This window comes from Mustela erminea, chromosome 6 (assembly GCF_009829155.1).
Source record: "Mustela erminea isolate mMusErm1 chromosome 6, mMusErm1.Pri, whole genome shotgun sequence".
Lineage (NCBI taxonomy): Eukaryota > Metazoa > Chordata > Mammalia > Carnivora > Mustelidae > Mustela > Mustela erminea.
The window spans coordinates 144,457,318-145,025,573 of NC_045619.1; the positions used below are offsets into that span (position 1 = coordinate 144,457,318).

At 53.7% G+C, this 568,256-nt stretch overlaps 3 protein-coding genes, 2 long non-coding RNA genes and 1 pseudogene across 16 annotated transcripts; 4 read left to right on the forward strand and 2 right to left on the reverse strand.

The window, feature by feature from the left end:
* Positions 1–18,985: 18,985 nt before the first annotated feature.
* DIP2C (disco interacting protein 2 homolog C) lies at positions 18,986–367,918 on the forward strand. Of its 6 annotated transcripts, none has more exons than XM_032349895.1 (38): positions 18,986–19,238; positions 183,149–183,220; positions 184,728–184,892; positions 193,152–193,262; positions 222,707–222,832; positions 232,038–232,247; positions 240,557–240,691; positions 242,224–242,343; positions 243,297–243,494; positions 244,216–244,307; positions 249,904–250,014; positions 260,214–260,337; positions 260,596–260,705; positions 260,805–260,907; positions 262,615–262,679; positions 263,971–264,064; positions 264,147–264,266; positions 265,378–265,492; positions 286,855–286,994; positions 287,910–288,046; positions 289,139–289,347; positions 290,445–290,559; positions 291,010–291,211; positions 295,629–295,738; positions 296,899–296,979; positions 302,226–302,349; positions 302,782–302,903; positions 303,243–303,354; positions 303,442–303,551; positions 314,228–314,358; positions 322,844–323,012; positions 324,830–325,000; positions 344,191–344,252; positions 358,008–358,065; positions 359,662–359,736; positions 361,256–361,430; positions 362,816–362,939; positions 365,617–365,869. In XM_032349895.1, the coding sequence occupies exons 1-38, from the start codon at positions 19,154–19,156 to the stop codon at positions 365,867–365,869; spliced, it is 4,836 nt and encodes a 1,611-aa protein (XP_032205786.1). In that variant the 5' UTR covers positions 18,986–19,153. The 6 variants fall into 6 exon arrangements, with proteins under 6 accessions (XP_032205786.1, XP_032205789.1, XP_032205785.1 ...); XM_032349894.1 differs by having other exon boundaries at positions 19,154–19,238; positions 184,725–184,892; positions 365,617–367,918; XM_032349897.1 differs by lacking the exon at positions 18,986–19,238 and adding an exon at positions 21,163–23,117 and having other exon boundaries at positions 184,725–184,892.
* On the forward strand, positions 28,613–45,721 carry LOC116594470. Its single transcript, XR_004287238.1, has 3 exons — positions 28,613–31,701; positions 42,533–42,538; positions 45,709–45,721. It is a non-coding gene; the product is annotated as an uncharacterized LOC116594470 (long non-coding RNA).
* Positions 162,996–165,365, forward strand: LOC116594469. Its single transcript, XM_032349900.1, has 2 exons — positions 162,996–164,961; positions 165,355–165,365. The coding sequence occupies exon 1, from the start codon at positions 163,260–163,262 to the stop codon at positions 164,220–164,222; it is 963 nt and encodes a 320-aa protein (XP_032205791.1). The 5' UTR covers positions 162,996–163,259; the 3' UTR covers positions 164,223–164,961; positions 165,355–165,365.
* Positions 367,919–408,536: 40,618 nt separating the features above from the next.
* Positions 408,537–526,978, reverse strand: ZMYND11 (zinc finger MYND-type containing 11). Of its 7 annotated transcripts, none has more exons than XM_032349904.1 (15): positions 526,886–526,978; positions 475,997–476,131; positions 451,352–451,511; positions 441,745–441,906; positions 429,764–429,841; positions 427,122–427,214; positions 424,959–425,046; positions 424,388–424,443; positions 420,175–420,252; positions 419,226–419,344; positions 414,757–414,964; positions 414,342–414,410; positions 413,501–413,773; positions 413,116–413,301; positions 408,537–410,715 (listed from the first exon to the last, which is right to left on the reverse strand). In XM_032349904.1, the coding sequence occupies exons 2-15, from the start codon at positions 476,110–476,112 to the stop codon at positions 410,593–410,595; spliced, it is 1,809 nt and encodes a 602-aa protein (XP_032205795.1). In that variant the 5' UTR covers positions 476,113–476,131; positions 526,886–526,978; the 3' UTR covers positions 408,537–410,592. The 7 variants fall into 7 exon arrangements, with proteins under 7 accessions (XP_032205795.1, XP_032205796.1, XP_032205794.1 ...); XM_032349905.1 differs by lacking the exon at positions 526,886–526,978 and adding an exon at positions 526,781–526,864; XM_032349903.1 differs by lacking the exon at positions 526,886–526,978 and adding an exon at positions 526,481–526,584.
* Positions 526,979–545,698: 18,720 nt separating this feature from the next.
* On the reverse strand, positions 545,699–555,299 carry LOC116594472 (annotated as a pseudogene).
* On the forward strand, positions 548,131–551,074 carry LOC116594474. The gene is made up of 3 exons (XR_004287239.1): positions 548,131–548,149; positions 549,156–549,500; positions 549,607–551,074. It is a non-coding gene; the product is annotated as an uncharacterized LOC116594474 (long non-coding RNA).
* Positions 555,300–568,256: the final 12,957 nt, after the last annotated feature.

Genomic DNA, 568,256 nt, shown 5'->3' on the forward strand with positions numbered 1-568,256 from the left:
TACATTTATAAGTTATGTAAATAAATACACAAATCCTGTGTCTCCCACTGCCACCCAGGCAGAACGAGCAGCAAATAACCCCCCCCCGGGCGGCCGGCATGAGCTCCCGCTCAGCGCGAGGCAGGGTCCTGAGGGGACAATAGTCTTCAAGAAGTTTTCATGATGAAATTCTTCCTTAAACTTTATTTTGGAAAAGACAAGGTAGCAATCAGAAGTAGGAACTATTGTTTTTGTGTATTTCATTGATTATGTATTTGAGCATTTAATGATAGTTAACGGAAGTCATGCCCCCTTAGAACAGATTCAGCAGAAATGTTCAGCACTTTATTTTTTAAATTTTTCATTTATTTTTAAAAGATTTTATTTATTTATTTGACAGGATCACAAGTAGGCAGAGAGAGAGGAGGAGGCAGGCTCCCCGCTGAGCAGAGAGCCCGATGCGGGACTCGATCCCAGGACCCTGAGATCATGACCTGAGCCAAAGGCAGAGGCTTAACCCACTGAGCCACCCAAGCGCCCCTGGAACGCACAGGAGTCTGGAGGCAAGCTGGGGGTCACACTCAGCTGGGTTTGCTCTCTCTTGGGGATGTGTTCTGTTTTCTTGGTTCCTCGGGTGTTGGGTGGTTTTGGACTGAATCTGCGTCGTTGTGAAAACTGAGCCGGGACGTTCAGGACACTGGTCCTTCTGCCGTCACCGCTGCTTCCTTCCTCCGTGGGTCGTCCTCCGGCTGCCCTGCAGCAGCCACCGCTTCCAGGCCGCATCTGCACGTGTCCGGGTGTTCTGTCTCTGGTGGGGACATCGCGTCTGCTGCACGCGTGGCTTGGGCTTAGCAGCCCTTCGGGGAGCGGGGTGTGGCGACCCCGTCCTGCTCCTTTACGGCGTTCCTCCAGGCTCCTCGGCGTTCATGCTCTAATCCTGCCTGCACGCTTCTGGCTCCCCATGCCAAAACGACTGCTTGCTGTGTAGACCACACTCAGTCCCACACTGAGAGACCTGGAAACAGGGACTAAAGAGTTCCCCGTCCCCGTCCCCGTCCTCCAAGGAGCAGGAACCACCCCCGGCCGGTGTGGGGTGGTTCCTCCCATCAGTGCACCCTCTGGTTCCCTGAGGTGGGCGCTTCTAGCTTTTGGAATGTGTCCGGCTTTGAACATTGATTTCTCCCGGGCGAGGAGACCAGCCAGTGGGTCTTCGTCCGTGATTACCAGAAGTGGGAAACATGAAGACCAAACGGGGACATAAAAGCTTCTAGAAGGGGCTGCTGGAGAGTATCTCCAAGACTTTAGCGTGGGGAAGGATTTAGGGTCAGGTAGCTGTAGGAAGCCCAGATCACGAAAAGATAAGATTACTATATGTAACACGTCACAGTTGAGAACTCTATTCACCAAAGCAGGCCATGAAAATCACAGGAAGATGAGCCAGCCTGTGGGCAACGGTATCTGACAAAGGACCAGTATCTAGAATATGTACAGGACTTCTGCGGGTCAGCAAGAGAAGCCAAAATTACCAATAGGAACATGAACAAAAAGCTCCCGTGACCACATCACAGAATAAACAGGTGACAGTGTCCTCGGTCTCAACAGCCATCAGGGAAATAAAGAATAAAACCTCAGCGACAACAGAGAGACGCCACTCTTTGCTCTCACACCGTATCATTAACAGCTGGGCACCATTAAACGTCGGCGAGGACGGGACTCGTCGGTGTGTGCTCCAGGCCCGGGGCAGGCTGGGCAGCTGTAAACACTTGCAGGCACTTAGCGTCCGGTCGGGCTGAAGGTAGCTACACCCGCTTCCAGGACACGCCGCGCCTCCGAGACGCCTCCGGGACACGGGCGTATAGATACATGGGCAAGCGTGTCCCAAGCACGTGGCTCAGACCAGCCCTCCGTGGGAGGGACCCGCGACCCAGCACCCGCAGTTGCGCGCACAGGTCGAAGATTTCTTATCCGGCAGGATCCTCCCTCGCAGTGAAATTGGACCCAAGCAGCCGAGGCAGACGACAGGACGGACGGTACGGACAGAGCACGGAGCGGAGGCGGGTCCCCAAGGAACGCGCACAGCGTGACTCCATTTACCCGACAGCAGACGAGACTGGACTGCGCACCCTGCGGAGGCGCGTGTGCCACTGTCCGGGGAGGCAGGCAGCGATCGCTGAATGTGCCGGCGGCGCTCGGTCCGGCGCGGGGGGAGGCTGAGCGGCGCGTGTGAGGCTCTGGATGGCGGCCAGCGAGGCGTCAGATTCGCACACAGTCTTCTGTCCGTGTGGGAGTGTCAGCAGGAGAATAGTCGCAGAGAAACACAATCATGTCCTAGCGTTAAAATCAACAGGAGACAAAGGCCTCAGCCAGTCAGGAAATGGTAACAAGAAGGCGTCTTCAGAGCCTCTCCAGCCTCCCCGCTCTGGAGGCCGGGGGCGCTGCGAGCGACCGTGTGACACGGCCTGGCCGGAGGCTGCCCAAGTCCCGGCTGAGGAAAGGACGCGTTGGTCTCACAGGAAGGCGTGTCTTTTCCTTCTCACGCTTCCGTCCACCCTGTCCCCTTTCTGCAGCCATAAGTACAAGTGTGAAGGAGCGCTGAGCCACCAGGGCCGTCCGGGGACGGCGAGCCGAGAGGGCGCGGGGTGGGGGGTGGGCCGGAGGGTCGCGCCGGTCCCTGACGGCGTCGTGGGCACCGCTCCGTCCCGTGCGCTCGCCGCGGCGTCTCATGGGGTCGGGCGGGAAGCAGTGTCGTCCGCTGCTGAGGGGCCTCGGGAAACCGTGGAGTTTTCTGATTGGGGTAGCGCGAGCGGGCGAGGCCTGGGCATGGAGGACAGATGCCCTTTGAGTCTGTACCTCTCAGCTCTGCAGATTCGGTGCCGGCAGGTCCCCTAGCCTTGCTAGCGCTCGGTTCTTTCTCAAAAACCAGTGACTGGGAGGCTCCGAGTGACGTCTAAGGGCGCTCGCAGCCGACGTCGCCGTTCACCTCACCCGGTCCGCTGTGAAGAGTGCGGCCGGCAGCGTCCGCCTTGTGCGACTCGGGGAACCGCCGTCCCCTCTGCTGCCGCCCTGGTTCCACGGACCACTGACGCAGAGCAACGCAATGGCCACGGTCGGGCCAGGGTCTCAATACTTTGAAACAAATCTTTGCACTTTTCTAACAGCCTCTGTTCACAGACTGTATTTTAAAGCTCCCCCGATAACAACAGACATTTCAGAAACGGTGTCGCCTGCTCCGCCCATCACCAGAGCGAGCCCCGCGGCGGCCAGACCCCCGCGCTGCTGGCCGGTGGCTCTCACTCGGCCTCCCCCGGCCGCCGGGTGTGCGACGTCTCCAGGTTCCTTCTGGCTCCTCCGTCTGATGCACGTGACCCAGCAGGGGTCCCCGAGGCCTTGGGGACCGCGTGTGCACTAACGACTCTTAGACTTTTCCTCTTAGTCTAAGCATCCGTCTGAGCCGCACTTACAGATCAACCAGCCCCGGAAACCTGCAGTTTCCAAGTTCGCCCACGTCCTTCTCCCACGAGCTGATCTTCTCCTCGCTCAGATCCTGGTGACGCCCGCGGTCCCAGGAGAGCCCATAGGGATGCAGATCGGTTGGCACCAGGGCTGAAAGCCAGCCGAGGGGTCAGGACCACAGAGTCAGAGGGTGAGCGAAATGGCGCCGAGAGCTGTCGGGGCTCAGGAAGACAAGTCCCTCTGATTCGGACGAGCGGCTGCAGGGCGGGCGTGGGGGGCGGAGTCCCATCAAGGGAGTGAGCAGACAGTGACCAAGACGACACCAGGCCAGAGGCCGTCCAGGCCCACGCGCCCGCAGTTGGTCCACGAGCTCGGGGCTGCAGGGGCAGCCACACCGCGTCCCTCCCTGACGGGGCCCTGCCCTCGGACCTCTTCCTTTCGTGTTCGCCGCTGACTCTTCTGGATGTGCCCACATTTCTGTCTTTGTCTGGGCTTTTGTTCTCCGAGCTGAGGACTCCGCCGAAATGCCTGCCCCGTGAAAGCTTGCCTCCGCTCTGGACGGTCTCCTCTACCGCACGTCGGTCTGTACCGGCTCCTTCTCTGCCGTCTTCATGTCTATTACGTGTCTTTTCCTTTAGTTTTATTGTAGTAAAAGAAACATATAAAAACACTTGGAAGTTAAATAGTGGCTTCTGGTTTCCAGAAACCGCAGCCTGGATTAGTCAAATTAACTCTCCAGCGGAAAACAATGGAAAACATTCTCTAGCGCAGTGTTACGTATTTCTCAACAATTACTTCAAATGTACCAGGAATCTGAAGACAGCAGGAACCGACTGCTTTATGAGAGTCCGTGCGGCGCGCTATCAGCACGTGTACACACTGTGTGTACATCACAGCCCTTACGCTCATCAGAGGGGCTCAAGCCCCAAGAGCGTTTGCTGCACCTCCCTCTCACCCCCATGAGTGTGGGTTTTGTTCATTCAAGACAAGATGAACAGAAGTCAAACCAAAAATCTACGGCCTTACAGGGAGACATCCTGTCTATAAGCTGGGACCCCCACAAGGGGAATCACACTTGGAGTGAGCGTGAACCATACCTAACCGCACTCTCTGCCCCAGCCGCAGGGGCTTTTAAGGAAACTGCCTTAGAAGGAAACAGAGAAGGAGAAGGAAAAGGAAGAAAAAATCGGGGGGAATTTGCAGCCACAGATCAACTCTTTGCACGTGGGTGCCTGCGGTCTGGAGTACAGAGACCACGAAAAACGGGCCCGTGGAATTGGTCTGAGCTGGTTGCAACCATTAGTGTCCCCGGCATCCTTAGACAGGAGCATAAATGCGCTGTGTGGGAGGCACATCCGTCCCAGAGCTTGGGTGACCAATAATCCAAAGTGCTGTTCAAGGACAGTGACCAACAGGACGTCAGAGATAACGACACCAGAGGGTTCTTGAGTCATTCTCGCTAGACTCTCCCCCCAAACTGTCCACTTCGTCTCTGCCTCCCTTTTTTGGGGTACGCTTGCATTTGTGAAGGAAGAATGAAGTAGATCATGAAGAGGAGTAATTAAGTAAAATAAAACCAGACCTCAAGTAGCTAAAAGCTCGTTCTTCAGTAACACTGATAAAATTGACAAAACCACTTGTGAAACTGATGAGACACAGAAGTCGGGAAAAACCGATACTGAAAACTGTAAAACAGCGACGAGAGAAACCCAGGACAGCACAAACCAGTGGGGAGACGTCCCCCGCCCACGGCCGGAAGCACACTCTACAGGTTCACTGCCGGCCCCATCAAAACACCAAGAGCGTTTTCTCACAGAAATGGATCAAATAATGCTAAAATTGGTGTCGAACCACAAAAGACCCCAACTAGGGACCCCTGGGTGGCTCAGTGGGTTAAGCACCTGCCTTCAGCTCCGGTGGCCATCCCGGGGTCCTGGGCTCGACCCCCACGTCAGGCTCCCTGCTCAGCAGAGAGTCGGCTTCTGCCTCCCCACCCCAGATTGTGCTCTCAGTCTCTCTCTCTCTCTCTCAGATAGATAAATGAAATCTTTAAAAGGAAAGGATTAAGTCAGCACTAAGTGTTCCCTTAGAAGGAAGCCCCAGGTCAGCTGGTTTCCCTGGTGGTTATCGATACCTTCCCAGGAGAAGCCGTTGCATCCTTACCCACAGTCCTCTCCACAGCAGAAGAAATGTGCTTTGCAACTTGTCTAATTGACCTGTAAAATTTGATCCCAGGGATAAATGCATAAGGAATCTTTCCACACTAATTCTTCTCAAGGACACAGATGTAAGATTTTTCAAAATAGGGTAGAGCGCAGCGTCCTATGATAGTGAGACCCAGGAAATCCTCTGTACGGATGCACACCGGGCTGCCGCGAGGCTCTCGCGTGGGCACGTCAGTTTGCACAGCTCAGTGGCTTGTGCTTCCGGGGCAGAGCCGGGGTTGCAAACGTGCCTCAGCCCCTGGGGTTATTTATGTGTACTCTATTGTTTTAGAAACCTTTCTGTTTGTCTTTTCTTCCCCATGCCCTTTTCCTTTCTGTTTTGGTTTGTCACTTTTTGGCTTAATGTTATGGGGAAGATTCTGACTGCTCTGGTGCCCGGACTTTCAGAGGGACCCACAGGTTAGGCTGGGACAAGGCTGGGGACTAAGGGACCTGTCCTCTACTTTCCCACGTCTTAGGAATTAACTGAGTCCCTGCGGCTACCCTAGCCCCCGCCAACCCCCAAAGGAGTGAAGAACTTTAACGAGCCTGGTTTGAGAAAGGAGAGGAAGCAATGGCCGGTGCATTTCAGGTTTTTTTGGGAGAAGTTATTGATGAGTTTTACGGTAATAGTACACAAATTCAGCAATATGTTAAAAGGATAATAGATTTTGACTAAGGGGCACCCGGGTGGCTCAGTCATTAAAACGTCTGCCTTCGGCTCGGGTCGGGATCTCAGGGTCGTGGGGTCGAGCCCAGTGTCAGGCTCCTTGCTTGGTGGGGGCCTGCTTCTCCCGCTCCCACTCCTCCTGCTTGTGTTCCCTCTCTCGCTGTGTCTCTGTCAAATAAGTAAATAAATAAAGTCTTTAAAAAAAATAGATTTTGACTAAGTCATATTTATCCAAAGAATACAAGGTTGGCTTAACATTTAAAACAGTCAGTTCATTATTTTCCATATTAGCAGGATACTAATATCAGGATACAGGAAAGTCACACAATCATCCCAGTAATGCAAGAGAAGCGCTTGGCCAGTTTCAGCATCAGCCTAAAGAGTGAGGAGACTAGAGCTTTCTTAGTCAGATGAAGAGAAGCTACAAAAATCCACAGTCAACACTGCATTTAACAAATGTTTGAGAACATTCCCTTTTCAATGGTGGACAAGAAAAGGATGCTCTCTGTCACGGCAATGACCGCTGAAGCGCGGAACGGAGTGTCCTGGCGAGTACAGTAAGAAAAGGGAAAAAAGGGTCAGGACTATTAAATTTGTAACGGAAGACAGCAAATTGTCATTGTTTTCAGAAGAAACAATTGTATAGGTATTAAATAAAAATATGTAATTAAAATATTATAATTGATAATAATTTCATAAAATATTTATATTTCATAAAAATAGTATCAGATATAATTGAATATTGAATTATATGAATAAGTATAACTATGAAATGAAATCAATATTGATTATTTAATAAGCATTAAACAACACATTTATTAAAATATAAATAAATATAAGTATTAAATAAATATTAATTATCACAAGGCTTATTACAGTGTTATATTTTCCTCATCATAGCCCAAATTCAGAAGCGGCCCAAGTGTCCATCGACAGTGGAAGAGAGATTGGGTGGATGAACTCGGACGCTTTCGTTCAAAGAGTTTCCTCGCTCGGGAAAAGAAAATGTTGCTACAAGCAACCATATGGATAAATCTATAAATCTTAGATTGAATGAATAAAAAACAAAACACACAAGTTATACCTAAGTAATTCTATTATATAAAGATTAAAAAGAAGTAAAATTAAACTGTATGTTGTAGGGATTCATGCAGGCCTGGCTAAGAAAACCGAAGACGCCATCCAGATGAGGGGAGTGGTCTGTGGGTGCAGGTAGGCGGGGCCTCTGGGAAGTGAATCAGGTTCCGTTCTTGGGTTGGTTCACGGTTACTTGGCTTTGTAACGACTAGAATGTTCACAAAAACACTCACGCACCTTACTGTATGTTATACGTTGCAACAGGAATGTTTAAAAAATGGTATAATTGGCCTTCCAATGAAAACTAATTTTCTGACATGGTTGAGAGTCCATGGGCTTTCTGTTTCTTTAAGCGCCACCACATTTATCCCCATTTCTGCGTGTGTTGACTTCTGTGGTAGAAGTACGCATTCCTACGATCAGATTCTGTAAGACCCGTGGCCCCGAGCTATCCGAGCTTACTTCCTAGAGGCAGGCACAGTCACATTGATGGCGTTTCCCTCGGTAGTTCTGAAGAAGCAGCGTGTAGTGCTGTCTTCACTTTTCTCTTTCAGATGCTACCACGGACTGTCTCCGTCCGCAAGATGAGGCCAGAGCTTTCTTATCTACCCCCGTCTCTTGAAGCTTACACACATTCTTTTTATTCTCTCCCTCCCAAACTATATTGTTATTTATGTTAATTTTCAGAATTTCCATTATTATGGAACTATGTAAGTCAAAATAAATCATCAGCATGGATCAGTCTCAAACTCCTATCAACGTCTCATTCTACTGCTCTCCCCGGCCGGACACATCCCTCTAGAACTCTCCCCGGCCGGACACATCCCTCTAGAACTCTCTCCCAGCCGGACACATCCCTCTAGAACTCTCCCTGGCCAGACACATCCCTCTAGAACCCGTCCTGCTCTTTCTCCAGCTTGTGCTGGCATTTATGTGATGACGTTTATGAAGTATTTTTCAGAGACATCTCCTACAAGCCATAACACAGATTTTCTCTCCACTGAAACCAACCACGAAATATAGCCTACAATTTTTTCCAGGCATTTAAAAATGAGCATCACAGGAGAAGAGAAACTTAGGACGAGAGCCGGGCGCCGCCTGTGATTATTCTGGTTTCAGCCTGGAGGTGGTCTCTCCGAGTGGAGGAGAGGCTGGAGTTCGGGTCTTTGAAGTGGCTGGAACTACTTTGGCGGGGTTTCCGAGAAGAGTGCTGTGCAGAGAGAGGTCCAGGCATGGGGTTCCGTGTGATGCTTGCACGGGGGATGCCTTGGGGGGATGCCTCGGCAAAGGGAGAAACTCCAGGAGGCTTCCTCAGAGCCCCTGCCGCAGCCCGAGAGCCAAACGCTGGCAGTGGAAGCCGCGTGGCTCCGGGTGACGGCGGAGTCCTGGCCTCGGCCCTGGAGAGACCTCAGTGAAGATTCTGGGAGGGACTTAAAGTTTCAGAAAGGCTAAACCTTAAGAGTAAAGTCCACCGTCGATAGTAGGAGACATGTCCCAAACACACGGTGTAAACCGAAACCGTCCCTTTACCTGCGAGGAAGGGTAAAACCAAGGCTCACAAAACCAAAAATAAGAACCACTAATCTCACGGTTTGCCTGAACAGTGTGAACATCTGTGTGGGATTTCCCCGCACGGTGTCCAGCATGCAGGACAAAATTACTAGATACGCGAAGAAATGGAATAAGGTGAGTCAGAGTCAAGAGAAAATGCAGTTTTTGGAAACTCAACCCCGGTGGCCCAGATGTCGGGATCAGCAGGCGAGGCAGGGCTGCAGGGAACGGTTACACGTGTATGTTGTCTACGACAGCCATTCGAGTGGCCGGCACAAACCAAGGGACGGCTGGAGGAGTATTAACACAGAAATGTAAATTATAAAAACAAAGCAAAGGGAGAAAGAAAATGGGAAAGTGCCGTATGCAAAATGAAAAGTTAATAGGACGAGCTTAGGCGTGGATTCCGGGTGTTAGAGGGAAGGGTCCAATGAACCATTTTATCCGAAAAATAGAAATAATATTGGAAAGTAAGACACAGAAGAGACACCTTGTCCCGTAGGACCGCATCAACCAGCCACACACGTGCAGGAGGAATCCCAAAGGAGACAAGAGCAAAAATGAGCAGAAAAAAAAGTACTGGGACAACAGCTGAAAATTACCTGAATTTTGTGAAAAGCAAATCTTCCATATTAAAAAAGCGCCACAGACTTTAAGCAGGATAAATACAAAGAAAGCAGCACCACATTCGGGCACATCAAACTGTTGCATCCAAGGACAGAATATCTGAAGGAGCCGGAGAAAAACCTGCAAGTTCCTGCGGGTGGGCGAGGACGGGAGTGACGCTGGTGTCTCGTCAGACGCGTCCAGAAGACGAGACGGGGACACAGTTATTCCGGGAGAAGAAGGCTGTCACCCCGGACTTCTGACCCGCGGTGTTTCTAGAATTCAAACTAGAAGATGCTGTAAAGAGGCTTCGTTGCTGGCAAAACGGTGATAGCGGATCGAGGGAGATTTTTTTCATGACCCCGGACGGAAATCCAGACCCACAAAATGAATAAAGAAAACACAAAAAGGCAGTATGCCTTTTTGTAAAGAGAAAGGCTGTAGGCCTCAAAGTTTCTTCTCCTGATTTCTGCAAGACGGATGAGTGGGAAGGCAAGTGTCACCTCCCCGGTGTGTGGTGTAGATCATGCCGGGGTGTGTGTGTGTGTGTATAGGACAGTGATGCACACCCCAGGGCAGAGCCGGGCGGGAAGTGCCAGCCCAGGGTTAGAAGAACGGCTCAATTCCGAAGAACTTAGGAAAGGAGGATCAGAGGAACCAAACCAGAAAACCGATAACAAAACGATAGACCTAAATCCAACCATATCAACATCACATTCATCACAAGGAAATTTATTCACAATTTAACAGAATTTATAATACACCGATTATAGCTCTTTTGTTTTTGTTTTCCTAAAAGCAACTGCCTTATTTTTTCTACTACGTTCATGTTTTTGCTCGTCGTTCGTAATTTTCCCCATATCTGACAATAATCTTCACTAAAGTTTTATGGAAGGTCAACCACATTAACTAATCTGTTGATGACATTTTCTATTTTTCAGACGTTATTGTGGGGAGGTATCTCTGCATTCCTCGTGTCCTTCTCCATGTGGAGGAAAGCCTGTGACCGTCTTGTTTCTAGCCTTTCTGTGTTTACGCCGCGCACACACACACACACACACTCAGACTCTCTGCCCCGGGAAGAGTGAGCTCTCTCATGGGACCGGTGAGTGTGTGCAAGGGACAGCCCGGATGCTGAGGCTTTTCTTCCTCTTGGGAGTGAACCGTGTGCAGAGAAACACACGCACACTGTCCACCAAACGTGGACCCTGCTTGCAGGGGGAGGGCTGCCTCCCAGCGCGGCCCAGAAGCCCACTTGTCTGCTGACAGATGACATATTCGCCCGTAACAGTGTTATTGTAATAAAAGTAAACATTTTGTTCTCCCCAGAAATTGCAGAACCAGAGGCCCTATTCCAGCAGGCGTCCATCGACTAATGTGACCTAAGGCATGGTGACATTGCAGGGAAGCTGTCTTAGGTGACAGAGAGCAGTAGCTCATCCGTTTGTCAGCTGACGATAATCACCGCGCACCCTGCATTGGTCACGGGCGACAAATAAAACTGTGGGGCACCTGGGGGGCTCCGTCGGCGAAGCGTCTGCCTTCGGCTCGCGTCATGATCCCGGGGCCTGAGATCAAACCCTCTGCTCAGTGGGGAACCTGCTTCTCTCCCTCTGCTCTGCCGGCTTGTGCTCTCTCCCCCAATCTCTCTCATAAATAAATAAAAATCTTTAAAAAAAAAAAAAAAGGAAATAAAACTACAGATCTCCCTCGACTTACAGTGGGGGTGCGTCCTGATAAACCTATTGTAAGCTGAAGACGTTAAATCAAAAATGCATTTAACGTACCTAACATCAAACACCGCGGCCTCGACTGGCCCACGTCTGTGCGCTCGGAGCACCTCCGTCAGCCCACGCTGGGCAGCACGGCCCCGCGCAAAGCCGCTGGCACACCGAGGGGCCGCACAGCTCCTGCGATCACCGATCCCGCACCGACCGTGACCGGACGGCCGTCTGGGTGCGGGATGGCTCTCCATGGACCAGCCGTTACCCCCTGACCGCGCGCGCCCCGAGGGGAGCCGCTGACCCGCGTCGTCCCGCATGCCTGTCACCCGGGACAAGATCCACATTTTGAAATTCGAGGTGTGTCTTTCCATCGAAAGCGTCTTGTTCTTGTGCCACCGTAAAGCATAGAAATTGAAAAATCGTACGTGGAGCCACTGTCCGTGGGGGCTGTCCGTGGCCTCGTTCACGTTTGACTTTGGCTGCGTCTGCTGCAGCTGGTCGTTGTTTGCTCTTCGAACATGAAGTTGTGTATAATATGTCCCGGAAAATTTCTCCTGCTGCTTCAGGCCCCCACTTCTGGCTGCTTGGTTTTGTGATTTGCTCCTAAAAGCTAGCCTCTTGTCATTTCGTGGGGTTTGGGATGTAAGGATTTTCATCTGGATTTGTTTTTTCCCACATTAACATCTGTTAGGGTTGGATTGTGTGACCCGAAAGATCTCTTGAAGCCCAAACCCTCAGGACCTCAGACTGTGACTTTATTTGGAAATAGTCTTTGCGGCATCGACCAAGTTCAGAGGAGTTCACTAGGGTGAGCTCTAACCCAAGAGGACTGGTCTCCCGGCGAAGAGGGGCCTCTTGGAGCCGGACGCAGACGCAGGGACGCCAGTGTGACGCGGCGGAGAAGCAGGGACTGCCCAGAGCCACCAGGAGCTGGGGGTGGGGGGAGGGGCAGTCTCCCCAGCGGCCCCGAGGGAGCCCAGCCCTCCCCGACACCTGGGTTCTGGACTCCGGGCCTTGTGAGTGTCTCTTGCTTTAAACCAGCCCGCGTGTGCCCCGTCGTTGCGCGGCGCTCACAACCTAACAACGCAACACGGGAGCCAATTTCCACAGCAGCATTTCAAAACAGCATTGTGCTTGCCTGTTTTTAAAATTCTTGTGGGACTCGCCACGTCTTCAGTATGACTGGTTCGGAGCTCCGTGTGCCTTTCTGTCGCCTTCTCTCGGTCGGCGGTTCTGTTCCGGACAACCCGGCTTCCCTGCGGCGCGGGCCTCTCCTGGACTTCTCTGCTGCCGCCGTGGTTTCTTTCTCTCATCCTTCCTCTGCCCGTTACTTTCTCCTGCCACATTTCCACCTTTCTTGTGCATAAGCGTACGGTTGACCCTTGAGCGATGTGGGGTTAGGGATGCTGACCCCTGCCCCGCTGGAAATCCAGATGTAACTCTGACTCCCAGAGAATTTAACCACTAACAGCCCGCCGCGGAGCGGGAGCCTCACCGGTCACACACACAGTGGGTTAGCTCATACTCTGTGTGTCACGTGTGCTGCGTACTGTCTTCTTAAAGTAAGCTACAGAAAAGAAAACGCTGTTAAGGCACCTGGGTGCCTCAGTGGCTTAAAGCCTCTGCCTTCAGCTCAGGTCATGATCTCGGGGTCCTGGGATCGAGCCGCGCATCGGGCTCTCTGCTCAGCAGGGAGCCTGCTTCCTCCTCTCTCTCTGCCTGCCTCTGTGCCGACTTGTGATCTCCCTCTCTCTGTCAAATAAATCTTAAAAAAAAAAATGCTGCTAAGAAGATCTAAGGAAGAGAAGATGCATTTACTGTCCCCCAAATAATCCAGTCTAAGCAGACCCATACAGCTCATGCGCACAGCCCACTGGTCCACCGTCTGCAGACTGGGCCGCTGTGGTCTGCCCTTTCCCTTCTGCCCCGATGTGTTCACTCCCTACAGGTTCTTGTAGAAACATCCCTTCCATCCAGCAAGAGCCTCTGAACCCTTGCCTCAGGCTCTGCTTCTTGGGAGCCTGCCAGACCTCACCCCAGTCCATCTATGTGACTGGGAGCACGGCAGGAAGATAAAGATACAACTCCCACCGTAACTGGGATTTGGCTTTGCCTGCACTGCCCATCCCTCCTGCCCCCACCCAGACCCAGTCTCAAAGGACCAACTTTATCTTCTCATTCACGATGGGGTGATGGTGAGGAAGGCGAGACCCCAGAGTCCTGGGGACTCTCTCCACCGTGTACAGTCTGCCGTGGACCGGACAGCACCATGGTCTTTGTTTTTTGGTTTTTTTTTTGAAAGATTTTACTTATTTATTTATTAGAAAGAGAAAGAGCACACGAGAGCACACAAGCCGGGGGAGGGACAGGGGCAAGCGGACGGTGTTGAGCTTGAGCCTGGCGCGGGGCTCGGTCCCATGACCCTGAGACCATGAGCTGAGCCGAGATCAGGAGTGGGACAGTCAACCGACTGCGCCCCCGGGGCACTCCAAGCGTCGTGTTCTTGGTGTTTATTTGTTCTCTTTGAGTGTATGTGGGAGCTGGTACGGACTCCCTGAAAGCGCTGCTTGTAATTGTCGTCATGATAACAGGATTCTGCCTTTGACGCAACTAAATTGTGTAGACGGCAGCACAGACGTGGCGGTGGAGCGTTACCTGGCGTGGTCGAGGCCGGTCGGGATGGCACTGCACGTGCTGCACGGAGGTAGTTTCCACTTTGAAGGGATGAGTCAATTTTGTATTTTTCTTTTATGATGCTGTGGGTTTTGGATGGCAAGATTTGAGTCTTCAACTACCCTCCTCTCTTCGACTTCAAAAGCTTATGTTCTAAGCTCTCAAAAAGCCTTGTATCTGAGAACACTTTACAAAATCTTGAATAAAAAAGTCTGCGTGTGTCTTGTCTCAGTGACTAAGTGACATGAGTTCTGGGAATGACAGTCTTGACATTAGCTTAATTAAGCCAGATATCAGTCAATTTTGATTTGATTAAGCCAGATATCAGCCAATCATGATTGGCAAAGGAAATACTCCATAAAACATGATGCCGTCTGAGACCAAATGGGACTCATAATTTGTGTTTTGTGCTACCACAGAACCGTTAGTACAAGTGATTAACAAGTCACTAAAATGATCAGAAATACTTACCTTATTGATAATTGCATATTGATTTGTAATAATGGGTGCAAGGAAACACTTGGGCTATTTTTCTGAGATAAATTTCACACACTTGTTTTTCCATCAAGACGTCTGACTCACAGTTCAATCCTTAGCGCTTCCAGCAACGGCGTGGAAAACCCAGTTAATTGTGGGATTCTTTGGATTACTTCTTGCTTCTTCTCTTTTGCCTCGATTCCCGTTCCTTGTAGGCAAACAGGCGGGATAGTTCGCGTCCTGAGGAAGACGGCAGAGACGAAACGCACACATCCGTACGGCTCGCCAGACTCAGTCACATGCATATTATTTAGTTAATTCTCTAATGATGTAAAAAAAGTCGCAAAAACGCTAATGATTTCTTGCGCGCGTAGAGTAGTCTCACTCAGGCGTTCGCGCTGCTTTCTAAGTACTGATTAAACCCAAACTTCCTGCGTCAGATCCGTCGCTTTTCTTCCCTTCTTTCAACCCAGCTCACGCCACCCAAGCTGCATTGTTGATAACAGAGTGAGACCGGCGGAAGGTGACCCCCATACAACCGCCGGCCACAGTCCATAGGTAAATTTCAGCCCAGGAAAACGGGGTCATCACCGGTAGATGATCAAGTGCTTATGGAGAAACTGCCATGGTATCTTACCAGCAGCTCTTCCTAATGACTTTGGAAAAGGTAAAAAAACACCACGAGGTTGGCATCCCCGGGAGAAAGCACAGCGTGAACAAATCCACATGATTCTGATAAGGAGGGAGATAACCAACTCTTACCAGCAGCCAGGCTTCGGAAGTAAAGGTCCGACTCTGAGACCCGCTTCTGAAGGGAAGCCATCCCTCCGCGCCCTCGCGTCCCGCAGGCGGCGGCCTCCTTGGTAAGGAAGCCCTCTCCGGCCCACGGATGCTGGGTCAGTACATTCCTTTCCTGCTCTCGTCCGTCCCAACCACACCGTCCAAAATCTGGAGCCCAGCCCACGTGAGTGTTTAAGGTCTCTCTGCAAACTGGCTGGGGGTTTTCTGAATTCACAGGTGGGCAAAGAGTGGCGACAAAGGACCCAAAACAGGAAAGCAAGGTTTAGAGAGAGGCACCCAAATCCTTGCTGGCATGATCCATCACTTAACTGGCTTTATATCGCTGCCCCTCCATGGAACTCAAAACACTGTCTCTAGGACCTGCCCGGCCGGGACGGCACAGGACCCGCGTGAGCTTCCCATGCCGTGTTTCCGCATTTCTCCAGTGGGCCAGCCTCTGGCAGGGTGCTCGGGGCCCGCCAGGACCACCTCTCCTCCTCACACCTCAATGTTTTGTGCTGTGTCTCACCCTCTGGGCTTTGTTGCATAAAGGCTGGCTTATCTGATAAATTAAACCATGCCGGCGTGCTAATAGATGCCTTAATGTCTTACCACTCTCAGGGAGCCGTCTTGAGATTTTTCAGTGGCTTTCTGAAAAGAACTCCAATGGCAGAATTTTCAGGACTTTGGGCAGACCTTGGAAGCCAACAGCCCTCAGCATTTATTCAACTCGTTCCAATAGACCTCTACTGGGTATCGATAGGTCTACCTTCACACTCATTCGAACCAGGTTTTTAGATGCAGACACACACACACACACACGTCACAGGATTCCCACAAGCTCCCCATGGCTTGAGGCTGGCCGGGGCTGGAGCAGAACGGGGTGGGGGAGAGGGTCCCTCCCTCGCTGCAGAGCCAGACCGCGCCCTGAGAAATAGCACATTGTTTCTGTGTCATTCGACACAGCGGGGAAGTTACAGATAAACTAGCTGCCGGATGCGACACACACGTGGACGACACATCCCAGATAGAACAGGCTGAAAAAGAGGGGGTGGCGAGAACCTTCCCAACAAGGAGGGCAGGAAAGAGGCTTCTTAGTGGCATTTGAGGTGGGCATGCGTGGGTGCGATGTGCCCTACGGCCGAGACACGGGGGGGAGGGGAGAAGGGGACGACAGGAGGAGGGAAGGGGGGGCACTCTGCAGGGGGCACAGCCTGATGGGGGGCCGGGGAGCAGAAGGGAGCGACGGAAACTATGCCAGGCCCGGGAAGCTTCAGGGTCCCATCACGAGTCCTTTGCTCTGTAGGCAGAGAATCTGTGTCCGTTGTAGAGCAAGGGCACTGTGACCTGTTCAAGGTGTCGCTTGGGAAGAGCAACCTGGCAGCCATGGCAGGAAAGATTGGAAGGAGAAGACAGGCCGGGTGGGGGTGCTCTGCAGGACTGGGTGAGGCCGGGCCGAGAGCAGAGGGGAGGGCAGGTGTGTGAGACCAGCAACAGCACGGGTCATCATGAGGGGGGCGAGGCCACGATCAGAGATGAGCAGAGAGCCGGGGCTGGCAGTTGGACGGGTTTGATTTGGCACATACCGTGTTTGAGGACATGGCGGGATTTTCAGGTGAGAGTGTCTGTCAGGCTGTTGGAAATGCCACGTGCCCATCGCCTCCTGGCTTGTGTGTAGTGACACCTGCGGCAGTGACGACGGTCGGCTCCCAGCGGACATCTGTCCGTGAGCTTCACGCAAAACCATAGTCTGCTTTGGAACCAAACTGAGTTGCGGATCATATGTAAGTGACCCAGGCCCAGCCCTGCGCTAAAGAGGGACATCACCCTGCCCGAGCAGGACTGGCACGTGTCCTTGCTGGGAATGTGCAGGCTGCCCGCCTGCCTCGCTGCAGGGACTGGGCCCAGCGTCCTGTGCTGCCGCCGGGGATTTCCCTCAATCCTCCACCTGCAGCACCGCGGGGCTGGACGCCAGGGCTCCCTAGGACATGGTGGCCTGTGTATCATGAAGAGGGGACAGCGGCGGGCATACAGCTTGGCTCCCAGGGTGCGCTGGACTCGCACCCACAGAACATGAGGCAGAGGAGCTCCGGGTTCATGCCCTGCGGCTCATCCTGAACGTTCCCACCGCGGGCCTCTCCGTTGCCGTGGGAAGACAGATGTGCGTGAGAGACGCCAGCGCCTCTCAGCTGTCACTAGGTCACATCCGGGGAACTGGGGAGATGAGCAAGGCTGGGTCTTGAGGAGCCTGCGCTTGAGGAAGATCAACAACAGGTCAACGCCTAAGGCTGGCAAGTAGCGGACGCTCCCCGTCGGAGATGAGCCGCGTTAGAGACGCATGTGGGAGTGTGTGGGCGGGCAGGGCCCCCCACGATGAAGGCACAGCGCGGAGGAAGGCCGCCACGAGAGCGAGAGTGCTGGCGAGGGGACCGGCAGGCCTGGAGGAGCCGGCGCTCGTGGGAAGGGCCGCAGGGTCTGCCGGCCACGGTCGGCGGGTGGAGGGTCTTGACCCCCGCCCAGCGCTGGTGTTCAGGAGGCGGTGCGGGCAGCGCGGTGGCCTGCGTCTGGGCTGGGCGTGGACGCCTCTGCTGGGAGCCCCCTGCAGCCCGGGCGGTGCGGGGCTGTGGAGAGCCGAGCGGGACGCTCCCGGAGCGTGGGAGGGGTCCGGGAGGGACCACGGGTCACAGGATCCAGTCGTCCTCCAGAGCCTTGAGAGGACGGAGAGGCAGAGGTATGTGAAGGCAGGAGGAGGGGGTCTGCAGGACGCCATCGGCCTGAGAACTCCGGAGACGGTGGAGGTCGTTGGAAGTCGGAAACCGGCGGCTTTGAGCGTGTGGCCTTCGGGGTGCGGGGGCATCCCGGCGAGGCTAGTCAGTCGGACAGTGGGTGTGAGGCCGCCTCTCCGAACAGAGGACAGAGACCGGGCTGTGGTGGTCGGCGCGCAGAGGTGACCCCGACGCGCTGGGAGCCGACCCTCACGGGGAGGGCGTACAGGCCGTGGAAGGGAAGAGGGCCCAGGGCCATCGCGGCCGCGCGTGAGCAAGCGGGGAGCCCCGGCCCGAGGGCGTCTGGGTCCCCGTGACCGTGGGCGCGCGGGCCACAGCCTGGTAGGGCTGCTGCGGGACGTGGGGCTCGGGGGATTGCATCGCGTCCTTCCTCAGGCGGGGAAACGAGCCTCGTCCGGAGCACGGATTCGCACGCGGGCACAGGCCGGCCGCTCTGGATCCAGAATCAGGAACTTCCCCTCCAGTGCCCCGTGTCCACGGCCCCACTGCGTTCCACAGCCTCGGCCCCAAGTGTGCATAAACGCGTTCAGCCCTCAAGGACCCCGAGCACTTCAGTTCCAACCCGCACGTTAGGCCGGGGCTGCAGCAGGTATTTTCGCCTTAAGCCTGGAGGAGGCGGAGGCTGGGCTGGGCCCGTGCGCGCGCCCCGCGCCCCCGAGCGCGCCCCGGGAGCGCGCGCTGCGCCGGCCCGCCCGTCCCGACCCCACCTCCCGCGCGCGTCCTCGCGCTCATCCCCGCGCCCCCGCCTCACCCCCGGTGCGCGCTCCCGGCCGAGCGCCGCGCCAACGCGTCCCCATCCCCCGCGCGCGCCCTCGTCCGCAGTCCCCCGCTTCCCGGCCCCACCCCCCGCCCCGGCCCCGAGCGCGTCCCCGTCTCCCGGGCGCCCCTGTCCTCCCCCCGGGCCCCATCCCCACCCCCGCGCGCGCCCCCGCCGTCAGCGCGCACCGGCGGAGCGGCGGGCCGGCGGCCGGGCCGGGGGCGCGCTCGGGGGCCCGGGCGGGGGCGCGGGCGCGAGGCCGCGTGGCGGGGCCGCGCTGAGGAGGCGCCGGGGGAGGAGCGCTCGCTGCGCCGCGCCCGGCCTGCCGCGCTCGGTGCGGGTCCGCTGGGCGCGAGGAGCGGCCAGACCGCGGCCTGCGAACAAAGGGAGGCGGCTGGGGCGGGGGCGCCGCGAGCATGGCGGACCGCGGCCTGGAGGGCATGGCTCTGCCGCTGGAGGTGCGGGCCCGGCTGGCCGAGCTGGAGCTGGAGCTGTCGGAAGGTAACAGGCCCCGCGCCCGGCCGGGCCGCGCTGGCGCGGGGAGGGCCGGGGCCGGGGCCGGGGCCGGGCGGGGGTCCCGGGCGGGCGTCCCGGGCGGAGGAGCGGGGCGGCGTGTGTGTGTGTGTTGGGGGGGGGTCCAGGGCGGGGGTGCGCGCAGCCCTGTTTCCGCCCCGGCTGCCGCGGGCTCGGCCCGGGCCCCCCGCGCTGCGGGCTTGCCGGCGGGTCTCCGCGCTGCGGCGGGGCCTGGGGCGGGGACGGGCGCCTGGGCCGGGGGCTGCCTGGGCCGGGGGCTGCCTGGGCCGCGCTGCGCCGGCCTGGCGGGGAGCCGTGTCCTTGGTGCGCGTCCGTGCGCTCGCCCCGCGGCCGGCGCTGGGGACACGTCCGCGTCGCACGGCCTGAGGTGCCGGCTGGCCTTATTCTAATGCGAAACTTGGCGTTGCACTTGGGGCTGGAGCCCGGCGGTCCGGGCGTCCTGGCCTCGGCGCAGGCTGCCCTCCGGGGGAGGATCGCGCTACTATTGTTCTGTGCGTTGTGCCGGGAAGGGTGGGTGACACGGCGGAGCCTCCCCCTCCGGCCAGGTCCGGCGTCTCGCTCTCGACTCTCGGATTGGGGATTTGTGACAGATTTGCTACAGGGATTTCAGGGAGTGTTGTATGCGGTTTCCTATTTGCTCCTAATGGTGGGGTCATGTGCTCAACTGTCATAAGTTTTCCATCGGGTTTTGCTGTCTTAGAAAGGGAGGCACCGAAGTTCCCAAATGGGAGATGTGTAATGTGCATCTGGTGTCCACCCAGCTCACCCTGCAAAGGCCACCACCACCCCGTGCGGCAGGGACAGGCTGGCTGGTTTTGAATTTACATTTGGAGCAGTTCAGCCTGGTGAACTTTTGTGTGTGTGTGTGTGTGTGTGTGTGCGCGTGTGTAACGGTTTTGTGAGGGCGGGGAGCCAGAAAGTACATTCATTCGTGCCAATTTTCATCAGCAGGGAGGAGCTGATGTTGACTTTATGTTTTCCTTTTTAACACATTCAGGGCAAGGGAGGGATAAACGTGTGGGCCGTGGCGTGGTGTTAACTGCCTTCTCAGCTTGACCGAGACTGGGCATTTTTCTGTTTCAAATTTGGGGTTCTGCAGGGTATTGTAATGTGCTCCGATGTGAAGCAGCCCCGTGGAGGAGGCTGTGTCCTGGACTCTGTGTGCTCAGCAGACACTATTCCGGCTGGGGGAGGGCAGTGAAGCTTTCTGGCACCTCGGAGGACCCGGAGGCAGGGATACGGTGTGCTAGGCAGCTGGGGACGATGTTTAGATTTAAACTGCTGGATAGAGTGTGCGCTGTGGGCAGATGGCTGGAAAGGATGGACTGGCCGTTGGAAAATATTTGCCCAAGTTCTGTGATTTTTGTCAGTGTTCAGATGGGGTTCCTCCTCCCTCTGCGGCCGTTGTGGCCCTTGCTGCGCGCTGCATTCTGGTATTCCTGATGGCACCCCGACATCATGCCGTACCCCCACACGCGTTTGCTGTGTCTGTGGGACTCGGACAGTACGTGTCCATACCCCATCTGTGTTAGCAAAGTGGGATGCCATCTGAACTCGACAGGACCGCAGCCCCGTCCCCTGTCGGTCTGGACAACAGCTCCTGATGCTCCTCGAGGCTGGGACAGGGCTGAGGATGGGTGTCCTGGCGCCGTGCTATATGGGGAGTGGTTGCTTACAAGTGTGAACCTGGGGCACGCGTACCTGTTCGATGACACCAGCCTGTCACCAGTCGTTTCTCTTGGAGGGTAAGGACCGTATCCGACTGCCCAGAGTGTGGCAGTAGACCACGGTGTGCTCCGTCCAGTTCTCCATGAACACCTTCCTTCTGCATAGATTTTTAAAAAGGGCTTAATGAGTTTCTTACTGAGTGTCTGGGCAGAGAAAGGGGTATGTGTTTGCATGTGGGAGGTACATTATTGTTTTTCTGTCTGTGCAAACCTTGCTAGACCTGGGCTGAACGCTGAAGAGTGAAACCGTCGGAGCGTGGGTGCGTTGGCCTGCCCCCCCACCCCCTTGCCCCGCTGCCCCCGCACATCAGCTGTGTCCTCTTTGACTGGCTTTGTCCGTGCTGAGCTGACGGAGCGTTCTTCCGGGTCACTTGGAATTTCGGGTCTCGTAACCACATGGAGCAGTTCCTCCGGCTTAAATTAGACGAACCGCCTTGTTTTCAGCGTCGCTTCGGAGAAGCCCAAGATGGGAAGGGTCAGAGATGTGTCTCTTACATCGAGGAACTTAAAAATCCCCCAGCCTATCCACTCGCAAGGTGAAAAGTTAAAACAGCTTTTATTACATTTTATCCTCAGTCATGATTCATGCGGAGTGAATTCTTTAAATTAGCCTTCATCGTTTTATGGCAATATCAGAAACTATTGTGGAAACACGTGGAATTTCCAGGGCTTCGTTCCTGCAGGGGAGAATGGGAAACAGTTGCATCTGAGGCACATAATGAAGGTTGGAAAATCAGGTAGACTCTTGTCTCGGAGTTCCTGCCCCGCCTCCCCGTCGTCGGCGGTGTTGTCTGTGGGGCTGGGCTCCCCCACGGGGGCAGTTCGGGTCTGTCCTTTCTGTTGTTACCCACCCCGGTGTTGTATCATGTTAGCGGGGCACGGTGTGGTCAAGGGCCGCAGGTTGACGTCTTGGCTGCAGAGCTCTGATCTTGACTTCCTGCCCTGCTGGTTGCCTCTTTTCTTTCCCCGTCTGTGACTTCCCTGTGCTTCTCTCACTGCAGAACAGCCGTGTCAGCAAAGTGTGGGGGCTGTCTGCCGGGACATGTGGCCGGCAGCCCCTCCACGGGCGCTGACAGCCGCCAGTCCACGTGTCTAGCTCTAGTCGGTGGTGTGGGGCCGGGGTTGTGGGTCCGGGGCTCAGGGCCTTGGGGCTGGCTGCCGGGGCCGGTGGAGTGGCCGTGGCTCCTTTCCCATGCCCTTTCTCCTGAAGCATTTCTTCTCCCCTCCCAGACATGACTGCCTTTTGGAAACATGCATTTTCCTTTTTGGCTTTAGGAAGATCCCCAAATAATTTCATTAATGGGTAAATAAACATTTTTCGACTCAAGGAAAGGCTTTAAATAGAAACATCAAGCCGAGTAGAGAAGAAACAGAAAACTTAATTTCAGTTGTTGGCTGAGGTTTAGCAGTGAGTTTCTGGGTTAGGTGGCGGGTAGCTTTGTGGGCTGTGCGTGCACAGAGCCCCCTCTTATCCAGGGGTGGCTGAAGTCTTCTTTGGGTAGAACTTAGGGAAATTGCCTAGGGATACTACAGCCTGTGAAAACCATTAGGTGTTTGTACAGGGCACTGTTTTTACAAAATAGATGCCATATTTTACTTTTTGCATGTCTGCTCGCTTCCTATCTTTTGCTTGTGGGGGTTATTCAGTTCATGCTCTGCTTTGCTGGTTAATATACCAAATTACTTCAAGTCGTGTTTCGATCCGTTGCGGAGTCTGGCGGAACACTGTCTCGGTGAGTGAGCGGCTGCTAACCTGACGGACAAGGGGCCATGCACACCAGCAGTTCACAGGCACATTCCTGACACCGAAGAGTGACATTGGAAGGAGAGGGCCAGTTGGAATGTTGGTAGATTTTCAGGGCTGTTGGGCACGAGATAACAGATGCACGTGACTCTGGAACTCGACTCCCGTCCCTGTGTTTGCAGAGGGCGGAGGGCCCGGTTGCTGCAGACCTCGGGGGTCTGCCCAAGCTGACACCTTAGGACCACTTCCAAGGTCAGGAAGACCCAGCCATGTCTCACGCAGCCTAACCCTGTGGATGTCATCCTTACTGAAAGGACACAGCTGACTCTGGAAAACAGATGTGTGAAGAAAGTGTTTTCTTGCAGATGCTCCTTGGTAATTTATCGTAATTGGAGAGGAGGAGGGGGCGGGGTCAGCAGGCTCAGGGAGAGAGCTGGGGGCCGCTGGGACGCCCTCCGCCTGCTGTCAGACCTCAGGATCGGGGACAGGATTTACTTGGTACGTCCGTCCCAGAGTTGCCCAATAGCAAGAAGTACTGTGAGTGAGATGGGATTCTTGGCACGGTGGACCTAAAATATTGCTTGTTACCTGCGTTTTTAACAAATATTTATAAAATGGCAGCATCGATATGTGTGGGATTTGAAATGTGTGGATGTGGATTACAAGAGTTCTTCCGAGTTAGGAAAATAGTTAAATTTGAATGTTCTTTTCTCGATGAATAAATACAGGCGTCAAATGATGCTGGGAAGCTGGGCGCCAGGCGAGTCAACAGGCTCGTTAAAGGCACAGATCTGTAAAATTGTAAGATATTTGCAACATGGTAACTATGCTTAGATCTGAGCCTGAGGGGGTCAGAGTGGTAACAATGACTCTATTTTGTGTTTTACTGGGCGGCTGGCTTTATACCCTTGTTAGGGTTTGGACGAGAAGCTGTTGGATGCTATGAGTCACTTTCTGCCTTCCTCATCCCAGCCTTTTTCAAACGGGTCGTCTCTTTTTTTAGAGCTGGTTTATTTATTTATTTATTTTCAAAGCAGTGATTTATGGGATGAGTCGGAGCATTCTTCTGACTTGTAAAGAAACTGTATTGGATAATCAGCCTTTTGAATCAGTGTATATACGGATTCACCAGATCAAACCCTCCTCGTATTAGGAACGACCCTGCCCAGTTCCTGCTACAATGGCTCAGGTTCCGGCTGTAGTTGCTTGACTTCGTTCTGTGTGTCGCTGCTCATTGTGGGACGAGGGGGCATTTTATTGGTGGTACTGGGCAAGGCCCCTGCCCGATGGTATGGGTTTCTGGCACACTGCATCAGGGCGGCACCGTTCTCGCATTCCGGCCTCCCCGTCTCCACACCTGTGTTCTCAAGGTTGCCCACTCTAGCTCTCTCTCTGGTGACCTGTGTGTGTGTGTGTGTGCGCGCGCACGTGTGCCATTCAGGGGTGACCTATTGTTACCGGTGCTCTGTTCTTTTCTGTTAAGAGGAACAAAAACTTGTCACGTCTCAGAAGAAGTAATTGCATCCATTTGTTGGTGATCGTAATAAATAGTGTTCTCACAGAGGAGACGCTAACTGGGAACCCCAGCTGGTGTGGGGTAAGACTGTCGGAGTCAACATGCGGAAGGAAGCAGTGTTCGCCCTCCGCAACCATGCCTGTCCTCTGCTGCTTTCTTGGGGACCCAGTTGGAGTTATTAATTTTATAAGCCTTTGAGACAAATAAAGTGGGAAAATGCTAAGATACTGAGTTGTAAAAATTAAAATTATAGCAAGCAGTTCCTTCCGGGGCAGGAGGGTTTTGCTGTGGAGTTTTGCTCCTGGTGAGTGTCTTGGGTAGTAAAACGGGCTGTCTGTGCTGGGTACTTTACAGACGCCGACAGCTCCTTTCTGAAGGGCTTTGTACAGCGGGCGTTACAAATCAGGGGAAAAAAAGACTGAACTATTCAAGATACCGAGACCTGAAGGGATCCTGGGTCATACTGGGTTAGGAATGTATCTTTTTCTTCCTGGCTGCTGGTTTTACATCATGTGTTTGCTGTTTGGGTTGGAAATCTGTGTCCTAATGAGAAGACTGAAGCCTGTGGGCCAGATCCGAACTATTCAGAGAGAGGATTCATTACGTTTTTATTCACAACTACAAACAACTGATTTTTTCTTTATTGAATTATCTGGTTCGTCAGGTCATTTGATAGTTTAATAATAGTGAATAATAATTTAAACATTATGTAAAACTCATGTGACGCACATCAGCTCTTCGTCTGGGCTGCTTCGGATACACCTGGCTCCGGGCCGAGCCTCTGGCTGGGGAGGAAGGCGCTCACCGGTCAGCCTTCTCTCCCGGCCGCTGGTCCTGTGCAGAGAGAAACTTGATTCCCGAATCACGGAATGGTTCCGCTCGCGTGCTGACCGAGCGGCTTCCAGATGCAGCTTGCCCTCTGTGAGGAGTTCGTAAAGCAAAGAAAACCTGGGGGAGGGGAGAGGCCCACACGCCCCGGAGTCTCCTTAGCGAGCACCCGCCTGTCGCCGTGTTTTGACACAGAGTCACGCTCCTTGACATCATCCCTCAGGAAAAACACGAGCGTCTCTTTGGAATCCTTGCGTTACTGTCTGTTCCCCTTTCTTGCCAAGCTGAAATTCCCTTCCCCGAGGGTCGCACTGCAGTTCCCCGGTGGACGTCGCTCACAGACCCTCAGGGAAGGTGTCGGGCACATTTAAGGGCAGTTGCAAAGTCTGCTATTGTCGGAGGGAAGGAAGACGTGGAATATTTTCGTTGGCCATATGCTTTAGAAAGGACAGGGTACTCAGCAGCCGTCAGTTTGAGGGAACAGGATTTTAGCACGGTGGGAACTTAAAGCTCCAAGTTCTCTTTATCCCTTGTGGACGACCTTCTTCTGTGCTTCCTGGATCTCTTCGGATGTTTTCCTAAATCCTGTTTGTGGGGATCTGTGGGAGGATCTCGAGGTTTCTCTGGACTGGACACAGAAGTCTGTCCATCGAGGTGACCACTTCCTGAGCTCCGTGCGTCCGGAGCGTTTGCGGGTCCTGCTGGCTCCCCCGCTCACAGCTCGGTTGTAGGTGGGCGAGCGAGTCTCCCAGCCTCCGTTCCCTGAGCGGTCCGGGGGGGCCTCCAACCCTCCCTGCAGGGTGGTGCTGAGGGTCAGCGACGCCCGCTCGTGGATCCCCCGCTCTCTCTTCGTTCCGCGTGTGTCCCCAGAGGGGGCTCCTGTGCTAGTGACCCGGCCCTCCCCGCCGCGGTGTCGCTCAGTCGAGAAGCTGGCCCACGTGGGCTCGGGCGCAGGTGCACCTGCGAAGTGCATCGTGTGGGCTGTCGTCCTGCCGCGTCCGGGACCGGGTGGGACTCTGGCCGGGGTTATTCCCAGAGCTTCCCGTGGAGCTGCGGGACCTGCCCCCCGAGGCTCCGAATCCCACCGGCTGGGACTCGGGGGCATTTGTGTTCCTCAGTGTCTGTGGATGGGGCCACGGGGCCGCACACAGCTGCCTTCAGCCCGTGCCGGAGACGCGTGGCACGGGGGCTGACCGGGTGGGCTCCTGGGAGCCGGGGCGCGACAGAGAGGGCAGGCCGCAGTCAGCGTACCGAGCCTGCCTTGCTGTGGCGAGGCCCTGTGCCCTGCCGGCCGAGCACCCCAGGCCGTAGCTCTCCGAGGACATCGGGGCGCCATGAGCTCCATCCAGCCTGCACAGCGGCCAGTCACGCGGGAGAGCGCCACTTCACTTGGTGATCGTGAGTGGGACCTTTTACTCCCTGACTTCCGTAGCTTCTTTTGCTTTTTATTTTCATTATTTTATTATTTTTAAAGATTTATTTATCTTCAAGAGGGAGCGAGGGAGCGCACCTGAGCAGGGGCGGGAGGGGCAGAGGGAGAGAAGCCCAGCGGACCCCGTGCCGAGTGCAGGCCCATGGGGGCCCGGAGAGTGAGACCCCAGCCAAGACTGAGAATCGGGGGCTGAGCCGTCTGGACCAGCGGGCGCCCCATGTACGCTTCTGATAAAACGAAAACTAGCGGTAGGGCGTCAAAGCCCTCCTGCCCCCTCAAACCCGTGCCCTGTGGACTTCATGGTTTTGCAGAAGTTATGTACCCTACCTGTTTGAAGGTCACATGCGGCAGGAAGCTGGAGCAGGATGTCATGCTAGATTCTTAAGTGGCACTAACGGGCTCTTTTGTTCTTACTGGTTTTGGCAAATATAATGGATGCTTAAAAGCTATTGAGATTTAGGGATATAAAAACGTCTTTAAGGAGCCATTTAGGCAAGGGCATGATTGGATTAAATCTGTCATTAAAACATACACAGTCAAGCCCCGGAAGATGGTGCATCCACTTTCCAGGACTGAGCCTTTGCCACTCGTGCATGTTGTCCTGTCCCTGCATGGCCACAGCCACTGTCCTCGGGCTGTCTCACGTCAGAATCTCTGTGAAAATCCGACTTGCTGTGTGGGTGGGTTGGTGTTTCATTTTGCTTTCAGCACAAGTGAGTCGAGGCTTGCTACGATGGCGACCGTCCCCGTGGACCCCAGCAGGACTCGGGCCGCCGGAGGACTAGCGATCGGGGTCCTCGTGCTGTTGATAGCGGCAGCCAGACCTTGAGATACTTCTCAGTTAGCCGGACAGAAATTAATAGGATAAGGAAGTCGAGTTTGCCCTTCTTTCTTCCCCTGTAGATGGGATGAATTATTATTTTGATGCCGTACTACTAACGGATGTATAATGACTCTTGGTAATGTAGAATTTTTTTTCCCTTTTATTAGGAAGATCTGGCCCTGGACACAGGCAGGAAGTCGCTTTAATTTCGTTTCCTTGATGACTTGTTTAGTGCTTGGCACACGTACGATTCTGGATGGAATCTGCCCTTGAGGAAAGTGTGTAAGACAGAGGGGCCTCCGGAAGCGTCGGAGTCCATTCTATCTCCTGTGAAGGGCGGAGGGCAAGGCACTGGGGAGTGGCTCTGCACGGAGAGCGGCCCGGGTGGGTGTCTTCCTTGGCTGGTACGCAGGGGACCGGCCTCCTCGAGGGGAATGTGCACCAGAGCCGGGAAGCTCACAAGGCTGGCGGCCTCGGTGGGGTCGGTTTTGGTGACCGTGCTGGGTTCTTGAAGGGCAGTGTGGGGCGGGGAGCAGCGTTTGCGACGCAGCATTCCTGGACACTAAGATACAGAGTAAACCTCGTAATTGCTCCCTTGTTGTTTTCACGTTGATCTTTTTAAATCTTTTTAAAATACTTTCTCAGGAAACGCCATCTTCTTTGAATAGATGAGAGACTGGGTTTCATATGGCTGGAAATTCCGTACCGTCGCGAGAACCTCGGTTTCCTGACCGTGTTCGACACCCGAGGCTGGGCGGCTGGCTTTCTGTGAACCACGCCCAGGGATCCAGCCTCTCATCCCGGCTCCTTCTGAGACCAGGACTGGGAGCTTGGTGGTGGCCGGGGGTGCTCTTGGGGGTGGGGGTGGGGGCGGAAGCGAGTCCCAGGAAGACGCTCCCATGCCCTTGGACTCTGTTGTAATGGTGCTGAGGTTCTCTGAGCCGCTGCCTCGGAAACCACATTGCCAGTGGGATTTGTGATCTGGGGACGGAGGCGCGGCGTCCACTACACAACCCTTCCCATTTTCTGTGTGTTTGAAACTCATTTCTCAAGGAAGATAAATGGAAAATGGGGCCCCTTTGGGCTAACTTTTCAGTATAGCACCCTTTAGAATCAGGAAGCTGGGTCATATGGTTTTATCAGAAATCTTTATCATTTTGGTCAAGAGACAATGCTGTTAATTCTTGTGTTTCTGGGAAGAATATTCTAAATGAGTTTCCAGGAATAGCTTCTTCAGCATGTCTACAAGGGAAGAGTGACCTCTCAGAGCGAGGGTGGTTGTGTTTAGCCGTCAGCCGTCACTTAGGAGACAATCAATTTTGAGTTTCACGCAGAGTGCTTTTACTCCAAGCGAAGTGCCCGTTCCGATCTCCAGTCCTTGCAGCGACGAGCCCGGCTTCTCTCTGTCCTAGGGAGCTGGAGTCTTGTCAGTAGGAATGGACAGTGCAGAATGTGGACTTTTAAATCAGATGTTGCAAATCGACCCCTTTTTTTGTTTATGCGACCGTCTTTCCCTCCGTGACAGAGACCTCCTCTCCACCCGTCTCCCGAAGTGGGGGGCACGTCTGTAGTGTTTTAGCCGCCGCTCCCCGCCTGCCCAGTGTGTGCAAGTGCTGCGTCTGTGCCTCCTGTGTATTACTTCTCCGGGACTGGCAGCCCAAGTGAAGGGACCTGTCTCCTGAGAAGGGAACCCCGCCCCGAGAGCTTGGCCAGGGCTCTGTGCCTGTGCGCGAGGTCCGTGTAGCCGGCTTCGTCCCAGGAGCCCTTGCGGACGGCGCCCTGACTCCTGCTTCTCTCTTTGCTGCTTCCCACCTCGAGGCCTGCCCTCACCCCGTGCATCCGTCCAATGCAAAGTAGGAAGGAGAAGTTGTACAAAGATGCCAGGTTTCATGGTGAATGTGATTTTTTTAAAAAAACCTATTTACTGGCATACACCCTAAATGTTTTTTCCAGCTAATGTAATGATGATGACCTCAGAGTTCAGTTCAGAGTTCTGCGAAGGGTATTTTAGGAATCTAGTCCCCACCATCCTTTATTTTCATAACTAGAATCTGCTTAGTAAAGTCGTCAGGAGGTGGCTTTCTTTTGTTATCCTATTTTTAGTTTCAGACCCTCGAGAGGAAGCTATTTAGTGGTTACTCATCATTGTGAAGAGGGTCTAGCGATTGCAGGAACTTGTCAGGGCAGATCGTTTTTTGTAGTTGGAGTGTGGTTAACATGCAGTGTTTCAGGTGTCCAGCGCAGGTTGGGTACATGGCGTACATCATGAAATGCTCCCCGCGATCCGTGCAGCCCCCACCTGTCGTCCTGCTTCGGTCACCAGGGTTATCCCAGTGTCACTGACGATGCTGCCTGCGGCTCGTCTCCTCCCGCGGACTTGTTTTCTGACCACGAGTGTGTGCCTGTGAGCCCTTCGCCGGTGTGGCCTCCCCACGTGTCCCTCCCCTCTGACAACAACCGGTTTGTTCTCGGTTTCTGTTTTGTTCGTCTGTGTTTGTAGCTCCCACACACACGTCTTCCAGCTTCCTTCGCGGCTTGTGAAGTCCCGATCCAGGTAGATGCGGGCAGGAGTAGCTGTTTAAAACAGGGACTTCGCGAGACACTCGGCCCTCCTGGGATACTGTCTCGTCGCGTAGCCCCTCCGCCTGCGCTTTCCCCTCTTCCCCGGCTAGGCTGTTCGCCGTGGAATTGTGGATCCGCGCATCCAGGATGGCCCTGGGCCGTGCGCGCGCCGGCGGGTCGGCCTTGCCCTAGAGCGCTGTTTGCGGACGGGTCGCCCCCACGTCCTCAGTTAGAAAGCGTGTAGCCCTCCGTTAATGAAGAGACATTTGCCAGTATCAGGGAACCTCCGAAGACTTTGTTTGTTGAGTAAACCCCAGAGCAAAGATGGTTTTACGGGTTTACTGTGGACTTGTCTGGGGAGTCCCGGGACCAGCTGAAGCGGAGAACAAGGAGGGTGCGCTCTGCCTTCGGCTCTGTGCCAGTTTATGATCGCTTCCGTTCCGCAGGCGGCGAGAGCCGCTCCGTGTTGCGAGGGCCGTGGCCGTCGGAATTAAGGGAAACGACCGTTTTCCAGTGTGCGTTTCTCGAATCTGAAGCTGCCCCTGCCCCGTAGAGCAGCCCCGTTTGAAGAACAGTAGGAGCTGACTCTGCGTGGATTATAGTAATTTGGTGATTCCGGCTGAGTCATTATACTGCATGGCAAATTGATTTTTCTCTTTCCATTTATCTTCGTGGTGGAGCGCCTCCAGGAGCTCACCTGCAGGCGCGGACGGACGTGCGGTGCTGTTCCGCGGAACTTGGACTAACCGGGTCTCTGCGAGATGGCCAGAGGCCTGTATGTCATTTCCGCGTACGACTTCGTTCTCAATCCTAAACTCTCCGGATGCGCCCTCTTCCTCCCGTGCTCATGCCTTCCTCTTCCTCCTGTCTCTGTCTTCTCTTTGCGACCCGTGGCCCTTAGATGCGGGGCGTGTGTTGGGTGGGGGCGGGGTCCTGACGCCCGATCGCAAAGCGCTTCTTTGGAGCAAGACGCCCGTGAACAGGCTTCCCAGGGCTTTAGGGACCACTGGTGGTGTTGGTAGTCTGGAAAATTGTAACCCTTTTTCCTTGGGCTTTTTCGGCTGATGTCTCTCTGCCGCATCAGTGACTCCCCACGCCAGCCACGTGTCCTTTGGCTCTGGGGGTCTGTTACAGCACGGGCTGTGAGCAGAACCATCAACTCTTTCTACAAAGAAGAACTCCCCGATACTGTCGCCGGGCCAGGGGGCGGGTACCTGTCTCCAGGGATCCCAGGATCGGCCTCTCGCTGCCTGCAAAATCTGAAGGCAGACAGAGGAGTGGTGGTGAAATGAGAAACGAATGTGTTTCCTTAAGGCCACTACTGAGAAGACGTCCACGTGCACATAAGGAAACGTGGAGCAGAGGCGGCTGAGTACGTGCAGGTGGGCATGAAGCGTGAACAGGTCACGGTCTGGGGTCTGTCGCGGGTGGGGGCTTGCTGGCCCCTGACAGTCCTTACTTCTGGGGGTGTGGTCTGGGTTTCCATCGGGGTTCCCGGCAGAACCCAGCTGGCAAGTCTGAGGTCGGACAGAGGCAGCTCCTTGCCCCATCCGTACGCTTCCCCGGCACCGGGGCCGGCTGTCGTCTGTTCCCAGGAGTGACCCTGAGGGTCCGGGCCTTTGTCGGGAGCGGCTCGGGCTGAAGCGCGTCAGAGATATGAAACTGGTCACCGCGGCTCACGGGGTGGAGGCTGGACGTGCTTTGATCTCATGTTGGCCGGGATGTCGGAGGACCTTTTTGAGACAAGCCGCAGGCTTTCGTCAGGCCTCGTAGAATGTCTGTCGTTCCTGCGGGAGGTGTTGTCAGGGGGCAAATACGTTCATGACGGAAGTGCTTTCTGAAGAAGATAGGGGTTTGCCAGGGGGAGGCTTCTCGGAGGCTGAGCAACCTGCCCTGTGCCGGTGGGAAGCGGGGCCCCGTCCTACTGGATTCCAGAGTTCGGTAGGGGCGGGGCTGCTTCTGCCCTCTGAGTGCTTGTCAACGGTCCTCGGGCTCCTTTTCTCCGTGGGGGAGGGTGACAGCCGTTCCAGTGACGCAGGAGATGGAAGTAAGCCTCTCGTCAGAGCGGACGGTGCAGTGGGGGCCGCCAGGGCAGGATTACCGGACCGGAGCTCAGAGGCGGGAGGGTCTGGGCCACGGGGCTGGTGTCCTGGGTGTGGCCCCTGCCCCGGGCTGCCAGCCGAGTGCCCCGGGGACTCGTGTGTCCTGCTCCAGTGGCCTCCTCCTGCTCCCCTGCCCCTCAGGCCGAGGCACTGGGCTTCTCGGGCTGGGGGTCCTGGGCCCTGAGCGTGATGAGATGGTCAGTTGTGGGCCTTCCCGTCATCGGGGCCAAGTGAGGGACTGGGAGCACTGCTCTGCCCTGCTCTCTGCGCAGGTCTAGCGGGTGGACGGACGGACGGACGGCTGCGCGTGTGCTCTTCAACACTGACCCCTGAGCAGAGACTCACGCCTGCAAAGGCTGTCCCCAGAGACGACCTTGGCTCACCCTCCTACTGTCTGCGCAGGTGTCCGAAGCGGAGGCGCAGGCACTGGGGATGGGGCTCCTTCCAGTCCACTCCCCGGCTGCTCCCCTCCGAGGGCTGGGCTCGGCGGGGGGAGCCACGAGCAGCAGAGCTGCCAGGGCCTGTGGTTTCCAGCCGGGTCCTGCGTGGATTGTGTGTGTGCTGAGTTGTGTGTGCGGGGGGCCGTCTGTGGGGCCATCCCCCACCCGCTGCCATGGTTCCTGCCCGCGCTGGGGTCTCCCCACTGGGGGCCCATGGGGTTGGGGCGATACAGGCACCGGGAGACTCCCACGACCTCGCTGCCCCTGCCGGGAGCTCGGGCCTGCAGCTGTCCCCATGCGTGCTGTTGTACCCCGGGGGTGGGGGCCAGGTGTCCCTGCGGCCTCTCTCCCCGCCCTCCTGCACCAGCATCCCAGGTGATCCCTGGTAAGCAAAAGCTGCCAAGCCGGTTCAGTGCAGGGAGGTGGTGTGTCTGACCTCAGGGGCTGTCCGTGTGGCCGGACTGTCCCCTCCCACCTGCTTTCTCACTGTGGCCCGGAGCACAGCAGGGGCTCTGAGACTGCAGAAGCCGGGTCTGGGCTGTGAACGAGAGCCTTCCTGCCTTCTGTGATCAGAGGCGGTCTCTGGCTCGTCTCCCGGTAGGACGTGCGTGCGTACGCGGTCGGTGTCACTCTTTCTCTGTCAGGAGGGGAGTCCCCCGGGCGTTGCTGCTGGCGTCTGGCATGGAGAGTCCGCAGGCTTCTCGCAGCTCCCAGCGCTGTGTCGGGGGCCGTGGCTGCAGGGTCCCCTGTGCGTGCTGGTTTGTAGGGTCCGTGCTGGCCCCGGCGGGTGAGGCGTTGCACTGAGTAACATCTGACGCGGATATATTACTCAGAATTCTGCGGAACGGAAAAGGGCAGTAAGTGGCATCCACCTCTCATTTCGGGGTCTGCGAGGATGGTTAAGGCCTCTCTTCAGCCCCGACCCGCCCTCCCATTCCGCCACCCCAACCCGCCATCCGTCCCGCCCGGGCTCTCCAAGGCTCCCTTGGCCCCTCTACCTAGAGGGCTGTGGTCTGCGTCTGTGTCTGTGACCGTCCAGCTCGCCTGCTGGAGGCCTTTGCTGGCCCTGCTGGGCTCTCTGTCTGTCTAAACGCCGGTGTATTTATTGGCTGAGACTAGTACACATGGGACGTGTGGGTCCCAGTGCAAACACCAGTTACCTGCTTCCCAGCCCCACAGCTGGAACTCTGGTAATCAGACACCATTCCCGGTGAGGAGTTTCCCAACTGCACGACACTATGTGTGTGATAATCCCAGCTTTGTAAACCACCTGTAAGCTGTTCCTGGTGGTCCTGGGGGAGAGGAGTGTGAGGGCATTTTCCCTGTCCTCTTGGCACACGTCCTTATGTACTTTTAGCGAGAGTACTTCTGTATTCCAGTAGAATGAAAATGACGATTTATGGCATCAAATCCTTTGAAGCCGCCCTGAAAGTGCTGGTGGTATGAAGCGCAGCAGTACGTAGTCCTTACAAACCAATTAGAACTTTTATTCACATGGAAAACGACTTCCTGGTAGCCCTCCCGTCCTGGGGGAGGGGGCGGCCGCCTGGGCCAGTGCGCACGGCTGGGGGGTCTCTGCTCTCGTTACTGGCCCCTGGAAGCGAGGTGGCTCTGACCCTGGGCCTCGACAGAGCGTGCTCACCTGGCCCCGAGCACCGTCCAGGCCAGGCCACTGGTCCGGGGGACGCTCCTGCAGCCGGAGACAGCTCCGGTCCTTGACCCTGAAACCGAGCACGGCCGGGGGCCCGCACCTGGGCCACCGCTCGCCCCCCAAGCTCTGCTTTCCCACCTGTGCGCTCCCGTCTGCCGTGCAGGAGCCTGGCCGCGTGGGGCAGCACCCAGGAAACTCATTCTCCGTCATTCAGCCTGGCCTTCGGAGCCCCAAGGCAAGGCTGGGGTTGGGGTGTGGGTGCCCAGAGGACCCAGGGCCGCCGGCCAGCCTTTGGGAGCCGGTGGCTTTGCTCCTCAGTGGAGCGTCGTCATCTGAGTCTGCAGGGAAGTGTTTCCATGCAGAGAAGTGGGAGGTGGGCGACCAGCTTCGTCCCGTCAGCCCTGTGGGCTTGGGCGCCCCCCCCCCGCCCCGGGGAAGGTCACGGTGTCCTCGACCGTCTTTGCAGTTTTCCCAGTAGCTCTAAGGGGAAGACTGTTGGTAGAAGCTGGTTTGAAGAAAATGGAAATTCAGACTTCCGAGAGGTGAAATTCTCTTATTGTGAATAAGCACCCGCCCACCCCCGGCGGAGGAGAAAAGGCCACGGGCGCCGCTCGGGGCTGTCCCAGCCGCTTGTTGTGCGCTCAGTGGGGCCGCCCTCGCCGGGCTCCCCGTGGGCCTCCGTCACGGACCGTGGTCGCGCCCTGGGGCAGCGCTAGCGGGAAGACGTGGGTCCCCTGCGGAGCGTCTGTGGGGGCTTCCCGGGGACCGTTTCCCTGGCAGGTTCTCCTCGGGGCGAGGTGGGGGGTGTCCTGCCTTAGACGCCACACCGGGTTTTCGTCTCCGTCTCCACGCTTCAGCCTGTTCCTGTCATTGATTGTGATTGTGGGGAGCCGTGGGAGCCCCTTGCGTGGGGACGGGGTCCTCGCTGGAAGAACCCAGCCCTGTGGCTCCCACGAGGCCATGTTCCCCGTGAGCTGGTGGGCAGGAGCCAGGCCCAGTCAACCTCTGCCTCGTCCCCGGTGCTTCCATGTGTGGATCGCGCAAGGGTTTTGTTAGAGAAAACCCCGGATCGACTCCCAAGCTCTGTGTGTCCTTGTTTGCAGGAGCCGACTTAGACCCTACTTATGCAGTTTATTTAGTGTTTGAGTGGATGCTTCACATTTCCCCAACTACATGATATCAGTCCCGGACCTGTCTGATGAAAACCCCTTTAAGTTGGGTATTATTTATCCCTTTCTTCTTTTGGTGAAAAAGGTAACCTTTAGCTGTGGAATGGGTCAATGAATTGTCACAAGTGTATAACCTGAAAACACCGTAGAAATACATTCGTATACTTTTTCATGCAGAGAACAAAGGAATAATAAAGACCAAGAGGACCCGCTGGTACAAAGTATTAGGTTTCCTCAATTCTAGAAGATTTCGTTTTGAAGGTCTGTTTCCAACAAGGTCCATCTTCTCCAGCCCAGGGTGGGGAGAAGGTGCTGGACTGATGGTCTGGGGACTTGCCAGTCCTAACTCAACAGACAGTTTCTGTTTATTCATTCATTCATTCATTCGACATAGAGAGAGATCACACGTCGGCACAGAGGCAGGCAGAGGCAGAGGGAGAAGCAGACTCCCCGCCGAGCAGAGAGCCCGATGTGGGACTCGATCCCCAGACCCCGGGCCAGGATCATGACCTGAGCCGAAGGCAAATGCTTCATGTATGGGGCCACCCAGGTGCCCCTATTTGGTGTAGTTTAAAATGCTTAATACATTAAAATTGTAAAATCCCACAAATATTTTAGAATGTCAATATTTAATTTTAAAAGTAATCTGAAGAATGAGATATAGATTAATAACTCATTTGTAATCTTAAAATTCTAACCTTTTATTTTATTTTATTTTTTATAATTTTTTATTTTTTTATTAACATATAACGTATTATTAGCCCCAGGGGTACAGGTCTGTGAATCGCCAGGTTTACACACGTAACCTTTTATTTTAAAATAGATTTTATTTCTTCCTGGTGTTTTAAAGTGGATTAATCCAAAGGCACCACAGTGGTAAAACAATGTTCATACTGACTAGTTGGTAGCATAGTTTCGAGTGTATCATTTTATTGGATGATCCATTAACCACAGGAAAACAGTAGGGTTAGAAATTAAAAACAAACAAAAAAAACAGGGCTCAAGGTTAAATGTCCTGTGCAGGTCTCGTGGGTGTAAACGTAGCACAGGACCCGCCTCTAGGGGCAGGCTGGGTAATCGTGGGCAGGAACTCAAAGAATTTTGTTGAATCTCCCCAAACCATTCTCTTCTCCCAGCTGGGGAGAAAAATAAAATCGCTGGGTCATTATATTCTGTCTCATAAAGGCTTGTCTGCAAGGCATCATACTTTGCAAAAAAGACAGAAGTTTACATATTAGGATCGACTGATCAACTATGTTGAAAACACAAAAACTGGATCCTTTCTGTTTGGATAGAAATCCGTATCCGGTCTAAGGGCTGAAGTACTTTCTCCTGCTCTGTAGCTTGCCTTTTCCGTCCGTGATGGTTTCCTTTGCTGTGCAGAAGCTCTTTATTTGACCGAGTACCAGTTGTTTAGTTTCGCTTTTGTCGCCTTTGGTATCAGTGTCTGATCCAAGAAACCACTGCCAGAGCCAATGTCAAGCATCCTTTCCCTGGTTTCGCCCATACAGCAAAAAGCATGTAAGCCAATTAAAAACTGGGCAAAGGACCCAAACAGACATTTTTTCAGAGAAGACCCACAAGAGGCCAATGGGTACGTTGGAAAGATGCCGCACGTCCGCCGTCATCAGGGAAATGCAGGTCAGCACCGCGGCGTGCTCGGCTCAGACCCGTTGGAACTGCTCTTCTCCACAAGGGCTGGCAAGGCTGTGGAGGGAAAGGAGCCTCGTGCACGGCTGGGGGCGATGTGAAGTGGTTTGGTACCCCACACGGGGAGGGGAGCCAGGCGTCCTGTCCGCGTACAGCTCTCCCTCTCTCCGGACCTGTGACTGTGCCCGGGTTTGTCCCGCAGACCCGACGGCCCTTCTGACGCCTGGGGTCCCAAGGGGCGGGTGGCCCTGCCAGCCTCCCTGGCTGACTGCCACTCTGTCTGCGGGCCGGCGGGCACGCTGACCTTCTGCGGCCCCGGATCCGGGGCTCTGGGGGTTTCTGCTATGTTCCCTGGAGAAAATTCAAGGGAGGGGAATTCTGCGATCCTTTTACACACTGTCCTACCGACCCCAAACACTTTGTACTCCGGGGCTGCTTTCCTCTTCGTTTGGAGTGGAGTGTGAATGACCTCGACGCTGTGCCCCCTGGTCTTTGTGCTTCTAAACCCCTTCTAGTCTGTTGAGCCTCCCTCCCAGGCCGCCCTGTCGGTCATGGTTCAGTGCCTGTCCTGGACCACCTGCAGACACACCCCGCTTCACGGAAGCAGGATGTGGAGTTACCGCAGAGACTCCGCCCCTGCTTCGTGCAGGGGAAGGCTGCCCCAGACCCCGTGCGTCTTGGGGAGGGCCACTCGTTTCATGTCTGCCCTCGTGGGGCCAGGATCCTGTGAAGGCTTTCCTGCACGGTGGGAGCCAGCCTGACGTTCGGTTAACGGGAGGGCTGACCTAGGAATCGTGCAGATGGTTCGTAGAAGCCCTACCACGAAGCAGGGGCACAGCTTCCTCGCCGTACACCATGCCTGTAGCCAGGACCGGCCATCTCGCGGACAGTTTAGAGCCTCGGGTTTAGATAATCTGTCCTCACGTTTGCTGTGTTTTTCCCTTACCTGATTTGAAGGCACATTTTTTAAAAATTAAAAACATAAAAAATTTGCCGATATCTGGTCTTTGCCAGGTGTTCTGCTTTCCTGTGGGATCAGTTTCTCTTTACAAGTTGTGTTGTATTGGTTGCACTTGTGTAACCGGTACGTAGTTGTACAGACAAACCCGCTCCTCCGTCAGGGTGCAGCTCCGCTGGGGAGCCCAGGGCGTGGGAGGTGAGCCTGCTGCGGGGAGGGGTGGCACCTGACTCCCCGGGGGCTGCCCGGTGGGGCTCTTGGTGCCCATGGTCCTGGGTTCTTGGTCCGCAGCCGCTCCCCGTTTGTGGCAAGGTCAGAAGTTATCTGGACAGTCTTCTGCTTTTTTAAGAATGCACATTCACCGACGTTTAAAGGTATGACGCTTTCCACAGGGTCCTTGTAGGAGGAATGGGGGTCCCTCTCTCCCCAGTCACGCGGACCCTGTCACATGCTGCTTATCAGCCCTGTGCAGTGATAAACCGTGTAGTAACATAACTGACGTCAGAACACAGGCGTCCTCGACTCTCGAAGGGCTTGGAGGTGTTCCAGAGCTGACCCAGGCTGTGCTTCGGGGGGCCGGGGAGAAGCTCAGGGCTCCCCGCGCAGCGTCCGCAGGGGTGCTGATGAAGGCCGGGGCCGGCCGGGGATGCGAACGAGCGGAGGAGCCTTCACGACGGATCGGGGGAGGGGAGGATGGAGGCGGAGCCGTGCTGGTTATGAAGACGTTGCTGGTGTTTGTGGGGGAGAGTGAGTCGGGGAGACAGAGGATGAGGTCATTTTGGACATGACCTTGAGATGCTTCTGGGCGCCACGTGAGCGGAGAGTTTGAAAACCGGACCGGTGCTTGGAGAACCCGCAGGGATGGTGTGGGCTTGGGGGCCGCCTGCGCAGCTGGCGGTTGAGCTCCGGAGCGCAGGAGGGCCGAGGTGGAGGCTCCGGGCCGGAACGGGCTGTCTCAAGGCCCCGGGTTTGCAGTCCTTCTAAGCCCAGAGGAGAGAGGTTTTCTAGAAGAGAATTCGAAATGTGTCCTGAGAACCAGGAGGGCAAGCACTTGGCGTCTGGGAGCCGGTCCTGTCTGACCCCAGTGGTTGGGGTCAGGCCGGGGGAGACCACCCTTCCAGGACTGGCAGGTCCCTTGGGAAGGCCCGTGGGGGACGACGCTGTAGGGGGCGGGGCCGAGCAGGTGAGCCAGGAGAGGGGACGCCCACGTGTGCCGGAGGGGAACCATGGACTTGGGGCCACTGACAGTTGTGGTCTGTCCCTGGCTGCTCTTCTGGGTTCACGGTGCCAGCCTTGCCAGGGGAAGGGCGTGCGGGAGCGGCCCCAAGCCGGGCTGTGCCGCGCGCTCTGACGGTGGCTATGGGGGCCGCTCCCGGGGAGCAGGTCTCTGCGGGGGTTGCGGGGCAGCCTCTGCCGTCCTGACCCCTGCCGCGTCAGTCAGGTCGCGTGTAGCCGGCGGGTCCCTGCCTTCCATGTGGAGGGGCTCCAGCGGCTGAGAACCGTGGTCTGAGTTTGGAACGGGTCCTTCCTGCACCTCAGTCCCGCTTCTCCCACGCGTGAATGGGTGGGGCGTCACCCGTGAGGCCGAGCCCGCGGCGTCCGGCGGGAACCGAGTGGCCCTCGACCTCGCCCGTCTTCATCCTGGCGTTTGTTGGCGCCTCTCCCGAACCAGCAAGCCCGAGGGAGCGGCCGGGGTGACCGCGTCCACCTCTGCCACGCGCTCCGTGCTCCGAATGGAGAGTGGGAGGCGGGAGACGGGGCGGTGGACACGGGAACCCTTGGAGGACGAGGGCAGCCCTGGGCCGGGATGGCTGGGGAAGGGGAGAATTTTCTCGGTGCAGACGGGAGGGCCTCGTGGAGAAGAGAGTCTTGGAATTTTTGCCAAATTATTACCAAATTATTTCATTATAGTGACTGTGATCATCACTGTTATATGGGGTGAGTGTAGTTGAAGAAAAAAAGGTTTTGAAGAGCTTCAGGATAGAACTGTGTTCTAATTCCGGGGTTTTGCCTGAAATGCCACTTTTATTTTTGGTTAGATTTTGTGTGTGTGTTTGCGCTTATGCTACAGTGTTCCAAATGCTGTATTTTTGGGATATGTTAGCTGTGGAGAGGTTTAAAATTAGATTCCTAGAAATCAGGTTATGGGAGCTCTTGGCCACGCGGCGCAGGTCGCATTCGGAGCACCTGGACGAGGTCTGGCGGCGGCTGGCGTCGAGGGCGCGGGAGGAGGGCGGCGGGCCGCGCTCGTGGGCTCCCGGGAGGCTCCTGGAGCAGCAGGGGCGCGCTCAGAGCTCCGGGCCCTGCCGCCAGGTGCGTTTCTTCCCGCTCTCCGCGGGCTCTGACAGCGCCGCCCTCTGTGCGTTCCACGCGGAGCGCCCAGGCCCTCGGAGCCCCTCTGCGGGCGGGAGAAGGAGCGGGGTGCCCGCCGCCCTGCCGCAGGCCTCCCCACGAGGACATTCCCTGGCGGGGCTCCCCGGGCAGCGCGCTCCTGTCCTCTGTGGCCGGGTCTGCTTTCCCGCGGGGCGACGGCTGGGCGCCCGGTGTGCGGGGATGAGCGGGGGGCAGGCTGCAGGGAGCCGTCGGGGCAGGCCGCAGGGAGCCGTCGGGGCAGGCCGCAGGGAGCCGTCGGGGCAGGCTGCAGGGAGCCGGTGGACGGAAGAGGCGAGGGAGCGGGTCCCAGCGGGCAGCGCACTGAGTAAGTGGCCGGCGCAGCCCGCGCAGCCCGCACAGCCCGCACCGCCCGCACCGCTGTCGTGGCCGCGGTGACGGGGACAGGAGCCCGTCAGTCCCGTCCGAACTCCGAACTCCGGCTCGGCGGGCGCGTCTTGCTCCCCGGGGCTGCTCGGCCGCGGCTGGACGCCGGTTCGCGGCCCGACGGCAGGTGTCGGCAGCCTCGCTCCCCGGGCGCGGGCTGCGCGGACGCGGCGCCGCGTTTCCAGAAGGTACGTTGAGGGGAGCGCGGCGCTCGCTGCGGAGTCCGACCCCGGAGCCCCGAGCGCGTGTGGCTGAGCGCGTCGCGGGTGCCTGTGTCCGCTGCGCTGCGATCGCGGGCGGCTGTGCGGGTCTCTCGGCCGTGCGGGGACTTCCCCGGATCCCGCACTTCTGATTCCCGGCGCCCACCTGCCCGCCGCCCACCCGCCTCCCCTCAGGCAAGCACCCGTTTGAGTTTTGTAGGAACTTGGTTTTGTGTTTAAGATCACGGACACGAGTGAAATACTGCGGTGTTTGCGGTTCTCCGACCTGACTCAGCGGGTGCCCCAGGTCCGTCCGCGGCCGCACGGACGGCGGGAGCGGGTTCGGGGCTGCGCAGTGCTCCACGGTGCGCTCCCCGTGCCTTCCCCGACCGTCCGTCCGCGCCCCCGGGCTGTCCGGCCGCCGCCTGTCGTGGACGCCGTGGCTGGAACCAGCGGGGGCCTATGTTCTCAATTAGCGTTTTCCTTCTCATTGTGTTGACCGGAGCATAGGTTACCTCTTTTTTAGCTTGGCGAGGACCCTCCGCGCTGTCCTGCAGAGCGGCCGCACCGGCCCGCACTCCCCCCGCGGTGCACAGCCTCCCCGCCTCGGCGCACCTGCTGTTTCTCGTGTTGCTTTTCCCGTTCTGACACTTTAGTCATTCTGAGGTCATATCTCATTGGCCTTTAATTTGCATTTCCAGGGCGCCTGGGTGGCTCAGTGGGTGAAGCCTCTGCCTTCGGCTCAGGTCATGATCCCAGGGTCCTGGGATCCAGCCCCGCATCGGGCTCTCTGCTCAGCGGGGAGTCTGCTTCCTCCTCTCCCACTCCTCTAGCTTGTGCTCTCTCTCTGTTAAATAAATAAGTAAAATCTTAAAAAGAAATGGCCTTTCCATGACGGTGAGTGATGTGGAGCATCTTTTCATGGGTCTGTTGTCCATCTGGATGTTGTCTTTGGAAAAATACCTATTCAGCTCCTTCACCCATTTTCTTTTTTTTAATATAGCTTTAACCACTTTTTTAAAAAAGATTTTATTATTTATTTGACAGTGATCACAAGCAGGCAGAGAGAGAGAGGAGAAAGCAGGCTTTCTGAGGAGCAGAGAGCCGGATGAGGGGCTCGATCCCAGACCCTGGGATCATGACCTGAGCGGAAGGCAGAAGCTTTAACCACTGAGCCACCCAGGCGCCCCCTTCACCCATCTTTTAATCAGACTGGTTTTTGTGTGTGTTGATTCATAGGGGTTGTTCAGCCCTTATCAGATACGTCATTTGCAAATATCTTCTCCCATTCCCTAGGTTGCCTTGTTGTTTTGTTGGTTGTTTCCTTGGCTGTGCAAAGCTTTTTATTCTGATGTATTCCCAGGAGTTTATTTTTGTTTTTGTTTCTCTTCTCTGAGAAAACCTGTCCAGAAAAACGTTGCAAAGGCCAGTGTCCGAGAGATTGTGGCTTATGTTTTCTTTCTGCAGTTTTAGGCTTTCGAGTCTCACATGTAGGTCTTTAACCCATTTTGAGTTTATTTTTGTTACTGGTATAATAAAGTGGTCCAGCTTCATTCGTTGGCACGTGACTGTCCGGTTTCCAGCACTTCTAGAAGAGGCTCTCTTTTCCCTTGTGCACATTCTTGTCTCCGTTGTCACAGATCAATCGCCCGTAGACGCCTGGGTCTGTTTCTGGGCTCTCTGTGCTGTTGCGCTGATCGAGGTGTCCGTTTCTGTGCCAGGACCATGCTGTTCTCATGACTCTAGCTTTGTGGCATAGCTGGAAGTCCGATGGCGGTGCTCCAGCGTCCAGTGATTCCGTCTAAACTCTAGCTCTGTGGAGGACGCTGCTGGGAGCCTGATGGGGATGGGTTCAGTGTGGAGGGCTTCGGATGGTACGGACATTTCCGCACTGTTTGTTCTTCTGACCCGTGAGCGTGGAACGTCCTTCCGCTGTGCTGTCTTCCCCTCCTCCCCTCAGTGCTGGGTGGTTTTCAGAGTACAGGTCTCGCCTCTTTGATTTGATTCATTTCGAGGTGTCTTCCTGTTTTCGGTGCAGCAGTTTCTCTTCCTTTATTTTTTGTGTCTAGAAATGAATCCGACTTCGGTATGTTACGTTTGTTATCCTGCAACTTTACCAAATTTGTTTATCGGTTCTGGTAGTTTTTTGGTGGGGTTTATAGTTTTCTACATACAGTATCGTGTCATCTGCCGGTAGTGGAAGTTTGACGTCTCTGCGGATCTGGGTGCCTGTTACTTCTTCTGTGTGAGCGACACGGCCGGCGCCTCTGGCCCAGGCCGGGTGGCGGTGCTGAGAGTGGACGTCCCTGCCTTGCTCCTGACCGCGGGGGTGAAGCTCTGTTTTCCCCACTGAGTGATGCTGACTCTGGGTTCTTCATGTCTGTGTTTTACGTTGAGGTCCGTTTCCTCTGTCCCTACTTCGTGGAGAGTTTTCCAGTGAATGGATGTTGTACTTTGTTGAACGCCTCCTCTGCATCCACCGCGATGATCATGTGGCTTTCATCTTCGTTAACGTGGTGTAACGCGTGGACGATGTGTGTTGAATTCGCCTTTGCCTCCCTGGGTTAAGCCCTGCTTGATCATGGAGAGTGATTTTTTTAATGTATTGTTGAATTTAGTCTGCTAGTGTTTTGTTGAGGATTTTTGCATTTGTGTTCAACAAGGATATTGGCCGATATTTCTCTTTTGTGTGTGCATTTATTTGGTTTCAGTATTAGGATAATGTTGGCCTCATACAATAAATTTGAAAGTTTTCCTTTCTATTTTTTGGACTAGCTTGTGCAGAGTCGTTGTTAACTCTTACTGCATTGTTTGGTAGACATCTGTGAAGCCATCTGGTTCTGGACTTTTGTTTGTTGGGAGTTTTTGATTATTGATTCAATTTCTGTGCCAATAATCTGTCTGTTCCAATGTTTTATTCCTTCTGATTCTTTTTTGGAAGATGATGTTTCTAGGAATTTATCCGTGTCTTGTAGGTTGTCTGCTTGTTGGCTTTACCTTCTCATAATTCTCTCTTATAACCCTTTTGTTTCTGTGGGGTCCATTGTTCCTCCTCCTTCATTTGTTTTATTTTTTATTCTTTTTAGAGAAAAAGTGGGGAGGGGCAGAGGGCGAGGGAGAATTGGAAGCAGGCTCCGTGCTCTGTGCTTAAAACGGCTTTTGCTGTGTCCCAAAGGTTTAAGACCATTGTTTTGACTTTCGTTTTTCTCCATGTGTTCTTCAATCTCTTCTTTGAATTCTTGAGGGACTCATTCATCGTTCAGTGGCGTGCGGTTGGGCCTCCACGCGTTTGTTCTTTCCAGATTTCTTCCTTATAAATGACTTTTAATTTCATACTCTTTTGGTCAGAAACAGAAACAGCTTGACATGATTTCCGTCTTCCTGACTTCATTGAAACTTGTTTTGTGGCCGAACATGGGATCTGTCTTGGGAAGTGTTCCATTTGAACTCGAAAAGACTGTGTGTTCTGCTCTGGTTTATTATTTTAGAGAGAGGGCGAGAGTGCGAGTGGAGGGAGGGGTGGGCGGAGGGAGCAAGAGTCCCCAGCAGACTCTGTGCTGAGTGCAGATCCCAGCGCAGGGCTTGATCCCACAACCCTCAGGTCACAACCTGAGCTGAGATCAAGAATCGGACACTTAACCCACTGAGCCACCCCGTGCTCCTGTACTCTGTTTTTGGATGGAGTGTTCTGTATGTTTCTGTTAGGTCATCTGGTCTAGCTTGTCATTCAAAGCCCCTCTTTCTTCATTGGTTTTCTGTCTGGAGGAGCTGTCCATTGATGTACGCGGGGTTGTAAAGCCCCCAAGTATTATTGTATTACTGTCGATTTCTCCATTATGTCTGTCATACTTGCTCTATTCTTTAGGTGCCCCGTGTTGGGTGCCCAGATAGTCACATGGTTATAGCCTCTTTTTGGATTGACCCCCTTATCAGTATGTAATGTCTTTCGTCTCTTGTTATAGCATTTATTTATTTTTTATTTTTTAAAGATTTTATTTATTTATTTGACAGACAGAGATCACAAGTAGGCAGAGAGGCAGAGAGAGAGAGGAGGAAGCAGGCTCCCTGCTGAGCAGAGAGCGCGATGCGGGACTCGATCCCAGGACCCTGAGATCATGACCTGAGCCGAAGGCAGAGGCTTCACCCACTGAGCCCCCCAGGCGCCCCTGTTACAGCATTTATTTTAACCTCTATTTTGTCTGATTTAGGTCGTGATATCATGTCCCCCCCTTCATTTTCAGTCTGTGCACGTCCCAGGTGAGGGTCTGCAGCTGGCACCAGGGTCTTTCTTTTGTATCCATCCAGTCCCGCTGTTCCTTTCAATTGGAGCATTTAGTCCATTTACACTTGAAGTGATTACTCAGAGGCTTGTAAATGCCTCTAGCTGCCTTTTGTTACTTATTTTCCAGTTGTTCTTGTAGTTCTTGGCGCATTTCCTCTCCCTGTGGGAAGCCTCTCTGGCAGGGGCAGGTCAGTGGGACGTCCTCGAGCTCTGGCTCTCCGCTCAGGGCCGGCTGACCCCTTCGACACCTTGGAACAGCCTGGCCACTGACACCGGGCAGAGGCCCCCGAAGGTACCTGACATCTGTCTTGACGTGGGCGGGGAGAGCTGACGCTTGAACGGTGCCCGCACCGCTAACATCCGTGCCTTCCCAGGAGACTGCGTGCGAATTCCTGGCCCAGACGAGAACGCGCCGCACCGAGTCCGGGTGGGTTAGTAGTGGTCTTTGCTGGTGGGGGGATGGGTTAGTGTAATATTAGTGTTCTTGGTGACAAACCTGCTGTGTGCATCTCCAGCGCTCAAGGGTGCCCAGCACTACAGCAGGGTTTCTGTCTCTCCCTCCTCTTCCTCCCGTGGGCTGAGGCGGGGCCGGACAGCTGTTGTCAGAGGCCCTTCACCTTCTGTGTAAACTCAAGGTGCTGGTGTCACATTCCTTGACGGTGGAGTTGTTGGCAGCACCGGTGCTGCCTTCTCGGCCTCCTCGGCAGCTGCGACTCGAAGCAGAGCTCCGCACTGAAGACGGAGTTTTGATCAACGCCTGCCGTGCCAGAGCCCTGGGCCCCACCTGCGCCCTGCTGTTCTGGAGTCTCCCTGGTGCCACATGGCCCTTGTCCCTTGACCTCCCAACATCGGGCCACGTGGGGCCTTGTAGCACCGCGCTGCCTGCTGTACCCCGCTTCAGCAGGAAACCGGGACTGGAGCAGCATCGGGGGCACGAGGCACGTGGGTGGTGGTCCCGGCCCGTGCAAGGTGCCCCGTCGCGGGGCTCTGGAGCCTCACTGCTCAGATGGGAGCGTGTGGGGTCTCCTGCACGTGGAACGTCGGCAGGTCCCCTCTGAGGCGGCCCTGCTTTCGTCCTTTCTGGTCTCTGATGGGCGTCGGCCTGTGAAGGGTCGTCTCGTGCCCATCTCGGTGGGGGACTTCCTCTTATCCAAAGATGTACCTTCTGTCAACCTTTGAGGCGGAAGTCCTTGTGCTCGCGCTGGGACTTGAGTTTGTGGCGAGTGGCTGCTCCGGCCAGCGCACGGTCGGAGCGGCTGCGGTGATAGCAGGGTGTCCTGTCAGCGGCTGCAAAGGCCCAGTGGCCGACATACCTGCCCGAAGCCCCACCTGTTGCCGGAGGTTTTTGTGGAGCTTCTCGTGTCCTGGCGCGGTTGGCACCTGCATGCCTGAGGGCACGGGGCCTGGGTGGGGGGCTGAGCTGCGGCGGGACTTCTCCCAGGCCTGTGGCTCTGGGGACGTGTCCTAAACGGAGCCCACGTCCAGGAAAATGGTTGTTGATGTGGTGTTCTTCCTGTCTCTGACCCGACGGCACGGGCACATCTTACAGGTTGTCTTGCTTTTCTGCTGGCCTGGGTCTGTTGAAGAGTGAGCAGGGAGCTTCTTGGGTCGCGCTAGAGATGCTCTGATAATGCGTCTCCCAAAGCCCGTTCGTTCTTCAAAAACTGTCTGTGGCCCAAACTGTCCATTTAGAAAAGCACGCGATCCCGTGCTGTGGAAACAGGCCTTTGTGCAGAGGGCAGCACGGGCCGGGAGGGCGCGGGTGTTGGGGCCCTGGGTTGACTGATGAGCTCCGTGAAGCTCTGTGAGCTGTTACTGGTGTGAGATGAGGGCGTTCCGTCCTTGTGCGTACGCATGGCTGACGGCGGGCGTCCTGTCCCGTGGCCTGGCCCTGCTGCGGCCCTCTGCAGACCCCAAGCTTTCCCGCATCTCCGTCCTCTCCAGCACCCTCCCTCGGAGTCCCCTGCCAGGACTCCTGTTCTGTTCCTGCGAGGGAGCTGCCCCCTGTGCCAGTGGCTGCCCCATGTGGCTGGAGGGTGTCCGGCCGGTCCACGTCTGCGGGGAGGGTCTCCTGGTGGGTCGTGGGAGCGGGTCCCAGGCAGGGGCCGTTGCCTCTTCCTCCTTTAGCCGAGGCCAGAAGGCCTGCGGGGCTGGGTCTCAGCCCGGGACGCCCCTCCCCACGGGCGCACCCCACCCTGCAGGTGTCCTGCCTGGGGAACACGAGTGGTGTTCCTGCCGCTTTAAGAAGTGACCAGGGCCGCTCGCGGGAGCCCAAAATGCGGGCATTTCACATCCTGACAGCATTTTCTCGGAAAACCGTGGTCTCCAGACAACCAGACGTTGTCTTCTAACCAGAGCTAGGTGGCTTCGGGCAGGAGGGAACAGGACGGGTGGTTCTTGGTGACGCAACCGAGGCCTCGCCCCGAATCTGGAAGTACTTGTTTTCACTGGAGATGCCAAACCGCGTCCCCAGCCTGCCCCTAGGGGCCGGCCGTTCCGGGGAAGTGAGGTTTGGTGCCGGAGTGTTGGGGCGTCCAGCTCCCAGCCTGAGCGGGAGGGTGGGACTTGCTGGTGGTAGAAGACGACTCACCGGGGTCGCAGCCGGGAGGGCCGGGGGCGAGCACGGCCGAAGGATCCCCCAGCCCTCGAGCCAGGCTTCAGTCAGTGTGGCCGTCCGATGCGCGGGAAGGGGCGCCACGGCTGGTGTGGCAGAGACGCTGGCTTGCCCCTTGGAGTCCATGCTGGGCACAAGACCCCGGTGAGGCCGCACCTTTGTGAGCCCGGGGTCGGGGCGGCTCTGCGGGAGGACAGCCCGTGCGGCCTGTCCAGCTCCGTCCAGGCCACTGCTGGTCTCCTAAGGCGCCGGGCTGGCTTGCAGTACCCAGGGGCTCTGCATGGACAGACAGATGCTTGATGTGTGAGCAGAGGTGGCCGATGGCCAACCAAGGACCTTCTGATGTCCTGGAACTTTTGATGAAAGTTTGTGAAAATAGGATCAAATCTCTGGGCTTTCTCTTCTTCTTAAGGAAACAGCAGTGAGCGCCCAGCACCGCTGCGCACGGTTTCTGTGGTGCGGGACGTGGCGCGTGTTGGGGCTGCGGGTCTGGCTGAGAGTTGGGGCAGTGCAGCTGCCACAAGGGGCGTCCCGGGGATCCCCACGGATGCTCCCAGCGCCCTCGCTTCCGCGGCACCCGGAGGCCAAGGCTAGAAGTTGTATCGCAGCCCCTCACAGAGCTGGAGCTGGAGAGACAGAGCCAACGGTGTCTATATCTCCTGACTTGGGACTGCGCAGGGACAGCAGGGACCTCGCCGTGATCCCACTTCTGCGTTGGGGGAAGGCGACCCCGTGTGGTTCTGTGCTGGTCCATGGAGACGGCAGCAGAATGACTGTGTGACACCTGGATTCCTGGGGAGTAGCCCGAGACTTCATGTCTCCTGGCAGAAGGGGTGTCTGGTGTCGGCTCGGCCTGGCTGTACCAACCACTAGAGCAGACACGGGTTTGAGGGTCCACAGCTGCCTCTGGGATCACCAGACAAAAGGGGGGTCCCCGTTTCGGGCTGGGGTGTCGAGGCTGCTGTGTCCGTGTCCTGCACGGCCCGGGTGGTAGCTGGTCTGTTATGCCATGACTTCAGGGTCCGCCACTGCCCGGGGCTCCGTCCTGCCCCAGGGGCCGGGCACTGAGGTCAGGGGCAGAGAAGACCCTGGGTTTCGTCTGCAGCCGGCGGCCGTCTTCACGGTGGTGCGCGAGGCACGATTCTTCCTGACATACAGCCTGTTCCGGCTTCTGAATCTCGTTCTTTTATTTACTACGTCAGCGCGTCGATGAGGGACCCCCAGGTGGCGTACTGTTCGCAGCGCATGTCGGTGGCATCAGTAGCCTGTCCCCCCGCTGTGCTGGCGCCCCATGGACTTCACACCCCGGGTTCCGCGCTTCACGCACTGCTCACCGCTACCGCTCACGCTCTCCTGTCACCGCGGTGACGAGTCACCTGGGGTGGGGGGCGCTGCCTCCCTCATCTGGCAGCTCCTTGCCTAGTGCTGCTTTCCACGGAGAGACATTTTTTGTGCCAAAGACGGTATTTGCGGAGATTGAGGATGCGAATTTACTTAAATGTTCCGAGCTGCTATCAGAGGCTCGTGTTCTTACGTTACAAAAGCTTTACATCCTGGGGAAATACTTTTTAAAAAATGTATTATTGGGAAGGCCTTGAAACAAGTTAAAGAGAAATTCTAGTGTTTTGCACAATCCCTTCTGCTGTGCTTAGTGTGTGACCGTTTCGCGTGCTGTCTTTTATCTCGTGCTGATGCGTTCTGTTGTCCCCTCGTGCATTCTGCCCTGCTCTGCGGTGCGTTCTCCCAGGCGGAGGGTGGACGTGGGGGCCGACGTGGGGGCCGACGTGGCTGCAGCTCTGGCGGTGGGGGCTCGGGGATCTGGTGCAGGTGCTGGGGCGCTGGCGGTCGTGGGAGGCAGCACTGGGTGCAGAGGCGAAGGCCTGGGCTCCGGTGAGCGCAGGGGTGGGAGACGGAGCTGGAGGGGCAGCAGGACAAGGGGTGCTGACCCGGGCGTGGGGCGTGCGTACCGGCCCGAGGTGAGGCGGAGAGAGCAGCAGAGCACAGGCTGCTGTCCGCCCCGTGTAGATGGACGTGCAAACTCCGGGATTTCAGGGCTGGTCCGAGCGCACCTGCAACGTGGCCCAGAAGTGCGGGGGCGGGGGCGGCGCACATTGTCTTTCGTGAGCCCGTGGGAGGGCAGGTAGAAAGTCCTGCCTGCAGGCCAGCGGCTCCGCTCACTTACCCAGACAGCAGGAGTGAGCCAGGGGGTGAGGGAGGCAGCCGGAGGCCCTGCGTGGGGGCCCGTTTTGGTGGGGGGTGGGAGCCGCCTGACCCTTCCCTGTTCACCTGAAGAGCCCACAAGCTGGGGGTCTGAGCTGCTGTTTCCAGGGAAGCCCATGGGTCAGGGTCCCGCCCCAGACAGGGCTGCAGGTACCTGCTCTGCCCACTGGGTGCAAACCTTGAAAATCCTGCCTTCTCTGTGGACCATGGCCCTGACCCTGGGGTTTCTCATGTCCCCGGGGGACTGAGGTTCTGTCCACCGCCTGGAAGTGGGGTGCCTCCTGCCTGGGGTTCTGATCACTCTCTGCAGGCAGACCCAGGGCCCCACCAGAGCGTCTCTGGGAGGAGCCTGGAGGTGGGGGGCTCCTCTCTCTCCCTTGGCTTGCCTCCTTCCCAGCGCAGAGTGAAATGCTCTTCCCAATAAGGAAATCGTGCACCTTGCAGACAGCTTGAGTTGACGTGAACTTTGGACAGCGGATGTGGTCTACGGTTTCTCTCCAGTTTCGAGGTGCTGGTGTGTCAAAGCACGGAACACTCGGATGTTGGTGACAGAGGGTCACCTAAACCACGAGTGTGTTTGTTAGAAGAGCGGCATCGCTTCTCTTAAATCAGATACGGAGTTTGATTTTCTGCCAGAAGGAACCTATACTTTCTTTAAAGTATCATTTGGCAAGTGACTTGAGATTATGCTTTAAACTAGAAATTAATTTCATCTTCGAGCACTCAGCGTATTTGAGTTAGTTATTAAGAGTTCAGAGAACGCTTACGTGCTGAGTTCTGACTCCTGGTTCTCCTCTAACTCACGGCATTTGCTAGAACATGACAAAACCCCAAATCTGAAAATGGGTGGGTGACGTGAGCAAAGGGAAGTTGGTTCTGGGGTTTTGCTTTAAGGGAGAGAGTTATAGTGTTTTGTGCTTCCTTAGTTTTCTTCTTTTCCAATAGGAAAAATCATTTCCTTGTGGTCAGGTGTGAACTTGACTCGATTACTAAAAGTAGCGCACTCTGAGTGCACAGAATCACCATACATGACATATGTTACTTTTAACTAAAAAGCATCCAGTTGCCACAGAGCATGTGGCTGTGCTTTGTCCTCCCCTCCCCCACCAGTTTGCCTCCCCTCCCCCCTCCCCCACCAGCGTGCACTGTGTTCAGATACGCTTGTGGAAAGCGCGTGTTCTCATTCATACGGTTAACATGGTGGTTTCCGACCCCAGGACTGGGAGACAGTTCCAGCAGTGCAGATTCTCAGCTGAGTGGGTCTGTGGGAAGTTTGGAAGAAAGGACAGTTTAAACTCCGTGTGCCGCATCTCGAGGATGAGATCTAATTCGCTTAATGTCCAATTTAGCGTAATTTGGCAGTCTGAAAACTGTATTTCTATAAAATTCGGCCTGTGCTCTATATTTTTCATTGCTTGGCTTAATACAATAAATGCAAAAGGAATTGTTTTAGTAACTGCTGTAAGAATAACGTGTGCTGTGGCCCAGTGTCAGGAAGTCAGCAAATACGGATGAAGCTGTACTTGCCGTTCCCAGGACGAGGGCCACGTTTCCTCGCGTCAGTGCATACACCGCAGGCCCAGCCCCTTCTGTCCGTGGGCGGCGCCGTGTTCTCTGGGTCGCGGTGGAGTTGCGGGGTCCGCGGTATGCGCTCGGGCGCCGAGGGAGGAGTGGGTGGACACTGGACAGGTCACAGTATCCCCGTTCCCGTGTGCCTGATTCAGTAGCGCTGTTGATTTACTTCAGTCTAGAAAATGGCTCTACTGTGTGCGGTTTTCAAGGGGAAAAACCCCACTTGATTTAAAAACCAAAATCAGGATGACGCAGAAAACCACATTGTGAGAGCTTATGGGCTCCTGACTGACAGGGTTTCCTCAACTGTGGACTTTGTTTTCCTTTTGCATTTGAAAAGGACCGATTGTAAACATCTGAACGGAGGGGAAGATCCACAGAGAAAGAAGCAGGACTGGTCTGGGGAAGCAAACCGTCCTGTGATCCGGCGGCAGATAAGCGGCGATTTCCAAGGCACATTCACGGTTTCCATCGTGGAACACTGAGGCGTGTGTGGAAATTACTCATGCCCGCCCCTCCCCAACCCTGGTCAGGTCGTTAAGGTTTTCTAGGGTTTCCTGGTCTCTTCATACACTCTCCCTGTAGCGGTGAGAATAGCATAGTTTCTGGTTCTGGGAGTGAAGCTCCTGGGGCCGCGTCCGGGTGATGCCTGAGCGCAGGGTCCACACGGGGCCCGCGGAGACGCTCCGCGACCCTGTTCGAGCCTCCCACACGTGGTTCTGGGCTCTGGTTTCCACGCTGAGGGGAGTCCGTGCTTGGGCCAACGTTGCCGGGAGGGACCACACACGGTGCTGCTCGGAGCCCCGCGCCCGTGTCCTTCTGCTGCCTTCGGTCCACGGGGGCCGCGCCACGAGCCACGGATGCCCAGCATTTCTCAAACACCCGTGCGCGCTGCTCCACTGTCTTTTGGAATTCCGTTTGTGCAGCAGAAATCCGAGGGCATCCGAGACTTTTGTTTCAGGTGATGGAACTCGTACTTTCCTTCTGAGCGTTTCTGGGCTTTTCTCCGCTTCATCGTCATAGTGAAATGGATGTTCAGCTTCATCTTGACGCAGTCTTTGACGTTTTGTCTGAAAGGTTCCGTCCCATCGCAGGGGGCCTGCTGGGGTCCTGAGCCCGTGTGTGCCCTTGCTTTCCTCCTGAATCTCTGTTTCAATTTTTGTTCCCAGTTTTGAAGCTGACCTTCCCGTAGGCGTTCTGGTTCTCATTCCGTCGCGGCTGTGGCTGGGACGTGGCTGCAGGCTCCTCGCTGCCGTGGCCTGGCTGGGTCCGTGGCTTGAGCGCCTGTCCAAGTTTCTCGCGGCAGTGCCTTCCTCCCCGTGTCCGCAGGATGACTGGGAGGTGGGAGGTTGCCCCAGCAGCGAGTGCTGCTCTCCTGCCCCTGCCCGGGCTCTCTGGAGGGAGGGCCGGCGTGTGCGGCCCCCAAGGCAGGTTGTGCCGTGGGTTGAAGGAAGGACTGGTCCCATCCTGCGCAGGAGGCACCGCACAGTGTGTGGCAGGTGTGGGCTTGTCGTGGTTGTGAAGGGCTCTCCACGTATCTAGAATACATCTGAACACCACCCGGAGGGTTTTTAGGGTTTCACCAGCAAGCGTCTCCGGCTGTGGAGGCCGTGGTTTGATCAGCTGATTTCAGTGAACAGCGGTGCCGCATGTCGGGGAGGAGCCGGCGGGCTGACCCCCTTGGGGGCCTCCTTCAGCCGTGCCCGCACTGGGCCCCTGGCCCGCACGGCTGCTCTCGTCCCAGCAGAGCATGTGCCGTGCTCCCCTGAGGTGCGCGAGGCCTTCTCAAGGCCTTTTCTCTTTTTAAGCAAGGGGTGAGCTTGGGGAATCCAGTCTTTACAGCATCTCGTCTTCTGAGACCCCACTCCCCGCGGCGTCTGGAGCCTATATGCTGTGAGCCTTACCCTTTCTGCTGTGAGAGCAGGTGCGTCTGAGCTTCGGGTGCCGGTGAAGGGAGAGGCAGGGCTACTCGCCCCTTCTCCCCTCGTCACGCCGCACCTGTGCCCTCCCCCCTGCTTCCCGGTTCTGCAGCCTCGTGTCTGCACACATGCAACATTCCACTACTAATTCCCCCTAATTTAACAGTATGCGGTAAGATTTAATAAAGCAAGAAGGCATCAGATGAGAGCTCTTTTGAAGACTGGGGAAAACCCAGCAATATGGATATGCGTAACCTTACAAGCCAGCCAGAATTCAATAAGAATATTTTCTTCGATGTTCTGTGTGGCGGGCCCCGGACAGCTGCGGGAATAGATTCCCGTGTGTCATCAGAGCCTAATGCACGTTTATCGAATGAAACAGGCTACGCGGAAGCACAGGGACGGAGACCAAGCCCCTGCCCGTCCTGATGTCCTACGATGTGAGTAAGGAGGTCGTTTCGGTCAGCCAGGTTAAAGATTCTTCTCAGCACTTCGCTGTGTGACATCCCAAATGTGGGACTGAAATGGCCCGTTCCGTGCTCCCCTTCACGGGATTGTCGGGTCTTTCCGCCCCTGGAGAGCCCGGCAGTGGGAGCCCAGAAGTGGGCCTCACGTGGTCAGGCATGACATTCCTTTCTTAAATTAGCCTCGGGCACCAGCTGCCGTTGACAGAAGAGTAGAGGCCAAAGGGCTTGTCCCGTCCCGCTGTGGGGACATGGAAGGTCCTCTGCAAGTCGGGTATAGACGTCCGAGCCTCACGGTGTGGGGTGTGTGCGGCCCACCGGGGGCCTTGGACCTTGGCACTCTGAGCCGTTCTTCTGAATGAAGTCAGGCGGGGCGGAGGTCTAGAGTCAGAAAGCCGGTCGATGCCTGCAGTGGCCCACGTGCCCTCAGGGACGTAAATCCAGACAACAGAACCGGCACCATGTTTGTGTTTCAGGGGGAACTGGTGGTGCTGGTGCCTGGTGTCTGCCCCGGAGATGGCCCTGCCCGGTACAGCCAGGAATGTCCCAGTCCACCCGGAGTGCACACGCTCCAGCCCGACCAGCAGAAGCAGACGTGCTAGGGCGGGCGTGCCCTGCGGGCATTTCTAGTGAGGGTTCAGAACCTCTGCTTTGCTGGCTTCCGGTGAACCATGCTTTTGCTGAATTTCCAGCATAAAAAGGCCGGGTTCTGAACCAGCTGGTTATAGCATCGGGTGTCTGTCTCTTCTGCCCAGACACAGAAGCGTGTTCTTAAAAGAGGCATGGTCAGAGAATGATGTCCATCCCACTGAGCAAAGATTTCAAAGTAGTGGGCACGGTTTCTTGCCTTTGCTTCTTGGGGCAGGGATAGGAAACCTTTCAGTCTAATCCAGTTAAACGCACGTTGGCCTTTTTCCTTCTGGAATCGAACAGGATCGTACACCAGGGATGTCGGCTGCGAGAGCTGTGATCCAGCAGTAGATCAGGTTAGACCGGGGTCTGTTTCATCCCGAGCGTTGGCCAGCCGGGGTGCTCTCCGGGGCTCAGAGGCAAGAGAGAGGGACTTGCTTGGATTTTCTTCCCCGTGTGAGCCAGTGGGGGGGGGGTTCCATCCCTGAGGCACCCGGGATCGAAATTACGAACTGAAGCCCCAAGACGTGATTCTGATGAGCAAGAACAGATCTGGTCGGTCTTCGCGGCTGGAGGATGTCCTGCGTCTTCTCGCAGGCTTTGCCACGTGGCCGCCCTGCCGCTGGGTCTGAGGGCAGGAGCATCCAGGGCACAGCGGCCCTGTTAGAACCTGCAGCCCACGCCAACCTTAGAAGTGAGTGACCAGAGTGTGTCACTGGTGACCCGAAAGGCTGAGGTGGTCCTGGAGCCTCTCCGGGATTCGGGTGGATCACGGCAGCGATCTTGGACCTGTTTCCCCGTCTTGTGATAGGGCATTCTCACGCCATCTCTCTCTCTCTCTCTCTCTCTCTTTTGAAGATCTATTTATTTATTTATTTATTTGACAGGGAGAGATCACAAGTAGGCAGAGAGGCAGGCAGAGAGAGAGAGAGGAGGAAGCCGACTCCCCGCTGAGCAGAGAGCCCGATGCGGGGCTCGATCCCAGGACCCTGGGATCATGACCTGAGCCGAAGGCAGAGGCTTAACCCACTGAGCCTCCCAGGTGCCCCACGCCATCTCTTTCTTTAGGAAGTCCCAGGATGCCAGCAGGTGCTGTGAAGTCACAGACGAGACGCACGGTTGCATGATCACGTATGTTGTGTGTGTGTTGGACCTTTCCCACACACGCAGCTCTGTGGCATGAAGTCAGGTGCTTGGAGTCCGTGTGACATCTGCTGCCTTGATGCGAAGCCACGAGGGTCTGAGAGCCGTCTGAGTGGCCTGTGGGGCCACCGTGTCACAGGCCTTTTGGGATGCCCCTGCACTCGGGAGCCTTTCCCCATGGCCCAGTCACCCTGGAGTGTGTTGGGCGCTGGGCTCAGTGCCACGTGGAGAGCTTGTCCTGACCTGTCTGCGGGGGTGAGAGCGTGAGCAACCTCATACTTGCACATGTCCTTTTTCTGCTGGGAGGGACCCCTGCGTGGGGAGTGCTGTCCCCGGCGAGTCCAGAGTTCTGGGCTGGGAGGACATCTGTCCTGCGGCGAGGGCAGGCCTGGTCGGACACTGCTTTCGGACGGGGCCAGCTCCCAGCCCATCCAGGGCCCGCGGCACGGGGTGGCAGCCTCTCCTGCGGCATGTCCACCTGGACACGTGTCGCCCGTCTCCAGGGCAGTCAGGGAGAGGCTGGCCTGCAGGGCTGGTGAGTGACCCTCTGGCCGGGTGGTCTGCTGGTTTGCGGGGCAACAGGACCCCTCACCTGGGAAGGGTTTTGTGTGCAGGTTGGGAAGTCAGCCTGGGAGAGCTTCCCCCAAAGTCCAAGATTTCTTGCCGTACTGCTCTTGTGCGACCTTGGGCAGGGGTCTGGATTTGCTGGGCCCGCCTGGTCTGCCAGCAGGCACAGCTGTGAGAGCGGCCCGCAGCCACCGGCTTCCCGAGCGTGAGGTGCGGGCTTCCGAGCCGTCTCCGCGGTGCGAGGTGGTGGCGAGCAGGGTGGCGTTGCTCTGAGCACCAGTGCCGGCATGTCCGCTCTGTCTGGGGAACCGCGGACTTCACAGAATGGTTCCTGCTTGGGAAAATGGTGAGCTCGGGCTGGGCGTCCGTGTTTTGCTGGGAAGCACAGCATGGGGAGCCAGAGCCTCGCCGCGGCCCGGCTGCTGGGCGCTGTCTCTGCGGAAGGGTCCCCAGCGCTGGGCCAGCAGACTCAGCCGGGGGGACAGGGCGCTTTTGGAGCAGCACGTGAAAACCATGTGGACCCCCTTGTGACTTGGGCGGCGGGAGAAGTGTTGTTTGCAAAACTGCGATGGACGACTGTGTCTTCCAGTCTACTTGGGGGGACTGGGCCTCCCACTGAGGCTTGGCGGCACGTGACCCGGAGCTCGGGAGAGCGCGGAGGATGGCGTGTGGGCTTTGCAGTTTGTTTCCTGGAGATGTTCCGAGAGGAGCGCTTCAGTGGTTCCCTCCGGGGCCGTGGGTCTGTGCGGACACAGCTCGCAGCTGACCGAGGCGGGATCGGACTCTGCACCGCGGAGCAGGAGGCCCGGCCGGCTGCCCTTCGCCCAGCGAGGGCCCGAGTGACCCTGAGCCACCTGCCCCGGTGCCTGCGGCCTTCTGCGTCCCGGGCGAGCCCTGCCGGGACGTCCGCAGCCGGACCCCGGAACCCCCGACTCCGCGCCGGCCCCTTACCAGACGGGCCGCGAGGGACGGGGGGACGCGCCTTCTCCACCCGCCTGGCCTTCCTGCTGGCCCCCGACCGGCCCCGTCACTTCTGGGGGAGGCCGGCTGGTCTTGTGTTGCCGAGTGTGACAGTCTGTGTTACAGTCTTGCTGTGTGCGAGCAGTGCTCCGGCGACTTAAGTCCTGGGGCCCGGTCGTCACGCGAGATCAGACAGGCGCCGTTTGCTCCTTGTCACGCCTCGGGTTTGCCCCGGAGCGACTTAGGTTCTCCCGAGTTAGCGGGTCCAGAATGTGCTCGTGGGAAGAAGTGGCCTCGCAGGCAGGAGGTCGCCTCCGACTGCGTTTCCGAAACCGGGCCCGGTCTCCCGAGGAGCGTTTAGAATTCAGCGTTCCCGAAGCACGGGTCCCTGCTTGGTCCTGGTCCCCAGTCGTGCTGCTGTTTCCGAAGGTCCCTTCTCTCTGGCTCGGAAACAAGGTCTTGCCGTGAGCTGGGCTGGAGTGAGGGACGGGGGGCTCCCCTGCCGTAAGCTCTTGGCTTTATGAAAGCTGCTGAGTCGGGGTGCACGGGGGTGCGGCCCCTCCTGCTGCCGTGTCCCCTAGTGCCCGGCGCTGGGCTGTGGCTCCTCCTCTGGGGGAAGGAAGGGAGGGTCCGTAGATGCCCGGGCCCTTCGTGTGGCCACAGGGGGACTCGCCCTTGGCCGGCGGGTCTGCGTGTTTCCTCCCGCGGGTCACCGAGTGCAGTCTCTGTGCTGAACCTCGGGAAGGAGCGTGAACGGGAGCAGTGCGTCCGGCCTTCTGAGTGGTGACTGCAGGGACCTGGGGTTCACATCAGCTGAGTGACCACGGAGCCCTCCACAGGTCTGGGTGCAAGTGGCGGGTGCGGATCGCTTGTCTTCCTGGGAAGACGGCCCAGTTTACTGCCCGGAGGCTCACGGGCCGTAATCCCGAGACGGCGCCTGTCTGCGGTGACACGGTGGCCTCTCCCGTCAGGGACCATCGGTTCCCCCAGGGTGGGGGCTCCTTCCAGAGTCCAGTGCTGTGGTGTGGCCGACCTGGTTCTTGCCCTTTGAAAGGCAGCTCCTTACTGGGCGAGCGTCGGGTGACCTGTCCCAGAGCAAAGTCAAGGTGGATGTGTATCAGGTGCGGCGGTGTAGACGGTCCGGGGGAGCGGCGCGTGGCTGGAGGCTGGCGGCGGTGTAGACGGCCCGTGGGGAAGGAGACCGCGCAGATGTGTGTGGAGAACAAAGGCCTGTTTCTGTCTCAACATTGTTGGGGCCGTCGTGGTCCCTGGATGTGGCGGGACGTGACCTCGGCACGTGGGTCTCTCCAGGCCGGTTCCGTGGGAGAAGGAACGTTCCCCGAACCCTCCGATGCTGAGCTCCGGAAGAAGACAGCCCCTGTCCTGGAGAAATGCGGATGAGGACGGTGTCAACCCTGCCGTGGTCGAGGGAAATCCTGGCAAGGCTCGCTCTTCGCCGCCGTGCTGTGTAGGGTCTTCATGGCCGCGTTGACACAGGAGCAGAAGCGAACGCCAAATTCCGTGTCAAAACAGTGATTATCCACCACATCACACCAAAAAAATAAAAGCCAAAATAATTTAAAAACAACGGGAGGAGCTGGTGTGGGAGGCGGAGGGGAAGGAGACGGCTCCGGGGGGAGCCCCGCAGGCCGGTCTGGGCTCGGAGGGTCTCCCCTGGACACCAGGATGCCGGGGGCCGCGGGCAAGCAGGGCCTCGCTGAGAAGGGACGGCATTTGTGTCCGCGGGCGGGTTGCTGACCTCCGCGTGGACTGCGGACAGCAGCGGCTGGCTCTGGACTCGAGGTGCACCTGCCCCACTCAGACGTCCCCGCCCCCGTGTCCCGGAGATCCGTTCCCGTTCGTGAGCCCGCACGACGAGCAACGTGCACAGCCTCCACCAGCAAGGTCACTGAGCGGCTTTCTGGCTGTACGGGGTTTGGGATCGGGCAGCGTGTGGACCTTCCCCCCCACGGGAAGTGGGGTGCGTCGAGGAGCAACGTGCGACACCCGAGGAAACACCTAGAGCAGGACACGTTCCACGGGAGGGAAGACCACGAGAAATGAGTGGGGTGGGCGGAGGGGAGGGGCCGTCACAGACCAAAGCAAAGGGGGCGTCCCCAGAGGCAGGCGTGATCCTGGCTGGACTGGTTTGGTGGAAGGAAAAAGGCCATCAGAGACGCTTTGGGGAACATTTGAACGTCAGCCGGACGGAGGTAATACGGGATCAGTGATTGTGTGTGGCGACGGGTCGCGGTCGGAGGCTCCCACTCCTGGAGCGTGCCGGCCGAGGAACTCGGGGTGACGGTCCCAAGTGAGGAGAGGTGCTGGCCGCGGGCGGAGCCGTGAGTGCGCTCTGTCTGCTGCGGCGGGTCCTCGCGGAGGACGTGGGTGTTTCCATGCTGTCCGCCTGGAAGCCCGGGCCGAAGTGTGCTTCTCTGGGGTCAGACGTGCAGAACTTCCGCGCTCATGATGTTCTGACCGTGTAGGCTTTCGTCCCTGGGTTCGTCACCTGGTTGGTTGGTTTTTGTTTTTGTTTTGGGTGAGAAATTCGGTATCGCTGGAAGGAAGGGAGGGGAAGCATTTCCAACTCAAACCTTCTCACCCCACAGTGTCCCATTGGACACTCATGAGCTGATGTCCCCGTGAGGGGGGCGGCCTGACCCCGTCGTTGAGAGCAGCTGCTCGACGCTGGCAGGTTAAAAATAACACGACCAGTGAAGTGCCAGGAGAGGCTCGGAGAGGCGTCTCCCCTGACTCGCTCTTCCTGGGAAGTCTGACCATCCCAAGGACCGCGTTTCTGCAGATGCTGTATTGTATTGGCATCGCTCTGGTGAAGTGTGCCCGGCTGTGGCTGGGAACCAGGGTGCCCGACCGGCAGGCTTTGTCGTCGTCCTGACTCCGGGGGTTTGCCAAATGTAGGGGCCACGAGCAGCAGGACGCTGGCCGGGCTACCCGAGGGAGTGTGCAAAGGTGCAGACGGTTTGGGGCGGCTTCTGAAGGGGACGCTGCCTGCGGGGGCCGGAGGTCGTCCTCTCCAGGGGCAAAGTCAGGAGTGCGCCTAGAAGCAAGGTTCCAGGGAAACAGGGTCTGCCTCTGTCTGGGAGCCGAGGGCCTTTCCCCACATTGGTGCAGAGCTGTCCTCGGCCGCGTGCCGTGTGCCGGCCGCCCTGCTGCGGGCTCAGCCGCCGGTGGTCGCTGTGGAATCACTCTCCTGCGGTGTCACCGACATGTGCTCTGTATTTGGTTCTTCGGCGGCTTTTTCTTGATGGTGCTTTTGGTTCTGCTTTCCTAATCCATCCTGGGACCATTGTAAGTCCCAGAGTTCAGGATTTTATATATTTTTTACTTTTGGGAGCAAGAGCGCGTGGAGGGAGGGCAGGAGAGAGCATCTGCAGCGGACGTCCCTGGAGCTGGGGCCCGACGCTTCGTCACTCTCCCCACCTGAGAGCCGATCAGCATCCGACGCGGACCTGGCTGAGCCCCCCGGGCGCCCCACCAAAGTTCAGGAGCTTTTGAACACGTCTCTGTGTCTTGGGAGGAGCGCGGTCCACAGGCGGGGGAGCCCGCTCTGCAGGTGCGCTGAGAACGCCGGGCATCTAGGCCCTGGTGGCTGCATGGCGGCTGCGAGTGCCTGGCCTAAGGCTCTGCGGTCGGAGCAGACGGGAGCAGCCTGTGCCCTGACCTCATCCTCCGCCAGGCCCACGAACGCCCAGCGTTCGTTATGGGAAGACGGGCAGGCAGCATCTGGGCCTGCATTGTGCTGGTTTCACGGAGGAGAGGCTGGTTTGGATGGTGGGTTTGCGGTGCTGTCTCAAGCACTAGGCAGGCCTTGGGGCTGCCGTCTGTCAGTCCTCGTGGGAAGGCCAGTGTGGATGGACGGGGAAGGTGTGTTCGCACCGTGGCCGGGTGGAAAGCTGCACACGGCGTGGCCGCAGGAGCCTCCACCCCCGCTGCACATTGGAGCCACCCCAGGGTCTGGGGGTCCCTTCTGGAGCCGGGCCCTGATGGGTGCGTGCGAGAGCTCAGGACGGGCACTGTGCGCGGTGAGCGTCCCGAAGTGTTCCGCAGGCCGGATTTCAGTGAGGGTTGGAAGTGCTGCCGCCCCCGTCACGTCCAGTCCTGGCTCCCAGACTGGCTGGTGTGCCCCAGTGCTGACCCTTGGGCGCTTTGGGAGTCATGGGGTTGGGGACTGGGCACGGCTGGGGGGTGGTGGCCGTGTGATGGGACAGAATAGCCCCTCGGCGGGCTGCTGTGCTCAGAGCTCTCCGCCGGATCCTCGAATCCGTGTCCACCTGCTTCCTGGGTCAGAGAGCTGCCTCCAGCCCTGGGCGCGCCGTCGGGGAGGGTGGGGAAGCACGTCCGGAGCGGCTGCGGGTCGGGCGGTGACGCCTCTGCCGGCAGATTCTCGGGCCAGAGGTGTGCTTCACGCCCTGCCGTGTCCCAGAAGAGACTCCTCGTGGGTGACGAGCAGGTGCGTCCCTGGGAGCCAGAGGGGATGCAGGACGTGAGCGGTCGTGGTCTTGCGGGTTTGCGGTGGGCACAGCTCGGGTGAGAACTTTCTCTAACGCCCACCCAGAGCCCCGGGCTTCCAGAGGTCTGTGCTCCGTGAGTACACCCCGGAGGACGTAGGGACCGCGTCTCACTCGAACAGGGGAGTAATCCGTGTCCTGAGCCCTGAAGCCGTACGGGGAAATACAGAGGCTGCTGAGATCCGAGACATTTTAGGAGAAAGGATTAAGTGTCCGAAATACAAAGTCACTGGTAACCCAGATGTCGCTTGAGAGAGCGTGGCTGTGTGCTTGTGCCCTCGAAGGTGCCTGCAGACACGGGTGTGCCCAGATCCCAGGCGTGGCATGCGTGGCTCCCGGCGAAGCTGCGACCGAGCCCGGTGCGTGTGCCTGCCGACGGGAACTCCGGTCCCTGCCGCACCTGGCGCAGTCGTCAGTCCCTCCCGGAGAGGAGTCCAGCCGTCGGGGGTTCTGCCTGAGCACAGCACATCTTCAGACCTGCCGGAGGAGGAAACCGGCTTTGCCTTCTGGACGACTGTTCAGGCGGTTTTGTAGAACGACACGGTCTCCTCTGTTCATCCTATTCTCTAATTAAATCAAGGGCTTTTATGTGCTTCACTCTGTCCTGTTCCCTGGAGCAGGTGTGCCCCACTGTCAGATGACTCTGAAATCATACTTAGATACTTAGTCTTTCTGAAGGTTCAAAAGTCCACCGGATGCTGGCATCGAACATTGGTGGTTCGCGTCCTGGAAGCTTCCATCTTCGAGTCGAGAGTGGGAGTGAGGTTTGTGTCCTCTCGGGGAGCCTCTGTGTTCAGATCGGAAAGCCTTCGCTGCACTTCTGCGGACAGAAGCCCCAGCCCCGGGTGTAGACGCCCCCGGACACATCTGCGATTCGTTCTGAAGTTCCAGCAATCCCGGGAGGGCTCCGAGAAGGCGGGGTCGTCAGTGTTGAGTGAACATTGGATAAAGACGTGTCCGAATGTAAAATTAGTTAAAAAAATCGTAGCGTTCCCTCTAAAGGTCCGGTTGTGAAAGAGCCTTCTTGTAAAAACCTCCGAGAGCACCGACCCCTCCAGGCGCCGAGTACTGAGTGTCCGCCTGTCGTCGTTACCGACTCTACGTGGCCCCCGTCGGCCGTGTTGATGGTGACGGCTCACCACGGATCCGACGTGATCACGAGGTGCCTCTTCTTGAAGCAAAATCAGGTCCCTGCCGATGACCTAGTCTTACGCAGATTTAATTAAAACGCAGATGGCTGCAGAACTCCAAGCCCCGAGGGACAGGTACAAGCCTGCGGGCAGAAGAGTCCAGAGTCCTCCCTCTGCTTTCCCTAAAACAAGGGAAATAGAGTAAAGGCGAGGCACCAAGGCAACTGGGGCTTTCAGAACAGTTATTTTACTGCATTAATTAAAGGAAATCGGAGGATTTCTTGGCATTCGCTTCAGTGATCTTTGGTCCGTAAATGAGATGATCTCAGTGGTTTGAATCATTCCACACAACTTTAGTTGTTTTAACCAAACAGTAGAGCAGATGACTTTGTTGGTTGGAATTTGGGGTGCTTGGCCTCTGGGAGACTTGGTGCCCTTTGAGGGCATGCGCCCCGCCTGCCGGTGTTCCCGTGTTCCCCGCGGTGCCCGGCTCTAAAGTTGTCACGGGACGAGCGGCCCCACGATGCTGTCCCACGGAATGGAAACCGAGTCCCGGGGAGTTTTGTCACCGACACGTTGTCTGTGTTCTGTACACGAGGTGATAGGAGCCACATTGGTTGTGTCTCTGAGTCAGAAACTCATCGAAAAAGCTCACGCTGTTTACGAACTCCTGCTTCTGGTACCTGATATCCGATTTATCCCCTAGGATTATCCCGGGGCCGAAGAACGGAGCCTGCCAGCTCGGCGTCCCTGGGCTCAACCAGATCAGAGAGGCCTTATTAATTATTCATTATGACATTTTATACGTTATTTTACTTTTCATAATTAGCAGAGTCTGTATAATTAACCTCTCATTTCGTTGAAGTGCTTAACATTAAGTGGGGTTATAATTACCACTATTAAAACAACGTATGTGGAAGAATTTAAAAATCTTTAATTAGAAAGAAAACTGTTTTTTTTGTTGTTGTTCTGTTTCATCATGCGTTTTGTCCTTGTCGGCAAGTGTCTCTCCTCATTTAAACAAAGTGAAAGACCAGTGGGCAGTGTCCTGGCCGCCGGTAGGGGCTGAGTAGGTTTGCCGGCGCCCTCACCGCGTGTCCGGGAGGGAGGTGCGTTGGTCGCGCTGTGAGCTCCTGTCCTCCTGGCCCTGCCGTCTTCCGGGGCAGTTATGGGTCCGGCCCCCGTTGCCGTTTCCTGGGGCAGCGCGCTCTCAGCAGACGGGCTCCGCACAGCCCGGCGGGGGCCCCTCCGCACAGCCCGGCGGGGGCCCCGGGGTGGTGTGCCGAGCGTCCGTCAGGTGGGGGTTCAGCCGGCAGGACCCCAGGGCGGCGCCTCTCTGCCCAGAGCTCTCTGTTCGGTACCGCCAGCCAGGAAGAGTTTAGTCCCAGTCTGGTTAAAAGGCCCCTGACAGAACCAGGACGAACTGGCGGCCGGCGGGGAGGGTGCCAGAAAGCACCGCTGTGTCTCAGCTCTCCATGTGAAGTCTGTTGCCCCTCCTTGCCCCTGCCTGGAACTCTGGCCGTGGAGGCCGACGCTGTGACCTTCACGCTGGATGCAGTAATGAGATTGAGGCTGAAGGTCTGCGTGAGCCTGGCTGATTTCACGGCAATGGCACAGCCGTTTCCCGTGCCGTCGGGCTTGAGCACGGTTTCCGTCTGTCATGTGTCTGATTCTGGAGGTCTCTGTGGAGCGCAGACCCCTTGAGCTGACATTTGGGGCACGGAGGGGGGTCTGGGCTCCACCCTCGTTCCCGGGGCCCCGTTCGGGCCTGCGCCCAGGGTGGCCCTGACCCCCCAAGGGGGGGCCGCATCTTGTGCTCCTGAGGAACTGGGTCACTCCTCCGTCAGGACAGGAGCCGTCGCAGCCGCCCGTCCTGGTGACCGCAGGTTGTACGCGAGCAAGCAGACGGCTGCTGGACGCCCCTGCGGCGCCCGACCTGGTGGCGCCCGACCCGGTGTCGCGCTGCCTCCCGCGGCCCACCTCTCATCTCGTGGTGTTTTCTGTGGAGCCAGGCGGTGAGAATTCAGGTTTCCCTCTGGCCGCTCCCTGACGTCCTACGCACGCTCCCAAAGAGAGTCCTGGTCCTGCCATTCCGGGGTGGACACCCGAGGGGGAAATCAGGCTTCTTGGCGAGCCGGCCAGAGCCCTCCCGCCTGCGTCCCCCAGATCTGCCTCCTCCAGCGGCCGGGCTTCATGGGACCCGGCTGAGCGCTCTGGAACCCGGGCCGGGGCAGGGCGGTGCTGATGTCTGGAGACGGCTGTGGTCATCGGGACTGGGGTTGCGGTGGCACAGCCGTCCCTGGGGAGAGGGGTGCTGCTGCATACACTGCAGAGGACAGCCCCATGCCAGCAGCTCAGAACCCCTGTGGTTTGGGGGACGACCGTGGTGGTGGTTCTCCTGTCCGCCCGGCCCCGGCCTCCTCCTCTGACACAGGCCCCTGCTTCTCTCCTCTTGCCACTTACCAGCTTGCCTGTCCCACAGTGCTCCTGCAGGGTGGCCGTGCCCGGGTCTGGGTCTGACCCTCCGTGAGGACCTGACTGGCCTGCACGGAGTCCGCTGCCCGACAGCGCGTGCCGCAGCCCTGGCAGAGCCGCAGGCTCTCGGTGCCGCCAGTGAGCTCGTTCACGCTGTGTAAAAACTCGGGTGAGTGGGGGCCCCTGGCAGCTCAGTGGTGGGGCATCCGGCTCTCGATTTCGGCTCGGGTCACCACCCTGGGGTTGTGAGACCGACCCTGCGTTGGGCTTCTTGGTCAGCGGGGAGGCTGCTTCTCTCTCTCCCGTGCTCAATCTTTCTCTAAAATAAATAAAATCTTAACAAAAATTCTTGGATATGTAGAAATTTGAGTCTGGTGCTGGCAGGCTTTTGAGCAAACTGGTCTCGGGAGGCAACAACCCCACTCTCCGGGGCCATACCCGGCGTCCACCTTCGGTGCGTGTGGCGACGTTTTCCCTTGTGAACACGCGTGTTCTTTCAGCCTCAAGAGAGGTCGGTGCGAGCTTGGCCTCCTCATCTTGACCCCACTCGGCTGCTTGATGTCCTGCCGCCACTAAAGCTTCTGGCTCTCGTCACCGATGACGCAGGAATAATGATGCGACCGCCTTGGGGGAGCTGTGGGTCTCAGGCCGTGTCTGCGGGCTGCCGGGCGGCGACGTCCCAGCGGCTCAGGTTTCCGGTTCTGCAGGTCAGGTCAACCCCAGGTCAGGAATGGGAACTAGCCACGTATGCCACGAACCAATCCGGGCGGACGGCGACGCTCCCGACGTGCGCATCAGGCAGGGTCCAGCTGGCGCTTGGCCTTCCATGGTGGCTGCGCTGGGCCACGCAGGCCATACTCTTGAGTCTGCCGGGCCTGCCGGTCGCCTCAGGACTCCCTCCGCCCCGTCGAAGCCCCGTCCGCTTGGCAAACCCTCTGCTTCCCAGGGCTTCCCAGGGCGTGGCAGCCAAGCTCTCCGACGTCCTTCCTAAGAGAGCTGCGGCTTTGGGGAAGCTGTGGCCCCAGCCGAAACTCCCGCCTGCGGCTCGGCGTGGCTGGGCGACCTCCAGAGAACGGGGTGTTGGTCAGAACTCCTTTGGGCGGGGCGTGTCCCTTTCTGGATTAAAACAGCAGCATACAGCCACTGTTGTCTGTCCTTGCCTGGGCTGTGGTGGTGACGCCTGGTGATGAAGCAGCCTCTTGGCGCAAGGAGGGAGCCGTCGGGAAGGTGGAGGGCGGCAGCAGCCGGTCCTGGAGGGACGACCGGAAGGACCTTCTGGACCTTCCTTGTCCCTTAGGCAGACGGACCGTTGCTCACCTCAGCCGCTCAGCGTCTCTCACGGCCGGGGGGTTCCTGGCACAGCGGAAGATGTCGTTGGGTCTAGTTTTACCGCTGGGGGATGGAGCCCGAAGGAAGGGGCGGTTTTTCTGGAGCGGAAGGTCGCCGACCCCGTTCCTTGGGAGTGATTCATAGGAGGGTGGTGGCTGTGGCCAGACCGTCAATACGAACGGTTATTGGGGTCAAATCTACTCATTGGCTTCCAGTGAAGGGCAGAAACGGGGGCCTAGCCCTGACGCCCTGTCCGGGGAGCTCAGGTGGTTCTGTCCACGTCTCCCCAGGTGGGGCTCTCCTGGATGGCCTCCACCCTCGTTCTGCTCTGGCGCTTTCCCAGCTCTGGGTTCCTGACCTGTGGAGGCCAGAGTGTCTTTGGGGGCCGTGTGGACCCTCTCCAAACCAGTGGGGCCATCTGATGGGCGGGGGAAGGCGGAGCTGTAAGCGGAGCGGAGAGCGGGAAGGGGACGGTGCGATAACCCTTCCCAGGTGCTGCTGGGGGTGGCTGCCCTCTCCTGCCCCACGCCCCTGCAGTGCATGGTCGCTGACGGCTGGTGCACCAGCGGCTCCCGGCAGGAGGGGCAGCTTGAGTGGTGCTGGGCCCGGGAGCCGCTGGCCCAGCGGGAGGTGAGACCTTGGCAGGTGTGCCTTGACCGGTCTTTGCCTCGGTTGAGTCGTCTGAGAAACGGTGATGGTAACTGTATCTCGGTCACGAGGTGCTTACAAAGACCGGTGTTGCACACGTCCGATCCTATCTGGTAACAGCTCGGTGGTGTGACCCGAGGGGTTGGTGGAGCTGAGCTCCGGAAGGACTGTCCCGGGGAAACAATGGCTCCTTATTTGCTTTCGTCTGTGCAGAGCTCATCCGCTGGCTTTTCTTGCTGGACATGATTTTTAAGTAGTTCCTCATTTTGGAATGAATGAAGTAAGTTTTCACGTGTTTCATCTAGAAGCAGTCATTCTAGAGTTCCAGGTTTTGAAAATGTCTTTTGACGCGTCATTTAAGAACATCTCGATTGGCTCCTTTTCAGGGAAATTCAGTGGTGACCTTTGTTCTTTCATTGCATTACCAGCTAATGCGATGTCCTCCAGTATTTAATTACCTTGAATTGATGGGTTTTCATTTAAAAACAAATTTTATTTTATGTAATCCTATGTTAATTTTCTTTCTTCTTTTTTTTTTTTCTTTTCTTTCATTTCTTCTTTTTTTTTTTTTTTTGGTATTTTAGTTGGTGTAATCAGAGTAATCAGAGATTCAATGCAATTTTAGGAGGTAATGTTTGCATTTATTTGGATAAAGTAGGAGCTGCTAAGTGCCATCACCCCCAGGAAACACAGCAGGCATACAGGTGTGTGAGGCCTGCACGGCTTAGGCTGTTTTGCAAATTTAGGGTTTTTTTCCCCTTTCTGTTCCTCCCAAATGTTGTCATCCTGCCAGGCCGTCCTCTGGCCTCTCCTGGCTTTCCCGGGCTATGGCTGGGGTGTCGACTGGTGCGCACGGTGGAGGCCTCAGGCCTGGGCAGAGCCGCGTCCTGACGGCCGTCCCCACAGAGCAGAGAGCGCGAGCCTGTGGGCAGAGCCACGCGGGCGCAGGAGGAGGGTCCGGGCCCCGCGCGGCCGGGAATGGGCTCTCAGCCGCTGCCCACTCTGAGGATGTCTTCTGGTTCGTACGCACTCCCCCCGGCCGTGCTCATCGTCATGGGACTCACGTCAGTGCCACGGCAGCTGGCAGGTGTGGGCACGTCGCCCGCGACTCGCCAGCCAGTGCCCGCAGGTGGGCCGGCCGCCGTCACGGAGGGTCTGTGCAGCGTGGGCCTGCTGGCTCTGTTGTCCTCGTACGCCGGCAGCGTGCCCGCCGAAGCCTGGCTGTGACGCGGGCCGGCAGAGTTTGGTGTCCTAGTGGACCCGGGGCCCGGATGGAAGTGTTGGGGGCTGGCCGGCCCATCTTCCTGCTGTGGGGGGTGCGCGGAGGTGGGGGCTGCGGCTCGGGGGAGGGGTGCGAGCTGGAGGCCAGTAGGCTTTTGTCTGCTACTTGGGATGCAGCCCTCCTTCTGTGCCTGGCCGGTGCTGCCCCCTCCATGTTGCCGTGGCAATGTGCATGTGCATGTGTCCCCCGCCCCCCAGCTCGGGGAGCTCCGCGGGCTTCTTGCTGGCAGCTCCTTGCTGGCGGCTCCTTGCTGGCAGCTCGGGTTTGCCTCTTTGTCCACTCTCTGCCGCCGTGCCGTCCGCGGCTCCGCACACCCTCGCGGAATGAGGGAAACGGCTGGGCTGTGTCTCGTGTGTTGAAAGGTGTGCGCGCGGACTTTCCCGGGGCTGTGTGCCAGCTTGAGCCTGTTCTGGAACGTGCTAGTGCTCGGGGCAGGTGTGGCACACCTGCTGCGTCGGTGGGGACTCGGGCTCGCTTGAGAGCCCGCTCCGTTGGCACCAGGACCCCACAAACACGCAGTTGTACCTGAATCTAATACAGCGGTTCTTCGTGCCTTTGGAATGTGGTGCCACTAAGTGGGGAAGAAACCAGGTTTCCAGGTGGAGCCGAGTGACCACATCAGCCTCCGTGTTCAGTGCTGTGGGCGCTCTGGAGCTCCGGGGAGCAAGTGCGCGTGCACAGCCCTGTGCTCCTGGGGCCGTCGGGGGATGGGACGCGGGCTGCAGCCTCTCATCTCGGCCGTGCCGGCTCCTTGCTCACTCGGGCTCCGGGGTGGACGGCCGTGAACATGACCAGCAGTCAGGGTCATGGAAAAGCTTTGTGAGAGCGGACGCCTCTGAAATCACCTCCAAAGAAGTGAGAAGCGATTACCCGGTAGTGTTCATTCAACATTATTTGGCTGAATCCGCAGAGATCCCGCCGCCAGAAGTAGCCTCTGTTAGGGCTACCCTCACGTTCGTGCTGGGTGTTCAAGGACCCGTCCGCTCGCTCCGTGCCCCCGTCGGCCGGAAGCCAGTGCGTCTGTTCTGACGTGCAGCCTCGTCCGTCGCTTATCAGCCTCGTCAGCTGCGTTTCCCGGCCGGTAAGAGATCACGTGAACTTTCTGTGCTGGTAGGTGGGGTTATGAGAGGTTGTTTTTATTTATTTATTTCTTATTTTTGGTGCAAAGTGGTGGTTTTATTAAAGTACAGGGACGGGACCCATCGGCAGAAAGAACCGTTTCCAAGGTCATTTTATTTTTAAATTTAATTTCTTAAGCAAGCTCCACACCCAGCATGGGGCTTCAACTCACAACGGAGATCAGGACCTGAGCGGAGTTCAACAGTTGGGCCCTTAACCGACTGAACCCCCCAGGTCCCCTGGCAGTTTTTTTTTTTTTTTTAATTTTAATTTTTCAAAGATTTTATTTATTTGAGAGAGAGAGCAGGAGAGAGCAGGAACACAAGCAGGGGGAGTGGGAGAGGGAGAAGCGGACTCCCCGCTGAGCAGGGAGCCCGACATGGGGCTCGATCCCAGGACCCTGACACCACGACCTGGGCAGAAGGCAGACGTGTAACTATAGAGCCCCAGGCGCCCTGGGAGGTCGTTTCTCGTGGCGCTCTGTGGCCCTTCCCAGTCGGCTGTGCCGGTTGGGAAAGCAGGTGGGCTACTGTTGCTGGGAATTGGGGTGGGGGGGCGTTATCACAGCTGCTGCAAGCTGTGCCGAGCTAGAGCGTGGGGACATGTAGGGATGAGCTGGTGGGGACCTCGGTCTCCCTTCCTTGCGCGTGGGCGGCGGATGTCGGAGCATCCCCTCAGCCGGGAGCTTGTGAGAGGCACCGAGGCTCAGCCCCAGCACAGCCCTGCTGGAGGAAAGTGAGAGGGAAGCCTAGTGGTCGTCCGGGCTTCTCTGGGCTTCTGAGGTGCTTCAGGTCTGGGGACTGCCGCTCTGCATTGGGACCAGCCAGGTTCCCATCTCCCAGAACGGGCCTGGCTCTCCACCTGTATGGCATGGCTTCCGGTGCTCTGTGTGCACACAGTGGCCCTGACCGGGTCTGAGAGCACGGGAGGCACAGCCCCAGGCAGGTGCAGACCCCTGCGTGGCCGGATGTGCAGGAGGAGGGCTTCATATCCGTCTGGCTGAGTGCACAGGACTTAAACACTGCCTGCTGGGCAGTGGTTATTGTGCTCAAGGTTGAAACTCAAATAATTGAACGGATTTAAGGGTTTAATAGTTAAAGAAGAATGTGCGAGTTTTGAGCCGTTTCCTTGTCTGGAGGTACCTCACCAACCGTCTGGGGTAAATACCATGATGTCAGCAAGTAACGGCCGAGACTGGCCCTCTATGGAGTGGCGGCATCCTTGTGCTTGCCATGGGCTCCAAATAGCCCAGCTTCAGACTCGGAGCCAGTCCTGGCTTTCAGTTGATCAGCAAAGGATTGAAAAACTTTTGAATATATAAGGAACTCCTACAACTAATTGCAAAAAAGCCAAACAATCCAGTCAAATGTGGGCAGGAGTCCTGATAAAACGTTTCTTTTTTTTTTTTTTTTTTTATTTATCAGAGAGAGAGAGAGAGAGCACAGGCAGACAGAGTGGCAGGCAGAGGGAGAGGGAGAAGCAGGCTCCCTGTCGAGCAAGGAGCCCGATGAGGGACTCGATCCCAGGACACTGGGATCATGACCTGAGCCGAAGGCAGCTGCTTAACCAACTGAGCCACCCAGGCGTCCCTGATAAGATGTTTCTGCAAAGACAGCCAACAGATGGCCAGCAAGCTCACGAAGAAGGACTCAGCACCCCTAAGTAGGAAATACAAGTCACAACAAGGTTGGCTCCTCTTCACCTGTGGGAATGGCTGTTACCGAAAAGACCAGACTTGACAGGTGCTGGCGAGGCTGTGGAGAAAGGGGCCCCTCGGGCACTGTTGGTGGGAACGCAAGTGGGGCAGCCGCTCTGGAGAACAGTGAGGAGGGTCCTTGAAACATTAAAAGTAGAGCTGCCCTGTGACCTCAGAATCCTCTTTATAAGCATATGTTCAGAGGACGTCAGCGTCTTGAAGAGAGGGCTGCCCTGCTGCGTGCACTGTAGCCGCTGCAGTTGCCAGACATAAACAGGAGTGTCCCTCGGTGCATGAATGGAGAGAGATGTTACACACGCAGGTGCACACACACACATACACAGTGCATGCACATGCGCACACGTGTACGAAGACACGTGCACGCTCACACGTAGCACGTGCACACACACGCACACACACCCGTGACACAGGCACACGGTGCATGGCACGCACACACACAATACACACAATGCCCACGCACACGCACACACAGTGCACACTCACATGCACGCGCACACGCACACGCTGCACACACACAACACATGGTGCAGACGCACACACGTGCTCACATGCACACATACAACACATGGCGCAGATGCACACACGTGCTCACACGCACACACAGGCACACGCGGGAATGTCACCCAGCCACAAGAAGGAGGAAATCCTGCTGTTTGTAGCAACACAGGTGGCCCCGAAGGACACTGCTGAGTGGAATCAGTCAGAGGGACACATCCGTGTGGCCCACATGCGTATGGACGGTACAGCTGACCTCCAAGATACAGACTACAGCGGCGGTTGCCTGGGTCTGGGGGAAATAGGGAGATGCTGGTCAAGGGTCTGCCCGTCCGGTGTGAGTTCTGGTGTGAGGAGCGCGTGCTGGGATCCAGTGGCCCACACGGTGGCTTAATCAGTCACGCTGCATTCCTTCCTGGGGAGTTGCCGAGGGGGTAGCCACGTGCACCCCAGGCCGCTGCGTCCGGTCCTGCGGGCGTCTCGGGTCCGCCCAGGTGCGCTCCGCTCCGTCTGCGCTCGTCTAGTCATCACGTGGTCCCGCCTCCACGTCCACCGTCCTCCGTCAGCCGGACTCAGACCTGCCCGGGGCCCTTCTGATCCGTGCGTCCTCGGCAGGGCAGCCACATTCCGTGGCCCTTATCCACCTGCTGCCTCCCGAGGGTCTTGGAGTCTGACCTGTTGGTTTAAACCATTTGGCAGCGGTTCCCGAGGCCGAGTTCCGTGCAGGCGGCCGAGATGGTCCAGGAGGAGGCAGGCTTTTTCCTGTCTTTGGTCTAAACATTGTATTTTACAGCATTTCCTTTGTGATTTGGAGACAGGTGTGACATGAAAGGCTCAGATGTGCATGTCTGAGGCCTTCTTCAATCTTCAGATTCACAACACCACAAATATCTCCACCGGTTTGCTGACCCAATGGGTGACGTGTGCCCGGGCTCCCTTTTGTCCACTCCTGGGACGAGCGGCAGCAGCCTCACCTGGGGGCTGGATAGAGGTGTGTGTGCTGGTGAGCTCGAGACGTGGCCGGAGGGCGGGTGAGTGGCCATCCTCATGCTGCAGGAGCTGGAGCCCTGGTTCACGGGAGCTGCGGTTCCAGGAGCTGGGGAGGGCCCTGAGCACCCACACTTGGCTTGGTCTTCCGGATTTCTTTCTTGGAACGTTGAGTGCAATGAAAACTCAGGAAGTATTTTAGAGCTGATACAGCCTATTAAAGTACATGTGCCACGCAACCGAAGTCTGGGGGCCCTGCTCTCACCTGTGCCTCCTTCCTCTTGGAGCGGACTTTGGTGGTGTGGAGGGGCTTGTGACTAGGGGCCCTTGTGGTCCTGGTGTCCTGGTTCTGTGGACTGTGTGGCCCGTGTCTCCTCTCTCTGGCTTCAGCCTAACTGCCCCTCAGCCTCCCAGCCAGCTGAAGCCACAGCAGCCCCCTCCTCCAAGCCAACGGCATCTGATGTCTACACAGCACCCCTTCCTCCAAGCTGACCATATCCAAGGTCTACACAGCACCCCCTCCTCCAAGCTGTTGGCATCTGATGTCTCCACAATGCCCCCTCCTCCAAGCTGGTAGCATCTGGTGTCTACACAACATCCCTTCCTCCAAGCCAACCACATCTGATGTCTCCACACGCTTGGTCTCTTGACGTCTAATGTTGCTTCTCTTGCATTGCTTTGGCTCTTCACAAACTTGGGCTCTGTCTGTTCGGATGCTCTGAGGGCCCCTTGGGTAGTCCTAGGCCCCCTTCTTGCTGAAACCCTTTCTCTGAGTCTGCTCGATGTTCTGAATGGAGAATTACTTGGTGAACGTCGATGCTTTGCAATTTAGAATGAGAACGCAGAATCTCAATGGTGCGGTCCTTGGGTTGATGTTGGGTAATGATCTTAAGCACTTTTAGAAAATTTTCAGTCTGGAATTTAAGTTGAGAACATTTAAGCTGCTTGAGGTCTAACTCACTGTCTTTGTGTCTTGCATCAAATACAGCTCCTGCTCTAGCAGTTTCTCAATAAATGCTTGAGTAATTGAACTGGGCTTGCTTTACCCACCCTGAGTTAGAAGGTCCGTTGCTGAGCAGTGAGAATGTGCGTTTTATCCTAATATAGTAAGAGTTATTCCAAGCATCGTAATCCAAGTCCGTGTTGGGTGTTTAATCAAATGACCTCGCCTGGAGAGCTTTGTTGGACCAGGGACTGCAACCTTGTGTGCTTTGGCTGGTGGAGAGGAGCCTCTTTTTCTTCTTCGTGTTTCTGGTGGGGAGCGTGGGGCAGAGGCACTGCCAGAATCTGTGTGCGCGGTCTGGGCCGATCCCCAGGGCCAGAAGAGGCAGCTGCTTCTCCAGTCCCTGGCAGGTGCTCAGGAAGGCATTAGTAATAGAAATCCTAAAATAACGTCTCAAGTGCAGTGAAGCAGGTTGTAGGACATGAGGAACTGAAAATGGTGTTCTTTGGTTTTGTGGATTTATTGGACTTTTTTTGATCAAAAGAAAAAATACGTACTAAACTACTATGCTGAAGAAGGTAGATCTTTGAAAAACAACCCTGAATAGGGTATTTAAAAAACACTTTTTCTGGAGCACCTGGGTGGCAGTTGGGTTAAGTGATTGCCTTCAGCTCAGGTCATGATCCCGGAGACCTGGGATCGAGTCCCGCATCAGACTTCCCCAGCTTTGCGGGGAGCCTGCCTTTCCCTCTCCCTGTGCCTCTCCCCCTGCTTGTGTGCTCTCCCTGTCAAATAAATAAAATGTTTAAAAAACACTTTTTCTTTGTTCTCAGGCGTGGACTTTCTGAGCAGAATCTTAAGCTGTAGGTTTTGCTTCGTAAACGTGGTTTTCTTTCTGGGAGCTCCATCTGCTCCTGGTTCCGCACCAACAGAGAACGTCCACGGGCGGTCTGCTCCACACGGGCCCCGACTCCCACGTGCGAGCTCATTTGTGCCTCCTGACGACGCTGTGAAGCAGGTTCCATCGGGAGCCCCGTGTTCCCGCATGGGAGCGGCCGAGGGAGGTCGGTTACTCCCTCCGGGCCTAGGGCTCACTTCAGCACCGCCACGGGAACCTCTCGTGGCAGCTGTTACAGGGGCGGCATGCAGCCTCAGGGGCCTGGACAGCTGGGGGGTGCCCCAGTGACCCGGCAAGGGCTCACAGCAGGCGTGTGTGGAATACCAACGCGTCGCCACATCCCGGGGCGCTCACCAAGGAGCCCCTCTCACCTCTGAGAGTCGCATGCAGGACAACTCCAGTCTCTTCCGGCCAGAAAACCCGGGACGGGGCCGAGAGACTGTCCAAGGGGTCACGAACTCGACCCATTACGGGGGTTTCAGTAAGGACGACGCAGTGCGGGTGCCTGAAGAGACAGTGAGGGGTCCCAGGCAGCCTGCGGCCCTGGACCCCAAAGTTAACCCACGCTGCCGGACAACACCCCAACCCATCCCCAGGAGACAGGAGCCTGTTTCCCAGCTTCACCCAGCCCAGGAACCAGGAGCTACTCCGGGACGTTGAGGGACAGCGAGAGCAGACATCACGCCTAACAGGACGCCTGCGACGGGCCCGTCCGCACCCCTGCTCCCAGACCCGGCCTGGCAGCTGGTCAGCAGGCTCCGGTGGACAGCAGGCTCACCGCAGCCTGGGCCCTGCTGCCGTGGAGGACACGGGGCCAGAAACCGTAGTGCCGTCACTCGCAGAGGGACTCGCTGCGTTTCCAACAGGCCGGTGCATGAGGGATCCACGACCACGACTGAAAATAACACCAAGCCCTTGGGCGGGCGCTGCGGCCCTGGGACCCCTGGGCCGCTGGGCGGGAGTCGTCTGCCCCGCGTCCCACTGCACTGGCCCGACCTGGACGCGGCTCCACGGGACACGTGTCCGGTCAGAACGTCGCACCTGCACCCTCTGCTCCCGGGCCGGGCGGCAAGGACACGCTCACAGGAGGGCCCTGCGGCCCGTGTGCAGGACACGACGGCCTCCCGCCGTGTACGACACCGAACGTTTTCTTTGTTTCCCTCCCACCCGCTTCTTGGGCCTATCGTTCCCAGCCGCCGTGCCCTGCCGCTGCGCCCCGCCGGCCGTGTGCGTGGGGCCCCGCTGCTCTGTACCCCACACGTCTGCGGCCAGTGGCACTGGTGGCCCCCTGTCCCTGCCACTGCCCGCCCCTCCCCAGGTCCAGAGCCACCGGAATGCCCAGCACCGCAAGGCAAGGACTGTTTCCAAACCCCCGTGTAGGGCTCCTTGTGGGCAGGCCGCACGCCTGAAGGAGAGGCCGTTCCAGGAGACTGGGGCTCCGGACTGAGGAACCAGCGCGTGCGTGCAAACGCCCCACACTCCCCAAAGCCAGACTAAACCCCTTGGGTCACCCTGGGTTTGTGAAAGGGAGGAGGCCAGCAGGAAAGCGGAAAGCGGCCCCCACGGAGGGTGGACGGCCTGTTCCGCCGCTCTGGTCAGAACCGTCCGAGCGAGCAAAAGGGCTGCGCTCAGTTTTGTCACAGAGACCGTCCTCACCAGGAGAGGAAAGTGCTTCTGGGCAGTGGTGTGGCCGGCACTCTGCGGTGCGCTCGCCTGGAGACTCTGTGTCCGGCAGAGCCCTCCGGGGTGTTTGTCCTGAGGGCACGGAGGTCGCGTTGTTTCGTAGCTGGAAACGGCGGGGGATGTACTCAGTGCTGGTCAGTTTCCAGAGTGCCTCGGTTCCCCAAATCACGATTCACCCCGGGTTTTGGAGTTGATAGCAGAGAACGGTCTTTTAACGTAGTTGCAGAAAAGCAAGCAGGACCTGTGATGATTTAAAAGTGACTCTTCAGGAGTCGTGGCTGCAAATACACGTAGCGTGTGGGTGCGGCTCTCGGGGAGCCTTGGTGTCTGGACCCACGTGACCCGTGGGCAGAGCGCTCGCTGGCCGGGGTCTGTTTGCCGCAGGAGCGGCCGCGGCCTGCGGAGCATCTGAGCAACACGGGCGGCCGGTGCACCCAGCTGGGGCCGGGCGTGCTGGGTGAGGGCCCGGGGCGAGTGCCGGCAGAGGAGACCCGTCTTCGTCCCAGCAGACGTCCCATCGGCTCTGACGAGCCCACCAGGGCGCAGCTCAAGGCTTTCCCCTCCTTACCTCCTGCCAGAAACCTTACTTCTCAAAGGGGCACTTGTAGTTCTGTAAGTGGAGCACTCCCTACCCAGAATACGCATAAGAAAATGTTACCGATTTGAAAAAATGCAAAAAATCTTACCGTTAGGCAAATTTTTAGCTTCGTCACTATTACTGTTGCATCAGCAGTTGAAGTATTGGTTTTATTTCTCTGTTTTTAGCATTTATGTACAGAGTACGTTTCGGCAGCACCTTAAAGTACTGAGGGTTTAAAACAACTCGGGCTCTTGGGCGAGACCTGGCTCTGGGTCGGAGGCCACGCCGGAGCCCTGTGCGCTGTGTCCGAGCCGGCCAGCCGCGACGCTGTCTCGTTTGTATTCAGTGCTGTGCTCGAAAGCGGAGTGAGTTTCCGCGCAAGAGGGAGCCATGCCGGTGCGCGCCGTCGCCATGGCCGGAGTCCGGGACGGACATCAGCAGATGCTGGGGGGGACGTGGAGAGACGGGAGCCCTCGTGGCTGCGGACGGCAGAGCGGAGCGGCCCCTGGCAGACCGTCTGGCTGACGCTGAGCCCGCTGAGCCCGCTGAGCCCGCGCAGCACCCGGTCCGGCACTCATCGTCCTCGGCGTTCGCACAGAAGCGCTGAAGACTCACATCCACACAGAGACCTGCAGGCGGCCGTTCCTGGAAGCTTTTTGAAAATCTTTTTTTTTTTTTTTTTTTTTTTAAGATTTTGTTTATTTATTTGAGAGAGCGCGCAAGTAGACGGAGCGGCAGGCCGAGGGGAGGAGAAGCAGACCCCCGCAGAGCAGGGAGCCCGACACGGGGCTCGAGACTCCAACCCTGGGATCATGACCTGAGCGGAGACTGAGACGCAGATGCTTAAGGGACTGCGTCCCGCAGGCACCCCTGTTTCTTGCAGCTTCCGTCATAATTGCCCAAACTTGGAAGCAACCAAGACGTCCCCCTGCAGGTGGTGGGTGAGTAAACTGTGACGCGCAGACAGGGGACGTGAATCCCTGAGCGTGCGTCAGTCGCGGGGAGACCCCGGGGGCTGTACTGCCTGTTCCCAAGTGGAGGACGGCACTCGGAAGGCTGCACGCGGGCGTCCAGCTGGGCGATGTTCTTGCTGAGGTGAGCTGAGGAGGCAGATCAGGGTTGTCAGAGGCTGCGGGGGGGCGGGGCGCAAGCGGGTGGAGCACGGGGGATTCTTAGGGCAGTGAGACCACCGTGGACACTGAGGACACAGACGCGTGTGTCCAGACCCCGGGATGCGCAGCAGCGAGAGGGGCCCTCGTGTCCACGGCGGAGTCAGGGTGACGGTGACGTGTGGGTGTGGCAGCAGGCGCACCATCGGGCGGGTGTTCACAGTGGGGGGTTGTGAGTGTGGCAGGGTGTGTGGGAAACCTCTGTCCCTTCCCCTCAGTTGGGCTGAGAACCTGAAACGGCTCTAAAAGACTCTTTAAGGCGGGGAGAAGGTGCAGGATGAACGCGGGAATGGAGGGTCTCCTGGGAATGGTGTTCTGGCAGAGGCAGGGGCTGCTTGAGGCGCCAGAGTGTGGGGAGGAGGCAGGTGCATGGGAGCCGCGTCCGCCTCGCTCCGTGGAAGGGGCGGTCGGCGAGAGCGTGGGGCTTCAGGGGAGGGATCGGGGAGAGCTGAGCTGTGCGGGGCTTGCGCCGGTGGCGGGGGGTCCCAGCGAGCGCTGCCCCACCTGCCCGGCAGTTCACTTTGTATTTTGATGGTGGGGATCCTCCATGATCGCCGCCAGAGACGTGGGAGATTTGCACGTCACTTGTCACGTGTGTGAGGGCTGCGGTGACCTCATCTGGCCTTGACAGTGCTCTCCGCGGTTGGCTCGTCTGTTGCCCGTTTGTACATTTGAGAAGCCCTGAGGGTCTAACGTGTGTCCTTACGGTCGCACGATGGGTTCGTGACGCGGCCAGTATCCGGGTCGGTCCTGACTCCAGACCCGAGCCCCAGCCTCGTGCTGGTCACCTCAGCCTGGGGGTGGGGAGGACTGCCAGGGAGGGGCGCACGGGCCAGGAGCGGGGAGGGTCCTTACGCACTTGAGGTGAGCGTTGAGGAGCTCGCGGTGTGAGGAGGGATAGAGAGAACGCTCACGGGGTGTCAGGAAGGCCCCACACTTGCCGGCTGTGCGGAGTGAGGGGTGAGGAGGACCGCGACTCCAGGATGAATCACAGATTTTCGGTGTGGACCTGAAGAAGAAGAGTGGGGTGACATCTGTGGTTGTCTCTGGGCACAATGAGCTTGGGGAGCAAGGGCTACCTCAGCAAGGGCTCCCTGGTGGTCAGCATGCCGTAGGAGGTTCCCTCAGGCAGGGAACGTGTCAGGGGACACGTTCGCAGGGCACCTGCGTCCCCAGCTGACATCCTGAGGATATGTGAGCACAGGAGACCAGAGCTCAGGTGAACCCCACGGGTTGCCACCAAAGGAGATGAACAGCCGCCGGTGAGAGGGATGGGAGACGGTCGAGGCGGGGCGTGTGCACGGATTCCACCGCTGAGGTGGCACTGGTGTCCTCCATGAGGCATGTGGGTTACGGTGTTTGTTCCGGGGTGAATGCATCTGGTTACCAGGGGTCGGGCGGGTCTCCTGAAATCTGGGAAGCTCTTTAGCCAGCGCTGAAGGTGATTACAGTGATGGTTTCTCAGGTGTGATGGCCGAACTGAACCCCTGCACTTGTGAGCTGGAATTATATTTGTTGTCTTTGGTTGGCTTTGTGGAAGTGAGACTCTTAAAACCAGACGTTTGCACAGATAACTAATTTTTAAAATTTATTATTTATAGGAAGAAACTGTCATCTCAGATTTTAAAGAACTGCTCATTGGAAGGTCCTGGTAGATGGAGGCACTAAATATGTCTCCACTGAAGTTATTTGCTTCTGCTGGTACTGAGCTACACATACCCATTTTTCCTTCAACGGTTGCTTTAAAATGCTTGGATTTGATTGGATCAAAATAAGTGCTTTTAAACCCGTTTTCCCTGATCCGACATATCGGAAGGACACAGATTTGCGAAGGCAGGGATGTTCCTGCAGAGGGTGTTTCGGGTGTGTATGGCTGGACAGAGCCCCCCGGGTCGTCCCGGCGTGTTTCCCTGGAGGGGACTCTCTCACCGTGGAGAATCACCACACGATAACGTGCAGGGTTTTCCAGCTCGAGATTCTCGGGGCTTCTGCCATCTGCGGATTTATGTCTTTCATTAAGTTTGGCGATCCCCGGTGGTTGTCTCTTTAGCTATTTCTTTTCTCCTCTTTCCGCTGTTCTATGAGACCCTCCCAGCCGTGGGTGCTGTGTTCGGATGCTTTCTTTTCTCTTTGTGCTTCCGTTTCGGTGATTCTCCATCTGTGTTCGGGTCTTCCTTCCCCAGCGTGGGTTGGCTCTACTGACGAGTGTGTTGAAGGCATTCTCCTTTGTTACCATGTTTTTCTTTTGTTTCCTTTTCATTTAAAAAAAAAGATTGTTATTTATTTATTTGACAGGCAGAGATCACAAGTAGGCAGAGAGGCAGGCAGAGAGAGAGGGAGAAGCAGACTCCCCGCTGAGCAAAGAGCCTGATGTGAGGCTCAATCCCAGGACCCTGAGATCATGACCTGAGCCGAAGGCAGCGGCTTCACCCACTGAGCCACCCAGGCACCCCATCCTTTTCATTTTTTACCTTAGAGTTTCCTCCTCTTTGAAGTCCCTCATCTCTCCATGTGTGTTGAGCACACTTTCCATTAGAACCTTTCACACATTAATCATCATTTTGAAAACTTCCCATTCTGTTTGTTGTTACTTCTAGGTCCTATCTGTGTCTGGTTCTGTGGGTGGCTTTGCCTGTAGGTTCTGGGTTTATTTTTAAATTTTTTATTGCTTTTGTCATGTGTCTTCATTTTTTAAAAAGTTTTTAAACTCCAGTACAGTTAACATAATTTGTGTGTGTGTGTGTGTGTGTTTTTAAAGATTTTATTTATTTATTTGACAGAGATCACAAGTAGGCAGAGAGGCAGGCAGAGAGGCAGGGGGAAGCAGGCTCCCCACTGAGCAGAGAGGCTGATGTGGGGCTCGATCCCAGGACCCTGAGATCATGACCTGAGCCGAAGGCAGAGGCTTTAACTACTGAGCCACCCAGGCGCCCCAATTTGTGTGTTTTTGATGGAACACCTGACCCCAGCATAGGAGGGCAGAGACTAAAGGGAAGAGTGTTCATGCTGGAAATGGTCCCGCTCTCTTGCAGCATCACTGGTGTGGGGTGGGGTTTAGGATTTGTTGTTGTGACCCCTTCTCAATCCTGGGTCTGGCGTCTACAGGTTTTCTCGGGACTCCTGACCCACCCTCGGGTCAGAAGTTGGGGTGTCTCTGTGCCCTCATGCCCCGTAGGCTGCCACTGCCACTGGGCATGGGGGAGAGGGCGCCCCACATGGCTCATCTACAGCCCCTGATCTGGGGACCATGGGGCTTTTTGGGTGACGTTAGCTCTCTTTCTCATGGCGGCCAGCCTCCTCCTCTTACCATTGGCCGTAGACGCTTCTGCCCCTTCCCCAGGAATGAAGCTCTTTTCCTGCTCCTTCCTCTTGGCACTCGGCCTTGCCCTGTGCCTTGGGGGTCCAGGGGCAGCAGCTCTCCCGCCTGCGGCTGAAGGTGTGTTGCTCTGCAGGGGGAGGGTCCTGCCTCCTCTCTTCCTGCCCAGGGAGGCGCCTGGGCTGTGTGTGGGCTGTGGCTTCGCAGTTCGTTACTAAATTAAGTGAGATCTCCCTCCCTGGGGGGCACGGCCACCTTGCCCCACGGGCCCTGCCTCACCTTGGGGCCTCAGTGATCGCCCTGTCTCCCTGTCCTTCTGCCTCCCAGCCCTGCCTGTCTGGACTCCAACAGGCAAATCCCGGTCCCTTTCGGCGGTGAAGATGATTGAGCCCAGCGTGGCCGGAAGGAGGTCATGGCTGCCTTTGATCAGCCACAGGGCGCTCCAGCCCTGTCGCCAGAAGACCTAGTTGAGTGCAGATGGCTAGGCAGCCCCGTACCCTCTCTGTGACTGCCCCTGAGTATTCCGAGGGGGCCAGGGACCGGGTTCTGACCTTGCAGGGGACCGCGGCCTCATGGGAGGGAATGCTGTCAGCCCGATATTCACTCTGTGGCAGACACGGTGCTGGACTCGTGTGGATCCGGCAGTGACCCTAAGAGACTCTGCCTGGGGGAGACTCAGGGCGGCGTGATTTCTTCGCCATCCGTTCCAGTCAGGCCAGCCCGGCTGCTTTGTTCTTGCCGACGGGACCCAGAGGAGGGGTTCCCTGTGCTCCCATCGGAGGAGGTGGACACAGGCCTACTCAGGAGAAACGTAAATTTATGAGAATTTCCTTAGCACTTTGTAGATTTAAAAATTCATCCTGAAAAAAACAAAAACAAAAACCAACACTTACAAAGGAAGCAAATTAATTTGCATTTGACTGAAGACGCTCTCACTGCTTCGCTGGTTGGTTGGTTTAGGAAACTGGTCCTGCGCCGTGTCTGCCGACGGTTAGCCGTGGCTTTCCTTGGGATCGCCCGTCGTGCCGTGGGAGCTCTTACTGCGGCTCTTACTCGCGAGGTCTGCACCAGGTCGTCCAGGTTAAGTCTGGGGCTTGGAAATCAAGTTGAGGACACTGTTAGAAATTCCGTGCTTGTTTTGGAGCCCAAAGTAAGAAGAATAGGATGTTTTTCCCCCAACAAGCCCTACAGGTCGGGGTTAGCCTGGGCGGTGCGCAGACGGGAGCCTGAGCTTCCGTGCGAGGCTGCAGCCCAGCCCGGTGTGTCTCCGCTGTCTCCAGGGGCACCGGGACAAAGGGAGCTGGAGGTCCATATGGCACCGGAGGCTTCTTTCCCTAAGCCCCGAGCCTCTCGCACGTCCTGAAACTGGGAATCAGCGCAGCTGTCCTGCAGACCCAGGAACTGGTTGGGACACGAAGTAGCGAGGGGCGCCTGGTCTCTGGGTAGCGTTTCGTGGCAGGAGCCCCGTGGATGATGGGAGGGGAGTGCGGTCCCCGTCGCCTTGAGCGCGAGTGTAATCTGGCGCAGAGGTGCGGGTTTTCAGTGTCAACCAAGCGTCAGTGACAGTACGGAAAGGGGTTTTCCACAGAAAGCCCAGCACCGTTCCCAGTGGCCGCGTGCTGGGCGTGGGTGTCTCCTCCATGGGTGAAATCCGTTGGTGACGTCGTTTCAGACGCATCCAAAGTTCCACTGGGGGACACGGTGTGGAGACCGTGCTCTGGGCTGTGTCCCTCTGTGTGCCAAGTACACCAGCACTGTCTGTCGAGGGGCCCTTGGCGATGCCGTCCCTGCGCCGGAGGACAGTGCCCGTAAACAGCCAAGGGGGTGCACATGAAGCTTGGGTCTGTTGAACGTGTCCGAGGAGGCAACCTCAGCAGCGACCTGTGTCTCCACAGTTACACCTGCCCCCAGGAGCGTCTGCACGTTCCCAGGCCACGGACGCAGCCGTGGTCATGCCTGTTGATGGGCTGAAGGCAGGAGCCATGTGCTCGCTTCTCGTCAACAGCTGTGCCGATGATTCCTTCCGAAAGGAGAAAGCACACGAGGTTTCTATTTCTGTCGCCTGCATTTTGGCAGGCGCACGGAGGAGCCCCCAGGGGCTGCTTGGGTCCTATACCACGTCCCAGTGAAGCGTCCACGTGGGTTCGTCGAGGAGCACTGGGCTGTGTGGTGGCAGCGCTCTTCCCTGCCTGCCTTGGGGGAGTGCCTGGGACAGGAGCTGCCCGTGTGGCAGAGGGTGACCGCTGGTAGTGTGGGTGGGCAGGCTGTCATCCCTGTGCGCACCTGCCCAGGTAGCTGGGTCACCACTCCCGCAGGGGACGCAGAGACAAGGTCACGCACGTGGTAGGGCCAGGGCTCAAAGGCAGGCTGACGCCAGGGCTGGGTTCTTCCCGCCACACCTGTGTCTCCTTTTACCCGGTGACTTGCTTTGTCCTCATGCCTTGAAATGCTTAGGACAAGGGGAAGAGCCTCAGGGCACGTACAGACCCCCTCGAGCTGTGCTGTCCACGGTGCTGGCCATCACCACCCGCTTTTGTGAGTTTAACTACAGGAAGTAAATGCATTTGCGGAAGCAGTTTATAAACGGAAAGTTCGGTCCCTGAGTCACACGAGCTCATGTTCAGGTGCTTGGCATCCCCATGTGACTGTTGGCTTCTGTTTGGACAGAGCACAGGTGGGTCGTCTCCATCTTCTGGGGCCGTCCCAGAGGAAGGGCACCTCACAGGAGGGCTGTGGGCGCCCTTCAGTCTTCGTTGCTGGGATGTGGGCGGACTCTGTGGCCTGTGTGCGTCCGGATGGCCTCCTGTCTCTGCTGAGCCACTCTTAGCCTTTTGGTTTGTTGGTCTCAGAAGCGGGCTGGGGGCAAACAGGGGATGCGGGCGCTCCTTGCCTCCCTGGGCAGGCCCCATCCCCGGGAGTCTGTGGTAGTGTTTTGGCCAGGAGACCCTCGCTCCCACTGTCTGCACCGTATGCGTTGACCTCGCGTTGTGAGCACAGGTGGAACTCTGCTTTGATTCCTGGCCAAGTGCAGACTCTGAAGAGTTGTCCGTATTTCGTGTATGGAAAGAAGGAAGTTGTGTGCCCGCTCGTTTGAGTGAGGAGTATTGGCACTTTGAAAGGAGAGATGCTGGCAACCGTCGCTGAGCTGCGTCTCCTGGTCCCCGGTGCTGTGGGCTCGGGGGCCGGGAGTGCATTCCCCGCTGTGAGGGGACCCCGGCCTCTGGCAGGCTGCGCAGGAGAGAGAGTCCCTGGGTCAAGTCGGAGGCAGGGCAGCAGCCCGGGGGTGACCTGTTTGGGCCGATGCATGTGCGTCGCAGAGCCGCCCTCTGGGGCCTGTCTGCCCGGGAAGCCATGCGCCCGTGGAGTGGCTACCTTGGCTGCATTTCCGGGCAGGAGGGAGCAGCATGGTGGAGCCTGTTCCTGGGCAGCAGCTCCTGCTCTGATGTCCACTTGAGATTCAGGCTCAGAGTGTGCCCTTGCTCGATGACCCCCTGGGGCGACCCCATGGCATCGATCACGAGGGAGAAACGTGGTCATTATTAAGAGGTTAGGTGTCCACACCGTCCACGCTGTCAGGGTGGAAAGTGGGGCGGTGTGTGCCCGCCCCAGCCTTGCCAGGAATGTGAGCCAGTGCCGCCAGTGCTCGCTGCCTTGACTGGCCTCCCAGTCGGATTCCTGACTGGCTGGTTCCCTCCCAGCTGGCTGCCCCTCCCGGCGCTGGCAGGCGCATTCCAGGCAGCCGCTCTCTGCTCCGATGCCAGGACAAGCTGCTTATTTAGAGAGGCGGGTTTCCTCACTGAACCTGTCGCACCCAGTCCTGGATGTGTGAGCATGGAGGCTGAGGGTTACCGTGCTGTCCCGGCCTCCAGGACGCCCTGGCTGGCCTGGGCCCTTGCCAGGAGCAGCGGTGAGCGCCCCTCCCTCTGAGGGGTATGCTTCTGACGTCGCTTCTTTAACTCGTGGCGGAATGTGCTGGCGTCGGCCCCAAGTGTGGGGCCGCCTGGGGCCCACTTGTCTGTGACTCATTGTCAAACTTGACTTGTTAGGTGAGCTAAGGCTTCACGCTGGGTTTCTGGCAGGTCTCGTGCGGAGATGCGCAGTGTTCGGGGATAGGGTGTTCTGCGGTCGAATGCTCCTTCCCCGCTCGGCTTAAGCAGACCTGTGACATGAAGGGTTGAAAGGTCGGGTCTCTCTTCATCAGCTTCTGGGAACCCACAGAGCCTGGTGCTTGTCCTTCAGCACCTGTGAGCTGGAGAAGCCCCGCGGGCCCATACCCGGAGGTTCAGAGTCCCTGGTTTGGGAGGGGCGCGGAGCGTGTGCTCATCCTACAGGCTCCAGAGACGCGGAGGCCGTGCCCGTCCAGACTGTGCTCTCGATGGCTTGCAGGGAGCAGATGCCCTTAGATTTCGGCACAGCTGTTCTTTAAAGTTCTTGTGGAATGGAATTAGAAATCTTAAAATCCACTTATAAATGCACAGTCCTTTCCCATATAAAGCAAAGGTTCTTCTGTAGGTGAGACCGTCACCCACGACTCTGCTGTTGACCTAAAGCAGACGCGTCCGTCCCGTACAGCCAGCTTCACAGGCGCGGAAGGTCGCACCATGAGCAAGGGCAGGGAAGCGTGCGGCCGGAACACGCCCCGGTGCGCAGCCAGTTCCCAGTGTACTGTGAGAATGGTCTGCGGAGAATGGTCAGTAGTCGTTTATTTTTAAGGTCCTATTTATTTTTTTAGAGGAAGAGCATGCAGGGGGCGGGGCAGAGGGGGAAGCCGACTCCCCACTGAGCACAGAGCCCAACGCAGGGCTCCATCCCAGGACCCTGAGATCCCGACCTGAGCCAAAGTCAGGAGTCAGGCCTTAACCGGCTGAGCCACCCAGGAGCCCCGATCATTAGTCCTTGAAAATACTAAATTTATTTAGGGGTGACACCAGCAAGGAAGCGAGCGCTGTCAATCACAAACCAGCGTGTTTCATGTGAGCTCTACCTTTTCTGGCCTCGAAGAAAGGTCACACTTAGCTCTGCGGGACTTTACTGTTCCTTTCTCAACGATCTGCCTCCGTTCAAAGCAGTGAGCAACTCCGTGTGGATCTGATCCTGTCCTTGGAGCACGTGTGGACATCACGCAGCTGCATCGCCGGCATGGGCAGATGGGCCCTGGTGTGAGCCGACCCATTGTGTTCCCGCGAGCGGTCCTTTCCGGGGGCTGGCGAGTGCAGGGTACAGAATACGTTTTAGACGCCTCTGTTCTTTCAAAATCAGACTTCAAGGAAACCGTCTTTCCTTCTCAGTCCCGCCCCGCATGTGCCTTCCTCCTGGGGGCGTCGGCTCTGCAGTAGCCCAGACGGGTCCTGGGGCGCTTCTTCCCAGCACCGCATCCTCATGTCAAGATGGAGCCCAGCTCAAGGTGCTGGGTTGAAGGATACGTTAGATACCTGATGTTTTATTTGTGAAAATAAGAGATTCCTTAAACAAAACAAAATAATGACAAACGCAGCTGTGTCTGCAAACCCTGAAATTAGAAGGCCCGTCTGGACAGGGTTCGGACACGAGTTGTGAGTGGCCCCAGGCCACACGCGTGCGTGGATCCGAGGGTCTGAAACCGCAGGGATGGTTTTCAACCTCTAGACAAAATACTGATGTTAATTCTGCTAATAAGTGCTGTGCTCTGGGCCCTTAGGGAGACAGGCGACAGTCCCTGCCCTCGCTGGGCTGCCTTTCCTCTTTTTCCTTTTTATCCTTTTAGTTCCATAGAAGGCATCCAGTGGTTCATGGCCCAGAGTAAGTGAATGGAAAGGAAGTGTTAGGACTTTTGATCACTAAATCCAGAAAAGCTCCATGAGGGGAAGTTTCAGGACGTGTTGGTGAGTGGGCTCTCGCATTTCAGGTGCGCACTGCTGCTTTGAGAAAGGCTGTGTGGGACCAAGAAGGCAGCTGGTTTGCCTGGGTTGGGGAGAGCAGGACGCTTGGAAGAGCCTGAGGAACTCTGGCAAGGGCTTCCGGAAACGGGTGAGACCGAGGGACTTGATGCTTGTTGCAGAGAAGAAAAAAAGTGACCGTCTTAGGGTCTTTTGTTCCAGATATATGCCTGTCAATATAACTAAAAATATTCTTCTTTTATCAGTTTTTGTTTGTTGGTTTGTTTGTTTTGTTTGTTTTTGTCCTTGGTTCTGTATTTGGGAAATGTTAGCCGCTCTAATGTTATCTCAAACTAAGTGCCCACAGATTAACACCAAGAAAAAAAAGTCTGATTAAAAATGTCCAGAAGACCTGAACAGACATTTCTCCAAAGAAGACGTACAGATGCTCATCACCACTCGCTATCAGGGAGCTGCAAATCCAGACCACAATGAGATCCCACCTCATGCCCGTCAGGATGGCTAAAATCAACAACACAAGAAACAACAGGTGTTGGCGACGATGCAGAGAAAAAGTGACCTTACACTGTTGGTGGGAAAGCGAGCGGGTGCAGCCGCTCTGGGAAACAGCACGGAGGGTCCTCCGTAAGTTGAAGAGCTGCCCTGGGACCCAGCAGCCTCACTACTGGGTATTTACCCAAAGGGCGCGAAAGTACTAAATGGCCAGGTCTGCGCGGCCTGTGTTTATAGCCGCGTTACCGACAGCAGCCAAGATGCAGAAGCAGCCGCAGCGTTGACCTACTGACTGACCCATCGAGAAGAAGATGTGCTGTGGGCGTGCACAGTGGAACAGGGGCCTTAAAACGAGCGAGATCTTGTCATTTGCAACACGAGTGGATCTAGGGAATATACGCTGCTGAAGTCCGAGAAAGGCACCGTATGGTTTCACGCGTGTGGAGTGTAAGAAACAAAACGGCGACAAACCAAGAAGCAGACTCATCGCTCTAGGGAAGGCAGTGCTGGCCCGCAGGGGGGAGGTGGCGGGTGGGGGAGCGGGTGACGGGGGCGAAGGAGCGCAGGTGTCCTGATCAGCACAGGGCGTGGAAGGAAGTGTCGGATTGCTACATTGTACACGGGAACTGACACTGTATCTTTACTGCGATTAGGAAAACCAAGGAAGGGCGCCTGGGTGGGTGAAGCCTGTGTCTTCAGCTAAGGTCCCTGGGGTCCTGGGGTCGAGTCCGCATCAGGCTCCCCGCTCAGCTCAGTGGGGGTCTGCTGCTCCCTCTGCTCCTCCCCATCTCAGGCTCTCTCTCATTCTCTCGCTCTCAAGTAAATTAACAAAATCTTACAAAAAAAAAAAAAGCCAAGAAACATGAGACTATCCGTTAAATAGTCTCAGCATTAGATTAAGCTAAACCATTTGAAAGAAGGGGAAACTATTTTGGGGGAAAAATAACCCTCTTTTTTCAAACATAAAGGATGACTTGTTGTTTTCTGAGTTAATTATTAGATCGTATGAACTGGTTTTGAAAAGACGCCATGGGAGCGGTTGTTAATTCAGGAAATTACTCTTGTTCTTAAAATACCGGCTTTGCTGCAAGAGGCTGCCAAGACCTCCAGCCGGCTTTCGCGTTGCTTCCTGGACTGGGGGTGAGCAGGGGGCAGCCGCTCCTTCCCCCTCTGATACTTTGCGAGACCACAGTCCCTGACAGCTGAGGGAGCGACCTTCTGCCACTTTCCTCTGGATTCCAGAACCAGGAGAAGTTGTCATCTTGTTAATTCTAGTGTTTACTTCTGGAAAGTTTGTATGATGAGGGAGAAGGTCACAGTGCTTAACAGGGACTTGAATTTAGGGGGAGACAGTTAAATATATTCTAATCGTATTTGTATCTTAATATTTTTAGCAATTTTACATTGAATTTAGCACAATGAGTCATAGCAGATAACTGTGTTCCTACCTTTTCTTTTTCTGGCGCAAACGTATTTCTGTTTCTCTGACGACCGTGACAGGAGCCGTGAGGATTATGCGTGCGATTCAGTGGTTTTCTGCTCTGAACGCGCTCAGAATTGCAGGGGAACAAATTAGTCATAGTTTTAGCAAACACTGTGCTGGGCACTGGGCACTGGGGTGAGTGGTGCGCTGGCTGTGTCACGGGACTGATAATCCCTTGGAACGCTCCTATTTTTATACAAGATGCTCTGTAGTGAACCCCCCGTGTTGTGGGCAACATGCAGCAGGTCCGGGGTGGGTTACCCCCAGGAAGTCTGTTCCGAATGCAAGTGCTGGTGTGTTTTGGAGGTGATCTTTGTGTGTGGTGACGGGAGGGTTGGGGACGTCCCATCAGACTTCCCGATGAGCCCTGTGTGTGTTTGGGGGAGAACGGGTGGCAGTGACCGCCCTCAGGGAGCCTGCGTCCCCGTCTGGGGCGCTCACCCAGCGGGATCATGTAGGTCAGTGACACGGCGCAGCTGGCTTTGGAAACCCATCTGGCTTTGTCTGAACGGGTAAAATGCTACAATCTCATTGTAGATTCCCCTCCTGTCCACCCCGAGGATGATAAGTCGTGGTTCCACGAGTCCCTGTCGATGAGGGCGGCGCTGTGATTTATTCGTGGAAGTGGACACGTCCCGCGTGGACTCATGGACGTATATGGCTGTGAGGGGTCCTCTCCGAGTCTGCCTGAAAACCTGGAAGCAGGGGATGGGTCAGCTCCTTTCAAGGCACGAGGATTCCGACGTGTCCTTGCGTCATCCCGGCTGTGTTTTGGTTGTAGCTCAGTGGGTGGTTACGTGCTTTCTAAGGGCACGAGATCCCAGAGGTCCACGGTGCTGGCCTCTCGGGTCTCAGGGTCTCGTCCACGCTCGAACTGCCCTCTCTGTCGAGGTCACGTCTGTGTCTTCAAGGCCTCCTGAAGAGAAGAGGAGGGGGAAAGGCGTGCTGCAGCCTCGGAGGCCTTAAGAGCAAACCGAGCACCCCTCCCTGGTGCTGAAGGACCCCGTTAGAGTAAATAGGATGTTGGGGGGTCTGCTCTGTGCTCGGCCCCATTCAGGGCACCATGAGGTCCGTCTTGGAGGGTTCCCTCCAAAACACACCAGCACTTACATTCGGAACAGGCTTCCTGGGGGTAACCCTCCCCCGGACCTGCTGCATGTTGCCCACAACACGGGGGGTTCACTACAGAGCGTCTTGTATAAAATAGGAGCGTTCCAAGGGATTATCAGTCCCGTGACACAGCCAGCGCACCACTCACCCCAGTGCCCAGTGCCCAGTGCCTCAGTACGGAGCCCAGGCACGTGTGTGCGCGCTGCGGGAGATCTGGCGCGTCCTGAATACAGGCATGTGTGGTTTTGGTTTTTGGGGGTATATTCTGGCTTCTTGTGAAGTACTTGCTAGGAAGCCCTCTTTGGGCTCTAGTCAGGTTTGCTGCGGTCTAGCTCTGCCACGCCACGATGGAGGCCGGGCACGGCGGCCGGACGGGGCTGGTGAGTCAGCCGCCCGCTCACGTTCGCAAAGCAGAATGAAGAGAACGGATTCGCTGTCCACGTGTCATCTCACTTACAGAAGCTTCCCGGCGGCAGACCTTGTGCCAGGCTCTGGGGACCCATTCAGGAAGACGACGGCGTCCAGGGGTTCTGTGGCATGGTGTGGGGTATGACCCTGGCCACGGCAGGGCCCGGGGTGGAGAGACTGAGTTTTCATCTTGGGAGGGGCGGTGCTTCACACGCGGGGACTGCGGACGTGGGCCCAGAGGTGGCGTGTTCGCAGGGGGCTGTCGGAGCCTGGGCTCGAGACCTGAGGGCTGGTGTGCCCTGGCCGGCCTGGGAGAGTGGTCTTGTTCTGGGTGACGGGGATTCCTTCTGTGCTGGACGCGGGAGCATTCACACTTCCATGTTTACCTTTACAGGTGTGAGAGAAATTTCCAGGAAGGCGGTTTTATGGCATGATCATTACGTGGTCCTTGTGGCTAGACAAACAACCCGAGGTCTGGGTGGGCCGTGGGCTGTAGTTCGAGGAGGAGCGGTACCGCAGATGGGCTGAAGGTTCAATCACGTCACCCTTGAGAAATGACTCCTGTGTCAGAGACCGTTTGGCAGCACCCAAAACGGGGATGATGAAATGTCATGGTTTCTGGTTTCCACTGAGAATGTGCCTCAAGACCTGTCTTCTACGAATAACTGTTTATATATTTAGACCAGGGCTAAGGGCAGGGCAACCATCCGTCTGGAGATTTGTGGTGATGTGACGTTTTTGGTCAGAGACTTAGATGTCCCTAGATTTGGCGAGACAGTCCTGACTGGCAAACAGAAAAAAACATTTCAGGAAACTCTGGGATCTGGTGTGAAGCTAATAGATTTGGATTCTCATGATGTCTCAAGACCCCCGAATGCTAGTAGTTGAGATGGTGGTAGGCGTCCACATGTGCTGCCCCGATTTCCCATTTTAGGAAGAAAACCTCACTGAGATCTGAAATGTTGTGTGTTTGAGTCCTGGCGCCCAACTATCTCCGAGCCCCCAACGCCCTGGTGCTGAAGGGGGGGTGGGGTTCTCAGGTCGCATGCGGGGAGCAGAGGACTGACCCTCCCCACCCCACACGCACACCGGGCGGTGCGTGCTTGCCTTCTCTCTGAGCCTCGGCAAGCAGCCGGTAGTGTCCTGTGTCGTCATAAGTACCGCAGTGTCCGTGGGTCTTGACTGGCCTGCACTTGGGAGCTCAGACGGCAGTGCCCGTTCAGTATCCTTGAACTACGGCTTCTGTGACCGGCTGGTTCTGAGAATGTGTGGGAAAAGCAGCAACCTGTGATCGGACAGAGCCTATCGGGGTGTGTGGCCTGCGCCCAAGTGAGCACTTGTGTCCCCCGTCCCCCATGGTGCTCCGGCTCCCTAACTGGCCGTTTCTCTCGCCGCAGCCCCCGCTGGGGCTGGAAGGTAACGGGAGCGGCTGAGACGGTTTCGAAGCTTGTCCGGGAGATCATCTTGATTTCTGCTCTGATGAAAGTGTCTGGGAAGGGGGCAGGGCCGGAAGAGGTCTGTGCTCCGTGGAGGCCTTGGGTGGAGGGGCCGTGGCCAGCAGGCAGGGTGGGGTCGCGGGGTCGCGTGTCCCAGCTCGGGGCCACGGTAAGCAAGTACCCCGACCAGGGCTGTGCCCATCTGCACTGGTGGCCCACAGCTCCGGAGGCTGCGGGTCCATGCGCGGTCGGTTCTGGCGAGGGCCGTCCTCCTCTTGGTTCTTACCGTGGCCTCCCACGGCAGGGCGGACTAAGGGAGCCTGAGGGTGGCCTGCGGCAGCCAGGGTCTTGCAAAGGCACGAATCCCATCGTGGGGCCCTGTTGCGACAGCCTCACCTCCCAGAGGCCTCTCCTGCTGGCGTCAGGCTGGGGGCTGGGCCTGAGCACCTGACTTGCGGGGGGGCGGATGCGGCGGGCAGAGCCCGGGGGGCGCTGCGGGCCCTGTTCCCTCTGGCTGCTAATGTGACCCGGAGGCAAGGTAGATGTTCCTGAGACCCGGAGCTGCAGAGGAACCGAATCCCAGCCTCGCCCCTGGTGGCGCACAGGTACCCCGTGACACTCCGGGGCGGCCAGATGAGAACCGCGGCCTCCCACCTCTGGCCCGGGTTCGTGTGTGTTGGGGTGGCTGTGGGGTGTCCACGAGGTGCTCTGGCAGCTGTGCCCTGGCACACCTCCTGACGCTCTGCGAGCTACCGCGTCCCCCCATCGCTTCCTAGAACCTGGGTCGGCCTCCATGGCTGCCTTGACCGAGCCCACGCATCCCGAGAGGTGGGCTAGGTGCTGTCTCCGCGTCACCGCACTGGATATGACACCCGGCAGAAATGACAGGCCTGAAAAGCCACTTCCTCAGGCAATCTCCACCTGAAATTCCCACACTGGTTATCAGTCTGGGGGTCCCGGCTGTGATCGTCAGGTGTGCGCCCGAGCCCCCCTGAGAGGGCCGGTCCCTGTGAGCGGAGGGTGTGGCAGTGTGTGTGTCTGCGGGTACCCACGTGCCTCTGCTCAGCCTCTGCGTTCCACGACAGTTAGTGGAAGACTTGGAGAAGTTCTATGGATGTGTCGCTTAAAGAACATTCTGGAAAAGCTCAGGGTACACGTAGTAAAAGGAGTTAATTTGTTCGAGTCCCACATTTGGATTCTGAAGATACACAAACAATTTATAAGCTCTCCAGCCTAATTTCAGTGGCATTAGAGCTACATACATTTAGATAATCTTGCAGATTTGTTGGGCGTTGATGACGAGAGGGAGATGGTTAGAAATAATGACGGGTTTGAGCAATGCTTTTCCTCGTCTTGGGGGGAACACGGGGCATTTACTTGGCTTTTCTTCCCCTCCGGGTGAAAGCAGAGAGAATATTTAGGTGACTGGCGCGATGGTGTTTTACCCTTGGCTTTGAAAACGTGCTCTGTGGGTTCTGAGAGCTCAGCCTGAGCGTTTTTTGACATTCCGTGTCTGTCCACATAAATGCTCTTGAACAAAAACGGTCCCGCAGATGCTCGGAGCTGAATAGGCCTTTCATTCGGAAGCACGGAGACGAGTAGGAATGCAGGGTTTTGTTGCAGGGACTTTCAAATGGCTTTAGCCTTCTCCAGGAGATGAAATAACTAATTACTCGTCGGATTGTTCATATGTTAAGAGGGAGGCCGTACCCTGACGTGACACTGGACATGGCCGAGACTGACCTCTTCTCGCGCCCTTCGGGAAGGTTGGTGTGAGTTTGGGGATCCGGTGAACCACATTCAGGGGAGTTGGCAAAGCTTCCTGGCCCCAAACTCCTTTCAGCCCGTGCTTCATGCTCGCGTCCAAAGGTGTGGTTTTGAAACTCAGAATCTTTGTGTTTCTGTATTATTCCTAACCACCGTGAGCTGCGAAGACCGCGGGGAGCTGGGAGGTGCGCTGTCAGGGCAGTGGCTGTCCCTTTGCTTCCCCGAAGGGCGGGCGCCCGACCTCCCACGAGGTGGCTGGGTTCGGTGGCCTGGGGCGCTCCTTCCCGCACAGGTTCCCGCCCTGACCTCCCACAGGGCTGGCGGGCTCTGGGCACCACGTGTGTTCCTTGGTATCTTTCTGGCAGCAGGAGGAGGAGCCCTTGCAGGGACTCGTGTTTCTGTGAATCCTCGTATCGTCTGTTTTCGTGGGGGTTGCGTCCCGGTGGGTCCTGACCCGCGCTGCGCACCGTCGACTCGTTCCCCCGTTCCTGGCACAGGGTGGCTTCCCTTGGCATCCGTCTCCCCACAGCCAGGGGAAATGCCCTTTCCTCTGTCCTTCCGGGGCGAGGCATCAGGGACCCTGGCTCTGAGCTGGGTTCACGACCGGGTTGGCTGTGGTATGTTGGCTGACTTGTTCCTTCTCATTTCTGGGGTGCCGGTTCCCTCCATGTTTGCAGCAGGGGTGAGGGCTAGGTGTGTCCCCAGCACAGACATCTCTGGGAGTGAGGTTGTACCCACAAGGCTGACCTCTTTGGGCTTCGTGGCTTCAGACACTTGGCCTCGTGAGCTGTCGTGTTGATGCAGCAGAGGAGGACTCCTTTATTCTCGTGCTGACAGACGTGAACATATAAGCCAGGTGTGGTGTGGGTTTTCTTTTGAAGGTCTTCTTGGCTTTGGATTTGGGGAATGTGTGTGTCCACTGAGATGTGCAGCCACAGAGACCCCGGGGGTCTCCAGGACACCGCGGAGGTTGGCGGGGGATGGGGGGAAGAGGGCGTCCCTGTGGGTCTGGGTGGGATTTCCGTGGTCTCTTTCCCCAGCTGATGCGTGCTGTAGTTGTGTGTATGTTTGGGGGTGGGTGTTTGGATTTAGAGAGAACATCCCTATTGAGCTTCTTCATTGATTTAAAGGTGTGAACTCCAGAGGGTTTGGGCTGAGTTTCGGCATCTCTTGGGAAGGCGGGAAGGCGCTCCCCTCAGTGGCCGCGGGGGGCGGGGAAGGGAGGACAGCCCTCGTGTGCACCTGCTAAGCCATGCTGTCCTGATGAAGCCTCACATTTGTTCCTTTCTCACGTGTCAGCTACTCTCTCCTAAGCTGATGCATGGCGGCACCTTTGGCTCCTTGTCTAGAAGGACATAGGGTCTCCCCACGGATGAGTGGTTATCACTTCAGGTCCTTCAGCCTTGACCTGTCCGTGGGCTGCACGGAGGAGGGTGCCCACCGCGGTCCCGACTGGGGATACAGGCCGCCTGCACCTTGACTTGGCGAGCTCCCTGGAGCCGGAGGCGGGGCAGAGGGAGAGCATCCCGGCTGCAGGGCTGTCCGCGGCACCGTGGCGAGCTCCCCGGGAAGCCGGGAGTCAGGGGCAGGCCTCTGCTCCGTCCTCAGTCCTGGATTCTTGGTGTTTGCGTGTGTGGGAAGGAGAGGAATTGGGGTCAGCCCGTCCCTTATGGGGGCAAGTTCTGCCCTCATGTCATCTCCGCTGCAATCAGTGGCATTATTTGTGCTTTTCTAACCTTAGGCTTATTTTATATAAAATAGGAGGGGACAGAAACAGTTCAAGGGCAATTAAAGATTTACATAACAAGCCTGGTTTTGTTAGAGCAAGTCCATGAGACAAACTCATTTAAATAGTTAAAAGTATCTTCACTGTTTCCATTTTTGTGGCGAGCATGGGTTATTGGTGGATACTTAGTAAAATGTTTGTTGTCTTTGTAACGAATGCTGTCGGGCGTCCTGTGTCCTGTTCGCTACTGGAAGTGTGTGCGTGGCCTGGGCAGGGTTGGGTGCTGGGTGCCAGGGCGAGGAGCAGACCTCAGGTTGCCTCTGGGCAGCCTTCCTTCAGGGGAGGGGTCTGGGGTACATAGCGGGGTGGACTTCAAGTGTGGTTTGTGTGCGCTGGCCATGGAGCGCCAGACTCCGGCTCTGGGCAGTGGCTGCACAGCTGGAGGGGGAGGGGACGAGGTGGGGGGGAGGCAGGAAGGAGTTGAGATGGGGTCTCTGGACGCCACTCTGCCCTCCAGCCGGGTCCCTCCTGCGGCTCAGACCTTTCAGGGGAAACGGTCCTGTCCTAGCTCCTAAAGTATGGTCTTCTCGAGAGTTGAGTAAAGATCGTAGAATAAACAGGTAGATGAATATGTCTCACAAAGAGGAAAATTAGAAACCAAGTATTACGTGATGAGAGTGGACTTAGTGTTTGTATTTGTATATAATGAATTTGATTTAAAACAAGGATTTTTTTGTTTATAGGCTCCTTCCCACAGCACCTTTTGCTTACATCTTACCGTGCTCTTTGACAGCTCGGGAAGGTATAACCGCCCTTTTTCACAGATGGGGAATCTGAGGACGGACGTGTGCACGTCCAAATATCAGCTACTCAGAGGCCAGGCCGGGCCTGGGATCCCAGGGTCTTGGAATTCCTGTTTGTGCACTTGTCAGATGCTGGGTCCCTTTATTCCAATGTCAACGTAACGAAAGCTTGCCCTCTTACAGTCAGTGTACAGTATACTCAGTTGATTTGTTTAAAATGTCAAAATTATTGCTTTTTTTTTTACTTGGGAATTTATTATTTTTATTTATTATTTTTTATTATGTTAGTCACCATACAGTATGTCATTAGTTTTTGTTGTCGTGTTCCACGATTCATTGTTTATATGTAACACCCAGGGGTCCATGCCATCCGTGCCCTCCTTAATACCCACCGCCAGGCTCACCCAACCCCTCCAGACCCTCAGTTTGTTTCTCAGAGGCCACAGTCTCTCACGGTTAATCTCCCCCTCTGATTCCCCCAATTCGGTTTTCCCTTCCTTCTCCTAATGTCCTCCATGTTATTCCTTATGCTCCACAAGTAAGTGAAACCGTATGATAACTGACTCTCTCTGCTTGACTTATTTCACTCAGCAGAATCTCCTCCAGTCCCGTCCATGTTGATACAAAAGTTGGGTATTCGTCCTTTCTGATGGCTGAGTAATATTCCCTTGTATATACGGACAACATCTTTTAAAAAAAATTATTATTATTAACATACAATGTATTATTAGCCCCGGGGGTACAGGTCTGTGAATCGCCAGGTTTACACACTTCCCAGCACTCACCACAGCACATACCCTCCCCAGTGTCCATCACCCTCTCCCTCCCCCCGCCCCCCCACTGCCCAGCAACGCTCAGTTTGTTTTGTGACGTTAAGGGTCTCTTACGGTTTCTTTCCCTCCTTGGTCCCATCTTGTTTCATTTTTTTCCTTCCCTGTGCTCCACCCCCCCCCCTCTCAAATTCCTCATATCAGGGAGATCATATGATCATTGTCTTTCTCTGATTGACTTATCTCACTCAGCATAACACCATCTAGTTCCACCCACATCATCGCAAATGGCAAGATTTCATTTCTTTTGATGGCTGCATAGTATTCCATTGTGTATATATACCACATCTTCTTTATCCATTCATCTGTTGATGCACATCTAGGTTCTTTCCACAGTTTGGCTATCGTGGACATTGCTGCTGTAAACATCCAGGTGCACGTGCCCCTTTGGATCACTACGTTTGTATCTTTAGGGTAAATACCCAGTAGGGCGATTGCTGGGTCATAGGGTAACTCTATTTTCACTTTTTGAGGAACCTCCATGCTGTTTTCCAGAGTGGCTGCACCAGCTTGCATTCCCACCAACAGTGTAGGAGGTTCCCCTTTCTCCGCATCCTCGCCAGCATCTGTCATTTCCTGACTTGTTGATTTTAGCCATTCTGACTGGTGTGAGGTGATATCTCATTGTGGTTTTGATCTGTATTTCCCTGATGCCGAGTGATATGGAGCACTTTTTCATGTCTGTTGGCCATCTGGATGTCTTCTTTGCAGAAATGTCTGTTCGTGTCCTCTGCCCATTTCTTGATTGGATTATTTGTTCTTTGGGTGTTGAGTTTGCTAAGTTCTTTATAGATTCTGGACACTAGCCCTTTATCTGGTATGTCATTTTTGAATATCTTCTCCCATTCTGTCAGTTGTCTTTTGGTTTTGTTGACTATTTCCTTTGCTGTGCAAAAGCTTTTTGATCTTGAGGAAGTCCCAGTAGTACATTTTTGCCCTTGCTTCCCTTGCCTTTGGTGATGTGTCTAGGAAGAAGTTGCTGCAGCTGAGGTCGAAGAGGTTGCTGCCTGTGTTCTCCTCAAGGATTTTGGATTCCTGTCTCACATTGAGGTCTTTCAGCCATTTGGAGTCTATTTTCATGTGTGGTCTAAGGAAATGGCCCAGTTTCATTCTTCTGCCTGTGGCTGTCCAATTTTCCCAACACCATTTGTTGAAGAGACTGTCTTTTGTTCCATTGGACATTCTTTCCTGCTTTGTTGAAGATTAGTTGACCATAGAGTTGAGGGTGAATTTCTGGGCTCTTTATTCTTTATTCTTTTTTTTTTTTTTTAAGATTTTATTTATATATTTGACAGAGAGAGAGATCACAAGTAGGCAGAGAGGCAGGTAGAGAGAGAGAGGAGGAAGCAGGCTCCCTGGAGAGCAGAGAGCCCGATGTGGGACTCGATCCCAGGACCCTGGGACCATGTTCTGAGCTGAAGGCAAAGGCTTTAAACCACTGAGCCACCCAGGTGCCCCTGGGCTCCATCAATCTGTGTGTTTTCATGCCAGTACCATATTGTCTTGATAATGACAACTTTGTAATAGAGCTTGAAGTCTGGAATTGTGATACTACCAACTTTCTCAACATCCCTCTGGCTATTTGGGGTCTCTTCTGGTTCCATATGAATTTTAGGATTATTTGTTCCATTTATTTAAAAAAATGATGATATTTTGATAGGGATTGCATCAAATGTGTAGATTGCTTTAGGCAGCATAGACATATTCACAATATTTGTTCTTCCAATCCATGAGCATGGAACGTTTTTCCATTTCTTTGTGTCTGCCTCAATTTCTTTCATGAGTACTTTATAGTTTTCTGAGTACAGATTCTTTGCCTTTTTGGTTAGATTTATTCCTAGGTATCTTATGATTTTGGGTGCAGTTGTAAATGGGATTGACTCCTTAATTTCTCTTTCTTCTGTCTTGTTGTTGGTGTAGAGAAATGCAGCTGATTTCTGTGCATTGATTTTATAACCTGACACTTTACTGAATTCCTGTATAAGTTCTAGCAGATTTGGAGTGGAGTCTTTTGGGTTTTCTACATAAAGTATCATATCATCTGCAAAGAGTGAGAGTTTGACTGCTTCTTTGCCAATTCAGATGCCTTTTATTTCTTTTTGTTATCTGATTGCCTAGGCTAGGACTTTTATTTTTTATTTTTTTTAAAGATTTTATTTATTTATTTGACAGAGAGAGATCACAAGTAGGCAGAGAGGCAGGCAGAGAGAGAGAGAGAGGAGGAAGCAGGCTCCCTGCTGAGCAGAGAGCCCGATGCGGGACTTGATCCCAGGACCCTGAGATCATGACCTGAGCCGAAGGCAGCGGCTTAACCCACTGAGCCACCCAGGCGCCCTAGGCTAGGACTTTTAGTACTATGTTGAACAGTGGTCTGAGCTGGTGGTGATAGTGGACAACCTGCTGTGTTCCTGACCTTAGGGGAAAAGGTCTCAGTTTTTCTCCATTGAGAATGATATTTGCGGTGGGTTTTTCATAGATGGCTTTGATGATATTGAGGTATGTGCCCTCTATCCCTACACTTTGAAGAGTTTTGATCAAGAAAGGATGCTGTACTTTGTCAGATGCTTTTTCTGCATGTATTGAGAGAATCATATGGTTCTTGTTCTTTCTTTTATTAATGTATTGTATCACACTGATTGATTTGTGGATGTTGAACCAACCTTGGGGCCCAGGAATAAATCCCATGTGGTCGTGGTGAATAATCCTTATAATGTACTGTTGGATGCTATTGGCTAGTATTTTGGTCAGAATTTTTGCATCTGTGTTCATCAAGGATATTGGTCCGTTATTCTCCTTTTTGATGGGTCTTTGTCTGGTTTTGGGATCAAGGTAATGCTGGCCTCATAAAATGAGTTTGGAAGTTTCCTTCCCTTTCTGTTTTTTGGAACAGTTTCAGGAGAACAGGTATTAATTCTTCTTTAAATGTTTAGTAGAATTCCACTGGGAAGCCGTCGGGCCCTGTGCTCTTGGTTGTTTGGATATTTTTGATGACTGCTTCAATCTCCTTACTGGTTATGGGTCTGTTCAGGTTTTCTATTTCTTCCTAGTTCAGTTGTGGTAGTTTATACGTCTTTAGGAATGCATCCATTTCCTCTAGATTGTCAAATTTGCTGGCGTGGAGTTGCTCATAATATGTTCTTATAATTGTTTGTATTTCTTTGGTGTTGGTTGTGATCTCTCCTCTTTCATTTATGATTTTATTAATTTGGGCCCTTTCTCTTTTCTTTTTGATAAGTCTGGCCAGGAGTTTATCAATCTTATTCTTTCAAAAAACCAGCTCCTAGTTTCATTGATCTGTTCTACTGTTCTTTTGGTTTCTATTTCATTGATTTCTGCTCTAAGCTTTATTATTTCTCTTCTCTGCTTCTGTGCTTCTCTGCTGTGTTTAGGCTTTCTTTGCTGTTCTTTCTCCAGCTCCTTTAGGTATAGGGTTAGGCTGTGTTCTTTTTTGTTTCTTGAGAAAGTCTTGTATGGCTATATATTTTCCTTTCAGGACTGCCTTTGTTGTGTCCCAAAGATTTTGAACAATTGTGTTTTCATTTTCCTTTGTTACCATGAGTTTTTTCAATTCTTCTTTAATGAAGAATTTAATGAATTTGACTCATTCATTCTTTAGTAGGATGTTCTTTAGCCTCCATGTATGTGGGTTCTTTCCAACTTTCTTCTTGTGATTGAGTTCTCGCTTCAGAGCACTGTGGTCTGAAAATATGTAGGGGATGATCCCAATCAGTTGGTACCAATTGAGACCTGACTTGTGACCCACAATGTGATCCGTTCTGGAGAATGTTCCATGTGCACTAGAGAAGAATGTGTATTCTGTTGCTTTGGGATGGAATGTTCTGAATAGATCTGTGATGTCCATCTGGTCCAATGTGTCATTTAAGGCCTTTATTTCCTTGTTGATCTTTTGCTTGGATGATCTGTCCATTTCAATGAGGGGGCTATTAAAGTCCCCTACTATTATTGTATTCTTGTCGATGTGTTTCTTTGATTTTGTTATTAATATGTTTATAAAATTGGCTGCTCCCTATGTTAGGGGCATAAATACTTAAAATTGTTAGATCTTGTTGGACAGACCCTTAGAGTATGAAACAGTGTCCTTCCTCATCTCTTATGATAGTCTTTGGCTTAAAATCTAATTGATTCGATATGAGGATTGCCACCCCAGCGTTCTTTTGATGTCCATTAGTGTGTTAAATTGTTTTCCACCCCCTCACTTTAAATCTGGAGGTGTCTTTCAGTCGAAACTGTGTTTCTTGTAGACAGCATATTGATGGGTTTTGGTTTTTTATCCATTCTGCTACCCTGTGTCTTTTAATTGGGGCATTTAGCCCATTTATGTTCAGGGTAACTGTTGACAGACATGAATTTAGTGTTGCCTGTAAGGTGACTGTTACTGTACATTATCTCTGTTCCTTTCTGGTCTATTACTTTTAGGCTCTCTCTTTGCTTAGAGGACCCCTTTCAGTACTTCCTGTAGGGCTGGTTTCGTGTTTACAAATTCTTTTAGATTTTTTTTGTCCTGGAAGCTTTTTATCTCTCCTTCTATTTTTAATGATAGCCTAGCTGAGTATATTATTCTTGGCTGCATATTTTTCTCGTTTAGTCCTCTGAATATATCATGCCAGTCCTTTCTGGCCTGCCAGGTCTCTGTGGAAAAGTCTGCTGCCAATCTAATATTTCTACCATTGTATGTTACAGACTTCTTGTCCCGAGCTGCTTCCAGGATATTCTCTTTGTCACTAAGACTTGTAAGTTTTACTATTAGATGGTGGGCTGTGGACCTATTTTTATTCATTTTGAGGGTGGTTCTCTGTGCCTCCTGGATTTTGATGCCTTTTTCCTGCCCCCAGTTAGGGAACTTCTCCACTATAACTTGCTCCAATATACTTCTGTCCCCTCTCTCTTCTTCTTCTGGGATCCCAATTATTCTAATATTGTTTCGTCTTATGGTATCACTTCTCTCTCAAATTCTCCCCTCGTGGTCCAGGAGTTGTTTGTCTCTCTTTTGTTCAGCTTCTTTATTCTCCATCATTTGGTCTTCTATATCACTAATTCTCTCTTCTGCCTCATTTATCCTAGCAGTAAGAGCCTCCATTTTTGAGTGCACCTCATTAGTAGCTTTTTTTATTTCAACTTGTTTAGATTTTAGTTATTTTTTTCTCCAGAAAGGGATTTTATTTCTCCAGAAAGGGCTTCTCTAATATCTTCCATGCCTTTTTTGAGCCCGGCTAGCACTTTGAGAATCATCATTCTGAAGTCTAGATCTGACATATTACCGATGTCCATGTTGATTAGGTCCCTAGCTGTTGGTATTGCCTCCTGGTTTTTTTTTTTTTTTTTGTGGTGAGTTTTTCCGTCTTGTCATTTTATCCAGATAAGAATATATGAACAAGAGAATAAAATGCTAAAAGGGTGGCAAAGGCCCCAGAAAAATATACACTTAGCAAATCAGAAGAGACCTGAAACTGGGGGGAGAAGAATGAGGGAAATATATATGTATATATATATATATATGACTCGCAAATAGAGCAGAGCCACACACTTGATTTTGAGTATATTCTGGTCTCTTAGAAGAAACTACCTCCCACAATTTTAAAGAAAGAAAAATATATATATAGAAAAATAATGGTCAACACGATGAAGGCATAGAATATGGCTGTAAATCTGAACATTAAAGAAAGATTCTAAAAAAGGAATTGATATGGTAAGTTGGTTAGAAAAAGAAAAAATAAAAAAGAATAGAGAATGTGATCAGGCTGGAGACTAGAACAAAGCCATGTGCTAGATTTAGAGTGTATTTTGATCTGTTAGAAGAAATTGTATCCCAAATGTTTAAATTGAAACAAACAAACAAACCCAAAACCTATATGTATCCAAAAAGTAAGATTAAATACAATGAAGAGATAAAATATAACAATGAAAATTTAAAAAGTATTTTTTTAAAAAAAGGTATTGTTAAGATAAAATAGTTAAAAAACTTTAAAAGAGAAAAGAGGAAAAGTTTAAAAGAAATAGAATATGAATAAAAATTTTAAAAAATTAACTTTGCAAGACTAAAGGATCACGGGGGAAAAGCCCTGATTCTGTGTGGCTTATTTCGGAAACCCTGAGGTTTTGCTGTTCTCAGTGATGGTGAACTCGGACGCGGCCGGATGTTCTTGCTGACCTGGGGCCTGCTGCGGTGACTCCAGGGGCTCTTGTCGGCGTCAGGACCGCCCCTCGGTGCCCGGCCGGCGGGTTCGCGCTCGGAGCTTTTGTTCCGCGGGCGCTTTCCGTAGAGCGGAGGCGGGCGGGAAGATGGCGGCCGCCAGTCCGCGGCCGGGGGAGCCAGAGCGTGGCCGCCGTCCGGGGCGCCGCGAGGAGACGCCGTCCGTCCCGCCGGGCTCCCTGGTCTCCGCCGCGCTCCGGCTCCGCGGCCCGTGACCCGGCGTCTCCGTCTCCGTCTCCGTCTCCGTCTCGGGCGCCCCGAGGAGCCTCCGGACCCCGCGGATCCCCGCCGCGCGGCTCCTCCCAGGGCGGGAAGGCGAGTGACCGGGGCCGCCGCGACCGTGCCGGACCCGGGGTGAGGAGCCCCGAGCGGAGCGCCCCGTCGCCCGCCCCGCCGGCCTGAGACCCGCGTCCTGAGCCCACGGCGTCCCCGAGGCTGCGGTGCGAGGTGCGGTGTCCTCGGGGCTCGACCCGAGTGTCCCTGGCGACGAGTGCCCGCGAGCGTCCCCGTGGGAGGGGCAGGGCCTGTGTTCACTCCGCGCCCCGCCGGCCGCGCCCCGCCGTCCGCCCGCCGCCGTCCGCCTGTCTGGGACACGGTCTGGCCTGAGCTGTAAGGCCGACGAGGGGGACGCGGACACACTGGCCTCTGAGGCCCAGTCTGGCCTCTGGCCGTCGCTAGAAGACGTTGCAGCCCGTGCTTCGGGGTGCGGGGCTCCGGCCGGTCAGAGCGGCCTCGCTGCTGGGCAGCATTCTGGGTCCCCCCCCCAGGCCAGCCCTGCAGACAGGACTTCACCCCGATGACACAGAGCTCCCCAGTGCTGTGGCCCCAGCTTTCTCTCCCTGCTTCCTAGGATGACGTGGACACGGCCCTTCCGCGGGGACGTTCCCAGAGCCACCCCAGGCCCCTGCGCGACATGTGGACGTGGCTCTTCCACGGGAATGGCCTGAGAGGTGTTCCCTGGCAGATCCCGGGTTCTCTGCCCCGGAGGGGCCCACATGACTCCGGCACAGGGTGCTCCTTGGGGGCTTCTCCAGGCCGACAGTGTCCTGGGCTCGGGGTGAGCTGCCCTGCTTGGGTGGTTTCCAGAGCGTGTGTGTGTGAGTGCGCACACACCCGAGACGTGCCCTGTGCATATCCGCAGCGGTGTGCGGGGTGACCAGAAGAGGGCACATCCGCAGATAACCACAGAGAAGGGCACGCGAGGGGTCGGTAGGGGAGGGCCCCTTCTCGGGGAAAGCAGGGGCTGTGAAGACGTGCAGTGGACAGCCCGTGTCCCTGTGGCCTAGCGTGAGCTCACCTCCTGCATGTTGCCCCTGGGATTGCTGCCCCGGTCCCTTTCTGGGCCCCTCAGGGCTGGGCAAGGGCTGCGCCCATGTGGCCTCCAATGCCGCGTGTTTGGCAGCCAGAATCGAGTTTGGGTGAGTCCATCCCACTGTGCGTTCTGGGTGACTGTACCTTGTCCAGACCAAGTTAGAGCAGCTTCCAGTTTGCTCCGTGAGGACAGACCCCTGCGTGGTCTCCACCCCGTGTCCTCAGCCAGGAAGGAAGGGGGGCTGCCTGCGTGGCCTCATCCACGCACGGGCTGACGGGGAGGCTGCCAGCCCGCCTTCCCTGCCGGTGCCTGACACTGATCCTGGTTGCTCCTACCCTGAATCCAGGGCTGCTGACGCGTGAGCATGGCATCGTCTCCGTGCCGGTCGCTCTGGTCGCTGTTTTGTCGGACGACGTCTCCGTGCCGGTCGCTCTGGTCGCTGTTTTGTCGGACGACGTCTCCGTGCCGGTCGCTCTGGTCGCTGTTTTGTCGGACGACGTCTCCGTGCCGGTCGCTCTGGTCGCTGTTTTGTCGGACGACGTCTCCGTGCCGGTTGCTCTGGTCGCTGTTCGTCGGACGACGTCTCCGTGCCGGTCGCTCTGGTCGCTGTTTCGTCGGATGCTTTGCAGACCACTGTGGCCGATTCCGTGTTTCTGGTTGCTTCTCTGTATTCAGGATGCACCCAGTTTTTTCACTCCTCAGGGGGAAGCGAGTTTTAGGGCATGTTTCCAGTGTCCTGGGGACGGATGTCAGGTCTGCGCCGGGGTGGACCAGGCCTGGCTCACGAGCAGCCCTCAGCCTCTCCTGCTGCACCACAGGGTGGGCTGGTGCCGTCCTGCTGACACGGGTATGTTCTCCAGTTGCTCCAGTGGACAGGAAGGCCTGGGGTCAGGCCGGGTCCTGAAATGCAGCAGCCTGGACATGCTGCCCTGTGTTCCCACCCAGGGTCTCCGGGCCAGACTCTGTGTGTGGTCACAGGACACTGTAGGGTCTGGGAGAGGAGGGAACATGCTGGCGGGGGTGTGGGCAGCACCCCGCCGCGTGCCTGCCCTGGCTGAACAGAGGGGCTGCCCCGTGTCCTGGTTGCTCGAGCCCATGGGCAGAGCAGTGGACAGAGTGCCCCTGGTTTGGGGGGGCCCCGTGGGCCCTGGGTCTGGGTGTGACAGACACCTTCCGTGGTCGTGGTGAAGTCAGTTCTGGAAAGCGGAGCCAGTTAATGCTGTCGCAGAAACAAACGCGTATAAGAGATAGCACGGAGAAATACGGAGAATCGTCCGTCGCTGTTCCGTGACCTGGAGCCGTCCAGCTCTGTGTGGTAACCACGCTTGAACTGGAAAACAAGTCCGCTGTTCAGACCTTTAGCTCACGTTATTTTCTTTTGGAAAGGTGCCTGTAAGTTTGCTCTGTGCGCTCAAGCACCTTAAGTGAAAATGATCTTAATAAAGATGCACGTTTGTGACAACAAAGCCAAGAAAGTGCTTGTCTGCATGCGTGCCGTGCTGCCCGCTTGTCATCCTGGACAGCCCACTTGGGCGTAAGCGTCCTCGGGGACGTGAGGACACGCTTGCGGACTCAGCGGTGCGGCTCTGTCCTGGCAGCGGCAGACCTCCCCGTGCTGCAGGGCAGTGTCTCCCCGGCTGGCCGCATGGACACGGGCCTGGGCAGGTGCTCCCTCTGCAGTGGAGGGGGCCTGCTGGCTGTGGTTCCGGCAGGCCCAGAATGGTTCTGTTCTAGAACTAGCACCGTGGGACGCGTCCTCGGCCGGCGGGTCGTGGGGTCAGGCCAGTGTCCATGGAATGCCCTCAGTGGCTCTGCATGGGTCTCATCCCCTCCGTGGATGTGGGGCCAGTGACCGCTCTGCCGGCAGCACTGTCCTGTCCCCACCGACAGCCCGAGGGCTGCTCCGGAAGGAGGTGAGCTCTGTCTCCCTTTCACCGTAGGACAGGTGTGTGGAATTGTGTCCCTGTTCACTGTCAGCTTACAGAGTGGCTCTGTGTCCCTGAGAGTCCCAGACGCTGGCTGGGAACTCCCCGGCGGCAGGTGTCTAAATGGGCGGATGGGTCTGGGTCTTCAGCTGGCTTCCCCACGGCTCCTCATTAACAGCCCCCTCACCCCCCGCGCCGTGGAGGACGCCTTCTGGCCTCATGCTGCCGGCCAGTCGGTTACACCTGCTCTCAGAGGCCCACAGAGCTTCGGCCTCCAGCCAGGGTGGGGAACGACCCTGTGGGCTCCTTTCCCGGAAGGTCCTGCACGGGGCTGGGGGCTGGGGGCCTGTGAGTGGCCCCAGTCCCCTTCATGAAGAAGGCTCCCCGCACGGGTCTTGGGCACCGCTCCATGGCAGCCCCTAAGGAGCTGATTTTGGGGCAGGACAGTGTGAGGTTTAGGATAGCTGGGCATCCCGTGGGCCACCAGTACTGAAGCCCGATGACCCGGATGGACGTCGGTCACAGCGTAAATACAGCTCGAGCCCACAGCGCTTGGGTTCAGGGCCCGCTGGGCGCTCAGTCGTGGTGCGATGCTGACAGAATACCCGATCTGTTCGCACGCGCTTTCTTCCGTCCCCGCCGGTCCTCGCCCGCGGCGGGGTGTCCAGTAGGAAGCCCTGCCAGTCTCCTCTCGTGCCGTCGCGTGTCACACGAGAGCTGTGAGGGCGGCGTGGGGGCTGAAGGGGGCGGTCTCAGGTCTGGTTCCGTGACACCTGTGAGGGGCTCTTTGTCCCGTACACGCGGGGGCTTTGGGAACTTGTGCGGTTAAGAGGGTGTCCGATCCAAAAAGAACAGCTGTCGCGTCGGACGTCAAGGCGTTTCCCCTTGCATTTTCTTCTGGGAGTTGCATAGCTTCAGGTCTCACAGTGCGTCTGTGGCCGTTTGGGTCCGCTGTTAGAGTTGTGGGGCAGGGACGCAGCTTCCGTCCGCTCCCGCGGGGCCCTGTCCTCCCAGCGCTCTTTGTCGGGGAGACCGTCCGTCCCCCGGATCCGTGTTCTTGGTGCCGTGTCGGGGGTTGACCGCACGTGTGTGGGTTTATTTCTGGGTCTCGGTCACACCGCGTTGTTCTGTGTGTCTGTTTTTGGGACCGAACCATAGTGCCCCGACTACTGGAGCTTCGTCACGTCAGCTTCAGATCGAGAAGGGGGTGCATCTAGCTTCATTTCTCTTTCTCCGTGTCCTGTTGGCTACTTGAAGTCTCTCGTGGTTCCACACACACGTGAGGGTTATTTTTTCCACGTGAGAGATGCTTCGGAATTCTGGTATCGTTGCGTCGTGTGAGCGTCCGGACAACGTTCCTTCTTCCGACCCATGAACACAGGTAGCTTGTTTGTTTCCACAAACCCCCCGGGGACGGCTTCCCCGGCCACCTGGGTCAGCGGGCCCTTGTTGGCCCGTGTCCACGGCCTCTGTGGTCATGGTCTTCCGCGGGAGTAGCCACGTCTGGGCGTGTCCTCCCCCCCCTCCCCGGGTCCACCGCAGCCCATGCCACACGGCCTGCCGTCCGGGTGAGGAGCCTGTGCACACGCGGGGGTCGGCCAGATCCCACGGTCTCTCTCCACAGAGACGCTGTGCCCTCGCGGGGTCAGAGCCGTGACCTGCCTGCAGGGACCACAGCTGTGGGCCTCCATGTGTGGCCTGCCACCCCTCCCAGCCGAGCGGCAGGGCTCAGAGGTTTGGAAACATGACCTGACACCTCTCCGATGGCGAGAGGATTGTTACATTTTACCGTTTGAATTGGGGCTGTATTTTATGGCCTTTATTTGACTTCTCTCTCAGTTGAGTTTTCCTTCTCCGTAAGAGAGGAGGCGTCCCCAGGGCGAGAGCTCGATGCGGCCCCATTCTGAGGTCTGAAGTGGGTTCTGCGGGCTCGCCTTAGATGCAGGAACTGGGAACTGCTGCCATGCCATGGGGCGTGCGACCTGAGCAGGGGACCCTGGCCCTGTGGGGCGTGGAGGCCCCAGGGCCGTTCCAGCCCCTCTTCCCGGATGAGCCAGACGGTGGCCGGGCTGGCCTCACTGACCTTGGGGTGCGGCGTGCGTCCTGCTGCACCTTCCAAACCGGGGTATGTCGTGCACAACTCTGGTGAAAGTAAACCAGGGCGTGGTTCTTGTTGGCCCCCGGAGCCCCTGGAGATGTGGCCTGAGCCCGAGACCCCGAGAGACCCCACTTTCACTGCCCAGGCTCCCCACAGAATTGGAGGCTACGGGGTGGAGGCAGGTTCTGCTGGAGGCTCCTGGGCCTGAGCCTGGTGGGCCGGGCTTGAGCAGAGGGCGCACTGAAGTCCCTCCGTGAGGACTCGAAGGGCCTGACCCTACAACAGGCGGTGGCCCCGGCGGACGGGGGCTGCTGCCCTCATGTCTCTCCTCTGCCTCCTCGTGGGCCAGCCCTGAGCCTTGAGGCCTCAAACAGCCCTTTTCCGCTCGTAGATTCTGCACATCCAGAACTCATACGGGGCAGGCGGAGGCTGTGTTGCTGCCCATGATGCCTGGCGCTGCGGCCGTCTGGGGCTGAGCTCCGGGTCCTGGAACAATCCGGAAGCCTCCTCCGTCACCGCTAGCAGCTGGGCTGGGCTGGGCCACGCCTGCCGCCAGGAGTCCCTCACGCCGTGTCCCTGGACGCTCCAGCTTCCCGGTGGGTTTATGCTGGGGCACTCCCCGTGCGCCGTCCCAGCGCTCCCAGGCCCAGTGTCCAGGCTGGCAAGGCCCTCGTGGTCCAGCCACGGGGGGCGCGTCGGGTCGCGTCTGCCGTTCACAAGCGCAGCATGAATCACGGGGTCGCAAACGCACCATCCGAGCATTTGCGGCCGAGTTGGAACAGTCCTGTTTGGCCTCTTTTATTTATTTCAAAAAAGCCTATTTTTCTCAGTTGGGAATTCAACCCGAGGCAGCCCCAGGCAGGCGTGGCTCGTGCAGGGACCATGTGGAGCCCAGAGCGCCGAGGGCCGGCAGAGACGTGGGGCTTCACGACCCGAGGCGCGCGCTGCCGGGCTCCGTTGGAGTCACGTTGACTCGGGGCAAGAGGGGCGTTTCTGGGCAGTTCCAAGCTGCCGCGCTGTCCCGTCTGGCGGTGGCGCCCCTGGTTTCGCTGTGACGCGCCTCTTTGCTGTGTCGGCTCACGCGCGGCGGCCACCGTCGTCCCAAACGCCCGTAAGTAATTCCTCACGCGGTCTTCGGGCCGATTTCGCCACCGGCCGGCTCCTCGTGGATGCCTGAACACGTCTTGGAGGGCGATCATCCTCATTTTTTGGTGGGAATTCTCAGCTTTTTGAGAGCTCTTTGAGGCATAGCACGCTGGCACATCCGGAGAGCAGCTTTCCCGTCCGCGCTCCTCTTGGATCAGGCCCTGCGCCTGCGGCCGTTCCGTGGGTCTGGGGGAACGTTCTAGCCCCTGGCGATCCCGGAGTTCATGGGCGAGCGTCTCCTCCCACGTCTGTGTTTGGAGATGTTTAGGAGGAGCTGCTTCTCCCTCATTCTGTGGCCCCGGGGTTCCCGGCCCCGTTAGTGGGTTGAACCGTGCGGTTCCGGGGGAGCGGCTGCGCGCCGGGAGCCACCGCAGGGCGCCGTGGGGACGCGCTGGGAATCTGGCGTGACAGACGGAGCTTTAGAAGCCGCAGAGTTCCCTCAGAGCAGACCTTAGCGTGGAGGACACGGTGCGGTGTGGGGCGCTGCTCTGGAGAAGCCGCGCGCCCGGTGAGAGGATGCGGCCCTGAGAAACCGCCTTTTCCCGTTTCGTGCCGAGTCGCCGCGTGCTGCCGCTGCTGAAAGCGGTCACGGGCTGGGACGAGCGGTGACGCTTGTGAGGCACAGTCGAGGTGCCGAGGAGACCAGAGCAGCGGGACGTCCGCCGCGAGCGCCTGGTGGGGCTGTGCCGGCCTTGGCGGAATCGCACCCGGAGCCGCAGGCAGGAAGGGCCAGCGGCGCCCGCCGGGTGGGGGCGTGGGACGCCGCGGATGGGGTGGGGGAGGCCGTCGGTGGGGGGCCGCTGCACCCTGAGGGGAGCCGCGTCCGCACATGCTGTCCCCGTGGGCACCGGCGCGGCCGGCCCTGCAGGAGAGAAGCTGTGTTGTCTGGGGGAGCCCTGGTCTGCACACGCAGTGCACGGACACGTGCTTGCACGTGTGCACACACACGCACAATTACATGTGTGTACACGTACACGCGTGTGTGCTGAGTGGGACGTGGGGAACAGTACCCAGCACAGGAGCGCCAGGAGGTGAAGCTTCGTCCTTACTGTGTGGGGAGAGTTGATGTTCCCTGTGATCATCTCGGGCGTCCGCTCTCCCTGCTCTGCTGGGTGTGGGGTCTTGCCGGAGGAGGAGAGGGTTTGTGCAGACCCCAGACCCCCCCCCCCCCCGCAGCATTCTGGGCTTGTCTGCTGCCTGGACATGGACACGGGAGGCATCGCCCCGTGTGGTGGGAGCCGGGCAGCCGCCTGCTTCTCAGATGCTCACGGTTCGTTCCAGAACGTGCCCTTTGGTTCAGAATCGCACCGTCTCCAGGACCCACATGGCACCGGCGGATGGGGTTCGTGCAGGTAAGCGCCAGCAGGGCAGGTCCTGCGATTGGAGGCCCAGAGCCCCGGCTCCCCTTGCCTTTGCTCTCGGACTCGTGGTAACTAAGCCGTCGTGGAGTGGGCGGCACCGGGAAGACTCCCAGTCCGAGACCTTCCCTTCACAGCCCTTCAGAGTCAGGACCAGGCTCGCCCTGTTGGGGACTTGTTAGGCTCTCGTAGAAAATGGAGAAAACTGTGTGACCTGCCCCATGTGAGCTGGGCCGGGACGGAGCCCGTACCTGATGATTTCTTTGTTTTTTAACGTTGTAATAAAGCAGGAAAGGCAGAGCAGAGTATCCTCTCGGGCCGAAGATCCGTTGTTCACAGTTCCTGGGGATGAAGCAGGAAAACAGGGTCCAGGGACCCGTTCTGCCCCCGACGTGCAGGGAGCCCCACCGAGGGCGTTTTTCCGAGCCTCCGTGTCCTCCTCGGGGGTGGGGCGAGGCGGCTGCTTCTGTCTGTTGCGGGGCTGCCTGGGACCTGCCCTTGCGGCGTGTAGCCCGGGATGGTCGGACGGTGAGAACCGGCACTTCAGGCCCAGGACCCGGTCCCCCTGGCAGACGCAGGACTAGAAAACGTTCTGCTCCCACCGCAAACACGCTTACGGGCCCCCGTGTGCACCTCTGTGGAAAACAAACACAAATCACCTTTTTCTGCATTCTTATAAACTCTGCTATTCAAAGTAGCTCTTACACGTATGAATTTCCAGAAGGACGGGGGGAAGGTTGCAAGCCTCCTTTATCTCTGTTTGTGTGTGGGCTTGAGCCCGAGATGCTCCCTGGCTCTCCCTCGTCAGAAGTAAGTGAGCGCCGAGCGCGGCAGCTGCTGCTACCAACGGGGAAGGACAAATACCCTGAAACGTGATGTCGTTTTCCTTACGTGGTTTGTGTGTTGTTTTCAGCCCCAAATGTGACTCACTGGAAGAGCCAGGTTTCAGAGAAAAGGCTTTATTGTTTAAATCCCGGGTGAAAACTTGTAGTTTAAGCTTGGCCCGGTCCGTGCTGGCCCGTGGAGCCGCCGTGTCTGCAGCTGGGCTGCCGTGCGGCGGGCTCCCTCCTGAGTGCCGGCTCTCGGAGGCCTGCGTGTCTCCCCTGGAAGAAGGGTCTGGGCAGCTTCTCCTGCATTTCGCCGGTGTGGGCTGCAGCGTCGTCTCCTGATGCGGCCCCGGGCACTTAACAACACAGAGCCCAGGGACGCGTGTCCCGGCGGCTCCCATGCCCTGCAGAGCCCCCGGGTGTCCCTTGTGAGTTTGGGAGGGTTTCCTGCTCAGTCATCGCGCTGGGCATCCTTGCTGGGCTGGTGGCCCGCCCGGTGGTGGGACATCGCGGTCCCAGGGCCCCGGGACGCACCTGAGTCTCCTGGCGGCATTCCGTCCAGCTTTGCGTGTGCGCCTTTCCCGCGAGTGTCTTCTCGTGGAAGACGAGGATGGTTCTCTGTGGGGACGGAAACCTCTGTCTTGAAACTCCTCATTACCCAGTGAGAAGCAGACTCGGGGGAGAATTTCTTCCTGAACACCCTCCGTGCCCAGGGCCCTGCCCTCCCCGGGTCATCGCCGTGTGTGGGTCGTCGCGCCCATGGAACTGCTGACCGTGCAGCGTGACTGCTCCTGGCGACCACGCTCATGCGCACGAGGGACCTTTCGCTGGGGAGCACTGGGTGAAACCCCGTTTGAGCCAGATCAGCCCCTTCTCACACTGGGGTAATAACTGTTCAAAGTGGTATCAGGCTAACGGCACAAAAATTTTCAAACTTGAATTCCTAGGAAATTTACAAACTGCCTAAGGCTAATTATCTCATTGTTTCCGCACCAACGTGCTGCCTCATGTGCGGATTCTTGCAGATTCTGCTTCCTGCTCTTCCGAGCCCTGGTGTCGTTAGAGACTCGGAAGGAGAAGCCCCTCCCTCCCTTCTCAGCGGTCCCCGCATGGAAGGGCGCGTCCCAGGAAGGGAGAAGGGGCACGTGTTGGGTGATTGTTTCTGCAGCGTCTTCCCTGCCGACGTGCCAGGGCGCTGAGCGTCCTCAGCGCAAAGCAGTGCGAGCCTGGACGCAGGAGGGTGGCGGTTTCTGCGCGTGGGTCCCAGAGAACACGCCCAGGAGCTTCTGGCTTCCGCCGTGCCTTGCTCAAGTCCCAGTCCTGCCGACGGTCTCGGAGGTGCATTTCTTTCTCCTTCTCCTGCGGACCTCTCCCGTCAGGCCGTCGGGCCGAGACGCACGCTCCGCTCGTGGTCGTAGCTGCGTACGGGCTTCACCTTCACCATGTGCCCTGCAGGACGCGGGGCCCGTCACCTGGGGTGGTGGCCGTGCTGGCTGACAGCCTGGGGAGGATGTTAACTTTCCGCCCTCCTCACGTCCAAGCTCTGCGATAAACAGGCATTTTGCGGTGCACTTCAGAGCGAACCTGACTCGATCTTGTAGTTCAGATTTCATTAAGCCTTTCGTAACTGAATACAGAATTAATTCTGAAAGCAGAATTGGCACAGTCTTTCTGATAATATTTTTGTTATTTCGCATGCCTGGTGCAGCGTCCACGGGAGCAGTCCGTTTCCGAGAGGACCAGTGCCGTGGGCCGTGCTCTGACGCCAGGGGCGGCAGCAAGACCGTGTGGTGTGTTCCCTGAACGGCTCTGTGCGGGGGTGCAGCGGGAGTGCCGATGGTGACCCGGGCAGGCCTGCGGCGTCCACGCTCTAGGACGTAGCCAGCCGCGTCCACACGTCCCGCTCTCTACTAGCGTCTGCACTGTTGGGTGCATTGTTGATTCTGAAAAGAGCCCGGCTCAGGGCTCCACAGCAGTGACCACGGACATGCAGACCCAGGGCTGGTCTCGTCTGTGGTCTGTGGAGAGACGGCAAAGGGCCAGGGCTGTGGGGGGCGGCAGGTGTCAGGCCGGCAGGCCGTGGTGCTGGCTGCCCCCAGGATGACCACGGGCGTGGGTTCTTCGGGTGACCTTCACTGCCTGCCACAGTGCATGTCCAGTGGCCCAGCCAGCGCACGCTGAGCCCCTGTGGGTGATCTGCTCTCCTGGGCAGTTTTCTGCCCCCCTCCCCTTGTTTGGGACGCCTGTGAAAGCAGAGCCTGGGACAAGGCCGTCCCCAGCTTCCTCCCGGCTCCAGATCAGGTGCCAGGATGGGGTGGCTGAGCCCAGCTCTCGTCCACAGCTCTGAAGGGCAGGGGGTCTGGCCAGCCCGGCGGGTGCTGGGACGTGGTGGTCTTGGGAAGCACCAGAGTCTGAACCAGGCACGGAACGGTTCCTCCCCAGACCTGCCGTTTTCCGGGAAGTACTAGTGTGGCCAGAAGCTGAGTTTCTCTTTAGGGAAACATCTTTGTGCAATTTGTTGGCCATCTGAGTATCGTCCAGACGTGCCTGACGCCAGACCTGGGGTCTTGGAGGCATGACCTTTGTCCGGAAGGAGTTTGAAGAGGGTCAGGGGCATCTGTGAGCTTCCGTGCTCAGCTGGCTGCCTGCACCGCTCGCAGGAGGGATAATCACGTACAAACAGCAGCGTTCGTGTGACAGGGTCCGTGGGAGACTTTAAAAACGCGAATGTAGGGGCCCCTGGGGGCATAGTCAATTAAGCCTCTGACTCTTGATTTCAGAGCCAGTTGTGATCTCGGGGTCGTGGGATCGAGCCCTGTGTCGGGCTCCGTGCTCAGCGGGCGTCTGCTGGCGACTCGCTTGCCCTCTGCCCCTCCCCGGCTGTGTGCTCCTTCTCTGCCTCTATCTTTTTTTTTAAAGCTGCCCTTTTAAAAAACAACCAGAACATGAGCTCAGTTATTCTTGGAGCACGGGAGGGTCACATTTTTTGTATTGTGGAGAGGGAAACCCTCACTTGTCCTCAGCCCTGAATGGAATCCGGGGTTTTCCACCGACAAAAGGTGATCTGTGTGTGCGAGGGTCAGCGTGCAGGCTCTGACATCACGGGACCCATCAACTGATTTCCTCAAAACACATGCTTAGTGAGGATGTTACCGATTAGCTACAGCGTTTCAAAAGCACAGGTTAAGCGTTTGTTGCTGTTTTAATAATTGTCGTAACTTTCCTGTTGCTTTAGGAGCGAAGTGCCCTTGAACAGGGCGGGGCTCGTGCCTGTTCCCCGTTTCCTATCTGAATACTTGACTTTGTGTTGTTGATAGTTAGTGGCTGTGCAGCTGAGAGGATTTAAGCCCGGGATCTGGTCCCGGCGGAATCGGGGTACTCTGTCGGAAGCAGAGTCGGTGCTGGGGACGGAGGGCCGTCTGCGTGGCCCGCTAGTCAGGTTGGACATGAAGGCCAAGGTCAGCAGTTTCGCAGAAGGTCACGGACAAAGGTGGTGGCAAGGCCAGGCCCAGGCCCAGGGTCCTGGTGTTCACCCACAGCTGGCGTCCGTGCTGTTTCAGAAAATCCTCCGGCTGTGGTGGTTGCTGGGGGCCCTCTGGATTTTCCGTGTTTGGGTTCACAACAAGTTTTTCAGTGAGTCTTTCATTTGGGTGACGAATAAGGTAGAATTTGACTCTTGTAACTTCGGTTGTGCATTTAGTGTTTGTTTCTGCGCCGGATGCTTTTCTCTTCCGGAGGATCTTAATGACGTCAAGCGGTCACAGAGGTGACTTGGATTGAGAGCTTAACATGACCTCAGCATGTGCACATTTAAACTCAATCTTGGGAGAAACGGTGAGTTAGGCAGTGTCCTCTTTGTCTTTCTTACGTGGCAAAGGAGACCTAGAGAGACGTAAATGTGTCCAAGACCGTGTGGCCAGCAGCGGGGCTGGTTTCCAGCCCATGTCTTTTCTCCGAGCAGGGGCCCTACCTCCCGGCCGCTTTCCTTCTGGAGTTCTTACGATGCTGTGTTTACAGATTTTCCTCAACTTCCTGGGGGGTTATGCCCCCCCCAAACCCTTCTTAAGTTGAAAATATTGTAAGTGGTGCACTTAATCCCCCAACCTTGACCGTCCTAGCATAGCCTCGCCACTTCAGACAGTGTCACTGTGCATCTCTGTGTGTGTTACATTTTGTGGGGATGAAAGTGGTCCCTCACACAATTTTGAAGATCTGTAAGAGTTTAGAGACCTATAAGATGCCCAAATATCTATGAAAATATTAGTGACTCACGAAATATCGTAAATGCCTTCTATTAAATGTGCCGAATGGTTTACTTTTCTGTTTTTTTTTAAATACATTTTTTAAAGATTTATTTATTTATTTGACAGAGAGAGATCACAAGCAGGCAGAGAGGCAGGCAGAGAGAGAGAGGGAGAAGCAGCCTCCCTTTTGAGCAGGAAGTCCGATGCGGGGCTCAATCCCAGGACCCTGAGATCATGACCTGAGCTGAAGGCAGAGGCTCAACCCACTGAGCCACCCAGGCACCTCGTGCCGAATGGTTTTAATGGACATTTTGTTTACAAAGAAAAGTCATACTTCCCCTCAAAGATACGACAGTTGTCGTGTAGGTGAGTCTTCTAACCTGAGAGTAGACTCGCCATGTCACTTTGCAACTAAATCATAGAAGCATTCACGCCCTCGTCTCTCCTGGATCCGCATTCGGAGAGCCCGGGAGAGTCCAGTCCTAGCTGGTGTCGGGGCCACGCACGGCCCCATTTTATCAAGAGCAGGAACAGGTAGAAACATACGGCCTCGTCGTCCGTGGTCCCTAAGGCCACGACAGCATCTCATGGCCCGGCTCTGTGCATACTCAGCTTGGAAACCTGTTGTTCTGGATTATCTCCTTAGGTTTCCTTAGGTTTTTGTGGTGAACGGACTGTGGGTTTTTCAAAGGAGAGTTTTCTGTATCGACTTGAGTTGGATCAGGTCCAAAGAGCGTTCCCGGACGGGGAGCTCTGCCCCGGTTCCCCTCCGACCGGCGAGGGTAGCAGGAACGGTCTCGTGTGGGTCCTGCTGTGTAAAGTGGGCAGCGTCTGTCTCGTCAGAGTCAGGTCCGGACTCTCCCCGAGGGTCTCAAGGAGCGTGGACCCTCTCACAAGGGGACGAGCCCCCAGATGTTGGATGCTGGCGCTCGGGCTGCCCTTGGAGAAGCTAAATCGTACGGTCAGGACCTCGGGAGATTGACGGCGTCTGCACACGGTTCTTCTCTCTCGGCGGCGTGGCAGCGCCTGCGAGAACTCACCCAGGCTGCGGGGACACGGGTCCCACTGCCGGCTCACTGCTCTTAGTGCTGACCCTGCAGACACGACATTCCTGTGCGCGCTCTCGCGCCCTCGTGGTGCTTCATCCTCCTCGCGGCCTATACGTGAGGCCACAGTTTCGGTTGTCTCAGAGACTGTGAGGACCGTCTGGAGGAATCTCCCGGATACTGGCTCATTTCTAATTTCCCCTCTAGGTGTCGAAGTCCTGCAATTAAAAATCTTTCAAAAAATCTCTAGGTGCACATTTGATGAGCAGTTTTGATCAGTAATTTGATGGACAGTTTTCCTCGGGTCAATCTCTTCAGTGTTTGTGTTCCCAGGCACGTGTGTATGTTCGGAAGAGACCCTGTGCTCTTGATTGTTCTCGGGGTCACGTCCGTAGTGAGCACCGATGGTACCCCATGGACAGACACCGCCTCTCAGTCTCTCACGTAGGAAGTTTTTGTCTTAAAAATATGAACGCATGGGCTTTGCTCTTCTTCTAGCTTAATCCAGGAGACAAGGACTTGTGGAAAGAGTAACACACCCAGGTCAGAAATGTGACAGGTGCCGAGTGGCTGGCGCATGCGCCGCTGCGGGCAGAGACCCTCCTGGCTCCGGGCTGCGGGCCATCAGCTCCGGGTGCCACGGGTGCCTTGTGCGGGGACAGCGGTCCGTGTCCAGAATCGAAGCGGCAGCTGGAGAAGCAGAGTCGGAGCTCTGTCAGGGCAGAGATTCGTCTCAAAGGCCAAAACGTGAGACAACATTTCCTTGCTGATTTCATAGAAAACTTACGGGGCAGCTGTCCGGCCTGACGTGTTGGCTGCGTCAGGAAACAGCGGAACGTTGTCGGTGAGCCAGACCTCAAGGGACGCGGCTTTACACTTTTCACGGTGTTTGTCGCTAGTTGTAGTCTTTGAAGTTATTTTTGAAAACAGAGTTCTGGTTTTACAATAATCATCTCTGTAGAACTGGCAGCACTTGCATGCGGTGTTAAAGGGTCGGTCGGCAAGGGCCTTCCAGGGCTTTGTGTGTCTGCTGTACGTGAGCACGTGTGTGCACGGGTGCCGCATGTATGCGATGCCTGTCCATCCACCGTCCACACGTGTGCGTTGTGTTCGCATGCATGGTGTGTGTGTACTGTGTGCCGTGTGCACACGTTACACATTTACATGGATACTGCATGCATGTGTACTGCATGGGTGTACCTGTGTGTGTGCACTTGCCCTCTGTCTGCGTAAGCACTGCACCCGGACTGTGCGCACTGTGGGTACACTGCAGGTGCACGTGCGCACACTGTGTCTGCGCGCAGTGCACCGTGCGTATACGTTCTTACTGCTTCTGTCGATGCTGTGTGTTACCTGCGCACGCACTCCGCACACAGTATGCCGCGCACGGGTGTAGTAAGCGTGCACTGTGCAGACAGGTGGACGTACGGTGTGTGTGTTTGTATGGACACTGTACGCAAGTTGTCACACCTGGATGGGTGATGTGTGTCCTCTGGATGTGCACAGGGCGCACACGGTGTGTATATTCTACATGCAGTGTGTCGATGGTGCGTGGATATTGTGTGCGGTGCTCTCACATGCCCTGTATGTGCGCACGCCTTGTGCATGTGCGTGCACCATGTCCCACCGCGTGTGTGTGTATTGTGGATGCTGTGTGCACTGGCCGCGGCCCTGTGTCGTGCGTGCGCAGGGTCTGTGGGATGTAGTCCTGCGTCGTGTACGGGTCCCATGTCACGTGCGTGCCCACGGTCTGCAGTCCTGCGTCTCAAATCCTACATTATTTGACTGTAGTTTTGGATTTTTATTTATTTAATTAATTAATTTTTTTTAAAAAAGATTTTATTTATTTATTTGACAGAGAGAAGTCACAAGTAGGCAGAGAGGCAGGCAGAGAGAGAGAGAGGAGGAAGCAGGCTCCCTGCTGAGCAGAGAGCCCGATGCGGGACTCGATCCCAGGACCCTGAGATCATGACCTGAGCCGAAGGCAGCGGCTTAACCCACTGAGCCACCCGGGCGTCCCAGTTTTGGATTTTTAAAGAAGTTTCTTCAGTTTGCCGTTTTCTGGTGGATTTTACTTTTGATAGACTGTTGCTAGGACGGTCTGCTTTCTCAGAACAAAAGACCAGGCTACCTCAAAGGTGAACTTCAGATTCCCCTTTGGGAGAAAATGTTGCAGCTTTTTAAAAGATCTCAGTTCTTCTCTGCAGTGGTTAAAAAATAATATTTAGTCACAGCCAAGGTCACCTTGCTGAGTTGCTACAGGTTTCTCAGATGTGTTCTCGGCCTCTTTATTTTGTCATTCATAAGTTAATTTAATGTTTCCAGAAAGAAAATCTTACACGGATTAAATTTAAGTGCCTTCGAGGCAGGAGTTTCGTAAGCCACAGGGTTGCTGATGGCGTGGCAAACCCTTTGTCTGGCCTTTTGTTCTTTGATGAACCTTACGAGCTCCTCCTTTGTGCCGTGTGTGGTGCTAGCCGCCGGGGCGCAGTGATGAGCCCGGGTTCCGCCCGTGGAGGCTCTGCTCCCAGGCCAGCACTCAGCGGCTGGTGTGACGACGTCTGAGGATCCAGTACGCAGACACTGTGGACACACTGAACGTCGCGTTGGCCCGGATGTGACCGATTTTTCAGGTTTACCTTTTGCCTTTCTTAATTCCTACTGATAATCCTGATGGTTTTCTTTTTCTACCTTTAAAAACTAATCATTGCTAATCACGACAAATTGGTGATAACGTGTATTTGTGTGTTCTGTGTCTAGTGATTTATTCACTTATCGGAGGCTACTGTCCTTGGCGGGTACCAGTGTTAGGTCGAAAAGTGGTTCAGCTTTGCACTGCCGAAGGATCATTAAAGACTGCGGGGTGCATCCCTACTGCAATTTGCTCCTTTATTAAATGTAATCATTTTAGCTTTTGCAGATGGGCACATCGGAGATGTGAGAGTGATTGGTTCAAAGTTAGACATTTTGACTCATGTCAGAAGCCAGCACGGAATCACAGCGAATGAAAATATTTAAGACCAAGTCCTTGTTGAGGAATTTGAGTAAAGAGCGCGTGGGCATTCGCTGGGGGTCCGTCTCTACCTGTGACATTCTGTTGTAGCATTCTTCATTGTTTAGCCTCAGTGAGAATTTCTGGGGACGGAGGTAAACTGAGATGGGCCCTTACCCAGCTGCTCACCACAGCTAGGTGCCGTGTGACCGACAGACTCGTGCCTCCCCTGCGTCCCGGCAGACTACTGGGCGGGTTAGTTCTGGAGAAACTTCAGGTAAGAATGAAGAGGCCTCGGGGGAGGCTCGTGGGCTGTCCCGGCGCTGCTCCGGCTCCTGTCGGCACACAGGGCAGACGGCTGTCCGAAGTCCGCTGAAACGCAGTGAAACCCCAGTGTGACGTCACGGGCCTGCGCTGGCCCAGCTGTCCCAGCTCTAGGTCAGGCCTGAACGGAAGCTGCTCCCCCTGGGTAGCGGATGGGAGTTTCACAGACAGCTGCGGGTTAGCACGTGGGGGGCTTGGCTCTGGGTTCGCATATTTGGAGCGGAACACGGCCGTTAGAGTGCCAGCTGACAGATGCGTCCGGCAAGTTGAACGCTCCACTCCCTTTGCATTAGATGTGAATTCTCGCCTCCCCGCTGACGGCTGTGCCCATCCTGCTTCTGGAAATGGCCTCTTGGTGGGGAGGGCAGTGCTCCCTAGGATGAGATTCACAGTCACTAAAGGTCTCATGTGTGGCTGGTGGAAATGCTGATCGGGTCTTACCGCAGTAGGGGGGCAGGTGGGTACAACATTGGCCCTCGCTGTTGTGTAGTTCTGGAAGTGGGGTGTCGGGCCGGGGACTGCGTTCTCCCGCAGGGTGCCGCGCTCGGCGAGTCGTCTGGCGGGTGAAATGTGCCGGCCGGGCCTCCGTCCCCTGCACCGGAGAGGGGTTGCCTCCCTGTGGCAGTGCCGGCGTGCCCTTTCCTCTGTGCCAAGACGGTGCCTTTGCTCGCCCACCCTGTGCAGCGTCGTCCCCGTGTCATTTCCTCCGGGACGGTTAGCTGTGCAAGCGCACACCCTCCTCCCCTCTCGGATGCCAGGTGTGTATGGAGACGGTGGTGCAGAGCCACCTTGTCACGAGGGAGAGAGCATGGAGCTGTAGAATCTGGATCTCTCACAGGGAGGGCTCTCTGCTGAAGTTTCCAGTCCATGACCCCCCGGGACCCATGAGAGTGACCTGGAATCTCAGAGGAGCCCGGAGACGGTCCGCTGCTGGCTCCTGCCCCCCCCCACGCCCCCCCATCCCCCCATATCCCTCCACATGCCCCTACGTTCCCCAGTCTCCCCCCGACGTCCCCTGCCATGTGCCCCCTCCCCCACGTCCCCCTTCAGTTTTTAAACAAGGCTGCCTTGAGCAGCCGAAAGAAGTTTGTGCGGTTGGGGTGAGAGCTCACGATCACTGGTCTTTGAAAGCTCGACCCTCAAATGAGAACTTGTGTTCACAAAAGCAACCTCAAAAGATCGTACTCCTTGATTTATGTACAGTGAGTTGTACTCACCGTAAACTGGGTCATCTGAGCATTCCTGAGTTTCAGATCTGTGTCCGCAGTGTCGTGCTCTAGGGTTTTCTACAACACAGACTTGGAAGCAGGCCGTGTTCGGTGGAGTGGGTCCCTCTCGTTCCCCCGCCGTGTGCCTGTAAGCGGAGCCTGCGTGCTCACGGGTCCCACGGAGTCTGAGCATCACACTAGCCCCGGACCCCTGCCGTGCTCGGTGCGTGCAAGCCTTTCCCGCTGTGATGGGGAGAACCAGGATTGGCACGTCTCTTCTCTGGCAAATGGAATCCTATTAAACCAAATACATCTTAACAGCAGACTTTCTGCACATAGAGCACTAAATGCCAGACGGGCCGCCGAGCTGTGAGGCTCCTTTCTGCGGCCAGCTCAGAACCCTCGGAATCACACAGCAACTTCACCGTGTCTGGCTCTGAGCGTTCGAGCGAGTGGTCTACATGCCACACTCCGATTCTCGAGAGCCTGCGCCGAAACCTCTGCGGTCCTGCCATGTTCTGTGTTTGTTGGTGTTTGTACTGGGACGGACTTTTTTTTTTTAATCATTATCTCTTAAGAAGAATGTGTTGCTTTTCCCATGAGAAGATGAGACGAATGTCCGCCGCCCTTCCCTGGGCTTCAGCCCCCCACGGTCACCCCCTGGGACTGACGCTTCCCTCTCTGTCGCCCAGGTGCCAGGCTTGCGTTGGGACGGGGTCCTTGGCCTTGTCCCGTGCCACGTGAGGCCTCTCCTGAGGAGTTCTCTCCTATTTCACTGTTCCCATGATTGGAAATGCTTTTCCTGAACCACAGTCTACTGAGTTTTCTCATGTGAATTTATATGAACAGAATAGTTGGCTTTAGTAAAGAATGTGCAGTTCCCTCATCTTAATTATTTAGTTGTGGAAAACCAGTCATGGAGTTTTTCTTGCTCTAACCTGTGCTAGGAATTGTGCAAAATCTTTATGGAAAAGGATTAGTCGGTTAGGTTATAGGGATTTATGTTTAAAAAAAGGAAGTTTTATTGCTAAAAGGAATGATTATTGATGTGGGTTAAGGTTTAAACTTAACTATTGACCATCTTGTCAGTGAGAGATGTTATAATGTGACTTTAATGTAAGAAAAGCATCGGTTTTTAGAAGTTACCTGTGACGTTTTTTAGGCTCTTCTGCAAAATAAGCGGAGTCAAATGAACAGAATAAAATGTCACCAGGAGGGCCATTCAGTGAGTTCAAACATTCAGAGCGTGAACTAGTTTTCTGGAAATGGAGTTTGTAGTCGGTACTGGTAGGGTCCACGGTGTGACTTGTAGGAACCTCAGAAAGCTGCTTCCGTGAATAGAATACGGGATGTTTTTCCTCGCATTTCAGTTGTGAGTTTTGAGATGTGTGAAAGCTGCTAACAGTTTCTTTCTCTTCGAGAATTACTTTGCTTCGTTTGGAAAAAGTATGTGAATGCCAGCCATCATGGAAGCAGTTAGTCATGAAAACTAAAACCCCCTTCAGGTGTGAGGGAGCTGCCCGCCTTCTCTGTGTCTCCTTCTAGCGTCGCGTAAACACGGTCTGGGTCTTTCATGTGGGGATTTTCCTCCTGATGCCGGTGTTTGCCGAGTATTGTTGCTTATGGTCTGGAGCCCTTGGACCTCCTGAGCCGGGTTCTCTGATTGCTGACCGCTGGGACAGGTTTCCATTTCCTTGGACGTGAGTGCTCTGACTTTGGCTTTTGAAACGATAATACCGTATTTGATAACAGAAGCCGTAAAACCGAAGGCGTTCACATCCATTAAAAGTGTCTCCCTCCTCCAATGAAAATAGTCCTCATGGTTGATTGTATTGTTTTCTGCCAAGATCTTTATCTTCCCTCCTTACTCATTCTTTGGGCAAAATGCCCTGTTGTTTGTAGAAAGTCCACAGTTTGGACACCTGGGTTCAAGTACTTTTCTGCTCTGAGAGACCCCAGTCTCTGGGCTACTCAGTCTGACGTGACTGGCTGCTACTGAGTTGGACTCTGGGCAACGTGTCCCTGAGCACGCTCGTCTCAGGGCGGTGGCTCTCCGGCTGTTCACCTGTGGGGCCTCCGTGAGCCGTTTCTCACCTGGGCTCACACAGGTAAAACCCGCAGGCTGGTCTCGCGGCTTTGCGGACGGAAACAGACATCTGTGCCTCCTGGATCTGTACATGTCCTGCCGCGAGAGTGCTCATTGATTATGTGGTCTTGGGGGTTACGGGGAAGTTTTATCCGTGGCAGTCTTCAGTCCGTCCCCTGGAGGGTGATCTGCTGAGTGTTCACGGGTTCGAGCCTGGGCCCCACACCTCGGGGATGCCCGGGCTCATCGCAGACCACTCAGTGAGGCAGCGTGCGGGTCCAGTAGCAAAACTCCATAGTCGGTGAGACCAGCCAATGTCCATCCAGGGACGTTTCGCAGAAACAGCCTCTTGCCTGTCAAGCACGGTGGGTCCGTCCGGTTTGTCACCGCCTGCTGTAGCAGCGGAGGGGGAGCGCGGGCACCTGTGCCTGTGTGACGTGGAAACCCTAGGGCCGAAGTCGCTTGCCAGGCAGCCGTCCGGGCAGGCAGAGAGCATATATCCTTGGGTTAACGGCAAGAATAACCATTGCGATAGAGACACAGAATGAAAAGGACTTCCCGGTGAACCTCGTGGCTCCTGCCAGTAAGTTGGCTCATGTGGACCGAGACCAGTGCAAACAGAACGGGGAGAATGGAGAGGGACAAGGGGACTGAAGGAGACAGGCAGTGAACGTCCTTCTCCGGGGACGTGGCCCGCATGGTCTGAGCATCGCGCCCGGTGGCGGCAGCAGGGCTGGAGGCCGCCCTTCAGCAGAGCCCGCTGGAGGAGTCAGGCTTCCGGGGGGCGCGCGGGAGGATGACGGCTTCTCCTGCATCAGTGGGCGACCGTGTCTTGATCAACGTTTTCTACTGGAAAAAAAAAATAGTGTCTTATCAAATAAAGCTCAATAAGGAGCAGTGGGTTTTCCCTACAGCGCAGTAACCCTAGTTGTCAGCGACTCTGCTGGAGTTTCCTGTTGTCACCGAAGTCCCCTCTGATCTTCCGTTCTTTGAAAGCCAGTATTTTGCTGACGTTGATTCAAGAACTCGTTGGGGTGGGACAGGAGTTTGCAGAGGCTCTAACCGGTCAGACGGTCTGCACAGGAGGGTGAGGCCACCTAACCGTGACCCTGTGCTGCCTGGTGAGGGGGAGCAGCCACACTTTGGGGTCTACATGGCCTCCTGCTTGGGGCCGTGCAGGGTCTGCGTGGAAAGGTGGCGAGGGGTGGGCTTGCGTGTGTGAACCCGCGCGAGAGGGAGTGGGAGCCGCAGGTGGGGTTTTGGGAACGGCTGGCGCCAGGCTGGCTGGGGGGTGGGGTCATGTGACGGCAGTGGATGTGGGGGCTGGGGGGCTCGGGTAGAGGTCCCCCTCCCAGCCCCGGACTCAGGAGGACCAGTGCTGGGCTCATTCGTGCGTCCTCCTGGACCCTGTGCTCAGGTGGTCACCTCAGGGGAATTTCCTTCTCTCCAGAGCGGATGTAGAATGCACGGTGAGGGGGCAGGGGTGCTGGTGACGTTCTCTCTCGGACACACGCCCGCTTGCCCGTGGAGCAGGCGGAGGAGCGTGGACTTGGGACTGCAGAGCTGGGTCTTTTCTCGTGGGAGGGACAGCCCCAGAGTGGCACTGAGTTCACTCTGGCCTGCACACGGAATGGCCAGTGCACGGTGCCCAGTGGCGGAGACCGTGCAGGGCTGAGCTGCTCACGGCCATAATGCCGGTCCAGGTGGAGGAAACACGGCCAAGTTTTGCAGCTGGAGAGAGCAGGGCTTGTGACCGCCAGGACTTGCCGCCTTCCCGGGCTGGCGCGTGCAGGAGTTGCAAACTTGGCACAGGCGCCTGGGAGGGCGGAGACCCGCACAGCCCAGGTGCAGGTTCACACTGCAGGGCTCTTTGCCCGTTTCACAGTGACCCCGAGTCTGCTGGAGCAGGAACTGGGAAGTGTTCACACTCGTGTACACCATCTAGCTTCTTGGTGTGGCCCAGCCGAGCGTCGGGTTGTGCAGTCCTTGACTTTGGGCTGGATCGTCTGCACAGAGAAGCACCTGTTGGCCCTTCTGCCAGCACCCGTCATTCTGTATCTCAAATTCTACTGCTTCTTAGCTGAATCACCTTCCTTCTGGAGGCGCTGACAAAGTCCATGTTAAGGACAGGACCTTACACCTCCACTTAGTGTGCTCAGAAACGTCTGGCACAGCCCTGAACGCCCTTGCACGTTGGTTTCAGAGTGGAGCACTGTTTGTTTTTGGAATGCTTTTTAATAGAAAAGAAGAAAGACAAGTGTAGTAGTAAAGCGTCCGGTCGTGTTTCCTGCTGGCTAATGTTTGTGTTGTGTGAACAGAGAAATAATAGTGCAGTCTTCAGTCTTCGAAAGAGAAGCAAACATTTGCACTACAAGTAAATTGAAGGAAAAAGCATAGTTGTAGGATTCCTTTTTATTTATCTGTAAAGATTTATCTGAGACCGAGAGAGAGTGTGTGCGTGTCGGGGAGGGGCAAAGGGAGAGAATCTCCAGCAAAGTCCCCACTGAGCATGGAGCCTGACTCCGGGCTTGATCCCATGACCCTGAGACCATGACCTGAGCCAAAATCAAGGGTCGGACGCTTAACTCACTGAGTAACCCGGGCGCCTCTGCAGGATTCCTTTTTTAAAAGCCCATTAAATGTGGGCTTTTAATAAATGGTAGTCATGACTTAGTTTTAAATGGGCAAAAATACACGAAAGCTCTTTAGAGAAGTAGAAATGTAAGCGCCTGTAGTTTTTAGACTGAGGATTTTAATATAAAATGCTCTGAAAGAAGCTTTTATTTATTTATTTATTTATTTATTTATTTATTTTTAAAAAAACACATTTTTTTAAAAGATTTTATTTATTTATTTGACAGAGAGAGAGATCACAAGTAGGCAGAGAGGCAGGCAGAGAGAGAGGAGGAAGCAGGCTCCTGCTGAGCAGAGAGCCCGATGTGGGGCTCGATCCCAGGACCCTGAGACCATGACCTGAGCCGAAGGCAGCGACTTAACCCACTGAGCCACCCAGGCACCCCGAAGCATTGATTTAAAAATTTTTTATATATCTTTTTAAAAACACTTCTTATCCCTTAAAACATGTTCAAATTTTGAGTAGATCTTTTTTTTTCCTGACATGGTTTAGAAATCTTTTTTTCTACCATAAAGTGGCAAAGGCACCAGGACGCAGGTTCAGGTGCGGCCGTGAGAGGCCGTTGGCAGAGGGTGCAGACGGCAATGCCTGGATGCAGATTGCGTCGGTCGCGCCAGCAGCACGGACGCGGCTCTTGTTCCGAGAGTCCGTTTTCCTGGATATCGGCTGAGCACTAACCTTTGGTGCTTTTGTTTACTCAGATTCAACAGTGTCTCTGCCGCGTCCTTGAGCTCCAGCACTGCGTTGCAGGGCCCGCGCTGCGCTGTGTGTAAGTCGAGCGTTTCTCTTAGCCCTTGCCCATTTACCTGGTGTGCTTCTCCTGTAGGTTCTGAAGGCCTCCGTGAGTCTGAAAGTTGAGTGCGTTTGGCGATAGCGTGTTAGAAGCTAAACGTGATGCAGCCAGTGGAAAAGGCGTCGTTTTGTATCTCACTCCCTGAATGCACGTGATTCTAGGAGCAACTGGCACGGGAGGCTGTGGAAAATGCCTTCTTCTAAAATTGGAAAAACCGATTACTCCCCGTGTATATTGTTTAAGCAGCAGAGGGAAAATGGAAAAGAAAGTGTCTGCCCTGATTCTGGCTGAAGACTTGCGCTCGTGCGGAGTGAGGAGCTTTCAGAGTGTGAGTGCTGGTTTCGCACTCGCCTGCGTGCGCCCTTGTCTGTGTCTGTTACACTCTTTTGGGACTCGGGTACCGCTTTGTATTTTTAGGGGTGACCCACTTCCTTAAGGGACTTAAACATTTTGGAGGATGATACTTGTTTTATACTTCACGACGTGCCTACGCTCTCGTGTGATCGCCCGTGACCATCTGCCTTGGTGTGTGGATGGAGGGAGGTGCCCCTCGCGACCTGCCGGCAGCCGGGGCTGTGATGCTGACCTGGGCAGCCCACGGAGCGGGTGTCCTCCCGGCTCCCCACTGTGGCTCCCCTGGGCCGTGGCGGTCAGGCCTAGCCCTGGCACTCGGCTGCTCACTGCTTTTCTCCTGCAACAGACGTAGGGACCTGTGTGGCTGATAAGGGGACTCAGAAGTTTTTTTCCTCTTCTGTGCATCTTTGAGAGGGCTTTGTGCGGCCATGCCAGGTTTTGTGGTAGAAAACTGAACTTGCCCAGTTGTAATGCAGTTTTGTTTGAATATGATAAAAGGAGGTTAAAAAAAAAAAAAGGAGACTGACTTTGTGAAATATCAAAAGTAAATGTGTGTGTGTAGCCCAAGTGGCCCAGATAGTAGCTATTTTTTGTGTGATACCTGCTTTCTCTGAGGCACTGCCGGGAGTGCTCTGGGCATCCCTGATTCATCCGGTCCTTCGAAGAACACTCGTATGTGCGTGTGTGTGTTCCAGGTGTGAGTGGGGTGGTCAGCTGCCTTCTCTTCAACCTGGAGCTCCCCGTACAGGGAGAGACCCTGATGTTAAAAGGATACACGCCTGCTCTGGAGATACCGTGGCCTGGGTTCCAGACCCTGCAACAAAGCAAATGTTCTAGTAAGTTGAATATTGCAACAAAGTGAGGCAGATGAATTTTTGTTTCCAGCGGCTGCAAGAATAACATTTACACTGTATCATAGGCAAGCGGCACGCGGTCGGCACGCGGTCGTAGCATTACACCTACAAAAATGTAAATACCTAAGTTAAAAATACTTGATTGCTAAAAACTTCTGACCATCGTTGGAGCTTTCAGAGAATCATCTTCACCGATCACAGATCACCATAATAAATAAATACAGTAATAATGAAGTTTGACATACTATGAGAATTACCAAGACAGAACGCAGAGACACGAAGTGAGCAAATGCTGTTGGAAAAATCGTGCCTATAGCCTTGCTGTACACAGGGCAGCCACTAACTTTCAGTTTTTGTAAAAAAAGGAAGGAAACGTCTGTGGAGAACAATGAAATGAGGCATGCGGGTTCTCGCAAAGGCCGACGAGCCGAGTGACAGCTCAGAAGGTAGCCCAGGTAGATACCGGCTTCTGGGCTGGTGCCCATGGCCACCAGGCGGGGCTCCCACGGACTGAGCTGGCTTGGACCAGAGCTTCTCTCCAAGATGCAGGGACACCCAGCAGAGGCCACCTGGCGCCTCAGACAAAGCACTGGGCAAAGTACGTGGACAGTCGGCTTCCCAAGGACTGGGACTGGACAGACAGGAAGCGAGGGCTGAGCCCTGTGGGCACTTCTGACGGCCTCGAGGTGGTCTCTGGGCCGCGGTGCCAGGAGGGGGCCCAGCAGAGCCCCGCAGAACTTCAGGGACCAAGACTGAGCCGTCTGCGGACGAAGGACCCGGGGTGGGCCCAGTCTGTGAGGGCCGGTGAGGTTCCTGGGAACCCCCATCCGTGAAACAGGAGGGTGACGTTGTCCCGCACCGAACACCTGCTAGTGAGCCGTCTGGTGAGCACATGCCCTCGGGCCCGCTATACCCCGCAGGCCCCCGAGATCTGTGTGCGTTCCCCCCAGATCGGTCCCGGCACATCTCAGCGGGTTCCACTTCAGTTTGTACCGAATTCCTGTTTTCCAGCTTTGAAAGCAGTGTCCTCCATGGCTGGTGCCTCCAGGGTCTTCTGGGGGGCGAGTTCCTGGCTCCCGCAGACCCGGCCTGGACCTCGAGGGGCGGCGCCGGAGCTCGGGCCTCTCGGGAGCCAAGGACAGCGCAAAGCCATGTCCCTTCGTTGTTAGCAGTTGAGGCTGCTCGGTTCTCGGGCGCTGAGTTGCCGCCCTGCCGGAGGCTGCTCCTCCTCGGAAGTCTCCCCGGGACACACCGAGTTCTGGGGTCGCTGCCGTGGGACGCGGTTGGACAACCTCACCCTCTCGCTCAGCCCTGCCCTGCTTGGTAGCCACAGCCTCAGAGATGGCCTGTGGGTGTAATTGTGTGTGTGCGTGTGTGTGAGTGTGAGTGCACGTGTGCGTGCGTGTGTGCATGCATGTGTGTGTCTTGTCAAGTTCTGCCGTGCTGTAGTGTTAGATTATAAGGTTCCTAATTTTTCGGCCTTTCCTGTGCGCTGGAAGGCCCCGAGGAGGGCTGGCTTTGGTTATGTCGGCCTCTGCGGCTCGCTGTGTGGCCTGGCTGTGCGGGCGCTGAGAGCACCGGGCCTTGCCCTTTGTTTCCGAAGCTGAGGACGTCACACTCTCCTGTGCGTGACGGGGAGCATTCAAAATCCACTCCAACCTCTGTGTCGCTTTCACGGGCTAGCGTCCGGCGGTGCGCCTGGGGGCTTACCTGGTGCTCAGGACACCCCTGAGAGCCCGAGAGAGCCTGCGTGGCTCCCAGGGGGCCAGCATCCCGGGCGGCGAGGAGCCCCCGGCCCCGCAGAGACACATGTGGTTCCGGGCCAGACACAGGCAGTGAGGCTGCGTGCCCGTGAACCTGCACTTACGGACACTTGGATTTGAATTTTGTAAAATTTTGACATATTGCCAAATATTATTCTTGTGCTTTTCTGCACTTAAAGTGTAGACATTGCAGTTGGGTCATGAGCTGTGGGAAAGCAAGTGTGGACTGGAGTGGGCGGGCCTCTGGCTGTGGTTTGCTGACCCCCTGGCTTCCGTTGGTTTGGAGAAAGTCAGTTTTGACCTGCTTGTAGCCTCCCTTTCTCCTGAAGATATATCTGACCCAGTTTGGTAAATTCTGTGACTCATTTTGTTTTTCGGTGGGGGGTTGTCATAAAATACAGCTGCTATCACTAGGAGAGGTTTTAGGGTGAAGGGTGTTTGAGAACTTTGTATTGTGCTCTTTAAGGAACTTGTGTAGAAACAGGAACAGCTTTCAGGTTTCATGAACACTTACGTGTCCACCGTGATGGCCAGGGGAGGGGCGCCCAGATCAGACCTTCCGGCTGTGCGTGAGCAAGCCGGCCCGCAGGGTGCTCCCGGGAGGGCAGTGTGGGCGGTTGCTGGCCACGAGCCTCACGTGACGGGCCCACCGTTAGAGGAGGGCATCCGGCCCAGACCCCAGCGCGGTGCGGGACACTCACACGGGACGGCCTCCGGAGGCAGGTGTGGTGGGCGCAGAGGCCGGGGTACTTGTTATTGCGGGGGGTAGGGGGGCCCATGCGGGTGAGCGCCCTCTCGGGCCTGCGGGTTGGCGGGGGCCCTGCGGGGAGGGAGCCTTCTCCAGGGTCGTGGGCAGGTCATCTTCCTGCATGAATCCCAACCCGTGTGTGTGTGCGTGTGCGTGTGTGTGTGTGTGTGTGTGCGCGCACGCCCCTCATCAAAGCGTGCCAGGTTTGCTTTTCATTTTGCTAAATGGTGTCATCTTTCTGCGCCTCTGCCATTTCTGCCCTTTGCTGGAGTGCTTCCGGCCTGTCATGATTATCTTCACTCCTCAAAATCCTTCCAGTTTCTAGAATGTTCCACAGTGGACTGTGTCTGATGAAAACACAAAAAGCTGGTTGCAGCAAGAGAACATGGTTTGGGATACAAACCGTGTTACAAGTGTTTCATCACGGGACCCCGAGCACTCAGGGGTAGAATGAAGACACGTGAGTGCAGACATCCTCTGGGAAGGTCAGCTTACAATTTTGGCGGTAAGTGTGTGTGTGTTTGCTCCTACTGACCACACTCACCGTGTGCACTCCCGGAATGAGAAGACAGGCGTGCTGCTCTGTGCTAGGATGAGGACCTCTGTCCAGTCTGTAGAAATCTGATTTATCAGGACTGTCTTCATGCGTCGGATTCCTGAAGCTGAAGTTCTCACGACTTCCTTCCTTGACCACAGAGTGATTTCTTTTCTTTAAATCATGAGCCCTGGTTCTTCTTAGAATAATGGTTCATTTACGAAAACTTCTGTCTGCAGCTTCATCAAGACCGAATTTGTTAATTTTCGTTCCGGAGTGAGCTCGATCCTGTATGGTGCTGCTGAAAGAGAGAATTCTTTAATTTGGACTCCTGTTCATCTGGTTTTAAATGTGAGACGGTAGCCTGCTGACCCTCCTCTTGCATTCAGGGACCTTAATAGTTAGGGTTATTTTGGAGAACCTGGACGAAGCCAGCAGTCGATCGAATAAGCAGGTTTCATACCTTGATTGCCTGGCTTCTCTGCCTGCGGTCCATTAAAAGCAGGAGCTAGAGAAGGCACACGGCCGAGCGGATGAGCAGACAGCAGCCAGAAGCACCCGCTGGGCCAAAGGGGCAAGGAGTCCACGAGGAGACCCTTCCGTGAGCGTGCAAGGTCGTGGCGGCTGCCGGGCCCATGGCGTGGACTCCGTGTTGGTGAAGTTGAGCTGGTGGTCTCCATTGCTGCCGGATAAGGACGGATTAGGTGGTCTGTCGGGAGGGAGAGTATTGGTGAAGTTCAGGAGGATCTTTTCCAGTGGTTAAAACCCTGCTTTTCTGGGAGCCTCTCCTGGCGTCTGGGACACCAGACACCGTGACAGGGTGTCCACGGGACCCAAAGGGAGGGTCTGCGGTCACTTGGCAAGAGTTTCCCTGGCTGGGAAGGGCAGGTGAGCACACGGACGCTGTCGGGAACCAAGGCCTCGTTTCCGGGAACGAGAGCCAGCGAGACCTAACGCAGGGGCTGACCACCATGCGGTTGTCGAGGGGTGAGCTCCCTTGCAAGCAGAAGAAGAAATGCAGAATAGTACTCGACAAGTAGTCCGTGATGCGGTCAAGTTTGGGAGCTTCAGTGCTGAGTTTTCAACCTGGGAAGCCGTAGCAGGAGCCAACGGGCTGGGCAGCACTGAGTGTGTGTGTGTGTGTCCGCGTGTGTGTCCACGTGTGTAAGATCCCCGCTGCGGGCTGTCCGGAGCCCCTCGCTCATCATCAGTCTTGTTGGGTGAGGCTTTCGTCCGTCAGGCTGACGGCTGCCTTCTCTCCGTTGTGAGCTTCCTGGCCTCCCGGAAACGAACGCACGCATATGAGAAGGCCCCAGACGGCCGGTCCTTGTTGAGGACACCACGTGGTCACGGACACTATCTGAAATCAGCTGGTCATTTTGGCCGTCAGCGGGCTGTCAAGCATGTCACTTACTGAGTTACAGCGAAGGGAAAAGCTCACTCTGAATCCAGTCTGGGAGCCAGCGGCGTATCAAGGGATACGGTGTCGCCTCTTCCCTGAGAGCGGGCCAAGGGCTGACTGCCGGCGAGCAGGACACCGGAGAAGGCTGCAGGCCGATAGTCGGTGGGGCGAGACCTGAAATCCTGACCGACCTTAGTTAACAGCTGGTGTCCTTTACAGACGAGCGCAAAGGACGCCCGTGTCACTGGGTTTCCTCTCCCTTTGTTCCTCGTGCCAGGCACTGCATGCAGCTTGGCCCTGTCCTCTGGCCTGTCCATCTGCCCCGGGTTCCTGTGCCATCGCGCGGCCTTCCTGCCAAGGCCTGCCTGCCTTCACGCGCGCGTCTTTCTCCCCACGGGTTTTTGTCTCAAAGCCAGTGTCTGTGCCACATGCACGGTAGATGCTCGAGATGCAGTCGTGTGCTAGGCCTCCTGCGGGGGAGCTGCTGGTTTCCACACCGAACTGTCTCGGCTTCCCAGCGGCGCCCTCCCTCAGGCCTTGGTCGGGCTGGGCTGCAGACGGGGTGCCCATGGCGGGGTGCTGGGACCGAGCTGGAGAGTGGGACCGGGATCTGGTCAAGCGCAGAAGTCAGTCTTGAGTTTCCTGTGTCTCGGGTCACAGACTGACCGGAGCTGAGCTGGAGCAGCTTTCTCCTGATGCGACCCCGACCCCCTGTGAGTTGGGCGGGAAGCCTACAGGTGTGCACCGAGCTCAGGTCCCGGGCAGGGGCAGGGAGGCCGGCAGGCATCCCCACAGGTGGGGTGAGCAGCTCCTCGTGGCGGGCTCTCCCCGGACTACAGAAGGACGTGGGATCTTGGCTTTCACCGGGGGCAGGGAGACCGCAGCGGCTATGAGCAGGGGGTGTTGCTGGTGTGAGGGCCGCCGCCGCAGCCACCTGCCGGGTCAGAGCAGGCTGTGACCGTGTGGGGCCCCGCAGCAGGAGCAGTTGCTTTGGGCTGATGGGGTCCTTCTTGAATAGAAAACAAAATCCTGTGCCTGACGCTCTTGGGGAGGAAAAGCGATTTCCCTTCCACCCTTTTGAGTTCTTAGCTGAGAGCAGCACAGTAAAACAGATCAACGAGAGAAGTTTAGCGTGTGTCATCTCACGGACGCCCGGGAGATGTCCGGGGAGAGGGGTCCCTCCCCGAGGAGGCTCAGGCTCAGGCTCCTGCGTCCTCGTAGGGGAGGAGGGGGTGGAGGCCTCTCGGAGGCGAGCGGAAGGTTTAGGGAGCGGGACTGGGTCTCTCAGCGCAGGCGGGAATGTGACTGTGGCCGTCCATCCGGGTGCGGCTGACCTCTCATCTCTCCTGGGACGAGAGTCCGTCTTCCTGGCTGGGGAATCATCCGGGACCGGGACTCAGGACACTGAGGTCCTCTTGGAGGGTCTGTGTTGACGCGGACATGTGGAGGTGAGGCAGGTGAGGAGAGTTCGGAGAAAGCGTCTCCCTGCACCTGCTGTCTCTCTGGTGCTTCCATCCATCCACATCACCCGTGTGCCACGGCCGTCCGGGACACTGTTCTACTGTGGGGTGATGGGCCCCGAGCTCCTGCGGCCCTACTTTGGGGTGCTGTGTGCTGCCCTCCTGATTCTTTGCTCCGAGACTCCCCCACAAAGACCAGACATCCAGGTCTGGCTATTTGCCTAATTACTGACCATCTGTAGGGTCTCATGGTCCATGCGCCCATGTACTTTCCGTATTATTAAAATTAATTCATGTCAGACTCCTAACTGCCTTCTGAGCTCCCAGCCACCACGTTCTAGAGCTAGTGCTCCCACAACGAGTTGATTACGACTCTAAGAAATGGAGAAGGGTCACTTTGTATGAGCTTGTGTGATCTCGTAGATGCAAATGGACAATTCCCATCAATGTTTAAACTTTTGACAGTCTCCTTCAGACTCCTGGTGGCAGTCACTGGTCTGGGCCGCCACCCCCTCTCCCACTGAGGAGGAGCTGCAGAAAGAGTCAGAGATGTCCTCGGGGTCTCAGCGAGGGCTTCTGGGGTTCTGTCTCCTCCCCTGGGTTCTTCCCGTTACACCCTTCGTGGGACCCCCGCGGGGGAGTGGTTACACGGCCTGAGCTACTGGCTGGCTAAGCAGGTTAGCTGACATTTTTCATTATATTTTTCCAGCGTTGCTTGAACTAACTTAGACAAATATGTACCAGAAACAAACGTGTCTGCATTCCAGCGGGACTCTCTGTTCTGAAGGCTTTCTGTGGCGAGCACCCTTTGTTTGTAGGGAAACATCAGAGTCTCAGAGCTGGAAAAGCCTGAACAGGCAGGTGTCTGACTTCTGGCACGTGCGTCACGTGCTGTCCGGAGCGAGCTGACCGTCAGCAGGGGCGGAGGCGCCCACGGCGGTCCTTCCCCAGGTGGCGGCCCGGTGCCCTGGTGCGCCTGCCCCGGCCTCGCACCTCCCCCTGCCTCCGAGTCTGGAGGCGCCTGTCTCCACGTTCGGACAGCCCCGGCCTCCCTTGGCCGCTTACTGGACGGGAGTTCCTCCCCGTTCCCGGCCGTCGCCACTACCCATCTCTCACCGTTGGCTTCCGGTGTTCTGGAAGCCTCGCTCCTTCCCCAGGATGGCTCCCGAGAGCCGAGCAGACACTGGCGGATTCGTGGTGCGTGTCTGGTACATTTTCACAGATGAGTTAACGACCAGCGTGGGTGAAGAGAGAGCTGTGTCGCTCCTCCAGAACGCTGTGAGCTCCTAGAGGGTTTGTGTGAAAGCCGCCCTGTTTCTGCCGGCTTGGGGTCCTCAAATTAGGCATCGATGGTTTTTAGATGTGTGTGTGCCTGTATGTGAGAGGGACCGTCATTTCTGGACCAGTGTGGTTCACGGGAAGCTGGGAAACGACCGTGTTTCATAGGGAAAACAAATGGCCACGTGAACTCTGTGCAGAGGGCTCGAGAGGAGGCCCTCAGCGCCGGTGTCCCTGTAGAACCCAGTGCGAACACGGACTATGTGTGGGAGTTAGTGTCAGTGCAAAGCAGCACCAGGAGTCTTCGTTTAAGGGTCGTCGCACAAAACATTAACGGCTTACCCCACTTTGCTAAATGGTGGAGAGTAAGACTCCCTTGACAACCACACTGGACGGTGACATCGCATGAGGCTGGCTGTGGCTGCTTCCCGTTCTCCTCCAGCCAGCGGTGACAAAGGCTGATTTTCCACGTCAACTTGATTTTTCCAGGCCTTGCTTTGGGTTGGTTAGAATACGCCAAGAGACCCCGACTTTCAGACCGGTCCAGGTCACGACTTCGTGTTTGACTAGCGGCATCTCTGTGGTTCGGGTGGAAATGCGCTCATTGATCAGGCCCCAGGGAGTGGATGCAGATGGGTGTCCTGCTGTCCGTTGGCTCCGTGGACCCCTTTCATGGCCCAGCTTCCCGCCCTGCTCCACAGCCCGCCGTTGGCAGGGTGCTTTGGAGAGGGGCTGAAGTGTCTTTGGACAAAGTTTGAACTTTCTACTGCAGTTCTTTGAAATTAAGAATCATCATGAATAAGGCAAACTCGCGCGAACCGGTGCTGTGTCCAGTTTGGCAGTCCTGGTCCTGTGCTCCTGTCTTCGTGCGCTGTTGAGTGATGAGAGGGTTTTAGGTCGGGAGTTGAGTGCCCGAGTCCTGAGAAGGTTCACTCTGTGGACGGCATGGGGCTTCTTGCGAGGCAGGTTCAGGGAAGGATCCGGCTTTCTCAGTCGGCTGTTGTGATGCTGGAACTTCCTTTCTTGGGACCCGTTTCTTTACGGAGAGACAAGGGCAGGTAATTCCTGCCTCGAGGGCTGTGGGGAGAGCCCTGTGCCAGTGCCAGCCGCAGGTCTGGCCCCAAGCCTCCAGCGTGACCTCGTTCGTACTATGTGCGTGTCTGGCGACAAAATGCATTATCTGTACAATTTGTAGAAAATTACATAAGGGAAGAAGGAAGCCAGGGCACTAACCTAAAGCGTGCTAAGCCCTTCGGCCTCGTCCTTGAAGGGCTTTTAGTCCCTCAGCTCTGGCGGTGGTGCCCGGAGTCCGTCATCTGGGAGCCGGGACCCCCGCGTCCCCAGGGGGCTCCCCATTCCCCGCACCCCACCGTCCTGCCCGTGCCTGTGGGTCTCCCTCACACTCTGGCGGGGCCCAGACTTCGCTGCTCTCTCCAGCTGGCCCTTCTTAGCAGTTGGCTCGGAGACCAGAGGGGAGGGGCCAGTTACTACAGAAGCACAGGGAATCGAAGTAGAATGTGAGCTACGTCTGCGTCTTGTTGCTTTATTTTAATCTAAGCACAAAAGACAAGTGTCAAAACACAATCACTGTTAATTACGCCACACAGACTCCAAGTTTGGGGTCTGCTGTCAGAGCTCCAGCAGTTTTGAAGATCTTGGCCTGAGCTCATGGGTATTTTTGGCGACTCTGCTACCAAACGTTTGGAAGTACTATAGGAAGAGTAAAGGAAACGTCTAATTACGAGCGCTCGATAAAAATTCCAAAATCATGTTTCATAATAATTTTTCAGATTTATCTGTAGACAGGCCTTGGTTTAACAAATACGGATTGCCTGTCTGCTGGGAGCTGGGAACGTGACGGGGAGGCAGAGGGGCTGGCCTGGGCGGTGGTGTGTGTGGTGCAGAGGGCGTCCGGCCTGCTCTGGGGGATCAGGCGCCCACACAAAACTGTTCCCATGTTGATGCGTTCATTCATCGACCTGTTCCGGGGCAGACTGCTCACGGAAGATCATATTTTTTCACATAACAGTATCTTGTGAATATTTTCTCACGTCTTAAATATTCTGTGAAAAATGGGGCAATCTTTGAGCCCCTGAGAGAAACGCAGAGTTCCTGGGGATTCGAGCCTCAGGCGTGAGTCCGGCTGAGAGCAGGGGAGGTCGAGGCAGGTAGTGGCCTGGGTGTGTTACTAAAGTTTTCGTTAACCCGTCCCCCCAGCGTGGAGGCCTGAAACAGGGAACATCCTTACTGTACAGTTTCGGGGGTCCTGGGTCCATGGGGAGATTTGCTGGGCCGTTCCGGCTTGAGACGCCTGCCAGGCCTGCGTGCCCCCCACGCCCCCCGTGACTCGGTGGGGCTGGAGGTGCTTCTGAGGGGGCGTGCTCACCACCCAGGCCTCTCCACGGAGATGGAGATGGGAGGCTGAGCTCCTCTTGACCCCCCAAGCCCTGTGTCACGTTCTACCCACCACCCCCCCCAGCCCTGACACTGGCGCGGGGACCACAGGACGTGGGGCCACCGGGGCTGTCTGGATCTGGCTCCTAGGCCGCGGGGGATTTTGAGATTGTCGTAAAGCTAAGCCCAGAGGGGTTTTAACGGGGGTTTGGTAGAATCCGGCTGGAACATGGGGACTGAGCGGAGGCCACGGCGGGCGTGTGCGGGGTCAGCCGTAAACCTCGGGACCCTGCCAGGCGTGTGCGGAGTCGGCCGTAAACCTCGGGACCCTGCCGGGGGCACGTGGACAGCTTCGTGGCTTGATGTGCAGTGCTTGGAAGGGTGTGCCCTCTGAAGTCACCATCAAGGCATACCTTCGTTTGGGGTTGGGGACTGTGTTTAGGTCTTGTTACAGTCGAAGGTCGTCTGAAGGGGAGAGGCCTGGAGGGTGGGGGTCGTTCCGGTGATGGGAGCCGGCAGTGTCCCAAGGGGGGGTCGTGGCTTGCAGGGGTGGGAGGTACAGATCCGAGATTGCCGAGGACGGGGTGGGGCGGGCGCGCAGGGAGCCGCAGGGGCTCTAGGCTTCCTTTGTGCTCCCGCGGACCGTGGTGTTGCTTCCCGCGGTGGTTTTGTGGAGGATGCCTGTGAGGCTGGCCTGACAGCCTGAGTTCGCTGAGATCACTTAGGAGTTTCCGGCCGGAGCGCTCTGGTGGCTGGTGGGCTGTAGGGACCCTCTTCTCAGGAAAGGACTGGACATGAGGACACCCGTGGGGGCTCAGCATGGTGGGGGGAGGGCCCCCATGGAGCCCGAGCCCTGATTCACCTCGGACTCAGCCGTTGTCCCCGATGCTCCGTGTCGTGAGTGTCCTGGGGCCGCGTGGCCTGAGAATCTCTGGGAGCAGGTGGGCAGGGCTCCGGCGCATTTGCGTGGCCCCACCGTGTGATGCCGGCGCTCTCCCTTTGTGTGTGTCCTCGTCTTGCACATCAGATAAAAATGGTTAAGGCTTGAAGATGCGTGTACCGGCAAGCGCCAGACAGGGAAAGAGCGCGGAGCCGGGCTTCCGGGCGGGAGTTTGGGTGCCCGCGGCTGTGTTCAGGGCCCTGCGAGTGGGGGGTCTCCGGGTCGTGTGTTCAGGGCCCCTGGGGGTGGCGGGGTCTCCGGGTCGTGTGTTCAGGGCCCCTGGGGTTGGTGGGGTCTCCGGGTCGTGTGTTCAGACCCCAGGTGCCCGCCAGCCGCGGGTAGGGACGGGCCTGCGTCCACCCGCTCCTGTGGATGCTGATTTCCAGGACAGGCTCAGAGGGTGGCCAGATTCCCTTTCCGTCTGCGGGGCCTGCACACGCCTGGGGTCTCTGGCGGCCGCTCCCCGTGCTCAAGACCCTGTACCTTGTTCCCCTCGAGGCCTGTTCAGGGATGGTCAGTGGTGGGCAGCTGCCTAATCGTGATTTTTAGGTACAAAACATTCCAGAATCTTAGTAAAAGCCTCATGAGGACAGTAGGTATGCGTGTGACGGCGAATGGGAAAGGGTTTATGAGGAGCTCTGTGGGGAAGGGAAGCAGCGGGTTCGGCAGGACGTGGCGGGAATGTCCGGAGGAACCGTTCTCGAGTCCAACTGTGCGGTCAGTCTGAGGACCTGGGACAAAGGCCTTCGAGATGGGGGACGGTGGAGCAGCCGCCCAGGCACTCCCCTCCCCGACGCCTGTCTGTGCGGCTGCTGGTATGTTCCATGAGGCAGTGCTGTGGCCTTGGGTGCAGACGGCTGTGCAGGTGGCCGTGCAGGTGACTGTCTGGCCTGGCCTAGCCCCCGCAGGCTGCCCCAGTGGCTCGGGGTGCTGGTCCTGGAGCGTGTGCCCAGGAATATGGGGGTGATGGCCCTGACCAGCCCCGGTATCCTCCCGCTCGGGCGGTGAGCTGTGCCCACTGCAGAGCCTCCCAGGTCTGGGTTTGCTTGGGTCCAAAATGAAGGTTTAGACTCCGACAGCAACTGAGCACCATGACCTGGTCCATTCAGGGACCTTGTGCTGGGTCAGCAGTGACAGAAACATGCCACATCCTTCCTTCTGGATGCTGACTGGGACCTGTATTTGTGTCCGCTGCTGTGCTCGATCCTGGGTTTCCCAGGACTAGGAGGTGGGGCTCGGCCGGCACGTTGGAGAAGTCGGCCGGGGAGGGAAGCGGGGCTGCTCTCCACGAAGCCAGGAAGCTCCATGTTGGGGGCCGCAGCGCCGGGGGCCGTGGGGGCAGGGGCATGGCTGGGCTATGGGGAGGAGGCTGGCCGAGCCCCTCACCCTCTTTTCACACCGGGCGTCCTGCGGACAGAGAACACCCCCTTCTCCTACAGAATGTTCTGGGGGTCTCCAGGAAAGGGAGCAAGACGGTTGGTGGCAGAGCTGGGGGCAGCCGGCGAGAGACTATGCTGGGAGCCGCCGTGGGGGACGCGGCTCGGAGACCAGGGTGTTTGGTACTGGAGCCACACACCAGTGTCCTGTACACCGAGCAGAGGCTCGAGAAAGAGGGGAGTCTGTTGTGACATGCCAGAGCGGTGGCGATGGTGGATGTCCAGCGCTGCAGATGTCCCCGTGGGCTGACAAGGTGGGGACCCCCACAGGCCCTCCCAGACCTTGGCAGAGCCTGCCCCGCCCCCCTCCCTTGGCCTCGACCAGCCTTAACTTCAGTTCTTTGTCGGGGGGTGGGAATTGACACCCGCCTTGAGGTGAATTACTTGATGTGAGGAAACATGCACCTCTGTTCTGAGGAGGGAAGCAATGGTGCCGGTCCCCGGGCTCAGCCTGTCCTGGTCCTGGCTGGCTCTGTGAGATGGCGCGTCCCTGCTGGGCGAGGGACCAAGGCTCTGTAGTCCAGTCCCTGGCTGCATCTACCTGTGCCCAAGTCCACTCTTTGGCTGGGGTCCCTTGCAGGGTTTCGTGGCCACGTAAGGAACACAGAGGGACAAGGATTTAAACCCCAAGTTGTGCAAATTGCTTTAAAGACGTCGATTCTGACTCGGTCTGGGCTGGGCCTGGCCACCCATGTTCTCGAGCGCTCCCCAGAGACCCCTGAGTGCCTCTCTCTGCGCCAAACCTCTGGCCGGGGTGTGGGGGGCGGAGGGCGGGCGGGAAGACGCTCTGCAGGGCGGTGGGGAGCAAACGGTGCAGGCTCGCCGCCCGGCTCGCAGGTCCGTGGACGGAGCACAGACAGGCCTGTCCCACGAGCTGGTTCAAGCATGCAGGGTCCTCGTGTGGACGCGGTGCTGTGGGCGCCTGCCTTCGTGGCCAGCACGGTTCGCGGACGGGTCTTCCCCGTTTCCGGGGCTCAGAGAGCGGCTGCGGGATCGGCTTCGAGCTCCGAGGGGCTGTGCGGGACGTCACTGCCTTCCGTTCCGCGTTCACTCTCCTTCCTCCTCACCCCGCCCCGCTCGGTGGTGCCTGAGCCCTCACCTGGGCAGCGCACCTGCAAGTCTCTTCTCTCACTCTGGCCCCTGGCGGCTAGCTGCGGCCCGGCCGCTGTCGCCTGAGTGTCCCCTTGTCAGCTGGCAATTTCCAGCGGCTGCGCGGGGCCCGGGAGGGGCGGGGCCGTTGTGCTCGCTCGCCCACATGTGGCCTCCGGGACCCCGGAACGCGCGATTCCACCGTGGGGCCGCTGCCAGCAGGGTCCAGGGTCCCTCCCTCAGAGCCCTGCAAGGCTGCCGGGTGAACACGCGCAGTGGACGCCTTCTCACGGTCAGCGGACTTCCGAAGCCGTAGGCGTCCGCGGTGGCTCCCTCTCCCTGTGGGCGTGGACGGGGGGGGGTGGTCCCTGGGGCGGGCTTGAAGCTGGGCCGCGGGCTGGAGAGCGTCCTGGGCGGGGCGTGATGAGTTCCCTGGGGCCCCGGGGCCTTGCCCGCCACCTCGCAGCCCCTGGGCGCTACCAGTGCTCCGCTCCCCTGGGAGCTCGAGGAGCAGCGCACGCTGGAGCTGACGAGGGCCCTCCGTCCCGGAGCTGGGCAGGGCCGAGCGAGCCTCCCGGGCGCCCTGGCCTCCTGTAGCTCTGGCATTCCCAGCACGCTCTGCCGCACGCACCGTCTCAGACCGGGTCCCTGGACGTCGCTGCTTCACCTCCGGAAACAGCTCGCGGCGGGTCTGCGTGCTTCCGACGGCCCCGCGGCTCTGGGACAGCGGCCGTGGCTCTGCCGGCCTCCGTGTTCCCGCCGTGGACCACGCGGCGCTGTGCTCTGTGCTGTCTCGGGCCTTCTTCAGGCAGACGTCCTGTACAGCACGTTCACCAGAAACTAGCCTGTAAGGCACCTCCTGTTCCAAATCCAGCTTCTTTCTTGTTCGAAGGCCGTTGAGTCGCGCTGAGGAGAGCGCATGGACCTTCGGGACCAGCTGCCTGAGTGGACCTCGGCTCCGAGCCCGCCGACACTGTCCTCCCGGGCCCCGGGACCTGCATGGCGGCTCGCTGGCGGCTCTTGCCTCATGGGGTTGGGTGAGGATGGAACCGCCAGCGAGGCCGGGCGTCCCTGGGACTCAGCGGCAGCTCACCGACCGGTGAACACACAGGTGTCCCGGGAGAGCTCAGGATTAGCCTGAGGGGAGGTCGCGTCTGAGCAGACAGATGGAGAAGACTGAGGGTTCCAGGGGAACGGAACAGGCTGACGACAGCGGCAGCGCGTGGCCGGAGCCCGTGTGGGCCCACGTCGGGACGGCCGGGGCGTTCTTGGGAGCCTGTCCTCCAGCAGCGGGGTGCGGACTCGCTGGGGACGCTGTGTTCACAGCCACATGTGTTTGTGAACACATCCGCACAGCAGATGGGTCTTTTGAACTTGGAGTCTGAAGCCCTTACCCTGGGAGCTTGCACAGGCCCCGTGGGCGGAGCAGGTCTGGGACGGGTCTGAGGGGCTGGCGTCCTTGCACGGTGCCTGCCTGCAGGTGGCTGTCCCCAGACCGCCTGCGCGCACTGGAGCGTTCCGCATCTCCCAGATACGAGTCCTCCATGTCCTTTTCCGGTTTTTGTCTCTGCCTGTGATGGAGTCCGTGCGTCAGCCCACGCTTCCCTTGGCCATGGGAGTGCGGAGCTGACAGCTGGTCATCCTCCCTGCTCAGCACCCGGTGGCCGAGGGCGTCTCTGTCCCGAGGAGCCGAAGTTTCCTTATGCACCTCACTCGCGACAGCCTTGGGCTACTTGAGTTTTTGATGCACAGCAGTGTCCTAACTTCATAGTGGCTGGTGGGGGAACCCTAAGCCAGTGGGGGACCTCGTGCTCCTGTGAGCGCCTGCAGGTGGTCAGGCCACAGGTCCCCGAGAAGAGAGGTGGACGCCTTGTGGGTCGGAGAGTAGGAGCAGCCAGGGTGTGGACGGCGGAGGCAGCGCGCGTAGCAGTGACGTGTGCACAGAAGCAAGCCGGGTCCTGGGCCACGGATGAAGAGGTGCGTCGTTTGGGCCTGAAGGTGTTCACGCACAGTCCCCTGGCAGTGTTTTTCCATCGCGAGGTGCTCAGTCTGCTGGGGCGGTTGGGGGGGGGTCTGCCCAGGGTGGGGGGATCCCCAGAGCTCCATAGTGAGGGGATCCGCGGGGGGGGTGCAGAAGGTGAGGCCACAGCCTGCCCCTGCCTCCCACTGTGCCTGGAGGAGTGTCTTCCTCCCGAGACTGACACAGTGGGTGCTGCCGCCCGCTGAGGAAGGGCTGAGGGAGGAGGCCGCTGTCCACGCTGGGAGCCCTCCTGTCCCCTGTGCTCCTGCCTCTGTTGTCATGTGCTGTTCTGGGCTCCAGGAATCGCGAGCTCAGGCTGCTTCTTGGCTCCCGCTCTGCCCCGCCTCCCAGAGGCCTCCCAGAGGCACAGGCCGCTCAGTGCGAGGCGGTGAGGGTTCCTCCCCCAGAGGCTATTGCCTTTATGACAGATCAGAAGGTGTCTGGTGTGGGCGCGGGGACCCTGGTTCTAGCATGATTCCTGCCCTGCACACGGGAAGCCCTGCTTCCTAGACCACTCCTACCCCAAGCCTCCCGTGGACTGACTGTGGACCTACCGGGGACCAACCGTGGACCGACCATGGATCAACTGTGGACTGACCATGAACTGACTGTGGACCGACTGTGAACCGACCGTGGACCAACCGTGGGCTGACCATGGATTGACCGTGGATGGACTATGGGACTGACCACAGACTATGGACTGATCGTGGATGGACCGTGGACTGACCATGGATTGACCATAGACTGACCATGGACGGACTGTAGACTGACCACAGACTATGGACTGACGGTGGACGGACCGTGGACTGACCATGTGCTGACTGTGGGTCTAGCTGCTTGGCTTCTGCAAGGAATCAGGAGCAGGACAGGAGGCAGAGACACTATTTGCAGATTATGGCTCCTGGAGCTCCGTGTCTCAGAGCGGCCCTGATGTGGGCATCGCTGTGGAGGGAGACCAAGGCTCAAGGGGTTGGGGCCAAGGGGAAGGTGGGGGAGAGGGCTTCTGGCAACCCCAAGCCTCTGCTGGAACACTGGTCCAAGCTCCACATTGGGATGTCCTCCGAAAATGACAGGTGGGCGGGGAATGTGGGCTTCTTCCGTGCTGGCGTGCTTGTGGTGGCTCAGCCGTGCGTCCAGGGGACAAAGGGCGGAGCTGTGAGGCTTCATCTGTGACCCTTCCCAAGACCTCGGTCAGCTTTCTGCAGGCCCGCTGCTTTCAGACCGGCTGGTCCAGGATGCTCTGTCCCCTTTCAAGTTGCACCAAAGGAATGAAGTGAACCAAATACGATAATTTATTTTGAATATTTAATGCATTTAGTGTATCAGAATGCTTAAATACTTAATATATGAGAATACTAAGCAAGGACTTTCCCCTCCATTTCCAAAGCAAAGGAATAAACAACCTTTTAGTTGGCAGGGACCTTACTATGTTTCTAAAAAGACAGTGAGCGCTGTTCTAAAATAGTACCATCTGTTCCTTCGCACAGATCCTAGTAAAGTCCCAGCTATATTTCTACTATCTCCATGTGACAGATTGCAGAGACATTTTTTCCTACTAGAACTTCATGATGCTTTCCTTCTAAGTGGTGAACAGAAGTACGGGGGGTAAATCTCAGAAACGAGCGGTAATTCCCGTCTCCCGAGAGCTGCGGTTGTCAGCCTTCCCCAGCCGGCGGTGTGCGTCACCACGGCAACAGGCCGCTGCGTGCACAGCGGTGCGGGGGTCGCCAGGGCGACGTGCAGCCTTCTCCCGGGGAGCGCGATGGTCTTCCTCCAGTTCCCGGCTGCGGCTTCTCTTGTGGGAGCCGCTGCGGCAGCCCCGGCGGGGCAGCCAGAGGGACGCCCTTCCCGGGGCACCTGCGGGGGCTGCTCCGGGAAGCCGTGGTTGCCCGCCGGGGAGGGCGCAGCGGTTTGGGAGGCCTGGAAGGCGCCAGCCAGCACCTCGGTCACATGCTCTGTTGGGAACATCCCACACCCGTGCCTGAGGAGACCAGAGCCGACCTGCCGTGACCTCTAAGCCATTTTTGGGCTTAATTCCGCTCCTGCTTATTGAAACTGTGTTTGTCCGTCTGTGGGACAGAGGGAGGAGCGCTGTCCGGATGGCTGCGGCGCCTTGAACCTGTCTTACTCGTTGCTGAGTCCGGTGCTGATGATAACTACGGGCTAACTTTTCTCTGTGCTCCACGGAACGTGGGCAGGTCTCAGTTTTCCCAGAAGACGGTCCCGGTCATTGAGACCGACTCCAGTCAGTTAGCGCTCGGAATGTTCTAGAGGAGTTCAAAAGTCATGCGCTGAGCTCTGTGTGGGGTCTGGTTCTCTTTACTGTGTGATCCGGGCTCCACACGTGCTGGGGGTGTTGGGGGAGATCTTGCCCTGCGCGTCCCTGTTGGTCCCATGAGTTTTCTCTTTGGAAGGCAGTGGGGTCTCCTTAAAGGGACTGTGCATGTGTGCTGGACCCAACCAAACCCAGCAGGAGGCGGGAGCTCTAGGCATGGGTCCGAAACCAAGACCTTCTCCCCTTTAAGAAGTCCACGAAGGGGTGCCTGGGTGGCTCAGTGGGTTAAGCCTCTGCCTTCGGCTCAGGTCATGATCTCAGGGTCCTGGGATCGAGCCCTGCATCGGGCTCTCTGCTCATCAAGGAGTCTGCTTACCCCTCTCTCTGCCTGCCTCTCTGCCTACTTGTAATCTCTGTCTGTCAAATAAATAAATAAAATCTTAAAAAAAAAAAAAAAAGAAAAGAAATCCACGAAGAAACTTGGGATCCTGCCGGAGCACCAAGTGTGCTCGAGAACGGAGGCCAGGACAGCTGAGTGTCGGCGTGGCGGCCGGACCCCTGGCCGCCATTCTGTCTGTGCAGGACAGTGTGACCGTGGGGTGTGTCGGTCTGCCCCGCGTCTGTGTCGGGGGCACCTGGTGTGCGCTGGGCTCTATGGGCAGGACGGGCAGCAGGCCGCGCGATGGGGCCGCTCAGCATCGAGGACAGGCAGGGAAGCTCTATGCGCAGGAGGACGGACCGTGCCCACACCTGCGCCGTCCCGTCGCCCCATCACCACGGGGCTGGGGGTCATCCTGAATATTACGGGGATTTAAAAAAATTGTGGGGGAGGAGGCTGGGAATTTTATTTTCTTTCTGTTTTTCTGCGACTTCAGTTTCCGTACCCCTTTTCCTGGGTGTGGAACAGGTGATGCGCGGGTGTGTGTGATGCGGAACCAGGAAAGACTTTGGAGAGGCCGAGTCCGTACAGGACCCGTTTGTCGTAAGAGCTCGGATCCCCTTAAACGGGGAGAATGCTGGTGCCGCAGCAAACAGGCACCGGTGGCTCCGACATCTGCACCTTGAGAGGGCCCCGAACGGTACCATCCCCTGGGATGTTCCACGGCCATGGAAACGGGGCCCTGGGCTCCAGATCACTGCAGGTCCCAGACCGTCTTGGTTCACTGAAGCCTCATGTCACTCGTGGTTGCTGCTGGGACGATCTGGTCTGGAAGATGGCTTTGCGGAGGTCACGGCGTTACATGTGGACACGAGGCCTCCTCTGTAAGCAGCGGGTGCCCGTGGTGGTGGGGCCGCAGCCCGTGTAGCAGGTGTTTGGGGTGGATTCCCCCAGAGGCTCGGCTCCGTGGGGAAAACCTGTGCTTGCCGTGAGCTTCGGGGCGAGACCCGGGGCTGAGTGAGGGGTCCCCCAGCGGCTTCCTGGGGGGAAGGGGCCCTGGCGTCCGAGTTTGGGCTGCGTGAACTGCCTCCTCCTGGCTGCTGTCCGGTGTCGGGTAAGCGTGGGAGCCTCGCTTGCCTGTGCGTGTGCCTCCTGGCTCCGAGAGTCCGTACACGCGTGTGTGTGACATGCAGTCTCCACGGGTGTTTGTCCTTCGGGAGGTCTGACCAGTGGCTTAACAGGGGCTGTGTCCCCCACAGGCCTCCTGGAGGCAGGGGCGTTGGGAAAACATGTCTGAGAAGGCTGGTGAGGGGTGCAGACGCGTGTCCGTGACGACCTTGTTCCGCAGAGATGGAGACTTTTCGTCTGGGGACAGCTGCAGGCACGGCCTGTGTTCCTGGTCTTCCATCGAGCAGAACGCACAAGTGAGCGGTCACACCTGCGTCGTCTGGGTGAGGTGGGGACCGAGCAGCCACGAGCCTCTCCCTCCCGGTTCCGGGGTCAGTCGAGCTCTCCGCATCTGTCCTGCCAGCCTCCTGTCTTTGGTCTCAGAAGTGTGTCCTGTTTGTACCTGTTTTAAATGTGCACAGTGGCCCGAGCTGCTCTGTTCCCTTAGAGTTAGACGACGTCACCCGCGTCTGGGCGGCAGCATTTCCGGCGTCCCGGGGTCTCAGGGGCAGCTGCTGCCTCCCTCCGCCCTGTCACCGCCCACTTCTAGAAGCTCACGTGTCCCCGGCCCCGGGCAGCTTCCCACTTGCACGGGGAGGCCCTGCCTGTCAGGGCGGATTGGAAGTGGCCTCCAGTCACCCTGAGGCCCGGGGGTGTGGCCGGGGAGGAGGGGCCGCTCGCCATGGTTGGTCATGAGCAGGTGTCCAGGGCGTGGACAGAGCGTCCACACACCGGCCACTCCGTCCATGTTCAGAGCGGGCAACGGGCTTCACGCGGGCCTGGCTTTGGAGCTCCGTCGAGCAGGAGAGCACACAGCAAACGAGAGGACGAAGGTCCCAGGCCCGCGGGGGGCGGGGGGTGGGGGGAGGAGGCGGCAGGGTGCCGCGGCCCTGCTGAGGAGGGGCCCGTGTCCACCCGGTCCCGTGGACGGGGCAGAGCTCCACACGCGTCTTCCTCTCAGGGTTTCCAGGAGCCCGTCGGCAGAGCACGGTCTCTTCTGTCTGGATCTCCGGCTCCATGTTTATAACACAGAGGAAATCACGAGGTTTCTGTTCACCCCCGAGGTGGTGTGTGCAGAGTGCCTGGTCACTGCTCATGGCCGTGTGGCTTCAGCTCGTGGGCCGAGAGACGTTGCCTCCCGTACCCCTCCCCTCGTTCACGAGACCCCGAGGTCGGTCGCGCATCTGCCACAGCCACCAGAGTGGGGATTGCTTCCTGCTGTGGCCGCGGGATGGGCGGTAGGATGGGGCTAAGGAGGAAATGTTTGCCGGCTCTGGGAGGCTTTTGAGGTGTGGACACCTGTTTCCCCTGGTGGCCGGAGGCGAGTAGCCACCACGGCCTGGAAGATTAGGGGACACGCCTGGGGCTCTGGGCCGGGGGGAGCCCCCCAGTTGTGTCTGTATGAGCAAGAACATACCTGAGTGGGGTTGAAGCCCCTGGAACTTCAGGATTTCTGTTGTGACCCGTTGAACCCAGTCCTAATGGATCCGGGTCCCATGACCCAGTAGAATGAATCTGGTTTCATGAGAGCGCCTTTGTTCAGTGGAGCACAGTCTGGAGACTGGAACTCGAGTCGAGCCAGCGCCTGGCGGCAGCGGAGTCTTCGGGCCGCCCCCGTCAGGACACAGTTCATCACCGCTTCAGTGCGCGAGATCGGCAGAGGCTACAGAGATCTACGCCGGCCACTGTCTTCCTCGTGGCACGGACCTTCCGGCGGGGCCGACTGCTGAGCCGGTGGTGCCGACCGGAGTTGGCTGACGGCGTTGTCCCCACACACACTCTCAGGAAGGAAGAACCAGAAAGGCCCGTTTCACCTGGGAAGACAGTTGAGAAATGGTGGACGCTGAACACCCGTGTCTCCTATTCCGCGCAGTAAGTCGGGCCGTTGTGTGAGCTGCGTCGGCCACATCCGAGGGCAAGGACTTGGACAAGCTGAACCGGCCACTGTCCGCGGAGCCGCCTTTCTCTGCGTGAGAGGCTGACTCCCTCTACTTACACTGGGGTGCTTGCAGGTGTTTTCTCAATAAGTGAGTAGATTGACTCTTTGGTTCAAGGAAGAAGACCTATCGTTTGTCCCCAGCGGTAAAACTTGACCTTTCAAGTGGATATGAAAATTTTGGAGAGGTGATTTTTTTATGTGTGGGTTTTTTTTTTTTTTTTTGACATTATGTGAACAGTATCAACATTTGGGAACTGTGCTTAATTTAGTGAATTCGGGTTTTCTGAATGACCGGTGTGTGGTTACAAAATCATGTTGATGCAAGGTGGGCAATGAGTTTGAAAGAAACTGAAGATTCCTGGTAAGACTTCGTACCGCGTGTTCCAAACAGCCTTTCAGGGAAGTGTCCGTTACTCAATTTGATGTCGTGTCACAGGTGATACCAAAAATTGTCTGGGAAAAAGGAGGTGTCTCTGCCTCTTCCGACTCTAATCTACCCTGAGGCCCGATTTTCTTCATAAACTCCCAATCGACCTCCTACAACCAGCACAGACCAGAGATGACGGTCCTGGTGTCCCGTGTCAGGTCAGTCGTTAGAAACCTGCAGCCAAGTAGCCCGTTGCCTCTTAACCCCTAACCTTGCTCATTTTGGACATTTTGTATTCTCTGAGGGTGCTTGTTAACATGGAATGTTTTTTAAAAACGCGTTCACATAGACGTGAAGTTTTCCTGTTATATCTCATCTGGGGGCGATCCGTGGGTGCGCTCACGTGACGGCGCTTCCTGACCTTCAGTGACTTTGAGGTGCAGTTCGAAAACCACTGGCCTTGACTGGCAGCACGTTGAAGGGTTGGTTCTTTCCGTGACGCAGGATGTTTCCTGTTCTGGGCGCTCGCCGTGTACAGGCCCGTCGTGGGAGTCTACTTTCTGCAGACGCTGTTGGGAAGACACCAGGTGACGCCGAACCGTTGGAAGGTGCGCGTTTGCGGAGAGGACATCGTACAGCAAGGCTCCCCGACAGCCTCGGGTCCCGCCAGAACGGGGCTTCACATGGTGAAGAAGAGAACCTTGGAGTAAAAGTGGATCCGTGCCCGGAGGTCTTTGTTTGTTTTTAAATTTGAGCCAGCCAGGGCTCCCTAGGACCACCGTCAGGTTCCACGGTTTGCGAGGACCCAGAGGACTGTTCAGGTCGACGGCGGGTCCTGGTCAAAGGAAGGACACAGGGTAGAATCATCACCTGGAAGTGCACAGGGAGCAGGCTGGGGGCGGTCCGGGCGTGGGGCCTCCAGCCCGCTTCCACCCCTGCCTGCGGAGCCTGAAGCAGCCGGGACCTCTTCTGACGACATGCGTGAGAGCGGTCAGCGGGAGCTCACCCGGCCTCGTTCCCAGCGTGCTTATAGGTGCCGCAGACCGCCCACGTGCCTGACGTCTGCCTCCAGCCCTTCCCGGGGTCAAGACTAGCCAAGGCCCTGTGGTAACCCATGCCGTTGGCGTTGACAGCTGGCACAGCCCAAGCCTGTTGGCCCACCGGGACCCTGGATCAGGTAGGACATCCGCAGGGCCTCGCAGTTCGCTTCCAGGAGCCCGGGACAACGGCCCAGACTTTCACTGTGCGAGGTCAGCCCTTCCTGCGGTCTTTCCGATTCCCTGAAGGTGAGAAATGAAGTAAAAAGCCCACACAGTCTCAGTCTTGACAGAGAATAAAATTGGAAGACCAGCACTTGGCAATTTTAAAACTCACTACAAAACCCCAGTCCTGCCAAGGCCAGGCCGGCGGACGGAGTGGTCGTCTCATAGCTGGTTCTGGTGCGTCCGATGCCCGCACGCAGAGGGAGCTAGATCCCAGCTCACCGTACGCTAGCTGGTGCCCGGGGGCTCCATCGGTGAAACGTCTGCCTTCGGCTCAAGCCATGGCCTGGGGTTCTGGGATTGAGTCCCCGTCAGGCTCCCTGCTCGACGGACAGCCTGCGTCTTCCCCTCCCCCTCCCCCTGCTTGTGCTTGGTCTCTTGCTCTCTCAAATAAATAAAATCCATAAAAATTACTCAAAAATGGATCAAATGTAAGAGGAAAAACTTAAAAAAAAAAAAACATTTGAATTGGTTTACTAGGGCTGCTGTCACCGAGTACCCCAGACTCGGGCTGAAACAACAGATGTTTACTGTCCCGCATTCTGGGGTCCAGGTGTGGGCAGGGCCGGTGACTCCCGAGGCCTCTCTCCTGGGCGTGCGGATGCCGTCCCTCGCCGTGTCCTCATGCGGTCGTTCCTCTGTGTGTGTGTCTGTCCTGCCCTCTCACGAGGACCCCACTCAGATGGGCCTAGGGCCCCCCTAGTGACCTCAGTTGACCTTCCTTTCTTTTTTATGGACTCACTCTCTCTCCTGTTAGTCTCATAACTAGGTCCTCGGCATCTACAACTTCCATATATGCGTTTTAGGGGACACATTTCAGCCCAGAACACCTTTACAAGGGGACATAGGTGAAAATTGCTGTGACCATGGTTCCCCAGGAGTATGACCACTAAAGCTTAAGAAACCAAAGGAAAGAAGTAAACTGGTCTTTATAAAAATGAAAACTGTGTTTCAGATGATCTCAGGAAAGAATAGACAACCTACAGAATGGGAAGATCATTTGCAAATGAAATTTAGTGAGAGTCTAATGTCCAGAACGCATGAAGTCTTTCCACTTAACGGTAAGAAGAAAACGAACCCAATTTAAAAATAGGCAAAGGTTTTGAATAGACATTCTCCCAAGATAGACAGGGACTTAAAAAGCACAAGAAAAGATGCGCAACATAATTTGTCTTTGTAGAAATGCAAATCAGAACCACGATGAGCTAATACTTCACTCCCACCAGGATACCTGTAAGCCACGTTCGGGACCGTGATGGGGCTGGGCAGGACGTGGAGGGGCCAGAGCCCTTGTGCGGGGCTGGGGGAGGGTCCACGGTGTGGCTGCTTCACAAAGTTCTGCATTTCCTCAGTGTGTCAGCAAATTATGTGTGACCCAGAAATTCATTCCTGGGCATTTGCCCAAGAAACATGAAAACGTATGTCCACACACCCAACTTACACAAAAATGCGCGTGGCACCATTATTCACAACAGCCCACGAGTAGGAGCAACCCAGACCTCCTCCAGCGGCCGAATGAGCGAGCAAGAGGGGTCCGTGCGGACCGTGAGTCGCGCCCACACTGTGGAGGACCTCGCGAGCTCCCGAGCGGCAGGAGCCTGGCGGACGCGGTCGCGCGTCGTGTGACCCCGTTTACAGGAAGTGTTGAGAGCAGGCACTCCCCGGAGACAAGGCAGCGAGTGGCGGCCAGGCCTGGGAGTGGAGGTGGGCTTTCTTCTGGGGGCGGCGAGAAGATTCTGGAGTTCATGGGGCTGGTTGCGTGACCTTGAGGAGGTCCTAAAAGTCCTTGAATCGCATGCTTTTAAAGACGGGGTTTTGTGGTTTTGCCGTGGTATTTCAGTTAAAGAAATTCAGTCCTTCCTTGCTGGTGTGGATATTTTAGAACGTGAAAGGCACTGCACGTAGTCCTTGTTACCATGGAAACCCTGTCCTAAAAATCACCCAACGTGCGCCGTCTTCACGGGGTTTTAAACTGCGCGTTTGGCATCATGGGTGCAGCGAGCCGTGCTAAGCTATTTCTATCTGACATGAAAACTCCGAGCTGCTCTCCGTGCGGAGGGGGACGGCCCGTGAACGCAAGCTGCATTCCGCGCGGAAGGAAATTTCTCTTGCAGTGGCCGTCCAGATGCGGCACGTCGCCCAGTCGCCGTGTTCGTTTTATCTCCATGGCAACGAGAGTTGCCCAAGTAATCACGACGTCTTTCCCGCAAGGTTCGGACGGGGCTGCCCAGCTCGTGTGCTGCGCGTGTCCCCTCGTGCTGAAGTAGGCCACGGGACTGTGCAGGGACCGCAGATGGGGGCCGCAGAGCTGGCAGGACGGCTCGTGGGGAGCTTGACCGAGGGAGGCTTCAAGGTGGGGTGACACAGGCCCCGGGCTGCTTGAGCCCCGGTCACAGTGCGGCCACGACAGGCCCTGGTCACAGTGCGGCCACGACAGGCATGTGGCCGTGGTGGGCTCCATGGAGAGCAGCCCGGTTGCTGGCCTGAGCCTGACGAGCGTGGAGGCCACCATCGGGGCTCTGGGGTGAGGACGGTGCCTTCCTGCTGGGACCTTGCTGCTCTGATCTTTGTTGCTGGGGACTGAGTGGCTCCCGCATGTGTCCTGAGGGCCCCAGTGCCCGGCAGCTCCCGGGGAGACACCGGCCGAACCATCCCCTGGCGCCCCCACCGCTGGCCGCTGCCGCTAGCCACGCTCCGAGGAGGGCAGCTGGGGGCGTCACGGGGCCGATGCTCCCTGCTGCGGGTCGTGCCACATCCGGCCATGATCAGAGCCACGTGGGGGCATCTGTGGACGTCGTCTTCACGGCCTGAGCATGTAGGGAAGCCTATGCCCGGAGGGACGTGTGTGCGGGGTTGCGTGGGGTCCTGCTGTGGCCCGTGGAGGCCGGGCAGCTGACGGGCCGACTGCGCCAGCCCCGGTCGCAGGGGCCGACGACTGGCCGAAGAGAACGGCGTCTGGTTTCCTCCCCCGGGCGGCTCGCCCCTTCTGCCGGTGGGGAGCCTTCCCGCGCTGGCCGGCGCGTCCTCCCCAGGGCTCCTCCTCCTCCTCCTCGTCCTCACTTGCCGCCTTCAGGCCCGTCCCAGGCGGCGCGTCCCGTTCGGCCGTCCGGGCGCTGTCATCCGCACGTTCCTGGTGGGGCTCTGCTTCGACAGCAGCCTCGTCCCTGGAACCGTTCGACCGTCAGCCGGGGTTGCTGTGGGGGGCCTTGTGCGACTGAGAGAAACTGGTTTCTCTTTCGGGAGCAGAGACGCGTCCCAGCGACTGTAATCTGTGTAGCCGGGGGACTCGCAGTGGCTTCTAAATGGGGCGCGGAAAAGCGCGAAGGGAAGAAGCAGGTGTTTGATTCCCTGAGCTACCGGTAGGGTCAGCACTGGGGCTCCCGCTCCCGGGTGCGTCGTTTCCAGGGGCGACTCATTCGGCTCCGGAGGGTTTTTGACTGAAATGCTACAGCTCGCGTTTCCTGGGCTCGGCGGTCGGCGCGGGCGTCTGGGAACCACAGCTGTGCGGTCCCCGATGTCGACTCTGTGAGGAGCCGCTGCCTGGTGACGGCGTTGGCGTTGGCGTCCGTGTGTGCATCTGTGTGCGCGTGTGCGTCCGCGTGTGCGTGTGCGTCCGCGTGTGCGTGTGCTTCCCGGCGTGAGAGCGGGGAGCGCGGGAGCCTGAGCTGCTGCCCACCTGCGCAGCTGGGGACGCGCCGAGGGTATGTCCCTTGAGGAAGGCGACGTTCTCCGCGCTGGGCAGCACGATCCTGCGTACGTGCCCCGTTCCGCCCCGGTCGCGGGAGGGGAGGACGCCGCCCGCTGTCCCGGGGTGAGAGTCGCAGAGTGCGATTTGAATCCCGTGGGCAGTTGGGACTGTAGCTTGGAGGCAAGGCCTTTGGGGGCTGAGCCCTTGGCGACGGCGTGGGCAGGGGCGGTGGGGGCCTCAGCCGAGCTTGGACATGCTTCTGTGAAGCTGCCCGTGTCCGAGACCCTCCCACGGGGACACGTGCGCGAGGTTCATGATCAACTTGTCGCCTTGAAAGTGACACGAGTCTGAGTGCCCGTCTGTCGGTGTGAAAACCCACACGTGATTTCAGCGACCCCCACCTGTCTGCTTAGTGTGAAGCGTGCGGTGTGCTCCCCCGTTTGCCCCTGTTGTGCTCCGTGTCGCGGCGCTGACCTTGGCCGCACAGGTGTTCCCGAAATCCCGAGAACGCAGAGGAAGCAAGCGTGGGCTGGGCTCTTCCGAACCTCCGGCTTCTTCTCCAGGACCTGCTGGGCTGCCGGGCGTTTGGAGTGCGTGGTTTTGCGCTGGGCTCCACGCTCTGCTGAGCCTTAAAATCCCATCTCCCTGCACCTCGCAGTCTGCTTCATCCCCTCGACCTGTAACGTTGCTGGTGCTCGAAACTCTCGGTTGTTTTTTAAACACCAAACTGCTCTCTCGTAGTGCACGTGTGATTTCTCTAAGAGTTGTTTTAAAAATGGAGCTGTAAACGTACGGTGATGATTAGTTCAGGGATGGGACAACAGTACACTCTTCGGTTTATCTTTTGCGGCAGAGTGAACACGGAACACATATGGGAAAGGTCAGCACGGTCCAGTCTCCGGACCAGGACAGACTTCCGGATGAGCAGATAGAAAGTAGCGTGTCAGGAAGAGATTCGTGAGATTTTGGGGTGCCTGGGTGACTCCGTCGTTAAGCGTCTGCCTTCGGACAGATCACAGTCTTGGGGTCCTGGAATTGAGTCCCGTGTCCGGCTCTCTGCTCGGCGGGGAGCCTGCTTCTCCCTCTCCTTCTGCCGCTCCCCTGCGTGTGCTCTCTCTCTCTGACAAATAAATAACATCTTTAAAAAAAATTACTGAGATTTGTGATATAGAACCTTTTACTAAACCTTGTACATCCCGATCTAGCCCAACCAGTTAACCCCCGTGCATCTTCTCTGCGCTGTGCCCTGTGCACAACTGTAGGTGCGGTGTTTGAGCTGGTGTCACGTTTTCCTTTTTACAAGCTGCTCGTCTCCCCTAGATTTTGTTGGGATAAAACTGTATGAAATGACCTGAAAAGAAAAGTCAGTACAGCGAATGAGGGGTTAATGCTGTAGGAGTGGCTCGTCCCAACTGGTAAATGCTGGGGGACTTGGACAGTGTCACGGACAAGCACTTCCGGCCGCGGTCCCACGGAAGGTCAGCGAGAAAGTTCTGTCCTGGGTTACGTCTGCTGCTCACTAAGAACAGCAATACTCTGTGCCCCTCTAATTGGCATATTTTTCAAAACCACGTTACGCCAGACTTATTTTGATACCATTGGTAGAATTACTAATAGGCACAGTCTTTTTTGTAAAAAAATTTTTTTGAATTATACATCAGAACCGTACAGTGCTGGTGCCCTTCCTGGGTGCCGTGAGGCTCTCGGACGGAGCTTCTCAGGTGACGTCTGGGACGAGCACAGACAGAGCGTCTCTAGCTGGTCTGAACGCGGCCGGCGGTCTCTACCTCTTCACGATTCCAGGCTCTGACACCCCGTCATGATCACCCCTTGTCCTCACCGCGGAGGGGCCGAGCCACAGACTCAGGGTCCTGGTGTTTGTGCGGACCCTGGGGCCGCCGTCACGGGCGCCTCATGCTGCAGGACTGAGCCCTCGGGGCCTGTGTCCCGGGCCCCTGACTCCCCGGCTCGCTTTGTCCTGGTCCAGGGAGAAACAAGGACGTGGTTGAGTGGGGACAGCCCTGTCCCGTCAGGCGGCCTGGGTCGGGGGAGCTGCCGGCACAGGCTGCGTTGGCGGGGAGGTGGCTGGGCTCAGTGCCTGCGTCACAGGGCATGTTTCTAGGGACGGGAGTTCAGACGCGGCTTTACCTGGTGCTCTGGGGGGGTGTGCACCTCAGAAAACCTGCACGGAAAGACCCCAGAGCGGACCCCAGGGCAGGCCCAGCGCGGCCCACGTCCTCTACCTTTCCCTCTCGTGTGGCCTCCCGTGCGTGCGACTGGGCTTCTCGGTGTCCTCATCAGCCCCCACCCTGCGGAAGGCCCTCCTCTCCGTCGGTGGGTTCCCGGCGGGCGTTTCATGACACACGGCGTTGAGACCTAGGGACGAAACGTTTGCTTGCTCTCCCGTTAGTGCAAATGCGCGGGCTCCGGATGGCGTGGGCCGTCCATCCTGGGAAAAGCAGAGCCTGAGAAACTGCCGCGTCACCTGATGATGTCACGTGGGGACCTGGAAACACTTGAAAATGAAAACGAGGACCACAGCCGCTGAAGGCAAAGAGTGTGCTTTCAGGCCTTTACCTGCCCTCCCCAGCGCGCACCTTCTCCTCCCTGGTCACGTGGAAGTACACGCCGGCAGGAAGGCGGAGTCAGTAGCCCACGGCTGTCCCTGCGTCCGGGGCTCACCCGAGCGGTCCCTGGGCCCTGTCAGGTCCTACCCCACGTCCCGCTGTCTGTGAGTGGGAGCGGACAGGGCACCCGGCGGAGGTGGGGCTCCCACAGGAGGTTTCCTGCATCCAGTGCCTGGTGTCCTCAGAAAGGGGGGGTTCTGAGTCCCAGTGACACGCAGGCCACACGGAGACAGAGGGGCTGCCCCGCCGGGAGCTGGGAGCGGGGGATCGCTCGTCTCCCCAGGCCCGTGGCTGGAGTGCAGCCCTGCCTGCCAGGGTCACAGCCTCTTGGCCCCAGAGCTAAGGGGACCGACTTGATGGTCATGGTGGCAGCCCTCAGGACAAGGCTGTGCCTCCTCAGATTTGACGTGAACAGTGGCCCAGAGCCCACGTGGGCCGCTGGCACGTCTGGCATTGGACTGATCTGTGTTATCCCGCGTGGTTGGAGCGGTAACAGTGAGCGAAGAGGAACCAGCGGGTTCGTGGGCGTTGTGGTCCCTGTGCTGGTCGTCCTGGCTGTCCCCGCGCGTGCGTAGCCGTTCCCCATCCCTGCAGGACGCCGCTGACGGCCCGTAGCTTCAGGTGAGCGAGGCGAGGAGAGGCTGCGTCTGTCCCAAGAGTTTCCCCCCCCCCGGTGTTGACCTTGTGGGGGCTTCTGCGAGGAATCCTGGACGTGAGTGTCCCCTCGAGCAGGGGTGGTCCGATGACCAGTAGAAGTGGGGGCTGGGTAGGCGCGTCAGCGACTGACTCTGCCCCCTCTCAGGGCGGCCGCCGTGTCCCTCCCCTCCAGGCCTGGCTCTGCCCTGAGAGACGGTTCTGGAGGCAAGTGCGTCATTGGCTGGACCACAAGGCTCTGGACACATGCCTTGGCATGGCCGGTCTGTGGGGGCCTTTGTCTTCAGAGCGCACGGCGGTGCTGGAGAGACGCGCTGGTCCAGCGGCCTGGGAACCCCGGCTGTGGACTCCCAGTGCTCGGGGGGGTGTTAGGGTGGCCGCCAGGCTCCCCACAACCAGGAAGAGATTCTCTGTTCCATGAGGGAGGGTCAGCTGATGCCAGGCCATGCGGTAGGGCAGTTCTAAGGCCACAGGGCACAGCAGCGGGAATTCTCGGCTGGACTCAGTCTCCTCAAGAGAAGGGCGCAGTTTCCTCTGTTTGTCGTGACGCAAAAACCCCCGAGGGAGTGCGACGCTGTGCGTCAGCAGAGCGCTCTGGTCCTTTCTGAGGTTTTCAAGGTAAAGGAAGTAGGCGTTTCTTTACGTAATAGACTGGGTGGGGGTCTGTGCCTGTAAGGTGTGGTCTCCCCGACCAGACTCCCGTCGCACTGACGGCTCACCAGCCAGGGCCCTGCCGGCAGGAAGGAGGGAAGGGGTAGGGCGTGTCCCTTGGGGGGACGGTGTCAGAATGGTGCCCGCCCGGCTCAGGGCCACGTGGTTGTACAGGAGGGAGCTGTGTGCCCAGGTGGTCTGAGGTCTGGGCTGACCAGTGGCGTCTTCCGCAATATGTCGGTAGGACGGTTGGTGCTTCCCTCACTACTGAGCGCCCAAGAAGCGAGTTTGCGCTCCGTGGTGTGCAACTGTTAGAAAGGATTTTTGTTTTCAAAGCAAATTCTGCCCCCAGCGTGGGGCTCCGAGGCACAGCCCCAACCACGAGTCACAGGCTCTGCCTACGGGGCCAGCCAGGCACCCGAGGAAGCTGTTCAGAATGTTCTTAGTTCTTCGAACCCTCCGTTGCTTTGGACTTTGGGGAAAAGGACATTTTGCAGTTCCGGTGCTCCTGTCTTGGAGCCTGTGCTGGACACGTCAGTCCTGGGCACCATGGCTGTCCAGCTGGAGAAGCACGGATGATTCTGAAGGACTGAACTTTGTTTTAGCCCCGGGCCCGTTTGGTGGCCGCGTGCACATCAGCTCCTCCTGACCCGTGGGAAGCAGTGCCCCTCAGAGAAGGTGCTCGAAGGGGCCCGGTGTGGCGTGCGGGACCTGGGAGCCTGGCGTGCAACCGATGTGAGCCGCTGGCTTCTAACTTACGTCGACGAGGACCTGAGCCCCAGGACCAGGTTTCTTCCTTCTTCAGCGGTCGTGGGTTTACTGCCTTTGCCGCCAGAGTTGATCTGGAATTTAAGAAGCATCATTTCTAAATGGACCAAGGCAGATCTTTCCAGTGGAAAATACCCGTTTCGTTTGCCTTTCCCAGGATCACTGTTGACATACTTGCCTGTAGGAAGCACAGGGGCAGGTCACCCCCTCGGAAGCAAACCTTACAGGTGAAGCCGCCTTTCTGCTCGGCTCCCGTGGGGTGAGTTACTGGGGCTTCCTGCGCTGAGAGCAGGGGCGGACACAGGCCCTGCAGAGGAGGCCTAGGACCAGTGGATCGGGAATCCCGGATCGGTGTCTGTGGGGCCGTCGGGCTCTGGCTTCGGACCTCCCAGCAGGCTCGTGGACTGACCCGTGGACGGCTGTTTCAGACCGTCCTGTTGTGGAGGAAGATGCAGGAGGGAGGGAGCCTCAAGTTTCCTCTGGTTTAGAAAGTGCGTTTCGTCATTTAGACCAAGAATGACCGGTCCCCCTCCGAGAGGCAGCCTCCTCTGTTAGCTGTCAGGCTCAGGGCCAGTCCCTTGGAGGCTCAGGAAGCCCTGGGTTCGCCTGCTGTGTCTGTGGGAGAAGTCACAGAGTCACCGTTAACGTGTGTCACAGAGTTTGGCTCTTGTGCAGCGTGGCAGGAGCCCACACACTGGGGCGACCCTCGTGGTCCCCAGGAACCGTTGCATGATTGGGCGTCCGGCTCTGCCGTCCAGACCTTGCAGCCTTCCGTGCGCCGGAGTGCAGGCCTGCTGGCCCCACAGAGGGGCCCTCCCTGGGTGTCTCCTGAACCCACCTTGGAAGTGCGCGTCTCAGACCACGGTTCCTTGCACACGACCGTGGCTCTCCTTCAGTTTACGCCGGCCCAGGGTTATCAGCCTTGGCCGGCAGCAGAGCGAGCCCTGGATGAGCACGGGAGGCACAGGGCTGTCCCGTGGCATCCAGCACGCGGGAACCCTGTTTCTCTGCCGCCAGACGAATAGGCTTCTCTCCTTGTCTGCAGTGCTCGACGTTTGGGGTCCCCATGAGGCCCCTCCTCCTCCAGCCGCCCAGACAGCGGCCTCGCGATCGCTCCCTTTGACCTCAGGCTCTGATGACGAGAGTGATGACAAAACGGGTGCCGCTGCTGTAAATAAAACCCGAGCCCAGCCCCTCCGCAGGTTTGCCCCGAGTCCAGAAAGCTGTTTCCAGTCGTGTGCGCGTCCAGAAACCGAGGCACCAACAAGGGCTTCTGGCCTCCGCTTCACGGCCCAGAAACGCATTCCTGTCGGACACGTGTCGATCCGGGCCGGCACGAGATGGCGAATCCCAGGGAGCAGGGTCACCGCCCCCGCAGCACCGCGGGACCTTTCTGGGCTGACCTTATGACCTGCTGTGTCCGGGCCTGGGGCCAGGGCCAGTCGCAGTCACGGGGGCTCCTGCAAGGTAGCAGCCGGAGGGCAGGGCCGGTCCTGTCTGGAGAGCTTGGGCGACAATCCCGTGTAAGTCGGGTCCAAAACTGACTCGGGGTCGGGGGCCCAGCTGGGGGCCCAGCATGCGGCGGGCAGTGGTGGAGAAGGTTCTGCCGGCAGGAAAGGTCTCCCCAGCACGGAGGCATCAGCAGTTTATAAAACAATAGCACAGGAGACAACCCTAACAGGAGTGGAAGGGGTGCGTCTGGACGCCCCGCGGACTCACGGGACAAGGAAGGGCAAAGCCCGTCTTCCCCTCCGCGCTCTTGCCGACCCGGACGCCTGCCGGCCTCCTGCCTCGAGTCTGGGCGTCTGTCCCTTACCGGTTCCCTCCCCCCTGGGGTCTGTCGTCAGCCCGCTTATTCACAAGCAGGAGTACAGGCCGCCCGCTGAGAAACAGCTTTGGTGCCTTTTAGAGACAAAAACCAGAAACAAAGCAAACGGGCAGCCACGTAAGGAGCTCGGACGCCGATTTCTTCTGACCGGGAGCGGACCTGGGCTGACGGGGACTCGCAGCAGGACCTCCTCCTTGTCCCTGACGAGCGACCACGTCCTTCCGCGATGGAAGCACCTGAGCACGGGGAGCGGTTCGCTTGGAGTGAAACGAATGTCCCGTGAGGACAAGGGGTAGCTAGCTACACAGTGACTTTGGCTAGGACTTTGCATGGTCTGATGTTTCACTTCACCCATGTGCTGAGTTGTTGCTAAAACACACAATAAATGATGTGTCCTCACTGATTGCCAAGGCGAGTGGGTTCCTGAGCAGGTTAGTGAGCCTGGATGACTTTGGTCATCCTGGTGGTGCTTGGGGGCACATCCTGACCTGTGGGGGACGACGGAAATCCACCTTCACCTCCAGCGGCTCCACCTCTTGCCAACCTGTAGCAGCCAGGCCCGCGACAGTGGTGGGGGGTTTGCGATGACCACCCAGGGTCCAGTCCACCTTAGGAGCAGAAGCTCTTCCACCCGAGGTTCCCCCTGCCCCCAAGCCAGCGGGACGTAGTTTTGAGCATAGACACGATCTAAGGTCACGGCTGCACAGCTGTACACTGCACGCAAGCCCGTTCATTTCCCGTTAGTCCAGTGTGAGCCTGGATGGGCTCCTGCGCGGCCGGGGACCGTCAACCACTGTGTGCAGAGGGGAGTGGACCTTTCTCTGTGGCCCTGAAATCAGGTGTGAAGCTCTCACGTGTGACCCGGCGGAGGTGCTTGCTTACAGTGTTTCTGAGGGCTAAGTTCTCATTTTTAGATATCCCAACCTCTTTTAAAGCTGCCCTCACCGAAAGTCAGCCTACACATGAAAATCAGTTTTGGGGTGGAAAGACGTACGTTAGCTGAGTAAATACTCACTGAGTGTGTTAAAAATAGCCCCGGATTACCCCAGCACCAGCTCTCCAGCCTGCGTTTTATTTCCATCTACGGTTAATCTTCCACTATCCACATATTAAAGATCTTTGTGATACTTTTACTGACGGACAAATTACTATTAAAATTCTGGTGCATTTACGCATTTTAAAGAACTAATTGGTTATATTATTTCTTAACTTTTCTGGAGACATTTTGCAAAATTTTACGTAATTAATATTTATCTTTTTACCAGCAGTTGTTTTTTTTTCAGATCAGAAATCTGAAAGGAAGCGTCCTGTCCATCCAGTGATATTTAACTCTGCGACTCTCAGTTTGTGAATGTGGGAACAAGATCATTGTGCATCTTTTGGGATGATTCTTGTTTCCAGGTGGTGATGGTGAATGTGAAAATTAACAGAACAGCTTGTTTCTCCAGGAATCAGCGTTTGCATGCTCACCAGGTGGGAAAACATGGACATGAAAAGATGAAATTGTATTCAGTTTGTGTGGAAAGGAGACATGACGATCCTTGGTTTGTGGCCACACTGGAGGGTCATCACAAGCGTAGAACTTGCTCCGTCCCTCCTCGGAGGAAGGGCTCGTCAGTGAGCACAAGCATCCCGGGTTCCGACAGCCACACTCCCGGGTGTCAGGTGCAGCGGGACTGGTCGGGGTTAGTGTGGGCGTGTTGGGGTTTGTTGTGTGGGAGTCCGAACTCCCTCCCTCGCCGGAATGGGCATGATTGGGGTAGGAGGAGCGGTGAAGGCAGGAAGTGACAGGCAGAGAAAGAGGCAGCAGCACTCAGGTGGGTCGGGGTCCAGGAGCCTTGAGAAAAGGGGGAGCCTGATGCCCTCAGGCTGGAAGGTCAGGGACAGTGAACCATGTGGTCTGCGGCGGCCTGACCTGGTCCTCCAAGTGCGAGCCTGCCGGTACATGACCTTTGCCCATGGGGAGGTGATGAAGGCCCGTGGATGGGGACGGGAGAGGCCCCAGAACCGTGCTGGCATCACTGAACGCCTCACAACTGCCAAGCAAACAGCAGATGGGGAGCACGGGACCCCCTCAGCTTCCGGTGCCGCACAGGGTCTGTTGGCCATGCCTGGAACACACGGGACATGGGGACCAGAAGCTTCCAGGAGGGGCAGCTGTCAGTGGGGGAACAGGTTCCTGGTGGGACCATCCAAACAGGAGGAAGCCTGGAGACTTGGTGGTGTGTCTGTGGCAGGACGGAAGGTGGTGTGTCTGTGGGGGCGGTGTGCATCCGTTGGGGGTGTGGGAGGCGGTGTAGGTCCATGGCGGGAGGAAGGCGGTGTGTCCGTGGTGGGACAGGACGCAGCGTGCGTCCGTGGGGGGCGGAGGTGGCGTGCATCCTTGGGAGAATGTAGTACGCATGCTCGGGGGGTGACACGGACACGTTCGTTCACCCCCGTGTGGCCACGTGCCGTGATTCATGCCACATGTGGCAGAACAATGCCGTGGGGACCGGCTCGTTCGCCTGTTTTCCGTTGTTCGGACATTTACGGTTTATGCACACTGTGTCTGAATTTTCACCCCACTGGGGTTGTAGGTCTCACACTTCGGTGGCCCCCACGCAGGCTGCATGGGCAGCGGAGTCCCGTCCTCACACTCGCTGTGTGCACATGCCAGGCTTTTGTGTATTTTTCTTTCTTGGAGTTTCCGGTTAGTGCCTTTTAGTTAACTAGTTAAGTAACGTGAACCGCGCCGCCAGCTGCCCCGTGGGTGCACACGGGTTTCATGTTCGTTTTGCTCCGATGAATATTTTATTAGTGTAAACACTTGTGCGAAACCAGATTCCCGGGTGCTGGTGTCACATGTCCCTCACGCGCTCTCGGCTGTGCTGAGCGACGTCTGTTTCCTTGCAAGGCGTGAAAGGCCGAGCCACGGGGAAGATTGACCTTTGATGTGGAGCCCTGCTCTGCTGCTGCTTTTGAGCAGAATTAAGTGCAGATCTCCGTTCCCAGGGCAAACAGGCCAGGCCACCACCCAGACAAGTTCAGAACGTGGGTTTTAAGTGCGCGTGAGGGCCGGGACAGCTAGTTTGCAAAGTTCAACCTTTTTTCTTGGAAGTCTTCAGTGACTTTTTTCTAGAGGTCATTATGTGTCAATATATTTCTTTTGCATAAAACTAATCACAGATTCACTAAAATTAATGACTAGAAATGGAATATAGAATATTAATTTAGCTGTGTTGCTTCTCGAGGAAAAATTACCCAGCGTAAAACCCTGGTTGTGTGTGCCTGGAGAGTGTAGTGTAGGATTCTCGTACGACACGCGTGCTTTTAACGTCTACCTGGGTTGGTAGTTTCGACCTGCAGGAACACGGACCTTACGTGGGTTAGGGTATAACAGCGATGTGCGCGCAGTGTTCTTCTGCCTGAAACAGAGGAGATCCCACTCTTCTAGTAGAAGCTGGGTTTCCTGCGTGATTAAATGTAAATTTTCAGAAAACCCTTTTAACCTTTATAAATTGATTTACCTTAGTATTCCTCTAGGCTAAAAATCAGAAACCAAAAAATAAAAGTATTTGTGGACTGTCTTTCAAAATTTGAATTACATCATAAAGCTGCAGTGAGCAGACGGTGTGGTACCGGCACGCAAGCAGGCACGTGAGTGGAATGGGGCAGAATTCAGAAACGAGCCCACACGCGTACGGTCGGTTCATTCATGACAGAGGCAGCGAGGACACAGTGGGGCAAGGGCAGTGTCTTCGGTAAATGGTGCTGGGGACACTGGCCGGACACACGCAGCAGAAGGAACCTGGGCCACGTGCCGGCAGTGCCCGCCGAGACTCGAAATGGCCCGAGAGTGTAAATGTGACCCGAAAACAACTCGGGGAAGAAGATAGTCAATCAGCTCCCAGACATCCGTCTTGGAGATGGTTTTGTGGACGTGACCCCAAGTGCAGGGGAACCAGCGCAGAAATGAGCAAGTGGAGCTGCACAAGACATAAACCCCCGCATGGCAAGGGGAGCCGCCCGCAGGGTGCGGAGACCGTGGGGTGGAGGACACGGTGCGGACCGGCTGCTTGACGGCGCGTTGGTGGACCGACTGCAGGACCTCGTGCGGGTAGTAGCGGTGACGGCAGTGATGCAGATACAAACGGACAGAGGAACTGAGTAGAAGTTTGTGCAAAGACGACCTCCAGAGCCAAGGGACACATGAGAGGCTGCTGAGCGTCACTGACCGTCGGGGTACGAGCAGGGCCACTGTAAGAGATCACCCCGCAGCCGTCAGCATGGGCGAGAGGTGACACGTGTCTGTGTGGCTGGGGAGGAAGGGGGGCCTCCCCACACCGTCGGTGGGAACGCAAGCCGGCAGCCCCCTGGAGAGCGGCACGGAGGTCCGGGTATCACACAGTCTAGCACTTTCACTTTGGGGTGTTTTTCTGGAGAAAATGAAAACACTAGCTCAGATATCTGCACCGCGCGTTGACGGCAACACTTTTACGGCCACCGGGACGTGGGGCAGCCCGAGGGCCCGTGGTGCGTGCTTGGACGGAGAAGGTGCGGCATAGAGACCCAGCGAAATGGCGATCCTCAGCCACAAAGAGAGACTAAAATCCCGCCGCTTGTGAGGACGTGGCTGGACTCGAGGGCATCGTGTGGAGCGGACAAAGTCCCAGGCAGACTGTCGGCGTGTGCTCTGCCTGGGTGCAACCCCGGGTCGGTCACGGACACAGAGCAGGTAGACGCCAGAGGCAGGACGTCGGGGCAGGTGGAAGGGGTCGAGCCGCAGACCGCGGTCAGTGGGAAGGTCACCGGGAGGTGACACAGTGTGGGACGGTCGCTCAGACTCGGGCGCACGTCGGGCAGGTGCTGAAAGAGTAGAATCTTCAACGTTTTGAGTAGAAAAGAAATTAAGAAGTACAGTAGGCTTGGATACCGCATGTGTGAGGAAGATCAACGCTCCCCAGCGGGAAACACTTCAGGAGGGCGGCTGGTGAGGAGGGACCGGAGAAGCCGTCTGAGCCTCGTGTGTCCATCGCTGTGGTGGGCGTGCGGCCCGCAGGGTCTGAGGGAGGCCCGGGCGGGAGGGGCGGGGAGGCGCTGCGCCGCTCCGCACGGGTAGGACCAGAGTCGCGCCGGCCGCGGTGACACCCGACTGTCTTTTCAGCGGTCCTGTGTCCCGCCAGCTTGGTGGCTGCCCGGGCGGCCCTCGGGGAGATGAATGACGCCGCGGCAGGGAACCTCCGTGCTCGAGGCCAGAGACGTGGGAGCCCGTCCCCCCCACTTCCTAGACGACACCGCTCTGCGTCTGGGGAGCGGGGAACGCTCCAACTCAGAGGGCTCTTCTGTTTGTTTGCGTAAATGCTGAGCTTTTCCGTCCAGCACCGGCAGGAGCAGGCGGCACGTGGGCTGGGAACAAAACCGTTGCTTCTGTCGCGGCGAACCCGAGTTTCTGGTTGTTTGCTAAAAGAGGGCGCAGACTTTTTCTCACAGGTAACTCTGATCCGTCTTGCCACGCCCCCACCCCGTCATCTGAGACTCTGAAAATCAGCCCTTGGCGGCGGAGGAGCGACCCCAAGGTTCCCACAGCGGCTTCTCTGTGTGCATGGGAGAGCGCTCCGTGGTCAGCCGGCACGGGGCGGGAGGCTGGCCCCTGAGGGGAGGCCACCGTCCCTCTGCCTCCTGGTGACAGGCTGGGGGGGCAGGCCCTGGGTGGCTCTGCCTTTCCCGGGGGTACGTGCTGTGCGAGCTGTGGTCCTGGACCAACTCCCGAGGCTGCAGGGGTGTCGGGGGTCTCGCTTGTGGGAGTCTCCGGGCCTCCGGGGCAGTTTACATCGGGGGCACGTGCATGTGTCCTCTGGACCCGTGCAGACACGCAGATGCCACAGACCACAGCAATGGCCGAAGAGCAGGTGCCTCGAGAGGATCTCACTGAGTACGGTGTGTCACAGTTTTCTGTTCGCCCCCTGCGGACCTAGGGGTGGTGGCCTGGGCTTCTGCTGGGCCCTGTCCCCCCACCGACCTTCTGTGAAGGCTTTCGGGGAGCGGGCAGAGTGGGTCGCGCAAAAGAGCCGCACGCAGGATGGTCCATTCTGCCGCCAGTGCTGCTGGGAGCTGGTGTGTGTGGTGCGTCCTCGGACCCCAGAGGCCCCGTGAGGGAGACTCACCCAGAAGGCTCCCTGTGTTTCTATTAATTAATTAATTAATTTATCCGACAGACAGAGATGACAAGCAGGCAGAGAGGCAGGCAGAGAGAGAGGAGGAAGCAGGTTCCCCGCTGAGCAGAGAGCCCGATGCGGGGCTCGATCTTAGGACCCTGAGATCATGACCTGAGCCGAAGGCAGAGGCCTTAACCCACTGAGCCACGCAGGCGCCCTATCCCCAGTGTTTCTGAGGACGGCTGCTGAGGGGCACTGGCTCTGGGTGAGGACAAGGGACCTTCTCGGGCAGGGAGCTGGATACACATGTGCAGCGACCCAGACCCAACCCGGCCCAGACCCGAGGCCTGGCCCGGCCGGCAGAAGCAAGGGACCGGCGCCGTCGGCAGGTGTGGACGGGCTCGGGGAGAAGCTGCAGGTGTTCCTGGAAAGGTGAGACAAGCGTCCGCGTCAGAGAGACGACGTGGCGCAGCTGAGTCAGGGCAGCGAGCCAGCCGGGAGCGGGTCGGGCTCGCAGACGCCCAGGCCGGGTGTGCGGGTGCCCTCGTGGGCGGGGCGGGGGGACGTGGGAGACACATAGTTGGCAGAATAATGTGCTTTTGTTTCCTTTTCCCTGTTTCTTGTAAAATGTGCGCAGCCTAGGCGAGTGGTGAAGGAGCAGCGTGCCGACGGGGCCGGTGAAGCGGGAGGTCACACAGGCCTCCCTGAGCAACACGGCTGAGCGCGTGGGGCCAGTTTTGTCATCGACTCCTGGGCATGTACGCAGCTCCCAGGAAAGGCCGCCAGCCGCTGTCCAGCTGCCCCGTGACCCTGCGGGCAGAGCTGATGACTGGGGGCTGCTGCTTCTCTCCAGTGACTCCCGGTCGGCACCACCTTCTCCGAACCTTCATGTCTGAGATGCCGGCCGTGGGCTGTGACTGATGGGACCCAGATGCCCTTGTCTCTGACCCCCGCCTTAAAGCACCTGCGGTGGCTGTTGCTCAGATTTTCTTGGGAGAATGACATCTGGCTTGTAGATGCTGTCCACAGAGGTCGGGGGTCCCAGGGACCAGCCTGTGGGGACCCCACAGTGGCCCTGGATGCCTGGACATGCCAGATCTGAGCTACATTTCTCAGACCTGGGCTGGAGTGGATGCTCTGTCCTGAGTGGACGCACGCGTGGTCTTTCTGGGGGTGCTTCTGGGAAGTCTGTGGCAGGCACATGGTCTGAGGGATGGCCAGGTGGTCCCGAGAGGTAACCGGTTAGTCCTGGAGCGCTGGCCATGGCCACACAGCCACGTTCCTCTGCCGTCATGCGTGGCCAGGTTGGCATAGAGGGATCTGGAGCCAGAAGCTCATTTTCTGGGTGTGAAATGGGAACTCGGAGCAGCTCGCGAACGAAGCTGGACCCATAGGCTCACGGCTCTGCTGCGGGGGACGATGGGGGGGACCCCTCAGGAGCCCCTGCGTGTGGCCTGCACTTGTGCCCATGCGAGTGTCTCATTCTTCCCCAGGAAAAGCGAATGCGCCGCGGGCCGTTCCAGGCCATGGCTGCTCCCGCGGGTGTCCCCGTGTCGCCTGCACGGAGCCGCGCTCGGGGCAGGAGAGCCTCCTGCTGGCCTGGGCCGGCGCTCCGCGTTGTGTGAGGGTGGGTGGGCTGGGCTTCGGCTCGGGGTCCTGTGGGCGGGCGGGGGCCCCGACGTGGGCGTCAGCCCTGAGCGCATCGAGTGGCCAGCGGTCGCCGTGTCCGCCTTCCGTGCGTTTGTCCGGCCTGTCCCGAGGGCTCGTTCTGGGAAAGCGCTGGGGAGGCAGAGGCCCACCCTTTGCCTGTTGGCCTCTTCTCTGTGGGCGATGCCTTTGGCACCGAGCTGTGGGGAGACAAGTGAGGCCTTTGAAGGGCTTTGAAACTGGCCACACATGGGGTGTGGCGTGGCCTTTACTGGATTAGAACTCGGGAACACCAGCATTCTTTATTCCAGCTAACGTGTTTCCTGATTCGGTCTCCGTTCCTGGCGAATGACTAAAAACAGAAGTGCAGGTTCACCCGGCACCTGAGGGAGGACTTTGTCCTGGCGCCTGAGCGCCGGGAGTTTGAGGTCAGACCGCCAGGGTTGGGACCTGGGGTCCCGCACCGGCTGCGTGGGTGACCGTCCCCCAAGCCGCGGAGGGATCTCCCCGGAGAGGTGCCGTCGGGACCCTGCATGGATCAAAGGACACTGTGCCTGTTCTGCGTCCAGGATCCATCGGGGAAGAAAGGCGGCGAGTCTGAGTCCCGCCGGTGGCTGGACGGGGCTTGTGCTCAGGCGTGTTTGATCTCCAGTCCCCGGTGTCTGATGTATTGTCGCACAGTGAGGGTCTAGTTAAAGATCACTGGTTTGGGCAGAGTTTTCCTAACTCTAGCTGCTGTAACAAGTCCCGGAATTTTAGCAGCCTAACTCCAGCTCCTGGGGAATTTTGGCTGGCAGGTGGCCTTAGGCCTGCCTGTGGGACCAGGTGTTGGTGGCCCTTCGTGGTGGTCTCTGCATTCAGGCTGGAGCCACACGTCAGCCATCACGGCGTCACCGCCTGTCTGATGAAGCCGACCGGCCTCACAGCCACGCCTGGCACATGCCTGATTGGGGAGGAAGCTGGGACCGGCGTCCGGGAAGCGGGAGACCGGGTTGGCCCAGCACCTGGTCGTGGGAGGGTCTGGAGACTGTGAAGACCACGACGGCTCTGCGCGGTTCTCCGGGTGCTCCTTGGGGCTGGGTGAGGAGACAGGACGCGTCTCCTTCCCGAGGACTCCGTGTCTGCATCCCGGAGGTAGCCTGGTCCTGTGCCAGCCCCGCGGACCTCCTGTTGGCCCTGTGATGCCACCAGCCCTTTCTCAGGACGGGGAGGACCGAGGTCTTGGTGCCGCGCGTCCCTGGGACGGATCGGGAGGAGGGCCGTGGGTTTTCACAGCGGCTGCTCCTGTCCCCGGCTGCTGTGTCTCCGCTGTCTCGCCTTCTGCTTCTCTCATTTGGGGACATTCTCAACAGTGGACGTGTGGCCCTGTTGACAGGCACGTTCCCTCCCCACCTTGTGTTCTTTTCCTGGTTCTCGGCCCTCACAGTTTTGTAATGACCCGTTCGTCTTCACGTCACTTTCCCTTTGAAAACACACGTAATTGTGATTAGAATTGGACACCGGGTAGGACAGGTCCTGCTGTGGAGACACGCGGACCGCGGCGGTCACGTCACAACACACTGTCCGGACTTGAGTGCGACGGTGTTCTGGAGCTCATTTGAATTTATTTTTCCGTATAATGGCTTCAGAAGCATGTCTTTAAAGATTTTATTTATTTTGGAGAGAGCGTGTGAGCAGGGGAGGGGCAGAGGGAGAGGAGAGAGCATCTAAGGGGACTCCCCACTGAGCACAGAGAACGGGGCTCCATCCTACAGCCCTGAGATCATGACCCGAGCCGAAACCGAGAGCCTGACGCTCGACCAACGGGGCCACCGAGGCGCCCCAGAAGTGTGTCTTTAAATGTGTTGTGTGTGGTTCAGCTACGGGCTGGGTGAGCCAAGCCTGCTGGGGCCGGTCTCCCATTCTCGCTGCTGGGGTGCAGGGCACGTGTGGGGTGCTGGGGGGGCGTGTGTGGGGCGTGTGTGGTGCGTGTGTGGGCTGTGTGTGGGGGGCGTGCGGGGGGCGCGTGGGCAGCGGTCAGGTGTCCCAAGCACCTGTCTCCTGTGTCCCGCGGTGCCGCGTTCCCCGGTGCTCTGGGGTTTACGCAGTAATTGTTATGGGGTTGGGTTAATGAGCTATTCCAAAGTGTGAATAAATTCTCAGTTTTCTCCCCTTTCCTCCTGGCGTGACTGGCTCCTGCCGCAGCCGGAGTGTCGGCCGGCCTGGTTTCCCCGTGACACTCTTTGTAATTTGTTTCATTAGAGGGTTTTAAGCAGGGTTACCGCACGTCGTTAGCTCTGTTTACCCAGGAAGTGCCAAGGAGCCGACAAACAGGCACGATCCGGGGAGAATCCTTTTCTGAAGGCTTCAGTTGAGCTGCACACGCAGACATGCACGTACGTGCACAGAGACAGGTGTGTGCGGACACACGTGCACATGGAGACCCACGCGTGTGTGCAGAGATGCGTGCGGGCGCACAGACCACGCTGGTGCGTGCCCCGCAGGGACACGCACACAGACTCGGAGACACAAGCACATGCCTGCGCAGGGACCTGCACAGACACACGTGCGCCCTTCGTGCACACACAGACACAGAACTCTGTGCGTACACATGTGCTGCTGTTGCTTCCCGGGGTTCTAGCGTTTAGTTTGCGTAGAACTCTGTAAGACCCCCTGTCCCGAGGTGGGGGCAGCAGGACGGTGCTGTGCTTTCTTTAGGCCTCCCTGAGCCCGTCTGCTTTTCGTGAATCTCACACACTCAGGTGTCCGTTTCGACGACAGTCCTGCGTTCGGGGGATACAGAGTGTGGGGTCCCGGCGGGTGTTCGTCAGCGACGCTGCTCCGGCGAGTCGGGGCCGCTTGTCCTGCGTGTTTATCTGGAAGCATCTCCCAAGGCGCGGCGCGGACTGGGACGCACTGTGGCCGCGCCGACGCCGTCCGTGCTGGCCCCGCTGTGCCCGCCGCTCACCGGGTTTAGCGGCCACGTCCCCCCGCCCATGCATGTCCGTTCCCGGTCTCCTCGGGTCGGCAGGTGACACCGTCGCCGTCCGTGGGGCCGCAGCTCCCTCACTCAGCAGCCCGTCTCCCCCGTAAGGCGGTAGGTATTCTGTTGGGGCTAACGGACATGTGCGGTCTTATTAGTCTGGGGTGTGTGGGTGTTTTTATACGTTATGGGATGGTCCCCATGATTGAGTGTGTGTTTTGGGTGCTTACCGTTGTCAGGACACACAGCGACGAAGGGAAGCCTGATGGGATTTTCCGGCTGGGGATGTGCCGCCGAGAAGGGAGGTCAGCAGACGGAGAAGCCGGCGGGCTTCACCCAACCTGGCCACTGACGAGGGCCAGGCGGCCCTGTCTCCTGTGCATCGGGCCCCCGGCTCCTGTTTTCACGGCTCTTTGATCTTCCAAAGGGACTGAAGCAGTCGATGCAGTGTTGCTCTGCCCCTCTTAGTTATGTGTTGCCTTTAGGAGTTTGCACTTGTAACCGCTCCTCGGAGCTCCTGGTAGCCACGACACCACGGCTCCCCGTGTAGCCGGACCCCTTCCTCCCCCGTGGCGGCCCCGGGTCCCGAGCGCCATCTGGGCTGCAGGAGCAGACGCGGAGATGCATGTTCCTGGAGTGTCTGGTCTCCTGCGGTGGGACTAGGACCCCGCTCTCTGGCAGGGTCTGCTGAGTCACGCGCTCAGGCGTCTGAATGCTGATGGCGTTGAATCCAGCAGCACTCGCCGTCACGAGCTCTGACGGGGCTCCGAGGGTCAAGACACAGAAGCACGAGGAGCTGCCCGTTCTCTTTCCCAGCCTCCCTTCCCTGCTGGGTGCTGCACGCTTGCCAGGCCAGGAGACGGACGATGCAAGCCTAAGGTGTGATGTCTCAGGAATTTTGGCTTGTTTCCTCTTTTTATTATGAAGCTGCAAAGAACCAAGTTACTTGTCAGTCTTTAGGCTTTCTTAATTAAAAAAAAAAAGATACACTGAATTATTTAGTTGCTAAATAACGTAATGCGAAATGCCAGCATAAAGTCTCGTGATTCACAATTTCGATCACAGAGTTTCCAGGGTGTTTTCCCCTGAGCTGGCCTCCTGTAGCTTGAGGACCCTGTTTCTCTTTGTCTCTTACCGATGTGGCCCTCACGTGGATGCCAGTGATGAGATCCTCACCGTTCGGTGCCGGACCCCACAGTGTGTGTAACAGGACGCAGGGGGTGTGCAAGGGCTCGCCTGCGGCGTGAGGGGCTCGGGAAGCAGCTCTGACCGGGGCTGTGGGAGCAAACACCCCTCCGCATGGCAGCTGTCCTCCTGCGGCCGCTGGACTGTGGTCGGCGTCTTCTGCAGAACTTTCCAACAGATGTCCGTCCCGCCGTGACTGGTGAGCGTTCGTCGGCAGCCTGGGGCCTGCGGAAGAATCCCCTGTTGCTCGCTCTTCCTCCGGCCGGCCGGGCACTGGGGGGTCAGCCGGGGTGTGCCGGCCACGTGCTTGCGGACACCAAGGGGAGGTCTTCCCGTGCAACCGTCTCCTCGTTCCCAAAGATAGAGCAGTTCTGTCTCCGGGAAGCACGCCGGGAACCTGGAGTGTCGCTCAGGTGAAACACTCACCGCGGGATTGTGCCTTTCGACTTGGCTTTGACGTCGGAGCGACAGGCAGGTTTAGGCCAAGTCCCTGGTACGGGTCCAGACAGAGCCGTTACGGGTCGCAGACTTTTCCGGAGGGCGGAGAGTCTGCGCGAAAGCCTTACGGGAGAGCAGGTGGGTAGAGTCTTCTGGAAAGGGATTAAACCGTGTTAGCCGCGCAGCCTTGTTTTCTGGGAAGGATCCATCCAAGTGTGGCTCCCTTTCCCCTTGAACAGGAGGTTAAGAGCTGGAGAAATCCTTGTGGATGTTGTCAAAATTCTGTTCTGTCGGGCGTCTGGGGGCTCCGTCGGTGAAGCGTCTGCCTTCAGCTCAGGCCGTGATCTCCGGGTCCCGGGATCCAGCCCTGCATCGGGCTCCCCGCTCGGCCAGGCGCCTGCCGCCCCCTGCTCCTTCCCCGACTTGGCTCTTCACGCCCTTCTGGCCTGACCGCTCTCAAGGACTTTTTGAAGCGACTGTTCTCTCTTCCCTTGACACAAGCCGTGCGGAGTCCTCCCATTCTCATTCCGTATCTCGGCACCGGCGAGCGGGAGGTCGGCGCAGCCGTTCTCACCCTGTCCAGTCCAAGCCGTGTCTCGGCAGGTGGGGCCGGGTTGGATCGTCACTGGAATCACTCACCGAGTCACTACTTTGTTTTCACCTTTTTTGTTTGCTCAAAGATTTATTTATTTATTTCGGAGAGAGCGCGCACCGTGGGGAGGGGCAGAGGGACAGGACGTCAGGCAGACTCCCAGCTGAGCACGGAGCCCGGTGCGGGGCTCGATCTCACGACCCTGAGATCGTGACCTGAGCTGAAACCGAGAGCCGGACGCTTAGTGACTGAGCCCCCAGGAGCCCTGTTTTCCTCCTTTAAACAGTTCGGAAGTGGAAGTAGATTTAATCTTCCGCGGAGCAAACATCGGCTGGTGGGGCTGAGTCTCCTGCCGCACGACGCTCCACCGCTGGCCGGCACGGCGTAGGGTCAGCAGATGTTCCGCAGGAGGAGCGGGCGGGCGTACAGCTCAGCGGCCTTCGCCTGCCGTTGCCAAGTTGTAGGTCCAGACCGGGTGCAGGAGAGAGCCGCGGCGGAGCTGTCCCTGACTCCCGTTCGGGTCTGTGTCTCCGGGAGGTCCGAGGGACGCTGGGCTGTGCTGTCCTCCAGCTGAATGTGGGGGGCAGTGCGGCTCCTTTCTTCAGGGAGGGGGAGCGGGCCTGCACCCCACGCCTGAGCATCTGCGGGGGGAGCTTAGCCGGCTCCCGAGGCCCAGGCACCACGCCTCTGCCTCCAGGTGATGTTGGTCGTGTCACAGCCAGGAACCATGTCTTGGCCACAACAGTTTGTATGTGTCTTCCCTCATTCCCTGCCCTTGGTGCCACGAGACGCGGCCACGGGCCAGAGAGTGGTAGCCACGAGACCACGTGTCTGTAGAGCGGTGGCCGGGACACGACTTGGCCAGAGAGCAGAAGAGCAGAGTTCACGTACCTCGAGACCTCTCCGGATGCCTCCCTGTCCTGACCTGTTCCTGAAGAACCAGATTCATGGCACTTACGTTTCGAGATCCACATCCCAGCGTGTGGTTTGCTTGGGGAAGGCCATTCCCTGCACCCTGTGACCCGTCGGGGAGCCACGCCTGGCTCCTCCCAAGGGCGCGCACGGGGAGCTCCAGTCCTGCCTCCGTGGGGGACCGTGGGCAGCTGGCACCCCGATGTGTTGGGTTCGTCTGAGTCTTCAGAGCTGACGGATGTTGTAGGACCCTCATAACCCGGCGTAAGTCTGTAAAGGGCAAGCGTTGGGAGAAGACAGTGATGCTGCACCAAACACATTTTACCTCTGGTCCCCGTGGTCCGCGAGTGTTCCCACAAAGTGACGGTGCGAGGACAACCACTGTCCAGCCAAGCTCGGGCTCTGCTGCCGTGGGTCCCGTCTGAGAACCGGAAACGGCTTCGTCTCAGACTCGCGTGGTCGTTCCCAGGACGTGGCACCAGGCGTGTACGGTTGCTTTCCCCCACGTGAGGCATCTCTGGGCTGCAGGAAATACCCAGACGGGGACCCTTGTTTCTTTCAACAGTTTGTAGACGTGGTCAGAGCAGATGGAAGGCTCTGGGCCGTCGGGCGGGCCTGGCTGTCGGTGGAGAAGGCCCACGTGTCCTCCGTGGACGGCCGTCAGCACCCGAGCATCTAACAGGTTCTGCTGTGATTCTTGGCAAGCCCAGTGTGGGGCAGGTCAGGGTCCGGCTCCCGGCTCCTCTGTGGCTTGGGCGCTCGTCTGCGGGGCTGCGCGGACGCCTCTCGTGTTCGGAGAAAACCGGGTTTCCTCTCATCCTTCCTACAACTGGAGCTCCACACAAACCGAGGCAAACGGCCCCGGGAACGTAGGATGATACTTAAAGTAAGACCTCGAGGGAGCGGCTCTGGCCTCGCTGGCTCGGGTGGGGAGTGACACGGTGGTCCAGTTGTGGTATTTTTCTTTGTGGTCATGGCATTGACCGAATGCCGAAAGGAGCCTTCTGGTCATTCCCACGAGAGTCCTAACTGTGCCAGTCGGCGGTCGTCCTGAGGATTCCGTCGCACCGAGCATTAAACAGGCCATAATGGTTTTCCGTTCATACGAAAGGATCTACAGTTGTCCCAACTGTCGTAGCGGGAGTCCCCTATGGAATTGGAATTTCTGAATTCTACGTTGCAAGTGTGGCCTCCCCCTCCGAAGAACTGAAGGCTGTCGCCATAGCCGCACGTCTGGCTGGCATCGGGGAGAGCGTTGTGTCGGCGCAGTGACGGGAGTGGTGGCGGGCGCGGGCCGGGCTCTGCCAGGACGTGCGGGCCCAGCTGGTGGGCATGGTCTCAGCCGTCCTGGGGCTCCTGGGCTGCGGTGCTGCCACGATCGGCGCGTCTGTGGAGGGAGGTCACGGCTGTCGCAGCGGTCACGGCGGTTGCGGCGGTCACGGAGGTCGTGGGCAGTCACGGAGGTCGCGGAGGTCGCGGCGGTCGCGGGCGGTGAGGGGCTGTCCCGCCGACGGGGAGGCGGCTGTCCCCAGGTGGCGGTGTCAGGGAGAGGACAGAAGCAGCCAGACACCCGTGAGGGTTCGGTTCTGGGTTTGCTCAGAATTTCTGGGGCTTCTGTAGATCGTCTGTCTTTGGCCGCCTGTCCCTGGAGGGTCCTTTCCAGTTGCCACCTGTGGGCTGTGCAGGGTGGGCGCGTTTCCAGGGCGGGAGCCCTGCCCGGGCGCCTCGCTGCCTCCGCGTCGTCTCGGCATGGGCGTATCACAGAGACCGGGAAGTGTTTGTGGCTGTCAGACTCGGTGTCTTGCTGGGGCTCCTGAGAGCTCCCGCGCCCTGTGGCTCCGTGGTCTCCACTATGGGGGTGGGTGGGAGGCGTCCCTGCCAGTATTTTATCGATGAGAAAGGGGAAGCCCAGGGAGGGAAGCTGACCCTGCAGGGTCCCTAGCAGTGTTCGGGGACAGAAAGGTCTCAGTTTTCCTCCTGCTTCCGCTCCTGAGCAGGTGGGTGCGTGCACTGACGTCACAGCGCCATCCTGGAAGAAGAGCTCGGCACCGAGCTGGCACCACGCCTGCAGCCGCCGGGCCAGCGGGAGAGCGCCGTCCTCTGTGCTCCGTACGCCTTAGAAAGCCATCGGCTCAGGGGGACGTGAAGTCGGCTCCTCACGGCTGTGAAATTCCGAACATGGGAATGACCGCTTTGCTCCATGAAGCACGCGTGCCAGCTTCAGAGGAAGAAACTCTCCGATGCCGGGAATGGAGAGCGTCCCGCCAGCGGGTCTGTTTCCCCTGACGGGCTCCAGCGTGGAGGTGGCCTGCGGCACGTGATCTGCTCTGGGGCACGTCCTGTCCCACGGGCACGTCACGACCCGCTGTCCCGTCGCCTGGAGAGGCCGCGGCCGTCGCGCTCTCACATCTCAGCCAGGCGTCCCCGGGGGGCTGGTTCCGCTCCCCTCCCTGGGGGGCCCGGGTCTCCCGAGTGAGGCCAGGTCGGACAGGCGGGGCCCTGCGGTGTGCACGTCAGTCCGGCATCTGCTTGACTTTCCCTTTTCTGGGACTCGGGGTTGGCCTGGAGCTCTGGCCACGGCGCGCGGAGGAGGGTGCTTCCTTCGGAGCGGAGAAGACTGACCCCTTCTCGGTGTTACTCGGCTGTGGCCGGTGGTTCTGCTTTCCTTGGGTTTTCATTTTAAATTGAGAACCTGTCTGCAAATCTTTTCTCTTTGTAAGAGAACATGTGACTGTGGTTTCTCCTGCTGAATTTTAAGCCGGAAGAAGCTTCTTAGAGGATCGTAATTTACATATTTTTGATAAAGTGAAAAACATTCAAAAGATCGCTTTTACGTTCTGCTCACGGAGGAGAGATGATTTCTGCACTTTTCGGTCTGTGTCTTTCTCCCGAAATGAAAGCGAGTTGGGTGGCAGGTGTCCTGAGCTCGCAAATGTAGAAATGTGCCGTTTGAGGGGCTTTGTGGTGAGAACTCGAGTACAGAGTCCTGTGGTTGGGGTCCCTGGACGTTAGCACGGTCTTTCGAGCCTGCCGTGGGCTGCGGACAGTCCACGGGGAACCACAGACGTTAAATAAACTCCTGCTGGGAGGTGTGGCGGGATGGACGGCCCCTCTCCGCCGGCGGTGGGCGCTGCAGCTCCAGGCTGACGGGCGAGCGGCGCCCATCCATCCTTCAGCCTGAACTGGTGGCAGGGGACGGAGAAGCTGTGCCGTCCCGGAGACGTCCCGGCCCTGACTGTGGGTCAGCCTGGGGCGGAGCCCGGGGAGCGGTCCAGGACGGCGGAGCTGTGTGCGGAGCTCGGGTCCACCCTGCGTGTCCCTTCGTCCTTCCCCTCTGTCCGTCGTCTGCCCGTCCATCCTTCTTCCGTCTGCTACCCTTGCTCTCTCAAGCACCTGCACAAAAACCCTCACCGGAGGCCCGGAACGAAGGGCAGCACGGAAGAGCCCCGCCCTCGGGGGTCTGCTTGTGTGCAGAGGGCGGTGTCACCGCTAACCCGCCGGCTGCCGTCCACCGACGCTCGCGTGCGCCGTTGAACATCCCGGACTTGCGCGTGGAGGGGACAAGCAGGAGGGCGTCTCAGCCCCGAGTGACCCTGGCCCCTTGCCACGGTGCTGGGTGTTCGTGGGGGCACACGCTCCGGCTGTGGTCTCCACACGTTAATGCCGGGCTCTTGGGGAGCCCCTGCAGGAACCCTGGGTCTGCCCCGCGGGCACCGTCCGGCCGGTACCCAGTGTTGCTCTGCGGCACCTGTGTGCCATGCCGGCTCACGAGCCAGCGGGGCTGGGGCTCGGCTCTGCGGGACGGTGGCCCCTGATGGCGCCGCGCCCCAGGTTTGAGGAGCGGCTGCTTGAACGTGTGACAGACGCCAGCCCGAAGCAGCCGTCCAGGGTGTGACAAGAGCGCCCCAAGGCCCAGCGGCCCTGACGGGAGTGTGTCTCGGGCAGGCGGGCAGGGCGGACGGTCCAGGGTGTGGCTTCCAGGGTGGCCATTGGGGATTTGGTCTAAGTGTTTTCTGCGTCGCTCTGGGGCCCCGGCCGGGAAACACGAGCACGCTCCTGCCTGCTCTTGCCTGTGGGACCCGCTGTCCCGGGGACGACGGGCGGCCTGGAGGCTTGTGCGCCCGGACGGGCCGGGTGGTGTGTGAGGGAGTGTGGCTCGGTGCCGGCGGGTTCACGGGCAGGAACAGTCCGCAGACTGGAAGTGGAGTCGGCGACCCCTGATCTGGAGGAAGTCGCTCAGTAAAAATGGTCTTTCCACGCTTGTGGGTTTGAAGGGCCGTTGGCAGGCTGGGCTCCGAGCGCGCAATCTGGAAATCCCTGCGAGCTGCCGGCTTCCGAGCTTGGTTTCCCGGTTGTGGGGGGCGCGAGACTCAGCGCTCAGAAGCTTGGACGCCTCCTGTCACCCACGTTTCTGCGTGGGGTCGGGCTACGTGGGATCGGGGGGTATGCGGGGTCGGGGCTATGCGGGGTTGGGGACCTGTGTGGGGTCGGGAACGGTGCGCAGTTGGGGGCCTTGGGCATCGGAAACCTGTGTGGTGTCAGGGACCTGTGTGGGGTTGGGGATCATGGGGGGTTGGGAGCTGTGCAGTGTCGGGGACCTGTGTGGGGTTGGGGATGGTGCAGGGTCAGGGACCTGTTTGGGGTTGGGGATCTTGCGGGGTTGGGGCCTTTGTGGGGTCGGAGACCAGTGCAGGGTTGGGGGCCGTGTGGAGTCAGGGGCTGAGCAGGGTCGGGGACCATAAAGGATCAGGGGCTGTGCGGGGTCGGGGACCCGAGTGGGGTCGGGGGGCTGTGCAGGGTCAGGGACCTATGTGGGGTCAGGGGTTGAGCAGGGTCAGGGATCATTGCGGGGTCAGGGGCCCATGTGGGGTTGAGGCCCTGTGTGGGATCAGGGGCCGTGTGGGGTCAGGGACCTGTGCTGTGTCAGGGGCCGCGTGGGGTCAGGGACCTGTGCTGTGTCAGGGGCCGCGTGGGGTCGGGGACCTGTGCTGTGTCAGGGGCCGCGTGGGGTCGGGGACCTGTGCTGTGTCAGGGGCCGCGTGGGGTCGGGGACCTGTGCTGTGTCAGGGGCCGCGTGGGGTCGGGGACCTGTGCTGTGTCAGGGGCCGTGTGGGGTCGGACACCTGTGCTGTGTCAGGGGCCGCGTGGGGTCGGGGACCTGTGCGGATGTGCCCTTGCGAGGCCAACTCTGACCTCTTCCAATTGCACGCACAGTCCTGGTTTCACCAGGAAAAGTCCTGTTTTCCTGAGGTCTAAGGTCTTGATAATTGGAACTTCCTCAAGTAAGACAGTAAAAACTGAGTTTTCTTTGAGGTTGTCCCATGCCAAAAATTAAGGATCTCTTCCCCACATACTTACGTGTTCCTTTGAGACATTTTTCTTTTTTTTTTAAAGATTTTATTTGTTAGAGAGAGGAGGAACACAAGCAGGGGGAGTAGGAGATGGACAAGGCTTTCCGCTGTGCAGAGAGCCCGACGCAGGGCTCGATCCCAGGACCCTGAGACCATGACCTGAGCCAAAGGCAGAGGCTTAACCCTCTGAGCCACCCAGGCGCCCCATCTGAGACCTTCCTAAACGTGAGCTGAAGTTTGGGTGCAGAGCAACCGTGAAAGGTGCCGGCTTACCCAGGCTGGGACTCGGGCCTAGAGCTGCTGGGAGGCTGGGGAAGGGCCGGGGAAGGGGCTGGCAGGGCAGGCAAACAGCAGGTGTCTGTCTCGTGCTCAGGGGCAGTCGGGACCGCTGTGGCCCTCGGTTGCATGTTCCTCTTCCCATCCCCAGTGTCACAGCCTTTCCCTCGCAGGGAGCTGATGGGCTCTGAACTGGGGAAGTGCTGCCCTGTGCCGTGGAGGATGAGGGGCCGGAAGTGAACTGGCTTCCTCGCCAGCGCTGTGCTCAGAGAGCGGTGGGGGCAGCACGCGTGCTCGGGGCGGGGAACCCGCAGGGAGCCTGCCGGCAGCTGCTTCTCAGCGCTGCTGGGGCTGGGAGAAGCCTCGGGTGTGCACCGCCTTGTCCTTGAGGAGCAGAGTTCCTGCCTGTCTGGGAGCAGGCCTGGGAGCTCACCATCCCCTGCACGCAGGTGGGCTGACCTGAAGCAGCCTGGGGGGCCTGTGTGCTTCTGACCCTGACCCACGCCCCGCACGGTCCTACCCCAGCCCCACGTCCTGAGGCGCTTCTGCTGATTGGTCTTAGCTGTTTCCTCCACGGTGCTTGGTCTTTAACGTGTCAGGAGGCGGGTGGTGCTGGGTGTGACCTGGACCGACCTTCTCAGCCGGCATCCTAATGCGCTCGCTCACTCCCTTTCCCCGGTGAACTGCAGACCAGCTCCAGACGTGGACGTGCACGTGGGTTCGGGTTGTTGAGGTTTCAGGCATCCTTTTAAAACAGGGAACTTGGGGGGCACCTGGGGGGTGAAGCGTCTGCCTTCGGCTCAGGTCATGACCTCAGGGTCCTGGGATCGAGTCCCGCGTCAGGCTCCCTGCTCAGCGGGGAGCCTGTTTCCCCCCTGCCTCCGCTGCTCCCCCTGCTTGTGTGTGCACTTTCTCTCTCTCTCAAAGAAGTAAATAAGATCTTTAAAAATAAGTAAATAAAACGGGGGATTGGATAGAGCGTTTCCAAAAGCAGCGGAGAGCCTCGGCGCCGACGGTGGGTGTGGGCACAGCCGTGGTGCGCATACAGCTGAGCGCTGTGCCGGGAGCGTCCTTGCCGACGGTGACCCGCGGACCTACCATGGCCTCGGAAATGCTGGCCGGTTGATAGCGGGAACCACTTTGCACAGACCTCCGTTGTTTAAAACGAGGCGTGTGTTTCATGGGGTGCACACGAAGGCACAGTGGGGCCGTGAGATTGTCGGGTCAGTCCGCGGACACTCTGTGTGCTGTATGGTTCGCTCAGATTTAGGGAGCGTGTGACATTAGATTTAGGGAGCGTGTGACATGAGAAAAAGCTCGCTCACCGATCCGCTCTACTGTTACTAGCACGTGGGTGTTCAGCTCTTTCGGGAATGATGGTTTGATCAGAATATTGGGGAAAAAACATTCCAGAACACTCAAGGGCACAGCCAGGATCCGGTGTGTCTTTGCACGCAGTCAGGAAGGCTGTCGTGGGTCCCGCGGGCTGCTGTGTCCGCTCCCCAGCGCTGGGGGCGACGTCAGCGCGCTGTCTCGCTCTTCTGCGCCAGGACCTCTGGCTTTCACCTTTCAGTTTCTGCTGGAAGATACGCACCTTCCTCACCTACCGTGGGTTTCCGTAGGTCGCGCGGTCTCTGCCCTGTTGTGTTTCCCGTTGCATGTGGTCTGAGTCACTTACTTTCATGCACCCCAAGCAGTGTGGTGTCCTGGGGCCTGACCGCTGGGTTGGTCAGTGGGGGAGGACGCTGACCGGCAGCGGTCTGGGTGACTGTCCCCTGCGTCGATGCCTGTGGTGTCCCTTGTTGGCTGAGCTAACGAGAGCCACGCAGACCGGAATGCTTCCTGCTCGGCTGGTGTGAGTGAGGGCGCAGCCTCGAATCCTGGGTCCTCTGAGAGCGGAGACCTCGCAGGGAGGGGCCGGGGCAAGCAGAAGCCAACAACGGTTCTTACGTAACTTACGTGACTACTTGCGGGCAGGGGAGGGCCCAGGGGAACGACAGGTGCTTTCTTCTTTAAATTACAATTAAAAGGCAAACAGATGACCCAAAAGACTTAACTTGCGGCGTCTTAGAGTCCGGTGAGCGACCACTCGTCCCTGAGCCCATTCTGAGTGTCTCTTTCCGTGTCTTCCAGGTGACATCACCCAAAAAGGATATGAAAAGAAGAGGTCGAAACTCATTGGAGCCTACCTGCCCCAGCCTCCGAGTACGTACCCTCCCTGCGTACATAAAGATTTAATTTTAAGACTTAAGTGTAACACGCAAGTGGCACCCGAGGGCAAATCCTTTCTCACGCCCAGCCTGCATGAAGGTCACACTTCGGACGTGGCGCTGGCCACGCCAGCCTCCCCTGTGAGCGCGTGTGTCTCGTGGACACGGGAGGCGCGGAGGACTCTTCTGGAATTGTGCAAATAAATATAATGGGTCTTTCATCTGGCAAGAATCCATGGATTACTTTAAAATGCTGATTCTGAACAAAAAATGTGGGAGCATTTATAATTAAACGTGACTTCTGGTTTAGTGAATTAAAAATCATTGCCATTGACCATAGTTTAAATTACCGAAGTTTTGGCTGCCGTCCGGAGGGGGCAGGTCTCGAAGGCAGAGCGTCCCGCGTGGGCAGTGACTTGGGACAGGCGGGCTGTGTTCTGAAGTGCGGTTGTAAGACGCCGCGCGTTCTTCCCGAAGTACAAAGTCCGTCTCGTTCGAGTGTTTCCTGGGTGCGGGTTCGTAGAATGTCTGTGCACGTGACCGACGTTCTGCACGTTTCAGGAAAAGGAAGACGCTCCCAGGCTGGGGTTCTGGCCCTTCAGTTCTGACTGAAGCGTAGTTCTGTTGGAGGTGACCCTGAGCACCTGCTAGGTTTTAGGAGTGACAAATCTGACCCAGGTCCTCAATGAGGAAGGGCAGCACCTGAAGGACCCCTGTAGTTCCCACCGTTGACGTGACCTGTTGCAAGCGCTTCTGGTAGGCTTAGGCCTGCAGGTGCACACGGCGCACAGACGCACTCTGTCCCTCTCCCTCCTGGGACCCCCGACTCCCCTGGCCCCTGCTCGTGTCCCGTTAGCACGGGGAGGGGTGCTTCCCCCAGTGTGCACTCCAGGGACCTGACTTGGCGGGTGGGCTCTCTGTTGTGCTTGTGGTTTTGTTTTGATTTTGTGTATTTTCCTTGCTTTGCCTGATGCTTGAGAAGGTGGAGGTGGACGTGTCGTGTTGGCCTGCTAGCCCGTGGCTGGGTTTTCCTGCTGTCTGGCTTCGGGAAGGGGGAGCTCTGTGCCGTTCAGTGGATGAGAGCGAGTCCGCTGCACGGCGGGCTGACGGCTGCGCGTGGAAGGCTTTTGGAGCAGACGTGGGCAAAGGACCTGGTGGTCTGCCGACAGGACCGCCAGGCTCACGGCATCTCCGAGGCTGGGCGGGGGACTCCTCCCGGCAGGGGTGCCGCCGCATCTCTGACTGGGACTGCCGGGGCGCATGGGGACTCTCGACCTCGTGGGCTCTGAGTGTCTCTGACTCACCCACCCCGGGGGGACAGAAGTGGGTCCACGGGCGGCGTGGAGGCCGAGGCTGACCGTGCGGTGGGGCGTGGAGGGTGGCCCATGTCGCGCGGTCCGTTGTGCTGTTCTGCATGGGGCGGCAGCTCTGCTCAGTGCTGTAACAAATTTTTAAAAAACGCAAGTTTGCATTAATTAGTCTTTCTCAACTTGTTACAGCAGCGAACGGAGCTGCCGTGGTCCGCTGCAGGCCGCAGCACGGCGAAGGCGCCCCGGGAAGAGCACCGCGCTCCGGCAACATCGGGGTGTGCGACGTCCGAGAAGCCGCGGGCCGAGAGCGGGTGGCCAGCACCGCGGGGAACCGGCCGCTGTTTTACTTTCGCTTCGGTGAGCGTCCTCCCCGGAGAGAGGCCCCGCAGGATGGGGCCGCCAACCTCGTGTGGGCAGGGGCCGGCGCAGGAGGGGTTCGCGGTGAGCCCCGGCCCCCCACGGGCTCCTGCTGCTCCCCGAGGACATGCCGCCCTGGGTCTCTGGGCGGGTTCCAGCCCCCGCGCCCCAGCTGTCGCACGCCTCGGGCCCCGTTCTGAGTCTCCTCTCGGAGGGCGTGATGCCGGGTCTTACCACCCTGTTCTCCCCGCTGGAACACCGCTTAGAAACACCTAGAAGGCGGCAGATCCTATCATCCTGTGGCCCGGACGGGTCTTCTGCTACCCTGGGCGTCCGGGTCGGCGAGGGAGTCTCGGGCTAGGGATCTTGTTTCCAGAGGGAAAGAGGGAAATTGAGCCAGAGGTCGGAGAGTGTGTTCTCAGAGGCCACAAGCCTGCTCAGAGGCCACAGGGACTTCTGTGGTCGTGTTTTGAATATAAGAAGCTCAAAAAATGAGTTTAGTGCCTCTTTTAGTAGAACAAGAAAATGAGCATTGGTTCGCTTTAGGTTTATCTGTAGGGTTTTATCCCACATGAAGGCCATTATTTGAAAACCCTGAAAAAATAAAGAGCTAAGTGGACAGTTGTGTTGGCTTCAGTCTCGAAGGCGCTGCGCTGGGGCTCCCGCTCGTCTTCTGGGCCCAGCTAGCTGACCGGGGGCGGGTGGGTGAGAGCTGCGGACTCAGGTGCTCGCTGTGGGGTCTGCTTCGCAGTTCAAGGGAGCCCCCGCCCCCCCGCACCTGACTGCGAGGCGAGAAGGAGACGGTCTGCGTGGGGACGCTGCTCTGGGGTCCTTGGTCCCGGCCCCCCCAAGACCCCAGGAAGGGAAGACAGGTTCCTCGTGGTTCAAGGCTCAGGACAGCAGATTCCCAGCCCGTTTGGTGGTGTTCATGGCGAGTCGTTGTTTCTGAGAGAGTGTGCGGACCATCATTCACTCTGTAGAGCTCGGGAGGCAGCCTGAGAGCCAGGGGCGTGGCGGCCGGGCTTTCCCGACGTGCTCAGTCGGAGACGCGACGCTCTGGGGACAGGATCTCAGGAGAAGCGTCTGTGCGGCCAGTCTCCTCACCCCGATGAGCGCGTTCCTGTAAGGTCATTGTGTTTTGTGAACCTTTTTTTAACATTATTTTTATCTGTCAGAGAAAAGAGGAACCCTCCTAGGAGGTATTCTAAAACCATTTCTAAGATGTCGTTTGGGACACACAGTTCTGAATTGGAGAGGCTTGTACGAGCATGTGAGCACTCGGGTCGGAGTCCCGCACGTTAGCCCGTCCCAGGGGACGTGCTCTGGAAGCGTCTGTCTCCTGGTTTCCCTCTCTGGACGCCCAGAGGTACCGGGTGCCCCCGAAGACAGGCTGTCTTTGTGGAGCGTGGTGTTGAGGGCATACCTGAATCTCGAGGAAAAAACTGTTCTGGGAGAAAGAAAAGACATCAGGAAAACACACTAACAATCATTTTCGAGGAGGAAATATTACTTAAGACTGACTCGTTGTCCTGGTCCCTGTCTGCGGAGTCTCTCATTAATCTCCAGCCTGATACAACTTTAAGGACAGACCGCAGACCCACCGCCACCAGTCTCACACCTGCGCCCGCGCTGGCTTCCATGACCCGGTGTCCGTGGCTTCCGGGACGAAGCCATGTGGTCACGTTCCGCCATTACCCAGATGGCGAGACTTCCCTGCACCAGAGTCCCTGTCCCACAGCGCGTATGTCAGAAGAGCCTGTCCCCATGACCGCGTGGCGTTTCTCCGTGGACGGTGGTCCCCCTGGAGCCCAGCCGCGCTGTCTTGCTTTCCCGACAACGTTCCGGGAATCGCGGATCGCAGTTACAAGACTGGAGGACGAGTCTGCGCTTCCTCCTCCTCCCTGGGGACCGGCCTCCTCGGCGGACAAGCCTCTCCTTGTCAGGGTGGAGTGGCCACGTTTGCTTCTGCTCAGGGAGGCGGCCGGCCCCACCAGAGCCCAGCTGAGCCGCATCAGAAGGACTTTGCACACGGCACGCCCGGCCCCTCCTCAGCTCTGCGGACCTGCCTGCTGCGGGAGGGTCCCACGCCCGTATTGGGGCGGCCTTCTGCACCCGCCTGTGCCCTCTGCCTGCCCCTGTGCATAGTCCAGAGCCCGGTTTCCAGGTCCCTTCTGCAGGGACGCCTGGGGTCAGGACAGGCCCTCTGGTCCCGCCCCACACGAGCCTCTACTCCCGCCACGGTCGCGCAGCTGCACCGGACGGTGCGTGAGCTCTGACGGCTCCGCGCCCAGCTCGCCCCGAGGATGTCGGTGCTTTCAGAGATCTGCTGAAGGATGGGCCAGTCGCTGTCTGTGGCCCTGTCACAGCCCTGCTGGTGGCAGGTAGGCCTCTGCCCGTGTCCTCCTGACCAGCGTGTCCAGCGGTGCTGGAGCTTGGGCTCTGGGGGCTGGAAGCACCCGGAGCCAGCCCCGCCGAGGCCCGAGGCAGCGTGTTTGCGTGCCGCTCTGCTCTGGTCCCACGGAAGATGAGGCCCTTCCTCGTCTGGCCTGAAGGACGCAGACTGCGGGCAGGTGCTTCTGGGCCTCCGAGAAGAGAGCTTGCGGGGGCCTGGGTCTGCCGAGCTGCCACGGGCCAGGCCTCTGCTCCTCCGGTGCCCGTTGCAAGCCGGGTCCGCGTCTTCACTCCGCAGCAGGAGTTAGGGTCCCCGAGCCCGGAAGCCCCATGAGCCCGTCCTGGCTAGGGCTGGAGGGACAGCGGCCTACCTGGGGACCGCGTCCGCAGGGGCTCCCGTCGTGCGGTCTGTTCCTGATGAAAGGGTGTCAGACGCATAAACCCCCGAAGAGAAAATGGGTCTTTGAATCAGGTTTCCGGTGTGTGACTCGGCATGAATCCTTTCCAGGTGGACTTGCTGTAGGATCTGAGCCCCCCTCGGCTGGGGGGGCGACCTGGGTCCTGGGTGAGCCCCACGGTCATGATCTCAGTGCACAGTCCGCTGCTGCTCTTGCCGGACTCCGGTTTCAGCACACGCTGCGGTGGTCTCGGTCACATGGATTTCCGGTTATTCCCAGTGGTGCCCTGCGGGCCGGGCTGCCGCTCCCCGAGGCTGGTGACAACGGGGAGGGTGAGGACACGAAGCCATGTCCCGTGTCAGCTTCTGCCATGTGAGCAGAGCTGGGAGCGGGATCCGGGTGTCCGCCTGGGCAGCGAGGAAGTCGTCCGCTTTGGAACAGGCTCGTGTGAGTATCTGAAACCCGCAGGCGTCTGCGACCCTGCTCCTGACCTCGTGCGTGCTTTCCCTCTGAGCTTCTGTTCCTCGGGGACCAAAGAGTGAGTGCTGAGTGCACGTCGAGCTCCCCAAAGTTCCAGATCTTCTGCACTTTTCCACAGAATGAGTCCCTCATAAACTAAAATTTGTTGACAGGAATATGGTTAGCGGTTGTGTGCAGATTGGGAGGCCTTCGGTCGTGAGAGGCAGAGGCAGGAGTCGGGCTGACGGTCGGGGCCACTGTGGACGGAAGAGGATTTCTGTCTGTGCGCGTTCTGACCCGAGTCCGTACAAAGCCGACGCGGCAGGCTCCCCGTCCGTGTGCACACGGTGTGCCGCGTGTCTTCTGCGGAGGCTTGACGGCACTGACTGCGGAAGGAGGTGCTGCCCTGAGAGTCCGTCCGGTACCAGAAGAGCGGGGGACAGTTCAGGCATCGTTTCTGTGCAGACCGGAATCACGGAAAAGCCCTCCGCGGTTTCCCCAGGCTCCTGAGGCAGGACCACGTGTGTGGGGGCCTAGAGATGCTGTGAGCCCCGCTGGGCCCCGGGCTCCACGGGCGTTGAAGGTGAGGACGCAGGACCGAGAGGTTCCAGCCAGGGCCCGGGGACGCTACTCGCTCGCGACCGTGTCCGCGGCTGCTCCCCAGCCTGTGTGGAAGCTGGGGGGTTTGCTCAGTTCCACGCAGGCTAAGAGTAAGACCAGAATTTGGATCAAGGTCTCTGGTTTTGAATTCCAGGTGCATTTTTGTGGAAGTCGTCTTCCGACATCCTTCGCAGTTTCCTTTGAAAATACGTGGAAAACGACCACGTTCTCTCTTCCCCTTGCCGTCTGAATTGGAAGTCTTGATATTTCCGCGAACATTTGACTTCCTGAGTGAGCGAGGGTGGTCTGCACGGCAGGTCTCCTGGCCTGAAGCACGTGGCATGTCCAGCCGCAGAGCCCCAGGACCACGTTCCTAGTGAGCGTGAGATTCGCCGTGGTTTCCACGTCTGGTCCTGGAGTCGGCAGGTTGCGCAGGGGACAGCTCTGCGTTGTGAGGGATTTCCTTTGCGGAGCCCTTTCTTCGTCGTGTGTTGGAAGAAACTGGGACGGACCCGTGTGCGGCTGACTGAGGTCATTGCCGGCAGAGCTCCGGGTCCCGGGCTGGGTCACCTCGTTGCCGGCAGAGCTCCGGGTCCCGGGCTGGGTCACCTCGTTGCCGGCAGAGCGCCAGGTCCCGGGCTGGGTCACCGTCCCCTGCCTGGCTTCCTTCCTCTTTCCTCTTGGACTCCTGGGTTCCTTCTTCCCCAGCACCTTCGGGGTTCTCGAGGGAAACAGAAGCCTCCCGGAAGGTCATGTTTGTACGGATGCCTGGCGGGAGCCTCACAGGGCCCTGCTCATGCCGGAAAGACCCCAGTGTTTGTTCAGGAGCCCCCGAGACCCCCCGTGGCCAGAGGCAGCACTGCTGCGGGCGAGACGAGCACACAGACGCCCCTGCTCCTGACTGGCTGCCTCCTGAGTAAGAATCCGAGGGACGTGTCGCTGTCTGCTGACCTCACAGCCGTCTGCTGCCCTGATCTCCTCCCTGGGCAGCACCTGTCCTGAGAAGGTCACTGGGGCACGTGTTGTTTGGCGGTGAGATCACGAGGCCGCTTCTCTTCAAGGGACCAGTCAGGTTTGCCCATGAGACAGTGGTCACTGCGCCAGCACACGGAGCCCAGCAGCCCGCGACCTCTCCACCCTGAGGACGGGGCTCCCAGCGCGCCAGCGAGCCCTGGTGGGGGGGCGGTGCCCGTCTCGAGGGAAGGGGCCGCCACCTGTGAGCATTCCGGGGCTGTGTAGCCCGGCAGAGCTGCGCACGATGGGAAACCGAGGCTCAGGGTGACAGACGGGCTCCGGAGCACGGTCCCTGGTGCTCTGTCCCTCGATTCACGTGGGACCCGAGGCTGGGTCGCTGTCTGCTGCACGGTGCTTCGTAAGCGAGGGACACGGCCGCTCTCCATCCCTGCCACGTTGTTGCCTAAGAAGGATTAATCTTGGCCCGCTGGCTTTCTGTGTTTTTGGAGGTTTCCCCGGCTCCCTCGAGACCCTCACCTTCCAGTGTCCTTGCTCCGAGCCGGTCCCCACGTGCTGCGGCCACGCTCCGGTGGTTCCCCTCTTGGTTGTGGCAGGAGCGTCCGGAGCTCGGTGTGTTCCTGTGCTGATTCGGGTTCTCGTGCTGCCTCACACGCGACAGGAGAGACCCCTCCGCGCGCGGCCTCGGGCCCCCAGTGTGGACAGGCGGGAAATTCCTATCTGGAGGGGCTGCGCGTTGGACGGATGGCTTTTCCTTGTCGGAACATGCTTGAAGCCGTTGCAGATTGCATTCACCGTGAATTACTGATGGAGGTGTGCACACCCATGTTTTAGTTCTTTAGAACGCCCTGTTGCCGGGGAGCGGGTGAAGCTATTCTCCTTTTGCTAGTTAACTCGTTTCTCTCAAACCTTGTGCTGTGAGCCGTGCGCTTCAGCCTGAGGACGTGGACGTCCGTGTTTGCATATGGAATCGGCTGCGGACTGGTGTGGGAGGCCCTGGCCTGTGCACGGGGCCTGCGGTCGCTGGAAGTGTGTGGCCGGCCGGGGTCCCAGACAGGGAGGTTAAGGGAATTCTGTGTTTGACTCTCCGGTCTGTGAGAGGCCCACGGACTTGGCTGTGGGGAAGAGTCAGGCACTCTTGGCAGCTTGAACGTGCACGCGGAGCAGAACGCAGGGAGATACCTGCACGCGGACGGAGGGTAAATCCATGGGACGGACAAGGGGGAGAAACAGGGACGGGTTTTAGTGCTATGTCGGGTCGAGGATGGGGGTGCCCAGGGTAGCAGACGGTGCTGGTCTCGTGGGCACCGTCGGGGAGAGGACGAGGCTTGGCGTCCAGGAAGCGGGTGAGCCCGGTCCCCCTCCCTCCCCCAGAAATGTTTGTTCTCTGGAGAAGTGGACCTGAGCACCTCCAGTGTGGGGTGCGAGGCACAGTCTGAGCATGTGTCCGGAGACGGAGAACAGCCGCAGCCGCCAGTGACGGACGCCCCTGTGTTGACTCACAAGCCAGGAGACGGGGTCTCCTCCTCCGGACGTGGGCGGCTCGGTCAAAGATCTGCTGCCGGAGATGGGTCTGTTATAACCCCCGGAGGAGGAAGCCGCCGGCTCACGGCTCCTCGCTGGGAGTAAAGAAACCGCTGTGGCAGTCGACAGAGGGGAAGACAGATTGTTCACGCACAGTACACCATCGGAGCAACTTAACTTCTCACCAGCAGTTGACATGAGAAGCAATGAATGCACGTAACTTTCAAATAAATTATTACAAATTCTTAAAATTTCAAATTTCCATGTAATTCTGCTTAGACGTTCTGGGCAAACGCCAGTTCCAGGAGGAAGGGGTGCCGTGGGGGGGCCATGCAGCAGGTCTGGGCCTGCCGGCCCGGATTAGAGCAGGAGGGGTCCACGGGGAGGGTCTTCAAGGAAACGGAATAATGAGCTACAAGACTGTCCCCACGTTGTCAGGGACGGCCCCCGGGGAGAGAGGGTTGGGAAGGGTTTTCACTTCTGTTGGGATATTCTGAAGGAACTAGCGAGAGGTCCGTTGAAAACCACGACGGTGGAGCCCAAAGATGCAAATTCTCCCCCAGGAGTAGAGGAAAAGTCAGCTAGGAGGGGCTTCGCTGCCGACTCGTGATCCTGCCAACGGCTGGGCACGGTGCGCTCTTGGGAGGGGTCGTGTGTTGTCTCACACGGGCCGTTCAGAGGGATCGTAAGCTCTTGTTTGTAAACACGACTGTAAGTACCGAATGAGGACACTTTTCTTTGTGACTTAATAGTACTCCTTGGTTCATGAATTCTGTGCGTCAGAGGAAAGAGTGGTTTTAAAGGTCACCTGCAGACTAGCTGGACGATGTCTGGCAGCTGTGTCATCAGGACATTCAGGGACGCGTGTTGGCGGCATGGTTCTGGTGCAGGGAACCGGGTAACAGCCAGGAAACCTACCCCGTCACGGGCCACAAACGTGCCAGCAGGCGCGGGGGTTCCACAGGGCGCCTGCCTGGGTCTGTCGGTGCAGCGTGAGACTGTTGGTCTCGGGGTCGTGAGTTCGGGCCTCGCGCTGACCGTGGAGCCTGCTTCAAGGAAGGCGTGTGTGCAGCTGCCAGCAGCACGAGAAACTGTCACAGCGCTCCTGGAAACGGCCCTCGCGGGGCCATCGCGGAAACAGGGACGAAACGGTTTTGGTTAAAATGCGACCACTGGTGACCTCCTCTGCCAGGTGTGGCCGTCCATTCTGAAGACGCAGCAGTTACTGCTGGGTGCCCCGTGCTCCGCAGCTCCGCACTCCTGAGCCGGCACCAGCAGACCGCTCCGGCCGCACCTTCTCAGTCGCGTGGCCATGCCGCCCTCGCCGCTCGTGGTCCCACATGCCACCGAATCGTCGTCGCCAGACCTGGGTCCGCTCTTAACCAAGACCCGTCAGAGCAGCTGTCATTGACCACGTATCCCGTCGGATGACGCATCACAACCGTAAGGAAATGGAGACTTCCCGGTCCCTTCGCATCAGAGGGAGCGGGTGTCCGAGTTAGACACTGAGCGAGCAGAGGTGACCGCACAGTCCTGGTTCCCAGAATCGGACCGTTAAGCTGTCCTGTGGGGTGTGTTATAAAGGTCACCTTCCTGATGAGTGTCATTGAATCTCTTCAAGAACGAGCATCACCTTCTGCGCGTTTGCCGTGTGGAGAAGACCGTAGCTCGGTGCCGTGGGCTCCGCTTTCCCTCCGCGCAGGCGTGTGCGGGCGGGCAGCGGTGCGGGGTCTGTACGGGCTGCCGTGTCAGGGCGCGAGTCGAGCCTTCCCCTGACCCGACCCTTCTCCCTTTCCTGCTCCGTGTCCAGGACGTGCCTGACTCGCTGCGTCGTTCTACCAAGTGATTTTACCAAACGGAGGGACCCGGGCCGCCGGTTGAGCCTTACCTCACTCTGCTGTTTCCCTCCCCCCAGGGGTGGATCAGGCGTTGCCTCCCGAGCGCCGGGCTCCTGTCACTCCTGCTCCTTCCACGCGCTACCACCGCCGGAGGTCCTCAGGGTCACGCGATGAGCGCTACCGGTCAGGTGAGGCACCGGGCGTGAGGTCACTGCTCCCCGGTCTGTGATGCTTTCGGGGACGGTGAAGGGGACGGGCGGGTGCATGTCCTGCGCGGGGCCAGGCGGGGGTGGCGTGCATTTCGGTGGCCTCGGGCCGGCTGTGTGGTCACAGGTGACGACATCTGCTTCCAGACAAACACCCCCCCGGGGTACACGTTAGAACGCAGTAAACAGTAGCTCTTTTCACATTTTTCAAGATAACGTCTGCTGTTTAGAATTTCACAACAACTGAACAGTAATCTCTCATGAGCCAAATTTTGGGTTTTTTTAGGTGTTACTACTCAGCATGTGGTTTTACTTTGTATTTTCTTGGCTGTGAGTATAATCTTTTTCCTTTTCTTTTATCCCCAGGATTTCTGTTTTCCAAGTAGTTTTCAAAAAAGGAAATCCGTGCTTTCCTGTGTTCTCTGTTTCCTTTGTGTCTTACGGTGCTGCGTGCGGGAACGCCGTCTTGGTAACTCCGTTCTGCTGCAGCCATCACCGGGCTTTGGCTGGCTTAGATTTCGGTCATTAATTGTGTCCCATTAATTTCTCTCGTCAGAAAGCTTGTGTGACGATTAATATTTTAATGATGTTTTGAGAGATTTTTTCCCCAGCATCTGCATTAAAGCTGCTTTTCCTGCTTCCCTGACTAGACTACGGCCTTTAAGGTAAATGATCAGTAAGTGTTGCTGCTGGGACCTCCGTTTGGGCGGAGGGGTTTGCGCCCCACGACAGAAGATGACGCTCCTACTCTGTATTTTGCAAGCGCTCTCACAAGTCCTGCCCCGCTTGGCTTTTACTGCAGACGGGGTGCGTACTGCTCCTTGATGCTGCGGAACAGGAAGCGGGGGCTGTGGGATGCGGCAGCTCGGGCAGCGCACACCGGGGCTGGAGGGTCGACCGTGCTCTTGGTTCTGTATCCGGGCTCCTTCCGTTAGCGGGGTACAAGGCAAGGAGCCTCTGCCTGACGTCCTGGCTGGCTCCTTCCTGGGAGGGAGGAAGGGGCAGGGCCGACCTTACAGCACAGGGTTGTCATCTGGGGGTCAGAGGGGCTGGAAAGGCCGTGGCGGCCGAGGGCTGCGTCTTGGCCCTCCCACCCCCGTGCCCAGACGCCTCAGTGTGGGGACACTGTGGGGACGGGGTGAAGCAGGAGCTTGTCCCCCACTCCACCTTCTGTTTCCAAGACGTTGGAACGCCCAGCATGGGTCAGGATGCCCCGTGGGTCAGGGGTCTCAGAGGCCTCTTTCACACAGGCCGGGGGAGGTGTGCGCAGGTGCTGTCGGCTCACCGTGAGATGCTTGTTACCTCGCTCTGGACACGACCTTGTCCGGACACGACCGTGCTAGTGTTGGCGTGCGCACGCACAGCAGACGCAAGTGCTGACACACGGGGACGGGCAGAGTCGCACACACGGGAGACACACGGGCACAGCCACATGCCGGTGGCACAGTCATGTATGTGGGAGACACGTGTGTAGCCACATGTCCGTGTACTCACAGGTCTGTGTGGTGGAGGCACACACGGACGAACAGTAGACACGGGTGCACAGACGCATGGGTGTACACAAGCCCGTGGACACACCACCTGCAGAGCACACATGTATGTGCACACGCATGTGGGTACACAGACTCGTGTACACAGGCACACAGGCACACGTAGACCCAGAGACATGTCAGTGCACGGAAACACACATTTAGACACAAACATGTAGACACAGGTGTGACCTAGATACGTAGACGTGCAGACACACATGCGGACACACATGGACACACACAGGTAGACTTGCACACGTGGAGATACACACAACTGTATGCAGATGTGCAGATACGTGCAGCCGCGTGAGACATCACAACACACACGTGGACACGTGGCTACCATCATATCTCCCGTTCTCGTGGAAACTAGTCAGGTGTCCTATCTTCCATTACAGGTGGGAAGCTGGTTCGGGGCGGTGTGTGATTGTTGGTGAGACAGTGGGGGCCTCATCCAGACCGCAGGGACCCTGGCTCTGTCCGTCTCTGTTATTTCTTACCACATACAAGGGTGTAACTTGTGTCTTGTTCTAAGCTCCAGCTTTCTGTGTTAAATTTTTTACAAATTTAGATGGAACTTAAGAGCACGCACGGTCTGTTTCCTCCATTACCTCTTTCCTAACCACAGGGGTGGGGCTGGTAAACCCTGATGTTTCCCGGCCGTGGCTGAGGTGTGTTCTCCAAACCCTCCCCGCTGTTTCAGGAGACATGCCAGGTGCCGGCTGCCTCACGGTCGGTGATTCCGAGCAAACATCTCAGAGGGTTAGCAGAGTAGGAAACGGGGCTGTCTCGGCCTCAGGAGCACTTCCTTCTGCCCCTACAGGCTGCCGCCCACCGTGGGGAGTGGAGTAGCCGTGCAAGGGAAGTGTGGGGCAGGGTGGTGGTGAAGGGGGGACCAGAACCTTCCGCACGGCCCGAAGGAAACCACACCTGTCTCCATCCAGCCCGCTCGGGGCCCTACTTCGGAATCTGTTTGCTCAGGTAGCATCCCCGTGGGGACCTGCGGCGCTTGGGGTCTGACTTTCCTCTAAGAAGCCCAGCCTGGGGATGAGCTCGGTGCTCTGCCTGCTCTGGGTGAAGGAGCTCACGGCCCCGAGGGAGAGCCAGATGCGTGACCCCGCACAGTGTGTGGGCGACGCGCCTCCTCTCGTCTTCCAGAGCGTCTGCTGCTCTCGGAGTGAGGTTCGCACCTCCCGTGCCCGAGGTCCGGCTCCCTCCGCTCCACGGTCCTGTCTTTCGTGTCGCCCCCTTTCTGCAGCTGCACCGGTTTCCTGGGTGTTTCTCAAGCCCGATTGCTACGGAGCCTTTATGCTCTGATCCCGCTGCCCAGAACTTTCTTCCCTCGGACGGACCCATTGCTGGTCTCTGGTCTCTGCTCAAGGTCGCTTTTTGCACGAGCCTCCCTGACCACCCGGTTAAAGGGCGGGACATGGTGTCGCCTCGTGCAGCCCCTGTGCCTGCGCTCGGGCTCCTGGAAGTCCGTTGCAGCTGCCAGCCCCGACACTGCCCGTCGCCCCTTGTCCTGCCTGCCTGTCATCTGTCTGTCCATCCTTCCGTCTTTCTCCACCGGTGTCGTCGGTACGCCTCTCTGTCCCCCACTCTGTCCACCGTGAGGACGTGAGCCCGCAAAGGCAAGGACGTTTTTCTGTCCGTTCGTGTATCCCAAGCATCTGAAGTCCTGCCTCGTGAGTATTTTTGGAAGGAAGGAAGGTGAAGAAACGTAATACATTTGGGGAAAAGCAAGAAATTAGGGAGGATGAGCCAGATTTTAAGGTCTGTGGTGTACCGGGCCCAGGAACTTAGACTTTGTCCTGAAGGCGACAGGTGCCGCCTGAAGACTTGAGGCAAAGGCACAAGACGAGCATAGCAGGGGTTCAGGGAAGACCCTGGTGGCCACAGATCACGTGCAGGGGAGTCGGAAGGACCCCGAGGTCGAGGCACAGTGAGAAGGTGAGTCAGGGTCACTCAGATCTGACCTCCGTTCACCGGGGAGCAGCAGCAGGACGGAGGCCCAGTTGGTGTGTGTAGCTGTGAGGGCGGGAGTGTGTGTGCCGCCTGGGTGCGCGGGCCATGCGGCTGCCTGGGCGACGGAAGCCAGCTCTGCTGTAGGACTCAGGGTCCTGTCGTAGGTCCTGCTGGCCAGGACTGTGTAGGGAATGCTGTGACGGTGCTACTCCGTACAGGCTGTTGTGCTTTCTAAGACCTTGTCCTGCTCTCAACCTGGAGTCAGAAGCGACTGCTTTCTTCACGGCTGAGAGGAGCCTGTGCAGTCGCTCTTGGCCTGTGCTCGCGAACCTCGCTGGGGCTCTCGGTTTCCGCGGTCAGCACGGGTGCCCCCCGTGTTGTGGTGCCCCCTCCCCCCGCAGGAGAACTGGTGAGGACCTGGGGTCGTTATCAGCCTCGCTGGTCTCCCCCTCGAGTCTCTGCGATTTCCTGCTGTGAAAACAGGCCAGCCCTGAGTCTCCTTGATGTGCACACTCCTCTGATGTGCTGTGAGTCACTTTCCCTTCCGGCGTACGGCCACCAGTCCTCCTTGACCATGTCGTGTGGTTGCTGGACAACCTCATGTGGCCCATTGGCGTGTGCAGGGGTTGGGATCTTCTGGGCTGTCTCCCTGAGCCGGCCTGGGGGATTTCAGACTCTCAAAAGGGAAAGTGTTGTGGTCCTCGGGAGATTTCGGTTTCCACACTCCGCAGACCACTCAGCTTGCAGTAGAAAGTACTCTGGATGCTTCAGTAACCAAATTATATCAACCGAGAAGTAATTCTATTATCTCGTAGATAATTGCCCTAATTAGCAATCAATCCAATCAACCATATAGCCTCAAATTTAATCTCTCTTGGCCATACTTTTCCATTTCATTTCCAAACCCATGGCCTTGCATGGTAATGAACTCCTACTGGAATTCTTTATAATAGTGTGTACTTCTCCCCTTTTAAATAACTTTATTTGGAAACTTACATTTGATTTGGAGAGTGAATTAATGAAGAGGCATCTCGCGAGCACCTAGAAAACGTCAAACTCTGTGTTAGGCACTTAATCACTTTTACTGGATAAGTCCGAATTAGAACTTGCAGGAATTCGAGCTGTTTCTCCAGGCCCTTTCTCCCCAGCCAGAAGCCCTAGAACATGACACTGAGACCTGTGTCTTTCCTGTTCCTACCAGGACCAACCATGTCAAGGAAGAATGTTGAAATAAACGTGCAGCATATGGGGTCGTGACATGTTTAGAAAGGTTGTTTTGTCTCTTGGGCAGATGGCAGATGGCTTCAGAAAGGACATCGGGGCACCTGGGTGGCTCAGTGGGTTAAAGCCGCTGCCTTCGGCTCAGGTCGTGATCTCAGGGTCCTGGGATCGAGCCCCACATCAGGCTCTCTGCTCAGCGGGGAGCCTGCTTCCTCCTCTCTCTGCCTGCTTGTGATCTCTGTCTGTCAAATAAATAAATAAATAAAATCTTAAAAAAAAAAAAGAAGAAAGGACATCTGTGTCACCGGACCCAGTGGTGGCCTTTCCCGGGGCCTGCCCCTCCCTCCAGGTAGAATGCAACGGGGCCCAGTCTCCACCCTGGACAGCCGACTCAGACAGGCTCCAGGGACCCGGGGGACCACGAGACCTCCAGGGATGTCTGTGAGGTCAGACTGTGGAATAACACACATGATTTGCTCTGTCCGCACTCATCCTCTCGCGAAGGTACGTGGATTTCTCCCAGGCTGCCGGTCGTGGAGTTACTGCATTTAGAGGGTCGGTGCAGACAGGGATGGCGAAGTCTTGCATTTCTGAAAGTTTGTCAGTTTACTTGCTAATACAGTGAATATCAAAACATTAGTCCTAGAAACAAAAGATTTATAACACGTTCACCCATTTTTAAAAATTCCTTTTCAGCGTAAGAGTATTCATTATTTTTGCACCACACCCAGTGCTCCATGGCAATCCGCGCCCTCTCCAATACCCACCACCTGGTACCCCAACCTCCCACCCCCCGTCACTTCAAACCCCTCAGATTGTTTTTCAGAGTCCATAGTCTCTCATGGTTCACCTCCCCTTCCAATTTACTCCAACTCCCTTCTCCTCTCCATCTCCCCTTGTCCTCCATGCTATTTGTTATGCTCCACAAATAAGTGAAACCATATGATAACTGACTCTCTCTGCTTGACTGATTTCACTCAGCATAATCTCTTCCAGTCCCGTCCATGTTGCTACAAAAGTTGGGTATTCATCCTTTCTGATGGAGGCGTCATACTCCATAGTGTATATGGACCACATCTTCCTTTTTTTTTTTTTTTTTTAAAGATTTTATTTATTTATTTGACAGAGAGAAATCACAAGTAGTCGGAGAGGCAGGCAGAGAGAGAGAGGGAAGCAGGCTCCCTGCTGAGCAGAGAGCCCGATGCGGGACTCGATCCCAGGACCCTGAGATCATGACCTGAGCCGAAGGCAGCGGCTTAACCCACTGAGCCACCCAGGTGCCCTGGACCACATCTTCCTTATCCATTCGTCCGTTGAAGGGCATCTTTGTTCTTTCCACAGTTTGGCGACCGTGGCCATTGCTGCTATAAACATTGGGGTGCAGATGGCCCTTCTTTTCACGACATCTGTATCTATGGGGTAAATACTCAGTAGTGCAATTGCAAGGTCATGGGGAAGCTCTATTTAATTTCTTGAGGAATCTCCACACTGTTCTCCAAAGAGGCTGCACCAACTTGCATTCCCACCAACAGCGTAAGAGGGTTCCCCTTTCTCCACATCCTCTCCAACACCTGTTGTTTCCTGTCTTGCTAATTTTGGCCATTCACTGGTGTAAGGTGATATCTCAATGTGGTTTTAATTTGAATCTCCCTGGTGGCTAGTGATGATGAACATTTTTTCATGTGTCTGATAGCCGTTTGTATGTCTTCATTGGAGAAGTGTCTGTTCATATCTTCTGCCCATTTTTTGATATGATTATCTGTGACATGATTCTTTATATGGAAAACCCAAGACTCCACCCAAAAAACTAGAACTCATACAACAATTCAGTAACGTGGCAGGATACAAAGTCAATGTACAAAAATCAATGGCTTTCTTATACACTAACAATGAAAATACAGAAAGGGAAATTAAAGAATCGATTCCATTTACTATAGCACCAAGAACCATAAGATACCTGGGAATAAACCTAACCAAAGAGGTAAAGGATCTGTACTCGAGGAACTACAGAACACTCATGAAAGAAATCAAAGAAGACACAAAAAGATGGAAGACCATTCCCTGCTCTTGGATCGGAAGAATAAATATTGTTAAAATGTCTATACTGCCTAGAGCAATCTATACTTTTAATGCCATTCTGATCAAAATTCCACTGGTATTCTTCAAAGAGCTGGAGCAAATAATCCTAAAATTTGTATGGAATTAGAAGAGACCCCGAATCGCTAAGGAAATGTTGAAAAACAAAAATAAAAGTGGCGGCATCACGTTACCTGATTTCAAGCTTTACTACAAAGCTGTGATCACCAAGACAGCATGGTACTGGCATAAGAACAGACACATAGACCAGTGGAACAGAGTAGAGAGCCCAGATATGGACCCTCAACTCTATGGTCAATTAATCTTCGACAAAACAGGAAAAAATATACAGTGGAAAAAAGACAGTCTCTTCGATAAATGGTGCTGGGAAAACTGGGCAGCTATATGTAGAAGAATGAAACTCGACCATTCTCTTACACCATACACAAAGATAAACTCAAAATGGATAAAAGACCTCAACGAGAGACAGGAATCCATCAGAATCCTAGAGGAGAACATAGGCAGTAATCTCTTCGATATCAGCCACAGCAACTTCTTTCAAGATGTGTCTCCAAAGGCAAAGGAAACAAAAGCGAAGATGAACTTTTGGGACTTCATCAATATCAAAAGCTTCTGCACAGCAAAGGAAACAGTCAAGGAAACACAGAGGCAACCCACGGAATGGGAGAAGATATTTGCAAATGACAGTACAGACAAAAGGTTGATATCCAGGATCTATAAAGAACTTTAACCCATTTTTAACAGTCTAGAATATTCTTTGGGTCCAAGGGTTTGAGAACCACTGCTTGTAACCTGTAAAACTGAAATTTTTCTTGAAACCTGGAGACGCACTGTGCGAACTTGTATGTGTGAACCCCTCCTCGAGGCTGGTTTTGTGCTGATGATGGTTTAGGATCTGAGGTACGGTGGGGCTCAGCCGCTGGCCATGGGGCCTCAGGCCTGCTTGGCGTTCCGCACACGTGTGGTTCTGTGTTCTGGGCCTTTGCCGAGCGCTGTCGGTGAGACTGGAAAACGGAGGACACTGTGTTTGCTTCCAGAGAGTGCGCACACCTGACGGCCGTTCTTCCTCGACATTAAAGTTAACCTCCTACATGGACGGGGTTTCTCTTTCTCTGGTGCACTTGAGTTCACTGATTTCAGTATGTTTCCCGCTCTGCAGTCTGATTCTCTGAACTAAATGTTTTCATGATTTCGTGTAAATCCGAAATGACATACTCTGTGACACTGGAGGAAGAGAGGAAAGCAGTAGGTCAGACTGCTTGGTCAGCTTCCCTCCCAGTGACGGGCAGGCTGGTCCTGTCGAGCTGCGCTGCCCAGTGTGGTGGACCTTTTCAATTTAAATGAAAATTCTGTTCTTTTGCTTCACTAGCCACATTTAAGACAAGCGGCTACACACTGGGCAGTGCAGGTGTGGAAAGTTGCCACGGCAGAGACTTTTTATCCCCAGAGCCGCTCTGAAACCAAGGCTGTGGGAGACTTGGAAGAAGGCGGAAGATGCATTTGAAGACAGACTGTAAAGACCTGTTTGTTCAAAACTAATGAAAATGAACTCAGTCTTGATACTGGTTTGGTCCTTTAAACAGAAAGTGCCCTGGTAAGATTCGCATGTTGAAAATGTCCGTGTGCGGCGGTCGTGTGGGAGAGGCTGGTTGGACTGGGTGGGTTCCTGGCTGTAAGCGGGGACACATCAAGAGGCCACTGTATTGCAGGTGAAAAAACAGAGTTTGTGGGGTGCACCGAAGTAGTCCTTAGAAATTGCCAGCCTTGAAGTATTGACATGAGGTAATCAGAGATCCTGGAAACTGAAGAAACAAGGATTGAGTTTAAAAAGTCGGGAAGGGAAAATGGAGTTGAGTCCACAGGAGGGAGAAATGAGAAGTAACAGTAAAAGATGACGTAGAGGAGACAGTCTCGGCTGCACGCCACCTTGCCGCGGAGTGTGGGCTCTGTCGCATGGATCCTTACGGTGAAAAAGAAGTTTAGAAATGGAGACCAACCAGCTGAGGAGTCCAGCTGGATCCCAACCTCGATCTGTCAGCAAACTGAAGTCCCCGGGAAGACCACTGCTCCCAAACGGGGTGGGGTGGGGGGGTGATGCCAGTGGAGACTCGGACGCCCTGCTCTGGGTGTAAGGGCAGCGCCGGAAACGGGAGCCGCTGTGAGAGATGTGACGGATGGGCCCGTCAGTACACCAGGTGGGGAGCTCAGAGATGGACATCTACCTAAGGAGAGGGGGTGTCAGAGAAGGGGTCCCCGAAGACGAAAGAGAATCTGCTGTTTTTGTGATTCCTAATTGTGCTTACAGGTTAGCGGTTGTTCAGAGTAATGGGAGGAACTGCGTACCGGGTGATTCGAGCGTGAGCCTCCGAGGCACGAAGGGCAGCGGTGTTACGGGGGCGGGAGGAGCTGAGACTATTCTGTTATGAGGCATCAACGTAAGCACCAGCACTTGAAACAGTAAAAGATGAAGTGTGATCGATCTGCCCAGAAAGGAGCAGAAGGAAGATCACACACAATAGTGCGTTGGAACCAGAAAATACAGACACAGAGTGGGAGAGGAAGAATGACATAATAAATGGGCGACAGCGACACACATCACGCGCTGGTCCGGAAATACGAACCACGCTAAATCATATCACATACTAGTCCGGAAATATGAACCACGCTAAATCATATCACATACTAGTCCGGAAATACGAACCACGCTAAATGCCACTGACCTCAGTGTGCCAGTTACTCCCTCAGAGTACACTCAGGACACAGCCCACGTTACGTGGACGACAAGACAAGCACCGCACCGTGGGTTAGCAGTAGAGATGGAGTAGAGACGCTAACACCGACTTCAAAAGCTGGCACCGTCCATTACTTTCTTACAGAGAAAGGTTACCGAAGATTACGTACGATAAAGGACTTGGTTGTCTAAGAAGACGGCGTTCTTACTGGGTACGTGCCCAACAAAACGTCACAGCCCAGGAGGCAGGAGCCATCAGTCTGCAGCCGGAACTAGACGAATCCACAGTCAGAGGGGAGCGTCGGCAGCTCTGTGTCCCTGACGTACAGATCCGGGAGGCAGCGAATTAGGTGAGGACGTGGCTGACCTGAACAGTTCATCTGGGTCGCCTGAATTTAACTGACCTTTGTAGGGCATCCGTGCAGCAAGAGCAGAGTGCACATCCCCAAGCTCACACAGAGCAGTCCCCAGAACAGACCACATCCTGGGCCGGAAAACACATCCATATAGAAAGGAATAGCATAAAAATATGCCTCTCAGGGCACAGTGGGATTAACCTAAAAATCCGTGACCGATGACTGGAGAATCCCACACACGGAGAGCAGACTGCCTGCGTCTGACTAACAGACGGATCAGAGAAGCCTGAGACGTTTGTAGAATGCTTTGAACTAAAAAGAGAAAATACAAGTGACCAAAATTTGTGGGATGCGGCAAAAATAGTGCTCATGTGCAGCATCCAATGCTTCTGTTGGAAAAGAAGATCTAAAATGTGTAAGTTCCATCTTTAGGAAAAAAGCAAAGTAAATCTGAAGAAGAAAAATAAGAAAACTTAAAGGAGAAATAATGAAATTGAAAAGAAGACATCAGAAAATCAAAGAAGCCAAAAACTGGTTCTTTGAAAAGATCAGTAAATGATCAACTTCTGACCAGGTTAACTAAAAGAAAGATAAAAACCACTAATACCAGACACGAAAAACTGACCATCACTACTTATCCTATAGACCACAAAGGACAATAAAGGAATATTATAAACAACGTGTCCACATATTTGATTATGGAGATGAAGTGGACCCATTCCTTGAAACACACAATCTGTCGAGAGTCACACAAGAAGAAATAGATGATCTGTAAGGCTATGTCCATTTTAAAAATGAACCGATAGTTAATAACTTTCTAAAACAAGCACCAGGCCCAGGTGGGTTACTTCTGAATTCCACCAAACATTTAAAGAAGAGATTATATTTCTCTCTGTATTCTATCCCTGCAGACAAAAGGAGAGGGAGTGCTTCCTAAGCATTCTATGAGACCAGCATTAACCTGATACCAAAACTAGACAAAAGCATTACAAGAAAGAAAAACTTTAGGCTACTATTTCTCATGAACCTAGGTTTTAAAAATTTCTCAGCAAAATAGCAAATCAAATGCAATAGTGTATAAAAATTACACAGCATGACCAAGTGAAACTTATTCCAGGTATGCAAGGCTGGTCTAACATTCAAAAATCAATGAATGCGATTCATCATGTCAGCAAACCAAAGAAGACAACTCGTATGACCTACAACACATACAGAAGCAGCATTTGACAAAATCTAACACCTGTTCATGGTTAAAAACTCTCCATAAACTAAGAATAAAGGGGAACTTCCTTGATTTGATAAAGAACATCTTTAAAAACTTCTACTTAACATCACACTTAGTGGTAAGAAACTAAATGATTTACCACCAAGATCAGGAGCAAGGCAAGGAGGTCCCCTCTTGCCGCTTCTTTTCAACATTGTACTGGAAGTCCTAGCTAATACAGTAGGACAGTAAAAGGAAATCAAAAGTATACAGATTTGGAAGGAAGAATTAAAAGTATTCACAAATGATGTGATTATCTATGTTGGAAATCCCAAGATTCAAAAAATCAAAGTATTAAGTGATTATAACAAGGGCTAACATACGAAAACCAGTCACTTTCCTATATGCCAGCAACAAACAGTTGGAATTTGAAATTGTCATTTACAATGTCATTTGCAACCCACACCCCCGAAATGAAATACTTAGAACTCTAAAAAAACAGCAATATATAAGGCTTATATGAGGAAAATGATTAAGGTGACAAGTCACATGAAGTAAAGAAACAGAGAGTCCACATACCTGGATAGGAGGGCTCATTACTGTTGAGGTGTTTGTTCTTCCCAGTTTGGTCTATCGGTCAAACAATCCCTGCAAGTTGTTTTGTGAATATCAACAAGTCAGTTCCGAAGTTTGTATGGAAAGTTGGAAGATCACAGATAGCCACCACAGTAGAGAGCAAAGTTGAGGACTGGTGATGTTCAACCACAAGACTTAATATAAAATTCGGGATAGTACAGACAGATACCGGTGAGACAATAGTCATATAGATCAGTGTATCACAGGAGATAGCTCAGAAACAGGCCCACAAATACAGTCAATATTACAAGTGAAGACAACCCAGTAGAGAAATGATAGTCTTCTCAACACATGGCACCAGAATAACTGAATGTAGACACGGATCTTAAACATCTTAAACCTTTCACAAAAACTAACCCAGAATGCATCATAGATCCAGGGCCCCTGGGTGGCTCCGTCAGTTAAGCATCTGACTCTTGATTTTGGCTGAGGTCATGATCTCAGGGCTTTGGGATCGAGCCCCCTGTTGGGAGTCTTCCTGTTCCTCTCTTGCTGTAGCAAATAGAATCTTTTTAAAAATGCATCATAGACCCAAAAGCAAACAAAAACTATAAAATTTCCAGAAGAAAGCATAGGAGAAATATAGGTGACCTTGGATTCCTGATGACTCTTTAGCTACAATGCCAAGCGCATAACGCATGAAAGAAGAGGTTGGTCAGTCTGTCTTCGTTAGAACGAGAGCTGTGTGCTCTGCAAGAGACAGAGTAAAAAAGGTAAGCCACAGACTAGAAGAAGAACCTTTGCAGAACACATTTCTGATTAAAAATAAAAAAAGAAACTACTATCCGGGATATACAAAAACCCCGTCACACCACGAGTAAGAAAACCCATTAAGAAGTGTTCAGAAGATCTGAACTGACACCTTCCCAAAGAAGGTACACGGACAACAAACACACGGAGGAAAAGGCGTGGAACACTGTATGTCACTAGAGGAGTGCAGGTTAAAATGACAGTGAGGTGCGCTATTAGCATGGCAAAAAGTCAGGACTCTGACATCTGATGCCAGCGGCGAGGTGGAGCCAGCGGAGCTCTCCCTCACTGGCGGGAGCACGGAGTGCTGCAGCCACCCAGGAGGACAGCTGGTGGTTTCTTACCAAAAGTACTGGAGCCATACCTCCAGCAGTTGTGTCCCTCAGTGTCGACCCACCTGAGCCGGAAGAGTATCTGTAGAAGAATCTGCACGTGCGTGTTCGTAGCAGCTCAGTCATTCCCGAGATGCCCGTTAGCAACTGAGTGCATGAACATATTGTGCGGATATTATTTAATTCATTATTTAATGCTAAAAAGAAATGAACTCTCAAGCCTCCAAAAGTCATGAAGGAACTTTAAATCCATATTACAAAGTCTAAGAAGCCGATTTGAGAAGGCTCCATACTGTGTGACCCCAAATACAGGACATTCTAGAAAAGACAGAAATAGTGAGTCAGTAACGATCAGCAGCTAGCAAGTGCTCAGCGGGAGGCAGGGAGGGAGGGATAGGTGGTCCAGAGCACTTTTAGGACAGTGAATCTGTTTAATATGACACTGTGGTCACATAGACATGTCGTTCCGCATTTGTTAAAGCCATAAAACGTACATACCAAGACTGAACCCTAATGGTAACTGCATATTAGTTAATAATGTGCCAACGTTTCTCATCAGTTGTACCCCACTGACATAGTACGTCTGTAGAGGGCGAAAGTGTGTGTGTGTGTGTGTGTGTGTGTGTGTCTGTGTGTAGGAGAGTGGGTCACGGGAGTCATGATGCCCTTCCCCCTCCGTTTTGCCATAAACCTAAAATTGCCCTAAACATAAAAATCCATTAATTGAAAAATGAAATAAAGGGTGATGATAAAGTTTAGAGGATCAAGAAAGACAAACATGACTTTTGGAAGCTATTAATACTGAAAACCGCGCAGTCAGAATGACGAAAGACAGCAGTAAATGGTGCGAGGAATTAAAACTGGGACGCGCTTCTGCACACGCGCCAGAGGGAAGAAGGACAGGGCAGTGTGGATAACCCCGACCGCAAATTCGACAACTTGATTAAATGGACAATTTCCCAATATAAAAGCTCAAAAAGAAATGAAAGCCTTGAGTAGTCCTATGGCCACTAACTGAAAGGAAGCAGTTGCTGGAAATCACAAAACACAGCAGGCTCAGAACGCTTGGCATTTAAGTTATTCCTAGCTTCCAAGCGGTTAATGTTGGGGTCTACACCAACCGTTTCAGAGAGCAGGAAGAGAAGAGGAGGGACCCTTTCCAGCTGGTTCTAGCACAGACGCCTGCGTCGTGACGGGTGCGGTGATAGGAAGGGGAAAGTCGCAGGGTGTCGTCGACATAGAAGCGTCAGGGCAATCTCTGGATTTTTAAAAAAAACTTTTTTTAAAGCTTTTATTTATTTATTTGACAGAGATCACAAGTCGGCAGAAGGGCAGGCGGAGAGAGAGAGGGAAGCAGGCTCCCCGCTGAGCAGAGAGCCCAACGCGGGGCTCGATCCCAGGACCCTGAGATCATGACCTGAGCTGAAGGCAGAGGCTTAACCCACTGAGCCACCCAGGCGCCCTAATCTCTAGATTTTTAGAAATGATGAGGGTTTAGTGTAATGGCTGAATATAATCTAAACAAAATCCTACATCTACATATTAACAAACAAGAAGATGTGACTTAAGAAGTTGTGTATACGGTAGATTTTAACATGTTTCAAATTAAATGACCTTTTCAGTCACATTGAATATTTCTGTTGTTTTGTGGGGATCTTACTACTTTTCTTAACAAATTTTCCCAGTAAGTAATGTGTGAAGATTCTATAAATGAAAACAAAACAGAAAAACCCCAGCATCTTATAAAGAACCGAATGAAAACTGAAACCAAAGATGTGCGAGACTTCTGTGGTGAGTGACCAAGACGGAAGTGGTTGAAGAGAGCCGTAGGAGCGGGTGCGCCGTGCGCCGGAGGGAGTCGTGATCACAGAGACGTCAGGGCTGCCGCATTCAGTTCCAGTAAAAACGCCCATGGGGACCTCGGGAGTCTCAGCAGACTGGGATTTGGGTGGAAAATCAGGGCCAGGGCCAGGCCCGAGGTAAGAGAACAGTGGAGCCACCGTGGACGTGCCCAGGCAGATGCCAGCATTTTCTCCTTCTCGGAAGCCGGCCAGACAGATGATCGCACACACTTGTGTTTAGTGACGTTCGAGCAAGGGGGGACCTGGTGTTTGCCGGGAGCAGTCCTCACCCTGACGCGGTCGACCTTCACTCCCGCACTCGCTTCATACCGGGCACCGTCTGACAGGCTTCTGGGTGGCTTGTGTCACCTCCGGCACGACGCCAGAGCGTCGCAGCCTCGGTTCACATCAACAAGGTCATCGGCCTCTGTTTTTCTGATCAACTTCGGGTGTTTTTCCTGGATCCATTACAGCCGTTATGAAGTTTTATCTCCCGTGTCGTTCACTAAGGACAAAAGCATTAGTTGAAAGTGTTAAACGCGGGTGAGTTTATGATGGAAAGAAACAGTTCATCCTGGAGCAGAGCCTGGCACAGTGGAGTTTGGGACGCGTTCGGTTAGGGTTTGGATAGTGACATTGTCCGTTCCTCGTCGGAAATGACTCGGCAGAGGACAGGGCACCGAGTACCCCTGAGAGGCTCGGTGCACACTGCTGAGCGGCGCGCCGTGCGCTGGAGCCCCCTTCTGTGCACGGTCCCCCCACCCCACGGGCTCCTGGACTCCGTGTCCGCTGAGGTTGTGCAGGGAGCTGTGGCCCCCAGGCCTGCGAGGAGCCAGCGTGCCCGGGGATAGCCTGGCCCTTCGAGCTGTGGCGGTGGGCACGCTGGCTGGAGACGCACTTTGCCCGCCACCCCTGCATTCTTGCTTTTTTTACCCAGCGCCCCACTCCTCTGCCTCCAGGTGCCTGTTCCACGCAGTGAGCGGACCGCTCGACCCCGGAGGAGATGCATGTGGCCGTCTGCAGGGAGGGAGGCAGCGGTGCCGTGGTCAGAGCGAGGCTTGCCCCCCCTTGGCTTGGTGGTGCGGGTTTGGGGTCTCCCGCCCCCGACGTTCATCTGGAGCAGCAGCGGACGGAGACAGGGGTGCTACTGGGGGCCAGGCTCCGCCCCAGGGTCCGGACTCCTCCTCCAGTCCCAGAGCCACCCCTGTGCATGGGGCTGCTCCCTGTTCCTTGTTTCCACCTGGTGAACACAGGGCACAGACGGGTTCCGTAGCGTGCCCGAGCCCACTGGAGGAGCTGGGTTGTAGACCAGGCCGTCGGGCTCCGGAACCGCGGTCTCTCGTGCCCCGCTGCTGTGACACCAGCGAGTGTCCTTGCAGACTCTGTCGTGGGTCAGTCCACTGTTGGTCTGAAGTCCCTTCAGCGCCGGCATCCATGTCACGGCGCGGGGCGGGGTGGGGGGCGCCGAGGACTCCACAGCTGGGGTGAGGGGTGGGTGGAGGGGTTTGACAGCAGCATGAAGTGAAGGGGGCACCCATCCATTTTTCTTAGGGTTCAGACCCACAGATGTGCACAGACACGCCCTTCCTCTGAGGGTGAACCAGTCCTCATCATTCGTGTTTGTTCTCTGAGTGCCCCAGTGCTTTGTGGTACCGCAGGATGCAGGTTTCTTCCAGGGGACTGACCGCGCCGGCCGCTGAAGGAAACCAAGGGGAAGCAGAGTTTTCTGGAGCTGGTTATTGGGGTCTTCCTGTCCCAGGGCCTCCCTGAGTCTTGGGGAAGGGACTTTTCTCTTGTGTCGGAGCATAGACCTATGACCTTCGGGGGCAGCCTGGGGGTTGCAGGGGGAGCAGGTCCTGGGTCCCCAGGCCACAGGCAGGGCAGGCGTGTGCCTCGCGGAAACACGAGCTCGTGACGGTGTTGCTTCGAGGACTGTAGCTGCCCCTGCACCGGGACGAGGTAGATCCGACCACAGTCGGGCTCCTCTGGGCCTTTCTGTTAGCACACACCTGTTGTGCCAAGGCCACTGTTTGACAGTATCGATCACAGTGACCGTCCTTAACGAGTGTCTGCCACGGGACGGGCAGCTGGGGCCTGCTTCATGTCTTGTGTCCTGCGTAATTGTCTCATTAACTATCATTTTTTCCATTTTACACGGGATCAGAGTGGGGATTACATAACTGGCCGCGTACTTCACAACCAGGAAGTGGCCAAGCCGGGATTCTGATCCCAGAGCCCGGACCCCACATCGGCGTTCAGTCGGGTTCCCAGAAGCGTGGGGACAGCTCCTGTTTCCCCAGTTGCTGTGGCTGCCCAGAAGGCAGGCTGTCCGCTCGTGGCACTAACGGGGAAGAAAAACTTGGAACTTTCTTTGAGGAAACAGCAGGTGGAGAAACCGTGAGAAGCTGCAGAGTAGGGTCAGGCTGCCTTCCCGTCCGCATGGCAGCAGGGAGCGGAGCGCATGGGCTGAGCCAGCGTCCTCAGGGGTGACGCTGGGACGAGGCGTTTGCGGCAGGTGGAGCCGGTCAGGAACTCGACAGTTCTACGCGGAGACAGTGCGTTAGCGAGCTCTGCTGGACGCTTCACCCGCGCCGGCCCAACACGAGACGCGCCGCATGCTGCGCCAGCACGAGCGATCCGTGCGCTCACGGCCGCCCTGCCCTCGACGGAAGGACGCCTCCTGGACGCGAGCAGGAAACCTGGAAGGGAGCCTGAACCGAGGACGCACAGTTAGGAAGGAGGAGCAGCTTCGCTTCGTTTCGCTGTTTCTGAACGTGCCGGATGGGCCGTTGCCAACGGCCTCCTCCTTCTCGGGGAGGAGCGGGTCTGGGCCCTCGCACGCCTTTCCTTCGCCAGCTGCGTTCGTAGCGGCTGTGGGGGTGTTTCCTGGAGGTGGTTTTCCTGCGGGTTCCTGGGCACTTGCCCCCTTGGGCACATCCCCTTGGACGGTTTTGCAGGAAACCCTCCCATGAGGCTCCCCGTCAGCTTCGGGGCATCCTAGTGCCCCACGTTGGGCTCCGACAGCGTCCACGTCTCTGCCGTCTTGCTGCACCCCGCCAAGTCCGCTCTCCCCAGCTCTTGACCCTGCGTGTTCACGATCTCCTGGCTCCTCGCAGTTCGTAGCCTAAAACCCAGACCAATCCTACCAGAGCTCACAAAACTAAAAAAACTCCCATCTCCTATGTTCCCAGTTTGCCCTGTCCCTGTGGCCCGGGACACAGTGCCCACCGTGCCCTGAGCAGTGTCCAGGCCTTCCCTGGGGCGCCCATTGGCATTGGCCTGTGAAGAAGGAGGATTTGTCCCTTGCCCTCCGGCCAGTGGCCTCTCCGCTGCCCCTTGCCTGCAGGCTGGGAAACGTGCAGAAGTTGTGCCTGGGGTTACGTTGGTGGTTCTCTTCCTGGCCCCAAGCCCAGAGTGCTCCCAGCGCCGGGGAGGGGAGATGCACGGGGATGCGGGTCTTTCTGTCCCCTACAGATCACCGTATTTCAAGACGTTTTTCCAAACAGTTCTGGTCACTCTGGGCGGGGGGTGGTGGCTGTTCAGCGTTCTAGGTACTAGGCTAGGATACTAGGGGTTATGTGAGGAGCGGGGATTGAACCCTGCAACGTCCTAACACCAGGAAGTCACGTCTTACTGGACAGGGCAGGGGCTGGGAACCCTGTTTGGGGCCATTACAGGGCCTGTGCCGGAACGCGACATCAGTTCAGGGGCCTTCATCTCCGTCTACGTCTTGGCCTCGGTTCCTTTAGGCTGGATCGGCTCCGCGCCACAGGGCCGGGGATGACGCCGGAGCGCCGTTCGGGGAGGTGCTGTCCTGCCAGATCGCTGAGCATTGCTGTCCCGTGTGTCATATGCTGGAATCTTCCAGGCATCCTGATACGTATTTTTAAATGTTTGTCACCGTTGTTTTGTCCGTAACAGAGAACACAGGGTTGCCTTTTGAAAATAAGCAAATGGTACGTGTTGTTCAGTTTGGCTGTAAATAAGTAGCGGCTTCGTGAGTTACAGCAGACTTTTATTTTGACTCATGGTCAGCTGTAGCTCAACTCGCGCTTCCGTCCTGGGGCCGGGGCCCGGCTGGGCGTGCTGGTCGCTGTGTGACGGCAAATAGTCCACTTCTCTTTTCTCTCCGTTGTGTGACAAAATTCAGCAGGCTTGCATGTAGTGCTAGCCGTTTTTAAAACGTCTTTTACTTTATGGGAAAAAATACACAATTTCAAAATGTACCTTAGTATTGGTCTTTACTAAGTGGATCATTTTATGTTAAAACAGGATTTTTATTGGATTTCTAAAGTAATTTATCCTCAGAGCAAAAACCTTAGCAGATATCAAGAAGAGTGAACAAAGATCAATACTGTATAATTTCATTATTCTGAAATGACCGGTTGTTTTAAGATTTGTTTTTTTTTTAGAGAGACAAGGAGCACACAAGTGGGGCTGGGGGAAGGGACGGGGGAGAGTCTGTCAAGCGGCCTGCCTGCGGGGCACAGAGCTGGCGTGGGGCTCAACCCCACGACCCACGAGGTCATGACCTGAGCCGGAATCCGGAGTCCGAGCCACCCAGGCGCCCCCCACTGCTGTTCGTGTTTTGGTGTGGTTCATTCAGTTGTTAAAATGTAAAATGACTGTAAATACAAGAACTGTAATTATATAAAGAGAAGATCCTGAAACCAGCACAGAGCAGATCCCATGAAAGGAAACAGCAACGTGCGGCGGCGTCCAAGGGATGAGTTAAAAAGTGTCAGCACGAGAGTCCGTGGCGCCGGAGCATACGTTTTAACGAAGGAGGGGTGTTTTCAGGTCTGGCGGTGGGCGCTGGGTTGGCCAGATACCCCTGCCAAGACCCAGAGCCCTCCCCCGTCCCCCGTGTTTGCTGTTGAGGGTGCTGCGCTTTGGGAGGTGCTGGAGACTGAAAGTGGTCGGAGGGACAAGGACTCTGCCCCGGACACTAGAACTGAACCGGGGAGAGGGTCGGCAGCGCTGTTGCCAAGGGCAGAGTCTCAGTCCACACGGGACCTGCGGCCGCTGACATCCAGGCTCTCTGGCCAGGCTGTCCCAACGCACAGGTGCGTCCAGCAGCCCTGAGCTGGGATGCGTAGGCTCTCAGGCACGAGATACATAGGATCTCATAGCATCTCGGGCTAAAAGGAAAGACCCGTAGCTGGAATTCATATGAAGGAATGGAGTTAGTATTTTTTTTCTAAATTTCATTTAAGTAGTTATTTGCTTTGCAAAGTCCTTTCAGTGTGATGGAGTCTTGTCTTTTGTTGCCTTTGCCTGAGGAGACGGATCCAAAACATGTTGCTTGGGAGCTTAGTGCCTATGTTTTCTTTTAGGATTTTAATGGTTTCAGGTCTTATGTGCAAGTCTTTAATCCATTTTAGCTGATTTTGTGTATGGTGTGAGTCACTGGTGCGGTTTCATGCTTCTGCTCGTGGCCGTCCAGTTTCCCCTGCGCTGTTTCTTGAAAAGGCTGTCTCTTCCCTGTTGCGGTAGACTAATGACCGCGAAGTCGAGGGTTTGCTTCTGGCTCGCTGTTCTCTTCCACGGATGCATGTACCTGTTTTCGTGCTGACGTACTGCTTTCATGACGCTGTGTGGTGTCGTTTGAAATCTGGGAGCATGAAGCCTCCAGGTTTATTCTTTCTCAGCATGGCGTTTCTGCCCACCATCGTTTGCAGTTCCATACAAATTTTAGGATTTAGTGTCTAGTTTTGTGAGAAATGTCCGGGAAAGAGGTAAAGGAAAAATTATGTTTTGTGGTGGTAGTTCTAAATGCCGTTGTAGAATACATGATGAAAACAGCACAAACCATGGGGATGGGTGGAATTCTGCGGCAAGTGTTTTGTGCTGTTTCGTTTGTTTTGTTTCACCAAACGGCCCAGTATTAACCCTAAGTAGACTGTGTTAAGGAAACATGCTGCAGTTCATGGGCGCCCGGGTGGCTCAGTCGGTCAAGCATCTGTCTTCGGCTCAGGTCATGATCCCAGGGTCCTGGGATCGAGTCCTGTGTCAGGCTCCATGGGGAGCCAGCTTCCCCCTCTGCCTCCCTCCCTGTCTGTCGTGAGTAAATAAATAAAATCTTAAAACAAATGTTGCAATTCCTATGCCAGCCACACATTAAACACAATGTGTGACGATCCGGTTAAGGATGTGACAAGGGACCTAAGAGGGACACGAAAGGAAAACTTGATTAGCCGAGGGTAGAAAGGAGAGGGGACACAGAAGCTAACAACTCGGGGCACCAGGGGTGCTCAGCCAGTTAAGCTCAGGTCTTGATTGGTTAAGATCAGGTCACGAGCCCAGGGTCCTGGGATCGAGCTCCGCCTTGGGCTCCGTGCGGAGTCTGCTTCTCTCTCTCCCTCTGCCGCTCCCCTGCCGGTCTTCTTTCTCTCATTCTCTCTATTTATTCTACTTATTCTCTGCGAAGTGAATAAATAAAAATCTTTAAAAAGATCTTAAGATACCAAGTATCAAAATTTGTGGAAAGGAACTAAAGCAATGTATAGAGGGAACTATACCCCTGTAAATACCTATGTCAGAAGGAAGAAAGGTTAAAATCAGTGATCTGGGTTTCCACCTTCGGGTTAGAAATTGAAAATTAAGCCGAAATAAGTAGAAGGAAAGAAATAATAAATTAATAGCAGAACGCAATGAAGTAGAAGGAAAAGAGTAGATTGTTTCTAGGAAGATCAAGGAAAAGGGAAGAAATAGAAGCAGTATCACAAATGGGTAAGTGCGTGTTACAAGTAGATGCTAAAAGGAGGGTAAGAATATCACAAAACATCGATGCCAGCGACTTTCACAAGGGCCACATGGCAAAATGGATAAAGTTCTTGAAAAACACAACAAACCAACAAAAGACATAGAAATTCTGAATAGCATTTTATCTAGCAAAGAAATAGAATTAATTACCAAGCATCTTCCCTTCAAGAGAATCCAGGCCCAGATGGTTTCCCTGGTGAATTCTGTTCTGTGCGGAGGGGAGAATCTGTAAATCGCGACCCGCTCTGCGGGGGACAGAAGACAACACGGCGAGCAGCGCGCAGACAGAGCCACACCTGTGGCGCGCGGTGCTGGAGATTCGTTCTCCCGTCCGTGAGCGCGGACCGTCTTTCCTTTTGTTGGCGTCATCTTCAGTTTCCTTGTGTTATAGTTTTCAGTGTACAGGTCTTTTACCTCCTTACGTTTATTTTTGGGTATTTTTTTGTTTTTGGTGCATCTACAAACAGGCTTGTTTTCTTAATTTCTTTTTGCACCTTCATTACTAGTGTATGGATATGCAACGGATTTCCGTATATTGATTCTGTATCCTCTGACCTTACTACTATCATCTGTAAGTTCTTGTAGGTTTTTGGTGGAGTCTGTGGTTTTCTGTATGTTGTGTTGTGTCGTCTCTACATACTGAAAGTTTCACTTCTTCCTTACCAGTTCGGATGGCTTAATTGTCTTGTCTTGTCTGATTGCCCTGGCTACGGATTCCAGTGCTGCGTTGAATAAAAGTGCTCAGAGTGGACATCCCTGTCGTGTTCCTGACCAAGGGAAAAGCTTAGTTTTTCCCCATTGAGTATGATGTTCGCTGTGGGTTTTTCATATATGGCTTTTATTATGTGGAGATGTTTCCCTTAAACCTCCTTTGTTGGGGGGTTTTATCCTAAGTGGATGTGGTACTTTATCGAGTGCTTTTTCTGCATCTGTTGAGAGGACATATGGTCTCTGTTCTTTATCTTGTTGAAGCACGATGTAGCCCATACGGTGAACGTTGAACCACCCTTGCATCCTGGGAATAAATCTCACTTGATCGTGGTGGATGATTTTTTTAATGTGTTGTTGGATTTAGTTTGCTTGTATTTTGTTGAGGATTTTTGCATCTGTGTTCATCAGAGATATTGTCCGATAGTTTTCCCTTTTTGTAGTATATTTTGTCTGCTATCAGGGTAAGGCTGGCTTCCCAGAATGAGTTTGGAAGTTTTCCCTCTTTCGTTTTTGGGAATACTTTGAGAAGAATAAGCATTCTGCTTTAAATCTTTGTTAGCATTCACCTTTGAAGCCGTTTGTCCTGGATTTTGTTTGTTGGGAGATTTTTGATTACTGATTCAGTTTCATTGCTAGTAATTGGTCTGTTCAAACTTTTCTGTTAATTCCTTACTCAGTTCCAGGAGATGATTTGTTTCTAGGAACTTCACTAGTCTAGGTTATCCAGTTTGATGTTGTATGATATTTAAGATATTCTCTCACAACCCTTTGTATTGCTTTGGTGTTGGTTGTTATTTCTCCTCTTTCTTTACTGATTTTGTCCTATTCCTCTCTCTTTCGAGTAATTCTGTCAATTTAGTAATTCTGTCAACTGTCAATTTTTTTGATCTTTTCAAAGAACCAGGTCCTGGTTTCATTGATCTGTTCTATCATTCTCTTAGTCTCTGTTTCACTTATTTCTTCTCTAAACTTTATTATTTCCTTCCTTCTTTTGGCTTTTAGGGTTTGTTTGTTCTTTTTCTAGCTCCTTTAGGTATAAGGTTGGGTTGTTTATTTGAGAAATTTCTTGCTTCTTTTTGTAGTCCTGTATTATTATAATCCTCCCTCTTAGAACTGCTTCTGTGGCATCCCAGAGAATTTGAACCGTTGTGCTTTCATTTTCTTTTTTTTTATGACTTTTTTTTTTAAGATTTTATTTATTTGACAGAGAGAGAGAGATCACAAGTAGGCAGAGCAGCAGGCAGAGAGAGAGAGGAGGAAGCAGGCTTCCTGCTAAGCAGAGAGCCCGATGCGGGCTCGATCCCAGGACCCTGAGATCATGACCTGAGCTGAAGGCAGAAGCTTAACCCACTGAGCCACCCAGGCACCCCTGTGCTTTCATTTTCCTTTGTCTCCATGTATTTTTTTATTTCCTCTTCAATGTCTTGGTTGACCTATTCATCGTTTAATAGCATTTTTTAAAATATCCATTTGTTTGTATCCTTTTGTGAGAAAAGACATGTGATAGGAAGCACTTCAATCTTTGAATATTTTGAGACTTTTTGGCCTAACAGGTGATGTCGTGTGGAGAATGCTCCATGTGCATGTGAAAGGAATGTATATTCTGCTGCTTTGGGATAGAACGTTCTGAGCATATCTGCTAATTCCAGCTGGTCCAGTGTGTCATTCAAAGCCACTGTTTCCTTCTTGATTTTCCCTTTGGTGACCCACTCACTGAGGTAAGACGGGGTCTTAAAGTCCCCTACTCCTGTTGTAAGACAGTCATTTCTTCATTTGTTTGTTCATAGCTGCTTTATGTGTTTGGGCTCTCCCGTGTTGGGCACATAGTCACAATTGTTATGTCTTTTTGTTCACTGTTGCCTTTATGAACACGTAGTGTTCTTGTCTTTTCAATTGTTGTAGCCTTTTTTTTTAGGTCTGTTTTGTTGAAGTATTGTTCCCTCAGCTTTCTTTTCACTTGCATTTGCAGAAATGTTTCTCCAGCCTTCACTTTTGACCCGTAGTCTTTAGGTCTGAGGTGACTCTCTTGTAGGCGGCATGATGTGGGTCTTGTTTTCTTATCCATTCCGTCATGCTGTGTTTTGATTGATAACCAGTTAGCTCCTTGACAGCCGAAGCAATTACAGAGAAGTATGTGCCATTGTCATTTTGTTGCTTGTTTTACAGTTGGCTTATGGTTCTTCTTTGATCCTTTCCCTTTTTCTCTCCTGTCTTGTTGTTTGACTCTGTGTGTGTGTGTGTGTGTGTGTGTGTGTGTGATATCCTTGGATTCCTTCTTTTTGTTTTTTGCCTGTCTATTAGCAGTTTTTGATTTGTAGTTACCATCAGGTTTATACATAACATCCTGTGCATATAGCAGTCTGCGTTAAGTTGATGGTTGCTTAAATTTGAACCCATTCTAGAAGCACTGAATCTTTACTGCCCACCATGTTTTATGAATGTGATGTCATACTTTATATCCTTTTGTGAATCCCTTGACCGACCTATTTTATAGACATATTTGATTTTCCTGCTTTTGTGCTTTAACCTCCATCCTGGTTTTATAAGTGATTAATCGACTACTTTTATTGTGTCTGTATGCATCTGTGAAGTTTTTTCCTTGGTTAATTTTCTTACTCCTGGTTGTGGTTTTTAACATTCCAGAGAATTCCCTTTAACACTTTTTATATGGCTGGTTCGGGGGGATAAGCTTCTTTACGTTTTATTTGTCTGGGAAATTCTTTATCTTCTTTTTGTCTCTTTTGAATGATAATCTTGCTGGATAGAATATTCTTGGCTGCAGACTTTTTTCCTTTTAGCACTTAGAATATATCATGCCATTCTCTTTTGGCCCGCAGAGTTTCTGCTGAAAAATCAGCTGATAGCCTTATGGGGTTTCTCTTGTATGCAACTGTTTTCTCTTGTTGCTTTTAAAATTCTTTTCTCTCCTCCTTGAAGGATTCCTGTAATGCAAATGTTATTATGCTTGATGGTTTTGCTGAGTTCCCTTAGCTAGTCTCATTTTTTACTCATTTTTCTTTTGCTTTTCAGCCTGGTTGCCTGCAGTACTCTGTCTTCTAGCTCACTGCTCTGTTCTTCTGCTTCCTCTGCTCTGCTGTTTATTCCATCTAGTGTGTTTCTACTTTGAGTTATTGAGTTCTTCTTTTGTGATTAGTTCACTTTTATATTTTCTCTTTCTTTTTTTTAGGTCTCGAATCCTCCACTCCTTTCTCAAGTCGGGTGAAAATCTCCCTGATCATTACTTCGGATTCTGTCGCAGGCATATGACTTATCTCCACTTCATTGAACTCTCTTGCTCTGAATTTACCCTGTTTTTTCATCTGGGACATATTTCTCTTTCATTTTGTCTCAATCGCCAGGTCTGTTTTCCTTTGTCAGGGAAGTCAGGTGTGTCTCCTCATCTTGAAAGCAGGGGCCTCTGAAGAGGCCTGTGCTCGAGGTGCTGGACAGTGCCCCCTGCTCACCAGACTGTGCACTCCAGCCCTCTCCTGCGGGTGTTGTTTGTGCCCTGATGTTGTACTTGAGCTGCATGTGCCTTCCAGTCCCCTGCAGTGACCGTATTTGCCTGTTGGAGGCAGGGCTGGGTCCCTCCACTGGAAGGGGCCAGTCTTAGATGCCCTGAGTCAGATGCCCTGAGATGCCCTGAGTCAGACCTGATGCCTCCTCTTAGCCGTGTACCGGGCTGCGGTCACACCAGACTACACGGCGCTCTCCTCTCCCTGGCCCCTTAAGGGGCTTTCACTGGAGCTGGGCCAGCAGTCGGGCCAGATAGCGGACCCTGCTTTGACTGTGGAGGTTGCCGTAGCTGAAAACCAGGGCTCTCTCTTTCTGGTGCCCCCACGAGGCTTTTGTTGCTGGGTGGGGCCCACTGCTGGGGCTGCCGTTGACATGGTATGCGTGGTGATCTTCCCCTCTCTCCTTGGCAGGAGTCCCTTTGTCCTTTGTCCCTTTGGCGTGGTGCTGGTCCCCGTGGGCTTGCTTGTGGAGTGAGATAAGGGAGGCGCTGCTCTGGGTGGACTCCTGTCCGGTGGGCTGTCGGATGGGGCGGGTCCACAGGATAACATGGTGGCAGGGCCTTGGGTGTTAGACCCAGATGGGAACTGGAGCCACCTCGGAGGGCTGCCTGCGGAGTGGGGCAGGTTGGGTGGAATGAGTCTGGAGAACGGGGGTGGGGTGTGGTGGACTGTCACACGCGAGGCAGCCTGTGTAGATGCTGCTGCTTGTAGGTGTCCAGGCATCTGGACTGGGGCCAGGGAGAGGAACGGTGCCTGCCAGTTCTTGTGTTCTTGAAGAATTCTCCTGAAGGTCTCTGCCCCTCCTGGGCCCGATCTGTGGTTAGGAAGTGAATACCCTGAGGAGGTTTCCGCACCGCTATCTCTGAGCTGTGTCTCAGTGGGGTTTTTGCTTGGCTGTCCTTTCGGGCACAGGGACTGCTTGTAGTGCCCGCAGGCTCTCCCAGAGGCAAGCTGAGTTTTAAAGTGCCTTGAGTTAAGCCCCGCTGATTGTAAAAACTCACAAAGCCCAGCCCCACTGATTTTCAAAGCCCAGTGTTATGGGGCCTCGTCTTCCCAGGCTTCCCCACGTCAGGGCTGGCTGGTGTGGGGTCTGCTCCTCTCCCTTCTCTACACACGTGGCCTCCCTCCTGTTCGTGGTTAGTCTCATGGTGCTATTTTGGTTCCAGGGTGGGTCTCTGTCCCTCCTCCTCCTGATCTACGATCAACTGTGGAGAGCTTGTTCTGCTGGTCTTAGGGGTTCGTTCTGGGTTAGTTACCCTGATGTGGCTGTCATCTGGGTGTGTTCACAGTTGGAACTGCTCTACTCCGCCATCCTCCCTGGAGGCCTGAGAAATCCCACTTCTCGGTATCTATTTGAACGAATCGAAAGCAGGAACTCAAACAGGTAATTTACACATAAATGTTAATGATAGCATATTCACAATAGCCAGAAGGTGGACACGACTTAACTATTTATTGACGGTTGAATCAGTAAAGGAGACATGTTCTAGCCATACGGTAGAACAGAACTCAGCCTTAACAGAATTCTGACACATGCCACAACGTAGATGGACCTTGGGTACATCATGCTAAAAAACGAATGCTTCCAGGAGAGACTTGAATATCTTTTGGACCTTGGAGTAGGGAAAGATTTCATAGACAGCAGTCAAAAATCACTGATTAGAGTGAATCTCATGGAAATTAAAATTTTCTCCTGTGGTATATACTAGTAAGGGTATGAAGGTGAGCCACAGATTCAGGGTAAATATTTTCAAAACATACACCTGGAAGCAACTTGTACCTGTAATATGTAAAGAACTACTGTGAATCGCAATGAAAAGGCAGTTCAAAGTCTGGACTAAACTTGAACAGTCACTTGACAACAGAAGGCTCACTCGAGTCCAGCAGGCCCATGGCGGGAGCTCGGCCTCGGCCGTCAGGTGAATGCAGACCGACACCCCCAGCCAGAGTCCCCTTCCCAGCCGTGATGGCGTATGCTGTGGAAAGCCCGAGAGGACCAGTTGTTGGTAAGGAGTCTCCTGCACGGTGGACGGAGATGGGAACTACCGTAACCGCTGGCGAGTGGTTTGGTGATTTCTTTAAAATTAAAACCTGCACTTGCCGAAAGCCTAGCAATGACATCTCTCTAGACATTTAGCGAAGAGGAATGACAGTGCCCCATAAACACGTGTACGCGTCTTCGCTGCGGGTGTTTCATGATGGCCCAGAAAGGGACGTGACACAAACATCCGCCAAGCGGACACGTATGAACGAGTGACGATACATTCGTAGGTTGCATCAGGTCGCGCCGGGCAAACCCTACGATGTGCTGAGACACACAGCCGCGGCAGCGAATGGCTCCAGCACGACCGCGATCGCGTCGAATCCGTAGGTCCTCTGACGTCTGCGATTCTGTTTGTGTGAGGGTCGAGAGCCGAGGACCGCGGGTCGGAAGCCCCGACGGCGGCGTTTACTCGGGGTGGGGTGCGCTGGCAGGACGCACGGGAACGTGGGTTGATGGTCGGGTGCAGTGCGTCGGCGGGGGCGGTGGTCCTGTGGGCCCATCTCCACGTGCTAGAATCTGTGGTTGTTCCGAGACCCGAGCAGCTCGCCGCGCGGACATTTACACTCTTCTGACCTGTAAATGAGTGCTGACCCGCTTCATGGCTCTTCTTTCCACGGGGTCTTTCCACACTTCGTCCAAGAGGAGGTGCGGGCTGCGGGGCCGGGGGGCGGCGGGGCGGCCTCGGGTCTGAGACGCCGGCCCGCGGGAGATTTCCCAGGAACCGCCGGGGCGTGGTGTTTGGCGGCGGAGGGTGTGGGCCCCGGACGGGTTCACGGCCGGCCTCACACCCTGCAGTGCCGCTCGCCATGCGAGTGCCTGGGACGGCCTCACGCCTGCGCCGCCTCGTCCAGGAAGTACCAGGGGTGCCTCCTCGGTGGCCTCGTGGGGCCGAGTTCGTGGAGCCCAAGCGCCTGACTTCGGCCTCCCTGTCAGACGTGACGCGGGAGCCGGCCTGCCTGGCCCCCTCAGAAGCCCTCGTCCTGGCGCGTCCGTCCCCAGGCCGGCGTCTCTCTGCCGCTGACTCCGCTTCCCACCGGAGCCGCACCTCGTCCGTGCCCGGGGAGCACGGTGACAGCCTGTTGATTCGCCCTGGTCACACCTCACACCGACACGGCTCTTCCTGGCCTCCCCACGCAGTGGGCCTCCTGCCCCCGGTGACTGCCTTTTCGGTGTCCCTTAGCCGTTAGGAAGTCAGCTGTGTGACACAGCTCCTGTCGCCCGGTCCTCCTCGTGCCCCGCCCCGAGGGCGCTCGCGGGGGCGGCGTTCAGTCAGGACCTGCGGGGAGTCCAGTGGGTTCATCTACTCAAAGGACCAAACACAGCGACCGGCCCGAGAGCCCGCTGTCGTCCGTGGGAATCGCGGCTGCAGCCTGTGAGGCGCCACACGGGCTGCGGCCGGACGTGGACGGGATCGCGAGGATTGACGGGGGCGGCCCCTGAGGAGGTTCCCACCGGCCAGCTGAGGGAGGAGAGGTCAGACGGCACTTGGCGGCCAGTACGTGGTTCTCTGTACGGGCGCTGGGGTAAGAAAGCGGAATAATTGAGTCTGAATGACTTTGGTTGTCGTTTCTGCGGCTTTCGGGGCTTTTCCTTCCTTCCCCACCGTGTGTCTGTGACAGTTTCCGCAGGAGGATCGGCTGTTCCAAGGACCAGACCGAAGGGGGACAAAGGACGGGGGCCTTCAGGATGTCCCTGAACAACGGGCTGACCGAGGGGTCTTGTCTTTCAGACGTCCACACGGAAGCCGTGCAGGCGGCGCTGGCCAAGCACAAGGAGAGGAAGATGGCGGTGCCCATGCCTTCCAAGCGCAGGTCCTTGGTGGTGCAAACCTCGATGGACGCCTACACGCCCCCAGGTGAGCGGCCGGCCCAGCGTCACTGTGTTCCTGCAGTGTCAGGCGGTCCTTTGGTCTCTGGACGGTGCCACGTCTGTCACAGCTGCTCACGTCTGCTGTGGTCGTGTGACAGCAGCCACAGGCAACGTATCCGTGAGTGGCCGTGGCTGTGTGCCAATAAAACTTTATTCACAAGGACCGGCAGAGGGCCAGTTGGGTCCACAGGCCTGCTGATGACCCCAGTCTAAGCGGTTGATAATTACCCAGGTTCTCCGCTTCGCTTTACCCAAATCATGGCGGTCTTCCTTTGATGACCCTCAAAACCGAAGCGCGAAGTTGTAGTATCCGGTACCTTTAGAAAACGTGAAGGGTTGAGCCTAATTTATTTGGTGTTCTGTCTGTGAGTTGGGTCCCAGTGTTATTCGTGGGGCTGTTGCCACTGTGCCTTTCTGCAGACCTAAGTCACCTTGCACAGTAAGCACAGAAGAGCGCTTACGACACTTCTTGGAGTGTTTTGACGTTTAGTCCTGAGTGTCCGCAGGCAGTGAGACTAGCAGAAGCCCCTCAACTCCAAGATGCACACAACACACTGACTCAGCGTTTCCGCTCTCTGTGATCCGTGTGGTCACCGTGTCGGCGTTTGACGGCGGCGACTGTCCACTGTGATCCCCACACTGTGCTTTGCGTCACCGGACTCAACCAGTTTTATACCCAGAAGTTTGTGCCACTCAGTCCCTGTCACCTGTTCTGTGCCTCCCGCCCACTTTCCCTCCGGTATCCACCAGTTTGGTCTCCATATTTGAGCCCCTTTCTGGTTTTCATTTGTTGATTTGTTTTGCTTTCTAGATTCCATGCGTGAGTGAAAACACCCTATTTGTTCTTCTGTGACTTATTTCACTCTGCGTAATGCCCTCAGGGTCCCTCCAGGTCACAGCACGTGGCTGAGTAACATGCCGTTGTGAATCTGCACCCCTTGTCTTCAGCCAGTCGTCCGCCCGTGGACACTTGGGCGGTTTCCGTGTCTTGCTTATGGTAAATAACGCTACGGAAGACACGGGGGAGCTTACATCTTTTTGAGTCAGTGTTTCCATTTTCTTCTGATAAATACCCAGAAGCAGAATTGCTGGGTCAAAGGGTAGCTCTGCGTTTAACTTTGTGAGGAACCGTCCTACTGTTTTCCAGAGGGGACGCACCATTTGCACTCCCCCCAACAGTGCAAGAAGGTTTCCCCTTTCCCCTCCTCCTTCCCAACCCTTGTTGTTGTCTTTTTGGTACCAGTCATTCTGACAGACGTGGAAGTGATGCATGATTTTGATTGTATTTGCCTGAGGATAAGTGACGTTGTGCATCTGCCCTCATGTCTGTTGGCTCTCTGGATGTCTTCTCTGGAAAAGGCCTGTTGAGGTCCTCTGCCCGCTTTTTCCTCAGATCGTTTGGATTTTTTTTCTTTTCCTTTTTTGTTCTTGAGTTGTAGGAATTCTTTGTATATTTTGGAATTAATCCCTTATCAGATATGTGATTTGCAAATACCTTCTTCCGTTCAGTAGGTTCCCTTTTTGCTTTGTTGATGGTCTCTCCCACTGTGCAAAGCTTTTGAGTCGTCATTACTCACTTGTGCTCTTGTTTCTCCCATGTGAGGAGAGAGACGCAAAAAACATTGCTAAGGCCCGTGTCCAGGAGTCTGCTGGCTGTTGTTTAAGGAGTGTTACGGTTTTCAGTGTCACACTTAGATCTATAATCCGTTTTGAGTGTGTTTTCGTGTGTGTTGTAAGAAAGTGGTCGGGTTCATTCTTCTGCATGTGACTGTCCCGTGATCCCAGCACCACTTTTCTCCATTGCATCATCTTGCCTCATTTGTCACGATTCACGGACCGTATCAATGGGTTTATGTGTGGACTCTCTATTAATGTGGTGAAGAGTTTGATTTTGTTTATGTTTTTGTAACAAACAGAATGAATTTCCAAGGGTAACAAACCCACTTAAACCAAGTGTTTAGAACTAGACAGCATTCACAGAGATGAACATTGTTCTGAGCTACTTTTATATGAAAAATGATGAGTTTAAAATGCCAGGAGCAGTGGGATGGTTCATATGGGCTTTTTCACATTTTGAATCCGTCCCCAGAAATGTTTTCATGTCATACACAATGAAAGACAGAACTTTAGAAAATCAAACATGATACAGATATCTTTGCAAAATATAAAAGGACATTATTGGAAATGTTATTTTTGATGAAATTTTTGCATTTAATTTTTTGACTAGCCCTTTCTTGTACATCACATAATACCTTCCGTGAATCGTCACGTGACAGTCCGAGTGACAGCATCGCGTGGGATAGTTTTGTACAATCAAACGCCAGCACCATCAGCGCAAAGGAGCAAAACCTTAGGGCTCAGCTTCGTTGCTCTCATGTCTTCCTTGGTTGCGGGTAAACGCTGGTGAGAGCCCATCTTGTGTCCGTGGTTACGTTTTCTGTGTGGAAGGACTGGTCACTCACCAGTACCATGGTCTCTAGAAAAGATCTAATTAGGATCGTTACACTGCCAGTCTTTTATAGGAGAAGCTTTCTTTTGTTTTTTACACAAAAATATAACAAGAATTTGCTGGCGCTTCTGCTTCTCCCCCTAGAGAAATCACCGATACTAGACTGCCCCAGCCGCCGTAAGCAATGGTAAAGCTACCCCAGATGAGCGAGGCAGTGGTGGCATGCATGGGCTTCCCGCAGTGAAAGGCCATCCTGAGAGCAGGACAGTTTGGGAGCGGAGCCCGCTGTTCCCGCTGTTTTGCCTGGAGAAAATGTTCAGACCATGGCCCAGGGATCGAGATCTGAGTGAGACTGGCCATTCTGCGGCCTTGAAGAGGCAGATATCTGGGTTCAAGCAGGGGTAGGGACTAGAGCTTCCCGCAGATCCACACTGGCAAAGAATAACTCCAAGTCTGCTCAGTGTCAAGATGATCAATGGTAATTGACCTGCTTGCTGAAATAATAATCACGAGGCTTTAGAGGAAGGTTATAGAATCCAGAGTCTCAACATGGCAGCCACGATGTCTGCTAGTCTGTAAACAGTCACCAGATGTGAAGAGATACAGGAAATGTAATCTGTGACCACAGAAAAAGCAGTCAGAATGAAACGAACATAAGATGGCCGCCATCGTGCTCTTGGTTACCACTAAGAGGTGTAGCTGGCCTCAACTGTATTTGCTGGAAATGTGAAATTTACACCAGATTTTGAAGAGTTAATACTTAAAAAAAAAATCACTGGAAGGTATTTAATTAATTTTTGCATTTATTATTTATTGAAATAATACTATTTTGAATATTTTGAGTTAAATAATACATTCTTAAAATTAATTGTATCTATTCATGGACTTTCCAGTGTGGTTACTGTAAGGTTTAAAACTATAAGACTCATATTTTGTAGGTGTTTGAAATAACAGAAGATGGGTTTTTTAAATCTGTGATTATAAATATTCAATCAAATAAAAATAGGTTAAGAACTAAAGGAAAATATTGTGTTAATATGTGAGCTGAGCAGAGAAAGGATATTTCACTGGATTGGTATAACATCACATTGGAGAAGGAAAATGAAGGAGTCTGTACAATTGGAGAGAGATGAAGAGAAATTAACAAACCGAAGAGCAGGGAGACAATTAAACAGGTTGACAGAAGAACCTCAGTACCTGTGGTACAAGATTAACCTACTTTTAACTGGAATCCAAGAACGAAAAGACAGTGAGGACAGGACAGAAAAGCTATTGGAAGATTTAAGAGTTAAGAACTTCTCCGGTTGGTATAAAATGCCACCTTATAGACCCAGAGGGTCAGTGAATCCAAAGCAGGATAAGTATAAAAAGAGTTCATAATAGAGTGCAGAGTGCTGAAATCGAAAGATTAAGAGGAAATCTTGAAGTCATCAGAGGAAAACATTATGTACAAGAGAACATCGTATGAACGATGAATGACTGCTGTAAAGACACCGTAGAAACCAGAAGGCAACAGAAGCACATATTTAAAGTCCTAAAGGGAAAAAACAAAACAAAACTGTCAACTCCCATCCAGAGAAAATACCCTTAATCAACAACGATGAAATGAAGACGTAATGAGATACATGAAAACTGAGAAAATACGGGGTCAGCAGAGATGCACGGCAAACAGGTTAATGGATGTCATTTAGGCTGATGGGAAATGATACTAGACAAAACATGTGATCTATAAAAATGAAAAAAGAGCACTGGAAACAGTAAGTAGTTGGGTAAATATGGAATACTATGTTTTCCTATTGTAATTTGCTTTAAAACACCTGAACATAAGACAGATGGGTACATGGAATCACTGTTGCATGGTTGTTACTCTTGTGAAGCAGGAGGCATAAAGTGAACAGTAGAAAATGAGTAACATCAGATGTGTTATGAGTAGAGGTTCACAGAGAAAGTTTACAGTGTCAGATCTGAAGAGCAAATATTTAGAATATTGACCCCATATGGGTCTGTTAATGATGCATACTGTTAGCCGTACATCAGTCACTGAAAAATAAGAAGTATAAGTAAGAACTTAATAGAAGACATAAAATGAAACATAAAAAGTACGGTTAATTGAAGAAGGAACTAATGAATCACTGAACAGTGCATCAAAAAGTAATGATGTATTATATCTTGGCTAATGGAACATAATGAAAAAAGAAGACAGGAAAATCATCAGATGGAGAAAATAGGAGAAATGAATGGAACACAAATGGCAGAATGTTAGATTTAAGTCCACTTACATCAGTCATTACAATAATTGTAAATGGACCAAACACTGAATTAAAAGACTGAAATCGTCAGACTGGATTAAAAAAAAGAAAAGAAAATACATCCATATGTCATCTGTAGGAGACACAGCCATATATTTTTTTAAGTAAACTCTTCCTCCAGTGTGGGGCTTGAACCACAACCCCAAGGTGAAGAGTTGCATGCTCTGCCAACTGAGCCAACCAGGACATGCTTAAGTAAAGAAAAGTAGTATAATTAAGAATATAAGCTTGAAAAAATATGCAGTGCAAACATTAAGTATAAAGCAAACAAGTATTTCTTAATATCAGACAAATAGCAGGACAAAGGTAGCACGAGATATAAAGAGGGACCTTGTACAATAGGAAGTGAACAATTCATCAGAAAGACACAATAATGAATATATACCCAGAAGAGCCATTATAATTTATAAGGGAGAAACTGGCATAATGAGGGGAAAACAGAAAAATCAAGAATAATAACTGGAGATTTAAAAAATGCCTTCCTTAAATAATGAGTTGTGAGCACAGCATCACCCGACCTGATGTAGCTGGTATTCAGCATATTCTGCTCGACGGCTGTAGGGCACGCATTCTTCGGTGATCCCGTTCTAGAGGGGTACTTTCCCTTCCACAGAACTAGCCTGTTAGACGTGGGCAACTCAAGGGTTTTTAATAATCGTGTGGATTAGCAGCCATTGCCACAGTCTAGTTTTAGGATGTCTCCATCTCCCCAAAAGTTTCCTTGTGCCCATTTCCGATTGACTCCCATTCTCGCGTTGAGCCGTAAGGAGTCACTGGTCTACTTATATGCCTCCATACATAGTCTGGACCTTTTATAAATAACATTATGAAACACGTTCTTCTGCATCCTGCTTCTTCAGCGTGATATGCCCGAGCTCCTCCCCGTTGTCCCGTCAGTTCACCCCTTCTTGTCGCCGAGCCGTGTCCTGTCAGGTGCGCCACCTTTGGGTTATCCACTCCTGGTTGGCAGATCTGGAGGTTGTTTCCAGTTCGGGGCCAGGATGAGTAAGACTGCCGTCCGCATGTGTGTACCTGTGTCGGTGTACACATATGTCCTTCCTCTGCAGCAGATTCCTAGGAGTTGAATTAATGAATCTTGTGGTTAGTTGATGCTTAACTTTCAGGAAACTGCCAAATTGTGTCCATATGGCCGCCACCGTTTTCCTTTCCCACTCGCAAGAGGTGAGGAATCCAGCTTCTCTACATCCTACCAACACGTAGTACTGTCTGTGTTTTTTAGTGTAGCTGTTCCAGTGGATATGAGATGTCACCTCATCGTGGGTTTGATTTGCATTTTTGAATGGGCCTGTCTGCTACTTTATATATTCATTGGTTAAGTGCCCACACGTTTTCCCATTTTTAAAATGAATATGTCTGTCTCCTCACTAAGTAGGCGTCCTTTATATAATGTGACTACAAGTCCTTTGCCAGATACACAATTTGCAAACTATGTTTGCCTTCCCTTAATTGTCCCGTTATCTGTATAAAGATATTTATCTTATACCCTCTGAACTTGCTAAACATTTAATTCAAGAATTCTTTAGTGTGTTCCTTGGGATTTCCTACATAGAGGATCCTTTTATCTGTGACTAAAGACAGATCTAATGTTTCCATTCCAATTGGGATGCCTTTAAGTTTGTCTTTTTGCTGTATTTCACTGGCTGGAGCTTTGCAGATAATGTTGAATAAAAGTGGTAGGAGGAGTTACCCTTACCTAAGTCTTGATCCTAGGGGAAGGACGTTCAGTCTGAATGTTAAATACAGCGTTAGCTATGGGTTTTCACAGATGCCCTATTAGATTGAGGAAGTTCCTTTTTTTTTTTTTTTAAAGATTTTATTTATTTATTCGACAGAGATCACAAGCAGGCAGAGACACAGGCAGAGAGAGAGGAGGAAGCAGGCTCCCCGCTGAGCAGAGAAAGCCCAATGGGGGGCTGGATCCCAGGACTCTGAGATCATGACCTGAGCCGAAGGCAGAGGCTTAACCCATTGAGCCACCCAGACACCCCGAGGAAGTTCCTTTCTATGCCTGCATTCTTGAGAGGTTTTATTACGAGTTAGCGTTAGATTTTGTGAAGCACTTTGTCTGTGGCTTTCAGGGTTCACTTGGGGTTTTCCCCCTTTATTAATATGGTTTATAACATTAACTTCCTCTTGAGCGTCAGCGCTTGGCCCTGGTGTGCCCTGTCCATTTTACATGCTGCTCGATTCGGTTTGCGAACGCTTCTTGAGGATTTCTGTGCCTGTGTCGCAAGGATATTTTTCTGTGGTTTTTTTGTAAAAACGTGTGGGGTGAGAACGAAAGACTGGCAGGAGAGAGGCGTGAGGGCACTTGGTGGGAGCGGTGAAATGTGGACGTCTACGTGCGTAAACGCGTTTTCAAAACCCCAAGTCCGAGGACTTGAACATCTTTCCCAACAAGAGACAGACGGCCAGTGACCCCAGAAACAGTGCCCCGCGTCACTGATCGTCAGGGAGACGCCGTAGTCAAAGCCACAGTGAGAGTCTGCCTCACAGCCACGCCTACTGTCAGAAAACCCCAGAAAATTGCACGTGTTGGTGGGGACATGGAGAGATTTGAACCTTTGTGCCCCGTTGGTGGGAACGTACAAAGGAGCTACGTCTGGTAAACAGGATGGCAGTTTCTCACAGAATTAAAAATACTATTACCACATGACCCAGCAGCTCCACTTGTGGGTCTGTAGCCAAGAGGATTGACAGCAGGGCCTCGAACAGGCCAGTGTACACCCGTATTCGGAGGAGCGCTGTGATGGAGGCACGGGAGCCACCGCGCCCACCCCCGGGGGAGGCCGAACGGAAGGGGACAGAATGTCGCTCACCCTTAGGAAGGAAGGGGAATCTGCCCTGTACCGCGGCGGGTGAGTCCCGAGGACGTCAGGCATCGTGCTGAGAGCAAGGGCCACACACATACACACACACAGGACGGTTCCGCGCGTACGGGGCACGAGGAGTGGCCCACGTCCTAGAGAGAGAGAGTAAGATGGTGGTGACCAGGGCCTGCCGGGAGGGGAGAGTTGGGGGTTCTTGTTTGGTGGGGACAGAGTTTCGGAGTGGTAGGATGAAGAGGACTTTTGCAGTAGGTGGTGGCGTCCGGCACAGATCAGGAGACTGTTCGCTACGACCCGCCTTCTTGCAGACGGTTGAGATGGTAAATCTTAGGTTGTATTTTAGCACAATCAAAAAAACTAAAAGAAGTCTTGGGTCTGAATACAAACAAAAGTGTCGATTTTATTTTTCCGTAAATGACAATCCTGCTATTTTACAAGGCAGGACGGAGGAGAGGGCTTGTCCGGCCCCCACTGTGACTGCTGTTTTTCTAGCAAATTCCTAACGGACCTTGAGAAGTGGCCCAGATAGCACAGGTCGTGTCCCAACGTGAGCAAAGTGTGCGTGTGCATGTCCTTCCCAAATACTGTCGTGTCGGGGAAGAGAATCCTGTGTCGTGATGTGAGACAAATTGTCGTTTCTCCCGTGGCCTCTCGTCCCGCCTGGCTTCGCGCCTCAGTCCCCACCGAAGGACCCGGAGTTCGCTCCTGCGCGGGTGTGCAGTAAGAAGTGCAGCACCATTTAATTTTTGAAGACTTCTCTGCTGGGGGACGTCCTGTTAAATGAAAATAGTTCCATTAATTTTAATGGACAAAGTGACATGTTTTATCTCAGTCCAAGATGCATGTTCGAGGCCCTGCTGTCAATCCTCTTGGCTACAGACCCAGAAGTGGAGCTGCTGGGTCATGTGGTAATTGTATTTTTAATTCTGTGAGAAACTGCCATCCTGTTTAAAAAGTGAAAACATTTTATTAGAAATGAACGTTAAATACATCTCGCTTGCTCGTAATATGTAACGTGATGATGTATTATCCTCAGCGGAGCAGGAATCAGGGTCTCGCGCACGTGGGTTGGGGGAGGTCCTTCTGACGGGCACACGTCGTCTCCACCGACACCTTCCTCTGCGAGGAAGCACGTGGCCGTCCGCATTCACGCTGAATTTAAAAATAGATTATAGCTCAGAGACATGCCTCAGGTCACGACAAGGGGCCACAGACACGCTGTGGAACACACGGACGTTCTCAGCTCTCAGAGAAGGCTGCCCCGGCCTCCTCGCTGGCTGCAGGCCTGCCCGGGAGCGTTTGGTTTCTTCCCAGACTGTTGCGTGAAGCAGATCGAGGGGTACGTCTTTGTTTGCGAAGGTGACACCAGCACAGACCAGCGAAATCTGTGGCCTCTTCACTCGGAGCGCTCTGGACGGACAGTTCGTGATTCTGCAGAATCGCGCGATCTGAGACGCGCTGGGGCTTCTCGAGAGGGTTCACGGGGAAGGTGTTGGACGGTCGGCACGCGCGGCGGGTCCGTGGGCGACGTGGGCTCTGGGGGTGTGTCTTCGCCGTGATGCAGAGAGTTTGTCTCTCCCACAGATACGTCGTCCGGCTCGGAAGACGAGGGCTCGGTGCAGGGGGACTCGCAGGGGACGCCCACCTCCAGCCAGGGCAGCATCAACATGGAGCACTGGATCAGCCAGGCCATCCACGGCTCCACCACCTCCACCACCTCGTCCTCCTCCACCCAGAGCGGGGGCAGTGGCGCCGCCCACCGGCTGGCTGACGTCATGGCCCAGACGCACATAGGTGAGTGCTTCCCTGTCCTTCCGAGCCGCGGCCGCGCCCGGCGGTGCGCGTCTGTAGGAGCCTCTCGGCCCCGGGATCCGTTCGAGGGGCGGCGGGCAGCCCAGCTCCGACTCCTGGGCCACTTGGCCACTTTTGTGAAACCCTTGCTTTTGCTGTTTCTCGCCATCCCCCGTGTCTCTGGGACTTTCTGCTGCTAAGGGAACCTGTGCTCGTTCGTTAGGGCACCGGAGCCATGTGTCTGCGTGTCCCCCCCTCACACTAACACACGCGTCTGCCTGGAGTCGTAGCCATTCTCAAGTGAGTCTGCTGTTCCTCTGGGTGCCGTCTGGGGACGTGGGGGCTCTTGTCACTTCTGCTGCAGACAGCTCTCTGCCCGGGGTGTTTGAGGCTCGGGGCGGGTCCAGGGGCCGTCCTGTGCGGGTTCTGTGCGGAGGACGGTCCTGTCTGGCAGGACCAGCGCACGGTTCGGAGGCACTGCCCGAGATGTTTGAACGTCGTGTGCAAAGGCGATGAAGGAAGTCTTCCCGGCTGGAAGAGAGCTGGTGAGCCGCACGGCTGTCGGAATCGTGGGCTGTCGGAACGAGGGCGTGCGCTTCAGTCCCCGCGGGGCCTGACGCTCCTTTTGCCAGGAGGCGGGGCAGGTGTGCCGTCCTGATCCCGGCTCGCCGTTTCAGCGATGGGTTAAGACCTTTGAGCTTCCCAGTCAAGATCCCTCACACGCCGACGGACTTGCTACGGGTGTGGTGCTGGGGTCCGGGGTGCTCCCATTCAAACTGCCCGTGGACCGGGGCACTCGCCCGCAGGCCACTCCCCTCGCCGTGCCGTGGCTGACAGCCTGGCCCTCGCCACGTCAGACCTCGTGTCTGCAGAAATCGCAAACTGACAGCAGGGCAAGTGCGTGAGGTGAGTGCCGGATGGAGACCTCAGACTCACGGGGGTTTGTTTCCAGATTTAGCCGCTTGAGAGAGCGCACAGAAACTCACACCACTTTTTAGGACTTCGCCCCAAGCGCACTCACTCAAAAGAAGTCGAAGTTAAATGCATCAGCTTTTAGCTTGGCTGGTGAGAGAGTCAGAGGAGCACTCTCTGTTCTGCGGAAGCTGGTGCGGCCTCCGTCCCCACGCGGGCCGCTGCCGGCTCCCTCAGACGCTACTTCCTCCTGCTCTGGTCTTTCAGTGGGAAAAAAAGGAACAATGATGTCTTTGCTTTGTACCTCTCGGAGCTGCGGTGAGAAAGAAGGAGGAAATGGGAAGATTCTTAGTGTTTGGGCAGCGCCAGTCCCTTGCCAGGTGGTGTTTGCAGAGCTGAGTCCAACGCCCGAGGGTGACAGCAGCGCCGAGAGCCTCTGTGTGAAACCAGCGTCCGTTAAAAACGAGAGAGAGCTGCGTGGCCGGGACGTAGGCTGGGCTTTGTGTCGCGTGTGTGTCCGAGCCCGCGGTGGCGCCCGTGGGGGTGGTTGGGCTGAGGCCCCCCACCTCTGCCGCCCACGCCAGCCTCGGGAGCCTGTGCGCGCTGACTCTGCTCACTTGTAAGGAAGTGTCAGAATCTTACCAGGAGAAACATATAATTTCAGATTAATCACTGCCTTTGGGTCTCCCTCTGTGACGTTTCGTGTGAAACGCTGGAGGAAATTATAGCATGGAGGATTAAATTTATCCCGACTATAAGAGGTGGCGTGACTCACGGACCTTGCGTCTCAAGGCAGCCTGAACAGAGTCTACGGCGTGTGACGCCACTGTTGTTCCCAATCGGGCACAAAGATAAGTTCCTAGAGTATCTGGACGTTCTCCACACGTAGGACAAGTCTGGAAAGAAAGCCGTGGCAAGATACAATAAAATCCTGAATAAGGAATGCGAATTCTGTGGCAAAGCAGAAGAAGAAGAAGAAGAAGAAAGCAGAGGACCCTGTATGGTCGAAACCACACGACGTGTAGGACACGAAGGTGTGTGCGCGCCTGTGTGTACACGTGTCCGCACGTGTGTGTGCGTGTGGAGGAATTTAGAGCGGAGCCGCCCCCGTGTCTCTCATTCCTGCGCACGAGGCACTTGCCCAGAGCGGCGAGCGCTGCTTCTGCCTGACCCGGGGATGGATCCCACGGTCACAGGTCCCGGAGGCCAGAGGCTCTGCAAACCCCAGGCTGCTGTGGGTTTTCACAGCGACGACATGCATGGGCCCCTCACATGCACCACCTGGTCAGGCCAGCTCCGTGCTCAGTACAAAACCCCTTCCAGGAAGTTCTCCTTTCCTGGCCCCGCTTGCTGTCGGTCCTCTCGTGGTGTGTGACGTGGGGCCTCCACGACCTTCCTGCTCAGACACGCAGCCCGGTGCACCGTGGGCTCCCGCACATCAGACAGGGGTGCGAATCCTTCGCTGCGGGCCCTCGTTCCAGTGATAGCCAGAAGGTTCCGGATCGTTCCTAGGACGTGTTTATTCAGCACCTTGTGCGCTAATGGGCTTGCGACAATGGGGAGACGGAGTAAGACATCCCCAGTCCCGTGTCGACACCAGAAGCCGAGGGGAACTGGCAGAATGCTTCCGAACCCCGGAGGCACGCTTGTGGGTCGGGAACGTGGAAGCGGAAGAAGTGGGCAGAAGCGACTCAGGCTGTTCTCCACGGAGGCAGAGCAGAGAAGAGCACAGGCGTGGTCCGTGGGGTTGGCATCCGACTGGTCCGTCCGGCGCGTGGACCTCTGCAGGAGCCCTCCGGTCACTGTACGTGAGCCCTGCTGACCGACGCGTCCGAGGCGCCATCACGTGGGGGCTGCGGGCCCGTGTGGGGCGCGTGGTCCTTCGCAGATGTGCGAGGGGTAGCTGCTGTCTCCGGGCGTTCAGGATTCGGTGGTGGGAGCGCCGTCGGCGAGCCCGTCCCACTTAGGACTGTCGGCGAGCCCGTCCGGCTTAGGACTCCTCCGTGCCCCTGAGGAGCAGGTCAGAGGCCGCCATGCTCCCCACACGTGTCGCCCGATGAGCCCAGAGTCTGCAGCTGCAGCTCACGTCTAGAAGCTTCTCTCCCGAGGCCTTTATTCTGAGGCCTTGAATGGCCGCCACGGCGATCAGTTACCCTTTTATTTACGTGTAATCACCCAGAGTCCTGAATTCTCTCACGGTCTCTGTCGGTCCTTCCCGAGCAGTTACGGTCGTAAAGTCTGAGCCGCTCAGCGAGGACGGGAACGCCGGTGAATCGTGCACGCGGGGGCCAGGGTCGCCCATGCAGCCTCACCCCGAGAGCTCCCCGGCGGCCGCACGTGCGGCGCGCCTTCCCCGCAGACAGCCGGGGACTAAATGACGCGGGCTACGTGAGCCCCCGGGGTCGGCTGAGCTGTCCCGCTCTGCTCACTGGGACAGGGCATGGCAAGCGGGCAGGCATGTCCGTGTGGCAGGGAAGCTTTACTAACAAAAGCAGGTGTCAGGCCGCCCTGTGCTGTGCCGCGGGCCACCCCGTGCTCTGGGGGCGCCACGCCAGGCTCCTGGTCGACAGGCGGGGACAGGCGGACGCAGAGCCCGCCACACCGGCCAGCATGGACACTCCGCCGTGGGTGACGGAATTCTCTGGAGGGGGAGCCTGCTTGGGAGCAGGACCCGCGGCGCCACCCCGACGGGGGACCCTTAGGTCCTCCCGCAGGCCTGCCCCTTGCCGTCACGTAATTTGGGCAGAGAGCTGGCATCTGCAGTAATGCTGGGGGTCGGGGAGCGACCGTCACCGCCCATCCGTCCGTCTGCTCGGGGAGCGTTCTCCAGCCGCGGATGCTGCCCAGCTCACGTCACCCTGGCTCTCGCTGTGTCTTCCGTTCCCTTCCCTGGAGAGCGGAGCTCGCTCCTCTGAGGCTCATCCTTCCCTCTGATGCTGGGTCCCGGGAGGCCGACTCAGAGGCCCCGACCGCTCACGGCCGCCTCTCCTGGCCCGCACCAGGTGCCTGCCTCCCCCAGTGGCTCCTGCCTCCCCAAGTTCTTGCTGACTCCGTGCACCCCACGGCTTTCCCGGCTCCCTGCTCCTCACCGACAAGCGGATCGCGTTTCCCACCGTGAAATCCCTCACAGCCCCCACTGCAGACCGCCTCCCGACACGGCACACGGGTCCCCGTGCCCGAGAGCAGCCTGCCGGAGAGGCTGTCCTCCCCGAGGCAGGCTTGCGACCCGGGCTCTGCAGCAGCTTGTTCCCACGACCCACGTGTATCGCGTCCTGGTGTTCGGCGGCTGCACGTGTTGCAAGCCTCGTCCGCGTCCGTGACTGCTCCCAGGCCATCTCCCGTCAGGGCAGTTTCAGCCCCTTGCGCCCTCACGCCCTTGCCTTCCGTGCGGTTCCAAGCCTCGTGCTTCTTCGGTCTTGTGGGACCCAGATCTGCTCCTGTCTCTTCCCAGAAATGCGGTGACTTTGGATTTTATGCTCAGAATCAAAGTAATGGGTTTTAGGTCCGGAAGTGCCTTGTCGGCTCATGCGTGGAGCGCCCCATGCCAGGGGAGGACTGGCCGGCCGGGCAGTCACACCTGCTGCACGCCAGAGACGCACCTGCTCAGGTCTGCCGTGTGCGGAACAACAGTGCGTTGGACTCAGAAAGGCGTCCCAGAGCCATTTGCACCTGATGCCCGTGAGTGTCACAGGTTCTCTCTTGGAGCTTCTCAGAGGCCTACGTACAGGGAGAAGAGGCAGAGCGCGACCTCCAGGCCTGGGTGATGCACCCGAGGGCATGGACATCCCAGCCGGTGGTCAGGGCGTCCTGTCACGTGGAGCCCCCGCTCGTCACAGGAGGGAGCCCCTCTCCAGACGAAAGCTAGTTGGCTTGGCGTTAATCGTGAAGCCTCCCACGACCCCAGCACACCCCGCAGGGTCGGTGGTCTGTGGAGGCTCCCGGACAGCTGCAGTCTGTCGACGGAATTTCAGTTTGTGGCTATAAAAGGCAAGAGACTCTCGTGCGAAGCTGAAAGTTGCTGTTCTGATGTCCGCGCCTGGGCCGGTGTGGCTGATGCTGTCCTAGCCTCGGGATCCTGTGGTGCCGTGTGCAAGGCGGAGAAGCTGGCCGTCCTCCTGGAGTCAGCTCCGACTCAGGACCTGGGCCCGAGACGTGTGGGTGCAGAGACCGCCCAGCCCTCCGCACGCCTCTAGCCGCGGTCTGCGGACGGTCCGTCTGAGCCGGGAGAGACGCCAGCAGCGACAGGTTAGGCCAGTGTCTGGAGGGATGCGGGGCGGGTCCCCCGTCCTGGTCAGCCGTGGGGGGGTGGACCCGGGCAGGGAGCGGCCCGGCCTAGCCCCCGCCAAGTGGGTACTCTGCCCCTCCGAGGGCAGCTCCTTCCCCCCACAAGGTCGGGTCTGGCCCTGCATGACCTCGTCGGGACACCTGCTTTCCACCCCGACGTGGATGGCTGCGAGCCAGAGCAGCGGGGTGCCCGGGGCGGTCTGAGGTAGGACAGCCCATTGCTGGCTTCCCCGTCCGTGGTCACGGAGGTCAGGGTGACCGCGGGGCCCTCGGGCTGGGGCCGTCCTGCAGGAGTGACGCTCGGGCTCCTTCGAGTGCATCGCTCGGGACCCATGTTGGTGCGCGGCCACGAGCACGTGCTTGCTGCGGGCAGAAGCCACGTTTCCTGACTTCCTGCCGTGCTTCTCTCAGAAGTTGTTTGGGGTCGGAGGAGTAATTAACACGGCTCGAAAGTGAGGTCTCTCCCCACTTGCTCCGGGCATCCCCGTCATGCCGCAGCACCAAAGCTGCTTGTCAGCCCGGCTGGGACCGGAGGCCCTTTGTTTGGCTCGTCACGCGTTCCTTTACTCCCGGTTCACTTACCCTCCGGACCGTTTCTCCAACGTCGGCTGAGCGCCGAGGCTGTGCGCTGGCGGGGGTCACGTCCGTGTCTGCGTAGGACCTGAGCAGCCACACGGGGCTGGGGACTTAGGCCAGGAACTGGGCGTTTCCAGGTTTAGCAGCGGACCAGCCCGCACCCTGAGATGGTCTTGGCCAGAAACAGCTGTCCAGGTGCCATGGAAACCAGTGCCCAGCTGGCCAGAATGCCCGGAGCGGGCGTCTGGGGCGTGAGAGGGACCCCAGTACCCGGTCGTAAGGGCGAACGAACCACATCCCCGCCACCCCCTCCCCCCCGGCCTGCGCCAACTTGATTTATAGCCTCTGGAGGGACCATCAACTGCTGGGAACAAAGTCCTCTAGCGTCGATGACGCAGGCCCCACCTGGCGGTTCTCAGCAGAGGAGGTGACCCTTGAGGAGGCTGGAAGGGGCCCCTGTTTTTTTCCTTGATCTTGAAAGCGCTGGGAAACGGACACAAGATCCAGTGCGCTCCCTCGCTCGGAAGACCCACACCCGCCCCGAGGATCTCAACGTGCTCCCGCCACCCGGGGCCCTGTGGCTGCACCGGGAGCCGACAGGCGTTCCGGCCCTTTGAGCGGCGCCTCCAGCCGGAGTCCAGTGTTCTTGTCTGTTGGCATCCCGAGCGTCTGTTACACACGTGGCGTCTCGATCTTCATCAGAGCAGGGCGCAGCGTGTCTCGCAGTGGCGTGGCCTCTGACGCCCCAGGGGGCTGGCAGTGAGAGGAGCGACCCACACGGGGGGGGGGGGTGCCCAGGTGAACGTGGACGGCGCTCTGCGGTCCCCCAGCGGCACTGTCCTACTTTCCTGCCACAAGACAGGTCAGAATCATTCTTTCCCCGCGTCGAGCAGAGACCCCGCAGCGTCGGAGCAGAGACCCCGCAGTGCTCCCAGCACAAACCCCGATGGCCGTCACCCATGACGCAGCCGCGGCGTAACTGACGCACGCGTCGGTCTGAATCAAAGCGTGACATGCTGAGCTCTCGGTCCCGCCGCCTCGCTGAGGTGGCCAGCGGGGGTCTCGCTCGCGATGCGTCTCCGACTACAGCGTCTTCCCACGGGAAGTAGGAGACCCCAGCGAGTCCCTGCGTCGCCGCAGAGAAGCAAATCGCGTTTTCCTGTGTGGGGAAGCACGTTGGCAGAAGCACGCGGGGCTGGCGGAGGGGGTGGGCTGAGCCCCGACGTGGACGAGAGCCCTGCTGCGTGTCCCTCCGTGGCCGGAGCGCACAGCCTCCCTCACCCCCTCAGAGGTGATCCTTTCTGGGCTGAGATGTAGGAAAGTGCCCTCGGCGGGGAGTCTGCTCCGGCCGCTGTCCCGGAGTGGCCCGGCTGGGTTCCAACAGCAGAGATTCTTGTCCCACCCCCGGGGGCCGGGACCCCTGGCTACACACATGGGCAGCGCCGGAGTCTCCAGAGGCCTCTGTCCTGGGGCACAGACGCCATCTCCTCCCCGGGTCCTCACGTGGCCGTCCCTCTGTATGTGTCCATGCCCCGATCTCCTTAGGGGGTCCCTCATGACTTCCAGTTAGGGTCGCCCTCGTGACCTCTGTGGAGACCTGTCCGAGGTTTTAGGCATGAGGACTTGCATGTGTGTGACCTGTGAGGGGACACAGCACGGCTCCCACCAGGACGGACCCTCTTGGCAAAGGGGAACGAGATGGCTGAGGGCCCGTGGCTGGGGCTCTGGGGCTTCCGGGTGCCGTACAGAGACCCCATGGGAAACCCCACATAGAGACACCACGGGTCTCCTCACACTGTGCTGCGGCCGCGGCCGGTCCTCTCGCGGCTCTCTGTGCGCCCAGCAGTCCCTTCGCACGTTGGCTGCCTCGCGGTCGGGGCTGGCCTCAGGATGTGCATCTCACAGAACAGGAAACAGAAGCACAGACGGGTGAGTGACGGGCCGCGGGGGGTCATCTGTGAGCCGGGGTCAGGCACCAGGCAGGGGACGCTGGCCGCCCCAGCCCCGTGCATGTGTCCGTGTGCAGGCGCGCTGGGGTGCGTGTGACGCAGCACGGACAGGCACGTAAACACGTATGTTACGTGGTCATTCGGAATCGCACACGCTAACACAGAACTGCTGACGTTTCTCGAATGCTTACCTTCCGTCCCCCAACCTCGTGAGAGCCTTCTGTACGTTCAGTTCACTTCCTGGGCCCTGCAGGGGACTGACCGTGTGAGTCCCTCGTGGGGAGGACAGTGAGGCACAAGGGGCTAAGACGCTCCCCCCGACCTGGGGGCACACGCAGAGCTGGGGGGAGACCCCAGAATCCGCCTGTGGGGCTTGAGTTCTCCTCCGCCTCTGCTGTCCCTTCACGTCGGGAGGGAGCCGACCGTGGTCCGTGTTGAGCAACGTAGATGACCTTACAGATGACCCTCGTGCCCAGACTTGCTACGGACGAGGACACAGACCCGGCCTTTCCCTGGGACGCGGCAGTTGGTGAAACCCCGTGACGCGCTCAGTCGTGACGATCAGAAAACTGGTGATTTGCTTCTTTCTAGAGAATCACTCTGCACCTCCTGACGTGACCACTTACACCTCAGAACACCCGATCCAAGTGGAAAGGCCGCAGGGCTCCACGACGTCGCGGACGGCGCCCAAGTATGGCAACGCGGAGCTCATGGAGACGGGCGACGGTAGGTCCCCCGGCGGGCGCGGCGCCTGCTTCCTAAATCCCGTTCCTGCCCTGGCCGTCCGCGCAGCGGACTCTGGCCTGTGTCGTGGCTCCCACGGAGGGTGGCAGGGCGTGAGCGGCACAGTGGCCCCACGCTGGCCGAGAGTGTGTCTGCGTCGGGAGAAACGCCGGTGTGGCGGGAGGAAGTTCCGTGTTGGGCGGGAGCAGGCGTTCTGTATGTTCTCATGTGCTTGCTGATCCATCTCCGACGTTGGATCAGGAGTGTGGAAGCGTCGCGGAGGCCTTCAGCCCGAGAGTGGTGTTAGATGGGCAGTGAGAGGTTGAATGTAGAGCAGAATAATGGGCACGTACGGCCGGTGTGGTTCCCTTGGGCTGCGGAAGGAGGTGGCTTTTTCCCTCCAAATCGGAAAGAATGAGCAGCAGTGATGATGCCCGGCAGCGGGGCTGCCCGCCGTGCCCTGCCCCTCCCGCCGGGGGGGCGGACTGGAACGTGGGCCGTGCTGTGTCCTGCTCTCGTGAGCGCAGCCCCTCCCAGGCCGGGGTGGAGGTGACGGGAGGTGCGATTTCTGTGGAGATGGCCCGCGTGGCCCGCGTGGCCATGGTGTGCGTGTGCTGTTCCCTCCCTCGGGGCGCATCCCCGTCCCGGTGCATGAGCCGCACCGGCTCTGGTGTGACGGCTCCCCCTGGAAGACACATGGTGTCTGTGTCTCGGAGTGGCTCCCCGGACCGAGACGGGCCTGCGGAGGACGCACACGTTCGCCCCGGCGCTGTCAGCACCGTGGTGGTCACTAATTCCCGTTGTTAGAAAAGTTAAACTTCGTGTCTTCTTCAACAGTCTTTTCGTTGACTCGGTTCTCAGAAGGGTATCCTTCGTTGTCATAAAGCAGAGCTGTCTTGTTATCCAACGGGATTTACTCTTCCCTCTGCACAGGGAGAGATGCTAGAGGCTCGTATCCGGTGTTCTGCAAAAACCCGGATTCAGAGTGCGTTTTTAGCTATGCTCCGGGAGGCGTGAGGTGCCCTCGGCGGGCGGGACTAAGGACACGGAGGAGGGCCGCCGTGCGCCCACGAGAGGAGAAGGCAGGCCCGCCACGGACCTCCGGTGCCTGCGCTTGCATCGGGAAGCACAGGCACAGCACCTGACGGGTCGGCCCCTGGATTTGGCACGTCGGGCAGCGCGCTCTGGCCCCGCAGGGGAGCACCAGGGGTCTCCCTGCTCAGGGCCTCGGGGAGGTCTGCCTGCTGTGTCGGCTCTCTGACCCCATGGGAGCGAGGGCCGGGGTCTGTGAAGGGGAGGACAAGCTTGTTCAGGGACGGCAGGTGGGACCGGGCCCGGCCTGGGGTCTGCCGGATACGGCACTGTGGAGCGTCGTTCCGTGGGGCCTCTGCCTGCCCCGGGGACAGGCTTTCACCATGTGGGGTGTCCTGGGGGCACTCAAGACAGGGCCCCAGCCACAGCGTCACGGCCGCTTGGCCCGCGGGTGAAGTGCTGACCGTCCCTTCCCTTCGTCAGTCTGTGCTTCTGTCTTCCAGGGGTGCCCGTAAGTAGTCGGGTGTCGGCGAAAATCCAGCAGCTCGTCAACACCCTCAAGCGACCGAAGCGGCCGCCGTTACGCGAGTTCTTCGTGGATGACTTTGAGGAACTGCTGGAAGGTGACCCGCCCCCCGTGTCCGTGCGGCCCCCAGGCCGTCGTGCGGGGCCCTGTTGAGACGAGCAGCGCCGGCCTTCCCCGGAGGACCGCACTTCTCTGGAGCGGGTCCCGGCCCCCTTAGCAGACAGGCTGAGAGCGGGCAGCGGGGTAGCCGCCCGCGCACGCGCGTAGAGTCCCTCAAGGGGGGATTTCGTCCCGGGAGCCGAGCCCCCATCCGGAACTGCGAGCCCGGCCCATGGTGACGCGCTCCGTCTGAGGAACGCGGAGCGAGTGTGTGCGCGTGAGGCCGGCCCTTTTCCTAGCCTCGGTGCACAAGCCTTTGCGCTCGAGGCCAGAGCAGCGCCGGGTGTGTCACGTCCAACCCAAACCCGTTGTCTTCTCGTTCCGTGTACCACACACGAGACGCGGCCGACTGTCTGGCCAGCGGGTGGATTGTGAGTCACGACCGTGAGGGAGAGAGCCTCCTCCGGGAGCTCACCTCAGCGGAACAGTCCGGAAGACTGCAGTAGTGCCGCTCCGCATCTGTCGTTGCTCGACTCGAGGGAGTGAGCTCTGTGCTGGCGGTTCAGATACGGGTGATAAATTCACACTGACGTGGCCGTGCTCAAGGGCTCTGGGGCTCAGCGGGCTGTGCGCTCTGGAGTCCAGAATCAGGATGTTGCAGACAGAGCCGTTGCTGTTCAATACCCAGGGCACGCGTTCCCTGACACGTGCACCAGGCGTCCCTCTGTGCGCCGTCCCAACATTGTCCTGGAGAGCGTGAGCATTCCAGGCCTCTCTCTGTCCCCGAGGCCAGTCTGTGGGTCCTGCCTCTGATTCTAGAAAAGCACGCATGCGTGCTTTCTGTCCGCTCGTCACCTGGAGTAAGGGTCCCGCTCTCTTTAAAAAGTAGAAGGTGCTCGCACTGATAAGGTGTATTTTTCTTGAAAACTTTTTATGTTTGAATGCTTGTAGTTCAGCAACCAGATCCGAACCAGCCCAAGCCGGAGGGAGCACAGATGCTGGCCATGCGCGGGGAGCAGCTGGGAGTGGTCACCAACTGGCCCCCGTCCCTGGAAGCCGCGTTGCAGCGCTGGGGAACCATCTCCCCGAAGGCCCCCTGCCTGACCACGATGGACACGAATGGGAAGCCGCTGTACATCCTCACTTACGGTGATTCTCTGTGCTCTTTTCACCGGCCCCCGCGCTCAGCGGCCGCTTCCAGGCGGGCTACGCCTCGCACCGCCCTCCGTGTCCGGCACTCGCCCCCACGGGACCCTGGAAGGAAATGCTTTAGGAACATACTTAGTTTGATACGAAAAGTTATTACTTGCTAAGTGATTCCTGAGTTGAAGCCAGAGACAGGCGCAAGGAGCCCGTGGGTCACAACCCAGACGGGACGTGGGCTTTCACGTCTTAGAACGTGTCTGACGTTCTCCAAAGTCGTGCCTTCAGGAGCGACGGCAGGTTAAGAATTTGTGTCGAAGCTCTGTGACCTGGATCCCTCAGGGAACACTCTCTCTTTCCAAAGAGATCACGTGAGGAAGCAAGAGAAACAGGCTTTTGTCTAGGTCTTCGTGGGCACAGTTCCTGGAGCCGGTCTGCTCTCGGACGAACTTGGCTGTACCGGGACCAGGTCCTCCTCACTGTCCCCTGGGTCAGGGGCCGTGGAGGAAGCACACTGTCGGCCGGTGTGCACAGAAGCTGGGTGACTGGACGACCCCTCCAGCTCCTGCTGATTCTGCTGGTTCTGATTTTCTTTCCTGATTCCAGGGACTCGGGATAAGTTGAAGACTTAACAGGGACTAGCGCCCTGTCTAGTTTAATGTGCGCGTTGATACGTAGCAGATTGCACGTTTCCCCTTACTTGTTTCCTTGTTGTTTCTGTTCCCAGGCAAACTGTGGACAAGAAGTATGAAGGTTGCTTACAACATTCTGCATAAATTAGGTACCAAGCAAGAGCCGATGGTACGACCTGGCGACCGGGTGAGTGCTCTTTCTGGGGCCACACAGTGAGGACACCTGCTGTCGGAAGTCCGAGTTCGGGGTCTCCTCGTGCTGATCCTGCTAAGTCAGGCTTTGTTCCCTGAACTATGGATTGGGATCAAGTGCACGAGCGCAGCTGGTGTCCTTCTCGTGTTTTGTCTGTGAGGACGCTCGGACCGGCGAGGGGAAGGGTCACATCAGAGGAGGCAGGTAACTCAGGAGTGGCTCGGCCATCACTCGTGTCCACGCCTGTCCGATCCCAGAGCCTGGACTCCAGCCACCGTCCTGTTGTCCCCTAGTGTCCTCTATCTGGGCAGGCAGACAGGATTGTAGAACTTGGCCTGCGTTCGCCAGTGAGCCAGACCGTCTCGGCAGCTCGCCGCTGGTCCAAGTCCTGTCCCGGTGTTGGATTCCGGGCCAGAGGCTGCTGTCCCTCCCTGAGCAGCCGGTTCCCATTCTTACTTGGTGAGCCCCAGGGTGGATGTTTGGGTTTCTGTGGCAGCGTCATACCCCGTGCACTTCATACTCTCGCCCAGCTTTGTACCCCAGTGTGGGCGTGCGGCTGCGCTCAGAGCCATGGGGTCTTGCTTTTGCACGTTGTACCTTTTCCCGCATTGCTGCTTTGTACCTTCAGCCCCAACTCTGACGTACCCTACCTGTCCCCAAAGACCTCTCGTTGAATTTCATCAACGTGCCGGCGCCTAGCACCAAACCAACGAGGACACGAGCTGCCGTTTACTTGAGTTACCGTGAAGAACAGGGCCCATGGGGAGGAATTTCTTAAAGATTGACACAGCCTTGTGTGGGGGCTGCCATTCTTCACGTTTTTTTATTGACCAGGTTTGACCTCGGGCTTTTCGATGTCAGTTATGGGTCCTGCACATCCTGAGAGTCAACCTTGCCACAAAGCTACAGTGCTCGACACGGAGCAGTACTGACGGCAGCATAGAAGTGTGGACGGAGTAGAGCCCGGCGGGGGATGGTTTTCGTTCAGCGAGCTCGGACGAGAAGTGGGGGAGGACGGTGTCTTGCACAAATGGTGCTGGGAGACGGGGCGCCCCCAGCGGTAGGAGGACACTGAACCTTCTTACTGTGGAGTGGAAAGTTAACGCACAGTAGATCAGACGCTTAAGGGCGACGACTGTGCAACTCCGAGAATAAAACCGCGGCAAGCGTCACAGAATCTGGCAGGGATTTCTTAGACGACACCGAAAACACAGGCAACAAAAGCGAAAACGTGGATTAGATTTCATCAGGATGACTCCCGTGTGCCCCAGAGGCTACCGAGAGTGTGGCAGTGTACAGGGCGAGAGAGAGTGTGTCTACAGATCCTGGATCTGTTCCGTCCGGAATCTGGAAACGAAACTCCCACAATTCAGCAACAACCAAAAAAAAAAAAAAAACAAAGCGACGCAAGGGACAGGGACCTGAAGGGGCCGGTCGGCCCCGCGAAGATGTTCCATGTTCCCGCTCGTCTGGGGACAGCGCCTTAAAGCCCCAGTGACACAGCACGTCCGTCACGGTCGCACGAATGAAGACACGCCCATGCTGCCCGCAGGGAGGTCCCCTGTGCAGCCACCAGGAAGCAGTATGGTGGTGCGCTTGGAAACGAAGCACGGCACTGCCCCGTGACCCAGCCGCGGGCCTTCCTTCCGGAAGAACCGGAAGCAGGGGCTTGAATAGACGTTTCTGCACCAGCGCTCAGAGCAGCCCTGTTCGCAGAACCAGAGGGGAAGGAGCTCAGGTGTCCGCAGACGGACGGACGGAGAAGCGCAGTGCAGTGCACACGCAGGAGTGTCACGCAGCGTTAGAAGGAAGATGAGTTCTGGCCCAGGCTGACCTCGGACGGCCCCGGAGGGCTTTATGCTGCGTGAAGTGCGGCAGCCACAAAGGACCGGCATAGGAGGTGCTTAGGGCAGTGAATTTCCCTGAGACAGAAGCACGGTGGGGGCCCTAGAGGGTCTGGGGAAGTGGTTGGGGGCTGGGGACTGGGGGGGAGGGGGAGGGGAGGGGTTGGGGGAGGGCTGGGCGAGGGCCTGGGAGCTGGAGGCTTCCGCTGAGGAAGAGGAGAGTTCTGGAAGGGGAGGGCTGCAGGGCAGGGCGGACGTCCCTAGTGGCCCCGAGGTGCGCACTTGGAAATGTCTGCTCTTGTGCGGTCGCCACGAGAAAACCCCGTGTGGGTGAGGGCTTCCTTCGCGCTGACCTGGGGCACGGTCTTAGTCCGCCTGCAGTGAGTGCTCCCAGGTCCTGACCCTGACGTTCCCGACGGTGAGGAGGACACAGTGAAGCACCCTGTCCGGCTAAGATGGAGGGAGGCGTCTGTGGGCCGTTTTGGTGGAATAAACTGAATAAGGAGGTTTCCCGGCAGAAGCCGGCCAGAACGGTGTGAGGGAACGACTCTTCTACATCATCCTGGAGTAGCTCATGCCGCCAGCATCTGGCCCAGGCGTGCGGGCGCCTGTACTGGAGACACGTGACCACAGCCGTCGACCGATCACGACCTCCTGTTGCAAGAAACAGAGTTTTTACTCTCGTTCAAGATGACTTTTGAACAAAACATTATTTTCCCCAGAATAACGAGCATATTCAGTCTTTTACATAAAAACTTGAGGACATTTTTCACGTGGGTGACCTTATCAACGCAGTTTGGGGCATTACCTTTAAAGGAAATGCCTTTAAAACGCATTTGTGTGCCTAAGCTGAACGGGGTTTGGGGAGCTGTGGAGGGTGCTCGGAAGACCCCAAGATGCGGCCCCCGTGAGGCCGGCCTGCAGGAACTTGCCGTACCGGAAAGGATACAGACACACTAGGATCGTTCGCTTTTCTAGACGTTGGGAAGTGATCGGGTCCTCAGAACAGGTGGTGAGGGCTGGAGGTGGACTGTCCCGGCGGGGGCCAGAGCGAGCTTTCTCCTTTGGGGGGAACATCTGCAACCCCAGAAGTCTTCCCGGAGTGCAGAGCAAGCCCCGGGCCGTCGGCCAGGTAGCAGGCACGCGTGGGAAAGAGCCACGGCGGGAAAGCGTGTGGGGCTCAAAAGCTGGACAAACCAGTGTCCTCGGAGCCCCCGACGTGGGGAGAGCCAAGCAGGGGCCCAGCAAGAGGGTTGCTTTTAGGAGCCAAGACCTCAGCAGACGCGGGGCTGTGCCTCTGCCCTTGACTCGTGGGTGCAGCCTGCACTGTGGGTCCTGAGGTCCGGTGGCATCTGGAGCACAGGGTGCAGTCGTGAGGGGGCTGCGTGCCTCCATCAGAGCGCCGCCTGCCCGCGAGCCCGGGAGTCCCTGCCGAGCCACCAGAAGACCCGCGTGCGCCGCGTTCAGACTTGGAAGGACAATGTCCCTCCCTAAACTGCAAAACAGAACAACGAAAGTCTTTCCGTTATTTTTTTTGTCTCGGTCTTTTCATTCTAGTCTCCTGGTGTTCGACCCGTCTGTCCGCTGCTTTGATGCCGTTGAGAGACAGAGCATCGGACCATTCTGTGTTTGCTTTCATCTACTTTACACCGGCACGAAATGCTTCACCCTCCTTAGCACAGCTCTGCAAGGGTCCTCTAATGTAGCCTCGTCGGCAGGGGCCGCAGTGACTCGGCCGTGGGGACTGGAATGCCCAGGTCAGGTGGGTCTTCGTCTGAGCAGAGCTGGGCTGCAGCCGGCCCTGGATCCCAGAGCACGACCCGCCTGGTCCGGCGGCGACCCCGTATTGCTCTCGGTGCTCCGGCCTGGGGAGGACGCTGCGCGGCGGACAGGTGCTCCAGGAAGACAAGGAGTCCACGGTTACCGGGTCCCTTGTGCGCAGGGTGACCGTCCGTTTTGGAGGGCAGCTCGGTGTTCTCGGTGGAAGCCTCACAAGCACTCACTCGGTGAACACAGAGCTTGGCCGGACCCTGGTCTAAAAGCCGGTGTTGTCACGTCCGCGTGTCAGCTGGAGGCACAGACCTGAGCTGTGACAAATCTCCAGGACGTGCCGGGAGGTCAGCGGTGGCCTCCTGTCCTCAGGCTGGGATCGGAAAAGTCGCTTTGTCAGTTCTCCCAGACACGGTTCCTCAGTGCTGCGACGGCTCTTCCCGGCCTTCCGGGGCTCGGCCCCTCGTTTCTCCGCTTTCCGTCAGCTGCGGGAGTCCCGTCTGGAGAGGAGACCTTCAGTTACTCCCAGACTCGTTTCACTTCCCACCGCTGTCCTGCTGGCCGGCACTGAAGACATGGCCTGCTCGGTTCCCAGCTGCGAACTGGCTCTGTGCCAATTCGCTCACTTAAATACGGAGATGGAGATGGAGCCTCTTCCCGGCTGCTCACGGCAGAACCCGCGACGTGTAGGCAGGACAACATTCGAGAAGAAACCGCTTAAGCTTCTGAGTGAGGTCACGCAGGACTGACGTGTGCACGTTAAGTCCCGGGACCGGAGAGCGTCGGAGCACGCCGCCGGCCGCCGTCCGCAGGGAGGGACAGGAGCACGGACGCGGGGCCGGCGGGCGGGAGAGATGCGCTGGCCCGGGAGCGGGTCCCGTAGAGCAGAGCGCGGTGTGCGGTCATAGCACGGCTCCGCTGTTCCTAGGATGTGTTCCCAGCGGCCCGAAGGGAAAGGCTGGTCCCAGAGGAGCCCCGGGGACAGGACAGCCAGCGGGGTCCGCGTGGGTGAGCTGCACGGCAGACTCTAGAACGAGCTCCACATACACCGTCGGACCACGTGTTTGTGAAGCAGCCAGTGCCACGTAAAGGGGCGTTTGACAACGGAGCCTCCAACGCTACATGTGACAGTGGGAATAAAACAGAAGTGACATCAAGTTCACGCTCTCAGACAGATTTCTAATTCTTTGCCACCTCAGGGCCCACGTGGAAACACAGGTCAATGAGGAAGCAGAGCAGAAGCGCTCGGTGTGAGCCGCCCACGGGAGCCTCGTCCCTCGCTAAGGCACCACGGGGCTCTCGGAAAACACATTTCAAAAATCGCGTTCTCCGTGGGGGTTTAGACGGACCCAACCTTGACGACTACGTGCTCATGGTGGCCTCCACGTGTGAGGCCTTGGGGGGGTTGGGGGGAACGGGGAGCAGGTGTCCTCGAAGCCACCTCCGTGCCCGCGTGCGGGGGACCGCCCGCCGGGCTGGTTCCCGTTCCCGCCTGGAGCCATGCGCCGGGCCTCAGCCTGCCTCCTCCTGCCTTCTCAGCGACCCTCCGCACCACACTAGGACACAGGGAGGAAAATGAAGGCCCAGAGGGGCGAGTGCTGGCCTGGGGCCAGAGCAGAGTCCCGTGGGTGTCCGCCCGCCCTCATGTCGGGGCACAGCGGCAAAGGCCCCCCGGACGCTCGCGGAAGCCCCTGCCGAGCCCGGGGGAGTGGGAGAAGCAAGGCAGGCGCAGGCGATGCTCGCGGCAGGAGAAGCACAGTCGGGCCGGCGGCGTCTGGGCCGGCGGCGTCTGGGCCGGGTTCTAGCCGACCGTCGGTCGCTCGCTCGTGTCCGCATCCGTTAGAGGAGGCGCGCACGCCGACTACTGAAGTGCGAGTTACCGCAGTGTCCTCCCGTGCGCCTGAGTGTCGTCGCTAGAGCGTGGGCCCCGGGGGCCGCGCCGGCTGGTTAACGGCTCCCGCTCTGTGTCCGTGCAGGTGGCGCTGGTGTTTCCCAACAACGACCCTGCTGCCTCCATGGTGGCCTTCTACGGCTGCCTGCTGGCCGAAGTGGTCCCCGTGCCCATCGAAGTGCCGCTCACGAGAAAGGTATGTCCCAGCCAGAGGGTCGGGCCCGGCCGCCGTGGAGTGTTCTCCCATGAGGTCAGAGCACTCCGGTGGCTTTTTTTAAATGGTTTTTCATCTCGGCAGGATGTGCATTGAGAAGCACAGAGGTGTTTTGTGGCTTCTGAGGCTCTGGGCGGGGGTTTGGCGGCTACGTCGGTGGCGGGAACAGTTCCCACTCCTGCCTCTGAAAGCATCGGGGCTTGTGTCCAGCTCACAGAGTTCATGCCCCGCTCACTTGTCCTGGGGCCCTGTGCAGGAGGGGCGGCTTGGAAAGTGATTGCTCATCTTGGAGCACTGCCAGAGGGCCGGGTTGGGGTTCTGGGGACGGAGGCACGGACACGCACCATTTCCGCACTTTGCTTCTCCTTGCGCTTCTGCTCTGCGAAAGCTGTCCTGTCTGGGGGTTCAAGCCGGCCCAAGCACTCCGACACACTGTTGAAGCCAGGGGCATGCCGCAGCCCACACTCTCCCGCTGCCTCACAGAAGCCGGCAGGTGCACGCAGACCTCCCGGGGAACACCCAGGCGTGCCGGCTCTGGTAGCTCGGGGCTAGCGTACCCGTGCTCCACAGTACCGTGTCACCTGGAGAGAGCGCTCTTGAGGATGGCCACCCCGGGGCCCTGCACAGACAGCACGCTGAAACATGCCCAGTCTGTCCCCGGTGAAGAGCTACTTACTTGTGCCGGGGCTGCAGCCTGAGGCACAGGCGTCAGGTCTGCCACACATTTGGAGATGACGGAGGGACCCTGAGGGCACAGATGGGGGAAGCTCTGCACTGCTCCAGCTCCCTGCCACCTGCGAGAAAGCAGGTCCACACACATCTGGAGCCCGGATGTTTGCAAGTCTCGCCCAGGAGCCCCCTGCAGACATCCTGGTCTGAGGGCCGGCACAGTTTATGATCAGGGTCCCACAGGACTGCATATATTTGCATAATTAAAAGCTGCTGCCTGAGAGCCTGGCTACCAGGCAGTCTGGAACCTGGTGCTCAGTAGACTCCTCCCTGTGGAACGCGATGGGTCTTGGCACAGCCTCAGCAATGGGAGCATAGCAGGAACAAACCTGTGCTTAGACAATCAGGGAAAGTCAAGAGACGACCGAGGGAAAGGCTGCATGCGCAGACCCGTCGCTCGCACGGCCACTCCTTCCGGCTGGGACAGGCGGCTGCTCCACTGATGCAGAGCCGGACGCAGTGAGGAAACAGGAATTGGGTCCAGAAAAAAGATCAAGGTCAAACCTCAATGAAATAAATAGTTCAACGTGATCTTCATAAAGACACTCACTGAACTCCGGAGAAGTACAGAGGAGCGCGGTGCGAGCTGCACCAGAGACGGAGAGCAGAGGGGGACACCGGACGGAAGTCCCCGAGCGGAAGGCTAACAGATCGGATGGAAGACTGCTGGGAACACCCCATAGCCAAGCAGAAGGCGTCAGCGAGCAGGAGCAGGACAGCAGACCTCACCCAGGGCGGCGGAAAGAAACAAAACCAGTCTATTTTATGTTAAGATAGCTTGAGGGAACTGTAGGACAACATCAGGCGGGACAGCATTCACGTGAGGGAGTCGCAGAAGGAGGGAAAGAGAGAAAGGGGAGAAAACGTAGCTGAATAGACAGTAGCAGAGACATCCGTGACCAGGGAAAGAAACAGACTTCCGGGTCCCGGGAGCCTGGAGACCGTGAGATCACAGCGAGTGAATCCAGAGAGTTCACGGCAAGACACATTATAATTAAAATGTCAACATTAACGAGAGAATTTTAAAAGCAGCAGGAGAAAAACAATTTATTATATACAAGGAAACCACAAAGACTCTTTGTGGATTTTTCAACAGAAACCTTGTGGGCCAGGAGGGAGCAGCAGGATGTATTCGAAGTGCTGAAAAGCAAACCAGCAGCCGAGGACGCCCTGCACAGCGCGGCTGCCATTCGGAGTTGGAAGAGGGACGGTCTTCCAGGCCGGCAGGGCCGGAAGGAGCTCATCACCACTGAGCAGGCCCGAGGAGAAGCATTCAACGTCTGATTTCAGGCGAAAAGAGATTGGTGACAAGAAAATAACTGAGAGTGTAAGCCTCACCGGCAGAGCCGTGTAGAGCAAAGGTATGGATTGATGGTTTAGTAGAACTGAAACTGGAGTGAAGGTTGAAAAGACAGAAGTAGTAAAAATCATGAAAACTACAATACGTTGTTAAGGGAAACACAAAGTAAAAAGATGTAAGTGCGATATCGAAACATTAAGTACGGGGAGGGCAGGCAAAGACTCAGTTTTCCACCATGTTCAACCTTCCGTTGCCGTCAAATTAACGTAGACTGACACACGCACCGGTGTGTGTGTGTGCGTGCGCACGTGCACGTGTGTGTACAGGCAGTGTTACGTGACCCTTACAGAACCGAAAAGCAGACCCCTCTGGTGGAGACACGGAGTATAAAGCACTCCTTGATCTCGGTGTCACATGAAGACAGGCATCACCTCACAGAGCAGAGAGGAGGGACAGAACAGAGAGACCCTGCGGAGACGCAGCCAGAAAATGGTTAACAGAAGGGCGGCCGGTTCGCGTCTCTGATCCATAACTACTTCACGTGTAGAAGGACTGAATTCTCTAAGCCAGAGGCGGACAGCAAGGCGGGGGAGAAGACACGAGAGCCGGCGACACGCGGCCTCCAGCGCCCGCGGCGGACGTCGGGACCCGGAGAGGGCAGCGGGCGGCCGCTCCGAGATGCTCCGTGGAGGCGGAGAGGAAGAGGGCAACAGACCACACAGGCGCTACGGAGGGTTCCGTAGCGGTAGGGGCGTCGGTCCGCAGAGAAGACGGAACACAGCCTGCACAGGAGCACCTACATGTATGAAGCTGATGTTCATTCCCCTGAAGGGAGAGACCCGGGACCGCCGTGACAGGGGACACCAGTGGACCTCAGTACACAGAACGGTCCATCCTTCCATACGCACCCGAGCCCACACTCCTCTCAGGGGCGTCTGGGATGAACTCCAGGACAGAGCCCATGAGGCCACAAGGCAAATCTCAGTGAATTTCAGAAGAGTGAACTAGTGGGCATCTTTCCTGACGCACAGTGGTGTGAAACCAGAAATCGGTTACGAGAAGAAAACAGGAAGATTCACAAGTATGTGGAGATTAAACAACGTGCCAGTGAGTGACCCATGAGTCTACCAGGAAATCAAAGGAAAAGTAAAAAAACAACAACAAAAAAACACCAAAAACCAGCTTGAGACCAATTTAAACAAAAACAAACATAAAATTCAGCAAAGACCTCAGAGAGCCAAAGCAATGTCAGGTAAGAACAGCAAAGCCGGGGACACCTGGGCCCTGTTTTCAAGCCACATTACGGAGCTTTAGTAGTTGAAGCAGTTGTCTAAAACAGACGCATAGGTCAGCAGAATATAATAGCCCAAAAGTAAACCCACACGTGTATTGCCAATTTATTTATTTATTTAGGTCCGTCACTTTATTTAGTTTATCCTTTCAAGTCTCTGAATTTGAGTCATTGATGCACAATCTTTTTTTTTTTTTTTGAAGATTTTATTTATTTATTTGACAGACAGATCACAAGTAGGCAGAGAGGCAGGCAGAGAGAGAGGGGAAGAAGCAGGCTCCCCACCGAGTAGGGAGCTCGTTGCGGGGCTCGATCCCAGGACCCTGAGACCATGACCTGAGCCAAAGGCAGAGGCTCAACCCACTGAGCCCCCCAGGCGCCCCTCGCCAATGAATTTATGACAGCAGATCCAGGAACGCACAACGGGAAAGAACAGTCTCATCAGTAAATGACTTTGGGAAAATTGGACAGCTGCCTGCAAGAGAATGAAGCTAGACCCCCCTTACCCAGTACACAAAAATTACCTCAAAAAGGGTTAAAAACTTGATTGTAAGGCCTGAAGCCACAAACTCCTAGAAGAAAACACGGGCTCCAGGTAAGCTTTTTGACCTCAGTCTTGGTGATGAGTCCTTGGATCTGACACCAAAGGTGAAGGCAACAAACCAAAAACAAACATGTGGGAAAACATCAAACTAAAAACTTCTGTGACCAAAGGAAAGCATCCGCAGAGGGAAAAGATAAGATTCCATTCCTCCTTAATGGGAGAAGATGCCTGCAAATTGTGTCTGATAAGGGATTATATCCACGGTGTATGTGGAATTCACAGCAGCCGGTAGCAAGAGACGCGATCCAGGTAAAACATGCGGAGAGCATCTGAGCAGACATTGTTCCAGAGGAGACGCACAGACGGCCAGTGGACACAAAGATGCTAACGCCACTCATCATCACGGAGATGAGAATTAGAATCTCTCTGGGGGGCGCCTGGGTGGCTCCCTCGGTTCAGCGTCTGCCTTGGGCTCCGGTCATGCTCCTGAGGTCCTGGAGTCGAGCCCCGCTTCAGACGCCCTGCTGCTCTGCGGGGAGCCTGCGTCTCCCTCCCCTCTGCCTGCCACTCCCCCTGCTTGTGTGCGCGCGCTCTCTGTCTCTCTGTCAAATAAATAAATAAAATCTTTTAAAGAAGACACATTGAGATTTCACATCATGCCTTTTTAAATAGATAAAAAGGCAAGAAATAGCAGGTTTTAGCAAGGATGCGGAGAAAGGGGGACCCTTGTGCATGGCTGGTGCGAAGGCCGACTGGTGCGTGGCTGGTGGGAAGGCCGGCTGGTGCGCGGCTGGTACGGACGCCGGCCGGTGCGCGGCTCGTGCGGACGCCAACTGGTGCGCGGCTGGTGCGAACGCCGGCCAGTGCCGCCATGTGGAAAACAGTATGAAGGGTCCTCAAAAACTCAAAACGGAGCTGCCCTACAATCCAGCGATTATACTAGGTGTTTTCTAAACGAAAAGAAAAGCATTAATTTGAAGAGATGCGTGCAGCTCTCTGCTCTCCGCAGCAGCGTTTACAGCGGTCAAGCATGGAAACCACCTAAACCTCCATCTGCGGATGAATGGGCAACGCGGTGGTGTGTACACACGTTACTCGGACCTTGCTTTGCAATCACATGCAGCGACCTTGGTATGCTGAGTGAAATAAGTCAGAGAAAGATCTAAAAAACAAAATGAATGAACAAACAAACCCGCGGACACAGAGCACAGATTGGTGGTTGCCAGTGGTGGTGGTTGTGGGGTGGGCGCAGTGGCTGAAGGGGCAGAATTCCAGCTACAACTAAGTCGGGGGCTGGGAAGTACAGCTCGGGGGCTCTGCACGGGGATGGCATCGTGCACAGTTGAAGGTGGCCGCGAGAGTAGATCTTTGAAAGTCTTGTGTCGTGATATTTCTGCAGTGTATGCAAATACAGAATCGTCGTTTTACATCTGAAAATGTTATGTCAATTGTACCTTAATTTTTTTAAAAAAGAACATTGAGCTTAGTGATCTGTAAGTACCTAAGTGTTTGATGATCTCAAGCTTCAGCGTCCTTACGCTCGAAATCTGGATAGATCATGGACGTTTTACTGCGGAGGGTGTGGTTGTTGCTTGTGTTTTGGTGTCTGGACTTTATGGAGTCCTGTGTTCACCCAAGATCTGCCAGTTGCAGATCCGAATCTCGCTGTCGTAGCGTAGTCGAGCACAAGAACCGTACGTTGGACATAACCCACATTCAGTGCTTTGGTCCACGTGAGTGACGTCCCACAGTAAAGCAGAGAGAGAAGCTTCAGGAAGAGAAAAGGGGAGGAGGCTCTGACACTGATGGTCCCTGGGACAGAGGGTCTGACGTCATCCAGGAGGTGGAGCTGAGGGCCACGAGGTGTGGTCCCCTCGGTCACCGGTCGTGTTCTGGACTATGCCCTTGGACCCCATCCTGGACTGAGCTAGCCTTCCCTCAGACCTGTCTTGTGCCAACTCTGCAGGGCGGTGCTCCCAGCTCTGGAATGTCATGGTTTACACGTGCCCAGCCTCAGAGCCCCGGAGAGTTTCCCAGCCCTCTCTGCGGCTGCCCTGATACTCAGCGGGTCATCCCCGTCCAGTGCCTCGGGGATGCCTCAGGGTCTGCTGAGAGTGGGTGTGCACGTCTCCAGCTCTGCTCCTGGGAGCGGAAGGAGAGAATGTGGGGCTCCCTTAGAAAATGAAGGGGACGCTTGTCACTGTGGCTTCCTGGGTACGAAACACGGGGGTTGCAGACTTGACGTCTCGGGCACACATCGGTATCAGGTGGGGCAGCTGGTGGCCCTGGAAGTCAGGGACGTCCTGCGACCTCTGACCTCAGGACCTCCTCTAGTGGCCCGACTCCTGCAGGTGTTTGCCACCGCGTCCCCATGTGCGGGAGATGCCCCTGGAGTGCTTCCGGGAGACCCGAGTCCCGGGATCGTCACGACTGGGAATGTGGAGGGGTTTGGGGGTTGAATGGATTGAATGGACAGCCACGTTCTTCTAGGTGGCTTTAGTGCCATGGTTGATTCTATGGCAGTTTACCTGAAAACCAACCGGGGGACATGTGATGGCAAATGCAGGGCGTTGAGGCCCTTGGGAACGCAAAGGGCCGGTGGCCTTGATTCGAGGCTCCTGGCACTCTGAGGTCTGCGGTCGCAGCGCCACAGTGACAATCTGCAAGTCCACAACTAGGGAACCGTTCGCACAGGGAGGCACATGCCTCTGCCCTTTGGGCCACCTGATAGCCTCGGCACAGCATTTCAGCCGTTGCTGGCGCAAACAGCCCAAAAGCCCAGCTTGGCCACCATGTCATACCTCGTGACGCTTGGGAGTAAAGAGGTGAAGCATCGTGCGACGTCTGACTGACATGTGATCTGTTCTTTGTCGGCATGTGCGGAGGAGGTTCCTGCAGTGATAACCCTGGAGGGGGTGGTTCGTCCGGAGCTGCGCTGAGCGCGGGTCTGCCCCTTTGCTGAGGGGAGCCTCAGTGGCCGCCGAGGGTCCGTGCGGTCGCGTGCACCGGAGGAGGAGCTCTGCCGCTTAGGTGTGGGCTGGGCAGAGGCTCCCCCTGCTTGCCGGCCCTGCTGGGGTAACCTGCTGGCTGGCGTGCTCTCCGGCCCGCGCGGACCCTCGGGTTACCAGCCCGCGCTGCAGCACCTGAAGACCCTCCTCAGAAGAAAATGCCGAGTGCCTCTCTCCACCGACCGTTTCCTTCTGGAAAACAGGCCCAGGAGATGACTTTGTCTAACTGAGGCCACAAACTGTCATTCCTCAGCCGCCGTGACTTCAGAACGTGGCATTTGTGTCTCAGAAAACATTTTTACGGTGCCTGGGTGCTCGGTCATTCAGTGTGCATCTCTGGCTCAGGTCATGATCTCGGATCGAGTCCCGCGTTGGGCTCCCTGCTCGGCGGAACCTGTTTCTCCTTCGGCTGCTCCCCCTGCTCGTGCTCTCTCTCCGAAATAAATTAAAGAAATCTTAAAAGGAAAAGTAGCCTTTTAAAAAAAGAAAGCTTATTTTTTAAACAGAAGAATCCTTCAGTGCCGCGCGGTTCGGAATGGTTAGGAGGATGGAGGGTGTGACTGTTTCCTCCGTCCGCCACTGCGGTGCCGCCGGACCCGCTGCCGAGCCTGGTGGGAGCCAGTTTCCCAGAACAGCGTCGTTTAATGCACCGAACAGTCGAGTCTCGTGTGTTTGTTTATTCTCCATCCTAGCTCGGGGGGCAGGAAAGCTCCTCTTTCCGCAGGGGGTTTGCAGCAGGGGGCCCGGAGTTCCTGGGGCTTGGCCAGGGCGTGGGGAGCAGCCGGGGGAATTGCCTCCATGGGCCCTGCGGGGTCGCAGCAGAGCTGGCACAGCCCACTGCCGTCGCCCTGCCGAGGCTGAGCTGGAGCACAGCCCGCGGCCGGTCTGGCACACCGTGAACGGTGAACGGGCTCCACCAGCATCACAGCTGACACAGGCGGCTCTGCTCCGGGAGTCTGGTGGGGAAGCGGCGCGGCTGTTGGGAAGGGTCGGAGTGGGTGTGTTCCAAGGACCGTGGGACCAGGGACAGGTCGGCCTGTAGGACCCAGGCCTCTGCAGAGCTGAGCATCTGAAGCCTGTGCCTCTGAGACACTTTGCCCCGCTTCTGTCCCACCTCGCGAGAGCCGGTGAATGGCCCCGTCGACAAAGAGCGAAGTCGGGTCAGTGCCCACTGGTGGTCGTGGGGCCGCAGACCCAACGTGAGTTTGCAAGAGGGGCTTTCTGTGCGCCGGAGTCCTCGTGGGACTGTGGCCGCTGCTTCCTGACTGGGAGCCGGAGACGGAACAGACCGCGGTGGAGGGACGAGTCCACACCAGCCTGTCGAGGCCCCAGGGTCAGCGGACAGACCAAGGACAGACTTCTTACGGGGTGACAGGACTTGGCACGTCTCTGTGTCGCAGGGGGTTGGAGGTGATGGGCTGACGTCAGGTGTGGCCTGGCTTTCCTTGAAGGGCCAAAAAGAATTACTCGCAAGGTGACCGGGGAGGGGGTCCCCGTCCTGACAGCCCAACCCGTCAGAGGAAGGGCCCTCAGCCGAGGGGGAAGCTGCAGTGTGGGGACGCGGGCACCCAGGGAAGGGACCTCGTCAGGGCCGGAGGTCGCTGCGTCACTCCAAGTCCTCCTGAGGTGGGGAGCAGTTTCCCAAAGCCGGCGGCTCAGAGCAAAGACAGGAGGCGGCTGCCTGCGGAGACGGCGTGTGGGGTCTGCGGGTCCGACGCCGTGTGCGCAGGGCGTCCACCCATCAGGCTGCAGGCTCCGGGGGTGAGTGTGCGCTCAGGTTCAGGGGGTCCGTGTGCAAAGGGGCAGCAGGGGCTGCTGGGACGGCCGGGGACAGTCCTGTGTCCAGCGATGGACCCGGGTCGCTGTTTCTGCCCCGCTGACGGCGCTCTGAGGAGGAATCCAACGACAGGGGACAACGACCCCCTTCCAGCAGAGCGCAGAGCAGGGGCGAGGTCTGAATTTCGGGCTGAGCTGTGGCCTTGTGCCCGTCACTGTCCTCACCTGCTGTCCGGCTCTCTCTGGGCTGTCCTGTGCGTGTGATAATGTCACAGAGGACATGCGGGAGGGCCGGGCGGGGAGGCGAGCAGCGGGAGGTGGAGGTCACGGCTGGCAGCCCGCACGCAGCCTCCTGCCCTGTGGCTCACGTGGCCTGGGGGTCAACGGTCTCGCAAGTTCTCGCCCATGAAGAAATGTCTTCCTGCTTCCAAGGGGGATCTCAGAGCCTGTCTGGACGGCTGGCGGCGTGATCCCAAATCCACATTCGCGTCGCTGTGAAAACCCTACGTGAAGAAGCACCACGTGAAGGAGAGGCCCCTGAAATGGGCACGTCTGTCCGTCGGGCGCCAGCCCTGTGCTCCCTGCTCGGGGCTGGGGGTGCACAGTCCCACACGGCATTGGGCTTTCACCGTGGGGCTGAGCTGCAAACCACCTGGACGACTAGTCCTCGATGTCGGAGCCGCGGACTTCCCGTGCCGTCTCAGTGGGGCACACACGGCGGAGGGATGGGCGGCCGTGGCGGGTCTGCGCAGGGGGCACGCGTGAGCGTGGCCTGCTCTCCACACTGTGGCGTGTGCTTGTAGGAACTCCTGCTGCTTCCTGGCTTTTGTTTCTGCGTCAAGCTGGTGTGACCGGTGGGCGTAAAGCCAGCCCACTGAGCAGACGTGCCCCAGGCGCCTGGACGTGGTTAGCGACCAGACCACGGGGTGGCAGTCCCCACACTGCCTGTCCCAGGAGAGCCCCATCCCGCAGGGTCTGCCTATCACTGCTGGTGTCGCGGGCTTCCGGGGTCCATGTCCTGCAGCGGGGGTCTGTCCAGACCCGTGTCCTGGCTCTCCAACAAGAGCTGCTCTGGGCGCAGAGGGTCAGGGGGTCCTCATGTCCCGCTCGCCCTCGTCACACGTCGCCGCACAGCGGGGCCCTGTGCTCTGGGCATCTTCAGAATCGGGCTCCATGTCAAGCAGGAAGATGTTTTCTGGGCACCTTCCTGTTGCCGCGATAGTCCCATTTCCCGTCGTGGTCATGGAGACCCGCAGGGAGGCCCAGCAGTAGCCTCCGGAGGCCTGCCACGTGCCGGCCACTCGCTGAGCCGTCCGCACTCCTCGGTCCTGTCCGCTGCCGACAGGGACACTGAGGCGGGGCGACCCCGCCACCTTGCCTGAGGTCCCACCGCAGCGCATGCGGCCTGGGACGTGACCCACGGCTCTACCCCCGGAGGTTCCCTCTTCCCCAGAATCCAGGGCGAGGTTGCGTTCTGCCAGGGACGCCGCGGTCCTCCCCAGCTCTGTGACCCATCTCCCGTCACTCCCCCAGGACGCTGGAAGCCAGCAGATCGGGTTCTTGCTCGGCAGCTGTGGAGTCACCGTGGCCTTGACGAGTGACGCCTGCCACAAAGGGCTGCCGAAAAGCCCGACGGGGGAGATCCCGCAGTTCAAAGGTAGGTGGCTTCCCGCACCCCGCTGGGGCCCGCACGTGGGATGCTCCTGCGTCTCCTCGGGTCCCGGGCACACCCCTGCTCGCGCGGCACGTCACCTGTCACCTGCCGTGTGGCCCGGTGTAGCCGGTGACATCGTGCTGTGGACGCTGTGGGGCCTGAAGCTGGTGCTGCCGGGCCGTGGGCCGCAGGAAGTGGGGGGGGTGCCGCACCTGCCTTCCGGGCGCCGCTCACCAGAACGCGCCGTGTCTCGTCCCCAAGGGTGGCCGAAGCTGCTGTGGTTTGTCACCGAGTCCAAGCATCTGTCTAAGCCGCCTCGGGACTGGTTCCCACACATCAAAGACGCGAACAACGACACCGCGTACATAGAGGTGGGCCGCGGGGCTGCTGACGGCGGGCGGGGCCCTGCGGGGTGGGTGCGGGCACGGGTCCCCTCGGAACCCCGTCCGCACAGCCTGCTCTTCTTTCAGTACAAGACGTGCAAGGACGGGAGTGTGCTCGGCGTGACCGTGACCAGGGTCGCGCTGCTGACCCACTGCCAGGCCCTCACGCAGGCGTGCGGCTACACGGAAGGTACGGCCACCCCGATGGGAGCGCGTCCCTGGGCGGTGGGCGTGGGCCGCGGGGTCCCGTCTCCGCACCCCCGCGGCAGGAGTGGCGTCAGGTTTGTGCGCGGCTCAGACCTTCCCGTTGTCCTCGCCAGGCCTCCCCCTGCATGGGGAGGGACAGCTCCGGTGGCTCTTCTCCTCAGGACGCCGGTCCTGGCGGGTCAGGCGCACCCCTGTGGCCTCACTTAACCCGATTCTCCTGCACGGCTCCAAGTTGCTCCGCGCCGGGTGAGGGTTCCGCCCGTGACGTCAGGGGACGCCGCTCAGGCTGTCCGTTGATTCCATGAGAATTCTTGCCTCCGTGCATGTTAGGAGGCAAGACCCAAAATTAGGGTCTTTTGGGGATCTTTGAAAAAAAAGAAAAAGGCCCACGTTCAGCCCTCCCTGGCACCTCCGAGTCTCTGGTGGGGTTTGTGTGAACTCCCGGGGGACGGGAGGCGACCACAGCCCCGAGCGCAGTTTCCAGGATGCACGTTCATTCCCCCGGGCCACACGGCCATGCAGGCCGAGAGCTGGGGTCACCGGGAGCAGCCGTGGCAATGGTATGGCCTTGGGCTCGTAAACGGTGGGGTCCAGGCTGATCCCCCGCTCCCGCGGCTGGGCTTCTGTGAGCAGTGCCCTGCCCTGGAGACTGACCGGCAGGCAGCCCGCGGCTGGGGGTCCCCTCCCCTGCGGAGCAGGAGCTCGCCTCGCTTCCCCCTCCCTCCCAGTGATACAAAATAACTCGGTGCTGTGGGGACGTCCGGCTGACGTCCAGTCCCTGGACTAGGCCCCGGCATGTTTCCCCGTCAAGACACCGGTCACTACCAGCTGGCCGGGGGTCCCCGCTGGTCACTACCAGCCGGCCAGTGCCTCCTGCTTTGGTTACGGTGCTGTCCGCAGCCTCCCGACTGTGGCCTGTCCCCGTGGCCCTGCTTCTCAGAGGTCCGGGGCTGTGGCAGTGCCGAGTGGCCCAGAGGAAACACACGCACACACGCACTCCTTGCTTCCGAGTGGGATATGCTTGTAGACGTGGGACAGCGGCCGTTTCCTCTGCGTGGCGGCTTGTCCCCTCAGGAGGAGGGGTGGCACACGGCGCCGGAGCCGTGGCCAGCCTCACGGGAAGGAGCGTGGGCAGATGTAAGCGGAGGCTTGGTGGACGCCCCATGCATGGACAAGGCCGTGTCGGGCCGTTGCCCACACGGGTAGACAGGTGTGACTGTGGAGGCGTCACTTGCGGCGTCACTAGCCCTCGGCCTGGCCCTTGCATTCAGCCTTGTGTTTTTAGTGCCCGTTTCTTCCCCAGAAACACGGGAACAGTGTTCTGTTCCTACTGCTTGCCGTCTCCTTTGTGACCCAACCCCGGCCTGAGGCTTCTAGCGACTTTACCCTGCGTTTGCTGGGAAGGGTTTTCCTTTCCTGGGAGAGGCCATGATGGAAACGAAAAGAATCTTAAAGAAAGGACAGGCCGGGGGAGGGAGTAAGTCCGGGAAAAGGAGGCAGGAAGTGTTTTCAGGGACACGTGAGGCTCTCGCTGTGGACATGAGTGTCAAGAGGGTATCTGGAAACTTGTCCGGGCAGGTGGCCCGTGTTTGCAGACATGCTGTGGGCTGTCCCTCGAGGCCTCTCCTGCCCCGACCGACGTGGTCTTGCGTCCGGTGGGAGTACATGTCCTCTGTTTCCCTCTGTGCAGCGGAAACCATAGTGAACGTGCTGGACTTCAAGAAGGACGTTGGGCTCTGGCATGGAATCCTGACAGTAAGTGCGACCCCGGGCCGGCTGGCTGCGCTTGGTGCCCCGGCGGGAAGTAGGGTCCATGTGCAGGGCGGCTTGGGGAAGCCGCTTCCCCTGCACGGGGAGAAGAGCCGTCGGCATTAGAAGCCCTCGGCTGTGCGCAAATGTGACTTCCAAAGCCCTATCCCTGCCCCCGTGGAGGGAGCGCGCGGACCCTCCCCAGGCAAACCGAGCGTCTCCTCCTGGCTCCTGGCGCTCTGCCTGCAGTGACGCACCTCACTCTTGGGCTTGGGGCACGACCCTACCGTGTGATTTGGCTGTGACATCCATGGGCCTTTTCGCTCTACGAGTCTGTATCTGTGAATATGAGGGACGCCTGGTCCCTTTCGCGGCTGGGGGAGGTCCCAGGGGTCTGCCGTGGTGACCGTCGGGCTCCCGCGCTTCAGGGAGGTTCATGCCCGCGGATGAGTGAGGGCGGCTGGAAGCTGCGGGCAGGTTTGTGGAGACGCAGCCGTGTCCTCTAAGATGCTGAGCCTCAAGACACAGCTCGGGGCCGGCCGTGTGTGTTCTCGGTGCTGACCTGCTTCTCCGGGCGTCTTGTGCTGGAACTGTGTCTTTGCAGGGGTGGAAAATTCCAGTGGCTTTCCCATGAGCCGTGGCACATATGTACCGAGAGCAGGCCTGGTGCTTTCTCTGTGAGGAGGGGCCTGTGGGCACCGTGTGGACGGGAGGTTGGGGCCCACTTGCCCCTCCGGCCGCGGCTCCGCTCTGCCCCAGATGCTGGGCAATAGTAGGACACGGGGACGCAGCTCCCCGTGCACGCTCATGCGGTGGGCACAGGGCCCGGGACCCCGGCCGGTCTCAGCCTTGCCGTCTGCGGCTCTGTGCCTGCAGGCCCGTTGCCTGCCCCTGGGCTCCCTGCACTGCGGCGTTGCTACCCGTCAAACGCAGCGCCGGTCCTGCGTGGGGTCTGTCCAGCCCAGCGTGCGGCAGGCACGTAGCCCCCCTCCCTGCCCCAAGGCCGTGGCTGCTACCGGTCAAGTTTCTCCTTGACGTCACTGTGTGGGGAGCTGTGTGCCAGGTCTCGGTGTGGTCACCCAGTGTCACCACGGCTCCGGGCCTGCAGCTTCTGCGTCCCTTGCGGCTTCCTAGAGCCAGGCCCGTCTGCTGCTAGACGCACACACTCCTCTGCGTCTCACACGGCAGAGGGCGCTCTCGGTCCCGTGGGGAGCAGGGGCGAGCTTGTGATGGGCCCGGCCCGCGGGTGGGGTGCCTCCCCACCAGCGTCTGGCAGTCGCCCCTGTGTTGCTTCCAGAGCGTGATGAACATGATGCACGTCATCAGCATCCCGTACTCGCTGATGAAGGTCAACCCGCTGTCCTGGATTCAGAAGGTCTGCCAGTACAAAGGTACGTCACGGGGGCCCTCGGGTCCGCGGTTCCCGGGCTGACGGCGCGCCGACTAACGCCCTTCCCTCTGCTGTTCCCGCAGCGAAAGTGGCTTGTGTGAAATCCAGGGACATGCACTGGGCGCTGGTGGCACACAGAGATCAGAGGGACATCAACCTCTCGTCCCTGCGGATGCTGATCGTGGCCGATGGCGCAAATCCCTGTAAGTGGCAGCTGGAGAGAGCCTCGAGCTCCACGTCACGCCTCCACGCTCCGCTCCGCCGGGTCCCGTCGCTGCTTGTCCGGAGGCGGCCTTCCGTGGCCACCTCCCACGTGACTCCCTGCAGCCTCCAGCCGCCGTGGCAGGTGGCGGGGCACTGGGGTCCTGGGCTCGAGTCCTGGTGTTTCCACGTCCTGATTCCGTAGAGGAAGATCCTGACTTTCTCATTTTAGCCTTCTCTTTCTTTAGCAGCAAATGCGTACCTAAGTCATAAAATTTCATGACAGTTGAATGAAGTGGTTCCTCGGCCTTGGCATGGCTACTACTCGGGAAGTAGTAATTATTGTTATTTTACGGTCTGCAGTAGTTTTCTTGATTAGGAAAGTAAGTTGTCATTTTAGTGGAATTTCGTCATCAAATCCTATAGGAAGCACCACGCGGTAGAGCGAATTCGCAGTCCCACAGGGCGCCACGAACATACCTTGAGAAGTTCCGCTCTGGGTTGAGGCCAGACGCAGTGAGCTTGGTCTGGGCGAGAGCGAGGAGCCGGGGGAAGTGGCCAAAGGAGGCTGTGTGTTTCTGTCCGTAAGCGGTGCCGCGTGCGCATACGTAGGTCCAAGCAGCACATGCCCTCTCAGAAAGTCTGACTCGCGAATGGGGACTTGCGCCCACGTGGTTCAGCGTGACTTGTCTCGAGGGTCTCCTGCTTCCCGAAGAGTGGTTGGAGCCACCTGTCGTGCGCGACGCCAGCTCCCCCGTGTTAGGACGTGGTCTCGCCGCGTCGGTGGTGGCGCCCCGAGTTCCCTGGGCGTGCTGACCCCGGAGTGTTCCTCGCTTCACCTGGACGTTGCACACATGCACACGGAGCATGGCGGGGCCAGCCTCAGGGAGGGCCCACGAGCTCAGCACACGGCGTTTCCATACGAGGCTCTGCTGGTAACCCTCGGCTTCTGTCGGCTGAGCGGACCATCTCTCACGGTGACGTGAGGGGTACGCGTGAATGAGGCGTGTTTCCGCACTCTGGCCGCAGCCCGACCCAGGGGCGTGCAGGGAGTGGGGCGGTTTCCGTGGACCCCAGGCTTCTGCCCACTGACGGTCCTCCCTTTGCCTGCAGGGTCCATCTCGTCCTGTGACGCCTTCCTCAACGTCTTCCAGAGCAAAGGCCTGCGCCAGGAGGTCATCTGTCCATGCGCCAGCTCCCCGGAAGCCCTCACCGTGGCCATCCGGAGGTACGGCCGGGCGCCTGCATGGCGGGGAGGGCAGAGCCCAGCCTGTCCAGGGCAGCCTTGCTTCCTGGCACATGGGGGAATGGAGTCTTCAGGGTGGTCCGGATTCGCTGGTGAGAAACGCTGTGTCCCTCTGGGGACAGACCTTGTCCCCCAGTAAGTGGACACCATGGGTACGTCACCCACATGTCCCACGCTGACGTCCCGGTGGGGCGCTATGTGGGGCGGGCTGGGGGAGCGCTGTCTGGTGTGAGTGCAGCGTGGGTGGCAGCCCGGCCCGCGGACAGGCCCTTTGCGCCACCACACCCTGAACCCTGAAAGACCCTGGATTTCTCAGCTCTCGGGTTGTGGATGGCCATCGCGGGGCTGCAGGGTGTGCGTGGGTCGAGACCTGCTTTGCCCGTGCCCTTGGTCGTGGGTCCGTCCGCCTCCTCTCGGGCCGCACGCCCTGCACGCTGGTTATGGGCCTGTGAGGCCGGCCCCACCCCGGCTGAGAGGTGCAGGAGGGCCTGTCCCGTGGGCACCTGCCGTCCGTCATCCTCACGGCGTGGGAAGGGAGGGTTGGCACCGTCCGTGTATTTCCAGCTCGGGGTCAGACTTGTTTCTCGGTATCTCTGGGCTCGGCCCTAGTAAGGTTTTCTTCTGCGTCACACACTGCGTGCCCCATTGCAAGCGCAGGTGCTCGAGCTTTAGCACACGGTGCATGTGAGTTCCGTCCTTGTCACCGAAAGGCTTCGCAAGGGTACCCACTGGGAGGTTGTAAGTAAGATTTACCGTTTTCTGACGGTTTTAGCCAGTAGTTAGTGTAAAATTAACCAGACTGTGTGAGGGGCTGGGAAGTCAAAAAGCTTTAGAAGATCAGCAGCAAGGTTTAATTTCACTTGAACCAGAAAGGAGAAGTCTGTGACGTACTGTAAGCTGATGAGGACATCGGACACCAGGAACCGGAACCCAGCCATCGCTGTTAGAAAGGTGTCGGTGCTGTGCCGGCAGGCGTCGGTGTGCAGACAGCGTCCCGAGTTGAAGTCTGGCTTCGGACGGGATGCTGGGGGCTGTGCCAGGGACGGGCTAGCACTGGGCTCCTCCGAGACCAGTAGTCAGCGATCTGGGTGCGGCCTGACCACAGGGTCCCTGCCACCGTGTCCCGGCCGTGGCCTCCCGGCTGCAGGGTCCCGCTGCATGGCCTCCACCTGAGAGTTAGGATTGTGCCACTGCGTGACGGGGCGCCCGTTGCTGCGGGGAAGTCACAAGGTGAGGGACTGAGACTCGTGGACACTCCGGCTGTGTCAGACCGTGGGGTCATGTGCTCTCCTAGGTATCTGCTCCTTGTGCGTGAGATCAGGCCAGAGCAGACTGACGCAGGGAGAACTCAGCGAAGGGCCTGTCATTGTTTCTCTAAAAATGTCGAAAAATCATTAAAATTTTTAAGAAGATTATAAACTTAGTACCCAAAATAGGCAAATGAAGCACTATTTCCTGGGCTCATGTTCAGTTGCCTCCAGCGCACTTCCCCTGCGGTCAGTGGCCACGCACATCCCGTGCAGGCGATCTCCCCGTGCGCCCCCACGCCCCCACGCATCCCCGCATGTCCCCACAGTCTGCATGGATCCCGTGTTCTCCGTGCGCCCCCACGCGCCCCCTGCTCCCTGCGCGTTCCCGACCCCCCGTGCTGTCCACACAACCCCACGTGTCCCCATGTGTACTCATGCTACTCGTGTGTCCGTGTATGTCCCTGCATGTCCCTGTCCCCACGTACCCTGTGCCCCTGCTTGTCTGCGTGGCCTTCACACACCTCCACGCACCCCTGCACATCCTTGCACAACCGCTGCACACACCTGCGTGGCTGAGTCTGCACCTGACTGGCCGGGTGGGGTGGTTTCAGAGTCTCTCATCCTTCCCTCCCCGCAGCTTGTGGACACCTGGACACAGTGGACGGGTCGGCCGCCCTCTGAGCAGGTGGAGCGGTTGTGCTTGTAGGGCCACAAGTCCGCCAGCCGGCCTGGCTTTGGCCTGGCTGGCTTCTGTCTGCAGACCCGCCAGCTCCTCTCAGAGCTGACCACCCCCTCCTCGAGGTCTCGTGTGCGATTTCCTGGGTAGCGGGTAGAGGAGCCAGGACCAGGCCACGGATACAGAGGAGCCCCTGCGGGCCCTGCATGCTGGACTGCACCGTGGTGGGAGGTGGCTGGTGTGGGCCGCAGGTGGACCTGACCCTGCCCCCGGAGAAACGCGAGGTTGAGGCCTTGGCTGGATCCTGCCGTGCTCTCCTCACAGGGTCTCCTGTAGCTCGTGGAAGGTCCGCACACTGTTTCCTGGACTGTCACTCACAGTCGGGGGTTTGCGTTGGGGGTTCAGTGGTAGAATTCTCGCCTGCCACAGTCCGGGGGTTAAAGCGGGAGACGTGTGGCTGGGGGGTCCAGTCCTTTTCTACCCCAAACTGGCTTTACTGCAGGCATTTCCTAGCGCCCAAGAGCGATGTGCGTTCCCTTCCCTGGCGCTGTGTGAGGTCGCTGGTCCGTCTCAGGCGCGTCGGTCCCAGCCGCGGTCCCGCGAGCGTCCTCGGGAGCCACGGCATCTGGAGACCGGCCGCTCTCGCGATGCCTGTGGATTTGGAGTGTCCGCGGGAAGACAGTAGCGAGATAGGAACACGGAAGTACCCCGAGACTCTGCACGTGCCGTGGGGGTGTCACCCCCGCGAGGGGCGCACCGGCCCCACCCCCACGGTGCACAGTCGCGGTCTTCGGTCTGTGTCGGGGAGGGATACGACCCACTGGGGCACACGCGGCCGTCGTGACACGGCCGTGCAGCTCCTGCCCGTGCGTTTTACAGTGTGACCGTCACACTGGATGGGCTCAACCAGCGGGGACTCACGTCAGCTCTCAAGAGCGTGGGACCCGTGGCTGCCAGCACGTCCAGGCGGCGGGAATCTCTGCTATGGCCCGGCCTCGCCGCAGGCTGCCAGACGCTCCCCGTGAGGACTGAACGGACTGACACGACGGCAGCCTTGGCTTCTCTGCCCTTCAGGGCCCCGTGTGTCCTCTCTCCCCGTCCGTCTGGAGGGCTGCCTAGAGGCAGGGCTGCCCACATTGGAGAACCCCTTCCTGAGCACACAGTTTCCAGAAAACAGGGTGACCAGAGAGGGCGTGTGTCGGCAGGAGAAATCCCATTTCCAGCTTTTGGTAAAAACAGGTCTGTGTGGCTGGGACCTGGAGGGAGGCCCGGGCACAGTAGAGCAGCTCTGTCCCCTTCTCTGCTGGACCTTCGGTTCACCCCACATGCGTTCTCCCCCTGGGAGCCCGCGTCAGGCCCGCGGGCTCAGCCTGGGGGCTCGGACGCTGCGGGGTCGGCGTGCCTGCGGAGGAGGCGGCCGGCGCACGGCTCGGTTCTCCTCCTGCCGCTTCCCTGCCCTTGTCTCGTCAGCCCGACGGGGCCGTGGGTGTCTGTCTGCCGGGCACGTAACCGTGAGCAAGGCAGGACCCACGTGGGGGCCTGGGAGGGCACACGGCCTGTCTCAGGCCACGACAGGCTTCGCCGTGTGCTGTTCCCGCGTGGAGGGTTAGGAGCGCACGGCCCGGAGTCACCGGCCCGACGGCCGCGGCCGTGCTGAGGTTCGTGGGCCACCGCCGTGCCTGCCCGGTCCTGTGCGCCCGCCGCGGCGCAGCTGGCAGGAAGCCCCATGAATGTTGAGGCCCCGCGGCCCTTTGCTGAGAAGGCAGTGCACGAGCCGCGTCTGCGTGAGCTCCCGGCTCTGCACGGAGAGCCTCGCTCTTTCCTCAACCACCGCTGAGACAGAGCGACGTCACGTCCTTCAGAGAACTTCCCTACAACCACAAGGTCCGTCAGTAACAGAAGAAACTCTTGTTTTCCTGAGGTGGAGTCTAATCCTCACTTACTTACAGACTTCGGTATAAAGTCATCTCCGGGAGTCAAGATTGTGGAGTGTAGCAGGCTGAGACTACTTCCGCTAGCCGGAGACCAGCTAGATAGCTTATCTAAAGATTGCAAACACCTGCAAATCCATCGGCAGATCGAAGAGAAGAAGAACAGCAATTCTGGAAACAGAAAAACAACCACTTTCTGAAAGGTAGGACCGGCGGAGAAGTGAATCCAAAGCGACGGGAAGATAGACCCCGGGGGGAGGGGCCGGCTCCCGGCAAGCGGCGGAGCAACGGCGCACAAAATCAGGACTTTTAAAAGTCTGTTCCGCTGAGGGTCATCGCTCCAGAGGCTAAACCGGAGCAAAGCTCATGCGGGGTCGGCGTGGCCTCAGGTCCCGCAGGGTCACAGAAGGATCGGGGGTGTCTGAGTGTCGCAGAGCTTGCGGGTATTGGAACGGGAAAGCCGGCTACAGAGACAGAGCCGACAGTGAGCTCACAGCTCGGTGTTACCTTGACCCGGTCGCAGGCTCGGAGAGCTCGGAGCGCGGCCGGAGGTCAGGCAGACGGGAGTAACTGGCGCTGTTCTCTGAGGGCGCACTGAGGAGTGCGGCCCTGGGCTCTCGGCTCCTCCAGGCCGGAGACCAGGAGGCCGCCATTTGTATTCCCGTCCTCCGGAACTCTACGGAAAGCGCTCAGGGAACAAAAGCTCCTGAAAGCGAACCCGAGCGGATTACTCACCCCGGACCCTGCTAAGGGCGGTGCAATTCCGCCTGGGGCAAAGACACTTGAGAATCACTACAACAGGCCCCTCCCCCAGAAGATCAACAAGAAATCCAGCCGAGACCAAGTTCACCTACCAAGGAGTGCGGTTTCAATACCAAGGAGAGCAGCAGAATTCCAGAGGAGGAGAAAGCCAAGCACGGAACTCATGGCTTTTTCCCTGTGATTTTTTTTAGTCTTGCAGTTAATTTAATTTTTTTATTTTTCATTTTTTTTCTCACCTTCTGGTAAATTTTTTTTTTAACTTTTACCCTTTTCTTTTTTAACGTTTTTTAAATAGTTTATCTAATATATATATTTTTCTTTTTTTGTATTTTTCTTTATTCATTTTCATTTTTTAAAATTCTTTTCTTTCTTCCTTTTTGAACCTCTTTTTATCCCCTTTCTCCCCCCTCACGATTTGGGATTTCTTCTAATTTGGTTAAAGCATATTTTCCTGGGGTTGTTGCCACCCTTTTAGTATTTTACTTGCCCCTTCATATACTCTTATCTGGACAAAATGACAAGACGGAAAAATTCAACACAAAAAAAAGAACAAGAGGCAGTACCGAAGGCTAGGGACCTAATCAATACAGACATTGGTAATATACCAGATCTAGAGTTCAGAATGACAATTCTCAAGGTTCTAGCCGGGCTCGAAAAAGGCATGGAAGATATTAGAGAAACCCTCTCAGGAGAGATAAAAGCCCTTTCTGGAGAAATAAAAGAACTAAAATCTAACCAAGTTGAAATCAAAAAGCTATTAATGAGATGCAATCAAAAATGGAGGCTCTCACCGCTAGGATAAATGAGGCAGAAGAAAGAATTAGTGATATAGAAGACCAAATGACAGAGAATAAAGAAGCTGAGCAAAAGAGGGACAAACAGCTACTGGACCATGAGGGGAGAATTCGAGAGATAAGTGACACCATAAGACAAAACAACATTAGAATAATTGGGATTCCAGAAGAAGAAGAGAGAGAGAGGGGAGCAGCAGGTATACTGGAGAGAATTATTGGGGAGAATTCCCCCAATATGGCAAAGGGAAGGAACATCAAAATTCAGGAGGTTCAGAGAACGCCCCTCAAAATCAATAGGAATAGGCCCACACCCCGTCACCTAATAGTAAAATTTACAAGTCTCAGAGACGAAGAGAAAATCTTGAAAGCAGTCCGGGAAAAGAAGTCTGTAACATACAATGGTAAAAATATTAGATTGGCAGCTGACTTGTCCACAGAGACCTGGCAGGCCAGAAAGAGCTGGCATGATATTTTCAGAGCACTAAACGAGAAAAACATGCAGCCAAGAATACTATATCCAGCTAGGCTATCATTGAAAATAGAAGGAGAGATTAAAAGCTTCCAGGACAAACAAAAACTGAAAGAATTTGCAAACACCAAACCAGCTCTACAGGAAATATTGAAAGGGGTCCTCTAAGCAAAGAGAGAGCCTACAATTGGTAGATCAGAAAGGAACAGAGACCATATACAGTAACAGTCCCTTTACAGGCAATACAATGGCTCTAAATTCATATCTCTCAATAGTTACCCTGAATGTTAATGGGCTAAATGCCCCTGTCAAAAGACACAGGCTATCAGAATGGATAAAAAAACAAAACCCATCTATATGTTGCCTCCAAGAAACTCATTTTAAGCCCGAAGACACCTCCAGATTTAAAGTGAGGGGGTGGAAAAGAATTTACCATGCTAATGGACATCAGAAGAAAGCAGGAGTAGCAATCCTTATATCAGAACAATTAGATTTTAAACCAAAGACTATAATAAGAGATGAGGAAGGACACTATATCATACTCAAAGGGTCTGTCCAACAAGAAGATCTAACAATTTTAAATATCTATGCCCCCAACGTGGGAGCAGCCAACTATATAAACCAATTAATAACAAAATCAAAGAAACACATAAACAATAATGCAATAATAGTAGGGGACTTTAACACTCCCCTCACTGAAATGGACAGATCTTCCAAGCAAAAGATCAGCAAGGAAATAAAGGCCTTAAACAACACACTGGACCAGATGGACATCACAGATATATTCAGAACATTTCATCCCAAAGCAACAGAATACACATTCTTCTCTAGTGCACATAGAACATTCTCCAGAATAGATCACATCCTCGGTCCTAAATCAGGACTCAACCGGTATCAAAAGATTGGGATCATTCCCTGCATATTTTCAGACCACAATGCTCTAAAGCTAGATCTCAACCACAAGAGGAAGTTTGGAAAGAACCCAAATACATGGAGACTAAACAGCATCCTTCTAAAGAATGAATGGGTCAACTGGGAAATTAAAGAAGAATTGAAAAAAATCATGGAAACAAATGATAATGAAAATACAACGGTTCAAAATCTGTGGGACACAACAAAGGCAGTCCTGAGAGGAAAATATATAGCGGTACAAGCCTTTCTCAAGAAACAAGAAAGGTCTCAGGTACACAACCTAACCCTACACCTAAAGGAGCTGGAGAAAGAACAAGAAAGAAACCCTAAGCCCAGCAGGAGAAGAGAAATCATAAAGATCAGAGCAGAAATCAATGAAATAGAAACCAAAAAAAAAAAAAAAATAGAACAAATCAACGAAACTAGGAGCTGGTTCTTTGAAAGAATTAATAAAATTGATAAACCCCTGGTCCGACTTATCAAAAAGAGAAGAGAAAGGACCCAAATAAATAAAATCATGAATGAAAGAGGAGAGATCACAACTAACACCAAAGAAATACAAACTATTATAAGAACATACTATGAGCAACTCTACGCCAACAAATTTGACAATCTGGAAGAAGTGGATGCATTCCTAGAAACATATAAACTACCACAACTGAACCAGGAAGAAATAGAAAGCCTGAACAGACCCATAACCAGTAAGGAGATTGAAATAGTCATTAAAAATCTCCAAACAAACAAAAGCCCAGGGCCAGACGGCTTCCCAGGGGAATTCTACCAAACACTTAAAGAAGAACTAATTCCTATTCTCCTGAAACTCTTCCAAAAAATAGAAATGGAAGGAAAACTTCCAAACTCATTTTATGAGGCCAGTATCACCTTGATCCTAAAACCAGACAAGGATCCCATCATAAAAGAGAGCTATAGACCAATATCCTTGATGAACACAGATGCGAAAATTCTCACCAAAATACTAGCCAATAGGATTCAACAGTACATTAAAAGTATTATTCACCACGACCAAGTGGGATTTATTCCAGGGCTGCAAGGTTGGTTCAACATCCGCAAATCAGTCAATGTGATACAACACATCAATAAAAGAAAGAACAAGAACCATATGATACTCTCAATAGATGCTGAAAAAGCATTTGACAAAGTACAGCATCCCTTCCTGATCAAAACTCTTCAAAGTGTAGGGATAGAGGGCACATACCTCAATATCATCAAAGCCATCTATGAAAACCCACCGCAAATATCATTCTCAATGGAGAAAAACTGAAAGCTTTTCCGCTAAGGTCAGGAACACGGCAGGGATGTCCATTATCACCACTGCTATTCAACATAGTACTAGAGGTCCTAGCCTCAGCAATCAGACAACAAAAGGAAATTAAAGGCATCCAAATCGGCAAAGAAGAAGTCAAATTATCACTCTTCGCAGATGATATGATACTATATGTGGAAAACCCAAAAGACTCCACTCCAAAACTGCTAGAACTTGAACAGGAATTCAGTAAAGTGTCAGGATATAAAATCAATTCACAGAAATCAGTTGCATTTATCTACACCAACAACAAGACAGAAGAAAGAGAAATTAAGGAGTCGATCCCATTTACAATTGCATCCAAAACCATAAGATACCTAGGAATAAGCCTAACCAAAGAGGCACAGAATCTATACTCAGAAAACTATAAAGTACTCATGAAAGAAATTGAGGAAGACACAAAGAAATGGAAAAATGTTCCATGCTCCTGGATTGGAAGAATAAATATTGTGAAAATGTCTATGCTACCTAAAGCAATCTACACATTTAATGCAATTCCTATCAAAGTACCATCCATCTTTTTCAAAGAAATGGAACAAATAATTCTAAAATTTATATGGAACCAGAAAAGACCTCGAATAGCCAAAGGATATTGAAAAAGAAAGCCAAGGTTGGTGGCATCACAATTCCGGACTTCAAGCTCTTTTACAAAGCTGTCGTCATCAAGACAGTATGGTACTGGCACAAAAACAGACACACAGATCAATGGAACAGAATAGAGAGCCCAGAAATAGACCCTCAACTCTACAGTCAACTAATCTTCGACAAAGCAGGAAAGAATGTCCAATGGGAAAAAGACAGCCTCTTCAATAAATGGTGCTGGGAAAATTGGACAGCCACATGCAGAAAAATGAAATTGGACCATTTCCTTACACCACACACAAAAATACACTCAAAATGGATGAAGGACCTCAATGTGCGAAAGGAATCCATCAAAATCCTTGAGGAGAACACAGGCAGCAACCTCTTCAACCTCAGCCACAGCAACATCTTCCTAGGAACATCGCCTATGGCAAGGGAAGCAAGGGCAAAAATGAACTATTGGGATTTCATCAAGATCAAAAGTTTTTGCACAGCAAAGGAAACAGTTAACAAAACCAAAAGACAACTGACAGAATGGGAGAAGATATTTGCAAACGACATATCAGATAAAGGACTAGTGTCCAAAATCTATAAAGAACTTAGCAAACTGAACACCCAAAGAATAAATAATCCAATCAAGAAATGGGCAGAGGACATGAACAGACGTTTCTGCAAAGAAGACATCCAGATGGCCAACAGACACATGAAAAAGTGCTCCATATCACTCGGCATCAGGGAAATACAAATCAAAACCACAATGAGACACCACCTCACACCAGTCAGAATGACTAAAATCAACAAGTCAGGAAATGACAGATGCTGGCGAGGATGCGGAGAAAGGGGAACCCTCCTACACTGTTGGTGGGAATGCAAGCTGGTGCAGCGACTCTGGAAAACAGCATGGAGGTTCCTCAAAATGTTGAAAATAGAGCTACCCTATGACCCAGCAATTGCACTACTGGGTATTTACCCTAAAGATGCAAACGTAGTGATCCAAAGGGGCACATGCACCCGAATGTTTATAGCAGCAATGTCCACAATAGCCAAACTATGGAAAGAACCTAGGTGTCCATCAACAGATGAATGGATCAAGAAGATGTGGTATATATACACAATGGAATACTATGCAGCCATCAAAAGAAATGAAATCTTGCCATTTGCGACGACATGGATGGAACTAGAGCGTATCATGCTTAGCGAAATAAGTCAAGCGGAGAAAGACAACTATCATATGATCTCCCTGATATGAGGAAGTGGTGATGCAGCATGGGAGCTTAAGTGGGTAGGAGAAGAATCAATGAAACAAGATGGGATTGGGAGGGAGACAAACCATAAGTGACTCTTAGTCTCACAAAACAAACTGAGGGTTGCTGGGGGGAGGGGGTTTGGGAGAAGGGGGTGGGATTATGGACACTGGGGAGGGTATGTGCTTTGGTGAGTGATATGAAGTTTGTAAACCTGGTGATTCACAGACCTGTACCCCTGGGGATAAAAATATATGTTTATAAAAAATAAAAAATTAAAAAATAATAATAATAAAATTAAAAAAAAATAAAGTTGTCTCCGTGTGGAGGCTCGCGCTGAGCTCTTTCTCTAATGAAGACACCGTCTTCTCCCAGAGAGTCCCACGTTCCCCGGCGCCTTCCGGGTCTCTCTGCAGACCTGCCACCCGCTCAGTGCCCGAGAACTGGCGTGTGCGTTCACTGCGCGTGGCACAGGTGTGCGAGGGAAAGTGGAGACTGTCGCTGGGACCCGCTTGCTGCGGGCGGAGCCCCGTTCCCGCCTCCCAGGGGTCCGTGGTGGCTCGTGTGTTGGCCTCTGCAGGGGAGCAAGGTTGCTCCAGAGGGACAGCCGAGCCCGACGTCGTCTGCACCGTCCTGTCCTTGCCGAAGCTGTGATGGTTTAAATGTGCCCGCTCGTTTTGCTGTGACATTTGGGCTGCCTGTTTCAGAGTAAAGACATGAGCCTGGTCCTTGGGGATGGCCCGGTGTGTCCTGCTGGCTCTCGACAACGGTGTGCTGGCACCGGGCCTCACGGTCACTCCTGCGGACAGTGCAGTGTGACCCCTGCCACGTTGCTCCTGCATAAAGCGAGGGTCCGTAAGATACACGGGAAAAGGTCTAGTTTTAACGCTAAAGTATTTGTGTTTTGCTACTGACATATTGTTTAGAGACAAACAAAAATAACTTTGGAAAAGATCTTTATCGGCAGCAGAGAGCCGTTAAACATTATGGTTTCACAAGCACGTAAATGTCTCCGCTCCGTTTGCACCGTCCTTCTCGGTTTCACACCCGTCCGTATCCGTGACCAAAACTGAAGTAGAAAGATATTTTCAAAATCTGGACAGAAACCCCGCAGAGATGCCCGAAATGAAGGCGCAGGCCGCAGGTGGCGTTGGAAGTCGTGCTGCGTTCCTTGAAACCAGTCATTTGGGACTGTGCCCGCGTGGTCTTGGCTGAGCCTTCGTGTCCTGGAGACACCCTGGGTCCCGGGGAAACACAGCCTCTGATGGCGCGCTTGTGCCCAGAGCGGCCCCGGAACACAGCGCTCTGCTCAGCCCTGGTTCACGCAGGCGAGGATCCGTGACGTCTGGGCCCGAAGCCGCAGACGGGCCCCACGTGCTGAGAAGCTGCGTGGTGGCTCGTGCCCCCGGGGGCCTTGGGGTGATGGAGTCACAAACTGTGTCCTCGCCGTTCCCTCCGGGAGAGAATCTGTGGGTCCCGTGGACACAGTCCAGGCTGCGCTGTGAGAGGGGCCGCCGGGCGGGTTCCCCGATGCTCTGGTGTCCCCCGTGCGTTGTCTCCTGGAGCAGTAAGAGTCAGGGCACTTCAGAGTGTCATCGTGATCTCAGGGCCACCTTATGCACCAGGAAAGGCAGGTCTTTTCAGCGGCTGACTCTGCCATGTCCCCATGGACCAGTCCTTTGAGACCCTCGATTTTTCCATCTGCCAAGAAAAGATGTGAACAGTGTGTGTGCTAACGTGTGTGCACACACTCCCTGGTCCGCACTGTGAACACGTGCGTCTGCTCACACGTGTGCAGACTCCCCAGTCCCTGATATGAAGACACGTGTCCGCTAACATGTGTGCACACACTCCCCGGTCCCTGGTGTGAACACGTGTGTCTGCTAACACGAGTGCACACACACCCGGTCCCTGGTGTGAGCACGCAGGTCTGCTATCACGTGTGCACTCCCCCGGGTCCCCCGCCCCGGCCGTCAGCCCTTGGCCCAGCAGTCGGAGCCCTTGTGCCCCAGTGCAGGCCGCCTCACGTCTCTCTTCCCACCAAGACTTCGGGGAGACGCAGGACCGTGCAGAGCCTGGACACTGATGTCTGTGTTGTGACTCTGGCCGCTCTACTGTGGGAAGGGGAGGTGGCAGGCAGAGTGGAACTGGATTTCAGTGCACCCTGCCCGGGTCACGTGTGTCCCACGTTCCTTCAGAGGAAGCTGTGGACGCACGGCCCGGCCCTCCGGCTGCCCCGGCTCCCTACGGCCTGGCCCCTCAGTGGCTGCTGGCCTGCAGGGGTGCTGGGGCTCCGCGGCCTGGCCCCTCAGTGGCAGCTGGCCTGCAGGGGTGCTGGGGCTCCGCGGCCTGGCCCCTCAGTGGCAGCTGGCCTGCAGGGGTGCTGGGGCTCCGAGGCCTGGCCCCTCAGTGGCTGCTGGCCTGCAGGGGTGCTGGGGCTCCGAGGCCTGGCCCCTCAGTGGCAGCTGGCCTGCAGGGGTGCTGGGGCTCCAAGGCCTGGCCCCTCAGTGGCAGCTGGCCTGCAGGGGTGCTGGGGCTCCGCGGCCTGGCCGTGCTCTCTCCCTTCCTCTGCACAGCCTGCCTTTGCCGGCGTCCCGACCGTGGTCCTCCGGGCTCGTCGCCCTCCTTAAGGTTCACACCTTCTCCCGTGCTTTGGGACTTACTGGTGTCTCCGTGGCTCGTCCGTCCCAGCCCCACGAGCACTTTGTAACTAGAGCCGTGAGGGACAGATGCCCAGCGCGTGCAGGTCCTGCTCACGGGCGTCCTGGTGAGAGCAGCGCGTGCCCGTGAGCCGGGGGGTTTCTAGCTCGCGGTGCTCCAGGGAGTCGTGTGTGTGCCCGTCGGCCAGCTGCGCTGCACACAGCAGGCCTGGTGCCGCTCCGGGCCTGGGGTTTGGTGTCGTGTTCTGGTCGTCCACCGAGACAGCAGCAGCAGGAGGGCCGTGTCCTTACTGCCAACTGCACGTCCCCCTCCGCGCCCCAGGGTGGGTCCCGAGATCATGGGTGGAGGTCAGACGGGAGGTCGTGGGCAGCAGCCTGCGTGCGTCCACACTGATGCACTAACATGCGTGCGGAGAGGGCAGCTCAGGACCCCAGAGCAGGGGTGGGAGATCTTACGTACCCCAGGGTGTAAGTCGCTACGGAGGAGGCCGTGGACAGTCAGGAGTTCCTGAGAACAGAGACGTGAGCACAGGTAGTGCCCTTGGCCCTGCCGGGCTCTGAGTGAGTGTCCCCCAGAGCCCCGCCCGGGGCTCCCACCCCGTTGGCTGGGACGTCTCAGAGCCCGCGTGCTCCGCGGTGGGCGTCCTCTCCCAGGCTCACAGGTAGATTGGGACAGAGAGGTGAAGGACCCCGGTACACTCGTAGCGTTCTCCGTAGAATTAGGATGATGGCGTGACCCAAATCAAGACAGACCTCTGGCTGCGGCGGCTGTCCCCCGTCTGTTCCCTTGCTGGGTGCCGTTCCGCAGTCTGGTGGCTGTCCCCGTCCATGTGAGACACTCCTGCACACCGGTGGCCCCACGGATGAAGCCACCACCGTGAGCCCTGAGTGGGGGTGAGTGTGGGCGACGAGGACTGGTGGTCAGTCCGGGGAGGAGTGGGTGCTCACGTGTAGAACCTGCTTCCTTCGCTGACCAGTCCTATGTAAGACATTTTCAAACAGGACAGAAGCAGCTTCTCTTGAATTTTAAGAGCACGTCCCTCTCTATGAGTAAGAAAACCCCCGTTCCTGGTGTTGGACGTGAATGACCGTCCACGCAGAGGTTGGGACAGACTCTTGTTTCGCGAACAAGCCCACACACGTAGCTTCACACTGGCTGATTTCTTCCCCAAGCACAGGGACACTTGGAAATGTCCGTGCACAGTAAAAGCTGGGTGAGAGGCGAGGCCGCCTTCTTTGTCCCTTTCAAGTTGCTCTGAGCAGGGGTCGGGATGGCCGGTCCACAGCCCTGTGGTCCAGGGCGACGACAGAATGGGCGCTCGGTTGCGCGTCTTCCCCGAGCCCAGCGTAGGAGCGGCTACAGCCTCTAAGTCTGTTTCTGCTTGTTGGCTGATTTACAAAGAAAAAAGTATCTGGCTGCCAGGTCGCCTGATTTTGTTGGAAAGAAAAGCCGGCCCCCTTCAAGGGAGCTCTGACGACCCCTCGTTCCGGTGGGTTTGAGGACTGACATTCACCTTTCTTCTCTCGTCCTGGGCTTAGTAACCCTCCCAGGACAGCTGAGCTGGGAAACGAAGAAGACCCTGGACTTGGGCGAGCCCAGCCTTTAGGGACAAAACCCAGTTACTGCACGAGGCCAGTACTGAAGATGACACTGGACATGTGTCCCGTTAGTCACACCGGTGGGGCATTTAGTCTGTGGTTTCCTCCTGTGAGACGCATATGTGGACCAGCCAGCTGCGTGGCTGTGGAAGAACCGCCGGGCGCCCGTGGGCCTGCACCGTGCCGGGACAGCTGGGCACATCCGTCAGCCCCTCTGGCCGTTCTGAGCTGGCCTGTGCAGAGCAGAGAGCTGGACGTCACAGGCCGGTGACCATGGATGTTCATTATCCTGACGTCCCTCCTCTGGTCAGCGGGAGAACTCCTGTCACCAACACCACAGTGAGTGCGTTGGAAGGTTCTGGGGCCCCGAGTTTTCAGCGGGATTCTCAGACGTCCCACCTGAAACACAGGCAGGGTGCGGAGCTGGTCCTGAGAGCCAGCCCTAGACTCTGGCCGTTGTCCGGGGACAGCAGCTGGAGCCCTGCTTCCTCTCCAGCCTCGTGTTGCCACAGTATTTAATCGTCTTTCCTTTTAAGCTGTCACCATCCAGGTCTATGTTGTGTGTTTCCTTTTTCTTTGAGGGTTATTTGTAAAACTAAATATATTGGAGAAATAGGACTTTATGATGTGTAAACGTATCTGTAAAATTGTTTTCAAAGGGCAAATTGTAAAATGAAAACCAGCGAATGATCTTCTGGTCCTGTGTATCCCTGGGAATGCTGTCTGGTTCTGTTTCCGCGTCTGGAATGCAGAGGAAAGAACCCACTTAAAAAAAAAAAAAAAAGATTTTATTTATTTATTTGACAGACAGAGATCACAAGGAGGCAGAGAGGCAGGCAGAGAGAGAGGAGGAAGCAGGCTCCCCGCTGAGCAGAGAGCCCGATGCGGGGCTCGATCCCAGGACCCTGAGATCATGACCTGAGCCGAAGGCAGAGGCTTTAAACCCCTGAGCCACCCAGGCACCCCAAGAACTCACTTTTTAAAGCTATGTTGTGGTAGTGTTGCTTGAACCAAGAAAGTGTTCTGCGGCTCTTTAACCACAAGGTATCATTTCAATACCTTGATGTATTCGCAGCGAAAGCTAATAATTATGTAAAGCAATAATTAAATTGGCAATTCCAGAGGAGACCAGAGATGCCCCTTTGCCACTCGAATCATTTTGCATGTTGAAAACGTCCCCCCGGACATTAGAAAATGGGAAGACCCGAGGGAAGGACCCCGGCACCGGGTGCACATCCAGAGTCCGACTCGGACCGCTCCGCCCGAGGCACTCCAGCCAGGGTAGCTGAGGAGCCTGTGAATTTTAGTGGGATTTTCAGAAACGGCTTGGACTGCCCCAAGAAAGGCAACTGCGGAGATCCATGATCTTATTTTTGTAACACGAGAGTAAATACATTGTTGGTGATTTTAATCCGGAAGTTTTGAACTTAGGTATAGTTTTAGAACTCCTTTGAGTATAAAAAAAGTTGGCAGATGAGACTCCGCATCCCTAACCGGCAATGCGGCGTGACTCAGAATGTGGAAGAGCCAAGCGACCAGAGTGCCTCGTGCGGGCCGTCCACCCCGCTCACCCGCAGGAGCGCGTCCCGCCCTGTTTTGTGTTTGGTTGGACGGTGACTGGCGCACGCTGCGGTCCAGGTATTTGTCCCACACACAGAGACTGGGGCCGGTCCCCCGCCGTGTGCGCCGAGCGCCTGCCCGGAGACACAGCCAAGGAGCCCGGGGGAGAGCTCAGCTTGCACACAGCTTGTGGGGCAGATCCGGTTCCTGGCTGAGAGGAGGAGGCGCCTCTGACCGGTCTCTCCAGCAGGAAAGAACCTGAAGCCACAGACCGGTGGGTGGATGTGACAGTGGCGGAGAGAACGGCCCCTTCTCACGTTACAGACCTCTTCAGGCAGGTGCTTTTTAATAAGTGGTTCTTGCTCTCGCCAGAGAAAGGGGAAGAAAATGCCTCGCTGCTCGGAGGGGTGCCGCGTCGATCCTGTGTCTTTCCCTGTCGTGAGCCTTCCGTGCGGGCGTCTGCTGTGTTGTGCACAGGCTCTCACGCTGAGCACTGACGGGGGAGCACATGCATGGATTTGACTGGATTTCTCCTAAAATCCACGTTCCCAGAGTGTTCCCTGAAAATGTTATTTCCATTAAAACAGAAATAACCCCCGCAGAGTCCGTGGCTCCGCACCCTTCACAGGGCATTTCCACCTGCCGCTGTTATTTTCTCGGGGCGGCCGCTGCAGTACGTGAGCTCACGCGCGTCTGCAGAAGAACGTCCACTGCGGATGGCAGGGCCAGACATGCACAGCAGGGCCGCTCCCCCACGAGGGATGCCCTCTGTCCACAAAGGAGGACCTCACTGGTCAGTGGCCGGAAGGTGGTCCCTCGCTGACACACGCAGATGGCCCACAGCGTAGCAGCATCTTCCGCAGGGAGCTGTGTTCCAGGAGGCGCTCTGATGCCCGTGCACAACCTGTGTGTGCAGCTGGCGTGTGCATCCAGACCGTGTGTCCAGCGGTGTGTGCACCCCACGTGGGCACCGATGGCTCCGTATGCTCTGTGTCCAGTGAGCCCAGCACAGCACCCAGTGGATTTCAGAGTCTGCTGTGTAGCGTGGCACAGTGCCTCCCTTCAGGCCTCAGAGTCCGTGTCCGTGGGGGGCGTGAGTGCCAGGCCACGTCATGGCCACGTGAACGGCACGTGAGTCTGTACACGTAGAGCCTCTGCATGACTCATGGGAGAACTCAGGCGTCGGCTCACGTCAGTGTTACTGCGGCGACATCGTGTGTGCTTGGGCGTGTGTGTTCTGTGACAACGGGCTGTGAATGCAGAAATGTTGTAGCAAGTCCTGGTGTCGGCAGAGGAGCGGCTCTCTCCTGAGGCTTCACTCTCTTTGCTCTCTGGGTGTTTCTGAGTCGACCGTCTCTGGAGCTGGAGGTTGCCTCCGTCCGAGGGACCCAGGGAAGGATCTTCACCGCTGTGCTTGCAGAAGGCTTCAGGGAGAGGCCGTGGGGCTGAAGCCTTGGAGATGCGGGGGCCGCTTCTCCATAAACCCCCGGGAAGGGAGGTCGTCCAGATGCCTTACCCCTTCCTTCCCTGCGTTTCTTTCCCCTTGGTGTGGTTGTGAGCGCGGCCGGGGGTGGCAAAGTGCAGGTGTGTTCCCTGAGACTTTGAGGACATACATCTCAGGTGTCACAGAGCGTGACCACCTGAGGGTTGTCTAGTGTTTATCCAGGTGGGACACACATGACAGGTAAGCGACAGGTGTGCGCGCTATCCCGGTGAAGCCCCTGGCCGTCGGGAGCGTTCCCATGGCCGGGCTGGTGTGCACCTCTGTCCTCCGTGTGTTAAGTTGGGCCATCCTGCAGTTTGCTGTGATTGCAGGGTGAGCCACACACAGCTGCGTGTTACCCTCCTGCCGTATTCCTGAGCACGAAGACTCTGTGCGCCCGGAGAGTTGCCGGGATGTTCCCGCTTCCGCGACACCGGAGCTTCCGTCGCGGCCTTGAACCCTGAGGCTGACGGGAGGGCCAGGCTCCCCCGACCCTGGCTCAGCTTCCCGGGTCTGATCATGAAACACAGCTTTTTGAAATCTCTGGGAATTCTGCTCACAGGGTCACGTTCTCACTCTCACCTGGTTTAATCTACTGGGACTTTTAATTTCCTAGGAAGGTGTTAATGGAGAGAAAGACAGGCTGGGGTGGTTAAGAACCGAGGGGACACAGACCCAGCCAGCAGCGACAGATGGCCTGGACCCAGCAAGCCAGGAGCCGTCTTAGGGTTGAGGACGGTGTTGGTCTGGGTGTGCGGAGGCAGGACTGCCGGGAAGTGGCCTTCCCCAAGGGCAGATGCACAGGGTTGGAGGCCAGAGTGAGCTTGCCGCCTGGGTCTGCCCCTCCGTTGGGCCTGGGGCCGCCCCGCCCCGTTCTCTCCGCCCGTAAGCAGGCAGGATGGTCTGGCCTCCCTCCCGGGGCTGCCGGGAGCAGCCTTGGCACGTGAAGTATTACGGCCGCGTCCGGCATGGGACCGCGCCGCACGCACGGTAAATCAGAAGGCGATACTCCTCGTGGGAAGGGGCATGTCTGGGCGGCTGCTCCGGTGTCGTTCGCGTTCTAAACGTCGCTGCTTCTCTAGAGGGAACCTGCCGCAGTATTGCCGATTACACACCAGTGGAATAAGAGGCGCGACCGCGTGTCACCGAACACGCCCGCAGCTAGGACAGGGCGGTGGACGGGTGCGCTCTGCGTCCCCCAGGGGTCACACACGCATACACGGGAGGCCCTGCGAGCTCTGCCGGGGAGAGAGCAGGACGAGACGAACGTGCTTGTTGGGGAGCCGCCGTTCTCTGGGTACAGACGTGTTTGTGCGGCTCCTGTTGCAGTGCGTGCGGAAGCGCCGGAGGCTCTCCGGTGGTGGCTGCCCGAGAGGCGGGGGCACGGGCTGAGCTGAGCACACACAGGCGCTCTTGCTGGGACTCCCGGAGCCTCATGCCGTCCTTGTGTTTCACGCACAGCGTTGGCTCTGAAGTTTCCCCAAAAGGAGAGTGTGCTGTGGGGAGAGGGGACGGGCTGGCGTCTGCGTCGGGACACGGGCTGTGCTGTCGGTCTGGGTCCCTCCGAGCCCCCCGGGGGCGCAGACGACCAGGTTCACATACCCGTGCCTTGGTTCCTGGTCTGTAAGGTAGAGGGTGGGGCAGGCGGGCGTGCGCCGTGCTGAGCCCGTGTGCGCGGAGCGTGGGGCGCTGGCCACGGAGAGGCGGGGGCCGCGTGGAGCTCGGGCGGGAGGGGCTGGGCTGCTTGCGGAGCAGGAACGCTGCCACCTGGGACTGGGGGACCTTGTCGGCGGGGTGACCTGCGAGCCCAGGACCGTGTCCCAGGGACTCGCGTGCTTCTCTTCCAACTGTTTAAGTGTCCTTTGTCCGCAGAGGAGAGAGTCCGGGCTTGGAGTTTTCTGTGACCCGCGAGGGACTCTGTCAGATGAGTGCAAAGCAGCAGGTCGGAGTAATGCGGCGGAGTCCTTGTTTCTGTGGTGTCGGTTTGTAAACACGACTGACGACCCTCTCAGCAAATGCAGTCCAGAACTGGGCCGCCAGAGTCTCGCTTCCCACTTGCTGTTCTGGAATGTAGGGAAGCAGGTGCCGTCACCACGAGGACAGGACGTGCATCCGTGACTCTCATGGGCGCCTGTCGCTCCCAGCGCTTGTGGGCGGCTGGTCTCGGTGGCCGCCGACCCCTTGCTCCCGGCCACTCCTGAATTCTGCCTCTGTGCCTTCTGCAGCTGCGTGCGCACACCTTTGAGGCCTGTTGTGTGGTGTGTCCGTGTCCAGGGCTGTCGTAACTGCCTTGTGCTGGGGGCGTGGGAATGGGGACAATGTTGTCTCGGGTCTTGGGGCATCTGCCGGGCGGGGGCTCCCAGAGGCTCTGGCAGAGCATCTGCACCAGGTCCTCCCACTGCTGGTGCCCGTCGGTGGCTCCGTGGCTGGAGACGCAGCGCCCCGTGGCCACCGTGTCTCATACCATCCGTGTCTCCTGCTCCCTGAAGTCTTTGGGTTGTGCCCACTCTATCCCGTATGACCTCGTCTCAACCAATGGCCTCTGCAAAGGCCCTTTCATACTAATAAGGTCATAGTCGGTGTCCCTGGACCAGGACCGGCCACAGGTTTTGGGGACACAACGCACAGCGGGTACTGAGCCTTTCAGTTCCTGACTGTCACGTCGCGTTCTGCCGAGGACAGAAGCACGGGGTCAGGAGTCCTGGCAGCACAGGGCTCCCGTGGGGCTCCTCCTTTCGCTTTACAGAGCAGTTGAGCCTGCAGTGTCCGGGGCTCTTTTCCAGGTCGCTGCCCGGGGACCTTCTAGCTTAGGCAGAGTCTTCTTCTGTGTCTGCTTAGTTCCTTGTTCTTGATGCTTAGCGGATGTAACAGTTCAGTTTCCAGACTCTCCTACGCTTCCTTTTTATTATTACTATTTTTTTTGAGAAATTATTGACTTACGGCATAGGCTTCTTTTCTAAAAACACCAGTTTCTTGATTCAAATAAGACTTCCTTCTGCACAGTTTAACTTTTATGTTTCCTTATTTATGTTTTTAGGTTCGTTACAAATCTCGATACTGTTTTAAGTCAAACAGCAAACTTGTATTTGTCCTCCAGCTTTTAGATTCTAAAGCGATGTCGCGCGAGTGCGTTGTTACAGCGGCAGGCTGGTGCTCACCCAAACCGCTTTCTCACTTCGCTCAGCTCACAGGCAAGGGTCTTTAGCTACAGGGATAAAATCCCTGACCTTGGAAATCTTTCACGACTCTGTAGTCGACAGACTGCCTCTCCGGGGGAAGGGGTGCAGCAGTGGACCGAGGGAGACCCACTTGCCCTCAGGAGGCTGCGACTGACGGGCCCGGTGCGTGCCGTGCAGGTGGGAGTTGGGGTGTCTGCTTCATGGAGTCCTTGCGCATCTGAGCGGCCGCGGAGGGCACTGAGAGGAACCCACGGGTTTGCTGCTGCTGCTCGAACCCTGCGGGGACAGGAGCAGGAGCAGGTGCGGAAGGCCCAGGCAGGAGAGGTCTGGGTCCGGAGGAATGGGAGGGGCTGGCGCGGAGTGAGCGGACATGTGGGGCCTGTGGGCCACGGAGGAGACAGAGGCAGCGACACTGCTTCTTCCCCGGGGCCTCCGCCGCCCTACAGAACGCCTCTCAGCCAGAACCTTCCCCAAGAACTTGTTGTCCGGCACGTAGTGGGACTCTCATTCCAGATTCTGGCCCACGGCGTACATCCGACTCACGGCAGGAGCAGCGGGAGTCTCCACCGACTCTGCTCCCTGCTGCCGACTCTTCTCCGAGACCCGTTCTCCCGCTAGCCACTTCCCACCCTGGAAAATCTGGCCCGGACAGAGCGGGAAGGAGTCAGGTGGTGTTCCTTTCTGACCGCAGGTCTTCACACCACTAAGGTGTTTTAAACTGCTCTGGAAACCCAGAGGTAGGGGTAGTGACATCCTGTGGACATGGCAGAAGCCTTCCCCGGCGAGCTAGACCGTGGGGCGGCAGGACATTCGGTCTGCACTCAGGAGTCCGTGGGACCCCATCGTGGCTGGCAGCCTCGCCGCATGTCCTTGTGTGGCCTGTTTGCTTCCACGTGTTCAGACAGAACTGCTCTTCTAGGCCCACGGACGACAGCAACCAGCCCCCGGGCCGGGGCGTCCTCTCCATGCACGGCCTGACCTACGGCGTCATCCGCGTGGACTCGGAGGAGAAGCTGTCTGTGCTCACCGTGCAGGACGTCGGCCTCGTGATGCCTGGTGGTGAGTGTGGGCCGGGCTGCAGACAGCCGGGGGCGCTGAGGTGGGAGCCCCGGCTGTGGCCGCTGGCTTGTCTGTGGGCCCCGGCCTTCCTACCCGGCGTCCCCGGGCCGTCCACCGTGAATGCGGTCGCGACGCTTCCAGCTGCGAGTTGCGAAGGTCTGTGGTAAAGCGGCCTCAGGGAACACGGGAGGCCTCTCTGCCCCGTCGCGCTGGGACCTCACTGTCGCCCTCCCTGGGGGTGCCATGGGCCCCGCCGCCCCCCACAGCCCTCCCCACATGCTGGGCCAGGCCGGCACCCAGCCTAGCAGCAGACCGTGTGAGAGCCCTGTTGGGGGGCCCTGGGGGAGCAGCCGCGCTCGCTCGTAGCGGAAGAGCCTGTTTCTAAAAGTCGAGGACCTGTGCCACAGACGCACCTGCGAGCGGCCAGGGCGGCGCCAGCTGTCACTGGACACACACCCCACCTCCTGGAACGCTGGCTCCGGGCCCAGACGGACTCGAGCTCTGTGCTGGGAGCTGGGGTGTGTGCGGTACAGAAGCGCCATGGGCAGCCGGGGACCCGGGGCGTCCGCCACACGTCCTCCGCGTCTGTGAGCGGAAGTCACTCCCCTTAACTGTGATTCACCTGTTCAGTTAGTCACTAACGTCACAGCAACAGGACTGGATGTTCTTCTATTACGGGAAAATTCAGGACGTGCTGCAGGGACCATGCGTGCCCGGCCCCCTTGGATACACACCCGTGTTCCAGACGCTGTCTCTGCGCCCCCATTCCTCAGTCCCTGTTTCTGTCTCTCTGTCCCCCTCACCTCCGTCCCTATCTGTCTGTCTCCCTCGGCTTCTGTCCCAGCCTGTCCGTCTGTCTCCCTTGCTCTCTGTCCCCCGCTCTATCATGACCCGTGCGTCCGGTCTTGCTTTCAGCCATTATGTGTGCTGTGAAGCCAGACGGAATCCCTCAGCTCTGTAGAACGGATGAGATCGGGGAGCTCTGCGTGTGCGCCATCGCGACGGGCACGTCCTACTACGGCCTCTCGGGCATGACCAAGAACACCTTCGAGGTAGGCTCGCGGGGCTCCTTCCGGGGGCCTGCAGGTGCGCAGACGCGAACGAGCTGGCAGTGTCTGGATGGAACGTGTTCATTGTAACTAAAATGGTCTCACTTTTTGCTGCCAGTTATATAATTTTCAGTAAATTTGACTTCTCAGCATTTCTCACTCTGTAGCCAATGTTGGGAAAGGGCAAGAATCGTTTCTTTGCAAAGGGTCTTCTGTGTATATCGCTGTTCCCAGGTTTGCCCGTTTACTAAGTGCTGCCAAGACACCGCAGGTCGGGGGCCGGGCACACCCGTCCTGGTCTCACCGGGGCCCCCACGGCCTCCCTGCCATGGCCAGGTGTGAACACACGCACGTTGGCAGGAGCCACTGCGTGCGTGTGCACGATGTCTCCAGCGTGTGTGGCTCACGGTTCAAGTCCACACAGGCCTCGCTCGCCCGCGGGTCACGGTACACTCGCACCCATCCGCCGTGTCCCGGAGCTGACCTCACCTGCGCAGGTGGTACCCTTGGAGGGGTGCACGCAGAGGACCTCACGCATGGGAGACGGGGGCGTCCGGGGACCCGTCTCTTCCATTCAGAACACACCGTAACGTGCCGCCTGGTGCACGCGTCTTGGTGGACTGTGGACTTGAGTTTCCAAAATGTCCCTGAAGCCCGGCCAGACGGAGTCCACCTAGAACCCTCCCCGGCTCTGCGGCGCCCCCACAGGCTCTGAGGACCGGGCGTGGACTCCGCGCCCCACGATTTGCTTCCTTTCTCATGTCCGGATAAGGACACACTGATGAACATGGGTCCTTTGACAACCTGTAAAACGCGTTCTCAGTTTTCCGTTTATCAGTTCGATGCTGTGGATTTAAAACAGAAGAACCGATTACTGTTCCTTAGACAATCGTCACCTAGCCCTTCTTGGGTTCAGAAGCCCTGGAAGGAAGCCGGTGGGCGGCCTGCCTGCGGGCAGAGGGGGACAGTAGGGGCGGGGGACGGGGACACTGCTTTCTGCAAGGCGTCACCGCCAGACTATGGCTGGTCGGCCTGGCTCCAGGGAGACGGGGACGGTGGGCGCCCCCCCCATGCTCACAGCTCATGTGTCCGCAGGTGTTTCCCGTGACGAGCTCGGGGGCCCCTGTCGGCGAGTACCCCTTCGTCAGGACGGGCCTACTGGGCTTCGTCGGCCCCGGGGGGCTCGTCTTCGTGGTGGGCAAGATGGACGGACTCATGGTGGTCAGCGGGCGCAGACACAATGCGGACGACATCGTGGCCACAGCGCTGGCCGTGGAGCCCATGAAATTCGTCTACAGGGGAAGGTGGGTGTGCCCTCCGGGAACTCAGCACTCAGTGATTTGCACACGGTGCTTTTTATATAAAAATGCACAAATTCCTTAAGCCGATGGGATGCGGTGACCCCTGACATGCCAAATAGTTCCGAGAGTCTAGTTTCATAGGAGTATCCTGAGCCCTAGACCTGAGCTTTCATCACCTCCCTCCTATGTGAAGTAAAAACATTTATTTTTTTTTAATTTTTTTTTTAAAGATTTTATTTATGTATTTGAGAGAGAGACAGTGAGAGAGAGCATGAGTGAGGAGAAGGTCAGAGGGAGAAGCAGACTCCCCATGGAGCTGGGAGCCCGATGCGGGACTCGATCCCGGGACTCTGGGATCATGACCTGAGCCGAAGGCAGTCGTCCAACCAACTGAGCCACCCAGGCGTCCCAGTAAAAACATTTATTTAAAAAGCCAATTTTTTTAAGTAAATACACAAAGAAAAGAACCAAATATTCGTCTGGGTGCAGATCATCTAGAAAGACGGAAAGATCACCGTCGAGCCGCAGCCTGTACAGGGAGACGGAGTCCCCGACGCGCCCCTTCCCTGCCGGCTTGCACGCTACGTGTTAAGTTCAGGATGTCAGCTCCTGCGTGTTTGGCTAATTTGAAGGAAATCTTGAACTGCTTTCGAGTCTTATTTCCGCTTGTCAGGCCGACGGGAGTAGAGGTGGTAGACACTGGGGTGCTGGGGCCCGCGCTCCTTGTCACAGTGCAGGCTCCAGGGTGCGGGGGCTGCTCTGGGGTCAGACCCCACAAGGCTGCGTCGGCCGAGTGAGACAGGCACGTGGGCAGAAACCCGCCCGTCCCTAATGGAATGCTGACGTGCGGAATGCGACCTCACAGGAGCAAACCCCATGTGCGGCTTGCGGGGCTTCCCCCATCTCGGGGCCCGGCAGGCACATCCTGCAGGGTAGGTGCCCCCCTGCCCCTGCCGCAGCGGCCGCGGCGGGAACTGCGGGCCACTCTCCGCACGGTTCCCGCTCTGGAGCCGAGGCTGCCTGCCCCTGACCACAGAAGCATCCTTGCCAGCGCGTGTCCCGCGCGTGCCCACCACACACGGCCCTCTCTGTGCCCGCAGGATTGCTGTGTTCTCGGTGACTGTCCTGCATGACGAGAGGATCGTGATCGTGGCCGAGCAGAGGCCGGACTCCACGGAGGAGGACAGCTTCCAGTGGATGAGCAGGGTTCTCCAGGTAGCTCTTCCCACGGCCGGCCCGCCCCCCGTCTGTCAGGCTGTGGCCGCCCCCAGCAACGGTGCCCTGTGCTCCCTGACCCTCCTTTGCCACATCAGAAAGGGCATCGACCGGGAAATGTAACTGCCTGCTTGGAAAGTAACTGAGCAGACAGAGAGTCGGGATCCGGGGTCTGCACACCTGGCCGCCTCCGTGCACTTGGGGGCGTCACAAGCGACCGGGTTTCCTCTCATCTTGAGGTTGTATTTCCTTGCTCAGGTTCCTTTCTCGGGGCGCGCGGTGTTCCTATCCCACGTACGGTTAGCCGACGTGCACGGTTTGGAGAGACAGCCCTTCTCTTGGCGTCGACGCCGCACGCACACGGGGCAGACAGCACTCAGTCTGCATGTTTGCTTCATGTCCGTCTGCAGTACCTGTGCTCACGTGGTTCCCTCTCCCGTGACTTTCCAGGCAATTGACAGCATCCATCAAGTTGGGGTTTACTGCCTGGCCTTGGTTCCAGCGAACACCCTCCCCAAAACCCCACTCGGCGGGATCCACCTGTCAGAAACGAAGCAGCTCTTCCTGGAGGGCTCACTTCACCCCTGCAATGTCCTGATGTGCCCCCATACCTGTGTCACAAACTTGCCTAAACCTCGACAGAAGCAACCAGGTAGAGCTCACGGGCTGGAGGGTGGTGCGGAGCCCGAGCGGCTCTCAGGAAGCAGGTGCCGTGGGGTCCCTTTCCTGGTCTGCGCGCGCCCAGGGCGTGACCCTGCCCGGCCCAGGGTGCGAAGCAAGGGCCCTGCTGGGACGGCACGGTGTGCAGGGGGGCGGGCTGGTGGGGGCCTTTGGGAAGGAGCCCCCGCTTTCCTGGAGGAAGTGCCGACCGTTGGTCTGGCCGGGGAGCCCCGCAGCCTGCCTTGCCTGTGCGCACGTTACAGTTACACGGGTCCCCTGCGGCTGATTCAGGGGTCAGAGCCGCAGAGGTGTGGGAAGCTGCTTGGAGCGTGCTATTGTGTCACGGTTCTAAGAGTAACTGTGTGTCCACACCTTGTGGTTTGGGGGTCTGTAATTACCCGTTGTCTGACTTTGTCTTCCTAACAACTGATCGATCGTGCTCCTCGCGGTTGCACACGGTTATCAGTGAGAGGGACCCCATCGCAAGCCTGTGGAAGGTGGAGCCACAGCTCTAACGCCTGCACGCGGACGGGGCTCCCAGGGCCTCTGGGGGGCCACATAGAAGTGGCTGGGCACGGGTGGCGGCTGTGTTCTGGAACAACAGCGGGAGCTTCCGGCGTGGCGGCCATCATTTCCGCGTGTCGCACACATGAACTCCTTCTCACGGAGCCCCTGCGGCAGGCACTGTCCTGTCTCCACTCCACAAACGACAGGGTCAGGGAGGGACCCGGCAGCGGTGTTCAGCCATGTCCGGCGTGGCCACGGGGCTGAGTTCGCGGAGTCGGCAGAGGCGGCTGGGTCGCCGTGGGGTGCAGCCCACTTGGTGGGAACACAGGGACTGAGGCCCGCACCCCGACGTGGGGCTGGAGGAGGGAGCGGGTGGGCCTGTGTGGTTGAGGTGAGGGTGCTGGTGCCGTGGGGCGGGGACACCTCCCATGTAGAGCCGAGGTCGGCTTCGTCCCTTGCTGCCGTCTCTGTGATGCGGACACGGTCACGCGGCGGCTGGAAAGGGCAGCGTTTTCTCTCCTGTGAAGCGTGGATTCTCCAGAAACATGTACAGTCGCTTTCGGGGCAGACAGCTCTGCGGTTTCCATCTGATTGCCGTGCTGTCCCCGGGTCCCTTCCATTCTGGGTTCCCTGAACTAAATACCCTCCTCACTTCTCTTTCCTCTCGGTCATTGCTTTATAGCTTTCCTGCAGGAAACCGTAAAGTCGTAGCTGACGAAGTATCCATTTCTTTAAATTCAGTGCGCGCACGGCTTCACGTGGAGAGTCCCCACAACACACAGTATCGCCCTTCCGTGGGCGTATCGAAGGGATGAAGAGCCACCTCTTTTGTCACCTGTTGTGTCAGAGCAGGAGCAGCTGCGGGAGGGCGGGAGCAGAGGCTCCGTCTGGGAGGGGGCGTCTGGGAGTGGACTGGACGGTGGTGGCGGGGCCCCTGGAGGTGTCCTTGTGCACCCTCGGAGCTAGTGGGGGACCCTTGTGGTGTCCTTGTGCACACTTGGAGCAGAGCTGACTGCCCTGGCCCAGTCCCCTGCTCACTTCCATTCATCGTCACACACCGCAGCCCCAGAGCCCGGCCACCAGTGGTCCCGGGAGCGGAAAAGCTCATGTGACTCCCACGGGTCATCGTTTGTAAACTCAGGACAGATGTTTACAGGGGGCGATGGTTGGCAAATGCATGGTAGTTTCTGGAGCTGCTGGGTCCCTGCCAGATGTCAGGGCTGAGGGAAGAGGCCCCGGCGCTCTGCCCGGAGAGCAGAGTCGGAGCACAGAGGACAGGCTGCTTCCTGGGGGAGCGAGCACAGCGGCTGCGGGGGGAGGGGGCTGGGTTGTTCACCGACCGCAGCTGCTGCGGGGTGAAGGACTGAAGCTTTGTGTGATTCGATTTAAGGAAACCGTTTTTTAACAATATCTGGTGTCTTATCTTTCTGGTTAAATATTGAAAGTTTATGTAATGCTTAGTCTGAAAAAAACTTTTTAACAAATACTCGGCAGCTGAGAGGTGCTGGTCTACTTTCCTCCCTTGGCTGACGACCTGTAATGGACCTGACGGGTACATTTCCCCGAAGCCTCAGTTTCCCAGAGCGCAGAGAGGGAGTTGGACCAGGTGGTTTCTGAGGCTCCCTTGGAAGAGACACACTGGGAACAAGCACGCAGAGCCCAAGCAGACAGTTAGTAAGGCTGTTTTTCCTTGAGGGTGTTGCTAGAGGCTTCAATCAGAGCCCCTAAAATGCAGATAAACTGTAGACAAGCCAGTTGCCCCTTTTACCAGATGAATTCATTTTCTCCGCTGACAATACATGTACTGAGTATCTTAACTGAGCGCAAGTGTTAAAAGTACCTTTAACCCACCAGTGGGGCCAGCAACAGTATTATAAACCCCTAGGGGAAACCACAGGGCTGCGGTTAGCAGGCCCCGGGATACATTGTATCAGAGCCGCGGGAGGGCCACAGGGGAGGGGAAAGGGAGGAGCAGCTGCCAGGCCCTGCGTTCCCCAGAAGGAGCCCTGCTCCGGGCTTCAAATCGCGTGGCAGCCAAGTGTGGCAGGGTGTCTCGCGCACACGCCGACCTCATTCGGCAAGGCCGGGAGAGCCTCAGTTTGGGTAGGGCACAAATTTTACAAGAAAATGCCATAGGAAGGCACCTGTCTCCCAGCCATGCTTGGAAGAGGAGCTTTCTTAAGTCCATGCTGGGGAGAGACGTGAGGTCTGAGCTTCGCATCCAGACAACTCCGGCAGCAGCAAAGGTCGAGGAAGGAGGTACCGCCCGCCTGGCCCGGAGGAGTACTGCTCCCCTCGCTTGAATTCTTCACAGAATCACGGAGAATACTTCCGGTCAGCCTAGGCCAGAGTGGAGTCCCGAGACGGTCCCCGCCTCCGTGGTCCCCGAGGATGCTTCACCCACAGATCCCGAGCCACGGAGCACAGGGCCGGTCGATGGGGCTCCGTCCACACAGCAGCAACGGTCACTGTGCACGCGTCAGCCTGCCGCACTTGCTTCTCATTCTCTTAACTGTGGAAACACCCTTCCTCCTCCAGAATTTCTTTATTACGAGCCAAGAGAAGAGCTCACGACAAATCAGACATAGGGGAGCAGAATCTGTAAGGCGTGTTCTGCGGCGACACGGAACCCGGCATCGGGGCTCCCAGACATGGCCTCACATGAGGAAGCCCACGGGAGGAGCCTGGAAACCTGTGTCCGGGGCTGGTCCCAGTTTCGGTCCCGCCTGGAAGCCCCGGGCTTCTCCTGCTTTGCTCTGAGGTTGCACATAGTTCCTGACAGCCCAGGTCCGGGCGGCCGCGTGTGCGCGGAGGAGGACGGGGCTGGCAGCCCTGCCCATCTCCCCAGGGCGCGCCGGAGGCCGGGCTGCCTGCAGCCACTGGCCGCACACCTCTGCCCACATCTAGACTTCTTGAGCTGGGGACACGCAGCTCTCTGTGTGCGATAACACGTGCACCGATGCCCCGACTTAGAAGCCTGTAGGTCGACCTTTGGTAAAGGTTTAGTAAGAAGTTTATTCAGTGGGGACCGGCGTCTTGGTTGTCTCTGCTGCCTCCTTCGCGGTCCGTCCCGTCCGTGCCTGCCCCCCCGCCTCCTGCTCTCGCGCACTCACGCGACGGCACGGTCCCCTAAAACCGCGAGCCCTCCCCCCTCCACGCGCATTCGTGTGTGATGAAAACAGTGAGTGGTAGCGCCCTGAGAAACATAGAGGGTGCCTGCAGTTTCTTGTAGTTAGGAATTTTCAGTTTCTGCAGCTCTTTAAGAAACTTTTTCTTTGAAAAAGAAAAGAAAGCTATCAGAGCGGACTGTATCTGCCTTTCTCCCGTGAAAAGAGCGCTGGTCATCAAGTCCATAACGGTGTTGTCCGAGGAACTTTGGACGGGAGCCTCTTGGCTCCGCCGTCTGCCTCTCCGCGGGCCTGGCAGAGAGCCCAGAGCATGCCGTCCGGGAGACGGACAGTGGCCGTGACTGAGCCCTCGGCAGTGTTACAGGACGTGTTTATAAAACCTGCGGAGCACTCTGTGTCCGTGGTCCCTCAGACGGCCGCCGCGGCAACTCGGGCCAGCGCCACACCTGTGGTCCGGAGCCCAGATGGCTGGCAGCGAGATGCGTCTGTGTTCATTCCTTCTCTGCTGCCGTTGCTCAGAGACGCTAACCCAGATAGATCCCAGCAACCCCCCAGCGCGAGAATAGAGGCAGCAGGATTCGCGAAAGCTTATTTCCAACCTGTGATAGAGACCTTGGAGTTTGCTGTCAGTGCCGTTGTTGGGATGCCCTGGAAGCCCTGTTCTAATGAGACTTGCTCAGAGCGTGACCTTTGGAGGGGTTTCCCCAGGGCGGGCGCTACGCCACGGTGGGAGGTGCTGTCGTAAGTTCACCTGTTTCCCCGTGTTCTTTCTAGAAATCGGCCCCGCCTCTGTGATGGTGGGGAACCTGGTGTCTGGGAAGAGGATCGCACAGGCCAGCGGCAGGGACCTGGGCCAGATCGAAGACAATGACCAGGCCCGCAAGGTGAGCGCGAGGCTGGGCAGCTCTCTGAACCCCGTGCCCCCAAGCAGCTGTGTCACTGTCTGCCGGTCCTTGTGTGCGGCCGGCCTCTTGCTTCGGGCCTGTCCATCCAGCAGACGCACCGTATCATTCCCCCAAGGGGGCTCTGTCTGTTGGGGTGCACAGACGGGCGAGCAGAGGCTTGGGGCCAGCATCTGGATGTCTGTCCTGTCCTAGTGTCCCCTGGCACGTGTTTTTCACCGTCCTGCGAGCTCTGATTTCATGCCCAGACAGCCTCACAGAAACCTGGCTGCAGGGCTTCAGTCTTGTAATTGTTGGAACTCAGGAAAATGTAAATTCACAACCCCGGCTGGGGAACCAGGCATCCTTAACATGTCCGTAGGGGCTGCAGGAGAAATACGGTGCCACACCCACCTTACACAGCATCGGCTTGTCTCCCCGTCACAACGTCTCAGATGTGGGGACTCCGACGAGTCACCGGACAATGGCTCCAGTCTGTGTGAGCTACCAGCAAATGTCACAGAATCAAGCATTTAAAATACTGCCAGTTTGGTAACAAGCAGAATTAACGATCACTGAAAGCACTTGGTCACCATGTCCCCACGTCACAGGTCGTTTCTGTTAATGAAGTGGATTAAGGGGTATCTGCGTGTTTCTTATGACGAGGTGGGCTGGTCTTTTCTCGCTAGAGCCCGAGTCTGTGGGATGCATCCAGTCTGTGTGGTTGGCAGTGCTGTTGACCGACCTCGGGGAGTGAGCGTTCTGAAATAGCCAATAGAAGAGAACCCGTTACAAGAGCAGGGTCGAACTGATTGTGCCGTTGTGGCCCCCAGAAACCACCCTCTTCTGGAAGCCCAGGAGAAGGGATTTTCTGTGCTGGCGGCTCTGTCTGTAAGGGGAATGCAGGTCTCCCAGCCTGGGCAGATGGCAGGAGACGTCCCTGACCAGGCACAGCGCCACTGCCCGGGCGCGTCCAAGTCGGGCACAGTGCCTTCCACGTCATCCAGGAAAGCCCCATGGGCGCTGGCTCAGTCTCCCCGTTTGGCTCGACAGGGCTGTCCTCGTTCCCTGCGGGGAAGTGCGCTGCTCTGAGCCGCACAGGGTGTCTGTGCGGGCACGGTCTGTTCAGACAGCCTGACGCTAACGCCTGTGCTTTGTTCCAGTTCCTCTTCCTGTCGGAGGTCCTGCAGTGGAGGGCGCAGACCACCCCCGACCACGTCCTGTACACGCTGCTCAACTGTAGGGTGAGGCCCATTGCATGCGACTCTGGGGCAGCTTTCTCCTCTTCCCACTCATCCCTTCCCTCCAGTGTTCCGTGACGGTCTTCTCATTTATTTGTTGCCTTTGCACACGATTTTAGCAATTCTGGGGGCCGATATATCCCCCAAAAAACAGGGAACAGTTCAGACCTATGGCACATTTTTGTGTTTACTTTTGTCGGTAAACTACTTCTTTGTGAGTAGAAAGTGAGGCTTTCACTGTAGACTTTCATTCTTAAGGAAGAAAACCGCTTCTGTCTCACAAGCGCGATGAAGGTGTGCGCTGCCGTTCCCCGTTGGAAAAGTGAGCTTATCCAGTACCATTCTGCAGGGGACCTTAAGCATGAGACCTTCAGTATGGAAGCAAAGACTATTAACAATACAAATCAAATGTGGAAGTCTTGATACACTTAACTTTTTTTTGCTGTGGAAGTAAGCCCGACAAGTAGATTTTAAACTTGGTTCTTCCTGACAGGTGTGGGTATGTAAGATTGGAGGAGGTTACAGCCACTAAGAATCATAAAAGATCAAGATCTGGGTGTGCAAATCCACCTCCTGCCATGTACAGTCATTGCTCAGACAAGTGAAAGGCGGTACCAACCACACAACTGGGTTTCACGTCTGGACATCCAGTTATCAGACCAGTTTCCGTGGGATGCAGCTCCCGGAAGCAACCTCTGGTCTTTACCACAGACGTCCCAACTGTCTCGAGTAGCTGTGGGTGCCGAGTTGACCCAGTGGGTCACTCGGTCCTTGAATCTGCCCAAGGCGTCCCCCAGGAAGAGTCTGAGAAAGCGCTTCTGCCACCCTGGCCTCCGTCGCGGCGTCCGCCCTGGGCCCAGTGTTCCTGGTACTTACTCTCCCGTGCTCCCAGGCACATGGCGACGGGAGGCGCTGCATCTGGGCTCCGGAGGGTCTGTGCAGTTGCCTGAGCCCCTGAAACGTGCCTCCCCTGCTCTCCTCTTACCTGCATTCGCTCCGTCCTCAGCCTCTAGGTACAGAACGGACCTGCTTGCCCCGCCTTCCTGACACGGCTGCCGTGCTCGCGGCCCTCAGCTCTGCAGATTCCCCTCTAATCGCTTTCTCGGACATTGCCTGTTGTTCCTAATTGTCCTGGAGACTGTTTTTCCTCTGTGTCCTCTCCGTGGTCCTCCAGAGATTTCCAGTAGCCCGTGCAGAGTGATGACCCAGAGGGAGGACCGTCCTCTGCCCCCTGGGAGGGGGACATCTGCTCCAGTGCTTATGCCCTTTGCTTAGTTTCCCAGACACTGTGCTGGCCTCGTAGGTATGACATGACGCATTCCGTCAACTCAGGTGGCGAGACAGCAAGAGGCAGGTCCCCGTCCCGTCCACCCACCCCTGCCGCACCCCCAGACTCAGAGAGATGCCTGCGTGTTCATAGAGGGCCTGTCCCAGCAGCGAGGGAGACTGAGCTGTTCTAGCTGCACCCAACGAGCCAGGGCCCCTGTGGGAGCAGAGCCATCAGATGGCCCCCGGGTGATGGGGTGATGCCCTGACCCTGGGTCCTCCGGAGCTGCTCTAGCCAGGTGGTAGGTGTTCCGGTCCCTGACCCCATGACCACAGCCATCTGATGTAGCTAGAGGCTGGATCCCGGGAGAACTGAGTCACAGAAATGGCTCCCGCTTCCTTAGAGACAGCAGAAGATTGGATGGGGAAAAGGAAGGAAAAATTGGAAAAAAAAAAAAAAGTTACAGAAGATGGGATGGGGTGAGGAAGAAGTGAGAGTCGAGCATGGATCCCCTGTGGGTCAGCGTGCTGTGTGCGCACCGCGGGCTTTTCTTCCCCAGAGTTTGGTGGGCCTGGGGGCGCGGCCTGAGCCCTCGGGGGGCGGGGCCCGTGCAGGCCGCACTGGCCTGTGGACCTGCCCACCACCTGCGGCCCGGATCGCGCAGCTGCTCCGTGGGGCTGCTGGTCGCCGCCGCCGCCTTGTCATTGGTCACTTCCCGGCAAGCCCGGTCCTAGCTCAGCCACGGCCACGCAGGACGTGTGTCTTGGAAAGCGGTGTTTTCAAATGCGGCGCGCGCCGTGCGGCGGGGCTTGGCCCTGCAGAACCTCAGCCCGGACCCTCCGGCCACGGCCCCCTCCTCCCAGCGGCGGCCCCACACGGGTCCCAGAGCGGCCCCGGCTGCACCCTGGGCCGGGGCGGTCTCTGTGGCCAAGGAGGCTGGGGGAGACCAGGTGTGTTTTGACCAAACCTCATCCACGTTTTTTCACCCTTTTCTTTAACTTTACCAACGTCTTTAGAATTTCAAAACGTAAACCCTATTTGGCTTTTTCTTAATTCCTCGAGTTTTCTCTTCCTTATTTAATTTCATGCTGAACTTCAAAATGGTGCGCAAATTCACCGACCTTGACCCTGAAAGTTCTGGGCTCGGGACAGGCTTGGGTGGTGCACACCCTTCCCCGCATCCATCAGGATCCCCCGGAGCTTCCTTTAGGGGAGGTCAGCCCTGATGGCTCCGGGATGGTGGTTTCTGCTCCTACTGGGAAAACCCCACCATTTCCTTTGGGGGCTGATGGGGTCATGGGCTGCCTCTTCAGGGGCCGCAGGCCTGTGACCCCTCGTTGGTGTTCAGAGCCCACGCCGGTGGTGTTTCTCTGGAGGCAGGAGGCTGTGTGCTAGCAGCCACCCGGGAGTCAGGCGGGGGTCGGCCTGTGCCTGCAGGAGCAGGGAGTAGGCAGCAGATTGGCCCCCATGGACGAGCGCCCCCAGACCCAGCACAGCCCCTCTGGGCAGCTTGGGCGCCCTGTCCCGGTCGCTGACTCCGGAACCCGTGAGGCCCTCAGGGCCTGCTGGAGGGTGGGGGCTCTCCTAGAAAGCCACCAGCAGCCTCGTGAACTGTGTCGGAGGTCACCACAGATACAGGGCAGCACCGCAATGAAACTTCCCCTTTTCTAAAGTGTGTCCGTGGGAATTTTCACACTCTCGGGCCAACACGTCTTCCCAGACCTGTGCACGCCTGCTGGTTCTGAGCTGACGGAAAAGCTGGTCACGGATGGGGGTTTGACCTCGGATCTCCCGAAACTGGAGGGAAGGTCAGCTCCTCCTGAACCATCAGAGCAGGGGCACCTGCCCCCACCAAGATGAGTCAGGTGCACTGGCAGCCAGAGGGCACAGGCCGGACGGACAACAGGGCCAGTTCTGCGGGGATGTGAGGAGGAGCCCTCCTGCCATTGCTGTCCACTGTGGCGTGCTGTCGTCCGCCAGCCACAGGCCTGTCCCCGCCAGGCAGTCAGCAGGGCGTGCCGGCTGTCCCCAGGGTGGGGGGACGGGGCGGTCCCCACCTCTGCCAGCGTGCGGCTGGGGCCGGGCCCGGGCCCCCATCAGCTGTGCCCGTTTTCATTTTGAACTGCCTGAGGGACGTTTGGGTCCAGGAGCTGTTCCTTTGGCTCCAGCGCACTGTGGCGGTCTCCAGGAGTGGACGTCAGGGAGTGGCTGGTGTCGGCGGCTCTGAGCTCTCAGGATTTGGCTGTGTCTCCCGCGGCAGCCTCCGGTCTCCGTGTTTACCCAGCATTACCGTGCTCTGCCGTGGGTGGCATTTTAACCTTTCTTAGAAGAGAGACAGTGCACGGAAACATGGGCAATGAGAGGGTTCCCGTCACAGAAGTGTAAGCGGCCCCCGTGCCCCACAGGAGAGACCAGTCCCAGCCGGAGGGAAGGGGCCGGAGCCTGAGGGCGACCCCCTGTGGCCTGGGCATCGCTTCCACATTGGCGAGGGGAACATGTTGCTTCCTCGAGCTTGACACAACAGTCTGTTAGTTTGTGGGTGATTCTGGCAAACATGGAGTGTTGGGGTTTGCATCCTGACGGTGACAGTCCCCGCCCCCCACCCCAAGCAGGTGTTTCTAACACACAGGCCATATTACCAGGACTTCTCCTGTGTTCCCCGAGCAGCCCTGTTACTGGAGTGCCCCTTCCCATTCGCAAGGGACCCCTGGGTCTGGTCACTTCTGTGCACTCAGCCTTACCTCCTCCTACATGACTGTGCTCGCCGCTCGTGCCTGGGGCTTGATTCTCCGCACGCGACGTGTGCAGTCCCGGAAAATGGCGGTGTCCCCCTGTTCTTCCCGTGGCCGCTGGCCCACTGGCTGCTCCGTGGGAACAGACGGTGTTGTCACCGTGCCCGGGGCCCCAGGGAGTCCCTTTAAAATAGAGTTTGATCGTGAAGCACAGTGTTCCTATTTTATTTATTTCCTTCATCTCTTGATTCTGAGATAATTGTAGAACCTCAGGAGGTTGCAGCCGTGCTTTTAAGGTGTTGTTTGATCCAAATGTGTCTTCCTTCTGTTTCTCTGTATTTAAAGTCTACATAAAGTGAATTCAGCAGTGCGTTTTTCCCTTCACTGTTTGTTTTTTCACTATGGCTTTGTTTTGTCTGTTTTTAGACCTTTTCGACTTCTGACGTGGTGTTTCTTAAAAATATTTTCAGTTTGTCTACTTTTCCTGTTCATTCCTCACTGACTCTTACTGCCCTGGGGTCCCAGAATTACCAGGTTGATGTATTTCCTTAGTTTAGCTACTTCTTAGGTCAAGTAAGTCCTTCTTTATAAGAGATTTTATTTATTTGAGAAAGTGAGAGCATGTGAGCGGGCAGAGGGGCAGAGAGAGGGAGAGACTCTCAAGCTGACTTCATGCCTCCCCGGGGCTTCACCCTGTGACCCTGAGACCATGGCCTGAGCCAAAATCAAGAGTTGGACGCTTCACCAGCTGAGCCACCCAAGCGCCCTAAGTAATTGTTTTTTAGAATATTTCTTGTTAGGGCACCTGGTGGCTCAGTCAGTCTACTGTCTGCCTTTGGCTCAGGTCATGATGCCAGCATCCTGGGACCGAGCCCCGCGTCACGCTCCCTGCTCAGTGGGGAGTCTGCTTCTCCGTCTGCCTGTGCCACGGCTTGTGTGTTCTCTCTCTCTGACAGATAAATAAATAAAACCTTGTAAAAACTGAAGTGTTCTTGGTAACTCCAGTGTACCCAGATGCTCTTCGGTGCTGACGGCAGGAAGGGGAAGGAAGGGGCCGCTCCTGGCACGGGGTCTTCTGGGGGGGCCGCTGTGTGCGAAAGCTGACCGTTGCTGGTGGCACAGGCGTGCAGACACACGAACGACCACGCGCGTGTGCGTCTCAAGTACGGGAATTGGCGGGAAACTGCAGACGCTCTCGGTAGGGCCTGTCGTGTTCAGAAACGCCTCACCCCTTGCTCTTGCGACCCCAGGGTACGATAGCGAGCTCGCTCACGTGCGTGCAGCTGCACAAGCGAGCCGAGAAGATCGCCGTGATGCTCACGGAGAGAGGACACCTGCAGGACGGGGACCACGTGGCTCTCGTCTACCCGCCAGGTGAAGAGGCGGGGAGGGACGGGCGCGTGCGCGGGGCCCTGCCGCTGGCCCTGCGTTCCGGGGGGCTCGCACGTCTGCTCACAGCCTCTGGTGGGGACGGTGGTGCGTGCTGAGCGACCGAGGGCATAAATCAGAGGTGATTTTGCGGGCGTCTGTACCTACATGTTTTGTTACGTATCTGAGGTAGCTCGCGGGACGGGCGGTGACTCAGTCCTGCACGGAACAGGTCACTGTAGAAGGAAGTCATTGCTTCGCGGAACGACAGAAATCACACTTGTGGGCTGCTCTGAGGGGACAGGCCAGCGGGAAGTTACAGCCAAAGCCTAACGCAAGTCACGGGCCGCGGAGACGCGGCCAGCAGTCTCGGTGCCGCGGGCTGGAACCTGGTGGGGACGACCGAGTGAGTGAGCGCGTCTGTCCTCTCCTATCTAGGGATAGACCTCATTGCGGCGTTTTACGGTTGCCTCTACGCGGGCTGCGTGCCGATCACCGTCCGCCCCCCACACCCACAGAACATCGCAACGACGCTGCCGACCGTGAAGATGATCGTGGAGGTAACCCTGCCCGGGTGCGCCGGCCTCCCCTCTGCCAGGACCCCAGTGCAAGGCCTGACCCACCAGATTCCAGGGCCAGGCTCCCCCTTGCCAGGACCCCAGTGCCAGGACTTCTCACTCAGAAATCCTGGGGCTGGGCTGGCTCCAGGGCTAGGGAGGTGGTGTGGCCTCTACCCTCTAGTTCTGGAAGTAGGATTTCAGCTCCTTGGGGATGGTGCTGTTGGTGCACTGGGACTGGAGAGCCCTGGAGAAAGGAACTCCTCACCCACGGCACCCAGAGAGGTGCTAGGAGGCCCGACGGCCCCGCGGACTGGAGTGAGCCGCGCTTTCTGCCCGCAGGTGAGTCGCTCCGCCTGCTTGATGACGACACAGCTCATCTGCAAGTTGTTGCGGTCCAGGGAGGCGGCAGCGGCCGTAGACGTCAGGGCCTGGCCCCCCATCCTGGACACAGGTCAGTCCTCAGGCCTGCCAGACACTGGCACGGGCCCGTCTGCTTTTCCACTGGGTCAGACATACTAACGCCTTTGTTTTGCTGCAGACGATTTGCCAAAGAAGCGGCCCGCCCAGATCTACAAACCTTCCAACCCAGACACACTCGCTTATCTCGACTTCAGCGTGTCCACAACCGGGATGCTCGCCGGAGTGAAGGTGAGAAGCCCGGTGTGCACGCTGTGCGGTCACAAGCCGCTCGGGGCCGTCCCCGGTGCTCGTCTGGGAGCGGGACTCTAGCACGGGCTAGAAAGGGTGCGGGCGAGCGGCACATGCCCGCCCTTCCTGAGGCTGCGGGACCGTGTCCACGGTGAGCTAGGCTGGCCGATTCTTCCCACACGTTCCAGCTAGTTCTTGGGGTGTAAACACAGCCTCATCAGCCCCTAGCAAAAGCCACACGTTTTCCTTCCTTGCTGGTTCTCAAACCCCAGTGCTCTGCTCTGAAACGCTGGGCACTGGGGTTTCTTGCCTTTTTAGCCTGCGTCTGTCCTGGCTGGCTGACCACTGACCCTCGCTCCTACCAAAGAATGGAGCTGCACGTGACCCTTGGACACCTTGGGGGTTAGGAGCACCCCACCCTGTGTAGTCGAAAATCCATGTAAGACTTTTGACGCCCCCAGAACTTAGCTCCCAGGAGCCGCTGTTGACCGGAGGCCTTACCAGGGACATGAACAGTCCAGTAGCAGCTAATTTGGGTGTTCTGTGTATTATACAGTGTGTTCTCACGGTAAAGTCAGCCGGGGGAGAGAAAATGGTGCTGAAAAAGTCACGAGGGAGAGAAGAAACGTTTACAGGGCAGCCCTGTAAGAAACCTGTGTGCCGGGGGGCGGGTGCTCCCACCCCCGTGCTGTTCAGGGACGTGCTATGGCTGGCACCTCACGAGGACCCTCAGGGTGCGGGCGGTGTCCCTGTCGCGGGACTGGGACTCCCCAGTTTCAGGACGCCCTTGGCCCACCCTCACGGTCTGACCCTCCATTGGTGTCATTCACCTCAATTCTCTTTCTCTGCTGTTTTCTCCATTTTTTTATTGTTGTTAGACACACGTAACATAAATTCACCAACCTGTGGTTCAGTCGCATTAAAAAGCCTCACGCTGTTGTGGGGCGTCCCACCGTCCGCCCCCAGAGCTCGCCGCATCTTGCGAAACTCACACCCCTGTTGGCCAAGACCCCCCCCCAGCACCCACATCTTCCTCCGTCTCTGGGATTTTGACGACTCTGGGACCGCACAGACATGGAGTCCTGCGGGACTGTCCTTCTATGCGTGACTCGTTGAAAGTACCTTCATGCCCCGGGGCTCAGCCGTGCTGCTGCGGGGTCCGAACTCCTTTTTAAGGCTAAGTGACGTTCCGTTGAACGTGTTCCCACTGGGCCTGTGCATTTGTCTGTCAGCGAACAGTAGGCTTGCTTCCAAGGGTTGGCTCTTGTAGGAGATGGTGCTGCTGTGAGCAGAGATGTCCACACGCCTCTCAGGACTCTGATTCAGGGACGCCCTGGCGGCTCAGTCAGTGAAGCGTCTGCCTTGGGCTCAGGCGTCCTGGGATTGAGCTCCACGAGGGGCTGTCCACTCGGCGGGGAGCCTGCTTCTCCCTCTCCCTCTGCCTGCGTCTCTGTCTGCTTGTGCGCTCGCTCTTCCTCTCTGTCAGATGAATACATGAAATCCTAAAAAAAAAAAAGACACTGATTTTAGGTCTTCTGGGTATATGCCATTTTGGACCATATGTATGGTCACTGCGTTTTTGGTCTGGGAGGGAACCGCCCTGCTGTTTTCCGTGGTGGCCACACCATCCCCTCCTCCCCCTGCCCCCAACAACGCTCAGCGTTCACTGGTTTGGTTGTTGTTTCATAACCGTAACTATCCCAAGGGACGCGCAGTGCCACCCCACTGTGGCTCGGGTGGCACTTCCCTAGTGATCAGTGATGGTGAGCGTCTTCCCTGGTGATCAGTGATGTTCAGCGTCTTTTCCTGCAGACAGTGGTCACTTGTCCATCTTCTCTGGAGAAGTATCTGTTCAAGTCCTTTGGCTCAAGTTGCTTGATTTTTGTTGTTGTTGAGTCTTAACAAATTCTCTGTACATACTGGATATTAAACCCTGAACCCTCGCCTATCCTGTGGGTACTGTCTTTTGATGAACAAAATTCTTTAATTTTCATAATGTCCAATTTTCTTTTTTTTCTTTTCTGACCTGTGCTTTGGTCACATCCAAGAAATCATTGCCAAACCCGTGTCGTAAAGCTTTGTCTCGTGTTTCCTTCCAGGAATTTTATTGTGTTGGGTCTTACATTTCCATCTTTGATCCAACTTGAGTTAATTTTTCTGAAACCACTAGTTATGTGGTTTTGGGTAAGGGTCCAGCCTCATTCATCTGCATGCAGAGATCCAACGTTCTTAGCACCGTTTTGTTAGAACGACTGTCTTGTCCCTCATTGAATGGTCTTGGCACCTTTGTAAAAAATCAGCTGGCCATAAATGCAAGGGTTTTTTTTTTTTTTTTCTGGGCTCTGTATTGTGCCCAATTGATCTGTGCATCAGTTTCTGTCCCTACGCTGCACTGTTCTGAGTGCTGTGTTTTTGTGCGAAGCTTTTAAATCAGGAAGTGTGTGTCCTCTGACTTCATTTTTTAAGATTGTTTTGGCAGTCAAATTTCCTGGAGATTCTGTTTGACGTTTACGATGCATTTTCTACTTTACAAAAAAATATCATTGAAATTTTTTTTATTTAAATTCAATTAGCCAATGCATAGTACATCATCAGTTTTTGGCATAATGTTCAATGTTTCATTAGTTGCAAATAACACCCGGAGACAGCATGGAGTCCACATTGTTGCAGGTAGGAGTGACATCTATGAATATGGTATACATTTCCATTTATTTATGTCTTAATTTCTTTGGCAACATTTTTTTTTCTTTCTTTTTTTTTCTAAAATTTTCTTTTAGTTAACATATGTGTTATTTGCCCCAGGGGTACAGGTCTGTGAATCATCAGGCTGACACACTTCACAGCACTCACCATAGCACACACCCTCCCCAATGTCCATCACCCCACCCCCTCTCCCGACCCCCCTCCCCCAGCATCCCTCAGTTTGTTTCATGAAATTAAGAGTCTCATGGTTTGTCTCCCTCCCGATCCCATCTTGTTTCATTTTTCCCTCCCTTCCCCCCACAACCCCCCGCCCTACCTCTCAAATTCCTCATATCAGAGAGACCGTATGATAAACGTCTTTCTCTGACTTAGCGTAATACCCTCTAGTTCCATCCCCATTTGTTGCAAACAGCAAGATTTGGGGGGTTTTGATGGCTACATGGTATTCCATTGTGCATGCGCCACATCTTATTTATCTGTGCATCTGTTGTCGGACCTCTGGGCTCTTTCCACAGTTTGCCAATTGTGGACACTCTTCGGCAATATTTTATAGTTTTCATGATACAAGTCTTGTACCTCCTTGATTGGGTTAGTTCCCAGGCATTTGATGCTTTGATGGGTTAGTTCCCAAGCATTTGATGCTTTGATGCTGCTGTAAGTAGACTTGTTTTAATTTTTCTTCAGATTTTTCATTTAATGTGTAGAAATGCAAGTGATATTTGCTTAATGACTTCTTATCCTGCCACTTTGCTGAATTTATGATTTTTTTAATAATTCTTGTGTGAAATCTTTAGTGTTTTCTCCATATTAGTTCATTTTACCTGTGAACAGAGATCATTTTACTTCTGCTTTTCCAACCTAAATGCCTTGTGGTTATATTTCTTACCTAATGGCTTGGGCTAGAATTTCTAGTACGATGCCGAGTGGACAGGGTGAAGACAAGCATCCTTGCTTTATTCCCGACTGTAGAGCTACAGCTTTGGAAGACTCAAAACCACCGAGTATGATGTTCTCTGTCTTCTTCGTATGTGGCTTTGGTTATGCTGAGGCCCTTTTTTCTATTCCTAGTCTATTGAGTGTTTTTATTTTAAAAGGTTTTTAAATTTTGTCAGACTCTTTTTTTTACATCAATCGAAATGATCATATGGGTTTTTACACCCTTTGTTCTTCTAATGTGACATATTGATATTTTATTTTTTAAAGATTTTATTTATTTGACAGACAGAGATCACAAGTAGACAGAGAGGCAGGCAGAGAGAGAGGAGGAAGCAGGCTCCCCGCTGAGCAAAGAGCCCGATGCGGGGCTCGATCCCAGGACCCTGAGATAATGACCTGAGCCGAAGGCAGCGGCTTAACCCACTGAGCCACCCAGGCGCCCCTGACTGATGTTTCAAAAGAGTTTAAGTAATCTCTACACCCAGTGTGAGGCTCAAACTCACAACCCTGAGGTCAGGAGTCACATGCTCCTCTAACAGCCAGGCAGGCGCCCCCCTGCATTGATTTTTCATATGGAAAGCCAACATTGCCTTCTAGGAATAAATCCTACTGATGTATAAGCCTTTGAATATGCTACCAAATTGAATTAGTACTGTTTTGAGGATTTTTGCGTCAGTGTTCAGCAGGGATATTGGGCTGTAGTCTTTTGTTTTCGTAGTGTCTTTGGCTTTGGTATCCGGGTTATGCTGACCTTCAAGAATGAGTCTGAACTGTCCTTTCTCTTTAGTGTTTTCGAAAAGTTTGAGAAGGACTGGTATTAGTTCTTTTTTTTTCTTTTTTTTTTTTTTTTAGATTTATTTATTTATTTTAGAGAGAAAGCACGCACATTCGGAGGAGGGGCACGTAGAAGAAGAGGGAGAAAGAGTCCCAAGCAGACTCCCTGCTGAGTGGAGCCTGATGTGGGCTCAGATCGTGAACTGAAGCGAAATCAGAGAATCAGAGGCTTAACCAGCTGAGCCACCCTGGTGCCCCGCTATTAGTTCATCTTTAAATATTTGGTTCATCTTAGCAGTGACATCGTTGGGTGTAAGGCTTTTCATTGTCGGTAGATCTTCTTTACTGATTTGATCTTCTTACTACTTGTAAGTTTATTCAGATTTTTTATTCTTCATGATTTAGTCTTGGTAGGTTTTGTGTTCCTTTTTGATAATTAGTGTTTCAGTTTCCATGAAATGCAATTTCTCTGTTCCGTACGGGTCGCGCAGTGTGCTGGTGCACAGCTGTTTACTGCCCTCTCATGATTAATCTTACTTGTGTAGCATCAGTAGGAAATGTCCCTACTTACATTTCTGATTTTAGTATAATTTCAGAGTTCCCTCCTGTTTTCTTAGTCCATCTAGCTAAAGGTTTGTCTGTTTTGTTATTTCAAAGACCAGCTTTTGCTTTCATAGACTCTCTTTCTCCCTCTGTTTGCGAATCTCTGCGTGACTCTGTTATGTTCTTCCTCTTGCTCTGACTTCAGTCTGCTCTCGCTCCTTCAGTCGTGAGTTAGGTTCTTGGTCTGAGCTATATCTTGCTTTTTAACATAACTTTTATATAAACTTCTGCATTGCATTGCTTGTGTTGTGTCCTGTAAGTTTTGGGATGTTGCACCTTCATTTGCATTTGTGTCTAAGTGTTTTCTGATTCTCCTTGTGAATTAAGTGTGCATTTTATAAATTTCAGAAGTTGTGGGTTTTCTGGTTTTCCTTCTGTTACCAACTCCTAACTTCCTCCTGTTGTGTTTGGAGAACGTACTTCATACGGTTTCTATCTTTTTTAAGCTATTGAGACTTAATCTGTGGCCTGAAATGTGGTCTGTGTTGGAAAGTGACCCCAGCGCTCTTGAGAACAGCGCGTCCCGTTGCGGGTGAAGGTGCCCTCTGTCCCCCGCGTCTCTGCTCTGTTGGGTTAAGTCCCGTATTTTCTTATTTTTTCATGTGTCTCCTTTCTGGTTGTTCTGACCACTATCGAGAGTGGCTGTTGAAGTCTCTGTTGCTGGAGAAACGTCAACTTCTCCTTTTAGTTTTGTCCATTTTGGCTTCATTCATCGATGGTGCTTCGTCATTGGACAGTGTGTTGCCTGGTGCGTGGACGTTCACAATTGTCACATCTCCCTGCTGTGCCGAACCCCGTGTTAATACGTGACGCCCCTGCCCGTCCCGTGCAGTCCCTTCGGAATCTGCGTGTCTGATACTAGTTTAGCAACCTCTGCTCTTGTTTGGTCACTCGGCGTGGAATGCCTTTATCTGTTCTTTCACTTTCGAGCTATTTCTGTCTTCTGATCTAAAATGAATCTCTTGGGGGCACCTGGGTGGCGCAGTTGGTTGGGGGTCCAACCCTTGGTTTCGGCTGGGGTCGTGGTCTCCAGGTCATGAACCCCAGCCCCGCACACAACACAAAGTCTGCTCACATTTCTGTCTCCCTTCCCCGCCCCGTCCCTGCAGGCTTGCTCGCTCGCAAATAAATCAGTCTTTCTACAAAATAAATAAAATGAGTCTCTTGTAGGCAGCATATGGTTGGATCATGTATTTTATTCACTTTGCCAGTTTCTGGCTTTGGAGAGTTCATCTGTGTTCGTTACAGCAGCTGCTGGGAAGGAGGCACTGCTCTGGGGCACCGGGGTGACAGTTGATTCAGTGTCCGACTCTTCATTTTGGCTCAGGTCACGATCGCAGGGTCGTGAAATCGAGCCCCGTGTCGGCTCCCCACTCAGCAGGAGGCCGCTGGAGCCTCTCTCCCTCTGCTGCTCCTCTCACTCGCACTCGCTCCGAAGCAAATCATCGTTTCTCAGTGAAGGGACGTCGGCCGTCTTGCTCATTGTCTTCTGTGTCTTACACCTTTCCTGTTACTCATTTCCTGCATTGCGTTTTGTTTGTGCTTAGTTGGTCTTTTGTAGTGAAGCATTTGGATTCCTTTCTCATTTCCTTTCGTGTATCTCCTACGGGTTTTGTCTTTGAGGTGCCCATGGGGATTGGTTGGGCAACCCGCAGTTGTCACTCTCCAGTTTGGATTGTCCCTGCTTCATTTCAGGGGCACAAAAAAGGGTTCCATCTCGGCCTCTCAGTTGCTGCTGTCTCCAAGTTGTATCTTTAGGCACTGTGTGGCCCAAAATATGTAGTAATAATTCTTTTAAATGCATTGATCTCTTAGTTATGGGGGTTTAAACCCAAGGTTACAGTAATAGTTTTTTGACTGATAATTGCTTTGTTTTACCATGTTAGTCTCTTAAATCACGTAGAAAATGCAGGGTAGAGTTATAAAGTATTCTTAGGAATATACTAGCTTTTTAAAGACTTATTTATTGGTCTTAGAGGTGGGGGGAGGGCAGAAGGAGAGCCTGTCTTCCTGCTGAGTGCGGAGCCCCGCGCGTGATCCGTCTCGACCCTGAGACCGTGCCCCGAGCTGCCGTCACCCGGCTAGACACCCAGGTGAGCCAGGATCACGATAACTTTTTTTTTTTAAGATTTTATTTATTTATTTGACAAAGAGAGATCACAAGCAGATGGAGAGGCAGAGAGAGAGAGAGAGAGAGAGAGAGAAGCAGGCTCCCTGCTGAGCAGAGAGCCCAATGCGGGACTCGATCCCAGGACCCTGAGATCAGGATTACGATAGCTTTTGTGGTTGCCTCATACTCAACTTCACTGAGACCCTGATTTATTCAGATGACCTCCAGCTGCATCCAGGGTCTTTGTGTTTCAGCCTGTAGGACTTCCCTGAGCCTTTCCTGGCCGGTCCGAGCGTCGTCAGTGCCCACAACTTTTTCTTTCATGCCAGTGTCTTCATTTTTCCAAAATTAATTGCCATTGCCCAAGCTTTCTCCTGGAAGTTAAAAACCTTAGCAGGTTCCAGAGCTCAAAATAGTTTCCTCCGTTTCTGCCCACGCAGTTGTTGTCTGGTTGCTATGGAGACGTCTTCCCAGAATCCTTTCCTTCGCTTGTCAGTGGAATCTGCGGTGCCACACAAATAAAGTGGGTATGAAAGAAAAGGCTTTTGAAGACTGACTTGCTTGAGAGAGAGTGTGCACCAGCGGAGAGGGGCGGGCCGGGGAGAGGCCGTCTGGAGGAGGCGCCCCGCGGAGCAGAGCTCGGCCTGGGGCTCGATCTGCCGACCCTGAGATCGTGACCTGAGCTGAAATCGGAATCAGTCACTTCACTGACTGGGCCACCCGGGCGCCCCTTCAAAAGCCTTTCGGAGTCCAGCTGTCTTCTCAGACCAGGATACGTGGCTTGCCCAGTGCCGCAGGCGGCCCGAGCCTCCCCTGGTCACTGCCACAGGGCAGCACACGCAGATCCTCCGGTTTTCACCGTCTGCAGAGGGGCCGCTGCGTCACCTCTCCATTCGGTAAAGGCGCTTCTGCTTGAAAGAGCGACCTGTGTGGGTACCTCAGTCATTCCACTCCGTGGAAGTCTAAGCAGTCGTAATCCCGGGGAGACCAGTAACGAGGCTTTCTCTCAGATTTACAAAAGCTTCCTGTTTTAAAGATGTGTTTATTTTAGAGAGCGAGAGTGGGCGCACGGGGGGAGGGGGCAGAGGGAGAGAGAACCTCCGGCAGACTCCCTGCTGAGCGTGGAGCCCTGTTCGGGGTCCATCTCCCGACCCTGAGACCACAACCTGGCGCGAAACCGAGTTGACAACTTCACCGATTGCACCACTCAGGTGCCCCGCAGGTTTGTGGAAGTTCTTACTGAACTTCTGACATTTAATTTGTGTGATGAGTACCTGAGACGAAACACTGTGATGTCATGTAACGAAAGCCCGTCTGCCTCGAATCCCAAGAGGCGTCAACCCAGCGGAGATCTCCTGGTTTACAGTCTTGTCCTGAGGGAAATCCCTTCTGCCTCTTTGGTCGCCGTTGGCACCATGTTTCTTGGGATTGTTCGTTCGGTGTCAGCTCTTGGACAAGAATGTCATCAGGTATTCCATCAAATACCCAGAGTGGAGAGAGAAGTCTCCCCAGTAGACCGTTTTCTCCACCAAGGGCTCTGCGTGACGTCCGGTTCCGCGTCAGACCCCTGAGCACGACTTGGCGTTCTGTTCGAGCGCTCTGGCCCTGACTCGTCCGAGGTGTCCCTCGGACTCGGGTGGTTCCTGGTAGCGCCTGCACCAGGTTCCCCGATGTCGACAAGGATGTGGTGTGGGGGCCCCACGTGGCCCCTGCTGTTCCCCTCAGCTCCGTCGCCCTCTGGGCTCCCGCACGGGACGTGTTAGAGCTGTGACCGCTCTCCCCTCCCCCGAGTGTGCTCGCTTTCGGGGGGCCGTGCCGCTGACGCTCGCCTAGGCTGGGGACGCTTGCTTTGCCATCAGCCAGTCACACCGCACGGGAAAGTAACCCTTCCCACGAGAAATCCCAACCACGTCTGAGAAATAGTGCCGATGCCCTCAGCCCCCACCTGAGCACGTGTGTTCTCGGTGTCTCAGAGCAGGCCATGAGGGCTTGTGTTTGGGGCTTATGGAAAATGGGTTCTTAATCCAGGCACAATTCTGTCTTCATGAGACCAGACTCCTTCTTCCCGCCTGGGCTGCGGGTCTGTGGTGTCCGCAGGGTCCAAGACGGTGTTGAACTTGGACCTGAGACCTTCAGCCTTCCTGGTGGCTTTTTCTTCGTCTGTGACCTTGCCGCTGTGATGAGATCTGTTCGTGCTCACTCACCTGAAGCCCCAGAGCCCCGTGTGAGCCCCAGGGCACAGGGAGAGCCCGTTCTCTGCTCCCCTTGGGCTCTCCAGGAGCTCACGGCCCTGCCGTTAACAGAGTTCTCTCTCAACTTCCCATGGGGTCACCAGGTTGGACACTGTCTTTTATTGTTTTTTATAGTCCGAGCACCTAATACAGAGCCTGATGCAGAGCCTGTCCTTGGTCGGCACATGCGTGTTCGCTGAGCTGAGCTCGAGCTCGGTGCCTGTGCAGAGCGGGGTTCGGGGAGGCTCACTTCAGTGAGAATGTGGGTCCTCTGGGTGATGAGGGTTTTGTTAACTCGCGATCCGTTAGGTGGGAGGTTCAAGGAACGGTTCATAAACCCAGTGTTGTTTCTTCTTTAAGCCACTGTGGCTTTAAGAGCAAACCCAGAGGAGCCGCTCGTGTGTTAGATTCTAGAGCAATTCTGTGTCGCCTTCCGTGACCTCCGTGCAGCACCCACGATGAGCCCCGCGGGCCGGAGCACGGACCCTGCTCCCACGTTCACGGCACGAGCGTCCCCCGTCCCGGCTCGTCTCCCCGGCTGCCGGGGCGACGAATGGTGCTTTTCCCAGACGTGGGGCTGGGTCTGCCGGCGTGGGAGGGGCTCGCTGCCGCTTCCCATGGCTCAGCCCTGGGGCACGTTGGCTCCGGGGAGCTAAAGACGCGTCGGAGACCGTGAACTTGGAGACCTTTTCCTTTTCCTCTCAGGCTGGATCGGCCAGTAAGTCTCTGTGAGAAAACTGACTTTATCCGACTTGTTTACCGTATTATGTAATCCCTCATGTGCAGTCTGGCTGGGGGCGCCTTCCTGTCCCCTCCGTCACGCGGGGCAGGGGAGCGTGGCTGCTGGCGTGTGACTTGTGCGCCTCCTGCCCCCGGCCGTGACCCAGCTCGGGTGTGTGTGACCGTCAGCAAACCGCCTTCCCTGAGCCCGGCTCCCTGATCACAGACCTGGGACGCCCGCCCCTGTGCCCGCCAGCCCTGTCGCACAGCAGGCGTGTGCAAGTCAGACGCGGCCCTGGCCGGGAGGGGGGCCCGAGCCCTCGTGTGTCCCCCTTCCTCGCGGCACTACGGGACCGCAGGACAAGCCTTGATGTGCTGACCCGCCTCTTGAGGGCCGGACACGGCTCCTTCGGCTGCCGGATTGCCAGGTCCGGGGGCCCCGGAGGAGCCGTGTGTGGGCGTTGCAGGCAGGAGGACTGCCGGGAGTGGCCACCCAGTCCTCCCGCACGGCCGGAGCTGGCTTCCGCCGCGGCCTTCCTGCACCCACTGGGGCCCTAGGGGTCGGGCCGGGCACTGAGGGTGGCCTCGTTGTCTTGCAGATGTCTCACGCAGCCACCAGTGCCTTCTGCCGTTCCATTAAGCTGCAGTGTGAGCTCTACCCCTCTCGAGAAGTGGCCATCTGCCTGGACCCGTACTGCGGACTCGGGTTCGTCCTGTGGTGCCTGTGCAGGTGAGTGAGCCCCGAGCGCCGTCAGTCACGTCCGCGGTGGAGACCGTCTCCCGAGCAGACGGCAGTGGCGGTGGTGGGGGCTACCGCTCCCGAGGGGCGGGCGCGGCTGACTGTCGGCTGGGCCACTGTCCGGTCCCGTCAGCCCCGCGCTCAGGAGGAACAGGCATGTCGTGGTGGCGCCCACGCTCCACAGCGAGGGCTGAGACCCGCGCAGACCCCAGGCCTGGCTCCTTCTGGTCGGGGCCGGCGAGGCTTCGGTTCTCTGCCGTGAGCCCCGGTCTGGGGTGTGGACTAAGTCGGTGGGCACGTCAGGCTCCCTCCTGCTTCGGGCGCCTCCGTGTCATGGGCAGGAGGGACTTCCTCTGCAGGAGGGCAGGGGCCTCCCCATGAGCCCCCGAGGGCCGGCCGGGAGTGGGCTCAGCGGGGTCTGCGGGGACGGGCGCACGGGCAACCGCACCGGCATCTCCTCGGACTCTACACACGTGTTCGCTGTGGACATGGAGGGAGCGCGGCGTAGCGCGGAGAACGGGACGACCTCGGTGACCGGACCGCCTCGTGACGCCAGCCGGTGCGCGCCTGGACGGTGGCGCACGTGCGGTCTTCGGGTCGTCCTCGCTGGAGGCATCTGGAAGAACGTGACGGACGCCGTGGGACAGCCAGCGCCGCCGTCCAGCTCCCACAGACCCGCCTTCGGACGGTCCCGTTTCGTCTTTCCCGGCAGTTTTCTCTGCCCCCGTGCTCCGTGCGGCACTTTCAAGCAGCTGCGAACAACGCGATGTCCCCATAAGCCGCTGAGTGTGCACACGGTCTCGTGACCGTGCCTCCGTGTGGGTGTAACAGCGAGACGCTGCCGTGGAGCGTGGCCGCCTCCTTGCTTCCCCGTGGTCCCTCACGTCTTCTCTCGGGCTGCGGGGCACCTGGAAAGCAGTTGTTCCTACGCGGTCGTACTCTGTAATAGTACCAAGTGGGATTAAAACTCAGTCCTGTGTCTTTGAAAAAACCATTTTTGAAAAAACAAACCGAATTTTTGCAATTCGTTCTAATTAAAACAATTAAAGTTTTGAGAGGGCAAATTCAGTTAAATTATTTAGTGATTGTTGCCTCACTGCACAAGGCATCGTATCGCGGGTCCGTTTTCTAGGGCAGTAGTTCAGAGTACGGCATTCCAGCAGCGGGCCAGGTGACAAGGATGCCTGTCCGGAGCCACCCACTTTAGAGGGGACCGTGTGTCCCTTGGCAAAGGTGCCGGTAGATGGAGAGCTTTCCCACCCCGGGGCTTGCCGTGCCTGACCCTCGTGAGGTCCCCGGAGAGACCGCCTGGAGGCAGGGAACTGACGGCTTGACATGCAGGGGAGCAGGGCCGCGCTGGGGCTCAGGGCAGCGGCTGTGAGGAGCCCGCAGCTGACGGGCATCTTCCCTGCAAACTCGCTCCGACGTCCCGACAGTGTCCGCAGCAGTACGATGAGCGCACGTAAGAACTGGACACTGCTTCCTTCTGGAGTCCCTGCAGAAGCAGACCCAGACAAACTGGCCGACAAGCCCGACCTGGGAGCGTCTCCCCAGGAGAGCAGAGGATGCCCCGTGCCCGTCTGTACCGTGGACACTGCCGTCCTCTCCGATGAGCACGCGTTCCCTCGGGAAGTGGCCCGTGCAGGGCCGGTGCAGGGAATGCTCAAGGTGAACCGGCATGTCCTTTCGTGCGAGGAAGCCCGCGTGCTGGAGGGTGACGTGTCCTTTGGAGGGGCTCCCGCTGGTCAAATTGGGGACATTTCAGCATCAAAATGAAAGATTAAAGGAGATAACACTTGGAATAAAATAGGAAATTATCTCACCGTTCAGACAGATGAACAAACTGAAAGCTTGATTAATAGAGTGGACTTCTAGGAAACAGAAAGATGGGGGCACAACCTTCACGGCAGAGACACGGGGCCTTTGGGCATCACCCAGAGAGCTGCAGTGAGGGAAACAGCCTCACGTCCGGGTCCTCCTGACAAAGACCTTCCCTGAACCACTGAGTGCAGAGAGCTTCAGGCCCGGCTGAGGGACGCCGAGGGCTGCTGTCTGTGACCGCGACCGCCAGGATCAGTGTCACGGGAGCCCTGAGGACCCCGGCGGGCGGGCGGATGGCGTCTGCCTACGAGCCTCCGAGAGGTCTCCTTTCTCTGTAAAAGTCACTGTCAGGACAGCCGGCAAACAGGTCTGAGTCTTCGGGAAGAAATGTATCCGTTTCCTGATTTTGACATCTTCGTTGGTCATAAGGAGAAAAATACACTTGCTTCTTGGAAACACCTGCAGACGTATTTGGGGCTGATGGCATCTTAGGTCAGCGTCCCCCCTCAGGTGATTCCTAGGGGGAAAAAGTTATTTCTACTTAGAAGTTTTCTGTAACTTTGCAATGGTTTCAACAATTCTAAAAAGTTTAATACAAACGGTTTTTTGTGTCTTCATCCTAAAGTTTCCTTCACTCATAAAATAGAGGATTATTTCTCTGAGAATCATGATAAAACATTGTTTCAAAACACTCTTAATGATCTTAAGTATATATTTTTAAAAATTGTTTTAAAGATTTTATTTATTTATTTGACAGACAGAGACCACAAGTAGGCAGAGAGAGGGGGAAGCAGGCTCCCCGCTGAGCAGAGAGCCCGATGCGGGACTCGATCCCAGGACCCTGAGATCATGACCTGATCCGAAGGCAAACGCTTAACCCACTGAACCACCCAGGCGCCCCAAGATCAAATATATCTTAAAAAGGATTTCCAATCATTGATAATCATGGGTTAGAAGTTTCAATATTGTTAAAATGGAAATTCTCCACAAATAAATCTAGAGATTTTGTGTAATTCCTGTCAAAAATATCAACAGGACTTTTTGGGTTTTGGGGTTTTTTTTTTTTTTTTGGAAGAAGTGGACAACTTTTTTCTAAAGTTTAAAAAAATGCACAATATCTAGAACAATCTTGGAGTAGTTACAAAGTTGGAAAACTCAGACTTCCCAATTCCAGCACCTACTGCAGTACCCAGACCGGGGCGGGCTGGCGCGGATGTTGCAGGAAGGCAGATGCAGGAACAGCGGCCCGTGAAACAGAATTGGAGGTCACGACGCTGGGCCTCCTCTGTGTGGTCACGTCATTTCTCAGCGAAGGTACTGCGGCAGGTCAGGACGAAAGGGTAGTGTTCTTGGTGGATGATGCTTGGGAATGTGGGACTTCGACGTGCAAGAAGATTCAACCTTGACTTTGCATCGTATAAGTAAACTCACAGTAGGTTGCAGACACCGGTGCAGGAGCTAAGACTTTTAGAAGAAGACAGGAGTCAGCTTTCATAATCTTGGATCAGGCAGAGTTCTCAGATGTGGTGCCGGCGGCACGATACATAAATCACGAAAATGTGGGCACACCAGAGACACTCTGAAGGAAGTTGGAAATAGGAGCCACAGACCAGGTGGAAATGTGCAAATCGTGACCTGGTAGAGTCCCTCCGACCAGATACAGAATGAACTCTCAAAGCTCAAGAAGATGATCTACACCATGATTTGAAAATGGGCAACAGGTTTGAGTAGACATCTCAGCAAAAATACACAGATGACTTACAAGCACATGAAAAGATGCTTCACATTTTTTAGGGAAATGCAAATTAGAACCAATGAGCTAACACTTCATACCCACCACAGCCCATACAACCACAAACCCTTGAGTAATGAAGCTGAAGAACCTGTATTTTCCAGTTTCAATTAGACCACAGAGCAGCAGTAACCAAGGGTGCGCAGAGACTGGAAGTCTAGGCTGTTGGCGGGAAGGTGAAATAGTGAAACCCCAGTTCGGCACGTTCTTAAGTTGAACTCAGTACGTCCCAGCAGTTCTGCTCCTAGACGTCCGCCGAAGAGAAGGGAAACCATCCAAAGCTGTGGCGTGTGAAATGTCCCCAGTGGCCTTCGTAAAAACAAGGCAGAAAGAGAAAGACGCAGCGCACAGGTCCGCCCGCCGGTGAGGGGACGTTGGTTCATGTCCACACGGTGCGATGCCGCTGTCGTGTGGCTAAGCCTCGGAAACAGCCGCGAAGAGAAAGACACCAGACTCGGAAGACCACACATTCCGTGATTGTATCGCTGACACCGTTGATAGGAAGTGTCTGGGACACGCCACTCTACGGGGACGGGGAGTGGAGCCGCGGGGCTGGGGGCGAAGCAGGCCGGGGCCCATGGGGGCTGGGAACGTTCTGGAACTGCGTTGCGGTGAGGACGCAACTCTGCAGATGGAGAAAACCTTCCAGTCCCGCACCTCACACGGCGAGGGATTCATGGTGCGCACGCGGTGCCTCAGTAAGACTCTTCGAAACAAGAGAACAGCCTGTCATCGGGGTCAGTGACGCCCGCGGCAGGGTGACGGTGTTGTGACGAGCCAGTGCCTGTGCCCAGGTTCTGACGGTTGGTTTTCTCGGCTTAATAAGCTGAAATCACCAAATGACGCGTGTGAAATTTTATGTGTCAAAACATCTTTTTCCTCCTAGTCAGCCATGTTTTCCTTTTTTTAAATAGACGATTTTTCAGAACAGTTTGAGGTTCGCAGCAAAACTGAGTGGAAGTTGCAGAGCTTTCCCGCAGACCTCCCACGGCCACGCACGCAGCGCCTCCCCCGTCATCAGCATCTCCTGCCCGGGTGGGACCTTTTTATTTTTTTATTTTAAGAATCTAGGATCCTAGCTGATGCGTTGTCGTGACCAGAGTCTGACTTACGTCAGGGTTCACTCTACAGAGAGCTCAGAGACGGACTGGTCTGTGGCCCAGGAGCAAAGTCCATGCAGCAGAGCCAAGGTCATCTCTTCAGCAAGGGGCATGGGGACAACGGTGTGTCTGTGTGCCAGAAAAGTGGGTCTTAGACCCACAGAATGTGCCAGTGGGTCAAAAAAAGGTACAGACTTTACCGTCTTCACAAGAATTCGCTCAGAGTGGATCTTAGACCTGAATGTGAAACATGAAACCATTCATCTCCTAGAGGAAAAAACCCAGATGACTTGGGCCACGGTGGTGACTTCTTCGACATGACACCAAAAGCCTGTGACCTGTGATATGATGGACTTCCTGCAAATGACGGTTCGCCGTCAGGGGAACCAAGAGGCGAGCCACAGATGTGGACAAAATACTCCTCCGTGTCTCCTTAATCACCTTGTTCTGTCCAAGGTTTGCATCTAGACGAGACTCGCTCTGGTTACAGGAATTCTCAGGGACTCCTCGTCCTCAGTACAAGCAGCCTGCTGCCCGGTAGGTTTGCCCTGTCTGAGGAGGTGTTTGTGGCCGGTGCCCAGAGATTGGGACTGGTGAGTCAGGGAACCCGTGCGCCGGCCTTGGCTGGGCCGAGCAAGGGAAGGGTACGTAGGCAGTGGTTCCGTCTGTCCGTCTGTCGCCGGCACTTGTTAACTTGGTTCCTAGCGTCGAGTCCCATCCGGTTGGTGGGAATGAGGAGAGAGGCGCACCCAACCTGATTTTCCCAAGTGTGTTTACTCTTCCCCAGCCTCGAACTCCGCTCGGGGTCCCCAGCCCTCTCGTGGGGGACGGCTGTGATCCGGCAGATTGCTCGTCCTGACGCTTGTTCTCAGAAGGCTGATCTGGCTGTTCTGCACTTTGCTTCCTGCATTTTGGATCTCCTTACATAGAACCTACAAAATAAAACCCTGGGAACAATACAGAGATACGTTGTCATCGGTTAGAGGAATGTCATGGTCAGGTTTTACCCGCACTTTGACGCCCTCAGCTGAGGGGCTCGGACGTCCTGAAGGTGTGGGCATGAGCACTGGAAGCGCCAGTACCCACAACCGCATGAATCTGAGCTGCCGTAAAATCCGTGCAGGGAGACCTGGTTGGGTGTACTGTCGACCCGGCCCGTGGACAGGTTGAGTAACCTCTGCCCCAGCACTCCGGAGAAGCGGCCGCGTGCTCCCCGCAGGGAAGGAGTGTGACGTGCGGGCTTGTCTGCCTTGTGCGGGAGCCATGCTTGATCCCTGGGATCGTTCTTGTGCGTTTAGCGGAAGAAGATTTTCTGTTGTGCTTGGTTCTTTCTCCTTCATGTTGGCGTTAACATGTCCACCACCAGGCAAGCCTCTCCTTCAGAGGAACAGCGCGTGTGTGCTGCGTCTGGACGCTCCGCAGGGGACAGACAGGGAGACTGCCCAGGGCTGCGGAACAAACGCCAGCCTCCACCAGCCAGGCCACGGGGGTTGCCCCGTGTGTGTGTGTGTCCAGTTCCCAGGGGCTGCCTGCCACCGGGGAGAGAGCATTGTGTCTTACAGCCCTGGGGAAAACGTCCGCACAAACGCTCCTTGGGACCTCTGGGCATACGGAGCGGTGGCGTCCCTTGGCCCCAAGACACAGAGGCGCAGCTAGAGAGATGCCTGGTTTGTTTCAGACCCCACGTGTATGATTCTCGGAGGTTACTTGGAAAATAACGTGGTATGCCTCAAAAGCGAGACCGTGGATAGGACACGCCAGCTTCCCACACCTGACGGAAACTGCTTTTCGAGAGCCTCGGCTCTGGACAGAAGGACGTCTGCATCAGTTTGTTTCCACAAGCCACGTCGCTGGGTGTTCCTGGCGGTGGTTGCCGCGGCAGCTGCAGGAACCGGGGCGGGGCGTCCCGACGCAGAAAGATGCATGGTCGTGCTGTTTGGGCTCCTGAGTAACCTTAGTAGAAAGGGAGCTTCAGTGATTAGAAATGATTAGAAAGTAACGAGTTCATTTCTGCGAGACAGACGTTGCAGAAAAGCTGACAGAATGTCGAGTGCTACAGTCACGGGCACGGGGTCTTCCCTGGGTTGCCACACTGACCCCAAGGATGACTTCCTGCCCCGTCCCGGAGGCGGGTGCCGCTCTGGGTGAGCATGCGGCCCACAGAACGTCGTAGCGGCAGGGTCGCAGAGGACATGTGGAAGTCGGGCTGTGCTGACCCTCTCCAGGTGGCCGAGAACCGCCTTGTGTCCTCGGATCTCGGCACATTTCCTCCCAGCTCGACCCGGAACTGCCTCTGACTCTGTTCTGGGCTGTGGGCAGCCCTTTAAACAGAGTGTCTGTCCCCAGATTTCCTTTCTCAGAAGGATCCAGGAAGACCCAGACATCCTCGTGAGTGAACTCCCCACTGATGACCCAGCATCCTTCTTCGAGTCACACGGTTCCCTCCCGCACTGGCTCACCATCTGGAGTGTGCGTGGCCGCTCAGCAGCGGGGCCTGAGCGCTCACCAGCGGGTGGGGTTTGTGGTCTTGCTGGGAAGTGAAGGACCCGGTGCTGCGGGGGGGGGGTTGTGTGTGTGAGGGAGTGACGTCCTTGACAGAAGCCTCGGAAAGCTGTCGGGACGTGGCGTTAACCGTGGAAAGGTGTGGGGGGTGAGGAAGGGGCCACACCTGCGAGGGTGAGCAGGTCACAGGTCAAGGTGGGGTGAGGGTCCAGCTGGCCGCTGGCTGGTGGCCCCTGAGCCCTCATGTGGCATCAGAGCCAGGTCCTTCGGGAAGGGGCCTCTGAGCATAGCAATGGGCCAAGGCACTTCCCAAAGCAAAAACGGGGTCTTGGACGGGTATTCACTGCAAGTACCGAGAGCCTCCGAGATCTGGTGAAGGTCTTGTCCCTACTCGGCCAGCACCCCGAGGGGGTTGGGAGGAAGTGGTGGGACCCAGGTGCTCGGCTCAGGGTGTAGAGTTTCCTCTAAATGCTCCCTCTCAACTTAGCATCCGTTCCTCCCTGGAGGAAGTACCCGGCTTCGAAGGAGAAATTGGTTTACTTGGGACTTGCTGTTACTCACTCAACCAACAGTGGCCGTTGACTGTGCTTTGAGAGAGGCCTGGGTGTGTTTCCTACAACATTTCCTGCTGCTTCCTCTGCTGTCCCTTATTCCCGGCTTAGACATTAACTTGAGTTAAGCAGAGGAGCGAGCCGCGCAGGATTATGAGGTCTTATCCCAAGGTGCGGGACACCAACGGGGAACCACTCACTATTGGATGACATTCGTGCTTTCTGAATTGTAGTTTCCAACAGGCAGGGCTTAAGATTCCTCCATCTGTAATGCAGCAAAATCCAACTGTTTAAAAAAAAAAAAGGAAGAAAAGAAAAGAGACAGGATGCCCGGCTGGCTCAGCAGAGGGCATGACCCTTCCTCGTGGGGCCGTGAGGTCAAGTCCTGCACCGGGCATAGAGATCACAAGAGTGGACAAAAGACTTCATTCGACCTCCCTCCAAAGAAAACATACATTCTTATAAAAGCAACCTGCGTTCCCTGCATTTTGCAAGCCTCGGGGTCTAGAGGGTTCAGGTGAGCTCCCCGAAAGGCGGTCACTGAGCGGGGACTCCTGTAGTCCTCTCGTGCCTCGACAGAACCTTTGTGATGCACTTTGTGTTGTATTTGCAAAGCCGAGGGGCCGTGGCGGGGTCCCCCTGCCCCCCGCGAACGGACAGCAGGCGCGTCGCAGTCGCGCCCTCACACGCGCTCCCGTGTCTCCCTGCAGCGTGTACTCCGGGCACCAGTCCATTCTCATCCCGCCTTCCGAGCTGGAGACCAGCCCTGCCCTGTGGCTTCTCGCCGTGAGCCAGTACAAAGTCCGGGATACGTTCTGCTCCTATTCAGTGATGGAACTTTGCACCAAGGGGCTGGGCTCGCAGACGGAGTCCCTCAAGGTAAGCCGCCCGTCCCAGGCCTCAGAGTGCTTTGGGGAGCACGTCCGAGCGTCCTGGGGCGGCACCGTGTCCCGGGCCATGGGAAGGGCTCCTGAAGCAAAATAATCATTCACAAAAACCAAACTGTAATCCACTGTCCCCTGAAACTCCCCAAACCGACTCCACGTGAAAACTTGGTCTCATAAGGTGAATAACTTCCCACGGTCCCAAAGGCTATAGGCCAGGCTGTGCACTCCACACCCTCGGTGTCTGTGATGCCATCAGTTCTGCCGCAAAGGCCCCGAACTGCTTTTCCTTCTGTGGGTGAAGTTGGTTTTATTCTGATGCTGGTGTTCAAGCCGGAGGGTTGACTTAGCCACTCGTTTTTGTTTCCCTGGAAGACCCTGCGTCCGAACCAGAATAGTAGCGTTTCCCTCCGTGTAAGTCAGTAGCGTTGGAAAGACGTATTTTCGTGGTGAGGCAGTCGTTACCCGTGTAAGGAGGGGTGGTCACACGACCAGTGTCGATTTACACTCCAGCGGCTGCCCGCTGTCTCTACGCCCAGAGGGACGTCTTCGTGTACGCACAGGTGACGTTTGTGTGTCCGTGTGTAGGCACATGCATCATCTATGCACGAGTAAAGCATTACGTTTTTCTCCCCAATTTTGTTTTCTTGTTTGGACCTGATGCAGTGAGCTCGAACAAGAAAACACGGCACAATAATGTTGACACTAAGCTACATAAACAAATGTATAATTGCTTGAAATTATTAATGTGTATAGGAAAATAGACTTATAAGACATGATTATTTCCGCTTATGTTATTTTATAAAATGATTATGTATTTCCAAGCCCTTGACGTACTGGTTGACTGAGCCGTACGACCGGCTTCCGAGCTAGAAGGCCCTGCTGTTAGGGAAGGGGAATTCTCAGTTGCAGAGAAGTCCCGTGCTCTTTCCACGTCCCTACGTGGAATCCGTTTCGGAGCCAAGGTTTGGATCTCTGGCTCCAGGAGCTCTGCCTCGAGACCCGGGCCGCACGGCCTCCCCGAAGACACACGTGCGTCCCTCAAGCACCGGAGTCACCCAGCTGGAGTGTTTTCTGTGTGACTCCGTGCGTGTGAGATCAGATCTGTGCAGGAACCTCTGGGGCCAGAGTGCTGCGCCCCCCGAGCTAGGGCCCCCTGCAGCGTGCGGGAGGCTGAGTCCCGGCCCTGAGCCCAGGCTGCAGAGCAGGGCCCGGGGCGGGGGAGGGGGTGTGGGGTCCAGCCTGTGGCGGTCGTCCTTCTGTGGCTCCTGTTCCGCTGGAGACTGTCGCTCGCCACCCGCCTCCCTCCCCCACCCCTGCAGGCCCCAGCCCCAGAACCCCGTGCTCAGCTCCCCGAGGTCCTCCTCTGAGCCCTGCCGCCTTGCTCCGTCGACTGGCTGCGGTGCCGACCCGAGCTGAGCTCAGTCCGCGCGGTCGTCAGGTGGAACGGGCCTCCGCATCGTGGCACTTACCGGAGCGCTGTGTTTGCGACATGGTGCAGACACGCTCCTTTTCCGCTCTGTATCGGGAATGGGTTTTCTCGTCTCTGTCCAGGCTGTGCTCGCAGGCGTGTCTTGCTTCCCAGAACGCTTTCCTGTCATCATTTCGTCCAGGTCTGCGTCTCCCCGTGTCCTCGTGCCGCACCTTCTGTTCTTAAACACGGCCGGGCCGGGCCGGGACAGTGGAGCGACAGGGACACGCAGAGCCCCCGGAGTGATGTCCGTGCAGAGTCCGTGTTGCGTGTATCCCTCCGGTAAGGAGGCCCCACCCCGGGGCCCCGGAAGGCTGACCTCTCACTGCCGTTACTTGCAGGCACGAGGACTGGACCTGTCACGCGTGCGGACCTGTGTGGTGGTGGCCGAGGAGCGGCCTCGGATAGCGCTCACGCAGTCCTTCTCGAAGCTCTTCAAAGACCTGGGTCTGCACCCGCGGGCCGTGAGCACCTCCTTCGGCTGCAGAGTGAACCTGGCCATCTGCTTGCAGGTGGGTTTCCTCGGGGTCCGGCACCGCTCCTGCCGGAGAGTGACGTTGAGGTGCAGGCGCTCCGCACAGGGTCGTTTCTGCGGCTGACGCTTGGCCAGTGTGGAAGATACCTTGTAGCCTGATGCGTGTGGTGGGTGCACACTTGTTTGGTTGCTTGTGTTTTCTTTTCTGTGTCTTTCTTTTTTCCTTTTTCTTTTCTCCGTCTGCATTTGTGCGTAGCCGTTACTCAGAGCTAGCATTCCGAGCTCTCACTTTGTCCTGAAACGTTTTCACGTCGCTCCCATGAGTAGCGGTTGGCCCAGACCCCTGAAGTCAGGTGTTTTAGAAAGAGTGTGTGGGAGACAAACGCTTCGTTGTGGCAACAATGCTGCGTCCTGGAGGAGGAGTGCCCAGCACCATGGGCAGGTCCGGGGGTGTGCAGCCGTGACGGCTTCTAGAAGTGGCCCTGGCAGTTCCCGGCTGCGTTTCCAGGGCGCAGGCGTGAGGCAGCCCCGCGGGTCCCCTGCAGGAACCGTGGCTGGAGAGCGCGTGTTCGCTCGTGTCTCCTCCATGAGCCACCGCCCTCCTGTTCCCTTCTTCCTTCGACCCTTACCACGGGCACGTTGATCCGTGCCGACCGCCAGCCAGGGCCGGGGCGGGCCGCCAGCGAGGGGGAACAGGGCATGCCCACGTGCCCTTCCCACAGCCCCCCTGCCGCAGGCGGCCCTGGGCACGGCTGCAGACTTCGGTCCTCTGACACACCGGCAGGGTAGGAGTGCCACTCACCGGGGGCCGGAACGGAGCTCAGCTCAGGTCGCCTCCCGGTCTCCGTGCTGCCCACCCACTGTCCCCCAGTTCCTGCTCGCAGCTCCCCCAGGGCTGACCGTGGAACGCTCCCGGGCGGCCCCATACCCACCAGCGCTCGCGGTGCTGGGACGCCTCCGCAGATGGTGGCTGAGACCCGGCTCTTCCCATGTGACCCAGCAGATGAGGTCACCCCAGAAACACTGGCTACAGAAGGCATTTTGTTGGGTTTTTATTTTGATTTTTTGAATTTCCTACTACATCCAAAGTGGCACGGCTGTCCTGGCCCGTGGCGCAGTTTTCCAATCTTGGCAGCATCTTTAACCATTTGTGCACAATTTACAGTTTTCACACCAGTGTGCTTTATTCTCTACTCATTTTCAGCCAGTTTTCCTTTTTCCTGGACGGCTAGCATTGGAAACTAGCTGCAAGTGTCGATGTGTCCGAGGGTAGAGATGAGGGGCACCAGGACGGGGCCGTGCAGTGCCCCAGCCACGGCCACCCTGCTCAGGGCGAGGGTGCGTCAGGAGGACCTCACGTTCTGGCTTCGAGGAGGCAACAGAGCTTGTGTGCTATGCTAGATGCAGCAGCCCACAGTCCCACACCGCAGGGTCCCTGTAGCTCCCGGGGACACCGCAGGCATAAGGTAGCCTTGTGTCAGCCCGAGTCAGATTTTCCTCTGAACCTTCCTCACACTCCGTGAGGTGGAAGCGAACATACAGTTTGCAGTGAGCGAGTAAAACACTCCTCGTAAGAACCAGTCGGAGGGTGCAGAGTGACTGGGACACAGGGGGTCACAGAAGGCCTCCGCAGCGGGCAGCGGGGCAGCAAGGTCCCCCCAGGAAGCCAAAGGGCAGGGACAGAGGCCTGGAGGCAGAGCTGGACAGTGGAGACATTAGTTTTCTTATAATTGTTCCAAAAATTAGAGCGTGTGAGATGCCAGCAGGAAGCAGCAGAGCCCGCGGTCTGAGCAGAGACCGTGTCGTGCTCCCTGCTGTGCTTCTAGGCAGCCTGACCCACAGGAAGTGCCTAAGGAGGTTTGTGAAGTATTCTGAAACTGAATTTTTATGAATGGTTCGGCAAATAAGGGAAAGCCTAATGGTTCAGAATTTCTTACAGATTGATTTTTTTTTTATAAAGGAGTATTTTAGGAAAGAAATCGGAAAATACAGATCAGCCCACAAATAAATGATAGACCTGTAACTCCATCCACCCAGAAATAATCACCATTAATCCCTTCATGTAAAAATATCAAAAACACAAGAAGCTACAATGTTCAGTCCCAGACTCTGAACCAAAGTGTTTAGAGGCATCGGGAAGTTGAGTCTTTCCTTCGTGGCAGAGCTAGCAGGGTGCCGGACACACGTGCGGTCCGGGCTGGGCATCCTTGTATTCCGTCCACGCGCTGCTTGCCCGGAGGACCGTTCGTGCCGGCCACCGAGCAGGCCTGCAGTGTGAGCGCGGTTCTCCGGAGCCGCCGCGTTCGGAGAAGGGAAGTGTCTCCATGTGCGCGAGACCTGTCCTCGCCTGAGTGTGGGTGGCCCACGGGCCCCTTTCGGGGGCTCCCTGGTCTTTGGGGGATGGCTGACTTACCGGCGGCAGGTAGTGGACACTGCGGTAAACGCACCCACTGCATGAGACTTCGGTGTTCCGTGGAGGTGAGTTAGGGGTTCATTTTCCTCGGCCGGGTTCGCACGGGTGAACATGTCCTCGCCCCGCCCCGAGCATCCCCCCCGGCGTGTGCGGTCTGCATCCACGGATCGTCCTGCCGCGCGGGATCTCGGGCGCTGCTGCGTTCTTGTACCGTGACGTCCGCGGCCCTCGGGCTCAGGGGCACCCGCCGCCCTCTCGCGGCCGGTGCGGCCCCTCGTCCCGCGTCCCTGAGCCCCGGGGCTGGAGGCATTTCCCAGGCTCCGGCTTCCCTGGTGCCTCATCCCCCACGGCACGCTTTCCGCCGCTGCTTCCGTCGTGCCTGTGGACGCGCGAGGCCACTCAGGGAAGGACGCCCAGAGAGCCGGGCACCGGGGAAGGACAGCGCCTCCCGGCTCCGTCGGCCTCGGGGACGTGCCGCTGCGCGAGTCCTTTAGCCGCGGGACAAGGCACGTCGGAGAAACCAGACACACTTTTTTGTTGAAGTCCAGCGCCCCGAGTGACGTGCGCCCGCGGCAGCAACGACCGTCCTGCCCAGCGAGCCGACGGTTGAGTCCCCACCGGCTCAGGCCGTGGCATCACATCACTCCTCCCGCCGGCCGGCGTCTGGGGTTCGCTGCCCACTGTCGGCTCAGACGGCCAGGCTGGGGCCTGCACTCGAGAAAGAAGTCATTTACCCTCAAAACAGAAGCTTCTCTGAAAGGAGGCTGATCTGGGACCGCGTCTGGTTGGCGACACGGTCGCCACGGCTCCCGGTGGGGGAGTGGGTGTTCTGAGATGGGAGACACTGAGCCTCAGAGCAGCTCAGAGGACATGCCCCGGTGGCCAGGCAGCGAGCAGACACGGAATCGTGGACCAAATCCTCGAAGCAGAGACCACTGTGTCCGCAGAGTAGTCCATCTGCTTCCTAGCACTTTCCTTTCCTCTCGCATTTTAGATCAGATCTGCCATTCCGTACGACCCACACCGGCAACCCAAAGACGTGTGTCTCTGTGGGTGGGGAAGGTTGGGGGCGTCCGCCCCTCCATGGCCGTGGCTGTGGGTGGGCAGCGTGCCGGAAGGCGTCGGACAGCTCAGAGCAGTGATGGCTGCTTGCTTGTGCTGCTGCGTGAAACCGGGCTTAAGAGAAAATCCTGAGAAATGACAAATGTTTTGTTGTTAAATATACAAGTGGGCAAGTATAAAAAATCTAAATATGAGACCATCATAAAAATAGAAAATTGGGAGACTCACAATTTCTGTGCTGCCGTTGACTCAGCTGTTCTGAGAAACGAGTGAGTTATTTATTCCCTTCTCACTCTGAGCAGGAGTCACCACGTCCATTATCCCAACACGGCCCCCTGGAGGTCGATGGCGTAGCTCTGTGGCTAAAGAATGGGCCAAATGGAGCGTGGCTGACTTGAATTTTACACGAAATACTGGTATGTCATAGACTTATGCGAGGTAGAAATGTAGATGGATGTGCCATTTTTTATGCTTAGAAATGACATTTCCCAGAATCTTTAGTCATAAAATGACTTTAAAACAATTTAGATTTGTTGAATCTATGACGAAAGTGGACATTAGGTCAAGTTATGACTTCTGAGTTTAATTAACTTTAACATAAATTTCCGTTAGTGCTGTTAGGAAGTGTCACGTACATATTAACCTCTGTCGAGAAAGTCGTTGCCTAAAACCACAGTTCCTCTTTCCAGAAGCGTAAGCCGAAAGGTCTTCGGTCGTACTCAACTAAGAAATTCAGCTTTCTGTGACAGAACAGGGAGCCCCTCCTCACCAGCAGAAAGGAGGGAAGGTGGGGTCTTCTCTTTTCCAAAACTCGTAGGTCACCTTAGCAGAAGCTTTGATCCTTATATTTGGAAAAAAGCAATGATTACTTTATCCGGGAGGAAATCTTATTGTAAGCACCTGCGTGGAGTTCAGTCAACAGTGACACCGCGGCCACCTTCGCCTTAAAGCTCCCGCAGTGAAAGAGGACTGCGGCCGCCCTGACCTGAGAAGTGACGTCACTGACCGTCGGGAAGAAAAAACCAGGAAGCGCAGAGGCTGATAAAAATCTCAAGTAATTCTCAGAAGAAAATTGGTAGTTTTAACACTTTCGTGAATTTGAACTCGGTCCATCTCGTCCCCACAGTGCTTTTAGGTGAGGAGGACTGTAAATGAGGTGTCGTGGGCGTACGTGCTCGCAGGAGTGAGTCCCACTCAGCCGAAGCCCGCACCCCTTTCCTGCTGACCCGCCTGTCCCGGGAGTGAGAAGGAGCATGGGCCTCCCGTTACCTGGTGCCCTCGTCCGCGCTGAGCGCAGATCCCTTACCCCATGCCCTGGGTGGCTCTCCGGGGCCTCCAGAGCAGGGACCCAACATAGGACCACCCGCCCAGGAGCAGCCTCGCCGGCGGTCGTGGTCCTGGACCCCACGACGGGCACGCGCCACAGACGGCGGGAGCGAGCCTGCTTCCCGGGGCCACGGATGGCTGCGGGGGCCCTGGTGACCTTGGTTCCCAGCGCACATGCGGGCGGCCAGGTCAGCGGGGGCAGGAGGCACTTAGCCTCGGTTACTGTGCAGCTCCAAACACAGAGGTCCCCAAATACAGAAAGGGGGTTTGGGTGCTTGGTGACCAAAAAGGGGTGATGGGCGACGACCTCAGCCCATCTCTTCGGCCGCCCACATCAACGCACACTCTGCCATTCTCACACACCGCCCTGCGCATGCCGCCACAAAAAATCCTGTCCTAACACAGCTTGCACTGCCAGAACTGGTAGCACACCGGCCTCCCTCCGGAAGGGACGGACCCAGACTCTGCTGCTGCTGCAGGTGCTTCTGGGGGGTGGGCGGTCCCTCTGCCGGCTGCGGACGCGGCTGTAAAGGTCACCGCCATGGACGGATGGGCTCTGTGAACTGGGACGAAGGGAGAGAAGCGAGGGCATGTTCTTGCTCCCCGGTGTACGGCGTTTCGGGGGTGTGCTGAGCACCGGGGCTGCCCCAGTGAACAGAGACTTGGCGTTGTGTCGGCTGGCTACTGGGCATGTCTTCCCGTCTGGACGGTCTGCAGCTTTGGGAATGACAGGAAGAGCTTAGGTCCTAGGAGAGGGCGGTGAGCTGGGCCCCAAGGCTGAGCACCACGGGCCTCACGGGCAGGGGTTCACTTGGGTTGGCTCGTGACCAGCTGCAGGGATGTCCTGGGTTTCAGTCTGGGCCTCGCACAAAGAACGCGGGCATCCGAGCTTCTTGTTGGTGAGCAGCGCTCAGGAACGTGGCCTCCCTGCTTCATGGCCTGCTTGCCTTTCCCCCGTCCCCTGCCCGGGAGCCCTCAGCAGCAGCACTCTGTCTACACGGGCTACAAGGGCGGCCTGGGCTTGTAGTCGTCATCCCTTCTGTGCATGACTCGGCGCCGCTGGTGGAGCGCAGAGCAGAGCAGGCCGTGCGTGGCGAGCAGCCACGGCTGTGTTTCCTGGGAGCTGCAGAAAGAGGCAGCCTCCTTCTGCACGTGGTCTGTTGACCTTTGTGAAGGCCCATTACTGACCCGATGTGTCGTACGTGGCACGGACTGCCACGGTCAGATCCGGCGCACGGGCTGGGTTGTCGCCGCGTTTTTGGCTCCTGCAGACCCAGTAATTCATCTCAGACCCTCATTTCCTTGACCCTCTGTTGCCGCAGCCGCTGCTGATACTGATTTCTTGGTCAGTTGGGACGCGTAAGACCAGTAGCAGAAGCCAGCTCTGTTCAGTGTCAGCAAAGAGTGCATTTATAGGTGACAGACCCTGGACTCGGGTTGTTTCTTTGGCCGCAGAAGTCGTAAGAGCCTGTTGTTCCAGCCCTAACCATGAAAGTGATCTGGTGAACACCTGAGTCACGGGTTTAAGAGCCGTCAGCGCTGGAGAGGAGCAGAAGTCTCCGTGAACTGAAGTCCCTGTCGAGAAAAGACACCCCTGCTTCCCCCCGGCAGAGGGGCGGCAGGAGGAACTTGGTGCAGAGACCAGCTGATCCTTGAGCAGCGGACACAGCACCGTGCGGCAGTGCGTGAGAATCCCAGGGAGCCCCGCTCCGCCATTCTGCCCCGGCCAGGGGCGCGTGTGCAGAAGCTGGCAGCAGCAGAGCCGCGAGAATCGTCTGAGGTTCGTCAGGCCTCTAGTGAACGCAAGGTCACAGGCGTCTGAAGCCTCGGGGGCGCCTGAGAATGCATGCCCCCCCCCAAGGGACAGTGGGCCCCCAGCGGGTGGGAGGCAGGGCATGGAGGACAGAGCAGGGAGCAGGAACGCTGCGAGGCCCCCTGGAGACAACCCCCTTGCACTCCAGACACAGAGGTGGGACTACAGGGCTGAGCCCGGTGTCTCAGCCCCCCGGGCCTTTCCCAAGTGCAGCCTTCGGGCCTCCAGAGGCTGGGCATTGCCTGCAGGAGGGAGAGAGCTGGAGAGAAGGGAAAACCACCTTGTCAGGCAAGAAACGGGTGTCCAGAGCCACAAAGCCAGCCCGGACCGTCATGTCAGTGGAGCTGTGCGGGGGCCCAGGCCGCCGCCACGGCACGGGTCACGGAGACAGCTGGGTGAGGCCGGAGAAGGCTCTGCCCTTGCTGGGAGCACTCACTGTTTCCTGCAGTCTCTTCAGTGTTTGCCTCCCAGGAAAGCCCTGAAGGACGCAGAGGGAAAGGAAATGTAACTACGCGGCGCAAGAAGAACGTGGTGACAGTCTGTGGAGCAGACATGCCGGAGTCCCCGGAGACCTTGAGATAACCAGGACGCGTGCGTTGAAGAGGGACGCGCCCTGCACGGAGAGGGGCACGATATCGTGGAAACGCAAAAACTACACCAAATAACCAAATGGAAATGCTGGAAATGAAAGCTGCGGACGTAGAAACAAGATTCCTGGTGGCTCCGGTAGCAGACCCGATGCAGGGGGAGAGGCCCGGTGAACTTCCGGCCCCGCACCAGAGAGAAGGAAAGAACGTCCATTGGAACAGTCGGGGTCTCTGGGGCGACAGCAGGTTGTCTGTCCCACGAGCAGCAGGAGCCCGGAAGCGGACGCTGCGGGGCCTGGGACAGAGAACCGTTTGAAGACATGACGACAAGGACCCGTGAAAGGTATCCGCCTACAGACCCAACATCTCTGTGAGCTCCGGCCGCATAGGTAAAAACCAACCTCATTGAATCCTTATCACAGCGCTGAGGGCCAGGTGAGAGGTGGTCTCCAGCAGCTGGGGAGGAATAGAGGCACAGTGCACAGTGCACAGTAGCAATCGGGAACGACCGAGGCCGGAACACGCTGGGCTGGTCCGGGCTACGCGCAGAGAACGGCTCACCCAGCAGCAGTACCGCTCGGGAGGACACGGCAGGCGTGTGCAGACGCAGCGGCGCGGCGAGCCTCCTTCAGCAGCACACGGCTGCAGGGAAGGCTGCTCGGGCCAGAGAGGAAGGCACACGAGGCAGGTCAGATCTGTAGCGAGAAGCATCGAATGCTAGAAAAGCATTCGAGGAAACACTGGAGAATTTTTCTACCCGTGTATGGCTATGAGCATATTTTAAATTTATTTAAAGGCGATTAAGTATTAAAAGCAAAAAAGGTCAATCGAGGCATTTCTAGCCTGAGTAGCACTTGCACGAGAGTGTGGCGGGAACATGCTGCTCCGCGTTGCGGAAGCACATCACGTGACGGTGGACTGTGGAAATGCCGCACTTTCCCGACTCTGCATCAGCCTCTGAGAAACGGGTCAGTTGAGATAAGTGCCGTACCCGGAATAGTCCGTTTGCGGGGAAGAAAGGAGCAACAACAAACGGCCAATCACATCAACAATTACATTAAAAGTAATTTAACTAAACAGGCAATTAAGAGGCAGAGATCGTCAGGCTAGAAAGATTGAGCTGCATGTAGTTACGAGAAACCTTAACTCCGAGGGTACGGACAGGTTGAAGTAAGCCCAGAGTCCGCGGAGGAGGACAGGTGTGCCGCGTTCATGACGGACGCTGTGATGTGAGAGCCTCGGGAAGTGAAGGTGTGCGTCACATGGTGACCAAAGGGTGGGTTCACCCGTGAAACAAAAATCCTAAATGCACCTGAAAAGGGCTTCAAAATACGTGAAGCAAAACTGACAGAATTCAAAAGGAAAAAAGAAATTCATAGTCGTCGTTAGAGACTGTAACATCTCTCTCCCAGCAATTGATAAAATGAGGAAAATATCAGCATAGGGAAAATTTTAACAACACTGTGGCCGAACTTGAGGTAACTGATGTTAAGCAGAGACACTGATGTGGGCTGGTCGTGTCCCTGCAGAATTCATACGCTCCAGCCTCGACCCCACTGTAACGGGAGACATGGCACCCATGAAAGCGAAACAACGGTTAAAAGGGTCCTAGAGGTGGGGACCTGATCTGATAGGACCGATGTCCTTACAAGAAGGAGGAAATCAGGGCTGCACTCTGCCTGCACACACGCTGAGGAAGAGCCCTGGGAACACACAGCAAGAGGGCAGCGGTCAGCAAGCCCGGGAGAGAGCACGCACCTGACGCCAGCTGTGCTGGTTCCTTGGGCCCAGACTTCCAGCTTCTGGAGCCGTGAAGAAATAAATCCCCGTAAAGACGCGCAGTCTGTGGTATCTTGTGACGGCAGCCCAGGCTGACCCAGACACCAATAGGTGTCGCGCTGTTCTTGGCAGACATGAAAAACTCCCCAAGAAAGACTATAAAACAATTTTCAAGGAATATTAAATGACCACAATCACACTGTATATTCTCTGTGATGTAATTAAATTAGTAATAACAGGAAGATGGCCAGAAAAATTCCTAAATACTTGGAAATGAAACAACACACTTCCGATTGCCCATGAATAAAAAAGGAAATCATGAGGAAGATGAGAACGTACTTGAAGAGGATTGTTAATGAAAACACAGCATGTCAGATTTTGTTGGTTGCCCCTAACCTAGGGCTCAGCAGTAAATGTCTGTATTAGAAAGAGGAGAGTATAAAATCTCTTTCAACTTCCACTTCAGAAAAATCTAGGAAAAAGCAAAAAACTCAAGCTCAGAGTTGGAGAAGATAAAAATAAATGTGGAAATGAGTTAAATAGAACAAAGACAAAGGGAAAACTCAGTATAGTGAAAAGTTGATTCTTTACAAAAACTTAGCAAGTTGGGTAAACTGCTGGCAGTACCCATCACTAGTCCAAGACGAGGGGGAGGCCGAAGATACCACGTGCTGGCAGGGGATGGGCTGCTTTCTGCGGCCACAGGCATCACTGTTGGGGATGTGGGACAGCCCCGCGACTTCGGGGAACAGTCTGTGAGTTTCCTGTACTGTTGAACGTGACTTGCCTGTGACCCAGCAGTTCTGTCCCGGGGGTTCACCCCGGAGAAGTGAAGTAGTTCATCCTCCCAGGGGCCGCACACAAATGTGCCCGGAAGATACGTTCATGATTACCAAGAACTGCAAACAGCTGCACGTCCAGCACCCGAGAGCGGGCGGGCAGGCTGTGCTCTGCTCGCGCAGCAGCTTGCTCTCCTGCCGTGGGAGGGACAGACCGCTCCTGCAGGGAACGGCGCGACTGGACCTCAGAACAGTCTTCCGGGTGAGGGAAGCCAGACACAGAGGTCTGCACACCCTGTGAGTTTATTTATGATTTCCTGGGTAAGACAAAACTGTAGTTACAACAGTCAGATCAGTGTTGCCCGGTGCTGAGGGCCAGGGGAGGGAATTGACTGCCAAGAGGCAGGAGGGGCCTTTTGGGTGGTAAAGGTTTTCTGTGTCCTGATTGTGACGGTGGTTCTGTGACTACACATTGTCAAAGTCTATCAACCTGTCAACTTACGGATGAATGTTATTGTGTGCAGATGACCTAAATACATCACTCGTCGAGTCATCTTAAGAACACAGTCAGCATCCGTTCATGTCGGAAAACCACTCAGAGCCCCACAGAGAACCAGCCAAAAGGGCTGGAGTGAATGTGGCTTGTTCCCAGCTGCCAGGCTGGAAATCTCCGAACTCATGAGGCATTGCTGAGGGCTCATCTCACAGATATTAACAGCAAGAACTGGGAAGAACAAGATTTTTCCAAATAATTGAGCGTGGAGCAAAGGTCAAGAATATTTACAGGAATATAAAAGTATCCGGCACCCGGCCAGTCAAAATGTCCAACGTACTATCAGAAATTACCAGACATACCACCCATCCACAACGAGGAGACATGTCAGTAAGTCAGACCTGAGCCAAACTGATGCGGAGGTTGGATTTATAGACAAGGATACTGGAAGAGTTATATGAACTGGATTCCAGAGAGTCGAAGCGTTAAGAATGTTAAAGAGGGGAAAAGACAAACTGAACTTCTAGAAAGGAAAACGACAGTATTTGTGATGAAAAATACGATGATGGAATTGATGGCAGAAGGACATATTGGTGAACTTGAAGACATGGCAGCAGGAACTTTACAAATAAAACAAAGAAAAGAATGTTAGTGGTAAGGCCATCATTGAATTGTGGGGAACTTCAGGTGACTTAATGTACAGGTGCTTGTCGTCCCCAGAACAGAGGAAGAAGGATCGAGGTCCGGAACATACACATGAAGAACTAGTTTAAATTTGGTGACGGTCTGAACCCGCAGATCTCAGAGCTCAGCTACCTCCAACATAACATAAGGGGAACTGCTTAAGTGGCTCAAAGCCAGTGATACAGGGAATATCGTCAGAGCGGCCAGATGAAAAAGAAGTCAGGTTACATACGAAGGAACAAAGACAGGGATCATTCCGTCCTCCCGTCAGAAGTGACGTGGGAGAGGGGACAGTGGAAGACGCCTCCACGCGCTGGGAGAGGAGTCGTCGACCGAGAATGTGACCCTCAGCCGAAATGTCTTTCAAGATCACAGGCTGTATAGACGCTCTTTCAGCCATAAGAACAACAACAACAAAATGCTGAGAGTTTACTGCCCGCACACCCACACAGGAAGAAATATTAGTGGAAATCCTTTAGGCAGAAGAGAAATGATACCAGATTCTGTCTGGATCCACACGATGAATGAGTAGAACTGGAAATGGCAGCTGCAGAGACATGGAAGATCTTTTGCACTTTTTAAATCTGTTTACAAGGTTACTGACGGCTCGGACAAAGGTGGTGTTAGCTTGTGGGGTGTGTAACGTCTGACAGCTGCCCAGCGGTCAGCAGGGGAGGAGATGGAAACAGACCGTCACAAGGTGCGTCTGCCGTACAGGGCGGCGCCGTGACCCGGCAGGTGGGCCGTGAGCAGGCCGTGAGCTGTGAGTGACCACAGACCGGTTTTCCTCCAGCAGCCGGTAGCCTACCGGCCCGCAGGGGGATGGAGGGACCTGTGAGCGGGGCGGTGCAGGGGACCGACTGAATACTGAGCAGAGGCTCCAACATCCTGCAAAGGATCTAAACACCCCAAGGAAGATGCGGAGATTGTGAGACTGGATTTTTAAAAAACAAAAACCTGACTATATGGACCCTAAGACAAACTCCTCTTAAACATGAAGACAAAGTAGATTGAGCACAAGGACAGGAAAGTTGTTCCGCACTAACCTTCCCAGAGAGCTGAAGCGGCTACGTGCATATCAAGCCTTATTAATTTCACAAAGAATACTTCCAGGGGTGAATAGGGTCATTTCAGAAGAAGGTAATTTCATATATGTGAAGGAAATTGAGTCCGTAATCTAAAACCTTTACAGGAGAGAAAAAGAAAACCTCTCGGCCTAGTTGGTGTCACTGGGAAAACACCAGCGATTCCGAACAAAAACTCGTTCGGAAGACAGAGGAGAAGGGAACGTGACCTAACACGTGTTACGAAGTGAGCATAACCTAGACCCCGGTATCTGACAAGAATCCCCGGAAGCTAAAAACCCAGGCCAATAGCCCATGTGGAAAGAATTCGGAACGAAATAGTAGCGTACTGGATGTAGCGACGTGTAGAGACGGAGAGCGTCATCTCCAAGCACGTCTTCGCTCCGGGACGCAAGGTTGCTGCCCCCTAAAGACTGTCGAATTCACCATACTGTAATGGAGTGAAGGAGAAATCGTGACCGTCTGATGCAGGAAACGCTCGTTCATGGGAGAACCGGGAAGACAAGGGAGATGCTTCCGATGAAAACAAAAGTGTGCGCAAAGCTAGAACCTCATTCTCAGTCGTCCGCTTTGAGAGCTTTTTCCCTAAAATCGGGACCTCAGCATTGTAGGGAAGGCCTAGCCAAAGTGATGGGACTCAAAAATAAGAAGTACGAATACTAGAAGTGGAGACGTAAACTTGAGATTTGCAGACTGCCCAATAGTGCACATGGAAACTCCTGTAGAACGAAAACCACACCTGCTGATGTGTAAAGTTAGGGTTAGCACAGGGGCGCCCCGGTGGCTCAGTCCGTTAAGCATCCGCCTGTGCTCAGGTTATAATCCCAGAGTGCTGGGATCAAGCCCCCGTGGGGAGTCTGCTTCTCCCTCTGCCTCTGTATTCTCTGTCTGTCTCTTTCAAATGAATAAGTAAAATCTTTTTTAAAAGCTTCTACATAAAAAATGGTATTCCTAGGCACCCCCGTATTTACGGCAGCTCTGTTTACCATAGCCAGAATATGGGAGCAGCCCCGTGTGCAGCGACAGATGAGTGAAGAAGACGCGGTGCGCGGACGTTCGCACACGCACACACACGACGCAGTATTGCTCCGTAAAACAAACGTGAAACCGTGCCACTTGCGACAGTGCGGATGGAGTGAGTGTGCTGTGCCGAGTGAGTGAGTCAGAGGAAGACCAGCACCATGTGAGCTCACGGATGTGTGGAATTTAAGAAAAAAAAAAAAAACGAAAAAGAGACAAACCAAAGCAGAGACTCTAGATGCAGAGAACAGACGGGGCTACCAGCGGGGAGGGGCGTGCGGGGGGAGCACGGGGCCGAGCGCAGCCCTCTCGGTGCGGACTGAGGAATGCTCGGAACTCTGTACCCTGGAACTCATGCAAGACTGGGTGTTAACCACACTGGGTTTAAAACAAAAGTACACCATCGTCCTCTGGAGTAGTGTTGAGCAACCAGGAGACGGAATTGTGTAAATGCCATTTACGGTACTATCCCAAACCTTTAAGTACTTGAGAATGAAAGGTGCGGTTAAAGGTGTCCACCAGAATCCCAAAGCAGTGCTGAAAGAGAGGAAATCCTAATAAGTGAATGGGTGTGTCAGAGTCGTGGAGTGGATGGGTCAGCACTTTCTAAGGATTTGTTTATTTATTTGCGAGAACATGAGCGGGGGAGGGGCAGAGGGAGAGGAAACGCTGACGCCCCAGTGAGCAGGGACCTGGCGCGGGGCTCCGTCCCAGGACCCTAAGATCATGACCTGATCCGAAGGCAGACAGACGCCCAGCCGGTGGGTTGGTATTTTTAAGGTCACTTCCCCCCCAAACCGATCCGTCCCAACCACAGTCTAAGAAGGCTTGTCCCGAGGAAACCGACAAAATGCTTCCCAAGTTGCTGTCAGCCGCACACCACCGAGAAGAACCACCAGTCGTGAGAAAGGACGGTGCGGCGGGACCTGCTGCTGGCTTTGAAGCTCCCGGAAGGCCGGGGTAGTCAGGACAACGTGGGCCTGGCATCCGGAGAGACCAACAGAGACACCAAACAAAGCAAACCTGAAAAAAGAGAACGAATCCAGAAGTAGAGCCGCGCCGCCAGGTCCACTGTGGGGAAGAAGAGGGGTTTTGGCGAATGTTTTGGACTGACTGAAGGTTTAGATGGTGCCATCTCCTCGGAAAACACACGAAAATCCATTCTGGGTGGATCACGGACCCGCATGTCAGTGGCGGCAGTTCTAGAGTACGGCTTCCGGGAAGCCGCAAAGACGCTCTTCATGACTTGGGATGTGCAAAGATTTCTTAGGGCACAGACAAGCACTTAAGCATAAAAGGAGATCAAGAAAAAGTGGACTTTACCAAGATTAAAATTAATCTTAATATGTTTAAGAAAATTAATAGAAAAAATACGGACTGGGAAAATGTATTTGTGAGAGCACGTGTGACAAATCTGCCAAAGCCCTGAGTATATGCTCGGCAGAAGGAGACCCACAGAGGACGGAGAGGTGCAGGGAATGCGCTCGGCGTCTTCCGGATGCGTCACTGCAGGAGAGCGCGGACGGACAGCTCGCGCGGGCAGCTTGGAGCCCGCAGGACAGCGAGGACAGAGACGTGCAGGACGGCGCAGGACAGGGACGTGCGGCTCCTGCGGGTGCGTCTGCCGTTTGCTCATGAGCTCCCAAAAGATGATGGAAGGCATAACATGTGCTCCATTGAAATCCTGCTTTTCATTTTGAAAAAAATCACGGTGATTCCCCATGTCCGCCCAGAACGTTTCGATCAGCGACGCTGACGGTACTAGGAGATGGTGTGCAGCAGCCAGAACCCCTAATCATTGCTGCTTTGGGGACACATTGATCAGCTTCTCCCGCAGCTCCGTGCGTGTCAGCCCGGGGAGCCGACGTGTCGGGACGCGCACCCAGAACACAACCACCCACAGACGCTACTGCCCAGGCGCGGTCGTGATCGCCCCAGACCGGAAAGGACCCAAATGCCCCCCAGCAGCAGGATGGGCAGGTCCAGATGAACGTTCCCACAGCAGCACGCGTCCCAGAGTGTGGAGGGGAAGCTGCTCCGCAGGCGCCGTCGTGGGCCCCAGAGCCGCCGTGCGCAGCGACGGCCGACCCAAGGGACACACACTGTGTTACTTTATGCCGATCTGATAACAGAGTAATGTGTGGTGTGAGAAATCACACCGCGGGAGCCTTTTGGGGTCGGAGGTGCTCTCGGGGGCAGGGGTGTTACGTGGGCGTACGTGACTGTCCAGACTCCTGTAGTCAAGCGTGGAAATCCCGCACATTCAGTTGTCTGTAAGCTACGCCTCCGTTAAAACGGTGAGACGGTCACCGCTGCCGCACAGGTAGGCTGGGAACGCCAGGGGAGCCGGCTGCAGGAGGGAGCATGTAGGAGGTACCCCTGCTCCGAGGCCGTCCGCGATGAGCCTGTGCTGTGCGCAGGGTCTGCTTCGTGCTCCCCGTAACCTGCCCCGGGGGACACCGCCTCCCCGGCCCCCGTGTATGCTAACTGCCTCGGCTCCTCCAACACCCAGCGCAGTAGATCCGTCCAACACGGGGCATGGGCTGATACCAGGTCACGCCGCCCCCGTGGCTGGTTAGACACACCGGGACGAGGTGTTGGGCGCTCTGTGCTGGGGTTGGGATGACGTCTGCATCTCTTCAGCTGAGACTGAAGTATAACCGCTGTGTTCCAAGAACTGTTCGGGGCCTGACTGACATCGTACTTTTGTACCAGAGAAAAAATGATTCTTAGCATGAATGTGTCCGTCTGCGACGTAGTTGTTGTACGGCCGACCTGTACAGTGCAGACCTTTTCCATTATTGTGACCTGAAATTTCAAACATGCTTGTCTTCCTTCCTGAGTAAGTTCCACTTGGAATGAGTGAATTTTCTTTCCTGCTGGTCCTTTTTTGCAAATATTTGATGACTTTAGATACCGGGAGCACTTTCACGCATGAGAGCTCTCCTAATTTAAAGAAACGCCAGCTTACGTTTTTGGCAGAGTTAATTCTGTGCAAGTGAGGAAATTTTGTTAAATACATACTCCCTCATATGTATCCTGAAATCTCCATTTTTCGTACCTTAGGATTTCTGAAGCCTGGAAACACCTGTAAACTAACTCTCCGCTCCTTCTCCGTGTGTCCCTTATCGATGCGACACGGGATTTTGCCGCAGATGCTGAGCTGTCCCTTCCGTGTGCCGACAAACTGGGAAATTTATTCTTAGTCACACATATTTTTCTCTGAGAAAACTGACCCTTGAGCCATCACAACAAAAATCTGTGAATGAAATTAATTTAGAGAAAAGATGGGCTCATTTCGTTCCAGTTAATATTTGGAGTATTTGGGATTCGAGGAATCGTGAAGGGGATTATTGCAAACCTGGCACTGGGCTTGGGTAGGTCGGGTGAACGTCGCGGGCGCCTCCGGGTGCGGACCAAGTTCCCCGGCCGCTCCTTCTTGGTGTCGGGCCACGGCTCCCGGCCCAGAAGGCCACTGCCTTGGTCGCCACGGAGCCCGCAGGGAAGGCAGGGAGGGAGCGTCGGAGACGTCGTCTGGATCTGCAGGCGGTGCTGTTCTCAACGGCCCCGGGTGGCAGCAGCGTCTCCGTGCGGTGTGGGGGGGTCACGGCCGAGCCCAGGAGACCTGCGGACCACCTGATAGTGTGGCTGCCTTCCCGGGACTGACTGCGCCCGGGCCCTGCGGGGTCGGGTCAGAGATGGTGCCAGCGACCGTCCCACATCCAGGGCCTCGATGGCGCTGCTGGGAGGGTTGGCATCCGCACGCGCTCCCTGGGGAAACCCACACGCTCCAGGGCCCTGCATGGCTCCCGCAAGGTTTCTGCCGCGGTCATGTCAGTGATGTTAAGTGGGGTGGAGGGGCCCCAAAACCACGGAACAGGAGAACAAACCAGGAGGAAGCGTCGTGGCGGGGCCGACTCTGGCACGCGCTCAGGAGGGGGAGCTCCCTGCTGCGACAGCGGGCCTGGCCTGTGTGCGAGCCCGGGACGCAGTTCCTTCGTGCCTCCGTCCAACCTGGGCATCTCTTGTCGGTTCTCTCGTGCCGGGGCGGGGCCGGCATCCCGACTCAGCCGGGAGCACATCCGGCTACCCGTCACGATGGTCCTCGGAGCCCTGGAGCTGCAGCGGACCGGGACCATGCGGGGCTTCGGGCGCCGACCCCACACGGTGGAAAATCCACACAGAAAGAATTTCTGGCGCCCCGGAAAGCCTACCAAGAGCCCACTGTTGACCAGACGCCCTGTGGTGACGGGAACAGCTGACTCACACCTGTTTTGGGTCTCCTGTGTCAGTTCTGCATTCACGGTGACGTGAGCGAGACAAACACGGATGTTACAGGAACATCGGAGGGAAGAGAAAACCTGTGTCATTCCTGCCCTGCTTCTCGGGACCAGTCCGCATGTCGGCGGCACCCCTCGTCGAAACGCGTGCGCGCCAGAGGAGTTGATTGCAGAGAGGGACCGTCACCAGTCTGCCCGTCAAATCCACGCCCCTCCTCCCTTCCGGAAGGAAAAGGACCCACGCGCCTCCTGCAATCCAAATACCGGGTGCTGCCACCGACCCCGCGTGGTGAACGGGTGACTCGGGTCGGTTGGCCTGAGACCGTCTTCTGGCGCTCCCCTCTATTGCTCTGTGGGTTTGTTGACATCGAAGTTTTGTGGTTTTTTAGCCTTTAATGGTACCCTGATTGATTTTAACGATTTCCATGCTTGACGTTGGCTGTGGTCTTCTTTTCACTTTGTTCCTGCTTTTTGCATTCCCCTCCCCCGCCCCCCCTCCTCATCCCATTGTAATTGTTGGGTTGTTTTGTTTGCGTGTCTGTGATTCCGCTGGTCCCGTGGTCTCTCCTTTCTTCTCGTCCTGCCCCTGCCGCTGTAGCCCACAGGCGGTGGAAGCGGGCCGAGCAGCTAGGGGACCCTCCTCTTCATCCACACCAGTGCCCCTACCCAGCACCGTCTCGTCGGCCTCCAGCACTGGGACACACTAGAAGTCGAGTGCGGAGCCTGGCTCGGGGCACGGGCCGCGGACGGACGGGCGCGCTCAGACCTCCTCGAACGTCGCAGGCTCGCGAAACACGCTCCTGTTGCTGGTCTCTGCCTGTCTGGGGTCCTGTCCGTTTGACTTCATGTCCCACGTTTGGTGACCTGTTTTCCAATTTGTTTACTTTTTAACTGGCCGCCTGTGGTTACGTGCTTTCCGTTACTCAGAACCTCGGACCAGTGCTGCCCTCGGCGCTGGTCGGTCACACGGCTCCGTGAGTAGCCGTCGCTGGGAGAGAACGTTCTCGGCGTAACACGGGGCGTGACCTTGCACGCGGAGGCTGACGGCGCTCTGTGCTCGCGGCTGGAGACCGGCAGCCGGGATGCTGAGCACGCGGCCGGCCCGGGGAAGCCGTGTTTGGCTTAGTCTCTCATGACACAAGATTAAGATCCTCTCCTGAATAATCCCGAGAAACGGCTGCACTTGTCGGTTCTAATGTAGCTGCAGTTGCAGTGCACGGGGGTTTCGGGAAGTCACTGGTCAGAAGTCAACCCAGCAGGTTTTGAAGGGATTTGTGCTGCCAAGACCAGACCTCTGCCCCCCGTGTTCGGTAGCTTGGTCGCGGAGCGCTCCCGGGGACTGCACTGTTGATCCGCGCGCCACCTCCCCGACCCGTGTCCCGGACGAAAATAACCTCCCTCGGCGGGAGGAATGCCAAGGCAGAGGCAGAGCTAGACAGAACAAGGTAACGATCTCTTACCTCTTCCTTCTCGAGCTGTCAGTCCGGGTCCCACGCTCTGCTTCAGTATCTTGACCTCTAGAAACACGCCTTTTGGGATGCGTGTAGTAGGAGCTTCTCAGGAGCGGAGCCCCCTGTCCTCGACAGCCTGCTAGCCGGACGTCTCGGCAGCTTCAGCCTTTTTCTATTTGGCAACACGCAGAGCCTCTTTTCCTTCTGATGTTTGTAGCTAGGTGGAGAGTCCAGCCCTGTGGAAGTCCAGCACAGTCCGACTAAGACCCTCCTTTCAGAGCAGAGGTTACCAAACTAGAAACGAACGGGTATCTTGGAGAGGTGTGGGTCTAGTGCTTTTTAGTTTTTGCTCGGTTTGCGATTTTACCAAAGAAATTCTCGCTAACTACTAGGAAGCACAGACCCAGAGGGCTCCCCACAAACGTGAGTTAACCGCGCTGTGTCCTTGCTTGCAGGGGACCTCGGGACCTGACCCAACCACCGTCTATGTTGATATGCGAGCTCTGAGACACGACAGGTACGGTGCGCTTGGGGGTTTCTTTCTTGGCTGCCCGGCGTGCAGGGGCCGTCTAGCGAGGGAAGGAGCGCAGCGTCTCTGCGGTGCGCACGCTGCCGGTGGATCAAGCAGGAGAGCCGCGCCACTCGGCTTGAACCGTGCCCCTCCACCTCCGTGTGGTTCCCGCTGGGGCCGTCCGCTGTGCGCTAAGACCGCCGCAGACCGGGCAGGGTGACCGCAGGTGCCTCTCTGACGGTCTGTCCAGAAGCCTGAGCACCGTGTGGCACCTTTTAAAGCTGCCAGCACTCTGCCCACATTTCTTTTCTTTTCTTTTTAATATTTTATTTATTCATTTGACAGACAGCTAGAGAGGGAACTCGAGCAGGGGCCGTGGGAGAGGGAGTGAGGGGAGCCCAGCGCGGTTGCCCACATTTCTTTACGGGAATTGAAATTTTGTGTGAAGGTGTTTCCTTAAAAAATTAAAACACGGGTGAAGTCACCTTCTGTGCAGCTCCCCAGGCCGCCTTGAGCAAAAACGAAAGGTGAGCCTGTGAGCGTTTGTCCGTTTTCCTCAAGCGGGGGAAGGAGCGGAGGAACAAGCAAGATGACAGCCTTGCCAGGAACTTCCGCCCCCGCCAGGAGGACGTCCCTGGATGCCCGAGGCCCCCCACTGAGTGACTGTGGCCCCAGCAGCGTGGATCTGCGTACGGGGGTCTCCTAGAAAGGAGTCGCAGGCGCCTGGTGAAGGCACTGCGACGGCCAGACACCGCGTGCCTCATCCTCCGCTCAGCGGCCGACACCCGTGGGTCGTCACGCTGTTGAGCAAGGGGACGAGGGAGTTAGCGATCACCGTTAGTGGGCGGGGAGCCTTGCCCAACGGAGCGAGTGGCCCGGCATTCCCCCGGTGACCCGTGTCCGTGTGTGGGGGAGCGGGGTTGTGGAGGCTGAGGAGCGGTCCAGGCAGCCGTGCACACACCCTCCAGGCCGGGAGTACCCCCCCCGTCACACTGGGCATCCCCAGCAGGGCTCTCAGGCCCCGTGGACGTCAGGCCGTGTCTGTTGAGCACAGTCTGGGGGGTGGTATGCTGGCGTCCCAGAGACGGACACCGGAGGTGCCCCGAAGCTGTGCTGTGGGAAGGGGGTCAGCCGCACACGGATGGTCCGAATGCTAAGACGAGAGGACCACCTGCGTTCCCCTAACGTGTCCCGCATGAGGCCTGCCTGGTCCCCGTGGGCCTCGTTTTAGATGCTGCTGTGCAAGAGGAGTCAGGGTTCGAGCCCCGAGCTAGACGCCCAGGGCAGACACGGGCAGCACCGTGCCCCAGGTCCACTCCCGGCCGCTCCCTCCCTCGGATACTCTTCCTTGGCAACATTTGGCTTCGAAGAGTTCAAGTAACTTGTTGCAGGGTCATCGGCATTTCCAGGTGGGACTTCTAGGCTTTACCCCCTGCAGAAGGTACTTGGAAACGGTACAATATTAGACCTTTATGATTCCGAAGCTGAGCAGTCGCCCCCCAATCCCTGCTGGGGTAGCATTTGTGCGGTCGTTTGCGGTCCAGCCCCACACGCGGGACACGCAGGCTCCGTGAGGGCACGCGGAAGAACACGGGTCCTGTGACTCAGGAGCCGTGGACGCCCGTCCGAGCCCCGTGTGTCACGTGCGTCCTGGAGCGTTGGGGATGGTCGGACGGAGGGGACGGAGGGCTCGAACGGAAAGCGGAGGCAGCACTGTCTCCGGTCTCTGGGACTAACCCTGCGGACGTCCCGGGGGGCAGTTCTTCCCGCCAAGAGGGTGCGGCGGGGCACAGGGCGGCGTGGCAGAGCGTCCACGCTGGCGGGACCCAGGGCCTGGGATGCGGTGCGCGCTCACGGCGACCTCCCGCTTCTCCCGTCATCCAGGTCCGCAAACCTCTGAAGTGACGCCCTCGCCCTGAGGTGTGTGCTCCCTGACGAGGTCACGGGGGCAGAAGTAGAAGCCCGGGGGAGCTGGGAGTTGCTGTCAGTCATGCATCGCCAGCGGCTGCTGGTTGTCACGGCCACTGGCCTTGCGGACGAGTGACAAGGGCCCTGCGGGTGGGCAGGGCAGGGAGACGGCCGCGTCCACCCTGGCCGGGCCTCCCCAAGAAAGCCTCCTGCACGGGCCTGCACGGCCGACCCGCGCTCCGGCGCGGCTGATTTCCATTCTCGCCTCTCCTGCAGGCGGGGGACGGGGAGGCCGAGAGCTGAGGGAGGTTCCTCTGCTCTTCCCCTAGTGTGGTCTGTCCCCAGAGCGTCAGTGGCCGGGAGCCCGAGCTCTCGTGTCCTATGTGTCGTCCACTGCCGTCCCCCGCTGTGATGGGCCTTCCCGGCTAGGTCAGGCCAGCGCGCTGCCGACACGCCGCTCACGAAAACCTCCCCGGCTCTTCCCCTCACCCGTGAGGCCCCTGCCCCTGGAGGCCGGAGCTCCCACCCCCTCCCCGAGCTGGGAGTAGTACCCCAGGGTCCTCTCCACTGTCCGTAGCACCCCGAGTCTGTGAAGTCCTCCTGCTTTCAAGCCCAGTTCCGTTCAGTTCCATTCCACTATCTACCCTGTGCGTTTCCCAGAGAGAAGACCACTGACTTCAGCACTGACCTTCGTCAGCACGTAACCCAGAAGTGTCTTAGCAACAGCTACTGGGACGGAGAGGCTGTGGGTCCAGCCGATCAGAGTTCAGATCTGGGCAGGCTCTGTGACCTCAGTCTCCCTGTGCCCAGAATGGGCACGATACAGCCGCCCTCCAGGGCCCTGGAGGCGGTGTGAGGGCAGTGGGGTTGTGAGGGGTTGTGAGGGAGCGGGGTTGAAGCTTTCCCTCCCACGGCACCAGCGTGACCCGGGGCAGGAGGGAGCTCGCTGGGCTCCAGGTCCCTGTGGGGGTGCAGGTGAAACAGGGGAGCCTTTGCAAATATTGACCCTCTATCTTGTCACTGTTTGTGGGGAAAAAAGTGAAGCTGTCGTGCTGAGGTCAGACCCACTGAGATTCAGCGATGGGATGGTCACTGTTCCCGCTGCTTTGGTACAGTCACAGGACACCAGGGCACCTGCTTAATTATGAGCTAATCACCTGGAGAGGGCTACCTTGTCCTTGTGTACGTCCCGCTTCCCTAGAGAGATGGTGCGTGCTCACGTGCACACGTGGGGCGGAGGAGAGCCTCGTTGCGGAAGCCTGTGACCAAATAGTTCCCCAAATTGACTTGGTTTCTACGTGACTTTCTGCCTCTTGTCTCCTGTGACCCAGTGTTGGGATTTGGTCCTCTGTTTACGGCAGGTCACTGTGGAGAACGTGTCGGCCTCACAGAGCAAGGGACTGACTCTCCTGCTGCCGGAGTGGACGTAGCCTCACTGTGCATGAGGGGAAGAGGGTGAAATGGTTTGGGGGTGCTTGAAAGTGACCGCGACTTTTTAAAGATACTCTCTCTAACACGTTCATTTAAGAGGAATTCATGGTCTCTCCGTCTCTTCCACTTCGATCTTTCCTTGAGCACTTGGAGTTTGCAGACTTGAGATGGGAAAGAAAAAAATGTCCAGCGTTCAAGGAAATAGTTTTAGGAGTTAAATCTTGTGGACACAATGTTAGTGTAAAGCTTTCCCCAGCTTCCTCACTCCTCCCGACCTGAGGTGCTGCGTCTCCGAAAAGCAGGGATAGTCCATTAAGTCCGGGTCAGTGGTTAACCGAGACGGAGACCCCAAGGGAAGTGAGTGTCCAAGTGCGTTGTGAGACTCACGATTTTGTGCAGGGCAGGAGGGGGCCCAGGTGAACATAGAACCGCAGAAGAGGGACCCGCTCTCGGCCGGCTTTCGGTGTGTGCATGACCAGCATGAGGGTCTTAGCAGAAGCTGATGGGGGGGGGGGTGGGGAGCCGCACTGATTACTGGATCGCTGGTTTCCGGTCACACGCTCCTCGACAGCCACCGGGAGGCATGCGGCGGGGGGACGGTCGCCTCCGTTGCCCAGGACCCGTGTGGACGGAGCCGACCCCAGGAGTTCTGGCTGCCGTGAGCATCGTCGTCTCCCTGGCGTTCGATGAGACACCGGCCGCGCACTCCTGGGTTCTGCTCCGCTGAGCCCGAGCACCCCCTGTCTGACCGGAGAGACAGGAGGACCTACTCCTGGAAGCATGGTGATGATTCAGTCGTGTAACACGTCTGAACGATGTATCGCTTCTGTAGATGCGTCCCTGGTGCATGTACTTACAGACCTGCTTCCTGGTGCACGGACTTACAGACCTGCTTTTCCTTCCCCTGGCCTGGCGGCTCGGCGCTTGGCCTGCTGAACGGCGACTGCCTCATCACAGAAGACTAGATCCGGGCTGGAGCGCTGTGGGGTTTTTATTTTTTTAAAGATTTTATTTATTTATTTGACAGACAGAGATCACAAGTAGACGGAGAGGCAGGCAGAGAGAGAGGAGGAAGCAGAGAGCCCGATGGGGGACTCGATCCCAGGACCCTGAGATCATGACCTGAGCCAAAGGCAGAGGCTCAACCCACTGAGCCACCCAGGTGCCCCGAGCACTGTGGGTTTTGTGCATTCCTTAAATAGTTCTTCAGGAGTGTCCTCGAAAATCAGATGACTTTATCGATGGAGAAAATGGAATAAAAAGGGAGAGTTCATATTTTGCAACGTGTTAATTTGGGGCTGAATTTCCAGCCCCTTCTTCCCTGTAAGACTCTTCCCCGGGTTGGTAGCTTCGCATACAGACAGGAGTCCCCTTTCTGTGTTTCTCCCCCTTAGAATGCAGCCCAGCGTAGCCAGCCTGTCAGAGTTCCGAGCTGGCTGTGCACGTGGGGAGCCCTGGAGCCGTGTCTGCGAGGTCCCGGCCGGGTGCGGGAGGCAGGTTCAGGCTCCCAGCCCCACACTGAGGACGGGCTCTTCCCCTCGATGCTTTCTGTACTTCCCCCCATCCAGCATAGCATCCCTTAGAGACCACACACCTTTTAAACCATCACCTGTTTCCCATCTTTGCACCTCATTCTGACACCTGCTGTCCCACCAGAGGAGGGAGAGCTCCAGGGGGCTGGTCCAGGCACGGGTCACAGCTCGCCACCAGCTGGCCGTGGGACCTCAAGCCACGTCTCTGAACCCACCGGCCTGGCCCCCGTCCCCTGCACGAGGGTGTCCAGAGCAGACTGCCAGGTCCCGCCCCTCGTTCCAGGCCGACGCGCTTCCCCGCCGGGTTCTGAATGCTCGGGTGCGGTTTGTGAGTCCTTTCCACACGTCAGACATTTGCGGGGTTTTGATTAAGGGTTCCTTTCCTAGAATGTTTTAGGTTCTTCTGAGAAGTTGTTCTGCAATCTTTTTTCAGCAAAGATCAAATTTAAATAAAAAATAATGTATTGACGGGATAGGTTTTGCCCCAGTGGTTTATTCATTAACTCTTACCCCGAAGGCCTCTACGGGGTCCTCTGACTTGGAGCGACATATGAATGACGGGACGGCCGGCTCACTCTGAGTTTCAGACACAAGCGGCATCACTCCTCTAGCACAAATATGTCCAGAAACACTGGGTGAACGTGTGCTTTAAAAAGTGTCCCTGTTGATCTGAAATTCACATTTAACCGAGCGCCCTGTATTTCTGTTTGCTGGTCCGGCCCCTACCCCGAGATCAGACGTCCGCCGTGTTCTCGCAGCCACCGTGTCACAAGTGCCGTGTCTTCTCTGACAGAGAGATCTCGTTCATGCCCTGCAGGTTCCCGGGGGGGGTCCCCACTGCAGATTGCCGCCCTGTGCACTGATCTTTCCAGAGGAAGGTGGACACGGTCCCTGATTTCTCGTTGTGAGACGTGCACACGTGGCCAGAGCGATGAGAGCCCTTTCTGGGCACACTGTGCGTCAAGTGCGATCCTGCCGCCTTTGCGGGGTTCTGCGGTGCAGGGTAAGGCCTTGAGGAGCCCTCTAGTGTGAGGCGGCACGCAGGCCTGGAGAAGGAGAGGACAGAAGACCCCTGCCTTGGGCTGGGGCGTCGGCCAGGCGGAGCAGAGCCCCCTCGGACCAGCCGAGCCACTGGAAAGGCCGCCCTTTCTTGTTCTCTCCCTCCTCATCTGCTGTCGTGCACACGCACCTCGTGGTTTGTGATTAAATGGCCCGGAGTGCGTTTGGGTGGACACAGGGAGAAGGTGATGGAAGATACAAGTCTGTGAAAACCCGCTTTCTTCCTGTCGGTGTGTTCAGCTCCTCTGTCTGTGTCCTGGTGAGGTTCTCTGCTCCCGCTGTTAACACACCCCGTACCACCATAACACCCTGGGAAGCCCGTGGGATTGTAGGACCTGAGCGAAGCCAAGGGCCGGCAGCTGATCCTGGCCCGTGTGGCTGTCCCGTGGAGGCCCATCCCGCATTGGAAAGGGAGAGTGATTTTAGAAGAAAGGAATCCTAGAGACTTTTCCCCTGAAGGGAAGCATCTCTTTGCTTAAATAAACTTATTTCGGGGGGAGTCTGTTTGTGGAGGAAGAGACCGCCGTGTGCTCAGACGTGGGCCTGACCGCAGCCTGGGGCGGGCACAGGGGACCCCGGGCTCGGAGCGTGGCAGGCACTACGCACGGAAGGACAGGTGGCTTCTGCCTCACGGAATTTACTCAGGGTCTGCGTGTTGAAGCGACGTGTGACCTCCTCCTGCACCACCTGTCCCTGACCGTGTAAGCGGCTGCTGTGAACAGGCCGGTACGGGGCTGCGCCGGAGGGCAGCTCCATGTTCAACTTCTTGAGGACCCTCCGGGCCGTTCTCCGGAGCGGCTGCCCCGGCTCGCGTCCCGTTTCTCCGCATCCTCGCCCGCACCCGGGGTTTCTCATGCGGCTGATTTCAGCCGCTCTGACGGGTGTGAGGGCATCCGTGGGACTTGATGATGGTTTTGACGTGAACTCCCGGTGGTTAGTGCTGCTGGGCGTCCTCTGGGCTTGCTGGCCGTGCACAGAACTCTCTCGAAGAAGTAAGTGTCTGTTCAAGTCCTTTGCCCGTTTCTCATCAGATTGTTGCATTTTTGAGTGGTGGGAGTTCCTTCTGTGTGCTGGGTCTCGGTCCCTTCTTGGGTCTTGCCAAGAAAACCTGCCGTGTTCTCCCCTCCCACGGATGCCCTTTCGCTCTGTTGAGGTCGCCGAGGGCACGGGTCTTTGTTGTGGTGGGATCCCGTGTTTGCCCCTTTTGCTGCCTGTGCGTTGCTGTCCTAGTGCAGGGTTTGGGGATTTTTTTTGTGTTTTTTTTTGGTTGTTGTTTCGTTGTTGTTGTTTTTGCCAAATCTGACATTAAGCTTCTGCCCTGTTTTCTCAGAATGTTCTTATACTTCTAACTTTTGTGTTCAGTCTTGACCCAATTTTGAGTTAAGTGATTACCAATTATATTTTTATTTTTACTTTTTATTGATTTCTTTACGTAGACTCCAGCTGGGCATGGAACCCGGTGTGGGGCTTGAACTCACAGCCTGAGATCAAGACCCAGACTGAGGTCAAGAACTGGGCGCTTACCTGACTGGGCTGCCCAGGGGCCTCTGAGGGATATTTTTAAAAGGCAAGGGCTGCATTTTTTGTTTAGACGCCGATTTCATAAAGACAGAAAAGCTCTGGGAATGTTCCCCAGTAATGGAAGCTAAAGACACGGGACAGCCAGCCGCAAGCCCTGGTGCTCGGCGGGTCCTCGGCATGGGGAGATGCCGCGCGGCCGGCGCTGGGCTGATGGACGGGGCTGCGGTCAGGGCTCCGATCGGCGCTCTTGTTGCGGACGGTCGTGCTGTGACTGTGTGTGAGAGTCGCCCCCCTCGGAGGACGTGATGGACTACTGAGCAGCAGAGGGTCCATTGGAAGCGGCGTCCCCCCCTCGCCTTCAGAAAGACACACACACCTCTGTGTGTGTGTGTGTGTGTGTGTGTGTGTGTGTGTGTCGGGGACCAGGGCAGAGAGCAAACGTGATTAAGCGAACGGGATAAAATGGTAGCAACAGGTGACCCTGACGAAGGGATGATGGAAGGTTCTTTGTACGCCTTTCATTTTTGCAAGTTTTCTATGATCTTGAAATTACTTTCAGGGACATTTCCAGGAAATGACGCTCATAACGTATCAAGTCCAGACACTGTTCTGCAGGCCTTTCTGTTCTCAGGAAGGGAAGGGAGGTGTGCCCTAGTGGGACCGTCGGCTGGGAGGTAGCAGACCCAACGCCCGCTGTCTGGGGCATACGCGGACCCACATAGAAGGGAACAGGGTAGGTAGAAGCAAACACCGGAACACCCTGCGGGCACTCCACACTGCCCTGTGCGCCCGGCACGGGCTCCGCTGGACGTCTCCGTAGAGGGATCGGCTCTTCGACGTCCTCGGAGGACGCCGCCACCCCCAATCGGGGTGTGGACAGGGACAGGGGTCACACTAAGGGAGACACCTGATGGACATTCTTTTGGGAGGGAGGTCGGGCCAGCACAGCGGGGTACGTTGTGTTGAGAACGTGCCCTCAGCCGGACGTGGTAAGAAGGGCTTCACCTCCGTGGTCTTCCTCGCCAAACGCACAACCTCCGTCCCCCCCGGGAGAGACACCAGATGGTCCCACAGACCAGCCCGCCCGGCTCTGCACGGCTATCACGGGCATTAAAATGGAAGTTGTGAGTGGCTGCACCGGCCCGGGAGGGCTACAGAGACGTGGGAGCTGGATACCCCGTGGGGTGCAGGAGAACGTCATTGGCAAATACGATGACTCATGCACTCGAGGTGACAGAAGAGTGTCGATGCGGCTGGTTCCTTAGTGGGAGCGGACGTCCGTTCCCTGCCGCGCGCACCTCTGTGTCCAGGACCGCGGTTATCACTGGGAGCCTGGCGGGGCCACCCTGGGCATTCGGGTTTTTTGTGAATCTGAGACTGGCCTGGGGCACCTGGGGGCTCCGTCGGTGAAGCCTCTGCCTTCGGCTCAGGTCATGATCCCGGGGTTGTGGGATCGAGTCCCCTCTTGGGCTCCCTGCTCGGCGGGGAGCCTGCCTCTCCCTCTGCCTCTGCCACTCCCCACTACTCACGTGCACGTCACTCGTTCATGGTCTCAAATAAACAAAATCTTAAAAAATAAAATAGAACTATCCCCAAAATAAATGCTACTAGTTAAAAGGAAAAGCCTAGATGTCTGAAAAACAGACATTTTCCCTAAATTTACTTTGAATGAGTTTGCTCAAACCCTTAGGAATGGACACAGGGCCGGACCCACGCCCCGTCGAGGGTGCACAGACAGACAGCAGCAGGGAGCAGAGGCCGCAGGGCTCCCTCAGCCTGAGGGGAGACGAGCACAATCCGGACGTCAGGAGGGCTGCCGGGGCAGGAGCACGTCAGGCTCGTGGTTTTGCGGGAGGAGAGGCCGCGGTCACACGTAGGTACTCCGGACGGTGGCTCTAGGCTGTAAGTGTGCTCCTCTGTTCTGCCCGCTGTCCCTCGTTTTGGGGTGACTTCTGCCGGGTTGGGGCTTCCGGGACCCCCAGGCTGCGGGGGGGCTGGAACCCTCTGCTGTCATCAGGGGCTGACCCGGGGGCTGAGCTTCCCTTAGAGCACCACGGCCTTTGGTGTGTGCCGCGGCGTCGCCCCTGCCGCGGTCATACCCGCGGCATCCCCGTCCTCGGATGCACTTCACCATCCGCACAGGCTGCCGCAGGCTATTGACCAGCCAAACCCGCACAGGAAAACGGGTCTCCTGTTCCTCCCTCCGCCTCGGCCTCCGGGAGGCTGAGGACCAGACTCGGCCACGGCCCCAGCAGCGGGGCCCCACGTCCCGGAGCACCCGCCCCCCATCGTTAGGGACCCCTCCCACCCGCCGTCTTCTGGAACTTTAAAAAACTTCTCGTGCCGAGGGTGTCATTATGTTCCGTTCGGTCTCGTAGCTGCTTCAGACGCTGGAAGGATGTTCTGTGAAAGCCCTGGGGTTTCTGGTAGCTCGTCCACGGCACGGGGGGCAGGCGCAGAGCCACTCGTCTTCCCCGGCGACGACGTTGGGTCCTGTCCCTCCTCTGCGCCGGCCGTAGCCGAACGGGCTGTGGCGATTGAAGGTGCAGACGGTGCTCGCTTTCCAGGTCACGGCGGCCACCAGGCAACCCGAGCTGGGCAGCAGCGTGACGGGCAGGAACGGGGACCCTGTCCGACGCTCCTGGCAGCCCCGGGGCAGGTGGTGTGATGTCGCGGTTGGTCTGCAGGTGGCCAGCTGCGTGGGGCAGCGTTGGTGGGCCTGGCCCGGGGCAGGAGTCGTGGTCCACAGACCCATGGCAGGTGAGGAGGGGGCAAGTGTGGGGGAACTCGTGAGGCTGTGGCGGCCCCCCCAGTGCACCCCCCGAGGCCGGAGGAGGTCCTGAGGAGGACCCATTGCAAGCGGACGTCTTGCTGCAGCAACCCTGTGTCACGCGGACAGCTGCAGCCTGGCAGGGCAGAGCTCAGGTCAGGGCCAAAACGGTCCCAGTTCAGAGCACAAGGTGGGGTTTCGTCGGGATCATAAGTCGGCCCCACGTTCACCGTCTTCCTTATAATCTCTTCGGGTGAAAGCCTGAGCGTCGCATCGTTAAGAAAGACTAGACAGGAAACCGTGTTTTGGGGAGCCCCGGCTTTGTTCTTGAGCTTGGGAAGGTCAGCGAAGAGCAGGGCTCCTCCCCTCCCGCGGCCCGGCCAGGTTAGAGGGGACGTGAGCGACCAGTGCCCCGAGCGAGCTCGTGAGCTGCTGAGAACCCGCGTTGGTTGGGAAAGGGGCTCGCGCCCCTCCGGGAGCCGGCTCGGTGCGCAGGGACGGCCGTGGGGGCAGCAAGGGCACCGGCAGGACATCCGCGTCCCCGGGCCGGCGGGTCGGTCGGCTGCGTCGCGCCCGGAGATTCTGCCGCGTCCGTCAGAGTCCCCCCGAGAGGGTCTCCGCTGTGGGCTCGGTCTGGGCTCTCTCGGGAGACAGGACCACTTTCTCCGCCTGCGTCCCTGTGGAGGGAGCCAGGCCGCTTGCTGGTAGACAGCCTGTCCACACAGCCCCTCGCGTGTCTGCTGTGCGGCTGTCACCTTCCAGACCCCTGGGAGAGGCAGTGCCCACGGCGGCCCCACAGCCATGGGCAGCAGGCGGGGGCCCACAGGCACGCGGGGCTCCTCCGACCCGACGCCAGCCGGCCCCGTGAGCGGCGCCCTCCCGCGCCGAGGGGGCCGGAGACCGAGCTGGGCTGCACCCACACAGGCCGCCCTCCTAGCTCGCCGCGGGTCTGCCTTCATCTCTGCGTGCGCAGAAAACCGTCCCTTCCCACGCGTGTTGCACACGCAGGTCCCAGCACGTTCAGGAGGCGGCGCTGCCTGCTGGTCCCGGCGGGGCTGGGTTGGGTTTGGTCCTCTGTCTCTGGATGTCCCCCCTCCCATGTGGACGGAGGGCCGTCTTATGTGCATTAATGGCTGGTTCGTGAGCGATGCCGGCACCCTGGCCCTGCTCCCACGGGACCCGGACACAGAACGCCGTTTCCATACTGGCTGGAAGAGAAACTCTTGCGAAAGAGCCTCTGACTCCACGTGTGGGACGAGGTCCCTCCTTTCGCATCAGACAGGGAAGGACGGGGCACAAGTAGTCCCTTCGAGCAGGACGAGGGCAGAGGAGGCTGACGTGTGTGTGCGGCCAGGAGCCCCGCTCGCGGGAGGAGAGCCTGCCCTGGTGCTGTCCCCTCCGACTGGCCAGGCCCAGGCCCGGGTAGAAGCCTGCAGGGACGGGGAGCAGGTCCTGAGCCCCCGAGGCCAGTCCGGGGACTTTGCCCTTCGTGTTCTGGTTCCACCCTTGACACCAGGATGTCCTCTCCCACGTCCTCACGGTCCTGATGCAGTGGGCAGAGCTGCTGCGGCCGTCCAAAGTGCCCGGCAGGGCTTTCCGACGGCCTGAAGCAGCGATGGCTGTGCGTGCCCAGGGGCAGAGCAGACGTGTGTCTGAGACGGCCCTCCTCTTTGGGTCAGAGCCGTGTTCCCCAGCCTGACTCCGGGCCTTGGGGGGCACCTGCCCTGGGTATGGCCAGCTTTGTCCCCGGACAGCAGCCCTGCTCCCGCAGAGACTGGGGTGCGTCTGTTGGCCCCGTAGCTTTCTTTCTCCATGTGCAACAAACTACCGCTGTCCAGATGCCACTGTTGGGCAGCGAGCTGCCGGACACAGGCGCGCCCACGTCACCTGGCGCTCGCTCGGCACCGAGGCCCGGACTCCAGACCCCATGAGAGCGGCGCGTCTGTCTGCTGTGCGCTGCAGCGAGGCCAGCCCCCGGGCCGTCAGTGCTGTTGCGAAGGCAGCCCTGAGTCCTGGCGCGGCCTACCTGGGCCGGAGAAGGGTCTGTGTCCCGCAGTTCTAGATGACTGCACCCGGCGCTAGCTTTGGACGGTAATGTCACTGGCCTGACGGCGTATTCCAGAACCGTGCCTGAGGTCCAGGCTGGTTTTCTCGGATGACTCCTCATCTCCCACTGTCAGCGTCAAGGTCTCCCCTAAGACAAACACCAGAGATCTGAGCGGTTCCCGTCAGATCCCAAATTGGAATACTGAGTCTTCCGCCTCACCGGGTCACTGCTGGCTCCGGCCTGGCCCTCGCTCCCCTCCCCAGGGCTGCCGAAGAGAAGGTGTCCACCCTCCTTCCTGCCCCCAGCCCCACGACTCAGCACCACTCACCCCACGCCGGCTCCTTCCGCCTGCGGCAGCAGAAGGCACCACACCCGGCCTGCCCACTGCCACCAGGTTTCCTCCTGCGGTGCCCCGGTGCCTCTCCCCCGTCCCCCTCTGTCTCTGGGGTACTTGCGAGTTAGGAGGAGGGTCTCCCGGATGGTGCGGGGGCAGGGGCAGGCGTGCCGAGCCCCCCTTCTCCGTGGCGTGGAGACACACGACATCCCCGCGCTCTGTGCCCCCAACTCCGCTCCGCAGTGTCTGGCCACGTTCTGCTGTGCCTCCCTCTCCCGCAAGAACAACTGCCCTGCAGACGAGTGAGCAGCGTCGCAGCCCGCCGGACGGGGGCAGAGAGGGACCAGGCGCTTAAGAAAACGGTGGGAAGGGTTTAGCCAGCTCGGGCTGGGGTCGCACCAGCGTTGTCTGTGGTTCTTTGTTGTTGTTTTTAAGATTTTCTTACTTGTTCGAGAGAGAGCATGAGCAGGGGGAGCAGCAGGCAGAGACAGGAGGAAGCAGGCTCCTCACCGAGCAGGGAGCCCGATGCGGGGCTCGATCCCAGGACCTGAGATCATGACCTGAGCTGAAGGCAGAGGCTTAACCCACTGAGCCACCCAGGCGCCCCCGCCCACAGTTCTTTAGACTAAATCGCCATTAAGTATTGTTTTAATGGAAAAGAGTTTCCTTTCTGAAAGACGTCTTTGCTCTCTGAGTTGGCCGGTCCTGTTCCCCCTGGGGCCCAGACACTCTGGCGTCAGACTCCTGCAGTCACCGACCGGGGCCTCCTGTCGCCTCAGCCCTGGGCAGCGCAGTCCCCACAGCCGGCCTGGGTTCAGCGCAGCGGCGTGACGTTGCCCTGTCCTTGTCTGCAAGTGCTGCGCTCAGTCCTGCGTCCTCTGGGTGCAGAGTCATTTTCCCAGCTGTTGTGCAGACTTGGTGGCTGGGGCGCGGCCTCTGTCTCTGTGGCCTGTGCCGTGTCTCCGTCTCCCCACCAGAGCCCAGCAGCCGTGTGCTGCTGGACCACTTCTTCTTTGGTTTCTGAGCTGTCTTTGCGTTGGACGGTGCTCGCCAGCCGAGCAAACGTTCCCCTGCCCGGCCCCGAGCAGGTGCCGACTGGAGGACGGGCGTCGTCGGCTCCCGGCACACACATCATCACACCTTCTCTCTCTGTTTGCAGAGTCCGCTTGGTGGAAAGAGGCTCTCCTCACAGCCTGCCCCTCATGGAATCGGGAAAAGTAAGTGCTGACGGAAGAAAGATGTATTTCTGCAGAAGTCTCAGGCTCAGCATGTGTGGGCTTTGACATTTCAAGAAATCCATCTTATAGAACATTTTCTCCAAAAAGCTTTCTTAAATGTAATATTTCAGAACTGGGTTTGGCCATGAGTCCAGAAACTCCAACAACAGTGTTTTAAACAAGTTAGGTGATTTTTTTTTTCTCTCACGTAAAAGAAATCATGAAAACTCCAGAGTCCCTGCCCCCTTCTGTCTTACTCGAGTTTGCACGGATTCCGTTCCCAAGGGTGCCTCAGGGTTGGAAGTGGCTGCTGCAGCTCCAGCCATCACTTGCACATTCCAGCAGCAGCAGAAGCAGCAGGAAAAGGAAACTGCAGGTCCAGAGCTCAGCAAGGCTCCTAAGCCGCCTCACACCCACTTTGATACCCCTGGCCAGAATCGGGTCACACAGTCACACTGGCTGAAGGACAGTTGGAAACGCAGCATTAGTTCTGAGTGTTCTGGGCCTGGGGGAAAAAAGCCAGGACCGATTGCCGTGGAAGTGAACGAAAAGGGGCGGTCAGGGGACAGTGTATTTCCTGTCACAGTGGGTGTGTTTTTTATGTGGGTTAGAGGGCAAGACCTGTATTTTTGGTAAGTGAAGACCTTTTCCTGGTTTTGGCCCCGGTGTCCGGACTGTCCTCCATCTGGCGTAATTCCAGGAGCGCCTTATGTCGCTTCTGGACCTTTTATAATCTTCGTCTACATGAGCTCCACTGAGAGTTCTCAGGACGAAGCTGGTTCCAAGGGGAGGATGCCGGGCTTGCCCGCCCTAAGCCAGCCGTTAGCGGGACGAAGGGGCCAGAGCTGTCATGTCCCACGTCAGACGGAAGGGACAGGAACGGGACAGGACAGGACGCTCACCACCGACGTTTTGCCGATCTCAGTGTCTCCCGTTAGCTGCACACGGGCAGTCTCTAAATTGGCAGAACCAGCTTGTGCTGCCGTATGCATGTGGTTTTAGTGAAATTTGAAATGTTTCCAAACTTCCGCTGAGAAGGAAATGCTTGACACGAACATTCGGACACCAGACCCTGAGTGCCGGAGGGTGTTGAAGCGTGACCGAGAGTGAGAGCAGGACGGGCCTTCAGGTCAGAACACGCGGGACGCGCCCGCTCTGCCACCGTCCCTCCGTGGCGCTGCGCCGCACCCTCCTGCACTTTCAGGGCACATGGGTCTCTGAGAACCTGACCCGTGACGTGGTTGCCTCCGGGCCGGCCGCAGGCCTGCCTCCACGCTGGCGTCCCCTGACGTCACGCAGTGTTGAGTGTAAGTGGAGAGTCCACCGAGAGGCCTGCCGAGGTCCTGCGAGCTGAGTCACACCGTTTGTCCTGTTTTCATTCAGATGCTTGATTTTAAGGTCACATTAACACAGGCTCCGTCACCGTAGTAACAAATGCGGTAAGACGCAATGGCCGCGTGGTGATTACGTCATGCTGCGGTACGGGATTTTGATTGAAGGCCATAGTACTTTCTAACCCTGAAGACAAGGTCAAGGTCAGCTGGTGCACAGCCCGTACCTCTGTGTCCACTGACCAGAATGTCCTTTCCCACATAGATCCTTCCAGGGGTTCGGATCATAATTGCGAATCCAGAAACAAAAGGACCGTTGGGTGACTCCCACCTGGGTGAGGTGAGTTACGAGGTGCCCCCGGGAGAAGTGAGCCACGGGGTGTCCCCCGGGGAGGCAGGACATGGGCCCCCCGGTGAGATGTGGGGTGTGCGGATGAGCGGGTCTGCCCTCCGGCTCTCCGCTTCCGGCCCTGCCGACACCAGCAAACCCCTCCCCCCCGCTAAGCCACCGTGCGTGTGATCGGACTGGCCGGGAAGTGACGGGAAATGAGCTTTACTGCTTCAAGGGGTTGTGCAAGTTGAGGTTCGAGAGTGGATCTTCTCTTGGAAGAGCTGGGGAGGAGGAGACAGCGTGGGCTGAGGTTGCTCACGTCGAGGCTCGCGTTTCCCGTGGCCCGGCCGGCGCTGCCGAGAATTCGTCGGAGGGGATGGAGCAGTGCGCACGGAGCCCACGGCCACGGCCTAGAGTCCTAGAGTTTCCGTTTCCGAAGCAAGCGGGTTCGGAACGACGGGTGTTTTCCGTGGTCGGAAGCGCTTCCGTCGCTCACGTTCACCACGAGACCTTTCCCGGCCGACCCGCCGTCCCCGACCCGCCGCCCGCCCAGCGCGGCCAGCCATGGAGGACGGAGGGGCCGCGCGGACGGTGCAAACACCCCTCCTTCCCTCCCGCTCTCTCCGAGGCCGAGCCCTCCGTGTGCCCCGGGCCGCCCCTCTCCCGGCTGCGGGGTCACCGGCCCTGTGTGGTTGGCCTTCCCTCCGTCCCTCCAGACCTGCCCCGTAGGCGCTGACGCCCCATGAGAAACCCCAGCGCTCAGCAGACAGGGAGCCAGCTGGCGGTTGGCGGAGGGCAGGAGGTGCGCAGGGGTGAGTGAGGACGGGGAGTGGACAGTGCGGCTCGGGGAGTGCGGCGACGGGAGGCCATGATGTGCTGGGGGACTGGTCACTGCCCCGTCACGCAGACAAGGGTCCGGTCGCTCCACTGTGCACGGGACACTCCGGTGACCTCGTGGCTCGGGACCCTTCAGGGGACGCCTCTCCCGGAGGCCGGCGCCTGTGTATAAAGGGCGGTGTGAGTGTCGGGCGCGGCCCAGCCTCGTTTCTCTGAGGCTGGGCTTGGGCCCTCACTGCACGTTCTCGGTCACAGGCGAGATCAGAGCGGAGGTGACGGAACTACACAGGAGCCTCATTCGGGGACGCTTTCCCCGATGAGACAGGAGGACGGCGCGCTGCCCTGGGCGCCTGAGCGAGCCCCTCGCTGTTGCTTTCCGCCCGGGGCTGTGTCTTACTGAGAAGACTGTGCGCAGGACAGCCGGGCGGGGTTCGGTCTGCCCGTGGGCCGTGTCGCTTCTGTCCCTGCTGATGCAGGCGCCCGGGAGGCAGCGGGGGCCCGGTGGCAGACACATTTGATGCGCTCACTTTAAAACCCTCCAGGCGTTTTCACGGGCTCCTCGCGAGGCGGACAGCGTCACTGTTTGATTAGTGGCTCTTGTCCAGGAGAAGCGGTGGCGTCCGCGTCAGGCTCCTGCAGACCCCCCGGGCGAGCCCCCAGGCGAGCCCCGGCTCTGTCGCTTCCTTCACAGATCTGGGTTCACAGCGCCCACAACGCCAGTGGCTACTTCACCATTTACGGAGACGAGTCCCTCCAGTCAGACCACTTCAACTCAAGGTTAAGTTTTGGAGACACGCAGACGGTCTGGGCGCGGACGGGCTACTTGGGGTTCCTGCGGAGGACGGAGCTCACGGATGCAAACGGAGGTAAGACCCCGGGCGGTGAGTGGAGAGGCCGGGCCGCAGCCCCAAGAGTACGCTGTGTGCTGCCCAGCAGCGGGAATGCAGCCGAGCGGAAGGAGCGGAGGGCCAGCGTGAGTCCACACGCTGAAGTCACGTGTCCCAGACTCTGCGCTGTCCCGGAGCCAAGGACAGGTTTAAACCAGGGACAGGAGCCAGGACGCTGCCCCATGCAGCAGACAGACCCCTCGCCCACCGGGCAGCCGCCCCGTCCCACTGAGGGCCGCCCGGGACCCAGGCTGGACAGCGGCCGCGGGGGCTGTCCCGGGCCTGGCTTGTCAGGAAAGGGAGGTAGGGGGGCACTCAGGCCTTGGGCAGGCGGGTGGAGGCTGCTGCCCCCTCCCCCGAATGGGGCTGGTGCTGAGTTCTGGAAGGTGCACAGGCCTCCGCGCTGGGGACGCCTGAGCTGCCAGCGCCGCTGCGGTCCGCAGGGCTTGAACCTGGCCGAACTGGCGTGTATTTAGGGGAAAACACAAAAATATTTTGGCATCACATCAGCAATTGGGGAAAATCATAGAGTGTTTTATTTGAGCGCGGTCTCTGGGATTCCTGTGACGTCCCAAGCGAGTCCGGGCCGTGGCGATCCGGACCCCCAGGAGGTGGGACTGGCCCCCTCCTGCCAGACTCGGGGGCTCTGGGACAGCACTGCTGCGGTTTCCTCACTTCGGGGACCCCCCAAAGGTGGGACACCTGCCGCAGTAGTAGAAAACGGCAAATCAACGTCTCCGTCTCATCCGACCTGGGTTCCCGGTCTCCTGTCTGCCAATCACGTCTTCAGACTCTTCCCGATACACCTACTACCCTAAAGATGAAGGGGTCTGCTTAGCTTTAAGGGAAGATGGACCGACGTCCCATTGTCGTTGTCCAAGGTTTGCATGAGGGATTGCGTGAGCGAAGGGGTCTCTGTTCGTGGACGTTACCAGAGACTGCGCACTCGTCCCACTCGGAGCCGGGTTTCTAGCAGCTCCGACCTCATGGGACGCCGTCCGAGGGCACGGGGGCTTTGGTTCAGGCCGTGCTGCGTGCTGACCTGCGGCTCTGGGAGAGTGCGGTGCCTGCCGGCACCCAAGGGGCGGAGGGGCCCAGAGGAGTAGGAGACAGTGTCCTGGTGTGCAGAATTGGGGCTGGATGCGCACAGGGCCCCGTGGTGCCAAGGTGCACGGCTGGCCAGGCTGGTGTCCCGGGGACCCCGGTGGTCCCGGTGGCCCAGACCCATGAGAGAAAGGGACGAGCAGCCTGCGCTCAGCAGCCCCGTTCCTCAGCCGCTGTGTCTGACTCGGGTGGTTGAACCTTCAGTCCTCACGACGCAGCTGCGTGGTGCGGAGACTCACACACGTTCCCCACCCCCGCAGAGCGCCACGACGCCCTGTACGTGGTGGGCGCGCTGGACGAGGCCATGGAGCTGCGGGGCATGCGGTACCACCCGATCGACATCGAGACCTCAGTCATCCGAGCCCACAAGAGCGTCACGGAGTGGTGAGTGCGGCGGGCGCGGTGGGCGTCCCAGGGCCCCGTGCGGGCAAGCAGGGTTTGTGCTCCACTAGCTCTGGGATTAAGAGCTCGGCCGGAAGGGAGCGCTGTTGGCCCGCAGGCCGTGTCCCATGCGTCCCTGGAAGACACGGTACTAACCCCTGCGGGGCAAGGCCCAGGAGGCCAGGTGGTCGCTATTTGAGTTTTGTTTCCGAGAGCCAGACGGATGTGCACACACAAGCGGGCCCTGAAATGGGCGCACCCCATGGACGCCTGTCCCCCTGGGAGCTGTGACCGGTTCCCACAGGAGAAGGCTGAGGTGTGGAGAAGGGGACCCGCCCGAGTACAACCACAGGCCAGTGACCAGGCAGGCAGGGCCCTCGGGCACGTGGGGCTCGCCGTCCCAGAGCATGGCTTCCTGCCTCCTGCTGCATGGGGCTGGCCTGGGGGCCTCGCGGGCCCTCACGGCCCATGCACGGTGGCCCTGGTGAAGGACACTGGTGCAGAGCGACTCCGTGCCCTCTGCTGTAGGTTCACTGGTCTGCTCGACCCCAGAGCTGCCGGGACCCATGTGCTCTCGGGCTCAGCTGCCAAGGGAGCCACATGCCAGAATGTCCCCCGAGCAGTCCCTCCTGGTGGGGACAGGAGCCTGAGTTCTTCACTGCCCCTGGGGAGCTGATAACGGGGGGGTATCTGTTGACGGCAGCTCAAACGCGTGGAAGAGACAGTGCGCTGGCGACCCCACGCGCGGCCCCGTGCTTCCGACGAGGCACTGTCCTCTCCCCCCGGGGCTACAGGAGCCGCCTGTGCACATGAATGTGGACGGAGCCAGGACTCCTGGAGACACAGGCGCGCAGGGACAGCGCAGGGCTCGCTCTGTCTCCGCGCCGCTAGCTCAACGCGCCAGCGACCGCCTCCCACACTTGTTCTACCTGCCCCAAGCATTTCCCTCTGGTGGCAAAGGGCTGTTTCCACCTTCGGGGTCTGTGACGGGGGCTCCCAGCCGCCCCCTGGGGTGTGTTCTAAGCCCTGCCGCGGCCTCCTGCCCCGTGGCCCACGAGCTGATGCGTGCGGGGCGTCGCACTCACCTTGCCTCAACAAGCGCGCCACAGTCCCGTCCCGCGGGCCCGTCCGTCGGAGCCCGCGCGGCTGAGCCTGTTGCCCTTGCTCCTTCTCGCCCCCCTGCCCCACCCGGGCTCCCCTCCCGCGCACCCCCAGTGACTCGCTCCAGGGCGAGGGCGGACGCTGCGTCCCTCCGTGGGCCGGTTTCATGGAGGCGCGGGCCAGCCGACCTCACCCAGGCCAGATCGCCCCTTCTCATCCGTCGTGTCCAGGGTCGGCCATCTCTGGCCCTCGGGGGACGACGCCCGCCCGGCCCGTAGCTCCCTGGCAAACCCCCTCCATCAAATGCAGAAACCCGATTCTTGATGCTGTGTCGAAAGCGTCAGACGCTGTAATAAAATTATACCCCAGGTGGCTGCTCTGGTATAAAATCTGTGATGTCCCAAACTCAGTGTGGGCTCACTTGGGCCACACAGAGCAATATTTTAGTGTCATAAAGGGCCCTAGTCCGGGAACGCGGCACCAGCACATGCTGGGAATGGACCTTGGCAGGACCGTTGCTGAGCTGCACGCGTCATGGCCAACAGCAGAAGCAGTCGCCTGGGGGACCCGTTCTCCAGTACTTCCCCGCCACGCTGACGTGTGTGTGGGTCACACTGAACAAAACGGGCGTGTTTTTCTGACAGACCTACCCATACGGTCGTAGGGAACAGTAGTGCGTTTCCCAAACACTTGCTGCCCCCTGGACCCTTCTCGCCCGCGGCCCAGCGCAGGCCACCGGAGCCCGGCCGCCGACAGGCCTCCCCTGCCCCCACCAGCCCATAGACCGAGGGCTCCAGGAGCATCGCCTACTAAGGCCCTGTAACCACCCGTTTACAGACCAGCCTAGAAACCGCAGGTGGCTTAGGCTCCCACACACTGGCCAGACCCAATCGTCCGGGCCGCCCTCCACTGAAAGATCCCAAACAAAGGGCTTCTGGGTGAGTCGCTGACCTTCTGGAGGAACTTCCGCCCGCACGGTTCCCCTCCCACTGCCGGACACCCCTCCCAGACCGAGTGCTGCGGCTGTCCGTTGCTGGGCGCCCCCCCCCCCCGCCCCGTCTGCAGCTGACCGCTGCGGTGTCTGCCCCAGCGCGACCGGGGCCCATGGTCAGCCGAACACAGAGCTGGCGGCGGTCCGTGTTTCTCTCCCTCCCGTGACGTCCTCCTCCTGCTGTGGCAGAGGGAGGTCAGGACGGGCCCCAAAGCCCTGGCTGCTCTGCAGCCTGTGCCCGCTCTCCACTGACCACGCCCGAGGACAGGACGGCACCTGACGGGCCCCATGCGCACGTGCTGGGGCATCTGGGGTGCCCTGGCACCCCGTGTCCCACGGCCACAGCTGTCAGGGTGCTGCCGGCACGGAGATCCCCTGCGTGCACGGCAGCCGCCGTGAGCACCGGCCGTCAGGAAACGCTGCCCACGGGAGTGAGTGCGGCCACTTAGCGAGCTAAGGGCCACGGGCTCAGAGAGACCGTCAGTGCGCGGGCAGGTCAGGAAAGAACCGGGTGGGCCTTCTCGGGAAGCAAACACAGTTGTCACGGAAACGCCTCACAGCCTAGCGACGGTTTTCTCTGTCTTGCAGCGCGGTGTTCACCTGGACTAATTTGTTGGTGGTCGTGGTTGAGCTTGATGGGTCAGAGCAGGAAGCCTTGGACCTGGTGCCCTTGGTGACCAACGTGGTCCTGGAGGAGCACTACCTGGTGGTGGGGGTCGTGGTCGTGGTGGACATCGGCGTCATCCCCATCAACTCCCGGGGAGAGAAGCAGCGGATGCACCTGCGCGACGGGTTTTTGGCCGACCAGCTGGATCCCATCTACGTGGCCTACAACATGTAGCGTCATCTCTGGCCCCGCAGACTCTCCTAGGGAAGTAACCGTTTCTCTCAGTGTCACTAAAGTTTGCCGGCACGGGGGCGACATTCGCCGGAATGGAGCCTTGTTGGCGCGGTGGTGAGACTTTCCGCAGCAGTCCTGATTGGCATGGGGGTGAGATGTGGAATGTGCGTTTACCACTGAAGCTTGCTCAGAAGGACTTTGGATTACTGCCTTCGGTTTGTTGGAAAAACCCATTTCAAAAACTTTCTTTTCTTTTTTTTTTTTAATTATTGAATAATAAGTGCTTTCTTCGTAAATGTGGTATTTTGTTAAGCCAAAATAGCAATTAAAAAAATATTCTGCCCTCCAGATGGGTTCTTTTAAACAATTTATGTAGTGTGACAAAGAATTGTTTTCTCTGTTTAATGTGTCATAAAATCTTAATGACATGGACCTTGTTACTAATTTAAGCCATTGCTAGATTTCATCCTTTTAGGAAAGTTTGTTGAGGTACGAGAAAACCTTCCAAATAGCACCTTCCAATTAGATTTTAGCAGCTTTCTCTGTCAGAAGTGTGCTGGAGAGACAAAGGCTAACATACGGCCTTTGAAGTTAGCATAGAGTGAGAAGAAATTATAAATAAGGTGTATTTCGGCAACTATCTTGCAGATATCTTTGTACTAAACTGAAAAGATAAAATAAGTTAACTTCACATGTAATTATGTACAAAACGTTTAATTTATTTTGATCTCTTTAGAAGTATAAAAGAGAAAAACATTCAAGAACATTAAAGTCTTGTAATGTTTGCTAATATAAAAAAAGTGTTGTATTATCTTGCGTGGATAGTATCACAACAAATATATATATATGAAATATAAATTCACTAATGAACAAAGGAGATTTTAAAGTTTAAAATGCAGAACCTGTCACTTGCATGGTGTCCCTCACTGTACTGTAGACAAAGCGAGATTGTCTCCCACCCACTCTGCCGACACGAGCAATCCCGGATTGCCTGTAGCCCGGTCTACCTGTGTCTTCTAGAACCAGAGACCAGCAAGCGAAGTTACTGCCACGTCAGAGATGGGGAGGAGTCGGAGGCTGAACGTGCACTACTTCCCCTTGGCCGCGGGGGCGACGGTGACCGGTCTGTGCGGGGCGGGCCGCGCCACGGAGCGCGCACCAGGGCAGGCAGGCGGAGAGGGCCGCCGTTCCTGAGCCGCCAGAGTTCCTTGTCCTTCATCATTTTTGTTCACGTCACCCCTCCCGGTCCTTGGCATGGACAGGACAGCTCTTCCGTGACGGTTCGCACCCGGTGGCGCCGCCTCCCTCCGATGGCCGTCGTCCCGAGTGCACAGACTGTCCCGAGCAGCTTGAAGGGAAGAGACTCGCAGAGGAGACCGTCCCCTCGGCCGGCTGTGTGCGGCTCCCCGCCCGGCGCGAGCAGAACCTGCAGGGACCCGTCCTGAGCGGCCGGGAGCCCTCGCAGAGCGCCGGCGAGAGCTTTCCTGCGAGAAGCCCCGGCTGTCTGCGCTCCTCCTGCCGTGGATGATGCGTTTCTGATCTCCGTCTCGCCGCCGCCTCACACGCCTTCCGGTGTCCGCGTCTCATCTGTGCGCTCCTCGATCGAGTTGGCCCCTCGGTGTCCAGCCCAGAAGAGGTATCCACTGTCCAAGTGTGGTTTCTCTTGTAACTGCCCCAGTAGGACCCTGCAGTGGCTCTCGTTGCTAGAAATGCATGACCAAGATTGTTGCTGGGCAAACCTTAGTCTCTCTTCGTTGTGCCGTAGGCGATGTCTTCATCGGCCTTTGCTGTACGCGCCAGCAGTAAGCCCTTTGCTAAAACAGAGTTTTGTTTGACTTCCAAGATGCAAGGCTAACTGTTTTTAGAAAATTTTAAGTGGCTTTTTAAGAAATTTGTCTGCATGTGGGGTGCATCATTCCGTCTCCACAAACAGTTTGATTTTTTTAAATATCGTTTGAGTTCATCGCTGTGTGTGACTCTTTCTCTACACGCTTCAGATACACATCCCTACAGTCTTCTGCTTCCTAAGGGGGGGAAACCCCACCACACACCCACCTTGTTTAAGGGGAAGGAGGTGTAAGGTGTCAGGTAAGACACTGACTAGGAAACACAGCTACAGGGTAATCGTGGGTCGAGCTGGTGTCGGAAGCAAACAAGAAATCAGGTTATCACTTCCAAGTATGAGCTTCACGGGCGGGGAGGGGCGGTCGTGAACGTGGTTAGGGACGTCCTGTCATCTCTCATGTTAGCGTTGAGGTCCAGAGGGTTGGGGGCTGGGATCGAAGGTCGTTTGTGCGAGAGGAAGGAAATAGCAATAAAGAAGGATTGTTCCGTATTCGAAATTGTGCCGTAGATAAATCATCCATGGGAATGTAACGATGTTTGTCTTGTGACCTTGTGCTTTTGAAGTCAGACAAAACCGTGCAATCGACTTGCACAAAGAAGGGTACACAATGAACATTGAAACACAGACCTAACCCAACAGGGCGGCTTCCTCATGGTGCTTGTTTATTATGTATATTTAATCCTGCTTGACACTTTACCCAAGGGAAACTGCCCCTTTTATCAGTTGAATGTTAGCAGCGTTATTTCATAGAGTGTGTGACTGGTTAGAGAAATCCATGTACTCAGCCAGTCACGGTTTCAAACAAAATTTTTATGTGCAAAGGACGGTAACCTTCTCGTATGTTAAACCACCGGTAAGCTTTGTACATCTGTGATGACGCCTGTTTTATATTCAAATGAACAAATAAAAGCTTTTATTTTTGTTGCTCTGAAAATAGCAGTTTCTTAATTGGTCCCTGGACACTGTCTGGGACGGCTTCCCCCCAGGAAGGAAGTGACCCCCGCAGGGACGTGGGAAACGGATCTCACTGTTTACATACTTTGTTGCGTTACTTACTAGTACGGATGATCATACTTTGAACGATGTTTAAATTTTGATGTGGGCATTTATTGCTTAAAAAATTCCTATGGCAACAAATGTTTTGTGAAATGTTTTTTTTTAATTCTTTTAAATATATCTAAATATATTTGTTCACATTTGCTGCAAGTGTACAGATTCTTGGTAGATTGGGGACAAAGAGGAAGCCCGAGTGCCGACGCCTCCCGACAGCCGAGTGACGGGGAACCCCGCGTGGGGGCCCGGGCTGGGCTCCTCCGTCCGCCGGCTCCCTGCTCGCCCGACAACCGACAACCGCAGGGGCCGGGCTGCGGCCCAGGATCCGAGGTTCCTGCAGGCTCGTCTCGCGGAAGGCGGCGGCAGGTGGACCTACCTTCGGCCCACGTGTTCCCCGGGGCAGGTGGACACCACGAGCTCCCGTGAACGTTACGAGGGGCTGGTGGTGCGCGCGGGGACACCGCGTCTGCGCGCGTCACGGGGCTTCGCCGGCACCTGCGGTGAGAACGCGGGACCCGCACGCGGCGTAGCGCCCGCGCCCTGCCCCGGGGCCCTCGGCCCGCGCTCCCCCACCCACGGCGGCTTCCCAGGCGCGCCGAGCGTCCGTTTGGTGGCCGCGGGGTCGCCTGCCTGCGGGGTCGTGTCCCGCGCGAGGTCCCGGGCGCGCCGGCGGGCGGTCCGTGCCCCTGGGGAGGGGCGGGGGCGCGCGCGGCGCAGGTGCAGGTGCAGGTGCCGGTGCGGGAGCCGAGCGCGGGCCGGACGGCGCCTGCGGCACACGCGGCGGTCAGCAGGCGGCGCCCGAGCCCCCCAGTGCCACCCCCGGCGCGGGACGGAGCCCGCGGGTGCGGCCCGTCCCGAGGCGACTGACCCGGAGCGAGCCCGGTCGCGGCCGCCGCCGAGAGGGGGGACAGGAGCGTGGGGGGGAGCGGCGGCCGCGGCGACAGCCGGCTGCGGGCAGCCCCGTCGGCTCGTGCCCAGCTGTCCCCTCCTCCCGCCCCGGGCCGGCCGCGCTTCCCTGGGGCGCCCCCGGTGCCGCGCCGACCGCCGGCGTTCGCTGAGCCCTCGGAGCGCGGGACCTCGTCGCGGGTGAGCGGTGTCGGGGCCTCCGGGGGCAGAGGGCCTGAGCCCCGCGGCGCGGATGCCAGACGGACGGACGGACGGACGGGGGAGCTGCTGCGAGCGGGTGAACGCGCTTCTGTTCAGGGCGCGGAAGGCGCCGGCGAACCCGTGCTCGCCCCGGACCTGCAGCCGAACTTCCTGACCCTGGTGACCCGCCGTTGGGGCCCAGGAGCCCCCGCCACGGGACCGGTGTCCGGACGCAGCGGGAGGAGGATCAGGGAAGACGGGGGGCCGGGGGAGGAGTTAGAGCTCTGCGGCCCGCGAGGCCTGGGTCACTCACGGGCCGGGGCGCGGGAGGAAAACCCAGCGGGGAAGGAAGGTGCGGGGAAGGGCGAGGGCGCGGCGGGACCCGGGGAGGAGGCGCGTGTGTTCCTCGGCGGCGGGGGCCGTGCGGTGTCCACGCCGTTGCTCGCCTGGCACAGAGCCGTGTGGACGCGGAGTGTTCCCCGTCGGCACTGCCTTGGGAAGGGAAGGTGAGGGCCGCCCCGAGACGGTGCATCAGGGCCGCCCCAGGGAGACCTGGTCCTCCTCTGCCCTCGCACAGACCCCGGGGGCTTCTGGTCAGACGCAGTCGTGGGTCTTCGTGGGTACTCGGGCCTGCGAGGTGGGGCCGCATCTGGGCAGCAGGTCCCCGGGGTCTGAGCGGAGCTCCGCGGGGCTCCCGGGCCGGCCCGCAGCGTTTCTGCAGGGCCTGGAGGTCCTGTCTCCGCCGCCCCTTCCCGCTGGCGCCCCCGCCGGGCAGCTCTCAGGTAAGTGGGCTGCGCGCCGGCGCCTTGTGTGGACACAGAAGTTCGCGTCTCGTGTAACTTCCTCATCACAAATACGGTTCTGTTAGCCTGTTGAACTATTTAGGAGGATAAACGCTATTTTTAGCTTTTGGGTTCTACAGACAGTCACTGGATTTGGCCCCAAGGTCATGGTTTGCTGATTCCTGTTCTAGGATACAAAGTAATAGGGCAGACTTTGGGAGAATCAACTGTTGTTTCTGATTTTTCCTTCAAGAGGAATTAGTTTCTGTGTCTGGTTATTTGGTCTTCAAAAAATTTAATGTTCCAAATTCTGTATCATTCCCTTGAATATCTGAGCACCTGCCGCCTGTGGCCGCGGGGGTGACGCGAGGCTCTGGGTGACGGAGGCATGAGCAGGTGCTCAGTTCCACGTTAGCTGGAGACTTGGGCTTGGTCTGCTTCGCACGGGGGAGTCACCTGAGCTCTGCTGCCTCTGAAACGAAGGGGTAAGACGAGGTGATGTCAGTGCCCTCATCTGGCCTGCACAGACACCGTGGGGACCGGTCTTCGGAGATGCGATCTCAAGCCGAGGGCTCCTTGTCTGTTTCTCCGACACAGGAGCCCCCCGGGGAGCTCTGACAGAAAGTGCCTTTTACTTCTCCAAGTAAACCCTCAGGGTCACTGAAGACATGCTTTGGGGGGTGTGGGGCATTTTTTTGCTCGTACAGTGGTTATACAAGGGTGACCGTGTCAGGTAGGTGGCATCTCGGCAGGTAAAGGAGACAAGCCCAGCCTGTGGCTCGCTCTCTCCCAGCCAGCGCCCGTCCTAACTCAGCAGCAGTGGTGTTGGGGGTCCACGACTGAACCGAATACTCCAGGACTCTTATTTCCTAAAATAGCAACCAAATCCCCCAAATGTCAAGATGCTTTTTAAGCCGCTCAGTTCAGAACTGCTGGTAGCGCTTCACTGACGGTCTGTCACAGGCGGCCCTGTCTGCTGTGGGTTCCTAACTCTGTCACAGGTTACGGTCGTGTGGAGAAGCACTTCAGAAGACGCTCTTCTAAGAGCCCCCACGGTTGTGTGTGATGTGAACGGTTAAACCTCCGTTTGGTTTGTACAAAGTCAGACGTTCGGGTCTCATGGCCAGTGTTTTGTGTAGAAAGAACACATAAAAGGATGGCCGGGGCGGTTCTACAGAAAACTCCTTTCCCCCGTTGCCACCTCTCCGCCTTCAGAGATCTCTGTGCGCTCCCTCGCGCAGCACGGCCGCCGGCTTCAGGCCGCCTCGCGGCTCAGAGAGCGAGGTCAGCGCGTCCCACGGCACTGAGGGCACTGGCTGTGCTCGCGAGCACGTGAGTGGGTCTCGAGATGGGGCTCCAGAGTCACAGAATTGCCAGGGACCACAATGCAGTCAGGGAAGTAAGCCAGAGAGTGAGAAGTGGACAGCACGTTGTGTGTGGTGTGAGGACCTCCCCTCAGAAGGGGCCAGTTGGGCAAGGGGAAAGGACAGACGAAGACGGCCTCCGCCTGCCGACACGGTCCCTCCGCCTGCCGACAGGGTCCCGCTGCTGACCACACGGGCTATTAGGAAAACGTATTTTTTTTTCATTTTTGAAAAAATGAAACTTTAGAAAATGTTTGATTTTTATAGTGTGGCTGACCTGTGATTTCTGTAGGTTCAGGTGCACAGCGGCTCGGACCGCAGTCAGTGCGGTCGCCGTGAGCGCACAGACGTCCTGTAGCGCCCCGGACTGTGTTCCCTGTGCTGCGCCTCTCACGGCCCTGGTTTACTGGTTGTATCCCTGGACGTTTGTACCTCTGAAGCCCGGGCCCGTGTTTCACCCCCGCCCCCCGGAAACCGCAGCCTCCGCAGTCACGACTGTGCTTCTGTGGGTTTGTGCATTTGTTCTGTCTAGCAGGCTCCACATGGAAGTGACATCACATAGCGTTTGTCTCTAATTTCTTTCACGTAGCACAATACCCTATAGGTCCATCCTCGCAGGCCCAGATGACACGATGTCATCTTTCATGGCCAAGGGGTATTCCTGTGGCGTGCACCTGTGGGAGCTGCTTTCTCCACTTGGCGGCGGCGGCCCGTAGGCCGCTCCCATACCCAATACTGTAGGAAACGTGGGGCCCGCATACATTTTTGTATGAGCATTATTGTTTTCTCTGAGTAAATAACCAGCAGGAGAAATACTAGATTGTGTGGTTTTTAATGTTTTGAGGAACTTCTGTACTGTTTCCCACCTTCCTGCCAACAGCGGAGGAGGGTTCCCTTTCTCCAGATCCTCGCCAGGGCCTGTTATTTCTTGTCTTTTCGGTACTGTGCGTTCTGGCAGGTGTGAGGTGATGTCTCAGTGTGGTTTCAATTCGCATCTCCCCGGCGACGGGATGCTGAGCTCCGGCCCGCGCCTCTCTGAGCCGTCTGCCCACCTTCTTCTGAAAATAACACTCAGGTCATCTGGCCACTTTTAATCGGATTATTTTTGTTGATTTGTATGAGTTCTTTATATGTTTCGGGTGTTAACCCTTTATTGGATCTGTTATTTGCCGGGAGTGGCTCCAGTTCAGTAAGTTTGCTTTTTGTTCTGTTGATGGTTTCCTTTGTTGTGCAAAAGCTTTTTATTTTAGTGTAGTCTCGTTTGTTCGTTTTTGCTTCTGTTTTTCTTCCCTGAGGAGGTACGTCCTTGAACATGTTCTAAGGCTGCTCTCCAAGACGTGACTGCCTGTCTCACTCTCAGGGGTTTATGGCTTCGGGTCTCGCCTGTCAGTCTTGGTCCCCGTGGAGTTCACGTCTGTGTGTGTTGTAAGGCCACGGCCTCACCTGTCCTCCTGCACGTGGCGGCCCAGTTCCCAGCACCGTTCACTGAAGAGACGGCCTTTTCCTCCGTTGTATTCTTGCCCGCCTTGTGGGGTATTAATGGACCGTACAAGCAGGGGTTTCTGTACTCTCTGTCCTGTTCCGCTGACGTGTCTGTTCTCATGCTTACACCACACTGTTTGATTTACTGTGTTGTCACGGTGTATCTTGAAATCTGGAAGTCTGACCAGGGTCTCTGTGTCCACACAATTTTAGGATTATTTGTTCTCGTTTTGTGAAACATGGTATTTTGAAAGGAATTGCATGAATCTGTAGATTACTTTGAATAGTACGGACATTTTAACAATATCAGTCCTTCTAATCCCTGAGCGTGATCTGTCTTTCCATTTGTGTTGTCTTCAGTTTCTTTCATTAACGTCAGAGTTGTCAGAGTGTAGATCTTTCACTGCCTTGGGTAACTGTATAGCTTTATTCTTTTTGGTACAGCTGTGAATAGGAATGCTTTCTTAATTTCTCTCTGAGTTATTTTGTCACTAGTGTATAGAAACACAACAGATTTCTGTATGTTAATCTTGTATCCTGCAACTTCATTGAATACGTGTATTCTAATAGTTTTTTGGTGGAGTCTTTAAGGATTTCTGCATATATATCATCTGCAAATAGAGACAGTTTTGCATTTTCTTTTCCAGTTGGATGCCTTTTATTTATTTCTTTTTTTTTTTAAGATTTTATTTATTTGTCATAAAGAGAGAGCGAGAGCGAGCACAGGCAGACAGAACGGCAGGCAGAGGCAGAGGGAGAAGCGGGCTCCCTGCCGAGCAAGGAGCCCGATGTGGGACTCGATCCCAGGACACTGGGATCCTGACCTGAGCCGAAGGCAGCCGCTTAGCCAACTGAGCCACCCATGTTTATTTTTTGAGCCCTTCCCTGAAGTGCTGGGCCCCCGACACTACCTGACCTCTTCTTCATGAAGCCGTTCCTTTCGAGAGCCAGAAACATAACTGGCTTTTCTCTAATACAGAAAAGAGGGCACAGACTTAGAATGTCAGGATGGAGGAATCCATCCCAAATGAAGGAACAAAATGAGACCATGGCCAGGGATCTAAGGAACGTGCCTGACAGAGAACTTAAGTCGCCGATCGTACTGACACCGGGACCTGAGAAAAGAAGGCGTCGAGGAGACGCAGGTCCTGGACATAAAAGAGCTTAAAGAGTCAGAAACAAAGAATGTGAAAACAGACTGGAAACAGGTTTGATGCAATGAGCAGTAGAAGCAGCAGAGGAAGACATTAGTGCTCTAGAAATAAAAGTGGTGGAAAATACTGACACTGAGCAAAAGAGAAAAAGAATTCTGCAACATGAGACTAGACCCAGGGAACTCAGTGGCTCCATCCAGTGTAACATGTTCGTATCATCGAGTCCCACAAGAAGGAGAGAAGTAAGAGCAGAAATTTATTTGAGGAAATCATAGATGAAAACTCCCCTAATCTGGGAAGAGAAACACATTCAGACATCTGAACGTCTGTTCTTAAAGTCTTGGCTCTTTGTTACTAGCGCCAAGTAATAAAATGGCACCGCACACATTTCTATCTGAAGGTACATGGACCAAACAATCCAAAGGTCCACGTGTCAGAATGGATTTGAAAAGCAAGAGCCGTCCGTCTGCTGCCTGCCAGAGACTCGTTCTACACCCAGAGAGGCCTAGACATGGAAAGCAGGGGGTAGGGAAGTAGTCACCCTGCAAACGGACGTTGAAAGAAAGCCAGAGTAGCAACACTGACATCAGACAGACTAGACTTCGTTTTTTCTTTGAGATTTTATTTATTTGGGGCATCTGGGTGGCTCAGCAGGTTAAAGCCTCTGCCTTCGGCTCAGGTCATGATCCCCGGGTCCTGGGATCGAGCCCCACATTGGGCTCTCTGCTCAGCAGGGAGCCTGCTTGCTCCTCTCTCTCTGCCTGCCTCTCTGCCTACTTGTGATCTCTGTCTGTCAAATAAATAAATAAAATCTTTAAAAAAAAAAAAGATTTTATTTACTTGACAGAGAGAGACAGCGAGAGAGGAAACGCAAGCAGGGAACGAGAGAGGGAGAAGCAGGCTTTGCGCCGCGCAGAGAGCCTGATGCAGGGCTCGATCCCAGGACCCTAGGATCATGACCTGAGCTGAAGGCAAACGCTCACCGATTGTGTCCCCCAGGCACCCCTGACAAATACAACTTTAAACCAGACTCTAGAGAGAGCTGAAGAAGGGCACGGTGTCATCATAAGGGGCAGACCAACGAGACGACAGTAAATATTTATGCACCCAATGTAGGAGCACCCGGACAGGTAACACAGCAGCAACAGAAAGGGCCTGACTGATCGTGTAGTAATAATAGGGCTTTCCCCCATTGCACTTCCGTCAGTGGACAGGTGCCAAACAGAAGTCGACAAGGAGAAAGCGGCTTTGAACGACACGCTGGACCAGCTGGACCTGACAGGTATATTCAGAACATCGCGTCTTAAAAACAGCAGAAGACACACTCTTTCCACGTGCATGTGGGACATTCTCCAGAATAGGTCACGTAGTAGGTCACAAAACAGGCCCCAGCAAGACAGACAGAGGGAGGTGACACCGTGCGTGCTTTCTGGCCACAGTGCTGTGAAGTCCAGCACCAGCAAGTCCGCGCGCTACTCCACGGTGAGAGCCTGAGCCAACCCGGAAGTCAAGGAAGAAATTAAAAACTACACAGAAACATGAAAATGAACACACAACTGTCCTAACCTTTGGGATGCAGCAAATGTGGTCCCAAGGGGGACGTGTGTGGCACTAGAGGCCTACATCAAGGGGCGAGGAAAGTCTCGACCCAGCCTGCTAGAGTTTGGACACGAGCCCTTTATCAGGTGTGCTGCTCGGCAGGTCTCACCCGGGCTGCCGGCTGGTGCCCTTGCTTGTGTCCTGTGCTGTGCGGACGCGTCTCACCCGGATGAAGCCCCAGCAGTTCGTGTTTGCCGCTGTTGGCCTGGCCTCCAGCACCACGTCTAGGAAGAAGTTGCTGTGGCTGAGATCAGAGAGGTTTCTGGCTGTGTTCTTCTCCGGGGCTTTCATGGTTTCCCGTCTCACACCGAGGTCTTTCATCCATTGTAAATGTGTTTCTGTGTGTGCTTAGGGCATGGTCCAGGTTCATTCTTCTGCACGTGTCTGTCTGGTTCTCCCAGCACCATGTGTTGAAGAGACTGTCTTGTTTCCGCTGGCCGTTCTTTCCTGCTTTGCTGACCGTTAGTCGACCATATACTGTGGGTCCTCTCTGTTCTGTTCCATCGATCTGTGTGTCTGTTTCCATGCCGGTACCCGACTGTCTTGATGGTCACAGCTTTGTCATCGAGCTTGAAGTCTGGGACTGGGAGCCCCAGTGTCCATCGCCTGAGGAATGGTAAAGAAGATGTGCGCGTGTGTGTGTGTGCGTGTATGTGTGTGTGTGTGCGTGTATGTGAGTGTGTGTGTGTGCGTGCGCGCGTGTGTGTGCGCGTGTGTGTGCGCGCGCGCGTGTATGTGTGTGTGTGCATACTAGTGTATATACTAGTGTGTATACTAGTGTATCTGTGTGTACTAGTGTAGTGTGTACTAGTGTATCCGGAAGGGCCCGAAGGCGCGAAATCGCACACGAGAGGAGAAATGACCAACAGCTCGGCAACACGACCGCGAGGCCATGTTAGGAAAGCCTCTCTGCCCGCTCACGGGGCGGTCTGGGCGAGACGGTAGGTCCTTAGGAACGGTAACCTCCAGCACGGACAGGAGGACGTGGGCGACTTGAGCAGAGGGTCAGCGGCAGAGACGCGGAATCGGTAATGAGGAGTCTGAACCAGCAGGCCAGGGCCAGGCGGCTTCCGGGTGAGCTCTAGCAGGAGGCTGAAGCAGAGGTGATACCCTCGGACTGGGACGCTCTTGCTCTGCCCACGTCGCGGCAGACAGCAAGGCTCCGTTCTCTCTGTAGGTAAGCCACACTGCGTTGCACACGCGCGCGCACGCACACACACGCATACGCTGCGTGTCTTTGTACGCTTGATGAGCTGGTGGAAATTTGGGCTTTTTCCGTAATTGGACTATTATTGTTGATAATGCTGCTGTAAACCCCAGGGTGCCTGTGTCCCTTCAGGTCACTATCTATGTCCCCTTTGGGTAAGTACGGTGTAGTGCAGTCGCGGTGATGAGCAAGGTTCAGAGGAGGGCCGAGTCCCCGAAGTCCGCGTGGCAGCCGGTGCGACGCCGCGTGTGCTAACGGCAGCTCGCAGGAAACTTCTGAAAAGTGCGGCGTGATTGACCTGTGGAGTATTAGCGTCAGGCGTGCGGTGGAGCGACTCCACAGCTCTCCGATTAGCCGGGGCCCATCGCAGTGACGGTTCTCGGTCCCTCTCACCTCCCCGCCCCGACTGCCGCCCCTCTACTAACTGTCACCACATTCCTGTGTTGAGGACTGCGTCCTTGGTCATCTCTTGTTCTCTTGCTTGGTTTGTGGTGTGTCCTCAATTCCATACGTGCGTGCAGACTGCTGGGACTCCTTAGTGTCGCGTCCTCTGGACCCACCCACGTGGTTGCAGATGGCGAGACCGCATCCTTTCATGGCCGAGCAACGCCCCACCGTGGACGCCACGTCTTACCGCTCACCGCTGGGTGGGCACTGGGTTGCTTACCTATTCTGGCTTGTGTAAGTTGTGCTGCAATAAACACAGGGCACAGGTGTCTTTTTTAGTTAGTGTTTTCATATTTTCCAGGTAAATACCAGGTACTGGAATGACCGGGTTACGTGGTAATTATATTTTTAATTTTTGAGGCCCCTCCACACTGTTCTCCGGAGCGGCTGCACCGGCTTGCGTTGCCACCAGCCGTGCACGAGGGCCCGTTTCTCCGCACCCTCGCCAGCACCTGTCATTGCTTGTGCTGCCGATGCCAGCGTCCTGACAGGGAGAGGTGATCGCTTGTTGTGGTTTCCGTTTGCATCTCCCCGATGACGAGTGGTGTTGGGTGTCTTCTCCTGTGTTGTTGGCCACCTGTGTGTCTCCTTTGGAAAAGTATCTGTTCATATTTCCCCCCTCCCCATTTTTTTGAAGATTTTATTTATTTACTTCACAGACCGAGATCACAGGCAGCAGGGGTGGAGGAAGCAGGCTCCCCGCTGAGCAGAGAGCCCGATGCGGGGCTCGATCCCAGGACCCTGAGATCATGACCTGAGCTGAAGGCAGAGGCTTAACCACTGAGCCTCCCAGGCACCCTCCCCCTCCCCATTTTTAATGGAATTATTATTATTATTATTAATTTTTATCATCATTATTACTTGGTGTTGGGTTTTATACTTTCTTTATATATTTTGGATACGAACTCGCTATCAGATGTGTCATTTGCAAATATCTTCTCATCTTTTTATTTCAATGAAGTCCCAATCATTCATTTTTCTTGTGTTACCGCTGCCTCAGGAGACATCTAGAAAAGTGTTGCTATGACTCACGTCACAGAAATTACTGCCCAAGCTCTTTCCTAGGATTTTTCTGGTTTCAGGTTTCGCACTGAGGTCTTTGATCCGTCTTGAGTTTATTCCGTGTGTGGTGTAAGAACATGGCCCGGTGTCATTCTTCTGCATGTGGCTGTTCAAGGTTCCCCACACCGTTTGTTGAGGAAACTCGCTCTCTACTGCGAATTCCTTCCTCCTTTGTCACAGATAAATCGGCCGTATAGTCACGGGTGGATTTCTGGGCCGTCTGTCCGGGTCCGTCCACGCTCCTGTTTCTGCGCCAGAACCACGCTGTCCCGCTGTCCGCAGCGTTGCGATGCAGCTTGACGTCCAGAACGGTGATGCTTCCAGCTCTGCTTTTCCTTTTCCTTTTTCTCCAAGGTTTCTTTGTCTAGTTTGGGTCTCTTGTGGCTCCACGTCAATTTTCGGATCATTAGTTCTAGTTCTGTGGGAAATGCTTGTCGGAGTTCCGGTAGGGACTGCGTCAAATCCCTGCTTCGGGCGGTGCGGACATCTCGATGACGTTTGCTTTCCCAGCGCGGCTGCTGCCTTCATTGTCTCTCACCAGTGTCTAGAGTTCTCAGAGGGCAGACCTAGCTCCTCCGTTAAGTCGACTCCTGGGCATTGATTATATTTGGGTCAGTTGCAAATGGGATTGTTTTGTTGGTTTCTCTTTCTGCTGCAACTTCATTATCAGTGTATAGAACTACAGCAAATTCTCGTATGTCGATTTTGTACCCTGCAGCTTTACTGAATTCCTTTACCAGCAGAGTCTTTGGGCTTTAATCTTTGGAAGTCTTCTAGACATAGTATCACGTCACCTGCAAATCAGGAAAATTGTACTTCTCCCTTACCAATTTGGATGTCTTTTACTTGTTTTTGTTCTGTGATTGCCGTGGCTAGGACTTCCGGTACCGTGTCGGATAGAAGACATGAGAGGCGTGCCGGGCCGGAGCAGTTGGGTAAGCGACCCACCCTTGGTTACAGCTCGGGACACGGTCCCGGGGTTATGAGATCAAGGCCCGAGTCAGGATTCGCGCTCAGCGGTAAGTCTGCTTGAGATTCTCTCCCTCTCCCCGGCCCTGACCCCTCTAGTTGCTCATCAGAGATGCTGGCTGTAGTCCTCTTTTCGGTAATGTCTTTATCTGGTTTTGGTATCGGGGTAACGTTAGCCTCATAGAATGAATTTGAAAATTTTCCTTCTTTTACTATTTTTGGAAGAGTTTGAGAAGAATAGATGTTAAGTCTTCTTTCGCTGTTTGGTGGGATTCACCTGTGAAGTCCTCCAGTCCTGGACTTCTGTCTGTTGGGAAGTTTTATTGTTGTTGTTTTGGGGTTTTTGTGTTTTTGTTTTGTGTTGTTTTGTTTTACTGATTTTATTCCATTCCTGGTAATTACTCTATTTGTGTTTTCTCTACCTGAGTCTGGGGAGGTTATATGTTTCTAGGAATTATTTTTATGTCTTCTGGGCTGTCCAGTTTGTTGCCATAGGTCCTTTTACAGTTTTCTCTCATGATCGTCTGTATTTCTGTGGTGTGGGTGGTTATTTCTCCTCATTCGAGTCCTCTCTCACTTGGTTTTTCGATGAGTCTGGCTAAAGTTTTATCAGTTTTATTCATCTTTCCAGATGATGGTTTCATTGATCTGTTTTGTTATTTCTATTTCACTTATTTCTACTCTAATACTTTTGTTTGTTTTTCTTTTTTCTACTCTTTTAGGGGTAAGGTTAGGTTGTTTAAGATTTTTCTTGCCTCCTGAGGTAGCCTGTGTTGTTACTGACTTCCCTATCGGAGCAGCTTTTGCTTTTTTCCGAAGTTTTAGACCATCGTGTTTTCGGTCTCCATGTGCTTTATTTCCTGTTTGATGTCTTGGTTGACCCCTCGTTGGTTAGTAGCCTGTTACTTAACTTCCATGGATTTATGCTCGTTCTGGATTTGGGGGCGGGGGGGGTGCGTGGTTTCTGGTTTCGTACCGTTGTGGTCAGAAAAGATGTGTGATCGGACTTCAGTGTCTTTGAATTTGTTGTGACTGGTTTTGTGGCCTGATGTGCGATCTATTCTAGAGAGTGTTCTATAGGAACTTGCAGAGAACGTGTGTTTTGCTGTTCTGGGATGGAACGTGCTGACGGTATCTGCTAGAGCCGTCTGGTCCAACGTGTCACCTACTGTGGAGAGCCATCCAGCAGATGCAAGGAGTCACGTAGACGAAAATGCCTGAGATTAAGGAAGTGAGAATGATTGGCTAGGTAGGGTATGGGTGCGCTCGTGGCTAGCACATGAACAGCACCAGGAGCCAAGAGAGAAATGCATGATTACTGCTTGGGAACAATAGAGCCCTCTGTGGTTACATAAGGGTTCACGAGGAGACCGAGTGCACAGGGCAGTGACTAGATAACTGGGCTGGACCGCCTACATGTATATATTGCCAGAACTTGCTTGAGAGAGAGATAGAGGTAGAAGTAGAAGTAATAGTAGTAGTAGTAGTAGAGACGCTAATAGAAACCCTAATAAAGAAGTTTGCTCCTCATCACGTTTGCGGGTCGTTCTTGCTGGCGAGAGCGACAACTGGTGCCGACAACCCGGGAAACTGTCTGCATCGCAAAACGGAGATTGGGATAGAGCAACGATAAGGTAAGGAGTGCACCTATTTCTGTCTAGTGAGTGACAGGGAAAGTTCCTAGGATTAGGACAATACAAGTGAAAGTTTCCTCAGGATGGGGAACGAGTTTAGTAGACGTAGAATGGAAGATCCCCTAAAAGACGTTCTCAAGATGAACGGTACCCCCTTAAAGGCAAAAACAGCCAGGGCCTTTTTAAAAGAAGTAGCAGAGATTGCCCCCTGGTTTATAGAAGAAGGGCTCCTAAATGTGCCACAATGGGAACACCTGGGCGAGGACTTAAAACTCTGTCCCTCTACATCCCCGGGGACTCTCGCCGTGTGGTCCCTGGTGAAAGTATGTTTGCATTCCCCCCGAGAGCCCCTGCAGCAAGCAGTACTACAGGGAGGGGAAGTTTTTGAGCAAGTGAAAGAAGAATCCCGTAAGGGCTCCTCCCGAGACTCGGGCTCCTCCCGAGACTCTGACCTTGAAAGCGAAAGCTCAGAAGGGATGTCAGAAAGCGAGTTGCAGGAGCTAGGAAAGATAGAGGCAAACAACAAGAAGGAGGAATCTCCCGGTCTCCAGACAGATTTGGAAGCCATGAGGCAACGACTTAAGGATAAAGAGGCGGAATTGCAAAAGGTATTAGGAGAGTTAAGAGTGCAGGGAGAAGTAATGGCGCAGCTGAGAGCAGGGGCGGAAGCCGCAGTTGTGGCACAATCGAAAGTTACGCCGCTTCCGCATTCCAGCCCCACAGCGCCACCCCATGAGTGGCCCCCACCTTATAAGCCCAGCTGCACCAAGACGTGCTATTGTTCGGGCTGTGCCGCGGAGAATTGGAGAGAGGTCCTTGGCCCGGGGAAAGGTTTTTTTCCAGTGTTAGAAGATCAGAATCAGCAGAGGTACCACCAGCCACTAGATTTTAAGTTGGTGAAGCAGCTGAAGGAGGCAGTTAGCAGCTATGGGCCCCAGGCAGCCTTTACGGTCTCCCTTGTGGAGTCGCTGGGAGCACTCTACCTCGCTCCCGAGGATTGGGCCAACCTGACCAGGGCGGTATTAAGTAGAGGACAATATCTAGAATGGAAAATCCAAAATCAGGACAATTGTCTGGACACAGCACGGAGAAATGCAGCCGCGGGTAACCCGCAATGGAATTTGGAAATGCTGACGGGCACAGGGCCATACCTCGGGGCCCAAGTGCAGAGTACATACCCCCCTGCGGTGTATCAACAGATAGCCACGGCGACCCTCAGGGCTTGGAAGACTCTGAGAGGGGCAGGAGACTTGCAAGGCCAATTATCCAAACCCGACCCGGTGCTTAGATGGCACCGAGGTTCCCTTTGTGTTTTCCCACAGGATGCGCCTGCTCCACTCTGGGTGCCGGAGTGGAACCTGTGGAGGGTGCTGGTGATGGTGATGATAGCGACGGAGCCAGTTCAACTGTGGTCGAGACAAGAGACTGCCCAGCTTCAAACCCTTCTTCAAATGGCTCAGCATAGAGTGCAATCTTCTCACCCTAACTCATGTTTGTTACTGACGCTTAAAGCTTTGTGAGCTCTTTATTCTCTCACTTCCCTTCCCTGACGCACGCATGGTATGTTGTAGGAACAATTGTAGGAGTACTAGTGGTAATTGTTCTTTTCATGTGCCTCCTGCCTTATGCACTTAAAATTATACTCGCAGAAGTTTATAAGGTAAAAGCTATCGTACGTAACCACCAGTTAATCACTCGCAATAGGCTCAAAGTACCACCTTGAATGCCACTCAAGTATCTCTTGGCTCCGTCAGCAATTGGGTTAGTATGTCATAACAATCAGTCTCATTCCTCAAAACCTGGGCAGGCATAAGAGCCCTGATCATGTTGATGATTCTGGCTCAAGTACTCCTTCTAAAATGCATCTGTAGAATTGCGCGACAACAGCAGCTATAGCAACGGGCTTTGGTCTAAGCCATGATGGCTCTGGAGGCTGGTACCTCCCCCAAATATGGCTTAGTATGCTGGATCGGTAGCCAGAGACGGGTAAGACTGATCCCTCACCATAGCAACCTAAGACAGGGGCTCTTCGACCAGGGAGAGTACCCGATGACGGGTAAGCATGTGTGCTGAGGATTGGCAACCTAAGACAGGCACGATCCCTGCCATGTAAACAAATAAAAAAGGGGGAGCTGTGGAGAGCCATCCAGCAGATGCAAGGAGTCACGTAGACGAAAATGCCTGAGATTAAGGAAGTGAGAATGATTGGCTAGGTAGGGTATGGGTGCGCTCGTGGCTAGCACATGAACAGCACCAGGAGCCAAGAGAGAAATGCATGATTACTGCTTGGGAACAATAGAGCCCTCTGTGGTTACATAAGGGTTCACGAGGAGACCGAGTGCACAGGGCAGTGACTAGATAACTGGGCTGGACCGCCTACATGTATATATTGCCAGAACTTGCTTGAGAGAGAGATAGAGGTAGAAGTAGAAGTAATAGTAGTAGTAGTAGTAGAGACGCTAATAGAAACCCTAATAAAGAAGTTTGCTCCTCATCACGTTTGCGGGTCGTTCTTGCTGGCGAGAGCGACAACCTACAGCCCCGGTTTCCGTGCTGATCTTCCGTCTGCATCATCTGTGCGCTGACCACGTGAGGCGTTGGCGTCCTCCTGTTCTTTGTATTTCTGTCGATGCTTCGTATTTGTTAATAGCGGCTCTATGTGTTCGGGTGTCCCCATGTTGGGTGTTTGAATATTTACATTTGGGATATCTTCTTGTCGAGTTGTTCCCGTATGATCATGTAGGGTTCTTCTTTGTCTCTTTGTTGTGATCTTTGGTTTTTTTTTAAGATTTTATTTATTTATTTGAAAGAGAGAGAACGCGAACATGAGACGGGAGAAGGGCAGAGGGAGAAGCAGACTGCCCGTGGAGCTGGGAGCCCGATGCGGGACTCGATCCCGCGACTCTGGGATCATGACCTGAGCTGAAGGCAGCCGCTTAACCAACTGAGCCACCCAGGCCCCCTCTTGTTATAGTCTTTGTTTTGAAGTCTGTTTTGTCCCATATTAAGTATTGCTACTGTAGCTTTCTTTTCATTTCCATTTGCACGGTAAAATTTTTCCATCCACTCACTTCTAACGTACATGTGTCTTTGGGTCTGAAATTAGTCTCTTATAGGCAGAAAATACATAGGTCTTGCTTTTTTTTTTTTTTATCTTTCAGTCACCGTATGTCTTTTAATTGGAGTATTTGGTCCATTTACATCAAAAGTAATTATTATTATTAAGATTTTATTTATTCGTTTGTCAGAGAGAGAGAGCACAAGCAGGCAAAGTGCAGGCAGAGGCAGAGAAAGAAGCAGGCTTCTTGCTGAGCGGGGAGTCCGATGCGGGACTGAGCCAGCCAGGCGTCCCAGTAATTACGGGTAAGTATGTACTTACTGCCATTTTGTTACTTGTTTTAGGCTTGGTTTTGTAGCTCTTCTCTGTTTGTGGCTTTCTTTAATGATATGTTTTCTTTAATGATATGTTTGCATTGCTTTCTCTTTATTTTTTTACATATCGTAGGTTTTTAGTCTGTGGCTACTATCAGGCGTATATGTAACATCTTGTGCGTAGAACAGTCTCTGTTAAGCTGATGGTCTCTCAGGTTTGACCCCGTCATGGGATCACTAGTACATGGGACTTTGTGTCCAGGCTGTCCGTTCTGTTCCACAGGTCTGTGTTCTGTTCTTAATTACTGTACCTTTATAGTAGAGTTTGAACTCAGGAGGTGTGAGCCCTCCGGCTTTCTTCTTCTTTCTCAGGATTGTTTGGGCCCTTCACTCTTTTGTGATTTCATACAATATTTAGGAATTTTTTTTCTATTTCTGTGAGAAATTCCATTGGAATTTTTTTTTTACTTTATTTTTTGACTGCTCCAAGATCCATTGGAATTTTGGTGGGGTTGCATTAACCCTATAGATGATTTGGGGGAGGGAAGATATTTCAACAGTATAAATTCTTCCAATCCACGGATGCAGGCAGTTTCTCTCATCAAAGTCCTATAGTTTTCATTGCACAGTTCCTTCCCTTCGTTAAATTTATTTTTTTTATTGTTATGTGAGTCACCATACAGTGCATCATTAGTTTCGATGTAGTGTTCCAAGATTCATTGTGGAGAACACCCAGTGCTCCATGCAATCCGTGCCTTCCTTAATACCCACCACCAGGCTCACCCAACCTCCCCCACTAAAAACCTTCAGTTTGTTTCCCAGAGTCCACAGTCTCTCATGGTTCATGTCTCACTCCACTTCTCCTGCATTTTCCCTTCCTTCTCCTAATGTCCTCCATGCTATTCCTCATGTTCCACAAGTAAGGGAAACCGTATGATAACTGACTTTCTGTATTTGACTTATTTCACTCAGCATAATCTCCTCCAGTCCCGTCCATGTGGATGCAAAAGTTCGGTGCTCAGCCTTTCTGATGGCTGAGTTATACTCCACAGGGTATATAGACCACATCTTCCTTATCCATTCGTCTGTTAAAGGGCATCTTGGCTCTTTCCACAGTGAGGTGATTGTGGACAGTGCTGCTGTGGACATCAGGGAACATATGACCATTCTTTCCACTACATCTGTATCTTTGAGGTAAATACCTTCTAGTGTAATTGCTGGGTTGTAGGGTAGTTTTATTTTTAACTTTTTGAGGAACCTCCACACTGTTTTCCAGAATGGCTGCACCAACGTGCATTCCCACCAACAGTGTAAGAGGGTTGCCCTTTCTCCATAACTACTCCAACATTTGTTGTTTCTTGCCTTATCAATTTTGGCCAGTCTAACTGGTGTAAGGTGGTATCTCAAGGTGGTTTTGAATTTCCCTGGTGACTAATGGTGTTGAATATTTTTTCATGTGTCTGTTACCATTTATATGTCTTGTTTGGAGAAGTGACTGTTCATGTCTTCTGCCCATTTTTTGACTTGATTATCTGTTTTGTGGGTGTTGAGTTTGAGAAGTTCTTTGTAAATCTTTGTTATCGGCTCTTTGACTCTATTGTTATTTGCAAATATCCTCTCCCATTCTGTGGGTTGTCTTTTGCTTTGCTGTGCAGAAGCTTTTGATCTTGATGAAGTCCCATAAGTGCATTTTCACTTTTGTTTCCCTTATCTTTGGAGACATGTCTTGAAAGAAATTGCTATGGGGGATGTCAAAGAGGTGACTGCCTATGTTCTTCTCTAGGATTCTGATGGATTCCTGTCTCACATTGAGGTCTTTCATCCATTTAGTTTATCTTTGTATACGGTGTAAGAGAATTGTCAAGTTTCATTCTTCTAGATATAGCTGTCCAGTTTTCCCAGCACCATTTATTGAAGGGACTGTCTTTTTTCCATTGGATATTTTTTCCTGTTTTGTCAAAGATTAGTTGGCTGTAGAGTTGAGAGTCTGCATCTGGGCTTTCTATTCTGCTCCATTGGTCTATGTGTCTGTTTTTGTGCTAGTACCATACTGCCTTGGTGATCACAGCTTTGTAGTATAGCTTAAAGTCAGCCAACATGATGCCCCCAGCTTTGTTTTTCCTTTTCAACATTTCCTTGGCTATTTGGGGTCTTTTCTGGTTCCATAAAAATTTTAGGATTGTTTGTTCCAGCGCTTTGAAAAAATGCTGTTGATATTTTGATTGGGGGGCGGGGATTGTTGAAAGTATAGATTGCTTTGGGCAGAATAGACATTTTAATAATCTTTATTCTTCTGATCCATGAGTAAAGAATGTTTTTCCATCTTTTTGTGTCTTCTCCAATTTCTTTCATGCATGTTCTGTAGTTCCTCAGTACAGATCATTTACCTCTTTGTTAGGTTTATCCCAGGGTATCATAGTTTTTGGTGCTATTGTGAATGGACTCAATTCTCTAATTTCTCTTTCTACAGTTACATTACTAGTGTCTAAGAAAGCAACTGATTTCTGTGCATTGATTTTGCATCCTGCCACATGACTGAATTGCTGTATGAGTTCTAGTAATTTGGTGTCGGGGTCGTGCCCCTAAGATGGCGCCGGTCACGCCCCTAAGATGGCACCGGCTACATAGCCCGAGCAGCACGGACAGCCTGAAAAACATCCACCCTGGCCACACGTGACCTCGTGCTCATCACGTGAACACCTCTGTGATTCGCTGTTATGGCACCACTGTCTACGAGCCCCAGATACCTCCTGTTCACGTGAACACCTCTGTGATTGGCTGTTATGCCCTATATAAGGCAAGGGAACTTCCCCGCAGGGGGAGGAGAAAGATCGACCAGGGAATAAACAAGAACTTGTGCATCGACCTGTGTGTGTGTTGGTGTTGCGTCATCTCTGCAGGCAGGGAGAGTGCGACATTTGGTGCCGAAAACCGGGAACTGTGAGTATATTTAAAAATAGCAAAGATACAGTGAAGGTAGAAATTCTGATACTGGTTGAGATATGTTCTGATTTACTGGTAATATTGAGGTATACTTAACTTTTTAATTTTATGTGCATTGATCTCACATTGAACAGTTTTGTCAGAGTGAAATACGATGTTTCCATTTTGTTTACTTGATTTTTAGAAGTGGTAGTTCTAACAGGAAGATTTCATGGAATAGAAGTTGTGCAGCTTTTTAAACTTAGCATTTTAGGGAGAAGGTGAGAGAAGGCAATACATGAGTACCTTTTCCCCCTCATCATATTGCACGTTCGTCACTAGGACGACCACAAAGGAAAGGTTAGAAGTTTGCTGAAGAGCAACCACAAAGGGACAGCAGCTGTATGTTCGCGGATTGCGACTGTAAAGGTAAAGATAATGGGGTCGGAAATTTCTAGATTCCGAATGGAGAGCCCCTTGCGGGCACTTTTGAAAGCTAACGGAACCCCTCTTGAGGGTTATTTAAGAAGTTGTTTTTCAGGAGGTGGGAATTTGAATAGTAAACCTGCGTCATCTCTGTGAGACCTTAAGATGATGAAATAGAACCTTTCTTTGTTCCTATTTCTTTAGTTATCACTGTCTTATCTAACACTTTGAACCAGTTAACTCAGTTGGAGCAAGGTGCTAATGTGGCTAAGGATGGGAGTTCAATCCTTTTATAGGTCCCTTGACTTGACACACTTACACAGAACTCTTCATAGCTACAGATTGCCACTTCTTGGAGGTGTATATCTCGCAATTCAGCTCTTAGTCACAGGGAAGGTGAGGAGTATAGCTTAGCCTCAGCCTTTCATCTCAAATGGAAAGACAGCTTAAATAATTGGCATATGTGATACTATAGACTTTTACTCTAATATTTAAATTAAACATAATAATGTAATATCTAAAATAGGTGTCACTATAATTTTCTCTGGGTAAGACCATTTTCTAAATAGTATCTTATAAAAATTAAATTTCAATAAATTAAGTTTCAGTAAAAATTAGGTACAAATACAAATAAAACATAGTAAGAAAAGGTGAAATCCTGTTAACACTGAGTTCTTGTGCCTAAGTTTGGGTTTATTAAAGGAAAGTATACTTGGTGCTATACAAGGCCGCAGAGTCTTCAGTTCACATATACTATTCAGTATCACACAACTCCTAATTTCTGTTCTTGGCCTTTGCAGTTTATGTTAGTACCAGTTCATGTTAGTACTTTTCTCAGTTATGAGTTACGATTAGTATTATTTTTAGTACAATTTTTTGGTAAAAGATGTTAGATAAGTAAATATTGTTAAACACTTCAGTTGCTCTTAAGCTCCTCACATGCTGTTTAATCAGAAGAGTGTTGATTTGATCTCCAGAAAGAACCAAAGAAAGAGTTTACGAAGTATTCTGGCTGTTGTACTGACCTAGATTAGGATAGTTGCTGTCTGTCATTGCTCATTTGATACTGCGCTGCCAAGCAGTATCCAGAACTGAGGGACTACCCAACATCTCTATGCCTTTTACCTCTTCTACCGTCTTAGGTATTCTGTACTTGACTTTGCTAACTTTGCAGGTCTAGGGATGAGAAGTTTATTGAGGTAATGGAGGGACATAATCAAGTAATTTGCTTCTGCTAGAGATAAAGTGAATGGGTTTTGCAATGAGTGGTCATGATCAGAATAAAGGTTAGAAGGAAGCAAGCATTACCAGATGGTTTTTAAAACTAATCTTTTGGCAGTAATTTAAAAAGTAATTGACACAGATTATTTACTTGAATCCTGAGATGTGAGGATTTGGATCTAAATCCTGTATCCACTTTGGGGAATCATTAATATCAGGACTAAACTCTAAGGACTATTGAGGAATTAAATCTGAATGACCTTGAACATTCTTGATACATGTTATGTCCTAACCTTAAAAATGGTCATTTAGATTCAGAGCTACATTTGTGGCCTTTGAAATGGGCCAACTTAGAACATTTCTGTCTTTGGCAAGTTGTGCCCCTCTTATCCAGCACCCTCCTTTGGAGTAAGCGAGGGACCCCCTATGCCTACTGTGGATACTCATCCTACCCTTCAGTGTTTTGACTCAACCATGCGGAATAGAGAAGTACAATTATGGGCCATGGTGCAAGCCTGGCCCGCTCCTCTGCCCCTCTCTAACGACTCGACAGTTTTTCCTTTGTTTTTCTCTACCAGTGCAAGTACCGGCTTTCCATCTCTACCATACGAGAACACTGAAGCAGCTTACAACGTCACTTCCTTACTCCTTCCCGGGAGCCTTTGCTTCTTTGTTCGTTTTAACTATTCTTCTTCCTTTCAACCCCCTTGTATATCACTCGTAATGATCCTCAATCAAAGGGTAGATCTCCTCCAGGAACAAATGAACCTAATGTCGCAAATTCTCTCCACCAGTTGTATCCAGCCCTTATCGGGCATATGCATCACATCTAACTTGTATTATAATCTCTCCCGAGCAGTGAACCTCTCCCGAGAATTATCTCAGATGCTCAACGAGAATTATCTCAGATGCTCAACGGCACCTGGTCAGCCAGATTCCACAATCTGACAGCCTCCCTCCGGATGGAGATTCTGCAGATCAATGCACGAGAGCCAACCCTCTCATGGCCTCCCAATTCCTACAAACTATGCAGGCAGTGGTGGCTTTTGGGAAATCCTGGTTTGGGACTATTGCACTCAGCTGTATTGTGCTTTTCGTCCTCCTCCTGGTGCTGCGTTGGATAAGGGCCCCCCGACGCACATTAGCCAGAGACCGGCAGCTGTACAGCAAGCCTTGGTAGCCACAGAGCATGGTAGCTCACCCCACGTATGGCTTAGCATGCTGGACCGGTAGTCAATGACGGGTAATGAGGACGATAATGGCGTACCAACCTAAGACAGAAGCTGCAGCATGCTCTGCAGTATTTGATGACGGGTAAGGGCGCAAGTTGATCGTCCCAACCTAAGACAGGCACGGTCCCTTATCCATACAAGTAAATAAAGAAGGGGAAGCTGTCGGGGTCACGCCCCTAAGATGGCGCCGGCTACATAACCCGAGCAGCACGGACAGCCTGAAAAACATCCGCGCTGGCCACACGTGACCTCGTGCTCGTCACGTGAACACCTCTGTGATTGGCTGTTATGCCCTATACAAGGCAAGGGAACTTCTCTGCAGGGGGAGAGAAAAAGATCGACCAAGGAATAAAGAAGAGCTTGTGCATCGACCTGTGTGTGTGTTGGTGTTGCGTCATCTGTGCAGGCAGGGAGGGCATGACAATTTGGGGTTGGAGTCTTGGGTTTTCCACACAGAGGATCATGTCATCTGCAAAGAGAGAGAGTTTGACTTCCTCTTTGCCAGTTTGAATACCTTTTATTTCTTTTTGTTGTTTGATTGCTGCTGCTAGGACTTCTAGTTCTATGTTGAACAGTAGTGGTGAGAGTGGGCATCCTTGTCGTGTTCCTGATCTCAATGGAAAGGCTCTCAGCTTTTTTCATAGATGGATTCTACAAAGTTGAGGAATGTTCCTTCTATCCCTATACTCTGAAGAGTTTTAATCAGGAAAGGATATTGTATTTTGTCAAATGCTTTTTCTGTATCAATTGAGAGGACCACGTTGTTCTTGTCTCTTCTCTTATTTATGTGTTCTCCCGCATCGATCAATTTGTGAATGTTGAACCACATTTGTATCCCAACAATAAATCCCACCTAGTCATGATGGATAATCCTTTAATGTAGTATTGGATCCTATTAGCTAGGATCTTGTTGAGAATTTTGACACTGTATTCATCAGAGATATTGGCCTGAAAATCTCCTTTTTGATGGGGTCTTTGCCTGGTTTTGGGATCAAGGTAACTCATACAGAGTCTGGAAGTTTTCCTTCTGTTTCTATTTTTTGAAACAGCTTCAGGAGAACAGATACTATTTCCTCTTTGAATTTTTGGTAGAATTCTCCCAGGGAATCCATCCGGCCCTGGGCTCTTGTTTTTTGGGAGCTTTTTGATCACTGCTTCAATCTTGTTACTGGTTATGGGTCTATTCAGATTGTCAGTTTCTTCCTGTCTCAGTCTTGGTAGTTCATAGGTTTCCAGGAATGCATCCATTGCTTTGTTGCTTAACTTATTGTCATATAGCTGTTGATAATAATTTCTGATAATTGTGTTTATTTCCTTGGTGTTAGTCATGATCTCTCCCCTTTCATTCATAATTGTATTAATTTGGGTCCTTTCTCTTTTCTTTTGGATAAGTCTGTCCAGAGGTTTATAGATATTAATTCTTTCAAAAAGCCAGCTTCTAGTTTTGTTAATGTGTTCTGCTATATTTCTGGTTTCTAATTCATTGATCTCTGCTCTGATCTTAATTATTTAGCTTCTCATTTGTTGTAGATTCTCCAGATCTTTAAGGTGTAAAGACAGCTGGTATATTCAGGATTTTTCTATTTTTTAAAGTGAGGTTTGGATGGCTATATATTTCTCCCTTAGTACTGCCTTTGCATTATCCCATAGGTTTTTGGATCGATGTGTCTTCATCACATTGGTTTCCATGAATTAAATTCTTCTTTGATCTCCTGGTTGACCCAAACCTTGAGCAGGATGGTTTTTATCTTCCAAGTGTTTGGATTTCTTCCAAACCTTTTCTTGTGATTGCGTTCCAGTTTCAAAGCATTGTGGGCTGAGAATATGCAGGGAATAATCTCAGTCTTTTGGCATTGGTTGAGACCTGATTTGTGACCCAGTATGTGGTCCATTTTGGAGAAAGTTCCATGCATGCTCAAAAAGAATGAGTATTCTGTTGTTTTGGAGTAGGATGTTCTGTACATATTTATGGGGTCCATTTGGTCTAGTGTGTCACTCAAAGCTCTTGTTTCTTTGTTCGTTTTCTGCTTAGTTGATCTGTCTATTGCTGAGAGTGGAGTGTTAAGGTCTCCTACAATTAATGTATTATTATCAGTATGTGTCTTCATTTTGATTAACAGTTGGGCTTATGTAGTTGTCTGCTCCCATGTTGGGGGCATAAATATTTATAATTGTTAGATCTTCTTGTTGGATAGACCCTTTAAGAATGATATAGTGGGGGCGCCTGGGTTGCTCAGTGGGTTGGGCCTCTGCCTTTGGCTCAGGTCATGATCTCGGGGTCCTGGGATCGAGCCCCCCATCGGGCTCTCTGCTCATCAGGGAGCCTGCTTCCCCCTGCTCTCTCTGCCTGCCTCTCTGCCTACTTGTGATCTCTGTCTGTCAAATAAATATAATCTTAAAAAAAAAAAAACAATATAGTGTCCTTCTGTATCTCTAACTGCAGTCTTTAGCTTAAAATCTAATTCGTCTGACATGAGAATCACTACCCCAGCTTTCTTTTGAGGTCTGTTGGCATGAAAGATGGTTCCCCATCCCTTCACTTAGCGTCTGGATGTATCTTTAGGTTCAAAATGAGTCTCTTGTAGACAGCATGTGGCTGGATCCTGTCTTTTTATTCAGTCTGCAGCCCTGTGCCATTTCATGGGAGCATTTAAGCCGTTCACATTGAGAGTGAGTATTGACAGAGAAGATTTTACTGTCATCATGTTGTCTGTAAAGTCCTTGTTTCTATGGATTGTCTCTGTATATTTCTGCTCTATATCACTGTAGGGGTCTTTCTCTTTTGGGGGAGCCCCCTTCATACTTCTTGCAGGGCCGGCTTAGTGGTCGCATATTTTTCAGTCTCTGCCAGTCCTGGAAGCTCCTTATCTCGCCATCCATTCTGAATGACAGCCTTACTGGATCAAGAATTCTTGTCTTCATGTCCTTCTCATTAGTGCCCTGACTATGTCTTGCCAGCCCTTTGTGGCTTGTCAGGTCTCCGTGGACAGCTCTGACATTGTTCTTGTATTCCTCCCTCTGTACGTAAGGAATCTCTTCCCTCTAACTGCCCTGAAAATGGTTGCCTTTGTTCTAAGATTGGCGAGTTTTACTGTAACACCACCTGGGCGTTTGTCGCTTCTCGTGGACCTTGCAGGGGTGGGTGTTTTCTCGGCCTCGAGGACATGACTGCTTGCTTCATTCCCCAGATTACGGAAGTTCTTAGCTATGAATTGGTCAGCTCTATGTTTTAGAACTCTCCACCCCCTCAGGGATCCCAGGAATTCTGACATTGGAATGTTTCATGGCATCATTTGTTTCTCTATTTCTGTTTTCATGGATTTCAAGCTGTTTGTTCCAGGCCTCCTCCTGCTCCTTTTTTTCTATCAGTTTGTCTTCAAGATCACTAATTTGTTCTCCTACCTCATTTACCCTGGCTGTTAGAGTATCTAGATTTGACTGTATCACATTGAAAGCATTTAAAATTTTTTTAATCTTATTTTTTATTTTTTTCATTGATAGCATTTTTAAAGTTCTGCCAAATCCACTCTTCTTTCTGCCCTTAACGAGTCTGTTGACATTAATAGTTTTCTCCAGCCCGACTATTGTCTTCATAACTGTTACCCTAAAGTCTATTTCTGACATCTTGCTTAGGTCCGTATCCATTAGATGTGTGGGAGAGGGCAGTGTCTCTGGGTCTTTTCTTTGTTGAGAGTTTCTCCTCCTAGTCATTCTGTTGAGTTTTGGTTGAGGGGATGTACAGCCGAAAATAACCATTATCCAGGCAAGGTGCACCCTGGGGAGGTTTGGAACAATCAGAAGTCACCACCAAAAAGAAGGGGGAAACAAAACAGCCAAAATGAGCTCCAAGAGTATGATTTATAAAGTACAAAAACAAAAACAAACAAACAAAAAGATAAAAAATTTTTTAAAAGGGGGGGCGACAAGAAGGTGGTTATAATCCCTCGATGGGCAAGGAAGGGTATTTCGCTTCTTCTGGGTGTATTTTTTTATCTTTGCTGGAGAACTCAACTTCCCAGGATTACAGGGAAATTAATGCTGGTATAAATGCATAAAGGTAGTATTGAATGGGGGAAAAAAGGACTACACTGAACTATATATCTATCTATATTTTTTTAAAAGGAAAAATTGTATGTATGAAAAAGTTTAAGTTAAAAAGTTATTGTGGAAGATGTTGTATTAAACATGTAGTTGAAATGGCAAGTAGGTTAAAAAAAAAGATCAAGAATCATGAGAAAGAATTTAAAAAGAGAAAAGTTATATCTCAGAAATATACAGGCTCTGTGGCAATACCAGGAGCTTTACTGTCTTGTTTTCTCCTGGTGTTGGGGTTTTAGGGTTTTACAGCTCTTGGGGACCCTGTGCTTGTCGTCTGCTTGTTCCTCCTGCTTGTTTCTGGGGGAAGGGCCTGCGCATTGTTTTTCTCTCAACCCTGCTTGGGCAGAGTCGCCCTGCCCCCTATCCAGGGACTGGGCTCCGTGGAAACCAGTTTTCGGGGCTTTTGTTCTCTGGAGGCTTTTGTTCTCTGGCAGCTTTTTGGGCTTTTTCGGAGGGTTCTTGCAAAGTAAACTGTCTGCACCCAGACCTCCGCCTCAGAGGGAAGCCACAGTCTGCTCCTCTCTGAATGGTCCAGAACACACAGACTCCCCCTCTGCAAGCTCTGTTGCACACCACCGCCTCCCGCAGGCAGTGGGCACCCCCAGCCACTGTCTCAGCGGTCACCCGAGGCCCCCTGCTTGTCTCTGCAGCCCCGTGCCACCAAAACCGATACTGAGCGGTACTGGTCTGAGTGAACTCCCTCCCAGCGGCTGCTGTTGCCAGGACCGTGGGCTCCAGTCCAGGCTGGCTCCTCTTAGCCACAGTGGTGGCGGAGGTGGCAGGGACTACTGACTCGAGTCCGTGTCAGGTCCCTTCAGGCATGGGCAGGTGGTGCTTGCTGCTGTCCCAGGACCGCGGGCTAAGTCCGCACCTGCAGCCGCTCGGTCCCAGCAACTGTCTCTGAAGTCCCTTTGTTTTGTTTGATTGCGGTTATCAGTCCCTTCCCCTCACAGCCGCCTGTCTCCAAGCTATCACTGTGGTGTTACTTTCCAGTAGATCGCTTCTGTTTCTCCCCCTCTGTTTATCCTTGATATCTGTCTGTGCACTCCCGACGCCGTCCTCTGAAGCTCTTGACTCATAACCCTCTGTCCCTGTAGAGATCCAGACATGTATAATCTTACAGCTCAGGCTGATGTCCTGGGTGTCCAGAGTGGCTTGGCAGATTTCTAGCTAAATTCAGAGGACCGGTTGAGATGGAGTCCCTCCACTTGGGAGTATTTTATTTTATAGTATTTTATTGTTTTTGATGCCATTGTTAATGGGATAATTTCATTTCTTTTTCATGTTTTATTCTTTTTTTTCCCCCCAAACTGACTTGAGAGTTTTATTTTGTCTCTCTCATTTTATCAGATCTACAAACCTCATATTACATGAAGAAATTTCAGAGAGGTTCTTTAAGTAAGGACTTCTACAAGAGACTCCTAGAGATAACATCACTACAGGTGAACCAACTATGGACTAGTTAGTTTGATGGGCATAATTCTTTTTTTTTTTAATTTTTAATATTTCTTTTCAGGGTTCCAGAATTCACTGTTGATGCACCACATCCAGTGCTCCGTGCGATACGTGCCCTCCATAATCCCCACCACCAGGCTTACCCAACCCCCCACTCCCTTCCCCTCCGAAACCCTCAGTTTGTTTCTCAGAGTCCACAGTCTCTCGTGGTTTCTCTCCCCCTCCGATTTCCCCCAACTCCCTTCTCCTCTCCATCTCCCCATGTCCTCCGTGTTATTCCTTATGCTCCACAAGTAAGTGAACCATATAACTGACTCTCTCCGCTTGACTTACTTCCCTCAGAATCATCTCCTCCCATATTTTTGACTTGACTGTCTGTTTTATGTGTGTTGAGTTTGAGGAGTTCTGTATAGATCTTGGAGATCAGCCCTTTGTACTCTCATTGCGAATATCTTCTCCCATTCCGTGGGTTGCCTCTTTGTTTTGCTGACTAGTTCCTTTGTTGTGCAAAGAACTTCTTGATGAAGTTCCAAAAGTTCATTTTGGCTTTTGTTTCCTTTGCCTTTGGAGACATGTCTTGAAAGAAGTTGCTGTGGCTGATATCGAAGAGATTACTGCCTATGTTCTCCTCTAGGATTCTGATGGATTCCTGTTTCACATTGAGGTCTTTTATCCATTTTGAGTTTATCTTTGTGTACGGTGTAAGAGAATGGTCGAGTTTCATTCTTCTACATATAGCTGTCCAGTTTTCCCAGCACCATTTATTGAAGAGACTGTCTTTTTTCCAGCACTGGTGGGCACCATTTGGGGATCCTTCCTCTAGACTGCTAATGCCGGGGGGCACGTTCTGGTGAACATCCTGTGCTTTGGCTGCACTTCACACCTGACAGGATGATAACCCCCCCTCAGGAGCACCCCAGAAGCAATCATGGCTCTGCCCCAGCAGGAGGCAAATACAGCTAACACAAGGGAAACCTCTGGAGCCCTGGGCTGTGGTGGCCAGGAGTGATTGCACTTCTGGGCCCCAGGGGATGTCCCCTGAGTAAAGTCAGGTACCTTCAAGACTGGGAGACATAGGTGAACTACCTAATACATAGAAACAGAGGGTCAGGCAAAATGAAGAGACAGAGGACTATGTCCCAAAGGAAAGAATAAGATAAAAATCCTCAGGAAAAGAACTAAGCAAAGGATATGAGCGATCTACCCAATAAAGGGTGCAAAGAAATGGTCATAAGGATACTTACCACACAGAGAACAGTGGTTAGGCACAGTGAGAACTTCCACAAAGAGAAAGAAAATCTAAGAAAGTACCAATCTGAGCTGAAGAATACAGTAACAGAAATGAAAAATATTCTTGAGGGGAAAATAATTGATTAGATGGTATAGAAAAAATGTGTCAATTATCTGGAAGATAGGGTAATGGAACTCATCCAAAATGTACAGAAAAAAGAAAAACAAATGATAGTTTGAGGGCCCTCCTGGGATGACATCAAGGATTTAACACTCACATTATAGAGGTTCCAGAAGGAGAGAGAAATGGGCAGAAAACGTAAGTGAAGAAATAACAGCTGCCCCTTCCCTAACGTCGGAAGGGAAGCTTCACATGAAGGAAACGGGCAAGTCCAGGAAGCCCTGACGAACCCAGGGAGATCCACATCAAGGCCGCTGTAATAAAACTGTCAAAAACTAAAGAAAAGGGGGCGCCTGGGTGGCTCAGTGGGTTAAGCCGCTGCCTTCGGCTCGGGTCATGATCTCAGGGTCCTGGGATCGAGCCCCACGTCGGGCTCTCTGCTCTGTGGGGAGCCTGCTTCCTCCTCTCTGCCTACTTGGGATCTCTGTCTGTCAAGTAAATAAATAAAAAATCTTTAAAAAAAAAATTAAAGAAAGGATCTTAAAGCAGCAAGAGAAAAGCAGTTCGTTACATATAAGTGAATACCCGTAAGATTGTCGGCTGATTTTTCCGCAGAAACTTTGCAAGCCGGCAGGAGTAGCACAGTATATTCAGCGTGCTGGAAGGAAAGGATCTTACAACCCAGGGTCCATTACCCAACACGGAATCATTCACAACTGCAGGAGAGAGAGATTCCCCACACGAGTGAAAGCTAAAGGAGTACATCATTGCTAAACCAGCTTTACAGTAAATATTAAAAGGAATTCTTTAAGTAGGAAAAAAAAGCCATAACTAGAAATAAGAAAATATGTGAGAAAAATAATCTCACTGGTAAAGGCAAACATAGAGAAAAGGTAGTGGGTTGACATTTATAAAGCTAGTAGAAAGGTTAAAAGACAAAGTAGCAAAGTCAACTAAACCTACAATAGTTAAGGCACACAGTAAATAAAATTATGTAAAATATGTTAAAATAGAAACATGGGGTGTTTTTTTACGAATTTATGTATATGAAAGAGAGAGAAGGAGCATGAGCTGGAAGAGGGGCAGAGGGAGAAGCAGGCTCCCCGCTGAGCTGACAGCCTGACACGGGGCTCAATCCCAGGACCCCAGGATCATGACCTGAGCCGAAGGCAGACACTTAACAAACGAGCCACCCAGGTGCTCCAGAATGTAGTGCTTTTAGGATATGTTCAAACTTAAATGACCACCAACTTAAAATAGCCAGTTATGGACGTAGCATTCTCTCTATTGAGCCTCACAGTTAATACAAATCAAAAACCTCTAATAGATGCACAAAAAAATAAGGTGTAGAATCCAAATATAAGACTAAAAATGTTACCGAATCAGTAGAGAAGGGAGCAAGGGAGGAAGAAAAGAACAGAGAAGAACTACAAAAACAATCCGACAACAGGTGACAAAATGGATAAATACATCCCTAACATTACTTGCTTTAAATGCGAATGGACTGAGTGCTCCCATCGGAAGACACAGGGTAGAGGAGTGGATTTTAAAGGATAAAAAATGAAAACAAGGCTCACCGAATGCTGCCTAGAAGAGATGCACTTTACCTAAAGACACATACAGACTGACATCTGAGCGATGGGAAATATATTACATGCAAGTGGAAACGAAAAGAAAGCTGAGGTAGCAATACCTATATTAGATTAAATAGACCTTAAAACAAAGGCTGTAACAAGAGACAAGGGGATTACATAATGATAAAGTGTCAGTCCAGCAAAAGGCTGGAACACTTGTAAATACTTTTGAAACTTGACACAGGAGCACCTAAATAAATAATGCAGATGTTAACAAAAGCAAAGAGAAATTGACTGTAATGTGCTGAAATTGGGGGACTTTACACTGGATAGATTATACAAACAGAAAATTAAGAAGGAAACATTGGCTTTGACCAATACATTGGACGAGATGGAGTTAATATGTAGAGACCATTCTATCCAAAAGTAGAATAGACATCCTTCTCAAGTGCACTTGGAATGTTCTCCAGAACAGACCACACATTAGGTCCCAAATAATATCAATAAATCTTAAATCAATAAATTTAAGAATATTGAAATCCTATAAAGCATCTTTTCCAACCACAGTGGTATGAAACTAGAAGTCAGCTTACAAGAAAACTGAAAAAAAACCCCACATGTTTTTGAAGTTTTGAAGACTAAACAACAGGTTACTAAACAAATAGTGGGGTCAATGGGGAAATTGAAGAGGAAATTTGGTGATGTATTTTGTGAAATAAATATGAAAACACAATGCTCCAAATCTATGGACAGAGCAAAAGTGATTCTAAGAGGGAGGCCTACTTCAAGAATACAGTATACAGGCCTACTTCAAGAAATAAGAAAAAGCTCAACCTGACTTTACAACTAAAAAAATAGAAAAAAATAAAATCTTTTGTGGAAGGAAAACAATAATAAAGATTAGAGCAAAAGTACGTAAAGACTAAAAACATAAAATATTAATGAAATTAAGAGCTAGTTACTTGAAAAGATAAACAAGTGTGATAAACCTTTCGGAAGATTTATTGGTCTCTTCCCTTTCATTCATCATTTTAAAAATTTGGGTCCTCTCTTCTTTTGATTAGTTCGCCAGTAGTTTATCGATCTTACTGATTCTTTCAAAGAGCGAGCTTCTAGTTTCATTGATGTGTTCTACTGGATCTCTGGTTTCGCTCTGCATGATCTCTGCTCTGATCTTGATTATTTCCCTTCTTGTGGGTGGGGTGGCTTAATTTGTTGTTTATTTTCCAGTTCTTTAAGGTGTAAAGAGAGCTGGTGTATTCTGGATTTTTCAATTTTTTTTTAGTAATGCTTAGATGGCTATGTATTTCCCCCTTAGGACCACCTTTGCCATATCCCATAGGTTTTGGACCAAAGCGTCTTTATTCTCATTGGTCTCCATGAATTGTTTAAGTTCTTCTTTGAGTTCCTGGTTGATCCAAACATTCTTAAGCAAGGTGGTCTTTAGCTTCCAGGTGTTTGAGCTCCTTCCGAAACTTTTTCTTGTGGTTGAGTTCCAGTTTCAAAGCATTGTGGTATGAAAATATGCAGGGAATAATCAGGTGGGAATGCAAGTTGGTGCAGCCACTTTGGAAAACAGTGTGGTGACTCCTTAAGAAATTAAAAATAGAGCTTCCCTATGACCCTGCAATTGCACTCCTGGGTATTTACCCCAAAGATACAGATGTCGTGAAAAGAAGGTCCATCTGTACCCCAATGGTCATAGCAGCAATGGCCACGGTCGCCAAACTGTGGAAAGAACCAAGATGCCCTTCAAAGGACGAATGGATAAGGAAGATGTGGTCCATATACACTATGGAGTATGATGCCTCCATCAGAAAGGACGAATACCCAACTTTTGTAGCAACACGGACGGGACTGGAGGAGATTCTGCTGAGTGAAATCAGTCAAGTCAAGCACAGAGAGTCAGTTATCATACGGTTTCACTCACTTGTGGAGCATGAGGAATAACACGGAGGACATTAAGAAAAGGAAAGGAGAACGGTGTTGGGGGGACGGGGAGTGGGGGGTGTTGGGTGAGCCTGGTGGGGCGTATTATGGAGGGCATAGATTGCATGGAGCACTGGGTGTGGTGCATAAACAATGAAATCTGGAACCCTGAAAAAAAAAAAAGACTCAATGAGAAAAAAAACAAGAGGGCCTAAATAAATACAATCAGAAATGAAAGAAAAGTTATAACAAATGCTGCAAAACTACAAAGGCTCTTATTTTAAAATTTAACTTTTTGATTAATGTATAATGTATTATTAGCCCCACAGGTACAGGTCTGTGAATCACCAGGTTTACCCACTTCACAGCACTCACCATAGCACATACCCTCCCCAATGTCCATCACCAGTCACTCTATCCCTACCCTCCTACCCCCCAGCATCCCTCAGTTTGTTTTGTAAGATTAAGAGTCTCTTATGGTTTGTCTCCCTCCCAATCCCATCTTGTTTCATTTATTCCTTTCCTACCCCCAAGCCCCCCGTGTTGCCTTTCAACTTCCTCATATCAGGGAGATCATATGATAGTTGTCTTTCTCTGATTGACTTAGTTCGCTAAGCCTAACACCCTCTAGTTCCATCCATGTCATGGCAAATGTCAAGATTTCATTTCTTTTGACGGCTGCATAGTATTCCTTTGTGTATATATACCACATCTTCTTGATCCATTCATCTGTTGATGGACATCTAGGTTCTTTCCATAGTTTGGCTATTGTTGACATTGCTGCTATATACATTTGGGTGCACATGACCTTTTGGATCACTACGTTTGTATCTTTAGGGTAAATACCCAGTAGTGCGATTGCTGGGTCGTAGGGCAGTTCTATCTTCAACTTTTTGAACCTCCATGCTGTTTTCCAGAGTGGCTGCACCAGCTTGCATTCCCACCAACAGTGTAGGAGGTTCCCCTTTCTCCGCATCCTTGCCAGCATCTGTCATTTCCTGACTTGTTGATTTTAGCCATTCTGACTGGTGTGAGGTGATATCTCATTGTGGTTTTGATTTGTATTTCCCTGATGCCGAGTGATATGGAGCACTTTTTCATGTGTCTGTTGGCCATCTGGATGTCTTCTTTGCAGAAATGTCTGTTCATGTCCTCTGCCCCTTTTTGGACTTATTTGTTTTTGGGGTGTGGAGTTTAAGAAGTTCTTTATAGATCTTGGACACCAGCCCTTTATTTGTAATGTCCTTTGCATACATCTTCTCCCATTCTGTGGGCTGCCTCTTTGTTTTGTGGACTGTTTCCTGTGCGGTGTAGAAGCCTTTTATCTTGATGACATCCCAGTAGATAATTTTTGCTTTTTTCTTACTTTGGAGACGTGTCTTGAAAGAAGTTGCTGTGGCCGATGTCGAAGAGGTTGCTGCCTGTGTTCTCCTCTAGGATTCTGATGGATTCCTGGCTCATATTTAGATCTTTCATCGTTTAGAGTTTATCCTTGTGTATGGAATGGTCGCATTTCATTCTTCTGTCCAATTTTCCCAGCACCATTTACTGCGGAGACTTTTTTCCATTGGACATTCTTTCCTGCTTTGTCGAAGATCTGTTGACCATAGAGTTGAGGGTCCATTTCTGGGCCCTCCGTTCTGTTCCACTGCTCTATGTGTCTGTTTTTGTGCCAGTGCCATACTGTGTTGGTGATCACGGCTTTGTATAGAGCTTGAAATCAGGCAACATGATGCCTCAAGCTTTTTTTTTTTTTTTTTTTCTTTTTTGAACCAATCAGGCGATTCAGAGGCTTTTCTGGTTCTAAAAAAAATTTAGGATTGTTTATTCCAGCTCTTTGAAAAATGTCATGGTATTTTGATAGTAGGCATTGAAAGTATAGATTTCTCTGGGCAGCACAGACATTTTTAACAATGTTTATTCTTCCCATCCTTGAGTATGGAATGTTTTCCATCCTTTTTTAAAAAAGATTGTTTATTTATTTGAGAGAGAGAGAGGCAGAGAGAGTGACAGCGACCAGGACCGAGTGGGGAGCAGAGGGAGCGGCAGGGTCACAGCCGAGCAGGAGGCCCAACGGGGGCTCCATCCCAGGGTCGACCCCGGGGTCATGACCTGAGCCAAAGGCAGATGCTCAACCCACTGAGCCCCCCAGGCACCCCTGTTTTTCTATCTTATTGTGTTTTCTTCTATTTCTTTCATACGTGTTCTGGGGTTTCTTGAGTATAGATCTTTTACCTCTTTGGTTAGGTTGATTACTAGGTATCTTATGGGTTTGGTGCTGTTGTAAATGGGATCGATTCCCGAACTTCTCTTTCTACAGTGGCATTGTCAGTGTATAGAAAACCAACAGATTTCTGCGCACTGATTTTATATCCTGCCGCATTCCTGAATTGCTCTATGAGTTCTAGTAATTTGGGCATGGAGTCTTTTGGGTTTTCCATATAAAGTATCATGTCATCTGTGAAGAGACAGTTTGACTTCTTTGCTGATTCGGATGCATTTTATTTCTTTTTGTTGTGTAATGGCTGAGGCTAGGACTTCTAGTCCTATGCTGAACAAGAACGGTGACCGTGGACATCCCTGTCGTGTTCCTGATCTTAAGGGAAAAGCTTGCAGCTTTCCCCATTGAGAGCGATAATCTCTGTGGGCTTTTCATAGACGGTTTTTATGACACTGAGGAACGTTCCCTCTGTCCCTGCACTCTGAAGAGTTTTAATCAGGAAAGGATGTTGCACCTTCGTTGTCTCTTGTTACCATTTTTTACCCAAGGTCCCTTTTGTGTGATGAAAGCCTTCCTATTCCTGCTTTCTCTTGTGTCACTGTCCATCCCTTCGGTTTGAGCCTGTGTGAGCCTTTGAGCCTGAAGTCGGTTTTCTCAGGACACGCGTGGCTGCGTCTTGTGCTTTATCCGTCCGGCTGCTCTGTCGTTTTCGGCTGGTCCGTTCGGTCTGTCCGCGTTCGGAGCGGCTGGCCGTACGTAAGGTTCACAGCGGCATCTTACTGCCTTAGGGTGGCTTTGTACTTCCACGGTTTCTTTTTCACTGGTTTTGCCTCCTTTTGTAAATTTGTGATTTTCTCCTGTCTCCTTTTCTTTACCTTTGAGCATCTACTGTCAGGTCTTGCTTTGTGGTAACCGGAGGCTCACGGAAGGCATCTCCTGGAGCCAGCAGTCCGCTGTCAGCCGACGCGGCTGTGCTCGGATACAAAAGCTTCACATGGTCTCTCCCCTGTGAATTACTTTGTCATCACCTCTTTTTATCGTATGTATTCAGTGACAAATTACAGCAACTATAATTAGTTTTAATATTCCTTTCCTTTTGCCTTTTATTATAAATGGCTAAAACAGCATCCTATTACAGAATTAGAGGGCTTGTTTGTTTTAGGTCTGACTGTATTTTCTTATATTTTTATGTCGTAAGTTCTGTCTTTTCACTTCAGCTCGAAGAAATCCTTCCAGCATTTCTTGGAAGGCGGGTCGAGTGGGGACAAACACCCTCTGCTCCTGCTCACGAGGACCTTTATTTCTCTTTCCTCTCTGAAGGGTGACTTCGCCAGCAGAAGTCTAGGCCAGCAGGTTTTCTTTCAACACCTTGTGTCCTCACACTCTCTCCTTTCTGGCCTATAGGGTTTCTGCGGAGATGTCCACGGAGCGCCGACGAACGGTTCCTTTTTGGGTGATCATCTTTGTTGTCCCCCGTAGCGGCTTTTAGAATTCGTTCTTTATGTTACATTTTTGACAGTTTCATTATAGTGTGTCTTGAAAATGTTCTTTTTGCAAGGAGGTATGAGGATGATCTATTACCCTCATGAACTCGTTAGTCCGGTGGGCTCCCTGGGCTGAGGAGGTTGTCCGCCGTCATAACTTCACACAAGTTTCCTGCCCCTTTCTCCCTTCGTCTAGAACCCCACTGCTAATATTTGTTCTTCTGACTGGATCCCAGAGTGCACAAGGGTTTTCTTCGGTCTTTTTCATTGCTTTGTTCTGTACTGACTGGGTGAGCATCCCGGGCCCGGATTCGTTCATTCTGAATCCGTTTGCGCTGCGGCAGACGAGCTCTGTGCCTTTTTCGTTTCGTGGGTGGTTTTCAGTGCCACAATTTCTACTTGGTTCTTTTTTGGTGATTTTTATCTCCTTGGTAAATATCTTATTTTGAACTTGTATTTTTTTTTTCATTGAATTGTTTTCCTGTAGCTCTTTGAGTTTCTTCAAAATAGCTACTTTTTATTTATTACCTAGGTCGCAAAATCCATGCTTTTAAGCTGGGTTACCAGGGAATTATCTTTTGACGGTACTGCTTCCTGGATTTGTTTCATGTTCCTCGTGTTTTCTGCACCGTTGTCCCTGCATTTGACGAAGCAGACACCTCCTTTGGTCTTCGCCAGTCGCCTCAGTATCCGAGCTGCGGCGCTTACTAAAAGGCTCACCTCTGCCTTTGATGGGAGCCTCTTTCAGCCTTCTTGTTCCCGGGGGCAGAGTTCTTAAGCTTCTGTCTTCTGTGGTTCTTAAAATTCGGTTGACTGGCTCCTGGAAACCTCTCTCCTGTATTCCCAAAGGTAGTGCCATGTTTGTGGTTTCTGCCTTGTCCCTGATCCTGGGTCTTTTCTGACCTCAGAGCCTGCTCTGGCCGCTGCACCAGGAGCAAAGGAGCAGCTGTGGAGCCGGGGTTGCGTGGGTCCTGCTCCGGGGCACGGGGGTGTCCCGGCCTGGTGCGGAGGCTGCCGGAGGGGGCTCCTGAGGGTTGTCGGGGGACCCGTTCCCGAGCGCGGCTGGCCGGAGCTCTGCCTGCTCGCCGGCCTCCGGTGCGCGTCTCCGCGTGCTCCTCCTCCCTGCCAGCCACGGGCGTCCACGCGGGGACCTCTTGGGCGGTCTCCTGGCCACCTTGCCGCACAGAGGTCCCTGCAGCTGCCATCAGGCCTGCGTGGTCTTTCCTTGAGCGAGTAGAGAACCAGACCGCTTTCAGGGTTCCCAGATTTCTGCGGGGTGTGTTTTCTGTGGGTATCTGCTCAGGCCGACACTTGCCGGGGGTTCTGGGGAATGTGGCAAGCAGCGATGGGGCTGGTTCTTGGCTGCACCGGCTGCACAGCGCACGGGGAGGTGCGCCGCCTGTCGCATAATGCACAGGGGGACCGGCCTCTTCTGGGTCCTGGGCATGTGCTGCTCGACCCCATAGCAAGCAGATGGGCACCCTGGTTGCTGGATAAAGGCCGGGTTCGATGGGGACCATCTTACCCTCCACAGGGTTGACGGCAGTCTAGTGCGCTCTTCTTGTCCTGAACGGAACTTCCCGCATGTTTTTCTTTTCCCCGTTCATTAACCAGCCTCTCGAGTGGTGTTCTCGGACCATGTCGCCCCAGCCCCTCTTCTGCAGCCACCTTCACTTGTCTCCGGCGCCACGAGTGCCCCTCCGGCAGTCTGCGGCTTCCCTAACCACGGCGGATCCCGTTCTCTCCACGACCCGTAACCCTGTCGACCTCTTTGGCAGAGTTTTTTCCTAACTCTTCCTGATTTAAAAGTCATATGCACCGTAGAAGTAAAAAGGAGAAAGAGGCGTTCTCCCCAAATCCATACTGGGTCTTCTGGAATGCCGTTCTTGCTAGCTACCTCCTGCTCACCTTTCAGAGTTCAGCTCGTAGATCAGACTGGTCGGCCTGCCCTAGTTCTTCTCCTGCCTACGTTCTGCGCTTTCTCGGTACCTTTCATCTCGTACTGTTTCCTCCCTCATGTAAGTCTGGTTTGTAAGCAGATGCTGGACGTAGCCGATGCCCTCACTAGATCATGAACCATACGGGGACAAGTAATGTCTGTCCTGCTCGTGACTAGATCCCTGGCATCTGACTTCTGAACTCCGCGGCGACCTTCGTGCACCTCCAGCGACACTCGGCCCTGTTCCTGGAAGACCGGGCCTGTGGTCATTGCAAGACTTACACGAAGCCACTCACAGGGGCTGATGCTAGCAACGCGGTGCTCCACCCTGAGCAGCTCGGGGCCTCTGCTTCCCTCCAGTGGGAGATGAAGACGTTGGACTGGATCCAGGTTTTCGCTCTGTCGTAGCAGCCCGTAGACCTCGGGATCCCTGGCCGGGGCTGCCCAATTGAAACGTCACGCTCTACACCTCAGACTCTGAAACAGGAGCCTCCCCTCGGCTCAAACTCTGGCAGGAACGGATGGTTTTCTTGTCAGCTGCCAGGTGTGGAGGAGGCGCTCGCACATCCGTGGGTGTCGTCAGCCCCCGGCCTCCGGAAAGGCGGGGACGCAGCATCACCTGCTCAGACAAAGGTCTTCGAGACCTTTGCCAGCTGCACATGAAGGAAACGTGCCAGTCCCGATGGAGATGGCTGAAAGCCTAAAACTGGATCTTGAAGACTTAGTGCAAACAAGCATGATAAATAGCTCATTAACTGATATATTAGATATTGAAATATTCTGGGCACATTAGATTAAGATGTATACGTTGAGTGCCACCTGCTCCTTCTAATACGGTGACTAGGAAATTTAAAATCATCTGCGTGCCCGCATTGAAGGGTCTCCTCTGACAGCATTCTGTGCATTTAGCACCCTGCCGCGCTGCCGTGATCCCTGGCCAACGGTATCCGCATCACTCGGAAGGTTGAGAAATGGCGGAGCACCAGCTCCTCCAACCCCAGCTCAGACCCTGCGTTTTAGTTGGGTTCCCAGGTGATCTGCGTACACGAGTCTGAGAAGGTATGATGTAAGTCACAGTCACGAGACCCCCACGGCCTCCCTGCCCAAGCCCCTGGATCAGGGGCTTTAGTACATACTCTGGAATGATTTTACACCCGAGGGGCCTCGAGGGACCTGGACCCTTCTAGGGTGCGGGGAGCCTCTAGATGGGCCGGAGGAATCTCTAAAATACTAAAATTTTATGCAGCTTATTTGTGAACGTAGGTGGCTTTTCATGAAAGAACCACCATGTGTCGCCAGCACTTGGGACGTGCTGAGCAGGGCAGAAGCTGGGGTGAGCCCAGCAGCGTCCCTGCGAGCTCTCCTGCGACCCTGACGGTCACAGTCGAGAACCATGTGCCGAGGCACGGATGCGGCCTAAGCCATGCACTGCCTGACCGTCTGGAGGGTGACGCCAGCCTTTGCGGACATCGGTGTTGCAGGACGGGTTTGATACAAAATGTGGCCGTGTTCAGCCTAGCATAAGGGGTGAGAACATGGGTTTTGAAGTCAGACCTAAATTTTTCAAGAAACAATGAAAGTACTTTCAGTGTTTTTCAGGACTGATGAAAGCTTAAATGTTTAAGTGAACAATGAAGACCTGCCTTCACGGAGAGCCAGTGGCCCACGGGTAAGCGACAGCACAGGGTCACCACGGGACCCGGCCGTGTTTGCTGGTTTCACCCATTCCCCTCTAGCAAACCAATTTATTAAAGTCAGTTTTTTTAAATACATTTATTAACCAATGTTAACACATTAAATGAATCTATATATTGCTAGTCAGAGCAGCTTACAAAATGCCAGAATGCGTCGTAGAACCGGACAGCCACAATGAGTAATTACAATGTGCGTAGTGGCTAAGCTCAACACCTTGATATAGCTTTATGATTCGCAGAAAATTTTTATAATGATTCCTAAAACAATCAGTTGTAATTTTACCTAAAACTTTTACAAAACCAGGCCACAATCTCTTTTTTTTAATTTTGTTTTTTTTTTTTAACACACAGTTTTCACACTGTAGTAACTTGGAAATGTGCAACCGTGTCAACGGAGACAAAAAAGCCAAAGGAACACGAATCTTACTTTCATGCAGCTATCAGTTAAATAGTACATACTCTGGAATGATTTTACACCAAAAATATTTCCACAATAACTTGCTCTCATAGGGGTGGATCGAAGTTTTAAAACTTGAAAAACAATCAGAGAAGGTAAGCGTTCTCGGTTACAAGGTGTCCGTCAGACCACGGCCCCCGGCGACGCCGACAGTCACACAGCGATGGGCGGACGCGGCGGCCTGTCGACGGACCCGCGTCGGCGCCCGGACGGCATCGGGCCCGGGTGGAGGGTTTCACAGAAGACTTCGTTACCTTTCCATCTTTAGAGTGACCCTGACAAACCTGGAGAAAACTTTTTAAAAGGTTTTCCTCCTGATTCTTTCACTTCCATGGTGTGTAATTGCTTTAATAAATATCAAAGGACTAAATAAATATTTACAAATTATTTCTCTAACCTTTAAAAATAACTAAATGATAAATGGGAATTTGACTTGGTCTAAGATCAGTCGTTGAAAAAACAAACGGTGAGATTTCTCTTTTTAAAAAAAGTAATTTAAGTTTTCCTGGCTGAATTTTATATATCTATGTATAAAAAAATCCTTATTCAACTATCGATCCATTCCTATTGGTAATGCTTCTTAATCCAGACATTCCGCAAAATACAGACTTTTTACAAATCACGGCATCTTTAATACAAGAAAATTAACATGCATTATTCTTCATTCTGTGTACAGTGATGGAGTTCATTAGTGGGCAGTGACCCATCCCTACAAACCTAACGGCCTCTGTGAAACGTAAGTGCTTTCTTCCCCTTCAGTACTGATTCACAATGTACGCGGTGACACCAGACAACAGGCAGTCAGATGAGACCCGGGGAAGGAAGGGAGGCAGTAAGGAAATCTGTGCGCCTCTTCCGAATTCCATGGGTGGAGAAAGGTAGTTTTTGGCTTTTTATTTTTTATCTCGTTACAAGCACTCATGTTAGGACAAAGATGAAATGTGCAAACTTTAAAATTTAAATATTCATTTTCTCTAAGATCCAGCTCAGTAAAAGATTACCCCAGTTCCCTGCAATTTTAAACTACAAGATCAAAGCTAATAATTTGTTATAAAAGTTATATATTGAAAAGAAATAATGAAAAACACAATTGGGAAATATTTAAGAAAAAATACGCAGGACTAGCACCTGCCGTGTCAACCCTGTTCCCTAAACTCAGTCATACACCCACTGGCGTAACCAACAGATAATGCCTTTAAACAGGAAATTAAGCTGAACAAAACCAGCTCAACAAGGTTAAGAAATAAATTTCACATCAAGGTAGTATGTTTTATTTCTGAAACAGTTCTGCACTTCTTACATTCAGATCTATTTTAGATGTGTCTCTGTTTCACTCGCTTGTATTCACCTGTTGTTTTGTAAAGATCTGTTGTTTAAAGGTTAAAATCTCTGTAAAACCTAAAAATGTTTTAAAATTTGCTGAAAATGCAACAAATTCTCAATTAAAATTTATTTAAAATGATACCCTCCACTGATGTTACTTTGACCCCCTGAAAAACTCCAGAGGAGCGTTAACAAAAGATTTAAACTACTGTGCAAAATTTCTTCACGAAAAGTGTTTAAAGGCTGGTGCAAAATGGGAAGCAAACTCTAAACAATTTTGGCTTCTCGGAAACAAAAACCGCTGTGTCTGAGGAGGTGCGCGCCGGCGCCCGGGGCGCCCTCATCTCTTCCGGCGGCAGGTGCGCTTGTGCTCCGCGTGCCAGTGCTCCTGCTGGCACTTGATGGAGCAGTAGGACGTGTTCCAGCAGCAGTGGTACATGGCCTCCTCCTCACAGTTGTAGCACTGCAGGGGGAAAGAGGGCCCTGGTTAGACCGGCAGCCTCGGAAGCGCCGCTCGCACGCACCGGCGCGGCTCGACCGGCAAGCACGGCCCGCGAGGAGACCCGCTGTGCTGCGCGGCGGGCCGGAGGACAGGCGACAGGGAGGCCGCGGGGGCCGCGGCGCTGGGTCCGTCCCTGGCAAGTGTGGGCACCCCCGGCACACGGACTCCTCACCTCTACTGCTCGCGGCCAGCCGCGCACGCATCTATAGAGGGTTCCGGAAGGACGGCAGGGCGGGAAGCACAGGCATCTTGCCCCGCGTGGGCAACTCCAGGAACTATTTTGGAGAACTAGAGTCTCCTGCAGGCTGCCAAGCTCCCGGGGAAGTTGATGAATTTTGGTCCATTTGGGCTCTTAGCACAGTAGCAAGTGCCTCCCACCGCCCGCTGCCCGGGGCAGCTGTGCCTACGCTCGGCGGGCTGCACGTAAGCGGCGGCCCAGGAAAGACCTGACAAAGCCTCGGTTTACACCTCAGACTGAGTCTCAGCACAAAGAGCCTACGACAAAAATGGGCAAACCCAAAAAGGGGGAGAAGAACGAGTTCTAGAGTCACCCCACTATTAGACTCAAGCGTCCAGTGTTCAGCCTCACAAAATGATGGAATAGTGACGTTCAAAGAAAATAACACTGTCCCTGAAAAGGGCCCAACAGCAGAGGTTATTAAAGACCTTTAATAGCGCTTTTAAAGATGCTCAAAGAACTAGAGAGAGATGTGAAGAAAGTTAATGACGTGTGAACACAGTGCACATCCCATTAAAAAGCAACCAGAAAGAAAATCTGCAGCCGAGAAGTCCATCGGCTAAAGCACTGGTTCTCTGCAGGCAAATCTGAGCAGCAGACGGGACGGGAGAAAAGTCAGCAGAACCCGAGGGACGGCGGGACACTGTCCACTGTACCGGGTACACAGTCTGGGACGGTCACGGAAGGACAGACGACGGGTAGAGATTGCGCGAGGAGGTCATGGCTGTGAACCTCTCAATCTGACAGGAGACCTGAACATAAACACCCAAGACGCTCAAGGAACTGCACATCAGAGTCAATGAGACGCATCTAGACACGTTATCTCCCAACTTCTGAAAGCCCAGGTTACCAGAAATCCGGGAAGCCTACAAGGGAAACGGCCACGCACAGGAGATCACTGGGGTGTCACCGCCAGCCTTGTCGTCAGAAACTCCGGAGGCAGAAGGCAGGTGCCACCGACGCGGAATCCGAGATTCAGCAGAACCGTCCTTCTAAACGTGACGGATAAATTCTGAAATTCCCAGATACCCCAAAGCTGAGGGACCCTGTGGCTTGTCCTGTAAGAAATGCTCGGGGGAGTCGTGCGTGGAGAAGCACTTGAGCACCAGCCAGCACCTCCGGGGTTCAAGATTCCGGCAGAGACGAAACCGAGAGGGAACCTGGGAAAGCCAGCGGTCCTGAGCTCTCGGTCTCAGCTAAACGGACTGAGGGGACTCGAATTACTAACATCAGAAACGAACGTGGGAGCTTACGACTGAGTCCACGGAAATACGAAGGACTTTAAGAAAGTAACTACTAACTACTGCACGTCAGAAAACCGAAGAAACTAGATAATGGACAAACTCCCGGAAGAATAAAACGGACCGAGACTAACTCAAATTTAAGCATATTGAATGACAAAAATCTCAATAAAAAGAGCCCTAGACTTGCTCGTTATTCTAGTAAATCCCAGCATATAGTTAAACCAGGACTAACAGCAAACCTTCCCAAACTTTCCCCAAACGCTGTAGTATCAGAAGCGCCTCCTACCTCACCCTGTGAGTCCAGCATAACCCGACAAAAGGCAACACACCCTTCGTGATAAAAACCACTCAACGAAATAGGAACAGAAGGAAACTGCCGCGTATGGAGAACCCGGAGCAAACATCACACTCTGTGAAAACCTGGAAATTTTTCCTTTAAAATCAGGAATGAGGCACGAACACACTTTTGCCACTTGTATTGAGCAAAGAATAAAATACGTAGGAATGAAGGCGACCTCGGAGGGGGAAGCCTGCACCACTCCAGACACGGACAAACGGAAACCCGCCCCGCGTGCGTGGGCTGGAGGACGTCCTACTGCTACGACGTCACGGGACCGAGGCCATCCACGCTCCAGTGCCCTCCCCATCAGAAGCACAACGATACGGCTTCAGATGCACAAAACCCATCCCGAAAGTCGCGTGGTCTGTCCACGGACTCAAAGAGCCAAAATGACCCCGAAGAAGAACTGACCTTCCGTCTCGTGCCGGGATGAACCCCCCGACCGCACAAGGGCTGTCAGCGGGTTTCCCCACGGCATTTCCGCGTCCGCACGCGGCGCACGTCCACGCCGCAGACCGCGAGGCCACGCGCCTGCTTACCCACTGCTTCTTCTTGGTCTGCGAGATGAGCTGCTTGTGCTGCGTCGCCAGCTTCTTGATTTCCTCCACGAACTCCTCCTTACACTTCTCCTTCACCTGCTTACACTTCCTGTCCATCTCGCCCTGCATGTTGGCCACCGCTTTACTGACCGCCTGCCGCTTCTCCTCCTCCATCTCGGAGCGCAGCTAGGACGAGAGCGGCAGCCGGTCACCGGCCCGCCCAGAGCCCGCGCCCGGGTTCTGCGGAGCCGAGGGTCCTCCCTGCTCGGCTCCCAGGGGCCTGGGGGCACGCAGGGTTCCAGGACCAAGTCCCCCCGCTCCCGCCGGGAGGGGCCGCCCCCGGGACACGGCCCCCGTCGTGCACAGCCCACGGAGGCCGCTTTACCTTCTCCAGAGCTTCCCGCACAACCCTCTCGGTCTCCCGCTTGTGGTCAGACTTCATGCGGTCCTTGAAGTCGTTGAAGATCTTGGTGTACTTGTCGTGGCACACGCTCTGGCACAGCCCGTCGCCGCTGGTCTGCGTGCTTCGGTGCAGCATACGTGGGGAGGAGGCACTTAACTTCTTGGTCTGAGTGGACACGGACACCTTTTCGATCGGCTGAGGCATCGTGGGGATCTCCTGGCTGGAACTCACGGCTTCCGTCTCCGGCTCTGGCTCCTGCAGGACAAGGACAGTGCATGTGGGACAGGCCGCCCGCCGGACCAAGAGCAAGGCCGGTAAGACTAGCATGGCGGTGTCGTCAGGACGGTAAACTCTGTGCTTTACCACAGCCAACCCAACGAAAACCCCCAAAACTTCTAAGCAGTCAACAGCCAAGATAATTCCAAACAGAAACTGTAGAACTTTGTGGCAAACACACACTACGGTCTTTTCTTCTCCAACTAAATAAAGCTGTGCTGTAAGATATAAAGCCATGACCAGCTCAGAGTCACTGCTACGGACCAGGTTCATTAACAGACACCCCAGAGTTCCGAACCACAGACTCGTCATCCTGAGAGTCCGAGCTTGGACTCCCCCAGGTTCTGGACGCCGACACGAGGGAGGGCCGGGGCTGGACAGATGCGGCCTGTGCCGCGCACGAGCTCTTCCCGGGACGCGGGCGGGCAGACGACAGGCTCCCTGACAGCGGTGTTCGTGAGCGCCGCGGGGGCACGCTGTCGTGACCGAGGCGTGGGATGCGTTTTCTGGGGCCGTGCCGCCCACACAGCGCAGCGCGGCCACTTACTTCCTTCTTGGGCTCCACACTTTGATTGCGTCGTCCCTTCTTTGCTCTCGGTTCCTGTGTGACCTTCAGCTGTGGGCATGGAAGAGGCACAGCCTGTTACTCCAGACGGCTCGACTCCCTGGTCGCGGGCCCACAGGGGAGACGCGAGTCACGGCTCCCGGGCGCACTCCGCCCCTCCGACCCTGCGGCTCCCGCACCCGGAGCTCCCCGGTGCGGGTGGGAATGCCGGGCTCCTGCGCCGGCCGGGCCGCTGGCTGCGTCGGGCCGGGGGCTGCAGGCGACCCGGCAGGGCCGACGCCTCTGGCTGAGCGCTCGGCGGGCGTCTGTGCGGCAGGCAGGAGCGCCGCGGGGAGGGCAGCATGACCGTGCGCTCGTCCCCCGCGATCGACAGGCCGCCGCCCGCGGGGACCCCCACCTGCTCGTTACTGGTGGACGAGATGCTGGACTCCGCCTCCTCCTCCCCCCGGTCCTCATTCTTGGACTTCCAGAACCGTCCCTCGCGGAGGAAGCGCTGGTGCAGCTCCAGCTCGTCACAGGCCCGCTTCCAGCCCATGCTGCGCTTCACGTGCAGCCGGTGCACGTTCACGGTGATGTCCTGGATGTTCTCCGACGGGATCCAGGCCCTGCGAAGAGCACCAGAGCGCGGTTAGAAACTTCCGGAACGCCCCTACTCTCCACCCGTGCAAAGCAGGCCCCGGGGCGGCTGCACACCCTGCAGCCGTGGGTGAGACCCGCTGTCCGAGCGGACGACACGCGCCCTGCACCGCCCCGGCTTCCCTCAGCCAGGCCGGCGGCCGCAGCTCCCGCCCGGCATGGAAGGCGCCCACAGCGGCTTGGGCAGACGAGAGCCGCAGGCTGTGAGCCCGCACGCACCGCACACACGACGCGAGGGCGTCCGAGCCCGGCTCCCTGCCACGCGGCGCTTCCAGCACATCCGCTCTGACCTCCAGGTCATCACTGACGCAGCAGCGTTCAGCCGAGGACTGATAAGAAAATAAGCGTCTCTGAATGACGTTCATACTGACCCAAAGTTACCGGACACACAAAACCACACGCAGTTCCAGGAAGAGGCGAGAACTCAGGAACAGCTTCCCGGGCGCTCACACCGCAACTGCACGTCCCCGTGTGCCCACGAAGGCACCACACACGCTGCAGGACGAGTGCGTCCTGAGCAGGCAATCCTGCCGCATCTGCGGACAGAGCTGCTGTGCAGACGGGCGAGGGAAGCCGTTACCACGGGGCAGGACCGAGCGGCACCGGCACACGCGGAGCCTCTGTCCGGAAGGGACCGTGTCCCAGCTGAGAAGCGATGTGCGATGTGTGGCCAAGGGAACACGTGCGCCACAGCGGGGGAGCCGTTCCCAGCAGAGGGGATGGCACGCGTGAGACGGACCGCGGCAAGGTGCCCGAGACTCTCTGGAGCCTCCAGTCCACGTGTGCAAGCGGCACCTCGAACACACAGATCTGCACTTCACGTCTTCTGCGCCACTGCACGCGGTCAGCTGCCCCTGCTGGCCGGCGGCGAGGGGGTCCCGGCCTGAGGACTGAAGAGACCGAGGGAGTCACGGCACGTGGGCCTCAGCCACGAGTGCAGACGCCCGCGTTGCAGCACAAGCCCCGCGCTCTGCGGCGTCAACACGTGGTCCTGACGTCCCAGGCCGGCAGCTGGACCCGTGGGACCGGAGCGGCCATGGCTACATCCGCACGTACCCCGCCCACGGCGTCCCCCAGACGGACGCGCTCCATTAGCCACCCAGGAAGCGGACGGCAGCTACGACCGGCTCTCCTACGAGGAGCGGAGGAGACGGGGCTTGTGGGGGAGCGGCTGCCCTTACTCTTGAGGTCAGCAGCGCTGCCTGGGCATGCGGCACACGCCGGGCAGTAACACACGGTCGCCTCCTGCAGGCCGTGCTCCTGAGACAGATCTCCGCGGCTGGCCGTGGGGACGGCCTGGGTGCACCTGTGACCGATCAGGGTAATTGTCAACTTCAGTCACATCTGTTTATCCCTTGGACATAATCAGATGGATTCACATCTGCTCTTAACACCAGACGTAACTGCCTCCGTGCGGTTCAGACGGGCATTCCTGTTCTCTCGGAAACGCTCCGTGACTGGGCTCCGCTACTGAAGAGGACCGTGGGTTATGCGACGCTACAAAGAACGCCCTGCGACGTACAGTGAGTCTAACACAAGAGAACCTGAGTTGGCGGGATCTGCGCATCTGTTGATCCTCAATGCTCTGAACATACTCACTCCCCGACGGCTCCGTGGTCTGTTGGCAAATGAGCTCGAAATCATGTGCTTCCCCTGCCCGTGACTCCCCGCAGGCTCCCGGCACCCGCAGCGGAGAGGCAGCCCTGCTGGCGTACCCAGACCTGGCCCGCCCCTTCTCCCTGGGGAAGGCTCCTGCAGATCCCAGAAGCAGCACGCTCCCACAGAGCCTTCCCTCCCGGAGGAAGACCACTTGCTCGGGGTCTGGGGAGGGGCCGTGCGTCCTGTACTGACACAGAAGGAACGAGTCCAAGACCATTTATCTGTGTAGGATTTTCTCTCCCACCAGAACGGACAGGACGAGCTGGCGGAAGTATTTATTGGCAGTGACGCTGGTGAGAGCGCAACGTATTCAGGACCACTGAGATGGTCACTTAAAAGTGGTCACTGTCAGAAAGACACGGATGAGAACCCGCGATCGAGGCCTTTACCAGCCGCTGCCTCTGCGTGTGTAAACACGCTGCTTCACGAGAACTGGTGATCAGTACCGCATCAGGTTCATTTTTTGATGAGTCGAGTATTCTAATAAGATACAGTGTCACTTTTAAGGTACGTCCTCATCATTTAAGGATGGTGTTGGGCGCACCGTAAGCAGAAAAGGAATAGGGTTCCGGATCTCCTGTGAGGCCGTGGGTCTTCAAGGGCTGAGCCGTGGGTGGACACGTAGCCCACAGAGTATGTTGTCAGAGTGGCTGTTCTCAGCCAAGGGTCTGGGTGAGTCAGAAGTTAGACATGAATTTCTGACCGTGGGGGGGGGTTGGCACCCCAACGTCACTCTTGTTTGACGGCTAACTGTATTTTCCACAATTAAGTCCTCGGAGCCCCATCTGTCCAAAATGGTTTCGATTAAATCTTCCAGGAAATAACAAATTCAGGAGGAAAAGTCTGGCAATGTAATGTTACGCTGTGATTCTACTTCAGAACGCAAACAGATTAGCTCACATATTCTTTTAAAATATCTGCATAATATACCAGATGACAGAAAAATACCACTCATGGTTGAAGATTGCGTAAGGCTGTCTGACCGTGGATGAAAGACTGTAAAAGACACACTAACCAGTTCGAACATTTTACCAAACACCCAAACTCTCGGTTTTACTACGTTAACAGTACCTGACATCACCCGGATTCCCACGGTAGCGCAGACCTTTAGGACATCCCTGCTGCGCACGACCCACTAAGCACTGACCCTTCTGAGGCGTGTCTTACTGCAGCCCGCGCCGCGGGTGACCAGACAACGGGGCCGCGCTGGCGGCCGGCAGCTGAGCCGGACACTGTCCTCCCTGTCCTGCTCGCGTGCGCCGCGGCCGCCTGTTCTGGCGGCAGACGGGACGCGCCGGGGAGGAGGCCAGAGAACAATGAAACCAGCACAGCTCCCACTCCCCTCTGCGTTACCTGGTCTCCTGCCCCGAGTGACCGTGACGTGTGCGTCTGTCTGTGAAGGGTCAGGCTACGCTTTTGGAAATTCACTGCAGGTTTCTTGCCACGAAACTTTCTTTTTTTGGCTTGTTTGTTTCTTTTTAATTTTTTAAATTCCAGTAAAAATTCCTGCCACTGAACCTCTATTTAAATGAAAACGACGGAGAGGAACGCGGTCCCTTGCAGTGTGGCTTCCCGCAGTGGTGACAATGGCGCAAACCCCACGGTCAGGCCCACAGACGGCCCTGCAGGCTGGCAAAGGCCTTCGGACCATGTCACAGACGTGGCACCTTCCCTGCGGCTGCGGCTGAGAACCTGGTCCGCGTCCAGTCAGCCCCGCTACCGACAGCATCACTCAGAACGACGCTTCAGTCCTCGATAAATGTTTAGGTCTTAACGTCCCCGTGAAGGAAGCAGCTATGACTTCATAGGGAAGTTCACAGTCTTTGTATGAAATAACATGCAAAACCAAGTTTACAGTAACAAAACCAGTTCTCACTTGGGGACACACGTGTTCTCGCGTGACACAATGCCAGGACTTAGGCTTTGGTGTACGTGTCTCCCTCGCAACAGGAGCCTGAAAGTCTAGGTTGGAAACAAGGTCAGGGAGTGACACGTGTGTAATTTGAACACAGCGTCCTGGACCACAGCGTCCACACGGCCCCCAGCTCCCAAGTCACCAACTTCTGTGTGTGGCTCTGAACGGAGCCCGGGGAAGGTGACGGACACCACGTCCTGCCCTCCCAAACCCCTGCCTCACCCTGCACACCCGCCCCCCCCCCGTCAGGCACAAACCGTGACCATTTCACTTCACAAGCCCAAAAGAAACCAAGACCAAAAAACCCCCAAACAAACCCAGAAGGTAAAAACGACAAAGCCATTAGTGATTTCCTGTTCTGGGTAGCAGGTTTCCTGGTTTTATTAACTTTTTCCCCCTGTACTTACGTACCCTATTGAATTTTCAAGAAAAAAGGAAAGACAATTACCCAAAATAAATCAATGCTTAACAAAAGGAAAAAATGGATAACAAAGGGAAAAAAAAGAAAAAAAAAAGTGATGTGTGATTTGTTTCAGAGTAAGTTCAGTCAGAGTAAGTGCTGCCTGCTTCTGACAGAGGGGCCCTCCCAACACCACGGCCCACCTGGTGGGCACCCGGAGTCACCAGGCAGTCAGTGACGGACGGGCCATGCTCACCGTTGGTGATGGTGACCGAAGAAGCGGACGTCCACCTGGTTGTCCTCTTTCTGCAGGACTTTGGCCGGCCAGAACCCAAAGCCTTTCATCTTGGCCCAAACGAGTTCATGGTTAGGTATCTGGAAATAAAATGTTTCACTGCATCACGTTACTTTTAAAGTATTAAATAGAAGCACAGCACTAATTGTGAACAATCTAGTGAGTACAGTCCATTGTCTTGAAAATGGTTTAACTCCTAAAAACATAGAAGTTTTTCTCAGATTGGTTCTGCCTTCAAGAAAAATACCAAAAAATTGCAACCTGCATAAAGCAGCGATACGGAGACTCCGCTCTCCGGACAGATGGGCATCAGCATGCAGGGGCGAGGCGGTCCCCGCGGCCAGCCGAGGCATGTGCGCAGCGCGGCCAATGCCCTGTCCTCACCGCCGGGAGCGGCGCCCCAACACCCGGACCCGGTCACGAAGGGGACTGGCAGGCCCGGTGCAGGCTCACCGGCTCAGAGCGATGCCCACGGGCCTGGGAGGCACAGTGAGGTCAGGAAGCAGCCGCGGGCACCCAGGGCCTGGGTGCTGCCCCTCCAGTCCCGGAGAGAGAGACCCTTCCTGAAATCACGTCACCCCAGGGCACAGCACACAGCCACAAACACACACGGAACCTTATATTTCTTGTGAAAGACTGAGGGGAAAGGCAGAAATTCACTCTGTGATAAATATTAAGGGAACCAGAGTTTGTTCTTAAGTTACTCATTTTAAAGTCCGAGATGGATAATGATGCCAAGTTGTTAACCCTCTGTTTCAGGTTTCATAATCATCAAAACCATACATACTATATACAAAGAAAAATATCTAGGAAGGACTGTAATCCTTGAGCACACTGGAAATAACTTCCTTAGAATAATACCTCACATACTTAAGAGGTAAAAAACAGAAAATCACAAAATCTCACATACACAAGGATAGCAGAACCAATTGTCAGGACGAGCATTTGACAGATAGAAGCAGTTCTTGCAAAGCTGCAGTTCGTCCAGCTAGAAAAGAAAAGCAACTATTTTAGCCCACATAAACCATGAACATCCAACCCTGTAAAACGTCCATGTACATTAACATTCTCTTACATGCATCGTCGGGCTTGAAGACTCTTTCTAAGTTTAACCATTTCACTTTCCAGTAAACACCGGGAGAGCAGCCCGCGGCGCGTCTGCTCGCGGCTCTCAGCCCGGGCCCCGCGGCTGGCCCCCTTCCGTCCCCAGGACCAGCAACAGCAGCGCGTGGGCCGCCTCGTTCTCACGCTCTGCATCCGCCCCTGTGGCCTTCCTAACACTCTTCCACGACTTGTAAAGACATGTTTTGTCTGTTTCTTTTTTGAGTTTTTCTTCAGAGTACAGCCCCATGAGCAGAAAGCAGTACCTCGGCCGCCACTTTATCCCTAAAATACTGCACAGCATAGAGCAGACACTCAATAAATATTTGCTAAATAAGAGAAAAAAAAAAGGCCAAACTTGAAATCAAGAAAAAAGAGTTTTTATATAGATAAAGACAATTCTGCAAGATTTAGTATGGTTTTCACATGCGTGTATCAAACCAAAAGGACATTCCCTAATATATATTTTATTTATTGACTGAATAAACTGTGTGCAACAGTTCACTGTATAAACTCTGTTGTTGGGTTTTTTGCCTGTGACATCTATCTCGGAGCTCCAACGTGTATCGTTCATTCAAAGAGGCAACATTTCTGCACAGTGAAGGAAACAGTCAACAAAACGAAAAGGCAACCTAATGAATGGGAGAAGATATCTGCAAATGATATATCCAATAAAGGGTTAAATCCAAAATACGTCAAGAACTACCCCACCTAAAAACCAAAAAAAAAAAAAAAATCAATTAAAAATGAAGAGGAACTAAACAGACATTTTTCCAAAGATGACACGCAGATGGCCAAGAGACACGTGAGGAGACGCAACATCACTGGTCATCGGGGAAATCAGATCAGAACTCCACTGAGCTGTCGCTCACACCTCTCTGAGGCGTGAACCAACAACCAAGGAACAGGACGCAGACAAAGGGGAACCTCGGGCACCGCTGGTGGGAGCAGGCTGGGCGGCCACTGTGGAGAACAGTACAGACGATCCTTAAAAAGTTAAAAACAGAGCTGCCTTGTGACCCAGGAGTCCCGCTACCGGGTGTCTGTCAAGGAAGCCAACCGCTAAGCCGCAGGGACACGTGTTCCCCAAGATCACTGCGGCGTCATCTACAACAGTCGCGACACAGAGGCCGCCCGGGTGTCCGCGGACGGACGACTGGACGGACGGGGGGCGGGGCCTATCCTTCTCAAACTATTCTACACAACAGAACATGAGCGAAAACTCCCAAACTTACTCCATGAGACCCTGATACGAAAACCAGATAGACTCCACTGAAAAAGAGAATTATAGGCCAATATCACTAATGAACACAGACGCGGAAATTCTTAATAAAAACAAATCAAATCCAACAATACATTAATCACTCAACACAATCAAATGGGATTAATTCCTGGCTTCAAGCATGGTTCAATATTCACAAATCAATCAACATGATTTACCACATTAATAAAAGAAAGGATAAAAACCACATGATCATTTCCATAGATGCAGACAAAGCACAACATCCAATCATGATAAAACCCCCCCAGTAAAGTAGGTACCGAGGGAAAATACCTCCATATATAATAAAGACCGTCTACGAACAACCCACAGCATCCTCAATGGGGAAGAGGTGAGAGCCTTTCCTGTATGGGCAGCCACACAAGAAGGACGTCTGCTCTCACCACTGTTATTTGTGACAGCACTGGAAGAAGTCCTGGCCTCAGCAGTCAGACAACAGGGAGAACTAAAGGTCGTCCAGGGGCGCCTGAGTGACTCAGTCAGTTAAGTGTCTGCCTTCGGCTCAGGTCATGATCCCAGGGTCCTGGGATCAAGCCCCCCATCAGGCTCTCTCTTTCTCCACCCCACCTCCACTCTCTCACTGTCTCTGTCTCTCTCATAATTAAATCTTAAGGAAGGACGGAATGAAGGTCATCCAAATCGGCAAGGAAGAAGTCAAAACGTCCATTATTTTCAGATAACGGCCCACACCTTAAACTGGAAAGATTCCACCAAAAAACTGTTAGAACTGATAAACAAATTCAGTAAAGACACAGGTTACAAAATCCATGTATAGAAATCTGTTGTTTATCTATACACCAATAATGAAGCAGCACACAGAGAAATTGAAGAATCAATCCCATTCAATACTGCACCAAAACCAGGTAAGATACTGGGAAGAAAGAAGCCTGACCAAACGGGAGAAAGACGTGCACACTCTGCAAACTGTGAAACACTGATGAGAGAAACTGAAGAGGACATGAAGAAATGGAAAGGTGTTCCATGTTCATGGACTGGAAGAAGAGATGTTGTGAAAATGTCTGTAAGACCTAAAGCAGTCTGCACGTTGAATGTAACCCCTACCAAAATACCAACAGCATTTTTCTCAGAGCTAGAACAAATGATCCTAAAATTTGTACGGAATCACCCAAGACCTCAAATAGGCAAAGCAATCTTGAAAAAGAAAATAAAGCTGGAAGCATCACAATTCCGGACTTCCAGCTGTATTACAAAGCTGCGGTCCTAAAGACAGTGTGGTTCTGGCACAGACATGAGCACGGACGGACCCGGACAGAAGACCCAGAAATCCACCCGTGACTATACGGCCAATTTATCTGTGACAAAGGAGGAAGGAATACGCAGTAGAGAGCGAGTTTCCTCAACAAATGGTGTGGGGAAAGTTGGACAGCCACACGCAGAAGAATGACACCGGGCCATGTTCTTACACCACGCATGGAATAAACTCAAGACGGATCAAAGACCTAAATGTGAAAGAGGAATCCATCAAAATCCTAGAGGAGAACACAGGCAGCAACCTCTGCTGACCTCAGCCGCAGCAACTTCTTGCTACACACGTCTCCAAAGGCAAGAGAAACAAAAGCATAAAAATGAAGTACTGGGGCTTTACCAAGATAAAAAGCTTCTGCACAACAAAGGAAAACATTTGACAAAACCAAAAGACAACTGACAGAATGGGAGAAGATATTTGAAAATGTCTTATCAGATAAAGGGTTGGTAACCAAAATCTATAAAGAACTTCTTGGACTCAACACCCAAAAGACAAATAATGTAGGCAAGAAAGCAGGGCAGAGGACATGAACAGACACTTCTCCAAAGAAGACACACAATGGCCAACAGACACATGAAGAAATGCTCCACATCACTCAGCATCAGGGGAACACGAGTCGAGGCCACAGGGAGACGCCACCCGCACTCCTGCGTATTTACCCCGACACAGACGCAGCGGAAAGAAGGGGCACCCAGTGTCGCAGCAGCAACGGCCACAGGCGCCAAGCTGTGGAAGGAGCCGAGATGCTCCCCAAGAGACGACGGACAGAGAAGACGTGGTCTGCACACACGCGGGAGTGTAGGCCGCCCTATAAAGAATGAAATCTTGTCCTTTGCAAGGACATGAATGGAGCTAGAGACTGTCATACTGATTTAAGTGAGTCAGAGAAAGATAAATACCATTTAGTTTCACTTATCTGTGGAATCTGAAAATCCAAACAACAAAAATAAAAGGAACTCATCAACTCAGAGAACAAACTGGTGGTTCCCAGGGGCGGGGGGACGCGGTGGGGGGGTGAAGGGGACTGTCTGTCATGACGTCAGCCTGTCTCAGCGATGGGGGACACAGTCGGCCCCAGGGTGCTGATGCCGTGTGGCGCGAGAGACTCCCCCGTCCAGAGGCGTGGCGAGGGACATGTGGACTCGGGACCCTGGCGCTCACCCGACACTGGCGAAGACTGTACTTCGGTGTAAAACTGAAAGCGAGGCCAACATCTACTGAGTGTCTGCCCAGTGCCCCGTGCCTGCCTGCCTGCGGGAGCCGACGCCCTGAGAGCAGCTCCAGAAGACGGAGCCTTTCTCTGTACAAGTTACTCGACAGCTCGACCGAACCCCAGGTTTCCTAGACAAATTCTCCCCTCCGTTTGCATTACTTTCCACATACGTCAAACATGGAAATAAAATGATTTCACAGAAATGGCAGGTTGGTGGCGTGTGAGCCAGGACCTCCACGGGGGGCGGGGGGGTGCGGTACCTCGTGGCAGGTGTCCTTGTACAGCATCCGGGCTATGTCGGCCTGCTCGCTGTCTGCTGTAATGAAAGGCAGAGATGATCTATTACCAGTCATCTAGAGACACAAGACGGTCCAAAGTCATACATTTACAGCTTCTTTCAGTGATCAAAGTGGCCACGTACGATTCTAAACAAAAATGTCTGTTTTAAATAAAGTTCAGGCACAAAAACCACACTTTCTGTGCAGCTTTCCTGCTTCAACAGAGTACTGAAGCTCTAAGTTCAAAGCGGCCTGTTTCTCTCCTTCGGAACGACAGGACATTAATCAATCAAAGTGCTGATCAAAAGTCCCTCGACTAAGCTTGCGTCTGAACGGTAAGGAGTGCGGTTTTCATCATTTAGCGAGCTGGAGCTTTTGGGCACTTTGATAAGCCAGAACCACATTACGAAATATTTCTGAGTTGAAACCCTGACATTACTACTTAGAAATCATTGAAGTATTGATGTTCTGAATCGCATTTGATCGAAGGCATCTCCTGACCCAGAATGTGAACGGTACGGGGGAAACATGCAGAGAAGAGAAACCATTCAACCTCCGTAGAAGATCACGGTGTTGTGCAGAAGCAGCTGCGCGTCCGCCTTGAACTCTTCGTAGCTTCGGTACTTCCCCTCGTTCACCTTCTGCAGAGGGCGACAGGGTCTCGTGTTATACACACGGGGTCCGAGCACGGGTGCACGGCGCCAACTTTCCAGGATGACGCTACGACCACTCCCATGTCCCACAGCATGGAAGGGACACGTGTGGGCACCCGGACAAGCCGGCCTGCAGCCGGGATCGTGGGGTCCGGTGGCCACCCACCCCGCTCAGCGGCCAACTGGGCTCTGCCCAACACGCGTGCCCCTCATTCTGCAGGACGGAGACCCGCCGTGACAAAGGAGAGCCCTGGCCAGGGGGCTGGCGAGACCTGAACAACACAGCCACCGTCTGTACAACACACGTGCACAAAGACTGAAAAAAGACAACCACCACCAGCCTCTGTGATGCTTTATGTCACAGAGAAGAAGATACATTTATAATTCTGAAGCGGGACCAGGAACCCAATTACAAGTAACTTTAAAATCAAGTCCTAGGTGTTCCTCTGTGCAGCAAGGCAATGCAAGGGTCTCTACTGTATTAGATGCCGCATCTAAAGGATTTCCATCGCAGGGCTTTCTGCTTTCTGTCGCTTTGCCTTTAGCTGCCAGAGAAAAGGATTATGGAAGGAATTTGAGGATTTTTTACAGGGGAGGCAAAGTTTTTGGAAGAAAGGTATAGCAAAGTTATTTAGAGGTAGCAGGGAGGGCTTTTCTTATCTTGGTGCTACTTTTAGGAAATCAGCTTGAAAGTAATGTAGAATACAAAGGCCTCCAGAGTATCTAAGATCCGGCCGTTCTGTTGAAATCCCCGGAGACCCACTGCGGTTGTCCGTCCTTCGAGAAGGCTTGCAGGAGCCCCTGTGCTGGTGGTGCTGCTGTGCCCACCACCGGCAGGTCACAGGGCGGATTCACAAGTACCAGCATCGGAGCCCCCGTCTGAGTGTCTGACTGCCCTGGGCTCCAGGCGCCCAGGCACTGGTGTGGTCTACAGCTCCCAGGGGGCTGATACACACCCAGCATTCTCAAAGCCACTCCGGGATGTCTGATGTTGGCCCCATCGTGGCACTGACTTTGGTCTGAACCGTAAGCTACCGAAGACATACAGTCTTGTCTTCCTCTTTCTCTTCCCTACAGAGCTGTCCACTCCTGGACCGCACCTGCGCCCCTCACAGCGCCGTCTGCTGCCCCCCCCAGCTTGCGTGCTCTACCATTAGACGGGATCCAACTAGGCAGAGCGTGGAAGGTGCCCTCAGGAGAGGAGGAAGCCGAGCCAGGGTGGGGCTGTGCAGGGGAGGAAGAGCAGCTGGAGCCTTCATCGTCCCGGGACGTTGGGTTTAGGAAAGGAGGCTTTGCTTGAGGACATGGAACCTGGGGGCAGGAGATGAGGTGAAAACTCCCTGTTCTGTTCCAGGCTCTCCTGGCCACTTTCTCATCTACTCTTCCACTGAACTCCTACACCTTCAGTCCCTCCCAGCGGCCACGGCGACTGAGAAACTTGTGGAATGACTCCAGAGGATTCCTGCGGTCCCCCATGAGCTATTACGGCAACACAAAGTCTTACATTCAAAGTGACATGCCAAGTACAGAACGAGCGCTTCAGCAATCCTAACTGGAAACATGTTACAATGTTCTGGATTTTAGTGCAACTTGTAATCACACATTAACAAAGCCATCAAAAAACCTTGGCCAGAAGAGGTAAAATTAAGCACTCTTAAGAATAGTCAAGTTCTAGGGCTCCTGGGTGGCTCAGTCATTGGACATCTGCCTCCGGCTCGGGTCGTGATTCCAGGGTCCTGGGCCTGGGCCCCACATCGGGCTCCCTGCTCAGCCGGGAGCTGCTTCCCCTCTCCCCCGCCCCTGCTTGTGTTCCCTCTCTCGCTCTGTCTCTGTCAAATAAATAAATAAAATCTTTAAAACAAAGCAAAACAAAACAGAACAGGAGAGTTAAATTTTCTGATTATCATCTCCGTGTTGCTCAGGTTCAGTCTGCTGCTTCCCAGGACTCGGGTCCCAGGCACCACCGTTCCCTTGAGAGAGACGCCTGCGCGGCACGGCTCAAGTGAGCAAAGCCCACCCAGGAGCTCTGGGGGCATGGGGAGCGGGACCGAGGGCGGCTTTACCTCCTGTATGGTGGGGACGTCAACCGCCGAGTGCACCAGCCTCCGGTACATCGGGTGCTTGTTGTCCTTGCCCTTCTTGTTGAGGTCTATGGCCTGAAAGGTCAGCAGATGCAGGTCTCAAACACAGCCCGAGAGACAAGTGAAACGATTCTAAACGACAGAATTTACCAGAAAAACGTACGTGTACTCTATCATTTCAGGCGACATTTTTAGGGTTTTGACAGAACAATTATTTAGAAAATTCCACTTCATTTTAGATGTATCCGTTAAATGTTCATTTTGATAAATGTATTAAAAATGTAAAAATATTAATGTTTCTACAACAAAGGAGATAGGAATATATAACAGGGAAAGACCATCTCTTCCATAAAGCGTGCTGTGAAAATTGGGCACTTTTTTTTTTTTTTAAAGATTTTATTTATCTATTTGACAGGGAGAGAGAGTGCACAGTCAGGGGAGGAGAGGCAGAGGGGAAGCAGGCTTCACAACGCAGCCCCTGGGACCATGACCTGAGCCAAAGGCAGACACTTCATGACTGAGCCACCCAGGAGCCCTGAAATTGGACACTTTCTTACACCATATATAAACAGTAACTCAAAATGGAGTAGAGACCCAAATGTGAGACCTGAAACTACATCAATCCTGGAAGAAAACACAGGCAGTAAACTTTTGCACATCAACCTGGCAGTATTCTTCAGAGACAGACCCTGAGGCAAGGGAAACAAAAGCCAAGGGCGCCTGGGTGGCTCAGCGGGTTAAAGCCTCTGCCTTCGGCTCAGGTCCTGATCCCAGGGTCCTGGGATCGGGCCCCGCATCGGGCTCTCTGCTCAGCAGGGAGCCAGCTTCCTCCTCTCTCTGCCTGCCTCTCTGCCTACTTGTGATCTCTGCCTGTCAAATAAATAAATAAAATATTTAAAAAAGAAAAAAAAAAAAACAAAAAACCAAAAAAGCCAAAATGAACTACTGGGACTTCATCAAGATAAAAAGCTTCTGCACAGCACAGGAAACAGTCAACAAAACTAAAGGCAACCGACAGAATGTAACAAGGTATTTGCAAATGGCCTATAGACAGAGAGTCAGTACCCAAATTCCATCAAGAACTTTTCAAAGTCAACACCCACAGAACAAATAATCCAATCAAGAAATGGGCAGAAGACCACATCACTCAGCATCAGGGAAATACACATCAAAACCACAATGAAGGGGCGCCTGGTGGCTCAGTGGGTTAAGCCGCTGCCTTCGGCTCGGGTCATGATCTCAGGGTCTTGGAATCGAGTCCCGCATCGGGCTCTCTGCTCGGCAGGGAGCCTGCTTCCCCCTCTCTCTCTGCCTGCCTCTTTGCCTGCTTGTGATCTCTGTCTGTCAAATAAATAAATAAAATCTTAAACAAAACAAAACAAAACAAAAAAACACACTGAGATGCCACCTCACACCAGTCAGAATGGCTAAAATCAACAAGTCAGGAAACAACAGATGCTGGCGAGGATGCGGAGAAAGGGGAGCCTCCTACACTGTTGGTGGGAATGCAAGCTGGTGCAGCCACTCTGGAAAACAGCATGGAGGTTCCTCATGATGTAAACAATAGAGCTACCCTACAACTCTACAACTACGCTCCTAGGTATTTACCCCAAAGATACAGATGCAGTGAAAAGGGCCATCTGTACCCCAATGTGCACAGCAGCAACGGCCACGACAGCTAACCTGCAGAGAGAGCCCCGAGGTCCTTCGCCAGAAGGACAGATGAAGAAGAAGAGGTTTATGTACACGAAGGAATGCCACTCAGCCAACAGGAAGAACAAAATCTTTCCGTTTGCAATGACATGGACCGAAGTACAGGGTGTTACGCTACGCGGAATAAGCCAACCAGAGAAAGACACACACCACGTGATTTCACTTGTACGCGGGATCTAAAAATCCAACCAACCAACCAGACTCTCAACTACAGAGAACAAAGTGGTGGTTCGCAGACAGGGGGAGCGTCGGGGATTGACAGGAATAGGTGCAAATTTCCACTTATAAAATATGTAAGTCATGGGGCACCTGGGGGGGACTCAGTGGTTAAGCCTCTGCCTTCAGCTCAGGTCATGATCCCAGGGTCCTGGGATCGAGCCCCTTGTCGGGTTCCCTGCTGGGTAGGAAGCCTGCTTCCCCCTCTCCCTCCGCCTCTGCTTGTGTTCCCTCTCTGTGTCGATTAAATAAATTAAATAAGTAAATAAACCTTAAGTAATAAATCAGCAGGTGAGTCACGAGGACCAACAGCAGCACGGGGAACACAGTGCGCAGTGCCGCCCTCGCGCTGTGCGCCTGCTCTCACTGCTGAGCACGGAGTCGTGCATACAAAGGTCGAATCACGGTGTGTGCACCTGCCAATAATATGATATTGCACGCCAACTACACTTCAATTAAAGATTTTGAAAAATAAAAGATGGAACAACAGAAATGGATCAGCGGGCACGAAGAGTGTCGGCCTCCTCCACTTCAGCTCCAGAGCCGCCTGACGAAGCAGAACAGCCGCTACCGACAAAGGACCTCGGGCCGCAGCGGTCTGCACCCGGTGCCGCCGTAAAGGCCCTGGGGCGCTCTCCGGTCGGGAAGGGTCGGGACACGAGCTCTGGGAGGTCCCGACCGCCGGGCGGGCTTACCCGTTCCTTCATGCGGGAGACAATGAACCGCAAGTACGTGCTCATCTCCTGTTTGTTTGTGTTTTTCTTCTTGATGCTCTGTTAAAAACAGAAAAGGCCAGACACAAAATGTGATTATTGACAGGTCTGGTTCATGTAAAAGACTTTATATATAAAAGATACAGTATGCAAAGATTGTATTCAAACCTGCACTATTTCCAATGCGTTTGACACAAAGAAATCCTAAACGTGCATAGCATTTAATGTGACAGTAAAACGGAAACAGGTTGTATTTGACGTAAGACCTCACAGAATTACACATTTTTTCTTATTTAGAACTTCAACCATTTTCAGATACAACGAATGATGACGTAATAATGACATGATGTAGAATCACTTATTTTATCCAAAAAAAAAAAAAAAGAGAGAGAGAGAAAGAGAAGAAAAGTTGGCCGAAACCCTTTCGGGAACATTTTAAATTAGTAATATTAAAGGGTGAATTTCGACATACACGATTCCTCTAAAGTCCGTGTCACCTGTGAATTCTGTACAGCACAGCTGCACACCTGCTTATCTGTTTTCAAGGGTTACGGGGTCTGTTCAGTAGTAACCCCAATTTCTATCAGCCTGACCTGAAGAGCTAATTAGGTTCTTCAATTTATGTCTCAGAAAATCTAAATTCATGCAAAGAGAAAAAGACGGGCCTCTCCCTTTCGTGTCATTTCTAGACGGCGCGCAAAGATGAACGTCCCACTTCTTCCGTCGAGGCTGAGGGCTCCCGGCAGCCCCCGCTCTACGGAGGCCCTCCCACGCGGCTGACTCGGTGCGGACAGCACATCCCAGCTGCCATCACCCGCGGGCCCCCAGAGGACGGGTCCCTGCCCACTGGAGCCACCGCTCCCAAAGGGCTGTCCGTGCCGGACGTCGCCCCAACACAGTGGCGGACTGGAGGCAGGAGCCAGCATTCCCCAGGTAACTGAGTCTTCGCTGGGGCGTGTGAACCGGTCACCCACACACAACACTAAACCACCTGAATGGAAAATGGTCAACTGCTTTCCTTCCTGGACGTGTGGCTTCCTGCACTTCCCGTTCTATGTGGTGCCTTCCCAGGGCGCCTGGCTGGCTCAGTCGGAAGAACATGCAACACATGATCTTGGGGTCCTGCATTCGCGCCCCACGATGCATGCAGAAATGACTTAAATAAAATTCATAAAAACTGTAAACAATAACACTGACCCCTTCTTTCCACTTCTCACCTGGACTCTGGTACAATTACTGCTTCTGCTGTGTGGGGCTGCCGTGTGACCCGTGCACACGGCGTCTAACCGATGCCCGGCACAGAGCAGTTGTGCAAGTCTGTCCACACCCAGAGACACCGGTGAACTTCCGGGAAACACAGCTGGGCTTCCAGCCCAGCAAGCACAGCCCAGAGACCAGCGAGGCCACGTGGTCACACCGGAGTCAGCATCCCTGAGGGATGGTCCCTGCGTGCTCTGCTCGATCCTCAGGTGGCTGGGACACGTGACCGAGCCGGAGCACCCGGTCAGGTCTGGAGCTGACCACACTTCCTGGACTCCGGGTTTAGAGTCGCGGGGGCAGGGGCAGCTCTGTGGTACCTTGTGGATTCTCATTTTTCACATGACCCCCAGCAACACGTGGGAACCACCAGCGGCTGCCCCCAAAGCCAGCACCACAGAGAAAGCCATCGGTGTGCAGCTGTGCGCACCCAGGGGCGTGTGCGGGGCTCTCTGGGCAGGGGAAACATGGTCAGCTATTCCTGATGCTGGACAAACGTTCTTGCAACATGGATGTTCTCCCCCGTGCCGCTCTCTCCAGAAACGAGCACCTGATGGACTGTCAGAACCGGAGAAGAGAAGGGGTAATGGGCCAAGACGCCCGCTGCTCTGCTCACCTGTGGGAAACCCACACTCTCTCACCACAGAGGAGAACGAAAACGAAGCTTCCAGCTACGTGCTCTGTCATGTTAACTCCCCAATATTTTGGATGTGCTACTACAACTGCTGACCGTAGGTATCCGTCTGATCATTCAATCATGAATCCACGTAGATGCAAATAAAACACCAACCTGTTAACAGGTCAGGCATCCTGCAATTCCACCTGTCGGGTTAAGGGTGTTTCAACAGGTGACGTACAATTTACGGAAGTTCACAAGCAACACGTCACGTTAGCGAAGCGTGATTTCCAGGCCCCACACATACTGTTCCCAACCTTCCCTCGAGGAGGCAGAGCAGGAAGACTCTCCTCTCTCGAGTACCTCCAGCCCAACCCAGGGAGCCCTCGAGAGAGCAGTGGAGATACGTGGGCAAGAGCTGCCCTCGCCCAGGGACTGGGGATCCCACATCTGTGCAGGAAGGTGGTTTTCCCTCTGTGCTCAACGTCAGCCCACGCAGTACTTCACTCTTCATGTGAATCTAACCCCTCTTCTTTGTTCGTTTAGAGACGGAGAAAATAAATTGATTCAAACACCTCTGTCAGGGGCGCTGGGGGGCTCCATCGGTGAAGCGTCTGCCTTTGCCTCAGGTCATGATCTTGGGGGCCCGGGATCGAGCCCCGCATTGGGCTCTGCTCAGTGGGGGGCCTGCTTCCCTCCCTCTGCTCCCCTGCACTGCTTGTGTTGTCTCCAATATGCAATATCTTAAGGAAAAAAAAAAAGCCCAACACCCCCCCCAATTTTGTGAGGACAAACAAGGGTTCTCCTGCAGATGTCCAGTTGACGGGCTTCTGTGCCTGGACCTTGGCTCCCTGGGCACTCAGGGGGTGGCAAGTGCCTGCTTCCTGGACCGGCTTCCAGCCGTGGGCCTCGATGCAGGAGCTCACGCCTACGAGAGACCCTGCATGCACGCGGCCTCTCCCCCAGTTTCTGAAGACCAAGCGTTCGCCGCAAGATGCTTGCACACTTGCTAAGCTGATGGGCTTGTGCTGCGGCCCCTCCCTGTTGTAACTCAGAGCTTTACGGTTTCACCGAAGAAAGGAAGGACGCGCTGCAGCCTCCGTCAGGGCGCGAGATCTCTTCGCGACAGTCACAGCGTTTCAACTGTGTCAGTTCAGCCAAACCAAGACACTGAAGGTGGCTTGAAAAAGCCACTTGAACAGAAATTAAAGGAGCAGCTTCTCAGGGAAATGCTACTCTGTCTGTAACACAACTAAGCAGACTGCTCTTTAAAACAAGGTCAGAAAAATAAAACTAAAGCTTTTAGACATCTGCAGGCTATTCCAGACCCAATTCTTCCTCAGGCTTTGCAGACCTGTACGCATTCTCTCCTTGCAGGCTGCAGGCGCCCTCAGGAAAGGCCTCTCCGCAGCCCGTGAGTTCTAGTAACTTCACATCGGCACAGAGGGATAACTCGGGTCAGTGTCTACAAATAATCGGGAAAGCCTCGGCATCACGTGGCCAAAGTTGCTGTAACCGTTCTCAGAGGACAATGATCACGTGCCTGCAGGTGTGTTACAAAAGTGAGACTCAAGCGAGAAGCTCTCAAACACACGACAGTTGACCGAGAGGCTGCTTTCCTCATGGGGAAAATAATGGACAATCTTAAACATCTTCTTGAGTCAGGGACTCGCCTCCATCACCAGAAGGGCCGGTCGGAGCAAACTGGAAGAGGCTGGGTGCGTGCCACAGAGAAAACATGAGTCCGGCAATTCAGCCACACTCAGGACCTTATGATGGTTTCGGCTCAAAGAAGGGATGAGTAACCCTTGATCCCTAGGTCATTACTGACGAGACACCACGCGCCATGACAGGAACGAGCACTCATGACTGAATGGTCTGGAATTTTTAATGCTCTTTAGAGACCCAAATTTTCAGCTGCAGAAGCGTATCTTAGCAAAAAACGAACTTGTGGAAAGAGTATCTCAGCACAGCTAGTTCCCAAATGAAACCAGTGTGCGATCAGAGGTCCCTGGACCCCAGATCTGTGCTGCTAGAGTTGAGCAAATCCAAGTCCCCCAGCCTGCGATGACACAAGACAAGGACGTCACACTCTCCTGGGGGTCCCCAATATCCAGACTATTTTTCCTGCCATAGGGTCAGATGAGCAGTTGACAAACCTCTGTGGAGGGCCAGACGGTCTATAGCTCAGGCTCAGACAAACGGTAGGAGTTTGTCCGCACCATTCAACTCTGCTACGCACTGAAAAAGCAGTAAGGCTCTGGGATACTGAAGTCTGAATTTCTTAGGATTTTCACACGTCACAAAATACTTCCCCCTCTTTGATTTTTCTTTGACCATTAAAAAATGTAAAACCCATTCTAACCTCATGAACAAGACACAAGCTGGCGGTGTTCTGCCAACCCCTGGACAGACTGTGTTCTGCGGAAACAGGGTTCCCAAGGGTCCAGCTCAGCGGGTGTCTGCCAAGGCCTCGTACAGTATGTGCACACAGTAAGCGCTCAATGAATACTAACCGAGGAACCGCTGCTAGTCGTACGACTGTCGCCTGCGGGACAGAGCATCCCACACGGCTGAGATCAAGCACAGGAAATCCCTCCCCGCGAGACGCGTGACTCGGCGCTGGTTGTTGCGCGGCGGCCACTCCAAGCCGCTGTGTTCAGTGCGGGTGTCCCGTCGCTTCGCCGCGCTCCAACACCTGAACACCGCCTCGCCCTCCGACCGCAGAGGCCCCCATCGGCGTCCGTGAGCTCACCGGGCCCCACGGCTGTGCGCCCCACAGCACCCCGGCCGCTGTGGCGCCAGGGGCCCCACGTATCCCTGCGGGAGGAACACATCCGCGCCGGTCGCCGCAGCACGGGCGGAACCGCGGCCTCGACGAGTCCCTGCGGCCAGAGGGTCCCGGGGCATGTTCTCTGCACCGACACTGCCGCGGTCGCCCCGCGGAGCCCGGCGTCTACGACACCCTCCGCAGCGCACCCTCCGCAGCGCACCCTCCGCAGCGCCGAGGCACGACGCGGTCCCGTAAATCCCTCCTCAGAGGAAGCGCCCAGGGCTGAGGGCCGCACAGCAGAGCTGGCCTGGGGCGAGGAGCGAGGGGCCCAGAGCCGGCCACCGCGTCCGTCCGCCCCGCCCCGCCCCAGATGACTGACCGACAGTCACCTTCTAGGACAGTTTTCTGAAAATGCACCTGCGTTCCGGCTTTGTCACCCCACCTACGCTGACGTCGCCTCTCGGCCGCTCGGGCGGGGTGGGGTGGACGGGGCGGGGGGTGTGGACGGCAGCGCGCACGCGCAGCTCACCCCCGGCCCCCGGGACAGCGCTGCGCGGGTCCCCGGCTCCGTCCTAAACCCCAGCGCCCTGCAACCGTCCTGCCGTCGTCGCTGTCGGGACTTGCAGGGGCTTCAAGTTTAAAAACCTCCGTCACGCTGTCCTGGCTCTGCCGTCCCGGTCACCGGGAGACACCGGGGTCCGGAGGGTGACTGCTGCGGACCCAGGCAGCGCGCTGGCCAACCCGACTGCGTGCGCGCGCCTCTGGAGCAGGGAGGTGGCCCAGGGGTCCCCACCGCGGTGTCCGCGCATACGGCGGCCCCGAGTGCTACCCCCGCCGCGTCCGCGCGCACGTTCCGGGGGGCGCTCGCCTCCCCGTCCGGGTCACCGAGTCCGGCCGTGGCGCGGGTGACCAGGGCGGCCCCGCACCGCAGAGAAGTGGGTCCCCCTCGCCCCCCACGTGCCCACAAGGACGGGGCCGCTCAGTCGGCGAGCATCTGCCTTCGGCTCAGGTCGTGGTCGCGGGGTCCTGGGTTCCAGCCCCCGCGGGTCGAGCCTGCCGCCCCCCCCTGCTCAGGCTGGTCCTCTCCCCGCGCGTCCAACAGACAAACAACGTAGGGAAGAAGGACGCGCCAGCCGGGGAGCGGGGCGCGGGGCGCGCGCCCACCCGGAGGTCCGCCGCCAGCAGCGCACGCCTGGGCGGGCACCCAGGCACTGGGGGTGCCCTGGGGGACAGGCGGGAAGGACACACTCAGGGCCGTGTCCCGGAACAGCGGCCCTCCCTCCTACAGCCCACAGAACAGACCTCAGAGAGGCGGACGGGCCTCCCGGCGGACGGGCCTCCCGGCGGACGGGCCTCCCCGCTCTCTTCTGAAAGGACGGCAGCGTCTGTGTTTCCGCTCGGGGACAAGCATCTCTCTCGGCTTCACGGGCCTGTCACAGGGGTGCCGCCTGCCCCTCCCCCAGTCGCGCGGGGCCCGCAGCGGGAACCGTGCCCTCTGCAGCGCTGCGTCCGCCCTGGTCACCCCAGCCGAGCGCGGCGGGGTCCGCACTAAGGGGTCTTATCCTGCTGAGGAAACCAGACCGACCCTCATCTCCTCCTGATCCCTCAGGACAAAAGGAAAAGCGCCGATTCAATTCAAGTGACCTTATGCACAAAAGATGCGTCAGTTAGAACGGATATTCCACCACCCAAAACTCTTCACACCCATATGCAAGCTTTCTGGCCTTACTGTTAAATTCATCATGAGAAGATCATGTAGAAAATGCGTGGTTCTCTTTCTTGTTTGGGTCCAGGTCAGAGGCTACACCCGACTGTAAGACCCTCTGGCTTTAGTAATGCTCCCATCACCTGTTCCTGGAGTCAAGCCTCCTAAAAGATTGGTTCAGACAAAAATTACTTTTTAAAAATAATTTTTTTTGTTGATATAAAGATGGTATGATCCAGCTTTAAAAGCTGCAAAATATATTTGGCTCATGTTCACTTTCTTTTTTTGTTGTTTTTATTTACAGAGAGAAAGACAGCAGAGCAGAAACACAGCGGGACAGTGGGAGGGGGAAACAGGCTTCCCGAGGAGGAGGGAGCTGAGGCGGGCTCCATCCCAGGACCCTGGGATCATGACCTGAGCCGAAGGCAGACACTTAATGACTGAGCCACCCAGGTGCCCCTCATTTTTTAATAGTACTATGTCTGTCTACCATATAACAAATAAAGACAAAAAGCTTCTACTTCTATTTAAAAATCAAATCTCCATTCCAGATTTGTTAATCTGGCTGAAAACTTGACTTAACTACATTCAGGGTGAAAATATTCACAACTTTCTCACATCAACAGAGAAACAGACCAGAAAGCAAAGGCGTCAGTCTCATGGTCAACACGCCGCAGGGAGTACATGATTTCAAAGTAGTTTCTTATTTTTTTCTTTTTTGAAGATTTTATGTATTTATTTGACAGAGAGAAAAAGATCACAAGTAGGCAAAGAAGCAGGCAGAGAAAGAGGGGGAAGCAGGCTCCCCACTGAGCAGAGAGCCCAATGGGGGCCTCGATCCCAGGACCCAGAGATCATGACCTGAACTGAAGGCAGAGGCTTAACCTACTGAGCCACCCAGGCACCCTAGAAGTATTTTCATTTAGCATTTTGTTTTAGTTCATTCTGAACATTAAATGAGTGACCTCCCTACTTTGGGAATTAAAAAAAAAATTTGTACTGCCCGCACAGCAGAAAGAATGAAAAGTGGATTCAGAAGTCCGTCTCCATCTCCAGTTCCAGGAACTAGCTTTCGTCAGGACTGTGGCTTCAGCCCCTCAGCGAGCACACGTCACACTGACACCCCCAGAGCTCAGCGCCATCCACAAGCTGGGACCGACCCGTCGGACTCCAGTTGGCCCCTCATGGCCATGGAGTCCTGGGTTAGTTTTAGTTAAAGTCGTGAGATGCTTTCATTTTCATTATCTGCCAGACAGAAATCCGGGTCGTGGGCCCCCTAAGGCCTGTGCAAGTGCCCAGTGCCTCTACGGGGCAGGGGGGAGAGAGCTCTGCAAGCCCCACAGAGAGGTCTGTACCCCCTCCAGAGACCTCTGCCCCGAGAGAGAGGACTTCACCCACCCCCCCGCCCGGGAGGTCTCCCCTCCGGCTTGGAGAGGTCTGTCCCGCCTCCCACCTGAGCTCTGCCAGGCAGCAGGCAGCGACCTCAGCAGCGGCCCCGGGGACAGACAGCGTGTTACTCTGCTCACACGCTACAGAACATTCAAGAAGTTACCAAACATTATCCTGCTGTTCCCAGCAGGAGCACAGCCAGAGAGCATGGAGCGCACACACACGGGCAAGTACACATGGCACACACACAGGCATGCGTGTGCACATGTACACACGTGTGCACACACCAGACACATGCACAAAGAAACCCCTGGTCCCACATTCATGTGCACATGAAATACACCACGCGGAGACACCCACGCAGGGACACAAACGCACACGGGCACGCAGACTTGTGCACACGCACAGGCCCCCCTTCCGTGACCAGCGCGTCAAAGGATAAGCTGACATTGTGATCTGGCAACTCTATAAAAATGAAGCCCTACTGAAAGGAGACATCCGTGTGTATCCTATCACCCTGGTGACAGAACACTGGAAAACACTTTCATGTTGGTATAAGCAGGTATAATCCTCTGAAGGGCAATTTGGTGATTTTTATCATGAATTAAAATGTGCTTATCCTTTAACTTTATGAATTCCACTTTAATAAATTTATCCTGTGATGGTGATCAAACAGAATTACATAAATACATGTTATTTTTAAGTGTCTCTGTTTTCAAAAAACACGACTGACTATATTGTGTTTTAAAGATATATCTTTTAGGCAAATAAAATCTTAAAAGCTACTTTCACTTAAAAGTTATGATCTTCTCATTTTTGTCATGAAAAATTCATGGTTATTTGGGGAATATAAAATTCAAATACGCTTGACTACAACAAAATACAAACTTCATTTGCGTACAGAAATAAATTAAAGCGAGAAGACCGCTCGCAAGAGTGGGTGTGTGAGCGCGGGCCAGGGCTCGGCAGCACATGGCCCGACACCGCTGGTCAGACAGGACCGTGCGGCTGATGGAAATGTGCACCAGGAGGGCATAAACTATGGCTCAGGGACAGTGCTGGATACACACCGGTGACGGGAAGTCATGTGTGAAGCACAGACACGGGACAAACGGACACATGCACACACGCTTGTGCTCACGCACATGGAGAGGGGTCTGTGAGGACATCGCCTGCCGTGTCCTAGTACTTCTGGAAATGTCATTTTTTCTTTATCCTTCTCTAAATTACTTGGATTTTTACAGGTAAATATAAGAGAAATAATTTTAAAACCCCCCTTTTTTCCTAATGAATGATAGTTCCCTGTAAAGTGTAGAACAGTATGTTACTAGAATTTTTTTCAAAGCAAAATGCTAACGTGACATTCAGAGGCTACTTTTTACAAGAACAATCTACCCTGTCTGTACATTTAAATGATTAGAAAGTCAGACATTCAAAAGAAACATCCTCAAGATCGTAAAATTCCTGAGATTTATTATGAATGTTAATAGAGTTATTTTAAATACAGAAATCTTTCTACCGTTGCCTTCTTAAAATATCTGGAAATGGTCAGATACGTGCGTTAAATCTGCTTGAATAGTTCACCACTGGCTGAAACCAATTCTTCGTGGCACTTTCAATACTGTCAGGGACAGATTACATAGAAATAAAAATCTCCTGGTCACTCTAAGATACCAGAAATATTCAAGTTTAGGTAGTAATGGATGGCTGCCACTACTGCTCCAACCTGCACTGAAATTTGGCTCTGAGCATCTGCCCTTCAAAACTCCTCGTGAGTGTGTCTAGTTAATCTGTGCTCTTTCTAAACACTAACGGAGAAGGACACTGGGCAGTGATGTTCTCATCTGCAACCATGTTCTTTGTCCCAGTCTCGACCCTCTCCATTCCTTAAGAGCAAGAACATTTAAATCTGCTCGGTTCCTTTCATATTAGATCACGAAAATGGTTTTATTTGAAGTTTCGACACTGTTTAAAAAAACAAGTCAACCACAAGCCTTCCCTTAAAGATACTTAAAATCCCCTTAAAATTTCAAGGTTATTATGATTCCTTCTCCCATGAAAGAACTGCTAATACATATCTTTTTCTTGAATGTAACAAAACAACAGAATAGATCCTACACAGAAATAACTATTTCTTAAGGCATTTTAAAGCTCAAAATAAAACTCACCATCCCCAACCCAAACACAGGCGTTTTGAGCCTCCCCAGAGCAGCTCCCAGCCTAAGAAACAAGTGCGGGGTCACGAGTGTTTACGGACTCAGCATCCCTGCTCAAGTTCAAGCCTCTCACAATGTGGGCAAGTACAGATGGACAAAGACGAAAGGAAAACCAAAGGACAGAAAGAAAGACAGATGGGGTACACTGAGCTCCACTGTGGCTACCATGTTTGGCCCAGTTACTGTGGCCCAGTAACTCTCTGAAATGTTAAAAAAACCATCTGGCCTACAAAGTAGAGCAAACACACGTGGAAGAGGGGACCTGACAACTTGACCATGAAATCCTATGAAGTAGCCTTAGACATTTTCTTCAAAGGTATAATTGTTCAATTTCCACTCAGGAATATAAAATATCCACAACAAAGTTTAATGCGTCTTCAAAAACTCCAGTGTTTTTGCTCAGTCTGTACTATGAAAGCTGTGGCCATGAGGACACCTGGACATCAGGAATTGCACTTTGGGAAGGTCAGAGCCCCTCCCATCCGATCAGCAACCACCTCTTTGTATTTTTCTACCTTAATGCTCTTGTTCTTAAGGTTTCATTAATACCTTACTTCAAGTGTTAACTGTTACCGGAAAACAAATATTTGCTTTTTTAAATGCACAATCCAAATCCATAAAAATAAAGTATGGATATTTATGCAGTTCCCCCGCCCCCAATTAAACGAATTTCATGGACACATCATTAATTCTTGTAGACATCAAAGAGGAGGTCTGCAGCTTGAGGCTTGATACTAATACATGCAGACTGAGGGGTTCATCGATGACCGAGCATTTCGGCATCTGATTATGAATCATCATTACACACCCTGTTGATAACGCCACCCTCATGGTCGCCGGTATGTCTACTGAGCGTGTACAGGGGTGCTGGTGAGCTGAAGCACACTGAGGTAACACTGAGTACATACAGCGGATGGTGAGATAAAATATACCGAGGTAAGACACTGAGCGTGTACAGGGGTGCTGGTGAGGTGAAGCACACTGAGGTAACACACTGAGCGTGCGCAGTGGGTGTGTGTACAGAGGTGCTGGTGAGGTGAAGTACCCTAAGAAAATACAAAGTAACTAAGACAATATTAGAAGCTCATTATGCTGGCAGCAAAGTTAGGACCAACACTGAAGAAGGGAAAAATTATTAAGATACAACTTTTTTACATTATAAACGAATATTTAACTCAAGTAATACAAAGTATATTCAGAAACTGAGCCCACGAGTAATCTGGGCGACTTGCATGGTTCCAAATATGGATCATAGCAATTATAAATACAAAAACAACAGAGGGTGCAATAAAATAACCTTTTACTAATCACCATCAACGCCATATGCGACGTACTACGCAGGCGTCACACACCACTTGTACGCACACACACACGTTTTACAACCAACAAGCACAGCCAGGTATACTTTTCACTAGGGAAGTAACAGGAATGAAAATAATTGTGGAAAGTCCCTGTTTCTCCTACCCGACTATTTCATTCCGCTAAGTGATGAGAGTGCTTACATACAGCCGCCCCGTCCCTCCCCCCCGCCCAATAAAACACAAGCAAAAAATAAACTAACCCGTGATAGGACAAAAAATAAAGGCGACATTACATGGATATCAAACGGGAAGTAGATACAAAATGCTTCCAACAATGTGCCTTCTGCTGGCTGTGGTTCCTGAGCGGAGAGGACAGACTGAACCCAACCCGGCGAGGGCGGCTACTCCTGGACTTCCAAAGGCTAGCCATGGCGGGAGTCACGCAATCCAGAGGCAAGTGTAACATTAGGGAAGAAAGTGTACTTTTACGTGACTGGAACGTTCTACGGTCCATACCGTGAGAATGTCAGGTGTTCTGGGGTAGCACTGACCAGTGCTGTGTTCATTGACCATTGTTTCGGCAGATGACCCCCACCCCCCAGTCCGTCATCCATTCACCTGGCGTGCCCACCTGGGGGGTCTTGCACAGCTATTACCAGTGAATTCCAACCCTCTGACCAGCACATGAAAGCTCGTAGGTACTCACCCTGCATACTGGGCACTGCCAGTGACTACTGCTGTCTCTAAGCCTGTACTCATCAGACAAACACTTGGAATGATACACACGAAAACACAGGTCACATATCAACACCTCTCCAGGCAAATGGCATTCAAAACAATACCAGTCATGATTTTCTGTTTCCCAGTCCTACAAAAAATACAAAATAATTTCGTATGACATTTTGTCAATATCTGCAATGACTAAGAACAAAATTGAAACTAAAGTCCATCAGAAGTTAGGCATTAAAAACAATTTTAGACATTTACTGTGTTAAAACAAGAGGGAAAAAAATACCTAGAAATTTGCTTCTTTAAATTTAAAAATTCTTTCCTAAACAGTATTAATATTCAGAATATTTTAAGGTGATCTGATAGTGAAACCAGCCCAAATGAAGTAAGTCCAGAGCCAATCCCAGTTCTAACATTAGCTTTCATTTTTTTATATCATCTATGGAATAATTTCTTCAATAAACTGAAGACCCCAAACCAGCACCTACAGCTTAGTATTTCAAATAAACCAACCTCTGTTTTGTTCTGCATTTTAAACAAAATACAGTAAGTACTTAGCACACTGTGAGAACAGACAGAATAGCAGTAAACGGAGATGCTCACTGGTCTGAACTTCCCATCCATGGTTTGGATGCTTTACTGAAAATAACATTAACCAGAATGTCCGTGCTCTGACAGCTGTCAAATTTTCAGGGTCTGTTAAATTTGGAAAAATAAATTGAAAATGTGAAACTAAAGGTTTAATCACATTCTCAAAAGAATATTACCATAAAGAAACAAAAAAAGCAGCAGGCTTCCTTCCTCAGCGGGGCTGTCCCCGTAAGGGAACGAGCGTGAAAGGCAGGTGCTCTCGTACATTTTCTGTTACACTTTGTGTGTGAACAGCCAATGCCACTAAACGAGGAACAGAAAGATATCACAGTTGTCTTAGTTTAGCACTAATTCATTCATTAATTCCTCATAAATATCACTCTTAGCTTTTACCAAATACCTGTGTTAAGAGTGAGGGATTGACTCGACCTTCCTCCGTCGATGTGGTTAATAAAGGAGTAAGGGTCGAGCCCACACGTAGTACAATCCAGGCCACTTTCAAGGGGGACCCTGAAGTTCCAGGCTTATGTTCCGCCATCATTTTTCTTCCCATAAATCATTGCCTACGGTTTGCTTTCTGGTTTCCTCTCAGGTCAGTCACTCCCCCAACACGCAGGCTTCGGCGTGGGACTTGTCTAGGGAACAATGGCTCGTCCGGCACCGAATCTGCACCTGTCCCTGCTTGACCTCACGAGGGGCCTCCTGGCCACTCCTTCAAGCAAGAAAGGTCCCAGGTCCATGTCTTCTTACCCATATTCAGAGCCATGGCTCGAGTCTATTACCAAATTCTGCAAAAATGTAAATTTTGTTCGCTTTTTATTAGAAAAAGTGGTCTTTACCAACCAAAGTAATAAAAAAGCATGACCGTTTCTGGTTTTCTGGTTATGGTGCAGATTTGCTGCAAACTTACTTTGGTGAAGGGGTTTCAGTCATACTACTTAAGAAAAGGTAAGATATTGATTTGACATTTGACCCTAACATGCGCACGGCAGAAGAAACATCGCTCGCGGAGCTGGACAGGACACGTGCAAGTGGACGTCTGGCCGTGACAGAGGTCACTGGGGGCACTCATCTCACAGGGCTCAGGTGGGAAGCTGCAATTCAGTTTTATCTCATAAAAGTTACAAGTTTGGTCTCATAAATCGTCGATTTTATAGGGTTCAGTAAGGGTAACATACTTTGGTCCATTTTTAATCAACAGACTCTTTCCCAGTCTGAAACAATGTCTTTCAGAATATTTTCTCCAAACCTGTTCAGAAACATCTTAAAGGATTTCAGTGGCTTGTCTCTGACTCATTATGAACAACAGAACCCACCATCCTTCATCATTTGGAGTTTTTTGCTTACGTTAACTCACCTAACTGGAGGTCTCAACACGGGAACTCGGACCATCAGGAAGGCTCACAGCTCCGGCCCCCCGAGTGCTCCTGCTTCCTTCGACCCGCCCCTTCCCGTCCCAGAGGGACACAGGGAGGAAAGTGGATCTGTCTTAACCAGGGGGTGCCCTGCCAGCCCTAGCTTCTCACAGTTGTGGGAATGAATGCATGACTCCAGTCAAGGAAAAGGAAGAGACGTGTGGGTGCCTGTTGATGTCACAGCTGTGTATGTGCCGCTCGCTCTTCAGGACAGCGGCAGCTGCTCACGTGTAACACGCACAAGTCAAGTTCAAAAGTTCCGAATTGTGAATCCAGGAAATGTTGTTCTGGGTATGAATGACGTAAGGTGTTTGTTACAGGAGAGCTGCTGCCGTGTTTCCTCCAGTGGACACAATCCACGGATACGGGACCTCAGAAATACTCCATGTGTGTCAAGGGCTACGTGTGCATTTTCACTGGATTTCACCAGTTGTCAGCCACTCAAGAGCCTGATCGACAGCACCGGATGTGAAATGACAGTCCAATACTTCCAGAAAGGTTTAAAAATGCAAACCTACTAGCATAAAATCCAAGACTAGAAGCACTGTAAAGATAGTATGATTTTAACGAGTAATTCTAGCAAGAATAAACTAAGAGAGCCTAAAAAAGGATGGAAATGGATTCCCAAAAAAGGCAGAATTAAAAAGTAAAATAACATAGCGCACAATCAGTTCACCTTGTTTGGGGCTGCTGTCCTGGAGAAAGGCTGCACGCTGTAGGCCTTTCAAAATAAAAACAAAATGATCTTGGTCTACTACAACCTTGCTCATTGTCAGGCAGTACACGAGCTAAAGGGACTTTGTACACAAACTATTATTTGTTACACAACTTCCATGACTTTGTACATGATATCAACTCATTATCTACGTCTGTGCTAATCATCAGTGAAAAGACAACCGCATGCAAACTCAAGGGTCGTCCCTAGTTTACGAGGAAGCTTAGACACTAACACAAAAGCTACAAATAGACAAAGAGAAAATTCAGAGAGAATTCATGTACCATAAAACCTACAGTGATGTTACGAAAACATTTTACTGAAATTCGGTGCCATTATAAATCGGCACAAGACTATGAATGTAAGTCCTTTGGATATGAAAGTGGTTCAAGGCTCGATTTTTTTTTTTAAAACTTGGGAGCCACGAAAGTGAACAAGGTAAGCTCAGTGCTTGACCGTGGCGTGAGGCTCACACCGGCCGTCTTCAGAACCAGGAGGAATAGTCCCCCGCCTAGAAACAGCCTGCGGACCTCCATCCGTCACCACGGACAGCGTTAGCCTAAGACCCTGGAGCTACCCTGGCTCAAATCCCCGCTACAGCCTCCATGGGCTCTGCGATCTGGGCACCCTCTTAGCTTCTCTGGGTATCATTTTCCATCTGTAAAATGAAAAAAATAGTAGTGCCTCATTTTCTGGGTTTTTGTAAGGATGAAATGAGTTGCTATGCTCAGTAAGTGCTAGTTGGTTCCTGGGACCTCCCGCTGGAGTGCAGAACCAACTTGAGGACAAGTCACATAACTATGTTGCGTTTGCAGGAACACGCATGCGAGGTTCTTTCTCAGGACTTGAAGTTCCTGACGACAGCTGACAGTTTTCTGTAAGCTAGAGAGAGCAAGACCCAGCGCTGACTGAGGGCTCGCTAGGAGAGCTGTGGCCATAACCAGACCTCCCAAACTGTGATACACACTCGGGACATTCCAAAGAGATTCTAATACTTAGTCATTCCCTACTTACGTGTAATGAGCAGATAAATCTCAATTTATCAAATATGTGTTTGATGTGGTATTTAACATAGGTACAATGCAAAATTAGTTAATCATCGAGAGCTAAGAATTTGGTGATTAAAAATATCCCGTCATTTTAAGTATTATGTATTAAAAATAAAACTATTATAACTCTGCTTAGAGAACTAGAATTTAGGAGGGAAAAAAAAGGAACCACACACACACACATACCCACACACACACACACACACACACATACACACACACACACACACACACACACACGACCAGTCATTCAAAGCTGAACGGAATATAACAGAGTAGCGTGACCCAAAATGCTCTACTGGAGAGAATGGAAATTCTTCACCAAATCAAGAATAACTTCTAGGTATGTTACAGTTTGAATACACATAGAATCATAGTTAAATTGGTTTCTAGTTAATTAATAATCACATACACTTACTACTTCACTGCATAAATAAGTGATTTTGTGTATCTTTGCGTCTGAGACACGTTGTGGATCTTTGGAAGAAATGTGGATTCTGCACACAATTAGCATTAATGTAATAAAATATATTTCACTTAAAAAATATCAATGGTATCCAATGAGCTCGAAGTTTTGCACTCAGGGTACCTAAAACATATGATTAATTTATGACAACTAAACCACAAAAATGCAAAGATCTAAATTTAAACATTTCTCAGTTCAATACTTGTATTTACGAAGCTGAGACAGTCAAGCTCCCTGAATTGAGCAGCTTCTCTTCCTACATTTTCAAGAGCAAATCAAGAGAACACTCTTGCCATGGCTGTGTAACGGTGTCACTTCTGAAGGAAAAGACACAGATGCAGCCCTCTCTTATCTGAAGGATGAGAACGTCACAAGTTCCCGGAGGGATGTAGACCACCGCTGCTTTCAGACTGGTCATTCTGAGTGTGCAGAAACAGAATGACGGGCAAGGATCTACCTTGCCCCTTTGCAAATTAGGACCAAATTCGTGTATCCCCAGGAGAACACGTGATCCCGTCAAAGAAACCACAAAATGTGTATTTTCATTAATTATGCTTCTTTAAAGTGTTCAGACCTTAAATACATGGGAAACAGCAAAAAATAAAGAATTCTATCTTTTACCCAGGCCTCCTTTGAAAGCAGCATGAGGTCCTACTTAACGGCAGGCCCAGCCGGATTCCATGAGAAGCCCCGGCACTGGAGCAGGCACGGCAGCTGGGACCTGAGCTCCCACGCGCACCTGAGGCAGCTGCAGAAAACTGGCCAAGGGCTCCAAGGGACAGTGCCAGGGTCCCGGGGCAGCTGCCCTACGAACACACTGATCTCGAAATAGCAGTAACGGGAAAGAAGAAACGAGACTCGAGCACAGACCGGGGAGGTGAGTAAGCCACACTGTTCCATAGTGCGTGCCGCGGTCATGCAGCTTAGAGTCGGCCTCGATCGACACCGGTCACCAAATCGCCCAGCGTCAGATCAAACGGTGAGGCCGAGGCCCGGCTCTGCACCAGGGACGGTGAAGGAAGCAGGAGTCCTGACAACAGACAGCATCACAACGACCTCCGCATCCAAGCGCATACTTGATGCTTTCTCTGCACACCCTCCTAGCTCCAGGCTACCTGCCCAACTAGACTGCCCTGCCTTCTTCTAGAAGACCTTCCAAATCTCTAGCGAGCACCTTCTGCGCTAAAAGTCGAAGTCTGAGCAGTTAACGTGTTTACTGCCAGGGGAGCTACTAAATGCCAAATCCAGCCCAGCCAATGCTAACACTCTGCCCAGGATGTAGGTGTCTCAAGTGTGACGACCCCACGTGGACTGAAGTAGCGTACTTCCTGCACACCTCTCCAGCGGGAGCAGAAGATGGAGCCGTCTAGGAGAACGTGCAGCCCTGCCTTGAAAATCAGAAGAAAAAAGCCTTGATGTAAGGAAACGCTGAACAGTGAGGTCGCACAAGCTTTCACTCTGTGTCTGGGTCTCTTGGCCTCGGCTCAGGTAATCCTGAAAGCTCTGAGAACCGCCTCCAGCAGAACTACTTGGGTCCTATGAACGAGCACTCCTGACACACAGACCTGGAAGAGAGCTGTACCAAATCTCCAGGGGTGGCCCTCAGGTTCAACAAGATTGTCATTTTAAAATCGGCTGGTGCAGATAACTTTGCTGCTTTGCTGACTAATATTTAAGCAAACCGTTAAAAAAATGGAGAGTGGCCTCATTTTTAATAATTGTGGTTTTCCTTCTGCTTTCTCAAATGGACATACTTAAAGTATCACCAGGAAGAGGCTTATCCATGAGGAGGCCAGTCTTCGACTTACGCAGGCTTCCTCTTCGACAGATTATACGTAATTATCTCCGGACTTATTGTTAGCATTACGCATTTATTACACGATTGCCGGGTTTAATAAAAATAATGTCTAAGATACACATATCTTTCAATTGTGTCAGTTTTTAAAAAGCAGCTTTGGGAGAAAGGGCAGCCAAGGTGGAGGACAAATGGGCCCCCGACGGGCTCTCCGTGCAGGGACAGGAGCAGCCTCGGGACCACCACCCCTTCCCACCATAATGGCAGTAAAGCCAAGCCCCAGCTCTGGGCTACACAAGGGATCTCGGGCATGCGCTGCGGGAAAGCGGAGTTCCCCGACTCGGAGCTGTAGCTCCTACTTTCACAGATTAAAGAAGAGCTTTACCACTTATTTTTCAAATGACAGAACTTCCTGAGTAAAGAATATGTAACTTCAGGACGTCTGGGGGGCTCCGTCATTAAGGGTCTGCCATCGGCTCAGGTCCTGACCCCAGGGTCCCGTCATCCAGCCCCGCGTCGGGTGCCCTGCTCAGTGGGGAGCCTGCTTCTCCCTCTCCCTCTGCCTGCCCCTCCCCCGCTCTCTCGCAAATAAATATTAGAAGAAAAAAAAAAAAGAATCCTTTAACTTGCAATCAAAGGTTTAAAAAGCAGTAAGTAAAAAATCTTAGCCTTTCCTTCCCGAGCCGTGTGTATCTGCTTGACTTGTCTCGACAGTGAGTCAGAAAGTCGACGGTCAACAAGATGAATAACACGTCTTTTATGTAAGAACTCGATGTTCAGAGACTCGTACGTACAGGTGGGAGGCATGAGGGAGGGCCCAGATGCCCACACTGGCCACGAGCAGCTCCGTGCGAGTCCGAGCAGGGCCCTCCCCTGGCGCTGGCTTCCCTGAGTCGTGGCGGCCGCGCGTGCTGCCGGTGGTGGGGGCTGAGCGCACCTTCCAGAGGTGTGCGGGTCACAGCAGCCCGGTACACAGTGGCCCACACGCCAGGCCACACATGAGCTTTGTGTCCTTCTGGGGGCTCTCTGTGCGTGAACACAGCAGCCGGACAGCACACGGGGAGCCTGGGCTGACCCCTCAGGGCTCCGGGAGTCACACACGGCTGCATTACTCCATAGCGGTCCTCAAACTGTGCCAGTGTCTTGGGGAAATGTCTTTACTCGTGTCTTTGTGTTGGAAGAGATGGGTTTAGAAGTAAAAAGACCCTGATGACAATCTTTGTTTGTGTGGTTACTAAGAAATGTGTTTTTGCTACACTACATAGGGACGTTTCTTAAGCACACTTATTTGCTGGCCAAAACTTGCTTTGAGTACATGGTTATACGCTCTATATAGGTAACCTCACTTAAACCTTACAATAATCCAACAAAACACATATTCATGTGCTCATATTTTAGGGGAAGAATGAGGGTCAGAGGTGAAGAAACTTCCTCCGGGTCGCACAGCAAAATAAACGCCTGGCCTGGGACGGGCACACTCCGTGCTCACGGGTAAGACCTGACCTTCCGCTGCCCTACACTGCCTCTGCATGTTCAGTACCTGCTTATTTTATAAACGAGGCACAATTTTCACAACCCCAGCTGCACCTGAAACATGCAGACTTCGTATAGGAAATGTCTGTTAAGAACCAACCAGAATTAATAGAACCTGCACACTGGTGGTTTGAAATTTTCATCTTGAAAAAAAGAAAAAAGGGTTGACACTATAAATATGTCCAACACAGAACGCAGAGTCGAAGGTGGCCGTGAACGCGGGACAGCCCATGAGTGGCTCGGTGGGAGCCGAACTCCCACGTGAAGGGGAGCACGCTCACTGGGAGGCACAACCCTAAGACGCAGAAGTGAAATCTCCTGCCTGGCAAGTGTATGTGTGGTACACCGGCTAAGTCCTGCCCATTAAGCTGCACTTACTCTTGGTTGATTCTATGGAGACCTCAGAAATTTCCATACTACAGGTTTTCCAAGTGTCTGGGATTAGACATTTTCTGTTACTTGGTTATTTTCAGTATATAATAAACTTATCAGCATCTGGTGGGGACAGGGTGAGATCACCTCACGTTGTAATTATTAGGACTTGCTTCCCAAAGTTTCTTTACTGGCAACAAAGCTCTACTATTCTGAGAGGATGTGGACAAAGAAATTATTATGATAGAAACATTCTTGCTTAAGTTTTCAAGAGCACTTCAAGTGCACAGATCAAATGATACCAATGAAAGTAAACATTGTTTTCTTCCACATTTCCTATTTGTGGAAAGTGCAAATTTTCTTTCCTAAAACTTGGAAGGCAGAGATTAAACTGACACACACAGTGTTAAAAGTGAACAGCTTCTCTAACATTCAGACCAGCTGCCCCCAAAAAACCTGTGGTCCATCTGCTGCTCTGGGACTGGTCAGCACGCACAAATGGGGCCACATCTGCTGCGGACCCAGAGAGGAAAATACAGTTCACAGTTCTTGGGGAAAGTTCCCACAAAGAACCAACTTTACGATTTTGTGTCTTTTTTATGGTATTGGAGAAGTCACGATGAATACTCTCTAAACACCTACCTACTAAATCGATTCCTTTTAGAAACTTTGAAAAAGTATCTATTATATTTGAAACCTATCATCTTTACATGATGTGCCTTAGCAAAAATTAAGACTTTTCTAATCAAGGTATTAGAAATATCATAGGCCAGGGGCGCCTCGGTGGCTCAGTGGGTTAAGGCCTCTGCCTTCGGCTCAGGTCATGGTCTCAGGGTCCTGGGATCGAGTCCCGCATCGGGCTCTCTGCTCAGCGGGGAGCCTGCTTCCTCCTCTCTCTCTGCCTGCCTCTCTGCCTACTTGTGATCTCTGTCTGTCAAATAAATAAAATAAAATAAAATAAAAAAGAAATATCATAGGCCAGTAAAGGTAGAAATATAAAAATATTACACATGAAACCAATGTTTACGTAAGAAACAAATGCACTTCTCTATGTGCCTGAGGCTCCAAGTAAAAGAAAAGACTGAAATGTCCTCACTCAGAAGGGGAGTCAAAGTAAGAACTAGGCAAAATATAAGGAAAATGAGTTTTGTCTTTCCTGATTCCTGCTGGAGCGCCAGCAAACCGGTTATGGTCACAGTCAGTGAGGACACTGCCCAAGGAGCCGTAGCTCCGGCACAAGTCCCACTGACAGGTGCCCCTGGGCGCAGATGCCACCAGCCCAGGAGGACAACTTCCTGTTCACTCTGTCTACACGGCATGGACACCAGCCTGCATGAAACAGTCCGCACTCATGTTTCCTGGAGAAAGCAGGAAGACTGCTGTATGCGCACAGTAAAAGGGGACTCTGTTTTATTTTTCAGATTCAAGGGAAACTGGACAGAGAAAGGAGGCTCTTTGTAGAAGTAAGTTTCCTCCTAACGAGGGAGGAAATTATCCATCCTGCCAATGTAGGCCCTTCCTGTTCATAAGAAATACTGAAGGAAAACACTACGAAACTTCTAAAAATGAAGTACTATGGGTTGTAGTTAAATAATGTTCCAAGATGTCAAGTCAACATCTCCTAATTTATGCAATAAAGTGTACTTACGATCTCATCTCCTGGCAACCAGTATCCTTCCTGCTCAATACCAGCTTTTGAGCCTTTGCAGCCCACTGTTAAGGTTTCGACAATGAGACCGTCTTTCACAGCCAGGCTCAGCTGACGCGTGGTCTCTTTTGGGTGCATACCGTGGACTCGAGACATGTACCTGAGTGCAGAGGGAAAACAAATGAAAAGCCCCTTAGGACTCGGAAATAAACAAATAATTAGGGTGATTTATTTCTCCTTTGCCACAAGTTGTGCTTCTGAGAGCCCTACAGAAGAAACAAAATCTTGGACATTTAAGTCTTCTAATTATCATGCGATTTTAAACCTCAATCCTATTTGTGTATTTAGAGGAGTAATTGTTCAAAATAGTCCTTAACCGGCACACAGAAATCACTTTGCATATTTTAGTCTAACATCCCACGTAGCTCTGGCCTCCACAGCGACTCTCACTAACTTTTGCTCTGCAAAGTGTAAATTCAGAATTTTATCATCTCTAGCTACAAGACTTCAGAATATAAAATACTCTAACTCAAAACTCAGGACAAGACACTAAAGAACGTGTAAGAATCACAGGAGCGGTTGCCGACATGTAAAGAAACAAGAATGTATGTTGGGGTCAGTAAGACAAAAATGTGATTTTCCAGGAAATATACTTTGGATTGGATCACGAACCAGAATCCCTGATTTACAGTTACATGGCATTTTATTCAATTCTAAAAAACGTATTTCAGACGCACTCTGGAGCCCAGAGACGGCCACCGCAGGCTCCGTCGCGCTCGCCAGCTCCAGGAACTCCCGTTACCGTGAGGGCGTATCTGCTTCGCAGGTGGTCTCGGAAGCAAGGACAGGGTCACGTCCGCGAGTGTGCGTTCTCCCCCAACCCCGTCCATCTCTACCAGGAGGCTCCTGGACACGCAGACACAGGCACAGGAGGGGGGTCGGGCCAGCCGCCGCTCCCCAGACAGCCGTGCGTGTCCAAGCTGTGGGGGCGAGGCTCACAAGGTCCGTCTGTCATTTCGGTATCAAAGCCTTCGTGACAAATCACTTCACGAACGCAAGTACTCCTCATGGAACCACCTTCCAAATTCAAAGGACACATTTCAACTAACAGTGAATCCCAACGGAGGACTGACGGACATCCGTGTGGGGCAGGCCACTGCTCTCTGTGGATGAGATCACGTGCTCCGCCTGTTAACGTGGGCAGCCCGAGGGCTCACGAGGAGAGCAGGGGACCAAGGTGAGCCTCCCGCGGCCTTGACCAGCGACCGGTGAGCGGAGTCGGCAGGGCCCAGGGAGACACCAGGATGCTGATGGACAGCCTGGGGGGAAAAGGCGGGTCACTGGTGGGGCTCCATTCTCCCGTAGGAAGTCAGGGCTTGTGGGTATCCTCAAGTCCCGCGTGGGCCTCGGGGCAGGGATGTGGGCCAAGGTGAACGGGTCCAAACATCCTCACCATTCACGGGAGAAAGCCAACAGAAAAGACCTCAGGAATGAAGTAGTCCGTCTACATTTAGGACGGTCACCCTCAGAACAAAAGTATAAATGCTCTAAATTATCTGAAAAAACTCTTTTAAAAAAACACATTATGTGGTGAAACATAAAAACGCCAAAAGAGGGGCCCCTGGGTGGCTTAGTGGGTTAAGCCTCTGCCTTCAGCTCAGGTCATGATCTCAGGGTCCTGGGATTGAGCCCCGCATCGGGCTCTCTGCTCAGCGGGGAGCCTGCTTCCCTCTCTCTCCTCCTGCCTCTCTGCCTGCTTGTGATTTCTGTCTCTGTCAAATAAATGAATAAAAATCTTAAAAAAAAAAAAACCACCAAAAAACCCCCAAAAGAAACAGAAAGCATATTACATACAACGACAGGACCAAAACCAACTTTGTTTAATAAACAAACACTGGCTAAACTCCACAGTACAAAAAAGACAGACCGGATCACAACAGTGAAAACACACAGACTACAGGACAGACTTCCAACGCGACAGAACAAGCAGGCACGTTGCAGAAATGCAATCCAGACGCAGGGACCAGCACGGCAGCCGACAGGACATGGAATCCAAGGCGAGAATTGTTTTTTTAAAGAAAGACACTAGGGTGCCTGGGTGGCTCAGTGGGTTGAGTGATGGCCTTTGGCACAGGTCGTGACCCCAGAGTCCCGGGACCGAGTCCCGCGTCGGGCTCCCGGCTCCACGGGGCGTCTGCTTCTCCCTCTGACCTTCTCTCATAATCTCTCTTAGATAAAGAAATAAAATCTTAAAAAATAACAAAAAATGAAGACACACAGGGCACAGGTTGTTAGAAAGCGAAGACCTCAAGAAATAAAAGAAACACTGGCAGGAACAGAGAGTTAGGAGACCTCACTGCTCTCCGCCCACAAAAACATCCAGCGGACAGAACGAGGTGTTCCCAGAAGAGCTCATTAACAAGACAAATGTAGCTAAATTTGTTCAGACCTTCAACAGGTCCAAGGAAAATTCATTACAGTTGAGCATAAAACTGGACACGAAAGCCTTATTTAATTAAATTACGTACTTGAGAGAGTGTGTGTGTGTGCAGGGGAGGAGCAGAGGGAGGAGGAGGCGTAATCTCAGGTGGAGTCTGTGCAGCGTGCGGAGCCCAACACGGGGCTCCATCCCACGGCCCCGAGGCCACGACCTGAGCTGAGCTAAGAGTCAATGCTCCATCGCGGGAGCCCAGGTGTCCCCCCAGACAACTTTACTTTAGATTCCAAAAGTGCAGACACTCCTCGCAGGGAAAGCAAACCCAGCATTAGTAACAAAACTGGAAAACTATCATAAACTAGTGAATTAAAAACGTTATCTAAAGATGGCAAAAAAAAAAAAAAAATCTCAGCACAGGAACTAAAAAGCTAAAGCAGAGCCAGTTAAAAAATATTTGTGAAAATATTGGTGAAAACCAATATTAGTCCAAGAGCCCCTCAAGGGAAAAACAGAAACATCAGCAGCTTCTCAAATTAACAGTGAGATTAACAAAGCACAAAAGCATATAAATGAAGAAATGCCTAAAGAGCCACGGCCAAATGCAATGAAGAAATTAAAATTATAAGCAACTACTTTGCTCATTTCTGTGCAAAAATAGAAAATAAACAAACACTATCATTTTCTAGGAAAATATAAATGACCAAAGCTTGACCACAGAAAAAAACAGAATATGTGAAATGAAAAATTTCAAAATAAATCAATAGAAGAAGTTGGCAAAGAGCTTTCTTAGAAAAACACCAGGTAGGGACATATTCACAAGGGAATTCGATCAAACTCTTAATGGCCACATAACTCCAATGTGGCTTAAACTTTTCTGGTACATAATAAAGAAGGAAAGCAAGGAATCTAGCATAATAATGGTAACAAACCCCTACAAAAATAGCTCAGAAAAGCCAGTGTTCCACAGGAACACTATAAAAACCTTAAATATTTCAAATGACAAAACAATATTAAGTATAAATATAAGACAGATGTTAACATTCTAATACACTCAAAAAAAATCAAAGGAATATACCATAACTAAGTGTTTAATTCCAGGATTTTGCAAAGATTTATTATTATGAAGAAATCTAGGACTACAATTCATCCCACTGATAGATCAAAAACGAGAAACCATGAAGATTTCTATACGTATTAAAAAGGCATTTAGTTGGGGCGCCTGGGTGGCTCAGTGGGTTAAACCTCTGCCTTCGGCTCAGGTCATGATCTCAGGGTCCTGGGATCGAGCCCCGCATCGGGCTCTCTGCTCCGCGGGGAGCCTGCTTCCCTTCCTCCCTCTCTGCCTTTCTGCCTACTTGTGCCCTCTCTCTCTCTCTCTCTGTCAAATAAATAAATAAAATCTTTAAAAAAAAAAAAAAGGCATTTAGTAAAATCCGACCACCTGCCTCTAACAACATGGAATGAGTAAATACTTCCTTATTTCAATCAGAAATATTAAAGATGGCTTTATCCCTCTGCCAAAGGTAATAACCAGCATAGCTGGAATAAAGAAATAGTGTAAAAGTTGGTAAAGATTTAAAATGATCATTATCTGCGGATTATATATGTAGAAAACCCAAGAAAATCAGCTGGCATACTATTTTAAATAACCAAATAAATAGACAATTATTTGTGTGGCTACAAATGAATACATCAAAATGAATAGCACTTATATATACAAACCAAAAATACAGTTAGAAGATTAAAATAAGACCCCGATTACTTACAACAGCAATAAGAAAGATCGTAATAGACAGTGATAAATAGAAGAAATGGCAAGATCTGTACGAAAAAAATCCTAAAACCTGACATGCCTGATACCGGAATGGAAGACAACAAAATCTGAATTGCCCCTAAGATAATTTAATAAAGTGTCACCACAAAGTGGTCAAGTTAATATTAAAGTTCTACAGAGAATTTAGAAAGAACTTCCCAGGAAAATTCTCTCAGGGTAACATGCGATGTTAAGACTTTACAGAGCTGAAGTAATGGAACCTGTGCGCGGAACAAACACCAACTCCAGAGACGGACGCAAAGACACACTTTGCTTGTGATCAAAGCGCCATTTCAAATTCGCAGGGAAAAGATCAATCGGCGCACGACATTAGAAGGGCCTCACAGTCTTGAAAAAAGAATAAAGACAAAGCCCTACCTTAGTCTGTGCCCATCAGTAAATTCTGAATTGGTCAGATTCAAATATTAAAAAGAAAACCACACAATCACTAGAAGAAAAACATGGGAGAGGAATCATGGTGTGAGAAAAACCTCCCAAATAGGAAACAAAATCAGAGTGATTTAAGAAAATACTGGAAAATTTACATAAAATCAGCAATTTCTACACAACAACAACAACAACAACAACAAAAACAACAAAAACAGGGTAAGCAAAGTTAGAATCACAAACGCTAACCTGGGAAATGTGTTTGTAATATATCTAACTGAAGTTCTACGTACTCTAAAAATGTTTTAAAATCCCAAGTACTAAGAGAAACCCCAAGATTTTGTATCTGCTGAGCTCACGAGGACACTGCATCGACACGCAAGCTTGCTGCGCAGTGCCTCACGGGGGCACCGAACGAGCACCTCCCCGCAGGGCAAACGTGTCGCGAGCACCGAAACGTGTGCAGCAGCTCCCGGTCTGGAAACTCGTCCTGCAGACAGACAGGTATGAACTAATACGGACGCAGACAGGAAATGCACGTTAGTATTGGGGCAACAAGAGCAGGAAGAAGTAAACACCAATCTTAGGGGACTGGTTCAATCATAGCCCAGTCACCCCGGGAGTTACTGTGTAACCGTTAAAAAATGAAGCAATGCTGCAGATGTTAAGATAATGTAAGTTCTAAGACACTATGTTTGAAAAATCAGGGTACGGGGTTAACATCCAACACACAGAAAGAACATACAACTCAACAACAAAGAGCCAGGCACCCCTCGCCCAGCCCATGAAGCGTCTGCCTTCAGCTCAGGTCCTGGTGTCAGGGTCCCGGGACTGACCCCCACGCCGGGCTCCCTGCTCCACGGGAGCCTGCTTCTCCCTCTCCCTCTGGGATCTTTCACTCTCTCTCAAATAAATAAAATCTTTTTAAAAAATTGGCGAAAGATCTGAACCAACACTTCCCAAGATGACAAAAGATGGCCAGCAGGTATGCAAACAGATGCTGAACACCGGTAGTCACCAGGGGAGGCACGTCGGAACCACACGTCCGAACCACACCCACCACCCCTGCACACACACCTACACTCGCGCAGGAGTGTTATTCAGCCACAGAAATGAACGAAATGTGGCCATTTGTGACAACGTGGATAAGTCTCGAGCACATTGTGCTGTGTGCAGTCAGCCTGACGTGTCATGGATATACGGATTCTGAAAACACACACACACACACACACACACACACACACCAAGCTCACAGACACAGAACAGACTGGCGGTGGCCAGAGGTGGGGAGTGGGGGTGGAGGATGAAATGGGTCAAGGTGTCCACTGCCAGCCACAAAGTAAAGGTCATGGGGGTAGAATGCACAGCAGGTGCTTACGGTTAACAATACTGTATTGTGGATTCAAAAGTTGCCAAGAGAGTAGATCTCTAAACTCATCACAAGAAGAAAATGTTTCTTCTAACTACGCCCGGTGATGAACGCACTAGATGGGCCCACAGGACCGTCCAGCATGAACACAGGAGGGTAAGGGGCCGACCCCAGCACAGCTGAAAACCCACCTAGAATTCCGGACTTGCCCAAATTTAACTACTAACAGCCCATTATTGGCCAGAAGCCTAACTGATAACATGAACAGTCAATTCACATACATTTCGCATGTTCCGTGGACTGCGCACCGTTATCTTCTTACGGTAAGTTAGGAAAGCGCGACCGTGACTCTTAGGAGGAAATGCATTTCCAGCTCCGTCCCAGCTTTAAAAAAAAAAAACTCGCTTGTAAGTGGATCCTCGTAGTTCAAACTGTTCAAGAGTCAGCTGTGTAGACAGATACTGAATCATGTCGAGTACCTGAAGCTACTACGTTACTTGTAAATTATACCTCAATTTAAACAGAAAAAGGAGAAAGAAGCTGGTACATAAAATCACGGTATAAAATGGGAGTTTCCCAAAACCACTCTGGGCTCCCGTCGGCACCTGCGTAAGATCTCGTGGTAGATCCGGGAGCGATCAAGAGAGGCTCCTTCCAAGGCGAGCCAGGCAGCTCAGCAGCAGCGGCGGCGTGCAGGGCCCCACCGCGCCCGCGTCGGCACCGGCGGCCCCCGCCAGCTGCCGACGGCTGCCGCTCCGTCGTCCCCGGCGGCAACGTCAGCCGCCCTCCACACCGGCGTGCCGCCGCGGGCAGCCCGTCCCTAGCCTCACACTCTTCCTGCTCATCTATTCATCCGAAATAACTTTAAAACCAGTTTGCCAAGAGCCATGAAAAACACTGAAATTTCAATTTGAGAATAAAAACCAATACAACAGTACGTCTTTCCTCTGATTAACTTGGTGCATCTGTTCATTTGTATCTTCTATGCTTTTAACACAGTTTTATAGTTTTTCTCCCTAAAATTCTCACGTGCTTTTTGTGATTTTTTTCTTCCCTAGTTACTGCATATTTTTTTGTTTCTTTTGAAGAAAGGATTTTATTTTATATATTATTTTCTGGCTGGCGGTTTCTAGTTATCTACCGAGAAACCGTGCCAACCTCTCACGGGGGCCCACAGCACCGCCCTGCCCAGTGGTCGTGTGGGTACCCCCGTCTCAGACTTTGCAGAGGGCTCCCGCAGTGGTTCACCATTACGCCCGACACCTGCTGAGGGGCCTGTTACACCAACTAGAAGCACAATCACTACGATGCCGCTGCAGGACACTGGTAGCGATGTCTTCTTAAGGAAATTTCTTTCCAGTCCCAGTTTGCTGTTTTATTTCATGAGGCATCACAGCGCACTGTTCTTGGAAGGACTCGACCCTGGTGACACGCAGCAGGCAGGAGACAGCTGTACAGCAGACACAGAAGAGCTGGTTTCTCTTTCCTGGCAGTGTGAAGTAGGGGTAGCGGAAGGCAATGAGCCACGCTTGCGGACGGAGGGCTTCCACACAGCGCACAGGCAGAAGGCCATGGGGCAGACGCAGGAGGCCCCTTCCTGGGGACAGGATGACCCGCAGCGCGCACAGATGAGGGACCAGGTCTCCCTAGTGCACAAGAACCGTCACAGCTCCACCACAAAAAGTATGTTTTCTTTCTTCTTATTAAACTCAATAGCCAAGACACGCTACTTCCTCGGTTTTTGACGTAGCGTTCAAGGATTCATTGGTTGAGTACAACACCCAGGGCTCCTCCCATCACGCGCCCTCCTTAGTGCCCATCACCGTGTCACCCCAGCCCCACGTCCCCCTGAAACCCTCAGCTTAGTTCCCGGAGTCCACTTCTTCCCACTGAGCTTTCCCAGGAGCAGGTCCACAAGTGCGGACGGAGCCGAGATGCCCTTCAGCAGACGAATGGGTAAAGACGATGTGGTCCGTGTACACCACGGAGAATGACTCCAGATGAACACCCACCATTGGCATCAACACAGACGGAACAAGAGAGGATTATGCTAAGGGTTTTTGTTTTCTGAATGAGAAGTTCCGGTTTAGGCAATTTAGACTAAAGAGTAAGTGATCCATATGCATTTAAAAGCTTTGTTAGAGGGACGCCTGGGTGGCTCAGTTGGTTAAGCAGCTGCCTTTGGCTCAGGTCATGATCCCGGCGTCCTGGGATCGAGTCCCACATCGGGCTCCTTGCTCGGCGGGGAGCCTGCTTCTCCCTCTGCCTCTGCCTGCCGTTCTGTCTGCCTGTGCTCGCTCTCTCCCCCTCTCTCTCTGATAAATAAAAATCTTTAAAAAAAAAAAAACAAGAAAACAAAAAACAAAAACAACAACAACAACAACAAAAAAGCTTTGTTAGAGCCCCTGGGTGGCTCAGGTCATGATCCCAGGGGACCTGGGGTGGAGCCCCGCATCAGGCTCCCTGCTCCGTGGGGAGCCTCTGCCCCTCTCCCTACTTGCGCTCTGTCTCTAATAAATAAATAAAACCTTTGACAAAGAAAAAAAAAAAGGGGGAGCTTTGGCTAGGGACACCTGGGTGGCTCACTTGGTTTAAATAAATACATTGATCTTTAAAGACAGAGAGGTAGAGAGCATGAGTGAGGGAAGAAGCAGAGAAGCAGACGACCCACTGAGCACAGAGCCAGAAGTGGGGCTCGATCCCAGGACCCTGAGGCTCCTACAACCCTGAGATCAAGTCCCGAGCCAAAAATCAAGTGGGACACTTAACTGACGGAGCCACCCAGGCACCTAACAAACTATTCTAGCTACTGCTTTGTATAAAAGTGGCGTTCAAGAGGTGACTGCTGGATATATAAATGAGTAACAGAGAATTTCAACTTCATCTTTTAGATTTTTTATTTTAAATTAATTCTAGGGGCACCTGGGTGGCTCCGTCGTTGGGCATCTGCCTTTGGCTCAGGTCATGATCTCAGGACCCTGAGATGTTGACCCGAGTGGCAGGCAGTGGCCACTTGACTGACTGCCGCGCCGGCCCCAGCCCACTGGCACTTTAAGCCACAGACTTTATTCAGGGTTACGCGTGTTCCTACTGTTCTTTTTTCTGTCCCAGGGACCAAATTCAGGACGTCTCAATATAGGATTTTATGAGCTTAAAAAGCATCCGAAGTTGAAACATGTTATCATAAACAATATTCTAAGAAGAAAGAGGAATGAGTATGGACTCGCTCTGCCCACGGAGAGTGTCAGCAAACACTGCACTGGAGCAGGGTCAGCGGCGAGGTCAGCACTGGATCTTATCACTGTGGACAGCGCCAGCGATTTACAACAACGAGGCTGGACAGAAAGACTCAAGTAAAAGAACAGTACAAAAGATCAGAATATTGGAAACGGGTCCCAGCACACAAAGATCTCATAGGAAAGGTGAGCATTACCAAAAAAAGGAAAATGTAACAATGTTTACCAGTGACAGTAGAATAACTAAACGGCAATCAGGATAAAAACAACCCAAATGCGCATCATAGATTCCGGATACGTCGCATATTTAAATACAATGCAAAAGAATGAACTGGCAAAGTGTTCTTCCTCTATTTGGGGGCAAGTACGAGCGAAGATGGAGGAAATGCGGGAAAGACAGCTTAAACACCCAAATTAAGACTGCAGAACCCAAGAGAAAACGTGAGGAGGAAACAATGAGTCAGCAGAACGACACGGGAAGCACGACAGAAGGTCACGACGTCCCTACCCTGTGTGGAGGGCTCCCTCCGGAGCGGGGTCAGGGCAGCACAGCTGGAGCTCAGCCAGCAGCGCGAGGCTGGGGGCAGTGCTCACGGAGACAGAGCTCACTAGGATGCCGGCGAAGGTCCGCAAACACGCTCGTCAGGTAAGGCCTAGACATGAACATTCTCACCTCTTCTTCTGGAAAGGCAGAAAGGAGTCTGAGTGCCGGCAATGCCGAGGGAGGCGGGAGCCGCGCCCGCTTCCTCACGAGCCAGCCACGTCCGTCTGTCGGACCCGCCGCAGACCCGCATGTCCGGAGTCAGTTATTTGGAGTCCGCAGAGCTGACCTTCACGACCAAGGACCCCAGCCCAGGGCTCCTTCCTCAGCCGACCAGGCAGCGTTACTCCGTGTGCAAACCCCTACGGCAGTAAAGCAGGATAAGGTCGCGCCAGGCCTCCGCCGTCTCACGTGCTGCTGACCCACCACAGGGACGCGTCTTCAGCAAACGAGGAGGCGGAACTAGAGCCGGGTTTGCACGGGCAGTGGCCCGACGTAGCACCAACCACGACACAGTACGTAAATGTCTGATACTTAAATGTCCTACCCCGTTTCTCTGGGCTGTGTCAGTGAGTCCTACTCGCCCCCATCCTGCCCACTCCCCTTCCTGGAGTCTGCTGCGAAGGTCTCCTCCAGGGCACGACCCCCAGCTGCTGCCCTGCCTCGGCACCGAGCAGCGGCAGGGCCCAGCGCGGCGTGTCCCCCGACCCAACCGTGCGAGTCCCGAGACAAATACACAAATGCAGCTGAGTGGTAAGAAGCCGCGACCTACCGAACGTTCTTTCAAAGAAATCTCACAAGTGATTATTTCCTAAGCGGTTCTCTACCTTTAGTCCTCCTAATAATGCCTCGGTCCCAGCGAGCGCACCACAGCGCTGCAGACACCACGCCCAGGAAAGCCCCGGCATCCCGCCCGGGCTGTGGCTCACTCTGAGCCGCCACCAAGCCCTGATGCGTCCTCGGCCGGAAGCAGACACGCCGAGCAGCTGCACGGAGTCGCAGCATCCAGGGGCCTTTCTCTGGAATGAAACTGAACAAACCTGAGTGTGCCCTGGGCGACCTGGATCCCGCGGGTCGCGGCCTGCAGCGGCACGAGCCCGGGGAAGGCGCGGCCGGCACTCTCGGGCGTCTCCCACCGGGGAAGTCTGAGCGCGGTCGCTGCTGAGGGACGGTACACCCACCGAGAGGGGCGGAGGCGTCCGACCGTGTCCGCGGCGGGGAGTTCCTGGGGGACGCGATGTCACACAGCCACGCTGGTCCGGCGTCCGGGGGACAGCACGGAACTAGAGGACGCCGGGGCCACGCAGAGCCCCAGTTCTTCCTCGCACAGACCCCGGGGCACAGCCGCGGGAGACATGCCCGAGGCGGGCATCTGCTCGCTTGGCAGGCCGAGGCCCGGGCACCGGCCCCTCCACGTCCGCCCGCGGGCTTGGCGGCAGACGGAGCTCTTGCCGCATCGCAGGCCCCACCGCGGCTCGGCGGAGAAAAGGCACAGGACGACGTGCCGGCACGTGTACCTCCTTTCCTAATTCCCGCCGTTTGACCATAACTATGGAGTCTTAATTTCCCTCATTTCTGAGCTAAAATAATGGACAGTGTTCTCTGACAGATTCACTCTGAAGGCTTGGGGGGACTAACTAACAACCTCCCCCTCGAAAACAAGCCTTTCCATTTCCTCCACTAACTCTGAAGGCATTAAAAGGCTTTTCATTCCAGGAAACCGAAGTTTCCACCTTCATTCCCCCAAACCGCGCGAGCGAGCCGTCAGTCACGACGTTCCTTGGTGCCACGACTTTCATGAAAATCAGTGAAGTGACAGCTCGAGTAGTTTCACGGTTAGACGGAAACTTAAGAAACACCAGGCGCGTCTCACCTGGAAGAAAGAGACCTTCCCTGCGGCCCACGTGCCCACGCACTCTCGTGCCCCGGGCGGCACACGCGGAGCTCGGCCGCGGCGCACGGGCCTCCCCCTCACGGCGTTCGTAGCATCCCCGGCCGCGCCAGCCCCGGCGGGGGCCGCCGTCTAGGGGAAGACTCGGGCTGCCCTTCGACCCAACCACCACCGCTTCGTTAAAACCGCGTCCCAGGCCTCAGCCTCACCGCGCGACCCAGGACCAGACTCGGCCCCCCAGCGTGAGCTCTGCGACACAGGACAGCGCCGGCAGCCGATCTCTGTCTGGGGATCGTACTGCGAGAGACCTGAGCAGCAGAACCCCCCGGACACCGCGCGCTGAGGCCGCCCAGTCCGTGACGCTCCTTCCCGACGAGCCGCGGGGCTTCCCGCACGAGCGCCCTCTGGCAGCTTCGCTCCGGCTCTGCTCCTCGTGCTGACCCTCCCGTGTCTCCCCAGCGGTCCTCCCTCTCCCACAGGGACCGGACGCACGACGCCCTCTGCTCACACCATTTCTAACCGTCCCCCGAATCCCCGTGGAACCGGCGGGCTCTGACACGACACACGACACACGACGTGCATCTGACACACGTGCGTGAAGACGACGCGCGCACACCCGAGAACCCACCCGCCACCCACCGTCCCTTGGCCTCACGCGCTCGCCAGCGCGACTGCCCCCGGGGGCCGGAGCTCCACACTCCGGCTCGGGCCCAGATCCACACCGCCTCTGCCCACACAGGACAGCACAGGCAACGTCTACCCTAACAGCCCCAAATGGAAGTCACCCCGGTGCCCTTCAGCAGGGGAACGGCCTCTCAAACGGCCGTGTGTCCACCCACTGCCAAGATGCACGGCAAGTGAATCCCAACCCATGTGGACCAGGAAATGTCAACCGTGGGAAGAATGGACTGTAGGGGGGTGCCTGGGTGGCTCAGTGGGTTAAAGCCTCTGCCTTCGGCTCAGGTCATGGTCTCAGGGTCCTGGGATCGAGTCCCGCATTGGGCTCTCTGCTCAGCGGGGACCCTGCTTCCTCCTCTCTCTCTCTCTGCCTGCTTCTGTGCCTGCTTGTGATCTCTGTCTGTCAAATAAATAAAATATTTAAAAAAAGAAATAAAAAGAATGGACTGTAGAGTTCCACTTCTGTAAAACTCTGGAACCAGCAAAGCTAGTCAGCCCGGTGAAAAGCAGATCAGTGCTTGTGGCTGGGGCATGGCAATGACCACCAAGGGGCACGAGGAACTCCGGGGGTGATGACGCCTTTTTGTATCTTCATGAAGATGGAGGCTACTGGGGCACCTGGGGGCTCCGTCACTGAAGCGTCCGACTCTTGCCTTTGGCTCAGGTCATGACTTCAGGGCTGTGAGGGACTGAGCCCTGCATCGGACTCCGCACTGGGTGTGGAGTGTGCTTACGACTCTCTCTCCCCGTCGGCAACCCCAATCCCACCCGTGTGCGATCTCCCAAAAGAAAAGAAGGAAGGAGTGCGGGACGGACTTCCCGGAGGAGGCAGCTGGTTACTCGAGGGCCGACCCTGCAACCCGCGCACGTCCGTCCGACACGTCACGCACTCCGTGGCTGGCAGCCGCCTGCAGGCTCGCACCGCTCAGCCGGTGAACCGCTCAGCCGGTGACCGAGCGCACACCAGGGCCCTTCCCGGTCTTGGGTTCTAGGCGTTCACAGACTCACAAAACTGAAAACAACCCACGTAAGAACACCATGAGCCGTGTGACCTCACTGACGAGCAAAGAAACATAAACTAAGACACGAGTGACAACATGTATGCAAATGAGCAGCCCCGGTACCAGCGGTCCCATGGGGGGTGCAACCCCCTAGTGCGGCTACCACACAGGCGTCCCCGCGAGAGCTCAGCCCAGTCAGTACCCGCACATCCCGCAGTCGGGGACGAACCCTTTCCCGGACTCATATGCCAACAACCCCTCCGTCCACACTGGTGGCCGTCTGCGGCAGAGGGACGCCCCTGACAGCCCGAGTGTCCGTCGGGAAACGATCCTTCTGAGCAGGGAGACACTTGTGAGGAGACGACGGAACATACCGGAAACCCGCACGCGCCCGGTGATCCGGGAACGAAGCAGCAGCGCGAGGACAAAGCGCGGGGGGGCCCGACAGTGGGCGCGCCGGGAGGAGGCGCACGGGGTGACGCGCCGAGGTGCTCAGCCCAGGCCTCGCACGGAGCGTGTCTGTGACCGCGGTTCCCGCGCCGACTGCCTCCAAGCTCCCAGCTCGCGTCGGCATCGCCACACGTGTCCCGGAAACAGCAGCCTTGCAGGACTCGGACGGACGACGGATGCAGGGCTGAGACGCGCAGCGGAAGGCCTAACCACCCCACGTCTCTGCGCGTTCAAGGGCACGTCGGTAGAGTCAGCAGCGCCAACCCCTGCGGTTGTCTGAAGGCGAATAATGAATGAACACGACGTAACCGTACGGCACCTGTCACCGTGCTCACCCCTCCTCCCTCCCAAGCCGCAGGACCGAGGTCCCAGCACCGGCACGACCATTGCCAGTAGTGACTCACGGTGACCATGCAACAACAGTCACCACTAAACAACGCTGAGGAAAAATGACCAGAAAGAAATAAATCAAATCCAGACAGAGAAATTACAGGTGATGAATCTGCAGCGTTCTTTTTTCCAAGCGTCCTGCTCTCCGACTGCACAACTTAGAGTAAGACATTTTAACAACGCTGGCCGGTGCAGGGGCGGCTCAGCACACACGCGTCACCAGCCAAGGGTGACAGGCCACTCTGACAGAACGACAAGCACATCTGAGCAGCACATCGGACAGAATCATGCTCCCGTCACGGAACACTCAACATAGCAGGTACCGGAGGAAACCGCCTCCCACGGCGAGGGTCAGACCCAGCAAGCGCACGGACCCCACGGTCAGCTCTACGGGCTGCGAGCTTCTGCTCTACGGTCGGGACGCGACCAGGATGTCCACTGCCAACACTCCTAGAAACACGCCGCTGCACATCCTCGACCGAGCACTGACGTGACAAAAGGACAGAAGCATCCCACTTGGAGACAAGGAATGAAATGACGCCTGCAGACATGATTATCTCGCAGGGAGAAAACTCTAAAGAATCCACCAAAAAGCAGCTGTAACTAACGGCCGAATTCAGCAGCGTAGCAGGATGTGAAGTCATACAACCAGCCGTATTTCTAACAGGAACAATGGGCCATTTCAAAAGGAAACTATGAAAACAACTGTTTAAAATCACTCAAAGAATAAAATACGTAGGAATGAAGGTGACCACAGAGGGAGAAGCCTGCACAACTCCAGACACGGACAAACGGAAACCCGCCCCGTGTGCGTGGGCCGGAGGACGTCCTACTGCTACGACGTCATGGGACCGAGGCCATCCACGCTCCAGTGCCCTCCCCATCAGAAGCACAACGATACGGCTTCAGATGCACAAAACCCATCCCGAAAGTCGCGTGGACTGTCCACGGACCCAAAGAGCCAAAATGACCCCAAAGAAGAACTGGGAAAACTCACACTTCCTCCTCCCAAACCGACCGCACAAAACTGCAGTAAGCAAACTGCGTGCTGTTGGCACAGAGACAGACAGACGAGGGGAGGTGGACAGACAGCCCAGAAAGAAACCCCCACGAGACAGCGGAAGGACTGCTGACAAGGATGCCGAGACCCCTCGACGGGGAGCCCACAGCGTCTTCACCAGACTGAGCTGGGAAAACTGTCCGTCCACAGGCGGGAGTCGGGGGCGGCCGGACCCCGACCCAAGTGCACACACCGATTAATTCAAAACGGATCAAAGACCTCGACGTAAGGCCCCAAATGATGAAACACTGGAAGAGACGCAGGCCAGAAGCTTCGGGACACTGGGTCTGGCAATGGTTTCTTGGATGCGACCAGAGGCACGGGCCACCAAAGGAAAAACAAAGTGGACTTCACCAAACTTCTGAAATGCTGCACATCAGGAGACACTGTCTACAGAGCAGAAAAGTACCTGCAAATCGTGCATCTGGTAATATCCAGAATAAAGTCCAGTTACTATCGGTTAATGTGCAGAATACAAGCAGAGCTTGTGATACTAACCGCCAACCCGACTCCAAAAACAGGCAAAGCAGCTGAACAGCCACGTCCCCAAAGATAGGAGAGCGGCCGATAAGAAGATGCTCGACGTCACTCACCTCCAGGGAAACGCACGTCAAGGCCACGACCAGGTGCCACCTCACACCTGTCTGGGCGGCTAGACCCCGAGAGACGGGAAATGACAGGTGTCGGCGAGGGGGCAGAGGAAGGGGAACCCCGTGCGCTGTGGGCAGGAAAGCAAACTGGGGCCACCAGTGTGGAGGCCAGGATGGAGGGTCTCCCACAAAACTCAGAATTACCGAAGACCCCCCAACCCCACCTCTGCCTCTGACCCCCAAATGACGGAGAGCAGGGTCTCGGAGTTCTGGCCACACAGGCTCACACCAGCGTCAGCCCCAACAGCAAGCGCACAGGAGCAAGCCCAGGATCGCGGCCGGGCGTGTGGGTCACAAGCTGCGGGGTACGCACATTCCTTGCAGCGGGGTGACCCCCATCCTGAAGGACAGAAGTCTCCCTCGGGCCACAGCAGGGACGAACCTTGAGGACATCGTGCTGAGTGAGACGGCCGCTGCTGAAAGACAGGACACGAGTCCCCTCTGAGAGGGACTCAGACTTGTCACAAAGGCGGAGCGAACGGCGGGTGCCAGGGGCAGACGGGATGGGGACCCAGGGCTCAGCGGGTGCGGAGACTCCGTTTCACACGCCAACGTGAGTTATGGGACAGTGGGGACAGCTGCACCACGCAGCGGATGTATTTCACGCCACTGAACTAGACTTCACAACGGTTACACGGCGTGTTTCACCACAGATGATCGACCACTAGGTGTTTACAGACGGGCACACAGAGTTTTTAAAGTATTTCACTGAACAAAAACTTCAACAGCTGAAGAACACCTTTATAGGTCCTTCATCCAGGAAATGTATTTGAAACTTGGAGTAGACTCTGAAGATACAGGCTGTTCCTAAACTTAGCCAGGAACGAGTAACCTGCGCACGAAGGGAGGCTGGTCTGCACGTCGGGGCGGTCGCACGTGATGTGGAAGCACAGGTACAGGACAGTGAACGGAAGTCTCCAACACGTGCAAGGAAACACGTCCGTCCAACACCAGAAGTTAACAGCGAACAATCAGAGCCTGGACCACAGCATCAGAGAGATCAACACTGGTTTGCGTCTGCCACTGACCAGCTCTGCACCTTCAGGCAAGGTCCCCCCCACGGGACGGCCACCGTCCTCAGCCACATGAGGAGAATGACCACAGACCTCCTGGAGTTGGGAGAATTCACCAAGACAAATCCTACACAGCACAGGGCTTGTCCAGATTAGCCGCAGCCGTCAGTTCTGAGCCTGACTGAAACGGTCAACGGATCCACTGAGTATGTGTCACCATGAGGAAACCTGCCCCTGCCTCCTCGTCCCAGCGGCACCTCACACGGCCCAGAGGAAGACGCGCCTCACCACAAGGTGCTCACAATCCGCAAAGGAAGCAGAAATGGTTTCAGGGACGAGAGCCTCTAACAAGTCATGCAGGTGCATTTCGTACACATCACCGTGCGCAGGTACGCACCTCACAGGACAGAACGCAGGGGTCGAATCTTAAAAGGGTATATTTTTGGGGTGCTTGGGTGGCTCAGTGGATTAAAGCCTCTGCCTTCGGCTCAGGTCATGATCTCAGGGTCCTGGGATCGAGCCCCACATCGGGCTCTCTGCTCAGCGGGGAGCCTGCTTCCCTCCACCCCCTGCCTGCCTCTCTGCCGACCTGCGATCTCTGTCAGATAAATAAATAAATAAATATCTTCCTAAAAAAAAAAAAAAAGGTAGATTTTTACTAATGAAGGAAAAATACAAAATAATCAAAACAAGAGCGTGCTCAGACCAAAGAGACCAGCGTCGTCAGACGGACGTCGGAGCGGGGAGCTGCCGGGCGTGAACGGAGGCCACTCGGGGTCCATGCAAGGAAGCGCTCACAGACGCCCCGTGCAGGGATGGTGCACAATGGGGAATAACAGAGTCTTAAAGAATACAGGGAGGGGCGCCTGGTCACTCAGTCAGTCCAGCGTCTGCCTTGGGCCCAGGTCATGATCTCGGGGTCCTGAGGCCACGTCCTGCACCCGCCTCGCTCAGCAAAGACCCCGCTTCTCCCCCGTCGCTCCCCTGCTTACGTTGATTCTCTCAGCCTCTCTCTGACATACACAGAAAATCTTAGGAAAAAAAAAAAAAAAAAAAGAATGAGACCTATAATCTAGAAAATACCAAAGAAGGGTAAGGCTTACATTCCCTTGAAGGGGTTAGAACGACCTCCTCGGGACGTGCCTTCAAGAGGGGTCTGTCTGGCAGATGAGTCCGGGGGGTCAGCATCCCAGGCAGAGTGAGGACAACCACGCATCAGGGGCCCCAGGACAGCACACTGGGTGGGAAGTGGCAGGCTCAGCAAGTAATACCTCGGGCGGGAATTCAGGCTTTGGGAGCAACAGAGAAAGCTCTCCGTCAGGCAGCATTTGACAAGATGGTGTTCTGGAAAAACACCTGATACCAGAGATGGGGAGCAACAGAGACCGCACGTGTGGGCGGCCGGAAGCCCAGACAGGACCGCGCTGCTGGTGCGGACAGGGAACGAGGTAGGCTCAGACTCGGGCCAGACGAGGAAGGAGCGGGCCCCCCCAGACCCCAAAGAGGCCTGCTCCATCTCCCGGGGAGCGAAAGCACCGTCTTTACCTCACTACTTCCACATCCCACACGCACTCAATATCGCCCTCTGGGTCCAGGATAAAAACCTCAGGGTTCACCTCGGAGGCCCTCCCCGTCGGGCTCCGTCTTAATCTCCCTCCCGAAGACCCCTTCGGGCCCTCTGCGCTGACGCTCCCAGACCAGAATCCCACCCGCCCTCCCCGGCCCAACTAGCGCAGGCCTTCCCCGGCTTCCTGACGTCCAGCAACCCCTTGACCGCGGCCGGGAGTGTCTCCATCAGCACAGACCAACACGGGGGTGGAACCCCGGGCCGCCTGCGACGCCTCTCCTATGGCTCCGTCACACTCGCTCACTCGCATGGTTACGCTTCTCTGTGCCTTGTCCGCACGCCTCCTTCGCAGAGCTGCGCAGCAACGTCAAACGTGAAATCAGCTGTAACGGTTGCTCAGAACCCGCTACTCCGGCAAGGCTGCCGTTACGTACAGTGAAGTTAGTGTCAACAGGGGGACGTGCGTCTGCCAATCTGCTGCCTCGGAAGAAACGTAGGAGAGAATAAATCATCACAGGCTGAAACGGATCCACAGTTGGTAACTTTGTGAAGAATTCTTGGGATTGTATCCACAGCACAATCTTAACTGCTGGTTTTTTAAAATAACTTGTTTCCAAAGACGCAGCAGGCAGCGGCCATCCCTCTTCTCCGGCAAAGCCGGTGCGGGAGTGGAATCCACAGAGGGCTCGGACAGCGCACGCGCTAAGACCAAATGACACACAGGTCGGCATGGCCCCTTGTAAGCAGCACACACAAATTTGGGAAGCACTCTTTATTTTTGTGTTGTCTGCCAAAAAAGGAAAGAAAACGACCCAGAGACAAAGCAAAATGGTAACTTCACAGTTCTAGGTGTTTCATGGAGTAGATTCTCGACAAGTCAGCACAGGGACGGAGCACGCCTCCTGGAACCTGGGACGTCGGCTGCACACGGACGGCTCCCAGTGCAGGCGTACCCCTGTCCGTAGTGACGGGCGGCACTCCAGGAGGACGCGGTCACTGCAAACGTATCACAAGAGGTCGGAGGGCACAGTTATACCCGGGGTGTGACCCTAGAGTAAGCGATACAGGTCATTAATGGATGCCCTGATCTGAAACTCTGACTGGAATGGAAGAGTCTTCCGGCCCCACGTCAGCCTAATCACACGAGCCAAGCACATCACTCCAGAAACACACGGTCACAGGGATCCGAGACAGCAAGAAAACAGAAAGGGTCACTCGCCCTGTCCAGCTGGCACAGAACTGTCAGACCTCTTGCAACGGCACAAACTAGCCCGTGACACTGGCAGACATGAACATAAAATCCACACCTGCTTCAACAGAAGGCACTTCTGCCGTGACTACTACTGAGAAACTTCATGAAGCGCTAATGCTGCCTTATAGTTCTCCTAGTGAGACGTGACTATGTGTGGGTTTAAGACGGAACAGAAGTGACATATATGACTTATTTTATGGAATATTAAAATACAGGTGACTGTAAATGACATAATGAATAATACAGGAACTCTTAGGGGTTGAAAGTTTAAATTTCATTTGTTACTGATTTTGCTGTCATAAATACATTTTTTAAAGATTTTACTCATTTGAGAGAGAGAAGGCACAAGCAAGGGGAGGGGCGGAGGGAGAGAGGGAAGCAGGCTTCCCGCTGAGCAGGGGTCCCTGTGGGGCTCGAGCCCAGGACCCCGGGATCATGCACGGCCTGAGGTGAAGGCAGAGGCTTCACCAACTGAGCCACCCGGGTGTCCCTGCCTATGATTCTTAATCTTTGCTCCTTGACTTAAAACCTGTAAAACAGGAGCTAACATCATGATCTTAAACATAAAAATGTTATAAATATTTGTTTTATATAAAATCTTGCCTGTGCTTACCTTCATCTCAAATGACGCCTGTATTTTTTAAGATAAAATGACTTGTTGGTTTCAATTTTATGATGATTAAGTATCACAAACCATACTTCAAAGTCTAAAAATGTAAAATGTTTTTACTGTGATACCAAAATTTATTTGTGTCTGTTTAGCTCTCAGACGAGGACTATGGAATTTTACATAATCATCAACTGCCAGTTTATAAACACGCACCTTTAAATGAGAGGGACGGCCTGACCAGTCATTGAAAACCGAACTTAATGCCATACATATATTTGGACTTCAGACTGACTCCTCCGGTGAAAGCACTTTCCACCCCAAATAACAGAACCCACCAAAGAAGTTTCTGTTAGCTACACTTCTTGAACTGAACAAAACTCTGCTCTAAAACCAGGGAGAGACTTAACAGAAACTGGTAAAAAATGCACAGGCCTCTTTCCTGGGGCGCGTGGCGACCACAAGAGGCCCGCAGACAGCTCACAGAACACAAACACGCCGAAGAAAGACAACAGTCGAGCTAAGGACTTTATGTCCAAACTGACGCAGTCACCAGGCTGCAACCACGGTGAGGAACCGGCGGGAACCCAAAGGTCAGTTCCCACCGAGTCTTGACCACGGATCTCCCAGACGGTGCAGCCTCTTGCGACGCCGGCGTGGAGGCTACTCGAAACACTAAAGCAGAACGACCACACGATCCGCAATCCCGCTTCTGGGTGTTTATCCGGAAGAAGTGAAATCGCTACTTGAGAAAGCCGTTGACGCCCCTCTCCACCGCGGCCACAGCGTGGGACAGCCCACGTGCCCGTCGGCAGAGGCGTGCGGGAGGACGACGTGGCGCACACACGCGGCGACAACCCAGCCGTGAGACAGGAAGTCGCACGTCTGGGCCAGCGTGACGGCCCCCGAGGGCACTGCGCTGAGCAGAGGCGGTCAGACGGCAGCACCCTAACCTTGAACCCTCTCTCACGTGTCAGCTACAAAGACCGAGCCCCAGACTCGCAGGACAGGTTGGTGGCGGCCAGCAGCGGGAGAAACGGGGAAGGTACAAACTTTCAGTTAGAAGAGAAATTCGTCCCGGGCACGTGGGGTTCCGCACGCCGACTCCTGTTCCTAACGACAGACGCGTGTCTGACGGGTGCTGACAGACGAGGCCCCGAAGTTCTCACCACAGGAAACAAAATGTATGACCACGTGAGGGGACAGAACTGCCCGGACAGAACGAGCGGTCGGTTCGCAGTGGGGACAAGCACAGAATCACGATGCTGTACCCGGCATTAGCACCACATCGTACGTCATCTGTATCTCGGTAAAACTGGGGGAAGGAATGTAAACTAGAAATCGACCAGAGAATGCACTCCGGGCCCCAAGAGAAGGGCTCCTCGTGACCACGGGACACCCCGACCGCAGCGGGAACCGCCGCTCGCCGCGAGAAGACCGCGCCAGGCCACGGCCCCCGCCCCCCTTGGCCGGTTAGACTCGCTCCGGCCGTGCGAGAACCAGGACGACACCTACACCACTTCCAGGAAACACAGGACGGGTCACAGCGTTGGTGTCATTTCTCTCCAGCCGCTCGGTCAATGATGTTGGACACAACAACTGAGTAACTACGATTCATGACCTCCTCACTGTGTAAGGAAAGAAATAAAGATTTTTGGTAGAAGAGTTAGAGAAAATCCAGTAGCTACAAATTCCAACAAAAATAAAAGTGCGCGTTCATAGGTGTTTTCTTCTCGTACGTCGCATTTGCTCTCCGCCCATGAGAAGGCCAGAAGGACGAAGCCGTGAGCACGCGCGGGCCAGACAAGCTTCTGAGACTCAATTTCTGTGTGACGGAAACCAGAGCCCCTTGGAGAAATCAAAGGTTCTAGGTCTGGGGTGGGCTGCAAAAGAGGTGAGCCTGAAAAATCCCGTGAGGTGAGAAAGCAGAACCCCACTTCAGGAGTCCACATGGAGAGGCTCCAACGGTGAAGACGTAAGAAGTCTGAGCGTAAGTCAGGATTTTGTCAGAAACGGACAGATGTATATCCAAAGTACTGAAATGCCTGAATTCCAAATGACATTAAAAAAACTCATTGGTTACCGTTAGAGGATGCTCTTTTAAAAACTGGCAAAAAGGGAAAGGGTCTGTTATTCTACCTTCGGACGTGAACACACCAGAGAACTGCCCAAGAGCACATGATGGCAAATCTGGGTCCTTAGAGCAGCATTCCAGTTTACAACAGAAAGATGAACTGAGATGACCACAATCCGGCAATCCTTAATGAAGTACTGGCACGGCCGGTACACATCGAGGCTACCAAGCTGCCCACACCAGGAACCCGCATCACGGCCTCTCGGTCGGAGGACAGGGCACCTGTGACCGCATCTCGCCCCACCCAAGCCCCGAGGGCAACTATCCACTCCCATGAAATGCAGAGGAACAGATATACCGCCAGATGCCACGAGCCAGAGCCGACGACCGCGCGTCTTCAATCAATAAAGTGCAAAGCAAACCACCACGAGGGTGAGTGAGAAGCTCTAGCCTGAAGGAGCCTCGAAGGCACTTTTGAGAGAAACAAACCAAGCGGAGCCTGAACATCACACAGAAGTGACTGCCGTGTTCAGGGTCTGCCAGGCTTCCCAACAGGGTAGAGGGCAGGTGTGCTGGAAGCCGCGGAGCCTTCATTCTCACCAGGCGCGGTAGAGAAGGGGTCCTGGAGAGCACACGTGCCTCCCCTACCGCAGCTGCGCCAACAGGAGCGTCACACGTGTGTAACGATGCGATGACGATGATGCTCAGGCTCCGCGGTAACGGAGCAGAGCGTCTCGGTCTTTGTTAACCAAAGCCTTGGGAAGAATTCACCTGTTCCGAATACAGACCAGGCTCCTGGCTGCCATCGTGGGGGGAGCACTCCTCCCAACCTGCTCCGGCCCGGTGACAAGGACACCAGCGTGGCCCAGACCAGCTGGCTCTGCACACAGCCCCTCCTGTGGCCGATGGCGACGCGGGGAACTGAGGACAGGCAGGCTGGGACCACGTATGGACGCCGTGGCGGGCGCCCAGAACGGGCAGGAGATCCTGGCCGTCACTCCTGCCAACACTTACCCTCTGGTTTTCTTAATTCCTTTTCATCTCTAGACAACACTGGTAAGACATTAATTTTCTGGTGGGTGAATACATTTCTTCCTGCCACCTTAAGATCTACAGACCCTCAGGCATGGAGAAAAGCCAGGCTCGGTGGCTGAGCCTGTGCCGACGAAGAGGGGACAGGATACCCGTGGGCGTGGGCTCCCACTGACAGACGTCTGTGCACACGCGGCCCCGGCGAGGACCGGCGAGCGCCCTGGGCAGGGAGCTCCACAGCGCTGGGAGCGGGAGACACACTGCTCTGTTTCGGTCAGTGACGCTAAGTTAAACATGCAATCCAACGAGCAGCGCCGGACCTCCACACTCTTCCACAAGTAAGTTCAATATACATAAACCGTGGCTTATTTTAAAGAAAACTGCAGCCACAGAAAAATACTGACAGCTTCTTGTTCTTGAAGTTTGGAAGAAATGTTTTCAGGCCGGTATGACCTCACTATAACTTGTATTTGTAACATATCCTCACGTTACCTGCTTTTCATAAAAACATGTTAATGTGACCTATTATGTGCTCCGTATTTTACTCCTACTGTCCCTAGGTGTCACCTATTTTCCTTCTGTCAGCCTGCAGGGCAGGAGGTGTACACGGCGAGCTCGAGCGCTTACAGGGTCAATACAGACTCGGAGCCGCACACAGCAACCCCCTCCTCCGGTCCGGCCCCGCGTGAGCAGCCTTTACGATCTTTAGCAGAATGCAGGTAAGAGACAAAAATACGTGGTGCTCCATTCTGTTACTTATTAAGAAGGACAAAATAAGCATTTCATTAAAGGGGCTCATAAATCACCTGTTTCCTATTTTTATAGGCAGCATCTAAGGAAGCTGTACAAAGCAGAAAGAAATTCCATCTAAATTACCAAAAAGTATCATGCAAACATTTATGAAGAGATGAATTTAGCTTTATTCCCTTAAGAATACTCAGAGGAACAAATGCAAAGCCTTTTTAATAAAAAACCTTCAATTATTAAAAAGCTACTATAAACCGTACACACTGGTATTTATTAAACATCTGAACACAAGCTGCCTGTGTCTCTGTTTTTCTGACAAGAGCATACAAGGCAAAAAGTGCCATTTTGTCATGTGTTGATGAGCATAATAAAATACGTTATTTTGGCACTTTCCCCAAAAAAAGTCTTACAGGAAACCTTACGAGGACATTTCTTCTTGAATGTACTTACTTTGTAATACGGTCAATGTTGGCGATCTGCTTCTGGTTCCGTATAATCTCAATGGCTGCCCAGAGGTGCTGGATGGCTTTTGTATCCGCCTGTCGCCTTTTTGTTAGACGTGCCATGACCTGTTCACTCCTGTGACTGCAGGACACGAGAACACAAGGGAAAGAAAGCAAGCGTTACAAGACGAACCACCTTCGGTGCACGCAGAAGACCCGGCGCCTCCTGAGCGCGGGTCGGTGCTGACGCAGGACGGTGCGTCCAACTTCGGTTTCTACCGTCTACGTTACCACCTACTTTGTAAAAATTGTCATTCACTTTATGCCACTTTAAGGCCCAAGAGTTAAAAACATCTTCCCAAGAAGGACAAGTGGTCACCCCACACCAACGAATCAAAAATCGTGTACATTTCCGTTTCATTCCAAAGCCACCGAACGCAGAACCTCACGTCCGACTCTACGCTGTGTGTGGCTGCAATCCGACAGTCACTAGGAATGGAGCTCCACGTCCCACATCTCTGGTTCTCAGTTTGACTCCACATTTAGGATCTCAAGGTTATGGAGACATACTGACAAATGCAAACAACATTCTTTCTCTTTCCAAATAACGAGACTCTGTTTCTGACCGAGGCATGAACGGCCGGGAGCTGGGGCCCAGAGGAGGACGTGGGGCCACATCACCGGAAACATTCCCGGGCTCGGGCTGGGGCGGCTGCTCTTTCCAGCACGTGGAACCAGTATCGCTATTTCGTTCAAATTTCAATATTCTGAGCGACACAAGGAGAAGAGCCACCAGCTGCGTCAAGTCTACGAGGGCCGCGGCTGCCTCCTGGGTGGTGGGGGGGCCGTGCTGCTGCAGAGGCTCCCGCGCACGGGGACCCCTCGCCGGGCACAGAGGGACCGTCCTCGCATGCCGAGGCGCCCGGTCCCTCACACACAGGCACGTGTGGACAGCCCTTGGGCGGGAGAGGAACCCCAAGCCTCCCTGACCTGCCCCTTCCTATGTTTCAGAGCAGAAGAATGAGCGAAGGAAACTCATTCTTGCACCTCCTGGGTCCCCGGACTGGCCGCAGACCCTAGAAGTCTCCGCTTCCCCGTTCCCTGCACAGCCAAGTCCACGCTCACTGTCCCTTTGACAAACCCAGTGAAGCCGCAGCCGCCTCGGAGCTCAGCGAGAGGCTCTTCCCGCGAGCCCCGTCAGCCGGCGGCCGTGGAACAAGGCATCTCTCCGAGGAGCCGTCCTGGCGAGGCATCGTGAGCCCCTCGCGGGGCCGGAGCCCCCACCTCCCCCCCGCTGCCCATCCCAGGTGCAGCGTTTGCTCGGAGCGCGCGAGCAGACACACAGCCAGCACCCGAAGTCTGAGGGAGCTTAAGGACCATCAGCCGGGTTCGGTGCAGACTTGGACGCAGAACTAAACGTAGCAACTACAACGGAGCTGACGACGTGTGCTCGGAAAGAAGCGACTTCCAAACGCAGAGACGCCCGCTGTCGCGCACCTGCTCCGGAGCCACCGTCGGGGCGGCCAGGCCTCGGGGAGAAGGTCAGGCCGGTCACGGAGTGACGTCTGACAGTGAAGGGTGGTAGTGCAAGTCGCCAGGTTCTGCAGGACCCCCCCGGCCCCCCAAACCCCATGTCCACCACACTTCCGTTCTGACACACAGCGCGCGTCCGCTCCGGGTCCGGCACGGAGCTCCAGCTCGGAGGAGCTACACGTGGAAGCCCCGCGGTCCTCGCCGGACAGAGCCTAGCGCTGGCAGCCGAGTCTCTCAGGCACGAGAACCCCCAACTGCACGGCAGGAAGGGGGCGAAGCCGCCCAAATGCGTCCCGGGGGAGTCCACACCCCGGGGACACCACTTCCTGCTTACGGAACACCGCAGAATGGGAAGCATATGGGGAAATTTAAGAGGAATCTCCTTAATTTCTTTAAAAGATACTTGGCTGTTTGAAGCCAAGACGCTCGCGTTCAGCAGGGCTATGACTCCTGGAACAGGCGGTCGGTGTCGGGCAGTGACCACGTCTCGGACACGGGCCGCTCAGCCTGTGCTAAGTACAGACGTGTACAATTAGTTTACTCAGAACTGCAGAAAATATGCGAAACGAAAGCGTTAAAATAATACCCAGAGAGTACATATGACTATTTATATAACAGAACCACCGAAAGAACAAGGAAACCCTAAGGACAGAAACTCTAGAAGTGACATCACCAGATGGCTAGAGATGGTTAAAATCAAGACTCAAGAAGTAACTAATGTGTACTTCAGGAAAACAGATGCTCGGTTAAAGCCAAAGACTTTTCAGATCTACCCGAATCTGAACCGTGTCCCCACAGACACGTAAATCTAAGCGAGATGCTCGGGGGCCCAAAGGACGCCCTTCAGAGAACGCAAGCCCAAGTAAGCGGGGCACGGCGAGGCCGGAGACGGGTTATAAAGCAACGAACCCAGCCTCACCATTAGGACAAAATCTCTTGAAAAAGCCACCACAGAGATGTCCCTTCTCACGAAATCTAAAACCATTCACTCACTGACACAGCTCGGACATGCCTGTGACAGGCCAGACACTGTTCCAGGCTCCGGAGGACAGCGCCGGGCCGGTCAACACGAGTCCTCCCGCTGCCCGGTAAATACGAGTAATGCGCTTAGACATCAAAAGACAGCAATTTGGTGTTTATCCATAAAAAGAAAATCCTAGAAAATGAGTCCGTCAGATCCGTGGCACAGGCGGCCTCTCCGCCCAGGTCTTCACGGACGCGCCAGCCCACGCCCTCCGCAGCCCTCCTGCCAGCGCGGACGCTGCTGCCACCCCGACCCCTCGCCACGCCCCCGTCGGCCCGAGACGCCCCTGCAGCCCGCGCTCGAGCGGTTCTCTGCCTCTCCCGGCTCCTCCTCCGACCGGCTCCCAACCGCCCCCCACTGACCTGACTCTCGGATGTTCAAGCGACCGCCGGCTTCCAGGCCTCTCAGGCGGCAGCACCCGGCGCGAACGGTTAGAAATCCCTCAGCAGACTCCAGCCCGTCATCTAGGAACACGGGCCTCATTCTTCCTTTCAAGGTGGCCTCGCGGTTAGGGACGCGTAAGCTGACACGAAGTGATGGGATTCAACATCCCAGCTGTCATGTGAACAGTGAGGCCCCAGAGGAAGCCTTCGTTTGTGTTACAGAAAGATTAACACATTTTAAAAATAACAAAAACAAAAACTCTAAGACTTGGAGAGAGATTTAACTCAGTCCTCAAACTTTTTTTGGCTCCTTTAGGAAGAGGAGCTCCTTCAGGAAGTGATTCTCGAGTGACTTACTGTTTAAAAACTGAAAACACAAAGCCAAAAACTTCCCACTGATTTTTCCACAATTTCTCTTACTGTGGCGAAGTACAATAGACGGCCGTCACCATTAAGTGCACAGTTCAGCGGCGTGAAATACATCCGCTCTGCTGCGCGGCTGTCCCCACGGTCCCTCCCCGTAGCTCACGTGGTCGTGTGACACGGAATCTCTGCACCCAGTGACCGCTGGGTCCCCCTCCCAGCGCCCGCCGCTCCGCTCCGCCCTTGTGACAAATCGAAGTCCCTCTCACAGGGGGAATCGCACAGTACTTGTCCTTCTGTGCCCTACACGTCTCCCCTAGCATGCCCTCAGGGTCCTCCACGTTTTCCTCCTCTTCAAGCCGGAGTGATACTCCACTGCATGGACTGTATCTGCCCAAGGCCATCTGCAACGGACACCAGGGTTGCTTCCGCATGTTGTTATCACCACGTGTACGCAAACCTGCCTTCGAATGCTCGCTTTCAGAAGCACGCAGAGGCAGAGTTACCATACGATCCCGCAGTTACAGGGCTCACTTTTTTTTTTAAAGATTTTATTTATTTGACAGAGATCACAAGCAGGCAGAGAGAGAGGAGGAAGCAGGCTCCCTGCGGAGCAGAGAGCCCGATGCGGGACTCCATCCCAGGACCCTGAGATCATGACCTGAGCCGAAGGCAGAGGCTTTAACCCAATGAGCCACCCGGGCACCCCCACAGGGCTCACTTCTTAAAGACTTGCCATCTCTTCCCCACAGCAGGTGCCCCATTTTACCTTCCTGCCACTGGTGCACAAGGTTCTAATTTCTCCACGCTTTCATCAGTATTTGTAATTTTCCGGGATTTGACAGTAGCCATCCTGACGGGGGTAAGCGGGTCCACGGAATCCTGGACAGCCCGCAGGTGACACCGACACTGTCCACCCCTCCAAACCCAGACTTAACGCAAGCCCCTCCACCTACGTATCTTCTTTCATATCCTGCAAACACTACAAACTGGAGGAGAAAATAAAAGAAATCAAATTAGGGAATTAAAAATTAAGCAAAATTAAACACGGCAATACTTGGAGGAAAATACATATATGGGAAACCTGTGTATTGTAGGAAGTGATAAACATGACGGGAAGGAGATTAAAACAGTGGGAGGCAGAGAAGAAAGTGCCCGGGGGACCCCCCAGGAGGACACACGGCACCAAGCATGCTCTGGTGTCTCTGCTGGTGGGGGGTGGGCTCACGTTTTGTTTCATTATTATACCAACAAATAGGTTTTGTATATTTTGTAACTTCATCAAATATTACATGGAATTTAAAATTTAATCTCATTGTATAGTATCATTTCTTTATAACTTAGGTTAAGTTGAAATTTTTCCAAATTCTGCTTGCAATTTTTTAAGATTTTTATTTATTTACTTGACAGTGAGAGCATGAGCAGAAGCGAGGAGCAGGGAAGCAGCAGACACCCGCTGAGCAGGGAGCCCGATGCAGGACTCGATCTCAGGACCCCAGGAACATGACCTGAGTTGAAGGCAGATGCTTAACTGACTGAGCCACCCAGGCGCTCAAGTCTACCCGTAATTTTTTTTAAATTTTTTACTTTACTTGTAATTTTAAGTTACTTTTATTGACAGTCTATTCAAACCACTTTTCCATTTATATATTAACATCTTTATATATTAAGATTATTCCTAAAATACTTTTGTCTTTTAGTAAACATTAAATGACATTATACAGAAATATAGCTGACTATGTATTTTTTTATGATAACTTTTCTGATGGGAAGTCCTTCCACATTCAGGTCAGAAAAATATTCAAGTATATTTTCCTATTTTTAAATTTTTTAAATTACTTTTTAAAAAATTTATTTTCAGCATAACAGTATTCCTTGTTTTTGCACCACACCCAGTGCTCCACGCAATCCGTGCCCTCTATAATACCCACCACCTGGTACCCCAACCTCCCCGCCCCCGGGCACTTCAAACCCCTCAGATTGTTTTTCAGAGTCCATAGTCTCTCATGGTTCACCTCCCCTCCCAATTTCCCCCAACTCCCTTCTCCTCTCCATCTCCCCATGTCCTCCATGCTATTTGTTATGCTCCACAAATAAGTGAAACCATATGATACTTGACTCTCTCTGCTTGACTTATTTCACTCAGCATAATCTCTTCCAGTCATGTCCATGTTGCTACAGAAGTTGGGTGTTCCTCCTTTCTGATGGAGACACCTATTTATTTTTAGTATTGACTTCTTAACCCATCTGAGAATAACCATTTAAGAAGTAGTAACACTAACCAGCTTTGTTCTGCAGAGCAGCTTTCTGTTCACAGCAAAATCCAGCAGGAGATACCAAGTGTCCCATGTCCGCACACATCTGCCACCTGCCCTGTTATGAACACCCCAAACCAGAAATCACAGCTGTTACAATCAGCAAACCTGCACTGACACACCACGATTTTCCCCCAAAGACCACAGATCCCTTACGGTTCACTCCCGCTGCCGTAAACAATATGGGTTTCACACACGCATGAGGACGCGTATGCACCATCCAAGGAGCACAGAGTAACCTCCCTGTCCTCAAAGTCCCGTGTGCCACCTCTCATCCCTCCATGCCCCCAGACATCAGAACCGTGGGTTTCTTTCTTTTCTTTTTTTAAAGATTTTATTTATTTATTGGACAGAGAGATCACAAGTAGACGGAGAGGCAGGCAGAGAGAGAGGAGGAAGCAGGCTGCCTGCTGAGCAGAGAGCCCGATGTAGGGCTCGATCCCAGGACCCCGAGATCACGACCTGAGCTGAAGGCAGAGGCATTAACCCACTGAGTCACCCAGGCGCCCCAGCAACCGCGGGTTTCTTTACTGCCGCCATCATTTTGCCTTTTCCAGAATGCCCTGCAGTTGGAACCACACGGGATGCCTGTGGCCTTTTCGGAGTGGCTCTTTTCACTTAGGAACAGGCATTTAAGATTTCCTCCGTGTCTTTTCACGGTGTGAGAGCTCATTTCTTTTTAGTGCTGAATAACGTTCCTGCGTGTGGACGTAACATCGATTACTTCCCATTCACTGACTATTAGACGCCTTGGTTGCTCCCAGGTTTTGGCAGTTATGCATAAAGCTGCTCTCAAAGACCCCACACAGGCCTCTACACATACGTTTCCTTTGCTAACCAACAAGCAGTGAACATCTGGGTCCTACAGTAACAGAACGTGCAGTTTTGTGAGAAACGCGTCCCCGGAGTGGCGGCTCCATCCGGCACCCCCGCGGGCACTGAGCTCCTCCTGCCCCCGCATTCTGGCCGGCCATCATCGCGCAGGCGAGTGCTGGTGCACAGGCGAGTGGTGGTGCACAGGCGCGTGCTGGTGCACAGGCGAGTGCTGGTGCACGGGCGCGTGGTGGTGCACGGGCGCGTGGTGGTGCACGGGCGCGTGGTGGTGCACGGGCGAGTGCTGGTGCACGGGCGCGTGCTGGTGCACGGGCGCGTGGTGGTGCACGGGCGAGTGGTGGTGCACGGGCGCGTGCTGGTGCACGGGCGCGTGGTGGTGCACGGGCGAGTGGTGGTGCACGGGCGAGTGGTGGTGCACGGGCGCGTGCTGGTGCACGGGCGAGTGGTGGTGCACGGGCGCGTGCTGGTGCACGGGCGAGCGGTGGTGCACCGGCGAGCGGTGGTGCACGGGCGCGTGCTGGTGCACGGGCGAGCGGTGGTGCACGGGCGAGCGGTGGTGCACGGGCGCGTGCTGGTGCACGGGCGAGCGGTGGTGCACGGGCGAGCGGTGGTGCACGGGCGCGTGCTGGTGCACGGGCGGGCGCTGGTGCACGGGCGCGTGGTGGTGCACGGGCGCGTGCCGGTGCACGGGCGCGTGCCGGTGCACGGGCGCGTGCCGGTGCACGGGCGCGTGCCGGTGCACGGGCGCGTGGTGGTGCACGGGCGCGTGCTGGTGCACGGGCGCGTGCCGGTGCACGGGCGAGCGGTGGTGCACGGGCGCGTGCTGGTGCACGGGCGCGTTCTGGTGCACGGGCGAGCGGTGGTGCACGGGCGCGCGCTGGTGCACGGGCGAGCGGTGGTGCACGGGCGAGTGGTGGTGCACAGGCGCGTGGTGGTGCACAGGCGCGTGCTGGTGCACAGGCGAGTGGTGGTGCACAGGCGAGTGGTGGTGCACAGGCGCGTGCTGGTGCACAGGCGAGTGGTGGTGCACAGGCGAGTGGTGGTGCACAGGCGCGTGCTGGTGCACCGGTGCGGCTCCACGCTGTGCTTCTCCGAGGACACGGCACGGAGCGTCTCTTCACACCCGCCTTACCTGGGCGTCGTCCCCAGAGAGCTGTCGGTTCAAATGTGTCGTTCGCTGTTTAATCAGGTCCGTTTTCTTAGCGTTTCAAGAGGCGCCCGTTTTGCGTGACAGCCTTCGTCAGAGGCGTCCCTTACAAACGTTCTCCCGGGATGTGGCTCGTCCCGCCGCTGTCCTCACACCACCCTTCACGGAGCGAGCAGGTTTAATTTGAGTCAAGTCCAGCTGATCAGTTGTTACTTTCCAGGGCTTTGTCTTTCTGTTGTATCCAAAAAGTCACCGCCATACTCAAGGACAGGTAGGTTGTCTCTTACGTTATTTTCCAGAAGTTTCGCAGTTTTGCATTTTACATTTTAGGCCCATGATCCGTTTTGAGGTAACGATGGTGAAGTGAATAAGTCTGCGTCTAGATCCATTTTCCTGCATGTGGAGGCACAGTGGTCCCAGCACCATGCGAGGAAGACCTGTCATCTGCTCCGTGGTACCTGTCTTCCTCCTTTATCGAAGATCGTCGGCTATGTTCACGTGGGTCGACTTCCAGGCTCTTTGTCTGCTACTTTACCACTACCCTATCTTAATGCACATAGCTTCATAGTACGTCTTGAAATCTCTAAATCTGTTCTTCTCCTTCAATGCTGTATTAGCTATTCTGGATCTCTTGCCCTCCACATGAATTGTAGAGTCACTTTGTTGATATCCAAAATATGACTCCTGGGATTTTTACTGCGACAGCATGGAATCTATAGATCAGACTGGGAAGAACTGACATGTTGCGAACAGTAAGTCTTCCCATCCATGAACAAGGGTTCCCTCTCCATTCACTTCGTCAGAATTTTGCTGTTTTCCTCATATGGACTTTATAAATATTTTGTCAGATTTATACTTAAGCATTCCATTTGGGGGGTGATAATGCAAATGTAATGTGTGGTTTTTTTTTTTTTTAGATTTTTATCTATTTATTTGATAGACAGAGAGAGATCACGAGTAGGCAGAGAGGCAGGCAGAGAGAGAGAGGGAAGCAGGCTTCTGGCCGAGCAGAGAGCCCGATGTGAGGCTCAATCCCAGGACCCTGAGATCATGACCTGAGCCGAAGGCAGAGGCTTAACCCACTGAGCCACCCAGGCGCCCCAAATATAATGTGTTTTTAACTTTAAATTCAACTTCTTTGTTGCTGGTACATAGGAAAGTGATAGGCTTTTATATATTAATGTTCTTGTCATATGACCTTGGTATAATCGCGTATTAGTTTCAGGTCAATTCTTTCAGATTTTCTGTGTAATCATGTCATCTGTAAATGAAGATGGTTTTATTTCTCTCTTCCAAATCTGTATACTTTTATTTCCTTTTCTCGTCTTACTGCTTTACCTAGGACTTCCCATCCAATGTTGAAAGGGACGGTAGGAGGAGACATCCTTGCTTTGTTCCCAATCTCAGCAGGAAACATCATTAAGTATGATGCTGTTAGTACAGGGTTTTGGTAAGTAGACTGTATCATGCTGAGGAAACTCCTCTCTATTCCTAGTTTGCTGGTTTTTATTATGAACAGGTGTTGGGTTTTGCCAAAATTTTTTTCTCCATCTATTAATGACATGACAAATCTTTATCCTGTTGGTATGATGGATTACACCGACTGATTTCCAACATGGAAGCAACCATGCATACCTGAGACAAACCCACTTAGTTATGGGGCATAATACTTTTTATACAATGTCAGATTCGATCTGCTAATATTTTGGTGGAGATTTTTACATTTATGTACATGAGAGATACTGGCCATCTCTTTTCTTGTAATGTCTTTGTCTGGTTTGGTATTAGGGTATTGCTGGTTTCACGGAAGAGTAAGCCTTCTGCTTCTACCTTCTAAAAGACTGTGGAGAATAAGTATAAATTTTTCCATAAATGTCTGGGCAAATTCACCAGTGAACCCATCTGGGCCTGGTGCTCTCTGCTCTTGAAGTTTTATTAATTACTGATTCATATCAGTAATTTATTAATTACTGATACATAGGTATCAGTAATAAATCAATAATTCATTAATTACTGATACACCGGCCTACACAAACTATTTCTTCTTGCAGAAGTTTTGCCAGATCATGTCAAGTCTGTGGGTTCAGGGATGTTTGTAACATTCCTTTATTATCCTTTCACAGCCTAGAGGATCAGAACTGATAGCTCCTCTTCCCCCTCCGCCTTTTCCTGCTCATTTTTTACTTCTTCTTCTTTTTTTTTTAAAGATTTTATTTATTTATTTGACAGACCGAGATCACAAGCAGGCAGAAACAGGCAGAGAGAGAGGAGGAAGCAGGCTCCCCGCCGAGCAGAGAGCCCGATGCGGGACTTGATCCCAGGACCCTGAGATCATGACCTGAGCCGAAGGCAGCGGCTTAACCCACTGAGCCCCCCAGGGGCCCTCATTTTTCACTTCTAATATTAGTTATTTGTATCTGTTAAGTTGGCTTGTCAAGAGACTGACTGGTTTTATTGATCTTTTCAAATAACTAGATTTTTACTTCATTTTACCACTGATTTCCTATTGACAATTTCATTTTCCCGCTCTTTGTTTACTTTGGATTTAATTTCTTCTTGCATGCTAAGGTGAAAGCTTGGAATACTGATTTCAGATCTTTCTTGTTTTCTAATATATATATTCAGTGTTACATATTTCCTTGTAAGAACTGCTTTTGCTGCATTCTACAAACTTTGATATTTTAATTCCATTTAATTCAGATTTTTAAAGACTTTCTCAAGACTTTTCCACCTGTGTGTAGTTTAATGTCCACGTATCTGAGATTTCAAGCTATCTGTTTTCTATTTTGATTCCAGTGTGATCTAACAACAGAACAGACACTATTATTTCTAATCTTTTCAGATTTATTAAGTTGCATTCTATGGCTGAGAATGTGAGTGTTCTGTGTGAGCTTCTTCAGGATTCTTTTTAATCTTTGATTTTCTCAATTTGGAATGATATGCCTAAACTGCAGTTTTGAGGTCACCCATCCTCCTAGATATTTTCCGAGATTCTGATCTGGTTTGGCACTGGACATTAACTTGGGAAACTTTACAGTCACTACTGCTTCAAATACTGTTTCTGGTCTTTGTGTCTTCTCCTGAGGGTACCCCACTGGGTACGCGTCATACCCTTAGGAGCTGGAGCCGTCCCACCGTCCCAGGGTGTTTTCTTTCTTCCTTTCAGTCTTTCTTCTCTTTGCTTTCCAGTTCTCGAGTTTAATATTCTCAAACTCAGAGATTCCTTCCTCAGCGGTGGCCGATTTACTGACGACCCCACCAAAAGCATTCTTCATTTCCGCTACAGAGTGTTTGGACTCCAGCATTTTCTTGACATTTTCAGAATTTTCATCTGTTTACAGTATTCATCTAATCTTGCATATTGTGTACTTCTTCATTAAAATTCTTAGCATTTTAATCTGTTTTTTAGGGTACCTGGGTAGCTCCATTAAGTGTCCGTCCTCAGCTCAGGTCATGATCCCTGGTTCTGGGATTGAGGCCTGTATTGGGCTCCCTGCTGAGCGAGGAGTCGGTTTCTCCCTCTCTCCCTGCTCATTCTCTAATAAAAAATAATTAAAAAAAAAAAACCTCTTAAAATCATTAAAAACTCCTGTTCTGATAATTGCAACATCCCTGCCAAAGCTGGCCCAGGTTCAGATGGATGCTTGTTCAGTGTCTTGTGTGTTTGTTTTGCCTTTGAGCAGACTTTTACTTTCCTTTGAAAGGTGGACATGAAGTCCTAAAGCAAAGGCAACCGCGTGAGAATCCCTCAGTAACGCAGCGTGAGGTGTGGGGAAGGGAATGCTTTCTGGAGTCCCAGGATTAGTCTCACGGTCTTGGTGAGCCTGTACCCCTGCACTGTGAACATTCCAAGTACTTCTCAGCTTTGTCTACCCCATCAGATGGGACAGGATTACTAGAGTGAGCCAGGGGTGGGCACTCGCCTTTCCTAGGTCAGTAAGGCTGAGGTGAGCTTCTCTTGGAGGCAGGCCTTGTCATGGAGAGCAGAAGGCTCTGGCGTATCTTAAAATGGTTCTTTCTCCCCCCACTCGACAGAATGGCAAGGGGACTTCTCTCCAGCATTCACTGGGAGGGCCCGGTAGAGTTTCTGGGTACAGGAGGAAGAGATCCTTCTCCTCCAGTAAGTCTAACCGAAGCATGGGGGACCCCGAGGAATGGGTCTCCCTAGATTTTGACTCAGGCTTGGCCACCCTGAGTCTGTGGAAGTTCATCGGTCACATTCAGGTTTTCTTAGCTCTGGTTCCTGCAGCTGTTTCTGTGGGAGAGTTTTCACTCCAGTAGTTCTGTTTTCGTGTCTCTCCTGCTTTTGTCCTGTGGCTTCACTGCCTTCCTAAGTCTCAGTACATTCGTTGGTTTTCAGTTCTGCTTTTTACTTGTTATTAGGACGAAGTGGCAAATTCCAAGCCTCTGACATGCCCACATGGAAACTGTGGAGTTACCTTTTCAGTATGACAGAAGCTGACAACAGAGAAGGGCATTCCAGAGAGGGATCAACTGTCCCAGCACGGCTTACTGAGAGAGTTCTTCCTTCTCTAATGAAATGCGACGCACTTCTAACCGCCAGGTCCCAATCTATACTAGCCTCCGTGTGCTTGATGTTCTGGGTTTGGTTAGTATCTCACAAAAGATATTCATTTACTCTAATTTGCTTATTAGCCATAATCACGTTCAAGTTACAATTAGGTTACATTCAGCTTCTATTATAACAACCTGCATATATAAAGTCTACAGTTACAACTAAGGCCATGCTGCTACTGACACAGATTTATTTTATACGCATCACCCAACATGTTTCTCAAAAGCAGGCCATATTTCAAACTTGATGCCCTTAACGACTTGTACCATGAAGTGTACAATACGCACTTACAGACTGAATACATTCCTGAATGAGCCTTGAGAGTAAAAAACAAAAATAAAAGGAGAAGTGAAGCTAGTCTAGTCTATGACAGTAACTGGTTGGTTACCAAGTCTCGACACTAAAGAACAGTGTTCCCTAAAGCCTCGGAGCCACAGCTGCTGTCCCACTGCCAGATGCAGTGAGTATAGAACATGGAGAACTTGAGAAACACAGCACTTCTGCTCCGAGACTGACCTTATTTAAAGCAAATTACACTAGTTCAACGGCAGAAAATAACAGCATGTAAAACACTGATCAAGATTCCTGATAACGACAAGCAGAAGTCAATTGTTTTATTAGCTATACTAGCAAAGCAAGACCTTTCCTGGCTTCTGGATTTGACAAAACACTAGCTTAAAAAACAAAATGTACGTGGGGAAATAATGTTTAACCGTTTAGCACTTTGTTTTTTAAGATTTTATTTATTTTTTTTGACACAGACACAGTGACAGAGGGAACATAGCAGGGGAGTGGGAGGGGAGAAGCAGGTCCCCGCTGAGCCGCAAGAACGATGCAGACTTGATCCCAGGACCCCGGGATCGTGACCCCAGCCAAAGGCAGACACTAATGACTGAGCCACCCAGGCTCCCCGCCCCTTAACACTTTTACTGAGATGTAATTGATGTATGTTTCATCACGAGAAGTGTGTAATTCAGTGTTTTTTATACAGAATATTAATTTTTTATAGTAGGGCGCAGGAACATAAAACCTGCCGTTTGAACCATCTCTCCATGTACAGTTCAGTGGCGTACGTATACGCTGATGAACACTTGGGTGCTTCTACTCTTTAGAGGCCGTGAGTAATCGCAATAAACACAGCATCTGCCCAGGTCTTGCTTTCAGGTCTTCGGGTGAACACCCAGAAGGGGAGCTGCTGGACTGCGCAGTAACTCCACATTGACCCTTTCCAGAAATCGCCCCACGGTCTTCGACACCGGCTATACCCCTTCCCAGCACACCAGGAACGTGTGCAAGTTCTAATTTCTCCGTATCCCGGCTGACACCTGCTGTCTACTGCTTCATTTTACAGCCCTCTTAGCAGGGTGACGTCGCATTTCATTGTGGTTTGGATCTGCACTTGCCTGAGGACAATGAGCGTCTTCTTGTGTGTGTTCACCATTTATCTTCCTTGGGGAAACGTCTACGGCAGCCCCGGCTCACTTTTCCTGGTATTTACCTTCTTGGTGAGCTGGGAGTTCTTTACATATTCTAAATAACCCTTTAATCTACATGTTTTACAAACCTTTTCTCCCATTTTGTAAGTTCTTTCCACTTTGATAATGTCCTGTGATTGTGACGCACAAAAGCTTTTCGTTTTGGCACTGGGTGGTTCCGTCCATTCAGTGTCTGCCTTTGGCCGGCGTCAAGATCCCAAGGTCCTGGGATCGAGTCCTGCCCTGGGCTCAGTGCTCAGCAGGGAGCCTGCTTCTCCCTCTACCTGCCACTTCCCCTGCTTGTGCTCTCAAATAAATAATCTCTAAGAAAAGTTTTTCGTTTTGATAAAGTATTACAGATACAGTTTTTCTTTCATTGTTCCTACTATGGTGTCATACCTAAGACTTCGAAGCAAATCGAAGGTCATAGAATTAATCCTTATTTTTTTTCCTAGGAGTCTTGTGGTTTTAATTCTTCTATTTAGGTCACTGACCCACTCTGGAATTTTGTCTATGGTGTAAGAAAGGAGTCCAAACTCGATCTGTCATGTGCGCGAACCAGTCATCCCAGCACCATCTTCTGAAGAGACTTTGCTTTCCCAACTGAACGGGCTTGGCATCATGGTCAAAAATCAACTGGCCAAACTGTGGAGAACAGTATAGAAGTTCCTCAGAAAGTTGTAAACAGAACCAATCTGCAATCTAGCAACTGCACTACTATTTACCTAAAAAGACAAAAAACACTACTTCGAAGGGATCCAAGTACCCCGGGGTTTACAGCGGCGCTGTTTACAACAGTCAAATTACGGAAGCAGCCCAACTGCCCCCAACTGATAAATGGACAAAGAGCTGGGTGTGACACACACACACACACACACACACACACACACAGAGTATTATTCAGCCCTGAAGAAGAATGAGATACCGACATTTGCAGTCACATGGACGGAACTTGAAAATATTAAGCAAAATAAGTCAGTCAGAGAAGGACAAAGCACGACTTCACTCCCATGTGGAACTGAAGAAACAAAAGAGTGAAGGAAGAAAGAGAAACCCAGGAACAGACTCTCAAGTCTAGAGAACAGACGGACGGTCCCCAGGGCGGAGGTGGGCGTGGGAAACGGAGGACACCGCACACCCTCCGCGCGAGCCTGGAGTGACGGACGGAGGCGACGAAACGCCGCACTGCGCACCTGGCCCTTCGTTAACGGTGCGCGCTCATTATGCTGGAATTAAAAAGTCAACGAGCCAAAGAGGTCTGCACTTGCTTCCAGATTCTAAATCCTGTGTCAATCCTTACATCAGTTCCACACTGCTCTGATCTCTGCAGTTCTGAAGCAAATTCTGAGACGGGACTGTGTGTCTTCCACTTTGTTCTTCTTTTTTAAAACTACTTTGGCTACCCAGGCACTCTCCAATTCCGCATGAATTTCAAGATCAGTTTTTCATTTCTGGCGCAGGCAGGCGGACAGGGGTGGCGAGACCACTGGAATTTTCAGGGGGAGAGTCCTGAACCCTATACTGCTTTGGGTAGTATCGTCCTACCATCCATGAGTCCGAGATGTCTTTCCATTTATTCTGGTCTTAACTTCCTTCTGCAAGTTTTATAAACTTACAGTGTGTGAGTCTTTAACCTGCATAGTCAAGTTTGCTCCCAAGTATGTGGTTCCTCCACATGCTAATGTGACTGGAGCTGTTTCCTCGACTGGCTTTGCTGACTGTTCGCCACTGGTGTTATGGAAACACAACTGATTACCCTACATCTTTGCCAAATTTGTTTATTAGTTCTGATGATTTTCTTGTGGATCCTTTTGAATTTCTAAATACCTGATCATGTCATCTTCAAACATAGTTTCAATGTTCCTTTTCCAATTTCGATGCCTTTTATTTCGTTTAGTTGTCGGATTCCTCTGGGCAGAACTTCCCGCACTATGTTAAGTAGCAGTAATCAAAGTGGGCATCTGTCCTGCTCCTGATCTTAGGGGGAGGGTTTCAGTCTTTCACACTGTCTACAGCATTAGCTTGGGTTTTCATAAATGCCTTCTATCATGTTGAGGAAGGTCCTACAAGTCCTAATTTTCTGGCAGTTTTTATCTTAAAAGTATTTTGTCAAAATCTGATTAGGTCATTAGGTGGAGCCTTCATGAGTGGGATTAGCTTACAAAATTGGCCCCGGAGATAATCCTTAGCCCCTTCCACCGTGTAAGACAGGTGACGTCAGCGGACCACCTGGTTGGAAGCCCCTCACACAACCCCGCTGGCACCCAGAACTGCAAGAAATAAATGTCTGTTCTTCAGAAATGACCCAGTCTGTGGTATTTTTGTTGCAGAAGCCCGAACAGACCAAGACACTGGTTTTAACACCATTTCATTTTTTAAAAAAATTAACCATAATAAAATAGACATATCAGAAATAAGCTGTGAAGAAAAATGAAAAAATGATACAGTGAAGTTTTTTTTAGGAATCTGAATTACCTTCAAAAGACTTATCTTGACTTTGACCAGTCTCTGAATGTGTGTCTGCAGTGAACCAAAAATAGTATTTACCTTAAAATTATAAAAATGATGAGCTACAGCCATGTTTTTGTTAACAATATTTGAAAGTTAGGAAAAGGAAAGCTATGAAAAATTGAGATACACGAAGATCTCTTAGTAATTATAACTCTCCTTTACAAAAAATGGACACGTAACTACTACACTTTAAATAAAATTGAGTTGTGTATGACCACTCGGGTATAAATGTTCATTAACTGTTAGAAATCTGGAATAAAAATTACTAAACAGAACACTACATTCTTTTAATAGCAAAGTACCTGCCTGTGAGAACCTGAAAACCTGAACTGAAAAGAAAAAATCTGAAAGGCATCAAAGAACAAACACTGAAAATTTGCAAAATTTAAGATCAAGGAAAACAAAAAGCAAAGAGGTAAGTCACATTTCTCCTATACAGGCAACCTGGCAAATCTGTAGGAGCAGCTAAGAACACAAGCAAAGCTTTCAAAAGATCCAGGCCGAGACGATCACAATCGGACTGAATGCCTAGTGCGGGAGGAGGGTATTGTAATCCCTCAAACTGCAAATCTGAACACCAAAAGGCTGCGTCCTAGGAGTAAGAAAACTACAAAGAATTCAATCTTCACATATAAAATAATAGCAAAAAATGAAAGGAGCACACTAGCTACAAAATTAACTACCGTATTTCTCAGACCTCAAATCATCCCAACTGCCGACGAGATTAATGTCATCTAGGACCACTGGGGCCCCCGGCTGTCTGCAGGAAGCAAACAGAAACCCTCTTCGGATGACATCACCCTAAATTTCACCTCACTCCTGTGATTTTTCACTACAGTATCTAGAACACATGCAAAAATAACCAAACCCAGAAAGAGTAAGACGGTATCACAAACGGCAAGAAAAGTAAAACAGAACAAAGACAGAAACTGCAAGAAGTCGAGAGGGTGCGTTATCAGACACAGGCTTTAGGAGAACAATGGCCCAGATGCCTAAGAAATTAAGATTCGCAACTTCAGCAAAGAACAGGAAACGCAAGGAACCTGGATGGTAAGCACAGAACCGCAGAAGCCCTGCAGCCAGAGCGCTCCGCGAATGCGTCAGCCTCAGACCTCACACAGGTCTGAAGAGAGACTTCGAGGGCAGGAGGACTATTCTCAGAAGGAAGCAACCGAAGGGAGCTCGGACAGGCCAGGGCACGGGCGCACACGGACGCAGTAAGGGCGAACACGTCTCACTGCAACCCCAAGAGCACAGAAGAGGAAGACGGGACAGGAACGGACTTTCCAAGAGAGAGCGGCTGATCATCCTCCACGGCTGACAAAGAAATTCAGGCTCAGAATGAAGAGTTATTCCCAGAAAACAAAACCAAGTGACCAGACAACGACCAGGGATTTCACAGGAAAACCGCCTTAAGCCAAAGATAAAACGGAAGGTTAAAGTCACCGAGGCCACAGTACCTTCAAAGGAGCAGTAATGCGACTTCACGTGGACTTGTTAAAACAACGGAGGCCAAAAGATAATGAAATAATGTCTACAAAGTCCTCAAAATAGCTGCCCATCAGAAATTCGATGCCTGCAAAAATGAGAGGGAAATAAGGTGATTTACGTAAAGCAAGACTTCATCACAGCAGCACCGTAACACAGACCGTGGAGAGGCTCCTCGGGCAGAGGGAGAAGAACCCCAGACGCAAACTCAGACTGTGAGGACAGACGCAGAGCACTGAGAAGGGGCAGGTACAGGAAACCTAAGTAAATGCTGAGTGTTCTACACAACAACGTCTTCCAGATCTGAAGTACACACGGAATTGAAACATTTAAGTTCCTTGCATTATGTGGGAAAAATAACTTCTATTAAACCTTGATACATCAAGGACAGAAGTTACTGTCCCTAGAGTGTTTAAAGGGTAGTAAAAGAATACATAAATACCAAGCTATTAGATGGGGAAACCAGAATATAAAATGCTTCAGTAACTCCACCCCCAATAACAACAAACAAGAAAGAAAAAGGAGGGCAAGACGGATAAAATGGATCGTAATGACAGATTAAAACCCAAACATGCCAGTGATCACACTAAATCTAAACAGAGGAGCTTCAATAAGAGAATTTTGAGCCTGGATTTAGAACAAAAACTCAGCTATATGCTGCTCTCAAAAGACAAATCTTAAATATAAGGACATAAAAAGTTTGTAAAGAAAAGAGTAAAAAGGAAAAAGTACCTTGTAGAAATATTATTAAAAAGAAACTGGGGGCGCCTGGGTGGCTCAGTGGTTAAGCGTCTGCCTTCGGCTCAGGTCATGATCCCGGGTCCCGGGACTGAGTCCGGCACTGGGCCCCCTGCTCAGCGGGGAGCCTGCTTCCCCTCCGCCTGCCTCTCCTCCTGCTGGTGCCCCCCCCTTTCTCTCTAATAAACAAAATCTTAAAAAAAAAAAAAAAAAAAAAGGCAAGCTCAGAAGAGTGTAATAACTAAGAAAAAAGAGGGTCATTTCACTTTAATAAAAAAAATTGAACTTATTTAGGAAATATTCTAAGGTTCATGTACTTAACATAATGTCAAAACATATAAAGCAAAACAATCGACTACGAAAAACTGACAAATCCAATCACAACATTCTAACATGTCTCTCACAACTGACAGAGAAACTGTACAAAAACACTTAACAAACCCGACCTAATCTGCATAAACCTCTGCAGTCACCGAGTGCCGGACGCCGCACACTCCGCTCACACCCACGGAACGTTCACAATACGGATCACATCCAGGGACAGCAATCCTCATCAATTCCGAAGGACAGATTACAGAGTTTGCTCTCCGCCCACAGAAGAACGGAAGAAAACCAGCAACAAAAGAGAACACAAAAGTTCCTATGTTTTTGGAAGCTAAAAAACATATTTTTTCCATTTCTAATTATTTTTATTAAGATACAATGTATTATCAGCCCCAGGGGTACAGGTCTGTGAATCGTCAGGCTTACACACTTCCCAGCACACACACTCCCCAGTGTCCATCACCCTCTCCCTACCCCAGCCCTCAGCAATCCTCAGTTTGTTTTGTGAGATTAAGAGTCTCTTATGGGTTGTCTCCCTCCTGATCCCATCTTGTTTCATTTTCTTCCTTCCCTACAACCCAGCAATGGCACTACTGGGTATTTACCCTAAAGATACAAACGTAGTGATCCGAAGGGGCACGTGCACCCGAATGTTTACAGCAGCAAAGTCCACGATAGCCAGACTGTGGAAAGAACCTAGATGTCCATCAACGGATGAATGGATAAAGAAGATGTGGTGTATAAAAAACATACTTTTAAATAACATAAAGGTCACTGAAAAAGTCACAATAAAAATCAAGAAATACAACAAAAATATGAAAATATAATGTAAGGAATGAATACTAATCATCACAAGTTTTATGATGTACCTGAAATTTATAGCCTAACTGCATGTATAATGGGGGGGAGGGCACTAAAAAGCAATAATCTAAAAAGCACCCATCTTGAGAAAATCTAAAATAAAAAACCAAAAAAGTGGAAGAAAATCACACACACACACCACACACACATACGCAGAACAGAATTAATGAACCACACAACAAACATACGAGAGAGACTCACTCTAAGGAAAAGCTGATTATCTGAAACAATAAGTCTGCTAATCTCGTGGTTGAACTACACATGACACCAAAACAGACACAAGAAGAAACAGACAACCTGAACAAGTATTTATCAATTAAAAAAGCTTAGACTGATGATTAAAACTTTTCCCACAAAGAAACACTCTAGAACCACAGAGCTTCCATCTTATAGTCTAAACCCAAAACCAATCTTACAGAAATTTTCTGAGCATAGAAAAAGAGGAAATTGTTATGTGACATCAATGTAACCCTGATATCAAAACTTGAAAGGGATACAGAGAAAGTTATATGCCTAAGTCATTCATATTCATGAATCCAAAAATCATAATAAAAATAACAGCAAATCAAGTCCAGAAATACAAAAAGTACAATACAGTGTGACCAAGTTGGTTACAATCCTTGCAATTCACCCATTAACAGAGTAAAGGAAAATAATAAAATCAGATCATAATTCAGAAAAACAATGGATAAAATTCTTCATTCATTCAAACACTCAAAGCAAAATAGGAACAGAACGGAAACTCCTTAATCCATAAAAGGGACCTCCGTAAAACCAACACCAGAAAAACTGGACTCAACGGAAAGATGAAAGTTGTAGCTCTACAGATGAGAAGGAGTTAAGATGCCCAGACTCACCACTAGCGTTCAACATCATACTGGAGACCTCGTCAGAGCAACACGACAAGAAATAAGATATATAGAGACTGGAAAAGAGTGATTACAACTGTCATTCGGAGGTGAGCTGCTTCTATCTATAGAGAAACCCCAAAAAATCTACAGGTCAATTATTAAGTTAATAAATGTCTTCGATAATATCAGGAGATCGGAGAGGAGGTGGGGTTTATGCCCTTCTCCTGTCTCTAAATCTCAGAACTGCTGTTGAACTCAGCTAAAAGCCAAGGCATGTGTTGCATGTTAGAACGGACATCAGTGAGGACAGCCTGGTGGCTCAGTCAGCTGAGCACCGACTCTCGATCTTGGCTCAGGTCATGATCTTGGGGTCCTGAGATCAAGGCCAGTGACAGGCTCCACATTCAGCGGGGAGTCTGCTGAGAGTCCGTCTCTCTCCCTCTGCTCCTCTCCCTGCATGCACACGCGCTCTCCCTCTAAAAATAAAGAAATCCTCGGGCGGCTGGGTGGCTCAGTGGGTTAAGCCGCTGCCTTCAGCTCAGGTCATGATCTCAGGGTCCTGGGATCGAGTCCCGCATCGGGCTCTCTGCTCGGCAGGGAGCCTGCTTCCCTCTCTCTCTCTCTGCCTGCCTCTCTGCCTACTGTGATCTCGCTCTGTCAAATAAATAAATAAAATCTTTAAAAAAAAATAAATAAATAAAAATAAAGAAATCCTAAAAAAAAAAAAGATTGGGCATAAATGCACTTCCTGACTAGCAGTAGCCCTAGCAACCAATCAGGTTTAGATTAGTTAAACTGCAGCCACACCAGCACCAACCTCATTTCATTTAAAACAACTTCTATAAATTCCCGCTTTCCTCTTTAAGAACTCTAACCAACTTTATCTCTCTGGAGCACCACACCGACTGGTCAACTCCATCTCTCAGTTGGCGATCCTTGTGATTCCAGATAAATGCACATATTTTAATTTGCAGGTTGCAGTTTTGTCTTTCATTGGTCAACCCTAGTAACAATGAATAAATGAAAAAAGTTAAGATACAATTTGCAGAGCTGCTTGGATGGCAGAGTCAGTTAAGAGTCAGACTCTTGGCTTTGGCTCAGGTTGTGATTTCAAGGTCCTGACTTCAAGTCTGATACCAGGCTCCATACTCAGTAGAGAGTCGGCTTAAGACTCTCTCCCTCTCCATGACATGGGGAGAAGGAGAGGAAGACGAACCGCGAGAGACTGTGGACTCTGAGAGACAAACTGAGGGTTCTGGAGGGGAGAGGAGCGGGTTGGGAGGTTGGGGGAGCCTGGTGGTGGGTACTGAGGAGGGCACGGATGGCAAGGAGCCCTGGGCGTGATGCATAAACAGTGAATCTTGGAACACTGAAAAAATAAAGTTAAAAAAAAAAAAAGATTTCCTCTGCTCCTATCTCCCCCAAATAAATAAATAAAACTTTTAAAAATACATCATTTACAATATCATCCAAAGAAGTCAGATCTAGGAATAAATCTAACAAAAGATATGCAAGATTTCTATCCAGAAAGCCACAAAACATTCAAGTAAAAATGACTTAAATAATGGGAAAATACCACATATTCACAGATTAGAGGATTAATATTATAAAAAATGTTCTTTCCCAAATTGATTTAAAATTCAGTGCAAATCCAATAAATATTCTAGTAGAATTTTGTGTGTAAAGTAACAAAAGGGTTCTGAAATTTATATGGAAATATAAATAGTCAAAAATATTTATATGGAGGGGCGCCTGGGTGGCTCAGTGGGTTAAAGCCTCTGCCTTCGGCTCAGGTCATGATCTCAGGGTCCTGGGATCGAGCCCCGCATCGGGCTCTCTGCTCAGCAGGAAGCCTGCTTCCCCATCTCTCTCTGCCTGCCTCTCTGCCTACTTGTGATTTCTGTCAAATAAATAAATAAAATCTTAAAAAAAAAGAATATTTATATGGAAATGGAAATGTCCCATAATATAAACAAGTAAGTAACAAGGACATAATGAATAAAATATAATTGGAAGATCTGATACCATATATCAAAATTTATTGTACAGCTACAGCAATTAAGACTGTGTCAACTAAGGATTTGGTGACAAAGGGTCATAAATTCATGGAAAGGAACAGAGAACCCAAGAAGACACTGATGCATCCATGGGCACTAAACGCCCATGACGAAGAAGGCCCTGCAGAGCCCTGGGTTTGAGGGAGGCTCTCCAGAAACAGTGCCGAGTCAACCAGACACCCAGCCGGGGAGAAGACAATCAGACAACCAGTACAACCCACAGCAACACTAATTCCCAAGAGATTATATAAACACATAAGCTTCTAAGGGAAGTGTGGCATACTTTTTCATGACCTTGAAATGGAGAAAGCTTCTTATATGGAAACCCACCAACAGTAACCTGCTAAATAGGACTGCATTACAATTTAAAACTTCCTGTTAAAGCAGTATCATTAGGGCCGTAGAAATGAAAAGACAAGACCAAGTCCAAGCAAGGAACAAGCCAGAGGCACTGATACGCTCTGCTAACTTAAGCCTAAACTGTACACTGCTTTCAACGGTGGTTTGTAATTTATGTTAAAGATGAACGTTCTACTGCTGGGTATACACACCCAACAGAAATCATGCACGTGGTCACCACAAGATACGTTCAAGAATTTCAAGGATCTGGGGGTGCTCAGGTGGCTCAGTCAGGTTAAGCATCTGACTCTTGGTTTCAGCTCAGGTTGTGATCTCAGGGTCACGAGATCCAGCCCTGCTTTGGGGCTCTGCGCTCAGCACAGAGTTCTGCTTAAGACTCTCTCTCCTTCTGCCTTCTGCCCTTACCCCCCAACACACATACTCTCCCACTGTAAAATAAACAAATCTTAAATAAAATTTAAAAAAGAATTTCACCACCGTGGTATTTGTAATAGCCTGGAACTGGAAGTCAGCGGACATCCACCTCGTCCACTATGGTCAGACTGGATACAAGTACCATGGTTTAGTCATACCAGGAAACAGAGTAACAACTATGTAACACTGACACTGACAAACTACCTAAATGTAACAGAAAGCCACTCAGAAAATAATACATGATAACTAAACACAAAAAGTTCAACAGGGCTGATCAGAGAAGTTCTAAGACCAGAGAAGTGAGGACAAGGAGGAATTCTCCTCTCTGGGACGAGGGGTCTGTTTCTCAGGGTGCCCGGGTGGCTCAGTCGGTTAGGCGTCGCCTTCAGCTCAGGTCATGATCTCAGGGTCCTGGGATCGAGTCCCACATCAGGCTCCCTGCTTCTCCTTATGCCTCTGCCCCCCACTAGCTCATGTGCTCTCAGATTTAAAAAAAAAAAAAAAAACACCCTTTTTTTTTTTTTTAAACATAGAGTCTGTTTCTCCACCTGGATTGTGATTATATGGGTATATTTACTCAGTGACAATTCACTGACCCATGCACTATGCTAAAATTGCCAAGCTCACATTCCTTTATGTTTTCTCTCCAAAATTTTTTAAGAGGGAGAAGGTTAACACAATGTAAACAATATCCTTATCTGTATTTATCCACTGAAAACATTCCTTCACTGAAAAATAACATGTTATTTAAGTAAGTCACAAATGGTTCTATGTACACATATCACTTTGCGTAGAACTACAGGAAAGAAACTGGGACTTATAAGCACTGAAGAGCTACTGATAATTCTGTATTCCTTTCAGATAGCCTTAAAACTTAAAACACACCAAACCATTTCCATCTAGATCGTATACTTGCCAACCGATTTTATAATTAAAAAAAAAAAAAAGACGGAACTATACACAAACGTGTGAGTGTGTGCCTGACTACCCTGAAGCCAAGCCATACTGAGCTTTCACAAGGAGAAGGACTGCCACAGGACAAACTCCAAGGACCCAGTGACAGTCAGACAGGGGAAAGGAAGCCCCATGGAGACTTCTAAGGGCAGCTGAGGGATGGTGAAGACAAATCCCCTGCTTGTCCTCCTCCACGCACTGTATACACGCTCAAGGGAAATGCAAACTCCATTTTCCAGAAATTTCTGAATTATCATAATAGTGCATCTGTCCTAAATTTATGTGGTGCTGGGCACTAGGGTGGCTGGGTCAGTTAAGTGTCTGCCTTTGCCTCAGGTCGTGATCCCAGGATCCGGGGACGAGTCCTGCATCCAGCTCTCTGCTCAGCAGGGAGCCTGCGCTCCATCTACCTTGTCTGCTGCCCCCCTCCTTCTGCTCTCTTTAAATAAAATCTTAAAAAACAAACAAACCAACGGTATGTGGCGCTTCCCTAGTTCAGTTACTGAAACCAAAATGCACGTCAACGAGGGGAGTCGGGCCGATGGCAGGTCCTCTAGAGACTCTCATCTGCCCAGTCAACAGCCCAGTCGGAAACCACCAAACCCAGGTGCTTCGGGCTCACACAATCTTCTGGCTCCATGTTCTTAAGACTGGAATTCACGCCTGAAGGACCAGGAAGCCTTTAAAAGGTCAACGCTGCACTTAATTCATGGCGTAGGGCCATCGGATCAGTAAATGGACCAATTAAAAGACTATCCCTTGAAAATGTAATGGATTTATTAGGGAAATGCAAATCACAACTACAGTAAGATAAAGAATCTTTTAAGGATTTTTGTGCTTTTAAGTGATTTTGCAGTAGTCCCTGCAGTGACCATTTACAGCCAGTAGACTCTTTTTCCCTATGAAGTTAAAGGTACAGATAGTTGTATTTGAGTTTTTAAATCCTATTTAAAGTAGGATGATCTCTAGTCTTCAGCGCCAGCAACACCGAGACTCAAGCTCTGGCAGACGCGACATCCGACGCCAGCCGAGAGGAACCACCAGAGCCAGCGCGGGGTTCGCCCGCAGATTTCAAAAGGAACACGACGGTCCTCGCAGAAAACATGTAAGCGGCACCAAGTGAAGCATTCTTCCTGACCGGATGCCTCATGGGATTTTAGCTACTTCACAGTCCGCTTTGAGGGGGAGTAATACGAAGACTTCTCCACCGACACGCATTTACAGGGACGCGGAGACCCTTGTAAAGGGCACGTCTTGCCGCGTCTGGACTCGCGCATTTTCTTCAACTTGGCAACTGAGTGCGCAAAGCCCCGGGCAGCTGCGGCGGACTGCGAAGGCGGGACCCGCACGACGTCCGCCTGTGCGGGGGACACAGCTGTGAGGGCCGGGTGGCGTGAGGACAGGGTGGCCTTCCCGCAGCGCGACGGCAGACGCCGAGCGCCGAGGCCGTCGCTCCCGGCACACTCCCCGCACCCACGGGCCCCCTGCGCGCTGGAGACCAGATGCGCGCTGGAGACCAGATGCGCGCTGGAGACCAGATGCGCACTGGAGACCAGATGCGCGCTGGAGACCAGATGCGCACGGTCGGGGCCGCCCGCCGGCGGGAGCGGCCGCAGGGCACCTCGTCCCAGGGCCCCGGGCTGCAGGGGCGCGTCAAGAGCCGCCGGCCGCACCTGCCGCTGGGCTCGTCCTCAAGGGCCCCACCACGCCCACCCCGGCTGCAGCGCGGCTGTCCTCCGCCAAACACACTCCCGCGCGGGGACGACATGTGTGTCTGCGTGGCCGACTCCACGCGGGAGCCACAGCATCCGGGAGCCCTCCGAGCTTCCTCCGGGCTTTGCTCACAACAAAACCTGAACTAGTCCTGTCGTTCCTACGTGTCGCATCCTCACAGCCACCACCCCACGCACTGCAGCCGGGACCGAGCTGCCCCCGACGAGACCCCACGTTCCGCGGCCGCGACCTGAACCACCCCCAGCAGACGCATGAGAACTGTGTCTACTGGTCAGGAAAGAGCCCGCACGTGACCCGGAGCTCTGGCTTCTCCGACCAGGAAGAGCTCGTGTGATTGCACAGAAGGTTCCAGGCGGGCCGGGAGAGCCGGAGGGGCGGCGGAAGGCAGGGCGGGCAGGGGAGGGCCAGGGCAGAAAAAGCAAAAGGAGAGGGAGGCCAGCAGGAACTCAGGACAACAGTGTCTGCAAAGGCTACCGCTGGCTGCGGGGGAGCTAACACATCAGCGGGGAGAGATTACTGGGACTGGACAATCAAAAATGAGGACAACGGGCGAATCCCAGCGCGGGGCAGCTGAGGGGCCTTTCAGCTGAGGCTGATGTTGGAAGGGAGAGCCGCGGGCTCTGACTGGGGGCCCAAGTCCACGGAGCTCTCCGAGACACTGGTTCTCAAATGCGTGCCCCTCGGTGCTGAGGGCGGAGAGCAGGAGCTGACGCACACCATCACCGCAGGTCAGACTGCCCAAGCGACAGTGCGGGAGACACAGACCCCGGCCCAGCACGGAAGAATGAGACATTTGGTCTGGGAAGGAGACATAACCAAGGGGCAGATCCACAGGTCCTGCAGACAGGACGCCAAGGACTGCAAAGTGCTGCTGAGAAGCCCCGGAAGGGAGGCAGAAGTGTGCACCAGACTGAGCAGGACCTGGGCCCCTGGCGACCCGCAGCACGAGCCGAACTGGAGTGGCTTCAGGAGTCAGTGGGAAGGGGAGGAGCAGACACGGCAGAGAGAAGGCGGCTGAGAACACGGATGGAGGAAAGGACCGATTAGATGCAGGTGCAGGAAAGACATGGGTACCACGTGGGCTGTGGTTCGTTCAAAATTTACCCCCCGTTTACTGAAATCCGTGGATAAGATCTGTTCTAATCCAAGAGTCCCAACACCCCTACCCAGCTCTGCTACCCTAGGGTGGTCACCGTCAACCACCTTTGGTCTTGTTTTCCGTACTTACCTCAGGATCTGGAAACCCCACGGCCACGCCGCCCCAGCCACCTCCCTCGTGGACACTCCCCACCCCCATCCTCTCTTTCATCTTCTCAACAGTTCCACCACCGTTTCCGAGTGAGTCAATACTCGGTGTCTACATTTTCAGGGCGATGCAAGCAGGACTGAGACCAGGTTTCCCCTCTCCATGCTCTGACTCACACATTCAACTGCTCCCAAATGCAGCCCACACCTTCGCTCCCCCAAGACCCCCGTGTACCACTGGGGCTCCAGCAAGATCCTCCCCAGGCAGAGAGACCATCCGGGGCCTGCAAGCCAGTGTTCCAGACCATACCCTGCTGTTCCAGTGGGTATGCAAGCCCACAAGCCAGTGCTCCGACACGGCCAGACGGGAGTCTAGCGCTCCTAAACCCCTGTTCTCATGCGGCATCGCCGTCTCCAGCGGGCCTCGGTCACAACCGCTCCAGTCTACCCTCCGCAGACAACAGACTGCATGAGTTCTGCAGGACAGAAAAGGGTAGGGACCGGGGGAAGGTGCTGGGGAAGGTGCTGGGCATAGTGCTACACAGACCAGGGCGAATCACCCTGGTCTTGAACCCCCACCATCCACCCTGCTGCCAGAGCAAACCTGCTACTTCTAAGTCCACTACGGTGGGGTCCAAGCTGGCATTCTGTGCCTCTGTAGGCACTTAGCTATGCTGCCTGCTAAATCCAACAACCCCACACACTTCCTTCCCGTTTATAAAACCCTAATGGCATCTTGTCTATGCTCTAGTTCATCTTTCCTCTTGTCCTCATAGGTTTAGGTACTTTCCTCTTCTTAATAGGATTTCAGGAAAGAACACACATTCAGTGCATCACACATTGCCAAAAGGCACATTTGAACTTTTGTTTCAAATGCAAAAGACTTGAAAATGTTTGAGATCCAGGAAGAGGATTCACTTGAAAGGCTGAGGTTGACTATCCAAGAGAGAAGGAAGAGATAACCTCTCTGGAAAGCCAGAAGATGAATCCAAACCAGCAAAGGAGTAATTAGCCTTTACTATGAACATAAAAAGCATATGCAAATGAGCAGTAATTCCAGGCAGATTTGAGAAGATGACTATTTCCAAATCTAGAGAATACTAAAAAAAAAAACACTCATTATTTGGGAATATCCCATGTTACTAGGATCAGTACAAAAGATCAGTAAAAGGACAGGACTCTATTATCTATTGCTCAATCAAGAAAAGTAGGGAAGAAATAGGGGCCTCAAAAAAGCCTCAAACCTTGAAAAATAGAAACCAATGCTGTGTGCTCACACGAAACCCACACTCTACCCATCTGAGCAGCGCTCACACAGGACATCTCCTGCCACTGGTGTTCCACTTCCTTCCACAGCCTGGTTCTGTGGGACAGAGGCCCGTCAGCACCCAGCACCGTGTCCTACAAGCCCGACACACAGCAGGGATTCGTCAAGAATGTGTTGTGTGACTACGTCTGAATGTAGTCATTCCAAAAGTGCAAAATACAACAGCTGTGAAGGCAAATAAATAAACACAGCTGAATAGGAATTTGGGTCCAGACTGAGGAGAAATCAGAACTTTTCCATTTTGAAGAACAAAGCCGGAGGCGTCACGCGTCCCGACTTCAGACGGCACCAGGACGGATTCGGAGAGCAGATTCGCAGAGTTCTCCTCACAAGGAAAACCAGCGTTTTCTCTTTTTCCTTGATTTCTTTTCACACGTGTGTGAGATGACGGGGTGAACCCTGCAGCAGACGCGTCACCATGTCAGGGAGATCGCTGTGTGCCCGCGGCACACCGCACAGCACCGTGTCGTCCGCTTCTCCGTGAAACTGGAAGAAACATTCCCAGAGACAAAAACCGTCTCACGGAACGACTGTAATCGGAAAGCAGGGGTGCCATAAAGACAGGCACACAGATCAACGAAACACAGAACTCAGGAAAAACCCACATAGTTTTGCTCAATTACAGCAAAGGAGCCAAAAATACACAAGGGTGAAGGGACAGCCTCGAAGTGAGACAGTCACACGCAGAAGAAGCCACCATCTTCCGTCACACACAAAAATCAACTCAAAATGGTTCAAGATTTGAACCCAAGACCTGAAACCATAAAACTCCTACAAGAAAATATAGAGGTTTAGCTCCTAGACATTGGTCCCTTCGTAATAATTTTTTTTTTTTATTTGACACCAAAGCAGGAATTAACAAGCAGGACCTCAAAGTAAAACAGCTCCCGCACAGCAAACAAAACCACCAGAAAAAGAAAAGAAAAGGCAAACTACAAAACGGGAGGAAACAGATGCAAATCAGACATCTGATTTGGGGTTAATCTCCAAAATACATAAAGAATTCATGCAACCCAACAGAAAACAATCCGACCTAACCGAGAACACCGACACAGGCGCACCTCCGCCCAGCGCACCGGCCTTCACGGTGCTTCCCACACCCCGCTCTGAAGAGGAGAGGTTGCGGCCACTCGGCCAGGGCACCGTCTCAAAGAGGTAAAAGAAAACAGCGGTCCCAGAGACAGCTCCACCTCCGTGTTCACGACCGCACTATTTACAAGAGCCGAGACACGGAAAGGATTTGTGTGTCCGCGGAAGATGGGTAAAGAAAATGGGACACACACGTGCACACACACGTGCACACACACACACACCCCGGAAAATGAGCCAGCTATAAAAATGGAGGGAGGGGCGCTGGACGGCTTCGCTGCTTGAGCACCCGACTCCAGGTTTCAGCTTGGGTTGCGATCTCGGGGTCCCGGGATCGAGAACTGTCTGGGCTCCGTGCTGGGCATGGAGTCTACTTGAGATTCTCTCAAATGAATAAATCTTTAAAAAAACAGATTGGAATGAAGTCCTGCCATTTGGGACAACATGGATAGACCTTAAGGGCATTCTGCTACCTGAAACAGGTCAGAGGCGAGTACCCTGCGATCACACTTCCTGTGGAAGCTTCAAAAACAAGCTCGGAAACACAAAAGGGCTGAAGGAGTCAAAGGTGCAAAGACGCGCCTGCCCGGCTCGAAGACGCCCGACCCCGTAGAGCGCAGCGCAGCAACCAGGGCTCACGGTACTTCCTTGTGTATTTGCAAAGAGAGAAAACCCTACAAGTTGTCATCACAAAGAAAAACCATGTCTGTGGGGTGGTGGAGGTTAACCTCCTGGGGTGATCGTTTCACAATAAATGAACGTACCAACTCCTTCTGCGCAGCTCAAACTGACACAATGTTTGTGTCGACCCTATCTACACCGACATGTCTCTGCGCATTCCCCACGCCTGGACACACGCACGCACGTCACCGAGCACACAGGTCTTCATCTGCTGCACGTCTCGTCATAAAATGCAAGTCTGCAAAGAATCAAATTCTGAAAGGGATTTGGGTTGTAAACGCTTACCAACAACTGATTAAACAAACCCAAAATGGGCATATCACCTTGACCTAGAACTTCTGGAACTGCAGTGTGAAACCAAACCTAGTTCTCCTGCTTAGCCCTAAGCAATGTCAGTTTTAGGTAAAGTGGGACTCTGTCCAACTCTAATGAGTATTAATGTACAGAAATTCTTCTATTAAGTCTACTACTTGACACTTCCAACACTAGCATAAATATAAAAAGCCTGAACTTTCTAAAATGTGAAAATTTTTTATTCAAAGAAGAAACAAACTTTCGTAAGGGCTGTCATCTGCAGTCACAAGGGAGTAAAGCGAGTAACTGCTCGTCCCTGTGGGGACAGAAAGGACTGGAAGAGGTCAAAGGCTGAAGGAGTAAGAAGACTGAAAGATTTTCTTTTTAACATTCTGTAACATAAAACTAATTAAAAAGAACACAAGTGTCTCTCTCCTTACGGGCAAAGATATACATGTATATCATGAAAATATGTAACAGGTGAAAGTATTTGCTTTTCGACAACACCCCTAATTTTGCATTTCCATATTGTTGAGCCAAGGAAATTTTTTTAACCAGTAATATAAATTGATGTCATCACTCAAAATTTATGAAATTACAAGCACACACTTTATATTTTTGCCATAATTTTGTTTTCTATTGAGATCATTTTTTTAGTTTTCAATTTCTGTCCCCCGGTGTCAAGTTGGCCTCGGGTGTACAATGCAGCGAATCTCCGCTCCGCAGTGGCGGGTGCGCCTTCCGCCCCACCAGCCACTTCCCCCACCCGCTCCCCGCTGCTGACCAGCAGTGTGTTCTCTGTAGTTCAGAGTTTTTTCTCTTTTTCCCTTCCTCATTTGTTTTTTCTTCAATTCCCCCTGAGTGAAGTCACATGGCATCTGTCTTTCTCGGACTTATTTTTGATGAGAACGATACCCCCAGCTCCATCCACTACTTTGCAGACGGGAGGTGATTTCTTCACTACTTTTTCTAAAATATTTTGAATACCTAAACATTAATTCTTTGATATTAAAGAAAACTACCGCAAGCTGTCTACAGCAGTTTGCACTAAAAGCCTAATTTTGTTTAATGGGCATAAAAGAAAACAGAGAAGCAGCTCTATGATCAAGTCTCTTCAACAGAAAATGCTTTCAGGATGTACTTTCATGGCGTCCAAGGTCTCTGAGCACCTGCTCCTTGCCAAGCACCACTCCAGCGATTTGGGCCACTCTGGACAATTCGGAAGGTGGGGGCAGACAAGAAACACACAAACGAGACGATTCAGGACCGTGCCAAGTCCTGTGAAGGAAACATGGGGAGGGTCTGGGCATGGTTAACTGTGTGTCAGCGTCACAGGCCACGGGCACCTGGATGGCCGGCCAGACACGGTCTCTGAACGAGATTAACACCTGAATCCGTGAACTCAGCAAAGCAGATTTCCCTTCCCATGGTGAGTGGGCCTCCCCCGATCCTCGGAGGGCCTGGTCAGAGCAGAAGGGTGAGGAAGGAAGAAAGTGCTTTTTCCTCCTGCCTGTTAAGGTGGCCGTCTCATCTCCTCTCCTGACTTGGGACAGGGATCTACACCATCAGCGCCCCTGGCTTTCAAGCCCTTGGACTTGGCCGGGAGCACAGCACCAGCTTTCCTCGTGTCCAGCTTCCAGATTTTGGGGCCTCCATAAACACAGCAGAGCCGTCTCAATATATCTCCACTTGTGGGCACGCATGAACCTACTGGTTCTGTTTCTCTGGAGAACCCGGCCTACTGCAGCTCCCTCTGCTTTGGCTGGTCAAGTCGCGTGGCAGTCCTTCGTGTCTGTTCACCAAATGCTTGTAGTTCTCGTCCCCACGCTGGCAGGACCGCACTTCCCCACTGTCCGAAAACCAGGATCGGCGACGGGACCAGATTTAGCAAATGGCTTCAGAGTAAAAAGGACCTATGCCGATTCTATTTTGGAAGATTTAGAATCTATGATCTGCTGTGCCTTTTTTTCTTTATGCCATGGGTAATGACCACGTTCCAGATGGTGGCTGTAGTGTCTCCCCAGGTCCCAGAACGAAGACCGTGCAGAGCAGAGCTCCCAGCCAGTCTGTGAGGGAGGAGTCGGACGAGCAGGAATCACTGTCCTCCTGAGCCACTGAAATGTGGCGGTCACTTGTTACCGCAGCATAACCTAACCAACCCCAACTCCCCCAGAAAATTTAAGGAGATTCTACCTGAGGTAAGACCTGACTGATGAAAAGGAACCAATCATGCAAACACATGTTTTAGGTCACGATGGGAAACCTGGGAAGGGGGACACAGAAGGGACCGTGGCTGGACTGTGCAGAGGCAAGTAAGCAAAGATCACACCACGCAGGGTCCAAAGGGCAGAGTAACCACCCAGCAAAGACGTCCACACTCCAACCACTGCGAGGGTCGTGAGCATGAGTAGGGCAGGGGTGGCAACAGAAGCAGATTTAAGAAAATAATCCTTAGATGGCAAAATAGAGACTTTTTTATTCTACCCCCTTCTCTAAAAGAAACAAAACCAAACAACATCTTTGATGAACGTGTTCTACACACACACACACACACACACACACACACACACACACAGGAAAAAGAGGAACTACGAATGTTCTGGCCACACAGAGATCAGATTTACAGAGGCGTGTAATGATGAGAAGCCAGCCGCCTGCCTACAAGTCCCGACGCAGCGGGGACAGGAAGCGGCCGGTACTGGGTCATCGGGGATGCCGAGTAAGTGGCCTGATGTAACAGACGGGAGGAGAAGCAATTCGACTCGCGCACCTGTCGCGCCATCGGCTGGTCAGATTCTACCCTTCCCCATCCCTGAGCAAACGGGACACGGGCTCTGAGTATGTGGAACCAGAAAGTACAGCCAGTAACAAGAAGGGTGCCCGGAGACACAGACTGCAAACGGCCGTTTAAATAAAAAATCTACTCCATGAATTGTAAATACCCAGCATCTCCTTCCCATCAACAAACTTCAGGTACCTGGTCTCAGGCTCAGGCAAGAACCCAAATGAGAACTTTCTGGAGGAATTAAATTACCTCAGAGAAACGACCTCTGGACCCTGGCATTTGAGGAAACCTAACAGCCATCTGGGCCCTGATATCCCTACACGACAGCCTTACACAGTTTCACCGGGCGTGCTAGTGCCTCACCCTTCCATACGGACAGACAGCAAGGACCGCCAGACACGGTAAAAGAAAGTCATTTCATGCACCCCGAAGAGGGTGAAACAGAAATGCAGAAATAGTAAAGATGTTCAAAATCCTCACATCTAAGATCACCACAGCCCGAAAAGGAACTGCATCTGTGAACCCATAAACAGAATAGGGCAAACCTGACTACCCAGAACACTTTCAGGATGATAAATAACACATTCCCTTGAAGGAATAGAAAATGAAGCGGAGGCAACGTCCCGTAAGGCAGAACAAAAAGACAAGACACGCAAACCAGGAGACCAGAGGCCAGACTGACGGGCGACACGCGCTCTGAACAACCAGTGACACCAAGCGACTCCGGAGAGGCTCGCGGGACCGGGCGCAGGCGCGGAGGACCCGTGAGGTGCCCGGCACAGGGACGGCGGGGGCCGGGGGGCAGCAGCGCCTCCAGGTCGCCGCCGCCGCGGGGAGAGGCCGCCCCGTGGGTCGCGTCTGCTTTCTCCACCACAGTGAGCAGGCCGGGAAGCGACGGGCGGCGGCCTTCGAGCTTCCGGGGAACCCGTGTCAACACACACTTCCGAAGTACTCCAATGATCGGCGAGTGCAGCTGGGGTTTCACCGAGGAGACTCGCCGTCGCAGATAACTAATAACCACGAAGACCCGGGACCCCGGTGCCGCGGCAGGGAAGGACTGAACACAGGACGCAGGGGGCTCCGGGGACCAAGCGCTGTCCCTAGGCAGACGCGGGCCATCCACGCCGTCCACGCCGTCCACGCCGTCCACGGCAGAGCGCATGAGAAGGCTTACGGCGGAGCGGGAGTATCTCCGACTTCGTAAACACAAAAACTTACACCAGAAGCAATGAGCAAGACGTGTAAACGCATGGATATCCTTGCACAAACCTTACATAAGATTTTTGCAAGCAGACCCAAACGGCACATTAAAATAAATGTCGTTTTCCCGGAATGAGGTGATGGTTCGACATCGGAAAACACATGAACATAATAAATGTGAGAAGAGTTAGGAGAACGCGGTCACCTCGGAAACGGGCGCGACAGTTTAACACCCATTCACGCGGAAACACCAGCCGAGGGATGCTGTCTGTACACACACACGTCTGTGGCGGCAAAGCCAGCATTACCGAAGAAATACTACAAAATTCTCCGCTAAAATAAAGCCTTATGGGTCCTCGCCACGTCCACGCTTCCTGAGTACTACAGTGGGGTCTTCTCCCATGCAGGGACGCGGCCGGCACACCCGAAGAAGAGAGCCTGGGGGTCCGGGGGGGCAGCACGGCCTCTGCTCACGACGCAGACCGTGTGACGATGCATCCAGAAACGTCAAGAGAAATTAATCAAAACTACAACCAAAATACTTTAATAAAAATGGGATAAAAACGTAACATGTGGCAATCAACGCCTTCATATACATGAACAATAAAGTTAAAAGGAATACAAAAATACATCCCATTTACAGAAACAAAAGATAAAAGAAACTGAAATATCTGACAGAAACCAATATGGTGAGAATTATAAAATGCTCTTGAAAAACATAAGTGTATAACTGAATATGGAAAGATCGATCATGTTCTTGGGTAGAAAGACTCAATATCATCAAAATGCCAATTATTCCTATATTAATTTATGAACTAACGCAATTTCAATTACAATACTCAAAATTATTTTTTCTGGAGCAAGAAAACATTTTTATAAAACTTCATTAGGAAAAATAAAAAGGAAAACAGCTAGCCGTAGCAGGAGCACATAATTAATTATCAATAAATATAATTACCATAGAGGGGATACTAGCACACGAAAAGACAGAGATTAATGGAACAGGATAAAAAAGTTCGGATTTAGTCCCAAGTGCTCACAGAAATCCACCCAAAGAGTAACCCACTCGCTTTTAATAAACCATCTCCTGCCTCTCAGACTCGCAGAAACGGAAGAGCCTCGCGATAGCCTGTGTGTCTGCGGGGCCGTCACCGCGCTCCGACCCTGCTGCTGGGCCCCCAGACGGCACAGCGTCCTCGTGAGGGCAGGTGGCGGTAACCCCACAATCACTTCTGCCTTTACGTTCACGCATGTTGTGTGTTCAGAGCCATCGGCCACAGCGCCCGCGGCAAGGTGCCTGCTGAAACGCGGCCCGCGGCGCCCGGCCCGGCCCGGCAGGTGCGAAGAGCCGGCGAGCGCGCACCAGCGCCAGGACGAAGGGGTTCGTGCACTGGGAGCTTCGAGCCTCACAGGTACCATCGCTAAAGCGAAAAGACAATCCAGAGAAGGGACCAAGTATCTGCAAATCCGATATCTGATGAAAGACTTCTATGCGTGACTTATAAAAAAAATCTTAAATTTGTTAAAAAGACAACCGAACTCACACATGGGCAATCACAGGAACAGAAGTCAGGACGTGAGGAGACCCTTCTCCGGAGACAACCGGTGAGCAGGAAGCACGCGGTGCCCAACACCATCGGTCATCAGGAAAACGCGACGCAGCCACAGGGACACGGCACCCGACACCCCTACGGAGACGGACGCCAGCGGCGGGACCGCGGCCAGTGCCGGCCGAGACAGAGCGGTCGTGCCCCGTAGGTCCGCCGACGCAGCCACTCTCCAACTCAGTCAGCAGCTTCTCGGAAGAGGGGACAGCCGTTGGCACGGCACCCAGCACTTTTCCTCAGCAAATGACAAAGAGAACCGGCGAGGTGCTGGTCCCACGGGCTCAACGTCCAGTCGGGAGACACCCGGGTTCTGGGGTCGAAGGCACAGCGCCGCGACGGCAGCGACCGACCCCGCGTCACACCCCGAACGCTGCGGAGAGGCCGCGCGGCCAGCATTCTCAGCACACAAGAGAAACCGTGACCCCTGAGCCCGCGGAGCTGTTGGTGACCCTGCCACGCGACGTCCGTGCATCCGACCCACACGTGGTGCACCGGGTACCACCGTGTACGCGGCATCACGTCGACTCCATGTCCGTGACAAGGAAGGAGGCGCGGACCCGCGCAGCAGCACACAGCGGCCTCACCACGGCGCACTCGGGGACACGTGCACACACAGAAGGCCACGGGCCTCGGCCCACGGGCAACATCCAGGATGGGCCAATCCGCAGGGACAGCACCACCTCAAGAATGTGCTAGAAACCAATTAACTGTGCACTTAACGAGTCACAGCACCCAAAGGCCACGCCCTCTCACTCAAGTGAGGAGCCGGACACAAAAGTAGAATTACGCCAACTGCCAGGCTTCAATAATTAACATTTTGCCATATATTTTATTTTTCTTAAAGATTTTATTTATTTATTTGACAGAGATCACAAGTAGGCAGAGAGGCAGGCAGAGAGAGAGGAGGAAGCAGGCTCCCCGCTGAGCAGAGAGCCTGACGGTGGACTCGATCCCAGGACCCTGAGATCATGACCTGAGCCGAAGGCAGCGGCTTAACCCACTGAGCCACCCAGGCGCCCTTGCCATATATTTTAAATCTAGAGACGCCTGGGTGGCTCAGTGGGTTAAGCCTCTGCCTTCGGCTCAGGTTATGATCCCAGGGTCCTGGGATCGAGCCCCACATTGGGCTCTCTGCTCAGCGGGGAGCCTGCTTCCTCCTCTCTCTCTGCCTGCCTCTCTGCCTACTTGTGATCTCTGTCTGTCCAATAAATCAATCAATCAATAAATAATCCTTTTAAAGGAAAAAATCTAAATTATTTCCCTGAAGCTCCCGAAGCCTAGTAGCAAACCTTCAATACTGTACACAGCAGCTTATGATGTGATTTGTCACAGAGAGAGCATAAGCGGGGGTCGGGGGAGTGCCGACTCCCCACTGAGCAAGGAGCCTGACAGGGGTCTCAATCGCCGGACCCCGGGGTCAAGACCTGAGCAGAAGGCAGATGCTCAACTGACGGAGCCCCCCAGGCATTCCCATAGTAGGTAATGCTTAACAGAAAATAACAGTGAGTAAGCATAAGTTATAAAGTTCAGTTTAAGAAAACTTAAACTCTGTAATACCCTCCCGTCCTCTGCCAGCAAAAAGTACCAAAGATTACATCCTGCCAAGTTTCAAATATCAACGAAAAGATCTGTGCCTACATAAGTTAAAATATTAATACAAAGGTATTTTTTGTTTGTATTCTTAATTTGACTCAGACTTCCTTGTGCCTTTACTAATAAGGACTCTGAATCACATCATGGAAATTTATGAAAATGCAGAACAAAGTATACCAAAGCTCTCAAAGGAATATGAGCTACTCGTTTGCCTCTAAATTTATGGTTTTCACACTACCTAAAGGTGAGCGCACTAGGGTGTTTTGTTTTTTTTAAGTAAGGGCCTTTCAACTACAGTATGCATATGTCTGATTACCAGTTTTATGTTAAGAAATTAATCATAGGACAATGAAAAAAGCTTTTGGAAAAGTTACTGTAGCAAGACTCAAAGTAAGTAAAAAGAAAAAATGCTAAGAAACAATACTTAGTTTATCCTTATTTAAGGACAAGACACATAAGATTTGTTGAATCTTTACCTTTGGTACCTGAAACTAATATGACATTGTATGTTAACTACACTGGAACCTAAAAACTTTTAAAAATTTAAAGATGTGTAAGTCTTCCAAGTAATTTTTTTAAGCATTAAAATGTCCTTAAAGCAAGGTGACACACAGTTCCTGCTTCAACCGAGCAGAGAGAGCACACACACGCATTCTCCCGCTGAGCCAGGGCCGTCGGCACGCACACGGACACCTGCCTGTCCTGCCCCGGCGATCCCAACCTCAGACCCTCTCACGCACCCGAGGTCTGTGCTGTGGGGGCTGTCAGGAGAGTCAGCACTGGGCCCTCCTGTCTGCAGATGCTGCCGCAGGTCCACGGGGAGCAAACGTACTTTACACACCAGTCATGCACCTTAAATGTATGGAGTTGACTATGGAACGGTCTGTCCCCTCCCTGCTCACCTGTCACCGACACACTCCCCTCTTTCAGTAGGCACGTTTCTCAAGATTCCCTTTCCCTTTAAAAAAACTTTTAAATGTCTGCCCATCAAATATGAGACCAGCACCCCGAGGGCGCCCTCTCAGGGCACAGCGCAGGAGCACAGGATCTCTTCTCTGAATGAAGGGTAGGGTTTTTATGTCCCGGCTGACACAGGGATGAATTAGCCTTTCTAGATTCTTTGGTCTTCTTACAGGCATCTCTGTGCCCAACGTGGGACTCAAACTCACAGCTCTGAGATCAAGAGTCGCAGACTCCGGCCAGCCTGGTGCCCTGCTCTTGCTCACGTTCAACCAAAACCACAAGTGCAAACACTGTATCCTGTCAATCTGCTTAAGACTGCCAAGGAGGCCAAACATGTTTTCAAGTTTGTTTTTTTGGTTTTTTTGTTTTTTTAATGTGTTACCCTCTTATACACAAGTGCTGCTCTGTGTTCTCTATCTTTAAAGTCAGAAAACTAGAAGGGAAAAGTATCTAATTAACAGAAGTCAAAATAAGAGCAAATTTCTCATACTTCACGTGTAGCTGTGAAGTTTCGGATGAACTAAAAGATACAAACACGAAAATCAGCACGGATTCTCATTATGTGCAGATCGCACGTTTGTGAATTCACCTGCTTGCTAAAATCCAGGCCATCGCTTGGGACAGGACACGGTGCCGGCTGTGTCCCAGCTGCAGGGGAACCTTGGGCTGCCTCTCTTCCCGCTCACTGTCAACACTGTCTTTCTGCAGGCGACCTACTGCCACATTTTTCGCATTTCTGTGCTGCATGCTGGTGATCTCCTGGTGTGAATGGGCCCAGCGCGGTGCTGAAATGCCATGCTGAGCCCAGCAGCCCGCGGTGGTCTCACGGGTGTCAAGCCCGCATAGTTCAGGCACCGGGTTTTGGTTACCGGGCCTTCACCCAGGACCAGGGAGAAGATGCACCCATTTGTGCCTGAAGCCAGTCTGGAAAGTGCTAAAGGAACTTCTACAGTCCACAGAAGATGGAAATGCAGCAACATTCGTGGACCCAGAGAGGATAACAGATCAAAAAGTGTCGTGGACAGCACCGTTCGGAGGCTGCCAGCCAGGGCGGTCTACAATCCCGGCACCTGCGGTGGGGACAACACCGACTCCTCCTCAGCCAGTGCTGGCTGGCTGGTGGGTTTCAAAAAGGGACACGCAGCCCTAAAAGGTTAAATCTGCAGGCAATTTTATGCAATTAAAGGGTTACGGAGAACACATTTTCAGCACTGAGACTGGCTTTTTTACAGAGATTTTAGCTAATGGCCCTGTAGCATGGAAACGGCATTTTGGGTCACTAAGATGTGACCAGAGGGCTGGCAGGAACATAAGCCAGTATTTCCCCCAGAGGCAAAGGGTCCCGTTTGGGGAATTCAGTGTTTGCGGCGACCAGACAGCACACAGGACTATGGTGAAGAGAAATAATCAACTGTAATAAAATGTCATCTTTACTTTTGAAATGCTTTAAATAGTCATTTTTATGACTTTGTAACGCAAACAGTGAAGGCTGGATCTGAAGAAAAGCAAAGCGTCCACTGTATCTGCAGGCAGACAGGCCCAGGGCGGAGGTGCCGTGGGCAGAAGGCACACGGCTCCACCACGTGTGCTCCTCTCAGGACCTCCCGCTCATCCGGGAAAATGACACGATCACGGTCTTTCAGGAACTTAAAAATCTACGAATTAGGGCACACGATGTTTGTGCTGGAAATCACCGCCAAGTGGCCCCTCATTTATTACACGGCGACACACCAGCCCGCGCGAAGTCCACCAGAAGGGTTAATTTCTCGCATTTTTTTTGAAAGAGGATTTGTCATAACTTGCAGACTGTGTCCTGGCAAACGTGAAGCTTGAATAAGGACAAATCAGCATTCTGTCTTCAGAACCGACGGAAGTAGATGTGAGCAGCATGATGGGGACGTCTGACCTCCGAGAAGGACTGAGTAACACACAGTCCGCACGTGTTTCCTGTACGGTCTTCGAGGAACGGATGCGGTACACGCATCAGCGTGTGCACCGGCTGTGAAAACGTATTAACTCTTTGATGACACAGGGAAGCGACCGGAACCTTGCCCAACTCCCACGGCACAGTGTATGGCAACGCAGACACTGACAAAGCCTGCCAACAAACCTGGCACTTCCCACAGCTAAACTGCCAAACTCCTGTTACTTTAATACAATGTCTGTTTCTAAAGTACTTCAAGTTTTAATTTGGTTACAATGTGTTTCCTGTAATCTCGAGAAAACGGCAGGAGAAGGCGTGGTCTCGTTACATTTCCCCGATGTGTGCTGACCGCCTGGGCTGCTGTGTCTGGAAGGACATGCGGAGGGCAGGACTGTCTGCAGAGCCCAGGCACAGACGCCCCGCACAGGCGCTCTCTCGCTCAGGCAAGTCCGCCGCGCTGGGCAGTAGAAGATGAGTAGACGGGAGCGATCAGGAGGATCTGGGGCCACACGAGTGTGCGGCACCTCCGCCGCGCAGGCAGCAAGGCCAGAAAGCAGGTTCTCGCCTACCCTCGCCACCACGCAGGGATTTCACTTAGGGCTCCCAGGCCTGGAACCTGGAAGATGACCCCAGGGGAGCGCTTCAGTAACAAGCAATACAAGAACTAGCAGAGGCCAAAGCAGCTGAACGGAGGGGACAGATCACCGAGGGTCGGCAGTAAGGTGCAGAAGATGAAACTCGGCCAAGAACAAAAATGCCCAGAGACAATACATTCTGAGCTGACGCCAGCACTGGAGGTGGATGCCCAAGCAAACGTTACAGTGTTAAAATACAACCAGTCCTACTGGCACATTAAAAAACACATCACTAGGGTGCCTGGGTGGCTCAGTGGGTTAAGTGTCGGCCTCGGGCTCAGGTCAGGACCTGGAGTCCTGGGATCGAGTCCCGCATCAGGCTCCCAGCTCCATGGGGAACCTGCTTCTCCCGCTGACCTGCTCTCTCTTTCTCTCTCTTTCAAATAAATAAATAAAATCTTAAAAAAATAAAATAAAATAAATCACTATTGAAAGGGTCAACAGAATTACCGGCTGAAGTAAGTTTTACACTGGGGCCAGCAGGAGAGAGCAGACTCCAGAACAGCCCGCGGGCCAGGTGATCAGATCCCCAGCAGGAAGAGGGGAGGGTTCCCGGCGACCTCCACTCCCTGCTCAAGGGTCCAGGCCACGGCACAGGGAAGAGGCCCCAAGCAGAGCCAGTGGCTGCCCAGCGGCAGGAGGCCAGCATTCAGGTCAGCATTTCATTTGGCAGAATTCAAACTTCTCTCCACGGCTCCCCGTAAGTCAACTTCCTGTGACCCTATTATCTCCAGTACTGAGACCCCTTCTAGGAAATGGAACCTTGACTTACGAACAAATACCACCTCCTACTGCTGACGCCCACCCACTGCTTCCCATGCTGCTCTTCACGGTGAACTTCCCAAGAACACTCCATGTAGGGGCCCTTGGCGGGGCTCAGTCAGTGAAGCGTCTGCCTTCAGCTCAGGTCATGATCCCAGGGCCTGGGGGCTCCACACTCAGCAAGAGTCTGCTTCTTCCTCTCCCACTGCCCCCTCCCCTACTCGTGCTCTAATAAATAGAATCTTAAAAAAAAAAAAAAAAGCCACTCCATGTAAAATGCAATTTAAACAGCGGGAAGTCCTACAGCTTTCGAATATATCTAATAATCTAAAACCCAGACTACTGTGTACAGGTTAGAAAATGTGAGGACACAGTGTAAAAGCTGTGTTTGTCACATGAGGGACAAGTAGAAAAAGCCAGAGGACCGACAGCAGCAGGAGACAAAGTGTGGACGGGGCTGTGCCGGCACTGGCAACCAGCACAGGCGGAGGCTGCCCGGGCCACTGCCTCCCCTATCAAGCCCGCGAGCTACACATCCTGGCTTCTGCGGAACCAACTACCGGGAGACGGCCCAGCTTGGAACTGGCCTAGTGGTTGCTCAACTTAAGTCATCTGAAAGTAACAGAGACTGAACGCTGCACCCAGTAACCCTCAGAAAATAAAATTTAGGGGCACCTGCGTGGCTCAGTGGGTTAAAGCCTCTGCCTTCGGCTCAGGTCATGATCTCAGGGTCCTGGGATCGAGCCCCGCATCGGGATCTCTGCTTGGCAGGGAGCCTGCTTCCCCCTCTCTCTGCCTGCTCTGTGCTGAATTGTGCTCTCTGTCAAATAAATAAATAAATAAATAAATAAGAAAAAGAAAAGAAAATTTAACTTTCTAATGACTCGAACCAAAGTTTCTTATCTGAAACAATCCAACATGAATACACATCACAAGCAGAGGCTTCCTAAGATTATGTGTATCTAGAATTTAGGTGTGCAGAAGAGTAAAAGAAGGCATTTCAAAATAAAAGACAACAGTATTTTTATGTTATATATTAAATGTGATTTTTTTTAAACATAAGAAATGTTAAATTACAAGTCCAAAAGAAAGAGGTGCCCGGGGGGCCCAGTCAGTTCACCGTCCAACTCCTGATCCCGGCTTCGGTCACGGTCCTGGGGTCCTGGGACAGAGCCTGCATCAGGCTCCCAGCTCAGCGCAGAGTCTACTTTAGTACTCTCTGCCCCTCCCACTCATGCTGTCTCTCTCGAAAATAAAAAAAAAAATCTTAAAAAAAAAAAAAAGTACAAAAGAGAAATGAATCACCTTGAACGTTAGATCCTCCATAATCTAAAAAGACACCACCGCTAATGATTAGTAAAATGCCTGAAAAATCCTTTAAATGCCATATCAGCGGAAATCGCAAATAAATTAATCTCAGTTGTTCCTACTGGAAGGACGGAGCAGTGAAAGTAGATGCGCAACCGCAGACTCAGGATGTGTTCTCCCAGATACCATTCCTCAGGTGCTCAGAGACAGAAAAACCACCAACAGGCAGATAAATCAAGAACCTACAAGAAGCCTGAGAACTTCACAATAGGTTTTGAGATGAGACAGTTTCCCCACCCAGAGCCTTCGCCGTGTCTACCCTCCATTAAAAACTTCTTAAAAATCTTGCCACAACTATTAAATCAGAAAACCGGACTTAACACCCCATCCCAGCATCCCTTCGGAGGAGCAGCAGGGGTCCGGGTCCGAGCGCTACAGCTCACTTCGTCTCTCTCCGCCGTACGCCACTCACATTCGTTTATTTTAGGGAACAGGAAACACCTACTGAACTCTGAAGCCTCAGCACTCAGAGCTACTTTCAAGAAATCAGCTACTTCCACCCAAGCTGAACTCACTCAGCAAAAAGAATGCTAAAAGCTTCCTCAAGACAATGCCCTCCCCTAATTCAGCAACAACACTCCAGGGCTGGACTTTATCCTGAAAATGCTCCCCTTTCTCTTGTATACCTGAGGATCAAGATGGAGACCGTAGGTTCCCCAACACCTGTGCCAAGTTCCCTTCACTGCGGGCTGCCCAGAGTAGCCGTAGGACAAAGAGCCGACCACCAAGGCTTGCTGCCCTTAGATCGCGAGCTGTTGTTACCAGGGAAACGACAGTAGGAACTCTGCATTTGGATGATCTGACAGGAGGTACCTAGGACTCCTCTCTTCCCACCTCCTAGTTCTTGCAAGGAGAGCAGACATAGTTACATTCTTTTACTACTCTGTGCTCTGGCAGCATTATAAATGCACACTGGAGGACGCAGATACATCAGTACAAAGACCCGGTAGCTGCTGGGTTTGAGGGAAACAGCAGCCAAGTAAAATACAGGCGTGCTAGCCGTGCACCTGAACTCAAAACCCACTTGATCAGGTATTTATTCGGTGCGACCTCCCGCACCGCTCACTGAACCCTCTGGTCCATGGTCTTGTAAACTATAGATACTCACAACTGTTGTAACAACGTAACTCATCCCATCATCTTACCGCAGTAATAGTCCCCTCATGGGGCTGTTGCAAAAATTAAAGCAAGAACACAACTGCCGGGTAGAGCAGGTGCTCACTGACACCTGCCCCTTTTTCTTAAGATTTTACTTTTTTGAGAGAGAGAGAGCGCACTCGCGCATATGAGCTCGCACAACCAGGGGGAAGGGCTGAGGGAGAGAGAGTCCCCACCAAGCAGAGAGCCTGATGCAGGGCTTGATCCCAGGACCTGAGACCACGACCTAAGATAAAGGCAGACGTTTAACCCACTGAGCTACCCAGGCGCCCCACTAAGTGACCCCTTTTTAAAAAAATTGTACTGCCTCAAACAAGATGTTTACAAAGAAACCCAGCTTTCTGGAACTGCTTCTCAGGCAAGCTTCTCAAGGGACCTAATATGGATACAAGTTAAAATGTACTTATGACAGATTCTCTTCCTATAAATGACAGTATCTTCCTGGTTTTAAAAAACTTAGCATTTTTTATTACCAACTGTGAGAATTAGTATTAGGAGACAAGCTCTCAACATATCCATTAAAAATTTTATGCATATATTTCTTTTGTGTTTACACAATAAATACCTAAGTAGTGAAGAAGATTCTTCTCTCTTTATATTTTAGATTTGCTTAACATATAAGTTAAACTGAGAAAATATTAAAAATCTTAAGTGGGTCTACATGTCACTTAAATGTTTAGATAACATCTGGACATAAAAAATTATTAATCACAATAAAGTTGTTTTTAGTAGCAAGCTTAATAAAATCACAAAGTGACTAATCAGAATAAATTTGAAATCAGTGTTAAGGGGCATCTGGGTGATTTAACCAATTAACGGTCTGACCTGATTTCAGCTCAGGTCATGATCTCAGGGTCCTGAGATCTACCCCCCGACCCTCATGCTGAGCAGGGAGTCTGCCTGTCTCTCGACCCCTCTCTCCCACTGCCCTTCCTTCCCACTGTACTCTCTCTCTCTAAAATGAACAGATTTTAAAAAAGAAAAAAAATCAGTGTAAACCCTCAAAAGTATTCATGATTTAAAAGCAATATAGTGTAACTCACACACACTGTCCCACGGCACTTGCACACTTTCTTCTGCCACACTCCCTTGTTTCAGTAACTGTTAACTGGCAAGTGTCTCGTACACAGTAGTTTCTATAAATAACAATGTTTAATGAATGAACTCAAGGTATTAAAACATACTGTACCTAGTAAAAGAAAACACAATACTTTAAGGTAATCTTATGCATCAGTAATTACAGAGTAACGAATGACAAAAGCATTGATTTAAAACAAAACTAGTTAATGTACTACAAATATTATTCAGTTTCCAAAATAAATAAAACACCACACAAGTTTTCATCAATACACAGCTTTCCAACATAACAGGATCTGCTAATCAGACTTCTCTCATCTGAACAGACAAGCCATATGATGTCTTTAAAATGTGGATTTAACAGTATTCCATTAATTTAATTTCATGTAAAGTTAGGCAAATATTTAGCCTTTTAGCTATCAAAAAGAAAATATCATTAAAAAGTACAATGAAAGATTAGTTAAATGTCTAAATATTTCCTAGTTCCACAAAGATATTTACTTCAATTTTACAAATTTAAGTATCTATATCTAACAATTTCCTAAATGTCCCTACCAATACATAATGAACTACACAATTTTTTTTAATGTCCAATATACAGACTATTTGCCCTTGTAAATGACTTGGCACATTAGGTATTATACAGCATTTTCACAATAAAACTAAGTAACTTCTTAAGAATTTTCTGAGTAGAAAATTATTAACAGGCACACATAGTGCAATGAGGTTTTCCCTTAAGGTGGTACAAGGTGTGTAAAATACTACAGCTAAGGGCGCCTGGGGGGCTCAGTGGGTTAAGCCTCTGCCTTTGGCTCAGGTCACGATCTCAGGGTCCTGAGATCGAGTCCCATATCGGGCTCTCTGCTCAGCGGGGAGTCAGCTTCACCCTCTCTCTCTCTGCCTGCCTCTCTGCCTATTTGTGATTTGTCAAATAAATATATAAAATCTTAAAAAATAATACTATAGCTAAGAGTTGATTATTAAAAAAACAAAAACAAAACATACTCTTGGATTTTAGACTTATTTTTATGTCCATCCCATTAAACTTTGTTTCTATCACTTTACCTCCTATCAGAGGACTCTTCAAACTCTTAGGTTCTACAGAGCAAGTTCTATCACAAAGCTACTAGCCGGTGCACTTCGCAGAGTGTGTGTCCGGATGGAGGTGTGCGGGGAGGGGGGGTCTTCCACAACTCAAAGGAAGAATGCTGTGCTCTTAAGATGATGACGCGCAGGGTTCCTAACAGTGCAACAGCATATGTGAAGAGCTTTGCACAATGGCGAAGAGCCGGTGCACATACACTATGTGGTACACATTTATGTTACTAACTCCTGAATACCAAAACGTTTCAAAAAACCAAGACCAAAGGACAGACCACTGAAGAAACAGAGGACTTTCAGATCACTACCAATCTCCACATAATCACTGCACCGGAGCAGATTTAAGTCGTTCTGAAATTTTAACAATGCCACTGCAAAAAAGTAACTCAAAGTTGTTGTGCAAGAAATACAGGTAGAAATTAAACTCAAACCCGTTATTTTTTGTCAAAATTCCTAGAAAAATCATTGGTGAGGGATTATGAATTTTACAATGATCAAAATAAGGGGACAAGCAGTGATTCCTTTTTCAGAAAGTCTTCCTGCTTAAGTAAATGCAAAACATAGAACCTGATGACAAAGTGGGAAAAGAGAAGATTCGCTGATACCCAATGGTAAAATAAGAACTCTTACACTACCCGCTTCAGTTACCCAGACTCTTCATCAAGATCCCAGGTCATGATCGGTGGGCGCGGGGCCCCGGGGGAAGGAGGAAGAGAGACCGGGTGCTACAAAGTAGGGAGTTTAAGTCTTACAAAATGAAAAGAGCTCCAGAGACGGATGCTGATGATTTCTGCAGAGCAGTGTGAACTTACTGAATACCACGAGACAATACATTTTAGAATTAAAACTGTAAATGTTGTTACATGTATTTTACCCATAAAGAGAATAAAAGCAAAAAAAGTAATGACAAAAAGATCCTAAAAACTGCTTCCAGTAAATAAGTCTGGAGGAATGTAACAAATGCTTATTTTCTAACTCCGGGATAAGGAACGTGAACACACGGAGGAGTCAGAGGTATGCTCCGACACACACTAATTAGTAACCAAGGCACGCATAAGCATTCCATGCTGCAATTTCAGAGGGCCGCTCCTTTCCACGCACGTTTCAATCATCAACCCAAATGAATCGGATTCAACGGAACCGAATCAGTCTAATAGTGACCCATGCATCCATAGCCCTATGAAGTTGGTAGTTACTGTCCTTGTTTTCCAGATAGGACACGGAGACCAGGCACGGGGAGCTTAAGTAATCTGCCGCTGTGCCTTTGCTGGTGAATGACAGGGAAGAGACTCAGACCTAAGCCGTCCGTCTTCCAAGTCATTTGCTATGTGCTCCCTCTCTAATCTAAAGGACAAAAAAAATCGAATCACCCTGTTTTAAAAAAGTCAGTGTTAAGTGCAAGTTAAGGTTTCCAAACAGTGAAAAGTTTTTAACTACCATAAGGTCAAGTCTGACCCTTGACTCGATTTCCCCCCCAGATACGACCTCTTTGCTTAAATGATGTCTCCCATCAAAATTCAGCGGAAGGAAGGTAAAGGTAGGGAGAGAACACAGGACAACCAGAGGTTTACCTCTTGAGGCATTATTAGGACAGCAAGTGATACCTCTAACACAAATGCTAAAATTCTTCATTTCGATTCATGTCTCAAATATGCCAAAGGGTATAAGTGTCTCTATTACGCACGATTTTGAACCACCCCTGAAGGAAAGGGGGCAGAATTACAAAAGGGTTAGAGTTGACAGAAACACGTGTCAGTTCAAGGAAACACCCGAGCAAAAGGACATCCAAAGCCCTGATAGAACCATGTCCCGGGAATACTCAGGGTGAGCTCCGGAGCGAACGTTAGCATGTCCAGTGATGTTTCTTTGTAAAGCAACTACAAATGTGTGTATTTAAACACCTTATAACCGGTAACTGCAAAAATGAATTGCCCACTTTACAGAATGTAAAAGGGAGTCTCAGTTTTCACCTGCACAACATCTACGGGCAAAAGTACCATGTGAAAGACAGAGACCCTGTTAACCGCAGGTAGAGTTTTTAAGCAAGGATAACAACCCGTATTCATTCTGTCACAATCACATCCCACATCTTCTGGTCTTGGATTCTCCAGCCTAGCCATCTTATAGAGAGTCTCCCAAAATAATCCGCGTAACCTGCGGCAGTCGGCCAAAGACGCGGACAGTAACACGCCTCAACACAAATTCGTAGTCCAGCTCCTTACTGTACAAATGAGAACTCAGAAAAATCACAAAGGTGACCTTGCTTCCCAAAAAGCACTGAAACTTTCTGAAGCACCAGCAAGACTGTCTCCCTGCTAACTTCCAACCGTGAATTAGAATCGAGGACCACCCCCCCGGACCTGAAAAGGTTCCGCATCCCACGATTAGCAGCTACAACTACTCCGTGTCTCAGCTGAAACGAAAACAAGTTAGCGTTTCACTTTCTGCTTTTCAACACTGTTTTCCAGCAGGCTGGGGGGGGGGGGGATGCGGGGCACCCAAGCACCCAGGACCCAAACCTCGGGGGAGCCCAATGGCCGCTCCAGCGCGCTGGCCGCCGCCCCCGCACTGGCCTCCTGGCACCTGCGAGGCGCCCCCCGGACCCCCCGGACCCCAGCCGCCCCCGGGCCCCGCGCGCACCGCCAGCGGCCGTGCACGTGGAAGCGGGGGGCCCGGGCCTGCCCAGGAGCCCCGCGGCCGCGGCCCCGCCGCTCCGCTCCGCTCCGCACCGCGCGCCGAGGCCCCGCGAGGACCTGTTGAGGAGGCGCAGGCCGCGCCGCCGCCGAGCCCGGCCCCAGGGGACGCGCAACGGGCCCCGCCTGGGTGCCCGCGGACCGCCCTGCCCGGCCGCGGCCGCCGCCCTCCCACAGCGAGCCACGCCGGCGCCCGCGCCCCCGCCCTCCCCCACTCACAGGGCCGCGTTCCGGCGGACCCCGACCCGCGGGCCCCAGGCCTGGCCGCGCGGGAAGGGCCGGCCCGGCGGGCGGCGCTCACGCGACTCCCCGGCTTCCGGCCCGAGCAGGCCCCGCGCGGTCCTCGTCCTCCGCCGCCGCCGCCTCCGGCCCGCCCCTCCCGGGCCCGCCGCGGGCGAGGGGGCGCGGGCGGGACCCCCGCAGGCCCCGCCGCCCCCGCGCGCCGACACAAAGCCCGGCGGGCCGCGCGGGGCGGCTGGCGGGAGGGCGGGCGGCGAGCGCACCGCGCCGGCGGCCGGAGACGCTGCAGCCGGGCCGGGCTCCACAAAGCGACGGCGCCGCCGTTCGGACGCCCCCGCCCGCGCCCCGCGCCCGCCGCGGCCGAGTCTCCCACCATTATGCTCCGGTCCTCGCCGCCGCCGCCGCCGCCGCCGCCGCGCCCGGCCCTCCCCCTCCGCGCCCGGCCCCGCCGCCGCGCCGCCTCCTTCCCGCCGCCGCCGCCGCCGCCGCCCGGGCCCAGGCCTGCGGGGCGCGCGGGGGGAGGGCGCTCCCCGCCTCCCGGCCTCCGCGCCGCCTCCCCGCCTCCCGGCCCCCTCCGCGGGCTCCCCGGCGGCGCCCCCGCGGGCCCGGCCTCCGCTCCGGCCCCCCGCCCCGCCCGGCCCGGCCCCCGCCCGGACGCCCCGGCTCCCCGCCGCCCTCCCCGGCTCCGCGCTTCAGGGGCGCCATGTTGACAACCCGAGACCCGCGCGCGCCCGCCCGGGAGGGAGGGAAGGCGGTGGCCCGGCTGCCGGCCGGGGGCGCGGGGGGCCGGGCGCCGCCCGCACTTACGGGGTCTCCGCGCCGCGCGGCAGGCCCGGGGCCCGGGGCGGGAAGTTGGGCCGCCGCCGCCGCCGCCGCCGGGGAAAGTTTGCGTCCTGCGAGGCCGCGGCGCCGCTCACATGGCGGTGTGTGCGCGGGGCGGCCGCTCGCCCGGCCCGGCCTCCTGCACCTCCGCCCGCCCGCCCGCCCCCGGACTTTATTGTGTGGCCGGGCCGGCGGCGCCGCGGGCGCGGGGTGCGGGCGCGGGGTGCGGGCCGCGGGCTCCGGCTCCCTCCCGGCCGGGCCGGCGCCGCGCACGCCCACACCCACCTTCCCTCCGTCCTGTCCTCGGCGCCCGACTCCGAATCGGCTTCAGCATATTCCTACATCCGCACACATGCACCCGATAGCGGCACACACGTGAAGGCTACGTACGTGCGGGCGCGCGGGAGCCGGGAGCCGAGCGCACAAAGCTCCCGGCGCTCGCAGCATCGTCGGGCTCGGACCTGCGGGGCCGGGGGCGATGCGGGCCCACGTCCGCTCCGGGTGGGCCGGGCCCCGCGCCGCCGTGCGCCCGCCGAGCTGCCGCGCCCGGGCGGCCGTCAGGGTGCGGGTGAGCAGAACCGGGAACCGGCTTGGGAGGTCTCGTTACTGCGGTCGTCAGAGAGAACGGCAGGGAGGCGCCAGGCTCCCCGGCTCAAGCACGCACACGCGGGGCCGCCAGGATTACGGGACCGCCCAGGATCCGCTGGGCAGAAGCAGCACAAATCTGTGCAAGGAGAAACGGCTTCTCTCGTTTTCGTTGGTAGCTGTGCATCTAGCGAGAGAACATCCCGACGTACGGTTGACTAAGCCTCAGCGACAGGCGGACGGGTATGGACAGACGTCACGTATTTTCCCTGATGACCTTTCTCCACTGGGGGTTCGGGAGGAAGACCAGTCAACCCAGATTTCTTACTCTGGTTCTCCTTGGGCATAAGCGCCTGAAAATCACTGGGAAGAGACTGTGCAGGAAATCTTGGGATTCCAATCCAGCCGCTCTGTAAGAGGGAGAATTTAGAAACGGGCACTACTTGCACAGGTGTTCTGTGATGCACCCCAGTCCAGAAAACAACCTTTCAACGCAGCCCTGCTTCTGATACATCTCAGAGAGTTTTTGGTTAGACCAAGACATGTCGCGAAATAATGTTGTCATTTTACACATAAATATGTCATTAAAATACAACAGATGGGTGAAAAGGTGTCAGAAAAAACCAAGCCCTACCTGGTTTGATTGCTGGACCAGGAATTCTAGCAATGAACAGCTTTAAGTAAATTACCTTTTCTTTTTTTAAATGAAGTCATCTATAAAATATAAGACCCTATGGTTCTGTGTATTTCATGGAGGCTGCTCAAGTAAGACAAATTCATGTAAGTATAAAAGGAAGCTTACCTTTTGGAAAGAAGTGACCGCATAACTCCACATTTTTCTCCAATTCATTGTACGGGCATCATCTCAATGTTTGTACCCAGACACTATCTCTCATTCTATCTAATGTAAGTTAGTTTATTCCCGGACTTCCTATTTGTTTTGCCTAGAATTTAGCCCTTGGTTCCATTTTACCTCCAGAACAGGTTTATTTACCTCATTTCCTTAGCTTGGTGAATATGAAGGGGGGATGTGGTCTGAGCCAGTGGTTTGGGGCCAACAACTTGGGGTGTAGAGTTGGGGAAGGCCCAGAAGACCAAAACAGTTACTTCCATACAACTCAGGTTATAGCATGAAATTACCTGCAAGAGAAGGCAAGTGTATCAGAGAAAAGGAAAAGTGGTGGGGCACGAAGTGTACTTTGCATCAATGGGCACATGTTTCAAAGACTTAGCACCACCCAACAAAGGACCCACAACAGCCCTAGTTCTTTCCAGACTCCACCAGCATTTTCTACACGGAACCTAATGCTTGGCTTGATCAGCAGACTACTTTTTCCAGTTTCTGCTTTAAGAGGTATTATTTACATAGAAAAAACATGAATTATCTCACAAATTGATATGGAAAATACGTCTCTTTAAAAAATAAATTATGGGGCACCTGGGTGGCTCAGTGGGTTAAAGCCTCTGCCTTCGGCTAGGCTCAGGTCATGATCCCAGAGTCCTGGGATCCAGCTGGCACCCAGCATCCACATCGCATCTCGCTCTCTGCTCAGCCGGGAGCCTGCCTGCTCCCCACTCCCGCCTCTCTGCCTACATGTGATCTCTGTCAAAGAAATAAATAAAATCTTCAAAAAAAATAATAAATTACATCCTTACCTTACACTGAGAAGAACCCAATGACCTAAATATTGTAAAAACTAAAAATCATTTTCCAATAGTTAGAAGAAATTGTGGGTGGATAGTTGTAATAATGGAGGTGGAGAAGACCATCCTAAGAGCAAAAGCAATGGTTTTTATCACAAAAGGTAAGAGTGATAACTTTGGCTGTATAAAAATATATGAATCCTGTAAGTCAAAACCAGATACAGACCGAATTTAAAATATGCCCTTTGGTGTTACAACTTTGACCCTTTATAAAGAGGGGTCTTCTAACACCCTCCCTCCTGCTTTGTTCACATGTGAGGATCAATTCAGGTGTCTTGGGACTGGTGGAGAGGGATACTTCACAGTTACAGTGCTGGGGACTCCCTTGTGTTTCTGGTTTGCTAGTATGTAGCAATGTGTTCAGGCAGGTGCTACAGAAATGCGTTGCTTTTATTCTGCCCTTGCTATTATGTTTCATGTTACCTTCTTGTTTTTGCATTAAAGATTGACTTGAGAACATAGTCTTAAGTATGTAATGCAGAATAAGTATGAAAAAGCTTCAGGAATGCAGATAAACAGCATATTATAGAGAAAGTGGTAAATAGAAAGTGTTACATTGTATCACCTTAAGTGAAATAAACAAGTGAAGTAAACAGGTCCATTCCAGTGTTTTTCATGAATGGTGGCTCCAGAACTGATAGCGTTTCTTCTGATTTAAAGTAATAGCAACTGCATTTTCAACTTACAGGATGTTTTTTTAAAGACTTTATTTATTTATTTATTTATTTATTTATTTGACAGAGAGAGAGAGAGCACAAGTAAACAGAGCGGCAGGCAGAGAGAGAGGGAGAAGCAGGCTGTCCACTGAGCAGGGAGCCAGATGCAGGGCTCCATCCCAAGACCCTGTGATCATGACCGGAGCCGAAGGCAGCTGCCACGCTGACTGAGACACCCAGGTGCGCCCTACAAGAATGTTTTTTTCAACAGCAAAATACCTCTGTAAGTGGGAAGACTGTATAAGTAAAATTAAAAAGCAAACTGGGAGAATGTGTGTATATAAATACATCTGTAAGAAATGGGGGCCGAGGAAACAGTCCTTAGATGCATAAAGCAGGGTGCCTGGTGTCGCCGTCAGTTGAGCCACTGACTCTTGATTTCTGCTCAGGTCGTGGGGCCCATGCACTGGTGCAGAGCCTGCTTGAGATTCCCTTTCTCTGTCCTTCTGCCCCTCCTGCTCATGTTTTCTCTCTCTCAAATAAATAATAAAATAAATCTTTAAAAAATAAGAACCCACTTCACATCATTAAGATATATACCAACATTACCCCACTCAGTGGGACAAAAGTCATTAGTAATTTAAAAAGGGACAAAAGTCATTAGTAATTTAAAAAAGAGGAAACATAAACAGTTAGCAAACATCGACCAATATCCAAGTTAACAATAAAATGATAATTTTATTGTTAACTTGGATATTGGTCGATGTTTGCACACAACAGGGGTCCCTGGGTGGCTCAGTGTGTTAAAGCCTCTGCCTTCGGCTCAGGTCATGATCCCAGGGTCCTGGGATCGAGTCCCGCATTGGGCTCTCTGCTCAGCAGGGAGCCTGCTTCCTCTCTCTCTCTGCCTCTGCCTACTTGTGATCTCTCTCTGTCAAATAAATAAATAAAATCTTCAAAAAAATAGCGACAACACAACAGGACACTGTTTTTCGTCAAACGACAGAATTCTTCATGACGCTCTTATTGAGGGTGAGAGAAATGGTCACTCGCCCACCACTGAGCTGACATGGTATGAAGTCTTGCAAGAGCCCGAAACACAGTCCTGTCTTTGACTCCGGGTCTCCACATGTAGAACCCTATCGTAAAGATTCTCTTTGAGAGACAGGCAACAATGTGTGAACACATTGTTCGTGCTCGTCCCTACTTAAAACCAACAGTTTTTCTGCTGTATCTTGAGTAAAATCAAACGCTGTTCTTAGGCATACACGCATGGCCTGGGACCTTCTGGCACTCACTTAGTCCTAAATTTAAATTCATTATGTGTTTCACTCCTGTCTCCCTGACCTTTGTCCCAGCTCAGAATGGTGCGAAGTTTGTTCCCTCATTGTAGAACATCTTTCTCCTGCCTTCCTGGGTATCTACCCTCAAGTATTTATCTCCCGAGGGATCTATCTGTTCAAATGCCGCTTTTTCCAAAACGACCTTCCTGAGCTCTAAACCGCCTCGTTGTTTATCCCCATAACACAACATGATTTTTTTTTTTAATGGGTTTGGTGAGTCTTACATTTAAAGATTTTTATTTATTTATTTGACAGTATATGGAGAGGCAGGCAGAGAGAGAGAGAGAGAGAGGGGGAAGCAGGCTCCCTGATGAGCAGAGAGCGCGATGCGGGACTCGATCCCAGGACCCTGAGATCATGACCTGAGCCGAAGGCAGCGGCTTAACCCACTGAGCCACTCAGGCGCCCACACAACATGATTTTTAATGATACATTTACCTCAGTTACATACAGTGTTTATAGGGTTAGTATTTTGGACTGGTGAAAAGATTTGTTTTCTACAGAATACACGGGCACTCAGTAAATATGGTTAAATGGAAGAAATTCCACAGATAAAACGGGTGATCTCCCTGCCCTTGATAGAGCTGCCTCAAGATATTACTGTTTTGGACTTTTTTTTTCTTAAATAAGATTTTATGGGACACCTGGGTGGCTCAGTGGGTTAAGCCTCTGCCTTCAGCTCGGGTCATGATCTCAGGGTCCTGGGATCGAGCCCCCCATCGGGCTCTCTGCTGGGCGGGGAGCCTGTTCCCCCCCCCCCCGCCTGCTTGTGATCTCTGCCTGTCAAATAAATAAATAAAAATTTAAAAAATCAATAAGGTTTTATTTATTTGACAGAGAGAGAGAGATGACAAGTAGGCAGAGAGACAGGCAGAGAGGAGGAAGCAGGCTCCCCATGGAGCAGAGACCCCGATGCAGGGTGCCCCTACTCTTTTGCTTTTAAATAACATGCTATGGCTCTGTCAATCAAGTATTGTAGTCCTTCTTAACACATTAATTAAAACTACATGTTAATTAGATCATGTTGTACATAGGCTAATAGCTCAAGGATTGTGAAATAAAGAATCTGGTACATGCAAGTCTCCCAAACTTTGAGAGGAGCTGTGCAGTGTTCTCTGTATCCATGGATGTGTGCGCGTGTGTGTGTGCATGTGTGTGTATGCGCGTCTGTGTATGTAAAACAGAAAAGGTAAAAAAAAAAACCCAAAACCAGAAAAGATATGTATACCTGGGCCAATAGTCTTAAAGCACATTAAAGTGTTTTCTTCTTTGCATTTCCGAGCACAAGGTCCCTTTTAGCCCTAGGCTCACTACCCTGAAGGGAATCAGGATTGTCTATGCAAGAATGTATATACAGAAGAAAATTCATACTAAGCTGCTGACACCCAGATAGGACATTTTAATCTGCTGCAAGACAATAGGGTTGCAAGCGCGACTTCGTAGAGAAAGACTACGATTCTCCAACAGGTTGTTTTTCCTTTACTTTTAGCGTATTTAGAAACAGGATTTAGAAACAGGTTGGAGGACACGGTGGCTCAGTCCGTTAGGCTTCTGCTTTCGGCTGGTGTCATGATCCCAGGGTTCTAGGAGCAAGTCCCGTATGGGGTTCCTTGCTCAGCGGGGATCCTGCTTCTCCCTCTCTCTGCTCAGCCTGCCACTTCCCTGCTTGTGCTCTCTCTCTCTCTCTCTGACAGGTAAATAAAATCTTAAAAAACAAAAATGAATGAATGGATGAAAGAAAGAGAGAAAGAGGTCTGACGTAGCGGACCTCCGAATCTCACCACCCAAGGAGAGGTCTGGGGGAGGAACGGGAAGGGGTGCGGGTGGGGAGGCAGGAAGCTGGTAGTGGGCATGCACCTGCCCAGGGCTGGACAGTTTTTCCAAATATTTGGAACTCAGGAATATTTGGCGAATGCATGAATGGGGTTCATCACAATGTTTTTGCAGTATCAGTACAGTCAAATGGAAAGATTTTTAAAATCTAGCATTAGAAACTGTTCACTGAAAAAAAAAATAGGGGCGCCTGGGTGGCTCAGTGGGTTAAGCCTCTGCCTTCGGCTCAGGTCATGATCTCAGGGTCCTGGGATCGAGTCCTGCGTCGGGCTCCCTGCAGGAGCCTGTTTCCTCCTCTCTCTGCCTGGCTCTCTGCCTACTTGTGATCTCTGTCAAATGAATAAATACAATCTTTGAAAGAAAAAAGAAATAAAACCACATATAGATATGATTTCTATTTTGTTAAACATTAGAAGGAAACACCATGGAAGAAAATATCAATGTATATTTCTTTGGGTTACAGGTATCTTATTTTTTAAAAAAATCTTTGCTTGTAGTCAGGGGGAAAAAGATGTTAATACTAGTCTAAGAGACTGGCCGTTCCCCATGTATGGAATGACTCTGTGTAGGTATCGCTCAATTAAAATAATATCTACTTTTTAGGAAACGAACTACAAAATTAAATTGTGTAGAACCTTATTTTCTGTTGATTTCTTTAATGTATAGAGAGATTTGAGGCTGAAATGTAGACATAGCTCAAATCCCAAAATTTATATGAAAAGCCAAAAAATACAACTGTTGGGCAACTGAAGCCGATGAAACGAAGTGTAAAACGGATCTGTCCAGGGTCGCTTATGCTGAGAAAATGCTTAGAAATGTGTTACTTACCAATGAGACTGAACTACTCTAACTGACCAGAAGTGTGTTGAAGCCATTCCTGCTTCACACTTAGTACCTTGTCGCAATTGCCAGGCAAGGAGATCTTATCCAGATATTCTTTGTAGATAATAGATAAGAGCAGAGGAGGAATGTCCTTCAGAGATAGACAGCTGCTGTGTGATCTCTGAGAAACCCCAGGGTCTGTAGCAGCCACTTCAAAATTCACCAGACCGGAAAGGGGAATCGAGAAGAGAAGACCTGTCCGTGTTCGACGCCACTAAACACAGAGGTTTTGCCGTGTAAGATGTCAGCACGGCAATGAGTTACCAACAATAAAGCGTGGCCTGGGAGCGAGACTGCAGGCTCTCCCTGTAACGGCAACCCTCGCCTTCAGGGACGCTTCCGATGTGGGAGAGAAAGGGACGACTGTCCCGCTTGCGTCCGTGGGACTGTGCAGTCCAGGCGAGCCACGTCTCTTCAGTGAACCCTGGCCCCTCCACCAAGACGAGAAGAACCGTTACATTTTATAATAAAAGAGAGAAACTGAAGTGAGTGAACCTGTTCTGGTCACTACATATGCCAGAGGGACGAGGTCTCTCAGGGGCCAGTAAAATGTTCTCAAAGACTGTACCTTCATTTTACAAACTTCATATGATTTTGTTCTGTACCTTTCTGGCTCCTAATCAGATTTGGCCAGTCTTTCATATTAGATATTGATGTTTTAGATTGGAATATAGTTTCTCCCTATCTTTCCTACAAGAAAATTAGTATTCTGATATTAAATTGCTATATAATGAGTTTAGTTAGTGTTGCTTAGTATCCAAGTGCCTAATAGCCTGTGGATGATTAAAAATCATGTTTTCCAAAGTGGAAAGCTAAGACTGAACCTTGTAATAGCGCTTACTATTCACTGAAGTTGCTGTCCTTTGTGGCTCAGACCGAAGCAAGCACTGTGCATATTTTAATTTTAAAAACATTCCAGATCAAGAGATCTGCTTCCCTGGAAAGCCAGATCCCCACCGCCAGTGCGGCTTCTCGGGGCAGCCCTCCTGGGATCCGCTCCTCCGGGGTCCTGGGCTTCAGCCCCTGGTCTAGGCCTTTCTTCCGGGTCCTTCCTGCGCCTCCTGAAACTCTCCTCCTGCTTCCTCTGTGAACACACAGGACCAGCTTGAAGTAGGACCTCCCACACACTGGATAATTTGCTTCGGGGCGTTTAAAGGAAAGCAGGACCCCACGTCTTTTCAGTGAAGCTTGTCAGGCAAGATGACAAGGTTGTTTGTGCAGGCATGTGTCTTTTTCCCTCCCAATTTCTCTCCCAATTCCCTCCGAGCCTTTTCACATTCCCACTAGCCAGGAGATGGGCTGAGCAAGGGCCTCTTTTACTAGTACCAGTCAGGCGCACAGAGTGCCGACGTCACGTTGCTTGGATTAGAATCCTGACTGCCGCATTCTCTAGCAGCCGACCTTGAACAAGGAATACGTGTCTCACTTCTGTCATCTGTAAAAGAGGACTGGTACCATTGCCCGATTTCATTGAGTCACGGGGAGGAGTAAATGAGAACACAAATGTGTTATCCCCATAACGACGTCCGACCAGAAAAACTGCTCCACAGTTCATAGCTACTGTCACTATTACCACCTGTAAAATGGGATAGTAATACCCACTCTAGTAGGTAAACACTGGTGATAAATGGGTTAAAGATTGCGGAATAGGCTTCCCTGTCAGCATGACCTCCGGATGGGCACACAGGAGGAGCCGAGAGCCCGGAGGACAGAGGGAGGCCGTGAGTCCCGGATGCGCCTCCCCGTTCGTCACCTACAGCTGCCACAGCCCAGCCGTGGGCAGATCCCGGGGACTAACCCTGTTCCGGACGCGCCGCTTGCCACAACCGCAGCAGAAGAATTTTCCTTCTCAGCCCGCACTGGTCCCAGCAACCACACTCCCAAACAGGCCTCTGAGTCCTTGCGTAATTTTGGCAAAAGGCAACATCTCCAGGAATCAGTGTTTCCTTGGCAAGTGAGGAAGCTTTACTACCTTGACTTGAAACTTGCCGTGAGAGCTACAGTTCTGCAGAGAAGTGCCGGGTGGTGCGGTCCCCAGCCCGTTCCTGGAAAGCCCGCGGTCCCCACCTGCTCCCACCCGCGCGGTCGAGGATCCTTCCCGGCTACTCCCGCAGCAGGTGCTTTTTCTGGCTCATGCGCCCTTCTCTTCACCCCGGCCTCGTGTCTCTCCCCACCTTCTGGCGGCCCCTCCGCCTGGGTCTGCGTGATTTCAGCCCGGCACAGACCGCAGCAGGTAGGGCTGCAGGTAGGGCCTCCGCCTCTTCTTCACGCCCGTTTGATAGACCAGGGAAAGCCCCCGTGTTTCTCCCCCCCCCCCACCTCCGGGACACGCTGCAACACCTTGTTACCTTAGGGGGGACGAGAGTTAGTCCCCTGCTGCGCCAGCCTGCTGGGAAGGGTTTCAGGGCGCGGGCTGGCATCCAGGCAGGAAACCCTGCCCTTGCCCACGCTGGCTGAGGGTCGGGGTCTCAGGGATGGTGGGCCAGGACAGCTAACCCCACGCACCTGTGAGCAGGAGGCCTGCCCCCGGGCTGCACGCCACAGAAATGGTCTTCTCCGCTGGCTCGGGTTTGTGGGGACAGCTCGGCGGGTCCACCCCCGGGCGTGGGGGTGCCCGGGACGCGAGCTCTCCGCTTCTCTCCCTGCAGCGGCCCCGCGGCGGTCGTGGGGTGGTGGTGGGCCTCCCCTCTTCCCGCACGAAGTCGTGTCCCAGGACACATCTCCGTCGTCCCCGCGCGTTCCCCGGGAGGCGTTTCTCTCTCCGGAGGAGCCCGGTTCTCCGTGGAGGAGGGTCCCTTCGTCTTCGCGCACCTGGACGTAAAACTGAAAGCGGGGTTATGTGGACGCGGGGTTCAGTTCGGTGACGCCCGCGGACCGGAGAGCAGCGCGGGGAGCCCTTGGGGAACGGGCACCTGAGAGGCCACAACTCGCCACACGCGGGAACTTGGGTCGTGCACGTGCTGACGGCTCAGCGGCCCTCCGTGTCCTCCTCGGCCGCGGCGGGGAGCCCACGGCCCACGGAGGCCGGAGCCACAGCCCCGGGACAGCCCGGAGGACGCGCCAGCGCCCCAGGGCTCGCGGGGTCCCGCGCAGCCGTCCGCCCCCCGGAGCGGGGACAGGACGACGAGAAGCCAGAGGGGCAGGTCGCGGCGTCCGCGGCTGCCCAAGGGGGTCGGGTCCCAGCGCAGCGGCCCGGCTCCTTCCCGCGCTCGCGGCTTCCCACGCGGGGACCTGCGTCCCCCGACGGCTGCCGCGCGAGCCCGGCCGCTTTTCCGGGCTGTGCTCTGGCCCCGGGGGTCGCCGCTCGGGGCAGCGCGGCTTCTCCTCGATGGCATTTCCGGCTCCGGGAGAGTCCGGCAGAGCAGACCCGGAGGGACACGACACCCGGCGCGCGTGTGCTCGCGACTTCTGGCGCCTGCATCTTCAGTTAAAGGACACTTGCTGAGAGAGAGTGACCAGTCGACAGACGCGGGACACGAGGGGACAGGGACAGAATTTCTTACGGGGGCGCCGCGTACTCATGCGAAGGCCGAGGCGTGTACCTCCACCGAGGGAAACGTGTCCCTGAAATCAGCGCTCGCTGTTGGTTGTAAGAAGTGTTGATTCTATTTAGTATCTAACGAGGAGTTTCTGTGCATCCTCTGTGTGGACAGACTATTACATCAGCAAGACACACACACACACACACACGCACACACACACAATAACGACTAGGCTAAAAAAGGATTTATTCCTAGATAGGGTTTATGTAACCATTAAAGAAATTATTGCTGAAGGGTTTTTTAATGTTAAACAAAAAACTAGGTATACATTAGAGAAAATGATCACAGCATATAAAAATAAACATACATATTATTTAAAAAGACCAGATAAGTCACTAAATATGTTAATTTCTGAAAAATAAAATAATGTACGATTTACTTTTCCTTTTTATATTTTTACTTTCTGGATCCTTTATTCAATTAAAAAATTGCTCTGAAAATATAATATTTGATGTTAGAATATTTGCTGTATTGCTGTCAATGGTATTTAGCGATAATGAGACTACGCTCAAAAATCGCATATAAGGCACTTAACAGAACATTTCTTTTCAATTAGAATTTCTATGGATACATTTATTCTGACAAATAAGAACAACTCTACTGTTCATAGTAATATTAAATTGAACCCATTTTTCTCAGCCAAAGACACTGAATATTAACACTTTCATATTGTTTAACCTGATAGCATTGTCTTCAGATTCCCTGATTGGGACTTTTGAAAAACAGAAGTAAAAGTGAAGCCAGACATAAATATGCCCTTTAGGGAAATGGTAACCCAACACAAGGGGTTGGGGCCAATTAGAAGAGAGTGCTCATACATCTATGAACGTCAGAAAGTCTCTATGTGATGGTGAGGAATTGTAGTCACCAAGTTCAAGTCTTCTATAAATATGATCTTGGTGGTTTGTGGCACTAAGGACCTTTATTCACCAAGTTAAAACACCCTGAGCTCTGTGCAGTGGGGAATGAGCTGCCCTTCACTGCACGCGCTCCTCTTGTCCCAAACAGCTCGGGACTTCACGACTCGCGTCGTCCTCGGGAGGAGACTGGGGTTTAGAAAGACAAAATGTCTTGCCTGGACTCAGAGGTGACAAGTAACCCGAGACAAACTTTAGTTCTGATCATCTACTGATAGATTCTGAAGTGTGGACTGTTCAGGTATCATTTCTAATGCATCCGTCAGTACTTACCTGTAATGCCACACACGCGCACAGACACACCCCTCTCTGCCTTGCATTTAAATTTCTATTCTCTCCATCTGAACAAAAGATTAAAATTTTCAAATAAAAGATGCACCTTCATTAAGTGAGGGCTTTTTGACATGCAAGAAACTTTACAAGAAACAAGGAAAAAGAAACCCAAAATGACTCAAGCGAGTCAATCAAAGTGAAAAAAAAAATTGTCGCCTTTGACCATCTACTCTATAGGACCATAAAATAGACAATTCAGCCCATCTTGGTTATTTCGTTTATTCTTTCCTTTAAGAAGACTAGGGTGCTCGGACTCCATTCTGGCAAGAACAGGTTGATGATGATGGACAAGGGGAAGGAATCCCAGATTCAGAGGCAGGTGTGAGAGTCACAACTATTATGTTCTTTTAATAATAATCCTTTTATGAAAGCATTAAAAATTTAGTCTGAATGACAAGTTTTTAAATTCTAATTTTAACTGAAATATTTTTATTATTGCTACTTTCATAAAATCACTTTCTTTATGTGCAATTCTGTGGGATATCCCATTTTATGCTAGAGAATTTGCTTCAGAATCTACATGGTTTGCCAATTTCTTTTCCATTGTTACCTGTAATGTAAAGAATTGTTAAAATTTGAAATACGACCAAGAAAGAATGCTAACTTTTAAATGAAGGGAGAGTCAGAAATAACTTCGTATATCAGCATCACACATAAACAAACTAAGGAAATTCATTAAAATCATGTTTTCTTCATCTCATTTTTTCCCTAAGGATTTTACTTGTTTACTTGAGAGAGAGAGCGAGCACGAGCAGGCTGAGGGACAGAATCCCAGGACCCCAGGATCAGGACCTGGGCCGAGGCAAAGGCTCAACCCACTGAGCCGCGCAGACGCCCCTTCTTCATCCCTATTAAACTGCATTTACTGAATGTCCTCTTAGAAGCTGACGTAAGAATACTGCCCTTAATCCCAGAGAAAAATAGGAAGAGTGCTTTCACCTGATATTTGAATTCTACAGAATATTTTGAGACTAGAGATTTGTTTTCCTCCCTCTTTCCTTTTATCTCCTGTAGATCTGCTCCTTCCTCTCTGTGGAGAGAAGGGAGGAAACTGGCTGTGTGGTGTCCGCCATGAGAAGGAAGGAAGGGTTCTGGTGGCAGGGCAAGCCCGCCTTTGCCAACAGTTGCTGAGGTCAAATAACAGGTGTGCAGCCGGGGCACCGGCTCCTTATTGTTGACCTCCCCCAGCCATTCTCACCGTGGAAGCCAGACTGGGGTGGGCAGAGTTACTATTGGTTAGTGTCCTTACTTCACAAATAACGGTTTAACGTGTTTGAGAATAATCTATTGTCAACAGGGATACAAGATTCTGGAGTGATGTTTGGTAAAGGGGACTCGGGACTCTCTTCCTGATTCATTCCGAGTCAAGACTTTGCTATTTTGCGGATAAAAACATACAAAAAAAAAAAAGTAGCAACCCATTTATTTTGCCGTTACTTCTAATATACATTTTGTTTTATTCATATGTCTGTTCTCCGTTATTTGAACAATGGAAAATAATATCCCTTTCTGTCCACTAAAGCGTGATTAAGATGGCAGTTATGTAAATAACACGGATACTGGGTATATACTTGTATGTACGTAGCATCCATAACCCATCATCTATAAACATATAAATGTAGATATATAAATAATATATTTACAGAGTGATATATATTATTTCTTCACAGAGACAGTATATATGACATTTAGATATGAAAATCTTTGTATTTTGGTATTTTTTGCAGCCATAAGACTGGTTTCCTGAAGCGGAGCCTGAGTTCAGATTGCTCTTCTTTCCTATGATGCGCATTCAGTGCTAAGATGTTTTCTTTAAGCACCGCTTTTACGGCAAATACAGATTCTGATAAGTTGTGTTTTCATTCTCATTTAGTTCAAAACATTTTAAAATATTTCCTGAGATTTGTTCTTTGCCGCATGTGTCATTTACAAGTGTGTCGTTTGGCCCAGAGCCTGGTGTATCGGGGTGAGAGCTATGTATGAGCCAGAGAAGAAGGTGTTTTCTGCGGCTGTGGGATGACAGACCGCCGAGCCTCAAACCCTCACGGGCCCTGACCCCCTGTACAATGGAAAATCTGCTTTTGACGCCCCCATAAGGTTCACCACCAACAGCCCCCTGTTGACCAGAAGCCTCACCGATCACACACACGGTCAGTAACACGTCGTTCGTGGATTGTAACTACTGACCACTGTGTTCTTGCCGGACATTTAGCCGGAGAAGAGAAAAGGTAAGAAAATCCCAGAGAAAAACCGCACGTGACGGCCGGGTCCTTCCGGAAACACCTGCGTGGAAGCGGCCCGCGCGGCGCGCACCTGGGCGGCTCCAGGGTCTCCCGCGCGAGGCGGAGGCCGGCGGGATCCCGGCCGTGGGCACCGCGCGGGGGCTCGGCTGCGCCCGCTGGAGTGGCCTGAAGTGGGGGCTCGCAGGCTGCGTCCCTCCCGCGGGCCCGTGGGTGTCCGCCCCGCGTCGCGATGCCCTCGCGTTAGCTGGGACACGGCGAGGACCGCTGTCTCCCCGGAGAACCGACTCCTTCGCGGCTGTGCGATGCCCCCTCGCCCCGACGACGGTTCTCGCTCGCTGCGCGTTCGCGCGGCCGCTCCTGCTTCCTCGGCGCCCCTGCGCGGTCCCCTCTGTCTTTCCATCGCCTTGCGCTCGGTCTTCTGCATCTTTAGAGTGTGCGGTGGGTTTCTAAAGACAACGGATCCTTCGGTCTTGCTTTTCAATCCTCTCTGATGTCCTCGGTCTTTGAATTGGTGTGTTTAGACCATTGACTCTTAAAGTGATCATTTTTTAAAGATTTTTATTAATTTATTTGACACACACAGAGAGAGAGATGACAAGTCGGCAGAGAGAGAGGAGGAAGCAGACTCCCCGCTGAGCAGAGAGCCGGATGTGGGGCCCGATCCCAGGACCCTGAGATCATGACCCGAGCCGAAGGCAGCGGCTTAACCCACTGAGCCACCCAGGCGCCCCCCCCATTCTACTTTTAAATAAGACTAGATAGGTAGTGTGAGTACCTTATAATAACAAAGTAATCCTAATTTCTCTCTCCCACCCCTTTGCTGCCATTCATTTCGCTTACATGTAAGCACACATAAACATAGAGTGTATAGACTGCCTTAAGCACACATAAGCAAGTACCTTCTTACTATTAATATTTTGAATAAAGGGTTATCTATCAGATTAAGAATAAGAAAAATGAAGGGTTTTATCTTACCTTCTCTTACTTTTTCTCTCATCTGATCCTTTTCCTTTCTTTATGTAAAGCTGAGTTTCTAACATTTGGTTTATTATTATTATTATTATATTTTATATTAATATATGTTATAAGGTAATATGTAAAATACATTGTGTATTATATATTAACATTTATTGTTATTTTATCATCACACATTAGATGTTATTAATATATTAATATATTATGTATTATAATGGATTATCTAATATTATAATTATATATTAGTGTATTGTTTTCTGTCTCTCTAAAAAACTTCTTTTAACATTTCTTGCAAGGCAGATCTCTGGCAACAAAAATGCTCAGTTTTTGTCTGTGTGAGAAAGTCTTTATTTCTTCTTCACCTTTGAAGGATAATTTCACAGGGCAGAGAATTCTAGATTGGTAGGTTTTTCTCTCATATTTTAAATATTTCACCCCGCTCTTCTTGCTCGCACGCCTTTTGAGACGTCTGATGTGATTTCTGCTTTCTCTCCCTCGCAGGAAAGGTGTTCCCCCACCCCTGCCCCATCTCTTGCTTTTCTCGTGGTTTTTCTTTATCTTTGATTTTCCATAGTTGGAAAATGATGTGCTTAGACATAGTTGCATAGTTGTGTTTTTTCTTCTTTTTTCTTTTCTTTTCTTTCCTTTTTTTGGGGGGGGGCATTTATCCTGCTTGATGTTCTTTGAGCTTCCTGCACTTGTGGTTTGGGGTCTGTCATTAATTAGGGGAAATTCTTTGTGCTTGTTCTCAATATTTGTTTTGTTCCTTTCTCTTTTTCCGCTCTGGCATCCCCATGATGCGCATATTATACTCTTCTAGCTGTCTCCTATCCTTGGCGTCTGGATTTTCAGATTGGAAGGTTTCTATCAACGGGTCCTCGAGCTCAGAGGCCCTTTGCTCACCACTGTCCAGTCTGTTAATAAGCCGACCCAAGGCAGTCTTCATTTCTGTTACAGTCTTTGGCGTCCAGTTTTTCTTTTTGGTTCTTTCTTAGGCCTCTGCCTCTGTGCTTACTTTCCCTGTCTATTCTTGAGTGCTGTCTTTTTGATCCGTTAACATAGTTGTTTTAAATTTCCAGACTGATAATTCCAACATTTCTGCCATAGCTAATTCTGATACTTTTTGTCTCTTCACATTGTGTTTTTGTGTTTTTGCCTTTTAGTGTGGCTTTTCATTTTTTCCTGGTGGCCAGACCTGATGTACAGGGTAAAAGGAGCTGTTAGTCATGTGCTGAGGTGGGGGAGGGAAGTGTTACGCCGAAGGCCACGTCTGGGTCTTGGCTGGGCCTGGACCTCCAGACTGTGAACCTTACAAGTGCTGCTTTTTAGTATTTTTTCCTCTACTCTTTTAGTTGGAACAGGATGGCTAGCGTGGGCTGGCAGTGGGTATTTGCCCGGTGTCCTCTCCCCCTACAGATCCTAGGAGAGTCGCCAATTTTTCTCTCCAGTTAGCATTTACTTATTGTTAGGATGGAGTGGTGAGTGCCAGACTCCATTCATGGGGAACCAGAAACCATGTTCATAAGCATATTCAAAATTGTTAGTGGCAAAACTGGACTTTACTCTTTAAAATCCTGACTGTTAGTATGCACAGAGAGCATGAGGACCCATCACAGACACAGGGAGAATGCTAGTTTGAGCATTCAAAGCATTCACAGACTTTGAGAAAACAGTATCTGGGTTTGATTTGACTCTCTCACCTGGAGGACTGTAATTCCGAGCACAGCTCGGGACCCGCCATGGAAGGCTACTGTCGCATCACACCATGCTCTGAGCCTGGGACAAGCTATGCAGCCCGTGTATGGTACCAGTGTATGGGTGACTCATGCATGTAACTTGTGCATGTTCCTGACATACTAGGTACCTGATAAACAGCTGCTCTTGGAATTATTGGGAAATAATAAATGCTTATCAAAGACTTATTCATTTAAAAGGTGCTAAATAGACAAAATGGTATTTCCTTATTAATCCCTGTAGATTTCATTTTCTCACTGAAATGACTAAGCTCTTTAGCTAGAAGCACCTTTACAGAACCCAGGAAGAAACGGGAGACAGGGGATTTCTTTGTGTTGAATTCCTTGTCACTGTATAATTAATGCAAAGCAAATCTCCTAGAGCTAAATGAAAGGTTAAACATTGGCATACAAAGCACAGCAAAATTAAATCCTTATTTTGCTTAAATTAACTTAAAAACACAACAGAAGTGATTTCCCCCCACCCTTGTTTTTCTGCTGTGGAAGGTAAGCCCTCTGCAGGATTTTGAGTGGTTTGGTTTGTCGAACATGAGAGGACATGAGGAAAGGGTCTCTTCACTGGTACAAGTTTCTTGCCTTGAGAAGTCTCATCCCTGGGGGCTCTGGCCTGCGTGTCAAAAGACCATGAAAGTGCTTCCTAAGTAACGGGAGCCCCATTTCTGCTAAATTCAACAAGACACCGTGGGAAGCTGGTTTCTATAGGCTAGCTGCTCTAACCCTAGTATTTGCCTTTCCTGATTTCTGGTTAAAATTCTTAAATCGGGCCCCTGGGTGGCTCAGTTGGTTAAGCGGCTGCCTTCGCTTAGGTCATGATCCCGGGGTCCCCCTCTCTGCTTCTCCCTCTCCCTCGGCCCGCTGCTCTCCCTGCTTGTGCTTGTTCTCTCTCAAATAAATAAGTAAAATCTTAAACAAAATAAAATAAAATTCTTGGTATAGCTGCTAACTTCTTCCTATGTCTCAATAAGACTAAAATATATGTAGATGAATGAGTAGTACCACAAGTACAGAGAAGTACTTATTTACGACTTTAAACGACTCTAAACTCGCAATGGATTAATTCAAATTACATGATAGATTCTTGCAAACCTTAGGGTTTTATTTCTGGGTGTTAAGTTGCCTTAAAAAGGAAAATAAAGATTTTAGGGCATTTATCATTGTAGAGGGTAGAAGGCGGACTCTCCTGTCTGCATAAAGCAGCTGGGCATGTCCTCACCATTTTTTCCACTGTTGTCTTGATAGGTGGTGTATTGGGAGTGACGTTTGATGGAAGATTATTTTTTTTTTAGAGTCCCATTACTTTTGAAATCCTGTCATAGAGACTTTGTTCTGAATCTAACGTTATATTTGAGTAGAATTCAATATAACAGAAGACATTTCATGATATTGCATTTCATTACTGGAATCAATTAAGTTAATAAGGGAATTCCTCTCCAACTTTTGGAGTTCACTTTCATACGGAAATTTCCTTTTACTTCCGTACAGTGGCATTCCAAATCAGCAATGCGTCGTTCGTGGGTGGCATCATTGACACAGATAGGGGAAAAAAATGTGTTTTGGACTTACTCACTTTAATTTATTATTTTACCAATGGTTGAAGCAGATTCTCAAATTAGCAAACCCATTTGTATTGATATGTTTTCTACTTGCGGGAGTTACTGTGAATGGTGTGTGTTCATGGCCTTTAGGCGAACCAATGGCAACACAAGACAGTTACTGAACACCCAAGGGAACATCTAGAGATATTGTTCTTTGTTAATGGCCGGAGCCGGAGAAGTGATCTTGGGCAGGCACTCAATGAGCCTTTAGTTAATATAACTTTATGCTGAGCAGGTGTATTTCATGAATAAAAGTCCTTGTGCAATATACTTAATTTATAATTTTATAAAAATGAGACTGAAATTGAATAGGCAATTCGTTTTTATCTCATTCTCTGTGCTAGCTGCTCTCATTCACTGCAAGATCTGGGATGCCAGGGAGCTAGGGTTTGGGGCGGGGTGGCCCAGGGTGTGCGGGGGCTGCGTGACTGTCCGAGATTTGCTGGGTCTGAGAAGATGTGCGTGTGTGTCTGTGCTAGGCCCAGGACACAATGGTGGCCAGAGTCTCCCGGAACGCCATTCCCAGGGAGGCTCACTCAGACTGCCCTGTTCACCTACCAAGTTTCCTCGATCTCAGTCTCAGGGAGTACACAAACTGCCTACTAAAACCTAGTAAGAAAACGAACGGAACTCCCTGTTGTGCCCTGCCTGGAAAAGGAGAGAGAGGAGAAAACTTTTTTTCTTTCAACTGTCTCTTGGCTATGCTTTCCTCACCGTCACTGAGATGACTCACACATACAGCCCCACGTTTAGGAGACTTCACGCCTTGTGGAGACCTCCTAATCGTGTGGTTCCGCCGCCAAGCCCGCTCCTTCTGCATTCACCCACTGAGGTCTGGGTTTTGTGGACTGACTGCTCCGCTCTCAGACCTCATCTCCCAGGACAGACACAGGGGGATCCTGTGGGGAACAAGGCTGCGACTCCCAGCCAGCTGCAAGGAGCGCTTTACTCCTGCTTCTGGCGATTCCGTCTTTGTCTGGATGTGAAGATAGCCCCTAAAATAAAACCCGTGCTCAGACATGAGGTTCACATCTGTTAATTTTAATAAGGCAATTTTTTGGTAATTTAAAAAAGATTAGGACCAACGTTTATTTTTTCACCCTTTAAAGATTTTATTTATTTATATGACAGAGAGAGACAGTGAGAGAGGGAACACAGGCCTGAGGAATGGGAGAGGGAGAAGCAGGATCCCAGGCTTCTGGGATCATGACCTGAGCGGAAGGCAGGTGACGACTGAGCCTCCCGGGTGCCTCTGGATCAAAGGTTTAAATCTATGTAATAGTTTCAGGGGAAGTGTTTAAAAAGTACTTTAAAAACAATATAATCTGGGGGCACCAGGGTGGCTCAGTGGGTTAAAGCCTCTGCCTTCAGCTTAGGTCATGATCTCAGGGTTCTGGGACTGAGCTCTCTGCTCAGCAGGGAGCCTGCTTCCTCCTCTCTCTCTGCCTGCCTCTCTGCCTACTTGTGATCTCTGTCTGTCAAATAATTAAATAAAATCTTTAAAAAAAAACAATATAATCTGTGTCTTACAAAATCACAAAGGTCAACAAAGTATTTTAGTGCTCGCTTCTTTCCCTGGAAAATGCAGAATTTCAATAATTTTCATTGGAAAAAGAGCAGTAATTAATTTTAGCACTCATCTAAAAAATGGCATTATCAGACATCATTACAAAAATTTAAAGATTTTATTTTTTAAGTAATCTCTACACCCAATGTGGGGCTCGAACTCATAACCCTGAGATCAAGAGTCACATGCTGCACTGACTGAACCAGACAGGTGTTCCTCATTACAAAAATTTTGAAATCACTGCATGAAGATACATAATTCTATGCAGATTAGAAAACAAACTCACGTTTTCCCCCATAGAATAATAATTCTAGCAACTGAACTTAGATTCCATAACACGCCTGATGAAGTATCAAAATGAACATAAGGCTTCTTATTGGTACACTGTACTAATTACTACTGCACGGATTTCAGAAAAGCCAAGCATTTCCAACCCAGCTCGTACAAGGCGTAGTCTGCTGAATGCCGTGTCTATAAAGGAAGGCGCTAGCATTAAACTACACTAGTCACAAAATGGGTAAATATTCGTTGTTTCATTTCAGGTAATATTTTCTAAATGTTTTTCAATGTAACAACATGAAATAGAAATAAATTCCCCTATTTGACCTGACTATCTTCTGGGGATGAAGGTTCTTGTATTCCTTTCTCAGAAGAGAGCAAGGAAGAAGCTGGCTTTTTATAGCTACTCACGGTTGCCAATCCCCTGAGCACACCCTCGTCCTAACCAGAAGTTTCCTTCTGTTCCCTTTGTAGGGTCTGGACATTGTACAAGCCTGTTACCAGAGTGTGTGGCTGAGACCCATACGTGGTTTTGTCCGCAAGGATGCAGAACCAGAAACACTTTCTCTCCCAAACTGTGTTCTTGTCAAGTGATGTGTTTTACAAGGAAATCGATGTGCTCATCATGCATGGTGAAGTACTTGGGTAAAGTGAAATTTCAAGTCCTTCAGTTGAAAGTCATCAGAGTGAAAGGAGTGTTTAGCAGATCTACTTGGCCCTGGAAATGACTCTGTAGTGGATTCACCAAAGACATAGGAATAAAATCTCGGCGTGTACGGGTGTCACATTAGGAGATCTTGTCTGCTGAAGGCACTCTTTCGGAGTACTGTAAAGAATTCCCCCTTTTGATTCCGTGTGAGTCTTGGTTACAGGAGCCCTGACTGTAGCCATTCAACAAACCTCCTGGTACACTCTGCCTCTATTTTCATGCCCCGCTGGAGGGAATAATGGCTCGGCAGTCACCGCAGCCCGCTGCGCCGTTGCTGGGAGAGTGGATTAGCTATGCCTGTTTTGGTTTCGAATGAATATACCCCCTGGCAAGTCATGTGGCCCAAAATAGTTCCTTAGGTGACATTCACAGAGCTGGTGGCTGTCCCTGCCCCGGACCCTATATTCCTACGGGCTCGGCCCTCCTTATCCAAGATACAGAGACATGGGGACAGCACCCGTGGTTTTGCCTGCCTGCCGGTCCTACCCCGTTTCCTCTTTCTAGCCGTGAAAGGGGAAGAGGGTGTAAGGCAAGCCTGAGAGACTCTGCCTCGTTCCCTTCCTGTTACATCTCTGGGAAAATCAGATCATCTCGTGTGTATAAAGGATCTACATCAGGAGGTTGAGAGCAGTGAGACCGGCAGGCCCTGAGTTCTCTGCTGCATGTGTTACTCACGAGAAAAGTATTTGCTTGAAGCTGGTTTGCCCAGCTGGTCACCTCCCCGATGGCTAGTGGACGTGAGTATATTGTCTGAGCAAATCGGGGCCAGTGTGCATGCAGGGATGTGGGCAGGGGAAGGGGCGTGGTTTCTGCCCAGCCCCCGGAGCGGGGTCTCTAGCACCCAAGTCCTGAGAACGTGGGGAAGGCGTGCATCGCCGTCCCCTGACGCCGCGGGAAGGAATGTCCGTCCAGTCTGGAGCACATCCAGCCCTTATGATGAGGACGGCTTTCTCTTCCGGCTGACATTTGTAGATCTAGAGATCTACAAACAAGAACGTAATTTTTCAGTTAAATCTCTCTCAACACCACACACTTCTACCAAGTTAGAGCCAGGAGTAGTCGAGGAAAAGTAATAGCTGGCATGGTTCGAGGTCCCATGGCAGCTGTTCTAATGAGGAAGTGCTCTAATCAGCTTCCCTGCGGCCGGACCCTGCTTTCCACAGAGGAGGTGTGCGGTGTGCGCTGCTGCGTTTCCTTTCTTCAGTTTAAGGGGGGCACATATTCAACTCAATATGCACTATGCGGATTATACCCAGACGACCAAGAAAATTAATATATACTTATGTGTAAGGAACGAAGCCAATTTCCAGAGGGGATTAAAAGGATTAAATTTGGGGAAGCGCCTGGGTGCCTCAGTGAGTTAAAGCCTCTGCCTTCGGCTCAGGTCATGATCTCAGGGTCCCAGGGTCGAGTCCCGCATCGGGCTCTCTGCTCGGTGGGTAGCCTGCTTCCTCCTCTCTCTCTGCCTGCCTCTCTGCCAGCTTGTGATCTCTCTCTATCAAATAAATAAATAAAATCTTTAAAAGGATCAAATTTTTAATTGTTTTCATTAAGGTGGAAAGGGTAGAAGTCTGATTTCATCTTTATTACCCTTTTTCTTTTTCACTCAGAAAAGTGTTTTTCTTTCGTTCTGGCTACATGCCCCCGCTTTTTTCATGACCTCTTTCCAGGTTTATGCAGTTGCTTTCTGTTGTCTTTTCTTTTCTTTCCTTTTGTGGTTGTTTTGTTCTCTTACTTCTTCAGCCCACCGGTGCTGGGGCTCCGTTTGCTCTGGAAAGGAGGCGGAAGTGACGCAGGACAGAGTCGTTTTATCAACGCTCTGCAGGCTCCCACCCGGATTTGCTCTTTTCCCAGGAACTCCTCTGCTCACATGTGGAAATGCCCGTCCGCACACACGGACGAGAGCACACAGGGGGAGTTCCTATGTAAGTACACTTGTCGGAGTGCTCTTTTAACCGAAGGGGTGCTTCTGCTCTGAGGGCACGTACCTCTAGCTTGTCTGGCAGCAGCAGGAAGAGACATGGGAGTCTCTGGCCCAGGACAAATCTTTCTTCATAAAAATCATTGTTCTGTACCGGTTCCTCTGAAGTAAGTGTCTTTTTCTTTCAGTCCTGGCTATATTTTAGTGCAAGTACATTGTCTCCTCTGGGTGCTAAAGTTTTCAACTGAAACCTGTTTCCTTTTTCTGTTCTAGTTTGCAGAACTGGGCTCATTTGAACCCAGCGGCAGCCGCGTGGAAGCAGCCCGCCTCTGTCACGCAGAGACCTGTAGGGGCTCACGAAGCTTAGTGATGCTTCCTGTTAGAGGCCGCTAAGACGTTCAGTGCAGCGCCTTCCAGTCTGTCTCTTCTCATTAGGTTCCTTACACCTCCATCAGCTGTTAGCTCAAAATTATTTAAAATAACCGAAAACTGCGTCTCATCGGACTACACCTGGAGGGCGACCGCAAGGCTGAGCACAGGACAAGCAACTCGTCTTTGAAAGTCAGTCACCTGCCTCTCCTCAGAGGACCAAGCGAAAGGAGCTGAACATTTCAAAAAAGGCACGGCCAGCGCACGTGGAGGAAATCGTCCTTGAGCCCGTGGTCCTCCCCACGTTCCTCTTCTCGGAGGCTCTCCTTAAGGGCCGCGCTGGCCGGGAGCTCGCTTTGCGGTGATGGAACAGCGTTGCACCGGAACACAAAGGATGCGCGGCCGCCGCGCTGCCAAGTCCGGTTGTTCTGTCGTCGCCATGGACGCGCCGGCAGGGTCACCAAGGCAGCCTCTCCCCTCAGCGCCAGCCTCCGTGGAGACGCGGACGAGCAGCTGCAGAGCGGAGCCCCGGGGACCTGCGGGGACCTGCGGAGACCTGCGGAGCTGCGCGGGCCGGTCCCCCGGCGGCCCTTAGCGCTGCTCCCGGGCGTGGGCTGCGCTCCCCGAGCCGCGCGCGACGCCCGGGCCGCCCCCCCGACAGCAGCGCCCTGGGCAGGGCCGCCAGCCGCGCGGGGGAGGGCCGCGGGCTCACGGAGGAGTCCACCTGCCCCGAATCCCGGTCGCGCCCCGCGGTCTGCAGAGCCTCCTCTCCTCAGAAAGGGTCTAGAAGGACCGCCTGCCCCCGGAGCTGCCGCGTCTGACCGCGCGCTCCGCCTTCGGGGTGCGCTGTGTTGAGTTGTGTCGTGTCGAGTTGTGTCGAGTTGTGTTGGGTGTTTTTCCTTCCTTGTCTCCCGGGCGCCGGTGAGTTCTGCCGTCCCTTGATTTGCCTCTTTATTTTTTAATTGAGAAAAGCCCGAGGATTAAAGAACTGAGAATTTTACCTTCAAGGCTCCCGTGTCCCCGTGTTAAGCTGCGCGGGACTCTCTGTGTCCCGGTTCAGGAAACTGGCGGCCGCGGGCGGGTGTCCCAGAACTGTGCCTGCCGGTGCCAGCGCCGCAGATCCGAGTCTCCCGCGCGCGCGCGCGCACGCCCCTAAGAAGGGACAGCGCAGGCTTAATACAGAAGAGAAAATAACTAATTTACTTTGGATTATTTATTCACTTACTCACTGTATTATTTATTCACTTACTCATTTATATAGCGTTCCTTGGTTATTTTTGAAAACCAAGTAATAGTAAAGGGGAAATAAATTAATATTTTTATGTAAAATTCAATTTTTGCCCTTTCTTGTATTTAGAGTTATTAAATGTGCTTCCCATTTTAACATGTGTAAAACTTATTCTAAAACTTTATAGGGAAATATCTGGTTTTCTGAAATATTTTAAGGAAGTTTTGTCAAAATAGAGCATCTGAAAAAGATCTATTTCCTCATTTAACGACAAAATATTTATTTCAAGATTCTGATCACGGTGGGTGAATGCTAAGTTACTCATGGGTGGTTTAATCTGTGTCCTTTGGCACTTTGACTAGTTCCGTGGTGGATTATGTACATAGTGCGGTAATGAAGGAGAGGAGATGTAAAATGTAGGCTGGTCGATTTGCAGAAATAACTATAATCATGCATGTGTTAGGTCTATTAATGCATGCCAATTCACTACTACACAAGTCAAAGAATTCTTTTCTTTTTTCTTTCTTTCTTTTTTTTTTTTTTAAAGATTTTATTTATTTATTTGACAGACAGAGATCACAAGTAGGCAGAGAGGCAGGCAGAGACAGAGGAGGAAGCAGGCTCCCTGGTGAGCAGGGAGCCTGATGCCGGACTCGATGCCAGGACCCTGGGATCATGACCTGAGCCGAAGGCAGAGGCTTTAACCCACCGAGCGACCCAGGTTCCCCAAGGAATTCTTTTCTTTTGGACTCAGGTTTAGCTGGGCCCCGTGTGGGTGGCAGAACTTCGGTGCCACAGGAAGAAATACCTTGTAAGCATCTTGTCAATAACCAAGTAGATTCCAAGTGGGGGCTCGGTTTTTGTCGACTTATTTTTGGTCATAAGAATGAAATTATATTATCTTAATGAAAATGAGATGAATCCAAGAAAGATGGATTTTGAAAATGAAAGGGATAAAAAAATTTCATTTCTGTAAATAAAGCCTGAAGCTTCTAGCTCATTTGAGTGTTAGGAATCACAAGGATGTATTCACAAAGTCTGACTACCAGAGGCAGATCTGGGGGTTTGGGGACAACGGGCAGACCGAAGTGCTGCTCCAAAAGATTGCCAAGGTGAAGGCCACAGGTGGTAGCTCTTTTTGGAAACGAGCAAAGTAATGGCTCCTCTGCACATGGAGCAGAAGCTGCATATGATTCTTCAGCCCCTAAACTAATGCACAGACAGCCTCATGTCCCTGTTTCTTACCCTGCATCTGTATGTGCCATGGACAGGTGAGGTGTGCCGATCTCCGAGGCAGTGAGGGTTTCCAGTGCAGTTGCCTTTTACTGCCAAACCACAGTTTCTCTGAATTAAACACTCTCTCTAAATAATACCAGTAGCCATTTGTTGATTGCCAGGACTCTCTGTGATGTAGCTATCATCGTCGTTGACAGTGAAGAAACTATGGGTTAGAATGTCTACCCAGGTCTCCGGACATCACACACCCACGTCCTTCTGACTCCGTGTGCTCTTTGCTTTCACAACACAGACACTCACCTCTGTAATGGTGGCCGGTTGGACAGAAGCGCGGCTGGATCCAGCGACCTTCCTCCCACTGGCTTCACCCACCTCTGCATAAGACGGGTAGCATCACTGCAAATAGTAAGAACCGTTAGCGTCTTATCTGTCTCCTTCCTATTCCCTCGCTGACTTCTGATACGGCTTTACAAAACCGGCACTGAGGAAGAGAAGATAAAACTAATGGACAGAATTAATTAATATAATAAAATTATATTTAACAAAGATAAAATTAATTAACAAAGGCTAGCTGGAGGAAGAGTATACAAATAAAATTTAGTAGGGGATATGGGCTCTTTAAAAATGAAATATAATTGACGTACAGTGTTCTACTGTTCTCAGGCGTTGAATGTACCGGATAATTCGCCGCTTGCACCCCTCAGGTGAGCGTTCATCACGCGTGTGCTCCTGACCCCCTTCCTTTCACCACCACCCCCTCCGGAAGCCACCAGTTTTATCTCTGTATTTGAGTCTGTTTGGGTTGTTTCTCTCTTGTTTTGTTCTGTTTGTTTTGCTTCTTAAATTCCACATATGAGTGAAATCACTTGGTATTTGCTTTTTCTGAGTGACTTATTTATTTATTTGTTTTTTAGATTAATAAACATTTATTCCTTTAGTTGAACAACCTCTACACACAAAATATATATATGGTTTAGGATCTCTGAGTGGAAAAGGAATTTAGGTCTCAAGAGGTTTTGAGCCTTTTTCTGGTAATCATTTAACTGAGCCTAAGACCCTTAAAAAAAATGTAAAAACTGGTTCAAGGAAACCAGCAATTAGATTTTGAAATCAAACTATGGATTAAGTTAGCGAACTTAAAATTGGGACAATTCCTCTCCCATAGTTCCCACACACCCAGATTCACCCTGAAAAACAAAAGCCTCATCTACTGTAAGACAAAATGGACGCAGAATAGTGATATACTTAACATCAACATGGGCACAATTGATGTACTGGCAGATTTTGAGGGGTTTGAATTAAGGTGGAGAAAAATGACTGGGCTAACACATGTACGGATTAGATTGGAAACTATAGACTTGTATTGACACGAACTACATGACTTTTCTCAATAGTCTATGGGAATGTTTAAGTGGGTTGACCCAAGATAACTTGGGACTTGGAATGAGCAATGACATACTTTTAAAGCCAACCCCATTTTTTCTCCTGAGGTGGCTAGTGGATTTCATAAAGGTCACAAAGACCATGGATAAAGTATTTAAGATTCTAATCAAAGCCAACTTTTTTTTTATCCTCACACTTCAAAGGTTATCTGAGGGCCACCATTTTCCCAATTCTAGCCCTAATTACTAGCTTACGTTATCTTAGTCTTCTCATTTACCTAATGTTCAATTTCCATCAGTTTTCATAGAGACCATTAACTAACCGCTTTGCAGGAAATTCAGGATTCCACAGATCCTACAGAGTTGTGGGATACAATCAGGACCCTCCACATTTTATGTTAACTTCAACAGTCCTGTGGAGACCAAGGAAATTTTGCTTTGGTTAAGCAGGATGTATTTTCATTTTTAAGAAAACCTTCAGGTAGGTTTATTCAATTCTCTTAAAAAATTGGTGGGATTCTTTTTAAGTATCCTTTCCAAAGCAACAGTTACATAATTGGAATAGTGGATTCAGTATAAAAAATGTAGTTCCTAGTTAATGCTGTTTGCATATGATCATGATTAAAGATTAGGATAGTCTTCACATTTCCAAGCAAGATCCAGTTTTAAAAGCTTCTTCTTTCCAAACCCCTAATAACAGCCATTTGAGAGTAAACCAGAGCATTACATCACCCCAGTGAAGCTGTAGGTTTCATTACATGCACCAACAGATCTACATGGCTAGCTTATGCATTCCACTTTTACAGAATTTATTTTATACCTATAATACCAAACAGTATTTTAAACACTGACATATAAACTCCCTAATAAGATAAAGCAAAGACAGAAGTGTTTATCTTATTAGAAACAAGATGCACCATCACTTATAGTCTTCAAACATCATTGCACTTTAACTTTCATAATGTGACAATGCATTCATGGAACAATCTGCAGACAACAAAATTTAACAGACAAATTAAAGAACACTTTTAAGCAGACATGACTGTCCTAAACTGTTGATTAGGTAAGAATTTAAGAATTTTACAAACATTACTTTGATTAGCGGTAACGGTGGAGCTGGAGAGTATTGCATCTTCTCCATGCCGCACGGCGAGAGCCACCAATGGTGTGGTGGAACTTGTGACCCTTTCCAAGGCCACGGCTCTTTCGGCCTGCAGATGTCAGCCCTCGCATCTCCCTGCGCTTGTGGACTGGTCTGGTGATTCCCCTGGGTGTTGGGATTTCTTCTGATAGCTTTACGGCACGGATCAGTGAGGATGACCTCCAAGAGTTTGTATGCGGAACCTTCACCAACCCGGTAAGAATTCAAGACTCTTAGAGCCCCGCAGTGACGTCCAGCTCGCTTCTCTGCAACAGACTGAAGGCTTCATGCAAACTTGAGCTGATTAACACCATGATGGACAGGCTTGCCGTAGGTAGCACCCTTAGGAACTGGGCATTTGCAACCACCACGACGCACACGAATCCGATATATGACATAACCTTGCTTGGCCTTGTACCCCAGCCTGCGCGCTTTATCGGGCCGGGTTGGGCGGCGGGCCCTGTGGAGAGCAGAGAGCTGGCGGTACTGCCAGCAGCGCACCCTGAGAAGAAAGCGCATTACATCGGACTGCTTCTTCCTCCATAGCTCCTGGATGTGCTTGTAAGCGCCCATCTTGGCCTATCTTTGAGCTGATGGCTGCCGCCCGATTGAAAGGCTGACTTATTATTTTTTAAAGATTTTATTTATTTACTTTATTTGACAGAGATCACAGGTAGACAGAGAGGCAGGCAGAGAGAGAGGAAGCAGGCTCCCCACTGAGCAGAGAGCAGCCCAATTTGGGGCTCAGTCCCAGGACCTAGGATCATGACAGGAGCTGAAGGCAGAGGCTTAACATACTGAGCCACCGAGGCGCCCCCCAATTGACTTATCTTGATTACCATAATACACTCTAACTCTGTCCATGTCATTGCAAATGGCAAGATTTCATTTCCTTTGATGACTACACAGTATTCCATTGTGTATATATACCATATCTTCATCCATTCATCTGTTGATGGACATCTAGGTTCTTTCCACAGTCTGGCTATCGTGGACATTGCTGCTATAAACATTCAGGTGCACGTGTCCCTTTAGATCACTACGTTTGTATCCTTAGAGTAAATACCCAGTATTGTGATTGCTGGGCCATAGGGTAGCTCTATTTTCAACTTTTTGAGGAACCTCCATGCTGTTTTCCAGAGTGGCTGCACCAGCTTGCATTCCCACCAGCAGTGTAGGAGGGTTCCCCTTTCTCCGCATCCTCACCAGCATTTGTCATTTCCTGACTTATTAATTTTAGCCATTCTGACTGGTGTGAGGTGATATCTCATTGTGGTTTTGATTTGTATTTCCCTGATGCCGAGTGATATGGAGCACTTTTTCATGTGTCTGTTGGCCATCTGGATGTCTTCTTTGCAGAAATGTCTGTTCATGTCCTTTGCCCATTTCTTGATTGGATTATTTGTTCTTTGGGTGTAGAGTTTGCTAAGTTCTTTATAGATTTTGGACACTATTCCTTTATCTGATATGTCGTTTGCAAATATCTTCTCCCATTCTGTCAGTTGTCTTTTGATTTTGTTAACGGTTTCCTTTGCTGTGCAAAAGCTTTTGATCTTGATGAAATCCCAATAGTTCATTTTTGCCCTTGCTTCCTTTGCCTTTGGCGTTGTTCCTAGGAAGATGTTGCTGCGGCTGAGGTCGAAGAGGTTGCTGCCTGTGTTCTCCTCAAGGATTTTGATGGATTCCTGTCTCACATTGAGGTCCTTCATCCATTTTGAGTCTATTTTTGTGTGTGGTGTAAGGAAATGGTCCAATTTCATTTTTCTGCATGTGGCTGTCCAATTTTCCCAACACCATTTGCTGAAGAGACTTTTATCCATTAGACATTCTTTCTTGCTTTGTCGAAGAATAGTTGACCATAGAGTTGAGGGTCTATTTATGGGCTCTCTATTCTGTTCCATTGACCTATGTGTCTGTTTTTGTGCCAGTACCATGCTGTCTTGATGATGACAGCTTTGTAATAGAGCTTGAAGTCCGGAATTGTGATGCCACCAACTTTGGCTTTCTTTTGCAACATTCCTCTGGCTATTCGAGGTCTTTTCTGGTTCCATATAAATTTTAGGATTATTTGTTCCATTTCTTTGAAAAAAAAAAAAAAGGATGGGATTTTGATAGGGATTGCATTAAACGTGTAGATTGCTTTAGGCAGCACAGACATTTTCACAAAATTTGTTCTTCCAATCCATGAGCATGGAACATTTTTCCATTTCTTTGTGTCTTCCTCAATTTCTCTCATGAGTACTTTATAGTTTTCTGAGTACAGGTTCTTTGCCTCTTTGGTTAAGTTTATTCTGAGGTATCTTATGGTTTGGGGTGCAATTGTAAATGGGATTGACTCCTTAATTTCTCTTTCTTCTGTCTTGCTGTTGGTGTATAGAAATGCAACTGATTTCTGTGCATTGATTTTATATCCTGATACTTTACTGAGTTCCTGTACAAGTTCTAGCAGATTTGGAGTGGAGTCTTTTGGATTTTTCACATAAAATATCATATCATCTGCAAAGAGTGATAGTTTGATTCTTCTTTGCCGATTTGGATGCGTTTAATTTCTTTTTGTTGTCTGATTACTCAGGCTAGTACTTGTATTATTTTGAATAGCAGTGGTGATAATGGACATCCCTGCCATGTTCCTGACCCTAGTGGAAAAGCTCTCAGTTTTTCTCTGTTGAGAGTGATAATCTCCTTGGGTTTTTCATAGATGGCTTTGATGATATGAGGTTTGTACCCTCTATCCCTACACTTTGAAGAGTTTTGATCAGGAAGGGATGCTGTACTTTGTCAAATGCTTTTTCAGCATCTATTGAGAGTATCATATGGTTCTTGTTCTTTCTTTTATTAATGTGTTGTATTACATTGACTGATTTGCAGATGTTGAACCAACCTTGCAGCCCTGGGACAAATACCACCTGGTAGTGGTGAATAATCCTTTTAATGTACTGTTGGATCCTATTGGCTAGTATTTTGGTGAGAATTTTCGCATCTGTGCATCAAGGATAATGGTCTGTAATTCTCTTTTTTTGGTGGGATCTTTGGTTTTGGGATCAAGGTGATGCTGGCCTTATAAAATGAGCTTGGCAGTTTTCCTTCCATTTCTATTTTTTGGAACAGTTTCAGGAAAATAGGTATTAATTCTTCTTTAAACGTTCGGTAGAATTCCCCTAGGAAGCCGTCTGGCCCTGGGCTCTTATTTCTTGGGAGATTTTTGATGACTGCTTCAATCTCCTTACAGGTTATGGGTCTGTTCAGGTTTTCTATGTCTTCCTGGTTCAGTTGTGGTAGTTTATATGTCTCTAGGAATGCAACCATTTCTTCCAGTTTGTCAAATTTGGCTGGCATAGAGTTGTTCATAATAAGTTCTTATAATTGTTTGTATTTCTTTGGTGATTTTATTTATTTGGGTCCTTTCTCTTTTCTTTTTGATAAGTTTGACCAAGAGTTTTTCAATCTTATTAATTCTTTCAAAGAACCAGCTCCTATTTTCATTGATTTGTTCTACTGTTTGTTTGTTTGTTTTTGGTTTCTATTTCATTGATTTCTGCTCTGATGTCTATTATTTCTCTTCTCCTGCTGAGTTCAGGCTTTCTTTGTTGTTCTTTCTCCAGCTCCTTTAGGTGTAAGGTTAGGTTGTGTATTTGAGATCTTTCTTGTTTCTTGAGAAAGGCTTATATCACTATATACTTTCCTCTCAGGACTGCCTTTGTTTTGTCCCACAGGTTTTGAACAGTTGTGTTTTCATTATCATTTGTTTCCATGAATTTTTTCAATTCTTCTTTGATTTCCTGGTTGACCCATTCAGTCTTTAGAAGGATGCTCTTTAGCCTCCATATATTTGAGTTTTTCCCAAGTTTCCTCTTGTGATTGAGTTCTAGCCTCAGAGCATCGTGGTTTGAAAATATGCAGGGAATGATCCCAATCCTTTGATATCAGTTGAGATCTGATTTGTGACCCAGGATGTGATCTATTCTGGAGAATGTTCCATGTGCACTAGAGAAGAATGTGTATTCTGTTGCTTTGGGATGGAATGTTCTGATTAGATCTGTGATGTCCATCTGGTCCAGTATGTCACTTAAAGTCATTATTTCCTTGTTATCTTTTGCTTAGATGATCTGTCCATTTCTGAGAAGGGAGTGTTAAACTCCCCTACTATTACTGTATGATTGTCAATGTGTTTCTTTGATTTTGTTATTAATTGGTTTATATAGTTGGCTGCTCCCATGTTGGGGGCATAGATATTTAAAATTGTTAGATCTTCTTATTGGACAGACCCCTTGAGTATGATATAGTGTCCTTCCTCATCTCTTATTATAGTCTTTGGCTTAAAATCTAATTGATCTGATATAAGGATTGCCACCACAGCTTTTTTTTCTTGTCCATTAGTGCTACTGCCCCTCGGAACAATTTGTTACTTAGACTATAGCCCCTGGAGGATTTTACTAGTTGCCAAGCACATTTAGATATGGCCTTAAGAAAAACATATACTGGCAACAGGTCTTTGGGGGAGAAGGACGATATACGATCATGAAGCTGGGCAGCCGGGAACGCCCGGTCAACTCAGGGTGGAACGAAATACCGCCTGCTTCCCTTTTCTGTTATCGCTCCTTTCTCTTCCCAGAAGTGCCCGTTGTTAGTTAGATGAGTCCTTTGAATGTGCTTGTTTAACTGTAAACTTGATCCTCCTCCTTGCTTGTCCACAAGACATGTGACCAATGTTTGACCTTCATCGGTTCTTCTGTTGACTATTGTTTCTATTTAATAAAAGTGAGACTGTGGAGTTGCTCGTGGCAGCAGTCTTTTGACTGTTGTCCCCTGCTCCCAATCTCTTGCAGCTGACTTGTTTGTGCCTAATTTTTCTCCCAACTGGAAGCGGCACATTAGCATTGTAAATTGTTTTCCATCCCCTCACTCTAAATCTGGAGGTGTCTTTGGGTTTAAAATGAATTTCTTGTAGACAGCATATTGATGGGGTTTGGTTTTTTAATCCATTCTGATACCCTGTGGCTCTTTCTTTGGGCTTTTAGGCCATTTACATTCAGGGTAACTATTGAGAGATGTGAATTTAGTGCCATTGTATTGCCTGTCAGGTGACTGTTACTATTTATTGTCTCTGTTCCTTTCTGGTCTACTACTTTCAGGCTCTCTCTTTGCTTAGAGGACCCCTTTCACTATTTCCTGTAGAGCTGGTTTGGTGTTTACAAATTCTTTTAGTTTTTGTTTGTCCTGGAAGCTTTTTATCTCTCCTTCTATCCAGTATATATCTATACTGGATATAGTATTCTTGGCTGCATATTTTTCTCGTATAGTGCTCTGAATATATCATGCCAGTTCTTTCTGGCTTGCCAGGTCTCTGTGGATGAATCTGCTGCCAATCTAATATTTCTACCATTGTATGTTATAGACTTCTTGTCCTGAGCTGCTTTCAGGATTTTCTCTTTGTCACTAAGACTTGTAACTTTTATTATTAGATGATGGGTTATGGACCTATTTTTATTGATTTTGAGGAGGGGGGTTCTTCTGTGCCTCCTGGATTTTGATGCTTGTTTCCTTTGCCGTGTTAGGGAAATTCTCTACTATAATTCACTCAAATATACCTTCTGCCCCCTCTCTCTTTCTTCTTTTTCTGGAATCCCAATTATTCTAATACTGTTTCATCTTATGGTATCGCTTATTTCTCAAATTCTCCCTTCATGGTCCAGGAGTTGTTTGTCTCTCTTGCTCAGCTTCTTTATTCTCCATCATTTGGTCTTCTGTACCATTAATCTTTTTTTCTGCCTCCTTTATGCTAGCAGTAAGAGCCTCCACTTTTTATTGCACCTCATTAATAGCTTTTTTAAAATATCAACTTGGTTAGGTTTTTGTTCTTTTCTTTCTCCAGAAAGGAATTTTATCTCTCCAGAAAGCATTTCTCTAATATCTTCCATGCCTTTTTTGAGCCCAGCTAGCACCTTGAGAATCGTCATTCTGAACTCTAGATCTTGCATATTACCAATGTCTGTATTGATTAGGTCCCTAGCCGATGGTACTGACTGTTGTTCTTTTTTTTTTTTTTTGTGGTTGGTTTTTCCACCTTGTCATTTTATCCAAGTAAGAATATATGAATAAGAGAATAAAATACTAAAAGGGTGGCAAAGGCCCCAGAAAAATGTACACTAACCAAATCAGAAGAGACCCCAAATCAGGGGGAGAAGATAGGGGGTAAAAAGAAATTTTAAAAAATTTAAAAATTAAGATATATACATATCTTAGACTAGGGAGTAGAACAGAACCACCCATTTGATTTGGGGTGTATTTTGGTCACTTACAAGAAACTACTTCCCAAAATTTTAAAGAAAGAAAAACTTATATTTATACAAAAATAAGGGTAAACACAATGAAGGGATGGAACATGACTGTAAAAATGAAAATTCTAAAAAATTCTAAAAAAAAGAATTGATAAGTTAAGTTGGTTGGAAAAAGAATGAAAAAGAAAGTGGAAAGAATTTGCTTAGGCTGGAGACTAGAACAAAGCCCTGTGCTAGATTTAGAGTATATTTTGATCTAGTAGAAGAAATTGTATCCCAAAATTTTTTAGAAGGAAAAACCCTAACGTTTACAAAAAATAAAATTAGATACAATGAAGGATAAAATATGACTATAATAATGAAGGTTTAAAAAGATTTTCTTAGAAAGGTGTTGTTAAGATAAACTAGTTAAAAAATGTTATAAGAGGAAAGAGGAAAAGTTAAAAAAATTAGAATAAGAAAAAAATAAAATTTTAAAAATTTAATCAACTTTGCAAGACTCAAGAATTTTGGGAAGAAAGCCATGAATTCTATGCTTTGCTTTCCCCTCCTCTGGATTTCCACTGTTTTCCTTGATCAGTGAGCTTGGCCGGCTGGATGTTCTTGCTGATCTCCTGGGGGAGGGGCCTGTTGCTGTGATTCTAAATGTCTTTGCCTGAAGCGGAATCGCACTGCCCTTGCCAGGAGCCAGGCTAAGCAATCTGCTCAGGTTCGTGCTCAGAGCTTTTGTTCCCTGAACACTTTCCGTAGAGCTCTGGAGGACGGGAATGAACAGGGCAGCCTCCTAATCCCCGGCCGGAGGAGCCAAGAACTCGGGGCCACACTCCTCAGTGCACCCTCGGAGAAAAGCGGTCAGTCCTGTCTCCCTGGTCTCCGGCCACGGTCAGAGCTCACCTGGCCTGTAACCGAGTGCTTCTGTCTCTGGTGCACAGCCTCATTTGGAGTCTCCAAACCCAGCAGATTCCTGCAACTCTGCTCTTCAGCCAAGGAATGTGGGTCTCCCTGGATCTGCCACTTGTGGGGTCCCTGCTCAAAAAGCAGTGGTCTGACTGTGCCATGGATCACAGTTTAAGGTAACCCTGTGCTGAGAACTCCTTCTCTGTGGTTGGCTTCCCTGCACCGATACCTGGCAGCTCTGCAATACTCATACACCCCCGGTCTTTCTCTGACCCCAGGGGACCCGAGACCACAGTGTCCCCAACGGGGGTCCACCCACCAATTAGCCTCTGGAGCCACGTCCCTCAGGGGAGCAGACTTTTAGAAGTTCAGATTTTCTGCTTCGTTGCTTCACCGCTCGCTGGGAGCTGGCCCCTCTCCCCACGGTCTATCTTCCTGTTGTCTTGGATTTGCTTCTTCACACGTCCTACCTTCCAGAAAGTGGTCGATTTTCTGTTTCTAGAATTTCTGCCATTCTTCTCTTTGATCTCCTATTGGGTTGTAGGTGTTGGGAATGGTTTGATAACTCTCTAGCTGAACTCCTGCAACCCGATGTCATCTCAGTCTGCTATGCCTCTGCCATCTTCATTGGGATGCACATATCTTTTCAAGTTAGTATTTCCATATTCTTCAGGTAGGTAATTCCCAATAGTGGAATTACTGGATTATACAACAGTTCAACTTTAAATTTTTAACCACCTCCACACTGTTCTCCAGAGTGGCTGCACCAGTTTGCATTCCCACCACAGTGCATGAGTTTCCCCTTTGTCCACATCCTTTTCAACAGTTGTCATTTCTTGGGCTGTTGATTTTAGCCCTTCAGACAGGTGTGGGGTGAAATCTCATTTTGGTTGTGATTCACGTTTTCCTGATGTTTGGGCATCTTTTCTTGTGTCTGTTGGCCATCTGGATTTCTTTTTTGGGGAAATGTCTGTTCATGTCTTCTGTCTACATTTAAATTTTTTTTTTTTTTTTTTTTTTGGTGTTGAGTTGTACAGGTTCTTTATATGTTTATCTTTATCAGATATGTCATTTCCAAATATCTTCTCCCATTCAGTGGGTTGTCTTTTAGCTTTTTGGATGGTTTCCTTTGCTGTGCCAAAGCTGTTCATTTTGATGCAGTCCCAATAGTTAACTTTTGCTTTTGTTTCCCTTGCTTTAAGAGACGTAGCCATAAATATGTTTCTAAGGCTGACATCCAAGAGATTATTGCCTGTTCTCTTTTAGTAGTTTTATGGCTTCATGTTCCATGTTTAGGTCTTTAATCCATTTTGACTTTATGTTTGTGTGTGGTATAAGAAAGTGGTCCAGTTTCCCTGTTTTGCATATAGCTGTCCTGTTTTCCAAGCACTTTTAATTTGCTCATTGTTTTAGTCCATTTGGGCTGCCATAACAAAATACCATAGACTAGAATTTATTAACAAAGTGACAGAAATTTATTTTCTCACACTTCTGGAGTCAGGGAGGTCCATACCAGAGTGATAGTTTATTAGTTCTTGGTAAGGACTGTCTTCCTGGCTTGCAAATGGGTACTTCCTTACTGTGTCTTCATGTAGCAGGAAGGGAGGGGGTGGGGAGAGGGAGGGAGGGAGAGGAAGTGAGAGGCAGGGAGGGAGGGAGCTAGGATGACAGAGTGAGAGAGAGAGAGAGAGGGAGGGAGCTCTCCCGTCACTTGTCTAAAGACACTAATACTATCAGATCAGGGCCCTTCCCTTATCTACTTCTGGGTTTAAAAAATTTTTTAATTTATTTATTTGAGAGAGAGAGAGAGAATGAGTGGTGGGGAGAGACAGAGGGAGAGAGAAAGAGAGAGAAGCTGCTGAGGCAGGGACCTCAATGCCTGGGCTTGATCTCAGGACCCCGAGATCATGACCTGAACTGAAGGCAGATGCTTAAGCTACTGGGCCACCCAGGTGCCCCAATAAAATTGCTTTTAATAAACACAAAGATTAGGGAATGCAGGAAAAGCAGTTCTAAGAATGAAGTTTATAGTCATAAACACCTACATTAAGAAAAAAAAATATATATTGTGGGGCCTGGATGGCTCAGTCAGTGGAGCATGTGACTCTTGATCTCAGGGTTATGAGTTCAAACCTGACATTGGGTATGGAGATTACTTAAAAATAAAAATATTTAAAGAAAAAGAAAAAAATATTTCAAACAACCTAACTTTACATCTCAAGGAACTAGAAAAAGAAGAACTAAGCCCAAAGTTAGTAGGAAAAAAAATGAGAGAATAAATCAATGAAATAGACACTAAAAAAAAATCAATGATAATGAAAGGGAGTTTTTAAAAAAGATAAACAAGATAGATAAACGTTTAGCTAGACTTACCCAGAAAAGAGGACTCAAATAAATAAAATTAGAAATGAAAAAGGAGACATTATGACTGAAACCACACCAATACAAAGGATTATAGGACTCTACTATGAACAATTACACACCAAAAAATTGGACCACCTAGAACAGAGAAATTGTATAAAAATAGAACCTATCAAAATCATGAAGAAATAGAAAATCTGAACAGACCAATGACTAGTAATTAAGAACCTCCTAACAGAGAAAAGTCCAGGACCATATAGTTTATACTGGTGAATTCTACCAAACATGTAGAGAAGAATTAATGGCAATCCTCAAACTTTACTAAAAAATAGAAGAGGTGAGAAGTTTTCCAAACTTATTTTACAAGGTTAACATTACCATGATAACCAAGCCAGAGAAAGACACTATAAAAAAATGACAGGCCATTATCACTGATGAATATCAGTGCAAAAATCCTCAACAAAATACTAGCAAGCCATATTCAACAGTGCATTAAAACAATCATTCACAGTGATCAAGTGGGATTTATTCCACGGATGCAAGGGTGGTTCAACATTCACAAATCAAAGTGATACAGTATATTAACAAAATGAAGAACTACAAGTATATGATTACCTCAATAGGACAATCTCTTCAATAAATGGTATTGGGAAAACTGACTTATAACTTGCAAAGGAGTGAAACTGGACCACTGTCTTACACCATACACAAAGGTCAACTCAGAATGGATTAAAGACTTGATCCTAAGACCTGAAACAATACGACTCCTTGAAGAAACATAGGGTTAAACTCCTCCATAGTGATCCTGGCAAGTATTTTCTGGATATGATACCAAAAGCAAAGGCAACAAGAGCAAAAATAAACAAGCAGGTTTATGTCAAACTAAAAAGCTCATTCTCTGACCCTGTGAGAGAATAAGACAATCCACAAAAATAAATTTTTTTGGAAACTAAAAATTGCCTTGTCAAACACCAAGACTTGTTTTAGGAAATATTTTGTAAATTTATATATTTTTTTCCTTTTTTGGTAAATAGTAAATGCAATTTGAAAAAATGGGGCGTAGTGTCATTTGTTGATTATGCATGTCTGGGATATTATCATCAAGGTTCTAGGAAAACAAAGTTAAATCTTCTGCAGAAAACTAGTGAACGTTGATAAGAAACATTTCAGTTTCTGAAATTCCCAATAGAATGTGGCTAGAAGTCAGAAGTATATCTTTTATTACAGAAGGTTTTTCCCTCCCAAGGATATTTCCAGAATCTATTTATTCTCTCTCTATATTTTTGCTTCATACCTTTCAATTCAGAGTTGTTATAATACCAACATTTTGCATTTCTTGGAGGTGAATGATGTCGAACGTCTTTTCATGTGTCTTCTTGCCGTCACTCGTCACCCGAGAAATGCAAATCAAAACCACAATGAGATATCACCTCACAGCTTTAGGATGGCTTTTAATTACAATAAACAAACAAAAAAAGACAAGCAAGCACAGGTGTTGGTGAGGACGTGGAGAAAAGGTAGTCCTCGCGCACCGGAGGTGGGAACGCAGGCTGGTGCAGTCGCTCTGGAGAACAGGGCGGAGGGTCCTCAGAAAGTTAGACATGGAGCTACCACATAATCCAGCAAGCCTACTTCTGAAAATGTATCGAAAGGAAATGAAACCATTATCTCAAAAAAAAAAAAAAACCTACTCCCATGTTCGTTGCAGCATTATTCTTAATAACCAAAGACTAGAAACAACTTAAGTCTCAATGGGTGAATGGATGAAGGGCGTAGTGTGTGTGGACCCTTCTCTGACACCACACGCAAAGACGAACTCAAAATGGGTGAAGGACCTCCGTGTGAGACAGGAGTGCATCAGGACCCTAGAGCAGAACACAGGCCGAGAAAGACCATCATCACACAGTGTCACTTATAGGGGACAGAGGCTAGAGCAGAGGACCGCAGGGAAAGAGAGGGGAAAGCGCAGGGGGAGAAAGAGGCGAGAGGGATGAACCGGACAGACCCTGGGCCCCAGGAAACAGTCTGAGGTTACAGAGGGGCGGGCGATGGCGTGGCGGGGTGACAGGTATTGAGGAGGGCACGTGTTGGGATGAGCACTGGGTGTCATACACAACGAATGAATCACGGAACACTACATCCCAGACGAACGGTGGACTCTGCAGTGGCTCACCGATCGTCCTACAAAAGAGAGAAGAGATAGAGTGTGTGTAATGAGATGTTATTCAGCTTTATGAAACAGAAGAAGCCCATGTTGGGCCCCCTCCTCAGCAGGGAGCCTGCTTTTCCCTCTCCCTCTCCACACCCCTGCTCATGTGCTCTCTCGATCCAATAAATAAATAAAATCCTTAAAAAAAAATAAATAAATAAAATAAAAAAGAAGGAAACCCTACCGTTTGTAGCAACATAGATGAACCCAGAGGGCATTATACTAAGTGAACTAAATCAGACAGAGACAAATGCAGTATGTTGGCACTTACATGAGGATTAAGAAAAAGTCGATCTCACAGACATAGAGGGTAAAACCATGGTTGCTTGGGGCTGTGGGGCGGGTGACAGAGGGAGAGATTGGTAAAAAGGTAAAAAGTCAGTTGTGAGATAAGCAAGGTCTGCGGATGTAACACAGCGACTGTAGTCAGCACTGTACTGCACAGCGGGAATTCGCTAAGAGGAAGAACCTAATCGTTCTCATCAAAACAAGAACCAAAGTGAGTATGTGGGGTGCTGGGCTGTGTCCGCCCCCTGGACCTTCCATAGGGTACAGCCCTCGCTCACCAGCAAGCTGCACACTTTAAACACCCCACAATTTTATGTCTCAGTTGTACCTCAGTAAAGCTGGAAAAAAAAAATACTCAGGCACACTCCTAAGTTCTCCTTAGGCCTTTCTGTGAAAATCACAAATTATTAGTTGCTTCTCAAGTGGGCTTTTCTTCCTTCTAAATTAGGGGTCTTTAAAAAATTTGTCAGACACATGGTTTAAATAAACCTTTTGTTCTATGCAAAACTAGATTTAAGGAGTTGACAGGGTTGATTCAGGAGGAAAAAATTCAGATAGGAACTGGATGTTAGGGTAAAGTCAGGGCCTGGGGGGCCAAGGGGAGATGAGGCGGTCGGAAACTGGGACCATAGTAACTCGGACCAGGTGGACCTATGCTGGGGAATTTGTGCTTTTGTCATTCGGAAGGGGACGCATGAGAACAAAATACGCATGCTTGTGATTTTTATTGTTTTCCCAAGGCCTAAAACTTCATCATAATTTTTTTTTTTTAGAGATTTTTATTTACTCATTTGAAAGGGGGGGGGGGAGAGGGCCGTGGGGAGGAGGAGAAGCAGCTCCCCACTGAGCAGGGAGCCCGATGTGGGGCTCCCCAGCGCCCTGAGATCATGACCTGAGCTGACAGCAGATGCTTCACCAACTGAGCCACCCGGGTGCCCCTTCATAATTTCTGTAACAACTCACACTTACTATTCAGGTTAGGGTCTTTCACTGAGGAGCTAGTCCCTAATGCAGATTCAATTTCCAAGCAAAATTTCCTGAGGCACAGTACGCATTTTATGTTAACCAAATAGTGGATACTGTGTAATAGATTTCCGAGCCCCTCCACCAAACTGTGACTTTACTGACAAAAATAACTAAATATTCAGCCTGGCTGGCTCTTCAAAACTTCACTGTTGTTTTCAATTTGATTCTATTTGCAAAAGATTGGATTCAATGTATCATTCTCACAAAAACCTCCCTTTTTCTCTGAATTGGTACCATATTTGTTTTTTAGAAACATTTACTGTTTCCTAGCACTCAGTGATTTAAGAAATAAGGGACTCAGTACTCAAACCAACTTTCTCAAACCATTTCTCTCCAACTACTTGCTCACGTGTTACAATCTCCTAAGAATCTCCTCTCTCATTTCGGGGAATGGACAATGTGTGCGTGTTTGTGTGTGTGTTTGCACCAACATGCTAACTTGCCCAAGTGAGGTTTCTCATCTCTCTGGTGAAAAGCTTAAAACGACACGCAAACATGGCTGAGCTGG

What these genes read in the sequence shown, in the direction of transcription:
- DIP2C (XM_032349894.1), top strand. Translation starts at nt 19,154, where the DNA reads ATGGCGGACCGCGGCCTGGAGGGCATGGCTCTGCCGCTGGAGGTGCGG. An exon ending in CCGTGAAGATGATCGTGGAG is followed by an intron (nt 302,904 to 303,242) that starts GTAACCCTGCCC and finishes TTCTGCCCGCAG; the next exon opens with GTGAGTCGCTCCGCCTGCTT. An exon ending in CGCAGACGGAGTCCCTCAAG is followed by an intron (nt 323,013 to 324,829) that starts GTAAGCCGCCCG and finishes CGTTACTTGCAG; the next exon opens with GCACGAGGACTGGACCTGTC.
- LOC116594469 (XM_032349900.1), top strand. Translation starts at nt 163,260, where the DNA reads ATGGGCATGATTGGGGTAGGAGGAGCGGTGAAGGCAGGAAGTGACAGG.
- ZMYND11 (XM_032349904.1), bottom strand. Translation starts at nt 476,112, where the DNA reads ATGGCACGTCTAACAAAAAGGCGACAGGCGGATACAAAAGCCATCCAG. An exon ending in ACGTCCCCACCATACAGGAG is followed by an intron (nt 425,047 to 427,121) that starts GTAAAGCCGCCC and finishes CGCCCTCTGCAG; the next exon opens with AAGGTGAACGAGGGGAAGTA. An exon ending in TGCGGGAAGCTCTGGAGAAG is followed by an intron (nt 413,302 to 413,500) that starts GTAAAGCGGCCT and finishes CTCTCGTCCTAG; the next exon opens with CTGCGCTCCGAGATGGAGGA.